The sequence below is a fragment of the Temnothorax americanus genome, unplaced genomic scaffold (assembly GCF_048541705.1).
Source record: "Temnothorax americanus isolate GAGA-0224 unplaced genomic scaffold, ASM4854170v1 Scaffold2, whole genome shotgun sequence".
Taxonomy (NCBI): Eukaryota; Metazoa; Arthropoda; class Insecta; order Hymenoptera; family Formicidae; genus Temnothorax; species Temnothorax americanus.
In genome coordinates, this window is record NW_027509338.1 from 2182416 (window position 1) to 2594213 (window position 411798).

General features: G+C 36.2%; 9 protein-coding genes, 1 long non-coding RNA gene and 1 other non-coding gene across 28 annotated transcripts; 7 read left to right on the top strand and 4 right to left on the bottom strand.

The window, feature by feature from the left end:
* The first annotated feature begins 3901 nt into the window (after positions 1–3901).
* LOC143897201 (insulin-degrading enzyme-like) lies at positions 3902–18636 on the top strand. 2 transcript variants are annotated; one of them, XM_077405635.1, is made up of 14 exons: positions 3902–4149; positions 5751–5974; positions 7583–8083; positions 10902–11101; positions 14024–14272; positions 14411–14794; positions 15225–15337; positions 15755–15899; positions 16215–16322; positions 16392–16503; positions 16632–16850; positions 17208–17500; positions 17674–17880; positions 18052–18635. In XM_077405635.1, the coding sequence occupies exons 2-14, from the start codon at positions 5788–5790 to the stop codon at positions 18286–18288; spliced, it is 2955 nt and encodes a 984-aa protein (XP_077261761.1). In that variant the 5' UTR covers positions 3902–4149; positions 5751–5787; the 3' UTR covers positions 18289–18635. The 2 variants fall into 2 exon arrangements, with proteins under 2 accessions (XP_077261761.1, XP_077261762.1); XM_077405636.1 differs by lacking the exon at positions 3902–4149 and having other exon boundaries at positions 18052–18636.
* LOC143897207 (uncharacterized) lies at positions 10575–285412 on the bottom strand. Of its 2 annotated transcripts, none has more exons than XR_013256875.1 (6): positions 285134–285411; positions 284767–284915; positions 267600–267625; positions 204377–204436; positions 79071–79150; positions 10575–10708 (listed from the first exon to the last, which is right to left on the bottom strand). It is a non-coding gene; the product is annotated as an uncharacterized LOC143897207 (long non-coding RNA). The 2 variants fall into 2 exon arrangements; XR_013256876.1 differs by lacking the exon at positions 10575–10708 and adding an exon at positions 58172–58599 and having other exon boundaries at positions 285134–285412.
* Positions 19478–34831, top strand: LOC143897202 (insulin-degrading enzyme-like). Of its 2 annotated transcripts, none has more exons than XM_077405637.1 (14): positions 19478–19921; positions 21564–21787; positions 24368–24859; positions 27025–27224; positions 29970–30218; positions 30357–30743; positions 31151–31263; positions 31609–31753; positions 31985–32095; positions 32166–32280; positions 32410–32616; positions 33339–33628; positions 33788–34000; positions 34171–34830. In XM_077405637.1, the coding sequence occupies exons 2-14, from the start codon at positions 21601–21603 to the stop codon at positions 34408–34410; spliced, it is 2949 nt and encodes a 982-aa protein (XP_077261763.1). In that variant the 5' UTR covers positions 19478–19921; positions 21564–21600; the 3' UTR covers positions 34411–34830. The 2 variants fall into 2 exon arrangements, with proteins under 2 accessions (XP_077261763.1, XP_077261764.1); XM_077405638.1 differs by lacking the exon at positions 19478–19921 and adding an exon at positions 20540–20819 and having other exon boundaries at positions 34171–34831.
* Positions 285413–285699: 287 nt separating the features above from the next.
* Positions 285700–288371, top strand: LOC143897205 (mitochondrial import inner membrane translocase subunit TIM50-C). The gene is made up of 8 exons (XM_077405653.1): positions 285700–285908; positions 286220–286563; positions 286789–286908; positions 287263–287370; positions 287472–287603; positions 287689–287812; positions 287964–288067; positions 288136–288371. The coding sequence occupies exons 1-8, from the start codon at positions 285767–285769 to the stop codon at positions 288223–288225; spliced, it is 1164 nt and encodes a 387-aa protein (XP_077261779.1). The 5' UTR covers positions 285700–285766; the 3' UTR covers positions 288226–288371.
* On the bottom strand, positions 288135–292098 carry Taf1c-like (TATA box-binding protein-associated factor RNA polymerase I subunit C-like). Its single transcript, XM_077405652.1, has 11 exons — positions 291511–292098; positions 291181–291282; positions 290964–291094; positions 290714–290804; positions 290495–290614; positions 290204–290402; positions 289987–290128; positions 289619–289839; positions 289271–289539; positions 288987–289160; positions 288135–288907 (listed from the first exon to the last, which is right to left on the bottom strand). The coding sequence occupies exons 1-11, from the start codon at positions 291749–291751 to the stop codon at positions 288504–288506; spliced, it is 2094 nt and encodes a 697-aa protein (XP_077261778.1). The 5' UTR covers positions 291752–292098; the 3' UTR covers positions 288135–288503.
* A 1906-nt stretch (positions 292099–294004) lies between these two features.
* LOC143897203 (insulin-degrading enzyme-like) lies at positions 294005–325991 on the top strand. 12 transcript variants are annotated; one of them, XM_077405640.1, is made up of 16 exons: positions 304608–304747; positions 307725–307958; positions 308041–314780; positions 315471–315667; positions 316178–316681; positions 317929–318128; positions 320149–320397; positions 320539–320940; positions 321241–321353; positions 321763–321940; positions 322274–322384; positions 322455–322578; positions 322709–322915; positions 324488–324780; positions 324951–325166; positions 325342–325991. In XM_077405640.1, exons 4-16 carry the CDS (start codon positions 315508–315510, stop codon positions 325522–325524), a joined length of 2940 nt encoding a protein of 979 aa, XP_077261766.1. In that variant the 5' UTR covers positions 304608–304747; positions 307725–307958; positions 308041–314780; positions 315471–315507; the 3' UTR covers positions 325525–325991. The 12 variants fall into 12 exon arrangements, with proteins under 12 accessions (XP_077261772.1, XP_077261770.1, XP_077261771.1 ...); XM_077405646.1 differs by lacking the exons at positions 307725–307958; positions 308041–314780; positions 315471–315667 and adding exons at positions 294005–294700; positions 304095–304249 and having other exon boundaries at positions 304584–304747; positions 325342–325989; XM_077405644.1 differs by lacking the exons at positions 307725–307958; positions 308041–314780; positions 315471–315667 and adding exons at positions 303041–303285; positions 304095–304249 and having other exon boundaries at positions 304584–304747; positions 325342–325989.
* A 2411-nt stretch (positions 325992–328402) lies between these two features.
* On the top strand, positions 328403–340168 carry LOC143897138 (insulin-degrading enzyme-like). The gene is made up of 14 exons (XM_077405504.1): positions 328403–328995; positions 329166–329365; positions 330583–331086; positions 333119–333318; positions 334849–335097; positions 335228–335614; positions 335952–336064; positions 336453–336597; positions 336930–337040; positions 337111–337225; positions 337356–337562; positions 337943–338235; positions 338407–338616; positions 338789–340168. Exons 2-14 carry the CDS (start codon positions 329203–329205, stop codon positions 339029–339031), a joined length of 2940 nt encoding a protein of 979 aa, XP_077261630.1. The 5' UTR covers positions 328403–328995; positions 329166–329202; the 3' UTR covers positions 339032–340168.
* A 41065-nt stretch (positions 340169–381233) lies between these two features.
* On the bottom strand, positions 381234–381306 carry Trnar-ucu (transfer RNA arginine (anticodon UCU)). Its single transcript has one exon. It is a non-coding gene; the product is annotated as a tRNA-Arg (tRNA).
* Positions 381307–381843: 537 nt separating this feature from the next.
* LOC143896805 (calpain-D) lies at positions 381844–392745 on the top strand. Its single transcript, XM_077404849.1, has 11 exons — positions 381844–382737; positions 383206–383567; positions 383659–385025; positions 385227–385466; positions 385554–385946; positions 386530–386831; positions 386927–386963; positions 387070–387395; positions 387462–387804; positions 387881–388059; positions 388124–392745. The coding sequence occupies exons 1-11, from the start codon at positions 382346–382348 to the stop codon at positions 388302–388304; spliced, it is 4122 nt and encodes a 1373-aa protein (XP_077260975.1). The 5' UTR covers positions 381844–382345; the 3' UTR covers positions 388305–392745.
* A 1772-nt stretch (positions 392746–394517) lies between these two features.
* On the top strand, positions 394518–397513 carry Smyda-5 (SET and MYND domain containing, arthropod-specific, member 5). Of its 2 annotated transcripts, none has more exons than XM_077404854.1 (5): positions 394518–394908; positions 395010–395526; positions 395730–396107; positions 396466–396801; positions 397023–397513. In XM_077404854.1, exons 2-5 carry the CDS (start codon positions 395102–395104, stop codon positions 397327–397329), a joined length of 1446 nt encoding a protein of 481 aa, XP_077260980.1. In that variant the 5' UTR covers positions 394518–394908; positions 395010–395101; the 3' UTR covers positions 397330–397513. The 2 variants fall into 2 exon arrangements, with proteins under 2 accessions (XP_077260980.1, XP_077260979.1); XM_077404853.1 differs by having other exon boundaries at positions 394519–394908; positions 395042–395526.
* Nord (neuron derived neurotrophic factor nord) lies at positions 397486–406772 on the bottom strand. 3 transcript variants are annotated; one of them, XM_077404851.1, is made up of 7 exons: positions 406380–406772; positions 401675–401796; positions 400833–401127; positions 400117–400363; positions 399361–399594; positions 399017–399175; positions 397486–398724 (listed from the first exon to the last, which is right to left on the bottom strand). In XM_077404851.1, the coding sequence occupies exons 1-7, from the start codon at positions 406646–406648 to the stop codon at positions 398356–398358; spliced, it is 1695 nt and encodes a 564-aa protein (XP_077260977.1). In that variant the 5' UTR covers positions 406649–406772; the 3' UTR covers positions 397486–398355. The 3 variants fall into 3 exon arrangements, with proteins under 3 accessions (XP_077260977.1, XP_077260976.1, XP_077260978.1); XM_077404850.1 differs by having other exon boundaries at positions 401666–401796; XM_077404852.1 differs by lacking the exon at positions 406380–406772 and adding an exon at positions 402901–403516 and having other exon boundaries at positions 399017–399178; positions 401666–401796.
* Between the last annotated feature and the right edge of the window lie 5026 nt (positions 406773–411798).

The following is a 411798-nucleotide window of genomic DNA, read 5'->3' on the forward strand; positions in this document are numbered from 1 at the left end:
ATTCCTCGCTCGCGAAATAAACTCGACGATGCGCGCCGTTTAACCTTCCGATACGTAAATACCGCGGCCGCTATATTTCTTGGTCCGTCTCGGTAGCCGGAATCGATCTATCGTACGAGAAACAATATTTTATATTTCGCACACGTATCTCCCCTCTTGTTTCATGGATTTACTAGGATTTTTTATCTCGCTATTTGTATTGACGTAAACGCGCGCGACGAGAATTTTATTACCCAAAGTTGCTGCGGAATACACGGAATATTGTAGCTTCAACACGCGGAACTTTCGTTACACGTTATTTGACATATTTAAAGTTTATTTTTCCCCGGTGGAAGTTTGATGTGGAAGCCTTAATGAGAGAGACATTTAAAATTCAGAATGGAGAGCGTTTATATAACGGCATGTAACAAAAACATGTGTTGCTTCACTAATATATATCTCAAATGAATTAAACAGTCGTTTTATTTCAGATTTATCTGCTGAACTTTTTCCGACAATTTTATCAATCCTACGCTGAGAAATAAACCGATTGTAAATCAAAGTTAAACGAGGCATCCTGTATACGTGGCTGACAGTAAACATCCAGATAACAATGACGAATGATGATAAAATTTTCCAACAGCGCATAATTAAACGGGTTTGTAATTAAACAGCATTAAACAAATCTAATTAAGTAACGAAACTGTAATTAAATGTAATGATGAAAATGTAATTGCTTTCTGAAATCGCGCAGAATGATATGCGCGCTGTAATGCGATCTAAATAACGTATTTGTTTGTTTACAACTTAGCCACGATTATGATAATAGAAGCAATATATACCGCGCGGGCCGGCCGTCCAAACATGAACGATATCAATTCTGGAAGGGAAATGCAACGTCGCGATACGTCGTCGGGCGTTATAGCGTGCTGATTGTTGTTACACATTATTGCATTACAATTGCAAATGTATATCGCAATTTAATTACAACACGACATGACGTGATGTATCGGACTCGACTATCGAAGGAGCCAACGTGTTGATATCAAAGCGAATTAAATTGCAATCTGCGAAACATCTTGTTGTATTCTAAACACTACATTACTACACTTTCGAATAAATCACATTAAAATCTGTAAAATACAAGAAAAGCGTTTGCAGCTGTTTTGCATTTAAACATCGAATTCCTTGTATAAATGTACAAAATACTGGCAAGATGTTGCATTTTTATACGTAAGCTGTAAGCTGCATATAAGCTATGTTACAAAGCACGTCATTCTTAATAAAAAATCAATAAATAAAATAAATAAAATAAGGTATTGCGACAATATAATAAAATGCGTGAGTAAAATGAGTCTTGAATTTCTAATCCTTCAAAGGAAAATTTTTTAATTTCAAAATTCTCACAAGGCCAAGGACACAATTCTGATTTATTAAATCCGACAATCTTAGTTCTCTAAAGCACCTTCAGCTTTCAAACAATTAAATTATATTTTCATAGATAATAATACAAAAAGTACGACAACAGAACTCAAATTTATCATTAATTAAACAAAGGTAAATAAAACAAAGCAAACAGTTAAATTCATAAGATTTATTTTTAAAATTTAAATGCAAACTTTGATTTATGTATTTCAAACTAAATCTGGCTAAATATATGTATATATCTTGCGACTGCAAATTATAAAAAAGAAATGCGATTGAGTGATTTGATGCGGGGAAATGAAAATCGGAGTAACAAAAATCCCGCGAGGAAGTAGTCGGGCAAATGTCTGAGTACGATAACGTAATGTCAGCAATAATGTTGCATTGTGGCGGAATCAACTCTCCCAGACGAGTCATCGGGAACGGAGAAAAAGACAATTTAGGTAAGACTAAATTAGTACGATATCCTAATACGGATTCGCAAGATTCGGAAAAAAATCATCCGCGTTAAGACCTTATAATTTCTTGGGACATCTTGAAAGAACATTTCTAACCATTTTTGTCTATTGACATCATTCCAGTAATTCATTAAATAACATGAATAACAATAAAATAAATTCTTTTAACAGACAATGGAAATTAAAAGAGATTTTTCGAAATTAGTAGCATGATGTTCCTATCTTACATAAAAAAATCTCTGGATTTTAGTAGCATATGTTTTCTATTCTGAAATATGTGTTTTGTAAACGTTGTAGCTGCAAATAATAACTAAAAGGCAGTCACCCAAAATCTCGATGCAATCAAACCCGTCTGCTGCTCCCGTTACTAACGATGTTAATAATTAATGTAAATAGTAATCATCCAATCAGAACAAATACGCGATCAATTAGACGTCAAAGCGTGAAAAATGGTATCCGCTAATTCATCGAGATTCGATGTCGCGGCCGAGTTATCGAGCACGATAAAAATCGCTAGCCATAGCAAGGGTACGCAATCGATTCTCGTGTGAAAAAAATGAATTATCATCCCTCTGCAGCTACGGCTGTTAGAGTTCTATATTAGTCGAAATAGAGAGGGAGAGGGAGAGAAAGAAGGAGCAAAGGCGGGAGGGAGAGGGAGACAGAGGAATAGAGAGCACGCGATGTCTGGCGTAGGTAATTTTATTAAAAATTCATGCGTTTGGGAACTGCTGTCAAAACCGGGTTTGCCAAACCAGGGTTTATGCTGTCAACCCTCTTTGGAATCTACGACAGTAGGAAGAGAGTAGGAGAACGGAAGATGAACGGTTCATGAAGATGGTGGTTCGAGATGAAGGATGCAAGAAACGTCGACGATGAGGATGATGGAAAAGAGTAGCAAGGACACCCAATGGACAAGCCAATATATATATATATATATCCCTTTCTCTTTTCAATTCCACTTATACAGATGCACCACAGTTCTTCAATGTTATAATCAATATCAAAAAGGCAATGCTTTTCAAGTGATGCGGTAGCGACGCCAAGTACATATACAAAAAGATATAAGTAAAAAAAGCGACAGTCGCATGACCGCGCATGACATGATACGGCACTACCAAGTTTAGTAGCTTATCTGGAGTTTTTGCCTCGTCAAATTTTCGAATCGTCAAATTTTCGAAATCGTCGAATTTAAATATCTTGAAAACAAAGGTCGTAAATAAAAATCAAATGATACTTTTATTATATAATGTCAATACAAGCTTCGATTGCGATCGATCCGAATAAAATTAGTGCAGTCAATCCTGAGATATTGAGTCGAGTCTGCGAAAAAGTTTTTGACGCGATTTCAGTTTTCAGTCTCACTTACACAAATACTTACACACTCAAAGCGAGTTTGTCCACTAAGACGCATCATCATGTATGACTATAATAGTCAGGTATGAAAGTGCATATGTATATAGGAACATGTAGAAAAGATTTACATACTTGCAGAAACGTATATAAAAGCATGGCATCAATTAAATAAGAAAGAGATATTAATAACGACTTATTAGTTAGGTAAAATTATCTATATAAATATATGTATCTCAATATTATGTAATTAATTATTACTAATCCTATATTACGCATATATCACATATCACTTCAATGTTACATGTTACATATCTTATCCAATTATTTCTGTATTTCCATACAGTTAGTACGTTATTAATGCAAAATATTATTTTCTTTTATCAAAATTTGAAATCATTGCATAATTATATGTGCCATCATTAATCTCTTTCCTGAGTTATCCAAAAATATTTTCAAGCATTGTTTGGGAAGCTGGGTAACAAATGTGTCTAATTAACATTCTATTAAAAATTAATACTTGTTGATCTTATCCCTAATAAGTTCCCCTCGTCTTATTCAGAATTAGCGCGTCACTGCAGAAGTAAATTCTTTGCCTTGCGCCGAAAATCGGCAAATCATTATCGAGAATCCTCTGGAAGGTCGAGTAAATAAAAGCGCGCGGGTAGGATCGCGACACGCACGTTACAGTCACGTAGTAACGACAGTAGCGCGTAGCAGTTCGCAGCAGAGGATCTATTTCCACTCCGCTTTCGCTGATTGTGAGCCTACAAAGTCCGTGTAATTCGTACGTTCGATCTGAGAGATCTTCCGATTAAACTATCATTGCTGTGATAATTCCACCGAGCTAGATTGCACCCGCAGCGCGGGATCCAGGCTTTCACCGGCCTTCGTAATCCAGCCACCGCTCAGTACGGTGTACCGCGAATAGACCGTAAGTTTTAACAAACTTTTCTTCTTATTTTCTTCTGCACTTGCACTTCCTATCCATCATCGCAAAATCGCGCGCGACCTTAATCACAGATGCAATAATAAAAATCAAATATTAAAGTTCACTAACTATATTAATAAAGGTGCTTGCCGTTAGCGTTTACTATTATTTTTTTTTTTTTTAACAAAAAGTATTGCTCTCTTGAAACGTTCTAAATAAAACCTTCTTCATGTTCAGAAAGATCGGCGAATGTGAAACTTGCTGGCATTACTGTGCAACATTTTAATGTTTTTATTCAATGTTTCATGTAACATTAATATTATTGATATCTTATTTTATGACTCATTGTCAGAAATTTTCTGGGGAAAAAAAAAATACTGTTTAAAATCAAACCCTTTTTCTCTATGCCATTTAATGAAAATTCCGCCTTAAAATATTGATCGTCTTTCCTACAAATTTGCATGGTTTTCGCGACGTTAAACGGCGTAAATAACATTCTAAAATCTAACAGTTTAATTTCGCTTCGGGAATAGACGGCATATTTTCCCAAAAAAAAAGAAAAACATTGCCTCGTTTTTGCTTGTGTCATGCAGACTCACTATACTTGGTCTCGGGGACTCAGTGCGAGGTAAACACTAAGGGCAAAGCAAAGGGTCGGTATACAACAACAGCTGATCGGTTGTCGACTCCGAGATCAGCCGAGTCGTTAACACTTGGAAAATTAACTGACATCTCGGGCTGTCGACAACCGATTGGCCCGGTAAATTTTTTGGCTCGTTGATAGGGATCCGATGTTTCAGAAACTTCTGAAATTCGCGAAAATAAAATCCCGGATCTTCGCGCGCGGGCTCGAACTCGACCTCCAGTCTTTAGTTGCGACAGTGCGTGATTCTCTTGCGTTCCGAAAAAAATTACGTGTCTTTCCGCTCACTCTGCGATTTTCAAAAGAGACTTTAGCGGCTGGCGACAAGTCTAGATATTCTCACAGGTTTAAAGTAGGTGACTTGCGGAATCGAACATTGTTCCATCGTTCGCGGAAGCGCGGACTTCATTAAGAAAAAAAAACGGTACCTGGTGCCTGGGGCTACTTTTATACACCCCAATTAAACTCGTTGTTATTAATTACATATTGCATATTTTGCATTGCTCTATAATAATTTATCAGTATTTGAGGACAATACGTATATAGATTTATTCAATATTTTCCGTGAAAAGTAAAAAAAAGCAAATAAATATTTGAAATACGAAAGCAGCACATATAAATTAAAACTTGGTTGATTGTTTAAGTAGCTCCAGCGCCCGGGCGCGCGCGTTCTCGGGTTGAGATTAACTTGTACATATTCTGTAAATAAATATTTATTTTAAGACTATGTGAATACAACTTTTAGACGATTATAATCTATAATTTCCGCATTCACATAGTGAATCTCGGAGGTCTTTTTTCCTTTCCTTCGCTCGGGCACAGACTATATGGTGCGAATAATTCTTAAGAAATTATAATTTTTTTTGTTGCAATATTTTTCAGCATCGTTGATGTATAGATATAATAAATTGACAATTTCATATGTCCTTCAAGTCTTTATGTGTATTTTCTTCACGTTTAGAAATAATATTTACGAGTCTGCGGCACTGGTGACCAACATGGCATCCTGTGTGAATGTGAAGAATCCTTTTACGAAATATGTGAAGAAGCGATTTGATAACATAGAACATGCAGATAATGACCATAAATTGTACAGAGGCTTAGTACTTGGAAATAAAATGAAAATTCTTTTGATAAGCGATTCAAAAACTGACATGAGTATTGCTGCAATGGACGTTAATATCGGTAATTATATTCATGTTATTTCTGTATTTTATACCTTAACTTGGTGTTTCTAGCAATACGTACCTATATGAACTTTTTTATGAAATCATACTGTGCATAAATTATAAATTGTCACAAAAGAATATATCGTCAAAGGATAAATAACAATTTTATTAGTTAAATGTACGAGTATTTAATATACTTTAATGTATTAATATTTAGGTCTTTGTAATTTGATCTGTAATTTGCTTAATAACATTATATATATTTGAATGTTTATTATATAAATTGAATGTTTTGATGTGCAGTTTATGTATTCTGCTCCTTCTTCTGAGTCATTCTACATTATTAATATTGTTTGCTGTTTTATTTGCTTGTGGATAGATTTAGTTATATTTTGTGATTTCGCATATACATGTATATATATGATCAAACATTAATATGTTTCTATTAACCCTTTCGGTACGGAGCGACCGGGACGCGAACGGTACTCCAGTGGTCGAAGCGTCGATCCGCCGATATACGTGATTCGCGGCCGAGAGGCACACGACGTTCAATGCATTCATCTATTATATGTAATAAAACTCAATAACAAGAACAATTTTAAAAATGTATTAAGGAGGCTTTTACCTCGATCATAATATGACAGATCTTTATGAAATTAATATATGTTGTAAAGTGAACCACAACGGACCGATGCCCAAAACTTGAGCATAGGTTGACGATAAAAACTGTAAAAATATCAGTATTGAAATTCGCATTTTTAACACAGGGCATATGGTAAACGCTAAAATTTTTACCGGAAGTGATGTATTTTCTTGGCAAGTTTGCGAGCCAGGTAAACAAAAAACTAAGAAATTGTAGTTAAAATAATAATCTTTCTAATGATAAGAAGAAAACTTGGTGTTGACGATGAGTTATAAAAGATATTGTAGTTTTAATATGACGTACGACAGGTTAGGCGAATGATCTTCCGAGTGTCAAAATAGCGCGAAGTTTCTAATCTCACTTGCACATGTCTTTTCTCTGCGCTGTATGGTAGCGGCATAATTATTCTCTCGCGCATTGACAACCTTTATTTTCGCGAATTTTCCTTTCATTTTCCCTCTCAGCATTCTCACGTTATATCTTTCTTTTGGCTCCATCTCTTCATCGCATCATTCGCTACAACGCTACACGGCTACACCTCACTTAGCTGCAGACTGCTACAGACGACGTTGTGACACGCGCATGTTCTGCTCTTTAGCACTGACATGGTCAACTGACTTATTGTATAAATTTTAATATTTACACTAATAGAACATATAACTTACTCTTACACTATGTAAAAATCATTATTTATTTTTTTATTTAATTTTCCGATAATTTTATAACCAATTATTAATGATAATTTTTCGGTTGCTACATTGATTAGAGCAGCCGGGTAAGAGCCTCCTTAACAGAAGCATTTCAAATTAACTCTCGGCCGCAGTGAGCAGCATGTAGACAGTGACTATATAGTCACTGCTCGGCCGCAACGAGCGGTATAATGGACAGTGACTGTAGTCATTCTCCGTACCAAAAGGGTTAATTAATGTTTCATATTATCAATTTCAGAAGTTATTTGACTAGAGATAAAATATGTTACAGGCCACAATTGCAATACCAGGCCCCTACTTGGATTAGCGCACCTTTGCGAGCATATGTTATTTTTGGGAACGGAGAAATATCGTTCACAAAATGATTTCGATATGTACTTGACGCAGTCTAACGGTCACATCAATGCAATGACAAGCATAAACTCCACTAATTATTATTTCACTGTAACTCCGGATAAGTTGGAAGGAGCTTTAGATCGATTTGCGCAGTTTTTCATAGCGCCTCTCTTTGACAAGAATTTGCTTGAGAAAGAGATAAATACTATAGATTCAGAATACCACATAAAGTTAACGAACGAAAAGTACCGATTAAGAGAATTGGAGAAAGAATCTATAAAATTGGATCATCCGTATTCAAATTTCGACGTAGGTAATAAAGAGACATTAGAAGAAATACCGAAGGATGAGAAAATTGACGTTAGAGCTAAACTAAAGAAGTTTTATAAGAAATATTATTCTGCAAATATTATGTCGCTGTGTATTCTTAGTACAGGTATGCAATAATTTAGAACATAAATTCTTTTTACCCTGTTATATACAAAAATATTTTAATTTTGGGATAAGTATAAAGGAGAGTTGCCGAATGCGTACCACTTAAGTTATTTTTTATTATATTTCCCATTTGATAGTGATTTGTACGCAAACAAACGTTAGAAATTATAGCTTGATGTTTCAGACACCTATTATTACATGTTTGGCTTTTCACCAATAACAAATTAATTTGTTGTAAATCTTTTTGTAACATGCTGCAAAAGGTACGATTTAGGCAACCGGTCGCCTAAATCGTACCTGTGGGTCTTTTAAATCATATCTTTCTTATTGAAAGTATCGAATTTATAAATAAAAATAATTAAAAATGTAAGACTAATGAAAGACATAATTAACTAATTCATCAAACCTTCTTTTATAAAAATGTAACAATTGATAATAAAATTGCATAATTACATTATAATTAGCTATATAAATTGATCAAAAATTTACGTCAGTTGTATGTGAAATTTTTAAATGTTGTTAGCACGCACAAAACAAGATGTAATCTGTACTCGGAGTGTCATTTTAAATTTTTGTCTATATTACTTATTTCTCATTTATTTCACATTTTTGTTAATAAATGTTGCTTATATTAAGTAATAATATATCTAATAAAATATTGATAAGATACGATTTAAGCGACCGGTACGCATTCGAAAACTCTCCCCTACTAAATGATAATAAATGAAATTTTTATAATTAATGAGTTAATTCACATTTTATGATCAGTTATTGTATTAAACATTATATTATCTTATCTTCAAGAAAGAATCTTATCAGTACATACACATAAATAAGAAAAATATGTAAATATATTGGTATTCATAAAATTGCTACATAAAATTTTAATTGTTTTCTAAATTTGCTTTAACCAGTATATTATTATTATTATAATTAATACTTTTAACCCTTTGAGGCCACGCCTGTTTTTTTAATACGCCCCCGTGTGTGTAAAAATTCATGAAACATCTTAAGGGTATTGTTCAATAGTATATTACATTACAAGGGCCGAAAGTTGAATTTTCGGCCCTGCGCGTCATGATGCCCCGAGGCGAAGCCGAGGGCATCATGACGAGCAGGACCGAGATTTCAACTTTTGGCCCGCGTAGTGTATACGATTTTTCTTCATAGCCGGTCGAAAGTACGTTATTAATTTTACTTTTTTTAACTTTAAATGTTAATAAGCATGTTTTTGATGCCTGCCCCCGACATTTGCGGCACGAGCGAAGCGAGTGCTGCTGGTCGGGGGGGCAGGCATCAAATACATTCCAAGAGTCGTCTTGTCATATTTTGTAAAAATAAATTAATTCTATTAGCTTTCAAGTTAAGAAAATTACCTATGTTAACATTGTCTCTTGAATTTAATGTGCTTTTCAAAATTGACCAAACACTTCATAAAGTTGACGGCTTTAATTTTTTAGATAGGTCCTTAAAATACACAACCAAATTATTTTCTTCACAGTTTGACAGTGAAGTTTTGTGTTCTATCTGCCACTTTTTATACGTGTCGTAAACAAGATTGTATCGATCAACAGACTTCTTTGGCAACGTATCTGTATTTATTATCAATCGCGCTTCTGCATCGAAATTTCGTATAACTTCTTCCTCGTCTACGGATTCATCAGATGACATATTGACAGATCAATATTGATGACTATTTTTAAGGTTAAAGGGCGTTACGGTTTAAAGTTATAGAGAGCGCGCGTGTACTTTTCACAGGGAGTAAATGTTAAACTTTCGTCCTTGCTATTAGGGACGAAAGTACGTACTTTCGACCGAGGTATGAAGAAAAAAATATGTATGATGCAAAACCCGAAATGTGCCTTCAATTTTTAATTAAAAAAAAAAAAAAAAAAATTGGCAGCCATTTTTAATTTAAACATTCGTATTTTTTTCAAGATTCGATATTAAGTAGCGCTCATTAAAAAATTATGTAAAATGTGTTATTTTAAGGAAAAAAATATGTTTTATATGGGCGTTCCCAAAAACAATTACTTGGAGGATCAAAGTTGAGATTTTGGGTAAATAAAGCAAACGCGTATTTTCACATTTTAATTTATGTACTTTTAATTAAAAGTAAACTAATGTATTTTTATTAACAAATATTACATAAATATATCAGAAAAGGTAACTAAGATAAAAAATCAAGAATTAAACATATCGGGTCCTGAAGTTTGGTCGGGGTGGCAGCCACCCCGTGTGGCTTTTTTTTTACGTGGAGAAATCTTTGACTACCGGCCATTCGACCGATAGCCCCTTTTTGTGAGAGGGGGAAGACCCTAACGCCTCCGTGAGAGGCGAAGAGAGTGCCGGATTTTTACCGGCTAAAACTCCACGATGGTCCTCACGGTGCTTTGACTGGGGGAGCCCCGGGAAACGCTGTGATTCTTCCGATGCTCCCCCGGGACACGCCAGTCTGGCGCCTTCCCGGGAGATTGTTCTCCCAGCCCATTGTCCGAGCTTTCTTATGTACGGCGGATTGGAAGGATCACGACTCCAATCCGCCGTTCCTCGCAGGGGGGGAAGTTCTTGTTGCGGGCACATGTTTTCACGGTCCATGCACTCGCACCTCCCGACTCCGTGTGGCCTCAAAAGGTTAAAAAAGGTTCGATTAAAATGTGGAAAAAAAAAACTAATCGTAACACAAAGTAAAATATATTTTCAATAACATTTTTTTTTTGAAAAAAATATATTTTTTGCCATAAACAAATATAATAATTTTTTGTTACATATTTATGTAGCGTATGTATGTTACATCTATAAATAAATTTTTTCTTTAGATAGTTTAGATGTTCTCGAAGGTATGGTAGTAAAATACTTTTGTAATGTAAAAAACAGGAAAGTTAAATTTTCTACGTATTTTAAACATCCAATCAAAGATGAAGATTTTAACACTAAATGGTACTACGTTCCGAAACGTGATATCAAATGGTTATGCATTTCGTTTACTTTACTTAAAATAAAGCCTGAACACCGGATGGTAATATAATACACTTTTCCTTTAATACTTTATACAGTTTATACGAATATATATTTTATCTTAATTCTTTTAAATATAATTATGGTAATTATACAGAAAGATAGGGACTCTTTCCAATTTCAATAATTTTAAAATATAGTATCAAAGTCATCAGCTTATTAATGAAGTAACGAATGACCAACAAGTATAATGTATATTTAAAAAGTTTTAGTCGATGGGGTCATTGTTCATCAAAAAGTTATTAACAAAAAAATTACGTTCTACTCATAAATTTGTGTTGTTAATAAATTTTTAATAAACATCGCTAATTAAAGCCTTTTAAAGATTGATGAAGCTAATGACCTTAATAATATATCTCAAAATTATTAAAATAAAAAAGTGGTCTTTATCTCTGCATAATTGCCATTATCATAAGTCCCAAGTTTTTTTAAAACAAACTTTAATAGAATGTTTTATGAGCAGAAATATAAGAAAAAATGTTATACAAACGTAGGTCCTACAATGTTTAATTACAGAGTTATAGCAAAAATTAAAATTTCGTATGGAAGAAGTGACACGCCGTACATAAATAGTACGCCGTTAAATGAGGTGGTAATTATTTAGCATAAAGGAAAATCTTCTGCGATCTTGACCTTGACATATATAATAGAGAACTACATTCACGCACAAGAGGCGATGTTTTCAATTTTCGTAACAACCATGGTCACGAAAATCCATATGCTGTTCGAGAAACAGCTCTTTAATGACTCTGTCGTTAAAATTCAACTGTAATGTATGGATGGGCATATACAACGATATGCTAATTGATCTCCATTTCTTGTCAAAACGTTTAAATACACATTTTTTCTTTTAACTTTCTCAGCAACGATTTAACGATTGGTTTCAAAGATATATATATATATATACTTTTACTATCTCGCCAACACATGTGAGTACTGTTAAATAGATGTATATCTTGTATTAGTATGGACGGGCGGCACTTTATGATGCAAACTTAAGTTAAATTGTTTCTTACATATATATTTCATATTTTTGCTATAACTTTGTAATAAAAAGCATTTCAAGACCTAATGTTTTTATAACCTAATGTTTATATAACATTTTTTTCTTATTTCTGCCTAAAGAACATGCTACTAAAGTTTGTCTGCAAAAAATTGGGACATCTTGTATATATTAATTTATTTAATACATATATATGTAGGGGGGAGACCGAGACACCATAAAAATTCAAACTCTAAAAAGTACTTTTAAACATAAAATTCTTTGTCTCATTTTTTTTTGAATAATTAAAGCACTATGTATAATTTAAAATTTATTTAGCATATTTGGCAAATATATTGATTAATTTTTGAGAAAAAAATTAAAACATTTTTTGAGAAATTACCCAAAGTGCCACATACCCGGAGCACCGTGGGTCTGTCACTGAAGCACTATAAATCACACACAAAACTAAGTTTATTTATTTAAGGAATAACGAAAAATTACAATAGTTAAAAAAAAATTTATTCGATACGTTTCCTTATGACACTGTTCAGGATTAGGCAGGACAAACAAGATATTAAAACCCACTACTAAAATATCAGTTTTTTTTTAGAAAAACTAATTTCTCACATGTTTTCTTCAATCAAAAATAACATATGTCATCAACCTATCATCAACCTATCTTGTCTATTATCTACCTTGGAGGCGTGTGTGACCCATGGTACCGCAGCATTGGGTGCCCTATGATGTCCCAAATGCACTTAAGAGAGGAAATCACTGTGACGGCTAAAAAAAATGCTTTCTTCATGCATTTTTTTGCGAGAAATAATAAATTTAATCAAATTGGTTTGTCATTTCGTTAAAGTACATATGTTAAATATATTGTAAAAAAATAATTAAAAAATATTAATATTTGCGCCTTCAGCATGTGGTGCCGTGTACCTCCGCAAAAAAAGCGGGCGCTCGTGCTCTGTCAAAATGGGATGTCTAAAATTAAAAATTTTGGTGTCATTTTAAACTATACAAATGTAGTTTCAAGTAAGCCTACAAATTTTTTGAAATATTACTTTTTAACAAAAAATGGCAGTTTAAAAAAAATTGATGACAAACCAATTTGATTAAATTCATTATTTCTCGCGAAAAAAATTCATGAAAATAGCATTTTTTCCGGCAGTCCCAGTGGTTTCCCCCTTTAATATAAAAAACGGAAAAACATAATAAAAAAAAATAAATGATACATGATTATCTATAGTCTAGTAAATGACAAAAGATGTTAGAAAGTTACACTTAATTTTTAGTACATGTATATTACTACAAAAACAATATTAAAACATTTCTAAATTTGGTCGCTATTGACTATCTATATAGCGAAACCACTGCCAAGGAAACGGGCTTGGAAAAATTAGCGGGGAAAGAAAACCCTGTTGAGCTTGACTCTAGTCTGGCACTGTAAATGTCAAATGGTTAAACAGAAATTTACGCATCACGAGAACCATTTATGTCACGTGCTTCTCGAGACTATGGACTTTGATGACTGCTATTTAGATACGAAATATGGACAACGAAATAACTGTCATATGAAATAACAGAATCAACCTGAACATTTTGGATTATCCTAAACAGTCAATGACCCATGGTATCCCGGCGTAGCTCATGGTGTCCCGGCCTCCCTTTTACAATATACAGTTGTATTGTAAAATTTTATGTGTGTGCACGCAACTTTATATATACATATATATATATAGTTACAAAAGTTATAAAAATGCTTGTAAAATTTTTTCTCTGTTTCCATTTCTTTCTTTCTTCTTTTCTCTGTCCCTTCCTATAATTGATAATAATAACACATAATTGTTATTATTGTAGTACATATAATGAAACATCATTATGTCACATTTTAATTAAAACTTATGTTTAATGTTTATTGTTCATTTGTTAACATAGCCTCTCGATTACATTACGCATTTATTTCAATACGAAAGCGAAGGTTCATTATTATCGGTTTTAAAGGCCGAGAATTGGTGTGATAATTTAGAAATTATGGTTGATCATGTGGACACAAACACACGTTTCTTTAAAGTTTTATTTCATTTAACTGAAACAGGTGTTGACTATGTAAATAATATAGTTCAAAAAATGTTCCAATATATCAATATGCTGAAGGAGGATGGACCGCAAAAATGGATCTATGAAGTAATTAGTGAAAAATAATATAATCTTTCGTAGAATGCTCGGCAGATTGTAGGATTGCTATTTGCTAGACACTTTGTACTATAATATTATAATATTGTATATCACATCTTGAGTTATATGAAAATTTTACATTTATAGGAAATTCAGAAAATGTCGGAAATCAATAATAGTTATGGTGAGAACATATACGGTTTGTCTGATGAGGACATATCTAGAATAGCCCGTCAGCTGCACGAGTGTCCCATGGAAAAAATCGTTTTGGAGCAACGTGCATGGCAACCAGAATTGATCGAAAAGCTAATAAAAGAACATTTTACGCCGCAAAAAATTAGAATTTACGTTGCCGCAAAAGAGTACGAAAGGGTAGCGAGTAAAAAAGAGGTATGGTTTGATATTGAATATGAGAAAACAAAGATACCCAAGGTAACAATGGACATGTGGGAAGGCGCTGGCCGTAGCGCGGATCTGAAATTTCCTCCTAAAAATGAATTTATACCGAAGAATTTTGTTATCAAACCTTACGTACGTAAAATTATCATTTCTCGCAATATTAATCCTTGAACACCACTTCGTGATACTAACAATAAGCAAAATCTCTATGTATATAAACCATGTCATGAGACTTGATTAAAATGTAAAATGTTAATGTAGTTTATAATCAATTCTAATCTTACGCATATTATTCTTATAATAAAAATAATTATAGTGTAGTATTAAAAAAAAATATATATGTACATATATCTGCATTAACTTTTTAAAAATAAAGGCTAAAATTTAAATATTAATTTACATAACATAGAGTTAAAAAACTGCAACATAAGTAAGAAAATTGCAATGCAAAGAATGCTTTACACGCTAACTTTTGCATACGGAGTTGTTCATTGCCTTAATAAACCACCAATTTTGATGTCATTTGTATATTCTACACATATTAACAGGTGAAATTTTATAGGTACAACAAAAGATTCCTCAACGTATAATGGATACATTGCGTGTAAGAGTTTGGCATAAAAAGGATAATGTATTTAATGTACCGAAAGTGACGATGATCTTCAACTTTGTTAGGTATGAGATAAGTGTGGTTGTAAAAAAAGCTATTGTGTTGTTCTCTCTCTCTCTAATCCAACATAAAATACTGAGATAATTTTAAATCAGAATTTGAGATATTCTATAGCAACTTATACAAATTGCAATTGTGAAGTAATTTATTTAATTATTATAATAATGAGAGATTAATATGCATATATGTATATTAATATACATGCTAAATAAAAGTAATTAATTGATTATCGCTGAAATGTTATTACTACTAAAATGAATCTAAATTTGTACATTTATATATCTCCAAATGTCGTTATTTCAAAGTACCTTCTTAGTTAAGAAATATAAATTACAATGGTGCTATAATCTCTTCTCATGTAATAGACAAAAAAATTTTTTTTTATAATTACAAATAACGTTTGTGATATCGTTAATTTATAGTCCATTCGCCTACGTGGATCCTCGCAGTTCCATTTTTACTGATATATTTGTTGAACTAATTCGTAAGTCCCTTAATGATTATACATATAGAGCTAAATTAGCTGGTATAACATGGTATATTAATGGTACACAATATGGAATAATTGTAAGTATATATATAATAACATTAATAAAATATTGTATATTATTTAAATAGATTTATTCAAATAGATTATTATTTAACTTGTTAATGTTATTAATAATGTTTAAACATATATCTACTTCTTCATGTACATCAAATATTACTTATTTAGGATTCAGATTTCATTTCATATTAATAATTATTATTATTCGTAAATATGACCAGTTATCTCTCTGTAATATTCTAATAAAGTTTACGGAATGTTTTATAAATAAGCATTAATTTAATGTTTTATATAAAAGCATATATAATCCAAGAGAAAATAAATTATTTTACTAGATGACAATAGACGGTTACGACGACAAGCAACGTGATCTGTTAGAAAAAAGCATGGACCAAATGATAAATGTGGAGTTTGATGAGAAGTGGTTTAAAAACACAAGATATGTATGTATAATTAATGTGTCAATTTTATTAATTTAATTAAACATCAAATTTATGTGGAATGGCTTGCAGAAAATCAAGTGCAAAAATTTCATTGATATGTTTAAGAAGACAGATAATTATCTAGAAATGCTGGTGACAGAACAACATTGGCTTAATGATGAATTATTACATTGTATGAAGGGTAAGTGTAAAAGAATAATAATATTTTTCTGTTTAAAATAATTTTTTTTGTTTCTAAAAAATTGGTTTTAGTCCTTAGCACGACTAAAGCACTTATTAATGACATATTAAAATATCTGTGATGTATAGGTGTAAAAGCCGCTGAACTCTCGGCTGAACTCGAGCTCTTTAGAACAAAGTTATTCAGCAAAATGCATGTAGAGTGCTTAATATATGGTAACATGACTAAAGAAGAAGCTAAAGGTATAGGTCAACTACTTGAGATTAAATTAAAAATTAAAATGTCTCACGTGGTACCCTTGTTACAAAAGCAATTATTATTGTCTCGTGAAATTAAATTAGAAAATGGTAAGCTCGACACGACTAAATCTTACTTATGTGATAATTTAAAAGAATTTATATACTTAAAGAATTTCAGTTTATTTTATGGAACAGTTCAATATAAATATTTTATTGTTTTTTCTAATGGTCCTATGCTGCCATTAGGATTATTATGAAGATAAAGAAAAAACAATTAAAAAAATTATTTTAATCCATATAAAAAATAAATATGTAAAAATATAAGAAAAAGTATTTATTAATAATGTTATTTTATTAGGATTACAATTTGTTTCAAAGGTTTAACATTATCTTTTTAGTGAGTTAATATTTTCTATATGACATAGTACGTAAAGTGTTGTGTATTAATATATAATTACTGTGTAGGTTGCCACGTTCTATTTGAAGAGAAAAATGAAGTGCTGAAAACTTCTAGTACCATAGTGTACTACGCAACTGGGCTACGATCAACGGAATCGAATATGCTTTTATTGCTTTTACATCAAATTATTAATCAGCATACCTTAAATACCTTAAGGACCGAGTATAATTTAGGCTATACAGTATTTAGTAAGGTTATGAAGAGATTCACAACGCAATATTTGGCAGTCGGTGTACAAGGTGACCGTCGCCCGCCAGATGTCGAAGTCGTAATCGATTTATTTATGGAGAATATGTATGTAAGTATAATAAGATCTTATATAACAACATGTCTTTTTTTAAATTTCTCACGCGATATTCTAATATTATGATTATATATGAATTAATTTATCACTCTAATTATTATGTGAGGTAGTAATTGGAGTATGTCTCTATTAAAATACTTATTAATATTTTTGTAACAACATTTCAGAAACACATATCTACTATGTCAAAAAAAAAATTTGAAAACTACAAGAATGGTCTAAAGTCAAAATTGACGGCATCCAAAACGAGATCTAAACAATACACTTTATATTGGAACGAAATTAACAAACAGGAATATAATTTCGATCGAGAAGCTATTGAAGTAGATTATTTACAGAAAATACCGAAGCAACAATTACTGCAATTCTTTGAGGTAACTACCTATTTTTATATACGGACTATATCATTCAATGAAAAAGAAAAAAAGTTTATAGAAAAAAACAAATGAAAAATATAATTCTTTTTATATGACGTACAATTTGTGAGAGAAGTGATTTTGATAGATAATAAGTTAATTATATTTTTTAAACATAATCTTTCTTAGGAAAATATAATTAACAAGTCGACTCGACGTAGGATGTCGGTACATGTGATGCCTACGGATATGGCAATGGAAATGAATTTGTCTAATCTGTCATCTGGAAAAATTACTGTTACTTCATCTACTAATGAAATTAAGAAATTTGACGATTTATTGTCATTTAAGCTTAGTCAAAGTTTATATCCTTTACTAGAACCGATCGACGAAAATTTTGTCAGAAAACCCCATGAGATGGAATAATGGTTTTAGTTTGTTATCATGTATTTCGTTATTTCGATATATTACGATATTATTTTGTATCAAATCTTGTTCACGCATAAAACAGTAAAATAATTATCTACTTTCTATGAAACTGAAATTATTGAATATTAAATAAGTAAGTAATAATGTATAATTTAAGCACATTATTAAATACCGCGTGAAACATGCAGGAAGTCATTTTTGTAAACTATAATGTCATCGTTCTTTATATCATTATGTTTATTTTATCTTCGTTGTATTAATATTTTTAAATCTATTATGTTTCTATGAAATGTTATAATTTAACCATTTGATGTCATATAACTTTTAAATTGCGCAATAAAGATATTTTGCGATATCAAATAACCTTATTAATAAACTTTATTTACATTTGCGATAGCCAGAGAAAATATAATTCTCAAAAATGTAATAAAATTGTGCTACGTTCCTCATATATTTGAACAAATACATAAGTTATTAACGGATGTATACAAATATATAATACCTCTTTTCATTAATTATACATTACACTATTATCAGATTTAAATTGTCGTTGTATATGTGAAGGTATTCTATATATTCTTACATAAAATAAAAAATGTGTACGATAAAAATCGCTAGCCATAATAAGGCTGCGCAATTGATTCTCGTGTAAAAAAAGTGAATTATCATTCCCCGCAGTTAGGGCTGTCAGTGTTATTAATCGAAATAAAAAAAAGGAGGAAAAGAAAAAAAGGGAAAGGAAGGGAGGAAGAGGGAGACAAAAAAATAAAGAGCACGAAAAGTTTGGTGTAGGTAATTTCATTAAAAATACATGCGTTTGGGAACTACCGTCAGAACCGGACTTGCTAGACAAGAGTTTAAGATGTCAAAACCTTCTTGTTTTTATATTACATGTTACATATATATCTTATCTATTTCTGTATTTTCAAACAGAACTGTATTTTAATACAGCATGTAATTAGTGCAAAATATTATTTCTTTCCATTTAAATTGAACTTCTTGCATAATTATATGTGCCATGATTAATCTCTTTCCTGAGTTATCCAAAATTATTTTCATGCATTGTTTGAGAAACCGGGTAACAAATGTGTCTAATAAATATTATATTAAAATTTAATATTTGTTAACCGTATTCCTAATAAGTTTCCCCTCGTTTAATTCTGAATTAGCGCGTCACCGCAGAGGGATCGCTGAACAGGACGTGCGTCAATCAGCAGCGGCCGTGCCCAGCGCGGATCGCCTCGCTCGCGAATCGCGAGACACAAAATCCATCAGCCGTAAAGATTGCCTTGAGCCTAAAATCGGCAAATCATTATCGAGAATCCTCTGGAAGGTCGAGTAAACAAAAGCGCGCGGATAGAATCGCGACCCGCACTTTACAGTCACGTCGTAGTAACGACAGTAGCGCGTAGCAGTTCGCAGCAGAGATCTTATTTTCCACTCCGCTTTCGCTGATTGTGAGCCTATGTACAGAGTTCGTGTTCGTACGTTCGATCTGACAAATTTTTCGATTAAACTATTGCTGTGTGATAATTCCACCGAGCTACATTGCATCCGCAGCGCAAGATCCAGGCTTTCACCGGTCTTCGAAATCCAGCCACCGCTCAGTATAGTGTACCGCGAATAGCCCGTAAGTTTTAACACATTTTTCTTCTTATTTACATCTGCACTTGCACTTCCTATCCATCACCGCAAAATCGCGCGCGACCTTATCAAATATTAAAGTTCAGGAACTATATTAATAAAGGTGCTTGCCGTTAGCGTTTATTTTTATAAAAAACAAAAAGTATTACTCGCTTGAAACGTTCCAAATAAAACCTTTTTCATGATCAGAAAGATCGGCGAATGTTAAACTTGCTGTCATTGCTGTGCAACATTTAAATGTTTTTATTCAATGTTTTATGTAACATTAATATTATTGATATCTTATTTTATGACTCATTGTCAGAAATTTTTGGAAAAGACTGTTCAAAATTAAAATCCTTTTTCTCTATATACCGTTTAATGAAAATCCCGCCTTAAAATATTGATAATCTTTGCTACAAATTTGCTTGGTTTTCGCGATGTTAAACGGCGTAAATAATATTGTAAAATCTAACAGTTTAATTTCGCTTCGGGAAGAGACAGCATATTTCTCCCATCCCCCCCAAAAGAAAACAATGCCTCGTTTTTGCCTGTGTCATGCAGACTCACTAAACTTGGTCTCGGAACTCAGTGCGAGGTAAACACTAGGGGCAAAGCAAAGGGTCGGTATACAACAACAAGCTGATCGGTTGTCGACTCCGAGATCAGCCGAGTCGTTAACACTTGGAAAATTAACTGATATCTCGGGCTGTCGACAACCGATTGGCCCGGTAAATTTTTTGGCTCGTTGATAGGGGTCCGAGGTTTGAGAAACTTCCGAAATTCGCGAGGATAAAACTCGGGAACTTCGCGCGCGGGCTCGCACTCGATCTCCAGTCTTTAGTTGCAACAGTGTGTGATTTTATTGCGTTCCAATGAAGATTACGTGTCTCTTCGTTCGCTCGGTAATTTTCAAAAGAGGCTTTAGCGACTCGCCAAGTCTAGATATTCTCATTGCACAAGTTTAAAGTCCGCGATTCGTGGAATCGAACATTATTCCATCGTTCGCGGAAGCGCGATTGCTTTCCGCCGCTCGCTTGTTAACCCGAGAACGAGCACTTCATTTTTTTTTGGAGAGGGAAAAAAACGGTTATCTGGGGCTACTTTTATACACCCCAATTAATCTCATTGTTATTAATTATATATTGCATATTTTTGATTGCTCTATAATTTAGCAGTATTTGAGGACAATATACGTATACAAATTTATTCAATATTTTCCGAGAAAAGAGAGAGAGAGTAAAGAAAAAGCAAGTAAATATTGAAAAACGAAAGCAGCACATATAAATTACTGTGACGTAGCTTCATTTTTTGACACTTGGTTGGTTATTGAAGTAGCTCCAGCGCCCGTGCGCGCGCGTTCTCGGGTTGATTAACTACATATTCAATAAATAAATATTTATTTTAAAACTATGTAAATACAACTTCTATAGACGATTATAATCTATAATTTCCGCATTCACAGTGAATCTCGAAGGTCTCTTTTTCTTTCCTTCGCTCGGGCACAGACTATGGTGCGAATAATCCTTAAAAACTTATAATTTTGTTTTTATTTACACTATTTTTCAGCATTGTGTTATTGTATATATATAATAAATTGACAATTTCATTATCCTTCAAGTCTTTATGTGTATTTTCTTCACGTTTAGAAATAATATTTACGAGTCTGCGGCACTGGTGACCAACATGGCATCCTGTGTGACTGTGAAGAATCCTTTTACGAAATATGTGAAGAAGCGATTTGATAACATAGAACATGCAGATAATGACCATAAATTGTACAGAGGCTTAGTACTTGAAAATGAAATGAAAATTCTTTTAATAAGCGATTCAAAAACTGACATGAGTATTGCTGCAATGGACGTTAATATCGGTAATTATATTCATGTTATTTCTGTATTTTATACATAAACTTGGTGTTTCTAGCAATACGTACCTGTATGAACTATCTTTTATGAAATCATACTGTGCATAAATTATAAATTGTTACAAAAGAATATATCGTCAAAGGATAAATAACAATTTCAGTAGTTTAATATACGAGTATTTAATATACTTTAATGTATTAATATTTAGGTCTTTGTAATTTGATCTGTAATTTGTTTAATAACATTATATATTTGCTGGATACCTATAAATTCAATATTTTGATGTGCAGTTTATATATTTTCTTTCTTATAAGTCATTCTACATTATTAATATTATTTACATTTTTTGTGGATAGATTTAGTTATATTTTGTAATTTCGCATATATATGTATATGGGCAGATCCATTGCTTTTCGACCAAAGGTTGCGGGGGTGGGTCACCGATTTTGATGCCAATTTTTTCCTCGAAAGTACACTAGAAAAGAAGATAATTTTGAAAATTTGAGTCCGATTCGATCAAATCCGGCCGCTGGAGAATTTTTTGAATTTTGAAAAAAATTGATTTTTTAGTTATTTTCAAAAATTTATATCTCAGCTTCTATATATAACTTAGAGACTCGTTTGAGGCCGCATTCTTTTCTGTAAACCCTTTACTTTTAAGGAAAAAATTTGTCATTGGTTTACACTCAAGTCCGGCTTCACGGCGAGCTGCTAACTAAACCACTGTTTTAGAGAAATTTTGCCTATTTTTGAAATGCTGTCATATCTACAGTTTTCGAAGTAGAGGGTTGATCAGCAGCTGATATTTTTTATTCAGGTATACTTTGAAGAAATCTACCCACTTTTTGCTTGATTGCTTTTATTTCGTTAAGTTATGGCCATCTAAAGCCGATAAATTTTCGAAAAATCGCCATTTTCAGATAACCAGAACTTTTTTCTTTCAACTCGAAATTCTTTGATATTTTCAGGGAATATACTTCATTATATCCTTAAACAACCCTGAAAATTTTCATTTTGGAATAGAAGTGGTTTCCGAGTTATAAAGTTTTTAAAATGTTTACTTTTCGATTTAATATGACATTTTTTGTGGTTTTATCATCAATTTTGTAAATTTAATGTAAATAATTGATATTTTTTGGAAAATATATTCGAAAATAAGGAGCAAAACGCGGATTGTTTGAGAAAATTGAAGGAAAAATATTAATATTTTTTATTTTGATTTATTTGTTTAAAATTGTTCAAAGTTTAATACTGTTATTTTTAATGTTGTTTTGTTGTTATTTGGAAATTTGTATTTAACATATTATTAAAAAAAATAAACAAATATTTATTTTTTAAAAATTTTAAACAAATAAATCAAAATAAAAAATATTAATATTTTTCCGTCAATTTTCTCAAACAATCCGTTTTGCTCCTTATTTTCAAATATATTTTCCGAAAAATGTCAATTATTTACATTAAATTTACAAAATTGATGATAAAACCACAAAAAATGTCATATTAAATCGAAAAGTTGACATTTTAAAAACTTCATAATTCGAAAACCACTTCTATTCCAAAATTGAAATTTCCAGGGTTGTTTAAGGATATAATGAAGTATATTCCCTGAAAATATCAAAGGATTTTGAGTTGAAAGAAAAAAGTTCTGGCTATCTGAAAATGGCGATTTTTCGAAAATCGATCGGCTTTAGGTGGCCATAACTTAACGAAATAAAAGCAATCAAGCAAAAAGTGGGTAGATTTCTTCAGAGTATACCTGAACAAAAAATATCAGCTGCTGATCAACCCTCTACTTCGAAAACTGTAGATATGACAGCATTTCAAAAATAGGCAAAATTTCTCTAAAACAGTGGTTTAGTTAGCAGCTCGCCGTGAAGCCGGACTTGAGTGTAAACCAATGACAAATTTTTTTCTTAAGAATAAAGGGTTTACAGAAAAAAATGCGGCCTCAAACGAGTCTCTAAGTTATATAGAAGCTGAGATATAAATTTTTGAAAATGACTAAAAAATCGACTTTTTTTTAAATTCAAAAACTTTTCCAGCGGCCGGATTTGATCGAATCGGGCTCAAATTTTCAGGATTATCTCCTTTTCTAGTGTACTTTCGAGGAAAAAATCGGCATCAAAATCGGTGACCCACCCCCGCAACCTTTGGTCGAAAAGTATAATGGATCTGCCCATATATATATATATATATATATATATATATATATATATATATATATATATATATATATATATATATAATCGAAGATTAATATATTTCTATTAAACCTTTTGGTGTACGGAGCGACCGGGACGCGAACGGGCCTCCAGTGGTTGAAGCGTCGATCCGCCGATACACGCGATTCGGTCGACAGAGCTAGGCACTCGACGTTCAAATATTATATGTAATAAAACTCAATAACAAAAACAATTTAAAAAATGTATTAACAAAAGCATTTCAAGTTAACATTTCAAGTTGCTCGGCCGCAGGGAGCAACATGTGGACAGTGACAATAGTCATTCTCCGTACCAAAAAGGTTAATTAATGTTCCATATTATCAATTTTAAATATCATTTAACTAGAGATAAAATATGTTACAGGCTACGATCGCGATCCCGATGACTTACCTGGATTAGCGCACCTTTGCGAGCATATATTACCTATTATGAGAACAAAGGCATATCATGAACAAATTAATGATTACAATAATTTCCTATCGCAGCATGGCGGTAGGAGCAATGCAAATGTGAACTTATACTATACTAATTATTGGTTCAATATAATTCCGGAGAAGTTGAAAGAAGCTTTAGATCAATTTGCGCAGTTTTTCATAGCGCCTCTTTTTGACGAGACTTTGATAGAGAATGTGATAAAAGGAACTATACATTCAAAATATAACGAAGAATTAATGGATGACAAATTTCGATTTATGGGATTAGAGAAATTTTCTATAAAACCAGATCATCCGTATTCAAAATTCATCTTAAGCAGTAAAGAGACATTAGACAACATTTACGTTAAAAATAGGCTGGAAGACTTTTATAAGAAATATTATTCTGCAAATATTATGTCGCTGTGTATTCTTGGTAAAGGTAAGGCGATAATTTAGAACAGTTTATGAATAGAACATTTAAATGCTTTTTACATTGTTATGCATATATAAAAATATTTAAATTTTGGAGTAAGTATAGGGGAGAGTTGCCGAATGTGTATACCACTTAAGTTATTTTTTTATCATATTTCCAATTTAGTAGTGATTTGTACGCAAACAAACATTAGAAATTATAGCTTGATGTTTCAGACACCTAATATTATTACATATGTTTGACCTTTCTCCAATAACAAATTAATTAATTAAAAATATAAGACTAATGAAAAAAATAATTAACTTATACATATTTTACTAATAATTTATCAAAAAAGGATTAAGTACTTAAAATTAATAAATCACAATAATGAAAAGATAAGGACGTCACTGTCATGTTAACATAATTTAAATTATGTCACGTAACGTAGAGATGCGTGCGCATGAGTATACAGCACAAATTCCTAGATCGTACCGGCACGATATAGAAAATTTTATGGTACAATTTATAGGAAACTTGGTAGATTTTATAACAGTATTGATTTAATCATTATAATAATTGCAAATGTACATATGCAAAAGACGTAAAATATTTGATTAAACCTTTTTTTTATAAAAATGTAAAAATTGATAATAAAATTGTATGATTACATTATTATTAGTTTATATAAATTGATCAAAAATTTACATTAGTTGTATCTGAAATTTTTATACATACGTTAGCACGCACAAAACAAGATATAATCTGTGCTCTGAATGTCATATTAAATTGTTGTCTATATATTACTCATTTCTCATTTATTTCACATTTTTGTTACTAAATGTTGCTTATATTAAGGCTCTTTAGAGCTCTACTTATATTAAATAATAGTCTTTCTTTTTCCTTCCTTTTCTAAAAAGGAGATGTGAAGTTTATTGTTGTCGCTTTTCCGCGATACCGATTTTGGTTCTCTTGCTGTGCTTTACTTCATTTGCAACAGTCATTGTATATTTTGACAGTTGTGTGTATCAAGAAGTTAATAGTGTAATAGTAATAGCATAATGTTAAAGCTAAATAGCGCGCGCGAAGCGCGCGCCTGTATAGTGTCTAGTATAATAAAATATTGATGAAGTACGATTTATATAGGCGACCGGTAAGCATTCGGCAACTCTCCCTTACTAAATGATAATAAATGAAATTTTTATAATTAATGAAGGTAAATCTGAAGGAGAGCTCCCTCCCTTAATGAATTAATGAACATTTCATTATAAGTTATTGTATTAAATATCATATTATCTTATCTTCAAAATAGAATCTTATCAGTACATATATATATATATATATATAAGTAAGGAAAATATGTGGAAATATTGGTCTTCATAAAATTGCTACATAAAATTTTAATTGTTTTCTAAATTTGTTTTAACCAGTATATTATTAATATTATTATTAATATTTTTAACCCTTTGAGGCTACTTTTTAATACGCCCCCGGCCATCCTGGGGTGGTCGCCACTCAGACGGATTCAAAGTCTCATAATTCCAATTAATGTGCAAAAATGTGTAAAAATTCATGAAATATCTTAAAGGTACTGTTCAAAAAATATGTATGATGCAAAACCCGAAATGTGCTCCCAATTGTTATTAAAAAATAAAAAAAAATGTATTGGCAAAATGACTTTTTTAATTTAAAAATTCGTATTTTTTTAAGATTTGATATTAAGTAGCGCTCATTTAAGAAATTATGTAAAATGTGTTATTTTAAGGAAAAAATATGTTTTATATAGACGTTCCAAAAAACAATTACTTGGAGGATCGAAGTTGAGATTTTGGGTAAATAAAACAAACGCGTATTTTCACATTTTGATTTATGTACTCTTAATTAAAAGTAAATTAAGGTATTTTTATTAACAAATATATTACATAAATATATCAAAAAGGGTAACTAAGATAAAAATCAAGAATTAAAAATATCGGGTCTTGAAATAGCCTCAAAGGTGTGGCCTCAAAAGGTTAAAAAAATCGACCAAATCGTGAAATAACTAATTGTAATAAAAGTAAAATATATTTCCAATAATATTTGTCTTTTTGAAAAAAATTATACTTTTTGCTATAAACATATATAATAATTTTTTGTTACATATTTTTATCTAGCATATGTATGTTACATCAACGAATATATTTTTTGTTTAGATGGTTTAGATGATCTCCAAAATATGGTAGTAGAATGTTTTCATAATGTAAAAAATGAGAAAGTTGGACGTTCGTATTTTGAACACCTATCACTGAAAGATGAATACCTTAACACTATATTGTACTACGTTCCGATATGTGATTTCAAACAGTTACGCATTTCGTTTTGTTTTTCTAAAAATCTGTATGAACACCGGATGGTAATATAATATACTTTCTCTTTGGTTTTGATGCTTTATACAATTTATACGAATATTTTATCTTAGTTCTTTTAAATATAATTATGGTAATTATGCAGAAAGATATAGGGACTCTTTCTCCAATTTCAATAATTTTAAAATATATTATCAAAGTCATTAACTTATTAATGAAGTAACGTGTAACCAATAAATATAGTATATATTTAAAAAGTTTCATTCGGTGGGGTCATTGCTCATCAACAAGATATTAACAAAAAAAGTTTTAAAAATGTAACAGTTGATTTCAGCAATGGAGGACATAATTTGTTAATATGTATGACAAAATAACACATGTATAAGTAGGAGAGAGGAGGCTTTGCCCCCCCCCTCCACATCTCAGATTTTCCCTGTAGCACACATATTATTAACGCAAAATGGTTCCACATGGGTCTCCAACTTTCCACGCAAAGCGAGGCCCATGCGCGTTTCTGATACGCATAGGGAACAAAAAAAAAAAGAAAAATATAAGCTTCGGCAAAGTGTAAATTCATTTTTAAATGTATATAGTGTCAAAAAATTACGTTTTACTCATAAATTTGTGTTGTTAATAAATTTTTAATAAACATCGCTAGTTAAAGCCTTTTAAAGATTGATGAAGCTAATGACCTTAATAACATATCTCAAAATTATTGAAATCGAAAAAAGGCCCTTATCTCTGTATAATTGTCATTATCATACAAAGTGTCCCAAGTTTTTTTCAGACAAACTTTAATAGAATGTTCTATGAACAAAAATATAAAAACAAATGTTATATAAACCTAAATCCTACAATGCATTATTACAGACTATTACAGAGTTATAGCAAAAATTAAAATTTTGTACGGAAGAAGTGACACGTCGTACATAAATGTTACGCCGTTAGATGAGGTGGTAATTATTTGGCTTAGGGGAGAATCTCCTGCAATCTTGACCTTGACATTTAATATAGAGAGCTACATTTATAAGAGAGGCGTTGTTTTTAATTTTTGTAACAAATATGGTCATACGAAAATTCATATATTGTTCGAGAAACACCTCTTTAACGTCAATTGAACTGCAATATATGAATGGGCATGTACAACGATGTGCTAATTGACTTCCATTTCTTACGAGAACGTTTAAGTTTACATTATTTTTTGAACTTTCTTAGCAACAATTTAACGATTGCTTTCGAAGATATACTTTTACTATTTCGCTAACACATGTGGATACATTTAGATGGATGTACATCTTGTATTGGTATGGGCAGGCAACACTTTAAAATGCAAACTTAAGTTAAATTGTTTCTTACATATATATTTTATATTTTTGCTATAACTTTCTAATAAAGCATTTTAGGACCTAATGTTTATATAACATTTTTTTTTCTTATTTCTGCTCATAAAACATACTCCTAAAGTTTGTCCGCAAAAAAAAATTGGGACATCCTGTATATATATATTAATTCATATAATATATATATATATATATATATATATATATATGCAATATATACAGTTGTATTGTAAAATTTTATGTGTGTGTGTATATATATATATATATATATATATATATATATATATTATATATATGTACATGTTACGGGCAAAGTCCGCATGGTGTGCAGTGTCGGCATTGCCCGGGCAATGTCAGCATTGCACCACGCGACTGGGCAAAGTAGTTTATTAGCGGACATTGCCCGATTTGATGTGGGCAAAGTTAACACTGCCCATCCAGCGATGGCAATGTCAGCAACTATTATCACATTGCAAATTTTGCTCGGGTCCAAGTGAGCAATGTCGACAATGTTAAATCTCCGTAGACTAAGCTGCGCTAAATGGACATGTCAAGCTCAAAGACCGAAAACGCTCACTGGGGCGAAAAAACTAACCACAACGCGTTGTGGCATATTCAAAAAGGCCACAACGCGAAATTCGTATCGATACTTAAAAAAACGCTTACAACGCGTTTTGGCAATGTGAAAATGCCACAACGCGTCGTGGACGCTTATTGATGCAGCCATGACACGACGTGGATGTTTGTAATTACATGTGAACTTTCCACGCGTGAAAACCCATGTGGTAACTCGTCTCGCGTGGAAAGTGTACGCGTGGAGGCAGTAGGTTCCGCCCCCATGCAGGAAGCTCCATTACCGTTAAACTAGACACTATAGTGTGCCTTTCAAAAGCACCCTGTTTACATGCGTGGACTTTCCATGCATAAAAAGTTGTAAAGCCATGTGGCAACTCGTCTTGCGTGGAAACTGAGCCCCTCCCTTGCCTACATAAGACTAACTGTTAATTTTCGACATTGTCCACTTGGAATCGAGCAAAGTCCGCAATGTGATAATAGTGGCTGACATTGCCATCGCTGGATGGGCAGTGTTAACTTTGCCCGCATCAAACCGGGCAATGTCCGCTAATAAACTACTTTGCCCAGTCGCGTAGTGCAATGCTAACATTGCCCGGGCAATGCCGACACTGTACACCATGCGGACTTTGCCCGTAACACACACACACATATATATATATATATATATATATATATATATATATATATATATAATTGCGGAAGTTATAAAAATATGCTTATAATATTTTCTGTCTGGCTCCATTTTTTTCTCTCTTCCTTTCTTTGCCTCTTCCTAATTGATTACACATAATTGTTATTATTGCAGTACATATAATGAAACATCGTTATGTCACATTTTAATTGAAGCTTATGTTTATTGTTTCTTTGTTAACATAGCCTCTCGAATACATTGAGCATTTATTTAAACACGAAAGCGAAGGTTCATTATCATCGGCTTTAAAAGCCAGGGGTTGGTGTAACAGTATAGTAGCTGAAAATGACTTTGAGAACAAAAACATACCTTCCTTTACAGTTATAATTGCTTTAACTGAGAAAGGTATTAACTATGTAGAAGATATTGTTCAATTAATGTTCCAATATATCAATATGCTGAAGGAGAATGGACCGCAAGAATGGATCTATAAAGTAATTAGTAAAAAATAATATAATCTTTCGTAGAATGCTCGGCAGATTGTAGAACTGCAATTTGCTAGACACTTTGTACTTTAATATTATAATATTGTATATCACATAAGGAGTTATATGGAAATTTTACATTTATAGGAAATTCAGGAAATGTCGAAAATAAATAATAGTTATAATGAGAACAAACACCGTTTGTCTCATGAGGACATATCTAGAATAGCACGTTGGCTGCACGAGTGTCCCATGGAAAAAATCTTTTCGGAGCAACGTGTATGGCAACCAGATTTGATCAAAAAGCTAATAGAAAAATATTTCACGCCGCAAAATATTAGAATTTACGTTGCCTCAAAAACGTACGAAAGTACAGAGAATGAAACCGAGAAATGGTATGACGTTAAATTTAAGAAACAGATGATATCCAAGGAAACAATGAAAATGTGGAACCTCGATGGCTATAGCCCGGATCTGAAATTGCCTCCTAAAAATGAATTTATACCGAAGAAGTTGGATATCAAGATTAATATCGTAAGTAAAATTATCATTTTTCGCAATATTAATCCTTGAAAACCACTTCGTGATATTAACAATAAGCAAAATCTCCATAAAGCATAAACCATGTCATGAAACTTGATATAAAATATAAAATGTTAATGTAGTTTATAATAAATTATATTTTTAAGCATATTTTTTATATAATCAAAATAATTATGGTATATATTGTTAAAAAATATATATACATGTTATATATATATATATATATATATATATATATAACATATACATGTTATATATATATATATATATATATATATATATAAAATGTTTTACACATGCTCACTTTTGCATACGGAATTGTCCTTTGCCCTAATAAACCACCAATTTTCATGTCATATTTGTATCTTCTACACATATTAACAGGTGAAACTTTATAGGTATCAAGGTTTATTCCCATTATTATAATGGATACATCGTTTGTAAGAGTTTGGCATGAAAAGGATGATAAATTTTATGTACCGAAAGCGATGATGACCTTCCACTTCGTTAGGTATGAGATAAGTATGATTGTAAAAAATACTTATACAACTTATACAAATTGCAAATGTAAATTAATTTATTTAATTATCATAATAATGAGATTAGTATCTATACATATAGATTAATATACGTACTAAATAAAATTAAAATAATAAATTAATTACCTCTAAAATGTTATTATTAATAAGATAAATCTAAATTTGTACATTTATATATCTCCAAATTTTGTTATTTCAAAATACCTTCTTAGTTAAGAAATATAAATTACAATGGTGCTATAATCTCTTCTCATGTAATAGACAGAAAATTTTTTTTTATAATTACAAATAACGTTTGTGATGTCGTTAATTTATAGTCCATTCGCCTACATGGATCCTATCAGTTTCAATTTGACTCAAATGTTTGTTTACCTACTTCGTGAGTCCCTTAAAAAATATACACATATAGCTAAATTAGCTGGTATAGAATGGCAAATTACTGGTACGAAATATGGAATAAATGTAAGTATATATTGTATTGGTTTATTGTCTATCCCCGTAGGGTTTATATATAATTAATAAATATATATATATATATATATATATATATATATATTTATTATTATTCGTAAATATATATATATGACCAGTTATATTTTTGTAATATGCCCTAGTTATATGTCCTAATAAAGTTTACGAAATGTTTTATATAAAAGCATATATAATCCAAGAGAAAACGAATTATTTTATTAGATGACAATAGACGGTTACGACGACAAGCAACGTGATCTGTTAGAAAAAAGCATGGACCAAATGATAAATTTGGAGATTGATCCGAAGTGGTTTGAAACTTTAAAAGAACAGGTATATATAATTAATGTAGTCAATTTTATTAATTTAATTAAACATCAAATTTATCTGAAATGGCTTACAGAATATCAAGTACTTCGAAAATCACGATGCATTATATAGTAACACAGAGAATTATCTTGAAATGCTGTTGACAGAACAACATTGGCTTAATGATGAATTATTAAAATCTACTGCTTGTAAGTGTAAAAAAATATTCATATTTTTCTGTTTAAAATCAATTTTTCTTGTTTCTTCAAAATTGTTTTTAGTCCTTAGCACGACTAAAGCACTTATTAATGACATATTAAAATATCTGTGATGTATAGATCTAAGTGTCAATGAACTCAAGCTCTTTATACCGAAGTTATTCAGCCAAATGCATGTAGAATGCTTAATATATGGTAACGTGACTGAAATGGAAGCAAAAGTTATAGGTGAACTAATTGAGTCTAAATTAAAAACTAGAATGCCTCACATAGTACCCTTGTTACAAAAGCAATTAGTATTGTATCGTGAAATTAAATTAGAAAAAGGTAAGCTCGACACGACCAAATCTTATTTATAATAATTTTAAAAAATTTATATGCTTAAAGAATTTCAGTTTATATATATATATATATATATATATATATATATATATATATATATATTTTATGGAACATAGTTTTAATATAAATATTTTACTGTTTTTTCTGATGGTCTTTAGCTGTCATTAGGATTATTATTGGGATAAAAGAAAAAACAACAAATTATTTCAATTAATATAGAAAATAGATATTTAAAAATATAAGAAAAAATATTTTCACAACACCTCCACGGAAATTTCGACTTTCCATGCCTGTAGAGAGGAGCGAAAGCGGCCAATTTCACGCCAGGGCGGCATAGCGGGCGGAAAGTAACCACTTTCTTCCCTAGGGCGGAAAGAACCCTGGCTTGAAATTGACCACTCTCGCCTCTCTCTAGGCATGAAAGTCGAACTTTCCGTAAAGGTATTGTGAAAAATATCGTGTGTACCTCGGGGCAAAAGCTTTTTCAAACTCGTGTGATTTGCCGCCCTCGTCGCCTTCGGCTCGGGCGGCAAACTTCACACTCGTCTGAAAAACGCTACTTTCGCCCCTTGGTGCACAATATACTATTATTATTAATGTTATTTTATCAGAATTACAAATTGTTGAACATTAACTCTTTAGTGAGTTAATATTTTTTATATGACATAGCACGTAAAATGTTGTGTATTTATGTATAATTACTGTAGGTTGCCACGTCCTATTTGAAAAAGAAAATAAAGTGCTGAAAACTTCTAGTACCATAGTGTACTACGAAACTGGTCTACAATCGAAATGGATGCTTTCATTGCTTTTAAATCAAATTATTAAGCAGCCTTGCGTCGATTACTTAAGGACCATGGATAAATTAGGCTATACAGTATTTAGTGAGATATGTAGAATGATGAACGGAACTCAATATTTAAAAATCTTTGTGCGAGGTGACCATCCCCCGCAATATGTCGAAGAACGAATCGATTTGTTTATGCACTTTATGTATGTAAGTATAATAAGATCTTATATAACATGTTTTTTTTTAATTTTTCACGCAATATTCTAATAATATTGAATCAATTCATCACTCCAATTGTAATGTGACGTAGTACTTGGAGCACATTTCTATTAAAATATCGTTAATACCACTATAACAACATTTTAGAACTATATATCTGCTATGTCAAAAGAGCAATTTGACATACACAAGAAAAGTCTAAATTTGTATCTACATTTGACGGCACCCAACACGATTTCTAGTCAAGGCTCTTTATATTGGGAAGAAATTGAAAGACAAGAATATAATTTCAATCGAGTAAATACTGAAATACCTTACTTAAATGAAATAACACAGCAACAATTTCTGCATTTCTATAAGGTAACCACTTATTTTTATAAGCGGACTATGTCATTTAATGAAAAAGAAAAGGTTTTATAAAGAAAAACAAATGGAAAATTTAATTCTTTTTATATGACGTACAATTTGTGAGAGAAGTGATTTTGATAGATAATAAATTAATTATATTTTTTTAACATATTCTCCATTAGGAAAATGTATCTAACGAGTTGACTCGACGTAAGTTATCGGTACATGTGATGACTACGGCTATGGCAAAAGAAATGAATTTGCCTGATACATCTAGAAGAATTACTGTTACTTCATCTGATAATAAAATTAAGAAATTTGACAATTTAATGTCATTTAAGCTAAATCAAAGTTTATATGCTTTACTGGAACCAATCGACAAGAATGTTGTCAGAAAGGGTAAAAAATACTCTTCTATATAAGAAGTAAAAAAAAAAAAGATACAATAATAGTTTTGGTTTGTTATATGAATTTCGTTATTTCTTCAAAGAGAAGCCAGCTTTTAATTCTTTCGCTTATTTCTTTCGCTGTCTTTTAATATTACAATATTTTTCTGTATCAAATCTTGTTCATGCGTAAAACAGTAATATAATTATATGTATTCCATGAAATTGAAATTGTTGTGTATTAGATAAGTAAGGAATAATGTATAATTTATACACATTATTAAATACTGCGACATGCAAAAAGTCATTTTTTTTTAAATATATCATCGTTCGTGTTATATCATTATCTTCGTTTTATCTTTATTATATTAATATTCCTAAATAGTCTATTATCTATGAAATTATATTATTCAACCATTTAATGTTATGTAACTTTTAATTTGCACAATAAAAGTATTTTGAAATATTAAATAACCTTATAATAACTGTATTCACATTTGAGATAACCAGAAGGAATGTAACCCTCAAATGTAATAAAATTGCGCTACGTCCCTCATATTTGAACAAATACATAAGTTATTAACGAATTTATACAAATATATAATACTTCTTTTTATTAATTATACATTACACTATTATCGGATTTAAATTGTCATTCTATATGTAAAGGTATTCTAATTATTCTATATATTCTTATACAAAATCAAAAATGTGCACGATAAAAATCGTTAGCTATAAGAACGCTATACGCAATATCGATTCTCGCGTAAAAAAAAGTGAATTATTATCTCCCAGTTAGGGCTGTCAGAGTTTTACATTAATCGAAATAGAGAAGAAGAGGGAAAGAAAAAGAGAGAAAAAGAGGGAGAAAGAGGGAGACATAGGAATAAAGAGCACAAAGTGTCTATCGTAGGTGATTTTATTAAAAATACATATGCGTTTGAGAACTACGGTTGGAACCGGACTTGCTAGACAAGAGTTTAAGCTGTCAACCTTTTTGTTTCTATATTACATGTTACATATCTTATTTATTTCTATATTTTCAAACAGAACTGTATTTCAATACAGTATGTAATTAGTGCAAAATATTTTTTTTTTCTATTTAAATTGAACCTATTGCATATAATTATACGTGCCATCATTAATCTCTTTCCCGAGTTATCCTTTACAATTTGGATTTCAAGCATTGTTTGAGAAGCCGGAAACAAATGTGTCTAATTAATATTCTATTAAAAATTAATAACTCATTCTTGATAAGTTCCCTCGTTCTCATTCAGAATTAGCGCGTCACTGCCAGAGGGCTCGCGCTGAGCCCTCTGAGCCACAAAATACAGATAAATTCTTTGCCTTGAGCCTAATATCGGCAATTCATTATTGAGAATTCATTATTGAGAATACATTTGTGCGTTTAGGAACTGCTCGTCAGAACCGAGCTTGTTAGACCAAGGTTTTTGCTGTCAACCCTCTTCGCTATCTACGATAGTAACAAAAGAGTATAGGAGAACACGGAAAATGGACAAAGATGTTTCATAAAGATGATGGCTCGAGATGAAAAATGCAAAAAACGTCGACAATGAGGACGACTTCGACGATGAGGATGATGGCGACGATTAGAAAGGGGTGTAGTAAAGACACCGACAAGCCAATATCTGCCTCTCTTTTTTCAATTCTATCCATACAGATGGGTCACAGTCCATCAATGTTATAATCAACTCGGTTACTCTCGTAATTCTCGTCCGTTCGCATAAATATACACCTAACGATCGTGTACTAAACGCGAGACACTACCGCGTCTTTTGATATAAAAAAACAATGCTTTTCAAGCGACGTGACGCTTGGGGAGAGAGAGAGAGAGAGAGAGAAAGTACACAAAAAATTAAATAAAGAAGGCAACTGACGCCACATGAGCGCACGTCATGATACGGTACTGGCGCTGCCAAGTAGCTTATCTGGAATTTTTGCCTCGTCAGATTTTCGGTTTTAGCATCTCTCGGAAACAAAGGTTGTAAAAAAAGTCTAATGACACTTTTAATATATAATATCGATACAAAGTTTCGATTGTGACCAATTCAAAAAAATTAATGCAGTCAATCCTGAGATATCGAATCGAATCTACAAAAAAGTGTTTAACAATTCCAGAGTTTTCAGTTTCACTTACGCACATATCTGCAAACTCAAAGCGACTTTGTCCACCAAAACGCATCATCATGTATAGATAATTGTCATGTATGAAAGCGCATATGTATATAGGAACATGTAGAAAAGATTTACATACTTGTAGAAATGTATACAAAAGCAACAAATGAATAAAAAAAAGATATTAATCATGACTTAAGTCTAGTAAAATTACCTATAAATAAATGTATCTTAATATTACGCATTTAAATATTATACTAATCTTATATTACACATTACATATCATTTTTATATTACATGTTACATATCTGATCTATTATTTCTGTATTCCAATACAGAATTAATAATTTTCATACAACATACAGTTAGTATGTTATTAGTGCAAAATATTATTTTCTTGCATTTAAATTTAAAATTACTGCATAATTATATGTGCCATCATTAATCTTTTTCTTGAGTTATCCAAAATTATTTGCATGCATTGTTTAGGAAGCCCGGTAACAAATGTGTTTGATCAATATTCTATTAAAATTTAATATTTGTTAACCTTATTCCTAATAAGGTTCCTTCGTCTAATTCAGAATTAGTGCGTCACCGCAGAAGAATCGCTGAACTTTGCCTGTGTCATGCAGACTCACTAAACTTGGTCTCGGAACTCAGTGCGAGGTAAACACTATAGGGGCAAAGCAAAGAGTCGGTATACAACAACAAGCTGATCGGTTGTCGACTCCGAGATCAGCCGAGTCGTTAACACTTGGAAAATTAACTGATATCTCGGGCTGTCGACAACCGATTGGCCCGGTAAATTTTTTGGCTCGTTAATAGGGGTCCGAGGTTTGAGAAACTTCCGAAATTCGCGAGGATAAAACTCGGGAACTTCGCGCGCGGGCTCGCACTCGATCTCCAGTCTTTAGTTGCAACATGGGCACCATAAAAATTCAAACTCTAAAAAGTACTTTTAAACATAAAATTTTTCGTCTCTTTTTTTAAATAATTAAAGGACTATGTACATTTTAAAATTTATTTAGCGTATTTGGCAAATATATTGATTAGTTTTTGAGAAAAATATTAAAACACATTTTTTGAGAAATGACCCAAGATTGAGAAATCCCCATATCCGGGGCACCATAAATCCGTCAATGATGCACTATAAATCACACACAAAAACTAGATTTGTTTATTCAAAAAATATCAAAATGTTACAAAAATTGAAAAAAAAAATTATTTTATACGTTTTCTTTTAACACTGTTCAGGATTGGGCAGGACAAACAGGATATCAAAACCCACTACTGATTTTTTTTTAGAAAAACTAACTTCTGACATGTTTTCTTTAACCAAAAATAACATATGTCATCAATCTACCATCAACCTATCTATCTATTATCAACCTTAGTGGCGTGTGTGACCCATATGGTGCTCCGAATGCACTTAAGGTGGAAAACCGGCCGTCACAGTGGTTTCCCCCTTTAATATAAAAAACTAACCAAAGAGTATGGTGTTAAATATACGAAATTGGAGATATCCGAAATAACAATAAAAAACTGGAAGAGCGCTGAATATAGCGTGGACACAAACCTGAAATTGCCCCTTAAAAGAAAAGTACCCACCAAGTTTCACATCAAGGCAGAATCTAACGTAAGTGAGATTATGATTTTTCGCAATATTAATCCGCAACACCAAATCGTGAAACTAACAATAAGCAAAATCTTGATTAAAATGTAAAATGTTAATGTAGTTTAATAAATTCTATTCTTAAGCATATTTTTTATATAATAAAAATAATCATAGCGTGTACTGTTTCGTGCTCGACTGGATTTTGTCGGAGCGCGATGAATGCCGGAGCCACTCAGATAGAGTGCGAAACGAGGGTGAGGGCGGCGAATGAGAACTCGTCGACTAATCACGCAATTTATTTACAACGCAAATTTTGTTACACGGACAATGTCGTAGCCAGAATTTGATTGGCGATCTTGCTGCAGTGGTCGTTAGTAGATGCGACACGGATCTTGCCGTGCGTCGACCTGATGCTCCTCCTTCGGAGCGAACGAACTCTTGGCAAGACAAATGTCCGGAGCTAAACTTCGAGTAGAGTTCGATTATAACGGTTGAGTGTCAGTCACTCACGCACTCAGCGAAAGACTGGCGGCGATGCCGCGCTTAACGGTGAAGGAACCACGCAATTAAGGCAATCAATTACATTAATTTAATTAAACACCATATTCATATGAAATGGCTTACAGTTTATCAGGGAATTGGGAAATTTCGCTACACAACGACCCCTTCAACACCCTAAGGATTATCTTGAATTACTGTTGGCAGAACAACATTGGTCTAACGATGAATTATTGAAATCTACTGTTTGTAAGTGTAAAAAAGAACTAATATTTCCTGTTAAAAATCTTTTTTTTTTCCTTCCCAAAAATTGTTTTTAGTCCTGAGAATGATTATTGTGTACTTATTAATGATATACATTAAATTTCTGTAATATATAGATCTAACTAAGTACCGATAAACTTCAAGACTTTATACAAAAGTTATTCACCAAAATGCATGTAGAGTGCTTAATACATGGTAACGTGACTGAAGAAGAAGCTAAAATTGTAGGTGAACTAATTGAGTCTAATTTAAAAATTATGCCTCACATAACACCATTGTTGCAAGAGCAATTAGTATTGTATCGTAAAATTAAACTAGAAGATGGTAAGAGCTCAACACGATCAAATTTTATCTATAATAATTTAAAAAACTTTATATGCTTAAAGAATTTTAGTTTATATATATATATATATATATATATATATAAATATACATAGTTTTAATATAAATATTTTATTGTTTATTCTAATGGTCTTATGTTACCACTAAGATTATTATCGAGATAAAAAAAATTATAATAATTATAAAAAATATTTTTATTTCAATCCATATATACCTAAAAAATAAGTATTTAAAAATATAGGAAAAAATGTTTATTATTAATGTTATTTTATCAGCAATACAATTTGTTCCAAAAATTTAAAATTTGCTTTTTAGTAAATTAATATTTTTTATGTGACACAGTACGTAAAGTGTTGTGTATGTGTATTGATGTATAATTACTGTAGATTGCCACGTTCGATTTGAAGAAGAAAGTAAAGTGCAGAAAACTTCTAGTACCATAGTGTACTACGCAACTGGTCTACGATCAACGAAGTCAAATGTGCTTTTATCGCTCTTCGCACAAATTATTAAAAAGCCGTACGTGCTTCGATATATTAAAAACCGAGAAGAAATTAGGCAACGCGTACATAGTGATGTATGTAAAATAAGCGGAACACAATATTTGATGATCGCTGTACAAGGTGACAATCGCCTAAAAGATGTCGAAAGAGAAGTTATGTCGTTAATGAAATATTAAGTAATATAAGATCTTATATAACAACATCTTCTTTTTTAATATATATATATATATATATATATATATATATATCTCACACAATAATCTAATATTATGATCATATTAAAAAATATCTCCAATTATTATGTGGCATAGTAATTGGAGTATGTTTCAATTAAAATATCGTTACACTATCACAATAACAACATTTCAGGAACATATAACTAATATGCCAAAAAAGCAATTTGACAAGTACAAGGATGATCTAATTTCATCACGTTTAAAGGCACCCGATACGATAACTAGTCCTCCTCGGTCCTATCACTCGTGTCCGAGCGTGGTGACTTCTCTTCATATAACATGTGTTGCGCACGTGGATTATACACATTGTATATGGAACCTACAGTTTAACGCCGATTTCGAACGGCTTTTTTTTTTTTTTTTTTTTTAGAGAAATTTTCGTGGCAAGATACTCTCGGTGGTTTGCCATTGCTTTCCGAGAGAAGAACGAGCGAATAAAATTTTCTAGCTCTACCGGGAATCGAACCGGGACCTTTGGCTCAATAGACCAGTGCGCTGTCTACTAGGCCACGCTCGTCCTCCCTTTATATTGGAAAGAAATTGAAAGCCAAGAATATAATTTCAATCGAGTAAATATTGAAGTAAATTACTTAAGGACGATAACGCGGCAAAAATTACTGAATTTCATTGAGGTAACCACTCATTTTTATACGCGGAATATATCATTCAACTGAAAAGAAAAGGTTTTATGGTAAAAAACAAATGAAAAATATGATTCTTTTTAAATGACGTATAATATTTAAAAAAAGTGATTTCGATAGATAATAAATTATTAATATTTTTAATACATAATATTCGTTAGAAAAACATATATACCATTAATCGACGTATGTTGACGGTACATGTGACGCCCACAGCTATGACAGAGGAAAGGAATTCGCCTGATATATCTAGAAGAATTACCGTTACTTCATCTAATAATGAAACTAAAAAATTTGACAATTTATTGTCATTTAAGCGAAATTAAATTTTATATCCTTTACTAGAACCGATCGAAAAAACTTTTGTCAGAAAACCCTATAGATGCTCTTATATAAGATGTAAGAAAAAATGATATAATAATGGTTTTGGTTTGTTATCATGTATTTCGTTATTTCTTCAAAGAGAAGTTAGCTTTTAATTCTTTTGCCTTCTTTTTCTGTCCTTTAATATTACGATATTTTTCTGTATCAAATCTTTGTTCACGCATAAAACAGTAAAATAATTTGCTGCTTTCTATGAAACTGAAATCATTATGTATTAAATAAGTAAGTAATAATGTATATAATTTATACACATTATTAAATACCGCGTGATACATGCAGAAAGTCATTTTTGTAAATTATGTCATCGTTCGTTATATCATTATCTTTATTTTATCTTCGTTGTATTAATATTTTCGAATCTATTATGTTTCCATGAAATGTTATAATTTAAACATTTAATGTCATATAACTTCTAAATTGCGCAATAAAGATATTTTGCGATATCAAATAACCTTATTAATAACTTTATTTACACTTGCGATAGCCAGAAAAAATATATTCCTCAAAAATGTAATAAAATTGTGTTACGTCTTTCATATTTGAACAAATACATAAGTTATTATAACGTATGTATACAAATATATAATATCTCTTTTTATTAATAATATATTACACTATTATCGAATTTAAATTGTTGTTGTATGTGAAAGTGTTCCATATTCATATACAAAATCATGAAAAGTGGAATCATATGCGCAGCTGCTGACCAAAAATAAAAGAATCTCAAAAAAACTATTCTATACAATAACGGCGTAAGTCAGTCTGCGTTGTTATTGCATTCGCGGGCTTCTCGATAGTAACACGGCTGACGACGCGACGGCGATGCTTTGAGGCGAAGTCGAGGCGGCGTAATGAGTGCCGAGACGCGTCGCAGCTAACGACAAAAGCATATACACTCGTCGTTGTAAAACGAGCCCCGCATTAACTAACTCGAGCGCGCAACGAAAGACGCGACAACGACGGCGATGAGGAAGAGGAGAAAGAGGTGGAGAACAACGATGGGGGGCAGAAAGGCGGCGCGTGAAATCTTGGGTAACTCTTCTGCCCCGGCAATCCCCGCGGCGCTTCAATTAACAGGACCAGCAATTATCTGTTATTTAAATAAGGCTGCCGCGTCTCTCCGTCTTTGCATCCGGACGTAGTCGCAACAGACTGTCGAGAAAAAGGGGAAGGGGGTGCAGAATCCTGGATACCTTGTAAGGGGCGACATCGTCGACGATTAGAAGGGTTATTTCGCCGACGAGAATTTTCACTCTTGATACAAAATTGGATCTTTTAACTCAAAATAATAAATGATCATTATGTACTGTATTCGAATAAAAAATTATTCGCATTGCAAGCTATATACAAATCTCATCTAGAAAATTTTAATTTTTTTAGAGAAAAAAAAGCGTGATCTCTTTATGTAATGTACAGGTAAACTATCTTGAATTTACTTTGCACAGATATCTATTCATTCACATTTAAATCAAATTCGTTCTTCATTCACGAAGACTTTACACGCACGCACACGCATAGAAGTCTATAGCCAAGTTGTTTTGGACGAAGTATTTCTGTTGATAATTATTTTAATACGCGTAATAAAAAAATTAAATATCATGATAAACACACTTTTTCAATACAAAGTTCTTGTGCATTAAATATTTTATTATTCTCTTAAGTATGATAAAAGAATTAAATTGTATAATGTATAATATAAACTCATGCTCAGTTAGCGCAATATCTGATATCATTGATTTTATAATAAAAATAGATTAAAACAACATTGTTTCGCCTAATAACTATTTTGATGGGCACGGACACTTGGCTCTTTATTTTTATTTCTTTAAAAGATTAGAAGCTACACACATGAACAATTCTAAATAATAAGTTCCCAAAAAGTTTAATATTCCAAAAAATTAACATAAAATAACCAGAAAAAATTATTTGTAAAATATTAAATAAAAAAATTGTTAACAGAGTAATTAATAATAATAATAATAATAATTGTAATGATGTAATAAATGTGATAATTGTAAATTAATAAATTAATATGGTTAAAATATTGTAATTAAATATCTTATTCTCTGAACCTTTTTTTAAATATTTCATAAAGAATGAAACAGAATCAAATAATAATATGCTTTATGTTACATATAAATAAAGAAATACAACAATAATTATCAGACATAATTAATTATTCATTTTTAAATAATTTTATTAAAACTGATGAATACATATATATTTCTCAATTTTTAATTATTTAACAATAAATTTTATCGGTTACGCGACAGAATTGTATTCTTGTAAAATTATTGCATTGTTATAGTGTTCATTATCCGACAATATGTTTCAATTACCCCACATTATTTTATTTTATTTAAAAAGATTATTAAATTTTTATAGTCTCATGGCTTTTGTGCTGTAATCAGAGTACAGAACACGCTCGTTTCTGAAAGGTCTCATTTAAATAACAGATAATTGCCGGTCCCCATTAATTGAAGCGCCGCAGGGATCGTTAAAGAGTTGCTACGATTTTGCGGGATATCCCTGTCTCCGACAGTTAGCTTGGTTAACCGGCTGATCTTTCCTCGTTCGTAAAGTACAAAAAGTCTCGTTCTCGACATCATTCGCAGTCGTATTTCAAAATGTTTTTTTTTCACCATCGATATTATTTAAAAATACACGAAACAATAAATAATTTCGCAAAGTCGCGACTTTGATAAATTAATGTTATTCTCAACCAATAAAAATGTTCCAATAAAAGACTGCCAGTTAATAACAGATTGAAGTGTTTATAGCAACCCAATCTGACCTCATAAAAATTACATCCTACAATCCGTAACTTTGACTTTTTCCTCGACATAATGAACATTATATCATCGACATCTATTTTCCGAGTTCTAAATATCGCAGACCGGAGACTTGTGCCAGAAGTAACATTTTAGTTTACTCAATACAGTTGACGATCGCGGCAAGGTGTCGCTCGCTTTCAAAGGAGGAAAAGCCCGGATCAACTTTTCCCGGCAATCGATGAAGGTCGGGTCGCCTTTGAGCGGCGCCCACGATTCTCCTGGAGGAAACGGATTTCGAATTGGGTTGGAGGGCGAGAGCCGGGCGGCGCTTCATAAACGAGGAAGGAGAAGAAATTCGAAACCACCTTCGGAGCGAATTGCCTTGGGTTGCGCGCGAGGTACTTCCCTTAAACCGCACAAAGAGCCCTAGACGAAAGTGTTCCGATGAAAAGCCCCGAAAGAGCTTCGAATCAACGTGTGTCGCGGCGGGCAATCGACGTTCACGAACGGCGATGTACGATGACGACGAGTCAACGTCGGGGTCCCGATAGAATGCCTCCGGGCGATCCGTTTCACCTCCGCCGAATACTCGTATGCCAGAGTCGCGATTGTCGATGCAGTTGAACGATCAACGAACCCCGAAGAGGATCTCGACGAAAGCAGACGCTTCGTTATCGCGTCTCGCGGGACTGCTGGTAAAATGCGCGTCCTTTATATCGTAAAACATACTGATATTGCAATTTCCTAAGTAAGAAAAAAATATAGAACACATTTAAAAATTTGCATTGTCGAAAATAAGAAGAAGCTACAACAACGGTAAAGAAAAAGAAAGAGAAGAGACCTTAAAATATAAATTCTTGGTCAGTTTTTTTTACATCATTATATGTATATTAAGCAATAATCTCGTTTCAAAAACAAATGCGATTTTATAATCAAGACGAATCTCTCCTAACTCATCGTCGATCAATTTATTATTTTTCCAAGTATGAAACGTACGACGCAAAGTCGTACGCAATGTCACAGCGATGTCCGGCGCTCTTGAATACAAAGTACCGTCTGGTATTGATACGCGCCGATGCCAAAAGTCACATTAGGTCGCGGCAGCTCAAACGTCGAGATCTCTGCGTTTGAAGCGAAACGTCGACGTTGAAGAACGCGTTTTAACACAGCGACGTGTATCCTCGAGCGACCGCAATTTTTGTCTCGTTCCCAATCAAAATGCCAATTTCAACTGCGGCGACGTGATTGCCGCCCTCGGTGCACGCTCGCGCTCGCGATCAAGCGCGGATTTTCGCGCGGCTTTTCCGCCGCGACCGCGCGTGTCACTGTCAGGGCCACCTCTTGAACACTATGGTGATACGGTACTGGCAGAGTCGTTTGCCCATGACGCACCGAATATGAAATTCGCCGCCGAAATTAATCTGCTCGTCCGCACGCGAGATGTTTCCCGCGGTTTTATTCCCCGTCGAGTCGCGCGACTCGCACATTGGGCGAGGTGCGATGTCATGCACGCTTGCGGGTACCTTCAATTCTAAACGGAAGATCGATGTAGTTGAAGGAAAATTAAATTGCATTTATACCGAAATCTGCTTTCAGTGAAAATCCAATTTTAGATTTAAAGCCCAAGATTTAATGCTGAAAATAGAATACGATCCATTCATCCACAATTTCCAGTAACAATAAAATATATTCGTATAAAGAATACCTATAAAAAATAATTTTTCTGAGGAACAATGTATGGCTTCAGAAACAATGTCAACATTATACAATTACTATTTCAAATATTTCGCGTAATATTATTTAAACAAGTCCCTACCGAAAACAGACATCGTCGCAGTCGCGAATCTTCGAGCGTTCAATTTCATTTTTATCGCGCCGGCGGAGAAAATCGTGAAAGAAACAGACGAAAACAGTAAGCTGCCATGCAGCCTCGGCGTGTACGTATACGTTACCATTATAGATTTTACGGGCGAGTCAAGAAAGGGGTTGGAAAAACGCAGGAATTCAATCTCGGGATCTCCGGGGCAGAGTTATACGAGCGCGTTTCCGCGACGGGACGGCCGATTCCACCTTCGCGAGAAGAGCCGCGCCAGGGTCCCGAATCAATCCCGGCGAGTCGTACGACTCGGGTTTTATTCATGCGGGCGCGCTCGTACACGCGCCGGAGTAATAAACCTGTCGCTCACGAGGTAAATCAATGTACCCGTCGTCCTGTCGGGACGACACGACGGCGGAGAGCGCATCGATTTTGGTGCGAGATTAAAGTTGCTAGACCCGGAGACGGAGAGAAACCGATTTCCACTCACGGCAAAGGCGCGAAGCGCGCGCGATGAGAGACGCGGGAACAAGAGCAACGGTTATCTTGCAGTGAAATCCGGAAGGATTTAAAAGCAGTTTTGGATCCTTACGGAGAGATCCGCACGTCCGATAATCTGTAACACCACAGATCACACATTCGAAAAACGTAACGGAAAACACATTGACACGTGACTTTCACACAGACAAACAAATTTAAATAATTGCAGGAGCTGCAAATATATATTCCTATAATGTTCCAAATTCACTGAATTTTACTGAACTTAATACACACATTATATATACAATTTATTAAACCACATAGTTTACAGATCCACAAAAACGCATACATGTATCTTCAAATATCTTAATATTTTTTTTAAGGATTTCCTCTAATTCTTTATAAATTAAGAACTTTAGAAGTATAAATAATAAACAAATATTTAATAAAACTGACATTATAAATATTGTATCCTGAGGTTCGAAAGAAACTCGCAGAAGTAATCGTTAATCGGTGTATTACAAGTTATTACGCGTATTGCAGATTGAGCAACACCTTCTTCAACAACCTCACAAGCATATCCATATGCCAAACGCTCGGGCAAATCGTAATGGCATCGTGTGTGTGAAACGTGGTAGTTCTCCGCTCTGGCCTGGGGCGAAGCTACACGCGAGCATTGTATTCACTCTAAGGGTGTCCCGTTACAACGGTCTCACTTGACCGGATATTCCGGGCAAAATTTGTACACAGCTGTCATGGATTCTCCTCGTTATCATATCTCAATGTTCGCGAGTCAATAGTATTTGCGGGATAAAAAAGGCATTCACACACACACATTTGGATCAGACAATATCGATCTCGTATAGATTCAAATACACGGAGATTCGTAACATTGGGAACATTCGTAACTATCGTTTAAAATCCTATAATCATATGCATTCACGTACGTCATTCACGTACATTTGTAGAACTATATATGAATATCTAACAATAAGTTCTCTGAGAAACGGCAGACTTGGAATTACATTAATCTATAACTGCGTACCAAAATATAATAAATAACCGCGCAAGAATAATTTATATATGCCTAGCGTTGAAACAAAGTTGCGAAATCAATTCCATCACGTCAGAAAATGAGAACAAAGTTTGCCGAAATCCTTTCAACTTGCCGTACGGCTCTGAGAATACGCGCATACTTTTAGATCACTGGGTATGAAGCGGGAAAGATCCCACCGGTAATTTCCAGGCATATAAGCGGCGGGCTAAGCAGTAGCGGACGGTATCTATTAGACGTATATCAATATAAGATCTTGTAGAAATCGCGAGCTAATGGCCATATCTTCTTCTCTTTCCCTCTCTTTCTCTCTCCCCCGACATGCGGCATATGGCGGCTGAGCGCATCTCGGATCCTTCTTACAGCGTAAAGACGGCGGACAAGAGTAGGGCGGGGAGGGAGATGGGATAGGGGCCGGGATCCGGAGGAGATGATCGTGATGGAAGAGCATGTATACGCAAGTACGTGCCATGCCTTCTTCGTACGAGCGCTTAGAGAAGCGCGGGGTATTACAATCCCGCCGTTATTATATCGCCCGCGTATACACACAGGCACGCGTGTAATCATACGAATATGCGCATACGGGCGCAATTTATTATAATAAAGCGCGCGATGGAACGCCACGCCGCTTGCGCTCTTTTAAACCGGCAAGTTTGCACCGCGATGCCACACCTTCCTCATTGCGAGAAACGTTTCCAGCATTTCTCTTCTCTCTCGTTCTCTTTTCCTCTATAGCTGCACGCTTTTTACGCGGTATGCACTTTGTAGGCGGCGAATGTGCTTCCGGAATGTGTAAATTCCGTAGAATATGCACCGTCTGGACCTTTATTTTAATGTCAAGAATACATTGAGAATGCAAATCTTTATTGTATTAGCAGAATTAATGTGATAATTATAAATTTCGCAATAAGTTCTCAAATAATCCGCTATAAACACGAATAGAGAAAGAGAGAGAAAATAAAATAAAAGCCTCAGCAAAACAGTGTGTCGACAACTTTTATATACAGCGTACACAAGATCGCGTTGATCCCTGCAACGCGCGGGAGAGTTAACGACCGAAACATTCGTTATCCTTTTTACGCGCTCGATATCGAGCGGCTTTAACGAGCAAAGTTCGGCGCGCACGGCACTGAAAGAAAAGACGAAGAAAAGAGGCGCGCGCCTCGAACGTTAGGGTGTGCACTTGGGAAATTTCGGGGTGTATGACCAGTTTGGGCCATCTCGCCGGCGGTTATGAAGTTGGAAGCTGCGCAGTCCTGCAGCTGGCGCCGCGTGGGCAACCCTCCGTTGCCGCCCTGTCCCGCGCCCAACTTTCCTCATTTACGATAATGTATGGCTGCCCATTAAGGACGGGGCCTAGCGGGGGCTTAGCAAAGAGCAGGTAACGCGCAGATCTGCGCAAGGTGTCTCCGCTTGTGAGAAAGAAATTAGCGGGAACTCGAATCGCCCCGGCTCGCAATTCTATATCCAACTTGGGGCATAAATAAATGGCGTGGGATTAGATAGAATGGAAATAAAGTAAGGGAAAAGAGCACGTGGGCAAAGTCTGTGACGATCCAGGTAATGGGAAATTGAATTCTCATCTGAATGAAGAATTAACAGGAGTCGAGAATCTCTCTAATGTTCACTCGGAATTTCCGTAAATGCTTTTACGAGCGTGTCATAATTCCGCAGACCAAAGTAAACTTTCGCCGTTAGATAGCTTGCTACGAAACTAAGCGCCTAAATTACTATAAGTAAAAATAATTAATGTTTGATTATATTTAAAGGTATATATTTCTTGATTGTAAAATATACTGGCTGTAGATATATATATATAAAACTTAATAATTTAAGGATCTTGTATACTCCTATATATATATATATATATATATATATATATACATACACACACATCCTATTATCGCGCTCATATTCTAACAATTTATTTACAGGTTTACCGCTACTTTACGATTAGAGTTCTAAAGTCTTAAACGATTGCAACACTACCCCGGCGGAATCTCCGATTTATCGGGCACAGTCACAGGGCTCGTTATCGATCCAAAGTTCCCAAGAAATGCCTGGTGGACATGTCCCTGAGGGAGAGTCTGCCGGACGTAATAACCTCGGGGATCTCCCGGAAGAGGCAGCACGAAATTTACGGCGACGATAATCAGTCGCCGTGATATCGCAGGCTTATGGATATACTGGAAGAGAAATCTCCATGCATGATGGGAAATTCCATTGGCAACTCGGCCAATGTGACGAGTGATCAATTAACGGCAAGATAATAATCGGCAATTAGAGAAATCCTTCAAATAGAATTCTTTCAATCACGCGCAAAAACAACCAAAAACGCATTCGTTAATGTTAGAAAATTATTATATACAAAATATGAACATGTAAAATAAAAATTCTTAAAAATTTGTTCAAATTTGTTCTTATATAACGTCTTAATTTTTCGATTTTGATATTATTAAATATCTAATAATACTATATAAATGTAGTAAGGACTAGAACAATTTTAGACTGACGGAATAATGTTTCTATTAAATTCGAAAAACACTAATATTTGTCAGTAATGAGACTTTTTTTACTATAACTGGCACTAATATTTATAACAAATACAGTATAATTATATCAAAGAAAATTGTAAATAATTATAGACATTTTTAATGCATCTCAATCATATTATGAAAATAAAAAAAAATTCAAAAAAATAATTTGTCTTCGTTTTGTGTGTGGCATCTTTTTCTATAATAATATAATAAACTTTTTATTTAAGTTATCTATACTGTCTAATATTGGCAAACTATTTTTCTCTTTTCTCCCACACTCTCTATCCTATTTCTTCTACACTCTTCGCATACGAGCATGACTTTGCTCAGCATCTTCCCCTACGGTTTACGTCCCGTGGGTACTATCTGGCAGAATAGTTACACTCGTTCTCCACGGCCAAGGAGTTCGGCCGGCTAAATAATTAGGTTAACCCTTGTTGGCTCGTCGCTTCGTATTGCCGTCGCGATAACATACCATGGAAAGAGGGGAAAATCAACAGGGGAAACAAAACGTTCTCGACCTTTCCGAGTTTATCTTGATAGTCTGCGGGATAACATGCTTCTCGCCAACAAACTCTGAATGAAATTGCGAGCAAAAATATTTTCTGAATTAAATATATGGGCTTATTATTCAGTAAATCTCGAGAGAAGTATTAACATTATAATACAAAAAACTTTGATATTTTACATTGAGAAATGTTCAAAAGAAGATTCGCGCATCTTGCACGGTAATTATAAAATTGAGCTAGAGCAAAGTATACAGATAGCTGATGTTGCTAAATACTTTTAATTTTTTTTGCTTGATTATTACTACACTTATGTATTTAAAAACTAATTAACAGGATGCTATCAACAAGTCATCTCACGCATATTCATCAATTCGTCGCAGTAACGAAACAGCCAATTTCGCTGCAACAAGTTTCACATTTTGCAGCCCTTAGGAAAGTGGACGCTAACGCAAATTTATTAAGACTCTTACGCGTCCCCGTTTTTTCCCTCCCCTCCTTCTCTCTCTCTCTCTCTCTCTCTCTCTCTCTCTCTCTCTCTCTCTTTTCCAGGCTGATCTCGTAGATTGTTGCAGATGGGTTTGAGATAGACTGCGGCTTGCAAATATAGCTCGCCGCGGTACGGTTAATAGAAAATTAGCTGAGCTAATAGCGCGTCGGCGTTAGCGGAAGAACACGGGGTGCCATCATTTGTGCCGGAAAATCGAGTCGCCCGGTTAAAGTGCCTTTTAACGCGATTTCATGATCGAATTCGGGGGCCGGCGTGGCGAAACCTACTTTCAACATGATTGTGTCGCTGGCCGGCTACTCCCATCGAAAGAATTATTAAATCGCCGCTCGCTATTTAACAGGAGACTGCCTCATCTTGAAAGATTGCAAGTTATTGTTCCGGACATGATTTAATCCATGATCACCGGTGCATTCAAACACTCAAAACGTAAAAATTTAGTATTTTATTCAAAAGGGTACACATTTTAATGTAAATTTTTCAACATCATCACGAATAAAATTATAATAAATACCACCTGATAAATTCGCATGCTTAATATTTTTATATCGGAAATATTCAGAAAGAATCTTTGATCACAAAAGTGTCGAATTTTAAAGACCTGTACATAATAAGAACAAATAGTAAAATCTATAAAAAACACTGCACAACCATAATATAATACTTTATATTTTGAAAAATTTGTTTTTATGGAAAAACTTGTTATCCTACAGGGGTTATATGATTCTTTTTATTTTTTTTTGTGTGTGTTTGTTTGTCCTAGTTACACCCCGGCCCCAGACATTGGATAGCTGAATACCTCGGAGTTGCCAATCTCGTATTCAGAGACGTGTAACACTCCTGAGGATTATATAAATTATATATAAATTATACACCTAAATTCTCCCCCCTATACGCTCGAGTTACGATAAAATTTAAATTAAAAATAAAGAATAAAGAATTCCAACCTTATTAAAATAATTGATTTTGCACTAAACAGTGTCTACTCGCGTGACGTAGGTCATGTTTACATACTTGATGACCAGTTCGCTTAATGTTCTTGGAGGATGAAGTTTAGGATAGTTAGGCACTTCGGTACACGAAGCCTACTAATTCCGTCGCTTGTAAACGGCTTTATCGTCCTAACTTCTCGTGGCGTTGCTCCGAATATCCGCTGCATTATGTACAACCGGATGCAATAATTATATCGCTAAGTACATATTAACGAGGTATAGATTAGCCATTTCTGCGCTACTGCTTCGTGCGTACGCGCGCGTGTTAATATTGTAAAACTACCGAGTCTCCAAATTCTACGACGGATTTGCCGAAGAACTCTTCGACATAATTCATAATTTACGATTCTTAAAGCCCTTCCATTCGCGGTGATCGCACGATAAACGTGAACAATTTTAACTGTCTTCAATTTTTCATTAATCTTATTACATTCCTCCACGGAAGTCCATTATGTTAATGAAAATTAATCATACGTCAATACGTCGGAGACAGCTTACCGGAAACTTCGCTCTTCGTGAGAAATAGTCTTTTATCAATAATAATTTGGATAAGAAATTCCAGAGTCTAAATTAACACTTTAAATAAATAATATAATCAAGAATCTTTCGAAATATGCTTTTTCGAGCAACTTTCAACAACGAAATCCTCAAGTGTACGGCACGCAAGTCGTCAAATACGCATAAAGCGATCGTACTCTTAAAAAGTATTCACAGTAAAAAATCGTGCGTCCAAATGTTAAAATTTTCTTGTGTTACCAAGATTTGACTATTATTTCAATGTAAAATTAACATACAACAGCTATGTTATTATTTTCGTAACATTTTCATGTGTTATATTTATGTCAACGTGATAACTAACACTTTATGTATGTCATTTAGAAATTAAATATTATTTTGAGTTCTTTTAACATAATTATTTAAAAAAATTAACACGTCTTAAAGTTATTTTAACATAAACAAAAGTTAAAGTAAATCTTCTCTCAAATAATCGTAAATTTTGACATATAAAATAATCAAATTTACTAAAATATGTGTTAATATAACTCAAAATAAAATGTATAATATACATTTCGTAAGAGTTACATTAAATCAGACGAAGCAAAATGTTATATCGACATTTTGTACAAGTTATTTTTACATTATACTTAAAGTTAAAAGAACACACATAAAAATGTAAAATATAGTGTCAATAAATTAACATTTCTAATTTGTCAACAAGTAACACACGATGAATGAGTTATTTTAACATAAAATTTAGAGTGGTCTTTCTGGGACATTTGAAAAATGTTACAATTAACATTTTATTTTTTACTGTGTTGCGACGAGAGGAAGAATGAAAGAAAGAAGTTCGTATTGGCGAACGTAGGGTGCGGGTGGCATTACCGGGCGAATACAAGTGCATCGAGTCGAGGACGACTATATGGGAAAGAAGGAAGAGAAGCGCAGCGCGAGAGCGCTCGCGCGGAACGATGATATTTGATTTATGCGCGTCGTGGGCCGCGGGCCGCAAAAGAAATTATTGTAACCAAGATTTATTTCGAGCTCTTTACTGTCACAACACCGCCGACTTACCGGCGGTAATATCTCGGCCCGCCCAGGCCCGTCTCGTATACGCTAAGTACAAGCTCGTTGGATAAAAATCCATTATTGAACGGAGGAGAAAGGGGGGGACCAGTCTCACCGAAGGCAATGGCGATTATTTAATGCCACGGACTCGGGTGTTAAATTGGAATAGATTGCCGCTCTTCTCACTCTCCCTCCTTTCGCTCTTTCGCGATCTTTAATAGCCGATCGACGGTGCGTTTGTGTCGCAATCGACCACATTAGGACGACGCGCCGAGATGGTCCTTTCGGAATATCGGGACGATTTATAAGAAATCGGATGGAGAGAACGCATTTGTAATCACGATTTAGTGCGATGAGTGCGACTCGTCGATAATTCAATAATAGAATATGATCTTTTTATTTTGAGGAGCATGATGTGTAAAAAACAATAGTAAATTGAAATAAAGATAAAATTACAATGCTATCTTGCACAATTATTAAAAAAAAATCATTTTTTACAATAATTTTTTTAAATAAATATTGATTTTTTTAAATAAGTCACTCTATTGCTACTGCGCTATTAAATTTTTATTTGAAGATTCAATGCAACTCTCAAATTTTACTTTAAGAAAGTATTTTCCACGGATTTTTCGTTTTTCAGATTCACCCGGTATGCATATTCAGCTGCTGGAAGTCCGTATAGCGCGGATCCGTCCTAGGAATTCCACAGACACGTAAAAGTCAAGACCCGAAGGGGTTACCGCGAATATGTATGTGGCTGATGATCGTGTACGGCAAATCGCAGATTGTAACTTACGATATTACACGACTCGCCGTTATGTCATAAGTAAAATAAAAAAATTGCTGCATCGATACATTTTCTTCCGGATTCGCGTGCCCGCCCGCACCGGCGCCGGTTCCTCGCGTCGACCGAACGCACTTTATCATTTCGTTAATTGCGATCGTGCCGATCACGTAATACTGCAGGATTAGATCGCGCTTGTTAAAGATTCCTCGACCTTCTATTGCTATAGCTATTTGTTCGCGTGGGAGTGTTTATATGGATACATGCTAACGATTAATTAGTAATAAAAAAAATACTAAAATTGAGAAATGTTAAAGTTGCGTATATGACGATAAGATAATGTATAATAATCATAAAAATTAAGGTAAGTAATGCCTTTTAATTTATAGCTTGTTATAAAATTATGCATAAATTAATTTGGAATAAAAAATTAATTACTATTATTGCTTATGTGTATGTTAAATGCAAAATGTATAATAAAAATGCAGAATAAGAGAAAATTATATGATAAATTAATGCTACTAAAACTGTGTAATGTTAGCTGTGGGAAATTATGTGAGTCTCTACAATTTATTTATATATATTATATAATTATATTATTGAATAAATTGAATTAATGTGCAAATTAAGAGAAATTTAATAAATTTAATAAATTTAATTAAAAATTATCGCGTAATTACCTTAAATAAATATACAAATCTAATTTACCTTTCGCTAAATGCTCGCTGCCTCGCAAAATTCAGGGAATGCAATAAATTGAAATACTTGCAGTTAAATTAAATTTCACGAGCTTGTCGAGATTTGTTAATTACGAAAGTCTAGCGACGCTGGAATTTTTCCGCGAAAATCGACGACAAGCAAAAGTAATTCTACAAACGGCAATTTTAATAGGTTCGTGTCCGTGCTGAGGTTCTTCGCGTGTTCTTCTTTTAACGAAGTCGGGACAAGATTTCTGGTTAGTGCGAAGAGAGCAGCTGCGATTCCTTGGACGGCCATTTCAGATCGCGGGCCAATTTTCTTCGCGAGCTTAGTCAAGATTAAATTAGACCATCCGTTTCGCCGATTGGTCCTTGTCCGCTCCTTCCCTTGATTCCGAATGTCTTCCGGTATCGATCCAAACGCGATCCAACAAATCTACCCTATCATGCCACAAAGCGTTCGTCCGTGTAACGCATAACAATTGAATGTGTTACATTCTTCCGATATTGACGAACATTTATCACTCACGCGCGCGATAACGCTTGAAACGCTCGATTTTCCCGATTAGTTTGAAACAAATAGTTTTGCAAAAGATCTTACGACGTAAAGAAATATATTCTGGATGGAAAATAATATGGCAGAGAAAGCATATTGCAGTGATTTCTCAAGAGCACAAAAATATTCATTAAGAATAGTTATTAATGGCTTACCTAAAATATAATTACTTAAATTATTATTTAGCGAAAAAATTAAAGTTAAAAAAAAATGTTAAATAAACTTGATTAGAGTTAAACAGAAATGTAATTGAAGACGCTTTGCATGTGCATCCCGATCGGTACAGCGGTATTTACAAAACCAAGGATGGCGCAATGGTTATGGCGCGCAAAACGTTCGAGATTGGAAAGACTATGCAAGGTGTAGAAGAATAATAATGCCTAGACCATTAATTTTTTTTTAATTTTTGTGACGTTTATTAAACCTAAGTACGTGTTCAAAAAACATTTCGTTTTCTTTACTGCACTTATTGAATCACAATATAAGATAATTATTTCACCTTTTGAATTGTCGTGTGTCAAATACTTTTGAATATGATCAATAAGGACGAACCAAACTGCATACATTTATTCTAGAAATTATTAATTAAAAAATTGTTCGTTTATTATTAAAATTTTTTTACACATTAGATCCATATAAAATATATATGTATATATATTGAGTATTTTTTATTTCAAACGCTGCCAAGAATAAAGTAAAGGCCCTAAATAAAAAAAAATAAAAAAATTGAAGGGACAAACGAAACTCATCACATTAATTTTGCAACAGACTCAAAAACAATTTAATGCCACTGTATATAAAGAAATGGTGCAAATTAAAAATTTGCACTTGATGGCTTCCTTATAAAGGAAGTGATGTCTTAAGATGCTAATACAGCCCTCTGATTGGCTGATGACGCCTTATGACTATACTTAAGACGATCTTGAATATAAGACCCGACTATGAATACCAGCCTTAAAGAATTATATATAAAATAGAAATAGAAAAAAAAAAAAACTGAAGAATATAATAAAATTAAAAATAGACCGATAACTTTTAAAATTTACGGAAGTTAAAACTATTACAGACATTTTTCTAAAAATTAGGGACCTTTGATCGCGTATAAAGCTGAATCTAATCAACCAAATCTTAAAGAATTATATATGAAATAGGGGTAGAAAAGACTGAAAAATGTAATAAAATTAGAAATAGATCGATATCTCCAAATTTGCGGAAGTTGAGCAACCACGGACATTTCTAAAAAAATTCAAAAATTTAAAAAAAGGAACCCCTTTACCGATTATCGCCAAATTCAATACCAACCTTCCTTTAATGATACTCTACGATTTTTCGACGTTTTCGAACATAAGCAACACATTGGCATCAAAAACTCAAAAAACAATTTTTACTTCGGTTTTTTCTAACCTTATTTCATATACATATAATTCTTTTAAATTCGGTTGATTAGACTTAGCTTTATATGCAATCAAAATTACGGATCTTTGATCGCGTATAAAGCTGGGTCTAATCAAATAAATCTTAAAAAATTATATATGAAATATAAGGGTAGAAAAAAGACTGAAAAATATAATAAAATTAGAAATAGATCGATATCTCCATATTTGCGGAAGTTAAAGCATAAACAAACATTTCTGCAAAAATTCAAAATTTTATTTAAAAAGAACCCCTTGATTATTAGCAATTTTTATTAATTTAATTATATTCTTCAGTTTTTTTTTCTACCCCTATTTCATATATAATTCGTTAAGATTTGTTTGATTAGTTTTGGAGTTATAAAAATTTTGGTAAATTTGGCACATACACACACACATACACACATACACACACACACACACATACATATATACAGACATTTTTTAAAATTGCAATTTTTTGACGTTTTAGAACATTCTGAACACATTGAGAAAAACAAAAAAAATTTTTTTTAACGAAAAATAGTATTAGAAAATAGAAAAAGATAATTTCTCTATAAAGTTGTATTAATATTGTATATAATAGCATCTATTATTTAAAGATTTATCTACTCGGTTTCGCCTAATGATATAATAACAAAATAATAAATCAAGTGTTACATCAAACAATCAGTACAATGTTTTCTGGATAATACAACAATATTATCGAGAATAAAAGTTTATTAAATAGTAATAAAAAAAATCGTTAAAGAATCAAGCTTTCGCTTGAACCTTTCGATGCAAGGTAGTATTTATGCACCCTTGGTCTCTTCCCTTGACAAAGTGAATATTTGTTCTTAATAGATATATGTTGACGAGTTTCACGAGACTGTGTTGAGACCGCAATTTTTCCTAATCCTACAAAACGCGGGAAAAGAAGGGAAAGCAGGGAGAGGGTTAAAAAAAATCCGAGTCCGACAGCAACGCGAAAAAATCTCGCGTGAATTTGCAATGCGGTATTAAGAGCTTATGACGAAACCGTTTCGCGCACCGTCGAAGGAAAAGGAGGCAAAATGGATTTGCGCGCAAAACTTTAAAGCTTATAAGCCCCGACACGAGCGTGCGCGCGCATTTTCGCTCCGTTGCATTACTTTTATTCTGGCAACCGTTTCAACCATCCGTATCGAATTTGCATATTATTACTGTAGTCACTGGAGACGTCAACCGGTGTAATTCGACTCCGCGTCCTCCCCTTCTCTCATAGACTACCCGCTGTATTTTGTATGTAAAAGCAGCGAAAGCTTTGCCGTAGTAATTATTAATAAAATCATTTTAAGGACGATTTAATGTATCGGTATATTTAAAACTTATTGCTATTAAAGTGTTAACATCTCAATTATATCATTCATTCATTTACATTCGAAAGTTATAAGCAATTGATTGCAATTAACTATAATTATATATAATTATATATAATAATTATATATAATAATTAACTAAATATTTAAAGAAGTACTCTTTTATCAACAAAAAATTGTAATTACTGATATAAATCTCGTGTCATTTCAAAAAATATAAAATTGTGTTATCAGCGTCACGCATGATCACGTATTAAAAGTATTAAAGTAAATTTACAGTCGCCGGGATGTTTTGCCGCAGGAAATTTTCGGAGCGTATCGGAACACGTCTCCGACTTAAACGGATCCTTAGAACGATCCGTAACCGTCCGCACCGCTGACGAAGACACGGAGTTCTAGTGGCGTGAATGACAGCTTAGGAAATTAGATCTTCCAACCGTTGTCTAGAAATTAGGAAGTGTCGCCGGAGACGAGACACGCCTTTCCATCGTCCGATCGAGATGAATAATTGGTGAGCTTGCGCCGTGCCGCAGAATGTCGGACATTTAAAACACAAATTTCAACGTTGAACTCTTGGACGGCTTCCCTAAAAAAAAAAAAAAAAAAAAAAAAAAAAAAATTTTTCCCCAACCTAAAGATACCGGAAATAAATTTTAATATAAAGAGAACGTTTAAATATACCCTTCTCTAAATTGTCTATTTTTTTATCGTTAATTTCAACTTGATTTTTCCAAAGCAAAATTGATATTATTATTGGATAAATAATCCAATATTTAACGAATTTATATTAAAAAAAAATCGCGCAGAAAATTTTAAATAAATTAAATTATTTTATCGAATATGTGCACATATCTCTCGCAGTTACTGTTTAATTTCCGCAGATGTATGCAAAACCATCAGAGCTTCGCGATAATAATTCACAATATAGAGAAATGTTTGCACACACTCTTTAGAGTATTATAGAAAGGAACTTTAATGTTCGCAAATTCAGAAAGTATAAGACATGCGAACGCGCTCGCATTTAATTATTAAATGCGAAAAGCGCATTCGGGGAGAAACATACATATACCACGACTTTGATCAAAACAAAGGTTTCCTTTGAACAAGCATTTGTAGCTGTTTACTTCGTTCATTACAAACTACGACTGACATTGATATTAGATTACTATTATAACCACGTTATCCACATTTGAATCTGTCTAAACATGGCGAAAGTCAAATATGTTTATCTAATTAATTTACACACGCGTTGCGCTTATTTATTTCTTATAATTCCTTTTTTTTTTCTCGATTTCTTGCTTTGTCCCACATAGAATGTTTATTCTCGTTTTGTATTTTAAAAATCTCGCTAGATATGTACGATTGTCTACGTAAATAATAAGGTAAGATAGTCGACCTGCTTTGTAATTTTGATCAAGATCCACAGCGTGAGACTAAATATCCGAAATCTGTCGGAGAAGAAATACGTCTGCGCCAAAGTTAAGATTCCAATAATTGTTAGCTTAAGAGAAAGGATAAATTAAACTTCGGAGTAAATAAAGAAACCCATTATCGTACTATAAATATCGTGCTATATATATATAAATATCGAATTACACGATAGCATTACAAACTACGTGAATTGCCGCCGTTTGAACTACCGCATACTCCCATTCGCTCGCTTAAAATGTCTCATCCTTTAAACTAGACTAAACCAATTTGTTATTGTCACGGGTGCCATGTCAACGGCTCGAAAGACCATCAGACGCTCTCACTTTGGACGGAGAGATTCGAAAAACACTTGAAACACTCGGACAGGCTACAACAAGTAGCCAAGGCGAAGGGTCGTCGCGCAGGCGGGCGTCTTGTTTCCGTGCTCGGACGAAGGACCGTCCGCGGCACAAAAACGTAGAGCCAGACACAAATTAAACGGCTGTTAGGGCCCCGGGGTTATCCATCGTCCTGGCAGCGAATCCGACGTGGAGGAAGATCGCGCACGGCCCGGGAGGGATGGAGGAAAAAAGAAATGGCCGGGGGAAAAAGGCTGACGTGCGCAGTCTATTAGCGGAGGCATGCGGCAAGATTGTCTTGCGGTGGCAGCAACTTCGGATCTAGAAAACACTCTTCGGTTTTCCCCTATTTCTCCCACCCGCTAAACGTGTATTCTTTTCTGAATGCTCCCTCTCTCGCGATTATAGATTGTTCTTTCTTTCGGTCACGCGCAGCATCGTTGGAGTACAATTTTCTATTATCTAAGTAAATCCATCATCTTAGCGACATAAATTTTATCGTCATTTTAATTATTTTATTCCGTAAACGAATACTTGCATTGTTCTCTTTTTTGATGCCATATTAAATCAATAGCTTAACGCTTAAGCTGCTGAATAATAGTAATAAACCTATTTTGATAGAAAAAAAAGTTAATATTTAACATTTCTGTTATTTTAATATAGTGTAAAAATGTTCTTTCATTGTGTAAAACACAAATAATAAGTACTGAATAAATGAGTCAATGTTTTACCATTTTAGCGCCTGCGACATTAAAGAAGCTATTTAATCGCATTAATACATTGAAATACCTCAAAGAGTTAATGTTTTATCAAGCTCGCGAATCGTGCAGCGACGTTAAATGTTTCGTTACAGAACTGTTAGTCCAGCCACTCACTCCGCCAGAAACTACGTATACAAATTCCGAGGACTGAATAAATAAGTCCGCATTTTGTCGGACCAACACGCGACAGCTTGCGGCTTTTCCTTCGCGGCGGCCGCGGTGCGGCGGCGGCCTTCTTTTCCCGTCGCGAAAAGAACTTTCATTTTTAATGCGGTTGCACTTCCTTCGCCGTCGTGCTCGTTTATATATTACCGGCGTAATGTACCGGTAATGCGGAGACGCATGCTCCGCCGTGGCCGGAGAGAATACATCGGGACGCAAACGCGCGGTGTAATCTATTTTTGATGCGACGAGGGTGCAGCGCGGCAGACAAGGGTGGCTTACCGGTGCTAATATAGTTAAAAAGTGATTAGCCGAACCCTTTCTCGCGCGCCTTGTGACACGCGCTTCTGCCGGTTTGAATGTCGCAGGAGGAGTCGTAAATGATTGCCGCTAATCTAACGTCCCTGGACGAACATACGCACGACGTTGTAATAATCTCCTTAGTTAGTAGGTACATGCAATAACCAGCCGGCGTCGTAAAAAGACTTAATAGTATGTTTTTGTTTAATTACAAGATAATTTCGCGCAACAAAAAATTATAACGGAGCATTCGTTTATTGTGGTTTGTCAATTTGCAATATTAAATGTCTTGGTATATATATAATTTTTAAAATATGTTTAAAATATAAGTTTTTCCTCTAGATAAATATGTCATTTAAGATTCATATTTCATTAATTATATATTTACATTTGTTACACTTAATTCGTCAATATTTTATTATCCATAATTTAAAGAATATAATAAAAAAGTTTGTGGTGTATAGGTGTTTGAAAATCTAGAATGTATTTATTGTCTCAATCTTTATTTTGGATTTATCTAGAAACCGATCGTTAATTGATAAAATAATTAAATTTATCGATGTCAATTAAAACTTATTGATGTAATTACGTCACGCCGCACGAGATCGGTGCGCCGATGCCAAAGAATTCTCGTTGAAATGTTCTCCCCATTTGACTCTGTCAGAACAAGTTTCAACCCTTTGTTTGCTCATTATCCGATATTCTCATAGTGGCATAAGCCCCTACTCGACGGTTGTCGCATCGAGACTCCATTTGTGCGGCATGGAACTTGCGCAAAATTATGCAATTCTCGCAGTACGAGCCATACGTACGGTCCGCTAATGATAAAAAGATCACAGTGATGAATTGCACGAAATTGGATCGCCACACGTCTCCAAGCCGAGTAGATAAAGAAGAGAAGAGGACTTCGTTTACTAATATCCGTTATTTTTGCAAAGAATGACAAATTGTGATTATGCCACTTGTCTACTTGTGATACAATGATACAAATCATCACTATAATGCGTCAATCCTTAAAGAGATAAAGGTAACACTATAATATATATCAAACTCACAGTTTTCACTATATATACACAGTAAAAGATAATACGTAATTTTAACATTTTTTACATGTCGCAGAAAGTCCACCCTAAATTTTAAGTTAAAATGACTCATTCATCGTGTGTTACTTGTTGACAAATTAGAAATGTTAATTAATTAACATTATATTTTACATTTATATTTGTTCTTTTGACTTTATTTTTCAAGTTATATATATTAACACATGATATTAATTCTTTTACAGATTTTACTTGAATTGTGTGTAATAGAAACATTTAATTTTAGTAAATTTAATTATTTTGTGTGTCAAAGTTTACGATTATTTGAAAATTTACTTTAACTTTTGTTTGTGTTAAAATAACTTTAAGACTTTAAAAGATTTTCTAAAGTAATTGTGTTAAAAAAAACTCAAAATAATATTTAATTTCTAAATGACATATATAAAGTGTTAAGTTATCACGTTGACATAAATGTAACACATTAAATGTTAAGAAAATAATAACAGCTGTTGTATATTAATTTTACATTAAAATAATAATGAAATCTCGGTAACACAAGAAAATTTTAACATATGGACTGCTATGCACACACGATTTTTTACTGCAATGTGTAAGTATATAATGTAGTTCAAATTAAAAAAAAAATCTATATAAAAGTACAAGAGAGAAAGAAAGAGAAAGATTATTTATACATATTTTTTTATTTTTCATATTTCTAGTGCTATATATATTCACGTCAGAAAGAAAAATGTTTCGAATGTGCTTCTTCACACACCGACTGGGTAGCAAAAAAATGTATAAAACATAATTTTGATTAACCTTTCGACGCTTTAATTAACTTTAATAATCTCAGCCATTTCAAATTTTTATAAAAGCCTTTCGCATCACGCTATGGAACCGACAAGGGAAACATCAGTAATAACTCGAGATACGTGTCGCACTGTATTACATCGCGGTCTTTTGTACGTTCGTTTCTTTTCATGGTATTATACACATCCCGCAAACAACCCGGTCTTCATTACGTGGCAGCCGAATATTAGAAAATCACGGCTACAGCCGTGAAAGCGCAGCGAAAATTACACGAGCATTTTTGTCGACGTTCTCGCGCGTAACACTCGCCAATGTCAGACTTCAGACGGCTTTTTTCATTTATGCCATACGCAGATCTTGACAAAGACACGAATCGTTCACGGAAAGAGCACGCATTAGCGATAAAAGGGTATATATCTACTGATTTGGATATGCTCTGAAGTCAATTGAAATTTCTCATTTTCAATTTTACACAGGAACACAAAGTGATATAGTTTCTAAAAATATAAATAATTTATGTTACAATTTCTCGAAGAAATATGCTCTATATATTCGAGAAGTACAATCTTAGCTGCCCCCTTCGAAAGATATAACGGGCACGACCAGGCAAAGTAATTGGTGGCAGCGCATGGCGATGATTACAACGGCGACATCAATGATTCACGGTTCACGGCGTTGAAATATTTCATTTAATGGCGCGTTTAAAACTCTGCAAGGAGCGCCGAGAGGGCAAGTTTGCATTACTATCTGCGATAATGGGGAATGTACCCGTCTTTTGCCCATCTTATAAAATTCACCCCCCCTCCCCCCGAGGGAAAACATCTCGCGTCATACGAAACAACGTTCCAACTTTTTGTCTAATTCAGAGCTATAAAACTCCAGACTATATATATATATATATATATATATATATATATATATATATATATATATTTCTTTATATATATATATATATATATATATATATATATAGTCTGGAGTTTTATAGCTCTGTTATATATATATATATATATATATATATATATATAACTCATCAGATTCTTTCGTCTTCCTTCCTTCCTCCCTTTGATCAAAAGATATTGTTTGACGAAAAAAAGTTGTATTAAAAAATCTTTTAACCGTAATTACGTCCGTAAATTCTATTTAATCTGGGATATAAATATGGATCGTAAAAAAACTCGATTATCTTGAAGAATCCTGTATGTGTGCGTAATTCTCATAATTTTCTACAATTTTTATCTACAAGATGGTCCCCATTTTGCGGTAAAACTGTTTAATGCACTGTGATCAAAATATTTTCTTTAAAGTACATAATTCGCAATAAATTGCACTTGCAGAAACGAACGTTTCACATGAGAAACAAGCTGATAATTCGACGCCAGTGCGAGTCAGTTCTCGACCTCTGCTCATTCTGCTGAGGTGTCTCCGGCGCGTGTTTGCGTATGTATACGTACACACATCTACGTGCATGCATGCGTTTTCGTCGACGCAACGCGCACAAGCGCGCTTGGAAACCCGCGCTTCCAAGGGAAACCGAAGCACTACCCTTAATGACTCCGACGACAACCTGCCGGCTCCGCGCACTTACCTCGCCTCTCCCTTTATTTATAGACACAGTCAGTAAAGAAGCAGAAGGAACGGAGGAGAAGATCAAGCGAACTTGTGTCTAGAGAAAGACAGTCTTCGCGGACGCGGCATTCGTTTCAGAAAATGAGAAATATATAGTACTCTGGATGTCCGCCCATCCACGACATCCAATGCAAGTTATAATAATATATAGAGTATTGATCCCCATAAAAATTCTCAATACATTTCTAGATAGGGAGTATAGCACTAGTAAGATATTACATATTTCTTGCAAAACTAAAACCAAGACAGTTCTGGTATAATTTTTAAAAAATATTTAGAAACTAGAATTTATATAAGAATAGTCTTGCTTATTAATTCTCGCGTGTAATATTAAAATTACACATTAATATTATTAATATTTAATATAAAAATATATTATATCAATATTCAAATAAATAATATAATTGTGAGTATATATGGAAAGATTTGTCATTCTTTCCTTAACATTTTTCTTTTATGATGAGCATATCGATACACAGCAGGACATATTCGTAGTAATATATTACTTCATATATCTAAAAATCACTTTTATTCCAAAATCAATCGATCAGCCAATTAATCGATTTTTTAATCATATATACAAAACACCGGGTACTAATTTTCTTCAACAATGTCGATGCAAAAGTGATAGGATGGTGAAACTCCAGCAACTGAATGATTAGTTATGTTATTTTTACCGGTTTCGAATCCAAGAAATTCCAAAAAAACGAGAGAGGAATATAGGTATAAAGAAAAAGAGAAAGCGTTGAAAACAGTAGAAAAAACAGTCGGCTAGCGCATTCATAATCGGTTATCTTTTCATCGATTCCTTGTTAAATGTCAAATGCTTTTACGAGCGCCTTTACGAGCCACTAATGAACATTGCATATAGTCGGCTGAGTCAACGTGCGAATGTGCATGTTTCCGCAAAATATGCGATGAGTCAGACGTACAACTTCGATGTGTGTGAATGAACAGACTTAAACAATATAGAAGAAAATATAATAAAAGCATGAGCTGCACGCACATAAGTCGGATATTTAATCTCACGAATGTAACATATATTATATTCTAAATATGTGTTATGTGCATCCGATTGATATCAAAACATATTGTGCAAACCATTATAAAATTGAGAAAACTTTCGTATTTTTCTAAACAAGATTATGCGAGATTCTCGACATTTCAAACACTGAATTCAACTTCTTAATTTTATTTTATTTTTTTCATGTAACGTGTAATTAAGTACAAAATAAAATAAGCGTTTGCCAATATAACTAAAATGGTATAGAGTTGAGAAAGTTACGTGCAATCCAGAATATCATTTCAATTGCAGAAGTGCATTAGAGCATTGATTGCTCATTATCACTAACCAAAATGCGCGATATGTTGCGCAGTATACTATTAACTACTTGACGAGAGTCTCGAAGTGCCATTATCACTGCCGTCGTCGCCGTCATCATCATTCGTCGTTGCCACCATCGGGTTTTCATCGACATGGAAAACACGCACCCTCCAGACCCTCGTTAAAAACGCGCGCCAGATCCGGGGGTATATTACGACAAGCGATTCGCGGTAACGAGTGATTTACGATCGTGCTTCCCGCGGGCAGGAAATTCGTTAGGGCAATCTCTGGGATTCGAGAGATAGGCTACCGCATGAACCGCATTACAACCCCCGAAGATAAATAATGTTAACGAGTCCGTCGGAGACGAACGAGCGCACTAGCCCGCGTCCGGCTCCTCCTTAATAACCGTATGCCGTGACCTCCCTTCAAGCTTTTCGATAAAGCGCAATAGATACGTTTTGCACTTCACATCTAAAGAGCGTGCCAAGTGATTCTGTTTTATCTATACGAACACACTCTTTAACTTCAATATCAATAGTCTTCGAGTGATAATAAGTTTCTTTTAGATATATCTAGAAATTTTTTAGAACTTTTATGAATAGGTATATCAATTTTGTAAAATTAAGTGGCGAAAACCTATGTCTTTTAAATAATCACTGCAATAGCTATGTATTGTATCACATGTGCCTAATGACATAATTTATTTCAAACTACAGCATTCACCGCAAATAACCGAGCTTTCAGCTATCTTGTACACTTAATTCTCTTGCATTATTGTTACAACAAAAAAAACGGTAGGTAAGCTTTACTCCTATAATACTTTAAATGCAAAAAATTTATCTCCTCAAGAAATTGCAAAATAAGATCACTGAAAAGCGCTTGATTATAAAAAAAGAAGAAGAAAAAGTTCGTTGAGAAATTTTTCCCCGCCAGATTCAGTCGCGGCGTTATATTAAAAAAATCGCTGTTTAAAAATTTTTTTTTGCTGCAGATATTCATAAGTCATATAGGCATTATTTTGCATTACAAACAGTACACCCTATGAGAATTATCTTTCTCTAGCCCTGTTATGAAATTTCATAAACTTCTGTTGGATATAATTTTCGTTTGCATTAAGTTATCAAGTTACCATTAGTTATCATTGAAGCTAACCGGTTTCTGCAAATTGCGATGTAAGATAACAAACAGCTGACAAAGCCTTATTAATTTCAAGCAAATTTGATTTTATAAAAAAAATGATATATTTGATAATAATTATAAATAAGTCGTTTGCAATCAAAATATATGCATCATTTTAATGTTATTTATTATACAGAATAACTTACACAACTACCGCTTTATTTTCAATTATTTATAACTTAAAAACTACCGGTGCACCGGTGAAACAGCCATACTTTTCGAGGTCTATTCTTTAGTATATCTGTAATTCAAAGAAATGGCGACAGTTCTAGAGCACGGTGCACATTCAATGGTACCTAGGAAAGTCTACTTCGTCCGAGTCTAAACTCAACTTCGTCCGGAGGAATAATACCGCAATACTACGGATCTGAAAAGTGCGACGGTAGGCAAGATGTCGGTTTCACCGACACATGCAGTTTGCCAGTATTCGTCAATGTTCGGAAAGCCGCGCGTAGCTCGAATAAGTTGTTTTGTTGCTAACTAACCCAGTTTAACCAGCACGTAAATTGTTGAGTAAGTAGCACAAATCGTTATCCGACGTACGTATCCCTGTATCGCTGCCTGGATGGACGCCGTGATGTTACCGAAACCTGACAGAGATTTATTGCATCTGCCGCGCCGGTATGAAGTCGCCGATCTGCATGCGCGGCACTAGGACGGAAATGCAAGTGTAAACGTCATCAGCGTACGCGGAAATGGCAGCGGTGAGCGCCGATGCGTGGAAACACGGAATTTCGGTGAAAAATAACAACGAAAATAGAGTCGCGCTATTATGTATTCTCCAAAAAAATGCTGTAACTCTACCTCGGTATTTTTTTTCCGGGAAGAGAATCGGAACTTGCAAACCTTTTCATTCTGTGTTTCAGATCAGAGCTTTTACGATTCCTGAAAAATTGTCTATTCCGAAAGATTTCTATAAAGATGTAAAATTATAGAAGGCACCACATCGTGGGTGATTATAAGACCCGCGCTTTATTTAATCTGAGCAATATTTGAGCTGCCAACCACATCGACATACCGCTAGCTAGAACTTTGGTAACAGATAGCGGCGTACTCTGGGAAAAATAAAGACTGTTGAAACATTTTGGGATCCATGATTACGCGTAACTAAAAATTGTAATTAGTTATTCTATTTATTGCCAAGATTTTTAAGTTATACTAGTCAATTCTCTCAATTAGTTCCGTCGATACTCAAGTACGCAAAGATAATTTTGACTTAAAGAGCACTAACCAAAATGTTAATTAGGGTTACAATATCCAAATAATTTGATTACTATAATAGTGGGCCCCAAAGTGGGTTATAACCTTTAATTTTTCCCAGAGTACTTTTAATTTCATCTAAACAACAGTTTAAGTCAACAAACGCTTTCTAAATAACCTAAATAACGAACAATAGTGGTTTGTGTGTACGAGAACGAATTGAGTAAGTTCCTGTCTAAATATCAGTCAAGTCAGATCGATCGACCGGTATAATCTGCGATATAAATGTATGCCATCCTATTTCGAATAAAGTCGAATAATATTTCTACTTTCTATAAAAGAAAAAAGGAAAGAATTTTTGTTCAAATTTATCGAGGCCGATTTTCGGCGTTCTTCTCTTATTACATTTCGTATATATATTTAACACATCTGTTTTTTATTTTTACAGTGAACGGACAGAAATCCATTATTCATAGATAGATATTTCACGCGACCCCACGTTTTCTTTTGTTGTTTAAAGAACCGACAACATAATGGACAAACAGCTCGCGCAGCGTGGCGCCCGATGGAGCGTACGATATTTATTAATGCAACAGAGAATTATGTGCGACGAACAATTGTAATTTATTGACCAGCCAGCAACGGCCAGGCGCGAAAACTGCAATTGTAATTTTGCACGGCGCGATGCACCGCACGTCGCACGCATTATTTAAAATATACGGCGCGCGGACAACTGGTCCAGAATAATGACAAATATATTATTAGGCCATGCGCGAAATGACGCGGGTCACGGATAGAACAGCCATTACGACGGCCGATGTAATTAATATGTAATCTCATGTGTTGCTAATGTTCCTTCGTACATGACCGATTTAAAAAGTGATTTCCCTGCCACAAATACTCTATTTATTCATCCCATCCAACCGATAGAGTACGAATCGTGAAAATTGTTACAATAGAAAATTCTTTGTGTAAGATAAAGAAAATGCAACAGAAAATGATGCAGTTACTTCATGTAATTATCCCTATAGTTGAAAAATAAACGTTATTGAAGTAAAACATATAGAGAGAAATTGTGGCTATATCAAGTAAAAACATAATCATTATGTTTAACGAATAAATGCATATAAAACTCAATTATACAAAATTTATAACCATACCTCATATAATATGACACATATTCCCGTGAACAATGAGATATAATAAAACTTTTGTTTAAAAATTTATACTGCGACATTGTCGGAGTAATATATTATAATTATAAGAGAAAAGAACATATATTTCATAAAATAATATTTCTATTTTGCATAAATTTATTTTGTAAGCTTCTGATCAAAATTTTTCATCCTCTCCTTAATCTCAATACTGATCATTGTGTCATTTGTGTGTGTGTGTGTGTGTGTGTGTGTGTGTGTGTGTGTGTGTGTGTGTGCGTGCGTGTGCGTGTGCGTGTGCGTGTGCGTGTGCGTGTGCGTGTGCGTGTGCGTGTGCGTGTGCGTGTGTGTGTGCGTGTGCGTGTGCGTGTGCGTGTGTGTGTGTGTGTGTGTGTGTGTGTGTGTGTGTGTGTGTGTGTGTGTGTGTGTGTGTGTGTGTGTGTGTGTGTGAGCCTTAACTCTTGTCTATCAAAAAGAATATACAAAAATTACTTAATAAATCTGATGTCAGAAAATTCGGAGTACCGTTTCTGATCGTCAGTTATACATATACACTGCTATATTACCGGCCTCGCGCGCTTTTTCTCCAGAATGTGACGGGAACGTTACTAATTTGATTAAGCTCATCGCCTCCCTCTCGCACCCCTCTCCTTTCTTCCGTTAAGCAATACGACCGCATGAATGCTCCAGCCGGTATGTATGCGTGTGGGTTCGCGTATGCGTGTACGCATTAATGTGAGCATCGTATGTGATTTTCTGGCGAACCGCGCCGCCCCGAACTATCGGAGCGCGAAGGCCGCTTCTCGACTAAAGGAAATGCCACCGTTGTTGCAGGTGCGCGACAGCACCCGGCGAAGTTTCGACGCGCGTTGACCCGGCGGGGGTGCGCACGAGGGGCGCAATAATTCCCCGGCGACGGCACCGCGCTGTCCCATCCCCGCCGGAAGTGGAACGCGCATCCGCGCTCTCGCCGATAGCCCGACCCCTCGTTAAGATGTTTCTCTCGCCCCTTCTCAAAATTCGCGGAGGTCGCAGCCATAAATTTTCCGAAATTTCGCCGGTACCGAGTATCCCCCCTTCCTTCTCCCTCATGCCTATACCCTCCACGCGATGCCGCCCCTTGATGGCGCGTAGTTAACACCCGATTATCGCTGGCGGAAAACACAGCAATTGATACAGACTTCCGAGAAAACTTGTGACTGCGTCGCGTTAAATCGGTTAAATTGTCTTCTACGGCAGGGCGATAAAGAGAACGAAGCATGAGGCTTCTTGTAGTATTTTAAGTCGTAAAGTTAAATACGAGTTCTTTGCAAAGTTCATCCTGATATATTCTTGTCAGATCGTTACTAATTAAATAAAATAGATAATATTTCAAGCTAAGCGTACTGAAAATGACTTAATTCATAAATGATAATTATAATAGGTACCTAATTTATAAGATTAAGACGAGATAAGAATAAATAATTTTGAGGCACATTTTTCAGACTGTAATTAATTTAATTAAATATAACAATTATACCTAAGTGTACTGAATGACTTACTTCGTAAATACTCAATTCATATGGAAAAAAAGAATTAGCTACTATAGTAAATTTAGTTGTAAAATAAGGATAACTAACAGTTCTTGCAACGAGAGCTAATTTAACAATAGTAGCAAAACTTTAAATTAAAAGAAAGGTATTGCTAAATTATAGCTCTCGTTGCAAAAAATGTTAGTTATCCTTATTTTACAACTAAATTTGCTACAGTAGCCAATCTTTCTTTTTTCGTGAATAATTTTGAGACACATTATACGTTTCACGTATTTTAAGGGAAAAAAATACGTCTACGATACTAAAAATGAAACGGTTAAGTTTAGATCTTGGCCGCCGCTTGGCGTACTTCTCCCTGTAAAGTCGTCTAATAGATATTGCGCGAAAATGCGTATTTGTGCGGATTTCTCGCGCGATTATAATCTTTACGAATTACGAAGCAGTTTCTCCTCGTATTATCCTCCATCGGACTGACCATCTCGGCGACAGTCGAGACGACAGTGTAAAGGCGGCGACGGAGCAGGTAAACTTAATTAATAGAATAAATTTAGCGAGGATCGTAATCTTGCCAACATTTACCTTCTTTCCGCGCGCGAGTGCGAGGGAGAGATACAGAAAGCGGCGACACGGGGCGATGAAATAAGCTGCATCGCGCGACGCGCGAATGTGGAATTCCGGGGGTGATTTACGTGAGTGGCCGCGATCACGACTAACGAGAGCCAATGTCAGCTATATACTTTCGCCACTGGAAAATTCCGGCGAATGGCGCGCGGAAAAAAAAACGATAAAACCGCACGGTCGACGTCGCGCGATAGAAACTACTTCCGGTGTGTCGCTCTCTTTAATTGCGCGAGCCTGTGGTGAAAATGAGTGACACTAGCGAGACTAATGAGTTCCGCGAAGTTTCCTCAATTAGAGCAGTGGCTGGCGTGCAAGATGGCCGTTTCTTGTAATCGAAAAATTCTCGCGAATGCTTCGCGAAAAATTCGTATCTCTTAAATATTTTTCGTATACGCTTCATTACAGTGAAGAGAATTAAAAAGTTCAGAGTTTCATTGACCATTCAAATATTTGTCAGAATATTTTTATATCAGGTTATTTTATGTAGGATTTAATCAAAGTTTTATAATTTGATTAAAAAGTGTAAGTAATTATTCAAAATAGCGGGTAAAAGAGCACTTCATATGCATTTTTTACATCACACAATGGCGCTATCGTCATCATTGCAAGAATACGTGAGTAACTCCGCAACCAATAAATAATAAATAGTAAAACACTTACCGCGCATAACTGCTCCGCCGTCGCCCAATATAAAGCCATCCAAGTCTGCCTCTTTTCTCTTACTCCTCCGTTACTGCTTTTCTTCACGGTACTCACACAACACTCACTCGCAAAAATACTGTTAATTACATTGGCGTGCGCATTAATCATCAGATTACGGCGAGGTTCCCATTCGCGGTGTTTTACCAATAGTTTGAAAAATAATGATATTTTTATCTTATCTAATCTGACAATGTCTGAAAATATATAATTGAAAAAGCGGGTATTATCCGCGTAATTATTATAAACAATCTATAATTTCCACCGAATATTGCTAAAAGTTACGTAAAATATTTTCCTCGATATACGGTCACAAGAATAATTGTGAGATTTACATAATAGTGACATGGAGTTACTCATCGCTAAACATTCTTAGAGAATAATTTCGTTTTTTCTCATATACCTATCGCGATTGTGTTTCGAAGAGTAGTACAATAATGAACGGAGCTAATGATAACAAGATGATCGTGCAAACACCCATACCACGATACACAACGTAAAAAAAAAAAAAAAAGTATGGGTCGTCGAGTGCGCCGGCCGTATCAGCCAATTTATCGTTACCACGAAATATTCATGAAATTAATGTAAGTATACCGACTTCTTTTCCTCGCATACCGAATTAATTATAAGCGGTCGGTACTATCGATTGCTATGCTTTCTATTACTTAAACTAATCGGATTTGTACGTGGTGTCTAATTGCATCGTATTTTAAAATTTTCGCTGACTTTATATGCGATGTGCCTGTCATTTTCGATTGGATAACGCACGAGATAATATCGGAATCGGAATCGAAGGATCGTTAAAAAGGCAATTGACAATTGCGAAGCAATTTATAATAAGTTCTCTTTATCCCGCTTTGGTTTTTACTTCCAAAAGAATGCGCTATATAACTCAAAGGCAGGATTGAAAGCGCCTATATACGCTTCTCACCAAAGAGGAGCTTAACCTCCAAATAAAAATACTTCCAAGAGATAAATCGCGTGAAGAGAAATATAGCGGTCTTATTGTAACGTCGTCAACTCTTACGAATTGTTGATCATGTGTTAGTTCGGATTAATCAATCGTGTGAATTACCATTCGGCGAGTAATCACAAAGTAGCATCGCATTCTGAGGAACGATGCGACGATACACGCAGCGGCACGCGCCACTTCATACCCGTCCGAGGCACGCCATACGAATGCAGGATTGGCAGGTGCCGGTGCCGGCGCCGCGCGCGCGCGCCGCCGCGACCTTGTTTACGCAACGGCGCGCATACGTCATAGATATAAAAACAATACCACCCTCCGGAGTGCTATGCCACGAAATATTTAACGTTACGTTTGAAATATACACGTGCCGAATATTTCGTTTAAATATTTCGTTATATTTTGCAGTCGATGGGTCACTATCGCACATCAAAGCAAATGTTTCTCTGAAAAATAAGATATATATATATATATCTTTTTAATTTTTAAGAGAAAAAGATTGGAAAAATATTTGATCGAATCAATTAATTTGATTATCACTTTATTTGATTGTCACTCGTTGTTTTCCAAATTTTTACGTCCCAAAAAGGATGAAATTGTGTAATGTTAATAAATCAAAAATTGTAATTTTAATAAATCAAAAAATAAATAAAATTAAATTGAACGCGGAACATATAGCGATACATATTCCTGATTTATTAAAATCACACAATTTTATTCCTCTTAAAATGTAATAATTTCAGGAAAAATATAATAATAAATTAATTTTTATTTCCCGATTAAAACAAAAATAGACATATTATTTTTGAATTTTAGATAGATATAAATTTCAACTTTTTTTAAAACGTAAAGCTAATTCCAGTTTTTCTTTTAAAAAAGTATTAAATAATTTGTAGCATATTGTAGCAATTAAAATTAATCACATTGTCGATATCGGTTGATTCTGCTAGTCTATTTACATATATATAACCAAAGCAAATGTAATTGCGCTACAATTACACATGAAACAGATCTGTTTAATCTTTAAAATAAACTACAGGGTTTTTTCTCGAGTCACGACAATTTCGCTCTAGGAAAAAATATACAATAAAATGCGAAATATGACACTGATTTTAAGTCATTATAACGTCTCATGGCGCTCTAAAAGTTAAGCGTTTTTTTCTCGCATTTTACACTTTAGGTACTTGAACAATGGAAACTAACATAAAATAAGATAGTTACATTTAGTGTCAAGCCTATATAATAAGAATGTCTAAAACGAAAGATCGATTGTTTCTCTTCGTCACACAAGTTCGAGCGAAACCAGCCTGCGAAAGGTGATAGAAAGCGGCATGGCAGGTCTCACGATTTATCGCGGAACGAGAAGAGTGAAAATTAGTAGACCCATTAAAGATTACGCGATACCCTCTGAACTCTAGGTGGTACTCGACATTACGACGACGCCAAGTACGCCGAGGGGATCAATTCTTTCGCGCCGGCGAGAAAGCGCGACTTTATTTATCACGCAGGTAACAACTTCCGCAATTTTCCGGCAACCTTTTCCACGTACTCGTCTCCTTTCGCTTTTCCTCTCGGCATTTCAATCCACGTCCGCAACATAATGATGTAAATGTTGATTAAACCGACATTTATTTTTCCAAATAAAAATAATAAACAGTCTAAACGATAACAAGTAAATGTGTATAATATAAAAATATGTGCAATTTAATACATTAAAAAAACAATTGCTAAAATAAGATCTCTTTTATTTGTACGTAATTTATAAGATCGTGTAATTTTGAGTATAATGAGACATCAACAGACGTAATAAAGTAAAATTTTGCTTCAAAATTCCTTACCAGATAAAAATTAAACACGGAAAAATTGAAATAAAAAACAGCGATTAACAAGACTCGTGCAAAATTGATCGGAGTAAACCAGCACAGCGCGAACCTCTTATAATAGCTGTATAAAAAAAATGCAGGGCGTAATTATGTACTAAGGAAACATCTTGTTTTCCTGAGCGATAGACAAGAAAGTGGATTTTATCTTTATGATACGCCGAGCGCGTAAAGCATCGCGGGGTGATGTCGTTACGGGGAAAGAACGCTCTTTTCCGTGTTGGATACTTTGCGCGCCCGACATTCGCGCTTCTTTATTCATTATTTCATTCGCGATAGCGCCATTCTCCTCCGCGTTGGTATCTTATCCCGATGCTTGCGCGCAAATTACACGCTCGGGTATCTCTTTTATTATTCGCTTCACCATGTTTATATACGCTTTATAACAATACTGTCATCGCGAAGAAGAGAAAAACGGTTCGGCATTGCGCATCCATTAACCACTTCGCCCTTCCGCACGCTGTACGATGTCATTAAACCAAAAAAAGGGCCGTGTAAGAGCTTTGTGCATCTTCAACTTTACATCCGTACTTACGTCACATACATATATTCGCTACGAGAGAAATGCTCCGATGAACCATTCTCGATTTTTTTTCGCGTCGACGGAGCGCGAGAGAGCCACTCGCATTTTGTTAATTGAGCCTCCTCCAGTTAAGATTTCGAGGAGTTTCAAGTAAAGTTTCTCTAATGAATAAATACTTTTAAAGCGCGTCACTAATCTATTCGCCGAAGGCGTGATCGGTTTCAAAGTGTATGCGTGAACTATTTCGACATATATATTAGTCATTTAAGGCTTCCAATGCTCAAAATAGCTGCTATATTTTCCAAGCTTACCTTGAAAAAAAAAAAACAAGTGGTTGTATCATTTATTTTAAATTAAAAAATAAATAAAATCTATTCTAACCTAGGTGGTTTAATTTTTCTTAACAAAATTATTATATTACAAAATTGTTATTTTATTCAATCCAAGTGATTATCTACCTCAAAAAAACCTAAGTAACAAATGGTATCTGTTAAAAAATATAATATGTGAAATCTTTTAATACCCGCGCCAATTACAAAGAGAGAATATTATATATATATATATATATATATTGTACATACACACAATATTCATAAATTTTAATAATTTAATAATTATGATGCGTCTATAAATAATATATGATTCCAACGCAACAATTTTCATGTCTTTTTATCTCGTGATATTATCTGTGCCATTTATATATAAAATATTATTGTATCTTTTATAATTTACAAACTGCTACTTACGCTAATAAATATCTGTGATTAATGATTTTATTCATAACGTAACATGGGAAAATACTATTTTTATACTGACGCATAATATTTCCGCGTGACCCCCCGTCATTGCTCTTTTATTTGCCATAACTCAAGACGCGGGAAGAAAAAAAAATTGGCGACGAGGGAGGAAGAAGCGAAAGAGCGTACGCGCGTAGGAAGGCCGTTCCGAAAGTGATTTATTTAGTTTGGAGGGCGCGAGCATGCGTGTTCTCATTCAAACTTGGCGATTTTTGCCCAGGCTAATCTAAAGAAGCACAAGCGTTTAACGTTCGCCAAGATGTTATTAATCACTCAGGTGGAAGCAAGGGCTCTGTTTAACGCCGACTTTTACACGAGCTTCCCCGTGGGCGAGAACCCAGGAAGAGATGCATCGCGTTGCGGTCGACGTTGCATATTAGACTCGCTGGACTCAATCCGAATAGCGAATAATACGTTATGTAATAAATTCTATTTGAAGACTATTAGAGCGTGGCGCACACAATTTGGGGCTTCCTTCCTCCGCTCTGCGCCTCAATCTAGTACCGTAATTTAATCAACTTCCAGAAAATAGAAGCTAAATGGCGCGCTGGTGTAAATTGACGATTTTTGCATTACAAGCCCGTAATGTGTTTATTAATCATCAACCCGTTATTAATCATTCGCCGTCGCAAAGGGAAAATAAGGCGGGGGAGGAGAGAAAATAACATAAAATGGAAGTAAAGTGGCTGTTTAACGTCGACTTGTATACACCGACATTTCGCAGCGACTGTGCGAGATATCTGAGGAGTAATTATAGATACACTAATACTCCTGTTGCAATTACAGTAATATTATATGCAAGAATATAAAAAAAATAATCGAGAATCTCCAATCGCAATTAAATAATTTAACATTCGTTATCAAGATAAATATTGAAGTACCTCAGATAAGCTTGCAAAAATAAGAACTCACATATCAGTTAAATATTTCCCATAATGTCTTATAATTTAATAACCATAAAATTGGATTAATTCAACTTATCGTATCGTATATACATACGTTAAAGAAAGAGAATATCACATTGTGCAGCAATAAAATACCTATTAAATTGTTTTCCTCTAAAATCTTGAACGCCAATTACAAACGGACGGAGTAAAGTAAATAGAAACTTCACCGCAACGATAAATTGCATTTGAAATCTCACCTGACCTAGATATCGAACCTTAAATACGAAAGCCTGAGAGCTAAAAAGGCGTAATTAGAATTCATGTAGGCGATCGTGTATGCGAAAACGTATTCTCGAATGAGAATTCACCGGAGCGCAGGCAATAAATAACTGGCATGGCGCGGATAAAGGGATTGATTGAATTTAATTTAAACGTCGTCCGCCACCAGCGCGATTCGTTCCGATTGACGTGGACTCGAATGGGCAGCCTTAATTTATATGGAAAAGAACATAGGGGCGTATGCCAGATATTTTCCTTCACCCATAAGTTCTTTGCTAGATCGAGAGAGTCGGTCTTCACTCACGAAGAATTTCCTCGAGTGAAATTTTTTCATAATTTTTTCATTTTTATAACTTATAGCTACTTTAACTCGGTAGCTTTTTTATCAATTAAAAACTAAACTATATCCAAGTAATTTCAATTAAAAACTGATAACATTTTCAATCATTCATGATACAAAATCTGCTCTGAGATGTTTTTTAAGAAACGATATACTCCAAACTGATCGAAATTCATAGAAAGCATTCGAAAAGAAGCGCCGCAATACCTCGTCGTATACACGTGATTTTGCATGTAAATTCCCTCAGTAGAATTTTTTTTATATTACGAGGTACGTCTATCTCGATATTTCACCAAATCGATTTGCATCTCGTTACGTGAATATTTATTTCCGTGTTATATGTTTTGCATTTTTTCCCCTCTCTTTTGCGTTTACGAGGTGCTTTTCCTTTACCTCCCGTTTTTACTCCATTTTGCGACGTAATATCATTTTAACACGCATCAAGCAATGTATCAGTCATATGGAACATCTCACCGAATCAGATAACGAATAATGCATGAAGTCAAACATCCGATTTTACGAAACATGTCATGTCGTATTGCATTGATTTCATTTGTCTATAGATAATCGATTTACTTATTTTGTCGATTGTTGTCGCTATTATACATAGCATGATAGTTTTTTTTTGTAGTTTGCTATATACAAAATTAATTTACTCTCCGCATTTATACTATAAATAAATTTTTTTCTATTTGGAGAGAATCTCTAATAAATGAATATATTAAGATTGTATTCTTCATGGCTTGGTTCAGCTACGACATCGCCAATCATGTTATACAAAAAGACAACGTCACTCTATTCACACAAAGCCACAAAGCAATAAGTGTTACTTTATTTATTATCCCTTGATTATCCGACAAAAACGGGACAATAACCGCGATAATCATCTCCGCATAATCCGATTATTTCCCTAGAGATGGACAAGTTCTTCCATCATTTGTCATTTATCAGTCACACAGCGGACGTTATCACCTAGCAGTGCGGTGATAAACAGCGCGATACGATTGGTAAAAAGTTTGAAGGAAATTAAGTCGAATTATCGAAGACAAACGCGCAATTTTCACGTCCGCGAACAAGCGTTAACAGGTTTCTCACCGAGACATAAAGCATATAATTCGCACAAAACGCAAATCCAAGTGTATCGCAGACAATTACCATAAAGTTGTTATGTTAGTATAGTAAGCTGTGAGAACATTTCTACCTTATTGCGCAGGATATAGCCTGGCTGCTCGCTTCGTCGACGATCTCGGGGTAGAATAGGGTAGAATCTCCGAACACCGCCTGGAAACCATCCAAAAGTGGACATTAGATTTACGAATTTCATATTAAATCGTTGAACACGTATATGTAATTGGCTCTGGGGTCATATCTGAATAGCGTTATTGTGTAAGCGCTATTGTAATATTATCATTACAACTATCAAAACAGTCAAAATGTTTGTAATTTTTTATCAAATTTATAATGATGCATTTTATGAGTTTATATGACTTTTGTTGCATTAAATAATTAAATTGATTGATTTACTTTCCTTCTTTTCCCTGTTCTCAAAGATATATATAGTATATTTATATATAGTAAAAATAAGTATATATACATAGGTATCAAGAGACACGGTAGTGTCTCGCGCCAAGTACACGCGGAGCGAGACCGACCGTGACTCTTTTACGCGACGCGACGAGTTGCGAGTACCCGAGATGTTGAGATCTCGATAACGAGTGAACGGATCAAGTTCTAAGTAGGCTTGATCGATAGCTTGGGGTCCAATTAGGGGGGGGTTTCTCTCATAATATTCCGCTACGTGCCCTACGAGCGGAGACATTGCGACGCAAAGTCCAAATGTGAAAATTTTTTTTTAAGATACGTATACTTCTAACGCCGACGTCTGATATGATGACGTCATAATCAGAAACGTTACTTTCACTTTTTCGACGCTGGCGGCGCAGGTATCGCCAGTTTCGATATCGCGCGCGTATTTTGAAATTAGGTCGATAGACTTATCGGTCAGAAGGAATATTTCTATTTAGGTAAATTAGGTATATATATAAATAATATATATTGAGTTAACGGAAAAGAAGTTTCTCTACGCTTGGCAGAAAATGCCGCTAGAGAATTTTTAAGTCGATTCTTATGAATTAAGCTTGAATTCGATGTTTTCCGTAGTTTTCGGTGTCTACGTGTATTAATACCTTGAATTCGATGTCCACGTGTCCCAGGTTGCTGATGACGGGATCCAGATAGTGCGCTTCAGAGTTTTCGGTGTCCATGTGTAATCGTACGTTGAATTCGATGTCTAGGTGTCCCAGGTTCCAGGTTGCCGATGACAATGTCTAGATAGTGAGCTCCGTAGTTTTCGGTGTCTACGTGTATTAATACCTTGAATTCGATGTCCACGTGTCCCAGGTTGCCGATGACGGGACCCAGATAGTGCGCTTCATAGTTTTCGGTGTCCAGGTGTAATCGTACGTTGAATTCGATGTCTAGGTGTCCCAGGTTGCCGATGACAAGGTCCACATAGTGCGCTTCGTAGTTTTCGGTGTCCAGGTGTAATAATACGTTGAATGCGATGTCTAAGTGTTCCAGGTTGCCGATGATGAAATTTAGATAGTGAGTTCCGTAGTTTTAGGTGTCTACGTGTATTTATACCTTGAATTCTATGTTTAGGTGTCCCAGGTTGCTGATGACGAGGTCCAGATATCGCGCTCCGTAGTTTTCGGTGTCTAGGTGTAATAATACTTCGAATTCGATGTTTACGTGTCCCAGGTTGCCGATGACGAGATCCAGATAGTGCGCTTCATAGTTTTCGGGGTCCAGGTGTAATCGTACGTTGAATTCGATGTATAGGTGTCCCAGGTTGCCGATGACAAGGTCCACATAGTGCGCTCCGTAGTTTTCGGTGTCTACGTGTATTAATACCTTGGATTCGATGTCCACGTGTCCCAGGTTGCCGATGACGGGATCCAGATAGTGCGCTTCATAGTTTTCGGTGTCCAGGTGTAATCGTGCGTTGAATTCGATGTATAGGTGTCCCAGGTTGCCAATGACGAGGTCCACATAGTGCGCTTTGTAGTTTTCGGTGTCCAGGTGTAATAATACGTTGAATGCGATGTCTAAGTGTTCCAGGTTGAAGATGACAAAGTCCACATAGTGCGCTTCATAGTTTTCGGTGTCCAGGTGTAAGAATACGTTGAATTCGATGTCTACGTGTCTCAGGTTGCCGATGACGAGGTCCACATAGTGCGCTTCGTAGTTTTCGGTGTCCAGGTGTAATAATACGTTGAATGCGATGTCTAAGTGTTCCAGGTTCCAGGTTGCCGATGACAATGTCTAGATAGTGAGCTCCGTAGTTTTCGGTGTCTACGTGTATTAATACCTTGAATTCGATGTTTAGGTGTCCCAGGTTGCTGATGACGAGGTCCAGATAGCGCGCTCGGTAGTTTTTGGTGTCTAGGTGTAATAATACCTCGAATTCGATGTCTACGTGTTCCAGGTTGCCGATGACGAGGTCCACATAATGCGCTTCATAGTTTTTGGTGTCTAGGTGTATTAATAACTTTAAATCTGAATGGGTGCGTTCAGCCAATACTCCGCTAGCCTAGCAATTGTGAGCAGTCGCTCGTTTTCGCTCGTTTCCTCTTCTTTTAATCCATTAGGTCAAAAGAGAGGAAACGAGCGAAAACGAGCGTCTGCTCACGATTGCTAGGCTAGCGGAGTATCGGCTAAACGCACCCAATGTAGGACACGTAGATATCGAATTTGAGGTATTAATACATGTAGACACCGAAAACTATAGAGCGCACTATGTGGACTTCGTCATCGGCAACCTGGGTAACCTAGACATTGAATTCAAGCTTGATTCATAAGAATCGACTTAAAATTTCCCTAGCGGCAGAATTAGAATTATGTCATGACATAATAAAAATCGCTAAATTAAAATTATGTTTAGACATAATAAAAATTGGACAAAAATTATGTCTAGACATAATAAAAATTGGATGAATTAAAATTATGTCTGGCGTAAAAATAATTATCAAAAATATCGATACCTGAAGATATCGGTACATATACAGTTGCGAACAACATTCAGTAAGACACGCAAATAAGAATAAATAAAGAATTTTACAGTTAACGACTTATTAACATTAATCATGCTTTATTGCAATTATGTTTTATGTTGAAATTGAAAAATATATACAAAGTGTACAACTAAAAGGGTTACAGATTATTATTTTAAAAAAACTAAGCAAAATATTAAATTGTTGTTTTCTTTAGAAATAATAGTCCGTAACACTTTTAGCTTCATACCTTGTATTATATACTGTTTATAAGATTATAAGATATATTGTTTATAAGATTAAGATGCGTAACACTACAAAAAGGCGTGATATCCGTACAAAATTACCTTTTTAAAAAAAAGGTAAAAAAGAGCGCCAAGTACACGCATAGTAGTGTATATGTATTATGTTGTTACCCTGTTATGTTGTTACCTCGAAAAAAACAAAGTGGTAGTTTTATACCTCCAAATAATTTTATCCTGTACATGCTGTTTATAAAATGCGTAATATACTACAAAAAGGCGTGATATCCGCACAAAATTACCTTTTTTAAAAAAAGGTAAAAAAAGGCGCCAAGTACACGTATAGTAGTGTATATGTTGTTACCTAAAAAAAATGAAAGTGGTATATTATACCTCGAAAAAACCTAAGTAACAAGTGGTAGATTTTTATATCTCGAAAAATCTCGAAAAAATCTAAGCAGTAGTATCTTTATTTCCGAAAAATTATAACCCAAGTGATACACGTCACAAAATTATGTTACCTTATCAAAAAGAAGAGTCGCGCTTCAAGTGATCTATTACAATTACAAAAAAGAAATGATATCTCTTTAAATTAGAGCGCCAATTACAGAAAGAACATGTATATTGCCTCAAAAAATAATTGTTGCACTACTTTGAAAAACCTTTACATTGTGTCAATTAGAAAAGAATGTATAATAACAATTTTATAAGTTTAAAAAATTTTATTTAAATTTAACAAGGGAATACAAGATATTTAAATACAAAGTTTACATGTGTATTTTTTAATGGTCACAAAGAATTACAGAGGTAACAGTACAAAATACAAATATTTTATTAAAATATTTAATCCAACGAGGGAATACAATTTGTATTTAAATATAAAATTTATATATGTATTTTTCAATAGAATAAAATATTTAATCACAAAGAATTACAAAGGTAACAGTACAAAATAAAAATATTTTATTAAAATACATAAATTTTTCTTGTAAAAAAACTTGGCGCTGTTAGACCTCGAAATTTTAAATAAATAAATAAATTTATTCTATACTTAATTATAAGCCGCATTATCCGCCGTCCGCGTCGTCACGCACACCCATATCATTCACTCCCACATCCACGCTGATAATCATTTAATATTACTCCCATCGCATTTTTCTCTGAATTATTTTTATTTACTGTTGTCCTTATTTATTTAAAATTTCGAGGTCTAACAGCGCCAAGTTTTTTTACAAGAAAAATTTATGTATTTTAATAAAATATTTTTATTTTGTACTGTTACCTTTGTAATTCTTTGTGATTAAATATTTTATTCTATTGAAAAATACATATATAAATTTTATATTTAAATACAAATTGTATTCCCTCGTTGGATTAAATATTTTAATAAAATATTTGTATTTTGTACTGTTACCTCTGTAATTCTTTGTGACCATTAAAAAATACACATGTAAACTTTGTATTTAAATATCTTGTATTCCCTTGTTAAATTTAAATAAAATTTTTTAAACTTATAAAATTGTTATTATACATTCTTTTCTAATTGACACAATGTAAAGGTTTTTCAAAGTAGTGCAACAATTATTTTTTGAGGCAATATACATGTTCTTTCTGTAATTGGCGCTCTAATTTAAAGAGATATCATTTCTTTTTTGTAATTGTAATAGATCACTTGAAGCGCGACTCTTCTTTTTGATAAGGTAACATAATTTTGTGACGTGTATCACTTGGGTTATAATTTTTCGGAAATAAAGATACTACTGCTTAGATTTTTTCGAGATTTTTCGAGATATAAAAATCTACCACTTGTTACTTAGGTTTTTTCGAGGTATAATATACCACTTTCATTTTTTTTAGGTAACAACATATACACTACTATACGTGTACTTGGCGCCTTTTTTTACCTTTTTTTTAAAAAGGTTATATATACATTGTTAATTTTAGTCTTTTTCTGATAATCAAGCGCCTTATTTTAATAACTTTTTATCATCCTCAATTGCGTAACTGTATAAAGCTATCGAAGTTTTGCTAGGAAATATAAAAGATTTAATTTCGAATCTATTGCTTCTCGCATAAATCGTGTCAATCTCATTAAAAATAATAGTGTTTCAAAGTTAGATACTAAATGATTCGTAGATAACCACGATATTAATGAAGATACAATTCCTAAATTTTGAAATAATTAATACAAAACCGACTTCACTTATGCAGTTTCTTTATTAATAAAATGCTATTGCAGAAATTCAGTAGGATTGCTGAGATTTCGATCAACTCGATACTTACTAAGTTTCATGCAAGTAATCCGGAATAATATATACCTACAGATCCGGAATATTAGGATACAGAACTGTCGTTAAAAAAACGTGAGTCGCGAAGCCGAATAACTCACTTTCATGCAAATTTTCATGACGCGGCCATAATGCTAATGCGTGGACAAGAATTATTGAGGGAATTTCGCGAGAAGTTTCGCGAGACTCGCGCATCGGCATTCGAGAATAAGAAGCGGCCGTGCAAATACACGTAGGGGGGGGGGAGAGGTTTTGGAGCGAGGAAAAGGATAAAAGTGGGCGGGGTACGATGGGATCCTTGAGATTCTTCAGAAATCCGCATAGCGAGGTTTTAGTGGTTGAATAATGTAACGGGCATCGGCTGAATGATTTAAAAGTAAAAGTCCTGAGCGACGTCATGGAGAAAGGAAGAGTGTGCGAGTGCGGGAGGGTGTGGTTCCGGAGAAACGAAAAGTTTTATGTTATTTCATGGCGAGGGACGAGTCCGTTGGGGTACCCTGAGAGAGATTAACACGAAAAGTTCCAACGTTACCAAAACTTGCAGTTAAGTACCGGCGCGACAAATGAGTCAGTATCGTTTTTTCCCGACCCAAAACGACGAAGGGACATCTTTCTTCATCTAAAACGTATCGCTCTTATATTTATTAGAATTCTTACAAAAGTCTTTTCTCTTATCTCGCCGCGTATAATTTTTTAAACATTTCTTTATTTTCATTGTTATAATTTTAGCTTGTAATCATACCGTTTTATACAAACTAAGAATATTTAAAAAATGTATATGTATAAGAATATTTGCGTAAGTTTAAATGTTGCAGAAAAAGATATTAGGAAAGCTATTTAAACTTATATGGATTGTTCACGCTATATTTCAAACTAAAAAATAAAAAATCCACACATTAGATTCTTTAACAGCTTCACACACATGTTACACTTTTTAACAATTTGCATATTATATCACCTTAATTTCGTATTACATCCTGATGCAATACATAATGCCTGGATGATCCCAGTATCACATTTCATTACGCTTCTTTTTCTCTCCAAAGACTGGACCGTTATATTTTTTCGATACTTTAGTTGAATCGTGTAGTACGTCGCATCGTAACGATCGTATTAATCGGCATCAAAAGCGGCATCAGCACCCGGATATAACAGATTTATAAAAAAAAGAACGCGAGAGGTTGTCATAAGTTTGCACCACGTCAAGAACGCGTTTTCAGGTTTGAGATGGATTATCAGTGTCGCGATCGCCGGAAGTATCCTCTTATCCCACGAGTCCGGTTCTGGATCGTTTCTCAGTGACGTTAATAACCCATAAATAGCGGCGTGTATATACGCTTGCTTATATCGCTATACGCCAACGTGTATACGAGTTCGCACACACGGATGTGCACGGGCAGTCGCGAGGAATTAATTTCACCGGTCGGCTCGGGGGATAAGGAACGGGGTCTTGACCTGCCCGACCGTTTCACGCCTAACACGATGCGAGAGATACTGTGTCGACCGTTGTAATAATAAGCGCGGTGATCGGGCGTGCACATGGCTCTCTCTCTCTCTCTCTCTCTCTCTCTCTCTCTCTCTCTCTCTCTCTCTCTCTTTCTCTCTCTCGTCGGTAGTCACGAGACCGCACCCCGACGTCGTTTGTTGGGATTATCGTGTAACACGTACGCCTTATTGATACCCGGTTATCAATCTGCGAGGCGATCCGCGAGGCTGCGTTAAGTAGGTGGGTGGTACGATCGCGCAATAAATTCAATCCGCAGATTAATGAAATCAATTACCTCGCGCGAAAAACTACTATTTCACGCTTTTGCCACTGTTACACAAGAAGTCGCGTTATATCTCTGGAATTTGAAAAGTGTTTCGGCATTAATACCGACAGCATCGAATTTACATTGCTCGTGATTCAGCTTGAAATATGTGATACAAAAGAAAAACAAAAGGGTCTCGCTAAACACGAATTACTTGACCGAAACTCTCGTGTCGCGATTTCGGAAAAAGGGAGGTTGACGCTTTCGCGTCGCGTTGCACGTATGATCGGTGTCTGATAACAGCTTAGACAAATCGGAGCGCGAAAAAAAGCCCCCTTCCCCCCCACACACACACACACGCGCGCGCGCGCGCACTCAAACGAATGTGCAGAGAGTTATGGTTAAGCCACGCCACATATTTCCACGTACGCGATACCAAACGGTGCAAAATGAAGAAAAAAAGAGGATTATTCGATTGTGTCCGGCGTGCGAGCGAAGCGTTTCGCGCGCGTGCATATACGTTTCTCACAAGTGCGTACACGGGCTATATTTCGCACACTGGAAAAAAAATATCCGATGACCGACTTTGTCTATGCGGCGGCTCGCGGGAAAAAAAAATATTGTTGGTGCAAACCGACATTAATCGAGCATACCCGATCGAAAACAAAGACTTCCGCGCCGCCACACGTTAACGTGTGACGAGAGACTGGACTGGCGTGAACTATGAATTAATCCGCGAATAGTTGCACCGCGGTGTATCTCTTTTCCCGCGATTCCGCACCCCCTTTCGACACGCATTGTATTTCTGCACGTGTAAGTCGCACGTAATGAGCTCATGCTTCAATGGGCCGGCGGTTATCTCGAGCGTTTCGAGATGTTATCATTTATAAGGATAAATGGTGGAAATGGCTATGCATTTGTTCAAAGGGGATACAAATGCGCAGGGATCATTGGCTTGACAGCAAATGCATTAATTAGGCGGTCGGACTTTGTTGACTGACAAACGGAAAAATTATAATAATTGATTCCCGATCAGACCGATTGCCGCAACGAGAGAAACTAATGTGATATTTTAACCAAGGTAATGAGTTTAACGTATCAATATATCAAGCTTTAATATAGTACCACTTCTCTTCTCGACCACTTCTGTGACTGTAACGGAAAGTGACAACGCCAGGAAACGATGAAAAAAAAAGCTGTTATCCAATTGCGGTTTACGCGACGGAGTCCTTTGTAGACAAACGAGAATTATTATTCCTAAATCTATCGAGGATGCGGCATCGTCATTATTCATACACAGATATATATACAAAACTATTTCGAATTTCAATTTGTTTCAATCAAGCACGTGCCGGCACGTAGTAGAGCACGCATGACTGACGGCCATAATAAAAAATTTCTATGTCGCGCGATCGACTTGCAGACATATGTATGCGACGAACGGCGCGGCCGCGCGCGCGTCTAATCAGAGCCCCTGACGACGTGATGCGATAAAAATCTTGGACTCGAGGCGAAATACGTTTGTCGCCGATTGCAAGGTACAATCACGGGGCCCGATATATCTTCCGTTTCATCGCGTTATTTAAATCGCGCTTCGGTTTTGCTGCAAAGCCGCTCATCGATTGTTCTCGCGCGGTAGGTCAAGACATTACTAGCTATATATCTACATACATATACACAAATCGCATCAAACGAGGTGTTAAATAATAGGTGTCTCATTAAGATATTAAACTGTGGACAGAAATGACGGAGTAATCTTGTGATGTGCACCGAAAAAAATAATTTTCTGCATTTTAGTAAATATTAGTTTTTATACAACTGTGACTCCATTTACTAAAATGAAGAAAAATTTCCTTTTTATTAGTATATGTCTATTCACTGAGAAAAAAAAATATTAATAAAAAGGAAAATTTTCTTTATTTTAATAAATGAAGTCAATGCAGTTGTATACACACCAATATTTATTAAAACGTAGAACATTTTTTCTCAGTGTGAATTTTGCAATAACATAACATTAAAATATCGTTCTGGACTTTTTATAATATTTATAACCGTGATATTTTAGTAATAAAATGTTATTATAATTGTGATATAAATCCACAATAATCATCTTGTTAATATTACTATATAATATAAAATATCATATTTAATATATTTAATTAATTATATATATATATATATATATATATATATATATTATGTTTAATATATTATGTGCATTACTTATATATACAAGTCATTATTTCGCTAATGTCTCATACGACGTGACATGAACTTATTGTCAACAAATAATACAAATTATACGTTCGATGGTTCGGTCAAACTATGAAATATTACATTTAGGATACTCATGATCAAAACTGTATTATAATCTGCATTGCTATTCGCACGAGCAAATAAATTTTAATCGTAATGGAATCACGCGCGGCAGAGAGAGAGAGAGAGAGAGAGAGAGAGAGAGAGAGAGAGGGAGGGAGAGAGAGAGAGAGAAGAGCCTGTTTTCTACGCAAACAATTTTCCGGCGAATCAAATTAATACTCATACGCGCGGAACTCCCGCGACGCGCATAAATCTCGATTAAATGTCCATTCTTCTTTTTTTTTCTACACCATTCGGTGAGTTACGAGCACGCGAATGCGAGCACTGGTCGGTCTACATATTAGGCAACTGCAACGGGGAATAAATTACGATCGGCCAGTGCACACACTTGACACGGCGATCCGTCGAGAAAGTCTCGGGTCCAGCGTGTCGGATGGCGTGCACACGCTAACGCGCGAAGCTCGCATCGCCGGAGATAAAGTAATCTCCATTGTCTAAAGCGACAATGAATGATTCGTAGGTAGACCGTAACCCCCTCTTCCGCCCCTTCTCGCGGCTACGAGATTTAACGGAGAAAGAGTCCGTGCGTTCTCTTAGTCGTCTTCTCGGAGATCCTAGAGAGAAACGCAGATGCAGAATATAGACGCAACATCGAGCGAGCGAGAGCGAGAGAAGACCCGGCGCGGCGATTCGTGCTCATTTGTCCGCGTTGCATTTTCATTAATCATTTCGATACCTCGGAATTAGAACAGAGCATGATTTAACGCGAGATAGGAAGATCAGTGTTCTCTGTCCAATCTATATAAGATGCATCAAAATTAGTGTCACTCATATACATATTAGATATTAGAGATATTAGATATTAGAAATAACAGATGTGTTGGAGAGAAGCTGTTCCAAAAAAAAATGTCAATTGCATTAGTAACGAGCTGCCGCCATAATTTTTAAATCAAATTAAAATTAATGAGTGCAGTGAGCTAAATTTGCGTAATTAAATTTTACTTTTTATAAGTCATACGCGACGTTCTAAATACATATATTAATAAAAGTGCAAAATTGAAATACGTGTCTCAAGAAAGTTCTAAATATGTAGATGCGTGATATACGATGAAAAATCTCATCAATTACTGTTCGTTGATTATTTATCACTTTCGATTAAAGGAATGTTGTCTCTGCAAGTATATACATTATATATGCACATACATTTCAACATTCTGTATATTTCAGCACGCTTTAATCGCACAAAGTTAATAAACGGTTATTCAGCTAATTATAGCGTCAAGTCACGGAATTATTACTATTATATTCCATAAATTGATTATTTTTCGTTTGCATTTCGAGGGGGAAACGGGACATTCGACGGCGGAATAAATGTCAACTTTCTAATTATCGTACGGACATCTCTCCACCAATCCGAGATCACGTGCAAACGTAGCGCATATTTAAATGCGTTTTCCCAGACACTCCTTTCCGACCTGACCAAGATCTGATAGCGGCTGACTACAATCGAAATTTTCTCCGATCGTCGGCATTGCTCACCATTAAAACATGTATAGGCGCGCGCGTGCATGCCGCCTGTCGATGTATGCCGAACGGATTAAAATGAACATACAGGTAACGTCAAAGCCGCGTGTAATTCTCAAGGCGCCCACGCCGCATCGCCGGGCAATAATTTAAGAAACTATCAGAAATAGTAGTTAAAATATTTATCGAATAAATCTATATCTAAATAGTCATTTTGTGTCATATAATTATGCAAATGTAGATGCAATAAAATGTGTATTATATATCTCTATTTAATATGTATGTCTCGAATTTTATTAATGTTCTTTTATCGCACTGGTGTTTGGGTATTCCTAACTTCTCTTTATTTATTTAAACAATTAATATTTTAATTATAAACACAATTCAAGATATATTTTAAATTAATTAATAATTCGAGAAATGTTTCTAATACCATAGTAATTAGGGTTACGTTGAATATTCACAATTATTCGAATCTTTATTATCTTACTAAAGAATGCTTTTTATTCAAGACACGTCCGACATTGTGGGAAATACTCACACGGTGCAATTTACTCCCCTTGTCCGATAAATAACAAAGGTAGCGTTCACGTTTCCTTTAATACGTGTATGCTGATGCCTGATTGGAATCGGATCTGAGAGATGTTGGCCGTATCGGTGATAGCTTAGATACGATCCTGACTGAGACACGGGATACAGCGGAGCCCGTGGCAGCCTCGCGGGGTCAGAATTACGACACATTGGATCAACCGCATGCCTTTTGAGCGTGCTCTAAGGCTCATTCATCTTGAGGGGCCGGGGTCTCCTGCCTCTCCAATCTCCGCGTGATTATGTATTACATTAATATGTAAGTCGACCGCTACCCACGTACGGATATTATATCCATCCCAGAGCCCGGCTCGTTCGTTTGTGATACGCGTTTCCATGTAGGCTTGGGAGATTGGAGGGAGATGTGCTTCGAGTAATAGGGAGACTAGAAGCGAGCCTATTATCTCAAAAAGGAAGCATACCGAGCGTAAGGAGGAAACGTGCGATAAAAAGAAACAAATGTATGTCTCGAACAAGTTACCTCCCAAGATCAATTTTTATCTTTAATTTGCAAATATGAAAGATGGTATGTATATGTATTATTAATGCAGCTTGTTAATAATATTCAGCGTTATAGATTTATGTATAATTGAAAATACGAGAAGTTTACAGATTTATAATTTGCATACGTGAATATTCCATTTCCGCATAAAATATGCGAATATTTCTAGTTGAAGATTGGAGGAGAAATAATAACCAGAGCAGAGATGAATTCATTATCTCGGGAAAGAAGCATAATGAACGTAAGACGCATATAAGCAATGAAAGCGCGAAGAATATTAGAAGAATATTAATAAAATTTGATATTAAATATAAAATGTACCTATCACTAACTATTAATATAAAAATATATACAAAATATTATTACATTACATATATAATATTAATATCTATTAATACAATATAATAAGTACAAATTCTTTTATTATATTTATACGCAATTTTAATAATATTCAATATTGTATATGCATCTCTTTTCCAGGATGGTTCAATATCATATTCATTTCATAATTTACAGGCAAAAACAGTTTGTGGAGTTTCAAGTTATCCGCACAAATATTTTTAATAACAAAAACACGCGTCGGAAATATATTAAATACACGTTATCCGCGAATCCCGGATAAAGATAATTTTCATAGAATCGTTATATGAAATTGTCATTACACGTTCTGTTTTAATTTTAAAGGCTCTAAGAGACAAACACATATCTTTGATATCGAAATGCATATGTCAAAGCAAGAGGCGTACAAAAATTGCGAGAGAGTGGCCTACAGCAGGCAGCGGCAATGTACTTTGTTGCTTTTGTCATCATTGAATATTTTGAAGCACAGAAAGCGTTTCATCTCAAAATATGATACATTAATATGTAAATGGATATGCCCACATACATACATCATAACCATTCGAGATGGAAGCCCTCCGTTCGCGATGCGTGTTTCCACTGGAGGACTCAAAAATGGACGGAAGATGTAGCGTTAAAGCGAGCGCGAGATACGCGTGTCGATTGCGCCCGCCCGCGCCGCGTTGCATCTCGTGCAACGACCTTACATCTCATGCGTAATATACCGCAGATGATTTCGAACCAACGTTTGTCTACCTATTACCCGTATTCCTTTCGAAGGAGATTCTATTCGGAATTATGTTTCAGGAAGTTTGGCAGAAAATTTGTGAAAAATCTCACACGCATGTATTTCGCGCTGTTATTAAATTCAATTAATTTTATCTAATCGCGCGAACGCCTTAACGTGTATTTGAAAAAAAAATAAAGTTGCGTTTCTGTTATATTATAGTGGACGTCACTTATACGTACAGAAGATACCTGTAAAAAACCGTTCCTCGACAAATTTGGATTTGTAAATCAAGTGTACTCATAAAAAATAGATGCGCATTTGTCAAATGACGCAGAATAAAATAATCATAAATCGCTTATTAAATTACGTGACCTAGCAAGTGACTGTCACGTCTCGTTTCTCAATGCCGTTTCAGCCGTCGCGGTGACGAGCCGTCAGTTACATTCATCCAGAGCTTAAAAATTAATTTCGTTTACCTATTCATGAATATTTTTACCCGACATCCGCGTATTATTCCCTGCAAGTTTAGCACGGCGCTTTTCGCTTCTCGCACGGAGCTTCCGTGCGTACCATAAATACCACACGGAATTGAAACGTACGATGTATGGCGCGATATACATAAATATCAGTAGTAAAGCAACAATAAACCAGAGCAAAAATCAACGTGACTATAACTCACGTTTATCCGAACTAACGAATGCTTTTCTGCTAGCCAGCGTATAAATAATTACGGGCCAACGGGCGATCATTAGCGGGACTTAATATCGCGCAAAGCAGCACATATAGTTATTGGCTTTCCTATATGGCGTTCCTTTCATGACGCGATTATCCAATTCTTCGTGAGTGCGTATTAACGCTTCCAGTCTTTCTTGGAAGTCAGAAAGAAAAAGGAAAGTAATCGGCCACTCCGCCAGAAATTACGAACAGGTGCAAAAAAGCGGCATTTGCAAATTTCAGATCCTGTCGGGCCAACGTTGCGTAATATCTGCGAATTGTTGCGTGAATGCATTGCGTATGTGCTTTCACATAAAAAATCGGAGTATTAATATAAAAAAAAATTGACGTTTCACATTTCTCCGACGACAATAAATCAACGTAACTATTATCCTCGCGTATAATTTTCCTGTTAATTACGAGTGACTCTGTAATTGGATATAGTTATGCAAGAAGGAAAGCCATTCCAGCGTTTTGTCTTCCGGCTAAAATCATTTCAAGAGATATTGCGCGTGTACTTAGCTTATACATCCAAGAGAAATCCACGAACGCAGAAAAGCAACAATCATTCTTTTTTTCTGCATAGGTAACTCTCGAGTTGAATTCTTCATCGGCATATGCTCATGTAATTTCCAATTTCCTTGCCAAATATAAACGATTCTATAAATATCTTATGCAAGAAAGCTGCAGCAATGCGCGTAATGCCCCGCAATGCACCACTGCGCGAGAAAAAATTCGCTCTATTCGTTCTATTCTATTCAATATAGAATTATGTTTTCCAAATATAAAGCCTAAAGCCCCTTGCGCAATAGGCGATAGCGATAGCGATAGCGACAGCGACAAAGTTGCCGACAAAGCTATACCTTTGCCATCCCGGGATATACGCACGCGTACATAATGCGCGCGTTTAGCTAAAACGACGTCGAAAAGCTTCAACAATTTGTCACAATTGACGCGTGCATATAAGTATAGACGCGCAATGTTGCATCGTGAAAAGTATAAAAACGCGTATTATACGTTCTCGCTCGTCGAAATTCAACATGCCGCTCGATCTCGCGCGCGCGCGTCCGAGATGGTATCAGCTCTAAGTAATGAATCACAGAAACGCGACGGCCCTTCTTTTTTTTCGCGAGCGTTACAAGCTCGAGAGCAAGTGCAGCTGGTTGCGGCGGGTCCGTCCCGCGGTGCATGAGTCGGACGAATGGAGAGGCAGCGAGGCGGGTATGCAACCTGGACCAGCGGGAGACAATCGGAATCGACTCATATCAAAGCTTATCTACTTAATCTAGCTGCGTGCGATATACTACGCCTATAAATACGATCGGCAGCCCTCGGGGCAGACAGGTATCGCATATACGAGAGTCGAGAGCGCGGCGTGTGCAACATTACGCAGCGCGCAGCGCCTACTCATATAGGCGAGATCGGCTTTTGTGCCCAAGCAGAAATCACATATATACGTCGTACGCTAAGACTGAGAAATAGCCATTTAGAATTTTCTCTGGAGAAAAAGAAGCGTGGCCGCGTTTCGTGCCGTTCGTAGTTTGCGGCACGGTAAGAACGGACAAGCCTTTCATATTCGACAAGCAAACGAACGGGCTCGAAATCTAATTTGTTCACTGTCGTCAACCCGGCAGAAACAAACTCTCTGGGATAGTAACGAGAGAGAGAGAGAGAGAGAGAGAGAGAGAGAAATTACTTCATTCCTGAATACGTTTGGTAGAATATGTTCAACATACGAATACACACGCATTTTATAATCCTACTAGTCGATGGTTATTAAACTTCAACTCACCGGAACACATAAAAGCAAAAGTAAGCTCGGTTCTAGTTTGCGTCGGTAGTTGGGTAACTATGTCTATTTAAAATTCTACACTTTTGAAGTCGTGCCGTGCAATTTATTCTTGCATAATAATACATCCAAATGAAGAGAAAACTCGGTGAGTTTAAAAAAAAGACGATCTCCCGAACGTATTCCAGGATTAAAAATTCACGAAATAAATTCGCGGATTGCGCAGAACTAGAATCCGCGAGCTCCGGATATAACCGTGGCTCCGCCCAATAAATTCAGCGTCCTGCTCTTTATTTTGATGTGATTAATGATATCGTCGCTTATGGACAAAATAAATGTAAAAGAAGCGCTTCTTTCCCATATCTTTCTAAAGCGAAAAAAAAATGTTATTTAATAAAGTCTCATCCGAGATTTTCTTGCCATCTCACAGTTTCCCCCCCCCCTCTCTCTCTCTCTCTCTCTCTCTCTCTCTCTCTTATTCTCGTGCCGACCACCTTCAATTTAATCCGACAAAGAATACTCGAAATGAAATTGCGAAAGTGAAGTTAGGAAGTTTCGAAGTAACCGCGAACCGCGCTGTAAATCAGCAACTTCCTCGGTGTCATTACATGATGTACATTACATAGCCCGGCGACATCCTCACGCTCGTACATAGCCCGCACACTCCGCGTACGCTCGCACACGTGCGCAAAAGCCTTACATCGACTCCCACGTGCGCGGCTCATTCGCTTTCTAGCGCTTCCTTTTGTACCGCGAACGACCTTTAAATGCTCGCTTTGCCAGGCTCGTTTTATGCCTCGTCTTCATTGTCCGGAGAACGCACAATTTGAGCCACGATTCTCGCGCCCGACGAGTAATTGACGGGAGATGTCAACATATTGACTTGCAATGTTTCCCATAACCAAGTTGAGGAAAAATCTTATACGTTCCCGGTAGGAAATTTGAAAAAACTCGCTAAATTTGTCCGGATTTCTCTACGAAGTATCGCAGAATGAAGAAAAGTAAGAATTTTGAAGTGTTAAAAAATATAAGAGTTCTAAACTGGATTACGTGTGTGCAGAGAGAAAAAGAAACAAACCTAGAGTAAGTGTCGCTATGTAAGTAGAGATTACCTTCACTTCTTTTTTGATAGTTAACCAACATTTCAACATGTCTAAGTAAACTTTATTATAATTTGACGGGTTTTGATATTCAAAGCAAGAAGATTATAGATGCTGCAAAATCCTAAAGTTTCATAATTTGAAAGTTACAGACTTAAAGTTCGAAGCTCCTTTGAGAGGTGTTCACTCCCCTTTTTGTTTCTCTCCACGCCGTGTCTAAATTGTTTAAACCCATTAAGAAGGAAGAAACTACACTTTGATTTTGTGTAATACCGTATTCTGACACGTTAACTAAGTAGTTTATATAATAAAAGCATCCGCGGTAGCTTTAGGGATTACACACTCCTAGATTACACGGAGATCCCATAATCGTAAGTTTATATAAGACCTTTCCTTATACGTGCGCCGCGCGCCAATATTCCCAGTTAGCAGAGATCGGCATTTTCCAGCCTCGATTCTCTCTCGTTCGAACGACCGGTGTACCGCCGCGTTGTGTAACAGCTACGTGTAGCAGCGTATGCATACGTATACCGACGTAATTACCGCGTACGCGCTCTCATAGAAACGCGCATATACCATGCCTAATCCAATTAAATGGGCAATCAGATGTCCGATATCGAGCGGTTAATTAACTGCGCATTCTTATGCATGTACTCGGGCAATCTTGTTAAATCATTATATATATATATATATATATCATATACGTATTTAATATACATATGTACGTATATGTATGTATGTATGTGGGCCTACTTACTGTACAGGGTCCCGACGGAGAAGAGAGAAAGAGACGTCGCGTCGAATCGGTTTTCAAAGTAAGCTCATAAATATGCGACTTGTTATTCCGCCGCGCCGTCGCTTTTTCCTCCGGCATAATCGTTCCTCTCTCGCGGCGCGGCGATTGAAAAATCAACCGGCTCATCCGAGGACTCCGGCCGGCGCATCGATAAGGGTGTTTATATTAAACTGATGTTTCACGCGAGAGAGGCGTCCCCGCGCGTCGGGGCGGACACGCCGTACACGCACGCGAAGAACACGTCGACAATGTTTTTGCGCGCGGATTTTGACGAGTGATGGACGTCCCGGACACAGATGACGGACGTCGTGAGCGACGTACGAGAATTCTTTCGTCAAAAAATGTGGGACATCAACGGCAAGAAATTTTTATGCTTCTTAAAAACCGCGATAACCGACACAATTGGTCCTCTTTCAATTATTTATCTTCATTTATTTGCACGTAAGATTCCGATAACGAAGTTCTCTCGGCATGAATACGAAATTTTACGAACGCATGTGTAACGCACACAATGCTTTTGTAATGTTTATCATTCATTTTCTGAGTTCTTTCTCTCTCTCTCTCTCTCTCTCTCTCTCTCTCTCTCTCTCCCCCTCTCTCTCTCCCCCTCTCTCTCTCTCCTCCTCCTCCTCTTCTCATAAAAGAGGTATTAACTGCCTATTTTCTCTCATTTTCGTAATCGCTTTATTTTAATTTCTCGGATCAATTGGAAAGCAATTGCAATTTAACGGCGATAGGTTTGCACCTCGCTACGACGAGCAATCTCGGGTATACTTGAGAAGCCAGATTCCGACCGTGCTTATAGTTAAGTTCTCGACACCGTGCCGCTCGCACCTCGCTCGTAATCCGACTGCAATTTCCAAGCGCATAACACGCGCGCGGTGCATGCAGCCGCGCCGGCCACCGTGGAGGAAATCGGGTCACGCCCGTTTTACGGGCAAAAACCAAGCGCGAGCGATCGAATCGATCATTCGGCCGGCAAATGCGCGATCATCGAAAAGATCTAATACGGGCGATCATCCGGGCGCGGGGAAATCACGTTCAGCCGAACTAATTATCCGTCCGCGTGCGGAATAGAAGCGTCGGTGCGCGGTTACACGTATGTGACTTAACGTTGGGATAACGTACGTGCAATTCCGAATGAGGACGAGACCGGGCCGCGCAAAGTTCATGTGAAAGGGGAACCAATGAGCATGAAACATGAAACAAAAAAAATATTATATATATATATATACACGTGAACGTGTAGATACGCATGGATCTTTCCATACGATACGTGATATATCCACCCACACTCACGCGCGTGCCTGAGTACACGCGGCTTCAGAATTCTCGCGTTAAATACAACAAGGATAATCTCTTTCTTTGCATTTCCCGACTCTTTCTCTATGTGCAATGGTTCCCAAAGAAATTGCGTCAATTAAAATATGTATTTTAATAATAAAATAGTAATCTGTTAAAGAGAGATAGATACACATATATTAAATCTGCAGCATCTATTTGTATTTTTTACGTTACTTTATCCAAATGATAGACTCTTTAAAAAATTTAAAGCTGATTTTTTTCCAATAAAAATTGAGATCTAAAAGAGAGCTGCATGTATTTGAAAAAACGAGTTTATTATTTTATATCTTATGTTTCGATAAAAAAAATGATAGTGCATCAAGTGATTAAAATTCTGCAATATCTGTAAATGTCACATGTATAGTCAGCCTAAATAAAAAATTCTCATTGAAAATATGCGATGTCAAGAATCGTAGAAGATCCTGTTTTTCAAAGTGCTGTAATTTCGACAAAATAAAAAGCCAATCGTCGAGAAAGCCTTTAGATTCGCGTAATTCAATAACGTCGATATTTTCTCACGTTCTTCGAAAAATGAAGAGAAATTCATTTTATGAGAGTCCGACCTTAGCAATCATTATTATCCTCGTGATCCCTCCACCGACACGTATCCTCGTCCACTTTCCTTTCCTTGCACGCATTAAAAATCGCGCGCGTGTTTTAAGCGCTATCTCACCTTACGCGCTCCACCGCAAGGTTGCATTCCCATTAAGCATCTATCCCGCCGTAAAGGTCCCGGATTTAATTGCGTGATCGACAAATTGCGCTATTAAAGACAGCAGACTCAAAAATAGTCAGAGCACAGAGCGGCCGGCTTGATCGGCGGTATGTTATTTGAATCTTGAGCAACAGAAAGAGCGGTATATAATTCACGTTTAACATATTTATAAATTTTTTTTTTTTACTCTTTTCTCGGTTAACGCATTCTGTAAGCATAGCATTCGATCTATATTCAGTCTAGTACTAAATTAAATTAGACTATGCTTTAAACAGATGGATAATGATAAGTTAAAAAGGTAAACGGTGGGTTCGTGTTTCACTTGTCGCACACATAACGAAGCACGCTATTTACTAGAAAAAAGAAATTATGGCTCGCGCTTTTTCGCGGCGGTTTACCATTGCGCGATGGAAAAAACCAATTTTCCTGGTGACATGCGAGAATAAAAAAATAGCGTACAAACGTGTCATTTCCTGAAACCGGACGGATGGATGTGTCACAGAGAAAGAGAACAAACATGCGCGCCGATTGGACACTTTGGCTAATGCGCCCGACTAATTCGTCCTTCTTTTTTTAAACACGTCAACCGATCGATGAATCACAACCTACGTCGTCGTTGATTTAATGTAATTAAACGGCAATTGTCAAACGAGACATCTCCGAGCTTGCGCAATCGTGTACGTAAACTCGCACGTCAGCTTCAAAGTGCGAACCGACAAAAACTAAATTTTTTCCCAGCAACGAAAAGCAATTTCTACGGCCGCCGCAGATTTTTCGCGGTTACCAAACTCGCTCGATAGCGGGGAAGCTGCAATTCCGTCCGCCTCCGATCGCGAGCGATGCTTATCAAATTTTATCGACTACATTCTGTAACGGTGGAAAAGTGCCCTCGTGCGATTTTTATTTCTTTTATTTTGTTTGTTTGACGTTTGTTTTGTGGAAAATAGAGAGATTGTATATTGCATTTTTTAAAATCATTATCGGTGTCAATAAAAGTGCTGTTATATCGACGTCATAATCGTTATATTGCAATCAGATCATGTTGCAGCTATTTATAGAAAAATATAATTTAAACCATGATATATTGAATATTCTTCACACCATATATAAAAAATAATAAAGAGAATAAGCAAAATACATATATAATGATAAATAATATTTATAATATTTTAAATTTAGAAAATGAATGCAGCAGATAGGACTTTACTTCCTCCAGCTGGACAAAAATTTCTAACGAAAAGAAAGCTTGAAGAGAGCAAGCGAGATGTCTCGAAGGGCGAAAGAGTGACAGGAATGGCGAAGTAAAGATGTTTGTTGGATGGAGAGACGAATAAAGAATGAAAGAACGAAGGAAACGAGAAAGAAAACAAGGGAACGTAGAAGCACAGTGGAACGGGCGGAAGTTCGCGGAGGGCTTCGGCATAGGCATGCACGATGCACGTAGCGAGATAACTGGTTTCGCGGAGCCTGCTATCATGGCACTCTAATTACCAGCCATTACACCCGGCGAGCCCCTCTGAATTGTTGCGTTCTCTACCTACACTCGTACTAACCGCTCGACCACCGAGACCGGCGTGCCCCGACCACAGCTTTAAATGCGGAATTAATATACCGGCCGGCACTCATTTTGCACGCCGGTGTTGTTGTTATGCGCGGTTTTCCTCCCCCCCCCCCGTCGTCTTTCCCGATGACGTTCGACACGGTGCGTATATGTGCGTGTACCAGCAGAAACTAGATATAGACCGTACAATAAAGATTGAATAAAAAGTGAGCACACGACCGTCTTCAAATCGACCCGCTCAATATTAAATTTTAGAACAACACATTTATTTATCCGTCGCGACGACAATGGTAAAAGAAAAAATTTAAAGCTGAGTAGAAAATTTTGGATATCATGATAGTTAAATGCATGATAAATAATACGGTAATTTAGATAATCTCAACTATAATTACTAGTTAAATTCTGGAATTTTTTGTATATAAGAATGTATAAATTGCAATATAAATATGTGTTTCAATCATAAATATATCTATAATCATAAATTCTCTAACAGGTAAAAAAACGTAACATCTTCTTTTATTTAAGAAGAAATTCATCGGCAATCACATAAATTTCATAACGGTATTTCAATTTCAACTTTATTTTATCTCCCTACTTTATAATGCATTGCGAGCTCGTTGCGAAAATTTTCCATTCCCGTTCTCGTTTAATACGACAATTCTCGTAGCTCGTTAGCAATGTTAAGAATTAACTCCCTCACTTATTTATTTATGCACGGACCTTAATTAACATCTCCCATCCTCGCTTTTAATTAACATTTATTTATTCCTACGGGGGATGCATGTTTAATTCCTGAAGACGATTACAGCCGCGGACTCCTGATGACACTGTCAGGAGTCATAAATATCGGTGACGATTTATATAACAGTCTCCGCGCGGTTTAAACAATAAAACGCTTAGCAGCACGTGCGGCGGTTTTGTTAATTTTAGTATGACATAACAATCGTACGCTGAAGAAACTGTGAAAAATATAGCATATAATATGTGTAATTGCAATATCTAGACCAGTATCGTCGTATGGCCATCATCATACGCATGGACTCAATTAAAAACTAAACATTTTGTACATACGAAAAAAGTTCCAACATTTTAGTGTAAAAAATACCTTTACCGAACTAAAGTCGTTAGAAAAATCTAATCATAGATGTATAATGCTTAAGTTTTTCTTAATATAAACATCCTTAATATAAACAATTACAATTTTTTATTTCGCATTAATATAGATATCTTTTTATGATTAAAAAGATAAAAGAAAGTTTATCATACAGCTCCATTCATAAATCTACGAGATGTGTCTTGTTAGTTTGACCCGAGAACCAAGATCACTTTGAAAAATTGCAGTATTAAAGCGGACTTTTGTGCTCTTATCCAAGTTATTGTTTAAGTCCAGCTGGAAGAGACAACAGAACATACAAGGTGTCTCAAATTTCTCGTACTTTTTTCATTTATATAGTTTCTTTGCTTGATTTAAGTTGATCTGAATAATGAAGTATTAATAATTTTTACATTTATTATAAAAATTGAAAAATAATAAACATTTTTAGAACTTTCAGAACTCGTGTGTAAATAAATTTTAATATAATAGTATTCTGATTTGGCGGTTACCATTTCAAAGTTGAATGTTAAATGTAAAATAATGTGTAAACACAATATAATATACCAATATATTAATATAAAAAATATCAATTAAAATTTAATAAAAAATAAAGTTGACTTTACATTAATTAAAATGTTTTTGTAAGTAAAAAAAGAATCTGGTACATACACACCACAACCGTATCTATATATTTTAGTGCACATAAACAGCCGTATCTATATCTACATAAATTCAGAAGGTCCAAAAAGCCTTTTGGTAAAACGACGCCATATTCCCGTCACGGAGAACCATTTCACGGCTTATCAATGGCTTATGATGTGCATTAAAGGAACTGAAAATGTCGAAGATTATCAACGATCCCCTTTCACCATCCATTAACCAAATAGCGCGCATGAATTTTACGCGTGTCTTCCCTGAGAAACGTTTCTTGATCGTCGTGGACGTATCAGAAAGGATAACACAAAAGGTGCCCGAGAGTCGACCGATGATCGTAATTTTTAACTTTGTATTGCTCCGATAAAACCTGATTCGCGCGATACCGTTAACAAGTCGGACGCAAATATCTCAGAAATGCACAAAATTGATTTCTCCCGCGACTGCGGGCAATACTCTTAACATTAAGAAGAAACGAAGGATTTCGTGAAACCATTATGCAAAAATGACATATCAGATTAAAATGTGAAGCAGCCAATTAAAACTGCTAAACTCATTTCACTGATGTCGAGATACTTTGTATTGAGGAAAAAAAATTCATTTTTAAATGTAAAAAAATCTTTGTCTGATGTCTATCAAACTTTTTTATTTTAACATTCACATTTCTATAATTTGTTATTACATATATAAATTTAAAAAGAGTTTGATAGACCTGACCTCGTCACCTTATGTCAACATCTGAGTGATAACAAGACAGTTGCTCCTCTTAAGGATTCACCGCTCGATGCCGATGCCTCGCGGCATTCGTGTAAATAATTGCAAAATCATCGATAAATGATTTAACGGAACGAGAGAACGATTCGGCCGACGTGATTGCGCAATGCGCGACTACCACGAGATAAGCATCGAGCGAGCTTGTATATGCACGGAGTCGCATCTCCCCGAGAGGCCTCGTCCGCGGCTCTCACGACTTCTCGCGATTGCTTTTCTCTTCGTCGGCGGCGGCGAATTGTTTCCCTTATGAGAAACACGCGGCCGCGTTATCCGCGAATCTAATGCCAGGGAATTGAATAACGACGCGTAAATCCATTCGCGAGACGAAAATAGAGATCGAATGCAACGTGGAAACCACCGTAGTTGAATTAATACCACGTAGATAATGCGCTAGACTTTTCGTGAGATGTCTTGAGGAAGGAATCTTGTTAACGGTGATTCTCCGCTGTTAAGAGTGACTTTTAGATCAATCTTTATTCTAAACTTTATGAGATTTAAAACAGAAGTGTTAAACATTTTCTCTGATATTATTTTACGTCTAATGAATACGCAAATGCAAATAGAAGGGAAGAGATTACTGTTACTAACAAAATATTTTCTATCGATGTTGCAATTAATAAATTATTAATTTAAAATCATTATTTTTAAATGTCCATTTACCTTCTTTGTAGATATATGTTTGAAGTTTTAAAATTCTCTTGATATTCCAAACCGACCAAATATTGATACGAACGTCAACTTTATGTGATAAGTTGTTTTACATAAAATGATTATTCAACGTTCATCGCATTTGTCGTCCGAGATTACACGCATGAGGAGAGCAACGAGAGGGGAGATAATACAGACACTTTCCGGTGCAATTTCATTTTCGGTCCATCCAGCCCCGTCGTAATCGGTTTTCGTCCGCGAAGAAGGGCTTCGATCGTCCGCAGAATAAAAAGGGCGCCTTCCTCTCTACTACCTTTCCCATACTCTCGCCATACTTATCGCGGACGTAGCACTTTTAACGTTCGGCCATCTCGTCACGAGAGAAAGTGAGGCTGAACGTGAACAATCGCAGGCAAGTCGAAACGAACATTCGCGGCTTGTCCATAAAGGTGGGTCGAAATGGATCCAGTCTGAGAGGATGTTAAGACGATGACGACCATTCGAGCGATTGTCGTCCATAGAGTGTCTCGTGTCGACGCGACATATTGACAAAAATGCGAGCGAAGAGATTTGCCAAGGTAAAATCATTGCGTGATCATCTTTTTTTTACTCTCGCTTTTTCAATTTCTTGGGCAATGTATGTCCCAAGGAACGCCGTGCTTAAGAATTATAGTAATGAAATTAATAGTAATGAAATTCACATATTTGAGATGATGTATATACTCTAATGCAACTTCCAGTTAGCGCAAGTATTATTATAATAGTCACCGTTCAATGATATATGATTTTGTCATAGATCCATAGATGATCCATAAATCTATTCGAGTAATCGATACATTTGATACTTGCTGGAGAAATGTGCTATGAGAATGTAAAATGTTTTGGCTATAGAGATAGAATATTTCACGACAACGAAGAGTAAAAGGGGACTGTCACCTGATGAATTCCTAAAACCCACCGTGAGTGCAGGAGGTCTCGGTAAATCACGATACGGCGGATCATTTAGAGTGGTTCGGACTTGCTTCAACCTGATAATCACTACCCACGTACCAGCTCGAGTTTATATTCTTCCGATAAATTAAGCTTCTCTAATTACTTATGGCTCGACGACACTGACTGAACTACGCTTTAACTCCAGGCATATTTGTAGACCCCGGTACGATATGCAAAAAGAAGAGCTTCACATTTCATTATTAATATCACAGTCTTTATCATCAATGGTATCAATCTTTGAATGTAATTTAATATCATTGTATGTAATTAGTAATTATTGAATGTAATTTAATATTATTATTGTTGTTACTGCTGTATGATAAAAAGGGCTTTTATATTAAAAATAAGATGTTTATTATTAGTGTGACAATAGAGAAAAACTTAAAAAGATATATAAAAAAATGTGGCATTATGCTCTCTATATGTATATTTTTTAGAAGACTAGACTATATGATATATTATACACTTTAGAAGTACACCTATTTAACTGAAAGTTATGTATAGAAGATGCTTAATCGAAAGAGAACTCTTCGTATGGCACAAGAACGAAGCAATTGTAAACTTACCAAAGTTGTGAGTACACCAAAGTTAGATAGGAAACATCTGTAACCCCAACTTTAATTGGGTGCAAACACGAGGTAGACAACAAAACGTGTTGCAACCAACTGTATTTGTATGATGTAGCGAACTGAAGGAGAAACAGAAGTAAATTCTGTAATCTGACAAGAAGTACAATTACGTCTCTTATATGTTAAATCACAATAAAATGATAAAAGATCTTCACGTGAATTATGTTTTCGATTTAAGCTTGGACTACGAATACGACCTGATAATGTAGCCGCTGGTCATTCTGAGTTTTCGTTTATTCGTATTTGATATGAGAGATTGTGTTCAGTATCATTAAATTCTAAGCTTCACTTGTGTAAAGATCACATCGAACTTCGAAGCAGATTCGTTTCTAACACTTTTTAACTCTAAATTATCCAATCTGTCATCCGAGTCTAAATTTTATTATGACGTTACAGCGTAAAAATTGCGTTTAATATAATTTATCAAGAAGACACAATGTACACGCGTGCGAAATTGAACGAGGTGGCAACAAGATCTGAGCTATAGTTTAAGGTGATTCTAAAGCCGTGATACTCTAGCCGATTTTTTTCAGTTTTTTTCTTAGCACTAATCTTTTAATTGGCTTTATAGAAATGCAAAATTCTTGTCTAGAATTAAAGTATGCATCAAAATCTAGGTCATGGTGGTCGAATTTATATTAAAAACAAAAAAAAATTAATATTTTTTGTTATACGTGACTACCACCACATATAAATTCGACCACCATGACCTAGATTTTGATGCGTACTTTAATTCTAGACAAGAATTTTGCATTTCTATAAAGCCAATTAAAATATTAGTGCTAAGAAAAAAAACTGAAAAAAAACCGGTTAGGATCACGGCTTTAGGATCACCTTAAGAGTGCGTGAAAGATAATAGATGCCTATATGACATTCATCGAACAGAGCGTCTTGCTGAAACGCCCATGTTTTTCTTACAGAAGCTATAATTAGCTCATCGTATACAGCATGTTCCATATAGTTTGACGAAAACATCGGTACTTTCAGACGATGAACGATGCCATCCAACGTCTGTTCTTCGTTATTCAGTTAAGTAGATGAGAGTCGCGATTGTCGATATGCTCTCGAATTATTCTAAGTGGAAAGAAAGTTGTCCGAGAGTAACGGATGTTGAGACTCTCATAGCCGCATATGTAAAATTGGAAGTCACCATTGATAAAATGTAGTATAACGTGAAAGTAGTATATAAGGACGTATTCTTAGGGATATGCGAGGGATCAATAAGGGTGTGACGATCGACCGCTAGAGAGTAAATCGATTCGCGACTTGCCTTCTTCGACGTTCATGCGACATTCTTGCAAGGACGTCGCACGAGCAGTATATCTAGTAAATATGTAGAAAGTCAGCGCAATTAATTACCTCTAAGAAAGTTTAGAAGTAATTAGAGGTCATTAAAGGTAATAGAGATGCTCAGAGCGACTGGGATCGACAGAGAAGAAATACGCTTAATCTCAAACCTCTACTAGCAACAAACCGCAGAAGTTAGACTGGAATCAGCAACGTCGGAAACAACTCTCATCAAGAAAGGAGTGCGGCAGGGATGTGTCTTATCACCACTACTATTCAATATATACTCGGAGGCTATTTTCAAGGAAGCTTTAAAGGGAATTACTGGTGGAATCAGGATTAATGGCAGGACGATTAATAATATCAGATATGCTGACGATACCGTTGTGTTAGCAGAGAACATGCATGACCTGCAAAACATGATGGACTGCATAGTTCGACACAGTGAAAGCTTTGGCCTTTTCACGAATACTACGAAAACCAAAACCATGCTGGTTTTCTCTAAGACACATGTGAGTGCACATCTCATTATTAAAGGGGCAACTGTGGAACAAGTCTCGTCCTTTAAATATCTTGGAACCATCATGACCAGTCTATATAACCCTAAGAAAGAGATAAGATCAAGAATCAAGCAGGCTAGAAGAATAACATTTACGAATATGAAGACGTTCTTCACGAGATCGAATCTAAGTTTGGACCTCAAGGTCCGTATGATCAGATGCTACATATTCTCTACCCTGATGTTATACGGTTGCAAAAGCTGGATTCTTGACCCAAATACGGAAAAGAAAATAGATGCTTTCGAGATGTATCTGTACCGTCGTATGTTGCGCATATCATGAGTAAATAAAATAACCAATGAGGAAGTCCTCAGCCGTATGCATAAGCAGAAGAAACTCATGTTGACAATCAGGGAAAGAAAGACGAGATATATAGGACATCTGATGTGAGGAGAAAGATACGAACTCATGCGACTGATCATCCAAGGCAAGATTCAAGCGAAGAGATCCATCGGCAGGCGCCAAAATTCCTGGCTGAAAGACATCAGAAGATGGTTTGGCTGTACTTCAGTGGACATTTTTCGTATGGCCGTATCTAAAACTAAGTTGGCCATTTGGATCGCCAACCTTCGAAAGGAGACGGCGTCATAAGAAGAAGAAGAAAGTTTATTATTTCGTTAAGTTTAAGACGAGACTACTAGGTTTACGGAGTCGGAAAACGTATATACGCGGTGGCTCCGAAGGAAGGTGGTGTCGACTGTTGCCAAAGCGAGAGTTTGGAGACGCGACAATTAACGTCAACAGATAAATTTTTAGAGGATTATAAGGGTACATATTATAACAATTGTTATAAATAAAGAAGTTTTATCTTTCCATCATTCTCAAATTTATTAGATGCGAAACTCTATTGGATATAGTTCATTTATCATTTTTCCGAATTTTTAGTCTGACCCAAGTTGACCTGAGTCGAGTCGAGTCAACAAATCGAAAACGCTTGTGTATTTTGTTTGTAAATTATTTGTGATTGATTGTAAGTTCGTTTTTAACATTTATGATCAAATAGTTTTTTGTAATTAACAATTTCATTTTAGTCGTGATATCTATGCAGTCGACACTTCCAGTAATAAACAGATTTTGTGATAACCGATAACTGTAATTAATAGGAAATCATTTGTGATTTACAAATATACCAGTGTTACCTTTGTGAGTTAATAAATTTCTTAATTATTTGCAAAATAATAGTTTAGTTAATAAGTTTGAATCTGCGCTTTTTGTGCGCAGGAGCCCTGAGTACACTTCGCGCATACACAGTATAGTTATTAATTAAACTTATTTTGCAAATAATTAAGAAATTTATTAATTTTAAACATAATACGACTGGTATATTTGTAAATCACAAATGATTTCCAATTAATTATAGTTATCAGTTATCGCCAAATCTGTTCATTACTAAAAGTGTAGGCTAAAAACACCACCAACTAAAATAAAATTGTTGATTACAAAAAACCTATTTGATTACAAACGTTAAAAACGGACTCACAATCAAACGATTTAAAAACAAAATACACTTAAGAGAAGATAAAAATTGTGCAAATCTGCAAATTAGAAAGGAACCTGCAACGGTCATGGGGGGTTTTGGCTCCCAGTCAAATTTAACAATAATGTAGGATGATGTAGTTCATAACATGCTGATAAAAAGTGTCCATAGGCACCAATAGGAACGTGGAATCCACGTTTCTTTCATGTGGACCAGCGACGTAGAATTCACGTAGACAATCGAGTGGATCATCCGCTTAAAAACGGTAGTCGGATCCACGTGGATGAGATCATCGATTCGACGTGGAATTTACGTGAAAGTTTCACGTCCCTTACAGAAAAAAGTACTAAAAGTACACAGTAATAAATTACTGGATTGGTAGTAATTTATTACACAGAACTACTGGTGCTTATTGTTAGTGTTGAATTACTCACTTACAAAAAAAACCTCTTAATACTAGAGGACACTGATTTCCGATATTTACCCGGCATAAAAAAAAATTATTTTTATTGAAATTTTATTACTATTTTATAACTAAATTTGTTTCTTAAGATGCAGTCTATGATTATAAATATTTTCTCGTATTTGAAAAACTCAGAAAAACACACTTACCTTGGTGGGATTCAAAACTCGGGACCTCTGGATCGTGAGCCAACTGCCTTACGTGGTAGACTACTTCTTAATTTGATGTAAGTGTTATATATAGTCTACATATGTCATAACCAGCGCAAATATATAATTTTTTAAAAATCATCTTAAGAAACAAATTCAGTTTAAAAACTGATTATTATTATAACACATAACTTTTGTATTTTTACGACATAATAAATTTCTTCAATTTTAAAATGTCTCACTATCAATTTCATTAATTATTCATTAAAACGTTCCATTTAGCTATATTAATTGTGATTGACAACATCAATGTCTCCTGAGATTGATAAATTATCTGTCAGTAGAACAGTGAAAATATCTACGCAAAATCTAATACATTGATACTACACGGATGAGATACTTTGATTTTATCGATAGAAAAGAAACGTTGAATCCACGCGGATAAGGTACTTCGATTTTGGCGATGGAAAAAAAACGTTGAATCCACTCGGATAAAGTTCTTCGATTTTGGCGATGGATAAGAAACGTTGAATCTACGTGGATAAGGTACATCGATTTTAGCGATAGAAAAGAAACGTTGAATCCACGCGAATAAAGTTCTTCAATTTTGACGATGAAAAAGAAACGTTGAATCTACATGGATAACTCGTAGATGAATCTCCATCCACGTATTACGTAGATTCGACGCAGATGCGACGTACCTGTTTTACTGGGGAAAATACAGAAAATGTAGTATATAATTATAACTAAAAAGTCTTTGTCAAATTCACGCTCGACTTTTAAATACAAAAAAAACAATAAATAAATTCCTATATTTTCAATTATGAACAGCTGTCATAGTTGCATGCGTAAAGTTTCGTGACAACAGATGAGGCCGAAGTGGTTTGTTTTTCGCCACGGCCGTGAGATCTACCGCGCGTCGTCGTGAAAAAGTTTGGAAAAGTCGCTGATTGGAGAGGATCGTCCATATACATGCTAGAATGTTCACTCCTTTTTGATCAGTTTTTAGGGTGAAATGTGCGTTGCTCCCACGTGTTTTAAATTTTACTCGGTATTACTCTATTTTCGTTCTCTCCCTTTTCTTTCTTCTCTCCCATTGTTTTTTGAAACGCGCAAAGAGCTCTCTCCCACAAATCTCATATACAAGACGAAATTCCGTAACAATGCTCATTAACGTTTTCGTCAGGATTGGCGGGTTGAAGCTTTTGCGCACCGTAATGACCAAGCAAAAATTATGAATTACTGTCAGCAAGTGTCTTAGGTTTGTAAAGATCAAGATTATTAGACTGATTGATTCTTGGATCTTTCACTGATTGATTAATGCCCGTTTTCACCAACGTCGTTTAACTTGAACCTTAGTTTAATTCACTCTTTGTCTGTTTCTAAGGGAGATTGTTAGAAAGAGACAAAGAATGAATTGAATTTAATGACATTCTATCTATAAAAGTAAAGTTCAGTTTAATATCACAAAATTTACGGAAATTAGAGCAATCATAGAGATTTGTTAAGATAGAAATCGGTAACCCCTTTTGGAGACTTTAGAGAGGAAATGAGACTATATATAAGTTATCGAATGACACTTTATTTATTACTCTACGATTATTAGTTTCGAAGATATAAACGTTCAAAATGTGACATGTTTTTGTTGCATCTGTGCTTGGATTTACCCCTCCCCCTACTGTCGACAAAAACGTAGTTCTACGTCTAACTAACGTAAAACTAAAATGGTGATTAAAAACAATAAAAGTAGTTAGATTTCATTATACTTATGCGTTGATGCTTCATGTTAGACATAGTGCTATTCAAAAGATTCATATTTTTAATACCTCGTACTTACAAAAAACATCTTATTCCAATTTTACATTTATATATTTATACTGTTTATAATGTTCATATTAAGGATATAAAATTCAAACATAAATAATCAAATTTAACGTCAGGCATAAATAAATGCACAAGGAAGCGGTTCAAAGAGTATATACTAAATCTGACAGTAATCTGAGTAATTATATGATAACCGAAAAGTTCCAGAAAGTCAAGATATAGCCTCTTGGAAGTGACTGAGATAAAGGAGAAATGCCGTTGGAAATGAAACAGCTGCAAAGAAGTTGCATCCTGACGATGCAGCGCAAAGTAGTGGATTCCGAGAACTGACCGCATGTAAATGGAATTAAAGGGTTTTTAAATATCACGTTCTTCGCGTCCTCGACTGTAATTAGCATTATTATCTCGAGGCTGCTGCCGGTGAGAGGAGAGACTGTCCCGAGTAGACACACATGCGTGACTGAATATCAAAAAAAGAAAAAAATAGTTTCAATCGCACTTTAACCAAATCTTTGTTCGCCTATGAACGTGCACGTAATTGTTTCGTTGCACAATTCAATTAATGTATTGGATTCAGTTCTGTTCTAAATAAGTCTCGTCAACGGACAATAATCGGTATTGTGTGATAAAATATTATTGGTCGAAATCAAGTAATTTATTTTTTTAAATATTTGGCAAATCAATTTTATATACTCTCAAGAAGAATTTTAATGTACATTGATTTTGATTAATTCTGCTGGTGTACTATAATATAAAATGATGTACTACGTCATTGGTCTTTCGATGAATGTCTCCCGATTTTAGCATTATTATATATCTATACCTAGCCGTACTCGTTCTCTCATGATTCTATTTTTCAATTTACATCTTACCGAACTGCACATTTCTTTTCTTTTTCTCGCAAATATAATTCAGCTGACGCAGATTAACTGAGCGTTGTTAAAAGCCATCGTGTGTCAAGACTGCAAACAAAACGGAGAATTGGGCCGGGCCTTCGCGAGCGGAAGTCGGTCTCCGCTCATTAGTGTGTTGTCTTTGTGCCGCCCGCGCGCCGGCGCGAATAATAAGTTCGAATTAACCGGACACGTTACGAGGAGAGGTGAGACGGGTCTTACGCAAATGAAGGACGGACTGACTGAGGAAAGAGGAGAAAGACTAGAAAAATGATGAGAACGGAGAAGGAGCAGGAAGAGCGGCGACGGAGAGCGCAGTAGTTTAATCAACGTCGCACTTTTCGAGAAGCTTTCCGTATTTCTCGCGCGCATTTTTCAGTCTGGACTGCGGGGCGAAATTCAAAGGGGCGGGAAGGCGCTAAAAAATATAGTAGCGGACGACCGACACGAACGGAAACAATCGCGTGATGCGCGCGAAACTGTGGCAGCCGGATATTTCGTTGCTGGAACGAACGCCGTGTAAATGGAAATTAACCCTTTCTCTTTTTTCCTCCTTCGCCATTGCATGACGCCAGATGCGGTGTTTCCCGTCGCATCTTAATCCACCGCGGCATCGTTAACACACGATCACGTTGTACCGCGGCTATACTACACGATATACAGCACTGGACCTGCGGAAATGGAACGGCCGATTCGCTGACATTGGTACTCGTAAAGCTGTACCATTTGTGCATTTCCTATTTCTGAACCTCTTAATACTAGATCCATTTGAATTGGAAATTTTAAGATTTTGTCGTGTTGAAATGTTCCTATTCTTCGTTAAATAAAAATATCTTCATAAATATCTTCAGTAAAAAAAAAACGACAAAAAAAATAAAATATTCATAAAATTCAATTATTGGCTAAACTTGAATATAAATTACGCTTTGAGATTTAAACATTACCGGATTGTTACCGGAATTATTATTATTATTACGTTATTAAATATGCTATACAAGAGAATATCTATTCGTTAAACAAATACGAAATATCTCAAATATGTTATTTCTCTTTGCCGTTCCAGAGCATGACTAATTCAAATTTCTTGCCTCTATTTCGCCAAAATGAGGTGACGATAATCATGATGCAACGCCAGTAGAGATACCGCCGTGCTCTACATTCTTGAAAGAACCGACTTCTTGCACCCAACTACCGTCTTTTCCCTCCATTTTCATTACTCTTATTCCCGACGGTAACACCTGCTGAAGCTTCATTCTCTCTCATAACTGGTCGCGACAAGCATAGAAGCGCTACTAATAAGCACGGCTTGTTTATACCTGCTTGCCCGTATATAGTACATACTCGTCTATCATTTTTTTTTGTTTATCCTCTCATTGTTCTTATTTCCGTTGTTAACTCTCATTTGATAAGGCGCGCTCCTTGCGAGACGAGACATTAGCAAGCCAGTATATTTTGAGTGGAGATGCGCATATAAAAGAAAGACTTTGGCATCATAAATGAAGCATTGATCGGATCAAAAACAATGCAAATAATTTCAAAGAATGCTGCTACATATTGACCAGATCAATACTATTTGTTTTTGATTAAATTAAATTAGATTAGAAAACTTCTTTAAAGTAATATTATAAATTTCTATATCAGAATGAGAGATAATAGAATAATTTTGAGAAGCTACACAAAATTAAACATGTGTAAGAATGATAGTATATCAGTTTTTCGCAATATATTACTGTATTACTATCAATATATTAATGCTGGATATTAAAAATCTGCGTCAAATAAAAAATTTCCTTCAAATTATGTCTAAAGACTTAAAAAAAAATAATTAAATAAATCAATAAAATGAAAATAGTTAGTTTCAAAATGTTATAGATGGACACTCTGCATTGTAAACAAATTAACAAAATGTACAAAACAAATTATATATATTTCACATACATATACAATAAATAAACTCACATATACTAATAAACTTTGCAAGATACAATTAGTAGATTTGCTGTGTATCAATTTTACCGCGCGATGAGAGCAAAATTGCGGAAAACGGAAAAGTATTTTTCGCCTATATTTGTATATGCATATTCGAGCGCGTCCGGAAATCGGACTAGACCGGCTGTTGCGCAGAATCACAATCGGCGTTTCAATTTGATATTTCTACCGGAAAATATAGCATTTAAACTACTCTGCAAAATCAGATATACTGGAATATTTTTTTGCATACGTTTAGCCTACGTAGAAAACGCAATATTGCGGCAACATTGTCGTTAATAATAACGAAGCTGTGTCACGAGGAACCGCGCGCTTAAAAATTGCACAATCGCAGACGTTTATGACAGCCCATATCTTGTGAGTCACGCCGCAATGAGATTGCGAGCGCAACATTCCGCCCCCGTCAACGGAAATTTTAAGTAAGAAACTCCGACTGTAGCTGCGACATGTAATTTTATCGCGTACTACAATCTCCGCCAAAACTCTAACTGCCATGTTTAAGAATGTGTATATTCGAAAAAGTAACCTCGTAAAAATTTAAAAGGAAAGAAGAAGGTTAACAAGTTCGAAACTAATTAACATTTCTGATATTCAAAATCAAAACAGCCGTGCACGCTGTTTTGTGGTAAAAAAATTTTAATAGATTATTTTGAATAATAATAAAAAAACAATAATAAAATTGTTATAAAGTTTGCTTTTAAATTTAATAAAATTAGTTTCTAGGATTAAAATTAAAATTGGATAAGGAGTAAATGTATAATATAAATTTCTTATATTATTTTAATTTTAATATAGTATACGAATTAATGTAATTTAATATAAAATATAGTAGCTATCATAGAAGTTATAATATATAATCTTCATATATAGAATTTAAACGCGATGTCTCACGCAGCAATAAGATATAAATCGAGACGTATCTAAAAAAACGTATTAATATTAATATTTAACGTCGACACACATCGGGAACATAATTTTGCATATCAAGCGAATCAATTCTGCAAATGTTGCTGTAAATATTTGGAAGCTGAAAGAGGACATACGCGAGAAGAGACACAATAATTAGATAGAAAAAAGCCAGACTTTCCGTTTTAAATCCCTAATTGGTTTATCAAGATTCCGTGGAGTCAGATTAAATCTGTCTTTAGAAGTAAAGATCCACATTTGGCTCGCAAAGCAATATTAGACCTCTAAAGCCATTTTGGACCTCTTGTGCATAATATAGCTGCGCGCGAGAGATACGTCGAGAATGTCGTTCTTTATACATATATACGCGAGATTAATTCAATTCTCGTGAAATTATATCCTCATATCTTGCAATGCATTGGGGAACAATAATTGGCCAACCCTCATAAATGATGGGTTCAGGAATACCGTGTAGCGCGTTTAGAATGTATATATTCTTCCTAATCCTTCGTACGATGTAGGTGATTTTTATCGCGCGAGTCGGCGAATGCGAAAATCGCGCTTTCTCTCGCGCGACCGGTACGATGTACCTAACCTAACCCGAGGTGTGAGATTTGCATCGATGATTACGGATGATCGGCCTCTTCCGGGAAAACTCCGCGAGCGACCCGTGCGGTCAAGTATTTTGCGACAATAAAAAAAATCAAAAATTACACGGCGATGTTAAGAGTATATCCCAAAGGGAAAATGAACGTAACTTGGCAAACACGGATATAATACATAACTGTTCATTCAAATTTTTTCGCTATATCTATATAAATCATATTTTTTTTGTCTAAATTATCTATATTTCAAAAGACTACGCTGTCATGTATATAAAATTTACTGTCTGTTTAGATTTATTTTTAGAACGTTTCATAATTTTTATTCTTTCGCTCTAAGCACAACGTGTATGCCCGGTTATATTCAGTCCGAATAGCGCGGACATCAATAATACGTCTCTCAATTAGCAGCGCTCTAAAAAAAAAAAAAGACGCGTTCAGCCTTCATTTAACCAACAAATCCCGTTCATTCGACTACCGACGGAAGCGATGCATAACACATCTCGGCCTTGTGCCACTCAACAAGTGCACTCAGCGACCGCGGACGGGCACAGCGACCGCCACGACGGCGGTTGCAATCGACGCATTATACGCGCATTATCTGCCACTCGGTAATCGATTTGACTGCCATGGCAACAGGGCTGCTTTTTTTCCCTGCCCTGCTCGCCGATAATCAGACCGGGGGAAAGCCGGCCCGAGAGAGAAAGGGAGAGTCCGGTCGACCGAAGCGTGCACTCGATATTAACTCGATTCGCGCTCAATGCCCTGTCCGATGGCTAAACGAATTAACCGCGACGAAATGGGAATAATCGACGATCGTAAACAGCCAGTCGGAGCGGTTTTTGCGCAATATTTAACAAGTGTTTGAGAAGAATCGAGCGGCGATACAAAATTAGTTACTAGAATCATATACCAAAATCATCAATTTTTGATACTCTTTCTTTTTCATATGATGCGACTACCTATACATAAAGAATATATTTTTAAATCATTGATTTTTTACACTCATTTTTTTCCTTATAATGATTAGATAAAGTATGCGTTTCTCTATTCATTAATGTTGCTACACACAGCCAACACGCGCGCAGCCCATTTTCGCACGTACGTGATATTTCGTGAGAGATGCGAAAGGTACACTTTATTCACCTTTAAAAGGCAAAATCTCGAGAATCGCGACATCGATGCGAAAAATAGATTTTATCCATATTCGCGATGGGTGCCGGTATACGGCGCATTTCGTCGCTCATGCATTCGCGAACTCCCCGTGATTTCCCCAGTATTTTACTTTGAAATCGAACGGAAGAGAATCCCGTAGGAATGTCTACGTGCGGGAGAGAAAAGTCTCCGTGGAGCAGCGAGCAGCTCGCAAGCAAATTCGGTTTCCGCGAAAATGCGCGATCGCGAAATCGCCGAGCATGACGACGCCGAGGGAAAACGTAAACCGCAGAATTGAACGGCTAAGCAAGCCGAGCCCGATATCCAGCAACGGTATTCCGATTCCGGCCATAACCGTTCGCATGACTCACGCAAATCCCGCGTCCACTTGGCATAGTTTCGCGTACAGAAATCCCGGAGGATTCCGGAAGTAACCACGAGACTGCCAAGGCATTTCCGTCCGGGTACAATTGATCTAAAATTTACCGCCGATCTTTGAGGGCTATATGATAACAAGATTACAATTTAACAGTTAACTATTTAAAAAGTTAAAAATATCAATTGGGTGTAATAATAAATATAAAGAATATATGAGAGAGAGATTATAGTATTTTAAATATAAATAAAATTTGGCAATTTGTAAACAAAAGAAAAATACGATGCGAAAGTAAACTTTAAAAGGCACAATCTCGAGAATCGCGACATCGATGCGAAAATAAGATTTTATCCATTTTCGCGATGGGTGCCGGTACGGCGCATTTCGTCGCTCATGCATTCGCGAACTCCGTGATACTCATCCTATTATATTAAAAAATGACTAAAGCACGTTTAAAATAAAGAAGAACTTTCTGCGATTTTGCAAGGTACAAGCATGTTCGAATATGATCGAACGTTGAGGAAATGAAGAACGTTGATGATCGGTCAAAGGAGACTCGACTAATTACCTCCCTCCGCCGCCCCCCTCCTCACTATCCGATTGAAACGACCGGCATTCGATTATGATTAAGCTAATTCGAGTTTGATCCGTGTCAGGTGGATATAATGGAGGTCCCGGTAATTACATATAAATCAAATTATACTTCGCGAGCGAGCGTATATCCGTTTGATAAATGTTGGCGTGTCATGTCAAGCGATCAAGTCAATTACGACACGCGTCCTGCGAAACTTTATCTCTCTATCGCGATTGCATTATGCCGCATAATACTCGCAATGCGGCAGCTTTTCGAAAACGGCATTCACGTCACAGTTCCACAGCCACGTATCTAACGTTTCATTTGATCAGACACCAGATGTGACTACTTGATTTCCGGACTTTGCTCGCTAAATGGAAAGACCGTGTACGACATCAAACATACATATCAAATGTATTATAAAAAATCTACACTTAATTCGAAATGTCAGAAAGTTGAGAATTGTATATTTAACGCGCTCATATATAGATATTAAAATTGTGCCTTGTGTCAAAGAGAATTAGACAGTCGCATTTAGCGCTAAATCGGCATGAATACGGGCCAAAGTATTCGCATGGGATCCAAAGTTCAAAGACGGGAGTCGCTGAACTTCGATCGAAATTAACCGCGTCGATTTCGCTGAAAGCACGAAGTTCCGTCGCGAACTTCGGCCAAAGTCGGCGGATTGATTAATTAAAATTCATGGCGCGACGTGGCCGATAGTTGGCTCTTCTAATGAATTCGTTCCCGCCGAGTGCACGAGATTATGAACACGTAACTAAATGTAAACTAAACCTTAAGTAAACATAAAAAGAGAGATCTATGACGTTACTGGGAAGAATATGAGGTAGCTAAATCCAGCAGATTAATTATATTTGCGGCGTTCTCTATTTAACCTGCGCTCGTGCAAGCAAGCGTTAGTCAAACAATACGTAAAAATTTATCAAAAAATCAATTGTATTAAAATAATTTATTGAAATTAATAATTATTAAATTCAAATAACATGTAAAACTTATAATTATTCAAAACACCATATTATGCTTATAGAAAAAAAATAGATTTATTTTTACAAGGAAATTTATATACGATCAATACAATTGATAAAAAATGCTGGAAATTAATGTATGGGTAAAATATTATCGCATAGTTTCCGTTGAAGAAAAATTTGGATGTAATGGAAAAAAGTAAGCCACGAAAAAATTAAACTATCGATTCCGCGTGTGTGGTCGTGCCGTTTTCCGCAGAGGAGCGCGCCCGCAATTAGGCGCGCCGTCGGCCAGGAAGTATAGTAGAACCGTGTAAGATCGGTCGGTACGCCTTTGGGCGACGGCGATTTCGTGCCGATCGGCGCGATGCGTCGGCCGTTGCATCGGACCGAGATCTCTTTCTAAATGCGCCGCAGATCGGACGCCGATAAAGGGTACCAGCGCGATGTAACCCGCCGCCACTTTGCGTGCCTCGATGCCGCCGCCGCCGCCGCCGCATTTCCGAGAGCATGGGAGCGTTTCGATCGCATCGATCTCTCAATATCCGCGCGAAATTTCGCGTTCGTGAGAAAAATTAATTTCCCAGCAAGTATGTTAAGCAATTAAAGTCAACGAAATGTACAATTAAAAATGAAACAGAGTTAAAAAAGAAATTGCACCCTACACAAAATCATTATTACATATACTGCCAGAAATTATGTCTCATTTATATTTTCAAAAGAAATAGTATTTTTTTTACTACGACATCAGTAGCGATAGAACTAGGATGATCCAGAGACATTCCAGACAGACAGAACGCGCAACGAGAGTAGCAATTCGAAGCGACGCGCGAAGTACCGAACATCCTGAACGGAGAACATTCTCATGCGTCTGCATTGGTCTGCATGCATCGCATCGCGGAATTCATCCGACAAAATGCCTACGGGATCGCAAGAAATCTGCATTTAAAGACGATAAATCATATCCGTACGCGTCACGGCGAAACGGGCGCAATTTCGGTTTCCTGCCTGTTCATCTCACTGCATTCCGTTCCCTCTGGCTCTTCGAAAACGCGCCGCGAGAAACTGTCGATTTGTCGTATTCTCCGTCGTCGGCGAGAAGCCGTCGGCAATGCACAACGTATCCTGCAGATACAAAAAAGAGAAAAAAAGAAAGAAAGAGAAGACAAATAAAAAAGAGCGAGAGAGAGAGAGAGAGAGAGAGAGAGAGAACGCACAGGTGTGCGGCCGTAATGGACGTTCGATATCACGGTATCGTCGGGATCTTCAGGGCGTACCTTCGCTCGCTACAGGAAGCCGTGAGATCTCGGCTTTTTCAAGCGAGACGTATTTTACTCGCTCCGTGGAATATGCCAATCTCCTATGACCACCCAGGAATACATTGCCGAGTATCGGGTAATGTAGACCTAATCTTACCACGTACGTCAATATGCTCCTTTAACTCGGCGTTACAACTACATAATCATTTCGGTAGTCACTTATTTAGTCAAGATTAACCGTCTTTCCGTTCTCAGGAGTCGGCTAGTAGATCGAGATCAGATTGTCGAGACTAGATGGCTATAATAACAAATATCTCCTATCCTCCTATGGCTATAAATATGTCTTTTACTCGGAAAATCTATCGAAGAATTAAATTACGCGGGGATTAAATAGCTATTACACGGGCAAATTATGACGAAAGAGTGGCATTTACAAGTATTACTCAGGGCAAAATGCGGTGTGACACAAGTCCATTATAATAACCCTTTGTTTTTTTTTAATTTGCAGGTTGCTTGCAATTTTATAAGTGATCTATATCTTTCAACGCTCTTACATTGTTTTTTCTTTTATTCTTTTTTTTTTACCACATCCGTTATCGTTTGCATTCAATCCTTCCGTTTTATCCGGTAAATCGAGGAGAAGAAATAAAAAAAATTTCAATTCATAAATCGGCGTGTCTTCGATTCCACTATTCTGTGCGCGAAGAAACAAAAAAAGAGGCGCGGCTGAAAATTCTGGAATTGCGCTCGATTCGCGTAATGCGCGTTAATGCGGGTCGGAGAGGCTCAAATTATAACCGATGATCTCTAAGAGAAGGAGAGATAATGTCTCGAGGGAAGGGATGCAAGCAAAGGGCGCGAATGAGTAGCCCGAAGATGCGCGATCGTTAAGAGCAACCTCTGTCGAAATTATCCCTTTCCGCGTGCTTCGCGGATGGTAGTTCGTGTGGTCTCTACCATATGTATCCGCATCGTTGAGGAATAATTAGACGGTTGCGGAAATCGACGCGAGGAATTTTGTGAAAACGGTGCACAGATTCGACGCTTCTCAGCGGAATAAGCAGTGCAGCTTCACCTTTTCGCGCTTCTAATCGATTGCCTCGTGGGAAAGTCAGAAGACAAACATTTTTAAGCAACGAAAGAAACGTCTACAAAAAGATTTGAAAAGACAATTATACATTTAAAGTTAATCAATATAAATTTAGAGACAAATTATATGCATAAGTATAATTGTGCAAAGGCAACTCGTATCATTAAATTTAATGATATATTAGTATTATACTAAAAACGATCTAATTTTTATAAGAGACTAGTCCCAAAATCGTTGCAGTGCAGTATTACTTATTACGTGTTGTGACTCAAGAAAAGTGCGATATGAAATGCACATCTCTTGAATTCTGGTATATATAAGGTAAACTCTGGTAAGATAGCCATAGTTTTTTAAAATACAATAAACATACATTTATTTTTGTTATATTTTAACAGTGTTTGATATATTCCTTCACTGAAGCTTAAAGTACGTAAAACTATCGAAATTAAGAAGAAAACACTTAACATAAATTTTATATTATCAAAGTATTATAACGTATGCATTGGCCATCTTATCTGACTTTTAAGGAAAAGATGGCCATAGCAGAAAAAATAACCATATAGTATTTTTAAATAAATAGTGAAAAATAGAAATACGAATTATAGGTCAAATTACAATTTACATAGCTTAATTATGTGTGTAACGTTGATTACGGCAGCTTAACTATAATTTATTTAATGTTATAGCAGCTTTTTTAGCGGACACATGAAAAACTTTGCAGGCAGTCAAAAGTAAAAATATGATATAATATTCACAATATTGTTATTTCGAATAGTGTACGCACATAAACTACTGTAAATATTGATTATCTTTGAGAATGACTACAAAAATGCACTGTTTAGCCATTATTGGAGAAATTACAGCTACATGGGCCATCTTTTCCGTATGGCCATCATACCCGAGTTTACCCTAGCTTAATTAAATGCATCCGCATAAGACGATATTATACGGGCAGGTTCTTGAAGACGCGGCTCTCTCAACATGGAAATGTGCTCAAACGCTCATAGTGTAGGCGCATCGTAAAAGTTATTGCAAAATAATCATGTTTTATATCTATATCGTTGACGTTTATTTTCGACCTCAGCATTTTCATGACTCTCGTTTGCACTTAATAAGTGTGTGTGTATGCTTAAACCATAGACATTTAAGCATACATAAAACCTATTTATTTGTAAAAAGACGAGTATAAAAAAAATGTAGATTATATTATACAAATATGTCTACATCTCACATATATGCGTCTCATATGTCTATATATTTTTATCAAACTCAATCATTACAGGGCATAATTTTTAAAGAGCCGCATGGTTGACGCTTAACGATCTTCGCATGGTGGAAGTAATAAGGTGTGCTTATGCGCACGTTTCTTGCCATATCCAATCACAGAACGTGACAGAAATCCGCCATGTTTTTTTAATTTTGGTAGGAGATTCAAACGGAAACACACCGACACAAGAATCTGTTAGTATGAGTTCAAAATGGACGATTTTTGTCACGATGCGCCGAACAGACGAAAATGTGTCCGCAATACGAGCACACCTTATTACTTCCACCATGGATCTTCGTTAACCATAGCCATACGCCATACCTCGGGCGAAACTGGGTCGTCATTACGCGATCGTCGAGAATTATTGAGGAATAGGATAATAACGCAATAAACACAGTCGATGTAATGGCGAATTAAAAGGTATTAGCGCGCCAGGCTCAAGGGCCCCGCCGTTTTCCTATCTAACGATCGAATTTATACAGTATTGCGGAACAGTCGGCGCAATCTCACACATGCGCTAGGTCATAAAAGATATCAGGTATTTTTTCGAAACAACTTTAAGCATCAATTCAGGTTTATTATCGCACAGAAGCACAGAAAAGTGTTTTTTACTCAAGAAAAATGACGGAAATGCATTCTTTGATAAGTTTTGATCCATTTTTATTTAACAAAAACTTTATTATTTGTCGTATGAACATAATTTCATATAGCGTGTAAAATTATAATCTCATTCGTGCGCGAAATTTAGATAAAAAAGTTAATCCAATTACCTACCCTTATCTTTTCTATCTATTGGCGATTTTTTCGTTTTGCTCCGTACTACCGACAATAGTGTAGCAATCGTGTCGTTAACCGCTTCTTAAGAGTCTCCACCTTAAAATTCACATGGGAACGGTTAAGCGAGTTCCAGGACGATCTCCCGGTGGAATCCCGCTTCGGCGCGCCGCGCCCTTCTCTCGCAATATCGCGAAATTGCGGGCAAGACGACGCGAGTTTCTGTTTTCCGTCTCGATTCATCCGGTCTGATTTACATCGCAACAAGTTACTCCGCGCCGATTCATCGCACGCCCGAAGTCTCGCGGCCCGGGCTGATACATTATTTATCGGCCTCGTAACACTGCGTGTCGCGCCTCGAGACTGCGGGAGGATTTCGCGAAGGTATGTAACAGCCAAATGGAATTCCGCTTTGAGCAGCCCGCTTTTCTTCAAACCATCTTTTTTATTCCGCGGATAATGCATTCGGATTTACCTGGGGATTTACACGTGATTACCAGCATCGTCCTGATTTCTTTGGAAAAAAGCTTATCGTATTTATTGTTAATGCGCATCTCTCTTGAATAAGTAAACGGCGATTTGCATCCGGCCGCATTTGCATTTCTTCATCAATTTGTCACTAATTTCATAAAATTCTTGTTAAAGAGCAATAACCGATAAATCAATGAACTTCTGACTCGATACATATAAGAGCTCTTGAGCAGAATAATAGTTATATAAGTATAATTTTATTTAAGCAAAAATATGATTTAATGGTTTTAATAAATTAAAGATTTTATTTGGAGTTAAATATAATTACTAAAGTATTTTTGCTCTTTTGCTGGAAAAATAATACTGATAAAATCTTCTATTTCATATTGCGGTTTCTGTAGAATGATCGTTATATTGCGTCTATCATCCAGCAATGATTGCAGTCCGACTCAAAATCAGCCAATCTGATTCCATCAAAGGCCGCTTCACTTTCCCGTGATGATGGAATGCATTGCACGAACCCTCAAAGGGAATGTACGGAAACACATTTAATTAGGCGGCACACGAAAATACGTAGAACGGAAAAGCGTAGAACGAGCGAGCAAACAGCTAGCGGGGAAGCGGAATCTCGTAAATACCGGAAGCGAAAAGTCGGCGGGGAATAATTTATCCGGCTCATTCACGGCCGTCCGTGAAACGCGCGATTTATTGCGAGTACTCGCGCGACGGCCTCAAAGGGTCGTAATAGCGGATATTTCGAGGACTATGAGAATGGTGGATTAATACAGTGGCAGCTACCCCAGCTTTTAATATAAATCGCACGGTCGACAATTTCGACCAGCATGCAGCCGGCGTAAATGAAAAGAGATCGCGCCGCGCTCTTTATAAGCCTAGGTGTAAAGCCGATTCACAGTCTGCATCTGCGAACGTATAATGTACATATTCCTCAATTTTAAAATAAATTATCTACTATATTTAACAAATTATTATAAAATTATGGTTTAAACACATAAATTACTTGTTCCTGTTTACTTCTTTGCTTCAACATTGTGATTCATCGTGGTGACACAGATATTGCCGGGCCTTTTAGAATGCACAAGCAAATATGAAACGTTGATCTTTAAGCCGAAAGCTACGACGATATCGCTTACGGTTCGGGCGAAAAGAGGCGCGTTTCGATGGAAACCTTAATAATGGAAATCCAATAGTCGCCCGGACGCATAGTCTCGCTGAATCGCAATCACAATCGCACGTGTGTATCGTGCACGTAACGTCGCTACATGTTCGCGCGTGCCACGCATTCGGAAAATTAAATTTATGACCTTTAAGTGCGGGCTTTATTGCGGGAAATGAAAAACGTGATATTATATATAGTATTACAAAAAAAAAGAGATTTGCTTTGATATTGGATTGAACATTTTCGCAAAATTGTTGCCAGTTTTGCGCGAATTACTGAAGAATTCAGGATCAAATGTTATTATTCAAAAAATCTCTTTCTGTTAAACATCAATAAAAGCTGTGTCTTCGATTGATATAAAAAAAAAAATATTTAAAAAATCACAAATATGCGGGACAATTCGATAATGATAGGATAAATGACTAGATAAATGTAATCATGTTTTAAACATCAAATGACAATAATGATCAATACACGACAGCGTATTAACCGGAGCTGCATCTTGTATTGTTAATTGCGTATCACTCGTCGATACACTGCACAAAATTCGCTCGCAACTATTACGGATTAGATCTTCAGAGAGTGAACATCGAGGATGATGGAAGCAAGATGGATAAGCGAGGGGCTATAAGTCGGTAATACGCATCAAGTTGCAAAATGTTGTTTTTGTTTATGGAAGACGGATGAGTGGTGGGCGGGTCGCGTAATCCTCACCTTATCCAACATATTGCCATAATGATAATTACGATATTTGTAGTTTCACTTTTGTTTACTTACTGAACCAGTACACATACATTGTTCACTAATTGTGCATGGAATTAAATGGAGAGTAATAATATTCGCCTAATTCGGATGCTATTAAAATGCTTGAATTTAATGCTTGATAAATTTATGTTTGTGTATTGCAATCTAATTTAATAAAGCATTATCAGTAGGTATCTTTCATCTCATTACGGTGTACCCTTTTAGAATGTACCTCATGACGCATGCGTTTGTCATTGAAGTACGCATTTCGACGTTTTCGGGACATTGCGTATTCGGCCCGCGATTGTTCGCAGTCGGCTAAATATTCGCGTTAACTACTCGACGTATTGCGTAACATCGTTTGCCGCGATTGGAATCGTCCCCGAGATCCGAGACGTAGCGTTGCTTGTTTACGTGACTCGGTTAAGCGCGACGTCGAGCCCGACGGCGACATGTGCTAATTGGTTAATTAAATCTAGGAAATTACTATTCCCTCGCCACGTTGCGCCGACTACGCCGTCGGCATACGGCATCCGAATCTAAGAATCCCGACTGATTATTAGCTCGGAAATCGGAAGCGTTGCGCCGCGCCGCGCCGCGCCGCGCAGCGACCCTGGATGTTTGAGGAACGATCTCGGGAACGAATTGTCTCAAGCAGTTTGGCTAGAAATGTGTAATAAATGTTCGTATCTGCTGGCATTGGAAACTCACACGCAGAATATTTTAATTATAAATTATATTTATCTTATCTTAAAAACATCGCGTAATAATATTTTCAAATATAATATAACAATTTAATAACTAATAAAGAAATGACTCTATATATTAGATTATAGTTAGATAATACTAGCAGAATGTATTGCAGCAATTTATAGTTTAATCTTAAGGTAGTTTTTCGATCGAGAGAGCTGTTATCCGATACGACAGAATACGACAGGATGCGACATAGGAGCGTCATGTTTAGGGAAGAATTTTATGTGACTGTTATTTGTGACGATTATTGCAGCGATGACGATACTATTGTGCGAGTCGCCCTCGAGCAAGAGCTATTTTACAAGTTACGATAAAAGCGGCACGGACTTTTACTGGTGGTGCAAGACGGTGGACTTATGACGCCAGTATACGTTATATGAGCAGCGTCTTTTCGTCCATGCGTGTTCCACGACGTGTTGTACACGTCGCCGTTGACAGTCATTTTTCTTATGTTTATATTTAGTTTATCGCCGGTAGAGCTCGAAAAGTTACGTGAGCAGTGCGTAAAGAGGGCTGTATTGATTTAATCGGCCGTTTGCACAGAGAGCAAGTTGCAGATCTAAAAGTGTAGCGTAAAAAGGAAAAACATCGTCTTTCCCTTATATTCGTCCCGAGGGATATACGACGCATTGTGCGCAGTCATTGTTATGACACTTAGCTTATCATTTCCAGTTTTCCTTCGAGCAAACAAAGCTTGCTTGCCGGAGCTAAATTTGAGGATTTCAAGGGATTGCCGATTTATGACCCGGAACGATTCGAGATAGCTGTATTTGATGGAACGTGATTTACTTGTAACTTTGTTCCAACAGTTCTAAGAAAGTCCTGCGATCGCAAGATCATTTGCATTGCTTATATATACAAATTAAATCCTAGTTTGTATAAATACACAAGAACTATGTTTAAGAAAATAAATGTTTATAAAAACATAATTTGTTTGGTTACGTTTAATTTAATAATGTTTCTTATAAGTGTCTAATATGTTTTTAGTATCAGTTGTAGACTATAACCTATGTCAATGTAGATTTTATGCGTGCAAAATTTGCATTATTGTTAAATTAGATTTTGAGATTCAATAAATTTATTTAATCTCTTTTCCTCGGTCTCTCTCAAGCTAAAAAAATCAATCGCAAATTAAATCATAACTTTAAATCGTAGCTAAAGGGCAGTATCATGTTTTTTTACAACATATTCTTTTTCACAACGTTAAATAGATTAACAATAAAGCAATTAGAGAGCTCATGCTTTTGAATTTAAACTCGTCTCGGCAAGACTGAAGAAATAAAAGCAGAGCGCAGAGCGCAGAGAGCACGAAAGTACCGTAAATGGAGAGATCTATTTTGAAGAATAGAGGAAGGGAATTATTCTCGACGAGCAGAATGAACGGTGAAGAAAGCATTAATCGAGTAACACGATACGACATATTCATCATAAACCATAACGCGAACACTCACGACCCGTCAGAAATCCTCAAAGAACACTCGACGAGGTAGTGAGAGAGATCCGCGCGGAAGCGCGCTTCTATTATTTTCAAGCTCATAGAGAGACCGCCGCTCTGTGTTCTCCCATTATACCTGGAGAAGTAGAAAAATGGGAGCTGGCGATCGCTCGATCTCGCAATATAAGTTCGAAACGAGATACGAGGTTACCACGGCAGGAGCGTAATCGGAGATGGTCCGGAAAAAGCGTATACCAGAAACAAGAAGCGGTTTTCGGATGGTCACACAGAAAGCTATCAAAATCCATCCTGCCAAAAGGGATAACTATTACACGAGGATCGCACTGAATAAAGTTATAGCGAAAAAAGGAATTAACAATAAAATATATGTGAATGTATATGTATACTTTAATTAAATTTCATCTCATCAAAATGCAAATTCTGTGTTTATAGATTGACAGAAAGAATTTTTATAGCAATTTCATAAAGCTAAATTATTAAATGTGTTAATGAACATTAATCAATGCCAAGTAAATTAATTAGTGAAAACATTTATAAAATATGCCTTATTAATGTTTGCTCATTTTTGTTATAAATATATTTTAAATCTCTCAACAGTTTTAGTGCTTTATTTGGCATTTTGTAAACTGTTTTGTTCAACATTAACCGAATCTCAATGAGAGGAAATTTTCTTGGGCGAAATTTCCTTGCAATTTTTTAACATTGATTTTATCTATCACGCCACGTGATATAAATTTTCCGCTTTAGCTCGATGCATTCTACACGAGCTCTGATTTTCGCGAGCAGTTGTCGGCGAATATTTACGTCACGTTTGACCGAGGAAGCGAATGTATTGTATACGCGTATTTTATGAATTTCGCATTTTCCCGGGACATTTCCAGAGGGATATCGACAACTCGACCATCTGGAGATGGCGGCTGCCCTTGACTCGCCTCGATAAGGGCTTTGATATGCTAAGTTTGAATGACTCGAGACGTACCAAAATCGACCATGCGTCGTCGCAATTGGATTTTGAGGATTTCAGAACGAAAATAAGGGGCGACTGCATACTTGCATACGTTAATCGAAAATTCTCCTCGAGGTCTGCCTATACAAAACGTGACCCGAATCGCAAAAATAAGCCATCCATTTCTGTTTGCTAATTAAAACCGAGACTGAGACAAATATGACAAAATCTTCAGTGCATCAACAAAATTTCGTTTTAATATATTATAGTTATCTTTTTAAAAGAATGATACTACTGTTAAAAAAATAACATAAAAATATGTATATCGGTTGAAAGTATCAAATTCGAATAAAAAAGTTTTATTACTTAATATGATGTCACTGAAAATTTTAATGCAGAATGACGTAAACATATTCTCGGCCATAAATATGATCTCATTGTATCATAACGTTCGCGAAGGACTAAGCAATTAATCTCTGAAATATACCGTCCACAATCGTCGCGATGACAAACTCCAAACAAATCATAATCCAACATTGCCCATCACTTTCGGGGTGATCTACATAACCAATGAAGTTCATATACCTTTTAATTATCTATCCGGCAATGATTTTCATTGGCATTAAAACGCATCTAGCCGCGAGTCGCACAATAGTCGGATCCTTTCCTCGGCGATACAGCGCAGCCATTAATTTCACCGGTGATTCCGTACCGGTAACGACACGATTGTGATTCCGCATGCCCCATCGGGAAGCAAAATGATTACGTAGAATAGTCATGATGTTCTGCTGCTCTCGACAGATATATAAGAAACTAGGTGGAGATATTAATATAAAATACTGTAATAATGATATATCACGTTAAATAATTTCAAAATCTTTTACGAACATTACGCGTAGGATCAAATAAATATTAAATTACGATATACAGAATTATCAAATAAAAAAAGATTCGGAGAACTTCCGTGAAAAATGATGATAGTATACGTGCTTTTCGTTATATCGCATTTTTATCGGAAGCTGAAACGAACGATCAATTAACGATATCACTATTTCAGTCGCGCAAGCAAATTCGCACGTATTTACCGACTGGTTAAAACGTTTGATCTCGATGTCTAAAGAGGAAAGCTCACGGTCCAAGCGCTCATATCAATTGCGGGCGATTCATCGGCGCGGATATCGAAGCCATACTTCGATTTCACAGCGCTCTCTCTCGGCCCGGTTACTTTGGCTGCCGACCCATCAAATTTTCCGCGCGCATGTCAACAAAAAATTCATAACGAAGATCAGGAATTTCTCGTATTCGTTGATAAACCTGCCATCGGCGACTCCGTAAAATTCGTTTTTTGCAAGAGATGGCTCTCGTTGGTTCCGTTCAAACGGACGCAAAAGTAACGCGCCTGTAATTTGCAGACAGGCTCGCCAAACGTTTATCGAGAGCTCTAAGCGAATATTTAAAAGATCTTTGGGGAGAATTATTCAAGCTTGCAAACACAGTACCGAAAACATCACGGTTTATATATAAAAATGTTATCCCTAACGCGTTAATTAAAACTTTATAAAAACACACAGACCTCGCAGTTGATTGAAAAAAAAGTTTTATACATAAAAAGCACTCAAATGACTTTTGAAAAAATATTTGAAGAACATTTTTAGAGAGTACGGTGATCCGCGAAAGTATTCAAGCATCGGTATAACTGTGAATTTTAGTTGAATGATACTCTTCAAATATTTTCACGAGCCACTGTTAGTTTCGTGATATTCGGCGAGTATACGTTATCTTTCTAATTAATTACTGCTTCTTCCGATATTGCAATTTCTATTTCGGTTTGAACACAATATCACAATTTCGCGCAAATAAATTCACGTGAATTCGCGTTTCGATCGTTGGGTTTTATAGAGTTTCAGAACACGGGGCCTTTCCACAGGTGAATATTATACTCCAGTATACAATACTCCAGTCGCCACGGCAGTCGTTCGAGGGTGTCGTGGAAATTATATCGGGAGAGATACAACAGGATGTCCACGAGCTAATGGCAGTAATCACGGCGCGCAGAGTATAATGTCTTTGTTTGAGCGCACGCTCCACGGGATATGAAGATACAGAGGAGACGAGATCACCGAATCTCCTCCACCGATGATACTCTATTGTTGCTCCCGTAATAAACAATTTCCGCGTGCAACATTATATTAATTTAAAATGTTCTTGTTAAATATTGATATTTTAATATTATATAGCAAAAATATTTCTTTCTTTTTTCTCTCCTGCTTTTCTTTCTAACTCTAATTTTTCACATTAACTACTTGATTATAATATAGTATGAGATATCTAATTTCTAATTATAATAAAGACTAATTTCTGTTTAAAAGATTACGTCGATCGATGCATTATATCATTGCCTTTGTGCACATTGTAATGTTCAAAATCACACCGTTTCTATATTCTGCTTCATTCTGCGGAAAGTGACGGGACTGGGAAGGGTTATCCTGTGCGTTAGAGTCACTCTTGGATTTACCAAGAATCTGAGTGCGCCTACCGATCCCTCTGTTTACGCATGCAAATGAACGCGGATCAATGCTGTTAATTAGGATTCCAACCCCTTTCGCGGTCTATTCTTCCCCGTTTGCCGAGACCACGTCAATCTATCTATCTCTACCTCCAGCTTCTCATCGATTAGATCCTCTATTAGAAATTCTATTAGGAATTAAAATGAGCTTATATATGATCTGTATAAATTGAAAAATGCAAGTTGCCACAAAAATGTCATATAAAATGTCAAATATGGACACGATAGAAGTTTCTTATTTAATTACGCGTCATATCTTTCTCTCTCTCTATTTTCGGTTTTAAACTTTTATATTCTTGTCATATAAATTTTTCAACATGTTTTAATTAAGCGATTTCATAATTACCTTTAAATTATTAAAAGATAAGACAGATCCACACACACATATGTATTAAAATATATATGTTCCTAAAGCGTTCTCAAAAGCAAAACTTATTGTTAGATATTTTCATATCTTTGGTGCTAATATGTCTACATAGGTACTTCTATCTTCTAATTTTTTTTTAATTTAAACTAAATTTTTTGCAATGATATAGATTATATATTGCAGAAAAATCTTAAAAATTACATTTAATATAAGAGATTTAATAATAATGTTTGTAAATATATTAAAGAAACTTTCACGCAGTTTTTCAAGAGTATATGAGACACCTCTGAATTGTTTAACGTATGAAACAGAGATGTGGATGATAACTGGCGCTTTATTATCTATCAAAATTCGACCGTATCATCATGGACCCGTCTGCATGCTCTATCTCAATTTAACGATTATCGTACACGCCTGCGATAAGCTCGTAATGCGCCGGTCTCGCACAGGCGAGCGACCATAATCGTACATGATGATGTATAATCATACGTGCCAGTGCCCCTCCTCCATCACCTCTCCTCGCGTTCCGCCCTATATCATGATATAACCCCCGTGCGCCCTTTCGCCTTCCTTGTCTCACCGGTTTCCTTTCACTTCCTGACGCTTCTTCGCGATTCTGGATCCTCTGATCCCCTGTATTCTCTGATCATACAGCGCGCTGCATTTCACATACAGAATACGAGATATAAGACGCGGAAAAGCTCTTGCACTGCAACATTGTAAAGATTTAGAAGTAAAATAGAAATAATATGCGTTTTGCGGATATAAAATCAACCACAAAGAAAATGAAATTAAATCGCCCAATATATAGTTTTCTCTATTGCAGTATACTTTCTTTTAATAATACGCAACAAAGATCAACGACAGCTCAAAATTTAATTCGTGGCATCTAAAGCTGTCAAAGGAGAAGTAACAGAATACGGCAAATAAATACTAACTTATTTCTTGCAATCTTGCGAAATGTTATCTATAAGTATTGTCGATGGATATATTATTTCCCGGTGAAGAGTATATCTCCGTGCGAGCGGAAAGCACATGACAGAATCCGCTGCGAGTGCGGACTAGACAACAGGGGATTTATCGATTATTATCGGTGCGTCTTGGGTGGCGCCAAATCAAACACGTGGCTTGATTGAAGTGCACTTCCCTGAAAGGGGTATATAAGAGGGAAGAGGAGGGCGATGGGGGGACTCTATGGGACTCTCATCACCGGGGATTAAACTGTTATTGCGAACTCTCTCCGCGACGGAGAGAGCGCCGGCGCCGACAACGTCGGAGGCGACGGCATATTGAGCGCCGCGAAATTAAAATACAGGGCGAAAGTTTGCACATTGGATAACGCAGGCGCGCGCGCGAGCGGCTCTCCGCAACCGTCAATATTGAAATCCGGAAATTGTGACAGCCATCCGACAGTCCTCCCTCGTCGCGAATTTCGCGTGATTTTGGATTTTGGCGCTGCGCGAATTTCCCTGCCAATGCGAGATCAAGCTTGACATACAACATGCAATTCGGCGCAGCTGCGCAAAATGTGGTCGAATACGTTTGCGTTAGGACTACCGGCACGTTAAAATAAACACGCGAAAAAAGTCGGACTACAACGATAAATGTCAATAGTATAATTATAATTTTTCTTACTATCTTAATTACTATCAGCATTTGTTAATCATTCTGATATTATAAAAGCATAAGTATTAACGTGCGCGCGCGCGGAGTAAAATTATGTTCGGTATTTTTTTTAACATTTAAAAAATGGATCAAATTTGAGAAAATTTGAAATTTACGAAAGAAGTTTCTCTTTTCTTCTTCTTCTCGGCTGAAAATTGATATGCCATTATTTTGAATATTTATATTATATATTTAAATTCATAATATCCCCCTCTTATTTTTGTTTCAGTATCAAGAATATGTCTTGCGCCTTTTTTTTTCATGAAATTATTTCACCTTTACGACTCTCGTACTGAGGCGTTATTTGTGCAATTCAGGAAATATGGCGCAAAAAAAAAACGAACACACTACCTGCATCAATCTGAATCGGTTGCGTGCAGGATGCGCGTAAGGGGTTGCTGCTTTTACGAAAAATTGCTTCCCTTCCTGGTTCCCGAGAAAAACGCACCGGCGGTCCACGGCTGGTGATCGAGGATGTGCATTAAACTTCCTTCGGCAAATTGTTACGTTCATTCTTCGTCGACGCGAGCGTGTAAACTACCGGCGTGGCGCGATGAGTTCGATCACGGCACAGGTGTATTACGAGAATCGATACTTGTCAGACCATTCGATGCATCCATCAAAATTAATAGCCTATTCTCGCCTATCGGCGATACCGTAAGATATTATTTTTGTCTTCAAAAATTGCAACCCAAACTTCTTGCTTTAATGTGTACGTCAATAAAAATGTAATCGAGAATATCAGTTCTTAATATATAACTATTGCTTAACTAAATGCATTGTTCTAATTGTATGATTTTCAATAAAACATCAATATGTTATGTTATTTCGCTGTACCTGATAAATCAATTTTATTTTTATATTACTTCACGTTTCTAAATTTTTATAATTGAGCATACAGTATTATTTAAAAAAAAAAAGGCTTTTGTCTCTTGGAAAGTAAAGCTATATTGTATGAAAGCAAACAGTAAAAAATTAAAGGAATGGCCGGTTTTCACACGCAATGATTAGTGGCGCCAGTCGACTAACGCCAGTAAAAATGCAAGTGTAAACACTTGATACAAACTGGCGCTAGTAATGTGGCGTTTACTGGCGGTTATTGGCCAATATAAACCTCAAAATTTGAGGTTATTTGCTTGCTGTCATTTACTGTGTGTTTAATCAATGTTAAATATTTTCCATATTATACGCCAATCACTGTGTAAATACTTGTGAGTTTGCTAGTCGGTTCTGGCGCCAATGAATGCCAGTCAGTTGGCGCCACTAATCATTGCGTGTGAAAACCGTCCTGAGACACTCAAAGCTTTCTACAGTAAGTAAACAAAAGTGTGTAAAAAAATTTGAAAAACAGAAATAATAATATTATAAGAAACGTTTAAAAAATCGCTTGTCTCTGCATTCACAACAGATAGGAAAAAAAAACATCCAATTAAGGCAGCGCGGAAGAGGAACAATTAATAGGATTACGCGAGAGGAGCAGGATCTTCGCAAACATATATCCGATGGCAGGGAAGGGTAAACGCTCGCGGGTCATCAATTTTGTCGAAAGCGGGGTGTCTCACATCGACCCGATGATTGCACGTATCAGATCGAAAGAGCAGCGCATCGAATGCATCGCGTCAACTCTTACCACGAAACGCACCTCGATTGAGCCCTCGTAAGCAGAAATAAAAATGACACCCGGCGTGTAGTAGGCGAGCCTCGTCGTCGAGACGAGATTGGAATTGCATACTCTTCCAGTCTTCCGCCCCTGTGTAAATGTCCACCCACTGCTACCCTCCCGAGAGCCTTTTCGACACCTTCCATTAGCCGGTGACTGTGAAAAGGGGAAGATTTCGTCGTCTATCGAAGTAAACTGTAGTAACTTGAGGTAAATGATTTTCTGGTAATTCTCGAGAAATCCTCGACTTCTATCTCTCGCCACCTTTTAGCTGTATAGAATAAATAGACGAAAGAAGATTTAAGTATGCATAACAGTTATAACAATAACGACGGTAACCATAATAATAATAAAATCTGAGTTTTTAAATAATAATCTACAATATATTTGCAACTAAACAATTTCTCGATATTTGAAATTTAAGAACCGGCAATGGCCGAGTATAGAAATAACCCGAAATTTCAATGGTCTCGCTGAATAACGAATACAAGCCGAATTATATAATAGAAGCGGCCAAACAATCCTCGCAGGAAAGGATCGAATACCGGGGATAGGCCCTCGGTACGTGAGTGCGTCCCCTCCCTACGAAGAGCCACTCATCGTCCTTTCCCGACAGAGAACGTGAGTCTCGTTCTAAGTCCCGTCGGCATCGCCAAATCTCGAACAGATTTAGGGTGTAGCCATCGCGACGCGCGCAAGCCATTCGTCTTTCGGCGCCATCGGTATGTCGTGCACGACGCGCCTCTCGATTCCGGGACCGAAAATCATGAGCCGATATATCGAATCCGTATATACCGAGATGCGTTTATTGCGGTGCGCGCTCTCGTGACTGCCAAGCGTGTCCGCGCTTTTCACTCTCGTGCGACCGCACTCGCTCATAAATTTCCTCGCATAATATCTCGACGGGAAAGAGACCCCGTAATAAGAATACAACCGCAAGCGATATAATTCTTACATGACGCATGGTAAAAAAATAAATATTAATATAATTTTTTATATTTCCTAAAAATGTAAAATTAAAGTGTTTTTTTAGGTTTATAGTTATTATCGACAGCTATAATCAGGATAGCAATCGTACATTTTGAGATACATAGATCTATATGTACAAAATATACAAATACTGTCACTTCTAGGCACATAAATTTAATTAATGAATGGCCATTATTATAAAATTCAGATAAAAATTATAAAATTATCTGATAAGTATTAGAATTTCGCCAGTGTTCATTATTTACGAGCTCTCCCTCAAGGATGCGAAGCTTAGATACATGCATAGTTTGCCTAGACCGTCAGATAGACCTTGGGGAAAGCCTCGAAAAAGGCTTTCGTCCCGTCATTGCGGGTGGCTATCTGTCCGTCCAGTGAGGCATACGTGCCTCGAGATGGAGTAGGAAGACGGCTCTCACCCCTGCATAATGGACCGCGCGGAGCCCGTAATGCGCCCGGATCCCGTTTCATTATTTTATGGTAATAACGTCCCGCCTCCCGGAGGCTTCGTTCCGTCCGCAGATCGCGCGGAAATAAGCGCGAAAGGATCTCCTTCCTTCGGACCACCGTGGCTCTCCAAGAAAAGAAATCGTCTATATACCTATCGTTCAATGAATTCTTTAAATATTATTTTCTTATTCGCTCAAAAAACCTCATTTTTAAATACAATTTTGAAGATTTATTCCCTGGATTTTGAAAAAAATATCGCTATCAATGATATATTTAATGTCAAATTGGTCAATTACAGAGAGAGCCTGCATGGTAAATGATGGAAAGCGCTAAGAATCTGAGACACACTGTATATCTTCAGACTTAACTATTTCCTCCCGAACAACGTTTCCGGGGAATGACAAAAGGGAAATAACGTCTTAAATACTCCAATTTATATTTAAGTCAATCTCAAAGGTTTTCTTGGAATTTTCGAAATCTAATTTAAGAGACGTATATTCAAGAGACGTATTCGAGAGACGTTTCGTAAATAACTTTTTCGCTTAACATTTTCTAAATTGAATTAAATTTATCGTTTACTTAAATTATATACATACACATTTAACTCTTGCTCTTAATATAATCTGTCTCGATTCCTTCGATAAAGTATATTAGCCGCCACTATACGAGTGCGCTTTTCGCGACGTGACAAAGAGCAACCCACCGTACACCCGACAGGCAAGGGTGAAGGGTGCGGGAAAAAAGGACAGCCGGTCGAGCCTTTATGAGGCGAAACACCGGCCTCGGAAGATATACGAAGTTTCGCGGCCGTCCCCGCCGACTCCGATATCCTTTGACTTAAGCATTTGTCTCGCGCCAAATAACGCGTGTTATTCCGCCTAAGAGACAATAAAGTGCACATGTTAAGTCCCGCCGAGAATCGGCGCGCCCTATCGAAACCCCGCCGTCGAAGGCACCCAAGGATCCCAAACGGATGGTTCTCTCCAACGATACTCGACCAAATCCATTGCATTTCCAGTTGTCTTGCGAACTGACGTCGAGAGCACCGCTCTTTGGGGAAAAAAAGATCGAAAAGGGTGCCGCGATACGGGAATACTTTAGGGGAGTATAAACGTCTTGATGTATTCTCGAATGGGGAAACTCTGGCACGCTAAGGATCATGAATTATATTGAGGAGGGTTTAAAATATTCTATCAATCGGCAAAAAAATGCTATATATGACATGATAATGATATAATAATAGTAGCAATTATTGTAATATATAATTATTATATAGCAATAATAAAATAAATAATGTAATTGCTACGATATCAATAATTTTGTGTATTTTTTTCCTGATAATATAGAAATAATTTAAAAATGCAATTACTTCAAAAAAATCGTATTTCTCTAAAAGCCATTATTAGTGTCCATCATTAATTGTGCGTAACGATGACGCGCGCATCGAATAGCAATGTACCGGGCGTGAACATTTATCACTCTTCATGCCCGTTTCCTACGACCAAGCCGTCCCATTTGGCATTCCCCCTTCTCGTCAACTTGGAAGCTCGATCGAAAGTGTCCCGGCGACACGTGACACGGGCAATCCCCGAGGATATTCCTCGTCGTGTTTCACGAGACCGCGCACATAGTCTTATCTCTGCCTTCGAAGCTAGTTGTTGCTTCTGTTAGTTGGTGCAATTGGTGCAATAAATATCAATGTACATCGAATGTTTTCACAGTAAGATTCTCAATCAAGCTTATAACCCTTTAGATCCCTTTAGATCCCTTCTCCTTAGATCGAAGTTGAAAAAGAGAAGAAATTATTGTTTTATATATAAACTTCTTTATAGAGAAGAGAGGATTACACATAAGCTTAATATGAAATGTAATATATACTGAAAACGTATATATTAAATATAAATTTACATTTAATCGCACGTTATATAATTTACTAGATGCAAAAAAATTAGGAATGTTTCTAACTGATGTAAAAAGATAAACCTTATTTTGCTTGCAATGAGTTAATTTATTTGCTTCCACGCACAATTTAATGCATCATAACTTGTCGATTCTCGATATTGATTAATGGGTATTTCGCAGGTTTCAGGTATCATTACTACTACCATTTATACGGATTCTTTGGTCTAGTTGAAGTTGACTTCGCCTTAACAAAAACGTGTCGCATACTAGCAATTGAAAATGTAGAGTAAAATTGAAGTCTCACGCACACGGTTTCTAAAACACCGTGCATTGCTCTAGGTGGTGTTCGTTTAATAATACTTAATTCACACGATACTGGAGAACCTTCGTTTCTCGCTCCGCGGGTCCAATCTCCTTCAATCGATCCGTCATTTCTAACACTCATTTCCTAATAGTCGGTAATTACGGCTTCGAAAACGACTCGACGTCACGCACTTGCGATGCACTCGTCGGTACGTATTATACGCCGCAGGGCCGTTGTATGCGTTAGATGCCGCAGATGCAATACGTAGAGCATAGAAAAATGTTTTATACTTTACACGTCAAAATATGAAGGAACAAAATATAAATTAGAAATTATGTAATTCATTAAATATGAAAAATACGGGATTTTGTAATAAAATTTAATTAACAAAAATTAAATAATTTATTAAATAAAACGTATATGAATACAATACATAGCTACATATAAGAAGAATACATCTTTAAATTGCAATAAACAATATGACATTATTATAATAAAACTCGATTAACAGAGAGGAAGATTCGAATTTATTACGAGTAACAACGTTGTTACATGTCGCATCTTCAGGAATGTCGTTTCTCATCCTGGCATATAACTAAAAGACTTTAATTAATTCTGAAAACGAGTTTATATAATGATTTCTTGTCACAACATCTTTCAGACGATATAGAACCGTTCTTGAAAGCAAAAGTGTCTATTAGAGACGACAAAGATTACAAAACGGTCCGGCCACTTCTCATTCATGTATGAATTAATCACGACGAAGGCGAATGCAAATCACACGATTAAATAAATCGGCCGTAATCAGTTTTAATTACAATTCAAGATGAGATAATGAAAGTGGCGATAATTAAGATGTCATCGTTATATAATATATGCGGCACTCGTGTCCTTCTGCACTTTTGTCGAGTTATTGTTGCTCGCGATAATCCACATATTCAGAACGGCTGGTAATAATTCATATCCATTAATTCCAATATTATCTGCGCGCTGACTATTCACCGTTTTATGCGAGATTGTATCGTATAGCTTGTCATTAGCCGCGATTAAAGTTATTACGCGTATCGAGGATGGAACGACGCGTCATTAACTCATTTCATTTGTATGATTTGCCTGTTTATTCTTTATATTTTATTGACGAATTACCTATTATATATTGCCAAAGCCTACTTGATATTTCCTTACGCCTCGTATACCAAGATTGCATATTGTTGGTATAGTTTAATTGCAAATCCGTAAATAGAAAATTATTTTAAAATTTTAGATAAATAATTTAAATAAATATATAATCTTTCATAATACCAGTATTGTGCTAAATTCAGTAATTGTAATTAATCAAATCAAATAGATAATAATTTTAGACTATTGTAACTTTGGCATATATTCATACCAGTGAAGCTTAACTTATTTTCAATTACTACAATTCAAAATCTCTTGATGTGGAAACATTTAGAGTGACAATTGTCAACTTGTTGAATCTAAACTGCGAGCTAAACCAACTGAATAGTTATTTTGCAATAAATAAACAGAATGAAATGGATTAAATACTAATATATTATAAAAAAAAAACTGTTATTTTTATTAGTATATAGTGCAGAAAAAATATACATATATAAATTTGTAAAAATAAATATTATAAAAAGACGCCAACAAATCAGTTAATTGCATTACGAGGTCTGTTAGAAAAGTAATGAGATTAAATCGATAAAACCTTAACTATTATATATTTGCATGTGACTAAATTATAAAGGTTCCTTTCAAAATATGAACCATTGCACCAGCATCTATATTGCTCTCAATAATGCTTATTCCACTGTTCGTATAGCATCCGGCATAATCGTTTGAAATGATTCTATTGATTCACAATGGTGACCCTTATATATTCTTCCATATAAATTCTTTTCATAGAAATGTCGCTTATGGCAAGATCTTCTAAATATCACAAATGTGAGCCATGCAATCATCTAAATTTTCGATTTTTTGTAACTTTTATTTTTACAAGTTTATATCTATATTTTTTTTGCATTATGCAAAAAATGACGAATTATTTCTCCAGATTAGTATTTAATTTATTTCATTCTGTCATTTAAAAACAGCTATTTAATTTTAACAATTTTTTGATTATTATATTTTTTTCCTAATATTTTATATCAAAAAGTAAATGATTAATGATACTATCGTGCAGAAAAAAGTAAATTACATCAGAGACGCATCGTTACAAAGGAAATGATCGAAAAACACATCATACACACTTTTCCTTTATTTTTTTCGCATAAAAGATGTATGCGCCAAAAACGGCTAATACTCGGCATCGATACGAGTACCAGCACACGCGTACTCAGGTGCATGTGTCTAAATGCGTCGCGTTTTGCGACGAACAAACGTGCGTGACATCCCGTCGCTTTCCAAGCAGCCCTAATTGCCGCCCATTAAGTCGCGCAAGTGTTAGAAATCGCTAATCGAATCAGTGGCCGGTCGCAGTTGACGGTTACAGCTGTAATTGCGTGTAAGAAATAGAAAATAAGCGGCTGTTACGTGCATCATTAGGCACGCGCGCGTGCATTGCCTCTTTCGCAGCGGTTTAAGTTCAATTCATACGCTAAAGATTAATCACGCGATGAGAGAAATATTGTAGCCCTGACCATAATAATTCTTCGTTTACTTTGTTCTTAGAAATTTCTATACTATAGATGTAATCGCGTCCTCTTTTTTTTACGACTTTAGCTTATCAATATACAAACTATTATACTAAACATTTTATTTTTTACTTATAACCTTTATCCTTCTTTCCTGTTTGATACTTTACGATTAATGATAATAAAAAAAAATTTAATCTTCTAAACAAATGTACATTTCTAAGAACTAGACTAAAATTTACTTATATTAAATATTACTTATTAGAAGAGTAATAGATTTAAATAATTTTTTTCTATATCAATCGCAGTCACGGCGTAGAAGGAAGAATCAACGTTGTCATTAAGAATTAATTATGCAGATGGCTTCTCGGGTGGCTTCGCTTTGCGGTCTCCTCGCGCATCTCTTCCAGGATCCTCCGACCTTGGTTGTTATTATTCTACGCAGAACGAATTCCGGTAGCTTTACCGACAGACAGCGTAAACGCGTTCGAGAGCGAGATTGTCGACGCCGGGTTCAAATCAAGACGCCGCCTAATCCAATCAGGGATGGTAATTGCGTGCGTAGCTCGGGGCCAGGAGAGCCATCGGGGGGTTGCTCGGGGGTAGGTAGGCGGGTGACTGGCTGCCAGACTACATCCCCGAACCACGAGGGGTGAGTCAGAGTTCAGCCCTGGTAAGGGCGCGCGTTCTCTCTCTTTTCCTCCCCCCCTCTCTCTCTCTCTCTCTCTCTCTCTCTCTTTCTCTCCCTTGTACGTATCTAAATCAACCGCGCGTTTCGACGGCGCCGATTGAGCACGAAAATCCATTGCTACTGTGTGCACGCTCTCCGCGGAAACGCATTATACGCCTATGCATTGCCAAAGGAAACCTCTACCGAGAAAAGAGAGTCCACTGATGCTTCGAAAGAGATTCCAGCGGTTGATGACGATTGCAATTGAGAGTCTATTTTTCATCTATTATATACATTACTTATATTTATTTCCCATTGTTATATGTATTTGCACGCTGTACTTCGTGTTGGTTTTCCTGTATTACAAAAGTATCGAATTTTATATACACCTTATGAATCGTTACCTGCAATAATTTTCATGTTCTAACTAAAACTTTAACGCTAATTGTTCTCACGCTTAGCAAAATGAACCTTTTGTTCTCCCATTATTGCTTTCAAACCTATACGACCTAATAATGCACCGAAAGTCCCGTGTAAGCGTAAAATTTGGAGTCTGGCAAAAATTGACGAGTTGATTATACACGGATACTAATACGGCGCGACTCACACGCCCAACGTTCACATATATCCAATATCCATGTGAGAAAACCGAGGGTTCCCGTGGTGTGAGAGGCTCTCTCGGCGCAACGAGAAATTAAAGGTTATTCTCAGGCAAATTGTAAAAAAACACACGCACCACATTGTTCGTCCCGGCTATTTTTCCCCTGCGAAACAACCCTCGGCGACCCTAACTAGTATCGGCGCTGCCCGCGTATACACGGTGTCTCGTCGAAGAGTAGCACGGGCACCAACCATCGACTCTGTAATTTCGTACAACGCACGCCATGTAACATGCTAAACATTCAATCATCGGCGCTACATGCCTGGCTTTCAAAACCAACATTGCGCGTCAAAGTGAATCAACTGCTTTAATCTTTTAAAGCAGAAATTAAAACACTTCTCTCACACAAACAGAGCTCGAAATCCGATTCGTTAACACGACACGCTAATCAGTCTTAATTTCTACAAAGTTATCGCATTCGCAGGGTTTTGGAAAATTCTAATTTACGTATAAACGAATCCTATTATATTATCTGTCAGACTTTTTAAGTCGCGTTAGGAATTTACTATAATTAATTCAAATACTTAATTATGATAGTTAAAGACTTGTAATAACAAATAAATACGGATTAAATTTTTGTTAATAACGGGCCAGTCAAATATATATGTTTTCGGAACCAGTTTGTGGAATCTAATACCTAACGATAACTGAAATCGGATCATATAGATTCTGAGACATAACACACGGTTCTGTGTCGTACAAGGCGGAATTCTCATCGTTTTCAGCCGAACATAAAGTCGATATCCGTCACAATGCATACACGCTCGTCGATGTATACGCAGACATTACCGCCTGTGCGTACGTGATAATGGTCTCGAATCGTAGGAACTATCGGCTTACAGCTTACATGCCAGTTGAGTCCAGAACATCGGTACAGCGACCTTAACTCCTCGAGCTGCAGATGGAATTTTCCTAGTACTCTATAATTCTATAATATTCCTTTTCCTACTATATTTCTGCTCTATATTTTTCTATATTTCTTCATATCCCTCTATACGCCCCTATACTCTTACATTTTGATTGGCATTTGCGTGCACATGAGTAAAAAAATTAAATCGTAAATCCTAATAAATAAAATAACAAAATAATATTAATTTTTTGTCATAATTAAAGCAAATTAATTGAAAAAAATTATCTTTCTTTTTCAAAAATGCAGTTTTAAATTATTTGCGATTGCAACAACCGTTTTAATGTCATATAATACTTAATATAATACTACTTCTAAATCTATTTCGTTTTCAGAAAAGCAAAAGTAACTTACGTTATTATATCGTGTAATATATAGCTTAAATAGTAAAATAAATGTAATTATATATGTATATAGGTATGTCTATCAGAGCAATATATTTTATATCCATTTGCGACCTCTGCATTTTTTCTTTTATATCTCTCCTGTTTGAGAAACGTGCTGTCCGATTACGGATATAATCGGAAGAGGTCTGATATTTTCAGCGTTAATTGCGAGGGAGATGATCGCTCGATTTGTTCCGTAGGCAAACTCCCGCTCGGGATAACAGCGAATGTCTACATGTGAAATACTGAGGAAGTTCCGCGCCGGATCGCGGCCGTTATACCCCCGATAAGCTCGTATTTTCTCGGACGCCAGACCCGACGCACCCCCCTTACGAGCGCGCCATCATTCATACATCGTCGATTACCCAAAATAGATTTAATCAACGAGGCATTTTCGCAGCCGCGAGGATATATGCTGCTGCCCCTCCCTCCCTCTCCGCTTTGTGGTCCCTTCTCTACGGTCCCGTCCGATCATGACGAATCGGTGAGATCGGCCGCATATGCACTCGTGCGAACGCAAACACGCGACCCCCGCTGCGTCGATATTACATGGCATTCGGAACATATCGATACGTCACCAGAATCGTGCAGACGGATATATACGTGTGTTCCTATTTATAAGTAAAATGGTGGGCGTTCCGTTCACCGTTGGGGGTTTAAGCGTCAGCTTGAAAAGTTTCATTATTAAATAACAATTCAGGCATTGGTAAGTTACCAGAATTACGGAGAGCACGACGAGAGATATGTTATATTCAATTGTAATGATATAGCCGTTCCAATTACGACGGAATTATTAAATACGTCGACACGTCATCGATATCATCATTAATGGAGAGCAACGTGCATGAGCATGTTGCGATTAAGTGCATGTATAATTCTATGGTATATATATTGTCCAACTCTAAAAACTGTGAAATTTTTAACGGTGATCTAACTTTTAAATTCTCCGCATTTCTCGGCAAATGAATTTTCAACAAATGAAAAAATTATCAAGCGTCACGTACGCACTTGTAGAAAAAATGTACACGTGATATTGTTATATTAATTTTTGATTATGCGAACCATAAATCAAACGTAACGCAACGATAATTTTCGCACGATTTTACGACACACGTGCGAAGCAATAAGGCCGCATTGATGACAATTTCATGTGATCCAATCGTCGTTGACGAGCGCGGTAAAACTGCTGAAATCACAGCGAGCGGAATAACGACTTTGAAGAACCGCAAAAGATGACCGAGGTTCATGTAACATTACGATCGTCGAGACGTAGATCTCCACGTTGGAGAGAGTTACGACGATCGTATCGATATGAACAAAGTAGCATAACCGAGTTGCGGCGCAATGAATATAAGCTCTATTAGGATGCTACAAGATATTTTTAAACAGCATAAAGATAAGAAAAATTGTGAGAGCTTTTTTTTATTAATCAGTTTCTAAATATCTAATCTGTAGAAAAAAAGTAACAAATAAACTTGCGTCTAACAATAAGTATAATCGTAATAATTCTCACATTGGTATCTTTTTTACTAGAGCAGTAGTCTCATCGCGAAAGTTGTACAAAGCGTAAATTTGCACAAAAAATGTAACAGCACGCGCTCTACACAATTTCTGTTTCTGGTCTACACACAATTTCACATTTGAAAAGGAAAATTACGTAAATAGAGACCGAGGTGGCGCATTTCGCGCAAAAATCCCCGTCAGACGTCGGCTTTGGGCCATCCGTTGCGTTCGCCTTCCGCACGCGTGCGTCGTACGAACTTACAACGGTGGAAACGAACAGTTTCGCACTGCGTAATGATTTTCGGCGCTCATGCGTGAGCGGGCGGACGCGTGTGCGTGAACTAAAACGATTAAGAAGGTGAGAGCTAACGCCGTATCACCCCCGCGAAAAAGAGAGAGTGAGAGAGAGAGCGAGCAGACGTGGCAGTATAAGGGGCGAGACGTGCGGTAACTTTTGGTACTATTATACGGAACTAAATTACGTATAATTGGCCTGGCAAGTTTAAAATATATTTTCGGTGATGCGATTCCGCCTCTCTGAGGAACGGCCATTAGTCCAGCCGCTCGCCTAACTGCATGCTCGTTACGCGCTCAAGTTGACGACGGCAATCCCATTTCCGTAATCCGAGTCCGCCATTGTTTCGGCCGATACACGGGGTGATTAGAGACATGCGCGAAATACGGAGAATTTAGAGTGATCGCGAGGGAATCCGCCGTGAAAGCTACCGCACGATTATAATTCTTCTCCGTAATGGAGACGTTCTTCGATTTGCGAGTAAAAACACGTAGAAAAAGAGCGAATTTGTATTTAAAATTGCATGTGCATCCGACGCTCAAATACGCTTGTACCGACAATTTCAATAGATCAACTGTTCAAGCACAATGTCTGCACAGAGGCAATGCTCGTGAATGCGATGTTCTTATCATGCGATATTTCTGTTTTGTTATACGCGAATGTCAAGGTCCATCACAAATGGAACGTCTGTATATGTATTTGCATTTTTGGATAAATACTTGCAATATTTTTACTTTTAATAGACAATGATAACAATAATAACAATAATTCATGTAATACGCGTACACGTTTGAAAGAGTCTTACACGATTTTTTGCTCGTTCCGATGAAATATTCATCCGCGCATTTTCTGCAACTCATCCCGCATTACGCGAGCGGTCGAATAATCCTCTTTTGGACAGACATTATATTAAATTTGTAACGTTGCATTAAAAGAACATCGGCTGCAAAGCGTAGACGAAACTTCAAAAAATTTTCATGGTTTATATCAAATTTCACGTAGAATTAATTTTAAAATAAATACGAATTTCATCATTGTATCTTTTTTCCATATTTTTTAGCTCCCGCAAAGCATAAATTTCCGTGCATTATACTACGAATAACAATTAAGGTAGGCGTCTTGCTACGTGCTAGTCATGTGACTGTTTGTAGGTTTTCACGTTCAGAAATATATTTCAGGCAATTTTTGCTAAGGGAAAAATAATTTTATGAATTATGGTGTAAAATTTCATACGTGCCAAAGTATGTTACTTTTTCCAAATTATGTGATTTTTCTCATTTGACTCCGTTTTGATCAGCTGATCATGCGAGTCGTCGAGAAAGGTTACAAGTGAGGTTACATCTCCCTTTCGATTGAATTTTGACAATTACTGAGAAAAGGTTTCAAAACGCATGACAGGGGTGTCAATTACTATCCAATTCGGCTAAGAAAGACGAGCCTCATAACCTGCAACTACAGTGATTAGCCAGCGGCTTGCCAAGTCTTCCCAACCTTACCTCGACCAAAAAATGTCTGCTCGATTACCGCATTTTCACTAAAATAAACTAAAAAATTAGCAGCGAAATCTCCGGTAAACTATATATTTTATGGTTGCATCGGATTCTTCGAAATCTAATGTACAAAAAGCAATGTTTTTTCTCACTTCATCTAATCAAAAAATGCAAAAAATATGTGATTGAAACCGTGATAGAGCCTTCTTTTTCTGGCCGTCTGTATGAAGTAATGCAAAATTTGTGATTTTCGAGATCGATTTTCTAGAGTAAATAGTCGGTAAGGAGCCACAGAAAAAATCGACTGCAAAGCTGATCATATAATTTGATATAAAATCCAAAATCGAAAACTTTATCTAATACATGCCCTGACGAGACGACTACCTTAACTGCAGATCTTCTGACTACAGCCGATAACAATAAGACTGTTACAACGCAAATAAATTTAAAAACATGATAATTATTCAAATGTTTCCATGCTAACAAAATCTCAATTTTTTTTAAATATTTAGATATGGCTTATTCTTATTATATCCCTCGTGAAAAAAATATAACGACCACAAACAAAATAAATGTTTTGTCACTCGATCCGCGGAAGGAAGAGAATCTTTACAAGGACTCTAGCACGTACGGTGCACGAACGCGCCGCATAATTACCGATCAACAATTCTACAGGGAACACCGGCCAGCATAGTTCCCTGATAAACGTCCGGCGGGGTTATTGCGAGCTCACCAATAAAATAGTTGTTTTGCGAGCCAATGAATGGGCCCCGGTCGCGAAGTTAACTATAGTGGCCCCGAGTGTCCCCCACGCGGAAACTATCAACGAACAATTCCGAAATCACCTAGTCCGCAATGGTACCCGCGGGATGCAAACTAGAACGACGGCCGCTTTGCTGTTGCTAAGAAGGATGTTGTACGCAGAGGAAACGAAAGCAAGAGGGGAAAAACAAGGAAGCCGAGATTGAGACGAGGATAGAAAGGAAATAAAATACACTCAAGCGAGAAAAAGAACAGAAGAGTGAGAAGAAATGGAACGGGTGGAACAGGAGACAAAATGAAAGAGAGGTGTGAAGAAAACGAAGAAATTAAAAGTGAAAGGAAGTAGAAGAAGAAGGAAAAGAGAGCAAAATGAACATGAAGGAAACAGGGAAAGACGAGGAATGAAGGAATGACGATGGAGGAAACGATGAAGGAATTGAATAATAAACGATAAAGTAAATGAGAAGGTAACTAGAAAGACGGAAATTTCGGAAATGAGAAAATATAATTGACAATTGGGAAACAATCGAAGAGTTGGAAAATATCGGTAAAAGAGACAGGAGAAAGAGGTAGACTCTGAACGAGTACGAGCAAAGACAGAAAGAAAAGGGGGAGAAGAGGAGATCGAGAGAATGATGGGAAGGGAAATAGACAAAGAGAGTGAAAGGGGAGTGGGCAATGGTGGTCGGGAGGGCCGTCGGAGCCGCCTATTATCGGGAAATTAAAGGCAGTAACTCATCTCGGGATTTCTATTAGACTTTCCCTGGTCAGGGCGGTCGATATTACTTTCGATATGAACGAGCCACTAAATTAATATCCACAATGCACTGGCAATTATGAACGGCCCTTATTCCACCCCTTCTCCAGTTGTCGACGATATCGAGGGTGCGTCGATTATACGTGCCGACACCGATTTTCAAGACGCATTCAGGGGATATTGTGCGACCGATAATCCAATGATTGATGATTGAAGTAAAATAGCATCATTGATGTATATCCTCGATTAAATAGCGTAATAGAAGTTAAATTATTTTTGTATATTTATATAAATAAACAAAAAAATGAGAAGTATCAATTATTTACGCGAGACAAAAATTGAATATTAATATGTAAACCAAGGAAAAAGTATGAATTATTATACGAACAGACGAAAATGGAATATTAATAATATTCTTTCACATAAAACGGTAAAAATATTTTGGATACAAATATTTTAGATAAAATATTTCAGATTAAAAAAATGTTACAAAATTTTTTTTATTGCAAACAAAATGTTCTATGAGTGCATCAATACAAATTCCATAACGTATTCTTCAAAGTGGAAAGATTTTTAATAAAAAAGATTTAGATTTTTTGATATTGAATTTCCAGGAAAAATTTCTGCCGGTTCGTGTAACTGGAAAATTCTGACAGAGTACTCATGCATATACGGATTATCAGGGACGCCTTGTGAATCGACGAGGCGAAAGCTCTCGTAGCATTGCGACAGCGCGGTGCCTTCCGATAACACGCACGTGTTGGCCGGGGAAGAGACAGAGTGCGGCACGCGCGCTGGACCGAAAGAAAGAACGGTTCTGCGACGTCAGCGTGACCGTGCGGCGGGATGACCGCGATCTTTCTGCAGATTTATGTGGATACGCGGAAAGCAACGCAGCTTTTTCTGATTCGGATAAGGCCGACGGCCTATCCACGAAATTGGCCGAACATGTTCACTCGATTATAGGCGTCGCAAGAATGACGCAAGAAAACGGATTTGCGTTTTGGGATAAAATGGAATTTTGCGAAGTAAGCAATTTCACGTTAACATTCCATCTAGATATATTACTGCGATGGCCTTAACCACATCTTTTCAATTCTTTACATTCTGTTACGTATTCTTTACTCCAAACGTAAAGAATTAATTCTTTACACGTAAACGCACATCACTGGCCTTAATAACCACATATTTTCAATTCTTTACATATTCTTTACATTCCTTACATTCCTTACATTATGTATGTATTATTCTTTACTCCAAACGTAAAAAATTAATTCTTTACATGTAAACGCACATCACTGATTATAACGAACTACTCGGAATATATCAAGTATTAATAACGTATTAGTAATTTTTTAAAACAATGCTTATATGACATATTACGCAAAAAAAGTAAGATATTTAGTTATTTTAGAAAGGGAAGAAAGACATAAAAAAAGAGAATGCTATTTTGTTAATCAATCAATTTAATAATAACCGTTAATAATTTCTGCAAAATAATTAATTGGTATTATTATACGCACACAAGCTTAGTAATATTGGCTTTTTAGAATTATATGTCTAAAAACATATAACTCTCTATAAAATATTTTGGCGACGTCCATGTCATACTCACAACAGTTTGGCTTTTTTTCGATACGTCATGCTTGTTTCGCTCAAAGCAACGATCAATGACGATTTCGAGGATTTCCGGTAATTCTGCCGAGAGATAACATCTGCGACTGGCACGTTTACACAACGCGTTTTCCGCCAGTCACGATTATTGATTTTGTTCCCGAAATCTACCGAAATTTTTATAAACGTCCGTGATTATAGCCATTGTCGTTCACCGTTGATATAATAGTTAAATTTTGAACGCAGTTAATGCGATCGAAGACGTGGATAAAAATAAGAGTCCACATATTTTGAAAAACTGAAAAAAGTAGGATAAAAATGCGGATGGTCACAAATTTTATTCTATCTGCTCAATATACTTCCATAAAATTATTTATATGTATAGAACAATTTTTAACTCCTCGATATTCTTATAAATAAAAGTCGCACTTTTCATCGCAATTAAATCAGATTAAATCATTTAAGTGTTCGCATTTATATAAATATCAATCTGTTATTACGATATTTAATTACGCTTTATCCTGGTCATCTTTTGTGCGCAAGTATATATAGAATGATATAATAACAAAGTTACATTAGACCACTGAAAAGGACAAAGATGTCAATGTTTCGTACACGGTGTCAGAGACTGATGCCGGAGATAGTCACGACCGATATTCGAGGGTTTCCAATTACGTGGTAGCACTTTGTATCCCGCGCTGCTTCCCTTCCGGCGGAATGACTTTCGTCGAAATGAAAAAGAAACGCGGCGTCGCGTGAAGCGAAAGGATGCGGAATCGGGCGAGACCCTGGGCCGGGGATTTCGTTCGGCAGACCGTCAGATATTTAGCGGAGCGTGTAAAACACGGGCGACACGCGAAATGTTGCACCAGGTTATATTAATTGCGACGCTTGACAAGGAATTCTTATCAAAGCAGCACGCGGAACAGCGAATGCTAACTCCGATACCGCTTTCAAACAAACACACAAAAGATGTACACCCGAGAGAGAGAGAGAGAGAGAGAGAGAGAGAGAGAGAGAGAGAGAGAGAGAGAGAGAGAGAGAGAGAGAGATTCCGGATTACAATCATCTTGAAATTAATTCATCAAGTGCAACAAAATTATTGCACATTTTTTAAATGACCGTCGTAAACCGCTTTTGAGTTGATAATCGATTAGCTGCCACAAGAATTCATTAAAGTTTTCTTTATCCTGCATTAAATAGAATGTTCAAATAAAATCCCGGATATAATAAAAGATTAAATAAAAATAGATAAAATTTTTCTTTGTTATTTTTACGCTTTCACACTTGTGTGTGTATATATATATTAATTCCTGTGTTATCTAATACTCATTATTTCGAGTTTATCATATATACCTAGTTGCTAAAAGTACTTTGTTGCAATTCCTACAACACCATGATAGAATTTTATTGACAACAAATGTACAATGTTATAGTTACTGACGAGTGAAGCGGCTCACAAAATACTTAATTGCGATCTGACAGAAAATGTGCCCAAATCTTCTGAAATCTCAACGCGGGTGACGGTGAACATATTCGTAGACAACAATATACGAACCGCGACACTCCCGGTATGCTAATCGGTTGTAACACTGATGAATTTACGATGCGGTGTGACTCTGCCCGCGACCGGACTCGTCGGCATTTCGACCCGAATGGACGTATTTCAGCTACATTCGGTCGCTCATATGATGCAGCTACATGACGATACAAAGCGACCGCTTGACGCGCGAACTACAGCGTGATCCATATTGAATAAGGTATGTATCATTCAAAAGTATCATATTTCACCGACGTGCGATTTAAAATATGTGCGATTTTATTCCACATAAATATCTCGTGGATTGTGCCGGGGACATCTCGTTAGCAATAAAGATAAAATAAATCATTCGTCTTCGAAATAGCTTCAGCGAATTTAACTTTTCAAAGCGGTCTACATAATTTAAAAGCCAAATGCCCACCACTTTTCCGGATGCTCGAACTAAGGTTTAAAATATTCAACTCATTGAAATATTAACATATGGATATTTAGAAGGATTATTTCCTGTCCGGCGAAACAGTCGCAGATTAAATTTCGCAACACGCCATTTTCTCTCTGGCATATTCGTGTCAAACTGCAGTTTTTCAACTTCCAAAATTAATTTAGCGTTTCGTAATGCGCTCTCCGATGCATGTAACTCATCCCGCGTCCTCGGTAAATGCGAATTTATTCGCGCAGCTTCCCCAACACGCTCGCGACGGCACGTATCTCCGACGCCCACGCAAGTGGGCACAAATACGGTGCATTACAAGCTGCACCTCGCTTCGCCGAAGGTCACGAATTCCAATAGCTCTTATGCGGCTTTGCACTGTTGAGTTCGCCATTCGTTTGTGAATCATCGCGCTCGAACGTTGCTTCGGAATAAGCGAACTGTCCACCACGAGCCTGAGAACATTTCACTGTTAAGAATTCGGCAATTTACTACCAGATTATTTAGATAAATATGCAGGAAGTATTCTAGAGAAGTCTTGACAGATAAACTATAAAAGAGTTCACTCAGTGTATTCAAATAGGTATATTTTGAAGTTTATCTAAATGAGCTGATTATCTAATTATTCATCAGAGTGTCCAATTTTCTCTCCAGAAGAGTATATAAAAATATTTATTTTTTACGAAAAATACAAAAAGAGAAGCTTTCCATTAAATAACTCGAATAGATCCGTTTTAGATAAGATACTTTTAATAAAACCAGTAATTTCTCTAAATAACGCCACATTATAATTTTCGTCGAAAATTGCACTTCAAAGAGGTGCAAAATTGCAACTCCGGAGGATAGCCGTCGGGTGAACGGTTGGTTTACGCGAGCAGGAAGGAACCGCGATAAGGGAGCTCTCGCCATTTCCGTTCCGAGGGACAACATGGGAAATCGTTCTGTGGAATGAATAAAAAGGGACGCTAATGAGGCCCCTCACGCTCACGGTTTGCGGAAATCGTCCGCCATTCGCGATAAGAACGATCGAGACGATTCACTTTGCGCGAACATGCAAAACATTTGTTTCACCTGTCTCTGCATTGCCGTAAAATCCCTTAAAGCACATAATTATTAAACTCTCATGCATTATTAATTACATTCATAAATATCTTTATCTGCGTGTAATAAATAAGTTTATGGAAAATTATTACACACATTTACGTTCAAGGGTATAAAACAAAGGCAATAATAAAGTGAGTGAGCTATCAAAAATATTTAATTATAAATTTACTAAATCGCCCAAAACAGAAACTTATGCTCCGATAAAAAAAATTCATTAACTTAATTTGAAACGTAATTGCAAATTTATGGTAATAATAAATCTGGCGAAGTGCTCTGTTACTTTTTTTTAACTGCGTACTGAAAATAAATGTCGGTCTGTAGGGGAGCGTCGCATAAATCCATGTACGAAGCGGATTCCTGTCTGGAAAGCAAGACGTTCGCAGTCCGCAACACCGTGCGAAATTCATTGCGAGGGGGAGACAAATCAGGCGCGCGAAATTAACAGCGCGCATGCATAATTAACGCTGCTCGCGCAGTCACGCACACGCAATCCCATGTACGTCAAATCGAATCGAATCTATCTTACCCAGTTTGCAGCTGGAATCTTGTGTCTGCTAAAAACTTTCGATGCCTTTTGACCACGTATACTCATGATATCAATGTCGATCAAATTAATAACAAAAACTCTCCTTCTACTGAATTCTATCAAAAAACAATGCCCATTAAATCTCATTTTTTCAGATACGCTTTTTTTCCATATACCTATATCTCAATTAATATCCTAAAAATGTTTAAAAATGCTCAAATTAGAACGAAATAATGTTTCATTAAATGTTGCTTGCAACCAAAAAAAATTTCTAAATTTATTTAACGTTTACATTGATTTGCTAGATTTATAAGGACGATCAATTTCGATAATAAGCGAAAGTATGTTTGTCGTACCATTATAACGTCAGACTTCGCCTGCAACATTGCGCTCGCCGAATGGAGAAGACAAGAGAGGGTAAGTTGTAATTGCGCGGTTGCACATGGAAATTGCGAAGCTGCAAATCTGGCGTCTGCCATACAGTTGAGTGGCGTAAAGGACTTAGCCGCGACGACGGCGTCGACTGGTGCGAATGCAATTAACCCTTAACCTGCGACGCGAAATTTTGATGCGGTTATCTATAACGCGATTAATTAACAAACTTGCGTAATTCGGCCGCACCGTGTTTCGCTGTGACGCGTAACACGACAAAATCGAAATTAACAACAAATCACGAGGGTCATACGTAACAATTTTCATCCTAACGAGAAGTAATTACTAAATTAATATGATTTCATTTCGATTATTAATTATTTCACAAATAAACCACGGTGTTCACAATAATAATAATCATCAATTATTATGTTGCAATATCTATTAATTTATGTATTTCATTTTTCTTAATTTTATTTATTTTAAAATCCGTCGCATCTATTGCAATAAGTGTCACGTACTGCAAAATTAATATCTTATGCATCATTATGCTTCATGTTGCTCATCAATGATAATATCATTTAATGAATGGCAATAGAGCAAGATAATGAAATCTTTCACATATTTCTCAAGTTTTCATATTTAATAATAATTTATTTAGCGCGAGCGGTGTAAAAATAAAAAAAATCCCAGCAAATATAAACTGCAAAATAGAACGGTGTATTTTGTCTCGCGTCGAGTAGAACACTCTTAATATCGCTGTAACCGAAACTGCAAATTCAGCGCCGGCACTCAACGCTGAAAACAGCGACGCCACTTATTTGTCCGTCGACGCATTGCCCGCTACTCACGGATCGTGAAAATTCCGGCAGCGCGTTAACGACCGTTATCGACGACATATGCGGCCGCTGTGCCACGTGCGTGGAAAATTCGCAACGCGCCAAGGGGAAAAGTTCGACATCTGTCCGCAACGCGGTCGCGATAATGTGTGCGTATTGCGTCGTGTCCGATAAACGCGACGCGCCGCTTGTGACGTCTTTATGGTGCGTCAGTGCGTGTCGTTCCACGCATATATTGGACCTCCGCAACATTGAGACAAATAGACATATCATTTACGTCGTGGACAAATAACTTACTTTGTAGAAATTTATCGTCTTTTTTTTGCTTCTGCGATGATAAAGAATTCACTATATTGTTAACTTTTGTACTGATCAATCCTCTATTTTTTTTAGACAGTTATTATATAAATAATTTATAATAAAAATGTTATATATATTGTTAATATATGTATATAATTTGTATATATATACATTATAAAAAAAGATATTAAAATTTATATGTATATAAGTGTTATATAATAGTTTTCCTTGCGATACAATCAAAGTTAAGCCACTATATATGTTACTTATAACTTAAAAACTTTGAATGGTCTAATACGACAAGAATTTTTTGTCCTCAGTTTAATGTACGCGAAGCCAAATCTACCGCAAAAAGATCCTGAACCGAAGTCATCAAATAATAAATTCGCTCCCTTCATTTATGCACGATCTGTTCCATTAATAAACAAATAACGATGCATAAAAGGGTTAATGGTTCCCCCTCGTACCTCAATAAAACTCATCTTTCTTACACATCACGACTCGAGCGTGCCACGAAGAGATGTTCGCTGAGATCCACCGCGGAAGAAAGTATAGAAGAAGAAGCGAAGGAAGAAGAAGAAAGAAAGATGCTCGACGCGAGATAGAGGGAAACGGGAAGAGAGGAGTAAGCCGAAGGAACGAAGAAACGAAAAGCGTCGAGTGTATCTCGCAGTACAGTAGCCACACCGAAGGTGTATTCATAGCAGGGCTCAAAGTGTTGGATGCTCGTGGGACGTTCGGGCCCCTCGCAGAAACACGATGGAGACGGTAGGGCAGAAGAGAGAGAGAGAGAGAGAGAGAGAGAGAGAGAGAGAGAGAGAGAGAGAGAGAGAGAAAGAGCATGGAGAGGATAACAGGGACCAGGATACCGGGAGGGAGTCAGCGCGTTCCGTCTTACCTTGTAATTTACTCACCGCGGGCCTCAGGCTATCCATCTCGTGGCATAACTCAGGGATGGACCCCGACGGGCCCCTGAAATGTCGCCTCGCGAGGGGCGCTACGCAATCTCTTCCAGATTGTGAACGCAACTTACTAAACTTATTCGATCTTTTTTTTGAGAGAGAGGTCTTTTAGCTCTTCCTCGAAAAGATCTAAAGAACCGCAGAAGAAAGATTAGTGATACTTAGTAAATTTACAATAAAAAAATATATCTCATGATATAATAATTTGTTATGTATTTTTTAAATAAACAAAATAATTAAATATTAAATAAGAATAAACTTTTTGGAAATATTTTTTTATATTTCACTATTTATTAATTTACTCTTCCCTATATCTCTTTTCTTCTAGCAAATGGAATTTTTCTTCTGTCAAAATAGTACGCTTATATCTTTTAAAATTAAATACTAAAAATTAAAAAAAAAAGAATCAGAGAAATTAACATGCATGAAGTAGGTGTATTAAAAAAACATTTGTAACATGTGCGCCTAATAATTTTATTAATTAATTATATGTAGAAGATATTTGTTGCAAAACGACAGCTATAATCATAGCGAAATTGAAGTCGCATAACTCCGACATGAATTGGTTCGAAAATTAATATATGGAATGCGATTATGTAACTGGAACATTTTTCAAACAGATCGGGTTTCCAAACGATTGGTGATTTGCATATTTATATTAGGGATAATGTAAAATTCAGTTTTGAATAAGACAGTTAATGGGACGTAAAATGTATATTGAAACATTTGTGCAAAACGCAAGTCGTGCCCGACTACAGAAATAAAGTAGATTTAGAAAAATTAATATTGGTATTAATTTTAATACTAGAATTTTAATGCTAGAATTAATTTTAATCAGAAGCAATATGTTTTATCATCTACCTATGTAGAAAAGCAAATTCCGACAAGCTGAGCGAAAATATGTGAATATCCGTATATCCAGATTTCAGAAATAATAATGTATAGTTGATAAATTTAGCACAGAGTAGAATATGACTTCAATATGACCACGATTTATATAGTTCGTAAATCTGTAAAATCTATAAAATCATTTATAAAATCTCTATAATTTTCCTAAAATTCGCTTGTAATGCGATTTTATCGCGTTTCGATGATAACGATATGGAAAATACATAGATGGATTGCACGAATTGCAACCAGATTAGTAGTGTCAGTGTAATTGAGCAATTGGCGATGCCATGAAAAAAAATTGCGGTTATCCGTAGGCACAACGCGGCGTCACAGAAACAATAGACGCGGATATAGCGCAATCGTAAATTCTATTATCTCCAATGGCACTATTTGTCACGTTCAATCGACCAGGACCGATATTCGATACATACACACGCGGTCCCTCAAGCAAAACGCGCTTTTTTTAATTACAAAAAATAGAGATTAAGAGTTAAGAATATACATTTATTTCTAAGCGAATTAAGAAAAGAGACTAAACCACAAAGTTTAATTATATAGACAATTTGCTACAAATTATGATAATGTTTGCATATTTTCAAAGAGATCTCAGGACAAATTTGAAAAGTCAATGTGATAATAGATTTAAGCTTTCAAAATATTCCTTTCTCTTAACGGATATATTTATACATTATATAAATAATTTTTAATAAATGTCAGTTACAAAAAGATAATTTTCAATACTTTTGAATTACTTTTTAAATTAAAAGTCCTAAATGTATTTCTTAAACATAACTATTTTATGAGAGGCATCGCCAATGAAGCATTTCACTTAGCACGTCCCTGTACTCGAAGGCGAGCTTCAATACGACGCTGCATACGTTTAGCTAAATTACACTCTATATACACCGTTATTATTTCACGGATGCCGTTAATGCCCTCTCACGCCCGACGCCTTTTTCTCGTCTCCTTCGCTCCCTGGACCTTGCCGCCTCCGCCGGGCTCAGGCTCTCGGCCGACGAAAAAGCGACGGGCCGCGGTAGGTATACGTACCTGCTCGTATCACTTCTTGATTGCGTTCAACGTGGGCGAAAAAAATGCGCAAATGCGAGCGCCAATACGGTCGGAACGCGGCGACGAGTAAATATTATCGCACAGCTTGCAATTCGCGATTCAGGCGAGACGTTAACCCTCTCGGGAAAAGTGGTCTCATTTGAATCCGCGTACGTTTTATTTCTTTCTCTCTTTGATACCCAGATTTGTAGTTTAATCTTCAAAGTGTGCCCTAACAAATTCGTGACTGTAAAATGTTTTAAGTCATTGTTTCGTGGAAACATAACACCTTGGAAAATAATAGTAAGTACCAGCAAAATTTTGATCTATATAGTATTATATAGAACGTTTCTTTTGCAAGTAGACAATAATATACAACATTCTATTGCAAGTTGATGTAATGTACAATAGAAAGAAAATTATGCTACAAAAGAAGATACACTCCGCTAGATAAATGAAACATTAATAGTGCTAAAGACAAGGCTAAAGAGATTAATCTACTGTGTCCAAGATTACGTCTATGTCGTGCACGCGGTGAGAAGAAGAGATAAATGAACGAAAGAGAAAAATAAATGCGAAAGAAAAACAGAATGTCGGGAAAAATGTAAAGAGTTACATCCTGCAAAAATTATCCTTATTAATGGGCCGAAGTTCGTAGAAATTATTACGACGACAACTGCAAAAATGCAATACCGGGGCGCATTTTTCTTCGAAAAAGTTCTACACGCTGCACACGTAAATTATATCCAACACGGAGACGTCCGCAGAAATATTGTTGCTTCGCAAAGATCATATTTCTTTACATTTTTTTTTCTTTCGAAAAATCTTATTCACCTATAAATCGCTTATTAATAATCTAACAGTTTAATTAACGATTTAACGGTTTAATCTTCAAAATGCTTTAACGGTTCATTAATCGATTAAGAGGATTATGCCGTTCTGAAAGTGCTGCGTAATCTCTTCCCTAATCGAGGTGTTAAATTATGCACTCAGCGAAGAAAGTATACGACAACATATCAGGCAATAATGCATGTTTAAATTTCAACCCGATGATTAAACTCCGTTGGGATAATGCTGATTAGCGGAGCCAAATATTCTTCCAGCCGATCTCCAACGGTTTTTATCTTCTCGCCAAAACGGAGCGCCTCAATACCGCTGCATAAATTAGCCATAATTGCAGTTTATATATATTATCATTACATTGTCGAATTACACTTTATTAGTATTATTATTTCGCGAGTTCTTCTCGCGCTGCCCGACGTTTTATCATCCGGCTGCAACAAAAAGTGCAGATCATCGCAACGCAACGCCGATGCTAATGCAACCGTGTTTCTTCGTGGCATATATCCTCATCGTGAAATTTTATTTCGCTCGTAAAGCACGAGATAAAGATACTTCGAGGATATTACGAACTATAGCGATTGCATAACAGATATTAACGCATGCGTACGTTCCACAAATTTTTAAGTTTTTATCGATTCCGTTTGCATGTTAATTAATAAAAATTTGCTGTCGATGCAAATAAAAGCCACTGCTCGCTCCCTCACTATATTGATCATGCAAAAATCGAGGTGCGCAAGAAGCGCGTATACTCTTTGCGCCAATCTCCGGTGGGCGGTGAAACAGGTATAAGAAATCAAAACGCGCGAGCAGCATTGGATTAGACAGATCTCTCTCTCTCTCTCTCTCTCTCTCTCTCTCTCTCTCTCTCTCTCTGCTCTATTATTCATCGAGGTATATCACGCGCTCGTGGCTTGCCGGGCGCATAAATATGCGCCGGGGCGAATTTGTATCTCTCGCCGCGCGCATTGCTATCCGCGCTAATCGATAGATTTGAAAGTCATGGCTCGCGTCGGCCATTTGAATTTCAGATGCGAGATCGCGGGAGCAATATGACAATCTTAGTGGCAGTTTTCAGCCGCCTCCGTGGCGCGGAAAGGATCGGAAAGGAAAGAGGGAAGCAAGAAAATGACTAACGCAGCGGGTGAGCGAATGGACAGTAGAGCCTTATCGCCGGGCGTGCGCGGTAATTTCCGCAAGCGCGCATTTCGCCGACTTGTAAATCTGCGTTAACGCTGTGCTGGCTGGCTGTTGATCGTATACAATCGCACCTAAGAACGCGATCCTGTTAATAAACCCGGCTAGTTATGCGCCCAATAAATGCGCTTTCTACACAGACAATAATAAAAATGATAGAATAAAGTATTTCGTAAAAGTTTTTATCTCAAACCCACTCAAAAAATATCCCGTAATATTGATATTTCCAATATACACAAAGCTTTCCACCACCGCGAGAGTATAAGGATCGTTTTCAGTCTTTGTTCCGTTTTATTCGCGAAATCGCAACGAAGATCTCGACGAGATCCTCCGATAAAGACGCGCCGGGACATCGAATGATTCTCGTAGAAGCAACGTTCTAGAAGTTACACAAAGGGTCTTTTCCGCGCTCTAAGTAATCAGACATGCAAAATTCTTCTTTTGTATCCCTTCTCATCACCGTTTCGAGCCCTCTTCCGCTTCGAGCCAACCTCGAGCTCTCTTTTTTTTTTCTCATCGCCTTAATCGAACCGCCGCTTGATTCCAACGATACTTTTGGGCACCCGTTTGATGACCCAGCAGCCCATCGCGTTCTCTTTCTTCCCGCGGGAATCCCAATGAACTCCCAGGCTCATTAGTTGAATCAGTGATATACGGTCCCTTTGCCTCTCTTTCTATCTATCCCTTCCTTCGCAAAAACCTATCGTAATCCGCGACAGCCATTATCTCGTTCCCTCAACGGAAGTTTTTATTCGTATGTAAATGATGACGATCGACTAATGACTATAACGCCGATGAGATTTGGTGACTTTATCAAAGAATTGTTAAGAAATGTAAAGAATATACCATTTGCGTCTAAAGATATATTTATTCATTCGAGATTTATATTTCTCTAGCTATAATTAACTTTTAATATCAACTCTAAAAACCTCAACGTTTAATCTCTAAAGTATTATCTTATAGAATGTTAAAGTGTGTTTGTATAGAAATATAAAGCATAAATATCATTATGTGTACGCCAATTATTTATAATTTTGAAATCAGCGATTATCAACGTTAGCCTACTTTAGACAAAATTAAAAAAGTTATATATATATATATGTATATCAATCGATTTATTAATATTCTATTATTAATACATTATACAATATACAGCAATTAATAAATGGCACTAGTGAAGCTCGCCTACGAAACATAGGACATTATTGGGTCGCACGCGAGTTTCCGCCTTAAAAAGATTTATTTATCAGCTGCCATGCAAACCGGCAATTAATTATCTCGTCTCGAGTAACGACCGGCGGAATGAGAGGGCGAAATTAATTCAATTTAACACACGCGAGCGAGCGCGCGCGCGTGCGAGAATTCGCTATCACTCTCTTTCTCTCTTTCTCCGCCTCCTCTATCTCTCTCTCTTTTTCTCTTTTCTCGCGACGTCAAAAGAGAAACAAACGGGCCGCAGGGCCACTTATGCGCAACGCGCGCGCGGCCGGCTGCGATTAAAATTGAGTAACAATTAGACCTAAGAAGCCAAGTTCCGGCCGAATACGTGACTCTCTCGCCGAAAACGCGAGTGCAAGCGTGAATCCGCGAGCCTGCTCCTTTTTTTTCTTCTTTCCATTCTTTTGGGCCACTTTCAAACCGCCTTTTTTCCCCCGACCCTTTCTTTTTTCACTCTTTCAGCCGTGAAACATTGAGCTCTTAAACGCGCATCCGATACCTGCATGCGGACGAAATAATTTAATTTCCGGATAATTATGTTCCCCTAATTAATCCCTCTTTTTACTCACTCTGCAACATATATAATTTCAATACGAGATGCAGAAAAAACTCGAAGCTCTCCGACGAAAACATGAAATTATACGTCAGAGAGATTTTGAAATCTTTAAAATGCAAAGTAATTAGAAGAAGAAACTAAAAAATCATAAATTATAAACTCGAGTGCAAGATCGCTGTAATTGATGGCCGTCGTCCTAGTTCAAATCCCACTAATTTTAACGTAATTTAATTTTCTAGAATGCAAAATAATGAAGCGAGGCAAATGTACAAGCCGTAACTCATAGCTCGTTTGCAAGCCGAGATCAGAAATTGCCATCACGGTAAAATCCGATACGTGCTGCGCAATGTGAAACAATCACATCACGACTTATGGGATTGGTGAAAATTGCATAACGTTCCATATCAAATAAAGATGCGCGCGCGTGTATAACTTTTGATTCAAGGAAACCAAAAATAAAGAAAAACTGCCGAAGAGTATATCTTACAAACTTTCACACGCCCAATTAACCTTGAGGAAAACGCCTAACGATCGCCTCGAGGGGATCGAGCACCGATGGAGAGGCCGGCGAATCGGATGTACCGAGTGAGACTGTAATGTGCTTCGAGATACGTAGGTAATTACAAGTGTCTCCCGGCTTTACCGAGAATATACTATTATGATACTAGTCTTCAAGGGTTCGTGCAGTTACAATGATAGGATGCGTTCAAGGACACTATAAATTTAAGGATGGAATGCATTCGATCCTCGGAAGTTTCAATTAATTAAATACCAGGGAAATTAGAACGTAGTAAGGCAAAGCCGTTTTTAACCGGCATCCTTCCGGCATCGAAATGGTTCTGCCCCCTTAAAGGCATGCTTTTTATTTACTTGTGTTTTTAAAATAGAAACAGTCAGAAGTAATATTGCTCCTAATTGAGAGAATAAAACGATTGTAACTTGAAATTAAAAAACAACCAAACCCGATGCCATTGCACAGGATCGAATATCTTCCAGGAAGAAGTTTCCCTTAATCGTTTTAAAGACACTTTAATTAAAGTAAATCGTTATGAAAGCGAGCACAAATGGCTTTTGACTTTTAAACTCGACTCGGCATAATAAAGTTCTTTTTCCGCGTGCGAGAGAGAGAGAGAGAGAGAGAGAGAGAGAGAGAGAGAGAGAGAGAGAGAAAGGAAGGGGGAAAGAAATATCTTTTGCAGAAGACCTCTATTCTCAGCGCTCCTTAAAGACGACAGTGTAATTAATTTTGACGAGTTGACCCTAAAAAATTCACTGACAATTTTACGACCACGCTTTTGTCTTCATTACATGCTTTAACGCGTTTTCCTTTTTCTGCTTTCCCGCATCAGTTTCGTATAGCAAAACCTGTTTCTAACGAAGAAGACGTGTAACTTATTTTTATGGTTTCTAGGCTCGCCACGTGGTTTACGACGAATTTGTGATATGAATCATCTTTCTGGATATCTTCGCTCTCTCTTTCTAAAAACATTTCACCGAAGACGGAGACTATTAGAAATGTTATCAAAACTTAAGAGAAATTGGAAAAATGTCAAGTCTTCTATTATAATCACAGATATATATATATATAATTCGTTTTAAGAAAATTTATAATAATTTATAATTTATAAATCTGTTGTTAACGTAGAAAATTGAAATATTAATAAAATTGACGTACAGACTAGTAAAGAAAAAATAGATTATTAATAATCTCATTTATTATTATTATTTTTACGGTCATTTATTATCTCTCTTTTTCATTTCATCATTCAGAATAATTAACATATTGTAATTAATGATATAGATAATAGCTTTAGATTGATGCACCAAGAGCAAGCTTTAAATGGTCTAAATTTTACATAAGTATGTAATATTGAAAATATAATTATGCATTACGTGTATGTACACGATGATACAATGGTTAAGTGAAAAAGGAAAATAAAGAATGAAATAGTCGATTAAATGCGAAGAACTGGAAATTTAGTTTAAATTGAAAGACATCGGGAGTTAGATCGCTCATATAACTTTCTCGAAAGCAACTCGACCTGCAGTTCCGCGATTATATTCCGCAAATTCCGCTCGCAGGAGTATAAGTTTCTGCGCAATTCTATGTTATTCGATTACGCGCGGTCAGAAGCGTATATAACTCTCCGAAATTAGAGAAACGAAAGGATCGGCTCCCGCGGGTCGAATCGCTGTTGATTATTTTTCATTTCTCAGATTTTGTATATATATAAATATATATATATATATATATTGTATATATATATATACATATATATACTAGCATGCCCCGCCGGGCTTCGCCCCGGAGAACATGTGTATTAAGACACGCAAATAGTCTCTCTCTCTCTCACCCCTCCCCCACTCCCCTCTCTCTCTCTTTCTCCTTCTCTCTTTCCCTCTCCCTCTCCCTTTCCAAAAAAATCGGCAACAAAAAATTATATACTTTATAGCACTCCCCGGGAAATTCAACCCCTACTTTATATACAATTCTTTGAGATTCGGTCATTCGGAACCGATTTCCAAAAAAAATTGGTAACAAAAAATAGTACACTTTATAGCAATTTCCGGGAAATTCTACCCCTACTTCATGTATAATTTTTTGAGATTCAATCAATTATTTCCCAAAAAATTGGAAAAATTAAAAAAACCGGTTTCCAAAAAGATCTGTAACAAAAATTGTACACATCATGGCGCTCCCCGTAAAATTCTACCCCTATTTCATATACAATTCTTTCAAATTCGGTCAATTAATTCCCGAAAGATTGAAATCGATACCGGCTTCCAAAAGATCGGTAACGAAAAATTATACACTTCATAGCACTCCCCGGAAAATTCTACCCCTGTTTGATCTACAATTCTTTGAAATTCGGTTAATTATTTCCCGAAAAATTAGAAAAATTAGAAAAACCGGTTTCCAGAAAATCGGTAACAAAAAACTATACACATAGTGGCACTCCCCGGAAAATTCTACCCCTATTTCATATACTTTTGGTAAAAATTCGGTTCAGGGGTTTAGGCTGGGCGTTGATGAATCAGTGAGTCAGTCAGGACATCTTCCTTTATATATATAGATATATGTATATGCGTGGAATCCGCTCCTTTATTCCTCCCATTCTATTCCTCTCTTCGCGTTAACCCTTTTAAGAGTGCATATCACAAATTTCAATTAATTTTTCTTCTACTTTCTATTCTTTCAATGATACTATCAAAAGTGCTTTCTTATCTGATGTTGGATAAATCAAATTTGTTCTTAATGCCTAATCCTTGTATTTTTCAAATCGGTGTACGATATAATCCTTTATATATGCGCGCACAATACTGTCTTATAAATAAAAAATTGCAGAAATGTATATCTTCATGAATATAAATCGGTTTATTACCAATCCAATTTTCTACATTTAAAGATTAAGATTCCGACGTTGAACCCACAAAAACTATTAAGGTTTTTTTTTCAATTACGTGTGCTACCAAGGAGCGCGTCTTCTGGCAAATTAGTTGAAAGGGTACGCTCGACGAAATGCTAATTTTTTTTCGCCGGGCGAAAAAATTCCGCTCACGTATCGCGCCGTTAACGAATTGGAAACCACTAATTAAAGTCACCGGAAGTCTCGATCGCATTCGCGACGCTCTTTGCGCCGTTTTTTACGCGCTCTTTGTCGTTTTCGCTCTGCTCCCGGGGCTGGAAATAAGCCAAGCGTGAATGTTATCGACAGATTTCGCGATGAGCTCGCGGCTCAAGTGCCAACACGCATACACCGAGCCATCGAAAGTTCACTTTTGTGGCAATTTTAAAAGAAGCTTTCGGACGCAACAATGCACCAAAAATAACTATATAATACAAATTTCCAATTTTCGTAGCTTATTACTGAGAGTAGAGATTATTTAACAATATATAAGTCTTTGTAATTTTAGCATTTATTACATTTTTGTTACATATAAATTTTTAATTTTCTATATGCTGTATACAGAAATTATAATTAGCATTATTATGCTTCAATATTACTGTATCTAAAAAAATGTATTAATTGCTCAAATGTCATAATTCTTTCTCTTTATCTCTGTACGTAATTCATAAATTTTTTAATCTACGTGTCACGCATCGAGTGTCAGTCCAAAAGTCAGTTAAATTTGTTCAATAATTACATGACTAATAGCGAAAAGATAATTGATTTTGCGGACGTCCATCGCAACGTTGTCTCTTCGTTCCGCAATCAAATAAATTTTTATGTGAATGTATTTTATATTATCGTTTCGTGTAACGTCCAATGGCGCTTGGGAGTTATGCATAAGCGTTGATTGACAGCGCTTCGGGGAATTTTCGAGTAACGAGAAAATGAGTGTTTATCGTAATTAATAATTATAACAAAGACGCGTTCTCATCGAACAGGGGAGAGACTAACGGATTGACGGGCCGCGACGTCGATCGCAGTGATGTGCAATGCGAGATATCCACCGTTCGAATGTCGGCAAAATTAATATGCCCGCCAACAGAAATGACGATTAGAAACTTTAACAAATTAATATTTATAATTTAAGCGGACCTAAAAGCCCGAGCGCGCTTTTAATCGTTCCTGTTGTCTCGTTACAAACACCAAAAGTAATCATTAAAACAGACACATTAATTTGAACATGTTACTTATAAATCATGAATCGCGGTGAATTATTTATCACAATATTTCTCTTGAAAATAGGTATAAACTTTAGTATAAAAATGATAAATTTTACGAACATACATATCACGCATCATTAAAAAGTTCGCGTCATTAAAAGTTTTTAACTATTTATTTTTCATTTCTATAAAATCGATATTTTTAGCAGATTTTTAATATTTTCATGAATAAAAGGCATTATGAGTTTCATTTAGTTGAGCTCTTGATACAGTTTCTTATTGTTTTCAGCTCATTTAAAGTATTCTGCCTTGCATTTTGACGAGCAAAGCTCATATTCTTTCATATTAAAAAAACCTCGCTGTCCTCTCTCTCTCTCTCTCTCTCTCTCTCTCTCTCTCTGAAGTAAGAAAAATTGATTTCCGAAGAAAGGTTAACTCGTTCATTTAGTTTTATTCGTACAATTTTTTCTTTATCAGATCCATATCTCTATTTTAGTATTTTTTCATTTACATAAAAATTAAAATAGTAAGTTTTTCATATTTATCCAGTGATAATTAGCTTCCAATTCAATGAATAAAATATGTATACTGCTTAAGTAACAATACAATGCTACACAATTATTTTATACAAACATAAAATATATTATCTATTTTTTCAAACAAAGAATTATCCATTATAGGATTAATAGACACAGATAAAATTCGATTTGGGAACAACGGCTTTGTCTACGTATCGCGAAATAATTCGGACGCTTTGCCGCGTGTTTTCTTGTGTCATTACGAGATTGTACACGCTAGTAATTTGATGCCTTTTATGCGGTTTCCCCTTTGTTACCTCTACCGGACAATGTCATTATCTGCAAAAGAGGATGATTGATCAAAACGTAATTAACGAGATAGTACGTATCACTCGCGGGGACTAAAACTAACGAGGCGCGTTTTGTGCCGCGCGAAATCGACGTTTGTTAGTATCTAATCCAATTTTGTTGATCCCGAATTTGTACAAATGACAAAATTACAAAGAATATTACGCGAAATTGTGTACTATACGTATAAAGTATAAATGCATGTATAAAATTCTTGAAAAAAAGAATAAAAAGAGATCCAAATTTTTCTTTTACTGCTCCTAAATTGTATAAGTGTATCAAATAATTCTTATAAAATTATTAGAAAAGATATTCAAACATGAAATAAATAAATCCCTGTAAAAAGTATCATCTATATATATTATTTTCTAATTGTATGACCATAATATACGTATAATTTTAATTTACTAGAAAACTAAGTCAAAGCATAGATAAATATAAATATAAACAATGTATTGCAAGAATATACATTTTCAAATGACGTTTATAAAACACGAATATAATTCGTATTTTTTGCTTAACACAGGAACGCACACAAAAAGCTGCATCATTGCATCGGAAAAACGCATCCACTTATTCTCTTAACCCGAAGAATTGTTGCGTCGAATTGATCGCAACGATTTCATTGTAACAATTAACGGCAATTAAGGGTAATCTTTGCAGACAATTACTCCAATTTAAGAACATGGATGCTGTTCACATTTTCACCAAGACAAGCGTCCCTTTATATATCAACCTGTATCCTGTATGTACATGTTTCCAAGATAGCTAGTACACGAGAGAATTGCCAAAAACACCCGAGTTGCCATAAAAGCTGAGTGTTTCGCGCACTTCGAGGGTGGAAGCCGACCCGGTCGAGGGTGCTTCAGTTCGCCGAAAAGGAAAGGACTCGAGGAAAGGGACCGGTTTTGGGGGATCGCGAGAGAATGAAAGTGACCCTCCATGTATTATTCCGTTCAAACGTCATTTCAAAAACGGCTTATCCACCGCGAGACTATTAACGTCATCAGGGGGTGGACGCGTAAACGAAGGGCGAGAATCGCGCCGGTATAGTATAGTCCACCCGATTCGTCGTCGAGCAGAGTTCCTGATTTCGAGACCGACCATTCTGAATCCTTAAATCGCACGACGAGTTTAACGCCGTGACGAAGCTGACGCTGAATTTAACGTGACAGCCGGCGTGAAGTGTCAGGGAGAGCGACGTCGTCATTATTATTATTAACGCAAGGCCGGAGGGAAGAGACGCGGGCCGATAGTGGTCGAGCGAACGAATGAGAAAATCGCCGATGCTCTAAATTGTTTTACTAGTTCGATTATATTGCCAATGTAAAAGTGTTATATACCAAACCAATAAGTAAATTTATTATATCGTATATTGAAAATGTTTATTTCATTATAATTCATACACCTTCGTTCTTTTTTATTTAAAATTATCATGTCTTGTGTATTATATTTTAAATAATTTATGTTATTATATTAATAATTATTTGTAAAAACAAGAAAAATTTAATCAGCAAATAAATTAAATTAATTATTTTTTTAATTTATTAAATATGTACAAGCATTTACAGAATAATTTCACTATATATTACCATATATTACAGAACACGTTTTATTGTATATAATTGTATTTTGACTGTTGATGCCAACTTTTATTTATATTTCTATTATAAATCGAGCGTGTCCGATTAATGGAATATTCATGAAACATCTTATTAGATCGGCATATTACGGTCTATATATCTCGGTAACGTTTATTTCTAATATGAATTCGTAAAGCGGCCATGGTTTTGCGGAACGGGACAATAACGAAGAATAATTGAAACGATGGCGGAAAGCATATCGAGAGCGGGCGGCGGGCGGTACGCTTACACGCGCCGGGATATCCCCGCGTATATCTCTGCGGTTATTCCTCCTAACGATTTTTCGATATCGGTAGGCGATGCATTTTTATTCGTTGCCTACGTCCGTTGCAGACAATCTGCCGGATAACACATAACCGCTCTCAGGAAAATAGTTTGGCGGATTTTACGGCGGCGATACCAAACGCGCGCGTGCACACAGGTATAGACGTGGCAGTCGACGGAAAATTTATGAGAACGTTTATGAAGTCGTAGCTTTTGGTAAAAAAAGACCGGGAGAGATATTCATGGCGACAATGCAACGCCACGTTCTAATCCTCCCAAATGGAGGAGGATGCGCCTCTGTGTATGCGGCTTTATTTTACGCGGCTATCGTTTCGTCGGCGATTCGTTCAGCGAATTTCCAATTTTATCTATTCTATATATATATATATATATATATATATATATAATACTTCTCTCTTCCACTTCTTCCGGTAATAAAAGTAAGAATAAACAGACAAGACACAAAGAAAAATAAATATTTTAATACATATATAGTAATACACACACACACACACAAACACATGTATTAATAAAAAAAAATAAAGTATATATATTAATTATAGAAATTACGTAGATTGAGTAACAATAATACTGTGATCATTCATTTCATATCTTGCATTTACATAAAAAAACTGATTCATTTAATTTAAAATTTTTTATTTAAAAGCGAAATAAATATAGTAGCAATCTGTAAACGTTCTTTCACGAATATTTCGTTGTTTGTTGCTACATTATGCATTGCTATTTTTAGCAAGCTTAAACTTCACTACGTAATATAATTCACAAATGATATAAATAATAGTTATTTGTGCAACAAGTGCTGTAAGATGCACACCCTATTTTATGTTGCAAGTGCGTGGAAAGTGATCTATCACGCACGCGTAGCGTGCGCAATGGGGCACTTTCTATGCACGTGTCACATAAATGTTTTTATTAATCCTGTAGCTTCATATATTTATACGTTCAAAAAACCGGAAAAAAGTATAAATATGTGCATATCAAAAGCAGAAATGCTTATCCAATATATTAATCTAAATTATCTTCGAAATTCTATTAATATTAATATTTATCAATATTCGTTCTCTTTCTATCAACGTTTCCGTATGTCTCCCCGTCCTCTCCAGAGAAGATAGATATTTCACTTCTGACTGAGTTAAGGAAAAAATTTAAATGTTGGGTTTTATGATTATCACTGTCTACGCGAAACGGAGAGTTATTTTCTAACGAAATACGGTGGCGCGGCGCAAAATGTCGCGCACAGGATATGCAATCGCGAATACGCGATGTTGCTTTTTACGAGCTTAGACGCGCATCTCCGCTGCTGTCGCTGCCGCGAGATTCGCGCTTTTATCCGCGAGCGATCCGTCGCGGATGAAGATTTTCCGGGATATAGTAACGTTATCTTTTGTTACAGAGTCAGAGACGTCGTCGTCGTTAAAGAAGTGCCGAGTCCGTCGCACGCGGAGAATCGTTATTTTTTTGCCAGACATAATTACAGCACTCCTTTAATGTTTCACGGAGAGCTATAAAGTATATATAAAACATGTAAAGAATATACGTAGCGTGAGATATAGATTATAAAGCGTATATTATGTTCATGTATATTATGTTCTTATTAAGTTCATTAAGTTCACAACTGTGCCGTGTAAAAAATATTTCGTCACTATTCTTGTAATATATATTGGTAACGTCAATCATGTCCCATGAGAATTGTCGCCCATCAGTTAATAAAAACAAGTAGAAACTTGCACATTGTTTCCTCGTAGTTTTTAATTGTGCAAGTAGAAACTTGCACATTGCTTCCTCATAGTTCCTAAGTGTGCAAGTTTTTATTTTATTCGAGGTATAATTATCGGTATTTATTTGTTTTGGCTTCCTCATAGAGGAAGCTGTGTTAGCAAAGGTTCTGATTTCACACTTAACTCTTTTGGGGACTGCGTAAATAATTATGTACATTCACTAAAAAATACTAAAAATACTTGTTCACTTAAAAACTAAAACAATATGCAGATTTCGCCAAATTCAATACCAACCTTACTTAAATGATACTTTATCGATAAAAAAAATCAGCCCGATATTATAAATATTTGAGATAGCGATTTATTTTAATTCTATTATATTTTCCAGTCTTTTCTACCCCTATTTCATATATAATTGGTTAAAATTTGGTTGATCAGATCAAGTTTTATAAAGCTTCTATGTATGTACGAATTCCTCGAAATTTCAAATGTGTGTAATACGAGATCTAATCAATAAAATTTTAATGAATTATATATGAAATAGGGGTAGAAAAAACTGGAAAATATAATAAAATTAAAAATAAATCGCTATCTCAAATATTGAGAAAGCGGCAGCGTAAAACACATTTTTCAAAAAAGGAAAATCTGCATAAAATCTATACCGGTAGACCGATTTCAATAAAATTTGAGGAGGACATACTTTCTATGATACTCTATTTGTGTGCAAAAATTCAAACTGGTATCTAAAAAATTGTAGAAGTAGATGCGTGTACAAAAATCCGTACACACACACACACACACACACATACATACATACTTCCGGACATTTTTTACTAATATGATTTTTCGACATTTTAGAACATTCTAAACCTATTTCCATCAAAATCTCGAAAAAAAATTTTTTCACCATTACAAAGCTTCCTCTATGAGGAAGCAATACTCTAGTTTGTATTTTATTTTTTTTAAATATTATTTTAAAGATATATTCCCCTCAGAGAGAGAAAAATATATCTGCAAAATATAATATTAAATTTTTAAAAAGGGGTCGTGCTAGAATATAAAATACTCCTTTTTCAAATTTAATATAATATATTCCTAGATTTCTCTCTCACGTAGACATAGATCACGTTTTAAACTTTGATCAAAATATTTATTTAAAAAATTAACTTGTTCTTGTACTCATTGCTGAACTTGTTATCATTGTAGCTCCTGAAATTTTAAAGAGTACTGTTCCCCGATCGATCTTGAGATGCGCACGTAAAACAACGCCTAGTCTACACGACTGCAAGCATCAGCTGCCGTTCGGATATTTCGCTTCTTTTTATCACACGCGTTTTGCATACACCGGCGTGCATGGCATCCGAAAAAACTTTAAGACAATAAAAGTGTGCTGAAAAGCGTGACCGTAGAAAGAGAGAGGGAGAGACAGGGGGATAGGGGAGAGAGAGAAAAGACCCAGTACGCCCAACGACAGTCCTCTCGAGACGTTTTTATTATAGCAATCGTAAAGTAAAAGTCAACGATCACCTGATGCGGTTGGTCAGTCGAATTTATAGCGGCATCTTTTCGCGCGGAAATTTAGCGATAATATTACTCGATAAAATTTTGGCGAAGATATTCATCGTGTTTTCCTCTCACATTACACGTTTCAAGGCATAATCGTATATAAGAAGTTATAATAATAAAATTCTTTAACATTTAATAAGTTTTCTCGTTAAAATTATACGTGTGCAGGAATTTAAAAGAGTGTGGAAAATTAACAAGTAAAGGCAAATGCATATACGGACGTGTCTTGTTAAGTAAAAGGGCTGCAGAGAAATACTATTAGTAGTACAATGCAATCAAGCTTATTAAAGGAGTGCAGAGGTGTTATGTCCGCACAATGCCGCACATCTCCTAAGTATGCTACGTTTTTACTTACTAATTTCATTAAAATACCCAAGTAACAAAAAATAATAGATATTAAGAAGAAAAAAAGTGATGCATTACGTGCAACGTAATAATAACTTGGATTTGCATTTACTAACTGTATGTAAATATGACAAGAGATAATGTTGATTCGTTCCAATAACAGAACACAATTTATCTGCAGCAATTATTGTCACATTTATGATTATTTCATTGAATAAAAAGAATTTTTAGATAAATTGCAATACTATCGTATAAATAAGCGTGTATAACACGCGATGGAGATTATAATTTTGAGTATAATTATATCTTTGAATAAAAACAAAACCTCAAACTACCCAAGATATAAAAAAATGTGTTAATTATATTGCTAAAATAAGTCTGGCATTGTAAGACATTATAGCACAGCGGGGTTTTTCTTTTTCACTTTAGAGAAGTCTTTACGGATGACTGATTGTCTATTTAAAATTTATGATCTCTTGGATCATACCATTTTTCATAGATAAACAATCAAATATTTTAAATATCCACTGCAGTAATTGTAGGTATTACAAATTGTAATAAATTAAAACGGACGTAACTCTACGAATAAAATGTTTTCAATATCTGTTAAGTTAAAATATGGTAGTGAATTACTTCTTTGTTAAATTGTATAAATATATCTATTATAGCACAAACTTTTTAAATAAGTGAAGAAATAATTCTGTATAATTACATAAGTTGACACGCGTAATTAAAAATTTTCTTTCAAAAAAGAATCTCTGTTTTCATAACATCCAACTTATTAAAAGTCCAGCTTTCATCATTTAACTTTCTAGATTGCTGCAATAAAGAATAAAAATATGTATAAAAATCCTTTTCAAGCTAGTTTTGATCAAGTTTTTCTATTTTCTCATATTTTTATTCGGTGATTAACTATATTGCAAAAACGAGATAAATTATTGACACAATGTATCACGCACACGAATTAAGATTCTCAAATTGGTCTATAACCAAAAGAGGGTATATGGAGAAATATACCAAAAAATATATATAAATAAAGTGCAAGACAAACCTGTGAGTCTCATCTCGTAATATCTTAGAGGGTGGATGAAGTCATACTACGAAATTGCAGCGAGATTGAGCGTCGTCTACCGGATGAGACGGGATGCCCGAGTCGGTAGCGATCGTAAACGCACATCTACCTTATATTAACAACGCAAAGTTCGCGTGCTGACGTTTACCGCGTTGCCACCTTCTTGGAAGTTATGAACTTTTCAAAAATTATAAACCAACAAACGCGTAGAAGTCGAACGTGTTCTAAACCGAAAAACGTGAACGATGCGCAACACCGTCGAGAGAGCAACAGCAAAAAGAACGTTAGAGGCAGACCTCCGATATTGGATTCCGCAATTGTAAAAAAAAAACCTGGAGTGACTTGAAAATGAGAAAAGTGCTGGTTCGATCAAACGCGAAGAAATCGACTTGTGTGTTATACTTTAAACATTCCAGAATTCCTCGAAAAATTTTTCTAAGTTACGGTTACTAAAGATAAATCAAATTAAATGTTGTGTTTTTAATATAATCTCAATAATTACAAATTGAAATTTCTTAGAATGTGGAGACATGTCACTGATATTGGTCGTTATCAATGTCGAATATTAAAAATATATTAAAAATAACAAATAGGCAATTAAATTCCGGGAATTAAAGCTAAACTTTAAAATTAAAAATCAACTTCAAAATCATTAAAGAACCTAAGCATTTGAAACAGTTCATAATCATTTATCATTATTTAGAAATTAAATAGTGTAATTATTCTTTATAACAATTGCATTAATTGTTTTCAAATATAGTAATTGGAAAGCTAGAGAGATAAGTTTAGCGATCGAGTTTGCGAGAAGAGAATTGGATTCGCGTCCATATATCGCGATGAGCGAGCATGAAGCGTCTTGTTCGCGCGTTTGAAATATGATCGTGAGATTGATATAAAGCACGTTAAGGTATGAGGCTTTACAACGCTATAAAACGATGGGTATCGAGAATAATCCGATGAGAAGGATGCAGCGTGAGACATCGTCGAAAGACAACCACTATATGACATGTCCATTAAATTCAGCAATCGCACATCGTTATTCGCGATGTCATATAGAAAAGAAGATACTGCAATGTAGACAGAAGCCTCGTAAAGATTATTAAAATACATCGTGACAGAGGTTTACAGATGACCTAGAATTATTGCTACTTATTTCATCTATTGCGATTCCGAGCGATTAATATTTAACTCCATTTTGTGAAAATAATTTTGTATACCTTAACTCAAATTGAAAATGTCAAGATAAAATAAAATCCTTGAGCATAATTATGAATATCTATTAATATATACATATAATTCTACTTATTAATACAAAAACTAAATTTTGTTATAGGAGAATCTTCAAAACACGTATGTCATTGTTTTTAATCAATGAAGATAGAAAAAAAGATAAAAAAAAGAAGATATTCATTAAAAAACAAAAAACAAGATTAATGAATTAATAATTATAATGTGTTCAGTTACACTTTAACTTTCTGGCAAATAAAACGACTGCAAAGATCGTAAACGAGCATCAGAAAGCACTGGAAGTACCATGCCTATAGTCTGAGGGAACGCGATTAAGGTTACGTCGCGTTAACATCCAGGATTTACTGCTGCGAATCAGCATTATAATACATCCTGTTCACGTATAATCAATTAACAACGGAACAACTATTTCCACAATCGCGTACGACGTCGTTTTGCCGCCAATCTTCCCTGGAACTGACGCACCGACTGTGATACACTATAACAATCGAGATTAACACTTCGCCTTTTCTTCGTTGCATCTCCATATTCAAATATGAGGTATTGAAAAATGTTTGGATTTTACAAAGAAAAAATCAAGCTTATCTTAATTATTATAAATTAAATAATATTTGAAATGTAACAAATTAACGTTAAGTTAATGATATATTAATTTTAGAAATGCAAACGCACAATATAATTACCGCTGCTAAAAAATTATTTTCAAAGTGGAAATCTCGCAGCTTCCATTTTATTCCGTAAATTAATATGCTTAACACAATTCGATCCAATTTTATATTTTTCTATAGTCTTTTCTTTATACCATCTTCTTATCCGTAATTGGAAATTAGTGCTAAGCACAACGCTCATGTTATTTCAAGTTACTTTCTTGAAGTAAAAAATGTGATGTACAAGTCGAACGTGCTTCGAGGTCGGCGCAGATTTCTAGAACAGATTCGCAGAATATTATTTTCCAAGAATATTTCTTGAATTCTAACTTTGGTAGACCAATCATAAAAAGACTTTCATAAAGTGGAGAAAAACATACCTATTTCTCACGATATCAATTGCATGCACCACGTCGGCAGCTCCAGCATGTGTGACGTGAAAGCTCACACCGTATACCTAACTCGACACAAGCTCTACTGTCCACTCAGGAAGCCATTTAACTTCACGCAACACACAGAAGCAATTCCGAATCAATTTAAAATTAGAACAACGTTTCCAGCCAAAGTCCATTTATCATTAAGCCGTACATACAAGGAAAATAGCTGCCAAACAAAATCTTACGCATTATATATATACTATACGAAGGTGCGTGACGAAGTTGCTAAAAAATAAAACTCTACAAGTAACGATTAAACAACGACAAAAATGACGAGAGAAAGAAACGACAAAAATGACCTCTCTCGAAAACTCGAATAATAAAAGTTATTAATTGAGTTAAACTCTGTAAAACTCTTTAACTAGGGCGGATGGAGATTTGTTTTGAAAATATTCAAGAGGATGAAGATTTTCTCGTATACCGGGAAAAAGAGCAATACACGTCGAAACAAGGCTAAATCCCGTCGAAAACCTTCAGGTTTGCCGTTCGCCATAAATCCGATTAATTGGCCGGTGGATGCGGGCGCGCGAATTTACGAAACTGGTAATCAAGAGACACGGTAGTGTCTCGCGCCAAGTACACGCGAAGCGAGACCGCACCGTGACTCTTTTACGCGACGCGACGGGTTGCGAGTATACGAGATGTTGAGATTAAATTAGACCACGCAATCCCGAACAATATCGGGTACTTCTGCGATGAAATCCTGCGCGATGCGGATTTCGGAGAAAATTCGCGCATCGCGATTGTTCGCTCGTTCGTTTGCGTGAACGCGGCGACGATCGATATCTCGTCGCGGTATTACGATACGACTGCACGATATTACGCGTGTTTCCTTGTGTGGTGTTCCGAGTCGATGTGCCACCGGGGTTAATGTAACAACCGGAGTGGCGCACTCGCCCGTATAATTATTACGAGAACTTTGGCACGGCTAATTATGCCGGGAATGCGACGGATTTATCGGCATAATTGAATTTTGATGTACCGCTCGCCGATGTGGAGACTAATTTTCGTAAAAACATCGCGGAAAAAAATATGTAGATAATTCCGTGCAAACGTATTTCTGCAATAATTTGTAATTTTGCGATCTCATTAGATTTGTGTAAAATATTATGTGTTACGCTCTGTATAATAAAGCTGTATAAAGCGCATCAGATAATTATAATTAACTCCTGCAATAGCCTCTAAATTATTTCACATAATCTCGTAATTAAACCGATAATTTCTAAGTGATATGATTTCATTTGACCACACGATTGTTATTCGCTTTCTCTTCCCTTCTTTCGATATGGGTCTTCTATAAAATATTGATTTATCGTTGCGTATCTATTTATTGAAATACGAAACCATAAATCAGCGCTAACTCGAGCGGTATACATCACGAATAACGATAAATCGCGCGCGAAATTTTCCGATGAACTTTATTTACGTCGGCGTCTTAAATTATTCCGCAACGTTTCGCGTTTATTCACTGTTGCAACGGCAACTGCAATTGATCTGGATTCGCACGGCGATTCCAGCGGGCGCTCGCGAACGAATTAAAATTTATCGTTTATTTCGCATCGGCGGTGTCATAAATCTGAGTCTGATCTGCTCTTAAGCTGTCGGGCCCGTTTGACGCATCGCGCCCATTACATTTAAATGCCGTTCAAATGGAGACGTTCCTCTCTCTTTTTTAAACGCACTCCTGATTGACACATCGGCCGTTCGACGATTTCAAACGAAACGGATAAAGCAAGAGATAATCTATCTTTCTGACACAAATTTGTACAATAATAATTACTGTTCAGTGTTTAAACGAAATTAATCTAGTCTATGATCAACAATATAATGATTAATATCTTGACGCAACAAATAATAATAATATTCTATTTATTTTCCTTCTTGCTTAATTCGTTACGAATAAAGTAACGATAAGGACATTATTTTCGATTACTGCATTCCCCCAGTGCGATTTGAAAACATAAAAAATATAAAAATATTATTGGTATGTTTAATAAACCAATATAAGTCAAAGCATAAGCCGATACAAGTAAGACTCGTGATATTAAGTTAAATTAAATAAGTTACGTGGGTTGCTCGATAAAGTTTAAACATAAATTGCGCCAGACTGAGATCAGAGAGATGATGCACCGAGAATATCGTGGCGCATAACCCAGTGACCTAATGGTGCCACGAAATCGGAAAATCCCTTTGAGATACGCGAAAGCTGCCATAAAACACGCAGTCTGAGCAGTAATAAGTCCTAGTATGGATCATTGACAAGGTTAGTGCCTTTAAAAATGTATATTATCCCGCTCGTACGTTTTTTTTTTTATTGATCATCTCAGTATCCCTTCTCCTCCTCCTCCTTCTATCCTCGATCTGCTAGCATCGCCACATATATCAGATGATCACATCAATGCGACCAACTATTATGATAACACACATTCGGCTCTTATAACGAAAAAGGCAGATACAAGAATGCGCATTAAAGCGAATATGCTTATACAAAAATAAATATCAAGCAAAAAGCGAAAGCATATAGAAACACCGTAAGAACACGAGAAAAAAGCAAAATAAATTAGAGAGTTACATATACGTTAGAAACTCGCCTCTCTATTTCCCAATCTACGATTTAATGCATGCTGATCTTTTTATTTTTTGTATCTTGATTATTTTGTTTCTATTATTGTTTGCGCGGTTTTCGCCCTTGCGCCTTGTCGCTTTATATTCTCGCAATTTTAATAATAAATTGATAAAATTTTAGGTGCCGTTGTTCGAAACTTAGCCGCGAGAAGATAACGATTCAAAATTAACGCGGTTGCACTCGAGGTGGCGACCGCGGCGAGTTGTGAATTATTTCGTGAAGCTACTTTGCAGCTTTCCATCTTGCATTTTGCGCTTTGCCTTTATGAGTCTACCTTGTTATAGATAACAAGTTGGGAAAGACGACAAAGCGCAAAGCGAAAGCCTGCAGACTAGCTTCATGGACCAAAGCTCTGTATATTGTGACGTTTATCATAAAGATAATTGTTAACATTTTGCTCTTACACCAGCCTTGAGAGTAAATTAATCATCTGCATCAAAAATTTGCAACACTCTTAGCTAATTACTAGTTTTTCATTATGATCAAAAAGAGATCAAACAGTTTTTGAGAGTAAAATCACACGTAAAGTCGATATCGAATGCAACGACAATTAAATTATTGCATTTTTTACTTATTATTTCATCTTAAGAATAGTTGTATATCGATGCGTTTATATTTTGCAAGATTGGCCCATATTGAAACAAAGCGTGCGCAAGCTGTAAATTTATCTCGCCATATCTTCGTAAATAAATAATAAAAAATATAACAAAAAGTATTTGTTGTGCGAATAGATAAGTAAGTTATATAGAAGTCAAACACAGAAAGCGAGATTGAAGGAAAAACCATCGTTTGCGAAAAAGAAAGTGTTGACTGAATTTAATACCATAAATAGAGAGTTTGGCCAGCGCGTTATTCTCCCTTATCACAAATCAATGACCGATTCACGTCGGTCTAGAACCCATTCCCTAAGGGCAAAAAGAACGGGAGAAGGTGCAAGGAACTTCATCGGGTACCGCGGCATGACAACCCAGCCAGAGAAGGGAGCGAGACAGGTGGAAGACATTAATTTCTAAGCTTTATGCGGTTCTTATTAGAATCTCCGCGGAGACGGCGCGCCAGCGCAGCTGTCTCCAGAAATATGACTCTATTTTTCGTTCCGGTTCGCCCCTCGACTTATTTGCAACCCCCGCCGTCCGAAAACGACCATGTCGTTTGTAATTCCAGTTTGTAATTCGTAGGTCGTACATTCGTCGGTTCTAGCTAACTCAATCGATTTCAGAAACATTTGTCTTCGACCTTTCATAGGTCTAAAAACCATAAACGTTATAGTTGAACTCTCGTCATTGTGCTAATTGTTTTTGTTAGAATGATTGAAAAATAACGCAGTTTATCTCGAATTTTATAATTGTAATCCTTACTTTACTGAAGCATTCACGTTTCTTATAGTTCTTAATAATTTTAGTACGTATAATTTTAAGCAACAAATCGCTGCTAAAAATATTATTATTGACCTAGCAGCTCAAAGCACAGCCGCCTTTCACTGAGATTTTTCATGACGCAATTATTCGCAGGGTGAACGACAGGCGAAGTTATTTTTTTATCTATTTACTATTCTCCGTTATGCGCGCGCGCACCCGCAAATTTCGGTGCTGATTTTCCGGTATTCGCGCGACCTCCATTGTTCGGATAAACGCGACGTTCCTCACGGCCGAATTTATGATGGCGTAGCGAACTTTTCATCCGCGAGACGCTACCGAGACGCCCGCCAGCATTCAGCCTCCGAGGCCCGAATTAAATTCCGCCGTATAGAAATACTCTATTACTGTGGAAACGGAGCGGTGCGGAATTTCATATGATCTAACATACACACTCGACTGACTACCAATATCGCGACAAAAAAGAAGAAGAGAGAGAAAGAGCGAGAGATTAACAATGATAGAACGACGAGAAGAACGTACAGCGAGAGAGAATTAAAAGCGCGACGAGGAACCGCTTCGCTCGTACGAATATGATCCTCGATATTAAATATTTTCTCCGAATCTCTAAACGATCAGAAAATTATCGTAAGAGAGCTTACCTCTTGCTAAAGTTTTCTAAAACCATTTTTCTGTTCTCCATTTTATGTCCCACAAAAGGGTTTAACATATATATTTCCACATATATATAAATGCGAATAGATTTCCTATATAATCATTTGTACATAAATTGTGGACACGCGTAGTCCCCATTTTTAACTTTAAATATGTTTACAACTCACTCTCCAATTAAAACTTCGGTCAAGTCCATTCGGAAATAAAACACAGATGAAGATTTTGTTACATATAGTTATCAATAATAATTTTTTAATACGTTAAACACTGTTTTGTTGAAATAACATTATTTTTTTGCCAGTAAACTTGTGACATCTGTTTATAGTTTTGGATTTTATATATAATACTGCTATACAGACAAATATGGTGATAATAAAAGAGCAGAATATGCGGCAAAAACTTACTTGAACACATTTAATTAAGCCGTGCCCGTTTTATGTCGGTATTTTTACCACGCCGACGCGGTTCCAGAGAATTTTAATATACTATCGGTCAGTCGATATATATATCACGTCGTATTTATGATCGCACTATAAAATATTCGTGACATGCGAAAAATGAGCGACGTGATCCTGAACGGGCAGAAGAAAATCTTGACGCGACAAATACGAGAGAGAGAGAGAGAGAGAGAGAATAAATATTTCTCAAATAATTGCCATAAAATGTCATTTTTAGTCATGAATATTCCTTTAATCAAAACGTTTAATATTTAAAAACACGTTTTCTTTAATCTGGAAAAAACTTTTATAAGTTTTATTTTTTGCTACAAACTTTTAGAAGTTTTATTTTTTGCTACAAAATTATTTTATGAATCTTTTGCAGAATTCTGCTTTTATTTCTCTCTGTCTACAAACATATATCTATCGGGTATCTGATAATATATGTAACACCCGTAGAGAGTATAGGTAGAACGAGTTAAAAGTTTTGTACCGTTTTCCGATTATGACATTATTTCTCTCAATGGGTCGTCGCGCGCGTAAAAACGTAAACGCTGTTATGTATTACACTTATTACCAGACACCCTGTACATATACAGAATCTTAAAAGTTAGAATAGAAAAAACTTCTTGCATTATTTTTTTTAAGTATGCAATTTCGCATATATATAAATGTTTACAATCTTTGTAATTATTAAAACTAATTACTTTTTAAAATGCACAAGCGTTTCTATGTTTTATTCTGCTAATATAAATCTCTGCATGTAGATGACTTCATTGGACTTCATATATTGTATCGTTAACAATACTAATTCCGGATCTGATGTAATATTGTAATTCAACACAGAAATGAGTTCAGACTGTTCAGAATAACTCGTAGTTACCAGCAAAAATAGAATCCGATTAAATAGGCGAGATACTTGTCCCGGTGAATATGTGTCTTGTTTAACTTATAAAAGCGTACAAACAATGCGCAGTAAAAGCAGTATCGTAGGCGGAGTAATAAAATGAGCACAAGAGATTATTTACGCTCGTTGCACTTACATCCAATAAAGAACAGGTATTGGACGACATCACCGTACCCGGAATCCAATATGTTCTCTTATATTAGATACAAGTACAGTGGGCACGAATACAAATAGCAGAGGATACTGCGAGCGAGCCAGAAGAGAGAAGCAAAGAAAGTGGAATGGAGAAAGATGGAGAGAGAACGAAAGAAAAAGAAACCGAACCTTTAAATTGAGTTCGAGAAAAATTGATATTTTTGCTTATATTCCGCGTATTCGACCTCTCGTAGATGTAATAAAACGCAATAAAGCTCATTTGTATGGTACACCACGCGAATATAGCGAATCGGTCGGAGCGGAAATTCCGAAGATCGGTCGCAAATGAAGAACCACGGAAGTCTAGACGTAAGAGATAAGATGCAGGCATCCTCGGTTATCGACAAAGAAATTGCGAGCACGCGGATGAATATAAATAAAACTGACAGAACAATAAATAATTTTGCTGCGGATACGACCATGACGTCTTGAGATATACAGCTGTAAAATATTTCTACATCACGGAATTTCGAATCACGGACAATGATGTTAATCAAATTAACCCTTGACTGCATCGCGTTACTGGACGGCAACATATTTCTCTTCTATATTATTTAAAAACCAACAAAATATTGTTAGTGGTAAAATGCATCATGTAGTCAAATCGCTACATTCCGTTCAAGTTTTTTCATACCAATTTATTGCAACAGATAGCGTTTTAAAACAAAATTAAATAGCACAATGTAATTAGACCGATGACAGTTAGAGATTCTAAAGATCTGACATTTACAATAATTTTCTAGATAGATAGGTTTTTGTAAAAAAAATTGTTTACACTAAAATAAAGTATGTATGTCCACATAGTGCAAACGTTTATTTAAAAAAATAAAAAACAATTTCTGACATTTTTGCTTGTTGCTTTTTAGCAACACTAATGCACCTACGTTATGTTTTGGTTGTTGCCGAACGACAACAGTTACGAATACATGACAATCGTTGATGCCATAGATGTGTTTATCATATGAAAAGGTAATAAATGTATCTCTCTTATTATCATTTGCTTGACTACTTGCCCATACTTTTCACGTCTATTAAGATTTTTTCCGCAAAAGAAATCATACATTTAAGGGTTAACGTATTAATAAATAACGTCGTTCTGTTTTACTAAAATGCGGATACTCATGATAGTCATGATAAAAGACGTGTCGAGTAAATAATTAATTTCGTTAAAGAAGACTCGTTACCAAAGGTCTGCGGGTCATTATACTTTTCAGCCGGCACATGCACAGCATACTAAATTGACTTACATATTTACTGATATAATAATTTACGTTGCTTTAACAAAGTTGCTTGTAGTAGTACATTATTTTATTATAAAGGAACTAAATAGGTTGTCGCTGAAAAACTTGGGACTTAGGTTATACTAAATTACAACATATTTTTTTATATATCCCTTTTCGAAAAGCTTTCAAAAGTAACATACTGTTAGAACTATTTAACACAAAATATTAAAGCATCTTAGCAAATTAAACTTCAAGGAAACTAGATAGATAACGTAATTTCGTTATTTTAATCTTACATCAACCTTACTGAATCTCACTTTATTTTTAATTTATTTAATTATCGAGACATTTAATGTCGGAAATTGATAATCAACAACTAATAATCCAAAGTACAGCGGCAGATAAAATTTGTACTTAATATTTCTAATAAAAAATACATTCCATTATTTTATATATTTTTGGGCAAATTCCTTGTAAAGAATGGTTGAATTTTTAAGAAGAGGTGAACGAAACATTATGAAAGAAAAAAAAGATCGGACGAAGTTTGACTCACTCCACCATTGTGCGATTTTTCTCCGGCTTTTTCACGGTAGCTTCGGCGAAATGACTGTAATGCTTAACAATATCAGCCGGTTTCACCGGCGAAGAAACAACCAGCGGGGCTTAGAACGGCAGTGCTCGTGGCAAATCCAGCGGCCATTGTGCCAGCATGACGAAGGTCCAGGCTTTAAACAAAAGGCAGTGCCATTTGGCGGGCGATTTTTCAAAACTGCGGAGTCGGTGGCTGAGGTGGCTCATCATAAAGCCGGCTGGCGCTTTCGGCCGCGTTTACACCGCTCGCAAGTAGCGTAAAGAAGCGCGATATTTTAGTAGGACGAGAGTAGAGAGCTGGTATTTTGGATATCATCGCGAAAATGGCGGCGTTAATACAAGCTTTACACTTGAAATATATAACAATGCACGAGACGACGTTGTAAAAGTATATAACGACGTAAACTCAAAATGGCCAATGGCAATAAGCGTAATGAAAATTTACAAAACAATGAATATTTTATCTCGTTTCTTCCCAAGTTTCATTAATTATCAAACTGCAGAACAAAATAAATTTCAGACATAAATATTATAAGCAAAACTACGAATGTATATATTATACGTTTTGCTTTCCCAATAGATTAATTATTTTCGTTCTGTTCCGCGATACGATAGGAGAGTGAAGTGGATAAACGAGACGCGGAGTTTAGAGTGCGATTCTCGAGAGCTATGAAGGCTCGGGGAGCTCGATATCCCGAAGACGTCGGTTATCCATCTCCTAGAGGAGACGGGCTTGCTCTACCTTCATCTCCATCCATCTCCCTCCCGCCAACTTTGTTTCCACCTGCGTCCCCGCGTCTCCAACGTAATCCGCAAGCGAGGGTTCACTCGATCGAACTGGCCGAGATCGGTATCTCTCGGCTCAGTATTTGACCGCAGTCAATTAGGGATTCGCCGAGGATAGACAGGTGAAAGGGGGAAATAGTTTCGCCAACAGTATCTCTCACGATCCCGAAGATAAGGACAATCCTGAAAATAGTATGAAAGCGCGCGGACTCTGACCGCCGTCAAAACTTCTTTTCCCGCGCGAACATATGGATTTTAAGAGATGCGACAACGCGAGATTGAAACAGCGAGATAAATTTTACTTCCGGAAGGTATAATAAGGTCGCGTAATTATAGCAATTACGTATTGAACATGTCAACGGTAAAAAAAATTTAATCTAATATATTTCACATTTGACATCATCAAAATATCATATTATCAGAAATAAAACAGTGACGATATATATAATTCCTCAAGTAATGGTAATATCATAAAAATACGACTATAAGAAAGGAAATTGAAGAAATCTGAAAGAATAAAGTATCTCAGATATCTGTTGTTTTTTCACAGTATATAGGTACTTTACCTTTTTATCGAGGAGCAATAGAAATGTGAATTTTTTTTCCTTATTCATATTTTCGGAGTTAAATTATACTTTTGCAAACTATCTTCTATCATCAATAATAATATATGCAAAATTGTTTTTCTGATTTCGAAGCAAAAAAGAGATATTTTGAAAATGTGTGAAAAAAATTTGCTGCAATATTTTTCTCGCGTCGCGCGAGAGGAAAATAAATGCACGCTTTACATAGCGGTAGAAGAGCGGGTGTGAAGCGGGAAGACGGAGAGACCGCCTTTACAGCCGTGGAAGGAAGAACGAAGGTGGGCACACCGAATCTAAGAGCGCTTTTAAATCAGCGTAACGCAACGTATCGCTCGCGGCGTTCACCTGTGGTAATGGCTGCATAAACTGCCGGCTCCGGTTCCCGTCGGTCCTTTTTCCGTTCTGCCAAGAGTTATTCGGCCGTGCGCGCCTTTCTCCTCGCCTTCCTCACCTTTTCGGCCTCTTATCCCGTCCCCTGCGTTTCAATTTATCTCTTTCCGTTTATTAAACCTAAGGTAATTCCTCGAAAATGCAGCTTTTTTGCACAATCCCCGTGAAACGACCCGATCTACACCTTTTCCGGAAAAATCATTAATTAAAAAAAATATATAATAAATTTTAGAAACACATCAACAGTGTTTTTGTAATTAAGAATATTGCTATTTTATATCTAGGTAAACGTGTGCTGAAAATCTCACGTTGAGACTTTCTTTGTCTCATATAATTTAATATATTACTGTCTTAAATTTCGATCACATTAATTATATCAATTGATGTAATTACGAAAAATAGAGAAATACATGTATATCGGTAACTCTCGAAGGTACGATAAATGTGGCTTATTCAGGAGTATATTCGACCATTTCCCAACACTGTTTTCGAAAAACACAAACCACATTTACACACAGGGGGACCGCGAGCATGCTCGAGAACGTTGCTCGAGGGGGTCGTCAAGATTAACTTCGCCTGGCCGAGAGGCTTATATCAAACATTCGCCCTGGCCGCTCAAGTGCGAATTACACAGATATTTCCGGTACAGAAAGCAAATAGACTCCTGGAGAAAAAATATATTCCGTTATGTTTGCGGAACAACAAATAATTCTCCAAAACGTCGAATATGTTTGTGTGTTTTTTATAACACATCATGCGCGCGCGCGCGCGAGTGCATATAGCTTGTTTTAAAAACTGATTCCAATCTCGGTTAAAAGTTTGTAACCATTGATTCAAATAAAAAATTAATTCGCGCCACATCAAAAAAACCTTAAAAGATCTGAAGCGAATATTGATCGCAAATATAAAGAAACAATATTAAAGATGTGTATAAAATATATATATATATAATATGTAAATAATATTTATATTTATAAATTATATATATATATATATATATATATATATATATATATATAAATAATTTATATTTATTCCACAATATCTCAGTTTTTTGTTGATTTCTTAGAGATTTTGCAAAAAAAAAACAAATTACACAAAATTCCTGTGACATATACATACACAAACAGTATCATAATTATTGAGATATTTATTGCACAACAGATAATAATTAATGGAGATTTATTATGTTTAAGACTTGAAGTGATTAAAGAATGAACTTATTATTGTGTTCATAAGTTATTATAAAATCTACTTAAATTCGCGTAATATATCATGTAGGTGTTAAATTACTACTTATATAAAACTATATACACAAATTTATTTCAAAATTCGTTCTTTTTGCATTTTAAGCACAATTTAAAATTTGTCTATTAAATAACTATATTAACATATTTATTTTGCTTCATACAGAAATATAAAAGTGCGAGATTTACAATGATATAGCTCCGAGGTACAGAATAAATGTACTGCCAGGATTTGATCTAGTCCCAAAGAATCTAATGGCTTCTAAGCCGCGGGGGGATATACATAACTTGGCGGACACCGATATTAGTTTATTACCAAGAGTAATAAGTAGATTATTAGACTATTAGATTGCAACTTCCGCGGGAGCCGTTTACGCCCTTTAGTTCCAGCAAAAGTTTCCTCGATATTTATGTCTAAGTTCCGACGTAGCAGGGGATGAAGAAAGTTCGTAACTCTATTAAATGATTCAGTTACATAGGCAAATTGCTCGAGTAACCGCCAGTATGATAATACCGATCTTTGTTAATAAACTTAAGTATCGTAAGTGTAATTATACGAAACTATTACCATTAAGTTTTTTTCTTTCTTCACGACCTAACGTTATCTCCTATCGCCAGATTTAAACGCTTCTTTCTGAGACGAAACACACGGAGAAAAATTAAAGACGCTTAGCGTGATGTCACTAAAAAATATGTAACAAAAATCTGCAGAAACGCGACTAACAACATGAGTATAAATGTTTCCATTTACAAAATGTTCCTTTTATATACGTATTAAGTGATTAGCGCGGTTCATAAATTAAATTACGTAAAAGTGGATTAAAATCAATTAAGTGAAAATATACGTCCATTTGTCTCATGAATCGCATACAAAAAGATCTATATCGTAATCTGATGAACAAAATGCAAATTTATCGGATTCTCGACGCGTCGTCGCGTTACATGTATACAAACTCTCTGACGAGCTCGTTAATATAATGTCTTTTTTTCCAAATACGCCTGTAATGCGCCGAATGATCATTTGAAACGAGTTCAATAATTGCATTAGTTGCGAACCAACGAGGACCAGATATAACGGCTGGAGTAATATTAACAGAGTGTAATTGCGAAATTGCCTCGGAAGTACGGAAATCCTGCGATCGGAGTTTGCACGTAGAGCATTCTGCGAACACCTGATTGACAGCGATTTATTGTAATTTTTCAAGAAACCGTATAACCAATTAGCACCGACCTTATATATCGACTCTTTTATCGATATTAATACTGCAATTATCGTAAGTAACAAAATTTATTGTAAATATCAATAATCAATACGTTTTTATCTCATTTCATAATTTCTTTAGAAAAGAAAGCATTATGCTATAAAATTATAATATTCTTTTCTGTTTACCGTAAATACGTAACAAATAATTGTAACTATATATAAAAGCGAAATGAGTGTAATTGTGTAAAATGTAAAAAATTAAAATAAGAAACGATGCAACACAAAAGTAACTTTCTTGCCTCCAAATATTATATTGTAACACGTGTTTCTTCCTCATTTATTATTTTACTTAAAGATTGCAGATAGCAATGAATATGATTCAAATAATATAATGATTCAGAACAAGTTTACAAGCCGGGACAACGGTACTGATGAACTCTGAAATTACAGGCTGGCATATATTGCATACGAATAAAAAAAAGCTCCGTCCATAATTGGTGATGCCGGCACCGAAAGGGTTAATGTTTCAATAACCCAACGGTGTCCCTTTTCGCGTCGAAAGCTTGTTGGGACAAATGCACGCGAGATCGCCAGGCGGCGAACGTATTACGCACGATTACGATGATTATTTTCCTTAATGTATAGCCGGCGGTGGCCCGGGCGCGTTATTAATACGAAGGAAAAGCACGGGCATCCCGCTGAGGTCCTCACGATGAGCCACGGGCAAGGCCATGACCCCGGGGCCCTCGCGGGACCCCAGGAACAGTCCACGGTTCTTACGCGCGCGCACGATGAGTAAAAGAGTCAACCAGCGCGATTTGCTTATTTCTCTTTTTCTTCTTTCTATACCCTCCATCGTCGCCGTGCAAATTAATAGCGCGAACGGAATTTTAAAGAATTTCATTGGTTCCTCGCAATATTCTATGACACGCTCGCACTAACAGAATCGAAAATTCAATCTATAAACGACTTTATATAAAATAACATTAAAATTGTTAATACAATTTTATAAAGAGAAATTTGCGACATAATATAATGGAATATTAAAAAATAGAATATAAAATATACTTATATATATTTTCACTCAATGAATGCTATTACCGAAAGTGCTATTATCAATGTTGTTGTCAAAAATGAAAATGATATTTTTATAGCATTTTTTCCCATGCATGCACATACAGCATACAGCCAAAATTAAAATTTATAAAATATAATTTCTTTCATAAATATTGTACAAGTATTTCAAAATAAATAATTAATTAATTAGATTCTTCTCTTGATTCTCCCCTAAAATGCGTAATTAAAGCAAACACATAATGCATTAGCGACATAATCAAGACGAATTTTTTAATATATTACATTCATGAATCGCGTTTATATCGGATAAAAAATAATGAGTCGCGCAAATCAAGTTCATGGCGTGAGAAATCCCATACAATGTAAAGATGATATTAGTTTACACACGGAGGTAGATACGTTAAAAGCGAGACGTAAATAAGAAGGTCCGTTCAGCGTCTAATAAGATGCTAATTATGATTATATACAGCGCAGTCTGAATTTTTTATATGCCTATACAACTTTATTGCTTCAGCCGGCCTGACCGACCGAGAAAGACTCGACTCCGATGCAAAAATCCGCGACATCCGGGAATTTATAGTAATGAAAGGACGAAGATATTTATCGAACGTTATTCGCCTTATAAATGGTTCGACAGCCCGATTCGCTCCTCTAACGGTTAATTCATGCAATCCAATGTTTTTACCACTCACGAGTTGCTTTCAAAAATTTGTAAATAAATACGTTTACACAATGTTGCCTGCAACCTCTTTTATAATCCTTTTTTAAAAAAATGCGACACCGCTAATGCTTCTTCGAAAAGAAAGGGAAAGAAACTTTTCTTTAAGAAAAAGCGCGATTTTTTCGAAAAACTTTCAATATAACTTTTCCATTATACTTTTCGTATGTGCGTAAATGTGCAATATACGAGATACAAAGTTCATTAAAAACTCGTCGACGCGCCGCGTATGCAAATCGTTCTCGGAACAAATTTTTCGCGCGCTACGCTCAAATGCGCACGGATCGCAAACGTGCGGCCGCGACTATGCGCACAATTAATTACGGACGTGATCGTCATACCGCGCCGAATCCACGGCATTCCCGTCGATCTTGGTCAAGGCTTAAACCGCATACGGCGATCCGACTGGAGATCGATTCACGTATCCGCAAACAAAAGCACGGCATGCAATTGCGCGAATGAACATTGCGGAGTTGCTTACGAATCTCTAGATTTATCAGCGGTTTCTATAAATATAATTCCTGAAACTGAAATGCAAATCTCATTTTCTACAATATTTACATTTCTCCATTAATATATTTATACATACGTATCTTTTATTAATCTATGAGTATTAGAAAATGATCTAGCGTGACTAATAAATCGATTGTAATTTTTATATACGCAATATTAAGCTCATTAATTTTTACAATTATATTTTTTTATAAGGTTTTAAATTAATATTTTATCAGTATATCGTCAATAAATAAATAATAGTGCCTATATGATAACTAATGAAGTTTTCTGAAAAAACAAAAAACTATCAAAAAATGAAATATACAACAACCATCTATACTTCTTGAATAAACATTGAAACTCATATAGAACTTGTTCGCTGAAACCCTATATAGAATAATGATACAGGACAATCAAAACCAAAAACGGCATTAACAAAAAAATAGACGGTATTTTTATTCACAGACGATATATACATATAAATCAATCCAAACCGCATATAAAATTGCACCTACTTCTCAAAATATTTTCAAGAAAAGGAAAAACATCCATGAGGATAACATGATCATACTTTTCCGGCATCTTTACAAAATATGATCATCTCAAACGTGTCTGAGACTCGGTATAGATTTCGATAAGGTATCACATCGGGAGTTCTACACGTATAAGTATTATGTGAGCGAGATGCACAATGCACATGCATATGCACGTATGTGGACACGAAGGGAACAAAAATAAGCCTTCGCGGGGCTGGGATCGTGCATGTAACAGGGAGACCCGGAGCGAATCGTGAGCACCCTAGAGCCGACACGACGCTGGAATTTCTCGACAAAATAGGCAAATATGCACATAAATATATAACAAAGCTCGGCGACGAGCTCCGCGAATCGCATAAGGACGCCATGGATCTGCTGTGATTTCGCAGGACCAACCCTAAATCGTTAACGTAAATCCTTCAACGCAATTAAGCCTACGATTCTTTAACCTCCGCAATTTCCCATAAAAGATAAGCAAACACACCTTTCACATAGGAAAAATGTGTAAGTATACAAGATATGTTGTATCATTTTCAATATCTATATCTTTTTAATATCCATATTATCGTTTTTTAACCAACTTAAATTTAAAAAATCATAAATTTTTGTTATTTTAAGCGTACTAAGGATAACTATAAATTCTCCAACAGTAGAAAAATCCATAAAATGATGTCGCAAGTACTAACTTTATCAGATTTAACATTTTAATTCAAGAATATACTTAGAGATAGAATTATATTAAAGAATGTATTTAATGTAAGGATCAAATATTTCTCTTATAAACATTGTAATTTAATCTAAGCGCAGTCTTATAAAAAGATGATTGTCATGTATGTTGTCATGTATGTATGTTATCTGTAAAATTTACTTTAAAAAACTTACTATATCTCAGATATTCGTCAAGAATAAAATATTATAGATCTGTATCGAAAAAAAAGGTTCACGTTATCGTAAAACATTTAGGAATCAATATTTTAAATTAAATAACAATGTATTTTATTATAAAATAATCATAAAAAATATTATAATATCTATTAATAGCGGTATCAAGGTCCAAGTACAATGCTCTAATATAATATTAACAATAATGATATCAGGTATAATTATGCCGAAAACGATATCAGATATGTTTGGGAAAGCTGTTCTGTTTGGGAAAATATGGTTGCAATGAATTAATGGAATGCAACCCGAAGTTAATGAAATTAGACACAAAACTTTACATAAAAAAATTCCGATCTACATGTATTTATTAAAGTCTTATCCGAGAATATTGCTCCATAACGATATCTCATAAAAATTCTGTAGCATTAATTATTCTGCAAGTGATTCTATTAATTTACATATTAAAGCTTAATTGCAGAGGCATTTAATAATAAAGCATTAAACTATATAAATAACATTATTACATATACAAAAAAAAATATCTACAATGCAATAACTATTCAAATCTGTGCACATTTCCGCGACCACAAAATATTTTTCGGCAACACAATAAAATTGCCGGCTGACATAAAAATTGACGCAATTATTTCGTACACTCATATCTCTCGCAAGTATTAGCTCCTTTCTCTACCTGAACCTTATTTTTAGCAAAGTCTTAATAAGTGCGAACGGCGACACGCGAAAAATCGGGATGAGATGCGCGATGGCCAGCGCGAGCAATTACGCGCGCAATTAAGGCTTGTAATCCGCGTGTCGGCGTATCAAAACGCAGCAGCACGCACTCCTTACGTCGCTATTATTGCACGGGCGAGCAATTTATCGCGGACAATAATTGCGCCGCAACTACAAATATACCGGTCCTCAGTAATAGAGCGATACGTTATTTCGGGCGGACATATGGAAATGTTTATCGCCAGACCGACCGATCGCGAATAGTTAATAATAATTTACGACAATGCAATCACACGCGATATTATTAATGTAATGAATATCTACCGCGGGCCGCGCGCTAATTTTGCAATTTCAGCACAGAAAAGGCTTGTAGTTTGGAATAGTTACAGAATAACATCGATTGTTGTCGTACTGAGACATTGATACATTTCAGTTAATTCAAATTCGTTGGTAAATTTCGAATCAATTCCCATTAGCAATATTTCGATTTAAAAAGATATATTTGTTTCGTGCTTGATATTGAAGCATGCAAAAAGTGCAAATATCAAAATGTATTAAACTTTTCAGAAGAAACACTTTTCAAAGGAAAATTTAAACATCCATCATACAAATAACCATCTAAAATTGAAAACGATTGCGCTATGCACCGGTCATAAAAGCATGACTGATCCTCTCGCGTAATAGATATCGACGTACTGAATATATTCCCGGAAATATCTCGCTCAATTACTCGTTTTGCAATTAAAATTCATTATTTTATCAAAAGATAATATTCTTAAATATGTTTTCAAAAAAAGTAAAAAAATAACTGCAAGGTGCTTTAAAATTATGTAAGAGCAATTTATATCCTAAAATTTTTACTTTGACTTAGGGTCTTTCTGTTTACACCAGCATTGTTGCATACGCAATGCATATTCTCGGTGGCAAAGCAAATTAATTATTGTTCTCTGCGCATGAATATTCTCCGCATACGAAATTCAAACAAACAGTATCAATGCTCGCGCGGTGTAACCGAAACGATAAAACCGAGCGAGTAATTGAGCAAGATATTTCCGGGAATATATATATATATATATATATATATATATATTCAGTACGTCGATATCTATTATACCAAAAGGTATCACTCGCGTGCATTCACGGCGCGCAATATGGCCGGGTGCATCGCGCGATCGCTTTATAGCGCGAGCATTTCATAGACGTTCCGCCTCATAATTACCATATAACGTCGTGCCTCCGCGCATTTTATTGCAAGCGATTACCCATAAAGATAAACGAACTTACATATTGTTCGGCATGCGGGCATAATTGAGCCGCGAGAGAGGCAAGTGCAAGAAACGCGACGGATCGCAAGCGCTGCATATAGGCAAGCGCGAGCGATTTGCTGTCCTTAGCCGGAATTAACAGAAGAAGAATTGAATCGCTGACAGGTCATCTTGTTATAAAATGCTCGAGAGATAAAAGGTTATTGTATAATAAGAGCACCATTATATATATATATATATATATATATATATATATATATATATATTTCAATTTACCTAATAAAATAATTTATCAAATACGCTTTTTCACTTAAAAATGTATTAACTTTTATTCTTCTTCTCTTATGTGTTATTACGATGAAGAATTGATATTGCGCCACGTATATATTGTGCATACTGCATAAATTAAACAAGAGAATGAAATAATGGTCTGTTACAAAAAATGCGGGCATAAGCAATTCTGATAAAGTGCAATAATCATCAATATCCCTTTTTTATACGCATATGCACACGACTCATTAATTCAGAAAAAGCATCGAGCTAATTTTACCATACGCATTTTCACGTGGCATTCGATCACGGGGGAGAAGACTCATAGCCCGCAGACTCTCTCGACGTAATGCAAATTGCGCGGCGGCGTCACGGAGGAGCCGCGCATCAATCCATGACTAGTGCATTATGCGCGCACGAGAAAAGCAAACACGCGATGTCTTCCGCGCGGTGGTAACCGCGTTTGCCGCTGAATAAATTCGCAAATCGGACTTTCAATTGTCGTTGCGAGTCGACTTGGTTGCTTCCGAGTTTCTCGAATGCGCGATATAAATAAACGACCGGCGCGCGAGAAGCGGGAACGCGCGGCGCAACTGCGACGACATGCGACGGAAGAACGCCCCGTCGTGTGTGCTTTTCATCCGGTCTCTTCGCCGTCGATAAATTGTCTTCGCTACGCACACACACACACACACAGCTCTGTCCTTCGTAATAAAGTATTCATCGCTAAATCAAGCCGATGGTGCGCCTCGCGTTTACCGCGGTTGCATAATTTTTGCATGTCGTCCGCCTCTCGAAGTCTATACGACGACGCTGCATAAACGTTATTGTCACTGTACGTCCGATATTAACGTGAAGTCGCCTTTGTTTAAAAGAGACGAACGCGCGTACTCGGGGTTCTCATGAAATTTGCATGCGTTATTATTATTCAGACGATGTCAAGTTTGCTTCGTTTTGTGCGAGTGCACCGGGAGAGAAAAATAACGATTATCATTCGCTGCACGATGCGGAATTTATTTACCGGCATCAACGTGTGTCTAAACACGCGAAAAGGAAGTGGGTCGGTTTTTCACTTAACAGCATCGATATTACGGTCACGATAGATCAGTGGTTTTATAATGGCGCAGCGATGGCGAAACATCTCGTTCACGACCGTTGGGAAATAACGCTCTCATCGCAGATAACCGCATTAATCGCCGCTAAACGCGACACGTTACGTATGAATCTTCCCGGTCTCGGCGGGGGCGAGAGGTGATTTAATAAGGCTATATTTCGCATCGATTCATAAATACATCTCGCGAGCGGCCAGCGCGCGAACGCGCGCACACATGTTCATGAGAGTATTATTAGGCGATTGATAGCCGTGCAATTTGTAATCGATAAATCTGGGGAACGAGCGCGCGGCGCGGCGCGGCGCGCCGCGGCGCCGAGCCGCGCCGAGGAAACCGGACCATCGGATTTTTCACGTGTCATGAACGGCCCTGACGGTTATTTACAGCCGAGGAAACGAAGAACGGTGGAACGCGCAAGTCCTCCGCACTTCGAGAATCGAAATAGCTTTTATATGTACATAGTTCTAAAAACTTTTTAATTTTGAAATCCTAACTTATCGTATAAAATTCCCATTACACAAAAAATACATTAAAATATTAAATGATGCATTTAAAGACGCAAGAAGTGTACAGCTTTGAAATTGTAATCTTTATATGATATCGTATTTAAAATGAACCTTATGATTTTAACATTTACTTGAACTTGAACTGTAATTACTCATCCTTTGCAAATTATAAATTAACAACGTTTTGTCTTTTGTCTAAAAAAAATTGAAAATTAATAAAGACAGTGTTACGTTAGTCCAATAAAGTACTAAATGTTTACCGTATCGATTGTTATAATTATATGTATATAGTCTTCTCGTATATAAGATGTAGTTTGCGTATGGTCCCTCCGGCATCTATATACTTATACATATATACAACTAAACATCGCTATTATTTCAGTATTGTGGAGCAATTAGCTGAATAGCACGAGTTTGCGTGGAATCTCGCGGGGTGTATTTATAAATCAATGCGAAATATAGCCTTATTAAATCACCTCTCACCCCTACTACGTCCGAACGGAAAGATTCATATGTAACGCGTTGTGGCGATTAATGTGCGATCGTGACGTGCATTATTTTCCTCGAGACGCTTTGCAATCGATCGCGAATAAAACCGACATCATAAACCGATAATCACGCGTAAGTGAAGAAAAGTTATTTTGCACCATTGTGGAAAAATTAAACGATTAAAATTATATAATCACCTTTTCATATTAATTAAACAATTGCAATCTTAGGGAAAACAAGACTAATATATACGGATAAATTAACAAAAACAATTTGCTAAATGTGCGTTGGTACAAGAAGTATATTTCTTATTATTGAATCTTTCTTGTTATATTCTAAAAAACCTGATAGAATTCTTCTAAATAATTTCATCGGCATTCAAGTTAACTTTAAAAGAAAATAGAAAGATTGATAATAAGAACGGATCGCTAGTAATTTCATTAATAGCTATAATAATTGGATTATTAATCATTTTTGCAGTCTCAAATGTCTACATTCTCTATGCTATCAATCATCAATGCATATTATACGCTATGCTATCCCTCAAATCAATTCTTCGGCAGCTGTTCAGTACCAACTGACAGTTAATTAATACCAACAGACTAGCTGATGGATATTTCGAGGCGGATAGATAAACGTCATCGCACGAACCCTCGATCGCGATGCCTCGCGGTATATTCATTAGTCGTGTAACTCCATTCTATTCTGCATATATTAATTAGAAATCCGTGGTACCTATATCCATATTTCGTACGTTATTTTAAATCACTAACAAAAGTTACGATGCAAGATGATATTTGATGCGATATATTATCGGTCTAAATGCACTATTACATAAATGTTATATAGAGAAATATACATATTTATATATATTAATATACATGTTGATATATATTGCAATCTTGTATATTTACTTCTTTCAATAAACTGACCATATTATTATTTTCTATAATATTGTGCGCAAAGGAATATAATCCTTGCTAAAACTCTTTATATTAGCCTTTTAGAATCCTTTAAAAGTTTAAAAGTAATGTCTGACAGTGTAATATTCCAACATAATGATTAGCCAGACATGTTTTACAAAAAAAGTATTGCAGATATTAAAAACGCTGTTATGTGTAAAATAATAAAAAATAACGTTAATAAAAGTTGAAAAGAACGTATATCCTTGTCCTCACTAAAGTGCACGTGAGAAGGTGAGAAGAGCAAAGAAATAGCAAAAGACGCAGGAGAAAAAAGACGAAAGCTAACAATCGATTCCTCAGAGGTTGCAGCTTGGCACAATTCTTTGCCGAGATCGCTGTGCCAGAAATCGACTCCTTGCCAACGACAGAGTCGATGAAAAATGAAAAAAAGACGGAAAAAGAACTGGAATCGAATACCGGGGGGCGCGATGAAGATAATGTCACGCCAAAAAATATACCAATAAAAGCGTGCCACCCTGATATATTTATCCGTCTATCTCGAAGTGCGAAATAGAAATTTCTCTCAATCAATGTAGAAATTCTAAAAAAAATCTCGTTCTCTGCGCGGGCTTACCTTTTACAACCTTTTACAATGATATTGCTTTTAACAATTGTATGACGTGTAATACTCCTATTTTTAATCGCTACATATTGTAGAGAAATACATTACAATATATTTTGATTAATATATATGTGTATATATATATATATATATATATATATATATATATATATATACTTTTAATGTACTGCTAACTCTTTCATTATTTTGTATACTATGAATTATATATGTCTTGTCTTTTATGTGTATATATTGTTATACAATATACACATAGATAAATTCTATAAAAACAATAATATATGAAAAAAATTATATGTTCAAGAAATATTCGGCGTTATAATAAAAAAAATCTTGTGATAAAAATAATGACGGTATTCCCAGATCACTGTATTTGTATACAATCATTGAAAGAAGCGCGATCGCAAAAATCTTTTCTCGCTAAAATTTTCGAAAATTCCGCCCGAGAGCTTCTATTCTTCTCCCCTGCATACTTCTCGCAAGCATAATATTCGCTTCTCTCGCAACGTATTCCCGCAACGCGACGCCTACTAGTCGATCCATCTCGGTGGTGCATCACCTGCATTTTTGTACCACTCGCATGCAGAAAAATCGGCAAGAAGGTATTGCGGAGTGGTGAAAATGCGTACGTCTCCCACGCTCGAGTGAATCTCCACGAGAAAAGCGAGAGGAAACAAAGCCCGGAGTGCCAGCCGCGACGAAGAAAGTCGCCAAGTCTACGGTGTGAACTGCCTTCACCGCCCTTTGCTTTGATAGCATCCTCCCTACCGCCTTGCACTTTCCGCCCGCGGGGATAGCTGTCGGTATCTCCCACAGAGACTGTCTTTAAATTTATTTATTTTCCCTCTTTTTCGATGCCATCTATATTCTCTTCGACTTCCTTGATCTCGACGCTCGCAGCTTCAACGCTCGCGAATTCCGGAAATCGACTACACGACTAAAATCTTTCAAACAGTTTCAACAATCTCTTTTCGTTTTCGCTATTAGTTTATTTTTTAACAAAAAGAAAATGATACTATCATTGTAAAAATCTTATTACTTTTCATGTTTTTCGTTTTGAATATGGAATACCAATTCTCTTTCTAATAAAGAATCTTTAATCATATCTAATTTTATAGAGACAGATAAGGATGGGTAAAATTACATTTTCAAAATATCGTTTTCCACTTCTTAGATTCCTATTTGAAAAATTAGTTACGATAAATATTTTGATAAAGATATAATTTTATATCCTTTCTCGCTACGGGTAAAATCCTGCCTTCGCAATCTTAATTGAATTACAATTTTATATTTCTCATTCTTTCAAAAGTGGCAATTTTATCATTGCGCGATACCGTCGATCAATTTTATAACTGATTTACCGTACGGAAACACATGCCGAGAGATCGATAATAACCCTCAAACGAAACGGTTTCTGCACCGACGGATTTACATATTAAAGCTCGCGAGCCAGCGAGATTACTCGGAAATTGGAGTGAATCGGGAGAAGTAAGTGAAATACTAATTCCCTCGCGCTTGCTACACACACCGATTGATCTCTGATTTACAAGCAATAGTTAATTTACAATTTCATGTTTTATTTCATTAAAATGATTTATATTTATACTGCATTATAATTAGTAGATACAGCATTCTTTCTGAAAATTAAGACTTTATTCACGGCAAATTCTGTGTTAATTTCTGTTTTGTACAATCTTCTTTCATTTATTTTCGAGTTTCACTGATGTCAAACTTTACATATTTTTACATCATGTATATATTATAAAGTTAATTTATAGGTAACACAAAATTAATATAATTACATATATATATTTAAAGAAGAAATTAAATAAATATAACTATAATAATTGAATTAAATTTTTTTATATACAAAATATGAAGATCAGCAAAATTGAAAATTGAAGCAACATCAAGAAGGAAAATCGGTCATTTTTGAATGACTTTATCAAATTACGATTTGATCTATTTTGTAAGTGACCAAGATGGGATGAAACTATCGAAGCCGTCGGATTTGGCAGCATCGGATTTGACAGCATTCGGATCATTTCGCAGATGACGCGAAAGCGATAGAGAGCTTTGGTTTTGGCAGTTTTACGGACAAATCGAAACGATTTAATCGCGAGATAAATATCGCTCGTTCGTCAAATACGCTCGTCGATATAACTCCACTGCGTTAGCAACGAGCCCGAAATTAATGTCAGACTCATTGAGCAACTTAATACCTGCAAATCAGGCCGGCATTGACGTTTATTCGTCGGCGAATGTTCGCGGTGGCCATCTGCCGCCCGTGTTTATTTGTTGGTTAATAAAATGACACTCGTAGCCCGACGAGCTATGAAGAATCTGTTCAAACGAATGTGTACGATGCAAGGGGTTAATTCCACCTTTTTCGAAAAATTTGGTACGCGATGCGCATATATATTGTTAACACGTAAATTATCCACTTTAAGCAATACATACATATTCTTTCGTTAATAAAAAAAAATTTAATTCAATTATTATAGTTATATTTATTTAATTTCTTCTTTAAATATATATCTAATTATATTAACTTTGTGTTAGTATACATATGGTTTCAGATATTTATTAATTTTAACATCTATATTGCTAATAATTATTAATAAATGATATTTCTCATAAAATAATTTTAAACAAGAAATAGTATACATTTGTAAAAATTTCACAATTAAGAAACATTAAAACTGACCCTCTATGATATCGTGATAAAAAATTATAATTTAAGATACCTGTTATATTTCCTATTATTTATTGAGTGACAATAAATATTTATTATGAGAGCTTTTATTAAAAAAATTGCACTACACACGTTGTTCTTTCGTTTGAGAGGGTTCATGTAAAATTCAGCCGCTGTCAATCGCGCTACGACGCCACGACACATTATGATGTACTACATTGTAATCCCGCAATACGATTTATTTTCGCCGGCAACGCAAAATATAGCGGCCGCGACGCTTAACCGCTCGCTCGTGATTGGCTACCGGCTGCGTGATTTGCTACTGCGAGCAAAACAAATTTATTGCATATTTTTCCCAGCACAATTTCCGGCCCGGCATCGCCGGTAGGTAATGTTTATCTTCGACGTGCGTCGTGCGTGCCCGCGTTTATGAGTTCTCCCACGACGTCGCGCGTCCGCCAACAACCGCTGATTTCCATCAAATTCTCAGAGGCTTTTTTTCACTGTTCCAAATTGATGAAAAGCTATACATATGCTTTTATATGAGAACAATCAATGCATCGATTCCAACTATTTTTAGTCGGATAAATTGCAGAAGTACCTTGTCGCAATACCTTGAACATTTTTACATCTCTATATAAATAAAACGAATAAATATAAAATCATCATCAATCCTAATCATAAAATAGCTTAGACAACAGCAAAAAATAGCATTAATTTAATATACTTATATATTAATTCGCTTTTTTTACTGCAAAGTCATCTTGCTCATATATGTTTAAGAATCCACATCACGAAATACATCATCGTAATGGTTTCCTTTTTCACGTTTTTAAATGAGATAAAGTTCAATCTCTCATTAGCCTATTCTTCCCGTAAAACAAAAAAATCTACTCGTTAAGCCTGAAAACTGTCGCGGAACGTAACGAAAGAGCCGGAGAAGGCGAGTTTGCGAACGATCATCAGCCAAGGAACGCAATCGTTAACGCGGTCATTACAACGGTGCAAATTCGCGAGGCGTTCCATCGCGCACCTGCGATCCTACCTGGAGAAAGAAGTCCCATTTGCATCGGACGCATGTTGCGCGCACACAATGAGCGGCGGCTTGGTTGCACGCCCTCGCACGCACATGCACAATAACTTCGCATCTGGCGACACAACGACTCCACTTCTCTCTTGCCACCGCCACGGCGAATGCACCCAAGAATGCTACAATGCTATCGCGGTACCGTGATCTCGCTTCTATTCAGATGCTTCAACACCTTTGTCTTGTACTCGAGAGAGATTCAAAAATATTGTAATTTTTTCTATACAATAAATTAAATAGCTCACATTCTCAAGAAAGTTAGTTCTCAGTTAAGTTGTCTTACATTAAGTGACATTATTCATCAAAATGTCACTTTATTGATAGATCGATATACTCTACTAAGAGAAATATTAACTCCTAAAATGCGGTTAGTTATCGAAAACGATAGCCATTCCCCGAGTTATCTAATTTATGATATTTCGTAAATCTTGATTTAACGCGCAACAGGTACATTTAAATTGAAAAATCCTCGGAGCTTTCATTAAAAGCCGCAATTTCTCTAAACCAATGGCGATACTATTGATGAAGGAGACCGATATTTTTTTCTGACGGCAAACGGCATCGACACTTCTCTGCCAATTACTTTGGCTCGATATAAGCGCGGCTGGACGAGCGAGGCGCGCGCGGAATGTGTGCTGCACCGACGCGGCGCAGCGCGGCGCGCCGCGGCGCGGCCCAGAGCTCAAAAAATGCCTGGTGATTGATGAAGTACGCGCGCACCGCGCGAAAAAAAGCGCCGCGTCCGGCGCAATTACGCATTCGTATTCGCACATCAATCTTAATTATCGGCCGGCGCACAGAAGTAGTTCATTCGGATGTTAAGCGCGCGAGCTTTCTTCGTTCCGGGCTAATTAAAAAACGAAATAACGATCGGCGCGCGCGATCGTGTGCGTGCCCGCACGACGAAAGTCCTATCAAAAGATAGCGTTCTGCGCAATCGCACGTGCATGCGTGCACACACGTTTGCGCATTAATTGAGATTAATTGAAGCCTTGATGTAAAAGGATTTTATGTCTTGTACCTATTTTTTTCGTCGAACAGTCTGCTAAGACCGATAATAGTCTAAAAGTAGAAGTAAGATATTTTTTCTTCTTTCAATGAATATTATGTAAAGTGATAATTAAGAGATTTCACGTGTCCATCGCAAAATTCAATATTTAAAAATTTTGCTACAATCGATGCTTTATCGAAATTGATAATATGTAAAAGTCGAACGTGAAATATTATTCATTTTCAGCAATATAATAATGCGGATTTATGCAAATGTTAGCCATCGAGAAAAATTCAAAGAACGTTCTCATTATTTTAATACTTGCTCATACACGCACATTTTAAAATAAAATTGTTTCAGAAGAAAAGTTTTAAATATGAGAATATTATGTTTCACTTCATTATTATGACATCTGAATTCTCTTAACTTATGGTATTACGCCATTTTCTTTCATATACGAATCTTCGAAACATTATTGATCAAGAGTATATATCTTAAATTATAAAAAAGAAAATATAAAATAGATTATATGAAACAGATATGGAATAATTATAAAAACATGTCAAAGAGGAAGTATGTGCATTTTCACATTGTAGCTTAAGAATTAACATATTAAATCAATTATCGAGCGATAAAAATAATTTATTGAACAGGTAAAATTCAATTTCAAATGGAATCATGTATAGCGCTAAACATGAAACGTGCACTAGAATCTAATTAATTTGTCTTGCTCGTATGCTCTATATTCTCGATATCAAACGCGATATGCCGCCGCGCACGTGGGACATGTGGACCCTTCGCTTGCTACTGCAACATCGGAAAAATTTCGAAAGTAAACGGGTGTTCCTCTCTCTCTTTGTGAAAACCGCTGAGACGGAAAGGGAAAGGATAATGTCGGCGCTATAAACGCTCGTCCTGCCGCGATAAATAAATTCCATGCGGAATAACTTCTATCGCTTTGTGCGCTGCCGATCAGTATACATTAAACGAAGCTGGATCACTATTGACAGCGCAGTGAGAGAGATTTATCGATCGATCTTAAAGAATTATGCGTCACCGATACGATGCGCGAACTAATTACCATTATGTTTCATCCAAAGTATCCAATCACCGTTACTGAATCAATTACACTCGACTGCACGATAATGACGCGGCTGTCGAAAATAGCGTAACAAGATATGAATAACACTGCCGATTCGATTAATCATAATTCTATTATGACTTCTGAAACGTTCATCATTAATGTGAAATGGGAAGAACCAAATGTTTATTAACTTAAAATTCATTTCCTATCAATTATTATTTATACCTGTGCAAAATTATCCTATAAATTTCAAGCAAATATATCTCTCAATTACACTCTTGATTCGATTTTATTAATTTAATTATTTGATTATTTAATTCTCTCGATTTACAAGACGTCCAATTGCCATGCGTCAATAAATAATGCATATATCCTTATGGGTACGATAAATCGACGAATAATCCGCGCGCACGTGTACACATTCCAAGATTGAACAATAATATTAATCTGTTGCAGTCTGTCCCATTTAAAAATAAATAAATGTATGAAATATATTTATCTGTAACATTCTTAATTTCTTGATATATAATAAATCTATCGTTATTTTACATGTATCTAATTATGAGATACAGTTTCCATAGATTCATTATCTCATTGTCAATTAAAATAAAAAATGTGATATGTAACTCACCGCTCGGCATCAGGCCGCACGATACGCAGCGGCGAAGTTGTAACGCAGCTACTTGTTGATCTGTAAAACACAAAAGTATCGAGATTAGAGCAGCATCCAAGATAATCAGTATTTTTAAAAATAATTGCGGCACGCACATGAAATGATTATAGTCAATTAATTTCTCCAATGACAAGTAAAATAATAAATGAGTTATTTACTCTATAGTTGCTCCGCCGTCGCCCGATGCCTCCCCGAGCCTTTTTCTTCTCTGACACACTCGCTCGCGAAACTAGATTTAATTACACATTCGCGCGCGCACTAATTACCAGAATATCATGACTGTTCCGTATTCATGTCGTCTCACGATTCATGATCATAAGCGTATTGACAGATATTTATTGTACAGATACTTCGCGCGAGATTTGTGTGTTTGAATTAGTTAAATAAATAAATTAGATCAAAACGGGTAGAAAAGAAGAGTAAATTATTGTTTCATAATTATTTTTTCGACAATGATCAGATTAGACATTATCTCATGCATTATGGTTTAAATCTTATTCGATTTAATTAATAATCAAACAATTCGAAAATAAAAAAAAAACATCGATAATTTCAATTAAAACAGTTGAATAGTTAATCATGATACGTTCGGGAACAATCAAAATTTAATATTGCTCGCACACACGTGTGCGCAATTCACCTTAAACGCCATATAAATCCATCATATAAAATACATGTATAATTAAAAGCTCAATGTATCATGACTTTCAATCACACTTAAATCAATCGATTCGGTGATTTGCAAATTATTTCGCGACCTCAATAGGGTAAACTCGGGTAAGATGGCCATACAGGAAAGATGCATGGCCAACCTATTATATGTTCTTTCAATCTAGCTCGCCATGAAACATCGAATGAACATATGAGTTGGCCATCTTTCCTGTATGGCCATCTTACCCGAGTTTACCCTATAAAAATAGTATGCAAATTACATTCAAGTAAACGAAAAATTCAAATCCAATGATACTTATGTGTCCAAGTATTAAGTTGAGAAAATAGTTATAAAAAAATATCGCAATAAAATAATAATTTGTGATTCGCGTCTCCTATACCGATTCTCACCTTAAGTAAAAAGCAATAAAATAAACTTTAATAAATAGCTGTCACATCGACACGCTCACAAATCCTTAGTCGTTAATCGAAATGGATTTATAGCACGGATTGATTTGCTCGTATAGAGACTGACCGGCGCGTTTGGCAGCTTCTCCCGACTATATTTCAAAGGATAATGTGACGATACATGGAACTGTTCACGCCGCAATCTGCCAGCTCGCGTCTCGCCACGCGGGAATGATTCCACGGCGACTTTTTGTTAACACAGCGCACATTATAAAAAATTAATACCAAACCTTGCCAGTCGATTCATTATTATCGCACGAGATATTAAACATGATGCGCATTATAGAATAAAGGTACGCTAGGTAGGTATTCTATTCTTTCAAATTAGTTATTAATAAACGATAACATCATATATTATACATCATGGCTTTCTATCATTCGAATTATCTTTAGGATTCTGATTTAGCGCTCTCGATTCGGCAACAGTAGACGAACTATTTTAATCGGCGAAACAACGATGTGAAATAGATAGTGTTTCAATACTAAAATAAACTCCACGACAAAAGGAAAATTTATATTTTTTAGTGTTTCGATTTCTGTATATAGCTCGAATCAATAAATCGCGCAAAATATCTTCGCTAAATGTTTGTCGTCCCAATATATACCTGCAAATCGTGTATCGCGTAAAATAATTAATAACGCGAGTTAGTAATTATTCGTCGAGATCGTGTTTCGAAGCGACAATAACGCGACGTATGTGTAGCAGCTCGATTACGCCTGTCTACTCAATTGTCGCCGCGCGAATGATAACACCGGCAGCCTATAACCGACGCGACGGTGACGGTGCTGCGTTGTACACATGCGTACACTACACAGAGGTGCGTAGTGGCGACAAAAACAAACATTAAGGCCAAGTTCGTTACTACCAGGAAATACAATTAATAGATATAACTATGAAATAAATGTACGTCGAATATCCTATTTCTCTCGCATTTGAAATTAATTATTAATAATCAACAAAAATGTATCGGTATATATATCACGGTTTTCTATTACTCAAATTCGACGGTTCACACATCACTTGGCACTCGTAAAAAATTTGCAAATAGCAAAATTATATTTCTTTACAAATTCGTGTGTGTTTCAAAAGAAATGCGGTTATTTAATTTTTAATAAATCAAGAATTTTTTGCGACTTTAATAAATAAAAAAGAAATTAGATATAATAAATGTCACCTAAAATGCAATAAACATAGATATTTTTACGTATATAATAATTGTGAGTGAATATAAACAAACAATGATTTCAAAATAGAATAACTAGGATAATATTATACTATACTTTACACTGTGTCGTGATATAAAACTCTAAAAAAAATTTGTATGCACAAAAAATTTGAACCTTTCATCAAAAGGATCTTTCACGCGTTTTATGATATACACATAAAACGTTTCGAAATGCGAGGTCCAGGCATTTCGATCGCAGTAGCGCATGAGTGGGGAAAAAAAGCTCAGCGCATCCTTTTTGTCTGGAAGTCGCTCGTTAGGTGTCATTTGCATCTGTTCGCATTAGGCGCATCCAGGTGAGTGTCCGATCTAATTAGCCGACGAACTTAACGGATCGTTAGCACATTACGCCCCGCGCGCCGTCGCGTATATTATGCAGTCCACGGCGGCTTTTAATAACCGGATTTGAACGGGTCGCGAACGGAAAGAAGCGATGCGAATAATGTCCATCGTTGTTTATGCAGCAAACGAGCCCTTCGGTAATGAATCATGACATGCTTTTATTCATTAGTAACGACCAATGTAGTCAATGCTTTAGTATAAGATATTTCGAGTTCATTAGATTTAAATGTTATTGTCTTATCTAATTATATACCACATTTAATTATTAAAACTGTCATAATACTGTTACATTATTGCTATAAATATCGCTGTAATTATTTAAATATGTTTATTAATTTAGCTTTTTTCTCTAAAAGCACAAAAAATTTAATGTCTGGTCGTACACTTTCTCTTATAACGATCAGTTAAAAGATTAGGAGAATATTTTTAATTGCATTCTACTCGAATTCTTGAAAGTTGCTATATAGTTAAAGCGGATCTCAATTAAATCCAATAAATCCCATGTAAAATCGATTCTGCAGAATTGTATCAAAATTATATCTATGGTATTGATCTATGGCTCGTTCTCGATAATATATACGGAAATTATACACACAAATTGCTAGGAAAAGTTCATTTTCCAGAGAAAAGCGAATGCCGATCGTGTTCTATCGTATAGCCAACTTTCGCGACGAAAGGAAACGACCGTTTCGTTTCGACGAGACTTTCTTATGAGCGAAGAGTGCTTCTTAAAAATTCAATGTGAGTTTTCGCGAGTTGGAGACTCTTCGCATATTCTCGCGGCTGCTCTTTTGGTTTCAAGATTTCGCATCTAGCTCATATCGCATTTAGCTCTCTATCCGTTCAACCTCTCGCGAGAAAATTGCGGAGAGCGCGCAACGAAGGGAGAGAGCTCGCGTATACGCTTTGAAGGGCGAGCGCGCGGCTTTTAGGACAATAGCACTCGGTCTGTCACGAGTGCGTTGCCTATTCTTTTAACCGGTGGCGGACATTATACACCAAGAGCCCGAGGGGGAGCCTTCTTTCCGACCCACGCCGGATGCCGTAAAGTGGCGGGAAAAAAGCGCCCCTTCTATGTATCATGAAAGAGATTCCGGGCTCGCCGCGACGCGGAATTCTTCATGCCGCGCTGAGAATTAAACGTCACAAATTCATTTGTAACTCTCTATGAATTAATCTGTCTTTTAACCGGCATTCCAAATATTCGTTTTACTTCTGTCTACAATTAATTCCGGCTGTATATTTTTCTGTTATCTATGTATGTCTACAATAAATATGACGCTATAACTATATATCCGAACGATTATTTTCAATATTAGAAAAACAAACCTTCGTTAGAAGTCAATTAATAATTAAGGTTTTCATATAGCACGATTTTAATTATATAAAATTTATAACACGAAAAATAAAATGTATACAAAGATCAGGAATTTAATCAATACGTTGATTCTTTTTGGCGCGTCTACGGATTCATTTTCGGCCTACTTTCGGTTTTCCCTATATCCTTCGTGAACTCGTTAGTTTATCCCGCGTATATCCGTTTCGCATCAAGAGCGTTGTGATTTTCCGAAGGTGATTCCAGGGCAATATGATGCAATGCAGCACAGTTTCCTTGTAGACGCGAGCATACCGAAAAGTTCTGAGTGACGATGAAGCTCCCCGCACCCCATCCCTCTCTGGCGCGTTACTCACGGAGATTGCTCGTATCTGGTATCGCGCGCTCGGGCCACCATAAAAGCATCCGCACGGCGAGTCGGAGTTGTTTCGAGGTAGTTTTATGATACACCTGGCTGCATAGGATGCAACACAGAAAAGCTACCTGATATGATATGACGCGGTGGATCAAGGTAAATCGCGTCGCGGTGTCACCGTCATCACCGTCCTTTAAAAACGAAATCCATACGACATGGGTGAGAATTAAAAAGCTTGGTATGTATAAACGAAATCTCAATATTCGGATCTCAATAATAGATCAAGATTATACAATACCTTCGATATAAACGAATAAAAATAAATAAATAATTCTTTTCAAATTATGTATAGAATCAATCATTAGAAACTACTAAAAATTATTATTATGTGTGTATTGTTAAAGCTATAGAAGTTTAAGCAAATTTAATTACTTTAATTATTAATAATTTAATACTACTTAGAGTCCCTTTATTTATATTTTAAATATATTCAAACGCTTATAAAATATATAAATTTTAAATATACTAGACATCACAGACGCTTTAATATTACACACAACTGTCAAAATATGCTATGACAGCCGCTCACAAAGTTAGCGCAGCAACAGAATCAATCAGCATCGCGGAAAAAAGCCAACAAAGCAACTCGAGACTTTCGAGAAGACTTCGAGAGATGCGAGTATCAATTTAACATGCCTTTTTTTAGAAAAAAAAGACAAATAAAACTGCACACTTTTCGCAAAGACCTAAATTCATCGGCTGCGTTCGGGAAGCGCGCTATTAGCGCTATTGCATCATTCTATCTTTATCGCTCATCAGGTGTAAAACAAGGATAAAATAAGCAAATAGCATTAATAGTGTCTTCCCGAACGCACCCATTGGGATGTACTTCGTATGGATTTCGTAAAGAAAGCAAAAGCATCTCCGCATCCGACAAAAAGACGGTCCCGACAAGTAAGGAATTAAGAGCATTTAACATGTCGATAAAGGGAAGGAGGTGGTACTCCGAAACCGCGACATCCGGCGCGGAACCATCCGGGAAAACGACGATGGGGCCGAGAAAAAACCGACGGCCACGGCTGAATATCCGTCGAGGGACGCGAGGGCATACTAACTTCGCGGGAGAGAGATTAAACCAGTAAAATGCAAGTGTCCATAAAACCGGCAAACGCCGTGCTCTCATCTTCAGGGCGCCGGGACGTCGGTTTAATGACGGGAATAATTTCGCTTGCGACGACCCGACCGAGAGCGGATGAGAAACCGGTTTCGCTATACCGCGATACGTCAATAATACGTCCTTATACCGATGCAAAATATGAAACAAGGCAATCGCCAAGCCTCGATCCTTGAGAAAAATAACTTTTCGGATAATAGTGGAAATGCGTACGGATTTTTATGAGCAGTAAACTCGAGATGAATGTCTAATAACATATTTTTCTTCCAATTGGCTTGATTCTATTCTTTCTCGATATAGTTTTTAATACTCTGGTTTTTCCATATCATTATAATTACGTTTCTATTGGAATAAAAAAACATATTACGGTGTGTGCAATATTTAACGTCTATACAACTTTTCATAGCCTGATATTGCTATAATTTAGTCGCCAATCAAACTCTGGCAAATCGTCGTTATGTGTGGTTCGAATACTCGCATCAGAATCCATCATCCAGCTTGCAAAAATCAGTTATCTTGGAGATAGCACAAGCGGAGCGTCCATAAATTCCCTCGAGGGAATCACTCTGATAAATCGAGAATCGGTACTCAGAGAAAGAGAGAGAGAGAGAGAGAGAGAGAGAGAGAGAGAGAGAGAGAGAGAAATTATGAAGTACTTTATATCTATGCGTCCATAAATGCTAGTGATACTACAATACTATGGAAAAATCAATACTTCTGTTTAGATAAAAACTATTCAATTTATACCTTTTTAATATCACAGTATATCAGTATCGAACTGAACATCGTTACATATATATGCGTAAATGTATTTTGTATTTTTCTCTTAAAGAGAAAAAATCAAATTTTGAAACGCACTATCAGCTTTAAGTAATAATTTATTTGCCTTTAAATATTTGATGAATAAAATCAATTTTTAATATGCATATTTCTTGGTTAAAAAATAAATTATATTTTATCATTAACACTTTTCTATGTACTCTAACGAAGGGAGTGTCATCGACACTTATATTTGATAGCGATATGGATACAAAAAGTATCGATACCTTACACCCCGATATAGCGACTTTATCTGCGCCACGGCGTCAAATCGAACATCGGCACCGAAATTGGACCGCCTCTCTCAGCCGCTCTGTAAATACGTGTACCTCTCTATGCACGTATGTGTTCTCGCAAACATCAATCGGCGTATGCGGCGCTTATATATATATACGATGGTTCCCTCAGAACATCGACATCGATGTGTAATACCGAGAGAAGCGCATTGGACGCCCGTCGCGACACAGGGCCGCAGTAACATATGATAGATCTCACACAGAAGGATAAAAATGATTACACTATGACAAGGATCATATGCATCGAGTCCTTTTAGGAACGTCTTTTTATGAAGACATAAGCTAACATGGCATTAAAGTATATAGATTGAGTTATCGTAAATCTTTGTCGCTGCTCTTCATATGCTTCAAATGACATATCCATAAAAGTAAAATATTATATTTTTAATATTACGCTGCATTATATATACAATACATTGATATAATACTTCATAAACAGACAAAGATGTCTTTGTATATAATATGGATTTTAACACGAATATTAGAATGATCAGTCAAATCAGCACAAGAAATAACTAAAAAAATTTTTAGTTTTAAAAGATTTTTACCTTCTTTATAACTTTTTTCGTATCTGCTCGTTTTGACCGTCACAAATCATAATTATCGCACGAACAAGCTGCTGTATACAATCTTTTGGACCCAGAGACATATCACCGCAACGATATATTCTCGCGTGGTAGCAACCGACCCTGCGAGCGTGCATCTAACCGGCATTAATGTACGAATCGATCATAACAACCTATCGGTATTACTGGGTAAATCATTCGCTCTCGTCAGCGGTGGTTGCGCGGCAGAATGTTGTTGCCGCTCGGTCGCTCGCTGTGCAGCAAGTAGCTATTGCCGCTCATTTGTCATCAGACGCGCCGCTGAAATATCGCGCTCTGGAACGTTGCACTCGACATGTTGCACTTCCGCTGCAATTTACCCTGTGTTCGAGCGCGTTACACGATCCTTATCCTGCGAGACTTTTCGCGTCAATTTCTTTTTTAATTATTTATAATCTGTGTGTATTTCGATAAGTATCTTCGTGCGTGTGAGTTTTTGATCAGTATTATTATAAATAATAAATATTTTGAAAAAAATAGAAATACAAAAATCAATGGATATTTTAATAGATATAAACTATCAATATATTAATAAACAGTAATTATTTATATAAAAATAGATCATTTTTATTATATTCATATATTAACTGATATATTACTATTTATTGGAAAAATACTGATTAAATATAGATTTCGAATTTATATATCTTCTCATATTATTTTAACTAATTTACAACAAGAAAAATTGAAAATGAGGGAAATCTGGTAAATACCGTTGATTTCTTTTAGATCCAGCCATCAAAAACCTAGAAGTTAAATAACATATGACAATTTATCCTTATATTTTAAATCTGCATGTTCTATTTCCTTGATGTGCCTGCCTTATTTTTCTCATTGTTTCTCACTCAGCATAGCGCGGATATGTGCCCTGTACTTTGAACCCATTTCGAGTCCTCGGCACATCTCTAATTCTTAGACAACTTTTCATACCACTCGACATTGAAGAGGCTCAAGGATTTCGAGGATTCAACTTGTGCAAGTGGGCTGGAAGAGCGAGATGAGAAGCGCGGGAAAGAAGAACGCAAGGGGATCGTCATGTCGAGTGGGAACCACATTAGGACATTCTCTAAGAGATACATCCGAGAAGTACCTAAATGCCTGCGCGTTTAATCCGCCGAGAAGCGGGAGCCAGGTGTGCCGGCTACCGCTTCTCGACTTTTGCCAGGAGGCGATTCGCCGAAGGATAATGTTGAGAGCAATACAGAATATTAGCGAAAGCTGGATTTAGACTGGATTAGCCTAAGTGACTCTTGGTATACTTTTGCACACACGGAGTGGCGGGTATCCAGAGCATTAGGATAAAATTGTAAAAGATTGATAAAAATATCCTGTTCAAAATTTTTATATTAGCTTATTTTTCATTCTTAAACAATATGTATTCTTATAAATGTATGGATAAATAAAGTTATCCGTTACTGACATAAAAAATATATAATACTTTTAATAAATCAATAAATCTGTAAGCAATAAATAAATCTCTATTTTTTTTTTTAATCTTTCTTTCTTTCTTTCAAAATTTCTGTTTTTTTTTTTTATGAAAAGAGATTGATTTTTATGCAGGGTGCATACCAGGTTCGAGCTATCGGTCAAATACGAAGGATTTTATTTTCGAGAGGAATACTCCCGATGATATATAAAATAATCTTCGACAAAAATAATCGAGAATCATTCATTGTGTTCTACGTTCACTGAAGAATTTAAAAAATCTTTCTGATCGACATGCGGCCTTAGTACATATGCGCTCTTCGTTTTAACATATAGAGAGTCAGGCAGTAAAGCGAATGATTACTCCGCGATGAGATATCGATCCATCGATCACGGCCCCGTTTCACGAAGGCGTCAATGTGCCGGGAATTGTAGTAAATGCGCTACTTCGACATTGGGCCGAAGAATCGACTTCGTTACTCCGCCCGGCGAATCCGATTTCATGACCGGGCGGAGCCGATCTTATTGCGACGATAAAAACGACGTTCATTAGCCCCGGCGAAACACTTTCGAGCTCAAAAGGAAAACGCGCCGCGCTACGGCGCGTATGTACACGACAAGAAATTCAGGACGATATTCTGCAAGATAAACGAGCAGCCATGTTGCAGCTCGCTGTCCGGACCCTGATTGGTATTGGATCAAACGAGGCGGCCGATCGATCACGTCCCGCGCTTTACGAGGCTGTTGACACTACCCCTCGCACCTATACGTGTACGGCGAATGTCGTATAATTCACAGGATGCCCGATGAAGAAACAGCAACGTTATCCATTTGCAAAACACAAACTTAACCCGATCGTCAAATGGCAGAATACGCGCTGCGTTTTACGATCACGATCCGTTTTCGACGATTCCGCATGGGAAATTGCTGCGTCGAAAGTGATAATTCGCTACCTGGCAAATCTATAGCGAGATCCGAAAATTGTAATGGAATAATAATTGTCTTTAAATTCGATATATTCGAAATTTTTACAGAAATAAAAAACATTAATAGATTTATTTATGTCTACAATTTTAATTTGCATACGTATTTTCTATTAATAATGTTTAAATGACCGAATAATTAAGATAATTTTTTTCTTATAAACTCAAAATAATTATAGAACTCGCAAACAGTTTTATCGAAATGGGCCGGAATTATTCACGAAGCGAATTGGCTTTATTAAATATCGATATCGTGTGATTTGCGTATTATAAAATATATTATAATAAAAATCTAAAAGTTAAGCAATAAATATCGACATATAAAAATTGCAAAATGCATATTAATGATAATTTTCCGGACTGACAAAAACGGCGAATTTTTATCGCTTTAGCGCTCAATTCGCATCGAGTGCATCTCGCGAATATCGGATCGACTTCTCATAAATTGTCGACGTGTGCACGCGGATAACACCGCCGATCGTTGTTGATCGGCCTGCCTGTATACACTACGTAGGTACCTATGCACGTGCCGGACACCAGTTAAGCGCGTGCAGGCTCTCGTAAAGCAACGCCATGTGATCGATCGTTCGTCTTGTTTGATCCAATTCCAATCAGGACTTCGCCCGCGAACTACAATCCGATCGTCCATCTTGCGAGCATCCGGTCGTAAAACTGATTAAACCTGTCCTCGCATTTTTATTTCCCTGTTGCACTTTCCGATCGATTTGCGAGTGCAGTCCGTAATAGCCGACCGATGCGACAATTCGCCCGGCGCATCCTTGAACGTAAACAATACCTTGATGGATTTTCGCGAAAGATTGGCAAGTAAAACAGTTTTTCAGCGTAAGTGTAACTAATTTCGCATTCTCCAAGGTAATTTCAAAAATATAATATTCTATTTTTACCGCAGCAAAGCTTTCGCAAAGATTTGGTATAATGTATCATCTATTTATTACAATTTAGTAAATAAAACGATTAAAAGTATATTATAAATGCACACATGTTTAGAAAAATATAAAATAAAATAATTATTAGATCATTCTTTTTAAGTTGTAAATATTTTCTATTCATCCTTCGACCTTTCTCTCATTATTTTCTCAATTGTATTCTCAAATATCAAATGATGCGCCATATCACAATTTCACTTTCGTTCAATAAACATTATTTGGATTACGATGTCTACGATGATTTAGTTCTATCCAACTTTATGTTTGCCTGTTTGTCTGTCTGGTCTGCTGCTTGTCCAGCAAATATTCCGAAAACAAATTGGCCAATTTGAATGAGACTTGATGCAGAAATCAGTTGACAATAGGATGTACATAGAAAGTACGGTCAGATTACAACTGCAAGAGAATGTACCTATATGGTATATATGCATGCAAGGATATCAAGAAAGTATTAATTTAAACATTTTCGCACCTCTAACTATCTTCAAATGTAGGTTACTCCAAAAAATTTGCTGCGCGAGATATTCTCGCGCGAAATTTTCATCATGACGATGTCAAACATTGCATAGAGTGGTACGGAGAGACAATGAACGATGGTCACGTGGGGTGGTCCGTGTGTCTATACGCGATCGTTTTTGCGTCTATCGACCACGGCGATTAGCGCCGGGGTCCCGATACACGGGCTAGGAATTCGCGAAATTCGAATGCAACTGGCAAATTGCCGGTCGGGAATTCGACGGTGGAATTCCATTGAAGGAGATGCCGTCGCTACGTTCTTACCTGGACGCGAAGGAATGGGACGGCGCGGATTTCGGGGGGCCCCGTTTAAGCGGTGCCCCCCTCTCCCCACCCGCGTTACAGCCAACGGCGGCACAAATGAGGAAACGTGACGATCATCGAAATTCATCTGCGCCTTATTGTCGAGTTCCTCCGGGTTTGTCCCGTTTAAGGATCGCGATAATAATCCCTGCCATGCACCGTTCGCCGGCTTTTCTTTTACATGAGCTTTATCTAAGGTACATTGCACGCTCTGGAGAAAATAAAGACAATAAAAATAACCCACTTTGGGACCCATGATTACGCGTAACTAAAAATCGTAATTAGCTATTCTATCTCTATTTCAAAGATTTTTAAGTTTATACTAGTCAATTCTCTCAATTAGTTCTGTCAATATTTAGTTACGCAAAAATAATTTTCACTTAAGGGGCACTAACCAAAATGTTAATTAGGGTTACGATATCCAATTTGATTAGGTATCTAAAATCGTGGGCCCCAAAGTGGGTTATATTTTTCCCAACGGTGCTCCGGCATCAATAGTTCATTCCCATGTCCCTCCCTGAACGTTTAATTTATCGTTTATTTATGCGTTTAAAGATATAAATCATAAATATCACATTACAAATGAAAGCATCGATTAGCAGAAAAATTTCAGGAAAAATTAAGATTCAAGTGAAATCCCTTCCAGATAAAAATATTTTTTACAGAATTTTTAGGTGCATCGCTTATTAGACACTTTATTTAAGCGCAGTATATGTACAAAAATATTTAAAAAACTGTAAAATATTATATAAAAAAGTATATTATATATAAAAACAATAATAATAAATACATTTATAATATATTATAAAAATACTAATAATAAAAATAATGTCTCTACCAACAGTTATATAAAACAAAGGAAACAAGATGGATTTTGAGTTCGTTCTCAGTATGGGAAATGAGAAAACGTGATAATCTTTTCTCGAAATGTGTCTTGTCTAAGATTCGAAATAGCAATCTCTATGTTTCTTGACCGTAAATATTCAACCGCTAGCACATAATATTTTAATGACCGATCGCGGCGAGCAGCGTTGCGAAGGGTTATGATACGCGTGTCAAATTTGGACGGGGCCCCAAGAGAGACCGCCCACGCGGCAGAACGGCCGAGAAGAGTGAAAAGAGGCCCGATCGAAGCGGTACAGGCGGCTTCTCGCTTAATTATCGTACCTATGCCACATCCGCGCGCGTAAATCACTTGACGATGCCCTGAGACGGCAGATCCTCGCTGACTCCCTTCGTCCCCTCGCCCACCCGCGTTCCAATCCTTTCGCCCCGACATCCCTGCATATCAGGACCAGGGCCAGCTATTAATGGAGATGCGTAGCGGTTTAATCTATTTGTTCGAAAATACAATTTATAGATTTGAAGTGTAAAAGAAAATGGTCAAAGAATCAACATTAAATATGAATTAGTATTGAAGAATAGATATTTTTACGATTTCCTTATTTGCGAGATCTCAAAATTTGAATAAAACGTCATTTAAATATCACGCTTGAGGTACGCAAAATAGTGCTTTAAATCTTTTGAATATATGCGAAGCAACGACGCGAGATAATCAAAAATATAACATTCTGTAACTGTTGCAATTACTCAAGCAATGATAATCCAACTTTTGGAAGTAAAGATTACAACTTAATAAATTATAGTTGACTTTATATATAATCCATTAAATATGCAAAAGTAGGATTATATCTTTATGTCAATCAAACCGGAAAAAATTTCAAAGACGCAATCTTTATTCACCAAATTAAATTTTTCCAAGTACGCGTCAATAATGTTGGGGTTGCTCAAGATATAAATATATCTCAGTAAATTATCTCTCTCCTCCTCATTTCTATACGTTATGTTTTATTTGGTCCACATCTTTAACCCCTTTCGAGAAGAGGTCCCCTGCAGAATTCACCCCTACCCGGACGCGAGCCTAAAATATGATGGGTCCCGGAGTTAATACGGCATTTAATCGGCGATGTGTGGGCACAACATCGTGGCATGCCGTGATGGGGAGGACGTGCGGACGCACCTTGCGTGCACGCACTCGGTGTACGCATGGGCCTCAAAGCTAATTATGAAATATCGCCAGGCCATTGGCAGAGACCACCACTGTCCGCGCGCCCGCGTGTGTCACGTAGATGACCTCCCCGGGTCGTTCTGTAATCTTGTAAGAAGAGGGTCCCGAATATGTGCATGCAAACGACCGGCCGATGATCTTACTTTCAGTGTAATAACAAAAAATAGAAATGCGACCACGATCATTGCTAAAATTATCGATGAAGTGTATTGATAATTAATGCACGTTTGGATGCTCCTATAATCGAAAGTCTGGTTTTTATGCGATTTTAAATGTCGAGATTTACTTAAAGGTAAAGATATTGATATAAAAATTAATAATCACAATACTAATCACATAAAATATATTTATGTGATATAAATAAAAGCAATTAAAGATGATTATCGATGTAATCTTAAATATCGAAATAAAATTGACATTTTTTATAGGAATATACAAATACTGATGATACAATAACACTATTTGAGGATAAATTAATTACTTTTCATTACTTTAGCAAACTAAATTTTTTCTTAAATCATACATATGCAACGAGAACCAAATGAAATTATTAATTACAAACTAAACTGATAATTCCTTATTATTCCTTACTATAATTAGCATTTACCAAAAATGTGTTAATTGAAAAAAATGGTAACACGGCAAATAATCATTGACTATCTCGTGAATTTAACTGAACCATTAATACTGCTGTTATTAACACCGCATTCTAACGCAGCTCTAATTAAACGATCGAAATGATCACCTATTATTTACACACCGACGCGACGCCTCTTGAGCGCGGAGCAAGAACCGGCTATACGGGACACGAAATAACGGGCGCAAAATAAAAAGGCAATGCGGCTTAATGACGGGAATGAAGTTGCAACGCGGGCCCGGAGGCTGCACGTAGCGTATGCATCTCGCCGGGTGCATACGATGTTACGGATGGCAAAAACAGCGCGATATGCGCGCGGACTCGCGAGCGCGGCCATTAATACACGCTCGGTCGCTGTTCAAACGGCGTCGCAACGATGTTCTGGTATCACGCACGGTGTGCATTTTGCACGAACGAGATAAAAAGCAAGCAAAAATAAGAAGAAAGAGATATGTTAATTATTAATAGTCTTTTTAGCGTTTGTTATTAAAAGCGTAATTTAGAACGCCCTGTTTCTCGGAAGAGATGAAACTGAGAATACGAGAGTAAGAAAGAGAAAGAAAAAAGTTTCAAGTATTTTGTCATAAATCGTAATGTTGTATATCGGGAAGATTTACGTATTAGAAACATCAGAAGAACATTCGAATAAAAGAACAAAATTATCGTATCATTACATAAATTAGATACACATATATAAATTAATAAAATCATTGAAGGTAGAGAACATGAAAACGATAGAAAAGATAGAATAAGATGAGAGCTTATTAGCTTAAAGAGATGAAAAGAATGGCGCGAAATGCATTTGACGAGAAGCATATCGCAAACCCGGATTGCGTATTGAATATTCTCTGACAAGTTTTTGTCGGCATTAAACGAGTTAAATGAGCCGTCTGAATGTTTACGAGTATAACAATTTGCGCGCAACGATGAGAGCAAATGTGTTAAAGCGATACATCTCTGATCAGCTTACTGGAGCGATTAACAAAATTGTTAATAAGGATAATTGTATCACACGTTTACGTTTTTATCTAAAGCAATATAACATTATCACTATGTGAGAAAAAAATAAATTCTACAGGGATATCAAATAAACTATCACACGATGCGTGAAAATTTTTGTGTTTATATTATCGTCGTAAAAATTATATCTAATTACGTTTTTTACTGTTAGTAAATTGCAGTTTGCTATTTTATCACGCAGTGTTTTAAATTTTTCACTTAATATTTTTATCTTTCATTTGAAAAATGTATACGCACCCAACGAGCTTTATTTTCATAATCGTTAGACATAATGAATCTCAATGTCTTTAAAAACGCACTCCTCATTAATTATTTATATCATATGGAAGAGAGTTAGAGATTTCCCATATATATTCAGCTAAATGCTTTATGAGAATCGTGTTTTAGTAATGGGGAGTTAAAACGACAACTCGGCGATCAAGAACAAAGTTCACATTTGTTCCCTTAAATTCGTGTTCCGACGAAAGCCAAGCGCGAGCAAAAAATGCAAGTCCTGTTCTACACGATTCTCGACATCAAAGGGCCAACGCGCGGTCCGGCGTAATGAATTGGCCAGCGAGTTATCGGAACGCGCGGGCCGCGAGATAAGCGAGAAGAAACCAGCTATATAATTTTTCTTTTTATCATTTCCTCCCCGCCATTCCATTACAGTGTTATTTCGTTTGCGACGGTAGTCCTACCGAGGACAGCGAGAATTCGCATTAAGAACCATCATCGGACGACCCCCGCCCCGTCGCAGACGATAAGCAGTGGCGTATTTATTTGCAATATTCTATGGATATACCGGCATAATTATTATATATTTGATGTGAGTCGGCAAAATCTATCTAAATTCTAAATGATAAACGTTTAATGAGCCTATTTTGTATATATTATTCTTCATTATACTATTTACTTATTTCTAGAATTTTATGAAGAAGAAAAACATTTAGAGAAAAGTATAATTTATACAAATATTTCTTTTAAGAAATGATAAGAATAATACTTTATCTCTCTTTCTAGATAATAATACATTATATTGATGTTATCTTATAATAATATGGGTAATCCTAGGATAATAGTCATAGAATCAATAATTTTGTGTCATTATATCCATTTATTCGAAAGGAAATGCGCACGGTGGTTTCAAGGATCTAAAATTCAGTATTCTAAGAACGATTGGTGCAAGGTTCCGAAATGCGCGAATGCGCCATTGCGGCCGCTCTCTTATCCGGCTTTATCCCCGAAAGCTCGCCAGGGACCCATAAAGCGCAGGCCAGCACCGAGTTAAATCAAATTCGTTCCGCGAAACGGTCCTCCCTGGGAAGCGCGTTTCGCGCACGCAAACGAGATTCCGCGGCGACATTCCCAATCACTCTTCCATACGGTGTGCGAGTTAAGGGTTATAAAGGCCAGCCTCTCGTATTCCGAGTGTATATGTGTAGTCGAAATATGCCGACGTGCAGGCCCGAGGAAAAAGGAGAGACACCGGGGCAACGGCGAGGCGCCTTAACCCCTGCACTCTCGAAATCGGGTCGCGATATACCTGAGCCGTGGTTTGTGTGTGTGGATTAAGTATATTATAAGAAGTTACTATCCCAAAATCACCCGCGAAGAAACGAGGCACTTGGGATAATACGGATCTAAAATATGAAAAACAAATTTTATAAATACATACATTACACGGATAATACTTCTGGAAAATCTATTATTCGATTAAATGACTTTTTTTTATATTTCTTCCGTCGATCTGTTATTATTCTACAATCTAATATAGACACGAATACCGCCTTCCGCCTTTTCAAGAGAAATGGAGGAGACTTCGTTTTCCCTTCGAACGAGTCTATTCGCTTCGAAATATTCCGCAAACTCGAACGATTCCGATCTAAATGCAAGGAGCGATGTCGTTCAGGACATTCAGATCTTAATGGCTGATCTCTAATAGTAGCGAGAGATTTACTAGTAAAGCGTGACTTTGCTGTTCCTGAGTTCTGTCGCAATTTATCTACATTGCATTACCAATCGTCCAATAAATCGGTTTCTTTTTAGGTAAATTGATTGAATATCGAATACCTATATAAGATAGGTAATTTCGAAACCTATCAATTTTTCTTATGTATCTGTCAAAATATAAATAAAGTTGTCCAGAGAAAAGATTTACAAGACGCGCGTGTTTCTGGCAAAAATATTTTCACGAGACATTCTTATGATAAGGAAAAATTTAAAAAAGATAAAAAAAAATCTGTGATATATTACATTTATCCCCTATTTCTTTATGTAAAAATAACTCAAAAATATTAACTAATAAGCGATCAAGGTTGAATAAAAATTCAAGCCATATATTTAATACAGGTATAATTACTGCATTATTGATTTTTCCAAACAAAGGCTTAAATATATATATAAAAAAAAGAAGAAATTCATAGAACGTATTTTCTTAACATAAAACAGAGCGAGAAAATTTGACGAAATCTGCGAAAGATCGTGAACGGCCTTAAGCAAAAGAATAAAGTAAACGAAGAAATTACATCACAAAGGACACAAAGGTAAATGCGGAAGAAAGAACGTCTGAAGAATTGCGCAAAAGGAAGGGAGAAGACACTGATAACGAAAGTTGCAGCCGGCAACAAAGTTGCCGCGGTTGCCCCACGGGCTACATACGAGATATTCTTTAACCGCTTATGACGTTGCGTGCAAAAATATCAGCGAGCTTCCAGACTCGGCGAGCGTCCAACGTCCAAGCATTATTTTTTTTGTACCTTGCTTTGCGCCTTTAAAAGGACACTTTTAAATGGAATTTATTTTAATTCCGGCGGTACAGTGTGGCACCGGAGTCGAAAGAGATTATAGAATTTTCATTTTGGCACAAAAAAATTTTGGAAGGTACAACAAAATGACTTGACATACTGAATTCGTACGTGTTGTCGAAAATTTCAACTTGCGCTCCAACGTTCTTTCAAACTAACGTACAGAAACACTTCAGCACGCGAGCAAGTGAAAGAAAAAATTTTTTTCTATCGAAATAAATCTATAATATACAGACAGAAAAAATACAGATATCAATACATTAAATTCTTATATTATTAATCAAGATAGTTATAAGAATTTTTTTACAATATATATGTGTAATTTCCGAATTAAAAATTAGATATTTATCGTGAAAGTACTGATGTCGTTAGAATTGTAAAGGAATCAGTTTGCTCTCACTATCGCATTTCTCGCCACGCGGGGGGCTTTGCGGATCTTTAATACGTGTAAGACATTGTCCGCTTTAATTACCTGCTCTTCATCGTCGGTGGCCGTGAGCCGCGAAGAGCAAAGGAGTGAAGGAGCGAAGGAACGAAGAAAAGGATTTGCCTGGCGGTTGCCTCGAGAGGGAAAGAGAAGGAGCCTGAGTTCCTTTCGCGCCAAGAGAATGGAGCTTATATTGCGGTGAATTGCAACGCGGTGGACCGTCTTTCCCCCATCCACTATGTCGTCTACCCGCGCCACGCGAGGTTGAAGAAAGAACAAATTACTTAGTAATACTCCTCACCGAAAATTTCCTGCATCGCCCTGCGGTTTTGCGGTGTTGCTCGACAAACGCACACCCGGCACCATCGTTCGTGGTTTACTACGCGAGTCAGAGGATATAAATGCGTATGTGTTGGTGTTGTAAACACTTGATGTAGGTAAGCTGAATGTATCCTACATTAACGTTTCTGAGAATTAACAAGAAAAAGCTGAACCCGATAAAGCGATCTTTTTATTTCAAAAGAATTAAATGCTCGAAAATTATTAATTGGATAATTGAAGAATTAAACTTCAGATAAAAACCGATAATAACATTTCGAACTTTATATAGTTAATCTCGATTAGATTTAATTCCGAAAAAGACCGAATACTGAGAAAACTACAAATTTTTAACTGGAAAATTATAGAACTCTTTCTGAGACTTATAGCCCATAAATCTGAAAAATACGTGCAGCGAATTAACGTTCTATCAAGTTCTTAGAAGATAACCTGCAAATACGATAGCAAAATACTTTTATATTACCCTAATTCGATTAAATTTCTCGCATCGTATAACTTTCCATTTTGGCGCATTATAAGACGGCAGAGCATTTCGTAAACGGTCCATTATCAATCGTTTACATCTTTCTCTGTAATACCAGATGCAACAATCGAAATACAGATCGCAATAAGCGGTGAGAATTCGCGGAAAGGTTCCGCGTGCATCTCGTCGCATGAGCGCTTTCATCTTGATCGACAGCGGCGCGGAATAAAGACATAAAACGTAACGGGCATTCGTGAAGAGGGTGCATAATGGTGCATCTTCATATAGACACGCACATGGTGACATTTCGTCACGAGAAAGCATTTTGTCACGGAGAGCCTCAAATAGGGTCTACGGGCCTTATAGTTATGATTAAGTTTCCGTGATGATTTTTTGAGTATAGTTTTTTGCCAATTTTGTTCTCACACATAATACCTGCTTATAAGGCGATTATGTGTATGTCTTCGTACATCTGTGTAAAGAAAAAATTAAAAAGCGATAATTTTTTAAATCTTATTTGAATCAGATTTATATAAGTACATCGCTTTTATTGCACTATTAAAACGAACGAAGCAGATGGAAAGCATCAAGCTTATAGAATTATTGGAATATTACTTTGACATTGCTTTTAATTTCTTAGACATTTCATATTCTTATCCAAATTATTGGCAAGTTAATAATACGTGAGCTCTCTGGTCAAAAATCTAAGTTTTATTTGCATACAATTGCCAGAATATATAAACTTATCAAATATATTATAATGCGACATATTCAATAATTACTAATTAATATTCTCTATATGTTGATCAATTTTTCATCTACATATCGGTCAAATAATTAGAGCTGTGATCCAAAATGCAACAAATAAACCAATTTACATGTAAAAAGCTCAGCTCATAAACTAATTAAGAATTCACATAGAAAAGTTCTTAGACTTTTTTTTACATTCGACACTAAAAAACGCTAATTATGTACTTAAATTCGCGTAATTAAATCCCTCGGATTATTCGGCATTACACAATAATGATTTCTTCATCATTATTCCGATAGGTCGCCGTGTTCAAGGCAGCCGACGAAGGAAGGAAGGAAGGAAGGAACAAGGTTCAGGACCATGCGACAATCGCGGACGATCGTCCGCCGCTTTCTCCCTTTCCGCCTGCATGCTTTTCTCTTTATCTCTCACATCATCTCTCCTCCCTTCCTTTTGCATTTCTATTCTTCCTCGCTGTCTCTCTTTTTCTCTATCTCTCTTTCCACCTCTCGCTATATCTTTCTGCTTCTCCCTTTTCGCGTCGCGACGATGTGTGTGGTCCGCCGTGGCAGCCGCCAGGGTCGACTCGCTAATAACACTCTCCAGTTCTTCCGGTCCCCTCCCTCTCTCCCGCTTCTCCTTGTCCTTCGCGCCCCCTCCCGACCGCGATGCCGCCGAGGGAAAAGGGTAAAAAGGTATACCGAAGATCCAGAGCCGAGGTCCGCAAATCGTCTTCTATGAATGCCTCCACGTCCCCATCGGCTCTAAACTGCCACCCACCCTACCCCCTCCCGTGCAAACGTTATCCGCGGATCACCTTCGGCAACCTCCTCCTGTATGATGAGAAAAACTATCTTTCTCTCTCGCGCGCGAGCGTAAAACGTATCTGCTCGAAAAGCCCAAATCGTTGCCCGGCATTCCAATACGACCGTTTACAATTTCTCCATCGTTCATAATTAATTTTATAATTTTTAATATTATCTACAGATACTAAAACTCATATTTCAACGAGTCCAAATGTGGATGCTACCAATACACTGTTGGGAAATTTGTATTAAATATAACATAAATCACATGTCCCAAACGGTCCACTCAAATTTTTGTGTTAATTTAACATAATATGGATGTGTTAAATGGTAAATGGATATTGTATTAATATCGTTCAACAGAAAGGAAATGTAATTCTGATCGCAATTTGAGGTTAATTATGTGTACAATTAATATAATTTTTATGTTAAAGTTAAGATTGTAAGATAAAATCAACACTCTTTTTCTGTAAATTTTAACACATTTAATAAATACGTTCAACACCATGTGTTATTTTACCATATTTTTTAAATTATTTTAATAATTTTACATTTTATATTTGTTAGGTTCAATTAACATATAGCAGGCATATGTTAAATCTACACATGTATATGTTGATTATTTTACACAAAAATTTTAACAAGGACATTTTTTAACAAAACTACAAAAATTTTCCAACAGTGTACACATAATCTTTGTATAATATATGTATGTACATACTTCTAATACTTTTGCGTATCTATGGCACGTCTAAAAAAAAGAATGTATCGAATGCATAAGTGCCATTTACTGGATGCTGATGTGTTGACGAGAGCTTGTTACACTATAACAGTGAATTACTTTTCAGAATCTTTATCGTTGACTTGTATAGCAGCCACCCTCTTTCTCTCACTCGACGGTGACCGCCTTTTTATGATTCTTCGAGAAGTACGAGCTTTTTTTGTCGTGCTCGAATATTTTTCACATTCTATCGCTTCATTATAAGGACCGCGGCCCTCTCGCATTCAGCTCCCGGATTCGAAGGACCAGAGCTACCCACGAAGTCGAATCACGCCGTTCTCTTAGAATGTAGGAACCTGTTTTCGATTCCCCTTACCATGATTTCTTCGGAGAGAACAGAATCTGTTCTTTTCCAAACATCATTCTTTTCTCATCGCATGCTAGCCCATTATCGGCATGACTTCGACAGTACGCGTAATGAAATTAAAAACTGATATGCTGTCGGAATACGAAATCCTGAGAAAATAAAGAATATTCGCGATAAACATGACATTTCTTGTAAAATTTTATATTATTTTTTCATTTTTGTACAAAACTTTAGACTGTTAAACGGACTTTATGCAATAAAACAATTGTCGTGAAATTTGCATTAAAAATAATGGCTCTGGATTAAACCGACGCACGTTACGCATTCTGAAGTTAAGTGGCAGAGAAGAGAGAAGGTGGGAATGAGTTATAGCACTTTAAAAGGCGTCGCTTCGCGAGGACCATTCGTAGTTTATCGTTCTTGTTGGAGCATCCGCGCGAGCACAAAGTAATAATCGATTGTCGGTCGGCCTAAACGTTGAAAATTTACGTTCGCTTTACGAGTCCCTCTCTTCCCTCCACAACAAACTGCCGCCTCCGTGTAACAAAACACCGGAAAGGTAATGCGCGACCACGGGCGCAAAATCCTAAACCCGAAATTTAGAGCCCCAAACTATGATTTATCGGGCCCTTAAACTTCCGTTTTTTCACTTCGCCGCGCGTTTTTACGGCGAGAGATTACGAACAATAAATCCAAATGCACAAAAAGAAATTCGTCGCACGCCTCAAGCACGTGGGTGCAGAATTTCTCGAATATCTCTCACAGGGACTGTTTAACACGGAATATTGTTTCCAAGAACGCTACTTTGTATTTAAGATTTTATATTTCAAATAAAAGAAACGCATCAACATCGCTTATTTTTTCGGCTACGTTAACTGCTCTGCTTTCCGATAATTGTTAAGTACGGATTACTTCGCAAAGAAATGGACATTAATTTAATTTGACCTGATATAAAATAAGTGTCACAGCGTAACACAAATTATATTTTTGCGAGATAATTGTATAACTCTAGATAGCGTAAAGTAATCTTGATAAAAATACATCTTTTATTTCTTTCAATTAGTTCTTTCTTTTCGACAGCACGTAAATAGTTTTTACCATTTTTTATGTTCAGACAGAAACAGTATGACAGTTTATGAAATTTATGCTGCATTATGATATAATGTTTCCCGCGCTTGTTTTTTTTTTTTTTTTTTTTTTTTTTTAAATTTTACTGTGCTTTTGGAAATATAATTATTTTCAGATATACTGCAAATTGCAAATCCTATACGTTCGAAGACTACAGTTGATAGTGGAATGCTTTTGATCGAGCATTTAATCGATAGTGGAATCAAAAACGATCATGACTCGTCGGCGAAGCTTCGGTCTTCGAAGCAAAATAATATCACCAGTCATCAAAGACAATGGCGCCTTATACGCGCATCTGACTACGCGATGCCGATGCTGCACAAAGTCGCGTATTTCTCCCCACAAACGAGCAAGCAAACAGATACACAGGGCAAATCTACACGGTGTACCTAACTAACAATAAGTCGTTCATCAATCCTTCTGTAACGCGAATAATAGTGGTACGTTGCGATTGAAGGAAAGTCATTAGAAACGCAATAATTTAGGTAAGATCATTATGTTTGTATAATTTACATTTATAAAGTTATTTTAAATCTATCTAATACCTAAGAGAACATAATCAACATCTATTGATTTTTTAGAGGGTATAATAACATCTATTATAAATTTCTTAAATGTCAGTTGGATTTAAAAGCTTTTTTTGCTGTAATGTAAAATTATTTTGCAAGGAGAGAGTAATTTTATCGAGTAATATAAATCTAGAATGTGCGTAATTATTGAAGAGATATATACGCACTTTCTTTACTATACGAATCAATGACAGATATTGAATGATTTTCGTTAATAGTTGTTACAGAAATGTCATTTAATATTACTCGTATCAATATACGTATCGATACGCGTCTGATTAAATTAATACTCGAGACTTTCCCGAGCACCCCGTATATCAGAGAATCGCGAAGACAAAAGTGCGGCTGTCTCGCTTGGTTCGATGTCGCGCGTGCAATCTGCGTGCGCACGCTCGCATCGTATACGTTTCTCACGGTGCGACAAAAGGCGCGTGTGTATCATAACGGTGCCGTTTTGGTCGAACGCACGTTAGACAACCGCGCAGTAAAGCATTTACAAGAAGCCGACGAGTACGATCAATAATCTGTGATGACAATTAGACGACTACATTCATAAACTTTAATAGCTCTCTAGCTATTACTCTAGCTGTACTCAAAAATCTGATGTCATAATAGACGTAATTATTGCATTTGATACACTTCATTTGACGGGGAGAAGAAAATTATTGTCTATTATCATAGAAGAAGAAAAATTGAAGTAGAGACTTCCATGTCATATTTTTATGAATATAACATTATGAATAAATATTATAAAGTCGATAATTACCAATCATGTACCTTCGGTCATGTCATTAAATTCTTTCGAATAGACAGGTCGTTGATTTGATATATTAGCTCATTTATCACTTATGAAATAGGCCGCAGGTGTCTGCTGGTTACTATACGAAAAGATAATATATCAAGTTTGATATTACGCGGTTATGCAACCCCGTCACACTTTCTATCTAGTCAAATCTTTACAAATAGAGAGACCGGTTCGAGTTCGTTGACGTGTCCGTCAACCTGTCAAGATTGGTGAAATATGTCGCAGGTGAGAGACCATTAAGTACCGGTATTTTCACGGACGATTAGCGATGTCGATTGCATCCGCGTAACTCGGGACCGAGTTACGCATTAATGTGAATATCGCCGTAATTGGCGACGACGCGCCCGTCGCGATTAATACCAATAGCAACACTATAGGTATATAGCCGGCGACAATTTATTTTCGAGACGGTCAAGCAGCGCGTAATACTTGGGATTTATTTATCAAGCCGGCCAAGCGCGACTCACATCGCATAATATCGATATTTGAAGACATTATTAAAATGTATATTACATGGAAATTTATATCTCCCCGCGTGTACATCCCCTGGAGCATCTCGAAAATACACGAACAGGCCCCGAGCGCGAATCTAATTAGGTCGCGTGCATATGCATCTTAATTTAATTCAATCAAGTCAAGTCTATAAACGAGGGATTACAATGCCAATGGTGCAAAAGAAAAACAGGATGTTAAGCATGTTAATAATATGCAACATGCAATTATTAATGCAGAATAAATAACTTTTACTGCGGTAACATTCTATGCATTAGCATCGTAAAAATAAAGAAATAAGTATGTATGATTATTACAAAAACATATTAATTAATTTACAAAAATCTAAAATTTAATTAATTAAATTTAAAAATATAGAATATGATGTTTTTTATTCCAATTGTACATTTAAAATTTAATTATTAATACAAAATTTTATAATTATCAGTAAATAATCTTTATAAAAAGAATATATGTCTCTTATTTAAATACAAAGTTTATCTCAATTACTATTTATAGATTATAGAAATACATATCGCGTATGCATTATTTTCAAAACATCGAAGAATATTAGTGATTTATGTTACTAGCGGCGCATTGTTAATTTGCAAATTCCGTTTATGCGGCACGTTGGCCATTAATGGTATGCTTCACAGACGAATCACGCGGTGTTTCAGAACTAGTTTCCTATTGACGTTAAACCGGTCGTACAGGCTCGCAGATGAAAGCCATTTGTGCAGTGACACAAATGATTTTGATTAACTCGCCTTGTTACAAGCGTCTGCAGCGACGTAAAGCATAATTAAGTGCACGCCGGACTCGATTGTCAATTTCCACAGATCCAATTGTGCGTTACTTTCCACGCGTGCCTCGTGCTATCATCGGCATCACTTCTAACAACCATCATATTCACGTAAGCTAAAGTCAAGACCATTAACGTGATCATTTATAATCGCAAACACAATACAGTAATGAATCTAGCGAGGAATCGTTGATATCAGTAAAACTGTCTATTTCTTGCGGTACTTTAAATGTTTAAATTAAATGCTAAAGTAAAAATAAAATCCGGAAATATCTGATTTTTCGAAGACCAAATTTTCTGAGAATTTAAATTTTTTTACAGGCAAACTTCTCTGAGAATTTTTAATACGAGAAGTTTTCCGACAAGTCATGTTTTAAAAGTAAAATTTTAAGAATAAAATTTTCTAAAAATCTGCATTACGCACAAAATATTGAAAGAAATTTTCTTTAATCGAATTGCGGCAACTCAACTCATTCGTTAAATTACTTACGTGAAATTCTATTGCACCTCTTCATGTCAACGCAAGAAGCGGTTCTTAATCACAGAGCGCATTTTTTCACGACATATTTTTTACGCGGTGAAATACCTCCTCTTCGTACCGTGACCTATTTTATCCGTACAAAAGCATAAAGTACGGGCGTCAAAAGACATTTCCTAATTTAGCCGAAAGCTTTTTTTCGTAAACATACGCGCCCATCTCGACTTTAAAATCCTCATAAAATATGCATCTCTAAATATCCGTAAAAACGCTCGGTTCTAAACGCAACCTAGTTTTACACATTATTACACATTTTACACATTACAACCCATTATTACACATGTGGCTGAAGCTTACATTTTACTTCTGAGATTACATAAGCTCAAAAAGGTACATACAAATTAACAAAACTTATAGTTTGCAATAGGACATAACAAAAAAAGAAAAATCTTATATCATTTATTTACCAAAATTATTCTTAATTAACAATAGATACGAATGAACACAAAACTCAGTTAAGATTAATTCTCAATGATTCATGGAATTCATGGAAATTCTCGAGAGATCGACTAACACGTTCTATTGCAACTTTGTCGTCACATCGTACAGATAAATGTCATATAAATTTCAACGCGAGACGCACAATTGCACGTTTGAAAAAAAGTGACGTGCCAAGATAAATGAAAAATGCCGCTAAAAAACGCGCGTTTCAGTCGCGATTTCTGTGTCACTAAAGAACAATCGGCGGTAAATCGCCGATCGATTTTACGATCGGCGATAGCTCGCGCGGCGCTCTCGCGAGGCAGAATTCCGCGACGACACAGTTAAATGTCGTTCATTACGAGGGAACACCGCGAAACGAGCACCACGGGCCCCGCCGCGAGTGAACGAATACCGCTAAGTCTATGCTTGCGGCACGATGAGGAATGCACGATCGTGGGGCCGAAAGCTTCATTATTAAGATAAATCTCGATGCGCGCGTAGCCGCGTCGCGTCGCGTCGGACCCGTTTGGACCCCGCTTCGCCGAACCTCAAGCGCGTTTTTAGCGCGCTAATCGCAAAGTCGGCCGACCGCAGAATGGTGTTAAATGTGCAAGTGCGTCTGGGTATATGCCCATTGATTTATAGACTGTTTGTGGCGATGCCTACCATATTGAATTTAAAAAGGAATAAATTCAGGCGCGTATAATGAAGCCTGTCGAAGCATATAAAGTAGCCCGCAAATGGCCACTTATTTTTTTATTCCCCTTTTTTAAGAATGGTAACGACGAAAGTAGTTTTACGTACTTCGAATAATAATCATATTACTTTCAGATACGGCGCGAATATTTATAGAAAGAGCGCGGTGTTGTCAAAATTGACTCTTAATTCCGATCATATTCAATCCGACGCGAACATTCAAAACTTTTCTACGACAAACATAAAACAAAACGAAATAAAATCGCATAAAACAAAAATTCATCGAGTCGTGGAGAAGTCTTAACGGAAAAGATCGACATGACAAAGCAATCAGGAGCGATGCATGTATGATTACGAAAGAGTTTCTTTCAAGCTACACCGCGCCCCCATTATTTATTCAAACCCTATGCTTTATTAGTAAAACGAAGAGCTAGATTATGAAATCGATTCGACTGTGTTCCATGTTCCGCAGGCAGAGAGAAAGAGAAGGAAGAGAAATGGCAAGAGGAGGAAAGAGGTGGTGAAAGCAAGAGGGTGGGTGCGCCGCAGAGTTGTAGAGGATAACTCGGATACCTTGTACAGAGCTACCGGCGTTTAACTTCTAATTGAATTGTGAATCCCAATGCCGGAGAGCGGCAGCACGGAAAGACCCGGCAGTTAAATCAACTGTGTGAACCGTCTAATTGAATTATCAATCCCCGGTATATGGAGGAGGCGCCGAGGAAAAGCCAGAAAGATCTGCGATCGGGGTAACCGGATTAGCGCGAAGAAAAATTGTACGCGCGGGGAAGCTAGGAGGGCTCTTGGCTCTTGGTAGGACAGAACGGGAGCTGAGGGGGTTAATTGCCCGTAAATTACAAGGATGTAAAACCGAACGTAAATGTTGATGAGAGACGTGATTGTTCGACGGGAGTGTTATTGCGAAAAGGAGGAGATTGTAGCGGCGCGCCTTTGCATCTCGTATTAATTGGCTGAATTCTCCAGAAGTTTAATACAAATTTTTTATTTCTATGTACAATAGTTCGATGCTTTCGGAATTCCAGGATGTTTGCGGAAATGCTCGTCAAAAGAGGCGACTGTTGTTAGGCTAAAAGTTGATAATCGAACTCTGCGCTGTATAAAAAAAAAACATATATTATAAACCAATTTGCAACAAAACGTGTATTAAAATAAAAATAGTGGTCAATGTGAGTTTAGGTTCTATCAAATTTCTCTCTTTTTCTTTCTCTCTTTCCCTATACCCCTGTCTGAGCTTTAAATTTTCCAATTAGTTCTAAACATGCGATAAATAACTAACACCAACAATTACTGATAACTATTGCCGCGATTTACGTCGTGGCACTGCAAACTGTTAGATACTCGCTGCTGCAGTGAAACAAAGTTTTAGGATCGAAAGTCGAGTGTAAGCGGCTTACCGTGGTAACAACTCTCACGCTTCCGGGTAATTAATCAAATCTGGATCCGGCGCGGAAGGTAAACTTCAATGGACGAACGATACGTTGGCGCCCGTGAAAATATCTTAACCGCATGCGGAAACGAGAGTACAATCCGTCTAGACGACGCATTTAACTCGCTAGCTTGCGGTATAACGCGAAATACGATTTGCATCTGCATACTCGATAGCATTCGATATAATATATATTCGATATAATTCCATAAAATATTCCATATAATAAAATTTGATTAAACAATAAGAACAATACGAGTACTTTGGCAAACATAAAATATTTCCGTATTATTTGATTCATATTGATCTTCGTCAACCTTTCACTTTTTTAACATTTAACAAAATTTAATTTTTTTTATGAAGAACAGCTGTCAAAGTAAGCAATTGCGAATTCTTTCCTATATATCTTTACATTTTTTTCCTTTTTCATTAATATATTATGATTATAATAATCTCAGTCAATAAGATTTAATACGTATCTATCCATTTGTTATTATAATAAATAAATATATATATATATATATACATATATATATTTAAAACAAGTTTTGCAAAAACGCGATGAAACTAATAATAATCACACAAATTTTCGCAAAACTTGCTTTAAATCAATTCTTAATACAGAATTTTGAATGCGCTAATTTTGCATCCAATTTCCAATTTCTCGCAGTGAGCAAAAATCGTTGGTAATTCAAGAAGGGCGAAAGCGAAGGGAAAAGAGGGATTAGTACGCAAAATGTCTCGGCGAAACTGGGTTTCCCGGTTTGCTGGGCGGATTAAAACTGCAATTATACGAAAAGAATAGCCCGCCAAGAAACGGCCATTGAATGCGGACGTAAAATTAAAATAATTTAGCTGCGGTTCTGCGGCATCATCATTGACGGCTTAATTCACCCTTCCAAAAGGAACGAAGAAAATAAAGGGAGGATATATAAAGGAAAACTTCTTTCTTCTAACAAATTAAATCCAGAATTCGGGATTCAGGCGAATTCATCTAGTGCGGGAAATATGAATCATATTTGCATTAAATACGATTCATATTATAATACGACAATGATGACACGTGGTGTAAGTTAGATGAGATACGAACAGAATAACGCAAGAGATGACTTTCCTGAAAATAGGAAAAGTAGCCTCTTACGAAAGGTGACGGATGATAGCAAAAAATTGAGATTTCCATACATACCCAGCTTCAATCGAGCTATTTCGCAGGAAGGTAGAGAAGGGGGTAAAGGAAAACGCGTGCGCGAAGGGTGTAATCTCGTGGGGGACGGGCCGGCGCTCGCGCGCGCGAAATAAATGCGCACATCTCCGAATTTTCAAGCCAACTTTTGTCAAACCGGTCACGTAGTCCATGACACTCGGCATATGAACTATCGGCTGACATCAAGCAGCTCGCCAGGCACCCGTAACTCCCATCCGACCCACCCCCTTCCACACATACGCGCGCTCACACAGATGCACATTCTCCCCGCGGCACTTTGCTCTCGAGGATATAAGCGGACGAAACGAGTTTCACCCTCAAAACGCTCGAGGGTAAGAACGGAGAGGGCAAAGCGGCGCGATCCGCGATTCCACGTAACCGGGAAAACTTAAACGAGATAAGTCCCGGCGGCCGCTATTTCTCCGCAAGGAACGAGAAAGCGCAGCGCCCGCGAAAAGTTACTCGCGCGAGTCGTCTCGCTAGATGCAACGAGAAGTTACGCGGTCGATAGTTGTTTGGGTATTTTTTGATAAGGAAAACGCCGAGATGCAACAAGATATTGCGATTATTTGTACGAGATATGTACTTCTATATATAGGATACTTACTTTCGAATGTCACATATGTATATGCATTAAAAATTGAGCTAATTTAGAAATACATAAAATACTTGAAATTGCAACCTGACACTTGAACAAGCAACAGTTAGAACTATGGTTACGAAAAAATTACATGCTTAAACGATATTTAAATTATATAAAATAATGTCCAAACTTATTCCATTTGTAATTTAGGAAACTATCTCCTTAATTTTCAACATTTTTGTGGTTTTGAGTTCCACACGCGTGAAAAGTAGATAGTCAAAAAATTCCCTTAAACTTCAACCTCGCATAAAACGAGAAATCAATATCATCGTTTCATGGAAATTCCAATTCAATTCAAAAGGGCATTTTTTATACAAATGTCGCAATTCTAGCACCAAATCCTCGGGTCAATTGGGACGAGAAAGCCATGAGAGAGGCGTCGGGGTTTCAGTTGTCCGCATTTGGGAATCGTTAGTAATCGAATGGAGAACGGTCCATCTAGAGAGAAGGATAAAGACAGCAGGATAGAAAAGGGGTCGGGTAGGAAGAGATGGAGAGAAAGTCCCAGGCCTCGGAATCGCTCATTTTGGAAAAGCCTTAATGCAATCTAGACTGGGATCAGCGCGTGTACCGCACGGTGCGCACATTCAACGACTCGTCGCCGTCGTCGTCGTCGTCGTCGTCGTCGTCGTCATGGTCGTCGTCTTCGTCTCTGCAGCCCGTTTGACAGAAGCCGATGCATTCCGTGCGACATCGCGACTGTCGTCCCGCTCTGCTCGTCTCGTCTCCCCTTATTTATTGCCGCGGGTTCCCGAGCGAGCCAGACAAACGGATCGATGGCCCGAGACGAGAGAGAGCCTCCGCGAGTCCCCCGCGCGCGCACGGATCTCGGCATTTGGCATGTGCGTATTCAAATCCGTCTCGGCGACCGTTCACGACACAACGCGAGACAGGCGGTAGTCTCGCGACGTTGATTGAATTAAAAATAACTGGGCAGGGCTCCGCAGATAGTCGCGATTGCGCGCCATTCACAACTCCTAATTAGGCGCCGCTCGTGAAAACGCCGTTCTTTCCAAGCGTGGAAAGAGTACGCGACTATCCTGGAAAAAAGCCTTGCTGCCTATTGAGATGAATAAGTCTTGGTTTTTATATTAGGAAATCTAATTTGTTTAAATAAAAGACTTTGTTCTCTTAAACAGAACTCAAAAATGTTCACAATATTCCCTTTCCATAAATAAAAAAGATTTTAGAACTACAATAAAAAGCATAAAAAGTATCAGATTTGTAGACCACCTTAGTATGTACTCATGTAAAAAAAAACCCTGCAATATTGAGTAGCATCGAGATGCAAGAGGTACGCGCTTCTGTCCTGGCGCAATTTTACGAGCACCCGTGGCACTTAAAGATCATACTTTTGCGTGAATTTCACATACAACCGATGAGCCGCTGCTAACAATGCCCAGTCATACATCGAAGTCACCAAGGGCACGACTGCCCTGCATACAAACGGACAGGTTTCGCAAGACGCCATCCGCGCAACGGCAATATAAGAGAGATTGGATACACATTCGGTCTTCTTAATCAAGTACAAAATCATGAAGAAATCATCGCAATAAATTCAGGCAAAAGATAATGTCTAACTTCTAAAAATAACTTAAAAATATAAGGCTACATTTTAAATATGTAAACATTTAATTTGCTTTTGATTATGGAAATTTATATATATCCATATTTACAAAATCTTGTAACGTATATATTATTATAGAGGTAAGATACATAAATTTCATATTTTGTCCATCATTGCAAACAAATATTTCGCTATTAATTAGGGCTGGGTTTGTGTTTCATGTTATTTTCTTAATTAAGAAATTAATTTTGACTTTTACCATTCTATTCTATCTATATCAAACAAGTACATGAATCAAGTTTTTATTTTCTTTTGTTATTCTTAAATTACAGTGCATCTCGTTTCTACTTTTCCTCGAATAAGGTAAAGGTACCAATACCCGGACATGTATCTATATCCGGACACCTTTGTTATTTATAAGTATAACGCGAATTAAAATAAAAAAAAAAAGTATTTTTTCTTGTAGTTAGAAACTTCAGTTATAATATCCAAACGTTTATTTTCATAAATTTATATTTTTTTAAAGGTATCCAGACACAGATACGTGTCCAGGTATTGGTACATTTCCTATCCTTAAAAATGTCCGGGTATTGGTACCTTTACCTTATTTATTTTATTATTATTCACAAAAATATATGTAGGTTTATATATGATGTCTCTGTGATAAATATATCTGTGAATAATCGCATGTGATCGAGCTCGAATCCTTTAGTTTGCTGAGCTTAAATGTGTATGTGAGACTGTATAAATCAGTCATCTCTGCGAGAACAATTTTTGCAATAAAATTATTATTTATTAGCCTGCATTCTGTGAAAAAGAGATGGAGGAAGATTAACTAAATTCCGATTAAATAAATGTTCTTTGACCGACGCGATTCGTTCTTTCCTGTCTCGCGAGGGGAGAGCCCGCCGCGTCGGTCAAAATGGAATTATGACTCGTCGGTTTATACGGCGGCACTCGTATAGTTACGCGGGGTCCAATCGAAAATACCGGGAACGTGGAAATTCAGAAATCGGCGTTAACGAGCGAATATTGCGTCAGGCGGCAATCAAGGAATTAGTTTCATTACGCTGTCTAAGGGCACTCCTCTGTGATCAATTCGAAAACTGACACGTTCGGACAAATACGTTCGAGTGGTCGCGCCGGCTGTGTATTTCATCGAGATTCGAAAAGAGGAGGACGAGAGAACGAGGTGCACACACACAGGAGCAGAGATGCGGAGGAAGAGATCAAGTCCCGATAATTTAATTATCCCGACGCCGGACACACACGATAGATATAGGCATCAGGTCCTGCTCGCCGCTCGCGACAACACGGAATTGACTGGCTCCGGAATTTCCGCTCCGAGCTTTCAAATGCTCGGGGACGTATCGGAATTTATTTTCTTTCTCATAGATTGTGCCTTGTTACCGTCCAAAGTCGGGATACCAACAACGAAGCTTTCGAGAGCGTTTGACACCTTGAAAGTGATGAAGAGAAAGCTCAGAGGCTCTTACTTTCGTTTGGAATTTTTATCAAATGTCACTTCTTTTACTCTTTTCCATTTAAATAAATGGATAAATAACTAAAAACTCTCGATAATGAAATTAACAAGTAACAAGTAAATCAATGGGCTTTGAGAGTGCAATGCAGTTAAATAGTGTAAAGTTAATGTTATCACTATACCGTTAATTACTAATAAAAGATACATAATTATATATCGCCAATCTTTCCTATTTCCATATATAATGTTATAATAATAAAAAATAATTAATATATATTGATTGTACTGAAAAATTTGACATGATTAACTGTATCATTTTTTACGTAGTTAAATTAAAAATATGATATAAAATTATAAATAAATAAAATGATATAAAATAATATTTTTATATGGCAAACATGTTACGTGTAACAATATGCATTAAATTTTATAATTCAATTTAAATTATTTTAAAAATAAATATGCAACAAAAAATATACGAGAATTGGACTATCGTTTAATTAAATTTGATTTTTCCATCATCAAAATATAAAATAACAGACGGAGGAAATCGCAACTTTACGATGCTACGTAGGCACACACAAAAGGCATTTATGCATAGAAAAAATATATAAAAGCCAAAAAAAGAGGTAAGAGGCACGTGCGATAGCTGAATCCATCGGATGGATATGGGAATCGAGCAGAGAAGATGCAAACTTCTTCTTCGTCGTCGTCGCCCTTCTATCTCGATTTATGCTTTCCATATATTATCTGCACGGTATTTCCCCCCCTCCATCCTTCTCTCGTAAACCGATACTCTACCTGCGTCAGGAAAATAAACACGTTGCAACGGCTGCCAAAGCCGGCATGCAGTCATCTTTTGCACCCTCCTTCGCGCCTTTCGACGAGCGAGCGGATGGTTAATAAATTTTATATGGTCGAAGAGAGCCGCGACACACATACACACACACGCGCGCGCACTCTCTTTCTCTCTCTAGTCCCCTCCCCTCCTTTCTCTCTTTCTCTCCGTGAAATCGCAATATGTGCAATGTGCATGCCATGCAAGTACATTGCGTCGAGACAGATGCATATCACAAAGTGATTTTCTCAACACGTATCGTCGTTAACAATAACGAAAATATTATAAGAAAATTTTGATAATTTCAAACCGCAATGTCCGTAATTTTAAATCGCATTGAAAAATACATCTTTCTTTTTCATATTACCTAGATTTCTTGCCTACAACTTCTCGATTGAAATTAAGGATAAAGATATGTCTTTACATGCATAAGATATGTATTGAGCGAAATCATACGTTTAATTATTTTGCTCAGGTCTAAAGTTCATATAAAGTGATAATCACATTAAAATATATCTTGTTATAATTCCCAAGTTTATATGTTTCGATTTATAAGACATATTGTACGCAAAATTACACGCGTTTCAAAGTTTCTCTTCACCGACGTTTTTAAAATTATTAGACTGCAAAATCATTACTCGCAAAAACAGGAAAGAAAGAAGACGGCAGAATGATTACATTATTGACCGCGCCGGAATAATAGACGAACCGCGAAAATATGTTTACCCCGCAGGCGGCTCCCTCGCGGGTTGAACTTTCTAACTTTTTTTTTATTGTTTATCTGGCGCGCGAAGTTCGCCGGAGGGTTAGAAGCCCTTCGCCAACAAGTAGTTCGTTTGTCCACCGGGACAGGAGCGTCGAGGGACTCTCCAAGTGTCTTGTACCAACCGCGCCAGATTAGCTGCCACGTGTTTTCGTATGATGTCACCCGGTATGAGGGGAGAAGAAAGGTTTCACGAGCTATAAATGTTTTCACGATGATTTGCATTCAAAACGACACGATCGTTGCCTTAACGATCCAGCTCGCAAATTTCGTTTGTCAATGAATTGCCAAAGACTTGACTATTATTTGATACATTGATCGAATATTGAAATATTGAAAACTTCAAATTATTATTCGCTCATAGTTTCAAATTCATAGTATATAATGTATATATTATATAAAATAAAACATTAAAATCTTATCTTTTATAATAATTGTAAATTCAAAAAGTTTAAAATAAATCAATATAAATTAAATCGTTTATGCTTGATATGTATTTTACAGGTTCATCGAAATTACTAGTTTAAACATCTGATTAATAGAGATCCCTAGAAATCAATTTAATTACACGAATTACCTTTCTACTGAATAAATCCTGTGCCCTTTCCTGATTTCCGTAGATATAAATTGTACGCGGAGGACGGAGAAAAGTTCCGAGGATGGTGATGTGATTCGCGGGCAAAAGGTACGGAGAACTACTTGGGAATATTGGAACGGAGAAACGGACTTTTCTTCGGGACGCTCGGCAGGTTCAAAGACCGCGTCCTTCCATTTGTTACGGTCTATCCAGCGTTTTATGAGGAATTTAATATGTCCGTCCAAGGGGGATCCCCTCTCGAGATTGAGATGGGATAATAACTGCGGGTGTCTGGGCCGCGCGCGGGTATACACTTACAGATATAAATTGTAAGATTGCAACAGAGAGCGCGACGCGGATATAATAAACGGCGCATCCGAAGGCGCGCGCTTACATTTCCTCCGTCGTAAAATTTCGTCGCATCGCTTAAATCACGCGCTTTCCTCTCGCCCATAAAAATATTTCCTTCCTCTGTGAAGGATCATTACTTCATTATCCCGGCTAATGAACGCGTCTCAATCATTATTGCGCATGAGAAAATGTCATTCAAATTAAATTATTTTACTGGATAAATTTATTATTTAATTAATATCACAGTGGTATAATTAGTAAACTTTATTTTGATACTAATGCATGAAATAAAAATGATAAATGAATACAATAGAGTTTGACTGATCTATGCGAATATCAAATATTCATTCGTTTTGACTAAGAAAATCCATATCATAATTAAAGCGACATTTAAATCCGCAGGTATTTATATTTAACTCCAAACGTATTCCTTTGACTTTTTCCTTTTTAATGGTAATGATTCTATTTGACGTGAGAATGACATGGCCGTATATTTACTCATAAGAGAAACGAGAATATATGAATTTTACTTCCTTTTCGTGCATGGAAAATGAGAATAAAACGACGGTATCTCAATGCGTTACAAAATAACGACATATAGAGTGAAACAAATGAGTTAAGAAACGCGGCTATTGTGACGTATGTAACTGGAAATTATTAACACTGGCATTTATCACTCACGCCATGCCTATTCACAGCGTAAATCACCAGTGATCTATGCTCCAGCGAAATGTATTATGTAAACGTGATTATTGCGCAAAGGCGATTGGCATTGTATTTTCGAGGCGAGCGTCACGACTCGCAATGATTCCGTGAAATTAGCCGTCAAGCAAATCATTAACGATTGAAGGTTTCTTAACTTTTATCACTCGCACGATCGGTTTCGACAACGTCTGGCTGGTTTCGATTCCAGCACCTGAAAAGAGATTCTCCTCGCTATATGATCTAGAATACTAGATACGCGTATAAAGCAACGCGAACGTCAGTTATTTCGTTAACGGCGATACATCGCGAGAGAGGTTGCAGAAAGCAAAGCCGATGTTCTTACATCACGATGAGAATCAAAGGGGAACGCGCAAGGTGCGACGACCCACATTCTGCGCGGTGGCATTTTTTAAAATAATCAGGAGAAAGAGGGGGAGGAAGAGAGAGAAAGAGAGAACGGCCCCAGACCGATCGAGCAGCTCGTGTACACACCGCGCTCGTTAAGCGGCGCAGCGCGATTCCTCGAGATATCGTGCCGGTCTTAAATCAAGTCCCTCTACCGCCCGACTGCTGACTGACTTTGAGCCGAGTCCACGTCCACGGCTCTACGGACCCGGACGGCGTACACACGTAAAACAAAAGAATGGTTAACGTTTGCCGGGCCGAACCGGCGCGGCGCACCGGACGGCGCGCGGCATTCGCATTCAAATGAGCTATTGCCCATTGCAAAAATGACGACGGGATCCGACCGAACAAGCGAGCGCAACCGATGTCCGTGCACAATGCGCCGTAGAGAAATAAGATACCGGTTTGACGATCGCGAGACAGGAGAGTCTGCGCGAGTTCCGCACACGTATAATCGCGATCAAGACCGCGCGGAAATGTGAGAAAAATTGGTCGGTGCTCAAAACAGAAGAATCCAGCTAATTTTTGGTAATACGCGAGTACGATGTCGTGTATGAATTATGCAAATCTCATATGAAAGATCTATATCTCCGAAATTATAACGTTATATAGCAAATAAGATTTACTTTTTACTCATTATAGCACAATATTCTTGGTAAAAAGATGCAGTGACAGACAGACTTATTGGTTTTATATTTTAAAGAAAATATCAGAATTATATCGCGTTATTTTTTGATATTTTAAAATATTGGAAGATTAAATTAAAGGTTAAATAGTATTTAGAGATTAAAATAAATTTGCAATTATTTATTTAAAAAATTTAATAATATTAAGATTAATACAGTTTTGATCACAGTTTTCTAATTTTACGTATATTGATATTCTTTAAAACAGGAAAAAAATGTATCTTGCTTGATTTGTTTATAATGGATTTATTTATGAAAAAAGAAAATAAGATTTATTTCTTTCATTTATTCTCCTAAACAAGTAAAAGTAAAAGTGTGCAAGTGCCAAGTAGAAACCTGCACATTGCTTCCTCATAGTTTTTAAGTGTGCAAGTAGAAACCTTTGCTCACAAAGCTTCCTCTATTTGTTTTACCTTCCTCATAGAGGAAGCTTTTGTGAGCAAAGGTTTCTACTTGCAAAAAACCCCTTTACCGATCATCGCCAAATTCAATACCGACCTTCCTTGAATGATACTCTATTGATTAAAAAAAAAAAAAAAAAAAAAAACAGCCCGATATCTCAATATTTGCGGAAGTTAGAGCAACTAGTACTTGCATCTCATTTTTAACTTGAATATAGGACCCGACTATGAATACCGGCATTAAAAAACTATATAATATAGAAATAGAGAAGACTGAAGAATATAACAAAATTAAAAATAAACCGATATAAAGAAAAAGAGATTATCAAAGATGCATTTTCAATCACAAAAAATAGTTATAAATAAAATAGCAGAATTGAATATCTGAGCAGCCAAAATTTCCAGCGCTTTGTATTATCTACTTATATATCGAAGAGGCGGTAATACAGATTTGGAAAAATTCTGTGAAAGTTCATGTGCCGTCAGTTTGTAACTCTATATTGTTTAAGTTGATAGGTTATTTATATCTATACTTAGCGCCACAAAATATAACTGAATCGGTCGCTGACCTTTTTGTTATATTAATACGTATATGTCCATTATTGTATTATTAATATCAGAAGAGAAAATAAAGCAATCACATATATTCAGCATTAAATATAAGATACGAATATAGATTATCGCAATTTAAAATTTTATTTAAATATTTTCGAAACAGATTTGTTTGTTCCTGGAACATAGGTATATTTTTTTCTTAAAAAAAAAAATAGTACACATTATAATACGTAATAACAATTCGCGACGTTTCACAATTATCTTTCGAAAATCCACATTATAAAAATTTTCAAAGTTAATCTTGGACGAAAATGTTGGCAACAACTTAGTTAGAGGAAGTGGAGGGTAACAGAGGGCGAGGGCGAGCACAGGCACAGGAGTCGAAAACGTTCTTCAGCGATCTATTCGCTATTATTCGGAACGATCCGCGATGGTCCATTTAATTTAATCCACGCAATCGTCGGCGCTCGCGAGTTAGCTATAGGACGAGTAAAAAGGGTGGTTGAATGGACGATTCACGCTGCTCTGCGCCATGTACAGAAAGCCTGGGATAGTGTAGTAGTCGATGGCGCGGCGAAATTGGCCGGTGCTCATCTCCGCCTGGAAGCCAGCGCGCCTCCGAATATGATTAGCATATGCATGAGCCGACCGACCGACCACCGACCAGCCAACCAACCCCCTTCCGCGAGCGAGCGAGCGAGACTGACCGCGCGCGTATCAGCGTCAGCATTCTCCAGTCACCATCCCTTATCGTCAGTATATGTGAGCGCAGGGCCGTCCCCGCGCCCTCAAGGAACCCTTAATCAAAGTTGGTCTCTTTGTGAACTCTAGATTAACCCTAACATCGCGGCATCGTCCAAAGAGGAGCAAGCACTTTGCATGATAAGGCGGGGGAAATTTACATTATCTTACATAACAACATAATAAAATTTTTTATAGCCTATATTCTGGCCTATATAAGCCAAATCTATTACTGATATCGAGAGAAATAAATATTAAAATTAAATATAAAAATTTAGTCTATTATAAAAATAAAAGTATAAAAGAGAAAATAAGATGATTACGCGATATAATCTTTGTAATTTAAAATCCAGATATATATACATTATATATATGTATATGTATAAGTAAATTTATAAAATAAAAGTAAAGTCTACTTTTTCTTTTCATTAATACATAAAATAAATATTAAATATCTATTCTTAGTGCAATAATCGCGGACTTATATGTTCAAAAACAATCTCAAAATTAATCAGGTAACAACGTAAATAATATACGATTGCTTTAAATGCAGTAAGTTCTTAAGCTTTTCAGTCCAAGTTTATGTTTTATTTAAATTTAAATTAAAATTTTTTTTTTAAAGGGGGCCGAAAATTTCCTCCTGCACCCCCTGCGGCAAGGGTCGGTGCTGCACATGGTCGTTTCACGTACGCACGCAGCCACTTACAAACACCAGCGCGCAAACAACGAGTTCTAGCCACCCCGCCGCGGCGCCGCCATCAGAAACTTCAATAATGCCTTTCGCGTCCCTCAATTACCTCCTATTTAATTACGCCGCCGCATAATTAACGTAGCGAAAACACCCTCACCCGACGTGACGTGGCGTAGCTATAGAGGATGATACGTACCGCCCCGTGACGGTCACTTCGATATAACAAGACTCGGAATCGCAGATCCTTATCGAGCAGAGAGAAGTCGTCGAGAAGTAACAAAAATTTCGTTTGACTTGAAAAATTTAAATATTTTTACGCACGTAAAACTCACAATTGGCTTGTTCTTCCTTAATCAATTGCTCAATTAATTATCAGTTGTTACTTCAATTAAAAGACAATTTATTAAAGTCAGATAAACACAATTATTTTATTGAGGAACGCAGTAGATTTAAACCGATGATATGCCATTCGCATTCTAAAAACGAGCGGCGAGATAGTGAAGTGTTCCGCAAATGTCGCTTTTTCAACAACTAATTCCGGGATCAGAGAAAGCGGAAATTTATTGAGTGTCTAGCTGGCGCACACGATATACAAGATCGCGATTCTTTCTCCGCGGAATACGACGAGCATGCATTTCAACGGTGCCAGCTTGGGAAATCGCGCACGCTCGATAAAACTTTCAGGGGGTCTCTCTTTCTTGGTTACATAATGCACCCAGAAACGGGCGGTCGGCCGCGGCTGTATCGAGTCGAGGACTTTCTCACGTTTCTTCCGCGGAATCTCTTCGCATTTCTCGTGTGATACGTATGTGGCGGATATATAATCAACTCGGTTTATGCTCGCGAAAATTAAATGTTTAAAGTTTAAATCAACGCGCTTAACTCATGAAAGCAATACATCAAAAAGAATATCTCATGTTCTACTGATTGCAAGAATTTCTATATATATTCCACGATTACAGAGAATATCTCGAGAGAAAACAGAAGAAGAGATTAATTTTACTGTATAGCTTTACGATATTTTTCGAGAAACATCACGATCAAGAAATATCCGTTTTGGAGTTGATGCATTTGAATCCGCACTAACTACGTTTACGATCACGAACATATAGAGTCAGAGATGCACTGCGTGGTTCCTCGATTAAACGCAGCGCGTAACGGCGATCACGATCGATGGGCCGTGCGCCAAACGGCGTGTAGGGCTGTGAGCGAAGATCGATTAAAAATCGAAACGCGTTACGCATTTCAGGAGCGGTAACGGCGCTCAACTGCATTACCAGGCTAGTGCGTGGCGCGGGAACGAGAATTAGCGGGGGCGATCTCGTAACGGGAAACGATTGGCCTTTAATTGCCCACATCTGATCGGAAACGAGCCGCGTTCCCTGCCCTTCGCCACTTCGATAGGGCAATAATGAAGGCAACCGGTTAAACGGAAAGCAACATCGTTACAGTAATACGGCTAATGCCCGGAGTTACCGAAAACAAGAACCCTTTTTCGGTTCTCCCTCCATATACCCACCCAAATTGCCACCCCAGGAAAGGCTTCGCAGGAAGTTGCGACCGATGTGGATTGAGCGTCAATTCAGCTCGGAAACGTGTAACGTTATATTTATAAGGCGGATTTGTTAGATTTGAAAGAATGCAACTTTTTTAACTGACTTTTAACTGCACGCATTAATTAATAAATAACAGAATTTAATTATTTATGTGCCTGTTTTTATAAATTAATTTCTCACTAAATTATAAAGAAAATTAGCTTAACGCATACCAATGATTATTAATGAAACTAAAGTTTAAAATGTGACTAAACATAATACACGTATATTCGATTGACTCACGCAAACAATTAAAGCTTCGAAATAATTTCTTTTATACGAAATGATTTGATATTTTTTTATAGGTATTAATCTCGATTAACATTGTTGCAATTTCATATTTCGCCACGCGGAAACGAAAACACTATTTCCCGTCCCGCGGCACGAAAATTAAGCGGACGCAAAGCACCGAAACAATGTAAAACAACGAAATAATAGCGACAACACTCGAAGCAACGTTATCGTCGTTGGCTTGTCCTAATCCCACCTAATCGATACGAAAGTCGCGCGCTTACTCAATGTCACCAACAGGGTCGACGGCGACAGAGAACTTTCGACACAACCGGGAGACGCCCTGTTCCCCCATCGCCGTCGCCGTCGTCGTCGGCATCCTCCTGTTTCCTGCGGCGCGCAAATTTAGTAAAGTTTCGCTCGCGAAGCCGTCGCGTCGACGTACCCTCCAATTCCCTCCTTCTTCTCATCAACTACGCCGGAATCAGATTGCTTCCGCCGAATCTCCGTTCTTCGAATACTTCACGGGTACCGCGGCGCGGCGTCGGTACATCTCTTTGAAGTTCCTACGCGCGCTACGCTTCTAAGTTAATCTAAGTCCGTCACTATCGGCCCTGCCGATGACTTCCGGAAAGTCTTTCGTCGCGCGCGAGGGTATCTTACGAAGGGTCTTCAGTATATAAGGGCCGAGGGCCGATGGGGATTGAGAACGAGCAACGAGGAATTAGTGATTTGCAGGCAATAAGAAGAGCGCGGAGTTGAGTAATCAGGAAAAGTTAACGAAGTATAATGACATCCGATCAATACCAGATTTTGCAGAGCTGTGATCGGTCTTAATAATTCGAATAAAATATAATATAATAAATGGGCATAAATATATATATATATATATATATATATATGAACCAGATATAGAAGTAATATTACATTAAACTTATTTTGAGAGTAACATTTTTTGTGTTATATTATCTTTAAGAAAACTAAAAAGTTTAAAATGTAACTGAATTATTATAAAAGTTTAGAAATATTTTATACATTATGTAAGTATTGCATTAGTGCTATTTATATGTTATGTTAAAGTATTATATTGAAAATCGTGATATAAATGTTTAAATCTATGTCAAAGATTTCTTTAGTTTTTATTATTGACAGGAATCGTTATTTTACTATATGTATTATATTTTTAATTATCCATTTTTGTATTTTCTATACGAGTATGTGTTTCACAACAAAAAAAAGTTAACAAAAAATACTATATTTCGTAAAGAATAGAAAGATATAGCATATAGTGATTCCAATTTCAAATCTACGCTTATTTACTTTCGATCTTTTTGATCACGATTGAAGAGTATCAAATTATCGATCATTGTCGCATGTATTCCCAAATCGAACGTCCCTTTATTAGTATCGAGCAGACCACCTGAAAAGGTAATCTGCGCCGTTGTCCGGACAAAGCACTGTCGATGCAAATGGAAAATTGATTGAAGAGTGGTAGCTTAACCGCTTTGATAGACTATCGATCGACGGAACACGCAAAGATACCGTTTTGACCTGGCTACACTCGTAATTGTCTCGCGAGATTGGCATACAATTTCCGTCCCAAAAAAGCGACTCCTCTTCATCTCTCTCTCTCTCTCTCTCTCTCTCTCTCTCTCTCTCTCTCTCTCTCTCTCTCTCTCTCTCTCTCTCTCTCTCTCTCTCTCTCTCTCTCTCTCTCTCTCTCTCGTTCTTGCCAACTATTTCGCAATAACGCAACTGTTGGACTTTCGAAATATGCATGCTGTAAACATAGAATTCGACATCATCGTTTCTCGCACCGGCGGTGCGTGACTTAATTCGAAATTGCGATTTTAACAAAAATACACGTGCGCGAGTTTCGAACTTGCGGAACAAAAACACGGTTTTACATGGAAGACTGATGTCGCGCTATCTCTATATTATATTGAAAACATTTTCATGTAACTAAACTTTTTTCGTATCAATTACAAATAATCATAAAATCAATTTGTTTTTATATCAATTTTTCATAATTTGTATATGATATATTTTGTATACATATATGTACATATATAATTTTTGCGTCATGTTTTATTAATTTTTGAAAATTCTAAATTAAAAATAATAGAAAAAAGATATTTCTAAAAATATGAAAAATTTTATGTAAGAAGACAATAATTATTGAATTAATTTACATGTTGGTATGATTGAATATCATGCCCACGGGCATTCACGTTCCTATGCATTTGTTTTTCTCGATATGTGATACATTACGTAACCTCGATTTATCTTGACCGAATAGAAAAACGCAACCGTAAAAATACTGTGAAATTATGTATCAATCCATTAAGTTGTTCTTCTATTTATTGGAAAATGATTCACAAAAGTATTTTTTGCTATGGATTTTCTGTATTCTCCTCACATATGCTGCATTATATTTAGTGTGTTTCCTCATATTTATAATATATTATCATGTTTGCCTGTTGGTATTCTGTGCATATGCATGACATTCTATCAAAAATTATCAAAAATGGTAAGCAATAACATATTTTTATGAACTATAACATTTATCCTTTCCGCAAATTTTCTACAACAATAGATTTATAACAATTTTACGTATTCTTACTCTAACAATAAGACATATTAATTAAAATAAAATATTTATTAATCATAATATGCAAATATAAATATATTGCTTAAAAATCAATCTTTATAATTAAATTAACATTATGTTCAATTATATTATTTTTCAATTACACAGGTCTACAAACGACACAGCAATATCATACGGAAAGTGTCCAGTCTGTCTCCCAATATACATTTCTGCATTCGCAAGAATTATAATGCGAAACTCGTGCAACATACCAGCCGCTTTTTTCAGCGATTGTGCGATGGACTCAAAATGCATCAGAGGCATTTCATAAAAGCACGCTGGATTATATCCGACAAAAAAAAACAAACGTTTGGAAAAATCCATGCCTTTGGCTGCGCTGGCGCATTGTGCATTTAATCTGAAGCGTGTATCATAGTTTTTGTCGGCCGGCGAATTCCACCGATGTATCTCCGCAGTGCACGCCAGATATATTCGCCGATTCCCTTTCATTTTCCATGTACATCCACGTTGGGGAATTAATATATATACGATCCCGCATATTATACTTCCCTAATGACGCGATATCAACATCGTTCTCGAAAGGCGAATTGAAAGCAGAACTAACGTTTTAGTTTAAAAGTATAAAAAGGAAATCTTAAAAAATTATTTTGTTAGACGATGAAAAGTTATCAGTTTTGGATAACAGTATATTTCCGTTCATCTCTTTTCTATAATCTAACAGTATAAATAGTCACAGTATCAATCTATACATCATATACGTGATAAAGTCAAATGTATATTATTTGTTCTATTTGTTAAGTAACTTTCGTGGTACAATGGTCCAAGATATGTAATTTTCATCATGACACCAAATTTCACTTTTTTTCCATTCGCTTGAATAAGAGATTTCGTTTATTGTGTGGTACACAGCGAAAAAGATCGACCGCTTAAATTCTCCCTCACGTCCGTTCGTTCCGACCGTGAATTAAAGAATAAGTTTGCGAGCTTGCCCGGGGATGAAAAAAAAAGGAAACCGGGTCGCCACGTTCAATTCGATTTTTTCCAAAAAGCCAAACACCGAGGGAGCACGCGGAGAAGAGGAACTTTTAAATATCGACGTCGCGCTGAATAATTCATCCCGTGTACACTCCGCCGGATATTTCACCCCTCGCGAGATTCCGGATTACGGGATAGATTGCACGGCTCGATCTTAGATCCCTCCCTTGATGCACGGAGATTAATTTAATAACGGGGATCGGCGGATGAAGTCGTAAATGAAGTTGAGGAAATTCAGTAGCTAATATCGAAACGCTTTCGTTTGTTGGCGCAAAGATTACGGTATAAGTCGTTCATCTTGAAAGTAGTATAAATCCCCTCTCATGACATTATAAATTTGCGGAACAATTACAAAGCTCAAAAATTTTCTATACGATGGATTTACATTTACTTCCAAATAAGTGATCCGTAATAAGAATAATCACTTTTAATCGACAAGCTTTGATTCAGTTTATATATATATATATATATATATATATATATATATATATATATATATAGACAGTGCTTAAATATTGTATAAAATAATGCGTCTCTCTCAACATTGTTCTTATTTCATGTATGTACAACAATTGTTTCTAGCCCCAAAAAAGTTATATTTATTATAAACCTGTCAAAAGCAGTATTAAAATATATATGTCTTTCTCTTTCTTCTCTCAAACATAGGTCGTGTCTTACTCCGTTTACCCTACGTTTGTGTCGCGCGCTACGTTAAAAGCGCTCTGGCCTGGTCGGTGATGTGAGGAAAAATTGAAATTTCAAAGAACGGCCCGGTCGCGACAGTCGATAGCCACTCTCGCAGCGTCAAAATCGGCGGCGATTCGAGTCACCACCTTCCCGACAACGTCCCGACACGCTGAGCGTCGACTGTCGAACGCACGGAACCTAAGTTCCACGCTGTGTGATCAAACTGACGCGCCCGGCGCGATAAGCATCGTTTGTGCGTCTGATGGCGAACGCAGGTCGAGCACGCCATACTTGAAAGGGCTTACAACCCCTCCCATCCACACTAATTTACCGTGCAGGTTTCGCTTGCCACCCTCCTTTCCCTCTTCCGCACCCACCCCGTCGATCTGAGGTGCGTTGAGCATACATGCATCACGTTTATGCGTAGTCCTGTGTGCTCGCGCGCGGACCAGCTTCGATTCCGTAGTAATTTCCGGTTCGACTGGCGGTGCTGCATCGTCATTGTGCAAAGATGAGGGGAAAGGGGAAGAAGGGGAGGAAACGGACGATGCAGGAAATAGATAATCATCGGACGTTTAATTACTTCCTAAGCGCTGCGCCAGAATTAAGTCATCACGGGCAGGGGTTAAGCTAGACACGAGATTTGCGGACGCTACTTAACGGCTGAATGACGATCTATTATTCGCCGTGACTTTTTATCAACAAACATAGGTGGAATGGTGCACGTTATAAAATCAGCAGCCAGAGGAGTCGTTTCATTATAGCAAACATGACATTTGACATGACTTATCGAGTCGTTTTCCAATATTTTATCGTACAATGGATTGGACTATAAAAGGTAATTTGTGGTAGATATCAAAAATGTCAAAATACCAATATTTTCTTTTAAAAATGTCAAATTTTTATTCACAATGGGAAATTCGAATATCAAAATTAGAACCAACGAGTTGTTTTTTTGAATATTTAATAATATTACTATATTTACTGTCGTTTAAAATAATCTATGCAGGCGTGATCAAACAATATTACTTTAGTAACTGAGAAACTTACAGCAGATAATTACCGTTACCAATGTTATGTAACATTTATAGGATCTTTTTGGGATTAGACTGTAATAAAGGTTAATCTTCTTTAAAATGTCGAGACAGATTTTTATTCATAATTAACGAGAAACTCAAATATCTAGAAACTAGAACAAATTTTTGAATATTTAAATATTACTACATTTACTATCATTTAAAATAATTTATATACCAGACACTATCAAACAATATTATTAGCTGAAGAAACTTGCAGCAGGTAATATAACCGTTTTTAAGAATAAAAATTCGAAGCTTGAAATCTAGAAATTTGCTATAAATGACAATCTTTCTTTCTTTATTATGAAAAAATTATTTCTTAGACAATTGAAAGAATGTATAAGTAAAATATCATCGGGTAATATTGACTTAAAATAAATTATCTTAAAAGCTTTTTATATTCATACTTTACTTTTCAAAAGTGACACTAGACATTTTTATGTCGCAATTGCAACTTTACACGCTCGGGCGCGTCTCCGAAGTGCGATGCTCGCGATGACGCGTCGCTAATTCCCAATTTCAAGTATGAGAAACTATATAAATCGACGCGAATGGAGTTACGTAGCCGGAGGGTAAATCGATCGTTGTAGAAGTGTAGACACACGCGGGCGTGGGGTGGGTGCACCGAGCGCAAACTCCGCGCATGACGGGCGCGTGATGTAAGTCTCTAATATGATTGTCTCACGCCCGGACACGACTTCCCGTTCGTCACGCCGCGGGATTTTCTTTTAATTGTAACGATATTCTCGTGCAACCCGTTACACGGGAAGTTTGCCGCCCTGCTAAATTAAATATGACCACGAGAGCATTCTCAACCTTCCACAGCCTCAACCTTGCCTTGATAATGCCCTTGAACAATTTCCCATTCCTCGCATTTCCTCGACCGAACGACGCGCAAAATATCATGCTACAACACAGTTAATTGCGTATCCTCGTGTCCCGATAATGTGTTCAGTATATACTTTGTTTCTCTCTATAAAAGAATATCCATTTGGGAATCGAATATTACAATCGTGATAATGGCAATTTGATATCTGACACTCTTCGTCACGTTACATTATATTCATGCATACGACAATATAATACCTTTGACTCACAGAAGAAAGTACTAATTTTATGATGAAAATAATGATGAAAATAGACTGTCAAGCTGCCTTCCCAAAGTAGATACGATAATTACAGGTATGATATGACGCACTAATTTCAAACGTCAAAATATATTGCAATAGAATTAAATTACGCGAAACATTCGTATCGAAATTCACCCGAGAATTGCAGAAGGTCTAGAAAGCGAGTGCAGGTGCGGCGGCATGCATGCGCGACAATGGCCCCGAGAGAGGGTGTGCCGTCTAGAGTCGGGGGAGGATGACTAAGGTACTGAATACAGGGTAACTGGGATAATTATTTCCGTGGCCGGTCGGGCGCCCCATTTAACCTATAAAATTTGCATACACACGGTCGGCACCCTCGTGCGAACGCGCGCACGTGCGCGCGCGCGCGCCAATGCCGGCGAGCTCTACCTGGCCGCCTTGCGTTTTAATCAGGGTCGCGCCGTCGACTGCACGATGCTAAATTACGTCTACGTGATGTTTACCCGGACTTTTTCTTACGCGGACGACGGTAAACTATGGGGGTCATGCGGAAGACAAACGAGTTGGTTCTTATTTCCTAAGCTTTCTCCGTGGAGGAAAATGCATATTAATTTTGCACTTGGTTATGACTGGATTTCTTAAATAAAAGAGAAGAAAATACTTCAAAAAAAATCAGCCTAATACGATTATTAAAGATTAAAGATATTTTGTTGAAATAAAATAATTTGGGGTACACACAAAACACTACATAGCCAGGAGATAAACCGCATGACAAAAACAGTTCAATAAGATTTTTTGAATGATTATCGAAAAAATTATTATAAATAAGAAAATCTAGAAGCAAGAAATAGAAACAAACTAACAAATAATCTTTGATAAGTTTTAATTAAAAAATAACCTTGAATTTTTTAGCTGGAAATGACAAAGCTGAAATAATGAAGGTGTAAAACAAATAAACATTTTTGGGGAAAAAGTCTAATCTACTTTTTTAAACATATATATATGTATATACATACATATGTACTTGTATTTATTTCAGTACTTGTTTAATATCTTCGTGCCCAAACTCGTCAAATTAAGTTCAAATTCTTCAGATGTAACATTTTACTCGGCATATAATAGAATGGAGAAGAAAACACAATCGTCATAAGCGGAGTCCGTATAATCAGTCTTGAATGTCTCTACACGTAAGCAAGAATTGTACATTGTGTAAATTGTCGTTTCGCACGTAATCTGTGTAGATAATGTATATATACATTATGAACGGAAATTTCTTACACCTGGCTGGTCGCACCGAACATTACGTGGAAATTTATTTTCGCGGCTCCGATCGTAACCGCATAAAGTATTACGGCAAGGCTGACGTATATGTTTCTTTAATTGCCCCGGCATTAATTCTGGCTTGTTTACACCGGAAATTTGCGAATGATAACGTCGCTTGATTAATTACAGGCTACTGACCACCTTGAAAGTCCACAACGCACTTAAATAATTAAAATAATGACTAGGTAAATGTATTTCCTTAGATAGTTTAGTGCAGACTTTAATGACTTTGCACGTTAACCCGCCTTAAATAAATAAATAGATTATTACAAAATCTTATAAATAAATATTATCAAAACTATCACATTTTGATGTTTCTAATAATTAAATATACTTTCCTAAAAAAAAAGCTCAAGGATATATAATAATTATCTCGAATATTCGTCTAGGAATGGTATTTGAAATTTTAATGATAATAAAAATTAAGATAAAATATATTGCTTTGTATAATATATAGATCGATCGAAAAGATAAACTTTACTAAATTATTATTTTTTTTAATTAATTTATAAAATTATATAAAAATATAAATTCGGTAACGAGAAATAAATTAATAGAGCAAGCTCCTAGTAAATTCCTCGCATTGAACCGAAAAGTATAAGTTCTGAGTTGACTTTTGCGAATAATTTACTGACGAACACACACGCATCGTTTAGTCCTAGAAAAGTTGCACCATCGTTTTTCCGACAGCGCATCGAAATTCCTCTTGATTGAATTTCGATTATTCGCAACCGCTACTGCGGCGAGGCGACCGGCCACGGCCGCCGCGAATGAAATTGCGGCGCAAACACGGCTGCCCGCAATTCGCTAGTTTTCAGAAATGTACACCCGCATTTATGCGAGTTGAAAATCGCACGCGATGCGCCAAATGCAAGTGGCACATGTGTGCACCTATAACTTTGAATTTTCATCGCTGTTTCATTCGCGAGGTCGTCAATCTAATAATGAATAAAATAGAGATATACTATCTAGATGATGGAATCTAAAATAATAATTATGTTTCTAACCTTTCATTTATACAATTAAAAGAAAGATAAATTCGCAACATTAAATATAATAAAAAATGTGCTTTTTGCTTGCAAAAATATAATCGTGATCTTAAGATTAACTTACTAAAGTATAAACAAATACTAAAGATAATAAATAGAAGTAAAAATAATTTCTAATACATTATTTTAGTAGCATCTATACATATACGTTCACGTCAACTTTATAGTAATCCAACTTACATAATCAATCGGAAGATAATATCAGCTATTCAAAAAATAAAGATTGTGAAATGGTTTTCTCTGTCGCAAATGGTAATTTGTGGATAACCATAATAAATCATCGAGGGACCGCCACGTGATGTATGCATCCGAAAGGCGGACTTACGTTTCGTGGTGTTGGCTTTGCTCGATTTTAATAATAATGCGGTAATGTGTTTCGAGCTTATGGCCCCGTGCACCTTAATTGCGAATTCTAAGTCCATTTTGGCGAGCGGTCATCCTCCGTGTAAATAATTCAGGGCGCACATGCGGCCATGGCCGCTCGTACATGGATGTATGCGGGCCGTAACTAGTTTACTGATTATTAAATAGACCACCCCCGCTGTACCGCATGTGCACCCTTTCAGCGCCGACACGTGCTACGACTTTGGCATACTGGCATGTTTCGGTCTCGGCCGAAGAATTTATTCAAGACGTTTAATGCGAGCTTCCGCTTCGAATTTCGCCGCATCTATACTTGCTGAACATTATTAATAAACAGCATACACTTTCTTGTATCTTTTACGAAATAATACTAAATTTCGAAAAATAAAATAACTATCTAAAATAAACTATCTAAAATAAATATTATCAAAGCTATTATATTTTAATGTTTCTAATAATTAAATACCTTCCTAAAAAGCTCAAGAATAATAATTATCTCAAATATTCGTCTAAGAATGGAATTTAAAATTTTAATAATAATAATTAAGATAAAATATATTTAGTACAGAGAAATTAAACAAAAAAATGTCAAATCTGCGGAATAATTCACATGTAGCTAAATTTTTGCATGGACCTTATTTCGTCGTTAAAAACAATATGTGAAAAGTCCCCATCGATGTGACCCCTGCTAAAAATTTTACAGAGGGTCAAAGGTAAAGAAAAACAGTTTTTCGCGAATATTTCTTTATTCATTAGTCCTACGGTAAAAATAGTTATTACAAAATTTGTAGCTTATAAAATTCTCTACAAAAAATGTTCTATAAGTTTTTTTGTACAAGCAATACTTTTCACGTAATAAATTTTGCAAGATATGCGCTGCGCGGTAAATTTACGGAGCGCGCTGACAGACGTCAAATAAATTGAAGCGTCGCACGCGCGCACAAAAAATGTCATATCTTTTGAACGAATCATCGTACAAAAATGATCGAAGAATCGTTGAAAAGCAAAAACTTTCAGCTTTTTAATGCAATTTGGTTCGTTATTCTATGATAATTTTTGAAAATTCTACGATGGTTTAAACAAATTGTTACATGCATTTTTTGCCTTTTTTTATAAAATTAGCCACAAGTAGGTTCCAAATTGTTTAAAAAAAAAACGCCAGCAGGATATTACAGTATATACTTCATACTTTGACCCTACCAGAGGAAAAAAATTACAAAAATTTTTTGCTTTAAAATCAAGCTATTGACATTTTCAGTAATTTTTAAAATTTTTGATGAAACGTTAAAATTAAAATCGTCATAACTTGGCGAAAAACTGAGCTAGAAATTTTTTTTAAAAAGCAATCGAAAGCTTGAAATGTCTACTTTTAGGTCCTACATTGCAATAGTCCTCATTTTCTTGCATTTTTATTTATTTATGTAAATATACGAGTTGTCGCGAAAAATCTTATTTAAACAAAGGACTATATATTTACTTATAGTAGTTTTGTATAAAAATTTACGTTTCTCGGGGATAATGCACTGTTTTCCACACCACCTCAGAGGTACAGTGCTAAGCGCGTTTTTTTCTACGTGATGTCCCCATTAGGTCTAATCCACTGTTTTTTTAAGAGGAATAAAGCAAATCAATTTCTATTGCTTCCGCCAAGAAATCTGGAGATTCGTCTTCGTAGCTGACATAGCATTTTTCGATTATATTAGGTGCTGCGTTAAGGCAAGTCTGGCAAGGCCATGGCAATGTCTACATACTGCTGAACATTTTAAACCCATTTTTCTGCAGCCACAGTTGAATCCGCAATTTTTCGAGCAGTTGAAAAAAATGGAGTTTAACAGAGTGTCCGAAGCAAGTGGTAGCAAAGATGGAATCGACTCTAAAAAATATCATTCCTCCTTATCCATCCCCAGTGTTTAGGATTGAGATCGTTCCCAAGCCATGTTTTCACTTGATAGTACACCCGATACAAATGCTGTTGAGCAGCACTAGATGTTGGTGGAAAAGCAAAAAAATAAAGGTAAATCGAAAGCTTTAAAATTATTAGAAAAACGTGATGATTTGAGAAATTCTGCGAAAGTTTTTAAAATAAAAGGATGTTCGCCAGAATTAATTTTTAGTAATGGAGTACGCTTTCTTTTGGCGATGTATGGCGTTCCACATAATGAGGAATCGATAGATATATTTAAGTATTATTGTTTTGCTAAATCAACGCGGTTTACTAAGGCAGTGAAATTATCTACTCTTCCACCAACATCTAGTGCTGCTCAACAGCATTTGTATCGGGTGTACTATCAAGTGCAAACATGGCTCGGGAACGATCTCAATCCTGAAGATTGGGGATGGATAAGGAGAAATAATATTTTGGAGCCGATTCCATCTCTGCTACCACCTGCTCCGGACACTCTATTAAACTCCATTTTTTGCAACTGCTCAAAAAGTTGCGGATTTAATTGTGGCTGCAGAAAAATGGGTTTAAAATGTTCAGCAGTGTGTGGACATTGCCATGGCCAGTCTTGCCTTAACACAGCACCTGATGCAATCGAAGATTGCTATATCGACAGCTACGAAGACGAACCTGCAGATTTCTTGGGGGAAGCCATGGAAATTGAAGAAGTTGACGCGAAAATTATGGATATCGAGCTAACGGAGGGAATTGAAGAAGAAGCAGAGACTTAATAGCAAAATGTGTGTTTTTTCACGTTTGCAAAAGAATGTTTACCATGGAAATTGATTTGCTTCATTTCTCTTAGAAAAACAGTGGATTAAGCCTAATGGGGACACCACGTTAAAAAAAAAAACGCGCTTAGCACTGTACCTCCGAGGTGGTGTGGAAAACAGTGCATTATCCCCGAGAAACGTAAATTTTTATACAAAACTACTATAAGTAAATATATAGTTCTTTGTTTAAATAAGATTTTTCGCAACAACTCGTATATTTACATAAATAAATAAAAATGCAAGAAAATGAGGACTATTGCAATGTAGGACCTAAAAGTAGACATTTCAAGCTTTCGATTGCTTTTTAAAAAAATTTTCTAGCTCAGTTTTTCGCCAAGTTATGACGATTTTAATTTTAACGTTTCATCAAAAATTTTAAAAATTACTGAAAATGTCAATAGCTTGATTTTAAAGCAAAAAATTTTTGTAATTTTTTTCCTCTGGTAGGGTCAAAGTATGAAGTATATACTGTAATATCCTGCTGGCGTTTTTTTTTTTAAACAATTTGGAACCTACTTGTGGCTGATTTTATGAAAAAAGGCAAAAAATGCATGTAACAATTTGTTTAAACCATCGAAGAATTTTCAAAAATTATCATAGAATAACGAACCAAATTGCATTAAAAAGCTGAAAGTTTCTGCTTTTCAACGATTCTTCGATCATTTTTGTACGATGATTCGTTCAAAAGATATGGCATTTTTTGTGCGCGCGTGCGACGCTTCAATTTATTTGACGTCTGTCAGCGCGCTCCGTAAATTTACCGCGCAGCGCATATCTTGCAAAATTTATTACGTGAAAAGTATTGCTTGTACAAAAAAACTTATAAAACATTTTTTGTAGAGAATTTTATAAGCTACAAATTTTGTAATAACTATTTTTGCCGTAGGACTAATGAATAAAGAAATATTCGCGAAAAACTGTTTTTCTTTACCTTTGACCCTCTGTAAAATTTTTAGCAGGGGTCACATCGATGGGGATTTTTCACATATTGTTTTTAACGACGAAATAAAGGTCCATGCAAAAATTTAGCTACATGCGAATTATTCCGCAGAAAAATCCTAATTTCCCTGTACTAATTGTTTTTGTATATAAATCGATTAAAAGTTTAATTTAAACACTAAATTTTGCATTTTTGTAAATACTTCCATATTTAACCCTCAATTAGCATGGCACACATGTGCTAATTCGCACCACTTTTTTTCCGCTCAGCACTTTATATATTTCAATTTTTCATGAAAAAATCATTTCTTTTTCCTAAAATAAAGTGCACTACTCGATTGCCAGGAAAATTTTACATAAATTTTTATTAAAAATGACTGAGATACGACAGTTAAAAGTTGTCAAAATCTCAAATCGCACTAGTGTGGCATTTGAGGTGGCCCAACCGAGGTGTGCTAATTGAGGGCTAAGTAAACACAAAATTAAAATTTTGTTATTGTAAAGCTTAATCAAAATTAATTAAAAAATAGTTTATTATTTTGTTTTTACTTCTATAATTTCTTCTATTAAGAAACTTTTATTTCTTTGATCATGTATAAGTATGAAAATAATCAGGACGCATCAATATACATAATCGTAAATCTTAATTTAGACAATTTAGTTTTAGAATACGCGATCAACAGAAAAAACGCAACTTTCGATACATCCTATATATTAATGTACTTTTCCTTAAATAGTGGAACATAAATAAATCTTCCGAAAACGATGAAGTAACCAATACTTTTGTGCCGGCAGTTTTCTTTTAGACCTCATTTTACGTTTCCCTCTCAAACGATCGTGCCGATAAACACTCGACGAGCAAATTGCTCGTCGTTAACCGACGCTCGATGTTCCCCAGCCGACAAATTACACGAAGGAAACAATTTGATGAGCTCGCGGGAAACAAGACCATGATAAATTTGTCAATTTTAAATATGATTGTAGCGTCTGAAAACTCCCATCGCCACATCATTACACATTTACTCGCGTCTCTATCAAAAGAGGCAGAAACAAAAAAAGCTGTGCTCATTCTCCTAAGTACATACTGGCACAAATTAAAAAATATTAATTGATTACTCTAAATATTTTGCAAAATTTATATGTATATATATATACAGATGCGCAAAGTAAAAATGTCTTTTATTTAGGATTTTTCATTCAATTTATTGCGAGAGACGAATCTGGATAAAACGGTTATTTTCAGATACTACGACGTTCTCTTTTTTACCTTATTCTTTTTCTCTACTGCGATTTCTCGTGTTCCCGATTTTCCTCTCGTTCGTCGCTTTATCCTCACCAAACCGATTTAAATTTGTTTTAACATTTAACTACTCGAGGGTTCCAAAAAGTCTCTGTCAACGCAGGGGATATCGTGGTAATTTAGTTCCGTTGCTTCGAAAGCGTCGTCGCGCAGTCGGCCGAAGTACGCCGGAGGAACTAAATAATTAAATAAGCCAGAGAAGACCGACAACGTCAATTTATTTCTCGTTGTTTTAATTCAAACTTCCGCGCGCGCGGAACATCTCGCATTTCTTCCTAGAACCTCGCGATTCTTCATCATCTCGGAAGATAATTCATTTGTGCAAAGAGTTATGACTACTACACACATTTTTTGCCACTTGTTCCGTGTCATCTCCGTCCGAAGACGAAAAGTGTAATCATGCGAGAAACGGAGCGGCAGTTAGCACCGTCTCGCGTAAACTATTTCTCTCGATTCACGCCGCATCGCATCGACGGCCATGGGCTTTCTTCGGCGTGGCGTTTCTTGGTTACACCGATCCATTAATAACTATGATGTATGTGGGAATTTCTCGTTACGGGACGTTACGCCGCAACTAACATTGCCCAAGAATTGACAGTTCCCCACGGGGGCCCTCCGCAATAACTTCCGGCGCGCAAATTAACGAATGAGTTGCAGTTTGTAGAGTGTTCGCGGAGTGACTAGTCGCCTACTAGTTCTGCCGCGCTTTGGCAGAAAGCTCTAACAGATTCCCCCTCGTCGCACGTCGTCGTTTCTCGCATCTCGTATCTCAACTCCGCGCTCACGTGCTATATCAGCGGCTCTTGAAACGTTCGCTCTTCAAATTTACTTTTATTACGGAGAGGCAAAACTTTGACCCTTTCAACGGGTAACTTTCCGGCCCGTCTTACGCAAAAGATTTATAATGAAGTTTCGCGGTTAAAATTGCACAAATAGCGCGCTACGCAGATGGGAAGAAACACTCGCCACTCGCGTAATTTTAAGCATCTAATTTAATTACGTATATCCTTAAATGAGGCTACTTTTAGCTCTCGCTCTCTCTCTCTCTCTCTCTCTCTCTCTCTCTCTCTCTCTCTCTCTCTGCGCGTAACTTCGGTCTATCTTTGGTGAAAACATTTATGGTAAAGTTTCGCAGTTAAAATTGCGCAAATGTTCATCACGTTACTTAAGGTGGGAACATCATGCAAAATTTAATTATAAACTTTTTTTACCAAAAATGTCTGAAAGTTACCCAAAAGGGAGAGAGAAAGTAAAGTAACCCCATTTGACGATGCCCAAGCCTTCGTTTCGTTAATTGTCGCCAAACGTAATCCGGGCGAATGGCGGAGCACTTGAAAGTGCGAAGGACAAAAGGCTGAATAAAATGGCGGGGCAAACAAATGCGAGAACGACGAAGGTCCGGTTTGTGTACTGTCGTTCAGCTCTGCTCTGTTTTGTACGACTTTCTGTACGTCGGCAATGCGAACGAACAGTTAACGACGATCACGGTGAACGGATTGCGTGAAAACACACATCGGAAAAATTTTTTTGCGGGACACGTGAATTATTTCAATACCTTCCAACGAAAACAGTAAGCATCACTCTGCAGTGATTAAAAGGTAAAAAAATAAATTTCCGGCATTAGTATATACTGAGTGTTTTTCTCCTTCTGTCACGCATTTAGAAAATAACATTAATTGCTCTCGTGTCAAAGTATTATTAACTTACAATTAATTAAAGTTGCAATGCTTATATCCGCTTAAATATCAAACATGGCGGAATAAATTCAAGTTTTATTTATTCACTACAATGCACGTAAAATATTTGATACCTTGTAATTGTATTACTACATAGATAAATATAGATTAATTTCTTCAAATTATAATTTGCGATTTATATTTCGAGCAAATTTCATCAATAGCATTATACAACAAATATAGAAACCAAAGTTTCGAGTCTTCTGATCCCGACATTTTCGCGCGAACCTGATGAAACTTTCCGAAAAAACTCGTAGGGAGACACGAAGGCAGGAGTAATCGTTCCCGCGGGAAAAAACGCCACCCAGGGTAGCAATCCTCGCTTTCTTACCGCGCACAAAAGTTCGGCTGCGTTGCCTCGCGCGCGCCGATCGATTTAAGCGGAAGTAAAATGCGAAGGAGCCCCGAGTAACACAGATGCGTTTGCCTCCGTACTGCTTAACGAGTTAAACCGCAAACTCAATTGGACGTCAGAAAGAAACTCTGCAACAAATGGCCGATGTCTGGTGCGGACGGGGACCCCGGCCTCAGTCATTTGACGCCTCATTTCTGCTGCCGCAAAAAGCGGGGTAATGACCAAAAGCGATTGCCATGATCCGCACGAGTATCGACGTTCAACGTTTACCCCGAACCGAGTATCGCATGATGATGAGCGTCCGCGTGTGTGCGCACCGAGCCCGCGAGCTATGCAAAATTCGGTCGCGATAAGACACTTCTCTTGCGTCTCTCGCGAGATAATTCTCACGTTTCGGCAATAACATCACATTTTTCTCACTTTAATCACTTTAAAGCGATATATCAAAATCTTACGATGCTTGAAGTAATTATAGTAAAAGCATTATAATAAAGCATCGTTAAAACTTCATGTTAACATATTTAATTCTCGGACATAATATCAACTATACATTTATATTTCAGCTTGTGTAATCTTTATAGATATATAAAATATAAGAGAGATTCAAAAAGTTTTGTAAATCTTTTTAATTCCCATATAGCCTCACTGCAACCGCAAACGGCGCTATTATGCATTCTTTATTTTAGGATTAGTCATCGAAGAGAAATATCAGATATTAGAATGGTTTCATAACGCTTGCTGTTCTATTGTGGTATTATTTTATATTTATTTGCGCGAACAAAACTAGTGCACTGAATTACGAGCACGGTATTTATAACACATATATACTTACATAAGTAACAAACCCCTGCATGCATCATGCATGATATTTTGAGAGACAACAGCTTCCTCCGCGCAACTTTATCTACTAATGAAACGACTGACTACGTGCGTGCTTAAACATCTGATATCTCTTCTCATTATGAAATAACGCTACATTTTTTGCGGCTGTGGAATGTTCTATTATGTCGTTACATCCTTGTATCACCTATATAATTTTATAATTTCTTTGCATTTATATAATCTTACGAAGAGAATAAGCAGAGACTAATAAGTATTTTAAAAATACTATAACTATATTATATATAAAATTTTCTTAGATAATTTTTATTATATTTGTTAATTTATATTATTACTGTAGTTATTAGTTTAGTAGTGATCAATTTTGAATATTGTTGAATGTCGCTGTATAGATTCCAAACAATAAATGAAAGTTGGATGAATTCGAAACGTCCCATATGAAACGTGTTCTACACGGCAGTTCCAATTAGAGGCTGAGAAGGATCGAAGTTCCCGCCCTAGTTTTAATGTTAATACATCTACTACGCAATTAGTGTTTTAATCGCAAACGCTGAGACAGCTCGAGCATGTACCTGCTTGTTAAATCATTTAAAAATGCAGATTGCGGCACGGGCGTCATGATCTAAGAACTTCGCAGTCAGCTTAATTCTAAGGGCGTTTATTCGCTTACTTCGCTGTCGACCGACCTTGTTAGCAACACTTCTAATGTCTCGGTACGACACATTCGTACCCGGCCCCGAGAACCATTAACTAGTAAAGTTGCGATGTGCCGCACAACGGCACGGTGCACGAAGCGTTAGGCATTTTCCATCGAAATACTCGAATTTGGCTACGATCCAAACCCGGGACCGACTGGTTATGCCACTATCGTACATTTCCGGGTTATCTCGCATCAATTAAGGTCAGTACGTCACGCACATGGGACATTATTGGACATATTGCACATTTGAAACGATAAAGATAATATCGTATATGTATATTAGAGATATTAACCTATGCTCACTCTTATGGACTGCAGAATTCGCGGAATCCCTATCCCATTAAATATTTTCACGACAGTATAGCTCTATGATAAATGCACAAATTTTCATATATTCTAGCATGTATCATGTCTCGATACATCATTAAATAAGTTGTAAATGTCACATACTTGAAATCATCATGTAAATATGTTACCATTAAGATATGTTTGTTTCCTTTTTTTAATTTCCTGTATATTATTTGTTGCACGCGGGCAATTAATTCATTAAATTCAGTGGAAATTGGATATAACTGTTTTATGTAACACAATTTGGAAAAGTATCAAGGTCGCCGTTATTGTATACTCTCTCGTTGTTGTGCAATACTGTTGGAGCCTTTTTATCGATAAAATTAATCAGTAATAATAAGCAAACTAAACCCGCGAGCGATAACGAGTTGATCTTCTCCTGTTAATTTATTCATGCGAGACGTTGCAGTTGCTCAAAAGCGCGCTGAGTATATTTTCGAGAACCATCGCGTTTCCATTAAAAGCCGCATACATTCAGGACGGACAACATTATAAGCACTTTGCAATAACGTTGAGATAATTCGAAATATCAAAGCAAATAATTGCTTAAAACAATTATTTCCACAGTAGTAAAAAAATAGTCAATAAATCAATAAATTCGCGTTTTAACGACTAAAAGTCTCAATTAAAAATAGAAATAAATGTTTTTATAGGTATATAAATATTTCATAGAATAACATCAAAAACAAGTTTCAAGTTAATATACAATTTCAGTGTGTATCTTTCATCAAATCATTAATTTAATTTTTTCTAAAATTTTCTTAATTAATAATTAATAATTATAGTTACTAAATTCACCGCAAATAAAATTTCAATAAGTAGTATCTTATCTTCTTTGAGATGTTATGTGTTCTTAATTTTTGAAGACGACTTATCATTTTAAAGACGTCTCTAAAATATATATTAATAAGTTACTCTTGTCCTACTTAACGAATACGTGAATATTTCATGGCACAAATTTATTTCAACAGCATTAACACGGACGATCGAACGAGGAGCATATATACTTGTAACGAGAAGAGTTATAACGAGAAGCTTCTTCTTGTAACTCTTCCTCTCCGCAGCAAAGCGGGCTGATGGCTACTAATTAATCGAGTAAAAAGTGATTTAATTATTACCGTAAAGATACTGTATCTAATTAACCGATGCAAAAGAATGCAGCGGAAGCTCGCGTACGAAAGTGCACGTCGACGATTTCACTCGATACGCGCGTTTCTCAGAACTCTTAGCCTGAGTGTGCCATGCGTGCGCGAGCGCATACGTCTGCAACACGTGCACCGCGACCTACTCTACGTGTATAGTATCACATCGGTCGATGGATGGGCCGACGTATGCACGTAACCAATCCACATGGTGTATTCGAGTGTGACGGCCGTTCTTGCATGTAATTTATTATGTGCATAATTAGGATAACGAATAACTTAACAACTTTCCGCTCGCACAGCTAACGAGGGAGATGCGAGCGGCGAGATATGCCGACGACGGTTCAGGAAAACCGACATTAAGAGCATTGGATTTTTAATTGACAGATTTCAATAGTACTCATAATAATAATCTTTAACAACGGTAAAAAAAAAGTAATTTTGTAACAGATTACATTAACATCGACATTTTTGAATTGCGATCCAATTGGGATCCATATTTTATTCTCGCGAAAACAATTCGGCAATCTACACGTAATGTCAAAAGAGTTTCGATTATAATTTTTTTATTTTAATTAATGCGATTTTAGATTTTTTGTTTACAATTTTTTTATTTTACTTGACGAATATATTTGGCTTTCAAAATTTATCGACACTAAGGGAGAGAAGGAGAAAGAATAAAGCTCGAAAGAAATTCCTAAAGAAATCCCGAAATATCGTTGGTTGTGTGAAAACAACTCATAACAATACATATATTGCTTTTTTTAATAGAAAAATTTCTTTTCTCTTCTATTAAGTAAAAAAAATCGAAGTGCAAAGCGCGAAACGAAACGCGCGTGCACAGCATGGAAAGTAATATTCATGAGATAATGCTCATAAATCAAGTTCTTCCTTCGGTCCGACCTACATCTGAACGGTAGCGTAAGCCCGTACCGCGGTGAATATCTACGGTAAACGGCGGACACGTGTTTTAATGGTGAATTTAATGCGCGAGAGAGTGAGAAGAAGAACGTGGCGGATGACTGCGCTTGCCGCGCGGCGCGCGAGATATCTCGCATGTTGGACCATATGCCGCTACGGATTAGGAGCGCGCATTACGTGCAAAGTGTTATTACGAGCGGCTGGAAGGCGCCTTAATTAGTATTATTATCGAAATAATAATATGCGCACACGCGGGACTCCGACACCTGGAATCCGATGTTCTCACGGCGCCTTGTAATCGAGTAGTCGGAATAATCGGCGGGGATACCCTCTCGCTGGCAGAATATTGAAATACGATTTTAATTACTCGCCCGCCAAAACGCCCCTATGTCGCAATTACGAAACGACGACGATTTACGATGTCCGGCCCGCGAAATTGTTAGATTCTGATATCATGTCTGTATACAAAGTCAAATTCTTTTTTATTATACCTCACGCGATGTATGTAGATAATTTTTTTTAAAAACGTAAATAATAATTATTTGATATGCACTAAAAACTTACGTATTTATATAAAAATAGATTAAAGTGCTGCTCCGTAATTAAGTAATATCCAGAAAATGCACATCTCATATTCTAATCCATGCATTTTTTAAGATAATAAATCTATGACAGATATCTAACAGCTATCTGTAATATTGTCTAATGCTACAATTCTTAATAACTACAGTTTTCATAGATTCATTATCTTAAATTAGAATAAATAACTGTTTGACTCACCAACGGAATTTGACAGCTACATTGATCTATAAAATATAAAATATAAACATATTTAAATTACAATAACAACCAAAATAATTAATTAATTTCAAAAAATATAATTGTTGCGTACATAAAATATAATCATCAACTATCTATTATTTGTGCGAGAAACAAATAAAATAATAAATTAATTACTTTCTCCAAAGAGAATTGCTCTGTCGCTTGATGCTTCTTAGGCCTTCAATTCTTTCAAATTTCTTCGTTGCATTCACACAACATTCAATTGCAAAAACAATTAATTACGATCGCACACATTAATTATATTAACAAAATATGATAATCAATACTTGGGACGGCATTTCCATTGGGACGGTTATTTTAACACGCAAGGTGCATTGCTATTACATTGTGACGGAAAAATAAGACGAAAGGACGTGATTGTACAATAATCCACATACAAATAAACATTTCACAATTGATCGCATAACAAACGGATGTCGAACAACGGAAGATTGTACCAAATCGTTGATGTTTGTCAAAATTATGCGGTTGATGAATACTAAACCACAATTAATTGCAATAGTATTGTTAATTAAATATATGATATTACTCGATTCAAAATCAATTCATTTCGTGCTTGCGACGTTTCGTTAATAATAGAAAAATTTAAATAGCGTCAGTAATTAAATCTTAATATCGTAATAATTAATTAAATCTATTTAATAATTGCTTAAGATAAATCATCCCAAAATAAATAAAAATTTGTTAAAGGAGCGCTCATAGATATTTCAAAATAATAATTTAAATTATCAGTTTTCTATTGCTTTTATTCTTACTCAATCTGAAATGACTAAATCGCACAAAATATTGACTTCGATAAATAGTCGAAAACATGGTTATTCCTACGAATTATTAAGGATATTGTTTCATATATTTAATTATCTGCCACAAGAGAGTAATGATACATAGGCATATCAAGAAGATGGATATTTTTTGGAAATATTTCGCGTGATATATTAATTCGGAGTATACATTTGTAAGTGTATAAATTTACTGAATTCACGCTTTTATGACATATACATCAATCGGTTTATTAATAACTAACTCGAAAGAATAAAATATTTATCATACATTTATTCTACAATATGCGTTATATTCAATATTTCGGGCAATAACGATTCGACCAACACATGCGGCCGAGATATTTGTTTTTATGTAGCGCGCTGTGTTCACAAAATGTCGTTGTGTTTTGTGTTTACAAAGTTGTGTATACCATTCGCATGGCGAGACTCGAACTGGCAAGTAGCAGCATGAATATAGTTCCGCGTGTCGTCATATTATATCCTTCAAAACACTGCCGCGAAATTCCAAACGCTATCACAAACTTTACGAGCAATTAAATTATTAGTCAATTTATACTACAAATCCATTTCAATTAATACCTAATGATTTGCGAATGTATCGAGACGAACTACGTATTAAAGATCTTTTCACTGATTTGTTTCATTATCAGACAAAAATCAATATATAAACGATAGAAAATGCAAATTGTAAATTGTTATTTTATTTTGCGATATTTTCGGACAATTGATTATTTTCTTAACTCAATATTTAGATACAAATATCTCCCACTGAATCAATTTGAATTTTTACCATATTTCATATTGAGATCGCAAATCGCTGGATCAATTGATTTAAGTGATTGAAAGTCACGATATATTGACCTTTAATTAATAATATATATCTGCGGGATTTGTGCGTGTGTGTATGTGTGTGCAATATTAAATTTCTATTTTTTTTTCAAACGTATCTATCGCATCATGATTAGCTATTAATTTTGCTAATTGAAATTTTCGATGTCATTTCTGAATCTTTCGATTATTAATTAAATCAGAGAAACATTCAGACTACGATGCAAGGTAAATATCTAAGCATCGTCGAAGAAATAATTATATTGCCCGTAAATATCATAAAATATTAATTTATTCTTCTTATCTACCTGTTTTTTTTTTTTTATATATCTATTTCAAACGTAGCAATCGTTTATTTATAATTATCTTGAAAAATACGAAAAGAATATTTAATATACATTTATTTTGTGGTGCGCGTTATAATAAATATTTCGTGGTATAGTAAACGAAGTCGACTGGCATATGACTTTGATGTTTGTTTTTATTACGTACGGCGCATCGTACGCAAGACTGTCAATGTTATCATTTTCGTAGTGAAACTCTTGTAGACAGACAGTGGCGCATGAGTCGCTCCGTTATTGTTTCATACAATTAATTAATATCCATAATTAACGATTCGTTAACATAACGGGACAATGACTATTCATCGTAGTTAAATATTTCGCACAATTTAATCATTTAAGATCAAATAAGAGTTAAATATATAACAAAATTAAAAATCTAATTATTATTTAATAATATTTATTAAATGAGCGATAATTACTCCTTTAACGAGATTCATTCGATATAATCAATTGCGTATATACGTTGCGTCGTACAATCGTACTCTTTCACATTATTTTTTCGTTTTAATGTAAAAAGCGCGTATATTGAAAATGCAGTTCAAAGTATCATGCAATTATCGTACTGGGGATTAATACGCGCGATCGTAATTAATTGTCATGTTTTTGCACATCAAATATGCCATGCATGTATGTGAGAGCAACGAAAAAACCTGAAAGAAGAAAGGATAGCATCGAATAAAACAACGGAGCAGGTAATACTACTTTATATTTACAATAAATATTACCTTAAAGATATTTTATTTGTTACTCGCGGTTGTTTTCTTATTTTATTTTATGTAAATAAAATATTACATTATAATATTTCGACAATTCGACGGTGCAAACCAAAATGCCCCACTAATTTGCAATTTTTTCTAAACATCCAGCGTTTCAATTCAATTGCAATCGAGAGCTGCCGAAAGATACAAGCATAATGTATGAGTAAAAATATCGATTAATCATGAAAAATACATATATTTTATTGTCAAGTAAAATCGATAAATGAGATTTAGGAGTCTGCGAAAACTGCCCTCTCTTTTATCCTATCCATATCGGGTACTCTTTCCCCATGCCTTTAACTCTCGCTTTAACTTTAAGTTCCTTTCCAATAGATAATGTAATGGTTATATATATTGCATTGAAAAGTTATTATCTAATAAAAAAATCATCCCCGCGCACATGGAAATCTCAAGAGTCACCGCATACCGTAATGGATCGGATTACGCAAATCTTCTTCTCGATACGATAATACGCCTGATGAATCAATTATGCCGCCATTAATTAGCGTTCGTAATACGACCGGTTACCACAGTATCGTCTAGTGCAAGATAATAAATGTTTCTAACTGACGTAAAATTTCGATAACACCATATTTAACAGGGATATATTCCGAGCACTTGAATCATCCAATTGTATATAAAAGATATTATTAGTAAATTCCTATATACAAGATGTCTCGAAACTATTTTCTATTTAATTAATTTATATTATTTACTTGTTTTTTTTTTTCTTCTCTTTTTCACTGCTGTCTTGTAATTAGAAACTGTTACTGCAAGAAAAAATTGGTGTGTCTGCAATCAATTATTAATGAACTATTTTATATCTTAAAACAAATCTTTTTCGTGAACGTGTAGGAAACTGCGAATCGGTTTAATTGTGACGATTCAATTCGCGCGAGTGTCCGCGCGGCGTCTTTCGATTTCATCGCGATTCGCGACGCTTGGCCCAGGAGAAGACACGCGTGGGCGGTGGATGAGTTGCCCGAAACGTGTAATGAAACGCACGTGCCCGTTCTTGTCGCGATCCCGGTAATTGGTAGCCATGCGAGAGGAACACGCGAAAGAGACACCGCGTGCTCTGACCCGTCCCGCGATCATTCCCGTACGATGCGAATACGTTTCGCGTGTGAGTTCTACCTGCCTATTACCATAAACTTCGTCATGAATTATGTGCTTGATCCTTCACGACGTCTCATTGCACGTATGTACGTTACGAGTTATAAAACAATTCTATATAATTCGATGTGTTTTACGAGTCCATCGTATAAATATAAATGCATAACATATATTTTAAATGGTACGATAGTATTTTAAATAATCTCATGTAACGATATCAATATAAAATAACGATTCTAATAATAATACAATTCCCATCTTTCTAATTAAATAGATTTTAAAGAATGGTCACTGTTAATATGTCAAGAGAGGTGCGTCTTATTTATTTTATAGTTTTATAAAATTATATATAAATTTAGTTTTTATTAATAGTTCTGTTATAGAAATATTGTATAATACTATTGATAATATTGGTAATACTATTAATATAAAAATGTTATGATATTACGGATTATTATATAATATTGATAAATACTGAACAAATATAAAGCGTTCGTCTTGATAGATTTTTTCACAGATCAAAGATATCGAGAAAAGAGAATGGGAGTGAAGTTCAATCGATGTTTTCTATTTTTTCACCCTCTTGCCGAAACCGTTTCAGATCGGACCGTGAAGGATCGAGAGGGAAAAATTCTCATCAACGCGTTCACGGAACATCGTCCCGCGTGTGCACACCAGTCACCCTGAGCAGGCTCTTAAGCAGCTCTCCTTTGACCCTTAGAAATCCGGCGAACTTATTCAAGGCTCGCGACGGTTCGTCTTTCCTCGGCCTTAGCAACGCTGGAAAATCCGTTTTCTGTCCGCCTTCCGTTTTACTCCCTTTTCTCTTCCCCGCTCTTCCGAGCGAGTGGAGGGAACGGGAAAGAGGTCGTTAGTCAAGATAACGAATTAAGGCGGGATGAAAGGTGGACAAGACGGGAGAATCCCGGCTCTCGTCGTTCCCTTCACAAAGGCACATTACATTCGGTGCGTCGGCAAAACGTCCAATATATCTAATCGTTGAAAATCTGCATAATGGTCAGTTGGCGTGTCATGAGCGCACCTACCGTCTCCTTTCTGCCTCCCCAAACAACCGGAATTACCGCTCTACGTATCAGCGCACGTATATCGGCGGAATGCAAAATTCCTCTATCGATTATTATTAACGCTTTTATAATCTAGCATTATCAAAAAAACGGGGGAGGACAGTTATTTTGCTTATTGATAATATTATTAAAATTGCATTACGTCAATGATAAAACAATAACGCTTTTATAACATGTCAATATCTTTTTATAAACCATCAATAGTAAAAGAATAGACGCAACGTCTAATTAATTCCTAGCAAATTTTTTGTGCTTATATAAATTTATTCAAAAACTATTTTTATTAACTAAAGCATCATTTAAAAAATTCTAGTTTAAAAAATTCCAATGTTACATGATTAAACTGATCATACAATGTCCATTCTCAGTGAAATTTTTATCGCCCGATAACGAGATAAGAGAATCCGCAAATTCATTAATTTTAATGAAAAAATTCACTCACTTTTATCGCGGCAGCTGGCTGTTCTCACGAATATTCTTGGTGTGATATTTTCAGATGGTTGCGATATTTTCCTTCATATTGCGCCGAGACAATTTTGATAGATGATTCACATCCATTTTTCACACTGCACAATAAAATTTCATCGGTTCAAGAATATATCTCTTTCACGCGCCTTCACGTCTCTATCAAGTAAGGGCCAGTTCCACAAACGTCGGTTAACTCTTAACCTTAGGTTAACTTACTCTTCGTCTCTTTCTAAGGGGGACGTTAGAAAGAAACAAAGGATAAGTTAACCTGAGATCCTGAGGTTAAGAGTTAACCGACGTTTGTGGAACTGGCTCTAAATATTGTAATATAGCATAACTATAAAGCAACGATAGTATTTTTTGAAAAATTCAGAAATATAAGAAATATAAGAAATATTCAAAGTCATCAACAAACATTATTGCTGTAATAAAATGTTATCGTTCAATGTTGGGGATAAAAGAAGCCTAGCCACGCCACGCCGCCGCGCGGTGCCTAAAACGCGCATATACCGCCACCTTCCCAGTAACGGTTGAAGTTCGGTAGATCGGTAGATCGGTACAATCGTAAACACTCGCATATATGCATACATGTATAAAAAAAATAACTTAATTATTAATTTTTAATACTGACTTAAGATAAAAAAACGCTAGATGTACATTATTTTAAAAAAAAATCAAACTACTAAAAATTTTTAAAATTCTATTAATTGCACATTATATGAGTAATATAAAAAAAGGAAAATTTTAATTTTAATATATAAAATACTTAAGTTTAAAACTTAAACAATCTTTCAATTTCAAGTTATTTATTAGAGTCAGTAATGTGTATATCGACAAACGGTCATGGTCGGAGGTTTACAACAATTTAATCAATTATGCGTAATAATTGGCAGCAAAATAACTTTGAAAATAAGTTTTATTTATCGAGACAGCACACATACATGCACGTATGCATAATCATCCTATTTTCTCTCCACCATTGAAACATATCTGTACCTAGTGCCTAATAAATTATTACCGCGCGGATGAGTAGAATTGTTCATACAGTGCCGGTGTATGATGTACGTGTCGATACGAGGAGCCGCAAAAAGAAAGTCACACTGTCTAGCAGTCTAGCTCGAACGGGAATAAGACACGCGGCCATTCGTTGCCGGGCACAATGGTGAACGATGACGGGCCATTATTCACGGCGGCAGGAAAGCCGAGCTTAAAAGTCTCGCGTTCAGTGGACCGACGAAAAACCGTCCCGAAGGATCCGATTTTCGTGCTTCTAGCGTCTTCGAAAGCACGATCTCGGAAGATGAGCTTAAATAATTACGTGAATCAATCCCGCCTCGACACAAAATCGAAGGACGTTTCGCGAGCACCAACTTTCCGCCCTCCGTTTCACAGCTTTTTATAATAGCTACAAACTGCGACTTTAAGTACGCCTCGTTATTTAAAGTTTGACATTTCTTATTTAATACGTATTTACGAGCGCGTAACGTGCATTTAGAATTCAATGAAAAATGTATATGCATTATGTGCATGTACAAAATATTCTAAAAATCAATCAATCTTCAATCTGACAGATTTAGTTTAAAATTTTAATGGTGTTTTTTATAATAAGATTTTACTCTTATATTTGCATCATATACTTAAATAATAATATCAATCAATATAATTATAACAATCTCGAGACTTAATGTATAATAATATGTATATAAATCGACAAACTGAAGCACACGATATGAGAGATGTACGGATTCTCGTTGTCGTAAAGGAAAAACATTCGCCAAGAGGAAGCCACGTTGTCGAACGATCGATCGAACGTGGATTTCGTGGACGGCGAGACATAAATCTCTTCGCGGGATCGTTCGTCTCGAGATGCGCGCCTACCGCTAGACGAACTTAATATGCAAGTAATGCATATCGAGACAGCAGGGCACTGACAGTCCATATTAAATTCTTAGCGGGCAGCGCGCGTCGCGCTTAATGTCGCTCATTAATCAATGGCGTTGTGTGCGCGGCGCGGCGTTAAGCCCGGTCCAAATGTTTCGACATAGGACTCTTTCCATTTAAGCGGGTTGCGGTTGTGTGTTCGTCGCCAGCCGAGACACAACTCGTGCACAACGACACGGTGCATTACCGGCGGAATACGGCGTAAGTTATGGGACATCGTTGTATTTAAAGCACGGAACGTTACTTCGGTTATATGCGCTACATCTTCACTTGCGTCCCTCATATTACTGCAACGGGGCAGAAAATTTTTGTGATATTTTTTTGAAGACGTTAAACATTAATTAAAAGTACAAAAATTTGAAGCTGAAACGTATTCTGCAAATTGAAGGCACCGACATAAATATGAGAATTGATTAAAATAAAAATATAGCTATTATATTGTTCGTTTTTATATATATTCTTCTGGAATAACAGTGTTAAAACAAGTTAAAAAATTCGATGCTATTGAAAACGATGTCCTATCAAGATATAATGATGACAAAATGATAGGTGAATAGATTCACCTTTTTGAAATTTGTCGATTACCAAAAGTGATAAAATATCCTAATGATATCAAAGTGATAAAAGTTCAAGCATTTATTCAAGATATTTATATGTCGTTGCGAAACATTTCAGCTTCAGCAAGTTCGCGCGATATCAAATAACATTTGTAAGCGTTACAATGTATCGCCTCCCAACTCGCGGCTGCAATCGCGCGAAAACATTTCTAACATTTTACAAAGTGACAGACGCGTTTCGCCACGGCCGACCCCGACTATCGCGACGCGTCGAGATGACAAAAGCGGACGGTAATAAAAATCAGCTTCGGAGCGTATCTGCAGTGCATGCACTCTCTGTCACAGCTGTGTCGGCCGCAACGATCTCATCGTTCATTCAGTAACGACGACGATCGGGCGCGCGGCAGCGTTCGGTTTCAGGCGGACAATAACCGGGCAACGCGTTCCGGACGCGAATTTCATTCCGCCGCTCGCGTCACGCTGTTTAAAGCCGAAAGTGCGCACAAAAGCCGAACGCTTTTTCATATTTCTGCAGCGGCGCGTAAGTCTCGTGTGAATTCGCGTCGATACGCGCGCGCCCGGAAAGTTACTCTACGAAAGGTCTGTGCAATCGCAAATATCGGCAGCCTTTGCTGCCATTGTCTTTGCCATGTTTACGTCCGCACGACTGATTACGAACCTTCACCGGTTTTTGCCTTTTCTCTTTTTTTTTTAATATTGCGAGTCGCTGTACACAGTGTACACAGATCGTATATCGATCGCAAAGTCCCGAACGTACGTGTGGTCAAATTTGCAAAAATAAACGTAGTTCTCAACGCACAAGTGGTAACTTATTCGGGTAACTTCATAATAAGCAGACTTTTGAGATTGATGAAAAGATATATCATATTGAAATCGCAATATTTCGTTTTAAGCTATTCAATAAATTACATTTCAAATGATTTTACAATGTTAAGGTGATCCTTTCGCGGACCCAGCTAGTCAAGTAACAGTCCGTCATGAGGTAATTGAAAACAAACATATTGACAAACATTACGCAACATCCCAATAATTATAATAATATAACATGATTTTACACACACGATTTTATCGTATTTAATTATTTATTAATTAAAAAAATATCAAAATAGTAGTGCGGTTGGACTCGATTTAGGTTAGGTCAGGCATGACAGTACGAGTAAAGCAATATGCGATTGGATCCATTACTTATTTAACCTCATATATCAGAGCAAAACATTCGGCAAGCCCTTATTTTTAAGGTATATACGAAATCCGGAAACTTCAGGGAATATTTTAAGACATGAATAATGTATTCATCTGATCGCTAAATACACCATGTATTATTCGTTGAAAACCTCGGACGTGGCGATTTGCATCATTCTATCTTTCTCGTTCATTAAATGTAAACAAGAATAGAATAACAATGACACGCCCCGCGAACGCATATTTAAAATGACTTATTTTTTGTAAAGTGTCGGTAACCTCACTTGATTTTTCGTACACATGCCTCTTATTACTGTATATTTAACATATATCAAATTTAGGTACCTATCTAATACTTGTTCTCACGAAAAGACCACCTTAAAAATAACATCAATTCGTATTTAAAGTTTATTTTATTCTTTAATGTCAATAATATTTTAATACATTCTTCTATGTGTAGCACATGTAAGATACGACACGTTGCAGCATATGTGTCAACAAAGACGAAACGTTTAGTCATAAACGGCATTGCAGCCTACATTAAACGCAATCCCGTTTCGTACTCTCGATAGCGCATATGCATAGAATCGCGTAATAGGTCGGATAGCCAAATTTGCATAGCCATACGGTTAAGCGTACAAATTGGTAGACTAATTAGGAGCTTTGCATAGCGGCGCTGTTTAGCTATAAAAGTCGTCAGAGAGGAATCGTCTCCAAAGGATTATGGTCTCACCGTAAATATTCTTCAATTAATTGAATCGCGGATTTACGTTTAAATAATACCGATATATGACTTGAAAGCACAGTGCAATGCGTATTTTTTAAATTACAAGGGTCGTCCAAGTGAAACTAGACTAACTGTTTGAGTAAAGTGTATTTAAAACAACATAAGAATATGTACACAGGTAAATATACATACCACATTGTTGCCGATAGTGTTACATGTACGTACATAGACAACATTTAGGCATATCCCATCTCCAATGACGTCACTATTTACAATGCAGTAACCCGATCTATATTTCATTTAGACGACCTTATAATAAGAATAAATCGATCTCGGTCATGGCTTACATAAATTAAAATTCCACGGCGGTTTTACAGATTATGCATATTTTACGCAAATGAATAATGAATGAATTTCGAAATTGGATTTCGATAAATAAGTCAACATGAATAAATTATATTCATCAAAATTTTCTCATTTGCTTTATATTTAATATTGTATATTTAATGTTTTACTTAACTTTTTTTTCTCCAAATTTCCCGTAATTTTCGTTCTACACTTTTATCAATATTAAAGCTTCTTAGTAACTATATGTACTATAGCTCTTGCATATGATTGTGTCAGAGTCAATAATGAACTTTCAATTCTCGATGTGGAAACTGTTTTTTTTTTTTTGCAAGCGCGACGATTAAACTGGAATTACACGCGTAAGCGAAAGGGCGCATTCGACATAATCGAAGTATCGCGTGCCACCGGTATGTACGATAATTCCATTACGCGAGAGAACAAATGTACCGCGGATGTATGTACGTGTACACGCGGCGCGACGGGACCCTTTTATCGGGCGCGATCTGATAATCTGCCGATCGACGGCGGTGGCGGAAGCTAAAAGCGCCTGCGTGAGATAAAATTCACGTCGCGTGAAAAACCAACGTTGCGAGCTGTATAAAATGTATCCAGCAGCGTGCACGACGCGACTGCATCCGTGACTGCGAACGTGAGATATTTTATTTGGTTTACCCGCTTCATATATCCGCTCATATAACCCCTTAATGCACTCTAAAAATTCGCTCTCACCCTTTAGAAAATTCTATTTTACGAAATGAGAGATATTATCATAGATTTCACTAGCTTTTGCTGTACGTGTACAGTTGTACGATGCATACATAGATATTGATCGATAGCGAAAGTATTTTTTGTCGAATTGCAGTTTATTATTGCATAAGAAACTTAATGTTGTCAGCATCGGATTATCGTTAAAATGTCAATATTTTAAAACTAAAGGTAGAAACGATAAAACGGTAAAAATTGCTATATAATCTGTTTATTATTTATATAGTGTAAATATTTATATGATGAAGATATTTATATTTCACTTAACAAATCTATTTTTGAATGATAAATATTTCACTGTTCCACATATATAACTCTATTGATACTCCAATAAAAAAGACAATAGATTATTTAAATACAATTATTTAAACCGTCTATTTTAATTTTACCGTATAGTTCGCAGACTTATATTAATGTTTAATCGGAGAGAAAAGAAATGAAAATATTTAATTCATAGTCTACAGATATGCGTCAGTACGTCGTTAAATGTGTATTAAAGAAAATTCATGAATAGAAACTGAATATAATTACAAATCATAATTTTTCTGAACGATGCTTTGCTGCTGATTTTTGAGTGGTTATTTATATTCATTATTTGTCACTTCTCTCGTGAGTTTCATTGAAAAAGTTGTGCAGTTTTCAAAAGCCATATAATCCGCGATAAAACTGCAGCATTAAACGGCAGGGAACTTTCTTAATATAAAGTAAAGACGATTAATACGCTTCTCTAACTTTAATAAGAAACTTCATACGTGATATCTTGTTTTGCGACAACCGGCGTGTCATTTCGTATAAATCATATGAAAACTAGTGTAATTAGAACGCACGTGTGGTGAAAATTAAAATTTTACAGAATATTAAATTATTTTAATATGAGTATAACACGATATTTAAATTAAAAATATTTAATAAAACATATCATAATTATATTTCTGTACAATGTAAATGTATTTGGTTTCATACGATATATACTATTATATTTTGTTTATATTATTTGGTTTTATTTTTCCTTTCTTTTTGCTTCCTCATAGAGGAAGCTTTGTTTTCGTAAAAAAAATTTTTTTTAGTTGCTTTTGCCAATGTGTTCAGAATGTTCTAAAACGTTGAAAAATCGTTATTTTAAAAAATGTCGGTATGTGTGTATGTATGTGTGTATGTGTGTATGTGTGTATGTATGTGCCAAATTTACCGAAATTTCTATAACTCCAGAACTAATCAACCAAATTTTAATGAATTGTATATGAAATAGGGGTAGAAAAAAAACTGAAGAATATATAGAATTAATAAAAATTGCTAATAATCAAGGGGTTCTTTTTGCTTCGTCAAATTTTTTTACTCAAGAATTAAAAAAATAAAAAAAAAACGATTTCCAGATAATCGGTAACAAAAAACTATACACTTTATAGTACTCCCCGGAAAATTCTACCCCTATTTCATATACAATTCATTAAGATTTGATTAATTAGTTCTGGAGTTATAGAAATTTCGGTAAATTTGGCACATACACACATCAGAGTTGAGAGACCTGTATGTAAGACCGTGATCTTAAGACATCACTTCCTCTATGAGGAAGCCAAGTGCAAATTTTTAATGCACTATTGCACTATTTTTTACTTGTTTTTCATAATTACGCTATGTAGAAACAATTTGTTTAGTGACATTCCTGTCTGTCTAGCAAAAACAGAATAATAAAATTAATTCTGTCTCCTATATCAAACGCAAGTCCCGATAATTTGTGAACGAAATAGAAATAGGTGACGCGAATAGACCGTCGGGATTGTGAATGACCCGACTATTCTCGGCCCGGGGAGGAATTTCGTTCAAGAATCTTTTCGATGTGAGACGTGATGTGCAGATTGCGAACAACCCGAGCAAAAGCTCGCAAGCTCGTTTGGTGCGACGCCGCTGCGTCTGTTCATTTACATAGCCCGGTGCATTTATAGATTATTACACCGCGCAGCATCGCTATTAGCTCATATTTTTCGCGTTACTCGCAGCGTCGTGAGTTACGGACGGTTTACTTGAGCGACTTCCTGCATAAAGCTTATAAATATCGTGGCATGCAGACAGTGCAGCGTTGTCTACCGATTTTCGAGTTGTGTTTATTTTCTTCGTCGGCTAATTTATCTCTGTGTGGTGATTGTGCAGTTTGCACGAGCTAACTCGTTAAGTATATCTTGAGTTTTAAGAATACAATCTTATAAAACTAAAAATCTCAATCTTTAACGTGATATTTTAATATTCTAAAATTTTAGTGATTTTTAAATGACATAAATTTTTTATGTTTCAGATTAATTGTTTTCATATATTTGTCAGTTACCTATTTAAGAAATAAAACTTTTAATTTACATTCTGATTTAAGATAAATCACATTCATGTCATATATCTCGTTTTAATTTCACAATCACGCCGCCTATTATTTCAACGTTTTTCTTTTTTCATATTTTATTTAGTCGGTGTGTTTCTCGCTTAGGGAAAGATAGAAAAATAGCTTGCTGTCGCATAGTTCTAATTAGAAACAACGCTCCGTTCATCTTCGAGCTATGCAGATTTGCTTGTCGGACAACAACGCACGTAACTCTGAACCGCAAACGGTTAATCGCGATCGCCCACCGTCGCTCGGCTGCGAGTGAACGCATTGACGCGATTAGCAGAGCTGCGGTGTCGAAGTGCAAGCAAAACGCGCGTTTTCCACCGTCCTCGACGACGATTCACCGTGGCAGATATTTGGCTCGCGCGATCCGAAAGCAAAATACGCGACGCGCATCGCCGGACAAACGCATCCGCGCTTGTTCCCTTTTTGCGGCTTGCGTGCGCTCGCGTGCGAATGTTCTCGTCCGGCCGGCTAAAATATCTCGCATACCTATTTTTGTTGGGAATTAATCCGGGCCGTAATACCGGCCAGCGGGTGCGCACTGAAAATTCTCTCGACAAACAACCCTCCCGCCGCCCACTCATCTCCGTCCTCTCTCACCCCCGTGACGCTAAAGGGCGCGCACCGTAGCCGCACGTGTCTGCAATTTCCACGTGTGTCCGTGTCTTGGGGAAGGCGGCTGTATACGTTAATATACGGGGTGCGTCGAAAAAAAATAAATTAATGTATTCAGACCTTGATGTAATGCCTGTGACGTATACGGACAATGTATATAGATATCGAAGTCGCTTGTGGCATAAACAAGAATAAGCGCGCGTGTAATGAAAAAGATGAATAAATTAATTTCAACGTCTTATATTTATAATTAATTAAGACTTAAATTAATTTCGCTTAATCTAAACTTGGAACGAATTAAAAATTTTATTAATTATGTAATAATAGTCAAGTTTCACACGTCGAATCTGACTCTTAAATACCTATATTCCTGATTTGAGACAATGCCGAACGTAATTAAGGACTTCCATTAAACTTCTTCTAAATAGAGTTCAATCTGATCGAAAAATACTGCAGTCTTAAAATACAGTGTTAATGTGCGAAGCGTTTTCCGAGTCACCTTATATAGAAGTCTACAGTCTCTGTGAGTGTATATCTGGCGTCGTTCGTGTACATCTCGTCTGTGTGTTCGACAAGTGCGCGGATGTCTGGGACCGCTTGTGCGAGCGGGGAAAACGCGAAATGGTCAACCGTAACCCCCGACCCGAGCTCCTCGTGCCCTTTTCTCCCCTCGCAAACCCCCGCGGGCGCATATTCGCCGCCTGGAATTCCTCAAGTTTACCGAGGGACAGAAATTTAGTTGGAGCGACGTAATTGCTGGAATGTATGCGTTCGCCCGTTAACGTTATGGCACCTCTCATTACCGTTCTAACGGCAGCTGACACAAGCTTCCGCCCCCATGTGCGCCATTCTCGGAAAAAAAGGGTCAAACGTCACCCTGGTGGAATAAGGATCCGGTGCGATAAAGTGCTAAGATCCCCCCACGGTATTTTATCTTCGCAGGTATATTACGTGATTTAGAGGCTTATTATGTACATCAAGAAGTGTAATATTATACATATAATAATATGATGTATGCATTCGCGCGTACACGATTCTTTTCTCTCTATATAAGTATATCTCTTTATTTTTCTAACGCAACGCCCTCGAAATTTGATGCGTCGTAAAGGATTTTCAGTCCGCTTGATTATTTGCCCTCGACCCATAAATACCCGAAGTTTCGTCGAACGCAATTTAATCAAGTTCGGCAAGTTCGCCGACGATGTGGCGGTTGTCGGGGTCAGTGCATGCATTCTATACTAGCCAGGGGAATTTTGTGGACCTCGCACGGTCACCTACTGTAATATTAATGGCTCGAGTATGAAATTTGCTTAATCATGACTAACGGGATGACCCAATGGAATCACAATAGGTTCGCCGCCGTTCGCCCGTCGCGTCACGTCCGAATAATAATCGCTGTGGAGCCTACGTGAAGAAGCATTAAAAAAAAAAGTGTGTAATTCAGAATGCAGCTTTGCAAAATCATATTGATTTTAATTTTGTGCCTCGTTCCTGAGAAAGTTTGCGAAATTTAATAAAGAATAGTAAGGTAAAGGTACCAATACCCGGACACTTAAACACAAGAAATGTACCAATACCTGGACACGTATCTGTGTCTGGATACCTTTAAAAAAATATAAATTTATGAAAATAAACGTTTGGATATTATAATTAAAGTTTCTAACTACAAGAATAAATACTTTTATCTTTGATTTCAATTCGCGTTATACTTATAAATAATAAAGGTGTTCGGATATAGGTACATGTCCGGGTATTGGTACCTTTACATAGAAAGTTAATCAAATTTCAAAGTGAAATCTCACTCGCTAACTTACTTTCATTCACTTGAATTTATTCAACTAACTTTCTTGATTCACAAGAACCAATTTTACATGCAATCAGTGTATTTTTCTCGAGGCAAAAAATTTCAATTCAATTAATGTGATTTCCGCAGTTTTTTGACTTTATGATATTAAACATTTTCTTTAAAATATTTAATAGTAGGTACTTATAATAAAGTACTTAATTCTGAACGGTATTGTGAGAACACTTTCAAATATATATAAATTATTGTTATAATTTTTTAAAACGTTGTACGTATAAAAGAATTTAATCTTCTTCGCCGGACAACAAATATCTTCATGAATATTTTTCCTCCTCGGACACGACTCTAATGGCCAGTAGCATTTTCTTACTTAATTAGTGTGAGTAATGTCATACATTTGACCATTTCGTATCTGTGGCCACGACGGTAAAAAGATACCGCGCGAAAAGAAAATCCGGAGAACGCTAAAAGTGGGAATGACAAATCCGAGGAGCCAAGAAAAAAAAAGCTCGACCGAGGGACACAAATTACGAAAAACAATGAAAAATAGGAGAATCAAGTACGTCCATTTTCTCTCTAACAAAATCGTCTCGGCTATATATCACGCTACGCGAAAAACGTGTTTGCATCCATGTTTTCTCATTGCCTGTATTCCATATATTACATTGCTGTGTATTAATATAATTTTAAATTTTTTTCTAAAGTTTCTTCTATAATATTAAAGTTTCTTAAATTAAGTTTCTTAAATAGTAATTATTATAAATTGTTTTTTTCAAACTTATAAAAAATGTGTCACAATGTGATAAATACATTTATGTCCATTTCTACCAATGCCGATTAACTTTAATCTCGGTTTAACTTACTCTTCTTATCCTTTTCCAATTTTAAGAATTAGAAAAAGATAAAAAGAGTAAATTAAACCAAGATTAAAGTTAATCCGCATTATGGTAGAAATGGACATTAGAGTTCTTTTTCCTTAGATCAAATTGTATATATCATAACATAAATATGAACCATTTAATTATTGGAATAAGAGTTCACTTAAATATATAAATACTTTATTATTTTATATGATTCTTTCTTCGTATTTTCAAGGTATATATGTATAAATACATATTATTACATATCATGTTTTACATATTTTCACATATATATACACAAAATGTCAGTTTCATATATTACTATTATTATATTATTGTATCATATTTTCTATCTTACTAATTTGCAAATAAATTAATATTGTTATTTTCAATACTTTCAATCAACTTTATTATACGCGCTATTGATTTCGCTTTATTGATTTCAAGATTCAATGAAAATATTTTACCATCTGTCGCAATAACGGATTTTTTCAATATCGATTCGCTTGATAGACATGTAACTACTTACCACGACGGTCGGATGTAACGGAAGGCTGTACTACTGGGAAAGGCAGTCCGATGTCGAATACTCAGAATAAGGAGAAATAGTTTCGTCGTCTCTCTCCCTCTCTTTCTCGCCCTCTGCCCAACTCCAGGTCTCGCTATATAATCTACCTTCTGTAACACGAAATAAATGCGTGAGCTGGAATGACGGAATGATTGATTAATCTGCGCAAAGAAAGCGCGACATGGAATTTCGATCAAGGGAAAGTACATGCGTTACTTCGCCCGTTCGCCGTTACCACGAATCGTGTGTCGCATATATTTACTCGCGACGAATTCGGCGAAATCGACAGAATTCCGTGGCACGTAATTTTGAATCGAGGCTTGTATACCTCGAGCCGTCTCCGAGACCATCGTCTTTCCGAGAAGTGTCTTCCACACAAAATTGTGATATCGCGACGGACCATCAGTTCATCGCGGGAGATAACCGACGCCGCCGACGCCGCCGACGCGAAACTGAACTGAAATCGTTTGAAAAAAAGAATTCGTCTCACGTTCTCGATATGACGCGTCACGCCATCACGTGATCTTCGTTAAAATGTCGTCCCGCGAAAACTCGATCGATTCGAATCAAATACGGGAGCGAGAAGCTTCTTACAGCACTTTTTTTCAATATTTTCATTAATTTTTATTTGATATATTGGCAATTAATAGATCTGGAGTCATTGATATATCAATAAAATAATCGATTGTACACAATTGGAAAACCGTATGTGCGATCTAACCATTGTGCGGGGAATACGACAGAATAAAATCGTGGATTTCGAAATTTTTCAAAGCTCACCTTCGTTTTCCCTTCGTGAGACTTGAGAATTTCGTGCTCTGCCGACGTTTATCTTCGATCGGGAAGATGGTCGCCCGAATTTATCGGCCGCGTGCCGCGTGAAGTGAAGGCTCACCGACCCGACCGGAAGATACGGGAGTGAGATTTTGCCTCGCGGAAAGCTCATGGTATTTTTTTAAGTATGGCCTTTGCGACGCGGAGCCTGCGAGTTTTGTGTAAAATATACAATGGGAACGCGGGAACGACGTATTGCACCCTCCGACGGCCCGTCGGCCGAATTTCGCTCGTTCGGTCGGCGCAAAAATTTCGCTACAGCACCGAAAGTGAGCACGATCATAACCTCCGCGTGAAAGCATGGGAGTCTGTCGCTATTACAATCACTTTAATCACTGCTCACGTGCCGTCGACGGAAATAAAATAATATCAATGTTTAACATAAATTCATGTTGGCAAAGAAAACTGTTAATTTTAATTTATTATTCTTACGAAATATGTCGAGCATAATTTTAAATTGCACATGCAATTAAAAAGACGTTCTTGCTTTGACGTGAAGAAACGTATCTCTCGCGTATATGTGTAAAAATGTCGGACTTATGCGTTTATTTTATGTGCGAACGTTGTTATTTGTCCTCAGCAACGGATCGTCCAAAAATCACTAGTAACCTGACCAACATACAGTCGTCGATAAATGAAGCCGAGTCATTGGGACAGGAGGCGGCAGCTCACAAGAAACAGAGTGAACAGCAAACGGAAGATGAGGAAGAAAAGGCGAATCGTGAAAGATCGAAGAGAATGATGAACTATGGATTTGCAGCATTTGGCGTGTTCATGGGTATTGGCTTCACTTATTTAGTATACGAATTAGGAAGACCTAACTATGACGAACATGGGAATGTCATCGAGGACGAATTTTCCAATTTACCGTTCTTTGAACAGATCTACAAGAGGGTCAAGAGAGAGCTTAATTATTACACAAGAGTACGATGCTTTTATAATTAATTCTATCTATACTTGTAGTATACATATATATATTGCTGTATTATATCGAATGAAATGTAATAAAGCAATATATGGGAAAGCTTGTAAAATAAGTTTATAGTCTTTTATATTGAATTCTTTATGCACAGTGTATTTTATAACATGTGAACGTATACTCGTATGTTAGAGAATACATCTTACAGTATGATTTTATTGTGTTTACAGCTAGTACAGGAACCCAGTAGGGAAAAGTTGTTACCTGATCCATTAAAACATCCATATATCCAGCCTCCATATACTCTAGTTCTGGAGATGACAGACCTCCTTGTGCATCCAGATTGGACAGTAAGTGTCTGATCTGCACGTTCAATATAATTTAACGTTTGCTATGTATTAATGTTTGCTATGTATGACACATCGATTTCTCGTGAGACCAATGTCTCACATACGTGTAAGAATTATTTGGACTATAGAATATAGAATCGAGAAAGAAATATAAAAATATAGTGCTTAAAATACAGAATTATTATTAAAAATAAATATTCGGTTAGCTTTTTTAATACATTTTATGTGTGCTACATACACTACATTGAATAGAACTACTGTTAAAAATATAGCATAGTTGGCGACAAAGATTTCTCAAATCTAAACATGTTAATTTAAGGGTTGACATTATACATGTATACGTTTTATCTGTAGTATTCAACTGGATGGAGATTTAAAAAGCGGCCTGGCGTAGACCAGTTTTTAGAAGCAGTTGCCCCACCACAATTTGAAATTGTAATTTATACAGCTGAACAAGGAATGGTATAACTGGTTTTTTATTTTTTTTAAATAATACTTCCGAATGTATTTGATAAAAAGAAAATTTATATGAGGAAAATAACATCTGTCTATTTCAATTACAGACAGTGTTTCCTATTTTGGATGCACTCGATCCAAATGGATATATAATGTACAGATTAGTTAGAGATGCAACACGTTTTGTGGATGGACATCATGTTAAAGATCTGGGAGCTCTCAATCGTGATCTTAGTAAAGTAATTATTACTGCATTAAAAAATAATTTCTTCTTATTAGACTTGAACATTTTTATAGTCACCACTATATACGTTGTGATTACAGGTTATTGTTATCGATTGGAATGAAGAGAGCGTGAAGTTACATCCAGAAAATGCATTTAAACTTCCTCGATGGACGGGTAATGATGATGATACTACATTGTATGACTTAGCGGCATTCCTGAAAAGTAAGATCAATCTTAAAATTATACGCCTTGAAAATTTTATATACCGTCATTTTTGCTAATATAAATTCTATATGTAATTCTTTAATTATATAAATATCAACATTTTTAATAATTTCTATTGGCTGATAAAGATTTTAACTTTCTTTCACAGCGATATTAACATCGAATGTGCAAGATGTGCGAGACGTATTGAATTATTATAGACAATTTGATAATCCGTTGGAAATGTTCAAAGAAAATCGACGAAAATTTTTGGTAAGTCATCGTAAAATGTGGCAAGAATATATAATCGAATATTTGATTATAATAATGATTATTGGCAGATGCAAATGGAGGAGGAACAAAATAAGCAACAAGATAACAGCAAAGTACTTATTTCGAGATGGAAACCATCTTTCCTACGGAACCGCTAGTCAAAATAAATCAATTACGTTGAAATTTTTGACGTGTACATCATTTAAATACGCAACATGTTCAGTCATTTCTCATCGCAACAGATATTATACATGATTATCGTTTAATTTTTATTACGATTAAATAAACGATGTTCTAAAGATAATTTTGTTTATTTATAACACAAATTAATACTGTCGCACGCACGCATTACATAACTTCGATATATATTACGTACAAAAATATAAATTTCAAATAATCAATACATTTCTATTAATCTGTTAATTATGTAAATTATTTAAGTGCGCTTTTTCTTGCGAGTTGTTCCCGATTTAACTTTTGGTAACAACATTTCTTGCAGCATGTTGCTGTCATCAATGTACATGAGATCCTGTTCTTGCGACACGCTAATTAATTCTTGAGTATTGACAGGGGTAGGTATGTACTCGGGTTCATCCTGTGATTGCATAACGGGATGTTTCGAAGTCGAAGATTCCAACCAGTTCAAAACTTTCTGATGTGATCCCATTCCTACCGGTACAGGTACTTCCTCGCGTATTTCCCAAGCTGCAAGAAGTTCTGGTGCTAATAGATCTATGTACGATCCCAATTTAGCTAAGGATTGCTTCCAGGTTGGATCAAAACTGTCTGCATTTTCTTCAGTGGATTTTAAACGAGGACTGAGCCGTTTGTTCGTAAAATCTGTGTAAAATTATTTTCATGATTTGCCGTACTTAACAGTTCAAAGTATATCTAAATAAAAATTGAGATATTCTCTTACTTTCAAATATATATTGCATATTGCACTTATCGGTAAGAGTTAAAGGTACTATCGGTTCAACTTGAGCTGATAAGGCTTTTTCCCACATATTTAACGCATAACAAGCTTTGCTATTTATAGGGGAATATTTGTCCAATGTGTTTTCATGTGTTATACACTGATAAAATATGTCACCTAAAAATAGTAAAAAGATATATATTTACATGTTTAAACATAACATAACATCCTGAGATGTTAATATAGTATACTTTATATGTATATGATATAATATAATATAGTTATACCAATAGAATTTTGGATAAAATAGAATACTTCTGCATTCTTTATATTTGTAATTAATGTGCTGCCAGCGTTACACAATTCAAATCTGCTTTGTAAATACGGATTCAAGCACATTCCTTGCATTTGAGATTTATTTAATGTTTCTGCAACGTGTGGGGGTGTAAAAGGCAAATTAAAAGAATGAGACTTTTCCTCGTTCATCCATGTGTTCAAAATTATTGTGTTTTCACCGGCTTTCTGAGTTGATAGAACAATTATTTCCTTGTCATCGCTGTAATAAATATGTAATATGATGTAATTGTAATGGTAATTAGTTGTTACAATTAGAATTGTTATTTAGCATTATTAACCTGTTAGTTACAGCCGCCAATAGCGGAGTATCTTTGAACTGATGCGTCCATTTTTGTCGCACACATTGCTTGGGAGACCGATTATCGCACAGTAAAAAGGAATGATAAGTGCCCAAATATCGACAACACGTGTGTTTACTTGGTGCTTCTATCGACAAACTTTCACAGTTTTCCAAATTAAATTTTGGACACAACGTGATACATGCTCGATCAAGAGCAGTCTGTAAAAAGATACAGTAATATTCAACTGTATAAAAAGTGACAAATATATATTCTTATTAATAGTAAATAATAAAATAATTCAGAAAATAATTTGTGAAATTTGTTGTCGTATAAGAAAATAACGAGGTTTAAAACTTGCTTCTTACCCTAGTATCAAGATAATGCAAGCAACACCTGTCTACGTAAATTAAAACATTTGGATCAGTTTCCTGAAACCTTATGCATCCCCAAGCATCATGCTCGTGAGTTATATTATCTTGCTGTACAGAACCACTGCTAATGTATTTCCTGAAGAAAAAAATACTGACATTGAGAAAACAAAAGATTGATATAAAAAAAAGTTAAGATATGAAAAATACTTACGAACTATTTATGTCCCATAAGGACAATATTCTTTCTGCATTCAGCGTACAATGATAATTATTATTAGTTAAACTCAAGTCAGCACTGACATATGGTACCTTTGATGCTTGCCTGTGAATTTCATCAAGCACCAAGTGATTCTCAGACGTGGACAATGTATAAAGAGCACATTGACCCTTATGTCTTGCTAAAATTCTACCTAAAAACGAAGACATTAACTAGTATAACAAACTTCTAGATATATATATACGAGTTTATCTTTTTTAATTTTAAGGTTAGCAATATACGTACATGTGTCACTAATTTTGGTTTGTCTAATTTCATACAACGCTCCAGGTAATTTACATTTAGCTGAATTTTGCAGCAATGGCTTCCATACGAAATCTTCCATGGGTGTAATATGTGCAGCAACTGAAAATATTTCAATATAAGAAAGACAGATTAAATGTAGAATTGTACAAATTATTATTATATACATCCATGGAAATATGTTCTATATTAGGACAGTACCTAAGTCTCCCACAAATGGAAATAACAGAACGTCCCAGTCATTTAACTGAACGTAATTTAATGATCCACCAGTATAGTACCAATTATAAGTCTAAAAAAATATTTTATCAACAATATTCCGTTGTCTTACAATTCTTATATATCTTATATTCAGTTATTTATTACTTTCATATTTTGCAACAATAATACCAAAAGATAGTTTTGTCATATTATCTTGTTGATAGTTCAGTTTATAACTTGTTAAACATACTCCTTCAAAATAAGGATCCGGATCCATATCAAGCAGTTCTGCTATATCTGCAATATATCTAGGTACATTTGCGCTATATCCCTTACTACCTCTTTTCCATTTTATGCTTTTCTTGTGTACTACGTCAAATTCTATCAAGAATATATTTTGTCAAGTTAGTTGTCAAGTTATCGGATATAAAAATTATTAAATTTTTTAAATATTATATATGTACAACCTTTCTTATGCTTTTCATAATACTTTATTATTCTATTTATATCATCTTTTAGATGGCTTTTCAGAGTAAGGAGTTGCAAGGCTGGATCTTCTTCACTAAGCACTGCAAAGTATTTAAAGAAAAAAAATGTTCTAATTATATTTAATAAAATCAGGATTTAATACAATAAAATCATCGTAAATCTCTTCTAAAATGTCTTTCAAGACTACAAGAAAGTTTAAAAAGTCTTCGAAAGTATAATACTAAAATATATTCCAAAAGTTACTTGGGAAGAAAAAAAAAGTTATGTTCCAACAAAAATTTCGGTATAATATCTGTGTTTTCGCATACCTGTTCTTGATAACTTTGCTGGTGGCAATAACGGCTTTGGTAAATCACAATTATATGGAAACTCTTGACAGAGCCCTATTGCATTATCCTCATCCCATTTCTCAATACACGGTGATCTATTCAAGTTGTAACCCGGCATTACATGATGTGGATAATTCTTCAAGAACGCAGTACCCAGTTTATTCAATAGATTGTTTTCAGCGCGTTTAAATGCCTTTGACTTCAATTCTTGTGCCTTCATGATTCACTCAAGTCTATTCAGTTTCTTTCAGAGTGAAACATGTACAATTTCATCCATACATCTTTTATTCGTGAAACAATAAGAAAAATAATATACACAAAGTCCTTTCCCTTTCCTTTTTACACATAGATGTTTGTATTATAATATAATAACATCACTTTTGGGATACACTTTGGAGATTGCGAGATATTTATCAAAACAGCAATGAGAACAAATAAACATTGACGAAACGTATGATTAATAATAGATCAGCAAAAAAATCCACAATTTACACACGTAGTACATTTATTTCAATTATTATTACGCGTTCATGCGAAACACGTGCTTAGCGTCAACAATTCGCTCTGTGCGTTTGGTTGGAGGGGATAGCACGAGCTACGAAAGCGCTCGGGTGAGAGAATAGTGAACTCAGGGTGGAATATTTTCCTATTCAACTAGACGTATTATTATTAAAAATGGGTCATTGTAGGGTAATTCTTCAGTTTAGCTACAGCAGCACAAAAATTATTTATTGTTTTCTGATATAAAAAATAGGAGTTCTAGTAATTAAAGTGACATAAATACCGCTGTGCAGTCAACCTCCAATTATATATAGTAACAATCATAGATTATACGCGTATAGCAATTTTTACTTACCGAAATTATTAACAGTAAAATGTAAAAAAATACACTGCATCTATTGCACAAGAAGCTTTGGTAATAATCAACATATAATAATAAACATATCTCATATCTCATCGTTGTTTCCACTTCTATTGCATGGCGATAGCGGTAGATTGCGCTGAAACGCACGGAGCGAACAGCGAATAGCCACGCCATAACAGTTTCTAAAAGGACGCATTTTCCGACGCGACCGACGCGCTCCCTGAGAAAGTGCAACTTGGTGCAACTCAACTACGTCCGTCGCTCGGTATTGACGGTACATGGTTCGTGTCCATGCTATGGTTCATGTCCGAACTACTCAAACTGAATATGCGATAGTAAAAAATTATACATTATAATTGTATATTCGACGCAATGGTCACGCGGAAACGCGCGATGCTATGTTAAAAATACTCGAGAGTCTTTATTTATTGTACAAATTCGACATTTCACACATTTCTATACGTTACGTGTCTCGAGAATCATCTCTTTCTATATTTCTATATTTTTTCTTTCGTTATAATAACAGTTGTATATCTAGGAAGCGAGATACTCTGGGCGGAGGATGTGCTTTCTTTTTACGATATTAATTTACGAAAGTCTCATCTTACGGACGTAGGTGTTACGGCGCCGTATATGTGAAGAAAGAAAAGAGTAACACTTCGATGCTGCAGCAATATAATTATTATTCGTACGTACGCTTCCTTATTTCTCTATACTTTACAGAAAATTATAAATTATATCAGCTACGATTTTCTATAATACGTATCGTAACGTCATATCGATTGACGTTATATATTCTTCCTTTTCTCTTTTTGTTAATAACGTCGCAAGACATCACGAGCGCGAAATGCGCGGCAATAAGCTCGTTTATAAACAATTTTGTAGGCCAAACAAATAAAATTTGGGGAACAAGCAACAGAGAATGTTTTACAATTTTTAAGTATCTTATAGCGGCGGCACGTCGTCGTTTTTTGTAACATGCGCGAGATCACGTTCTGCGAGAACGATCGCGAAGAAATTCTTTTCAACACAAGTATATATATATTAATACAATTTAACGTTAAATGTTTGTAGAAATTATAAGAAATAAAGAAGCACAGGTACACAAATAAATTTAAAACATTTATAAATTACGTGAGAGTGCCCGTTCTTTAACGAAAGACAGAATGTATTTCATGGACGCACATTTTTGAGCTTGTTCGCACTCTCAATAATTACCTACACGCTTATTAAAGCAAGCTCGCTCTCTCGTTCGCGATCGCGACCGACAAGCAAAGTGAGTCGCCCAAACACGCGACCGCGTTCTCTTCAATCAAACAGCTATGATTATTAATTCCCGCACTCAATGAGAGGTTCACGCTACTTATTGAGAAGCGCCTTTCCCGCGCGATTCACTAATTCCGGAGTAGGAATTGAAACGGAAACAGAAGACGCGCGGAACAACGATTCTATTTAGATTCGGATGTATCTCGCTTCGAATCATTTGTTTCTCAGGCACAATTCACTCACCGATCACGGAGCACTGCAGGAGACCCGCCAAAATCACAGCCGGGAGAGTGGTGTACGTACGACGCGGCGACGTTCAGAGCACAGCATTCAGAGTTTGTCCAGCAACGACATTTCGTTGCAGTCGACACGAGAAGGAACGGAGTATTCGGCGTCACGTCAGCATGCAACAACACTCTATATATCCGGATTTCTTTTCGTTCGCGAGAAAGAGTTATCACACGATCGACAACGTCCCGCACCGCGCCGCGCCGACCGGCCGACCAGGCCGACACGTGAACGCGTCGCGTACTTGCGTGCGCCGTGCCGCCGCGCAGGCAGGTGAGCCGTCGCACGCGATTGGCTCCTCGCGAGTCGAGCCCCCACTTTCCAGCCAATCACGTTCGACCGCTCTGAGCCGGCAAGCGGCCGCGGCGACGCGGCATACCAGGCGCGACCGTTGAAACTTCGACACAATGTGTACCTTCAAACGCCGTGCGCGGACGTTTATTGTACGTCTTTGTCGGCGAGCAGTCTTGCCGCTTGTTTTCGCCAACGCTCGGCGTACCGTTACTTACGCAAGTTACTCGACTATCATTTAATCGATAAATCTCGCACAAATATGAAGTGCTCGTGCATTACGCGGCCGTTGCTGTGCTCCGTGCTGTGGCTGTGTTATTTCGGAGCGCGCTTGTTCCTGCGATTGGCACTCCTGCTCCTCGCTCTGCGGGAATAATGGATTACGCGCTCAAGAATGACAAGAATCCGCAAGTGATGCGTGCAAATTGCTCGCACCGAGGTGGAAGGAATACGGCAATCGTGAGTGACGTGCAGTTTCGCTGTGATATTCGCGGGCGATAATCGCTCGTCCCGCGCCATGTCCGGACTCGAATGAAGCATTGTTCATTTATCTCGCGTTGCATAAGTTAGCGGCCGGCAGTCACGATTCTTCGTGTCGAGTATTTTAATAATGCAGTTTTCGTCGCAATATAAGATTTACGAGTTCGAGATTTACGTACTGCGCGCGTGCAATATTTAATTTAATTGTGCATTTTTGATTCATTAACTAGTGAGTGTCTTTACTAACCGTCCGCTTTTGATTCGCGTAGTATCGCGCCATTTTATTGCCGACCCCGCCATATCGTGAAAGATTTCGTCGCCGTTCGCGACGAACGCGGTGAACACGGAACGAATCGATCGGGGCACGCGCGGTGTCGCGACTTCTTCAAATTTGCACGATAAATCTATGGATAGAAAGTTAAAATATTTCGGGTAATGATAGCGGGACTGACACGCGCGCGCGTCCTCGATGTTGTTTTTTGTACGCGGCGCACTTTGTTCGCGTGAAATCGCCGTGTGAGAACAAAAGTCATCGGCAGGTAGTGCAGAATCGTTCGTCGTAACGTTAGGATCTCTTGACCATTCATCGCGTACAATTATATGCATTAGTTATCTTCCGCGCAATTCGGTTTTAACATAAATTTTTTTTATTAAGCGGTCTGATAGATCATGGCATACTTTCTTTGTAAACTTTTTGAATTTTGGCAATATCTTCAAAATTGAAGAAAATATAGTACACGAAAGTGTGCTGTGACGTCATACTTTATATAAGAAATGACGTCATATCTTTTGAAATTGCCGACATCAAAGAAACTTTAACAAGCTATAACTTATTCCTCAAATTTAGATTTTTTCTTAAAATTCAAAAAGTACTAAAAATCGGCTTAAATTCTTTACATTAATTATGGATACCGCTTAATGGGGAAAAAAAAATGTTAAAACCGAATTAACTATATTAACTTTTACGTTCAGTGATTCGCGCGGGTATCGAATATCGGGTGATGAATACTTGGCTCAAGCACGTATATATACTTGACGCGATCTATTCGCTCGCGGGAATTGAAGCGACACGCGACGGGAGTCGAACTTCGATAGCTGAACTTCGATAGCTTCGCGTATTTTTGCTCGATCCTTTTGATCTCAATCAATCGTTTATATATTTAAAATGAAGTATAAGAGTGTCTCGCGAACAGTCAATGTCGGAGGGTGTCGTGTAAAGTGCGCGCGCTCCGCGATTATAATTGACTATGGATACATTATAAGATTCATATAATGGAAGTATATATAACCCTTATATGTATATGATTATATATAATTATACAGGCGATTAAAATATATTTAAATATACATAAATGTTTCATATACAATTTGACATGATTATATATGAGTTCATATAATTTATATATAAATTATATATAATAAGCATTTATATAGGTGCAAGGAAGTTACGGAGAGAAGGGGAAGGGGAGAGGGATAGATGACAAAGAGTGGAGGTGGAGTGAAGAGAAGGAAGAATGGGAGATAGAGTAGGCTATATAAAAAGAGGTGATGGGAAGGGTGAGGAAAGGGAGGAGGGTAAGAAGAAAGGGCGCGGAAGGGCGGGAGGGAGCTATATAGATTGTAAGAGGCTGATGGCCAGGTCGGGATAAGAAAGATTATGTAAAGGGTTGGGTACGTCCCTGAAAAACGTCATGTATGTATGTGGATAAGCGAGGTGTTTTTTTTTTGTTGTAAAAGATTTGGGATCGTTCCTTGATAAAACGCCTTTCAAACCCTAATACGGGGATTAGAAATAAACGACCACTAAGGCGGCAGTGTGGCCTAGTGAAGCGCCAGACTCGTAATCTGAGAAACCAGGTTCGAGTCTACTTGAGCACTTAAACATAGAATTTATAATTTCCGAAAGCTGCGTCCTCCGTGCGAGAAAGGCTCTTGTACGGAGCAAACTGGGCTCCGTCTTTCCGGGAAAAGATGTTAAGCCGTTGGTCTAAAGGGTTAAGTGAGAGGAGAAGGGTAGTGATGGATGAGAATTGTAACCCTACGGAGATTGATTAAAACTTCTATAAATAAACGACTACTAAAAAGCATTTATCCATGTAGATTATACACATATTGTTTTCTCATAGAGGAAGCTTTGTTTTCGTAAATTCGTACATGAACTTTTGATTGTGTATAAAGTTGGTTTTAATCAACCAAATTTAAAAAATATATATATAAAATAGGGGTAGAAAAAATCAAAGAAAAGATTGTTTTTTGAGTTTTTGATGTTAATATGTTTAGAGTGTTTTCAAACGTCGAAATATTGCATTAAAAAGAAACGTCTGTATGTATGTGTGTATGTATGTGCCAAATTTACCGAAATTTCTATAACTCCAGAACTAATGAACCAAATCTTAACGAATTATATATGAAATAGGGGTATAAGAAACTGAAGAATATAATAGAATTTATATATATATATGTCTTATATATATATATATATATGACATATATATATGTCTTTATTTCAGCTATACGCCAAAAATAAAGGACTTGGTTTACGATTCAAACTTACAACGCAGATCCATCCACACTTCATCCATCTTTCTTCTTTACATACATTCTTTACATACCTTCCTCTTTTTTCTTTTCTTTTATCCTATCTTTTTTATAGCATTCCTCTCTTCTTTTCCATAATCTATTTAACACCTTTTTTTCCATTCTAAATTTCTCATCGTATTTGTTCACTAATATTTTCTTGTTATTCCTACCTAGATTCTCAAACCACATACTTGTGATATTGCACTCGTTAATGTAATGCTCTAACAATAAGTTGTCCCTACCTATCTTGCAGAATCTACACTTCATATCTTCTTCATCCAGCCAATATTTATTTGTGTCCTCTAAATTGCCGCACCTTAATTTTACCATAGCTCTAATCTCATCTTCTGTTTTTACTTTATTTAAGTTAGCTTTTAATAAATAACTAGGTGTCTTGTTTCTCGCCTCTATCTCTTTGTACCTTGTATTATACATTGCTTCTGCTATTTTACTGTTTATTATTTGCCCTTGAATGTCCTGTTCCCTTATTCTTACTAAGCCTTCAGTATTTTTACCTTCATTATTTAATTCTTTTATTACTTTAGAGCTCCAACCATTGTTATTATAAAATCTTTTTTGTTCTAAATTATATAAATCCTTTATCACGTTGACATTAATATAGCGTTACGAAAATAATAACATAGCTGTTGCATGTTAATTTTACATTGAAATAATAGTCAAATCTTGGTAACACAAGAAAATTTTAACATTTGGACGCACGATTTTTTACTGTGTAATATACGGCTTTTATGCTCGTTCTAGACTGGAGTATGATCCTACTTGCGGCTCATCCAAGTGAGTGTAGACAGATAAAAATCATTGATTAAATATCCATGATTTTTACCCGTCTACACTACTCACTCTAGGATGAGCCGCGAGTAGGATCATCCTCCAGTCTAATTAGAACGGGCATTAGAGCATAAAGCGGAGGAGCAGAATTGAGGCGGAGCGGTTACGAGCGTGGAATCCGCGAACAAACGTGTGGCAAACGAGTGGCAATGGCATGGCGATAGCGGTGCGGAGCGTCCGATATTTTCGACTGGTCGCGCTGCGATTACGCAAGGTGAAAGCGGGTTAGGAGCGTAGATCATCGCAGTCAGAAGAGACCCAGTTCTATCAATTACCGGCAAACAATGTGATTACGGGCGCGTTTAAGTCGTTACGCGACGCTTACGAGCTGTAGTCCAGTCACTATGTACATTTAAAAAAGACATAATTCTGACCCAGGATTTTTCTTTTGGGGGGTGTTAGAGGGATGAAGAAAAGATAAACCAAAAGTTTTCGACCTCTGTTTTCCGCTTGCTTTTTTTACGGAGAGTAAAAAATATAAAAAAAATGGTTTTTCCGCGATAACTCGGTTTCTAATAAAGTTACAAGGTCGAATCATTTTAAAGCTTTTTTTACGTTCTACAATTTATGTCGTATGACATTTTTACGTATGATCGATTGTTTTCGAGACATCGAACGAGAAAGGGAAAAATAAATTCGACCTTGTAACTATATCAGAAACCGAGTTATCGCGGAAAAACCATTTTTTCACATTTTTTACTCCCGTAAAAAAAGCAAGCGGAAAACGGAGATCGAAAATTTGAGATTAAGCTTTTCTTGAGCCCTCCAACACCCCCCCCAAAAGAAAAATCCTGGGTCAGAATTATGTCTTTTATAATCCGTTTTTTTGTACATTACTGGACTACTAGCTGCCGCTCCTTCGGCTCTTGCACTCAATAATGCCTCTTCCTCTTCTGTCTCTCTTTCACCTTTTCTCACTTTCTCTTTGCCGTTATCGTATCGCCATCGGCCACTTTTAATTTCACGGCCGGTATACGAAAGACGTGTTGCGCTCGCCGCGCTAGATCGCTTCCCGCTAAAATCGAGTAGCGACGAAGATTACTTAATGATCGTTTAATTTAATACGATGAACGGCTGTTTAACGAACGGCGGCGGTGGCAACCGGTCCTCGCAAGGCCGATCGATCTTGTTGATTGCACTCAGCAAATAACTCGACCGTGTGCATTGCGCATTAGCAAAGGCGATGTTCAAGGACGCGGCTCTAACTACCGTATTCATAGTCCTTCTAAAGCACTAATTGTAAGTAAAATAACAACGGCTATACATAAACCACATTCGTGAACAGCCTTTGTTATTTATTAAGTTTTTGCTAATATATTTCGCGTGTAGCAACGTGATACCCTGTATATATACATATACATATGCAGTTACACAACTTCTCATCAGACATACCAACCTATAAATAACGATGTCTAATGAATTGTCTTGAAGATGATTGCCTTGATAGATATACACATGGAGCGAATAAGAGTGTATAAATGTATATAAATACCTGAATAATTTATTGGTAATAGCTTTGCTCGTAAAAAAGAGGTTTTGCCTCATGGCGATTGTATAATAATTACCTGAACTGAATAAAAACATCCCACGCGATTGCAATTAAAGCGTTTCCGATGAGATCAACAGGGATAAAATTTGCAAGGATATATAAAGATTGCAATGCATATACGACTAGCGGTTCATTATAGCGATAAATGTTCAGACTTTACTGGATACACCAAACCTTCAAAACTCTATTTATCTTTGCTATTGTTTGAATTATCTGGATTATATGTCAAGCAGTATTTACATAATTTTTACACATTTCTTTACACATATAATTTTTCTTCTATTAAATATTCATCTTAAGGAGATATACCACGGTCCCTTCTTAGAGCGTGGCATATCTTATTAAATTTACGATCTTAAATGATCTTCAAACGGGTTTGATCGTCGCTAACATTAAAAAGTTATTAATAAACAGAATAAAATAAATAGACAAATGTCGAACGTAATATAATCTTAATTTTACTAAACATAAATTTTATTATATGTATCTATATCTATTGCAAAATAAATACGTAGATAGTTGAAAGACTTTTCTTAAATAAACATGATAAGATTATTGTACAATTCATATAATATACACTACCGCTTATTGATTTTAATATACATCCCCAGATTCGTTGATTTCTCTGTAAAGGATGAACATGATACGTGTATTTTACACAGAAATAAATGCACTTGCTGTTATAAACACTTTACTTGAATGCATCGTATTTTTATATATATTACTAGTTTTTTAGTATAGACCCCTACCTAAACCCTCTTATTTTTTTTATCGTAGACGGTTTTTTTTTACTTTAAGTTATATTTTTATCTCTAAACTTTCTATATATATATGAGAAAGAGATATATATATATTTATTTGAAAATATATATTTTATTTGCCCGCGCATCGCGCGGATGTATCCTCTGCTGACCCGCCATTTTTGGCTCACTTTCATTTTTTGGCTTTTACAATGTTTTTTTAATGCTTTTCTCTAATTTACTTTCAGCTATCCCGCTCTATTTTGCTCTTCTTTTTAAATAGAATATTTTCTCTCAAATTCTCTTTGTATTTTTCCCACAATTGAATAATAAAATAATAATATCACAAATTAAACTGATCGTCATATTCTAAACGCATCTGATGCTAATAAGCATTTTTTCCTCTTTTCCCCTCGTTTCGACTCCTTCCTAAAACTAGGACATGTTCTTAAAGATTGGAGAGAACAGCTGGTGATGTACAATAGATTGAATTTTAATGCAATTTTCTCGAAAATTAATTAAAATGCCTGTAAAATATCTGCCTGTAAAATATCTGCGTTCGTACGGTGTGCTAGATGCCGTGAAACTTATTGTTTCCCTTGCTTTTACGATAATTATCATCCTGGTTCGTGCAATATTGACGTGTAAAACGACTGTATACAATATATTTTAAACTATATATTTTATATCATATAATTCACTTTTAAAAATTAAACAATATTTTTATTAATATCATTTTTGCGCTGTATTTTCTCGTAATTTTCAAAAATATAAAACCATTTTATTTCCTACCTGACGTTTTTCATTTTTGTACCAATATTCAAAATAAGAAGATGTAAGTTTTTTATTGAAAACAAAATTAAAAACGATTAAATATTAATTAACATGGATTTGATAAATTTTACATTAAAATTAAAATTCTGTGTACATAGCGCGCTCGGAATTCTTCAAAGTCGATTTTCTCGAGTTTTTCTGAAAAGCGCGCCTTAATACTTTGAGAAATTGATGTCTGAGTGATGACCCTCAAGTATAGTAAGTACGAAAAAAAACAAAAAATCCGTTAGCCTGAAGGTCCCCTTGTTAGACAAAATCAGAATAATTAGAAATAAGTTGTCGTATCCTGTTTGAATTGATTCACAGCCTTACTAAATTATAAATAATGATGTCTAATAACATTATATTGCCTTGAAGATGTTTGCGTATTTATATGATGTACGATGATTATTATTCACGACGATAGCATCGCGCCGTACACATTACCGCTAATTAAACGGAAACATTTTATAACAACAATATACGCCGCTAATTCTACGTTTTTATACGTATAAATTTTATATATATGCAATCGTTTCTTTCCGTAAGAAACATATAATAGAAAAATCCGTAATTCCTGATAAAAGACAAAAGTCAGATCTTTTCAGATTTTATTCATTCATTATCAAACAAAAATGATCCGTGAAAGCGGTTTATAGCCTAAAATGTTAATCTTATATTGTTTATAAATCAGGAATGAAAACAAATGCAAAATCGTATGATAAAAATTATAATTTTTCGTAAACTATAATTTTCGTAAACTGAAATATTTAAAGCAATAATATTCTGGAGATCATTTATTCAACTAGAATTAAATATCTATTACAAAATAAAAATATCGAGGAATTATCATTGCGTTGATCTCACCGGAAACGCCGCGTGGGATGTTTTTATTCAATCAGGTAATTATTATATATAAGTCGCCATGACGCATAACCTCTTTTTTACAAGCAAAATTATTATAAATGAATTATTCAGATATCTTATATTAATACACATTTATCCGCGCTCAACGTGTGTATCTAATAACGATGAAAATAATTATTTTTAAATTATAGTCGCAATTATATTATATGGTAACACAGCTATACAGTGAAGAGAGTCGGGATTCAAGCTTCACACGAGATAACATCTGACAGGGATTAAGTAACGCGCGTAATACATCGAGATAATCAATTAGCATCGCGGAAAACAGGCAATAATGAATTCGATTATCGACTTAACGCGGTCTTTTTAAGAGTGGAGATGGAAGAGAAGAAAAAGTGGAAAACATTACATAAGCGAAAAAACTTCTTAATCGCAATAAATGACTTACATATAGTATTCTTAGAAACGGAAACAATATAATATGTTATCTTATTTTCAATCGCTGAATATTTTCATAATTAAAAACCTTGAGACTAAATTGAAAAAAATTGTAATCAGACGCGTGAAGATTAAAGTCCATTGCTACATAAATTAAATGAATAGATTCCATATTAATGTAAATTTTGATCCACTTTGTTTTACTTGTATTTTTTTTACATGTTTTTTTGTCTGTAATGCATAAATTTTAGTAAATAAAAAATAATAATATAATATATAATATAATATAATCGACGCAAGGATAATTAAAGATAGTTTGACAAATATTGTCTCAATAATTTAAATTAAAAATATGAATAATTACAATCAACATACCATAAAAATAGCGTCAAATATTCTAATAAAATGTTATCTGTGTGCTAATTACAATATTACAATTACTCGATCAAGTTTATAAATCAAGAAAAAAGTATCTATCTTTCTCAAACAATTACAGGCGCTAAGCGTATATATATAAGACAAGCTGCTTCGTTTTATAACAGTCAGTCTTCGAAGCAACGTCGAGTCAAATGGACATACGATTTAGAAAATTAGGAAATTGAGTGGTATTTATTTTTTAATTTCTATAATAACTTCACATATAAACATTGAATAAAACATGGAAATTGGAAAACACAGAACACCGATACATATAGCTTTTACGCTGGACAATCAATATTTTATTACAGGTATTTATTGTATATAAAAGTGCAATATATGCAATAAAGTAAAATAATATTTTCAAGGTATTTAAGGCTATTAATGTCTCACAATATTCTTAAAATGCCTTTGAAGCTAGTATTTTGCTATTATTTGTTCTTCATCAGAACGCACCCAAAAAATATTCTTATGGGATTAAGATGTCCACAAAATTTAAATTATCATTATTTTGAATATTCCCTTAATTTTCAAACAACATTTTGTGCTATCGCGTACATATACAGGGTGCCATGCGGCATATTAATGCGGATCAATGTTCGTGAGCAGGTAGAGCGGATAAAACTGATTCGCGAAAAGTCATTTACGTTTTGTAAGTTTCTTAATAATTAATGAAAAATTAATTAATAAAATACGCGAATCAGGATGCGTCCGTGCTATTCGATGAGAAGCTGCAGCCCAACGTAGTTAAACGCGTGGCGAGACATTGGGAGAAACGCTAAGTAATAAATAACAACAATGGCTGGTACATGAGCGACATTCGTGCACAGCCAATGTTATTTATAAAGCGCTTCTTCTAATATTTTGCTACACATATATAGCAACGTGACACCCTGTACATGTACATACACGTACGTAATGTATTTCACTTTGTTATATTATTTTATATGGATATATTGTCTTATATCCATAGATGATGTATGATCTACTATGTGACGTATAACACGCCGTACTCATGTAACACGGATTCATATAACACGCAACGCATCCCCCGTGTTATACGGGGTTCTATTGTATTTGATTTTACATATTTCTATTTATATCATATCTCTTGTTTCAGATTTAAACGCTTGCACGTGAAACCGTCGTGTTATTGCTCGAGGAAAATCCCGATATTGGTACACTTTTGAGTTGGGTGGTGTATCGATGTTACACTGGCGCACTGCAAGTGGCCGATAGTTGTTTTTTCGCATTGGCAACAATTTTTAGTACCAGGTACGCACGAGAGAGAGAGAGAGAGAGAGAGAGAGAGAGAGAGAGAGAGAGAGAATCAAAAGTAAATATAGAATAAATATTTTATACAAAAACGCTTATTGAAGTAGTGAAGTATCGCGTAAAAGAGTCACGGTGCGATCTCGCTCCGCGTGTACTTAGCGCGAGACACTACTGTGTCTCTTGATATTAGGAGAAAATACGATATATACATAGCGAGTAAAGACTGCGAGACATATATTTCTCGACAGAGTCGCGGATATAAGCCGCAGATAGAATAACAAAACTAATAAACAGTATGACAGAATCGTGAGTTTATAATTTTTTTTTTCTTTAGGGAGTATCCTTGCGACCATTACACGAGTGTCATCAACGTAACATTAATGAATACAGGATGTCCTCGCGCTCCAGTTCACGATGCAGCGTTTCAACTTCTTCAACTACTGGATCAACGCTTCTTCGGAAATGTAGGTCCGCTTCCAGCTACAGAATTCGAAGCTGGTAAGCTTATATATAATCCATGTTTTCATATATGTATAATTCTCTGATTGTTTTCTAACATGCATTTACTCAGTTGTTTGAAACTGATGTTTTATTGTATCATAATTCTTTATTCACTGGTAGATTTTGCGTCTCCTGAGAGTTTTTCTGTTGCGCATTGTCGACAAAGTGCGGCCGTTTTGTTGAGCTGTATCTGCGCGTGAATTCTGAAACTGTAAAGAATTAACGCAAGATTTTATTAAATTGAACAAACCTGATCATATATATTTTTTTTTTACTTATTAATTTAATTCGGGATAGAAAATCAAACAAATTTCTCAATCCTTACAATATCTGGCGCACATATATTTTGTCATTATTATAATTGGATAATTAAGTACGTGCTTACCACACTGTTTTCCATGACTCGCCATCTGCATAAGAGTTCCACCTCTTCTAATACTTGAACGTTTTGTACACATGTGAACCATCTCTCTGCGAAAATTCTGTCCGCTCGCTCAGTAAAGAGTGAAATTTCTTCCGAAACTCGTGTCGAATAATAAATTTATCGTTTGGCTAGAATCATTTCACGATGGCCGAATATATATACGTTTACGAAATCGATTGCGGAAGGACTTCTCAGAGACGAAATGGAGGATTTGCCAGTAGGAATATTTCTACCTGCAGTAGGTAATAAAATAATATAAAAAACTAGCAGTTTTTTTGCTAAAGAATTTATTAAATAACATTTATATACCTAATAATTATTTTTAACTGCTTTGCATAATTATGTGCTATGAAATTCTATAATTGTAAAATAATAATAAATTGTCGCGGACGTGTGTGTGTGTGTGTGTGTGTGTGTGTGTGTGTGTGTGTGTGTGTGTGTGTGTGTGTGTGTGTGTGTGTGTGTGTGTGTGTGTGTGTGTGTGTGTGTGTGTGTGTGTGTGTGTGAGAGAGAGTGTGTGTGTGTGTGTGTGTGTGAGTGTGTGTGTGTGGGTGTGTGTGTGTGTGTGTGTGTGGTGTGTGTGTGTGTGTGTGTGTGTGTGTGTGTGTGTGTGTGTGTGTGTGTGTGTGTGTGTGTGTGTGTGTGTGTGTGTGTGTGTGTGTGTGTGTGTGTGTGTGTGTGTGTGTGTGTGTGTGTGTGTGTGTGTGTGTGTGTGTGTGTGTCGCGTTTAGCTTACATAAGTTTGATTCTTGCGAGTCATCTACATAACGAGGAATAATTAAGATTTTTTTTTTTAAGTTTTATCTACCGCTCATGAACCACTTGTCGGATGGATGGACAATATGTATTATATGGTCCATTAGGCGTCATGATTCCTTCGCTACTTGGTATCACAAGATTTCATCGTTATAATCCCAATTTTAAGGCAAATATAGTGCCCGTCGACTTCACAATAAATGCTTTAATCACTAGTGCATGGGACGTCTTTAATAATAAATTCAGGTATGATCAGGTATTTGATTATATACCATCTAAGTATAGCTAATTTACATAAAATTTTATTTCTACTATTTTGAACATTGTCATCAGATAATGGCATAATATTGCTTCAACCTCGTAAATTGTTTATATTATTTTTTAGACATTATTTTTAATGACTTTATTATACATATTTATATTATTTCTTAAGGGGGTCGTCTGGTCAAGAGGCTGTTTTTGGGGGGGAATTTTTTGTAAGGAATCATAAGAATACATTTTTTTGAAACTTTTACATCATATTTATTGATATTTGAAGAGTATTTAGAAATTTTTCCAAGTTGATATATGGCCAAGAATCCGCTGTAGAGCGCCCCGACGACAGCTGTGTAAAAAAAAAAACGGTACCCACGATTCTGGATCTTTAGTTCATCCTAAAAAAAAAAAAACATTCTTCTTAATCTGTGGATGTGTGGCTATCGTGTGAACTAGAACCAAATAAAAATATTGAAATTTCGGATTCTTGGCCATATACCAACTTGGAAAAATTTCTAAATACTCTTCAAATATCAATAAATATGATGTAAAAGTTTCAAAAAAGTGTATTCTTATAATTCCTTGCAAAAAATTCCCCCCAAAAAACAGCGTTTTGACCAGACGACCCCCTTAATGCTTGTAACAAACTAACATCATGAAGATATAACAATTAAATATGAAAGTTAACAGATCAAAAAAGTAAAAGAATTAGAATTCAATTGTTATTATATTCTTTACCTATATAGAATATCGCAAGTATTCTTTTATTTATCTATGTATCTGATAGGCCCACCAACTACTTTTTACATAATTATTAATATTAATTATAATTAAATAAAACTATTTTAAAATACTGTAATTTGTGGGGAAAGGGGCATATTTTTGAAAAGCATGGAACAAACTCGGACAAATATGTGGTATTTAACCCGTAGTGGTCACACTGGGTCCAGTGGACCCCAGACTATTTTTTTCTTAGGCTCAGTTTCACAAGTGTCGGTTAACTTTCAATCTTAGATTAACTCACTTTTTGTCTCTTTCTAAGGGGGACGTTAGTCTCCTTCTGGAGACGAAGAAGTGAGTTAATCTAAGATTAAAAGTTAACCGACACTTGTGAAACTGAGCCTTAAAAGTATACTATTTTGAGAGTAAAACGCGGGAAGTTTTTTTTGCTCTTTCTCAACAAATTTTGATGAATATTTTTGTGAAAAAAGTCAAATTTCTCGAAAAAAATTTTTGTTTTTTGCGTTTTTTTAACATAAAAAATTTTCAAAAATTATTGGATTATAAAGAGGAAGTCGCGTAAACTAAATTCCAGTTCAAGGTTTGAGTCGATACATCAAAAAGAACGCAAATGGCAACTGTTGTGGGGTCCATTGGACCCCGTGTGACCACTATACGGGTTAAATACGTTAATTACTTACAATTAGGTATTACCGTAATAACATACATATGAACATTAGTATATCATTATAAATGACTCTGATGTATAAAAAGGTATAATGTACAACATAATTATGCTTAAATGGATTTACCTTGCAGGAGAAACAAGGATACATTAATTCATAATTTCGTGCCACCAGTCGACGGCTTACTATGAATAAATACGTTTATACACTACTGAGAGAATGCCACATATTTACCCTTAATGGTTTATTTCCAACATAAAATACCGTATAGAATTTGCGTTTGGCTGGGTCATTTCCTTCCGGCATTACTTATAGACGCTGTAAACATCTATATAAATCCGTAGCTCAAGGTATCTCGTAAATTAAAGTGTTGTTTCTATTACTTGATATATACAAATAAAATTTCATCTATAATATGAAAAATTATAATAGTTTTATATGTATTTTAGAATATGGAAGTTATGTAAGAAGATCGACATATTTTCCGACGCGATCCAACTTTTCACCAACAATGAATGGACTTATTCCACTGACAATGTTCAAGCGATGTGGAGACATCTCAGTGTTGTGCCCGTAGCCGTGAAGGAGAGACTTTGTCGGGATGTAGGCGCCCAAAGGATAATCCACGCACTTATTATATATAGATATTATCGCTATTGCTATATAATTATGAGTACAATTCTCATAATCTCGTAAAACTGAAAAGTATCGGGTATGTAGTGTATTTATGTATATCTATATCGCTTTTATCTAAATTGCTGTCGATTTCTGTCAGTTGCATGTTTGCTTAATTTCATAAGTCCTGATGAGAGATTTTGTACAATTTTCCGGAATTTTGACATTTTGACAATGTTCAGTTGTTGGTTCGTCTGTTGTGTATGTCTGAACGTTACACTGTTGGAAAATTTTTGTAATTGTGTTAAAAAAGGTCGTTGTTAAAATTTTTGTGTAAAATAATCAACACACAACGACGATGATGCTTCCTTGCTTGTCACCGCTTTCTTCCGTAATTTTGCAACAACGCGCTTTGTCTCAACTGCTGCAGCGTTAGGAGTGTGAGTTGTGTGCTCAGTTTGATGCAAAATGATGCCTATAATAAGCAAAAAATAAAAGAGTAATGACAATTTTTTGATACTGCTATTAAGTACATTAATTTACGTACCATCGCGTAACTCCGACGACGTGTGACAAATCCCCCGACACCCGGTTTTATACTGCACACACCGCCAAATAACTTTTCCACTAGACCCCTCCCCATGCTTGTAATACAATTCACCATCAGCAATCAGCTGATTCTTTTCCTTGTTACTTTTTACAAATTTGAGCGGCTTGGTGCACGATAATATCGCTACCAGTACTTACAACAGACTGATTACTGTTATTTGAGGTGATATTGCTGACGATGAGTAAACACAGTACAATCAGTTGACGGTTCCGAATAATAACATATACAAGCACCAAATAAAGTTGCACAGTCTAGTGTAACGGCTTTTAAAAATGCCATCTCAATTTGAAATACAGTAGTACTGGAATTTTGGATGAGGAGATTTTTTCCGGGGGAGATTTTTTCGGGGGAAATTTTTTCCGGGGGAGATTTTTTTCCGGGAGAGATTTTTTCCGGGGGAGATTTTTTCCGGGGGGGATTTTTTCCGGGGGAGATTTTTTCCGGGGAGATTTTCCCGGGAACTTATTTCAGGGGAGGATTTTTCCGGGGAGATTTTTTCCTAGAACTTAAGTAATTAACGTATTTAAATACCATATATTTGTCCGAGTGTGTTCCATGCTTTTCAAAAATATGCCCCTTTTGCTCACAAATTACAGTATTTTGAAATTGTTTTATTTAATTATAATTAATATTGATAATTATGTAAAAAGTAATTGGTGGGCCTATCAGATACATATAGATAAATAAAAGAATACTTGCGATATTCTAGATAGGTAAAGAATAATAACAATTAAATTCTAATTCTTTTAATTTTTTGAACTGTTAACTTTCATATTTAATTGTTATATCTTCATGATGTTAGTTTGTTACAAGCATTAAGAAATAATATAAATATGTATAATAAGTCATTAAAAATAATGTCTAAAAAAATAATATAAACAATTTACGAGGTTGAAGCATTATTATGCCATTATCTGATGACAATGTTCAAAATAGTAGAAATAAGATTTTATGTAAATTAGCTATACTTAGATGGTATAATCAAATACCTGATCATACCTGAATTTATTATTAAAGACGTCCCATGCACTAGTGATTAAAGCATTTATTGTGAAATCGACGGGCACTATATTTGCCTTAAAATTGGGATTATAACGATGAAATCTTGTGATACCAAGTAGCGAAGGAATCATGACGCCTAATGGACCATATAATACATATTGTCCATCCATCCGACAAGTGGTTCATGGGCGGTAGATAAAACTTAAGAAAAAAATCTTAATTATCGTTTTAATCCCATTGTTACTTGCTCATTATCTTTTTCTATTATTTGAAGCAAAGTTTGGCAAGTTTGCCTCATGTCTTTTTCTAACGGTTTATCATAGCACAACGCTTTGGTTTGTGCCATGTAATTTTATAGTTGTTGGTATCGGTGGTCCATAACTATGATGTCCAGTTTGATTACCATTTTCCATGCTGACTCGACCTAGTTCATTACTCCGACTTTTTCGAAGTATATACCCGGCTTGTGTGTGAATTTTTTCACCTCAAACAATTCACGGATATCAGGTTTGGTCTTCGTACAGGTGCTCCATGCCGTTAGCATCCTGTAATAAAAAGCATTTCTCAGTATTTTATTTTGGCTTCTTTTGTGTAGTTATATTCATATTTTTCGATGAATGCAACTAAGCTCTCAGCGATTTCTTTTCGCTGTCTTGTACTTTTCTATCTGGCGGCTTTGTCTACTACAGTTCTTCTCAGTCCGTCATTAAGTGCGGTTTATTTTAAATTTTGGTTTTGAAATCCGTTTACGTGTGTGGTGTGCCATCCTTCTATGGCTCCTAACGTCAGGCTAGATCTAAGTGAGTGGCAAAATCCGCAATCCCGTATAGTCACCGAGGCGTTAGAGCTGGTCGGGAGCAGGCTCCTCTGAATCCTCTGGCCCGGGGGGTGGTCAGCGGGAGGACGCTCCGTTTCGCGCTACTGCTCGATGACGAGGTGTGAATCAGTTGGCGCAACTCCTATGGGATTTTCAACAGGAAATTCTTGCGTGAGTCCGCGCGGGTCACGCGGTCGCGGTCGCGGTCGTAGTCGCTATAATTTCCGTCTTCCTTCAGTACAAGGTAAAAAAAAAAGTTTTTCTATTTTCTCCTATGTTTCTCTACTTTTCTTTCCTTCTGCGGTTTAATTTTCTCACATATCGACTACCGTGTACGGCTTCACCTCCGTGATGTATATCGATTCTTTAATCTCTCGTCGGTCGGCATTACTGTAGGCCGTGCTGACGTGAATGACGCTAATAAGGTTTGTCATGCGCCTGCACAAGTCCAACATACGATCGGTGCTCATCGTATTCAGATTAACGGCTATCTTCAGCGACTTGTTAAAGCGCACGGTGGCCGCGCTATGGAACATGATATTAACTCACTGTATCAACATATCTTTGTCTTTAGGCTGGAGCACTAGCTCCGGCAGGCCTACGTCACCTTTCACAGGGAAGATTTTGTTCAAGGTGCCCGGAAACTCCGATCGTATCCTGTCGAAAACGGGATTGTACAGCAGTTCTTGAAAACGTTCCTCGACGGACTGGTCCTTTTTTGGACGAATTAAACAATAGATTTACCTTACCTTGTTTAGCTTCTTTCATTGGTAGGGTAACGAGATCTAACCCTGTATGCGATCGCTGATGCGTATCGTTCAAGTGTGAAACTTGATATTCGATCGCTAGTCGTCGCTGTTTTGCTTTGTCTTGTTCATTTACAAATATACATCATGTTTCGATATTGTTTTCGAGATACTCACAGGTTTTTCAAACATCTCGTCGGCTTTTGAGACATTTGTCTTCTTTCAAACGTATATCAGCAGATATATCGTCGAAATATTGGGGCAACTTTGTAACAGTTTTTCAGTCAGAATTTTTCTAACAAAACCAGTCCCTTTTATAAGACAATATAACAAAGTGAAATACATTATGTACGCGTGTATGTACTGTTATGCCGCGTCGCCGGTTGGTGACGGCTTGCGGCAAAACGTTTATTATTTTCGGGATCTCTTGACCTTACGAGTTGGAACTCGGTACGCACAGGCGGGCAGACTAGGAAGCGGTCGGGTTCGCAGGTGGAACGGGGGTGTGGGCGTCGTTGAATAAACTTCACTTCGTTTTACTTTATATTGGAGCTTTATTTCGGCGCCCTTTTTACACTCACTAACTTACACTTGTATTTGCCTTTCACAATTACTATAACTCGCACGCGCTTGTTATAAAACTTCGCGACGCGACTTACGAGAACGGTCACGGGCAGAGTCTCCGGTGTATTACTCTCCGTCGCGGCTTCTTCGACGGTCCCTTATATTAATTGTTTTGAGTTATGCCCTGTCGGCGCTTTTCTGCCGGGTTCGACGGTCCCCCGAATGAGGTCGGTCAGTGACCGAGCGCATTCGCAATCTCGCTGTACTCCGCGGTTCCGCGATTGTCGAAATGCGTTGTCGCACATTCCTATGCATCTCGCAATAGTTCGATTGACGCGGAAGCTTGATGAACTTCCGCGTCCGCGTCGGCGTAAATTGAGGAGTCTTTGGAAAGACAATTTCCTCGAAATCTTTCAAAAGATTATTCTATAATTTTATTATAAATAAATTAATAATGACCCGTTGTAATTTTAGATTACAACAGTACATATATAGAGTGTCACGTTGCTATACGTGTAGCAAAATATTAAAAGAAGCGCTTTATAAATAACACTGGCTGTGCACAAATGTCGCTCATGTACAGCCATTGTTATTTACTTAGCGTTTTTCCCAATGTCTCTATAATAATTACCTGAATTAAATAAAAACATTCCACGCGCTTGCAATTAAAGCGTTTCCGGTGAGATCAACGGGAACAAAATTTGTAGAGATATAAGGACTGCATAGCATAAATCTTTGAAAATCACTCGATATAGACACCGTTATCCCTATTTTCCCTAAAAAGTTATTCTATCCGACGAGCGGTTCATTAGCGGTAGACGTAACTGAAAAATATGTTTATTATTTCTTTTTACTAATCCGCAAAAATTTGCGCACAAATATAACTATTATCACGATTTTTTGTTATTATCGTAAAATATTATTTCCACGAATTATGCTTACATTAATTATTTATTTAATGTAAGCGTAATGATAGTATGTAATAGAAATATATCCTTTGAAGTTCATAATGTCTATTAGAAATACGTATATTATGATAATATACATCTTATTCAGATTTAATCTTGATACTTAACATATGGAAGACAGCGTTTAAAACACTAAAAATAATATTGTTGTAATAATAATGAGAAAAAAAGTTTACATTTATACATTTATTAATTTCGTCGATGCTGTAATCTAAAGCGAATATAATTGTATTATAAGTATAAGCGATTAAAAGTAATAAACTCTCGAATAAAAAGAAAACTGTTACATTAAAGTCTAGACTTTAAGCTTATATCCATATCTAATATTATAAATTATAAATGGTATAATTAATTTACTTGTGGCAGGCCGAAATATTCCAATTGGTAAATTTCCGCCTTTATCTCTGAGAAGCCCTTCCGCAATCGCTTTCGTGAATGTATACGTATTCGGCCATTGTGAGGAAATTCTGCCAAAATGATTATTTAACTTTCTACATTGATGTATTTAATTAATTTATTATATCGAAGAAATACACGAAAGAAATACACACTTGGCTGTCTTTCCTTCCATTATGTTTTCGGATAAGATATGTGTAAACGTAATAAGATCTTTGTAATTAATAGGATATGTGTAAACATGTTCTTCGATATGTTTCATGCAGAAATTCGCATATATGCGTGGTTGATACATAGATAAATGACTGCAAGATAAATGTCAATAAATAAAGATTGCGGAATAAAATGTCGATTAAATTTATTCTATCAACCTATATTTGCGATGGATATTTGTGTGAAAATTAATAACATTTGAATTTATTTTTACTATTCGCAAGTTCACTCTTAGAAGGAAGAATTACTTTTAAGTTTGGCATAAGTTTGGCGTTGCGCAAAATGGTATCGGTAAGTTTTAACAAATCTTTTTTTTTTTATTTACTTCTGCACTTGCACTTCCTATCCATCACCGCGAAATCGCGCGCAACCTTAATCGCACATGCAAAAATAAAAATCAAATATTAAAGTTCAGAAACCATTAATGAAAGTGCTTGCCGTTAACATTTATTTTTATAAAAAACAAAAAATATTACTTGCTTGAAACGTTCTAGATAAAACCTTCATTTTCAGAAAAATGCGGCTAATGTAAAACTTGCTGGCATTACTGTACAACATATTTTAATACTTTTATTCAATGTTTCATGTAACATTTGGTATTATTGATATCTTATTTTGTTACTCATATTATCAGAGATTTTCCGAAAAAGACTGTTCAAAATCAAACCCTTTTTCTCTATGCCGCTTAATGAAAACCCCGCCTTAAAATATTGATAAATTTTTTCTACAAATTTGCATGGTTTTCGCGACGTTAAACGGCGTAAATGATATCCTAAAATCTATAACAGCTTAATTTTGCTTCGGAAATAAACGGCATATTAAAAAAAAAAACCGATGCTTCGTTCTTGCCTATGTCATGCCGACTCTCTATACATATACTTGGTCTGGGGAACTCAGTGCGAGGTAAACATTAGGGGCAAAGCGAAGGGTCGGTATACAACAACAGCTGATCGGTCGTCTCCGAGATCAGCTGAGTCGTTAACACTTGGAAAATTAACTGATTTCTCAGGCTGTCGACAACCGATTGGCCCGGTGAATTTCTTGGCTCGTTGTTAGAGATCCGAGGTTTGAGAAGCTTGCGAAATTCGCGAGAATAGAATCCCGGACCTTCGCGCGCGGGCTCGCACTCGACCTCCAGTATTTAGTTGCGACAGTGTGTGTGATTTTATTGCGTTCCGAAAAAGTTTACGTGTCTTTTCGTTCGCTAAGTAATTTTCAAAAGAAGCTGTAGCGACTCGCCAAGTCTAAATTCTCACAGGTTTGAAGCCCGCGACTCGTGGAATTGAACATTATTCCATATCGTTCGCGGATGCGCGATTGCTTTCCGCCGCTCGCTATTAACCCGAGAACGAGCATTTTATTTTTTTTGTGGAAAAAACGGTGATCTGGTGCCTGGGGCTACTTTTATACTCTCAAATTAAATCTTATTGTTATTAATTATATTGCATATTTTGGATTGCTCTATAATTTAGCAATATTTGAGGACAACACGTATATATAAATTTATTCAACATTTTCCGAAAAAAGGGGGGGAGGGTAAAGAAAAAACAAAAAAAAATTGAAAAACGAAAGTAGAGCACGTATAAATTACTGTGACGTGAGCTTCATTTTTTCGATACTTGATTGTTAGGTAGCTTCAGCGCACGCACGCGCGCGTTCTCGGATTAATTAACTCGTACATAATCTCTAAATAGACATTTATGTTAAGACTGTGTAAATACAACTTCTAGACGATTATATAATCTATAATTTCCGCATTCACATTGAATCTCGAAGGTCTCTTTTTCTTTCCTCCGCTCGAGCAAACAGACTATTATGCGAATAATTCTTAAAAAGTTATAATTTTGTTTTAGTTACAATATTTTTCAGCATCTTTGTTGTATAGATATAATAGATTGAAAATTTCATACATCCTTTAAGTTTTTATTTGTATTTTCTTCACGTTTAGAAATAATATTTTCGAGTCTGCGGCACTGGTGACCAACATGTCGAATCATAATTGTGTGGAAAAACAATTTGATAACATACATGCAGATAATGACCCTAGATTGTACAGAGGCTTAGTACTTACTAATAAAATGAGAATTTTTTTAATAAGCGATCCATCAACTGACATCAGTTTTGCATCGATGAATGTTAATGCCGGTAATTATATGTATATTATTTCTTTTTTTATGCATTAACGTGATGTTTTTAACAATACTTCCTTATAAAATCTGTGCATAAATTATAAAAGTTATCACAAAAAATGTATAGTCAAAAAACAAATGACCTTTTTATTGGTCTAATTCTAATATATTTAATATCCTTTAATGTATTTTTTAAAACATTTAGGTTTCTGTAATTTAACATGTAATTTCTGCTTAATAACATTATGTATTTGTAGTATATAAAATCAACGTTTTGATGTGCAGTTTATGTGTTCTCCTCTTCTGAGTCATTCTACGTAGAATAATAATGTACATTATTAATAAATGTTTACATTTTCTTCTGGATAGATTTAATTATATATATACAATATATATATGTATAGCAGAAATTTTATATATATATATATATATATATATATAATCAAAGATTAATATGTTTATATTAATTAATATCACATTATCAGTTTCAAAGATTATTTAAGTAGAGATCAAATATATGTTACAGGCTATATGCGCGATTCCGATGATCTACCTGGATTAGCGCACCTTTGCGAGCATATATTACTGCTGGGAACGGAGGAATATCCTGAACAAAATAATTACCTTGAGTACCTGAAGCAGAATGGCGGTTCGTGTAACGCAGTGACAGCACTAAATTCCACATTTTATTCCTTTTATATAAATTCGAAGAAGTTGGAAGGAGCTTTAAATCGATTAGCACAGTTTTTCATAGCGCCTCTCTTTAGAGAGACTTTAATAGAGAAGGAGATAAATGGATCTATAGATGCAGAATACAAGGAATATTTAACGCGACACGGACGGCGATTTATTCAATTAGAGAAATTATCTGCAAAACCAGATCAACCATATTCAAAATTCGGCACAGGCAATGGAGAGAGTTTAAGCAAAATACCGAAGGAGAAGAACATTAATGTTAGAAATAGGCTATTAGAGTTTTATAACACATATTATTCTGCAAATATTATGTCGCTGTGTATTCATGGTAAAGGTACGGCGATAATTTATAACTTTTTATGATTTGAATGCTTTTCATACTATTATATATACAAATATTTAAATTTTGGAATAAGTACTAAGGCCCAGTGCACGTACACAGCGTCGATTAACTTTTAACCTTAGTTTAACTCACTTTTCGTCTTTTTCTAAGGGAGACGTAAATAATGATAAGTAAAATTTTAATAATTAATGAATTAATGCACATATTATTATCAGTTATTGTATTAAACATCTCATTGTTTTATCTTCAAGAAAGAAGATATAATCTTATCAGTACTGTAACTAAAATATGTGGAAATATTGGTTTTCATAAATTACTAATATACATAAAATTTCAAAAATTTTCTAAAGTTTTAACGCATTAGATTTATTATTATAGTCAATATTTTAAAAAAAAATTCGATCAAAATGTGAAATATCTAATTGTAATACAAAGTAAAATATATTTCTAATATATTTTTTGTAATTTTGAAAAAAATTATATTTTTTGCCATAAACAGGCATATAATTTTTTGTTACATTATGTAGTGTATGGCACGCCGCTTTACTATTCATTAATAATATTTGTTAACCTAAATTATAAATTCAGTAATTGATTTAAACTAAAGTAAATAGTTTTTCGAAACCATTTTTATTATGTCATAATATAATAAAAATGAATTAAAATAGTCTTGACATAAAATTAGTTAAAAATACAAATATCTTTTTAACAAATATCAAAGATAGATATAGCCTATACGTGGAATTACTTTTATGTCAAGACAAAATTTTTTACCATAGTAATTTAGTGAATTAAAATTATGCTACGACATAATAATAAAAATTCACGAATTAAAATTGTCGTAAAAATTCCCAAAAAATTCACATAATTCTATTTTGCATTCCAGAACAACATATTAAAATTTCATAAAACTCTGAATTTTGTTGTAGCCATCGAACCTCTTTAAATAAAAAAAAATTTTTATTATGTCAAGACATAATATTTATTGAAAAATTTTTATGTCATAACATACAATAAATTTTGAAGTAATATTTTGTCTAAACATAATATTACTTCTGTATTTTCAATTATGTGATAGCTTAATAATAATTCGATGAATTGTCTAGACATAATAATAATTTCTTTTCTTTAAGTATCAATTTAATTTGGTATAATTCTTATGATGGTATATTAAATAGCAAAACGGCGTGCCATAAGCGTATGTATATGTTACATTAACAAATAAATTTTTTGTTTAGAAAGTTTAGATGATCTCGCAAATATGGTAGTAGAACGCTTTCGTAATGTAGAAAACAAGAAAGTCGAACTTCCTATGTATTCTGAATATCCATTCAAGGATGAAAACTTTAACACTATATGGTACTACGTTCCGATACATGATATCACAGATTTAGTCATTTCGTTTGCTTTACCTGAAATGCAGCGTGAATACCAGATGGTAAATATAATATACTTTCCCTTTGGCTTTGATGCTTTATACGAATATTTTATCTTATTGTTAGTTCTTTTAAATATAGTTATGGCAATTATGCAGAGATAGAGACCATTTCCGATTTCAATAACTTTGAAATATGTTGTCAAGGTCATTACTCTATTAACGAGTGTAACGAGTGACCAACAAATACAATACATATTTGAAAGGTTTTAGGCGATCATTGGCCATCAAAAAGTTATTGACAAAAAAAATTTTAAAAATGTAAAAGTTGCTTTCACCACTGGAGTATATATATGATGTATGAAGAAATAGCACATATATGAGCAGGCGAAGGGGGCCTTTTACCTCCCAAATTTCAATTCTCTTTAGCATACATATTATTCTACATGTGTCTCCAATTTTCCACGCAAAACGAGGAAGCGAGGTCCATGCGCGCGTTTCTAATGTACATAAAAAAAAAAAAAAAATATATATATATATATATATAAGCCTCAGCAAAATGTAAATTCATTTTTAAATATATATAGTGACAGAAAGTTACGTTCTACTCATAAATTTGTGTTGTTAATAACTTTTTAATAAACATCGCCAATTAAAACCTTTCAAAGGTTACTCAGGTTAATGACTTTGATAATATATCTCAAAATTGATAATATATCTCATTATTGAAATCGAAAGGTTGCTCCTATCTCTGCATGATTGCCATTATTATACAGGATTCCTCAAGTTTTTTTTTTTTTGCATAAACTTTAGTAAAATGTTCTATATATAAGCAAAAATATATTCAAAAAATGTTATACATAAGTCGGGTGTTCTTCCGAATGGATCTTTCCGATTGAGATTTTGTCACGAGCGCGAGATATCTAGAGATTATTTATCGATGTCCTACCTTCAAGTTTTCTAGATTTTAACTTGACAATCATAAATATGTCTCACATTATATCCCACTATATGGATTGGGAATAACATTAGAAAGAAGATAACCAATTGTTGCGTGGGTGGAAAAGTGTATGCGTGGATGCAGTGGGTTGCGCCAATATTCGCTCGAGGTTCGACAGCGAACCACCGATCGCGCACGTCATACTACTATGCCAGAAGCGTTTCTATATATGCAACAAGAAATATACTAAAATGGTATCTTCCGTTAAATTGTCATTAAAATATTTTTATTTTTATAAATAATTAAACATTTATATACGGAACACGTTACAAATACCTCGTACCTAAGATAGAGCGCCGCACGCTTTGTTTACGATTGACAGGCTAAAATCTAGAAAACTACTTAAAAAAAAACCAAAGATAGAACATCGATAAATAATTTCTAGACATCGTGACAAAATTACTGGCAAAACCGCATCTCAATCGGAAGAGTCAGTCATTCGTATTTTTTAATCGTTTTTTCTTCACTTTAAATCTTAATTGTTCAATGATCTTGTGTCATAAGTTCTGAACTTGTTTTCAGCTCCTCTATCATATTATGGAAAAAAATGTACCGAATCAATTTAAAAAAATGAAGATGACCTTGATTAGAGTCTCTCTAATATAAGAGTCGCGATATCTTGAGTTTCGGCAAAATAAGAGAGAAAGAGAAAGCGATATGAATGTATGTTACTGGTATATCGCTTTCTCTTTCTGTTTTACGTACTTTTGCCGAAAATGCGAACCAATTAAAAGTTGCTGCTCCGTGTTGCAAAAAATTATTATCGCTATATATATGACAGCCCCCTTCGTACCGTACAATTTTAGTTACACTAATTTTTCTCATAGATTCGAATATTTAAGGTGGTAATAGTTATATTGCCTCACCCTGTATATATGTATACAATATACAGTTGTATTGTAAAATTTTATGTACATAAATACCTAGTTGCGAAAGTTATAAAAAATATGCTTATAAAATTTTCTCTCTGTCTCTTCCTAATTGATTACACATAATTGTAGTATTATTGTAGTACTTATTATGAAACATCATTATGTCACATTTTAATTAAAGCTTATGTTTATCGTTTATTTGTTAACATAGCCTCTCGATTACATTGCACATTTACTTAGACACAAAAGCGAAGGTTTATTAGTATCGGCTTTAAAGGCCAGGGGTTGGTGTAACGCTATAGTAGCTGGAAATGATTCTGCGGACACAAGCATACATCTCTTTAAAGTTATATTTGATCTAACTGAAGAAGGTATTAAACATGTAGAAGATATTATTCAAATAATGTTCCAATATATCAATATGCTGAAGAAGAATGGACCGATGAAATGGATCTACGATGTAATTAGTGAAAAATAATATAATCTTTCGTAAAATGCTCGGCAGATTATAGGACTGCAATTTGCAAGACACTTTCTACTTTAATATATTGTATATCAGATATGGAGTTATATATGGAAATTTTAAATTTATATTTTTTAGGAACATCTACATATTTGGAATATGTGTAATAGGTACAGAAGCGCGAAAATACACTCTTGGACTCCTAATAACATAGATACTACAGCCTACCTGCTGCACACATATCCCATGAAAGATATCATTTCGGTGCTACGTGATTTCCCTAAATGGCGACCGGATTTGATCGACGAGCTAATGGAATATTTTACGCCGCAAAATATTAGAATTTACGTTGCCGCAAAAGCGTACGAAAGTATAGCGAATAAAACCGAGAAATGGTTTGGCACTAAATATATGAAAGAGAAGATATCCGAGAAAACAATGAAAATGTGGAACCACGCTGGCTATAAATTGCCGGACCTGAAATTGCCCCCTAAAAATGAATTTATAGCGACCAAGTTTGATATTAAGACAGAAACTAACGTAAGTAAAATTATCATTTTTCGCAATATTAATCCTTGAGCACCACTTCGTGATACTAACAATAAGCAAAATCTCCATGAAGCATAAACCATGTCATATACGTTAAGATTTAGATTATTAAGATTTAATTTATATAATACAGAGCCGAAAGATTGTAATATAAGTAAAAAAATTGTAATGCAAAGAATGTTTTACACACGCTCATTTTTGCATACGGAATTGTCCTTTGCTCTAATAAATCACCAATTTTGATGTCATTTGTGTAATTTTCTATATATATTGATAAGTAAAATTTTACAGGACCAAGAGTTTCCTCTAAGAGTTGTAAAGGATACGTCGTTTGTAAAAGTTTGGTATAAAGAAGATAATGTATTTCGTCTGCCCAAAGCGACTATGATCTTCCACTTCGTTAGGTATAAGATAAGTGTTGTAAAAAATACATTGTTGTTCTAATCAATGATTTTAAATTAGAATTTGAGATATTCCAACAACTTACACAAATTGTAATTGTGAAGTAATTAATTTAATTATCATAATAATAAAATTAGTATATATATATATATATATATATATATATATATATTAATATATATACGTACTAAATAAAATTAAAATAATAAATTGATTATCTCTGAAATGTTATCAATACTAAAATAAATCTAAATTTGTACATTTATATATTTCTGAAAGCCGTAATTTTAAAATGCCTCTTTAATTAAAAAATATAAATTAAAATGGTGTTATAATTTCTTCTCATATAATAGACAAAAAAAATATTTTTTTATAATTATAAATAACGTTCGTGTTGTTTTTAATTTATAGTCCGTTCGCCTACATGGATCCTCTCAGTTCCAATTTGACTAATATGTTTGTCAAACTACTTCGTGATTTTCTTGATGAATATGCATGTATAGTTAATATACATAAAAATGAATTTAAACATACAATTGATATAACTTCTTTAGAATGGAAAATTACTACTACGAAATATGGAATAACAGTAAGCATATATATAATAACATTAATAAAAAATATTGTATATTATTTAAATAGATTAATTCGAATAAATGAATTTAACTTGTTAATATTATTAGTAACGTTTAAGTATAAGGCTTCTTCATGTACATCAAATATTACTTATTTAGCAATATTATTTAGCAATCGGATTTTAATTCTTATTAATAATTATTGTTATTCGTAAATATGACCAGTTATATTTCTGTAATGTTCTAATAAAGTTTGCAGAATGTTTTATAAATAAGCATTAATTTAATGTTTTATGTAAAAACATATATAATATTTATAATAATAAAGAAACGGATTATTTTATTAGCTAAAAATAAATGGTTTCGACGACAAGCAACGTGTTTTGTTAGAAAAAATCATGGACCAAATGACAAATTTTAAACTTAATCCGAAGAGGTTTGAAGTCGTAAAGGAAAAGGTATGTATAATTAATGCAGTCAATTTCATTAATTTAATTAAATATCAAATTTATGTGGAATGGCTTACAGCATATCAAGTACTTAAAAAATTTCGCTGCAATACTGCAAACTCCTAAACATGCAAAGGAATATCTTTATATACTGTTGTCAGAACGACATTGGTCTAACGATGAATTATTGGAATCTACTGCTTGTAAGTGTAAAAAAGAACTAATGTTTATTGTTAAAAACCATTTTCTTTTCTTTCTCGAAAATTCTTTTCGGTTAGTATGGTTATTGTACTTATTAATAATATATATATATATCATTTTTATAATATATAGATCTAAGTATCGATAGACTCGAGCTCTTTATACCAAAGTTATTCAGCAAAATGCACGTAGAGTGCTTAATATATGGTAACGTGACTGAAATGGAAGCTACAGATATAGGTGAACTAATTGAGTCTAATTTAAAAACTAGAATGCCTCACATAGTACCCCTGTTGCAAGAGCAATTAGTATTGTATCGTCAAATTAAAGTAGAAGATGGTAAGCTTATAACACGATCAAATCTTATTTATAATAATTGAAAAGAATTTATATGCTTAAAGGATTTCAGTTTATATTATGAAATATTTCAATATAAATATTTTAGTGTATATTATTCTAATGATCTTATGTTGCCATTAAGATAGTTATGGAGATAAAGAAAAAAAACTAATAAAAAAGTAAAAAAACAATTTATTCATATAGAAAATAGATTTTTAAAAATATAAGAAAACATTATACAGATCGCTACCATTGCTCCTATTTCGCACACAAAGCTCCTCTTATGAGGAAGTTTGTATTTTATTTGATGCATAATTATAGTATTTCTTATTTTGGCTTTCTCGTAGAGGGAGCTTTATGAGCGAAATAAAATAGGAGCAATGGTAGCGATCAGTAATGATGAGGAAGCAATGTGCAAGTTTCTAGTTTGCACATTTTTTTAAATTTTAAATTTAACTTTTTTATGAATTGAAAGAGAGTCAGCTTAGTAGCACAAGTGCGGTTTTACAATTCAATCGACGCAATGTCAAATCGATGTTGACATTTGGGAGTTCAGAGTACATGGTCCATATATGGACTTCGCATATGGACCTTTGATCTTGTATAAAACTGGGTCTAATCAATCAAATCTTAAAGAATTATATATAGAATAGAGGTAGAAAAGACTGAACGATACAAAGAATTAGAAATTGCCCGATGTCTCAAAATTTGTGAAAGTTAGAGCTATACGACAGACGTTTCTAAAAAAATTATAGAATTTGAAATGTTATGGTAGCTCTAACTTCCGTAATAACTCGAAAAGTACTTAATAAAAAATAGTTTTTATAGTTTTAAAAAGCTCTCGAAGTAAGCTTTAAAAATATGTAATAAAAAATGGAAGAGTCTAATTGTTTTAAAGATGTGTATGTGTGTGTGTGTGTGTAAGTGTATGGTATTTGAAGTGTTGTAGTTGCTCCAACTTCCGTAATTTTTTAGATATCGGGCTCAATTTTTTTTAATGTAGAGTATCATTAAAAGAATATTGGTAGTGAATTTGGCGATGAGATCAGTAAAAAAAGTCTTTTTTTAAATAAAACTTTGCATTTTTTTAGAAATGTCTGTGGTAGCTTTAAAACCTTTAAAACAATTAAAACTCTCGTTTTTTTATCGCATATTCTTCGAGCTTACTTTGAGAGCTTTCCAAAACAACACTATAAAAAAATATTTTTTCATTAAGTACTTTTCGAGTTATAAGTGTGTATTACATACATAAAGACATTTCTTTTAATGCGATTTTCCGACGTTTTAGAACATTCAGAACACATTGGCATAAAAAAAATTTTTCTTTGGTCTTTTCTACCCTTATTTCATATACATATAATTCTTTAAGATTTGGTTTATTAGACCTAGCTTTCGCGATCAAAGCTTCATACATGAGGTTTATGACAACAAAGCTTATTCTATAAGAAAGCAATATTTATATTATTAATGTTATATTATCAGCATTACAATATTTGTCCTATAAATTTTAATAAGTTAATATTTTTTATATGATAGTACGTAAAATGTTGTGTATTGATATAATCACCGTAGGTTGCCATATTCTATATGAAGAGGAAAATAAAGTGCATGAAAATTCTTGTACTATTGTGAACTACGCAACTGGTCTACGATCAACGGAGTCGAATATGCTCTTATCGCTTTTAGCACAAATTATTGGCGGGCCTTGCTATGATATCTTAAGAACCACGGAGCAATTAGGCTATATAGTACTTAGTGATGTATGTACAGTAAACGAAACACAGTATTTGACAATCGTTGCACAAGGTGACCGTAACCCGCAAAATGTCGAAGAACGAATCGATTCATTTATGGAGGATATGTTTGTAAGTATAATAAGATTTTATATAACAACATGTTTTTTTTTTAATTTCTTAGGCAGTAATGTAATATTATGATTATATGAAACAATTTATTACACCAATTATTATGTGACGTAGTAATTGGAGTATATTTATATTAAAATATTGTTAATATCACTATAACAACATTTCAGGAACGTATAACTAATATGCCAGAAGAGCAATTTAACAACTACAAGGAAGGTCTAGTTTTACGTTTAAAGGCATTCAATAAAGGCAATTCGATAACTAGTCAATGCTCTTTATATTGGAAAGAAATTGAAACCAAAGAATATAATTTCGATCGAGTAAATATTGAAGTGCCTTACTTAAGGACAATAACGCAGCAACAATTAATGCAATTCTTTGAGGTAACTACTTATTTTTATATACGGACTATATCATTCAATGAAAAAGAAATAATTTTATATAAAAAAAAGAAATAGAAAATATATAATTCTTTTTATATGACGTACAATTTGTGAGAAAAGTGATATTTTGATAGATAATATATTAATTATATTTTTTAAACATAATCTCTATTAGGAAAATATACGTAGCAAGTTGACTCGACGTAAGTTGTCGGTACATGTGATACCCACGGCTATGGCAATGGAAAGGAATTTGCTTGATACATCTAGAAGAATTACCGTTACCTCATCTGATAATAAAATTAAGAAATTTGACAATTTAATGTCATTTAAGCTAAGTCAAAGTTTATATATTTAATAATGTACCCTTTACTATAGAACCGATCGACAAAAATGTTGTTAGAAAGAATATAAGATGCTCTTCTAAGATGTAAGAAGAAATGATATAATAATGGTTTCGGTTTGTTTTATCATGTATTTCGTTATTTCTTCAAAGAGAAGCTAGCTTTTAATTCTTTCTCTTTCTCTCTCTTATAGTATTACGATATATTTCTGTATCAAATCTTGTTCACGCATAACAGTAAAATAATTTTCTATTTTTATAAAATTGAAATCATTTTATATTAGATAAATAAGTAATAACGTATAATTTACACACATGATAAAATACCGCGTGATACATGCAGAAAGTCATTTTTTAAGCTATATAATCGTTCGTTATAATCATTATCTTTATTTTATCTTCGTTGTATTAATATTTTTGAATCTATTATCTTTCTATAAAATGTTATAATTTAACCATTTAATGTTTTATAACTTTTAAATTGCGCAATAAAGATATTTTGATATCAAATAATTTTATTAATAACTTTATTTACATTTGAGATAGCCAGAGAGAATATAATTCTCAAATGTAATAAAATTGTGTTACGTCCCTCATATTTGAACAAAATACATAAGTCATTAACGTATGTATACAAATATATAATACGGTGCCTCTACTAATTAAATTATAAATTACACTATTATCAGATTTAAATTGTCGTTGTATGTGAAGGTATTCTATATATTCTTATACAACATCAAAAACATGCACGATAAAAATCGCTGGCCATAGCAAGGCTGCGCAATCGATCTCATATATGTGAAAAAAATGAATTATCATCCCCTAGTTGCCTGGTTAGAGCTGTCAGAGTTCTACATTAATCGAAATAAAAAGAAGAATGAAAAAAAAAGAAAGAGAGGGAGGAAGAGGGAGACAGAAGAATAAAGAGCACGCAGTGCCTGGCGCCAATGATTTTATTAAAAATACATGCGTTTAGAAACTACTGTCGGAACCGGGCTTGCTAAACCAAAATTTAAGCTGTCAACCCTTTTCGCTATGTACGACGATAGGAAGGGAGTGTAAGAGAACGGAAGATGGATAAAGATAGTTCATAAAGATGGTTGCTCCAATGCTCCAGATAAAGAATGCAAGAAACGTCGACGATGCGACGATGAGGACGACTTCGACTGTTGAAAATAATGGCGACAATTGTGTGGAAAGGGGTAGTACAGAGTCCTTACTAAGGACACCGAAAAGCTTACATCTCCCTCTCTTTCTTCAATTCTATCCATACAGATGCAGTACAGTTCTTCAATGTCATAATTAAAATCAAAAGATGTTTTTCCAGCGACACGATATAGCGTCGCGACGCCAAGTAAGTTTACGTAAAAAAGTAAATAAAAAAGGCGACTAGCCTAAAAACAACAATAAAATAAAAAAAGATATAATAATAACGACTTATTAATCTGGTCAAATTATCTATGAGCATGTATCTCAATATTATGTATTTAAATATTACTAATCTTATATTATGCGTTACATAGTGTTTCTATATTATATGTTACATATCTAATCTATTTCTGTATTTCTCCATATACAGAACTGTATTTCAATACAATAATTGCAAAATATTTATTATTATCATTGTAACTTTGGCCATGGTACGGTACGGATATAGTGGAAAAGATGTTCAGTTTAATTTTCTTTACATTTTTACAATTTTACATTTTTATTTCTTTGACACACTAAACATCTTGGCGTTCGCACAATGTAGTCAGGATACAATAAACGTCTGGCGACGCGTGATGTTTAACGTTGCGTATTAAATTATAATATTTTACTTGAGAAGGACCAGATTATAGTTGAAACGTGAGTTTTAATAAATGAGAATTGGCCAGTTGTGGGTAGCTTAATTTTTAATTTTATTTTTTAAATATTATTTCTTTCTATCTATCTAAATTGAACCTATTGCATAATTATATGTGCCATTAATCTTTTTCCTAAGTTATCCAAATTTGCTATCTTCACGCATTGTTTAGGAAACCGGGTAACAAATGTGTCTGATTATATATCCTATTAAAAATAAATAATTATTAACCTCATTCCTGATAAGTTCCATCTCATTCAAAATTAGCGCGTCACTGCAGAGAGAACGCGCTAAGCCTTGCACGCGCCAATTAGCAGCGCCCGTGCCCGTGGCGCGGGTCGCCTCGCTCGCGAATCACGAGGCACAATACATCGGCCGCAAAAGTAAATCCATTGTTTTGAAACTAAAATCGGCAACTTATCGAAAATTCTCTGGAAGGTCGAGTAAATAAAAGCACCCGGATAGGACCGCGACCCGCACTTCGCAGTCACGTAGTAGCGCGTAAGCAGTTCGCAGCAGAGAGTCTTTTTCCGCGTCGCTTTCGCTGATTGTGAGCCTACAGAGTCCGTGTGGTTCGTACGTTCAATCTGACAGATCTTCCGATTCAACTATCATCGCTGTGATAATTCCGCCGCGCTAAATTGCATCCCGTGCGGGTGTTCCAGGCTTCCACCGGTCTTTGAAATCCAGCTGTGGTATAATGTACCACAAATAGACTGTAAGTTTTAACAAACTTTTCTTCTTCTTCTTTACTTCCGCACTAGCACTTCCTTCCATCACCGCGAAATCGCGTAAGTTCAAGAATCATTAATAAAGGTGCTTGCCGTTATTAAATTTATAAATAACAAAAAAAGTATTGTTTGAAACGTTCCAGATAAAACCTTCTTTGTTTTCAGAAAGATCGGCCAATGTAAAACTTGCTGGCATTGCTATGCAACATTTTAATGTTTTTATTCAATGTTTTATGTAACATTTTTGATATTATTGATATCTTAATAATTTTGTGACACATTGTTAGAGATTTTCCGAAAAAGACTGTTCAAAATTGAACTTTTTTTCTTTATACCTCTTAATAAAAACCTTAAAATGTTGATAAATCTTTCCTACAAATCTGCATGGTTTTCGCGACGTTAAACGGTGCAAATGATATCCTAAATCTAACAAATTAATTTTGCATCCGGAATAGACGGTATATGTCTTAGAAACAAGAAAAACGATGTCTCGTATTTGTCTATGCCAACTCACTCCTTTATCTCGAGGCCTCAGTGCACGAGGTAAACACCCGGGGTAAAGCGAGGGGTCGATATACAACAAGAACTGATCGGGTTGTCGAGATCAGCTGACAATGAGTCGTTAACACTCGGAAAATTAACTGATTTCTCGGGCTGTCGACAACCGATTGTCCCGGTGAATTTTTTAGCTCGTTGCTAGGGGTACGGAGTTTGAGAAATTTCCGAAATTTGCGAAGATAAAACTCCGGACCTTTGCGCGCGGGCTCGCAATCGACCTTCAATCTTTAGTTGCGACAGTGTGTAATTTTCTTGCGTTCCGAATAAGATTACGTGTCTTTCCGTTCGCTCGGCGATTTTCAAAAAAAACTTTAACTAGATATTCCCACAGGTTTGTCTCACTCACAGGTAGGTGACTTGCGGAATTGAACATTATTCCATCGTTCGCGGAATCGCGATTGTTTTCCGAGTTATAATTTGTTTTTGTTACAAAATTTTTTAGCATTATTGTATAGATATAATAAATTGACAATTTTATATATCCTTCAAATCTTAATTTGTATTTTCTTTACATTTAGAAATAATATTTTCAAATCTGCGGCACTGGTGACCAACATGTCGTTTGATGGTGACGTGGTGGATCGATTCAATGACATAAAACGTGCAGATAATGACCATAAATTGTACAGAGGCTTAATACTCTCTAATAAAATGAAAATTCTTTTGATAAGCGATTCAAAAACTGACATCAGTATTGCTGAAATAAACGTTAATATCGGTAATTATATATATGTATGTTATTTCTGTATTTTATGCATTAACTTAGTGATTCTAGCAATATTTACCTATATGAATTTTCTTATGAAATCATACTGTGCATAAATTATAAATTGTCACAAAAGAATATATCGTCAAAGAATAAATAACATTTTCATTAGTTTAATACACGAGTATTTAATATACTTTAATGTATTAACATTTAGGTTTTTGTAATTTGATCTGTAATTTGCTTAATAACATTATATATTTGCTGTATACCTATAAATTCAATGTTTTGATGTGCAGTTTATGTATTCTCCTTCTTCTGAGTCATTCTACATTATCAATATTATTTACATTTTTTTGTGGATAGATTTAGTTATATCTTCTTATTTGTGTTTCAATATCTTTATTGTGGACAAACATAAGAAGTGTGTCGGGTGGTTGATTTAAAGACGGTGTAGTATAACTTTTCCGCATAAATAACACATTCTGGGTGCTTAAGTTTTAAACTTTTTTCTTGACAATGGTCACATATTGCATCCATTTTCCCAATTATTACTCTCGGATAAAATTGATATTCGTAATTTGAATCATAACTAAATGCCTTTAATTTCAAATTGGACCGCATAAATGTTTTCATAGATTAAACACGTCGTAACCGGTTTTTTTCTACTCGAGTTTCACACTATTGAGTTATTTCCACTTTTCTGATTTTTCACTTACCGATCAGCGACATCATCCCTTGGTTTACCCAGGCGTTTTTTCGGAAATTTTGAGATTGCTTGCTCGCGATGTACACATAACCTTTTCACTTAAAAAACCAAAGGATAAAATCGGTAATTGGTAAGTAAAATATCGAGATTCTTTCGGTACGGAGCGACCGGGACACGAACGGCCCTCCAGTGGTCGAAACGTCGTTCCGCCGATATACGCAATTCGGTCGACAGAGCTATAAACACTCGACGTTCAACGCCTTCAATTATTATATGTAATAAAACTCAATAACAAAAACAATTTAAAAAATGTATTAACAGAAGCATTTCAAGTTAACATTTCAAGTTGCCCGGCCGCAGTGAGCAGCATATGGACAGTAACTATATAATAGTCACTGCTCGGCCGCAACGAGCAGTATAATGGACAGTGACTATAGTCACTCTTCGTACCGAAAGGGTTAATTAATGTTCCATATTATCAATTTCAAAAATATTTAACTAAAGATAAAATATGTTACAGGCTACAACCACGATCCAGATGATCTACCTGGATTAGCGCACCTTTGCGAGCATATGTTACTGCTGGGAACGAAGAAATATCCTAAACAAAATGATTACAATGAGTACCTGTCGCAGTATGGCGGTTGGAGCAATGCATCGACACAGTTAAATTGCACTAATTATTATTTCAATATAATTCCGGAAAAGTTGGAAGGAGCTTTAGATCAATTGGCGCAGTTTTTCATAGCGCCTCTCTTTAGCGAGACTTTGATAGAGAAGGTGATAAATGGAGCTATACATCCAGAACATGAGGAATATTTAACGGAAAACTTTCGGCTACTTGTTCAATTAGAGAAATTATCTGTGAAACCAGATCATCCGTTTTCAAAATTCAGCACAGGCAATAGAAAAACATTAAGCAAAATACCGAAGGAGAAGAACATTAAAGTTAGAAATAGACTATTAGAGTTTTATGAGATATATTATTCTGCAAATATTATGTCGCTGTGTATTCTTGGTAAAGGTACGGCGATAATTTAGAACTGTTTATGATCAGAACATTTAAATGCTTTTTACACTGTTATACATATATAAAAATATTTGAATTTTGAAATAAGTAGGGGAGTTACCGAATGCGTACCACTTAAATTATTTTTTATTATATTTCCCATTTGGTAGTAATTTGTACGCAAACAAACGTTAGAAATTATAGCTTGATATTTCAGGCACCTATTATTACATGTTTGACTTTTCACCAATAACAAATTAATTTCTTATAAATCTTTTTGTAACATACTGCAAAAAGTACGATTCAGGCAACCGGTCGCCTAAATCGTACCGTGGGTCTTTTAAATCATATCCTTCTTGAAAATATCTAATTTATAAATAAAATTAATTAAAAATATAAGACTAATGAAAGAAATAATTAACTTATACTTATTTTACTAATAATTTATCAAAAAAGGATTAAGTACTTAATAATTAATAAATCACAATAATGAAAAAATAAGGACGTCACTGTGGTGTTAACATAATATAAATTATGTCACACGTAACGTAAAGATGCGTGCGCATAAGTATACGGCACAAATTCCTAGATTGTACCAGCACGATATAAGAAATTTTATGGTACAATTTGGGAAACTTGGTAGATTTTATAAAAATGTCGATTTAATTATTATAATAATTGCAAATATACATATGCAAAAGACGTAAAATATTCTACTAAACCTTCTTTTATAAAAATGTAAAAATTGATAATAAAATTGTATGATTACATTATTATTAGCTATATAAATTGATCAAAAATTTACGTCAGTTGTATGTGAAATTTTTAAATGTGTTAGCACGCACACACACACACACACACACACACAAAACAAGATGTAATCTGGGCTCGGAATGTCATGTTAATTTTTTGTCTATATTACTCATTTTTTATTTATTTCATATTTTTGTTACTAAAAATATGTTGCTTATATTAAGTAATAATATAATAAAATATTAATGAGGTACGATTTGGGCAACCGGTACGCATTCGGCAACTCTCCCCTACTAAATGATAATGAATGAAATTTTTATAATTAATGAATTAATGCATATTTTATTATCAGTTATTGTATTAAATATCATATTATCTTATCTTCTCAAGAGAGAATCTTCAAAATAGAATCTTATCAGTACATGCATAAGTAAAGAAACTATGTGGAAATATTGGTCTTTATAAAATTGCTACATAAAATTTTAATTGTTTTCTAAATTTGTTTTAACCAGTATATTATTATTACTTTAATCAATATTTCTAACCCCTCGAGACTACACCTCTCTTTTTAATACGCTCCGGCCATCCTAGGGTGGTCGCCACTCAGACGGATTTAAAGTCTCATAATTCCAATTAATGTGCACGTAAAAATTCAGGAAACATCTTAAGGGTATTGTCAAAAATATGTATAACGCAGCACTTAAAATGTGCTCCTAATTTTTTATTAAAATATCGAAAGGGAAAAATTCGGCGAAATGACTTTTAATTTAAAAATTTGTATATTTTTTAAGAATCGATATTAAGTAACGCCCATTTAAGAAATTATGTAAAATGTGTTATTTTAAGGTGAGAAATATGTTTTATATAGGCGCTCCGAAAACAATTACTTTGAGAATCGCGCGAAGTTGAGATTTTGGGTATAAGGTAAAACAAACGCGTATTTTTACATTTTAATTTATGTACTCTTAATTAAAAGTAAAATAAAGTGTATTTTTATTAACAAATATTACATAAGTATATCAGAAAAAAGGTAACTAAGATAAAAAATCAAGAATTAAAAATATCGGGCACTAAATTTTGGTCGGGGTGGCCGCCACTTCGTGTGGCCTCAAAAGGTTAAAAATGGTTCGATCAAAATGTGAAAAAACTAATTGTAACACAAAGTAAAATATATTTCCAATAATATTTGTCATTTTGAAAAAAATTATACCTTTTGCCAAGAACAGATATAATAATTTTTGTCAAATATTTATAGCGTATGTATGTTGCAACAACAAATAAATTTTTTGTTCAGATGATTTAGATGTTCTCGAAAATATGGTAGTAGAACGCTTTCGTAATGTAAAAAACAAGGAAGTTGAACTTCCTGTGTATTTTAAATATCCATTCAAAGATGAAGACTTTAACACTATATGGTACTACGTTCCGATATGTAATTTCAAAGAGTTACGCATTTTGTTTTTTTTACCTGGAAAGCAGTATGAACACGATGCGGTAATATAAATATACTTTCTCTTTGGCTTTAATACTTTATACAGTTTATACAAATATATTTTTTTAATTCTTTTAAATATAATTATGATAATTATGCTGAAAGATAGGGACTCTTCCCGATTTCAATAATTTTAAAATATATTATCAAAATCATTAGCTTATTAAAACGAAATAACGAAGGACCAACAAATATAATATATATTTAAAAAGTTTTAGTCGGTGGGGTCATTGTTCATCAAAAAATTATTTCTGATGCGCATAGAAACCAAAGAAGAGAAAAATATAAGCTTCGGCAAAGTGTAAATTTATTTTTAAATGTATATAATGTCAGAAAATTACGTTCTCATAAATTTGTGTTTTTAATAAATTTTTAATAAATGTCGCCAGTTAAAGCCTTTTAAAGATTGCTGAAGCTAATGACCTTGATAATATATCTCAAAATTATTGAAATCGAAAAGTGGCCGCAATCTCTGCATAATTGCCATTATCACACAGAGTGTCCCAAGATTTTTTAGACAAACTTTAATAGAATGTTCTATGAGCAGAAATATAAAAAAAATGTTATATAAGCGTAGGTCCTACAACGCTTTATTACAAAATTATAGCAAAAGTTAAAATTTCATATTGAAGAATAAGTGACACGCCTTACATAAATGTCTTACGCCGTTATATGGTAATTATTTAGCTTAGGGGAGAATCTCCTGCGATTTTGACCTTGACATATAATAGAGAGCTACATTTACAAGAGGCGAAGTATTCAATTTTTGTAACAACCATGGTCATACAAAAATCCATATGCTGTTCAAGAAACAACTTTTTAAATTAAACTGCAATATATAAAAGGGCATGTACAACAATGTGCTAATTAACTTTCATTTCTTGCCAGAAGTTTAAGTTCACATTCTTTTTTGAACTTTCTCAGCAACGATTTAACGATTGCTTTCGAAGCTGTACCTTTACTATCTCGCCAACACATGTGGGTACAGTTAGATGGATGTATATCTTGTATTGGTATGGGCAGGCGGCACTTTAACATGCAAACTTAAGTTAAATTGTTTCTCACAAATATATTTCATATTTTTGCTATAACTTTGTAATAAAGCATTTTAGGACCTAATCTTTATAAGATTTTTTTCTTATTTCTGCTCATAGAACATACCACTAAAGATTATTTGCAAAAGAATATTGGGACATCCTGTATATATTAATTCATATAATATATATATATATATATATATATATATATATATATATGTATACAATACACAGTTGTATTGCAAAATTTTATGTGTATATGTATATATATATATATATATATATATATATACATATATATTATATATATAGTTACGAAAGTTATAAAAATATGCTTATAAAATTTTCTCTCTGTCTCCATTTCTTTCTCTCTTCTTTTCTCTGCCCTTTTTTAATTGATTACACATAACTGTTATTATTGTAGTATATATAATGAAACATTATTATGTCACATTTTAATTGAAGCTTATGTTTATTGTTTATTTGTTAACATAGCCTCTTGATTACATTGCGCATTTACTTGAACACGAAAGCGAAGGTTCATTATCATCGGCTTTAAATGCCAAAGGTTGGTGTAACTACGTAGTAGCTGAAGATGATTCTAAGGACACAAGCATACATTTCTTTACAGTTAAATTTGGTCTAACTGAGAAAGGTATTAACCATGTAGAAGATATTGTTCAAATAACGTTCCAATATATCAATATGCTAAAGAAGAATGGACCGATAAAATGGATCTATGATGTAATTAGTAAAAAATAATATAATTTTTCGTAGAATGCTCGGTAGATTGTAGGATTGTAATTTGCTAGACACTTTGTACTTTAATATTGTATATCACATATGGAGTTATATGGAAATTTTACATTTATAGGAAATTCAACAAATTTTGGATATGAATAATAGTTATCGTGAGCAAATGCACCTTTTGTCTTCTAATGACATATCTAAAATAGCCTATCGGCTGCACGAGTGTCCCATAGAAGAAATTTTTTCGAAGCAACGTGCATGGCGACCAGATTTGATCGAAGAGCTAATGGAATATTTTACGCCGCAAAATATTAGAATTTACGTTGCCGCAAAAGCGTACGAAAGTATAACGAATAAAACCGAGAAATGGTATGGCGTTAAATATAAAAAAGAAAAGATATCCCAGAAAGCAATGGAAATATGGAACCACGCTGGCTATAGCACGGATCTGAAATTGCCCCCTAAAAATGAATTTATAGCGGCTAAGTTTGATATTAAGACAGAAACTAACGTAAGTAAAATTATCATTTTTCGTAGTTTGTAGTTTATAATAAATTTTATTCTTATACATATTTCTTATATAATAAAACTAATTATGGTGTAGTACTATTTAAATATATATATTTGCATTAACTTTATAAAAATATACGTTAAGATTTAGATTATTAAGATTTAATTTATATAATACAGAGCCAAAAGATTGTAATATAAGTAAAAAAAACTGTAATACAAAGAATGTTTTACACACGCTCATTTTTGCATACGGAATTGTCTTTTGCTCTAATAAATCACCAATTTTGATGTCATTTATGTATTTTCTACATATATTGACAAGTAAAATTCTATAGGACCAAGAGTTTCCTCCAAGAGTTGTAAAGGATACGTCGTTTGTAAGAGTTTGGTATAAAAAAGATAATGTATTTCGTGTGCCAAAAGCGACGATGATCTTCCACTTCGTTAGGTATGAGATAAGTGTTGTAAAAAATACATTGGTGTTCTAATCAAATATGGAATATTGAAATAATTTTAAATTAAAATTTGAGATATTCTAGCAACTTATACAAATTGCAATTGTAAATTAATTTATTTAATTATCATAATAATGCATATATATTAATATATGTACTAAATAAAATTAAAATAATAAATTGATTATCTCTGAAATGTTATCAATACTAAAATAAATCTAAATTTGTACATTTATATATTTCTGAAAGCCGTTATTTTTCAAAATATCTCCTTAGTTAAAGAATATAAATTAAAATGGTGCTATAATCTTTTTTCATGTAATAAAGAGAAAATGTTTTTTTATAATTACAAATAACGTTTATGTTGTCGTTAATTTATAGTCCGTTCGCCTACATGGATCCTCTTAGTTTCAATTTGACTGATGTATTTGTTGGACTACTTCGTAAGTCCCTCAATGAATATACATATATAGTTAATTTAGCTGGTTTAAAATTGGAAATTACTAGTACGAAATATGGAATAACAGTAAGTATATACAATATAATAACATTAATAAAATATTGTATATTATTTAAATAGATATATTCAAATAAATTATTATTCAACTTGTGTTTTAATATTATTAGTAACGTCAGGCACATACTTCTTCATGTACATCAAATATTACTTATTTAGAATTCAGATTTTATTTTTTATTAATAATAATTATTATTATTCGTAAATACGACTAATTAAATTTTAAATTTCTGTAATGTTCTAATAAAGTTTACTGAATGTTTTATAAATAAGCATTAATTTAATGTTTTACGTAAAAGCATATATAATAATTCAAGAGAAAACGCGAATTATTTTATTAGATGACAATAGATGGTTACGACGACAAGCAACGTATTCTGTTAGAAAAAACCTTGGACCAAATGACAAATTTTAAAATTGATCCGAAAAAGTTTGAAATCCTAAAGGAACAGGTATATATAATTAATGTAGTCAATTTCATTAATTTAATAAAACATCAAATTTATCTGGAATGGCTTACAGAAAATCAAGTACTTCAAAGATCACGATGCAAGATATCGTAACACAGAGATTTATCTTGAAATGCTGTTGACAGAACAATATTGGCTTAATGATGAATTATTGGAATCTACTGCTCGTAAGTGTAAAAAAATATTAATATTTTTCTGTTTAAAATCATTTTTTTTGTTTCTTCAAAATTGTTTTAGTCCTTAGCACGACTAAAGCACTTAGTAATGATGACATATTAATATATCTGTGATGTATAGATCTAAGTGTCAATAGACTCGAGCTCTTCATACCAAAGTTATTCAGCAAAATGCATGTAGAATGCTTAATATATGGTAACGTGACTGAAATGGAAGCTACAAATATAGGTGAACTAATTGAGTCTAATTTAAAAACTAGAATGCCTCACATAGTACCCTTGTTGCAAAAGCAGTTAGTGTTGTATCGTGAAATTAAACTAGAAGATGGTAAGCTCAACACGACCAAATCTTTTTTATGTGATAATTTGAAAGAATTTATATGTTTAAAGGATTTCAGTTTATTTTATGAAACATTTTTTAGCTTTAATATATAAATATTTTATTTTTTTTTCTAATGGTCTTATATTGCCATTAGGATTATTATAGGGGGATAAAGAAAAAAAATAAAAATAAAAAACAAATTATTTCAATCTATATAGAAAATAGATATTTAAAAATTGTAAGAAAAAATATTTATTATTAATGTTATTTTATCCAAATTACAATTTGTTCCAGAAATTTAACTTTAGCTTTTTATTGAGTTAATATTTTTTATATGACACATAGCACGTAAAGTGTTGTGTATTAATATATAGATTACTGTGTAGGTTGCCACGTTCTATTTGAAGAGGAAACTAAAGTGCAGAAAACTTCTAATACCATAGTGTACTATGCAACACGTCTACGATCAACGAAATCGAATATGCTTTTATCGCTTTTAGCACAAATTATTGGCGGGCCTTGCTACGATATTTTAAGGACCACGGAGGAATTGGGCTATATCGTATTTTGTTGTATATGTACAATAAACGAATCGTACTATTTGACAGTCTTTGTACGAGGTGACCATGACCCGCAAAATGTCGAACAACGAATCGATTCATTTATGGACTCTATGTTTGTAAGTATAATAAGATCTTATATAACAACTTGTTTTTTTTTTTAATTTATCACACAATATTCTAATATTATGGTTATATGAATCAATTTATCATTCCAATTGTTATGTGACGTAATAACTGGAGTATATTTCTATTAAAATATCGTGAATGTCACTATAATAACATTTCAGGATCACATATCTACTATGTCAAAAGAGCACTTTGACAACCACAAGAAAAGTCTAGTTTCATTATATTTAAAGGCATCCAAAACGATATCTAGTCAAGGCTCTTTATATTGGTACGAAATTGAAAGCCAAGGATATAATTTCAATCGAAGAGATATTGAAGTAGATTATTTAGAGAAAATAACTCAAGAAGAATTACGGATATTCTTTAAGGTAACAACTTATTTTTATAAGCAGATTATATCATTCAATGAAAAAAAGAAGTTTTTTTATAGAGAAAAATAAATGAAAAATAAAATTTTTTTTATATGACGTACAATTTGTGACAGAAGTGATTTTGATAAATAATAAATTAATTATATTTTTTAAACATAATCTCTATTAGGAAAATATACTTAGCAAGTTGACTCGACGTAAGTTGTCGGTACATGTGATACCTACGGATATGACAGTGGAAAGGAATTTGCCTGATACATCTAGAAGAATTACCGTTACTTCATCTGATAATAAAATTAAGAAATTTAAAAATTTAATGTCATTTAAGCTGAGTCAAAGTTTATATCCCTTATTAGAACCGATCGACAAAAATGTTGTCAGAAAGGGTATAAGATGCTCTTTTAAGATGTAAGAAGAAATGATATAATAATGGTTTTGGTTTGTTATCATGTATTTCGTTATTTCTTCAAAGAGAAGCTAGCTTTTAATTCTTTCGCTTTTTTTCTCTCTCTTTTAGTATTACGATATTTTTCTGTATCAAATCTCGTTCACGCGCGTAAAACTGTAATATAATTCTGTGTATTCCATGAAATTGAAATCATTGTGAATTAGATAAAGTAAGTAATAATGTATAATTTATACACATTATTAACCCTTAAATATACAACGAGGGTATGCCATACCCGGTCGGTAAGAGATTTCTGCAAAGTTTTCTTACGACTTTATTCGACTTATTTGCAAATATCTTTAAAAGTAAACGTTAAATCACACAATATCATACATGGTCTTGTTCCTTACAGGACACAATTGGCACACAATTTAAAAAAAAAGAGTCTAAAGTTGATGCACAGGACGCGAAGTTATAGTTGAAATACTCGAGTCGGGTATGACATATTCCCGTTATGAACTAACGTTACCGACACAGACGTTATGTGTTTAAAGGTTAAATACTGCGACATGCAAAAAGTCATTTTTTTTTTTAAATATATCATCGTTCGTTATATCATTATTTTCGTTTTATCTTCATTATATTAATATTTTCTAATAGTCTATTATCTATATGAAATAATATTATTCAACCATTTGATGTTATGTAACTTTTAATTTGCACAATAAAAGTATTTTGCCATATTAAATAACCTTATAATAACTGATGTATTCATATTTGAGATAGCCAGAAGGAATGTAACCCTCGAATGTAATAAAATTGTGCTATGTCCCTCATATTTGAACAAATACATAAGTTTATTAACGTATGTATACAAATATATAATACTTCTCTTTATTAATTATACATTACACTATTATCGGATTTCAATTGTCGTTGCATGTGAAGGTATTCTATATATTCTTATACAAAATTAAAAATGTGCACGATATAAAAATCGTTAACTATAAGAAATCTACGCAATCGATCTCATGTGAAAAAAATGAATTATTATCCCCTAGTTAGAGCTGTCAGAGTTCTACATTAATCGAAATGAAAAGGAAGAGAGAAACACACACACACACACACACACACACAAAAGGGAAAAGAGGGAGAAAGAGAGAGACACTAGATCATTATCTTGTTAATTCAACCGTCATGCTTTTCTTTCAATAAAATAAGTATTTTTTTATAAAATATTAAAATAAGTATTGTTTAATTAATACTCTTTGTTATTAAATTAACAAAATTATTTAATTCTAATTAACTCTAATACTGTTAATACAACAATATCATTTTTTTCTCTGTACACTAATATAAAAATATTATTTACGCTAATCTAATTTGTTAATTTTTCATGGCATGCTAAAAATTGTGCCTAAACTAAATAATAGTATAACTAAAAATTAAATTGCAAACAAAATATTTTCCGATATTTCAAAACTTGAATGTTTGATGTTCTATGGATTACTCAATGTTTACATAATTACGTTCAACAATTTACATTGTATACAATAATGTAGATTATTTATATTTTACGCGTAAACGCCCAACCCTCTGCTATATTAAAGACCGACAATATCTTATTGAATTTCACGTGATTGTTAAAATTTAGATAGCTTATAATATAATCTTATAATTTATTATTATCCTGTTGTTTAGGAAACTTACATATGTATGTTTAAAGCCCGATAATATTCAATTTTAATTTAAAACTACAATTTTAATATTTATAATCCGAGTTTGATTATCCATCGAGTAGTGATAACTGTAAAAAAAAAAATAGTTTTGTGGTAACAGAGAGAAAAAGATGAGAGTGGTCATGCCCGCGTTTTGGCTGTATGTATGTATGTACACGAATCCTGTCGGTATGTGCACGTTTTTGTGTAGTTCTCTTCTGTGCTATGTCCACTATTTTGTGGTAATGTCAACGATTTTGGGGTTCTCTTTCACGATATGTTTACAATTTCTTGGTTCTCTTCCATTAGATTCACGATTTTTTGGTTTTATTTCCAAAGAGAATCAAAAAATTGTAGACATAGCACGGAAGAAAACCACAAAAACGTGTACATACCGACAGGATTCGGGTACAGCCAAAACGCGGGCATATGACCACTTTCATATCTTTCTCTCTGGTGGTAATATATGATATTATTGTATAAATATACATTCTTATTTATAAAAGCGTATGTACAATAATAAATCACGAATTTAAAACTGCATTAAGAATTAATTATTCAGTTTTGTTACTCGAAAAATTTATATCTATAGTCGGCAATATCGATACTTTTCGTCTAAATAGAACAGCAAGTCACAATGAAGTCAAAATAATGTCACAATTACGGCAAAATGTTGATTTTTAGATTATTTTACTATCATTTTGACTTCATTATGTAACATTTTATTTTAATTAAATTTAACATTATAATTATGTTAATTTAACATAACCTTTGTTTCCAGATAAACGGCCCTGTGATACAATTTATTTGTGTTAATTTTTCATATATTATTTGTATTATTTATTTACATATAATTACTTTTGTTAAATTAACATAAAAATTGGAGTGGATAAATTAGGACCTGTAATAAATATATTAAATTTAGTACAAAATTGTTCGTTGTGTATAATTAGACTGCTTACTGCGATTATTTCACACGTGATAGAAAGATTAAAACCGATATATGTAATATATATGTATAAAACTGTTTAAATTTTAACAGTCTCGCATAAGAACCGTAAGATTATTGATTTTCAAATATAGTAGTTGTCGATACTAAATCCTTTTATTAATTTTCAACATTATCCACCGTTAATAACAAGATCTCGTAACATATACTTCATATCTGTCGAAAAAGTTGATATATTCTCCCGGTAAATTTACAACAATATACTTGATGTGTGGGTCATTCATACGTAGAATAATTTTTTAGAATATAACTGATAAAGAATTAATTATATATATATAATTATTTATAAATATTCGAATCTCTTATTAGAAATCCTGCGTATGTTAATTTGAATTATAAATTGAGAGTTTACTGATAAAGTTACTTGATTAATATTTATACCAAAATGACATTCGTAAAAATATAAACATGGGATGGATATAATCATCAGATTGCCTAATATAGGGATTCTGAAACCAATGGCGGTTCTGGACCGTTTCTAAAAATAATATGGTAACACATATAGCACTTTCACGCAATTTTCGTCCAACTGGAAGCTTTTACCGCTTCGTTGGCAAAGTTTTCTATCGATTTTTAGAAAGGTTAAGTGTTTAACCTCGATAGAGCCTGCGTCGCAACGTTTGGCGCTGCGAAAAGGGCGACGACCAGAATAATATCACAAGCTGTACGATTCAAAATTCATCGTAAAATGCATTTCCGTCGTGGAACTTCAGCAATGACAGTGCGCGATACATCGAGCAGTAATATTTCTGATTTTTAATTAATGCGTTATCGGCTAATAGATGACGCAACAAAATTAACAATATTGAGGAATAAACTTCGCGACAATTTTGGCTAAAAATGATAAAAGAAATGAGAAAATGTAAAATATGAAAATGTAAAAATGGAAATCAGTCGAAAAAAAATGATGAAAGCCGAATCATAATTACGCCTTGGACATATGCGGTCTCTTGTATCAAGAATTTGCATGTGATAGCCATACGTGTATCACGTGTGTCACGTCGTTTCTCTTGTTTCTGCACATATACGTCGCGTGAATCATAATTTTATATACGGCACATAGATTGTACGACAAACTACAATGCAATAATGAAATATTCCATCCTACCGCACGTGGCCCCGTAATACGGCCACGTGGACCGCACTCTGAATGCAAAGACGAAATGGAGCCAAAACGCAATTACGATTCCCTCCCGCATTGTTCCGAATGATTGTTTCATTAACGCGGCAATTTCGCGGAAAGGAAACCACCAACGACGTTTTGGCAAACCCTATCCTTCCATTCGCGTTTAGCGATTAAACAAACACACGGTGGACCAACAACAACCAAGTAGTAAACAACAAATAGCTAAACCGGTGAATAAAGGAACAGCATCGTTATGGTTCGGTCGTCACGTTTAGCTCTAAATTTGCAGATTTGTGTACGGATCGCGAAATGCCAAAGAGGAATTCGTCGTAAAGATGAATTTTTCTTGGCCACGCATCGCGCGAGCAATCGTTATTGTTGATTTCAATTCTAACGAAAGATTCGGTTCTTGTAAACAGGAAAAGGAAAACTGTTCTTGGAATCGATCTCATCCGGCGATCGTATAACGTTCATTTATCACGCGTGTCACGTGTGTCATCAGCCGTGCTCGTCGACCGTCGCTCGCGTAACGAAAAGAGATCCTCTTTGCGAGCCAGCCGCCCGACGAATGCGTGCGCGATCCGTGAAAGGAAGGCCCAATCGCGCGACTGTAAACCGAGAGTCTCGTTTTACCTCGACAATGCGTTTACGAATCGCTGTCCGTCAAGCGTTGCTTTCATTAATTAGGTATAAGCATGTCTATCCGCCGCTATCGCCGATCCTCGCCCGAAATATGCATATATATACAACGTACGCGATATCGTAATATTGAAGGCGTACCGTGCGATGCATAATAGCGCCTGCAAACCTGCAGTTTTCATTCTTTGTTTCTTCTTTTTTTTTTGTTTGGAACTACAGACTTGCTAGATGATTTACTGTTTGCTCGATATTTGAATATTAATGTCCATTTCTATCGATGCCGATTAACTTTAATCTGGGTTTAACTTACTTTTTATCTTTTTCTAGTTCTGAGAATTAGACATTAAAATGTTTTAAGTCTTATAATATTTGTTAAATAAAATTCACAAATCAAATTAATGATTTTGTTAAATCAAGTAAAAAAATGTGAAATTATAAGGCAAAGCTTTACCTACTCCTTACGTTTCATTTTCTCCAAACTTTCAAATATTTTTTTTAGTCCTTTTCTCATATGACTGACTATATTTTGATCGATGCTTTGTTATAAATAACTTTTTTCTAAATTTTAATTATTGTTTAAAAAAGAAATCAGTTTTTTATTCTCTTAAGTTATTTGAATGAAAATTTGTCAAAGAAACTTAAGCATTTGTTCTTCTCTATGAAGAGATTAACAAATTATTGGCTCCCATCATTATCATATATGACGCAAGTTTCGTTTGTATAAGAAAACTCTTTAACCTCGCTTGTCAATGAATAGTAATGAGATTGCCTTTTGTGATGTTTATATGGTGCAACTTGCTGACTACGTTGTTTTAAATAGTGAGTCATTCTGAGTAACAATTTAATAATTAAAAGTATTTCGTTAATTTATATTAAAATATTCTTTGATTTGCTACATTTGAAAATGTATCAATATCATCGCGATCAATTTTTTTATCTATATACAAGGCTAGAATGATAGTAAATAGTTTCATAAAGAAAAATACTTCCGATTGATTTTTTTATATATACAACGTTCAATTAATTCCAAACATAATGAATAAAAATCGATTTCAATTCATTTGGTTTCATATCAGAGTACTTGATAAACTAGTATCAAGTACGCCGTTATTATATTTTTGAACTGCGATTAAATACATTTTGATAGAGAGCAATATTTTTTTAGAAGAAGCCCGATGATATACTTTTAACGTTTTGTCAAAGTTTCAATTTTTAATTGCGTATAATCCAACCATTGAATTCGTGGTGTTAAATTAGAATCATCGTTATTTTTATCATTTGCCATCAAATGTGTCTTCGGAATTAATATTGCAACAATTCTGGAACACCCAGCAACAGGGATTACGCGTTTTACGAAGAAACGACTCGTTTGTCCGTAAGAACGGGGACAGCTGACGGTCAATAAATACCGATGAGTCTACCGAGAGATTATTTGGCAGCGGGACACACGCGAACCCTCGACTCTGAATCACGCGCGAGCCCCGAAAATTCGAACGACCCGTACCGAAAACTGAGCGAAGCTGAGGGAAATTCGGCCGCGCGCCAAAAACTCTCTTCTGCGAAGAGAGCGGTGACAAACAACGGCGTCGTCGTCGCGAACCTTGCACCCGAAAGGACCGCGTCGGGTGCAACGACCCGATGCAACGATTAATATACAGCGCGACAGTAGCAATAAAGTAACGAAAAACCGTTATCGATTCGCGTCCCGTCACTTGATACGAACGACACCGTCAAATTCCATTTCATTTTCCGAAACGAATCAGCGAGCGGGATATACCTAATCCGATTTCGCAACTTCGTTTCGTACAATGAATTTTCCCGATAACATGTGCGACATGGACGATCGAGAGGCGTCCCAGAATTAGAGATTTCGATCGTGCCCGTCTATTGTCCAACGGAAACGTTGATCGCGTATTGCAGTTGGTGTGCCCAGAACAGCCGCCAGGACGACGGAAAAACTGTAACTCAATAGCTTGATAAACCGGTTCTACAATCGTGATACAGAGGATCGATTATCTTATCGTTTCCCCATTGCGCTAATTGAATGCCGGATCGGAAGGTAGTATATATATGTGTATTGGTTTTATCCCCTGTTTGAACAGGAGAGACTAATTAATTGTCAATTGAAATTTTCACGAGCAGACAGGTGCTTTATATAAAATATAAAAAGTGCGGCTGTGAGTGCTCAAATAATCTAATAATAGATTGTCAAATTAATTTTTTAACAGGCGAGACACAATCTGATATTTTAATATAAATGGTTTATAAAATAACAAAAAAAATTATCTTTAAATATTTCCCTTTTGCTTTATCTCAATAAATAAAATTAGCGTGCTACGAGATAACATTTGCCTTTATGACATATATGAAGTTTTTTAACGCGCGTATCGAGTAAAAATACGGATACCTATATACCTATACCTATCGCTATACGTACGGTTCCTATCCGTAACGATGATTGAATGCTTAAATAATAGATTATTCAATTAAAACGCTCAAACAAACGGAGCAAAATCTAGTTTCAAATAGTTTATAAAATAAAAGAATTATTTTTATACCTGTAATTCTTTTTTGCTTTATCTCAATAAGTAAAACCAACGCGTATTTAGGAAAAAAAATTTTAACTTTTAAAATTTAAAAAGTTAACGCGAATCGCGTAAAAATTCGGAAGTAACTCTAATATGCAGAAAAAAACGTGTGTCACACGCACGTATGTACATACGCACTGTTTCTATAAATAGCCGTTAACTATAAATGCAGTACTTGAGAAACCTATTACGTGAGATAATACGTAAATTAATCCTATACGTAATAGGATGAAACGGAAATCGTTTTCTAAGAAAAGAAAAGCGATTTATTCTACTGATTTATTTTTTTAAAGTCTAAGATATCCTATTGTGATTCACATGAAGCCAGAAACATTTAATCTTACATAGTTTGGTGTTATGTATATTATCAGGCTTAATGAGGCGAGGGAGAGATTATCATATTATTACGATTCAAATAATCTGAAAAGAGTTCGGTAGGTAGATACTTCCGTTACACATTTCTTATCTTCCTTGATGTCATTATTTGTCGATCGATTTTATTCAACATTCCTGTAATATATAATATACATATAATGTATAATAAGTAACACGCATACACGCGCGCATGTGATATCACTTTGAGGAAGGAAATAGATGATCATAGAAACACACTTCCGTTTTGCGCTGGAGATTTGAAATGTATCCATAGTTAAATAATTCCATATATAGGAAATTTGATGAAATAGAAAATTGGAACCATTTCTGCAAGTGTGTTTATTTTAACGTCCAGTCACAAACTTTTCGATAATCACGAACGAATAATTTCTAATATATGCATATAACTTGACATCTAAACGGATTGCGTCAATGCATCCACGTGCATTGTGTCTCTTTAAGACTTTAGGAGAGCGGCATATTGATAAATTGATGAATGCTTCGCGGGATCTTTTCAATATAATATAATTGTTCCTTGTTCTCGTCTACGTCGTCATTTAATATCTCGTCAACTACCTTTTGACATTTTTGTAATGTTGATGTATAAAATCTGATTACAAGTGATACATAAAATATCGTTTTTAAATAAAAAAATTATGTTATAAAGTAAATTTTTTTTTAATGAGGTTATATTTGCTCATAGTCTTCATGGAGAAACGAAAGAGGGGAAGGAGAAGGAAAAGCAGAATGAAAAACTATTTTTAGGAGCACGGACTCGCTCTTAACGGCCCTGCATATTATATCGGTTAAGTTTGCCTTGCTCGCTTTTGCGCTAAAAGCGCTCACAAGCATTGCTATCATCGGTTGACGTAACGCTTCGACGCGCTTTCGTAAAGCAATGACGTCATAGTTTAATACGTCATTATTTTTTTTACATTCATTCACTTTCTCAAAGAAGTAGTGCAGCGTAAGGGCTTTTAATTAATTGTAAGTCGACCGTGACACTACTAGTTTAAGATGTTTCGAACGAAAAAGAAAAAAGAGAGAAATTTAAAAACAGAAAATATTTTATTTAATATAAACATGTCATAAAAAAATGAATGATTCACTTAATAATAAAAATTCTAATTAAAGAGTAATGAAGAAAAGTGGACGTTGAGAGTCAAGTGCGGCTGTCATGCGTGAGTTGGCGTTATGTAACATTGAATTAATAATTTAATACATATTATAAATTGTACGTTTCGACTCTATTTTGAGCCATCTTCACACAGCGACCCGCTAATAAATAAATTAAATAATCTCAAGCTCTCTGATAATCATAAGAAGAGTATTTAAAAATTAAATGTACAAAATTAGTGTAATTTTAAAGATGAAAAATTTTTTCAATACTGATAATCTGCAAAATATTCGGACTAGAAATGAAAATTGGGACTAACGGGCAAAGAAAAGTAAAATCCTCTCACTAAACCAAGTCTAGATAATGTGAGATTGACAAAAACGAAATTCAATGAATAATCATTGTCTAGCAGAATGTCTACTATTAGCTCAATATTTCTTTATGGAATTTTAAGTGTGACAGTAAAAATGTTTTACCTATTATGTTTTATATCCTCATTATTGTGCCTCTTTTTGAGAAAGTGATTCTGAGATAAAATTTAAATATCTTATTTTCGAAAATGTGAGTTTAAGATACGAAATTTTGTGATACGAATTTTAAATTGTTGCTTTTAATAATCGTAACGTCTAGAAAATTTAGCTTCACCTATTTTAATAGTAAATTAAATCCGAGGATGTGTGGAAGCACACACACACACACACACACACACACAATTGACCAAAGATATTAAGTATATTATTGATTAAGCTAGAGGGACCTGCCTTAACAATATCAACATATTTAAAGTGAAACGGTAAAAAAACTTTAATAATCTCCAACACCTTTCTCTTCAAATCTTGTAAAGTGATGTCAGCAATGATAGGGGACAATGAAGAGCCCATGGGAGTCTCAAATTTTTGTTTATATATGTATACTATTGTCAAAGGTAAAATGTGTAGATGTAGAATTAAATATTAATTGTAAAATTTTTAAAAGTCCTTTCTCAGGGATATCGCAAAGTTTAAAAATATAATCATTTATTAAAAACATTTTTAAGTATCATCAATGGGGATATTAGTAAGAAGAGAAATATCATCAAGGATAAAATTGATTTCTACATGTGTTTCAGTTAATTTTTGGACTAATGTGAAGCTGTTATCAATGACTAAAGAGTATATAGATATGTTTTTTTAAATAATACGATATCTCTTCTTTTTCATTTTTTTTCCAATAAAAATAAAAATATAATAATATAAAATTTAATCATTATTAAAGTAAATAATTGACGCTAAATACAGCTGTTTTTTTTTATATTTTTGTCACGCTAGACACGTTAATTGCCGTGCGACTTGCAAATTACGTTTATACGTTAGCTGAATGAACAAAACGCTGCTACGTCTGAATGTCAATACTGACAGCAAGCTATACTAAAAGCGAACAAAATGTACTTAGCCTTTGTACAAGAAGGAAACGAAGTGGGAAAAATAGCATTTTAAGAAATACAACGTAAGAAACGCGAGTGTCATGTTGCGACGCCATGTTTATCTTTCCATCGACAATGGATGAATTATCGCTACACGATATTGTCATTTTACTTGCGCTGCGTTTCAACGAAGCAACACAAACGTGTCTCACGTTGTATGTAACAAGAACCACAACGAAATGCACACATTTCATATACCATATTTCGTAACGCATAATCATGCATAGCTATCTTTTATCCGGCATCATACGATGCCGAAATTTAAATGCACATATATTGCTCTCGCAATCCAGTTTTCTTATTATTTAACAAATTATGAAACAAACAGAAGTCAAAACAGTTAAAGTAAATATATAATAATGAAACGGCATAATTACAGTTTATAAATAAAGGAAACAGAGCAAATCATAAATCAGCAAAACTATAATAATTAAGTAATTCCACTAAGATTGGTATCATCTGCAATATATAGGTACAGACTCATGAAATTAGATTTTAAAGTATTTAAAATAATTAATTATTTGTACAAGAAAAATCGTACAAGTAATATTAAAACTTAAATAAATTATTTATTATATTTATAATATATATATATTTTTAATAAATAAAACAAGTAAAAAGGTAGATTTTAAAAGTTCAACGCGGTTAACAGTGCGTAATTATATCAATCTTTAATTATTAATAAAATATTTATCGGACATTTTTATTGTGCTTTGAGTCATCTTTAGATGCGGTAACAAATGAAAATTAAAATAATCTCACGTTCTCGGGCGAACATTAAGTACTTCTAGATTGAATGATCTAAAAGCAGTATAATTTTTTATGTAAAAAAATTTAAATAAAATTTGGCTAATAATTAGTTGTTATATGATTGAAACAGAAATGACAGTCAGAATGATAAAGAAAAGTAAAGTCTGCACTCACTCAAGAGAATAAAAATTTGAGACAATGATGCAGTCAAAGGATAGCCATGATTTTTTAAAATGACAACTGACTCGTCAGGTTATCAGGTTGACTTTTTTACTTGTTTTTTGTTAATTTCATTATCGAGAGTCTTTAGTTATTTATCCATTTATTTGACATATTTTTGTCGAATCTTATTGTAAATTTTCGAGATCCAAACACATTCAGTTTTTGGTTATAATTAAATTATACGGAGCAAGAGACTTATGTAAATGTATCTATAGGCCGGTATTCATAGTCAAATCTTATATTTAAGACGGTCTTAGGTATACGATCTTAAGATGTTATGAACCAATGGCAGAGCCGTATTTGCGTCTTAAAACATTAGTTAAGACGGTCTTAAAATAAGAACCAACTATGAATACCGGCCTTATGTGAACCTCGATCTCGTTAGTCTCAAAACCAATTCAAGACTGAATTATAGAAACGAAGCAACGGACCGGGCGAGAGTGTGTTACATCTCTCCTTCCAGAAAGACGACCCGGCGGCGTTTTTCCGTCGCGGAAGCGCTAATATTCGAGAAATGCGAGGGAAAAGTTGCGACACCGCGTTTTCCACCGGCGCCACACTTGCTACGGCTCTGATTTACGACGTGTAGCGCGTATTACAGGATAACGTCTCGGAGGGGGGCTTGCGCGTGGCGACGATACCCCTCGGAGTAGACCAGCGGAGTTGCTGCGCAAACGCGCGTCATCGGCCGCGCGCCTCTATATAAATAGCGGCTGTGAAAGTTTCCACGGACAGTACTTTGCGCGCGATTGACCGGTGAGTTTCGTAGCGTTCGTTGTGTATACGAGGAACGAGACACACACACGTCGCGCTTCTCGAAAGGGTCCCCTTTCATTTCCGCCGATACAGCTTCACTATTGTGAGATCTCATTCGTGTGGCTCGCGCGGGGAACGTTCAGCGGCTCGACCACCTTCCACGGTCATTGGCGAAATCGTCCGTCAAGGCGAGCGAGCGTGAAAGAGGGAGAAAGAGAGGATAGGAGATAAGAAGCGAGCAAGCATAGGAGTAAGGGAGCCAGGATGCCGGCCGATATATCGCACACCAACTTCCTGCGGTATAACCAGTCGAGTCTGAAGAACTCGAACGTGGACTCCTGCTGGAACACCGAGAACATGAGCGGCTACATGACCTTGATCGGACCGAACGGTCATCGGCAGCGTGTGCAGGTGAAGGTCTATCGCACCAGCGTGGAGCACTTCGCCGTGATCTATCCGCAGAAGAAGATCTGCCAGCCGCTCGGCGTGCTGAATCTCAGGAACACGACGGTCGAGCGTTACGAGGACGAGGGTTTCCTCGTGAGGCAGAAGGGCGGCGACCTGCCGGTCGCCCTGACCTTCCTCATGGAGAAGAGGAGCGAGCTGGATTACTGGATCCTCGCGTTCACCGCTAGGACCAGCCCGTTGGTGCACCACAGCAGCCTGCCGATCGTCGAGGAGGAGGAGATCTAAAAGGGATCTCCGTTCGCGTACACCGCAGTTATGCATATAGTCGTGTCGGCATGACGGACGGCCGAAAGCCAAATCGACCGAGCGCGAGAAGAAGAGGATCGTCGTCACCGGTTCTCCTTTCCGCAAGGACTTCTCGAAGCCTCCCGAAATGTTCCCCGAACGCGAGGATTCTCGTAGGAGGGACGGGAGAGAGACGCATCACCGTGTGCTAATTCCGGCGAATTACCAAGTGCGTCCATGCATGCACCGGTGCATTTATATTCTTCTCTTCCTCCAGAAACGTGCTCTTCCGGGCTCATCAAAGTGCGTTCCTAGAACCGGTACGCGCGAAGCCGGTAGACCTTGAGACGAACAGACGAATAACCTGGAAGTCTGATTGATCAGATTTGAAGCGAGCGTTCGGACGAATAAGCGATCGCGATCGAGAGATCCCGAGGGATCGCTTGGGCTCTCGATCAATTATTGTCATCGCGCACGCTATCACCGCATTCGCGCGACGGTCATGTCGCGAGGCCATGTTGGCGTTAAACCCTATATAGCGGCTAGCATCATCGATCGCAGTCAGCTGTGACCAATCGCGGCGTACGTTCCAACCGGAGCCGGAATGCCGCGAGGAGAAGTGGAGGAAGAGGAGGAAGAAGAGTGGAAGAAGGAAGAGGAGGAGGAGGAGGAGGACAGGGAGAAGGACGACGGAGTAGAAAAGAGGAGGACCAGGCACAATTGGCATTTTTCCCGCGGGACTGCCTACGCGTCGTTGTCATGGTCGTCATCGTCGACAGCACACCGCGACCCCGGCGTCGCTCGCCCCCTTTTCACGCGGGGGAACAAACCGTTAACTTCGACCTGGCAACCGCCATGTTCCCGATCCGCACCCGGCCGGTCGGGACAGGACGCGCCGGCCTTTCCCGCGAAGCCTCGAGACGCGGTCTCCGGTCCGGTGTCAGGGACCGCGGAGGGAGCGCGCCTTCGTTTCCTTTCGTTCGCGCTTCGCTTCCTCCGAGCGCCTTGACGCGAGGTCTCGGAGCGCTCAATTATTATCTGCAACCGGATCGAGAGGCTAGGCTCTCGGGCCTGATCTCGTTGAATGTTTAATGAGCGCCGCGCCGGCCACGCTTCCTTTCCGCGCGCGCGTCCACGACCCCGTGACGATGCGGCATTGTCCCTTTTTTTTTTCCGAACGAAAACAGAGAGCGTCACTGTTTGTATATACCATCGATATAATTTATACGGCAAATTCTTCATCAATTTTCTTTTAAAAAACAGCGCCGACTTGTTTGGTCTTAAATTTTAATTTTAATCACATTCTAACGCATTTGTCTTTCGAGATGCAAATTGGATCGATAAAATGATGAAAATTTTGCTTTTTTTTTACAACCATTTATTTGGCTTCCAAAAAGAATGTCGACAAATATATTCATTTGATATGATTCACGTTTGGACTTGAAGAGCTGCGGGAGTACAACTTAGGGACTGTAACTTTTGTATTCACGCACGATAAGCGCAGGTGGACGACGTCGTAACGGAACCGTTTCGTAAAGATGTTTGTAAAATCAATGTAGCCGCTGTCCGTCACGAGTACCCGTCGTCGTGAGATAACTTTACGATTGTCTGTGATATTACGTAGGCGATGACGCTGTCGTTGCGATAGGCATCAGATATCCCATTAACGTATATATAGGTATAGAGTAGCGAATCGTCCGCGAAGCCGCTGCGCATCCACTCCAGGCGGATTTCTTTGTAATGCGAAATTACGCCGGACTTGAACGTACCGTAACGAGGTATGAGGTCCTCCGAAGAGGCCAGAGGTGGAAGTCTGAATTACAGAGATCACACCCATATTCTCTCGTTGCGTTCGATTGGTCGTTTTCTCTTACACCGGTATGACATCATTCGCCCGACTTCCCACACGCAATCTCGTAGATGCCGATTGTCGTTTGAAATGGTAAATAGTTCAGTGAGATTTCGCGGACGATCCCTTGTAAATATTAGCTGAATGATGAGCGCGTGATTGCGAAATTGCGAGCGTTACATAGAAAAGTCTCGACTTCCTTATATAATTTCCTACTAGATTTACCCGTAGCCTACTCTAGATAATCTTTTGAACTTTTTATAAGAGCATGACCATTGAGCTACTTCCAAGTTCTTCCGTCTAGCTTGACTTCCCTGACTAGGATCCGTATAGTAGATAACATGCGTGAAACACGCAACGAACAATTTACATACACGTACATGCATACGTATATATATATATATATATATGTATACATATATGAGAGATTACAACTCTGTATATAAAATATATATACTACGAAAATAAATGTAGTCAATGTGTCTTCAAATTGCTTTGTTTATTTTACATAAACTTGCACACCTATATTTTATTTTGCAGATATTTTTCCATATAATATATATTTTTGAATATAAATAATTATAATGTTTTCCCCCTTCCCTGATAAAATCACACATTTTAATCTTTATTATCTACTTCAAGAAATTTTTAACTACAATGGCAACATTGGTAATTTTGATACAACTATTTTTTATTAGATTCATATAATTTAAATATCTAAATGGTGTTATTAACGATAGATATAGACTGTAACCGACAGTATCCAGTCAATCGTGAGTATCGTGACCATCGTATGAAATAAGGCAAAAGAAAACCTTTCCTGGTTCTAGAACCGGCTCGGTAACGTTACATTTCCGGCTTGCATTAAGCAGGTTTTATGAGCGAGAAAAATAAAAGAGATCACAGTCTCGATGTTAACTCGGTCTTACTTGGAGTACGTTATCGCGCTGAAATAAGCGAGATACTCGCAAGAGCGTTAAATGAAAATGTTTTTCACTTATTTACAAGTTCTAGCCATTTCTATAAATTAGTCTTCGACACACGATATGTACGACAAAAATATTTAGCTTTAAATACCGATAAATAGCTTTAAACCGATAAATATTTGTCAAGTATTTTTATATGTTCATATAAATTGCATGCGATAATTATGCAGACATATAGACACTCTTTATAGAATCTCGCCGTAATTAAAATATCTTTATATTTTCAAGAAATTACCTAATTTATATACTTATACACATATTTATTATTGTTTTTATTGTTATTACTGATATTATACTTTGTTGTATTATATTTTAGGATTTTAATTACAAAAATTGTTAAATAATTTTATTTTCCTTTCATACATTTTATTTTTGTGAAGCTACATTTTTTTAATTTTTTGTTGAGCATATTATTCTTAATTTATAAGAAATATGTTTTTGTTTCTACTTTGACTGTATCTCACAATTAGCCAATTGTCAATTGATACATCGCGCGATTATTGTATGATATATATGCATATATCTCGTATTATCATATATCACACCGCCTTGACCGAGACCGATCGATGCTTAATTTCTCGCTTCTGCGTATGTTTTCGTAGAAATCACGTGTAAACACATGTGACATTTGCAAAGATGATTTATTATTGCCAAGTGAAGTCGTGCGATCGAAAAACGTGCAATCATGCCGGAACATTTACTCAATCCCGCATAAACAACCATGTTTATTAGTCGATAAATATCGCACATAATATTATTTCTAGAAATAATATCTTATAGGGGTATAGTCTGCTGAATCCCGCTCCTGCGTATTTCTGAAGGGTGGCGAGTATCTTTCCTTTGTACAAGATGCCAACGGTTTCTGCGCATCTGCGTTGCTTTAGGATCGGAAGGTAAGGCTGCTATTATACCTCATATTATATCGTGCACACCGCGAAATATATACCATTGCACCTTTCAGAGGAATAAATCCATTGTGTGAGAGAATCTCGTTGTAACTAAGGGGGCTACGTTGACCAACAGGTCGACACGCGTAATAGTCGAAGGATCGTAAATTTTCATGATCTGGCATTTCACGTTCCGAAAAATTTAATCGTTCGCTTTTCACGAATTTGTTGAGAAAAATCTACAATGCTCAGAACTTACTGCTTTAAATTTAAAGATAACATATAGAATTACTTTTTATTTATCACACAAAGGTCGAATCTTTTTTTTTTAATATAATATAGTTTCAGTTCATAACATTACTTAAAACTGCATTAATTATCATGCATTTTAATGATATGTATATTCATATAAATGGTTGCAAGTAATTTCCGTATTAGAATTATCTTTCCAACTTGGGAGATTTTTTAACTTAGATATTAATTGACGCCTACTAACTTCATTAGACTTCGCAGTCTAAAATTGTTACGCAGAGAAAGAACAGGAAGTGAAGTTCCTGAATATATTTCTCAGCTATCTAGAGAAGTGTTTCGTGCGAAGATAGAATTGTACAATCCTGGGAATTCGTATCACATACAATGAGTCCGTAACGACTAAGAAAAATAGCTGAACCGATCGTCTTGACAGCAAATGTCTCTTTTTGGCATACAGATTTCTTCCGCGGGAGTATCGAGTATAAATCGCGTGAGTCGTAAATCAGACGAAAATTGTAATTGCAATTTGTTTGTAAAATGAAACATAATAAAAATTGTACGTTATGATATATTTCTTTCGTAGATGCATAGATCACGCGGAGCGTTCCGCGAATCGATGCCGACGAATACGAGGTTTTACGCTCGAGCAAATATGACTCGATATACGTATACAATAGTATATTTTTCGCAGATTGAACGCGATATCTATTTCCGAGAAATAAAATAAGATAAAAAAATATCAAATATGGCGAGAATCATACAAGAGTACAGTCAGAAATAATACCGTGGAGAATACGTTTTTTTTTCTCCTAAATTTTTTATATTTTTTCTGATTGATTTTTAAAGATTTTTATTTTCTTACAGATGAAATATGAGTTTGTTAAATAATTTTGGTTTATTTTTTCATAAAGAATTATTTTACTTTAGTTGCAACAAAAAATAGATTATAGACCATTATAAAAATATCTATTATAATTTATATTAAAGACATTACATATTACAAAAGCTTGCATTTGCGTGTACTGTCATTTTATTATGCATTTATGCTTTCAGCATTTACCATCAGCCATATTCAGTAAACTAAATTACCTCATAATTCAGTTTATCGAATGGCTCGGTTAAATTGAAAAAGTTTTGTAGGAGCTTTGCTTTTGAAGAGTTGCGCTACACGAATTGTAGCTTATAGTTAAGAAAATTACTTATACCAGTATATAGCATGCGGGAGTTATATAAAATTTCTGCCTGATTATAGAGGACGAAGACAATTCGCATTTCCGGGAGCCATTACCATGCAACAATTTCTCATGATGAAATGAAATACACCTGTCTCGTTTAATGAATCTCGCCGTAATTCTCTCAGTACAATTAAGCTCATAACTCACCTTCAGAGACACATATAGTAGAAAGACACAAATGTTATGTTTCTGATGGATATATTCCTCCACAATCAAATAATTTCCAAGTTACAAGATATTAAAAATAAGTTTATATTAAATGAAAGACAACCAATCATTCCGTTAGACGCAAAATTATTCTGTTATTTAATTTTTATAATAAAATAGTAAGTATAAATATATATTTTTTCGCGCATAGTATATATTATTAAAAGAACATTTTTATCATGCACCATTAAAAATATCTTGTTTTTTTAATTTAAATAGGTTTCAAGTTTCTTTAAGATTGTAAAATTAAACGAACATATTATTTTAGATTAAAAAATATTATATTATTTATTAAGTGCAAAATCATGTGATCTGTTGATAAAAGCTGCATTCTAAATTAACGAATCGTGAATTGCCTGTTTCCTAAATGCATAATCTTTGAAAACCTCTTAACTATGTAGGAACTATTTTATAATAATAATATTCTGTCACCTTTCACCTTTAGAACGTAATGCAGCAATTATAGATACTTACACGCGCAACAGCGCCGTTCAAGCCGCTTTCCTTCATGTACTTTTTAAATTTAATTATTTTCTATCGGCTGCTACTAAAAGCACGGCTAATGGCTTTTTCACGCAAATTAGCGGTAAAAGATTTTCATCGACTGAAAGGCGATAACAATAATAATTTTTAGCGCAGATAGATTATGCGATACGAAATATTTGTAGGTAATGAAAACATTTTACTTTTTCAAATTATAATCATCTGTATGCATACGAGTAAAAGAAAACATAAGAAACTAATTACTTATCTATGCCAAAATTATTATGCAAAAATCTCAGATGTATCGTATGTATAGAAATTTCATGGAATTTTATATTTTATGATGTCTGAGGAGACAGATTATTTTTATATCCTCTTCTCCTCTTCTAAAAAGAGCATGTCATCCATGCTCGAATCTATCAAAATATTGTTGTCGCTTTTCCGCGACAACAATATGCCGATTAGTTTTCTTGTTGCGCTTACTTCATGAGCAGCTGATGTCATAGCATATTTTGACAGTTGTGTGGTTAATAGTGTAATAGTAACAGAGTGAAATATTAAAAATAAATAGCTCGCGCGTAGCGCGCGTCTGTGATGTCTAGTTATGTAAAATAACAGCTTTTGTGGAAAACAATGGTGTTTGGAAAACAACAGCTGGTCAACCTATGAGAGATCGATCAATCTTGCGAGTTACAACAATTAAGAATATATCCATCCATATAAACAAGAAAACAAAATCAATCTTCTTAATCATTTAATATATTGATGATGAAAAATAATATCTCGATGCACACAAGAGGTATAACCGGCGGTCTGCATTTTGCCAAAGAGAGAGATATATTCTCACGTCGGCGTGTCGATTACCTCCGTTCTATGTTTGAAAGACTTCGTACATATTGACTATGCGAGCAACGATCTTATCCGTTGCTCGCGCGTCAGAGATTCCAAGATAATATTGCAGAAAGGTGTGTTGTGTGATCTCACGGATCTCGTATGCATCGAAGAGATCGAGAGGTCGGGGATCCGTGACTCTCTTGTCTGGAAGAAATAGAGATAAGACGACGAACAACACGCATCAGACAATGGAAAACAATGGTGTTTGGAAAACAACAGCTGGTCAACTTATGAGACGTCGATCAATCTTGCGACTTACAAAATATCTCAATATTCTCAAACCAGGAATAGATGCGATTAAGAAAAAAAGAACTTGATTGGGTTATTAATATTAAATTACAAAAGTACATATATCATATTCTTTTTCAGAACGGCGATATATCTTCGTGCAATTCACTATATATATTTATTCTCGTAAAATAATTATTATGGATATAATGGTGAAAATATTATAAAATATGTATTGAAAATAAGATTCTTATCGTAGCCTTTAAAATTGATAAAATTTCTTTGGAGATATTATTACATAAATTTAAAATTTTAATAAAAATGAAGAATACAATGGGAGGATAGATTGCTACATAATCGTCGACGTTATTAGTTTGATTACATAACTACGCCAGTTCATTCAATTTTTCATAGAAGAAACTGAAAACGGTCGGTTAATCGTGTTTACAATTGTTCAAAACGAGCCCGAGTTTTTATCGTGAATATTGTGCAACGCGTTGATAAAAACAGTCGCAGCTTTCAACGATGTTATACAATCGATGGATATAATAAAACATGCTCGCCAGATCGATGTAAACCATCCTTTGTTTAAAGCGTAACATCTGCGAACAAATATAAAAGCACGTCTGTAATTATAGTGCTAAATTTTAAAGACGTCACTGCGGAGTATCTCGTTCTCATTACGTAGCCTTATTGAGAAAGGCAAAAATTACATTTACATAATCTTTCTGAAACGCGGAATAGTGTTCCTCACTACTATCATATTTTCCTCGACTATCTATTGTTAAAAAAGATTTTGTTTTTACATGCATGACATAGAGAAGATAATATTTCTATATAATTTAGTAATAATTTTCTATGAAAAATATTAAATCCTTTTCATTCGTATTCTTCTTGGCTTTCGGTCGCATATTATGAATCTCAAATATTATATATACCTATTCACAGAAGTCTCAAGTAACTGCAATATTCCACGAATACGTTATTATTCGACGAGTGTTTCTCCATAAGCAATATCTCTCCTCTAGACGTCTAGACGTCGCATTTCGCGTCATTGCTAATCGCGAACAAAGGCGATTCGGCACAATGAACCTCTTTTTCTCTTCTTATTGGCTTTATTTATTCCTGAGAGACGAATTCTCCCATCTATTAAATACACCGTACGTGATCAGTTTAATTTAATTTGATGTTGGACAAGACGCGATGACAAAAAATGATAATATTCATGTAGACATTGTATAAAACAGCAATTTTTATACAAAACAGTACTTTAAAAATATTTCAAAATGTCACAAGCTTCTGCGAATATGTCACGAGATATTAATGCAGGGTTTTTGCTTCTGCTCTATGTGCATTCTGACCACCACATGTTACTCTTTAAGCCAGCGCTGCAATAAGACCAGCGCAAAAGCACGTGAAGTATTTTTGGTGCTTAGTGACACGAACGGTGTACAGTGTATTTTTCATTTTTCCTCATCGGATTTACCGTGAGCTACCTTGGAAAGGGTAATGGAGCCGTGACTCACTACTTAAAAACGGGTTTTCTCCGAACTACGTCGTATTCAATAGTCCGTTCCATTCCAGGAGACTGATGTCGAGATGTCACGACGATCAGTGGGCGGATGGTCCGCTGGGATATTCCAATCTTCTGGCAGGTTGCGCAATATTCTTGTTCTGTTTCAAAATTCGACCTCTTTCTTTTACTTCCATCGTAATTTTAAAAAGTTCCTCTGATTCCCTATTTCTGCTTTATGTATAGATATCTCGAATCTATTTTTAATTGTTTACTTTCGTGAAAAGTTATAATTATGCTATTTTAAATTTCTCACGCTTAGCACATAGATTCAATAACTATTTCATACATAAAAAAAAACGGTTTTGCTAAAATATTTAAAATTATAGCTAGATACAGATCTGAAAATAATTTTGTTGCACCATCAAAATAATTATGTAGAACACTCAAACTGATTAAATGATTGCTAAAATGTCGAAATTTTTTACAGCATTATCATCATATACTTTAGCAACCAACCTACTATAATTATTCTGATGGTGCAACAAAATTATTTTTAGATCTGTATTCAGCTAAATTTTTAGATACTTCTTGCAAAAACGTTCTTTCCGTATAGTTATTTGCTGGTACGTACGTATCCTATCCTTGCACATCCATTCGTCCGACTTGTTTTCGTAGAAGCCGAAATTATCGACCAACCGCGCCTCAAGTCGGAGACTGGTCCATTCAACCATTCATTCGAAACGAAGATAAAATGGTAACCATTGCCCAACGTGCTCTTGCCAAACACGACGACCGAGTTTCTTTGCACCAGTTTCCAGGCTTGCACCAGGTCCTCTTTCTAGGCTAAAGAAAGAATAACAGCGATCACGAGAACATTTCCACGATTCTGCTAGCTTCGTATAAAGTAACAGATACTCTCTATCTGGTTCCCAGAAAGAAAAATGGTGCTGCATTATGTGTGTATTAACGAAAGAAACTGAAAAATATTATACTAAATATATTTACTTACATATATATATATATATATATATATATATATATATATGTAGGTCTGGAAGTATGTTCCGGGACTTTTATTTTTGATATCGGTATATTCCGGGACATTTGGCAGTTTCCAGGACTGTCCTGGAAAAAATTGATGTCCTACGGCAATTTTCGGGACAGCTTTTTGAATCTGATTACATATATATGCGTTATATTCCAAGACTGTACATTTCAAAAAACGTAAACAGTCCCGGAACATACCTCTGGATCTACATATATATATATATATATATATATAGTGATAATAGCGCCCATATAAAGGTTATTTATTATAGCTTATATTTTATATATCGATATTAGATTACAACATTGCGTTCCTTTTATACACACACAAATGTGACTTCAATAACTTCGGTATAAAAATCAATGTATTAAAAAGAAGAATTTTTTCACGTTTACTATCATTAATTCTTAAATACGAGAAAGATAAATGCGAATCTGCGCAGATCAACGTAGAACAGTATTGACCAACGAGATTTTAAAGGCAAATTAATCTATGCGAGAAAGATTGTTAGAATCGACATCGAAAGTAGTTCGTGCGCGTCCTTGCCTACCTTAGGAGATTACGAGAAAGGATAGACCCTCCAGGTCGTCATAGCGACGAGCCAACGACCCCGAAGAGACCGCCAAGGGGCGACGGCCTCGTACTTCTCTATCTCAATTAATTCCCAACTCATCCTCCCAGATTTCACGCATCGAAGAAAGATCAAGAACCTGGACGTCTGACCCAGTTCGCTCACAGCATATTGTCGTTGCGACAATATAAGCATGAGATTTTTTAAACGTAGGATCCGAAACGTGGATTAATTCCATAAAAAATAAAATTTTGTTGTGATGTCAACGACACCACTTGACAAATGCATATTTTCTCTTTTGCATACTCACAGCATCAAATAGTTTCTTATGTTACCATTTTAATTTGGCAACGATTAATTCGACGTACTTTTTTTGTAGAGACTAACAATGAGGATTTTACGTAAATAAGTTTTAATTTCATCCATTTATTACATTAATATTTTAAAATAAGCGTTAAATACTCGACATATAAATTACTTAAATTGCCAAAGGAGTAACGTAACATCGTTTGAAATACGCATTCCGCGATAATTGTACATTGGACTTGTTTTCGAAAGCGGGCAGACAAATCGGCGGAGTGAATGGAGATAAAACCGATTATCCGGTTGTTTCTTCAGCGCTTGAAAAAACTCAATTAAACTTTAGGGCAAGATGCAGAGAAAACTTTTTTTTTTAGCAACGAGAATCTTTTTAAGCAAATATTGTTGTAACATTTCCAATTACTGCAAGTAAAAAATCACACATTTCTCTATTGGTTCCAATTCAAAGACATGCATATACTTATCGTTAATATTCTTTTTATCGTTATTTAATTAGCCATTAAAAATTATCTTAACATTTGATATTGTATATAAAATATTTGCTTTAAAATTCCTCAAGACAGTCCATCTGTCAAATTATCGTCGAACGATTGGCGGTGATAATAATCGGCACAGACGTGTAGAAAATTGCAAACAGCGAAATTTTTAATCGTCACCGATATCGCGATTAAGTTTATGCACTTAGCATATCTGTATCGCGCGCATCGTTAATCCCGAGATATGAGAACGACAGAAATAACACGCGCTCGGTGCTCCGAAGTCATATTTAAACACGATTGTTTTCAGCAATGTCTTTTTTTTTGCCAAACACAATCTTTATCCCGTGACTAGTTGATCTGCGCGATCGTTATCGCGAAGCGTGATTATCGCCCTTGGATAAAATTTTTTTGCAACAACGGCAGTTTCTATTATTATAGAGAAACTTTTCTCGCCGTGATCCCGCATGCCGTTGGGACCGCGTGACTCACATTTCGCGAGAAGCTTTTCGATTCTCCTCCCGAGAGAGCTGCGGCGAGTCAATGTGACAAGCGTGGTATTAAGCGGGACGAGTGCACGCGATCGGAGCATCAAGATTAATTAATTTGACACCGCAAACGAGTGACGCGTGAGTTACGAGGAAACTCGCGGTAGCCGGAACGATCCGGGTTTAATCAATCAATTAAAAGCACATATAGTCCAAGAGCTGACGACACTTTTGGCCAAGTAATTTTATAAATCACGATTTTCCGTTATAACCTGCGTGAACGACTCTCCTTCGATAATCCGAATACCTGGCTGGCCGTACTTGGGGGGTTTAGAAGTACGTAAGTGAGAAGAAAAACGGATTTTCAAGTCATAGTATAAGTCTAAGTCTTAATTTTTATCGGATATTGATAATTTATCACTCAGGAACATGCAAATAAATTGCCAGTTCGATTGCTCGGGGGGAACTAGTCGCCAGGCTTAATTAAAAATAATTAAAAATAATTATTTTCAAGTCATACTATAAAAGTTGGTTTTTTTTTACTATCAAGTATAGTGCTAACACATACCATCCAAAAAAAAGCCAAGTGAAAATTTTGGTGGCAACATCTCTAAAAAAATTATTGAAAATGCACAAAGCCGGCGCGCGGCGGAGAGGTCTGATGATGGCCTCAATTGTTTTTAGCGTCCATGAGTTTTTAAAAACGTGTATTTTAACTATCATTATCGTATCAATTTATGAAAAAATTGATAAATAATAAATAGGATGTAAAAATAAAGAAAAATGGCTTTGCTGTCGCAGCGTTGCGTTTTTTGTGAAGATACTGCGGTGGTAGTCCAATTATCTTCTTTTCTGAAAAAACATTATTGAAGTGTCGAATTGTTTTGAAGTCAAGAATTACACATGGGCTAAAATATCGAGATATGGTTCTTCCTGCTATTCCAAATGAAACTGATGGTTATCATTCGAAATGTCGAAATAAGTTTTTGGCCCTTATGAAAAAATATCGTGATCCTAGGTCGAGAATTTTTTTCATAAAGAGGCTTGCGTTGCATTTTAATTTATATTTAATAACACGATATTTCAGTATTCTAATATCGCGTAACATTGCCTCCGTCAAAATGCTACCTGAGCAAAATGGAACTTTTAGCTTCGTGGAAAATATATGCCATCCAGAATTTTATGTCGGAGCGAATATACCTTGCACGTATTTGACGATCTGCGTCTCAATTTAAAAGTGTTTAGAAATAATTAGTTGTCGTAATACTTGACTATTTACAGTTAAAGAAAAATTAGTATTGTAGTATCAAATAAATAGCGCAAAGCTAAATAATATATAATAAGAAAAATAATAAGAGTATATAATAATAAGAGAATAGCGAAATTAAAGTTATAGTGATTAATATCTTAATAGCCGGATATAACCGTCAGACCCCTCCGCCGGCTTTGTGCATTTTCAATAATTTTTTTTAGAAATGTTGCCGCCAAAATTTGCACTTGCCTTTTTTTGGGTGGTATGTGTTGCACTATACTTGTTAGTAAAAAAAACCCAGCTTTTATAGTATGACTTGAAAATAATTATTTTTAATTATTTTTAATTAAGCTTGGCGACTAATTCCCCCCGAGCAATCGAACTGGCAATTTATTTGCATGTTCCTGAGTGATCAATTATCAATATCCGATAAAAATTAAGACTTATACTATGACTTGAAAATCCGTTTTTTTTTCTCACCTGCGTAGTTCTAAACCCCTTAAGTACGGCCAGCCAGGTGTTCGGATTATCGAAGGAGAGTCGTCTACGCAGGTTATAACGGAAAATCGTTATTTATAAAATCACTTGGCCAAAAGTGTCGTCAGCTCTCCGCCTAATACGTACATACATAACGCGATGGATTAGCTTCTCAGACAGTGATTAAACTATATAAATAATAGAAATTCATGTTTCTATAATTCCCCCTATAGTTGAATATATTATATAATTATAACAAACGAGGCTTAATGTGTATTAAATTTCTTTCTCTTAATCGTTTTGCTTGACTTTCGAAAATAGATAGCTTTAAGTTATACAATTGTATAAGAGGTTTTCTCGCAACCGTAGTTTCAGATTGATCATTTTGCTTGTCGCGAATCTCGCGGCTCTTACATAATGACGTTCATTATTACGAAAGTTAGCTCGCAATGCTGTCTCGCGAATGCAATAAATCGCAGTGATGAACCAATATTTTATAACACCGATTGGAATTCCAACGACAAAAAAGTAACTATATACTTGTACTGAGAGAAAAACAGATTAGTAGTTAGCAAACTCGTTAAGTTATCTGAGATATTATCGAGCACGTGTCTAGTACATACAAGTTCTTAATCTGATCGGTCAATACTATTAGTGTCGCGGAAATATACAAGGTGTCCCGATTGCCTACAAATCTTGCAAAATCAAAATTTGTCTTTTTTAATAAAAAATATCGCAACATCGACAAATTAAACGACAGATTCGCATTTGAACAGACGTGTATGATAATCCTGGGATACTTTGTGCATCGTCTGGTATACGTATAATATCTGCTCGATGACGTAACGTGCTTAATTATATCAGGACATAATATAACTCGTATGTGGTTGCGTACAAGTTCACGTGTACCCTGCTCGTACAACTTCGATGACGGCGTCTATTTGATTTTACTCGTGTATCGATAAACATTCCTCATAGGGGGGTCCGTTTGGTTCATGAGGGGTTAATTGACTAAATGCTCCCCATAGATACGCGCAGCCACTTGTGTCAGTCTCCTTTGCTATGTGAGCCCGACATTGAGACAAATAACGTTTATTTTATTATTATGACGATGTGTTTTATGACGCCTTCCACGAGTCACAATTCGAGTGTCTATAATTGATCCATTGTTATGTAAGATCTTGCTTACGCTGAATTCAAAAATTTTGCTCTTACATTACTCGTTCTTAGATTTATTTGATCTCGCTCGTGAATACCGATTGCTCAAGAATTGAAAACGCATCATATAACGTGGTTGTCAATGGCGCACGGGATGGTATCGTTTGAAGCGACGTGGGATGGAATAAATATTGAACAGTTCATATAGTTAACGCCGTCGCGAGACAAAGACACTTATCGAGAAAACGTCGACTCGTGACGTAATAATCGTGACGTAAACGCGAAAGACCCAGCGGATCGCGTACGCGTCGACTTACACGAAATGACTCGATCTAATTTATTAACACGTCCACTCGCTAATGAGTCCCGTGCTGTGCGTGCTTCATGTACATATGCACAATGCACGGGATGCGGCATAGCCTGACGCACATACATGCACGAAACCGTCATTCACTGGATGGTCTGCAGCTCGTTTCTCACACGTGAATCCGGTGCTGTGTTACTATGCGCGATTAGAGTCCGGGTTAATATCGTTATGCAGCAATTGCGAATTTTTCCATTTACGTTGTATGAGAGAAATCTGAAAGATATAAAAAAAAATAGAATTATTTGAGCAAATGGTAAATTTGCGATTTATATTATTTTGTATCATCATAAATTATATTATTGTTATAAGTAACATTTATGTAAAATATTCACATTTTCATCGAAAACAGGAAATAATTATATATTTTATCATTTTTTTAATAGCTTAACAGTTTCGTGGTTGTACGATCATCGCGTACGTTGACATTCATCGCGAGCGTGACAACATTCATTAGAACATATTTATTATCGAGTCAACAAGATGATTAGCACCGACTAGAAGATTCGAATATCATACATGCGAACTACAGAATATTTTCTACGATAATAATACGTGTAAATTAAGTTTTTCTTTTAATTAGTTTTAAAATTTCTTTTAAAAAAATTTTAAAATTTTATTTAAGAAATATTTATAAATGTCTATATATATATATATATATATATATATATAATTTGTCTAACTAAGAAGTCCAAAATTTCAGTATAAGATAAATTTTAACATAATACTTAATACAATTACAATGTATTTCTTAAGCATTATAAATGTGCAAATTATTTTTGTTTGCATTTAAATTCACTTTCACATCTTCATTAAAACTGTTATGTTTTCCTTTGGAACGTATTTTTTCGAAACAGCACTTTTGACTTCCGTTGTTGCTATATATAGCTCTTTAATCATTTCTAATTAGATAACTGTACGCAGTCATGGCAAATTAGCGATTCGTTTGTACTAATATATAGGCATAACGCATAACGTAGGATTTTTAAATACGTTTCCGGCATAATATGTTTGCTCGTAAGTTACTTATATGCAGATACACGAAGTGCGTTAATCCTATCCTGATTATTATCGTCTCGCTTCGCGAAATTTTAGACTTTCACCACTAGAGAAGTATAAAGTCGAACCAGCGAAGATTTGCCGTGCCAAATCTTCACTGTCAAGGACTGTTATTAGACAGGTGCTATTTATCGGTGTCTTGCTTCGCAGAAGCATTATACGTTCATATTCTTCGAGGAACTCGTGAATAATGTAGCACAATTATAATGAAACCAATTATGCGTGTCAAGGTTTTCTTCAGAATTAGTGCATTTTCGTAGATGTTTTAGAATCTAGATTATGCAAGTGTCATAAAGATTCACAGAAAACGCAGAGCGTGAAAGTGCAAGGTCTACGGGGATATAATATTACAAATTGATGTGTTAATGTAAGAATTTTCAAGAAAAAATACAATTAATATATAGTTGTTTTTATATATTCTATATAATTTTTTCATTCTCATTAGATTCAACATTAAAATTGATGATTTTCATACACATTCTTGAGTTCTTGACGTTAACGAGAAATAATTTTTTTGTTTGTCGTTCGAGAAGCTTTTAATCTCTCAAAGAAGCACGCTGATAGCGGGGCATGATCACGCCTCGACATGCAAGTTACATCTCGAATGCTCTATTTGCATCTTAATACTGCGTTCTGCTCTCCTCTATCTTTAGAACGAAACTACCCCATGCGGTAATCAAGTTTTAGCTGCACGGTCGCCTCGATAATGACCGTGACATATGACGACGATCGATTATCGAATTAACGAGTACGTAGGCGGCTATTCCAACCTGTTTCATTTAAGGCTTTAAGGGAACAATATACTCGGAAGACAAAATTGTTGCGACGCAATTTGTCTGATAAATCGTTGGAATTGCGTTCTGCAACAATTGTATATGCTTCACATAGTACCTTCTAACGCCAAAAGTTAAATCTGCAATTAAATTCAATCCACTTTTTGCAATATAAGATTTAGATAACATTATTTTATTATTTTATTAAAACAGACTGTGTCTGTTGAAAGTAACAATTTTTTTTAGTCAATATAATAAGCTATTGTTTATCTTATCATCTTATACTATTCGAGAAATTCTCTGGTACAAGTACTTATTGAATTTCAAAAATGCAGTCCATTGAAAAATGCATAATTGATTATCACGTGAATTCTGCAATAAATTTACAAAAGCCTAACTAAAATTATATGTTTAACTAATAATGTATGTATGTGATGCGATTAATAAAAACAAATTTTTGGCACATTAACTTGTTGCTTTTGTTTGTTTTCTATCGTACTATATGCTTTTATTTTATTATTTTATTTTTATATATTATGTAGGTGAAACCATTTCATGCTAAGATTAAAAAAAAAAAAAAAATTGTGACCAAATAACCTATATTCATACCATGGAAGGGCAAAGAATACTGGCATCGGGAAATCGGTCCGACAAAGTCGTTTATATTAGTCTCATTTGACACCCGTGTGTCAAATGTAGACACACACGGATAACACTTTGAGACTGGAGGAAGAAAAAGAAATCGGAGCTGGACTGTCTTGAACTCGTGATTTGAGAACGCTAGACTGAATCGCTACCTGCGTGGCTACATAGCGTCGACATACCTATTGGCTTCTATATCCTACACCAGACAGAAATTTAAGAGTTTAAAATTCTATTTTATATGTTATATTTAGCGCATGGCTAATTTTGTTTATAAAATTAAAAAAGCTTTGTTTAATGTTAAACAAATATAAAACGAGATAGTCGTGTTTAAAAATATTAAAAATAATTTATTCATATTTCTATTTTATGTGTCCTAATAGAGAGCAATTATAAAATCCTTGTGTAGCAAAATTAACACATAAAAAGAATGAAGGAATGTATTTCAGTTTTATATATATTTATTCTTCAACTAATTATTTCTCAACATTGTCATTACGTATATAAATCGAGATACGATATTGCAGAATTCACGTGATTACTATAAATAAATAATATTTCGAATTATATTAGTTATTCTAGTCCATAGATCATGTAAAGAACAAGATTTTGAATAAACAATAATCTTAACATATTCTTATAGAAAGAAATCCAATGGGTTCTAATCTGGTAAACGTGGTAGCCAAAATCGGTCTACCTCTTCCAAATTATTTGTTATGAAAATTTTCATAAATAATTTACCCTTAATACTACTTTATTAAACTACAATTCTAATGTTCTTTACAAATTAATTTTATTATATATATAGAATGGAAATTATGAAAATTTAAAGCTGCATAAGGACTTTATATGTATTTATATCAGTATGTATTTACAGCATATACACTCTATATCTATGTTTATAGGACAACAATAAGAAAAGTAAAACTAAATAAATAAAATCAATATCTATAATACTTTTGGTAATAAGAACCAGACGCAGTATATATATATAGTTCGTGCGCAATATAAATAAATAAGCTAAATAAATAAGCTTCAAAATCAGACAGTCATATCTAAGCCTGCGTTCGTTTATTCATATTATAAACACGTAACGTGTATTATAGATTTTATTTTCCCAATAGCTCCTAATGGGAATAAACAAACGCAGGCAATGAATGTTAAAAACAAAAGACAGAGATAGATGCGGACTCTTTAGACTTTAGAGCAATCGACAGTTATTCAATATTAAATAAAAGAACGAGGCAAACTGAGGAAAAAGTAAGAAAACAAGCTTGATTTGTGAAATTTACACTGCTGTTAATTGTCAAATTACTACCGGTATACGCAGTATTCCACGCGAAGCGTCGTCAAAGCAAACTTTCCGGCAGTTCTGTATACAATGTACATATATGTGTATACACACGAGGCAAATTGTTTAGGTAACTATTTTTCGTCTACAACCGCGCACGTGAAAGTCCCGAGTTCTAGTGTGATAAGCGTAATATACATGCGACAATTGGTTAAGATAAGATATTTTTTACATTATTACGCTTTATCACGAAACTTGGGGGAGCTCGTTAGACCGTCGTGAGACAGGTTAGTTTTACTCTACTGATGACCAGTCATTGCGATAGTAATCCTGCTCAGTACGAGAGGAACCGCAGGTTCGGACATTTGGTTCACGCACTCGGTCGAGCGGCCGGTGGTGCGAAGCTACCATCCGTGGGATTATGCCTGAACGCCTCTAAGGCCGTATCCTCTCTAGTCAAAGGTGGCAATGATATCTCTAGGAGTCTCGTGAGTCGAAAGGCTCAAAACAATGTGACACACTACTAGGCGGCCGGTCCCCCTTAAACGGGGAGACCCGGTCGTCGCACGAGCCCGGTTTGCCGTACGGCGCCTCTGCCCGTCGTCGGGATCTCACCGCTTACGACGGCACGGCGTCTAACGGTCGAACATGAGTTTCGCGAGTTCGATGTCGAGACTCGGAATCGTCTGTAGACGACTTAGGTACCTGGCGGGGTGTTGTACTCGGTAGAGCAGTTACCACGCTGCGATCTGTTGAGACTCAGCCCTCGGCACAACGAGTCTTTTCCGTTCATAGTCCACCGTAAAGTTTGCCGTAGGCATCTCTGCCCTTCGGTGATTTGATTCGCGTCGTAGAAAATTGCGTTCGATGACGAGGCGAGGCACCGTGCTGACCTTTACGTTCCCCTTTCCACTCGATTTAACAATAAAGCGGTTAGCGGTTATCTGCATGCATACACGTACGCCGTAATGTAGGGAGATGCCTTGCGTCACCGTCCGGTAATCCGCCCAGCTCGAATATCAGGCATAATGCGATTGGGGAGCTACACGAGTGCAGGCTCGTCTTGCAGGCGCTACCATAAATCACACCTCAATCGAGCAATTCGATTTGACTTGTTGCGCGGTCGCAACGTAGGATGTTGAACACGCGTTCCTCTCTGGATGTATTATTTAAGAGCTTAAGGGGGGGGGGATAATAACCTGTGTGCTAAGCCGCGTCGATCCGCGTTGACTAAACAAGGTGGAAGCTGTAAATAATTGATATTCTTCACGTGTATCCCTGCCTTTTATATAACGGCTCCGAATGGTTGCATCTTATTCGAATACACACTCCTACTATACATTTAAAGATTTTATTTTCTTATTCTATAAATGTAGAGATTTTATTTTCCGCATTTATTTCACACTTAAATTTCATTTTTCTCATTTTTTGCATTTATTTCATCCGTCAACAGTACGCGCGCGAAAAGTATTTAATATTACAATATAAGTAGATGTTTTTAATACACGTAATTTTTGAAGCTATCGTGCGTTCGCCGCTGCACGGCTTGCCTCTCGAGCGAACCATCACCGCATACAGGCGATAGGCACATTCACGTAAATAGCGAGCGGAATGAATTGAGCGAAAGGCAAGTTCTGTATTTACGACGTATAGCTTTGCCGTGCCTAAAACGGATATTTATTGCTATTAATATCTCCAATATGCCTCAAGATACACGTGTTCTGTTGCGCGTACATGTATGTCAAAGTGACGAACCTCTCAGGAGCCAAACTGATGATCAACTCCACTCCATATCTTGTAAATTTTATAATTCCAGTATCGAGGCGTACGATTAATTTGTATAATAGCTTTTTGCCCAAGTTTCTCTGCTTATCACTTTGGAGTGGAGCTGTTCAGTTCAACTGAGAGTTCCGAGCGGCTTGCACATACCGGGACTCTGAAAGACACGCGTGCAGCAGAGCGAGATTGTGCGCAGCACGGATTGAGAAGATAAAGGCACGGCGTGACGCGATCGTGCGGGATTCCGGCTCGCATTTCGTCCGCGAGATCTCCGAATAATTCCGCCGCTAGAAAGTGAATCTTGCTGCACTTTCAACGCCGTGTGCGCATTCGGGTCGACCGCGACGCTTAGGGATACGCTGTGACGCATTAAGGCACAGCGCGACGCAACTCAAGGATGAGCTCACGAAATGCCGCGACCCTCCTCGACGCCGAAATAGGATTTTATGACTGCCCCGCAGGTGCCGTCTATTCCCAGTTCTAAAGGCAAACGCGCGTCGTATCTATTACGGTCGACACCGCGACCACGTATGAGGACAAGCATTGCACAGAGAATAAGATGCGCGGTAGAATATGATTTTGAATTCCGCACCGACAGCTTTCATCCACTTTTTATCTTTAGCGAGTTCAAATCTTCCTCATGAGATTGAATGACAATCTAATTAAAATTAATTGCAGATATTCTTTAAGATAAACGAGATCAAATGCAGTACAAATGCAAGGTAGTAACATCTTCTTCATGAGATATTATTCATACGAGAAGAAACGCAAACACGACAACACTAATATTTTAGCGCGAGTGCGCGAATGTATCTCCATTACCATAAGAAAAAGAGGAAACTTACTAGTTGAAACTTACTACTAGCGCGTAAATATTTTTCCACTTACGATTCCGCTCAGCTTTCAAACTTTGTCCTCATCCATTTCGTTATATTGTGGTTCTATATTATTATCTTCTTTTCGTTTATTTTTATTAACATTCGTGCATTATCTCTCCGTCGCGTCGAGGAAACGGTTCTGTGAAAGCGCGTGACAAAAATTCAGCGACGAACATCTCGGTAAGAGTTATGTAAAATTTTCATACGCATCTTACTTGCGAGCACGTTCTTCGACGCACGTGATTCGAAACGGGTATAGCAAGTATAGCGTGCTGCGCGTACACGTGTATATTAATCATCCGACGCGATCACGCATCAGGTTTCTAATATGTCGATAGTCTAATATATGTGTCGACTTTGTTAGTCAGCGGTGAGGTTCCGTCGGGATATTGCGAAATAACGTAAGCTCAATCTTGTGGATAACATCAGAATGGAAAAACACACATTTCCTATTCATTTATCATTTTATCATCACATAAGCACATATGTGAAGATCGTTTTCCGCATGGCATGTTCGTAACATTGGAAATCTCGACTCGTACGCCAAAATCACGACGTCGGCTTCGAATCTTCGTTCAACGGAGAGCAAAGCGAATGACGCATCGTAATCGCGCCGCTAATTGGAACGAGACTATCGCATATTGTTTGCCGACGAGCGTGTTATCGCCGTACCGTAGACCTGTGTGTTTTCTCAGCGTCACCACGCAAGGACCACATATGTATATGAGCAAGTCGGCACTCGATACCGTGCGGTTACCGGAAGACAGCCTTTCGATTATCTGATACCTGTCGCATAGCTCGTAATACGTTTCCATTAAAGTGCAGTACGGTAAAAGTAAGATAGACACTTTTTTATTCGCACGTGGCGCTAAAGGAGCCCGCACGCTTAACGTAACGTGACGAGGCAAATTGAGGGCTGACTCATACTTGATTCGGTCGTAATTTGCATTGATCCATGCTGAACGCATACAAAGTACGTGATGCGATATGATGCGATCGCGATGAGCTTATACTGAGTCAGAGTCGTGAAATAACACAGATTGTCACGTTGGGGGGACTAAAAATAAAAATTATTAATATCCTTCTTACCTACATAATACGCAATAATTTTGCACCAGGCATTTTATACAAAATCAAATAATTATTCACTGCACGGTGCAAGGTATGTATATATTTAATATTATATATATATATATATATATATATATATATATATATATATATTAAAAATAATTATAATATCCCCCTATTCGCTCCAACCATGCCTTTCGTGTCCCACGAATTTCTAATAGTTGTTTGTTCCGGAAAACAAATGATCGTGGGAGAATCCCCTCCACGCCGGAAAAAAGTTATTGTGGCAGGGAACCTCAGGTAAAAATTTTAAAGTCCTAGCTCATTTACTCTCGAAACGGCGAACAATCAAAGTCTCGGTGGGACACGAAAGTACATGGTTGGAGGGTTACGTCAGTGTTGCGTGAAAGGTAAATGAGTATTTTTTTTTTTTCAATAAAAATGTATTTTTGTGTATAATTTAAGCGTATTTAAAATATTTTTGTCGTTAAAAAAAAATTTAACATTCCACAGAGGTCTATTATGGCTCAGAGGCATCAGGTGGAAGAGGTGGGGAGGAGCTACGATTATAAAAAAAAATTAATTTTTTTACATAAAAAATATCTGTCACACTTCAAATTCACCTTTTCTTATTCAGAAATTATTTTTATAGCATTCTTTAAGTCCTTAAAGTCCTTCTGTACCATTTAAAAATTACCAAATTTGCGGCGACGAAATTAAGTATTCCTATTTAATTAATAATTATCTCATTTTTTTCTCATTTGCACTACTTTTAGCTTTAATTTGCGTTTTGGTTCATTAAGCTTCGTCAATTTGTTCGTGAGTTATGATTTTTTTAAGTAAAACGAGTCGTAACGCGTGTTTGTCAACATATAATTGTTGTAAAAAAATATTTAAATAAATAATTTCCAAATTTTCTTTACATTGATTTTTAGTCGAAGGTACAAAGATATTATAATAATTTTTGGAGAATTTTTTAAAGCTATTAACATTTTAAAAAATACGTGGGACTCGAAAGTGGTTGGAGGAATAAAAGGGCGGAAAAAACGTTGGAGTGAATAGAGGGATATGTATATTTTTTAAAAATATATATTTAAAATAAACATTTACATCAGACATGCTTGTATATTTTTTTTAAATTATATATTGAAACATTCAAAAAATTTAATGTATGTATTTATAAATTATTTGTTTCTTCTTATACTTATAATGTGATAGACTAAAATTTTTAAACAACGGTTTCTCTTCGAATTGATCATAAAAAAATTCTATCAAAAGATAATGCGCTATAATTATAATAAAAAAGTTTGTGTGCATACACATATTTTATCTATTTTTAGACGATATATCGGCTGTATCAAAAGTGTGCCCATTGATAATTAATTGGAACGAGAACTGAGAATGAGAAAAGATAACATTGATACCTTATTTATTGATTTCTCACGGCACGTGGACTACATTAAGAAGCGTTTATTATCTAGCAACGATTATGTGAAACGTCGAGAAGAATCATTTATTCGCGTTCGGGGTCTCAAGTGTCTGTTCACACGAGGCACGTACATTAATACTACAGATATTTATGTAGGACAGATCGGAATCTTTGTAACTGTGAGAACTGTCACAATTAGTCTTGGAAGCGTTGGCTTCAATAGACGCGGGACGTTACCACAACACAACGGATTGAAACTCAAGTGTTACAGAAAGTCGTCCCAAAAAAATTTGAGGAAAGTTTACTAAGAATCAGCACAGATAATTAAGCAAACTTATATAAATTCTTTTAATTAAATTAAATTTAATTACATTATCACGTGTAAAAACAGAAAAATTAGCTATATAACATTTATTTAAAAAAAAGGATAAAAAATTTTACTTTATATACCCCAAGGGGCCTTTAAAGGGCGTTTTGAAAGGACGTACCCAACCCTAACATCCAATTCATCCACACTGCCCTACTGTTTCCTCCTTTGGACCAACGATTTAACGTCTCTTCCGAAAAACGGAGCCCAGTTTTCTCCGCATCTTGCACGGAGGGGCGCGGTTTTTTCGGAAAAAAAAACTTTTCCATGATTCATATGGCTCTAGTGGAAATCTGGTTCCTCAGATTACGAGTCTGGCGCTCTACCACTAGACCACACCGCCGCTCTTATATAACATTTATTAACCACATTGATTATATTATAACATAAATTAAACAATAATATAATAATATTATTAGCAATGGAATTAAACCTTATAAATAGATTCAAATTTGTTGGCGTAGATTTAAACTTTCTATGATTATCTCGAAAAATGAAAACATTACTTTTTATGAGTACCAAAAAACAAGAGTATTACTTCCAAGTGGACTCGAACCTGGATCAAATATGTTCGAATCTTTTATGAGAACTTTATTACAAATTTTACGTCTCTTTAAATAAAAAAATTTGTTTCAAAGCGATAATTATTTAATCTATTACTTTTTGATAATTACAAATATTACGTTATCAATTGCAGATACTTACTCTAAAATTCGAAACTAATTAATTGGGATTAATTACTTTGCAAGTGTAATGTATGAAATATTATTTCTTATAAATATTACACTCAAATCCTAGAAAATAAAACTTGATTATTAAAAACTGGATTATTAAAAACTGGAAAAAGATGTATACGCAAAAATATTATTAAGCACAAAGATCCAGTCCAACTGTTAAAGGCATATTTTTACTATTTGATGATTATTGATATAAATTTGATTCGGATTTTCAGGTACATATTATACTTAATCCTATTCCTAAATATTAATATATAATGATAGAAATAACAACCTAGTCAACACCGAGCATCAGTTACATTACATCTTTGTTATAATTTCACACTTATTGATGTAAACTGATACTCGATATTGACTGGGGAAAATAATAAATATACTGTTTATACGAAAATTATTAATACTTTTATAATTTTGTATTAATATTTATTATTCATACGCATCAAGTCGATTTATATAAAATTATGATTTTAAATGCATTATTGTGTTAAGCAGAAAGATCGAGATAACAAGAAATTTTTCTTAATTAGCGAATTATGAGCGAAATTTCCCAAGCCGCAATATTTCCGCTCGAGACGGGAAACTCATCGTTCGTGCTGATAAAAAGCTCACATTATACATGATGCCACATAAATTCGCTTCCAGCGAATTGCCAGTGAGTTCGCACTGATTCACGTGTATAATTTACTGCCAAAGCGAGACGCATTATCATTATGCAAATAGTTACGCTCGCGCGATAAGACGCGCGCTACTTATCCGTAAAGTCATCGCGTCTAAAAGGAGAGTCGGCGGGTGCCTTATAATTACAATATTCGATGCTGCACGCAAAACGGAAACTGTTACGCTAAAAATCGCGTGTCCTTAAGGCAGAGTATGCGGACCGATATTTTTACATATGCATAATCATAATTTTATAAATGTTATACATAAATCCGTAGATAACGACGATCGAGAGGTCGGACGATCTCTCTCTATAGTTTATTCGTCGTAAATAATCGTACCGCGCACGAATTCTGCATCGGTCGCCAACCGGATTCGATGCCGTTGACCGCTGGTACATAATATCGATTTGCATGTAATCATAGCTCGCGAAAACTGCGGTATGGCCACTCCGATAACCCGTCGCGTCAACGGATAATTCGCGTGTTTTCCATCCATTCCGTAATAGTTCGCATACGTGGCTGAGGACGGTCGCTCTGATAAAGCACTTTTACGTTGCCACGCGGCGCGCGATAGCAGTAAATATTGACCGCGGAGACAATTCGTAAAAATAGGATGACGTAAGAACGTGGCGAGACATGAACTCATTGTGTTTCCCTCGCGCGAGAAATCTTTTCCAAAATTTTTTTGATAAATTTTGAAGTCTCGTACAACACCGAATTTACAATATTTTATTTTATTTATTTTCTTATAAAAGTAGGCTTTTTATCAATGTTACTTAATATTCTAAATTATTATATATAAAATAATGAACGTGACATAGAAAACTCCTTCTTGTATTATTTAATATTATTTATACTTTCCCGCATAATACAAGATTGTAAAATGCTTTCTCGCACACGTTTACATTATATCGATCACGGAAGAAAGTTCTTTATATATAATCGCGACATTAAACCGTTTTCTTCGCAGTGAATTGTTCGGTTCAAAGTGAAGCGAAGAAAAATCTGTCGACGCATGAAGAAGCTCCGTCATAGAGTTAACTGTTATTAGACACGCATCGGTTAATGTTGTAGAAAATAAGTGACATAAAAGTGGGCAGAGAGTGTCAAGAGATTTCCATGCGATAAATGTATAACTTTCTTCTCGTGAGCTATTAGATTAGATTTTTCCTCGACGACAATTTAATCGAAAGCTTTATTCGAGTGAAGCATGTCGTATTAACAATCCTAAATTTGCGGATAATGATGAATGTCATACTTTCGAATCTAATATGCGTTTTATATAATAATCACGTATAACTCTAATAATGCATATGTGTATGCGTATGTAAGTAATTATCTAAATGACTGATTAGATAAGTTTTATCGAGTATATCAAAGACGTATTATTTCGCCTTCGTACATTTTTTACGTTGAAGATCAATAGCCGTTCAATGCAATCTCCATGTTTGTGATATGGAAACAATAGACGCAATGCATTTATTCGTGATATCACCTCACGGAAAATTTTCCATTTATGAGTTTTAATATGCGACATTCTCCATGTTAAGTAGTTAATTGACTCAGGGTAAACGAATAGAGTGATGTCAATTGCCAAGATTTAAGAGTTTTCCAAGCAGCAGGGGGTCTTGTTACTGTTATTCTCCAGCATCAATGTCTAAAACATATATCTCAACAATATATGCACACAGATTTGTTTATTTCCGCATTCAAAACGCTGAGAATGATGTATAAAACGTTAAAAACAGTAGCCAGAAAATTTTGTAGAATTTGTAGAATTGTTGAGAATTTTAACGAATTTATTATGTATATAATATTACGTTACTTCTGTGTAGTAACTTACGATAATTCACGCGTTTACGCGCAGTAAATTATCGTAAGTTACTACAAAATCCCGCTTACGCGAAGGAATTATCGTAAGTTACTACAGAAGTAACGCTCGCGTAAACGTATAATATAAGTGAATAATTTATATACGTCAGCTATATGTATAATGCGTTACAATAAATAAATTCAGATCTACGCATCGAGCCTCCCGTAATGTAATTAAAGACACGTTTTCGCTGCCGGCAACAAATTGCAATTTATATAACGATACTCGATACTCGTGTCGAGATCGAGTCGCAGAACGCGCGGCTCTATCGCGTGTGCCAGTATAATCGCCGCTAATTAAGAGCCCGTGTCAGCCGTTCACGCAAATGAGAGAGGAAGAACAACACAATTATTTATGAGGCTGTTCTACGATTACGAAGTGGAGTCGTGTGGACGCGGCGACTAGCTGTCTGGCAGCAGTAAATCGTATACTGGCTCCATTCCAAAGAGCGTTACGGCAAACGGAACGCGCACGAGGCCGATCGTGACCGTCACGTCGCGATTCGAAAGTCCGAGAAAATCACTTCGGGCCGAAGATAAAGAACCTAGAATCGGGAGCACATTGTCGTTGCTCGATCGCGATCCCCCGCGCCCGTCACGCTCAATGGAGGTACAGATACAAGGTACAAGTGACGATTAATAACAAAACGGAAAGTTTAAACGGCGTCACTGTTACTTGGCAAACACGACCATGGAAATGTTGGTGTCGTTGAAACGGAAAATTCTAGTATGCCATCGTTAATACTTTTGGCAAGGATTGTTTATCGCAGTAATAATGGAAAACGTCACCTCAAATATATCTTGACGATCTTGACATAAAGATAGGCGTAGGGGCATCGTTTAAAATATAGTTTTATAATATTCCGTTGTACACGATTCACGTGTGTGCACAGATATCAATAATAGAAGAGATTTCGTATATAACGTTCGGCAATAAATAATATTTTTATCTTTATCGGCCGCAAACGAATTTTATCTCCATTTCCAATATATATATATATATTATATATATTGGAATTGTTTTTTATTTCAACTATAAATTTGATATGGAAATAACGTGCGTTTGTTAAAGGAAACCCTATTTACTGTTTTATTTAATTAAAATGAAAATTGTTGAAAATCCACGCTCTGTCAAAAAATAAGAAATGCAAAATATAACAGCGTAAAATTTTTGCTGTTCAAAATGAAAAACTTCAGTTGCAGAAACGAGGCGTGGCGTGTTCCCTTTCTAATTAATCTCTTTTTGCCCACTTTGTTCCCTGCTCTTTACGCTCGAAGACCTCCTTTGCACCAGAATTATTTTCGCTTCGAGAAATCGAACAAAACTAAAACACTGTTAGCAGTTGGTGCAATCAAAGTAAAGCGCCTCTCAGTGAGAGTCAAAGAAGAGAGGCGTTTCCGTAAATAAACCGACGGGGTGCCGTCTCTCTCTCTCGGTGACCAAAAGGGGATGCCCGTGAGCTTCTCGGAGGAGCAAATCTGGACAGGCCCAGAAAGCGGAGAGTTTCGTGTGTCATCCCTTAATGAGGTACCGAGTATTTATGGATGATCAAATACTGGATGTATGCTAAAACACATCTCTCTTGTATTCCTTCTTCAATAAGATTACCGAGATATTTTAAATATGATATTCTCAGAAAGCAGAAACATTAATATTTGACATTATTTATATCTAATATAATAAGCGAATTTTCTGATAATCTAGCGAGCTATATTTGATTTCATATTATACGGACGTTCGAACGTTCCGTACCAATGCTGATGTTTGTGTTTCTTCACGCGCGAAGGAACAACAGCTGATGATTTGGCTACGTAAGAATTTGAAAGAGAATCGTTTGCCCCCTCTACCGATAGGTACTTATATAGATATAGATAAGCCGAAGTCGACAGTTCGCGGGTCAATGCTTTCGTGCGCGTATGGGCTACCATGCACTGCGATCCTGCTAATAAAAAGGATCAATGTGAAGATGAGTTCCTATTAATTCTCTCGGCCTACAATATACAACTATGTATTTTAATCCGAAGGCTCTAATCGCGAGTAAAATATTTATATTTATGTCTCGAATATGAACGGTGCGCTCGACTCTGCTCGACTCCCTTCCGATAAATACACGTAAGCTAAAATCGAACCTAATTATCTTTCAAGATAACGTCATTGACGTCATTAACGTAATCTCACGGCGACGGTTGACTCCTGTTAAAATACTTGAGTAAAAAAAGAAGTATCTTCCGTTTATATAATAGGCTTATAGATTTTTAGTTTTTTCCTGTTTATTTACATGACGTCGTTTAATAAGAGGCGCACACTTACGCGACGTGCAATTTTTTTTTTTAATATTGTATCTTTATCACAAAACGATAATATCCTGAACGAGTTACAAAATTCATAATAATATCGGCTCGACAATTAAGACGTTTTCGCCATTATAGCTTTCAATTGTTTTCACAATTTGAGCGATAATGTAAATGACAAATGAGCAAAAAAAATAATTGCAAACGGTTTTTCAATTCCGCTCGCGTTTCATCCCTGGTGGGGATCGAACCCACGACCTTTGGATTAGAAGTCCAACGCGCTATCCTCTGCGCCACAGGGACTCGGTAAGCTCAGCGCCTTGGATTGCTACAATAGGAGACGCACGCCTTTCGTCTTTTCTTTCACAGATGCCACTAGTGCGCGTGGCAATTAAAACGTCCAGTAACGCGCACACGAAAATTTTTTGGTGAACGCAAATCAGTCATTCGAGAAATATCTGCGTAATAGTATTCAAAGAGACTAAAAAGACTCGTTATCACAAAATGACATATTATTATTTATCATCGTTTACCGTCGAGACTGACTCCCGCCACTTATTATTTATTTAAATATGAACCACTACAAATCAAAGCGAGTGCGGAAATGACGTCAGGAACACTGTGCAACTACGAGAATCATACGTCGATCAGCTGATTCCACGAACGGAGCTGAAATTTGGCAAAAGATGACGGAACAACGCGACCGGTTTTAGTTTTTGGAAAATCTACAACGCGCGGAGCGACGAGCGATCTCGCGTCGTCCCTGCGAGGTCGCGACGATCGGTGGGTGGCGGGCTGGCGGGCTGGCGGGACAAAAGGGTTGACCGCGTGGTAGGGGGCCTCGACGGGAAATATGGCCGTCGCGGAACATATGACAAAGAACGGCGGGCTCCCGTCGCGACGACGACGACGAGGAGGACGCGTCTCGCGCGGCACCGCTGATCGCCGTCGTTAACCGTCAGCCGCCAGCCGCCGGCGGCGTCGCGTCGCCTCGCGTCAGCATCACGTCGCGTCGCCTCGCGTCGCGGCGTCGTCCCTCCCGTCGTGCAGCGTGCGGCGACGGAGGTGCCGAGTGCCGAGCGACGGGCAGAGGAGAGCTCCGCGCGGGCGTTCAGCGAGGGTCGAGGTCGTGGACGAGGATCGACGTCGCTGCCCCCGCGGTGCCGCCGACTCCGTGTGCAACAGAGCCGTCGCAGCCGCCGTCGTCGTCGCCGTCGTCGCTGGCCGCCGTTGACGCCGCCGGGCGCCGTCGACGGTCGCGGTCGACACCGTCGTGTCCGTGGTCGCGCGACAGTGGTGATATAGAGCGGCGCAGCGGGGGAGCCATGACTACGCGTGGAGAATGGGCTCGATCGCGTCGGTGCTGCAGTGGCATTGCTCGGAGTGCGCCCTGATAAATCCGACGGAGAGCGCGAGATGCGCCAGGTGCGGGCTGACGCGGCTCAGGAGCGACGAGAAGAGGGCCAGCCTCGATCGCAGGCAGGACCGTGCCACGAGCGTAGCCGCGGAGCGTAGCGGCAGCGCGCGCCAGGGGGGAGGGAGAGCGGCGGTCGCGGCGCACGCGGGGGATCGCGCGCGACGCTCGACCAGGTGCCGCGAGGACGAAGAGGGTCCCGCGAGGGGGGAGGCCTCCTCCGGGGAATCGTCACCGCCGACGCCACCGCCGAGGGCAGACAGATTGGCGCGTAAACCGACGGAGACGGTCGGCCAGTTCCGACGTCCCGCTTCTCACGGGTGAGGATCCCCACGTCCCCACTTCGTCCTCCTCCTGGCTCTCTCTTTCCCATGTGTTTTGCCCGTGCTCCAAAACTATCCTGTCTGCATGGATAGTCGCGAGTTGTTTGGAGATACCTGAAACATACACTTGTATCGCAGAGTATGACACCTGATTCCCTTATGTCATGTTTATGTTTACAAGAAGTAGAACTGAACTTTTGGCACTTAATCCTAAATAAAGCTCCCCTTTATGTGAGCATATCTATATTTTGAGCAAAGAAATCTCAAGTTTAAAACAAGAGTTCGCAGACTTTTAAATTAATGTTTCGTCAATAATTAATATTGTTTGTTATATTTTGCAATAAACATAGATTGAGATTCTTCTTCGATTAATTTTCTTTTCAAATGCCACAAACAAACATATTCTCATTCTGAAAGATAAATTTTATACGCGTTCTTACGGTATGTGTTCCTATAATTTTGCAGTTTTGAGAGGCACTTGTCTGTAGCCGACGTTAGGAAGAATTCTCACTGCGGCTTGTTGGGTGGTAATTCATCCGACGGGAAACCACTGAAGCGTTTTTCGTCCTTACCTTCTTTAGTCACACAGTGGACTTGTATTCGATGTCTATTGGACAATAATTGCAGCTCACCGATTTGTGCGGCTTGCGATGCTAGTGCGTCGATAGCTCAAATCGACGGAAAGCAGATTGGCGCACGCAAGAGTAGAAAGATTAATCTGTACAAAGAAAATCGTCTTAAAGTCACGTCTGGACTTTTGGCCAACGTCCTAGATGGGGGTGTTAGCAAGAGTGGCTCCGGTAACGATGGTAAAATTAATATTACAGGTGAGTGTCACGTAATACAATCGTTGTAGGAATCGTCAGAAAATCGTCACGTTCTAGATAATTGAAAGTTGTTGCTCGCAAAATTTTTCAGGCATGGCACAGTTGACAAGCATAAGCCGAAGCCAAAGAGGAAGAGGGCACCATAAAGACTGGATCTTGCCGTCAATCGGAGCAATGGAGTCCACTACGCTTCCGTTCACAGATAACAGCGATACCTCGCAACGTTCTCCAAAACGACATAGTCCTTCTATGTACGAGCGGGTCAAGTCTAAAGTCAGTCGTTCGCTGTCGAACGGTTCCGTTGTTCAAAAATTATCGGAACACATGGTACAACGACCTACGAGCCTGGTGGTGCCGGAAGCGCGTCAGGATGACGGCTTGTGGAGCTGCGACAATTGCACGCTGGACAATGCGCCCGGTTTGGAGCAATGCGAGGCGTGTGACGCTCCTAGGAGTCCCGCGCCTTGCAGCGGAGTGGTTATCAGTGTACCGGCTTGGGTACCGCGCGCGTTATCGTCCGCCGGACCCCTGTCCTACAGAAGATCCTTCTCGGACGCCGATTCGGTCGCGAATGTGACGCAGAAGAAGATTGTTAACCGTAGGAGTTTGAACGACGAGGAACCGCCTGCGGTGCCGCCGCATTCCATTGGCTTCAACTCGAGACCAAAGTATTCTTATATTGGGATTACGGATCCCGACATACCGCCGCCATTGCCAAAGAAACAGAGCAGTAAGTTAGGTCTGGTGCCAACGAAGGCGCACAGCGAGGCGACCAGCCCGGTGGGTGAGGTATCGAATGTGAGCCCGCTAAAGCGTATGTGGACCTGCAGAAAGTGTTCTTACGCGTATAACCCACTGTGGTCAAGCGGTTGTGACATCTGCGGTTCGTCCCGATCACCCCCGTCGTTAACGCAGCCCAGTTTGATAACTGTCACGAAGGACACGAGTAGTTATCCGACGCATGCACAATCCCCGATCGTGGTGTCGAGGGATAGCGTCAGATATATACCACCGAAGGCGGCCACTCTAGCCACAGCGGAATCCGATCTGGACGATCAGATCGATCCGCCGTCACCGGTGTGGACGTGTAAAAAGTGCACTCTGCTGAACGCCGCGTCGAGAACGACGTGCGAGGCTTGCTGCGGCTCGAAGTTGAAAAGCATCATGCATCTGGAGGATGCCACTCTACGAAAGGGTGAGAGTTGGGTGTGCCCATCGTGCACGCTGAGGAATCCGCTTTCCGCGCAAAACTGCAACGCCTGCAAAACGTTAGCGGACTTCCTAGAGGTCCCGAAAGACAATAGGGCCCTTGGCCAACGGAGTCCAAGCCCAAGACTCTGTTCAACCCCGACGAATTCCAAAGCAGTTACTCCGAGGCATAGAAATTCTGTAAGAAGAAACGGTTCGTCGGTAGGTGATAGAAGGCACTCGAGGACTAGAGATCCTTCACACACTCAAGTTAGTACTTATCTTTTTCTTAGAACTCTTAGAAATAAGTTATTGGCACGAGCATAATAATTCTTGATTGGTTCGCTCTTGCCGAAACTTTCAATTTACCTTACTCTTGGTTTTTATTCTTTATTTTGCAAATTGATATTTGCGCGATAAATTAGAGGATTGTTACTATTTTTATCTCTAATGTTTTCTTTTTATATCTAGTGGCAATGTAAATTGTGCACGTATGAGAACAAGAGTACAACTGTTATCTGCGAAATGTGCCAAAGCTCGAAGTTGCTGTCCCAAGTATCTGGAGACAGAGGGATACCTAGGCTTCTCGAGTCGGGCACTAGTACTCTTAGAATACAGCGGCAAGAGAGCGTGGTGATGGAAAATCTTAGACAGCTGGAGGAAAGAGACGCGCTGGAGAAATGGGAGCGTATTGTACGATATTGCAAGGAGGTAGGAGCATAAGTTTAAACCATATTGTAGGTGCCCAGGATGCTAAATTATCAATAAAATATAATACTTTTCTCATTTATCTTGCAGACAAACGAGCCATTCGTCGATGATTCGTTTCCGCCTGCTCCGAAATCCCTGTACTATAATCCCGCGGATACGAAAGATAATCATGTCGTCCAGTGGAGAAGACCACACCAAATTAACGTGGACTCAAGTATCGATTCTAAACTGCCTTGGGCTGTCTTTAGGACACCCCTACCTTCTGATATCTCGCAAGGTGTCTTAGGAAATTGTTGGTTACTGTCGGCTCTGGCTGTTTTGGCCGAGAGTGACGAGCTCGTGAGAAGAGTTTTGGTCATGAAAGAGACGTGCCCCGAAGGTGCTTACCAAGTTAGACTGTGTAAAGATGGAAAATGGACGACGGTGCTCGTTGATGATCTATTACCCTGTGATAAGAGAGGCCACTTAGTATACTCTCAGGTATGTGTCCATACGCTACATAAAGATATGTTATATTAAAATTAGAATGAAATTTACGCCATTTACATTATTAGGCTACTAAGATCCAAGCTTGACCGTAAACGGCGTAAATTTTATTCTAATTTGATTGTATCATAACGGTCGTATATTGGATTAACCCTTAGCTGGCATTGTGGGGTATTAAACGCCCCAGTCTAGTTTAGCTCTAATTTAAGCCCCCCTATAGTACGAAAATAGTATAAAAAGAATGGAAGAGTTAAAATGGAAGAGTTATGAATTTTTGAGTGAAAATAGTCATTTTTTTGTTTTCTTTTACGTTCTCCAATTTTTTTCATACTTAATATTACATTTTATCAAAATAACCTATGATATCTGTTAAAACAACATTCGAAGACTCTTGGAATTTTTTTAAGTGAAAAAAATCAATAGCTTTCTCGCAGCAAGCATTTTAATGGTGGGGTCTGAAACGGCCCAGTGTGCCAGCTATATGATTCTGGTGAAGTGTACCAGCTAAGGGTTAAATATTATTATATTCCCCGACACGCGTATATATTATTAGTGACACGTACATCTTATATTAAAGGCAAAAAGAAAACAGCTTTGGGTGCCGTTAATTGAGAAAGCAGTTGCTAAAATACATGGCTGTTACGAGGCCTTAGTGTCCGGCCGTGCTATAGAAGGTCTAGCGACATTAACTGGTGCCCCGTGTGAGAGCGTGCCTTTACAACCTTCAGCATTGCCAAGCGAAGACGAACTCGATAGGGACCTAATATGGGCACAACTCTTGTCCTCGAGGCAAGCTATGTTTTTAATGGGTGCTAGCTGCGGAGGCGGTAATATGAAGGTTGACGAGGAGGAATATCAACGCAAAGGTTTAAGGCCGAGGTAAAATGGAATTGTTTTATATTATATATCTAAATTCGATTTTCGTTTTTTTCATATTTTTTGTTGATTGTTTTTAATCAAAATGTCTATTCCAGACATGCATATTCTGTCCTCGATGTCCGTGATGTACAGGTAGGTGTCACAGATGATGTACACACCTATAGCTTGACGTTTTACTTGACTTAACTTGAAACAAGTGTGGTGAAACAAGTGAACATGTCACGCGATTGTTACGCAGGGAATACGGTTATTACGACTACGCAATCCTTGGGGTCATTATAGTTGGAAAGGGGATTGGTCGGACGACAGTCCTATATGGACTCCGCAACTGCGAGAGATGCTTATGCCGCATGGTGCTTCAGATGGCGTCTTTTGGATATCTTTTGACGACGTTTTAAAGTACTTCGATTGCATTGACATCTGCAAGACGAGAGTCGGATGGAGCGAAGTGAGATTGCGCGGCACTCTCCCTCCATTGTCGTCCCTCAGACATTTGTCATGTGTCCTTTTGACAGTATTAGAACCCACCGAAACGGAATTTACGCTATTCCAAGAGGGCCAAAGGTGAGACGATTAAACCGCGCGGTTCGCGCGCGAATATAACATAATAACGAATATATAATTTTCTAGAAATTCAGAAAAATCGCAACGTTCTCAACTGGACTTATGCGTAGTAGTTTTTCGCACGCGATCTCCAGCCGCTCCAGAAGTCGGTAGATTAGTGGAACACAGTAAGCGGCAGGTACGCGGCTTTGTCGGCTGTCACAAGATGTTGGAGAGAGATCTATATATCGTCGTATGCCTAGCCTTTAATCATTGGCACACTGGAATGGAAGATACTTCTAGTTATCCGGAATACGTTCTTGCTATTCACAGCTCAAAGAGACTTCTCGTCGAGCAAATATCACCACCTGCTTTTGTCTTAGCCGATGCCATTATAAGTCTAACATTGGCTAAAGGACAACGGCATGAAGTAAGCCATTACATCGTATTTTGAACAATGCGTAAAGTAATTACTTCTATAATTTATATCAATATACATCTTACAGGGCAGAGAAGGCATGACTGCTTATTATTTAACTAAAGGGTGGGCCGGTTTAGTGGTAATGGTTGAAAATCGTCACGTAAACAAGTGGATTCACGTAAAATGCGACTGCCATGAAAGCTATAACGTCGTGTCCACGAGAGGACAACTCAGAACTGCCGATAGTGTCCCTCCCCTTCACAGGTAAAATTTGATTAAGCTTCTGCTCACAGCACGACCAAATTTTACATTAATACTTTGATTTCAGACAAGTCATCATAGTTCTAACGCAGTTGGAAGGTAGCGGAGGTTTCTCAATAGCACATCGACTTACGCACAGATTAGCTAACAGTGGAAATTTGCACGATTGGGGACCGCCTGATACACAACATTGTCCTCAAATTGATACTCAGGTAGAAGGTTTGCACAGTCCTCGCTTAATAACGTGAAGAAAGGAGCACAAAACGAACAGAGGCCGTTGCTCGAGGAAAGGGTTGCCGACTGTATTCAGAAACGATTTTCGTAACGTCGAGAAATTGACTGGAAAGAAACCAAAGCAAGCTACAAACATTTCAGCGTACTATAAAACGTTCTGAAGAACATTAGAATATTCCTTGTGCTTTCTAGCCAATGATACTTCACGGATGCTCTTAGCGTTACAACATGCTCAGCATTGGACGTAATACAATAAATAACAATTAACGCGTACAATGGTTCTGGACTCAGTGAAAAAAAAATACTTTTTTTCGAATAAATAGTGAATCACTTCGCGCGCGCTAACGGGAGAAAGAATGAACCTAAAATATATTTAAAAAAAAAAGTAAAATAAAACTTACGTGCAAATTAAGTGTTTCTGCTGGAACCATTGAGCCCCGTAGAAGACTTATGGAAAATTGAATATTTATGAAGAAACGAGTTGAACATTTTGCTTGTTATATAAACGAAAAAAAATTATTTTCTCAACTTAACATTTAAGCATCATAAGAGAAATGACAAAACCTAAAAGATTACATAATAATATAATATAAAATGAAATCATTAGGAGACATTTTTTAAAAGAACAAAAGGATGTGTGTGTGGAACACCGTACACATTGTTTTTTGGAATTGCTTAGAATGTAGTACGATTACGCGGATCGTGACATTTCCAATTTAACCAATGTTTACATGCCGATCCTATTGCTGTAAGGCCGTATTTGAAACCCGCATTTAAGAGAACTTGGATTCTTAGTTCCATTTAATATATGCACGATGTAAAAAGAGAAGTGGCTGGAATCTCAACACGAGGATATGTATCGACTGTAGGGTAGAATGTTTATTTAGACTTTGTTGTTTCCATCTCGCAACTGAATGGAGAGCTTGTGCTGAAACGGATGTAGCGTGTAGCTACGGAAAGAAAGAGAGAGAGAACCAAAGGTCTCTCTTGAAACTTTTAAAAGTATCTCAACGCGTTCACTGCCATTCTATGCAATGTATGTATAAAGCCTACTTTCGCTTCTACTGTAAAATCGCTTACTTAGTTGAGGTCAGAATTAGAGAATCGCCGATAATACTCCGTGCACACTGATTACATTCTTTTGCCTCAGTAAATATATTGCAAGATACATGCGCAAGCATGGCAGTCAGCGGGTTAGACATCGTTAATCCTGCTTTTACGTGAATCTCAAAAAGAAATTTTCAAAGTGTTTTTTATCGTTCGTCCATCCAGTCGATATCGAGGTCATGATATCAATTTCTTGAGGGAAAACCTGATATTTCCGTTTTAATGTCAAACTGCCATATTCCATGTTTTTAGACAATGATTGATTGACACACGCGATTGACATACGTCTTTGAAATGCAATTATATCGAATCAAAAAATTATCTGGCGCTCTCTATATACATTGAATGTGGTGATGCGACAATACGCGATGGTGTGATCAGCCATTGATGCTTCGATCTGAAACCGGAAATTGTATTAAGAGATCTTTTATTTAACTGACTGAAGCTACATAATGAATCAGTACTTCAATTAATAGTACAAAATTCCCATACACCTCGAATTTGTTTGAATTGTTCAAATGAATGGGCTACATAGTTATATAAGTTCTATTTTGAAGAATATTTTTAAAATGTGAATTTTACAATGTCACTATCACTTAAATGTCGTGAGTATAGTTCTTGCCGAGTCAAACGATTAGTAAAGATTCACATATTGATACACTTTTACATGTACTTTTTTTTTAGTTTCGCCTTATATCGCAAATCGCGATTCGACTCATACGATTGTCTCCGATAAGGTAAAGCGCAAACGAGACATTCATTCCCCTAACGTTGATCTCATAACAGCAGGCCGAATTGTCTTAGCGAGGCCTAAGTGTTAGTAACTAGTTTTAAGGGTTTAAACGAAGAGCATAGTTTCGGGAAATGTCCGTTTGAAAAATTTGTATTGACGCACGTTGACTGAAATACGTCCACATAATCGGTCTTTACAGTGATGCGCTAAACAGAGTTCAGTAAACTGTTCGTTAATAAAATCGATTCCCTCGTGATGGTTCGCGACTTAAACGGCTGTTTTAATACCGGTCAAATAATTAAACATTGGAACCTACGAACCTTTGTCTACGAACGTCATTTAACTCGTCGAGACATTCGAGGGATTTATTCTTTACGCGTACTCTTAGTATCTGCAGTAGATTCTTGCATTTGAGTGGCCTTTGTTTACAAGCAGAGATAATAGTTTCGTAAATATAAGACGCGGACTACCAGAGTTGTGCGCTTCATGAAAATCATGAAATTAGGCGACAAAATGTTCTGATAGCGTGGGTATGAGAAAAAGAAGCTATAAGAGAGAGGGAGAGAGATTCGACTTCCTCCTCTCGACATTGTCATATACGACACCCATGGTGAGATCGCATTCTTCAACACACGCAGAAAAACTAGAGGATCCTCGGTTTTTTTTTATACCAAGTACGAGACGCATTTACGCGAGAATAGTACCACACTGATATATACAGTGCCATACGACGTCGATAACGGCGAGGTATACCCCGTGTGAACGGACGGCGAGCGTTTCCCGACGATGACCGTACATTCGCATGTCGCAATGTAACATTGCAAGAGCGTTTCTCCCCGCGGAATGAGCAAACACAAATGATCTATTTTACATATTGCATAATCACCGAGGCTAAAGCGTTCAGGCGTTCCCGTTTTGCGGCGCTGTAAAACCGCGTGTACGGCGCTGTTTGCCGAAGCGGTGAATGAATATTAATTTATTAGCGGATGCGCGCGGTGTCCGAGGCATGCGTGTTTTATTTTTACTATACGCACTCGTAGGGGGCAAAACCGATGCAATTCCGCGCGACGAAGGGAAATCCGCGGGATCTCGTCGACACGTCTTGTTGGGAAATCACGTGTAGTATCCTTGAGATATATTGCGTGTAATAAAAGAGAGAGAGAGAGAGATATCTTGGTAATATTTTTAAAATATACTCATGTAACTATCGTATACACACGTCTACTGAGTATACATATATTTTTACTATATAGGGCCCAAGATATTCTCAGAATGCAGCTTGAATTTCCTCTTCGTGATTGCTATGTACATTTTATTGAGATATCTCCCGATGCAAGAGAGAGAGAGAGAGAGAGAGAGAGAGAGAGAGAGAGAGACGGAGAGAAAGAACATTTCAGTAATTTACATGTTCGGTAATATTTTAAGAAAATCGACTTGCATATATCTAAATACATTCAGGAAGACTTTAACGGATCCCGCAGATTTTCATTGTCGCGCAGAATAATATCCGTACATACAGAAACTACGACGACCGACGTTGCTCTGCAGCTTGAGAAAATAGGGAACGCCATCGGTTGTTCTAGTTTCGCGATTTTGATATATTTTGATACAATGGAGAAGGCAAAGTTCGATCATCGCCGTTCTGTCAAACAATCGCCGCGAAAGATCTGCACAAGCTAGAAGCGGACAAGATGTATTGTACATTTAAGAACAGTAGCTCGTCGTGCGTTTAGCGCTACGTTTTTCTTTCGCAATCTTTTTTTTTTTTTTTAAATAAGATTGAGAAAAAATCGTACGTTTATATACGTTCGAAAGCCCGTTGCGCCACCGATCTTGGCACCGTTCGCGTCAAAGAGCTTATCGAAATTTCCTTGTCAACATTTCCGTAATACGGAAGCGAGGCATAAAATTCGGCGCGACCGAGCGTTATCGGCATAATTAATTCCTAACGCTAAACGCGCGGCGAGAGTGCAGGCCTACGTAAGCACAAACACCCAAGAGGAAGTACCATTTGTACATACATAAAGAGGAATAATTTAGTCTATTTATGGTAGAGAGAGAGAGAGAGAGAGAGAGAGAGAGAGGAGAGAGGGTGGGGAGAAAAGAGGAGCCGGCGAGGAATCGCGCACTGTTATGTTATATTTTTGAGTTGTTTTGCATGTGCTTCGGTGTCTCTGTCACACGCGGCTGCGAGCCGCGCGGTGAGTTCGTATATATATATATATAATGCATTCTATATATAAATAAATAAATATATATAAATATATATATAGCGCAGTTAGAGAGTGATATACCGAGATCGAGATACGACGATGACGTGCGAGGCGTAAATGCATGTCCGTTTGGGTGGTCCCGCGCGCCGGCGGCACGCGAATCCTCTCCGGGGAGGGAATTTCGCGTTCGCCAATTATCACTTAATTAAGTTTGCTTTGAGCACGGCTCATTCGCGTGCCGCCGCCCCGCGAGCGCCGACGGATCGCTTTACGGACGGTCGCACGTCCTCGCAGAGTACCTAGGAATATATTCTTAATATGTGAAGAAGATATAAGAATTACACGGTGTCTCGTTGTATTTGTATAATAAGGTGTAAAGAGAGAGAGAGAGAGAGAGAGAGAGAGAGAAAAGAAAGAAAAAAAACGGAAAAAGTGTCATTCTCTCATGGTCATTGAGCGACTCGTACTTCTTAAATGATGCTACACGTACAGGGTGCATTCTAAATTGCGTTAACGCGGCGTCAACTGCGTATCCGTATTTTCTATCTCGACATGATGGAATTGGAACGATCGACTCCGTGACTCTGTGATTCGGTAAAAAAGGAGAAAGGAAAACGACGTCGAGAATTTTTTTAAGGATCAATTTCGTAAGAACCGGAATGTCTCCGATTAAAATTCGGATTTATGGGTTCTGAGAGTTCGCTTCGAGCTATAAATTTTGATACGTGGTCGATACTCACATCTCAAGCGTGCCGATATATATTCTAATGTCAAGCCGACAGCACGATAGCACTGATTTTCCGAGTTCCAGCGTATCGATCTTCGCGGTGGAATTGAAAATCGATGCTCGCGCGAGATAAGTTAAGCGAGAGAACAGAGCAGCGGACTCGCGGAAATGAGGGTGGAAAAAATGCGACGGTTTTAAATCACGTTTCACGCGTATCGCGGATTATCGACGGCGTTTTCCAAGGGAGATACGATCGCTATATTAGAGAATATTGTAAAGAATCGGGCACGGTGATGTACGTGGAGGTAAAAAACGATGCTTTTGGACGTGTTACTTTTTATGTCGTTCAGCTCGCGGCTGTGATCATTTTAGAAACACCCATGTACGAACCCGAACCAGCAATCAACTTTGTGATAGTCTGTGTACCGAATTTGATGAACATCGTTAAATTAATCCCATCTCCTATAGGTAAGGTGTAATAATTATTAGACTCTCATCACGTACACGCAAAGGACAAAACATATTTACTACGTCATAAAGTGATAACGAGAGATTGTGTTGTTCCCTGATTTGTATCATGTAGGCACGTTTAATAATAAATCGAAATATTATCTACATTGCCTTCGTTATTTCCATTTTCCATATGGATTTTCCTTGAGAGGGATCTGATGATCGATTTCACCATTGGAAAAAAATTTACATATGTGTAAAATGGCTTTATTTCCTCTACTAGAAAAAATTTTAAAATATATGACATATATCAGATCTAAAAACGTTCCATCGCGAAATATAATTACTAGTGTTGATCTGCCATATGCAGTGTTTGCCTTAAATGATTTCAAAATCGTCTAAAGATAAGACCAAAATTCGTAAATTTATCATATGTGAGATGATTTTGCTTTTAATTAATCTAGATGAGAGATAAGATGATTATTGCGATTTATCTAAATAATTTTTTAGACACACACACACATAAAAATTTATAAAAAGAATTACGCAGATTATAAAAGGTATATTAAAATATAGTACTCACATAATTTTAAATTTTTATTAATGTTTTGTATTTCTAAGATAAAGATGAATGTACTTTGTATATTCTTCATTCAGATTTCTATAATTATCAATTTATTTTTTATTTAAATTTTGGTTACTATTGTAGTCAATGTAATGGTGTTGGATGAACGATATATGATTGGATCTAGTGTGAGATGGGATGTCGATAAGGGCAATGAGTATTGTTGCTGAATTTGTTCATATATTTAATCGGTGCACCCAGGAGCTCGCGAGAAAGCGCGTTTGCCCGCGCGCGGCTAATTAATGCGGTTCCGGACTGCCATCTTGGGCCACCACAAGATAAAGATAAAAATAATTCCATTTCCTCGTGGATGATATAGATAATTATATCTATATAGATACAGGCAAATTTCTAATCATATGTATGTATAAGATTGTTCTACATTTTATGTAAGTTAGGCAATTTTAAGATTAGATTCAGACGTAGGACCATAAATTCCATAAATTTCTTGGATGTGCTGGCATGCTCACTAACACGTACGATCCATGTGTGCGTCAGTAGAAAAATCTTCATTCCCTTCATTTTACGTACGAAAATAGTAGCATGGCCGTCCGACCTATAATTAAACGTGGCCGCCGCGTTAGCAAATGTCGGTTTGTTCAGTATGATAAAGTTAGCGGCCGATGAACGATGTTCTCGCAATAAGTCTGACCTAGTTATTATATCGCCAGGGAGAATTAAATAAACTTAATAAAATGTAATAAACATACCATTTTGATCGTGCGTCTGACGTTACTTCATTTTCGGCTGCCGAATCAATACCGTAAGTGTGAAATACATTACATAAGCTTAAAGGAAGAACTTTGATGGTGTAAAGTACAACGTACTTTCAATTCACACTTACTCAGCTCGTTCTCCTCGCAGCTAAATTAATTAAATTAACGGTCGGACTTCAGAGACCTAAGTGGTCAACGTTTAAATCCGATTTCGGCGATGATCTTGGAAATTAATTGATCATGGAGAGTGCTCCGAGGTACGGTGCGTGCCCGGTGTGCGGCGAAAACGCCACGTTGAAGTGCGGCAGCTGCAAACGGGAATTTTACTGCGACAAGTCGCACCAATCTGAAGACTGGCCGCGTCATAAGTCCACGTGTGGCGGTTGGGAGATAGGTCGCGACCCTGCACTCGGACGGCATTTACTGGCGACCAGGGACTTGGCGCCGGGAGACGTGATCCTCTCGGAGGTGCCTTTGGTCTGGGGACCATCGACTCACGCGAATCAGCGGGTCTGCGTCGGTTGCGGTAAACGGTGCGACGACGTCGACGCGAGATGCGGCGGGTGTTGCTGGCCGGTGTGCAGACCCGATTGCGGAGGATTGTCCGATAAGAAGAGGCACCAGCTCGAGTGCGCTTTTCTTGCGCGCGTTAGAATTGTTCCCAGGTACACCTCTATCCGGCGTAAGTAGGATAGTAATGAAGTATCCACCTTGAGATACTACTAAATTAGCGAGATATTTAACAAAGGGAGAACAGAATTTGTTTAATCGCTACTTGAGTACCTACATCCGGAAAGTTAATTGTCTAAAAATGTTTATAAAGAAGCAGTTTTTCGTTCGCGTCATTAATTTCGCGCTACGCCCGCAGATGTGAGGTGCTTCTGGTGATTCGTATACTGATACTGTGGCGCACGAAATCGCGACGTTGGACGTCTTTGGCCAAACTGCAGAATCACGTGGAGTTGCGTGGACCCGGCACCGAGGCTCACGACGAGGTGTTGAGTGTGAGCCAGCATCTCGGGCCACTTTTGTCGATGGCGTCTGATTGCAAAGACAATCTGCCGATGATTTGCGGCCTGATCGACGTGAACGCGTTGGAGACCGCGCCGCCGGAAGGCTCGGTGGCGATTTACGAGAACGCGTCTCTTCTAGAGCACTGCTGCATCGCGAACACGCGACACAGCTTTCGCGTCGACGACAAAGGCAGGCCGCGGATTACCGTATACGCGGTCACGTCAATTAAAAAGTACGTATGTAGCTTCATTTATCTCTCTCATAAAAAAATTATTTATCTAGTGAGAAATCTATTGTCGCTAAATAAAAAAAAATATTCTTAATTTAAAAATATCTTTAGTTTTGACGTGAAAATCTTGAAATAATTATATTATATTGCGTTAAATGAAGAAAACTTGCTAGAATGAAGTCATTTTATATAGTTCAAGAAAAAAAGTTGAAATAAAAAGTTAAAATTCTTATAAGAAGATTAATTATTGTTCAGTATATACAAAACAATGAACGCGTTAATTTGAGTATACAGCATATAAGTTTTGATTTGTTACTTCTTTCTTTCCTGTGTACGCATTTCGCGCGATTGATATTTTCAGGGGAGAGCACTTGAGCACCATGTACACACACGCGCTTTGGTCCACCAGGGTCAGGAGGGAGCATCTCCTTGCCACGAAATACTTCGCTTGTCGATGCAAGCGTTGCGCCGATCCCACGGAATTGGGCACGCATTTAGGCACCCTGAATTGTCCCTGCAAAAACGGACTCATGTTGCCAAACGATCCCCTAAACCTGAATACCGATTGGTCCTGTGACGCGTGTCCGGGAATAGTGATGTCCACAGAGGTCGCGGAGTTGATGGATAGACTGGAGCAAGAAGTCACGGAGGTCATGAAGCAGGCGACCGAACATACCTTATCTGATCTTCTTTCACGGTAAAGCCTTATATGCCTTTTTCTCCGATCCTGTCCACGACGACTTTTATTTACATTAATTCCTAATTGATGATACATTGTTGAGTAGGAAAGTCTAGCTTGTAATGTAATTTGCATGTTACTTCGTGTTCGCTGAGAACAATGTTAAATATTAGACAGTCGCGATGAACGTTTATATTTTCTGCGCTATTACTTGGGAACTCAACAAATCGTCCATTTAGGCTCACGGTGCTGCTGCATCCCGGTCATCAGCATTGCATATCCGTGAGCCACTCACTGATGCAGCTGCTACCGGCGACCGATCCACGGAAATCGGAATTATGTAAGCGCGTCATGGACACGGTAAGTCGATTGGATCCGTACGGCGCTCGTTTGGCGCTTTACACGGCGGTCACCCTGCGAGAGCTCGCGACATGTCCCGGCGAGGATAAGCGAGCCCATCTCGCCAGAGCGGCTTCGTTGCTGAAAGCGGAACCGCCGAATTCGCCCGGTGAAAGGCTCCTCAGACTCATCGAAGTGGAACTTTGATCTTATATAGCCCGTCGTGACACGTAACAGTAGCTATATTTTTGTTATTATACAAGTCGATATGTAAAACAGAGAAGGATCTCTAGAGTTCTTACTTACAAATGAGAAAGTACACGCCAGACTCGCGTGAATACCAATTACTTGTTTGTCTGTCTAAAGTTTCGTTTATTTGTTTTTTTTTTTTCGATTTCATGTAATCTCTATTCATAACTACAGATGGCCGCAAAAATGGCAAAATTGTATTTATTTAGGGTGAGAGGAGTACGTATAAAAAAACTTATAACTATATGAAGAATGTATACACATACATGTTATACAAATATCAAAATACGTTGATGTACGTTTGTTGTCGATCCGCATTTACCACGGATGTCGCATATGTGTGTGTGTGTGTGTGTGTGTGTGTACACTTGTATGGTTGTACGTGTCGTAAAATCTAGACTAGATGACTGTGCCTCTGCGACTGAACGCAATCCTTAAATCCGGAAATAACTTCTCGTTGCGCTTTTATTGTTTTCACATCGATTCGCGCTCAGTGTCGTCGCGATAAATAAAACGGGAGTTATTTATCGAGTCCAATAAGATCCAAATAGATAATCACCGTTTATACTTACCTGAATAAAATTTTAAAACACAGCGAAAATTTATATAAAATATTAATATCAGTTTGCATGTACCTACTTCAACAGATTTCTGAAACTCGCGTCATTGTCGCGATAGATATACGATTTGCACGTCTGATCCTCGAAACCTCGTAGATCGTTTCTTTCCCGGTATGCAAGGTGTTCGAAAAGTTTCTCAAGTGACAATGAAAACACTATATTTTTGAGTTTACAAGTATATGTGCCCTTTTTTCATCAATGGCCTCAATTACATGAAAAGTCACGACATCCATATATCACTTGAGAAACTTTTCGAACAACGCTCGTACATTATTTGATGAGAAGACAGGTGGGTCTAGGAGTCACCAACGGTGCCCCTATCGTCGCGTCGGTCTTACAGTTCGCTTAATAGGAATCATACGGATTACGTTACGCAGGAACGTCGTGTGCGCACACCCAGCAGCGGGTAGGACAAGGACTGGCCGTTCATCTGCGCCGTGATCTGCAAGAGGTAAGCCTTGCCGGGCTGCAGCCTCCTCAGGGTGAACGGCAGCGCCCGGTCGTTCGGTGGGTTACGCTTCTCCTCGCAAACCTCGAACGTGTATTCGGACCGCCTACGTCGATGGAGCCCGCACTGATCCGGAACGGTCGTGACACTCGCCAAGGACGACGAACTCCGCAGTTCCTTCACTAGGATGCAGTATTTCGCGGCGCCGGCCGGTTCCACGCCTATCGTCACTTCGTGGCATGTCCTGAGGGATCGGTATTCCCGCGGCGGGTTCTTGAACGGTATCTGCGCCAAAAAGTGCGACGCGTCCAATTCACTTCTCGAACAAGACAAAGGTCTGATTAATCGGAATTTATTATCGATGACGGGAGAGCCAATCGATGATGATTTTACGCGACTACGGGTGCTATATGTGCTTGAAAATTCTCAAAGAATGTTAGTATGGTATAACTAGATGTGAGTTTATCTACAATATATTTCTCCTTACTATGAGGAAGTGTCAGAAGATAGAATAGAGTGTAACGGAATCTCTCGCGGTAGTTGTATGAAGGAAATATATACACACACACACACATACTTGCGGATAAATGGTGGACGATTCCTGCGTAGCGAGGACTTTTATGGTGGATACTCGAACTAGCTCCTGCGGTGTAGTCGATATACGCAGGGTGTACGTCTTATTATTGGTGGGTAGAGGAGGTACGCGCAACGAGGCGTATCCGACCACCTCTTTTTCCTGCTGATCACACGAGACACGTTTTACATGCATATACGTGTATCAACGCTGTCACGAAAGCCGTATTCCGATTAATGACGGGACGGCCGGTGGCTTTGCGATAGCGTCAATTGTTAATAGACTCTTTCGTGAATTTGCGGTCGGCGCGCATCCGATCGCTTTTCTGTAAATACTCGATGTTTTACCCGCAGTATTCCTTGTCCGCTTAATTTCGCCTTCACGATGCCTCCACCGCAGGGAAGTATGTGAAAGGTGCTCGAGGTGTTGTCCGACGGACGATAACGGAAATTAACGAAACCGTCGGTCTTCCGCAGATTGGCCGTGGTGTAACGACCGGTATGCAACGTCAGCTCCGGCGTCTTCTTGAACCTGATAGCGTCGGTGGCGACCCGATTGGAGACGTTGTTCCGCGTGTTCACCTGTTGAATCAGCGTCAGTCATTTCGATAGTTTAACAACAAGCAAATTCACGAGGTATTCAGCGTAGCACAGCTGAATCTGTAATTTGTAATGAAACACGTAATTAAACATATCTCGCAAGAGAGTTACAGAAATTGTATGCAGTTATAAGAAACCAAGCGTCATTTCCGTGATTTTTACTTCTCCTATTGTAAAGTGATACTTCAGTGGACAGAAAATTTTCTAATAACACATATGGAAGTGTATTTGAGCAGGATTATATAATTCGGTCATTATATTTCGGATAACGTTGACGCAGAATTTTATTTCTAATGTTTCGCGAAATTTGTTCCAGCGGAAAAGTAAAGGTTTCGGAGTTGGCTCCGCATTGCAGAAACTGCGTCCAATTTATCTTTACGCTCTGTGTACAAGACTGTGTATACGGTTCTCGCGTGAAGATGAACACGGCGCAAAAACTAAACGGAAGAGCGTCTATTTACGAGCGATCGATTCGATTAACGTGTGACGAGAGAGATGACCGACCACGTATAGGGTAAAGTTGTACGTAGTGTCGTATCTCATCCTGTGAAGCGTCAGCTTGGTTTGCCGCGCGCAGTGCAGACCTTCCGGTCCGCCTCGATGATGGTGCTCCTTCGGGGAAAAGCCGGTTCTCGCCGACGAGTGCGGATGAGCTTTCAGAACGTTCTGCGCGGCGCAGAGCGTCGATGGGTGCGGCTGCGTACCCGAAGTGACAGCTAAACAGTAGTTGGAGAGGTGAGGATCCACATGACTGGAAAAACAAACGTTCCATCTCGAAATTATTGCGACTCCAACGAAATCGACGTAGACGCGCATTAACGCGCGGGCCTCGCGCTACGTTACGTTCGTGTGCGCAATAACAGACCTCGGAAAGAAGAGAATTACCGCAATATCGCGTAAAAGTCCACAGATGACGATCGTGCTAAGAATAGATTTCGCGTTCCCGATAATTCGATTTATATCGCTTCTAAGGGAAATTTGTCCCTTGGCAGTAAATTCGCGCCAACTCGTTCGCGTCATGATCCTGATTCTGAAACTACTCGCGAAATGCTTAGCAAATCACTGCACTGTATTTGCATCAACATATTCAAACATACTCGAGAAAAGCCTAATTCCAAACTTGTAGAAAGCAGTTTACTTCAAAAGACAAATCGTCTTCTAATACATTTCATACGTTCGGAATGCAAAGCGAGCGTAAGACGCGGTAAACGCAGCGATACCTTTTGCCCCAGGATATCGTCAGCCGGCGTTTGCTTCGTCGCTGTTGAAATCTCAGCGTACGATGGCGATGTTCCTTTCCGTTCGCATATATGCCCGACACGTGATCCAGGGCGCTGGAGGTCGCATACAGAAGCACCGTGCCGGGCGACTGTTCCGCGGGGTCCGTGGACTTGATCTCGAACCAGTAGAGACCGGACCGCGTTTTTGGTATTGTGAAATTTTGGTCCTCCGCGCCCTCGTACGTGAAGAGAGGAGATCCCGGCTTCAGGGTCTTCACAGGCCAACGCGTTTGCGCTAAATTGATTCGGAAATCATTCGAGCGACTTGACAACTCGAGGGATACCCCGATCACCCTTCGTCACACTCGAGGTGACTCCAAATATTATTTTGTTAAGTATATCACGTTTCTTTTTCTCGATCGCGCCTTCTAATCGTCAATCTTCAAGTTATACATTAATCTTCAACAACTTAGTATCGAGACAGTTATAAATACATTGTAAATATATGCAGAAATATAGGAAAAATACAAAAAGAAAGGCCGGCTTCTCTACTCAATATGGCATTAATTTAAATAATGTTAATTTAACTAAATCAATGGAATTAAAATAATACTGTTTTGTGTATAAATAATAAATTCGGACACACATATGGTAATTAAAAATAACAAAATGTTATTTAACTTAAGGTATTGGTTTAAATTTCATCCTTTAATATTTAACAGAGCAGGATAGAATTGTAAATTGCGTTAAGAATCAAAGCGTTTAAATCACTCGCATTGACAAGACGGTAAAACCGCATTTTTCTGTTAAGAGTTAAGCAGAATTTCACATACACTTTTTACCTTCTGCTTCCTGATCGTTTTCGGGCGGCTCTACGTAACTGACCGTCCAGGATATCGGGCCGCTGCACGGGCTAACGAGTAACGTGAGAGGCGGGCCTTCCCGTGGGCTCAGGTAATAGAACCTGCAAGAATTTCATCTGCATCCAGTTTGATATTGATGTTCGCGGCACGTCGAACGTACGCAAACGAATAAAAATGCGAATTCGATTTCAAATGTCTTTATTGACCACCCTACGGTCGAGGAAATACGTTTCCCGTACTGATCGATAGCGATTTCGTTCCGTTTTCGACGGTTTCCCCGCATCGTCGAGCGCACTGTCGCAAAAATCACCGCCGCGCTCGCTACGTGCTAGTCATGTGACTGTTTGTAGGTTTTCACATTCAGAAATATATTTCAGGCAATTTTTGCTAAGGGAAAAATAATTTTATGACGTATGGTGTAAAATTTCATACGTGACAAAGTACGTTACTTTTTCCAAATTATGTGATTTTTCTCATTTGACTCCGTTTTGATCAGCTGATCATGCGAGTCGTCGAGAAAGGTTACAAGTGAGGTTACATCTCCTTTTCGATTGAATTTTGACACGTATTGAGAAATGGTTTCAAAACGCATGACAGGGGTGTCAATCACTATCCACGTCGGCTAAGAAAGACGAGCCTCATAACCTGCAACTACAGTGATTAGCCAGCGGCGTTGCCAAGTCTTCCCAACTTCACCTCGACCAAAAAATGTCTGCTCGATTACCGCATTTTCACTAAAATAAACTAAAAAATTAGCAGCGAAATCTCCGGTAAACTATATATTTTATGGTTGCCTCGGATTCTTCGAAATCTAATGTACAAAAACAATGTTTTTTCTCACTTCATCTAATCGAAAAATGCGAAAATATGTGATTGAAACCGTGATAGAGCCTTCTTTTTCGTGCCGTCTGTATGAAGTAATGCAAACGTTGTGATTTTCGAGATCGATTTTCTAGAGTAAATAGTCGGTAAGGAGCCACAGAAAAAATCGACTGTAAAGCTGATCATATAATTTGATATAAAATCCAAAATCGAAAACTTTATCTAATACATGCCCTGACGAGACGACTACCTTAACCCGGCGCGCGAGCATCGCTTCGCAAGCCCCTCGTTAACATAATCGGCGTGGATCAACAATGTTAATCCGCTGCTGGAGAACACCGCGCCGGGCGGCGGATGTTGCATATCGTAATTGAAATAATTACCCGGTAGTCGCCGCAATCTCATAGTCACGCAATACGCATACATGTGCTACGCACGCATACATATATAACCACTGGATTCCACCGTCGTTATATTTAGTCACAATGTTGATCGGTTCGATACAATTCTTTTTTTTTCTCTCCTCCTTATCCCCCTGTCTCCTTCGCTTTCTTTCTTCTTTTCGAAAATTACACTGGTTAACTTTACGCCTCGACGATGCTGCTCATCCTATACCGCCCCCGCTCTTCTTCGTGCCCTTCCTCACGCCGTTGGGGGCACTCTTTTTTCCTCTATTTTGCGTCGATGTCTATACAACGCGCGCGGCTCAACCCGTTAGCTTCCGAGCGTCACCGCCGCCACCGCCGCCGCCGCCACCGCGTCGTTGTCGTCATCGTCGTCATCGTCGTCGTCGTCGTCGTCGTCGTCGTCGTCGTCGTCCGTCGTTTGCAAGAAACGTCGAGACGCCGCCGTCGGTGCAGTCGCCACACGTGCTCCTCTCGTTCGCGTCTGGCGCTGAGACAGCTATTGTAAAATTAGCGTCGGGGCACAATACCGGCGTCGCGGCGTCTGGGGTCGCGCAGCCACGACCCCCGTGGTCTAAATCCAGCATCCGTGAAGTCATCCTGAACACGAAGAAGAGAGAGAGAGAGAGAGAGAGAAGAGGGCGGGAGAAGGGAGGCAGAGACGAGGAGAACCCCGAATTCATTCTGTTAGACGGTCTGTTCTCTCCCTCTCTTTTGTCGCGAGTCTGCCGCAAGTTTCGTGGAAAGTCGCGACCGAGATAGGTAGACAAGGCGCTTCTACGCGGCGCGTGGCATCACTCGTCCTCTTCATCCTGGCGCGCGATCCGCGAGGGGAGCGACCCTGAGGAAGGTGCGACTGGACGCGCCGCGAGAATGATGGTAACGTCGATACGAACGGTGGAGTCCAAAGGGTGGTTTTAGATTACGCATTTTAATTTCCCGATTATTAGGTAAGTCATATAAAGAAAACCTGTAATGGCAGAGTGACAGATAATTTTGTCAATTTCGAGTTCTCAATTAAAATATCGAAGAACAAAGCTCAAAAGAGAGAAAAAGGCTTGAAGTATTCCAAACTTAATACTTTCAAAAATCGTCTAGTAATATTTGCAAGTAGACAAGAGGGAGAAGATTGACTTCGGAATTTCTACTTCCGACAGACGGATGTAAAAACATCGTTTAACAATAGAATTCGGAGCTCGTGTGGTATCAGCGACGAAAGAAGTGTCATGGCCTTTGCGTAGCAGGCGTGAAGACATCCAAGGTATACGAGGAAGTAGAATCCATCTAATTAATGATTATCACGCTCGAAATTCGACAGATGTAATTTTGCTACATTGTCGGGAGAAAATCGTTGTGCAAATGCTCACTAAATAATCGTAATTTACATTCTATACATTACGAAATTTTAAGATTTTTTCGAAACGAGGCGCACGAGCATTCATCTTCTTAAACCTCTGTCTCGGTTGGAGACCGACTTTACAGGAGATGTTACCGCGCGCGTTATATATATTGCGCACAAATCTTTGATTTTATACGATCGTGATACGTCAAGGCTCTTCAACTACCAAAATCGAATCAAAAACGCCGTGTCCCGTCTTTTATAGTACGTTCTCGGTTTGCAAGGATTTCTCTTGTAAGCGGTAAGTCAGGTATATAAATATCTGCTCGCAGCAAAATCGAAAATCTCCCAAGCCAGAAGAGCGAAGCGTGTAATTCTGTACTTCGACTTCAGTCAGAGTTTCGCGGAAACCATCCGATAGAAGGACTTTATGACGCGTGACGTCGCGACGGATCGGACCATTAGACACCGGGTGAACATTGTGAGGGTGTAAAGGAGCACGTGGACAATAACGGAGCGACCAAATTTTATCGTCCGTCTCCATCGCGTATGCAACAGTCGCGAGTCGGCGGCGCGCAGTCTCCGTTTTCTCTTATCGTCGGGAAACTTGAAGCGGCTAGCGGCTACCTTGGCCACATAAGCAAATATCTATACGGCGTATACCTTCTTTGATGATCACGAGGCTATGTGAAGCATAATAGATATTAAAATAAAAAAATTTAAATAAATTAAAAGTGAATCAAGCGAGTCTAACGAGTTATTCGCTCCGTTATCCCCCAGTTCGTTTTCCATCTATCGTCTGTCTCATTCGTCGGTTAATTAAAGCATTATTGAGAAGAATCTGTCATTTTATAATCGCGTATTTATCGCAGAAGATAGCTGTACTTAAAAAAAAAAAAAAAAAAAAAAAAGGAAGAAGAAGAAGAAGAAGAAGAAGTTTCGTTGCAAGTTAATTTCGGTAAAAGTAGCAACAGCGTGACTTTTACGACGCAACCGGCCTTCATCTGTTCTTCCCGTGTATGTACGTCGACATAATCTCGCTATATTCGCTACAAGTTATGAAGCTGTGTACCATCGATATGAATCGAATTAATGTATCGAATCGACTCATGCTTATACGCAAAATGTGCGTCGAATTGCGTGCACAAACGTCTCGTGGTTGACGAAACGCGGCACGGGGTGCGTGACGTTGCTGTAAACGTTCGCGGTGCCGTCGTTGCGCGTATCGAGCAAACAATTTACGCACGTAAAAATAGTTGCTTAAATATTTCACGCCGACTTGAGGTATACACGTGTACAACTCGCACCGTGCTAAGATTGCGCGCGCTAATTTTGCCGCATTAAAAGAGAAAAAAATTGCTACGCTAGATCTTGTTGCGAACGCGCAATAGTCGTGATAGAAAATTGTTTAATTATGTTCTCGATTTTAAACGTCGATCACTTCTAATCTCTGATTGATAGCTTGAACGCGTCTTAATCGAATCAGAATTTTTTAGTTACTAATAATATTATATGAATAAAATAAATTGGAAAAGTGCTCCAAAACTCGAAATAATTCTTAAGTAAAACTAGAGAAAGAGAGTTTAAACAATTTTAACAAATTGTATCATATTTAAACAATTAACATTCCATACAAGAATATGCGAAATGTTAATAGAGCGAATTTTGAATTAAAAACCGAAAGAATATAGAAGGTAAATTGATGAATTATATATTTACGGCAATGTTTAAAATTTCATCGATGAGAAATTAATTCCAAGCTAGAGTTCCTTCCCGCGATTTCGGTGAACTTGGTCCTTCCGAAAACACAAGAGATCTATTAGAATTCCAATAGAGATCACGCGTCGTATTCAAACTATATAACGATCGATCGAGTATTTTTGCGGATATGATTGTGACAGTGCAATGTCCTAATTATCCGTACTAATCATACCAGAGCGGTCTCTTCTCGGATAATTAAACGGCGACGAACGAGGAATCGACACCGCGGCCAATGTATAACGTAGTGCGGTATCGGACTTCCTCGCTGCCGTCAGACGTAAATCTCCCGTCAGACGATGTCACGGGAAAAGAAGCCTCGCGACAATAGTGTAACAAAATAAGTTTATCGAATACTCACTGAGACACGTTGCCGGGTCTGATGGTCGCCGGTATCTGGTACTCGGGGTGCAACACGCCGGTCCGGTTGAACTCCTGGACGCGGGTCGGCCGGTCGGCGCCGAACGGTCTCGGACTGCCGATTGTCCGGTAAAGTTGCTGTTGCTGCGGCTGCGGCTGCGAGCGTTGCTGCAATTGCTGCAACTGCTGCCTGGCGCAAAACGGGCAACCGGTGCAACTGCGCGCGATCGACGCGAGTATCATCAGGACGCCGATCATGATGCACGACATGATGATCGCGTTAAGAGATGGTTCCCGGTCTCTCGTAAGTAATGACGACGACGGCGACGGCGACGTCCGTCGTTCAGTAGCGAAGGAGTTCGACTGTGTGCCGAACGAGCGAGCGAACTGCCGTCGCCACCACCGCCACCGCCGCCACCGCCGCCACCACCGCCGCCGCCGCTGCGGTCTAAGAAACCACGTCGGCGGCCGACGAAACGAAGTAACCCCTCTCGGTTCCTAATCGGACGACTCCCGCGTTCGTCCCCCGTGTTCTGATAGAAACCCTCCTTCTCCCTGTCCTTCACCTTTCTGTCCTCACGTAAGTCTGTTAGGGCCTTGGTACATGGAAAAACTTAAGCCAGTAAAACGTTAGCAGTAAGAAAATCAACAGTTTGGATTTGCTATTGTTTATGTTGTGCCTTAAGTTCTTGACTGTGATTGGCTGATTTGCTTACTGCTTAAGTTTTTTGTGTACCACGGCTCTTATCCTTTCGCAGGCTTATGTGCCCGTTAATCCGCAACTTTGTGAAAAATGTTAATAAAAATAATTAACAATCGTTTATCGTTGTTGCAAGTAGCGTCTTCGATTATCGATCGAAGATGCGCGAATCGAACAAATTCCATCTCTCGTTTCTTGTTTTTCATTGAATCTATTGTGCGTTACAAGAATTAAAATATTTGGCCACCGAATTCTGATTCTTTTAAAATATTTTTTTATTAAAGCAACTATATATACGCGTTTTTCCCTTGGGTGCGCGATGGCTTCAAACTTAAAATAAACGTCTTCTTTCGTCTTCCCAGTTTGATTTCTTTTCACGTTTGCCTTTTAATCTTCGCGAATGCATTACTTCTCCAGGAGAATCTTTCGCAGTTTGATTTCTTTCCACGGTTGACGTTTAATCTTCACGAATACTTTCTCGAGAAGAATAAGATTGATCGTAAACCTCGGGAATAACGCGCGATAACGATATCCAGATCGAGTTTGCGAAATTCGCACCCCCACCCACATCGGGGCAACATCTTCTCGATGAGAAGGAAGGTGATTGTCGGCTTCTCGTACGGCGGTGGGTATCGGCTGGTTAAGGTAAAACAAGGTGGACGGTGCTAGAGGGGAGCTGGCGAGAGGCGCGGTGCGGCGCAGCGAACGGCCTTCCCGTATCAACGGGGCGCGAGGAAAGAAGGAGCCGATATGACGCGAAGAGATCGTGCATAGAGGGAAGTTATATACGGCACGGCGCGCTGTATCATGGACCAACCATGGGACGATGATGACAGCAGGTCTGGCGAGTGGCAGGCCAATAAATCATGGCCTGCGGTGTGGGAACCTCTGCCTATACATGCTACGTGCGCGTATGGGCGTACGCCATCGGTAAAACCTTTACTCCCGTGCGGGGTAGATCCCGATCGCGGGATGTGCCGGTGTTGGCGACCTGACGCCGCGCGTATACGTATGTACACGCGCGCGCCCACCACGTGCTCGCCCTCGCCTCTCGTCCACCGATCGTCCACGCGCACGTTTGTGTTCGTGCGGGGCATCGTTATGCACACATCGTGTTACATTGTTGCGCTGTGGAAGCCAATTCGCCACGATGAGTGACGACGGTCCGACTTCATGAAGCCTGGGCCTTTTTTGGCAGTCATTTTTGCGGGCCCGAGTCCGGACCCGCGGGACGCCGCCGTCGCCGCCGCCGCGGCGGCGAAAAGGCGTGCAACGATGGCCGTTTCGTACTCAAACGATTTGCTTCCAAAAACGGCGTTGATTATCGATTCCGAAATGATAGTGAGAGGAGAGGTCTTTCATTTCTCATACGACCAAGGGTTAATAGAGTCAGTGTTCGTTATCCCGAGTTAACGAAATATTGTCTTGGCAAACGCTATTGATTACCGTTCTAAAATACGATGCTTGCAACATATTTTTTTTGTTGCGATATGTTTAATAGTAATAATAGTAATATAGTTCACTATATATAACATCCTTTATTCCAATCTCTATTTTTTAAACTTGAGATTTTTTATTCTTATTTTATTACTTTATGCAAATACTCAAATAAATAATGAAAACCTGATAATTTATCAAATAAATCTGAAATATTTTAAAGCAAAATTATTCGAATTTTACCAACAAGCTGATAATCCAAGTTGTTTCGTAAATTGATCAGTTTTAGCACTCTCTTTCTCTCTCTCTCTCTCTCTCCTCTCTCTTTCCTCTCCTCTCCTATTTTAAAAGTCTCTAAGATCATGTACACTTTGGTGTTGATTTCTGTGCGCCCAGCAACCTACGATTTTTGTATACCGTTGTCGACTTGGACGAAAGGGAGGCAATTGGACGCTCGTAAAAGGCCCAGATAGAGTCTGCGAAGCTGGCGCCCGTATCCATCGACCGAGTTCTCTCGGCCTCTGCGAGAAAGAGGGGGCGGGGCCCTCGCATAAATTTCCATTGAATGTGCGGCCCTACGCTGGCCCGCTAGTCGATTCAGCGTCAAATAAAAAATACGTTTACGAGCAAAAATGTCGGGCATTACGCCAAAAATACGGTTCTTATAATCGTTATTGTTAAGTATCTCAAAATGTGATACCAAATTATTATACACAGTATAGTATCTTCTAACATACAAGTTTGACAAATTTTTTCTCATGATAATATAATGTTGCCTTTTAATTCATTAAAATTATTGTAATTTATATGTTGAGATATTGCATATAAAACTAACTGAATAATCGCATAGTGGTTGCTCATAAAATTGTGAAATTAATTTCCCTTTAAACTTTATACCGCAATAAATTTGCAGAATAAAATTTAATGAATGACTTGCGCCTTATATGCTATAATCAGTAAAACTGAAACGACCGCGGATTTTTCAATACGTAGCTACAGAAAATCAAAGACTACCCTGCAGGTCAAAAAACGGTGAAATGCGAGACTTCTAACCGCAAAACGAAGAACAAAGATCGCCGTGGCTAATGCTGTCGTGCGAAATTTCTAAATTTAACACCGTCTGCAACATTTCGCGTGTGTGTTTTCTAAACTACAGCAAAAATTGACTGATCGATCGAATTTAATAAAATATGGTTTCTCACACACACACATTAAAAAAAAAAAATTGAATATATAAATAAAATTATTCAAGCATTTATATAAAATATATTAACGGCAACGCATTAATACCTTTATAAAATATGTAGATAATTATAGTTTATAAACGCATTTATAAAGCATATAATTATAGTTCAGTGCGTATATAACTTTTCGGTATAAACTATATATTACTAAAATTAGTAAAATTTCATTGAAAAATATATTCTCGCATTATTTACAAGAGTATTTCCCATTCTTCATTGGCTCCTTTCGAATAAAAGAGTTGAAAATGCGTTTGTCGGAAGTAACCTAATATGAAAAATTTTCCCTTACTTCGATGCTTGTGTGTGTTATTCGCTTCATCGCTCAATTGGAAGAGCCTCAAATGTCGGCTTCGACGATCCACCTGTTTATCGAGCCTAACTTGCTCGAATAGCTCGGTCCTCCTTCTCGGTTCCCTTCCTGCTCTCTGCGGCGTGAAGACCTACCCCGCTTTAGGTGTTCCCTACCTCGTAATATCGACTCTGACAGAGGACTCGCCGACACCTTCCAAGTGTTACATGCGTTCAAGGGTGTCGAGCGTCGTATTGACACCCTTAGATCTTATTTAGAATGCGTTTGTATATGCGTATACGCGCGGCGAACACGTTGGAGTACGAGCATTTAAACAATGGAACGATCTATCTTGTGGTCGAAATAAGAAATAAAATAGGTAATAAATTGCTTTTGCGCGAGTTTAAATATACAAGATATGACAAGGACAGATTACATCTAGAAAATGTTAATAGACGTAAATGTTAATCGATGTAAGAAAAAAGTAATAAGACCAAACGAGTGTAGCCCTTTTTTCTAATTCTATCAAAAAACCGTACGTTTAACTCTATTTGTTAGTCAATTAATCTAAGTAGTAGTTATACAGTACATATATTTTTTAACTCAATGCTTATTATATATTTTTAGTACAAATTTAAGTCTTTCGTTCTTTCTTATTGCCGATTCTCTTTTGATAAATGTTTCTGCAATACTTTATTTTACGCTTTTTGTTAATTACTGTGAGCACTGAACTGTAAAGAGCAACGTCTGCGTTATGCACCGTGATAATTATTGTTTTTGTGGCTCCGAGACAGTGACTCAGTCAGCCTTATAGAGAACGGTTCTCGTAATATATAAATGCAATTCTCTCTAATTCATCTGTCTAACTAAGAATAACACGCGAAACATTCCTTTACATCAGAGGAGCATAATTGGGAAAGCATTAGCAAGCGAGGACATAGATACATTTTTCGATCAGAAGAAAAGTCGCAGGTAAATTCATCAATAGATTTTATCCCCGCGACAGGAAAATAAAAATACTCCCACGCGACGAATTCGAGTGGGCGAGACTTGGCTTTTCTCCCCGGCCATGTGGAACTGTTTTAAAAGTTTGTCGCGGCGGCGCGACGGACCACGCGCGCATATTATTCGCGTAATTAAACATTCAATTTAAACCTCGCGCACCGTGGCCCGTGGGATATATATCCTTCGACAGCGTCCTTGAACGGCCAATGCGTTCCTCCGTGTGTACGCATATATATGCGCAAATGGATTGCGATTAATAATTTCTCGTCGCGACTGATTTTACTTAAGCGGTAGGCCAGATACGGCATGTTTGCCGTCTGCGGGAGCACTTGTCGTATATTGCGCACGGTATGCACGTATTTATAGGTGTCTTCAAAATAGTTCGAGAGCAAAGTGTTGCAAAGACCGTAGAAATTCGAGCGAATACACGCGCGCGTGATATGTCACATCGCTCCCCCCTCGGCCCGTCCGCTTTCTGCAGGACGTTATTATCCCCGCGTTTCCATCGGTATCGGTCCCTCCCCCCTCCCCGATATGTGAAAGTTACCTGGCAACGAATCAATCAAAATTTCCCAACGAGACTCCGAATCTCTATACTGATTGTTGTTTCGCTAATCGCACGGTCGTTTCTAACGAAATTACTGGCTCATGTCGTATGTCTGAACTATTCATCTATTAACGCAATCTATATTGTGAGTGGAAATAACAAAAATATACACAGCGATGTGTTCGTCAATGAAACTAT

Coding starts and splice junctions, on each gene's coding strand:
- Taf1c-like (XM_077405652.1), bottom strand. CDS start 291,751: ATGAAGGCACAAGAATTGAAGTCAAAGGCATTTAAACGCGCTGAAAAC. Junction 291,283..291,510: donor AGCAAAGTTATCAAGAACAG/GTATGCGAAAAC, acceptor AATACTTTGCAG/TGCTTAGTGAAGAAGATCCA. Junction 290,403..290,494: donor AACCAAAATTAGTGACACAT/GTACGTATATTG, acceptor CTTCGTTTTTAG/GTAGAATTTTAGCAAGACAT.
- Smyda-5 (XM_077404854.1), top strand. CDS start 395,102: ATGGAGAGTGCTCCGAGGTACGGTGCGTGCCCGGTGTGCGGCGAAAAC. Junction 396,108..396,465: donor GCGGTCACGTCAATTAAAAA/GTACGTATGTAG, acceptor TGATATTTTCAG/GGGAGAGCACTTGAGCACCA. Junction 396,802..397,022: donor TTATCTGATCTTCTTTCACG/GTAAAGCCTTAT, acceptor TCGTCCATTTAG/GCTCACGGTGCTGCTGCATC.
- LOC143897205 (XM_077405653.1), top strand. CDS start 285,767: ATGGCCTTTGCGACGCGGAGCCTGCGAGTTTTGTGTAAAATATACAAT. Junction 285,909..286,219: donor ATTTCGCTACAGCACCGAAA/GTGAGCACGATC, acceptor ATTTGTCCTCAG/CAACGGATCGTCCAAAAATC. Junction 287,604..287,688: donor TCAATCGTGATCTTAGTAAA/GTAATTATTACT, acceptor TTGTGATTACAG/GTTATTGTTATCGATTGGAA.
- LOC143897202 (XM_077405637.1), top strand. CDS start 21,601: ATGGCATCCTGTGTGACTGTGAAGAATCCTTTTACGAAATATGTGAAG. Junction 30,744..31,150: donor TGGATATCAAGATTAATATC/GTAAGTAAAATT, acceptor GAAACTTTATAG/GTATCAAGGTTTATTCCCAT. Junction 32,281..32,409: donor ATTATTAAAATCTACTGCTT/GTAAGTGTAAAA, acceptor TGTGATGTATAG/ATCTAAGTGTCAATGAACTC.
- LOC143897203 (XM_077405639.1), top strand. CDS start 315,508: ATGTCGAATCATAATTGTGTGGAAAAACAATTTGATAACATACATGCA. Junction 315,668..316,177: donor ATCGATGAATGTTAATGCCG/GTAATTATATGT, acceptor TATATGTTACAG/GCTATATGCGCGATTCCGAT. Junction 324,781..324,950: donor CATTTATGGAGGATATGTTT/GTAAGTATAATA, acceptor ACAACATTTCAG/GAACGTATAACTAATATGCC.
- LOC143897201 (XM_077405635.1), top strand. CDS start 5,788: ATGGCATCCTGTGTGAATGTGAAGAATCCTTTTACGAAATATGTGAAG. Junction 15,338..15,754: donor ATGATCTTCAACTTTGTTAG/GTATGAGATAAG, acceptor GTTAATTTATAG/TCCATTCGCCTACGTGGATC. Junction 16,323..16,391: donor GGTTTAAAAACACAAGATAT/GTATGTATAATT, acceptor AATGGCTTGCAG/AAAATCAAGTGCAAAAATTT.
- Nord (XM_077404850.1), bottom strand. CDS start 406,648: ATGTCGTGCATCATGATCGGCGTCCTGATGATACTCGCGTCGATCGCG. Junction 401,797..406,379: donor AGACCCGGCAACGTGTCTCA/GTGAGTATTCGA, acceptor AAATTCTTGCAG/GTTCTATTACCTGAGCCCAC. Junction 399,176..399,360: donor GCGGACAAGGAATACTGCGG/GTAAAACATCGA, acceptor TGTGATCAGCAG/GAAAAAGAGGTGGTCGGATA.
- LOC143897138 (XM_077405504.1), top strand. CDS start 329,203: ATGTCGTTTGATGGTGACGTGGTGGATCGATTCAATGACATAAAACGT. Junction 329,366..330,582: donor TGAAATAAACGTTAATATCG/GTAATTATATAT, acceptor AATATGTTACAG/GCTACAACCACGATCCAGAT. Junction 338,617..338,788: donor AATTACGGATATTCTTTAAG/GTAACAACTTAT, acceptor AATCTCTATTAG/GAAAATATACTTAGCAAGTT.
- LOC143896805 (XM_077404849.1), top strand. CDS start 382,346: ATGGGCTCGATCGCGTCGGTGCTGCAGTGGCATTGCTCGGAGTGCGCC. Junction 385,026..385,226: donor GAGATCCTTCACACACTCAA/GTTAGTACTTAT, acceptor TTTTATATCTAG/TGGCAATGTAAATTGTGCAC. Junction 386,964..387,069: donor TCGATGTCCGTGATGTACAG/GTAGGTGTCACA, acceptor ATTGTTACGCAG/GGAATACGGTTATTACGACT.